Consider the following 576716-nt stretch of genomic DNA (forward strand, 5'->3'; position numbering starts at 1 on the left):
AAATAAATAAATCAAAAGCAATATATATGAAACTAAGTAAATACAATAATGTTTTATTGGTTATACGTATGTTATTAGTCTTTTAAAATCACCGTATTCTAAAAGATTTTCCTCCATAAACAAATTGAAACTTATTAGTAGGTAAGTGATAGCTTTCTATAATCTTTATATCTTTAATTTGGTACAACAAGGACATATAGTAATAAATACAGAACTTAAATTTCAACCAAACACTTTACACATCATATTCCAAATATTTAGCAGTTTTAGGTTTACAAGATAAATAAAGGCGTATATAGGATGGCCAAGGGTGGGGGGTTATTAATAAAATGTTTCCGTCTCTTAATCAAGGTGGGATACAATAGAACTCCTCTGAGATGTGTTAATGCTAAAAATATTAAAAATTTTGTTTCATAGCTGTCATATCATTTTTATGTTATACTCCAAAACTGCTATAACTTTGGTACAAATTTAACTTTTGGGTTAACTACAGAGTTTTGTGAAAACGACGGTATATTAAAGAGAACACAGACTCAGGGCAATGTCTATACCGAACCAAAAAAATACATTCTCCTCCTCTTATCTTGAAATTAAAAATTCTTAAACTAACTTATAGGATACGTATATTTTACTTGAAAATGTAGGCGTATATTTCATTATTACGTCAATAATACATATTTTGCATTTAAATAGGCTACTTTTAAATTCCAAACCATCCATGCCATTCTTTATCAAAACACTTGGATATAAATGGACATGTACTTTACAAAGTATATATTTACTATGTATGCAATTACACACATTTTGATACATGAAATTAGTATTTGTATGTTTTAACAGCCACTGAGCGGTTGACGTCAACTGCGTGCATTGAGCGTAGACACAGCAGACGGTCGGCGATGGACAAATATAGACCTAGAAAATATGAAGTTTAAGTTACATAATTATTACATGGCACGATATTTCGTTACTTTGGTTATCTTAATCCTAGAATTTTTTACAAAAAGTGTGACGGAAACACGTTATAGCGATAATATCATAATAACTAATATAATCTAAACTTTTCTTAATATTCTATAGGCTTTCATTGAGCAGTGTTTTAAAAGCATGTTCTTAGAATCTAAAAAATCTAAACTAATAATATTTATTAAGAAAAAGGTTATTAAATGACAATTTTAATTTTGTTTATTAATGTTTTATATACACATTTGGAGATTATTCAAAGGGTTCCATTTAATTCACTAAAAAGTATCAGTATATTAGAATTTTTCAATTATAAAATTTGAAATAACAGACAAGAACTGTAATAAAACTATATTTTCCTGATCAATTGCATACAAAAATTAAATAGTTACTTTTGATTAAAGGTTAATTCTAGAGAAAATTCAAACATGATTAACATTTAATCGGGACAGGGATAGTTTATAATACTAATATAACTCTGAGACACCCGATAGAACAGCCGAGAGGGAAAAAATTCAGGGTTCAAACGGGAGAGGATGTTTCCAAGTTCCAAGTTTAGGCAGGTAAAATAAGTACCTACTACGGCTAGGACTTACTTGCACCTTATCGCGTCGAATGTGGGGGCGGTGACGATGACTCCGACTGAGAGACTCCGACCGAGAGAGTGAGTCAGCCAGGCACAGCGTAATTATGTACTGTAGTACCTGAGCCGTCCGCTGTAAGGCGCTTCAGCCCTTGAAGTGAACTCCGGCGGATTTGTCCTGAAACTCAGTGTCTTACTCGGTCGAGCCGGACCCCGCCAGCTGACGTCTCCTGCGTTGATGTTGAGCTACTGGAGTATAATTGTAGGTGGAAGAAATCTTAAGAGATCTTAAAATGTCATTAAAAAACTAAAAATATTTTCATTTCAAAATAAAAAGTGCCCTTAGGGGCTTCACCTATAAAAAATGACATTTTACACATGTCTGGGGACTTAATTGTTTCCCTTAGAGGAAAACCTGGAAAATTATCACCAATTTAAATATGTAACCATCGTCATCTAAACTTGCGATGGAGGAATTTAAACTCAACAAAATTATTACACACAACCTCCAAGAAATTTGTATAGTTGTACCTACTAACTTTATCGAAAAACCTGCCATAGCAAAATCTAAATACTTTTATTCCAGTATACAGGCCAGCATACGGAGTGTTTTAAAACTGATTTAAGATTAATAAAGCCATCATATTACTAAAAATTAGAATCTTTATGAGTTAAGGGCTATATTGATCAATTATAGTTACGATTCAAACAACCATATATCTACTGTTCATACTGTAAAACAGCATATTAATTAAATTAATTACTTTTGTGTAATACTTTATTGAAACCAATAATATATGTTCATCTAAATCTGGGTTCCATCTCAATCCCTCCACAATTTCTTTATTTGTTTGAAAAACATTGACTTCCGATGTGTCAATAAGTACAATTTTACTCTCTTTTTTGATTTAATTAAGGTTTTTAAACTTGTCAAACACGAGACTCAAGATGGCATAAGGTGGAATATTTGAGATATCGCATAGTTTTCTGGATAAGTTTTTCTTCATAGTTTTAATAGAAATTTTATTCCTTGGTAGTTTCGGGTGTCAGACCTCAAGAGCGTTTCTGAGAATATTTTCCGGCTTATAGTATCTTAACACCTCCCTCTTTATTAATTTATTATTGCATTGATTCTGTTTTTATTTCAACAATTTCACAATAGAGCTGCAGTAATATAAACTAAAATTAGTCAAAAATAAAGACATTGAAGTTACACATTTAAAATAATTCAATTATTTACTTTGGTTCTAAATTATTTAACTCTTCTAAATTAATATGGTTACTGGCTGAAAACGAATTTTACTGCTTGCAAGAAGTTCTCGAGTTTATTTTTAACATGAGGTTAACATTTACTTTCTAATAATAGTTTTAATGACGATTTAATGTGAATTTTATTCAAAGCACTGATGTAAAGAACATTTTCTAATATGAAAGTAAAACATTTACAGGATACGATCATAAATTCAGGTATTATTTAAAAGATCACTGCATTTATTTAGGTTGGTTTGGTTTTAATGTTTATGTGGATGTTTAATTAAATTATTGTATAAGATAAACTAAATAAGTTATTATAAATTTCCGATATACCGTATCAGAAGTTCACCTCCAAATAGTTGAAAGACCATTATTTTATTTCATATCTAGGTCAGCTATAAAACACATCTAATATCTAATGTAGTATATTTACTAAACATTTATTTTTGAAACATCACCAGACAAGTTGAACAATTACATCGAAAAGTAAACTCAGTGAAGTAAAGGTTTTGAACTTTAGCTTGTCACTACCACCACTAGCAGTATTTAATATTAACACAAGTCACTAACACACGAAAAGCCCAAAAATAAAGTTATGAGAACATGTTTACTAACTAATCATATATTACAAATTAGCCGTTGTATGAGATGACCGGTAGTTGTTGATGGCCGTTACCACCGGCCTACTACTGTCTACTTCGCTCTGACGGATGGAAGCGACAGTGGCCGTATCTTCTTATTTTCAACCCTGCTGATCGCAGACGGACTCGTCATTTATAAAATGTGTATATACACTTAAAGTGTATGATTGTATACCAATATTACTAATAAGATGGTAACCACTACGCATCGGAAATTTTATTAATAATATTATTATTATTCTTGTTTATTTTTGATCAATATTAATTCTAATTATTTAAGAATTAAGGAAACTCATTAGTGTATATTTGTACCATGCTTTTTATACGATTTAACATTTGTGGAAAATTTAGTTTAAGATAAAGAGCTCTTTATTTAAGAAGATATTTATTAAACGTGAATTATTTCAAATTGGTATATATTTCCGGTTGAAATTAAACATCGTTTGCAAGTACTAGCTCCTCCGATAACATGATAAGAGCAGGAAATTCAACATAAAATATCTTGAAACATAAAACATTTTTAAAACTATGACAAAAGAAAACTACATTGCCATCTTCTAAAGATAATAGTCACATTTAATAGGAATGCGCTATATTAACTTGATAACAATTAGTTTAATCTATTATTAAACGAAATTAATAAATACCAAAGTGCATTTGTTTTGAGGTCCCATTTAATTTCTAAGGCATTTTAATTATATTTATTGACTTTATATACATCCTGTGAAGGAGGAGTCAGCACTGTATCCTACAGTTTACACGACCTAGCCACGGATAACGCGGTTATCACAACTGCGGAATTTACTCGCAGTTAAACCTGTGACAAATGGGGCTGGGTGGTTCAGGGTTTATCCGTACAGCAGTATACGTACATCCTGTGAAGGAAGAGTCACCACTGTATCCTACAGTTTACGCGACCTAGGCAGAGATAACGCGGTTATCTCTACTGCGGATTTTACTTGCAGTTGAACCTGTGACAAATGGGGTTGGGTGGTTCAGGGTTATCCGTACAGCAGTATACGTACATCCTGTGAAGGAAGGGCCAGTTCTGTATCCTACAGTTTACGCGACATAGCCAGAGATAATGCGGTTATCACAACACTGTGGACTTTACTCGCAGTTAAACCTATGACAAATGGGGCTGGGTGGTTCAGACTTTATCCGTACAACAGTATACGTACATCCTATGAAGGAAGGGCCAGTTCCGTATCCTACAGTTTACGCGACCTAGCCAAAGATAACGCGGTTATCACAACTGCGGACTTTACTCTCAGTTAAACCTGTGACAAATGGGGCTGGGTGGTTCAGGGTTTATCCGTACAGCAATATACGTACATCCTGTGAAGGAAGGGCCAGTTCTGTATCCTACAGTTTACGCGACCTAGCCAGAGATAACGCGGTTATCACAACTGTGGACCTTACTCTCAGTTAAACCTGTGACAAATGGGGCTGGGTGGTTCAGGGTTTATCCGTACAGCAGTATACGTACATCCTGTGAAGGAAGGGCCAGTTCTGTATCCTACAGTTAACGCGACCTAGCCAAAGATAACGCGGTTATCACAACTGCGGACTTTACTCTCAGTTAAACCTGTGACAAATGGGGCTGGGTGGTTCAGACTTTATCCGTACAACAGTATACGTACATTGTGTGAAGGAAGGGCCAGTTCTGTATCCTACAGTTAACGCGACCTAGCCAAAGATAACGCGGTTATCACAACTGCGGACTTTACTCTCAGTTAAACCTGTGACAAATGGGGCTGGGTGGTTCAGACTTTATCCGTACAACAGTATACGTACATCCTGTGAAGGAAGGGCCAGTTCTGTATCCTACAGTTTACGCGACATAGCCAGAGATAATGCGGTTATCACAACACTGTGGACTTTACTCGCAGTTAAACCTATGACAAATGGGGCTGGGTGGTTCAGACTTTATCCGTACAACAGTATACGTACATCCTATGAAGGAAGGGCCAGTTCCGTATCCTACAGTTTACGCGACCTAGCCTAAGATAACGCGGTTATCACAACTGCGGACTTTACTCTCAGTTAAACCTGTGACAAATGGGGCTGGGTGGTTCAGACTTTGTCCGTACAACAGTATACGTACATCCTGTGAAGGAAGGGCCAGTTCTGTATACTACAGTTTACGCGACCTAGCCAGAGATAACGCGGTTATCACAACACTGTGGACTTTACTCTCAGTTAAACCTATGAAAAATGGGGCTGGGTGGTTCAGACTTTATCCGTACAACAGTATACGTACATCCTGTGAAGGAAGGGCCAGTTCTGTATCCTACAGTTTACGCGACCTAGCCAGAGATAACGCGGTTATCACAACTGTGGACCTTACTCTCAGTTAAACCTGTGACAAATGGGGCTGGGTGGTTCAGGGTTTATCCGTACAGCAATATACGTACATCCTGTGAAGGAAGGGCCAGTTCTGTATCCTACAGTTAACGCGACCTAGCCAAAGATAACGCGGTTATCACAACTGCGGACTTTACTCTCAGTTAATCCTGTGACAAATGGGGCTGGGTGGTTCAGACTTTATCCGTACAACAGTATACGTACTTTGTGTGAAGGAAGGGCCAGTTCTGTATCCTAAAGTTAACGCGACCTAGCCAAAGATAACGCGGTTATCACAACTGCGGACTTTACTCTCAGTTAAACCTGTGACAAATGGGGCTGGGTGGTTCAGACTTTATTTCGTACAGCAGTATTTGTACATCCCGTGAAGGAAGGGCCAGTTGTGTATCCTACAGTCTACGCGACAAAGCCAGAGATAACGCGGATATCTCTACTGCGGACTTTAATCGCAATTAAACCTATGACAAATGGTGCTGGGCTGGGTGTTTCAGACTTTATCCGTACAGCAGTATACGTACATCCCGTGAAGGAAGGGCCAGTTTTGTATCCTACAGTCTACGCGACAAAGCCAGAGATAACGCGGATATCTCTACTGCAGACTTTAATCGCAATTAAACCTATGACAAATGGTGCTGGGCTGGGTGTTTCAGACTTTATCCGTACAGCAGTATACGTACATCCCGTGAAGGAAGGGCCAGTTGTGTATCCTACAGTTTACGCGACCTAGCCAAAGATAACGCGGTTATCACAACTGTGGACCTTACTCTCAGTTAAACCTGTGACAAATGGGGCTGGGTGGTTCAGGGTTTATCCGTACAGCAATATACGTACATCCTGTGAAGGAAGGGCCAGTTCTGTATCCTACAGTTAACGCGACCTAGCCAAAGATAACGCGGTTATCACAACTGCGGACTTTACTCTCAGTTAATCCTGTGACAAATGGGGCTGGGTGGTTCAGACTTTATCCGTACAACAGTATACGTACATTGTGTGAAGGAAGGGCCAGTTCTGTATCCTAAAGTTAACGCGACCTAGCCAAAGATAACGCGGTTATCACAACTGCGGACTTTACTCTCAGTTAAACCTGTGACAAATGGGGCTGGGTGGTTCAGACTTTATCCGTACAGCAGTATACGTACATCCCGTAAAGGAAGGGCCAGTTGTGTATCCTACAGTCTACGCGACAAAGCCAGAGATAACGCGGATATCTCTACTGCGGACTTTAATCGCAATTAAACCTATGACAAATGGTGCTGGGCTGGGTGTTTCAGACTATATCCGTACAGCAGTATACGTACATCCCGTGAAGGAAGGGCCAGTTGTGTATCCTACAGTTTACGCGACATAGCCAGAGATAACGCGGTTATCACAACACTGTGGACTTTACTCGCAGTTAAACCTATGACAAATGGGGCTGGGTGGTTCAGACTTTATCCGTACAACAGTATACGTACATCCTATGAAGGAAGGGCCAGTTCCGTATCCTACAGTTTACGCGACCTAGCCAAAGATAACGCGGTTATCACAACTGCGGACTTTACTCTCAGTTAATCCTGTGACAAATGGGGCTGGGTGGTTCAGACTTTATCCGTACAACAGTATACGTACTTTGTGTGAAGGAAGGGCCAGTTCTGTATCCTAAAGTTAACGCGACCTAGCCAAAGATAACAAGGTTATCACAACTGCGGACTTTACTCTCAGTTAAACCTATGACAAATGGTGCTGGGCTGGGTGTTTCAGACTATATCCGTACAGCAGTATACGTACATCCCGTGAAGGAAGGGCCAGTTGTGTATCCTACAGTTTACGCGACATAGCCAGAGATAACGCGGTTATCACAACACTGTGGACTTTACTCGCAGTTAAACCTATGACAAATGGGGCTGGGTGGTTCAGACTTTATCCGTACAACAGTATACGTACATCCTGTGAAGGAAGGGCCAGTTCTGTATCCTACAGTTTACGCGACCTAGCCAGAGATAACGCGGTTATCACAACTGTGGACCTTACTCTCAGTTAAACCTGTGACAAATGGGGCTGGGTGGTTCAGGGTTTATCCGTACAGCAATATACGTACATCCTGTGAAGGAAGGGCCAGTTCTGTATCCTACAGTTTACGCGACCTAGCCAGAGATAACGCGGTTATCACAACACTGTGGACTTTACTCTCAGTTAAACCTATGAAAAATGGGGCTGGGTGGTTCAGACTTTATCCGTACAACAGTATACGTACATCCTGTGAAGGAAGGGCCAGTTCTGTATCCTACAGTTTACGCGACCTAGCCAGAGATAACGCGGTTATCACAACTGTGGACCTTACTCTCAGTTAAACCTGTGACAAATGGGGCTGGGTGGTTCAGGGTTTATCCGTACAGCAGTATACGTACATCCTGTGAAGGAAGGGCCAGTTCTGTATCCTACAGTTAACGCGACCTAGCCAAAGATAACGCGGTTATCACAACTGCGGACTTTACTCTCAGTTAAACCTGTGACAAATGGGGCTGGGTGGTTCAGACTTTATCCGTACAACAGTATACGTACATTGTGTGAAGGAAGGGCCAGTTCTGTATCCTACAGTTAACGCGACCTAGCCAAAGATAACGCGGTTATCACAACTGCGGACTTTACTCTCAGTTAAACCTGTGACAAATGGGGCTGGGTGGTTCAGACTTTATCCGTACAACAGTATACGTACATCCTGTGAAGGAAGGGCCAGTTCTGTATCCTACAGTTTACGCGACATAGCCAGAGATAAAGCGGTTATCACAACACTGTGGACTTTACTCGCAGTTAAACCTATGAGAAATGGGGCTGGGTGGTTCAGACTTTATCCGTACAACAGTATACGTACATCCTATGAAGGAAGGGCCAGTTCCGTATCCTACAGTTTACGCGACCTAGCCATAGATAACGCGGTTATCACAACTGCGGACTTTACTCTCAGTTAATCCTGTGACAAATGGGGCTGGGTGTTTCAGACTTTATCCGTACAACAGTATACGTACTTTGTGTGAAGGAAGGGCCAGTTCTGTATCCTAAAGTTAACGCGACCTAGCCAAAGATAACGCGGTTATCACAACTGCGGACTATACTCTCAGTTAAACCTATGACAAATGGTGCTGGGCTGGGTGTTTCAGACTATATCCGTACAGCAGTATACGTACATCCCGTGAAGGAAGGGCCAGTTGTGTATCCTACAGTTTACGCGACATAGCCAGAGATAACGCGGTTATCACAACACTGTGGACTTTACTCGCAGTTAAACCTATGACAAATGGGGCTGGGTGGTTCAGACTTTATCCGTACAACAGTATACGTACATCCTGTGAAGGAAGGGCCAGTTCTGTATCCTACAGTTTACGCGACCTAGCCAGAGATAACGCGGTTATCACAACTGTGGACCTTACTCTCAGTTAAACCTGTGACAAATGGGGCTGGGTGGTTCAGGGTTTATCCGTACAGCAATATACGTACATCCTGTGAAGGAAGGGCCAGTTCTGTATCCTACAGTTTACGCGACCTAGCCAGAGATAACGCGGTTATCACAACACTGTGGACTTTACTCTCAGTTAAACCTATGAAAAATGGGGCTGGGTGGTTCAGACTTTATCCGTACAACAGTATACGTACATCCTGTGAAGGAAGGGCCAGTTCTGTATCCTACAGTTTACGCGACCTAGCCAGAGATAACGCGGTTATCACAACTGTGGACCTTACTCTCAGTTAAACCTGTGACAAATGGGGCTGGGTGGTTCAGGGTTTATCCGTACAGCAATATACGTACATCCTGTGAAGGAAGGGCCAGTTCTGTATCCTACAGTTAACGCGACCTAGCCAAAGATAACGCGGTTATCACAACTGCGGACTTTACTCTCAGTTAGTCCTGTGACAAATGGGGCTGGGTGGTTCAGACTTTATCCGTACAACAGTATACGTACTTTGTGTGAAGGAAGGGCCAGTTCTGTATCCTAAAGTTAACGCGACCTAGCCAAAGATAACGCGGTTATCACAACTGCGGACTTTACTCTCAGTTAAACCTGTGACAAATGGGGCTGGGTGGTTCAGACTTTATCCGTACAGCAGTATTCGTACATCCCGTGAAGGAAGGGCCAGTTGTGTATCCTACAGTCTACGCGACAAAGCCAGAGATAACGCGGATATCTCTACTGCGGACTTTAATCGCAATTAAACCTATGACAAATGGTGCTGGGCTGGGTGTTTCAGACTTTATCCGTACAGCAGTATACGTACATCCCGTGAAGGAAGGGCCAGTTTTGTATCCTACAGTCTACGCGACAAAGCCAGAGATAACGCGGATATCTCTACTGCGGACTTTAATCGCAATTAAACCTATGACAAATGGTGCTGGGTCGGGGTTCAGACTTTATCCGTACAGCAGTATACGTACATCCCGTGAAGGAAGGGCCAGTTGTGTATCCTAGAGTTTACGCGACCTAGCCGAAGATAACGCGGTTATCACAACTGTGGACCTTACTCTCAGTTAAACCTGTGACAAATGGGGCTGGGTGGTTCAGGGTTTATCCGTACAGCAATATACGTACATCCTGTGAAGGAAGGGCCAGTTCTGTATCCTACAGTTAACGCGACCTAGCCAAAGATAACGCGGTTATCACAACTGCGGACTTTACTCTCAGTTAATCCTGTGACAAATGGGGCTGGGTTGTTCAGACTTTATCCGTACAACAGTATACGTACATTGTGTGAAGGAAGGGCCAGTTCTGTATCCTAAAGTTAACGCGACCTAGCCAAATATAACGCGGTTATCACAACTGCGGACTTTACTCTCAGTTAAACCTGTGACAAATGGGGCTGGGTGGTTCAGACTTTATCCGTACAGCAGTATACGTACATCCCGTGAAGGAAGGGCCAGTTGTGTATACTACAGTCTACGCGACAAAGCCAGAGATAACGCGGATATCTCTACTGCGGACTTTAATCGCAATTAAACCTATGACAAATGGTGCTGGGCTGGGTGTTTCAGACTTTATCCGTACAGCAGTATACGTACATCCCGTGAAGGAAGGGCCAGTTGTGTATCCTACAGTTTACGCGACATAGCCAGAGATAACGCGGTTATCACAACACTGTGGACTTTACTCGCAGTTAAACCTATGACAAATGGGGCTGGGTGGTTCAGACTTTATCCGTACAACAGTATACGTACATCCTGTGAAGGAAGGGCCAGTTCTGTATCCTACAGTTTACGCGACCTAGCCAGAGATAACGCGGTTATCACAACTGCGGACTTTACTCTCAGTTAAACCTGTGACAAATGGGGCTGGGTGGTTCAGGGTTTATCCGTACAGCAATATACGTACATCCTGTGAAGGAAGGGCCAGTTCTGTATCCTACAGTTAACGCGACCTAGCCAAAGATAACGCGGTTATCACAACTGCGGACTTTACTCTCAGTTAAACCTGTGACAAATGGGGCTGGGTGGTTCAGACTTTATCCGTACAACAGTATACGTACTTTGTGTGAAGGAAGGGCCAGTTCTGTATCCTACAGTTAACGCGACCTAGCCTAAGATAACGCGGTTATCACAACTGCGGACTTTACTCTCAGTTAAACCTGTGACAAATGGGGCTGGGTGGTTCAGACTTTATCCGTACAGCAGTATACGTACATCCCGTGAAGGAAGGGCCAGTTGTGTATCCTACAGTCTACGCGACAAAGCCAGAGATAACGCGGATATCTCTACTGCGGACTTTAATCGCAATTAAACCTATGACAAATGGTGCTGGGCTGGGTGTTTTAGACTTTATCCGTACAGCAGTATACGTACATCCCGTGAAGGAAGGGCCAGTTGTGTATCCTACAGTTAACGCGACCTAGCCAAAGATAACGCGGTTATCACAACTGCGGACTTTACTCGCAATTAAACCTGTGACAAATGGGGCTGGGTGGTTCAGACTTTATCCGTACAGCAGTATACGTACATCCCGTGAAGGAAGGGCCAGTTGTGTATCCTACAGTCTACGCGACAAAGCCAGAGATAACGCGGATATCTCTACTGCGGACTTTAATCGCAATTAAACCTATGACAAATGGTGCTGGGCTGGGTGTTTCAGACTTTATCCGTACAGCAGTATACGTACATCCCGTGAAGGAAGGGCCAGTTGTGTATCCTACAGTTAACGCGACCTAGCCAAAGATAACGCGGTTATCACAACTGCGGACTTTACTCGCAATTAAACCTGTGACAAATGGGGCTGGGTGGTTCAGACTTTATCCGTACAACAGTATACGTACATTGTGAGAAGAAAGGGCCAGTTCTGTATCCTACAGTTAACGCGACCTAGCCAAAGATAACGCGGTTATCACAACTGCGGACTTTACTCTCAGTTAAACCTGTGACAAATGGGGCTGGGTAGTTCAGGGTTTATCCGTACAGCAGTATACGTACATTCTGTGAAGGAAGGGCTAGTTCTGTATCCTACAGTTTACGCGTCCTAAGCAGAGATAACGCGGTTATCTCTACTGCGGATTTTACTCGCAGTTAAACCTGTGACAAATGGGGCTGGGTGGTTCAGGCTTTATCCCAATCTGTATTAGCTACTTTCTTAAAACTTACAATATTAATCCCTTGCCGTCCTAAGTCTTTTTTCCAAATTGAAATGTGTTCAACAAAATAACGAGGAAAATTAATATTTATTTCTATACGAGGACTATTTAAAAGTATAAATTGATCACTGATTATAAGTATAAACTAATTTTGAATCAAATAAAAAACTTTATTTAGACAAAAAGTTGTGTAATGTTAAATGTAGAATGCTTATAGATTTTTTAAATGTAATTTTACTTAATGAGAAAGAATGTGAGAAAGAATGTATGAAAATAAAAATATTCGTACATTTTATATTTTCCGAGGAACATATAGTATACATGAGTAGTTCATCCAATTTATGAGTAGTTCTAAACACAACTTACATGTATTACCAATAATAAAAATAATCAAATACAATACTGTTGGGAAACAATTTTATTTATAATATATTTTCCAAACAATTAAAAGTAACCTTTATTAAAAGTGGATATTATCTGTGCCAAATGTCATAAGTGACCTAAGGGATACTCAGGAACATGGGGTATTTTGATATTTAAGTGACAGTACCTAATACTTATGCAAAAAACAGAGCCGTAATAAATTAAAGTAAATTATGTTCAATTAAATCGGTGACGAATATTTATAATAATTCAAGACAATTATTCAATAATTATATATATTAGGAGACTATCAATACAGATTTTCATTTACACTAAAACAATTGTATAGCAAAAGAAGTAGAAATACTTTTAAAAACAATATGTAGAATTTACAACATATTTGAACTTTTATTGGGATCATGAAGTAAAATTGAATAAATACATTTTATTCCTCTAATGATACTGAATACAACAGTAAATGTTGTTCTTGAAATACTGTCTACAAATGTTACTACTTAACAGACAATGTGGTATTGTTATCTGGATTGATATCATAGTATAGCAAAGTTAATCTGGCGTTCTACATTAACTCACTACCTCAGCTGCATGTCTATCTTTATATACTGTTTACTAAACCTCCCTCTTACTTCAATGAATCAAAAGTTATATTTAGAACTTACGCGTAGTATTGCATAAGAATTGGGTTAAATAATTATTAGCATACTATTTCTCAGCCAAAAGTACGTTTGAATTTAATACTGGGCTATGGAATCACGCTAACACATATAATAAAAACCAATTCGAATTTATGTTTTATTCTTTTTATGTATTTAGTAAGGATCCTGCAATATATGTTTAGATTAACTACATAAAGTAAATCAACTCTTCACCGACGAAGTGTGAGTGTCTAAAGTATTTGTAAACGAATAACGGAATTTCATAAAAATCGTATTTTGTCGTTCTTTGGAATATACACTAATGAAACGGAAAAAAAACAGAATGTAAAGCACAGATCATAGATTGAGTAAGCTTGACCTCTTGTTATTTGTAAAGTTTTATCTTCTATTGGAATGACAATAATAGAATTTAACAGATTATCACCGCAAAAATATTGTAATACAAATGGATTTATAATTAGGATTTCTACAATGGTGAGCTGCGCAGTTAAGTTTAATAATGGTTTCAGACTATAAAAGACACTTTATAACTAGAACAAAAGGAAGTATCTCATTAAGCTGACATGGATCTTTTAAAGCCTCTTATTCTTAACAATACATAATACACTTCTCATATTTCATTCTTAGGTATCTTACTTATATCTTTTTATGTTTTTAATCATAATAATATTATAAATGCGAATATGCCTTTGATTGTTTGTTTTGCTTTCACGCATGCTTTCAACCTACTGTACTGAAATTTACATGTTCATTATTACTGTCCTTGGGATACATATAGGCTATTCTTATATAAAAATCCCTCCAAAATACGCCCCAATGGTCTTAAAGTAGCGAATAATAATTCATCTTGGTCTTTAAAGTTGTGAAATATTAATTGAAAGAGAATGTCTAATGTATTAAACTGTTCTGTTTAAACATTGGTTTTTTTAGTTTGTTTATATTTATAGTGGGTACATTCTAATATAAGTAATTTATAATAATGGTAGGAACAATTATTATTTTTAAAACATAAAATAGTCAGAATTAGACTCCGAAGACTCCCTTTGAAGCAGTCGGCAAGTACTATGCTGTATGAAATATAGCTGGACTTTGGTTTTGAACTAATGTACCAACTGCAGCTCTCAATGTAATAAAATACTAACAGTTTTATTCAGTCTATAAAGAAGCAAAACTTGTAATGCCATTGGTAATGCACTTTAAACTGTTAATTTTTATCAAATATTATGTATTACATCTATAAGGCAATGCTACTACCTAAATTTTATTACAAATTTAAAAACTGTTATAAGCCCCGTTTTTTGTTCACTTTTGACAGAAGTGGGCTTTTCTTATCAGTGACATATATTTCCTAATTTTTCAGGAAACAGTACAAAATCAAGTATGTAACAAATCATAATAAGAACAAATAAATTACAATGGCCATAACTATAAAATATGATGTATTATATCTATAAGGCAATGCTACTACCTAACTTTTATTACAAATTTAAAAACTGTTATAAGCCCCGTTTTTTGTTCACTTTTGACAGAAGTGGGCTTTTCTGCTCTGTGACATATACTATGTATTATATCTATAAGGCAATGCTATTACCTAACTTTTATTACAAATTTAAAAACTGTTATAAGCCCCGTTTTTTGTTCACTTTTGACAGAAGTGGGCTTTTCTTATCTGTGACATATATTTCCTTCTTCGGTAACAGTACAAAAGCAAGTATGTAACAAATCATAATAAGAACAAATAAATTACAATGGCCAAAACTATAAAATATTATGTATTATATCTATAAGGCAATGCTACTACCTAACTTTTATTACAAATTTAAAAACTGTTATAAGTCCCGTTTTTTGTTCTTTTTTGACAGAAGTGGGATTTTCTTATCTGTGACATATATTTCCTTCTTCGGTAACAGTACAAAAGCAAGTATGTAACAAATCATAATAAGAACAAATAAATTACAATGGCCAAAACTATAAAATATGATGTATTGTATCTATAAGGCAATGCTACTACCTAACTTTTATTACAAATTTAAAAACTGTTATAAGCCCCGTTTTTTGTTCACTTTTGACAGAAGTGGGCTTTTCTTATCTGTGACATATATTTCCTTCTTCGGGAAACAGTACAAAATCAAGTATGTAACAAATCATAATAAGAACAAATAAATTACAATGGCCAAAACTATAAAATATGATGTATTATATCTATAAGGCAATGCTACTACCTAACTTTTATTACAAATTTAAAAACTGTTATAAGCCCCGTTTTTTGTTCACTTTTGACAGAAGTGGGCTTTTCTTATCTGTGACATATATTTCCTTCTTCGGTAACAGTACAAAAGCAAGTATGTAACAAATCATAATAAGAACAAATAAATTACAATGGCCATAACTATAAAATATGATGTATTATATCTATAAGGCAATGCTACTACCTAACTTTTATTACAAATTTAAAAAACTGTTATAAGTCCCGTTTTTTGTTCTTTTTTGACAGAAGTGGGATTTTCTTATCTGTGAAAAATATGATGTATTGTATCTATAAGGCAATGCTACTACCTAACTTTTATTACAAATTTAAAAACTGTTATAAGCCCCGTTTTTTGTTCACATTTGACAGAAGTGGGCTTTTCTTATCTGTGACATATATTTCCTTCTTCGGGAAACAGTACAAAATCAAGTATGTAACAAATCATAATAAGAACAAATAAATTACAATGGCCAAAACTATAAAATATTATGTATTATATCTATAAGGCAATGCTACTACCTAACTTTTATTACAAATTTAAAAACTGTTATAAGACCCGTTTTTTGTTCACTTTTGACAGAAGTGGGCTTTCCTTATCTGTGACGTATATTTCCTTCTTCGGTAACATTAAAAATTCAAGTATGTAACAAATCATAATAAGAACAAATAAATTACAATGGCCATAACTATAAAATATGATGTATTATATCTATAAGGCAATGCTACTACCTAAATTTTATTACAAATTTAAAAACTGTTATAAGCCCCGTTTTTTGTTCACTTTTGACAGAAGTGGGCTTTTCTTATCTGTGACATATATTTCCTTCTTAGGTAACAGTACAAAATCAAGTATGTAAAAAATCATACTAAGAACAAATAAATAACAATGACCATAACTATAAAATATGATGTATTATATCTGTAAGGCAATGCTACTACCTAACTTTTATTACAAATTTAAAAACTGTTATAAGCCCCGTTTTTTGTTCTTTTTCGACAGAAGTGGAATTTTCTTATCTGTGACATATATTTCCTTCTTCGGTAACAGTACAAAATCAAGTATGTAACAAATCATAATAAGAACAAATAAATTACAATGGCCATAACTATAAAATATGATGTATTATATCTATAAGGCAATGCTACTACCTAACTTTTATTACAAATTTAAAAACTGTTATAACCCCGTTTTTTGTTCACTTTTGACAGAAGTGGGCTTTTCTTATCTGTGACATATATTTCCTTCTTAGGTAACAGTACAAAATCAAGTATGTAAAAAATCATACTAAGAACAAATAAATAACAATGACCATAACTATAAAATATGATGTATTATATCTGTAAGGCAATGCTACTACCTAACTTTTATTACAAATTTAAAAAACTGTTATAAGCCCCGTTTTTGTTCACTTTTGACAAAAGTCGGCTTTTATGATCTGTGACAAATATGATGTATTATATCTATAAGGCAATGCTACTACCTAAATTTTATTACAAATTTAAAAACTGTTATAACCCCGTTTTTTGTTCACTTTTGACAGAAGTAGGCTTTTCTTATCTGTGACATATATTTCCTTCTTCGGTAACAGTACAAAATCAAGTATGTAAAAAATCATACTAAGAACAAATAAATAACAATGGCCATAACTATAAAATATGATGTATTATATCTGTAAGGCAATGATACTACCTAACTTTTATTACAAATTTATAAACTGTTATAAGCCCCGTTTTTGTTCACTTTTGACAAAAGTCGGCTTTTATGATCTGTGACAAATATGATGTATTATATCTATAAGGCAATGCTACTACCTAAATTTTATTACAAATTTAAAAACTGTTATAACACCGTTTTTAGTTCACTTTTGACAGAAGTGGGCTTTTCTTATCTGTGACATATATTTCCTTCTTCGGGAAACAGTACAAAATCAAGTATGTAACAAATCATACTAAGTACAAATAAATAACAATGGCCATAACTATAAAATATGATGTACTATATCTATAAGGCAATGCTACTACCTAACTTTTATTACAAATTTAAAAACTGATATAAGCCCCGTTTTTTGTTCACTTTTGACAGAAGTGGGCTTTTCTTATCAGTGACATATATTTCCTAATTTTTCAGGAAACAGTACAAAATCAAGTATGTAACTAATCATAATAAGAACAAATAAATTACAATGGCCATAACTATAAAATATGATGTATTATATGTATAAGGCAATGATACTACCTAACTTTTATTACAAATTTATAAACTGTTATAAGCCCCGTTTTTGTTCACTTTTGACAGAAGTCGGCTTTTCTGATATGTGACAAATATTATGTATTATATCTATAAGGCAATGCTACTACCTAACTTTTATTACAAATTTAAAAACTGTTATAAGCCCGTTTTTTGTTCACTTTTGACAGAAGTGGGCTTCTCTTATCTGTGACATATATTTCCTTCTTCGGGAAACAGTACAAAATCAAGTATGTAACAAATTATAATAAGAACAAATAAATTACAATGGCCAAAACTATAAAATATTATGTATTATATCTATAAGGCAATGCTACTACCTAACTTTTATTACAAATTTAAAAAACTGTTATAAGCCCCGTTTTTTGTTCACTTTCGACAGAAGTGGGCTTTTCTGATCTGTGACAAATATTATGTATTATATCTATAAGGCAATGCTACTACCTAACTTTTATTACAAATTTAAAAACTGTTATAAGCCCCGTTTTTTGTTCACTTTTGACAGAAGTGGGCTTCTCTTATCTGTGACATATATTTCCTTCTTCGGGAAACAGTACAAAATCAAGTATGTAACAAATCATAATAAGAACAAATAAGTTACACTGGCCATAACTATAAAATATGATGTATTATATCTATAAGGCAATGCTACTACCTAACTTTTATTACAAATTTAAAAAACTGTTATAAGCCCCGTTTTTTGTTCACTTTCGACAGAAGTGGGCTTTTCTGATCTGTGACAAATATTATGTATTATATCTATAAGGCAATGCTACTACCTAACTTTTATTACAAATTTAAAAACTGTTATAAGCCCCGTTTTTTGTTCACTTTTGACAGAAGTGGGCTTCTCTTATCTGTGACATATATTTCCTTCTTCGGGAAACAGTACAAAATCAAGTATGTAACAAATCATACTAAGAACAAATAAATTACAATGGTTATAACTATAAACTTGACGTATTTTCTTGACCGTTGCAACAAGGAAAATTTAACATTAGTGTCAGAGATATAATTTACTCGGACGAGTAATGGGTATGCACGTGCAACACATACTACAAGCAGCGGGTAACTGCTAGAGTCAAATAATGTACCGAATAAGGTGAGTGGACTCTTCACTGATGAAGTGTGATTGTCCGAAACGTTTATAAATGGAAAACAGATTTTTGACAAAATCATACTTTGTCGTTTTTTTTTTAAATAAGCAAAATGACACAAGGAAGTCTTATCTCTTATTAAGATAATAATTACAGTTATCACAGATAATTAACACAGAATTATTATAGTACGAATGGGTTTACATTTAAGAATTCTACAATGCTGAGCTGCTCAGTAAAACTTAATAATGGTTTCAGGCTATAAAGTGAAGGAGTTCATTAAGCTGACATGAATCGTTAAAACCTCTTATTCTTAACAATTATAATACTTTTCTCAGATTCAATTCTTAGTTATCTTACATCTTCCTAATTTTTAATATAAAATCCTAATTTGAAACTTAAACATAGGAACTTATAACAATGAGTTTAATGAAATTACTCAGTTAACCACTCTAAGTTTACCAACTTTATGTTTTATTATCTAATGTTCCATAAGTCAGGCTAACCATACAAAATATCTACAACGAACATACTTATATACTTGAAATGTAGGTCAAAGCATAATTTTATATGAGCAAAATTAAGCCCGATGAGAGTCCCTGTTACTACGACGTATTGTGACAAGCATTTTAAAATATATCTATAATGGTATTTTGGGAAGTTACATATCACCACAAATTTTTGAATAGTTATATCTATTATAATTATAAAATTTGTAATAGTTTTATTAAATGGAAATATATGACATAGTAACACACGTAAACTAACTACTCCAAGATTTACAACATCACTTGGAGTCAGTTGTGTAAAGACCTCTAATACTTTAAATTACCTGTAAAAAATAACTAATGTAAAAAATATGAATGCATCATATTGCAAGATAGCTGCTATAAAGTATGAAGGTACCAAGTTTCTAAGTTTAGGGATGGTGCATGTCCAAAAATTAAATTAGGCCAAAGGGTCACTGAACCTTGTCACTCGTTAAGTTGAAAACATGTCTCTTGTGTAAGTCGGGGATGGCAACGAAAGTTTTTTTTTGTCCTTATGTCTGACTGTTTATATGTTTGTTCGTAGGACATTTCGAGAGGAAAAGTAGTACTCCGGAATTTTAAATGTGAATAACAATATTTTGAGACGCGCATATATAAGTACAATTGAATTAACAAAATAAATTTTTGAGAAAATATGACCAGTCTTAATAGTATTATTTATTAAATGTACTAACACAATTATAGGTTTAAATAAATGTCCTTATATTCGTAGTTAAAATTCAAAACTATTGTTTTATATATACATTTAACGCCACTTCCTTTATTCCTATATAGCAAAGTAATAGGTTATTACTAAATATACTATACTAAAATTGTATACGTTTAAATAATTGTAAGCAACACAAATATATAAAGAATAATAACGGTTTAGTAATATATCTTGGCTAATAATAACGTTTTCGTAGCAGTAACATAATCCCAATCTACTTGACACCATATTTGAGGTTCTTATAAGCGTCTATAAATAATAAACATAATTTTTCATTATACCTGGCGTTTAGAATTTTCAAATTCTTAGCCGAAAGAACATCTGCAGATAAAAAAAATTTAAGAAAATTTAAGTGATACACGTAAGTTAAAATAAATACACAAGGAGTGTGGCAGGATTAGGATGTGTTTACAACAGCGTTGCATAGAGAGACGTAGCTGCATGTTTTAGTAACATTCATTCATCTTACTGTCAGGTATTTAATCTCTGCAAAGCCAACATTTTACGTGTGCCTGCCAAGTGTACATTGCTACAGTTTCTACTCGTATTTCTCCTGCATAACAGATTCTTATCCTTTGATATTCAATGTTTAAACAATAACTTTACACATTATTAATCAATTCAAGTACGTTAAAGTACACAAAGTTGTATACTTAATCACTAAACATGCTTACGTCCTTGTATAGTAACGTATTTAGTTCATAACAAAGATAATATTTTCTAACTATTCTCAACAAATAGCCAAATAAACTACTTATACTGGTTAAAATTAACAAAGTACTTCACAAATACTTGCTTTAAGTAGGATTCTCTCTTTAAATCTGTACCCATGCAACATAATTCTCATGTACTTCACTTCTCGTGTGTATTCAAGACGGGGTCCGGGAAATTATAAAAATTTGGCAATCTCTACACATAATTTCGCGTCGATTATTTCAGTAATTGCAAACAAAGCTCTACATACTTCCCTCTCCAGATCTTTACCGAAGACACGCTTGATTCGTGCAACTTTACTGGGACATTTTCCCGTTCTATTAGAATTCAGAGTTCAAGACTAATTGATGTTATTACTTGAGTGCAGTACAGGTCTTGGTATCATGTCATGAATCTGTAACTACGAGAACAATATTATTGAAGTAACTAACCAAATAATTTTTATCAGCACATTTATTAAATAAGTAAAGCAATTTTTAAGCGTCTGTTTGTTAAATTTTTGCTTTCCTGAATAACTTATATCAATAACCTTTATATGAAATAAAAAAAATTTTACACTATTAAAAATTAACAAATACATTTATTACAGATTAGTTGGTCGCGTCTTCGCACCTTTATGATTACTTCTCGTTCTATTGAATTATATTTCCGCCGGCAATGTTAAGGTTATCTTCTTTCACACAAATTATTATATACGTATTTATGGTTATTTTAATTTTATCCAGTCTTTGCATTTATTTTCCAAAACAAAAATGTTATACATTTTTCAAAACCAAGAAAATATATATCACACAATCAGAGAAGTCTTCTTATGTCAAAGGAGCATTAACATAGATAATATATCAGTCTTTAAGTTTATAGTAAAAGTTTTATTAGTATTTTAGAACAGTTAGAAGGGAAATTGGTTCATCAGTTCAACCGAACAGTCCAGCGATCCTTCATCTTGAATAGTTCTTGTCGACTGCTTCAAAGGGTTTCTTTGGAGTAACCTTCTGACCTTATCTTTTTGGACATGTTCTAAACTATATTTTACTTACCTAATCACTGATCTCTAGAACTGCAGGAAACATTGTGGTTACTCTTTATAAAATGTACTCGTAATAAATGTAAAAACGTTTGAAAATAAATAAACAATGTTTACACAGAACAGTTTATTAAATGTGAGAGGCTCATTACATATTCATAACAAATAATATAATAATAATATTATTATTATTATTGTTTTATAACATTTAGTTCAATATTCATTACACAAGTTAAGAGACTAGGATTACACAAGAACCGGAAAAGAGAAGAGTAAATGTTTGGTCCAGTATTCGTTCTTATAACTGTTTGCATTACAAATATACACTATAGTAATATAATTGTATCTAATATTTATTTAAATACATTCATTGACTGTCGCTTTGTTTACACGATTATTTACATATTCTGCTTTTCTTACTAAAAATTTTGAAAGCATTTCACTCTGGATACTGGCTTATAAGGGCTTAATGAAAACGATCACTAACGTAATGTCTAACTAGAAACCAACTGTACCTTGTTTTGGCCCATGTTAGTGTTCCTAGGGTTCACATGTAAGCTGTTGCTGTTTGCTGTTGACTCGACAGCTACCTGTGAGTATCAATTCACTCAACACATACTGGCGGCTACCGTCCAAGTTTGTTCCGCCACCTGTTTGCGCTTTAAACCTCTCTGTTTCGCTGAAGTTGTTCCTGTTTGTCCTGTTTTGTCGTCCGTGCTGGAATTCAAACTATTTTTGTAACTTTAATACTAGATATAATGTTCAGTTTGAAGTACTAGAATACCCATGAATAGATGCAATAAATCCCAAAATTGTAACTAAATATTTTGTACACATATTGATGGGTATTTGCATTTAAAGGTTATCCTGCAATCATTCCTAGCAGAATGAAATTTACTATTCAGTTAGCACTTAGAACCTTTTACAGCGTATGTCAATAAATAAATCTGTAGAAAATATTTTTACATTATATGTTTATACTAGCATTTACCATAATGTTAATGTACATGCACTAAGAACTTTATTTTATAGTACATAAAAATATCCGTAAAACTTCTATGAAATACAACTAGACGGGTTTATACAATTCTTTTAATTTATAGTGGAATTTTAGTAATTACTTTGTCTTTTATATCTAATACTTAATACTTATAATATTTATAATTAAAATTATATGTTCCTTACAAATTTTTATTATCTTATTTTACGAATGATTTTGACGTGGATGAACATTCCTAGTTAAAGTGAATAATATTTATAACGAGAATGTTAAGTGATATTTGTCATGTTTTAGTATTTTGTCACGGTCCAGAAAGTATGATGAAAGTTTTTTATTTATGACTATTGTTATTTACTCTTGTAACGTGTCTATAGGAAGGTTAATTTCCATAAACCAATTCCAACTATTTTTGTTTTAGTATATGAGCGATCAATTGGGTTGTAAACTAATAATCCTTTTTTTTAACAAGCACAAGTTCCAATGGAATTCAATGATTAAACTCAGTTTAAATTAATAGAAATTTTTAATTAAAAGTCAACACCAAAAATAGATCAACGCCAACCTATCTTTTTTACATTTAATTTATTCTCACTATTTAGTATTTATAAGCCATCAATGTTCACATGTCCAGCCTTAAAATTAACAATGAATCAAATCATTCAATAATTGTGTCCTTCAAGTTCTAATATTTTCAACACAAAGTCAAAATAAAAATCTTCATTAAAATTTCAAAATAAAACAATCTTCTTCCAATATAAAATGAAACAAATAATAAAATAAGACTTCTTCTCAAAATAAAAATCAAATAAATTAAGGTAATATTAATAATTATATATGTGTGTTCTATTCATTTATTTATTTGTTATAATGGTAATTAGCTACCTTGCACTATGTGTATTGTTATAAAGTGGTCGTTGACCGTTGAAAGGAAATAAAATAAAATAAAATAAAATAAATGTCCAATCAATTAAACTCAAGGTTGTATCAATTACAAAGTACTCATTTCCTGTAAATTTCCAATTTACAAGATTATTGAATTATCCAGAATTATCTGCTTGGCTTTGAATATTAAATTTAGGAACTTGTAAAAATATATATAGAATCTCAGAACATAAAATAAATTTTCTTTATCAGTAGGCTATTCCTGATTTAACCAACTTGAACAGGAAAATATCATCAAGCAATTTTCCACTTAAATGTTAAATTCTAACTTTCACAGTACCTCACACATCTCCTGAAGACTTCACCAACAAACAAAAATAACTGTTATATACTTCTTAATTGAAAATACAAACTTTAAATTTTGAAAAGAATTTCAATCTTAAAACTCAACCTTCCTACCGAAAAATCTATACGGCAAGAGTAAGCTATCACTTCTACACGAACTTCTCTCTCTGAGCATCCAGCAAATACTCCTTGAAAACCTGCTTGAATCCACCGGAAGGATCTAGAAGTGCCTCCCACCATCTAATCAACCTAACATTGGCCAATCAAAATTGAGCAAACACAATGTCTGAACTGGATGGTATCTATCCAACCCAGACCTGTAACTAATGCTCAATACCTAGAGACAAAAGGAAGCTTCTAGGCATTCCTCGAACCCGAATCAACAAGAAATTCAGCACTGCTGGAAGGATCACAATCTTACAATTCACTTATTATATAAATTTACAATTCTCTTAATAAAATATAAATATTCCTATAAATAATTAAACATTATAGGAAGCATCCTATAACTCTTATTTTAGTATTTTTTCCATCGTTGATTTCGTTTTATTCCCGATCAAGTATATATATATATATATATATATATATATATATATATATATATATATATATATATATATATATTATAATATTAATTTATATTATAAGTTACATTGAAAATTTGTTTTCATATCTAACACTTAATATTTGGTAAATATTTACAATTAAGACTACATTATCAATATGTCTTTTATTTGCAAACTGAAAAATATATTTAATAATTTAGAACATTTAGAGCTGAAATTGGTAGATTCCTAAAATAGCATATACTTTACACAGTAGTCTTTCATCTAGTATATTTCTTGGCATCTGTTTCAAAATAAATGTTCCATGTCAAATTCAGTCCATATTATGTATTTCTAGTATAGATTTTTATTTAATTTTCTGAGGTAGAGTACTTTCCCTAATCACTAAAACTAAAACTCCATGAAAACTTATGGTTACTCCTTAAATTTCTTACAAAGTCTAAATATAAAAAAAAAAATTAAAATAGTGGTTAAAGTACTTAAACATATGGTTGTGCTGTCCTAAAACAACATTTACACGCAACAGTTGATTACATTTGTCAGGCTCTTTCACATTACTTTAGGGAAAACGTTTTCCGTTACTTAAAAGGCAAGTGGGGTCTAACACAGAGTGATATTCGAAAAAATGATAGACCTTTATTCATCCCACGGAACGTTAGAATGTGCTTGTAACATTTCAGGACGGTTGGGAAAAACTATATTTTACTAGCTCATTTTACGTTATAACTAATAAAAATGAACTATAACCCTCCACACTATTACTTATTTTGATATCATATTACTACTGGCGTAAGTCCTATGAGTACTCATAGTTCATTTGAGTATGATTGTCAAAAGTAAATTTATACATTAATACATTGTTGTTTGAGGTTAATTTTTGGCGAAGGAAGGATTTTGAAGGAAACAGGATTTTTCCTGACATTTGCCATCGTTCAGTAAAACAAAAACTAGTTTGTAGATATGTATGAAGTTAGTTATTTTCCTGAAGAAGAGATCACATTGCAGATCTCGAAACGTAGTGTCACTGATTTTTGTTTAATTAATATATATTATACAAAATACATCTTACATTTACTTTGTATTTTTTATGTTTAGTTTCAATCTAATTTCATAACATAATTTCAATCAAAACACTTAGTTGTAAAACGTTTGTAACTAACATTTCTTTTTTTATAATAATCTATACATTTTGTATCTTTCAGAATGAAATGTATACAATTTTTTCGATTGAAAAGAAATTTGCCTGTTTATGTTGTCAAAGTGTGTACTACAAACTATAAAAAATAGAAAATATATGATGCGCCTAATACTACAAAGCTACTTTCTTGGCATGGGAAAAGGATAATCTTTCTGTCTTCAAGACAAAAATATTCTCCAACCACAATTATTGTATTGCACCCTTTAACAAGGGGATTATATTAAAAGTTAAGGTGCAGAATCCAACAATAAAAATTGCAGTTAAAATTTGTTATGAAACACCTATTTGTATCTAAAAAGTATTATTGATGATGAGTCACAGAGAGTTATAAAACGGGTATGCAAAAATTTAAAAATGAAATTTCTACTTTTACGATATAAAGGTCAAAATAAAATTGTTTTAAACACATTAAAACTTAACTATACGACTCCTTTTTCTACAATAACTAAAACTATACTGTAGAGATGCGTGTTAAAGCTACGAACATCAAATAGTAGTGAGTTAATATAAATTTTTACAATTACTAGAGTTTTATAATTATAACATCCTGTTTGCCCTGTTTTAGGCCCTAAAATAGTCTGTTCAATCCTTCTTATCCCATTTTCATCATTACGTGCATCATTGTATTTAATGAATCCATAACTTGAGTTAGTTAATTGTTAAATAAACACCGAGACTTACACAAACGCGATGATTGTCTTTTTGGATTTCTACAACTATTTTACTGACACTTCCTGATATGTCAAAGTTGCAGCATTAGTTACAGTAGAGAGCGTAATATTACGCTCTCTACTGTAACTAATGCTGCAACTTTACTGTAACGCTCTCTCTCATATTATGAGAAATGGACGGTTAGAGGGACAGTGTAAAAACATGCGGCATGGATGCCAACTTAATTGGCCCACATTCCCTGCCGCTTACTGTGTTGGTTGTTAAATGTGCACCAGTGCTATGGCATGAACATTTTCTCATTTGTATTATTCAGTCATCTAAACTCTTTAGAAAAATAGAGCATATTAAAAATTAATATTGTCCAGGTTACAAAAAGATATCATGGTATTTAACAAAATATACTCATTTTATATGTTTCTATAATAATATATATCAACAATAATTTTACATTAATTTTTATGTTGTGTGTTAGTATAATAATACACTTCTTATAAGTGGCCAAATAAAAGAATTAGTTAGTAATTGGAATGGAAAAATTCGCTGTATCCATTAGTTAAAAGGAAATTATACCTGAACGATCTAATGTCAAGCCATAATAATTGTTTATCACATTTAGTATTACAATCATGGTCATAGTGTGTTACTTTACACATTAAGTGGTGGAAATTTTATGCTACTTGACACCATTTAGATAATAGGGGATTTTAGACATTTGCTATCCCTATTTGTCAAGAAATGTGCATGAAACGTATCGTTGGCAAATAACAAAATCCTGTTACCCTTCCTAACCTTCCAGCATGACTAGCAAACTTTAAACAAATAACTGTCAACTGTATGTGTTCCTCACAGTCCACATGTGTCTCTGGCACCTTAAGGGTGAATCACACAAGTAACGTTATTGTTTACTTTCGTTTATGTATGTGTCAGAAAATGTTCTCTTAAAGGTTAGGCGTAAAATCTGGCATATCTTTGTTAGTATGTAAGAGATTGTGAAAACCTACAAACATCATAAATATGCTTAACTGATTTAGCTAGTGTACAAATATAGACTCTTACACAATGAAACAAATTATGGAACTTTATCTTAGTAAAATATGCATAGTAAAACGCTTTGTCATTGAGGTACGGCTAGCGAAATATTTTTTCAGATTTTCTAAGAAATTACGGAAATAATGCAAAACTGTTATATTTATAATGTAAATATATTTTTTAAATTTAATGAATTGTATGTAACATGAACTACAAAACTTTAATAAAATGCGTACCAGACCTGTAAGTCCACCGGTTTTTTAAGTTGTCAGACAAAATATCCCAAATTCTGTCTAGGAATACTTTTTTGTTTTAGATTTGAAGTACATTAACTTGATTAAATGGGTAATAAACACGCAAATGTTATAACCAAAACATTGAGAGAATTCAACTCCGAAGAGAATAATGAAACAATAGGGTAATAATAAACAATGCAAAGTTTGAAAAATGTACGCTTATTTAATTCAACACACGAAACATAAGAAAGATGTTGTTTTTTTGTGTTAGTTACACAATTAAAGCATTAGAAAACATGTTTTTTGATAACGATTTTTAAACATTTGTCATTATCTCAAGTAACAATACAACGTTACGCGCTGGGTGATTTTGATTGAAGAAAAAAAAAGGATAGAAGAATGAAGTTTTTTAAAATACTTCAACCAAATTCATTGCACAGTGAATCATTTCTGTTCTTAATAGAATGTTTGTAAACTGAGGGTATATTTAGGTAATCGATAAATAACAATCCTCAATAGCAAAAGTTTATTAAAGGAAGTGATGTCACTCTTTGATTATTACGATACGTGGAGTAGGTTGATAATAAATTGCAATATACACACAAGATCTAGAAATTCTATATTATAAATGTATTACTAAGGTGGATTAATTCTTAAGAAATTATAACGGAACATAATTTTTAAACCAAGAACATTGAAAAAACAATCTCAATAATATTATAAATGCGAATGGGCCTTTGTTTGTTTGTTTTGCTTTAACGTATAAACTATTCACGCCCATTGTACTCTGAGGTACGCCCTACTGGTGTCTAACGCAGAAAAAGACTCGATCTTGGTCTCTAAGTGGTAAAATATGAAAGATCTTTTGAAATATTACTTGTATACTTTTATATTTTATGTAAACACTGTATTACGACTACAGGAACGCTATATTTAATAGTTCAATAATTATTTAAATTTTTAATATTGACGTTTCATAATAAAACTTTTACTGAAAACTATACTCTTACTGTTATTAAAATGTGTGTATACTTTCATCATCGTGACAACTAAGCAAACTCAATTATGGCAAAAAAAATATCTTAGAATGATACAAAATCTTAGAAGACTGGCAAGATGTTTTTTGACAAAAGTTGTTTTCTGGGATCTACATATGTATAAATTTTCCTGTTCGGAATATATGTATATATTCTACTTATCAGAACCACGAGGTAATTCTAATATGGTATTGGAAATATTTTTGCTTTTTATATCAACCCATATGCTTTTTATATAGGAAATATGATTCATAGATACATGTAAAAACACACACACACACACACACACACACACAATTTTTCAGTGGGGTCAATAAGGCAAACTCAACTGTACCACTGTAAATAAATTACTCTAGAAGTGGAATTAAAAGCCTAGAAGTAGATTTAAGTAGCTCCTCAACCCTAAGTAGATACAATTATTTCCTTCGTCGGGACAACAAGGCGAACTCAACTATGTCGATGGAAATATATTAGAATGATTATCTTCTTAATTTATTACTATTATTCTTACTTACTATTATTATACTATTATTATACTTACTTACCTAATTCAATTAAAACTTTACATAATTGACAGCTGGACAGGTTTGTTCAATAAGTTCATGGTTTCAATTGCATGGAACTTATAATACTACTATATATTTTATTACTATTTAAATAACTGTGGAATTAATATTTGAATTAATTACAGAGTAAAAATGTTTAAGTTCAAATTTCAAAACATATTTTACAAAATGGCCAAAATTTGTTATGTGATAAAGGTGAGCACTTTGAGAGCTTGAGAGTTGTCACCAGTCGTGGTACGCCACAGAAACTGCTGCACCACATCTCACAGTCCTCTTGCCACATTTCACACCAAAGGTCTCTCACCACGTTGTTGACGATCAATGGCTATTGCTCTGCTGTCCTTTGTGTGTGCATCTGTTCATTTGAAACGCAACCTACTGTAATTGATATAAAAATACATGGATCACATATGAGACATTGAAAATTAAAATATAATGTACACGGTAACTAACACTTGTGCTGTTTTGCGACTATTAGAATGATGTTGTAAATATAGACTAACGAAATAAAAAACATATAACAGATATATGTTTGCAGTTATTGCATTCGGATACGGAGATACAAAATATAGGAAACTATTAGGCGGAACTGAATACGACTGGGAAGGGCGAAATGAGAAATGACCGGTACGAGGGACAGTGTTAAACATGCAGCAGGGATGCCAACTTAATTGACCTACATTCCCTGCCGCTCACTTTATTGGTTGTCAAACCTCCACCAGCCGCGTTATGAACCCCAATAGTCAGTTCCACTCACACCCTTTCCCTCAGTGATATCGAGAGTTTCAACAATTTATGTAAACTGCAATTAGTGTAAGCCTGTAAATGTTAGATGACGTTAAACTTTAATAAACGTTTAATTGAAATATCAAATTCTTTTAAATATCAGGACGCAATAAACTAAAAAAATGGAATGTTGCATGTTATTTGTTATAGTGCTATATTTGATCTATAAGAGTATAGAACCTGTGTCTCGAATGATTAGTAAATACAATATAGTACTTCATTTGCCCTGCCCCAAAAGTATGTGTCCGTAGTATCAACTAGCCTAGAAAGTCTATGTTTCAGTTACTTTTTACCTTCTTCATACAAAATCTAATGGGTTCACTCACAGAAATTTTCATATTTTCAACGTTACGTATTATTTTACAATTGAAAGATAAATTTCAAAAGTATTAACTATTATATTGATTTCAACAAACCGTAAAGCATGCAAATTACAAAACATTTCAAACCACTTGTTAAGAAGCCGTTGATAAAATAAAGGACATTATCGGTTTCAAGACGAAAACTTATGAAACTGCTATTACAAGAGGATTGATTTGAGAATATTGTTTGCTCAGTAACAACATTATTCAACGAGAGATACGTAATTCTTATTATATTTTTGAATAATAAAATAGGCAATGCCACACATGATGCGCCTAATAACTTATCCTTAAATAAGTAAACAGGTTCAATAAGAAATTCCTTAATAAGATGAACAAACCCTCACTCATCAATGTAATAAGGTTTGCTTCAATTATTCAAGGACTTCAATTGCATTAACCAAAGAAATATGAAAATTAAGGTAATATTCAGATTTTGTACTCCAATCGGTCTGTGGAATAAGCAATTATTTCTATGTTGGAGGTTTATAAGTTCTATAAATAATACTTTCAGTCACTCCCAAAAAGCTACAGTACGCCATAGAAATGCATAATATAGGAGAAGATAAATGCATAGCAAAATATACTCTAAAAATTTATAGTCTAAATATAAAATTATAATTTCTATACTAACTAAAAATCCTTTTAAGGTTTCACAGAGCCAATTCCTCAAATGTATTATTATTTGTAAAAGAAAATTATATGCTCTTTGCTCAACACATCGGGCCTAAGTCTGCTATATAATAATTTTCCGAGAAACAATTCACGCTTTAAATAAAAAACTGTTTATTTGATGAGTGCAAGCAAAGCGTATCACTCGGAGGGCTGAAACTGTTATTTCTTATGTCCCTCTGCCTGTCTGTTTATACTATTCTAGTTGTCATATCTTACTACCTGTCTGCCAGTATGTCTGCAGATTACCTCAAGAACTAAATGGCATAGAAACGACATGGCGAGCGTACCTGGTTACGCAATACATAGTGTGGCATAATCCTACCTTATATATTTTGAAAGAGGGAACATCAGGGAATATTTCTGAGAAATTAAATATAAATTATAAGTTTGTTTAGTTTTCATTTTGAAAGTTAAGAAAACGTGTAATAACACATTGGACCATTCCTTGCTGAAGGTTCAGGTTAGGTGAGAACGCGGCATCGATGTTGCGGTGACGTCAGCGTCACGACTGGTTTGAACCGAGTGCCTGTGGTTTGCCGCATCCTGTAATTGGCATAGCATTCTCCATGAGGCAGCGCATTTCCATTCCGGTGAACATTGTTTCAACTCACGTATAATGGAAAAGATTGTCGTGACAGAACCAATAAATAAATAAAGAAAGAAATAAATATTGAGTGAATATTGAGTAAATTTAGTTGTTGAACTCTCTGCACCTATAATTAATATTAAATATATAAATCGTTTCTTGCACAAAAAAGTTATTATCGTTTTAGCTTCTATTTACTAAAAAGTAAAAAAATCTTATGCTCGCTTACGCTTACTGGTATTTAGAAAATTCTTTAACGCAGTTTTTATACTAATATTTATGAAAGATATTTAAAAACTCCAATCTCGGAACTCGATTTGGATTCGACATTTGTTCTAACAGGGACGAGAATCGGATCGTGAGTGCGAGTAAAGTAGGTTCCCCAGCATTTGTGAAGTAGCTCAAGGTCATCAGAAAATCACTACATCTAAACAGCTCTTTCTTTATTTTTGATCCTTATTATATTTAAAAGAACTCCACCATTATCGGGATCACTAATGCAGACTAGAAAGTATATCAAAACAAAAAAACGGCGATGAAAAAAGGACAATCTCAGCTCAAGATCCCGCCTATTTGCTACAACGGGAGTTTTACGACGTATCCAATAGGGACGTTACTATGCTTAACGACATGTTCCCTAACATATATGATGCGAGATCATTCTTAGAATTCCACATCCCCACATCTTCTCAATCACTCTATGCTATATTTAATTTGAAGAAGTCAGAACAGGATGGATTTTCTACATTTCCTAATGATCACATAACTTGAGCCATTGTTATTAAAATTGATATATTCCCCATTACTGGGAAGTAAGTTATAGCAGTTGAAAGATAATTAAACCTTGGAATCTTATTCCGTCTTGTTGCTTCCAGGTCATAATTCAAACTTCTCTTACATGAGCGTTTTATAGAACTGAGCAACTTCTCACAGCAACTTTGAGATTACTCATTAACTCCGCATTAAATCTTGTCCCATACTATAAGACGGTTTGTATGTTTTTTCTCCAATAAGGACGTTATTCCGAAGCCAAACACGATAAATTATGTTTCCTAACTACTCTCAGCTTGTAGTAATTGTAATAAAAACTGTACAACCACAATTTGCTTTAGCTAGCTTCGACATATGGTTGTATATTTAAAACTCCCAAAGTGATTTTCTGGTCAGACACTTGACCAGTTTGTATAAACTTTAATTGGAACCAAATTGGAGCAGCCCTCTTTGGTTTAAATAGGTATCATCCAAATCGGTTCAGTAGTTTTGGAATGAAATCAGTGAATATACACCAAAAGAGTACATAGAGACAGATCGAGTTATATGAGAATAAACTGCTCCTTTTCGAAAACTTTTAGAAATTATCATCCATATCGGTTCAGTAGTTTTGGAATGAAATCAGTAAATATACACCAATAGACAACATAGAGACAGATCGAGTTCTATGAGAATAAACTGCTCCTTTGTGAAATCTGTTAGAAATTATCATCCTAATTGGTTCAGTAGTTTTTGAAAGAAATCAGTGAACATACACCAATAAGGTATATAGAGACGGAACAAATTATATAAGAATAAAGTTCTCCTTTGTAAAATCTGTTAGAAAGTATCGTCCAAATCAATCAGTAGTTTTGGAATAAAGTCAGTGAACATATACCAATAAGGTAAATAGAAACAGGTCGAGTTATATGAGTATAAAGTGCTCCTTTGAGAAATCTGTTATAAAGTATCTACCAAATTGGTTCAGTAGTATTAGTATAAAATCAGTGAACATAAACCAATTAGGTATATAGAAGCAGAAGGAGTTATAGGAAAATAAACTGTTCCTTTGTAACATCTGTTAGAAAGTATCATCCATATTGGTTCAGTGGTTTTGGAATGAAGTCAGTGAACATATACTAATAACAGAAACAGGTCGAGTTATATGAGAATAAACTGTTCCTTTGTAACATCTGTTAGAAAGTATCATCCATATTGGTTCAGTCGTTTTGGAATGAAGTCAGTGAACATATACTAATAAGGTATATAGAAACAAGTCGAGTTATGTGAGAATAAACTGTTCCTTTGTAACATCTGTTAGAAAGTATCATCCATATTGGTTCAGTAGTTTTGGAAATGAAGTCAGTGAACATATACCAATAACAGAAACAGATCGAGTTATATGAATAAACTGTTCCTTTGTGACATCTGTTAGAAAGTATCATCTAAATCGGTTCGGTAGTTTTGGAAAGATATCAGTGAACATTCACCAATAACGTATATAGAGACAAACCGAGTTATAAGAGAACAAACTGTTCCTTTGTGACATCTGTTAGAAAGTATCATCTAAATCGGTTCGGTAGTTTTGGAAAGAAATTAGTGAACATTCACCAATAACGTATATAGAGACAGACCGAGTTATAAGAGAACAAACTGTTCCTTTGTGACATCTGTTAGAAAGTATCATCTAAATCGGTTCGGTAGTTTTGGAAAGATATCAGTGAACATTCACCAATAAGGTATATAGAGACAGACCGAGTTATAAGAGAACAAACTGTTCCTTTGTGACATCTGTTAGAAAGTATCATCTAAATCGGTTCGGTAGTTTTGGAAAGATAATTAGTGAACATTCACCAATAAGGTATATAGAGACAGACCGAGTTATAAGAGAACAAACTGTTCCTTTGTGACATCTGTTAGAAAGTATCATCTAAATCGGTTCGGTAGTTTTGGAAAGATATCAGTGAACATTCACCAATAAGGTATATAGAGACAGACCGAGTTATAAGAGAACAAACTGTTCCTTTGTGACATCTGTTAGAAAGTATCATCTAAATCGGTTCGGTAGTTTTGGAAAGATATCAGTGAACATTCACCAATAAGGTATATAGAAACAGATCGAGTTACATAATAACAAACTGTTCCTTTGTGACATATGTTAGAAAGTATCATCTAAATCGGTTCGGTAGTTTTGGAAAGATATCAGTGAACATTACCAATAAGGTATATAGAAACAGATCGAGTTACATAATAATAAACTGCTCCTTTGTGAAATCTGTTAGAAAGTATCATCTATTCGGTTCGGTAGTTTTGGAAAGATATTAGTGAACATATACTAATAATAGAAACAAGTCGAGTTACATGTAATAATAAACTGCTCCTTTGTGAAATCTGTTAGAAAGTATCGTCCAAATCGTTTTATGTAGTTTTCGAATGAAATCAGTGAATATATACCAATATGGTATATAAAAACAGGTCGACTTTTATAAGAATAAACTGCTTTTTTGTAAAATCTGTTAGAAAGTATCATCCAAATCCAAAATTAGATTGGAGTAGATTTATATTTTTTTACCTCTACATGATTTATCTATCTTGTGCTCTGATAAAGATGGATTTAAGAAAGTTGATTCGGATCTCAGAAGCAATGGATACCCTTAATTGGTAATAAATAAGTGCAAACGAACCCGAAGGATCATTCCTGAGTCAGAAAAACAGAATTGTGAAAAATTTGCGTTTATGTCAATCCCTTATGTGCCGGTATTATCGGAGAAAATTAGAAGATTACGTTAAAAGCGCAACATTAGAACCGCGTTTAAAACTCATAACACTCTTAGTCAAAGTCTCGTAAAAAAAAAAAACCAAAAAATGGCACACAGGATTCCAAAAACTGTGTTTACAGTATAAAATGTAGTTGCAATACGGAATACATACGCGAGACAAAATGACCACTAAACGTAAGAATAAAAGAGCACAAAGAAAACACGAGTTATGTTTCAATTAAGAGTAATAGTTTCTTTCATACATTTACCTTTCAAAGCTTAAAATAATTTAAAAAGAAGGAACCGAAGTTAAGTTTATATTATATCACATTCATTTCTTGTTTTCATTTCGTAAATATACTGTAAATCAAAGTTTATAAGCACTTTCCAAATAAGGAATCGACGTTAAGTTATATTATATTTAATTTCATATCTTGTTATCATTTCATAAATATGCTAAAATACAATGTAATAAATACAAGTATATAAGAAATATATATTTAAAATATAAATTAATCAATAAATAATAATAGCATTCAATAATATTTGCTGCAAACGAGAGTAAAATCATCTCTCTCTCTCTCTCTCTTTCTCTCTCTCTCTCTCTCTCTCTCTCTCTCTCTCTCTCTCTCTCTCTCTCTCTCTCTCTCTCTCTCTCTCTCTCTCTCTCTCTCTCTCTCTCTCTCTCTCTCTCTCTCTCTCTCTCTCTCTCTCTCTCTCTCTCTCTCTCTCTCTCTCTCGCTTAAAATAAGTATGTATGTGTACGTGAGTATGTATGTATGGGTGTGTGTATGTGTGTGTGTGTCCATTATTTTACTCAACACAATTAATCTTAATATAATATGTTCTTAATTTTGTTTTGATTATTTTTACAAGAATTTATTGTTAAATGCAGCAGCTGTTACTTTTATTTTAATAGTTATAATAACAATCTTAAGTACACTGTTTTTGTAATATATTGATTGGCCAAACCATATATTTCGTGGTAAAGTAGGAATTTTTTTACTGATTCAGAAATAATAATATTACATTAAATTGGTAGTTTTTATGTTGAGGTTTAAATTTTAATACTTTTTACGGGAGTAGTAGAATTTATGTTAAATTGGTTCTCTTCATTAGTTATAAGTAAAATGGGAGTATCGCATACCAAATATGTAAATATGGTCATGATAACATCATTTGCAATGGTTGTTTTTATTACTGTATAAACTGACCAAGCCAGTAGATAAAAATATCATAAAGAATAATACGTTATTGTTATTTAGTTTTGTTAAATTTTAAAAAATTTTTATCTTTTAAGGCATCAAATATATAAACTTAAATTCACTTATATTAAGACCGTTTATCAGTTATATAATGATGTTAGAAACAGTAATTCATTTTCAATCGTAGTCGACTTTTAATTATACAAATGCTCGCTTCATTTAAAAGCACTGTATGGCCAATATTTATTTACTATTTATTAATATTATAGATATAATTAAATTTTATAAATTATTAGTGTTAAAAATTTATTCTTAATAAAAAGTGGTTGGGCGGGCAGGCAGCTATATCAATATAAAGATTTTTATTCTTTCCCCAGGGATAGTACACTTACCTATATAAATGTGTTCCATTCAAATATTAGAAGCTTTTCGAAAAATTTTTGCGATTTATCAGTGTATTTAAGTTTATTAGTAAACAAGTTATATATTATAGTTTTTACAGAATGTTGGCTGTGGGAAGGTGAGGAAGGGGTGAATATAGATGGGTTTGACCTTGTACTGACGGACAAAAGACGAAACCAGAACGACGGTGTAATTGTATATGTAAACAAACGCTTATCAGTGACAGCATCACAAACAACCTTAGGAGACGTATACGGAATTTCAATTGACTTTACATACTATAATAAGCACTTTAACTTTTTAGCAATATATAGAACTTTTGATAGTGATGTAAACAGTTTTATTGAAGATCTCGACAACTATTATATGAACTTAGAATACAACAAAAAATGCATTATGCTGGGAGACATCAACATAGATCTTTTTACAGATAACTACATTTTAGATAAATTCTTGAACTGCCTCACTGGCCACGGACTTTTACAATGTGTGGACAGAGCTACTCGGGTGACAGATCACAGCACGACCTGCTTGAACCTTATCTTTGTGAGATACGACGACTGGCGGAGTGTGCGTACAGCAGTGTTACAGACCACTGTCACAGAAAACTACAGCACCGCACTTAGTATTGCGCTCGGCAGTGCTGCCCAAGACACCCCCTCACCGCCCATCACGTACATAGACCGAGCACTGTTCGCCGACAATCTTACTAATACTCACTGGGAATCTGTACTGAACTGCTGTGATACAAATGAGTGTGCAAATAGTTTTGCTCATATTGTTTCAGATGCGTTATCAAGTTCAAAAATTACAAATTAAAAATCCTGTTACACGTAAGAAAAAACTCAAGCCATGGATTTCAACCAACCTAATAAGCACTATACGGGAAAGAGATAAAATAAGCAAAATTCTTAAAAAACAACCTTGTAATTGTGAATTACGAAACCTATTTAAAAACCTTAGGCAGCATTTGAGCAACACTTTGAAATAAGAAAAGCGGCAGTATTACTGGAATAAACTGAATGAATCAAAAAGAGACGCGTTTCCAATAAAAAATTTTCTTCCTGGAACGACTACAAATAACAAAGAAATATTAAAATAAGTTAGTAATGATTTCAATACATTTTTTTCATCTGTTGGTAAAAAGTTAGCAGACGATATCATTGTAAGTGGGAACCCAGTGGTGAGAGACTCTGACTTTAGATTGAACAAGGACTTCACAATACACACTGTGACTGAACAAGAGGTTGCACGGCAAAATAACTGGACTGAGAGGAGTTGTTTACAATTAACTCGGTAATATAAAGATTTTTCAAAAGATTTCGAAAATTTGTCATTAAAACAACTTAAGAATTTAGAAGCAAACATTTAACATTAAAACAGCTATATATTCGGTTATTTTACATTCTAGATTTACTGTTTCATAGGTCAGGTTCTCTTATGGTACATTGAACAGTATTTTACATTGAATATCTGTATGTCCCAAAAGTGCCCCAGATCGATCTATATGAGAATAAACTGATCCTTTTTGAAATCAGTTAGAAAGTAACATAAATTGTATTCGAATTATGCTTCCATTAAAGAATGATATTTTACATATTATGTGGTATATTTTATTAACAAAAATAGGGGATGAAAGTCCATTAATATTTGATTTTCATAGAATATTGTTTTTTCTAAGTTAATGTCCCTAAATACAATGAGACCATCCTTATATATTTGTAAACAATGCCTGTACAACAGTAATAATTTTTAACAAATATCAGTACTGTACATAATTATTGATGTTTTTCTTTGCGTTATTCTTTAATATATTCATAAAACTTAATTTAAAAAGTCTTAATAATCGTTTGGTGGAGCATTGTCACTCAAACCTTAGAAGTATACGACGATATTTTCGGGTCGTTACTTCCTATCCGATGTCGGAATGAATGTTGGAAAGTGTCAGGCGACGTATCTCATCATCGTTACATCTCACGTGTGAATTTCGAACCCAGATGTCCAACTCGATCACCCCTGGTGACAGGAAGTCGTAAAATGAAAGCCTCATTAGTAATAATATTATTGTATTGAAATTTTTCATAATTTACATTCTCTCGCAGTCGTCAAAATCGTATAACATTACATATAACCAAATCCATGCAAACTTACAAATAGTCAAACGTACATGCAACAATAGTCAACGTTATTAGGATGTTTGGGGTAGCAAACTGGAAAGGCACGCTTGGCCATACATGCCTGATTAAACTAAATTCATAGATTTGCTTATAAAAATAATATTAGTGAGGTGTCTGTGCCGCTCATATTAATTATTGATTATTAGTTAATAATTACTGGTGGCAAGGGCACGTAAAGACGAGCTGCACTGTTTCTTTCAAAAAACAAAAAGAAAGATTCTGAAACCGTGCGTGATTATTCCAACACAGGGCAGTAACACAGTCACATAATTAAAAGTGATATATATATATATATATATATATATATATATATATATATATATATATATATATATATATTTGTTTATTCATATATTATTTATTTGTTTTTCATAAGTTATGATCATTAATACTGAAATACTCGTAGCTGTAATCCTAGGGAAAATGTCAACGTACGAGTATTAAGCAACCTGAAAGATGTTTAGCAACAGATATCATATTGTTTTTTCAGGAGCATTAGAGGATATTATCAATCTATTACCTCGCCTGCAAAGTCTTTATTTATCCATTTTTTCCCAAAGATACGCAAATTCTAGTTGACCACACATCTAGTTAAGCCCGTTCACACCAACAGACTATGGAAAACTAATTTTTGAAGAGTATTCGTCAACAAGTGCTATACTTCCAACACCTCAGACTCTACATGTACTGTGCTCACCCGTGGCCTGGAACGAATTGCGACAGACTGCCTTATACAGCAACCAGCGGGTTGAGGAGGAGAGGGGTCTAATGGTGGGCATTGTCGTCGCTCCAACTAATTGGTTCTGAGCCTCGTTTCTTTCCTTACCGCTCCTTTTAAAATTATAAACTATAATTTCAAACTAGCATAATAATTCGTCTACCGGAAAATAAATAATATAAGGTAAAAGCTTTGAAATATGACCATTCCAGTAATTATTTAAAACTGATAGACAAACACATATTAAGTTTGGAAGTTTTTTAAGTATTCTATATTTTCTAAATTGTACTATAATTATGGAACAGTATCAAATTTGGAACCATAACGTACTAACTTATCTGACATCCACACATATGAGTTCTCCACTGTAAATACCCTTAATAGAATCAAGTTTGCAGATTAGGCATTTTTAATGATTCGACACATTAAAAAAAATAATTTCTAGGAATGGTTTTGCTCACCCACAGAGTAGATGTAATACGTATATCTTCCTGACCAACTCCAGTATATATTTAACTAATTATAACTGGTTGTATTTAATTGTATAAATTGTATGGGCTACATTACCATGTTCTCATGTTAATATCGGATCAAAAAAAGTTTAAAAATTCATTGCTTGTTTGAAGAGATAAATATTCATCTTCATAAAACAATTTTCTGTAGTAACAAATTTAATAACATATTTTTCTTATTGATGGGCTTTTCCTTAACAGGATCAAACCTTTTTTCCTTCAACTTAATTTCTGGTATTAGTTTTAAATATGGTAATAAACGTATAAGAATGGTATATTAGTGATGGTAATAAAACATGTAAAATATATCATCTTTTTATAATCATTTCATAATTTATAAGGTAAATGATTCCGGATACAGATTCTTGAAATACAACCCAGAAGGATACATTTTGTAAGTAACAATAAAATTACTAAACTTCACAATTAGCAAGTTAACTTTGAACTATTAACAAAACTCGGGTGAAAGTCATTTCTAATTCATTTTCAGCTCAGCACAAACCAGTCCACCTACATTACCTAGCGATTTCTTACGCTACGGACATTTCGCACAGTATTACAACATCGAAATAAGAATTAACTTTTTTATCTGAATCTGGTGCTAGATTATCTCTTTCTTTTTGCTTAATTACATTAAATTGTACCGTTATTATAGTACATATATTATATTACTTTGGAGCTAATACTTTATAAATCAAAACAACTTTTCGAAAATACTTGATTTATTCCGGATTAAAGTTTACCCAAAATTTTAACAAAGTTTACAAACTTTAGATTAGATTTTCTCCAAAACTTCTCACAATCGATCAAATCTAATTAAGAGTCTGATCAAAAAGAATTAAAATTAAAATGAAACTAAAAAATGTATACTTCTCCGAAATTTAAATTAACAAAATAAAATAAAAAGTTCTCTTCTCAAAATATTCAAAAATCAATATAACACAAAACTTGATATTAATGTTACGACCAAAATTTAATTTACAATACTTCAAAAATTTAATTAATTCTCAGACTCTGTAATATGGGAAATTTTACAAATTTAATCACAACAATATAAAAATAAAAGATATTAACTAAACGCTGGTACGGGACTTACTACTTTGAAGACTATGGAGGCTGATAGGAAACTAAAAACGCACTAAAGAAAATTAATAACTTGATTTGAATTTACACCCGATTAAAAGAATTACTCTAGATCCTAAACTATAGGATTTGAGGAAGAACTACTGATTCTCAGCTGGACGTCTCTACGCTGTCGTTGTCACTTCAAGACTGGTCCCCCTCTCTCCGGGAACCGGCTCGGGAACGTATCATAGTAGACATCTCGATCAGCTGATTTACCGGTCATTAACAAACAATGTCCACGCACCGCGTCTAGTTAACAAAAGAGCCTACTTCCTACCGCGATTCAGCATAAATAATTACAACTACAGTACAAAATGTAATATATGAAATGTACTAATAAGTTCCGAGAGAAAGCTCAAATGCTGCAAATAAAGTACGTGTGTTACATAGTGCCAAATATGACTCAACATTTATAATGTCCTGATGGAGATGATGGTTGTATGTGTTTTATGATGAAATACAAATTGAGCCAGGAACACATTCAATGTTTCTGTATTAGACAGAGTCAAGGTAAATAATTAAATAATAGTTTCAACACTAGCTAATACAGTAAGTAATTTATTTACCCCTTATTTACTTAACGTTCTGCAATGCATACTCTATGGTAATCGATTTCTAAATAATTATTGTTTTTAATTTTTAACTTAATGGACATAAAATAAATATGAAGTATGTACCATTATACCTAAAAGAATTTGAAATTTATTCAAATACTAACTTTAGTCATATTTATTTCTATCTTTGTCTGTTGCTTTTGACAAAAAAAACTTAGAGTTAGATTCCTTTCATTGTGTGGAAAGATTTAAAACAGACTTGCTCTGTTCCCACGACATGCAAGGATTCACTTGTCTGTGGTTTTGTCTGAACTGGGTATCAAAAAAGTGTCCACAACTGCTATACATTCTACACATCCTTTTGATACGTAAAATTTTTTTTACCACTATATTTACAAATGATTCATGAACACTTGGCTAATTGATCATGTTTTGAGTACGATAGGTTTATACGAGTACAATGTGATTTCACTAGCCAGAAAACATGAAACAAAATCACGTATGCTCAAACCAGAATATATATATATATGGTAAGCCTTCTTAAAGATAAGAAGTACAGGGTCCGTTGCCATTATATGTTCTAGCGTTCTGTAGGATAAGTCTCAGTAAGGTAGAATTAGTATCGCATAACAAAGACTGCAATAGCGTCTAGTGTCTTATGAAGCTCTTGGTAAACAACCTTTTGAAGCAACCTTCATCAACTTGAAATGTCGCTTTGGTCCTTTTTTTAGAACCTCTCGTTATGAAACATATGTAGGTGTTTCTAAAACATTTAATTCCATGAAATGAGTAGGACTTTATTTTGTCTTCGTGAAGTATATAATTCTAATATATGATCCATTTTATTAAAACTCATAACTGTATATAGATTTTTTTATCACACCATGAATAGCAAATCATTATTTTCAATACTTTATCATGATCATTAGATATATTCTTTCATTAAATATAAATCTATGAGTGGGTTATAGATAACAAATATTATTTCATAGGTAATTTACACAAGCACTTTTGACATGTACGGCATGCTCTAGGGTTGAGACAATAAGACTCCTCAACCATAAAAAGAACTGAAAAATTGACATCCGAAGCTAGTATAATTATTGGTTTATATATTATTAAAAGCCCAGCGTCACTTGGCAAGCGGATTATTATTCGTTTGTGTTGCTTTTGTGACGATTTCTTGTAATAGCCAATCTGAAATAAGGTTCAAAATAGATAGTTCTATTTTAGGTATATGTTTATGTCCTATTAAAGGCCAATAGTGACTTGTCATGGAGAATTATTATTGGTTTGTGCGGCTTTCTTGACAACTTATTGTATCAGTCACTTGAAATAAATTTCACGTAGATAATTCTATTTTAGATATATATTAGAATATTTGAAATGTAATTGAGCAAAGAGGTTTCACGGTTGCAGACTAATATATAGAATAATACCAATGAATTATAAGCCCAAAAACTTATAAAGTTTTAAAATAAACTTTTATTATGAGATAACTATAAATTTTTTTCATCGGTTTACGTCAAAACAATGAAGCATATTTTTTCATTTATATGTAAATTAGAAACGTCCGATAATCTTTTAAGGCTGGTAAGTAGTAGTACTAAACAAATCCATAATGTAAACTTTTAATACTTTTGCAATTAAAATACTTTTTCGTTTTATAGGATATAAGTTTAGTCCAATTGGTTAAATCAACTATAAATCTCTGCCTCCACAAGGTCGTAACTCTGATGGGTCTTCATTACTTGTCCCTTCTTTTTCTTTACTATTTTTTCCAACCGAGAACAATAAATCAGTGTAAATTCGATTGTTAAGTTACGAAATACTCGTATACTAGAGTAAATGAGGATACCATAAATTCATTCTATCTTGTACTCTAAATCGTCAGCTGTAGATCTATTTCTATGTTTAAAGGAATATTGCATACTTAAACCGGAAATACTAAGAAAGTACTTGTTTTGCATATATTTTATATCTTATACCTATTTGATACAAATTGTTAGGGAAAATACAGTACGGTTCAAACTTATATTTAATATGTGAGTTACTGTTTGTGTAAGTGGAGAACTACAAGAACAGTAAAAAGAACTGGACTATATGAATACTCCAGTAATCGTATATGTAATAACTGAAATGCGTAATTTTATCCGGATTTACTTTTTTAATACTATATATTTTGGTTATTCTCCAATTTCTGCACATTGCTTCTTATTGCAACGTAAATTTATTAATCTAGATTTATCCGTTGGTAAATAAAAAATTCCATATATATACCAACAGGGATTATTTGTTACAATCTTACAATGCTGATAGTATGTTATTTTTCATTTTTCCTTACTGCTTATTTTAGAGGTTATATGTATAATACCTAAATAATGCTATGGAACTTTTACATACACGATTTATTTTATAAGTTAATCTTTGCCTTCTTTTTACATTTACACGAGTGTGTGAATATAACATCAGGATATAAAAATAATAGCCTTAGAAGAAGAAGAGACATATATACTTTAAACTAATTGTCCAAGGCTAGTAATACAATTGTTGATGAAAGAAATTTAAAGAGGAATATTTTATCACAGTATGGAAAGATTTGAAACCTACGATAAAGAAGCCATATCGATCATATTTTATTCTTATCGTTTGGTTATAGGTTTAGTATTAGGCAATGACGTTAATGATCCACCCTTTCACTCACGTGGTAAGTGCGTTTTGTTTAGTTTGGTCACAATTGTTAACTGAGAATCACTCTCCAGGGAGAATGCTAATTATCATACAGTAGATATGTATTGTGTTAGAAATGAGTTCAGATGGATGATTGTGTTCTCTCCATTATTTTCTTTTAAGGACTAAATAGTGAAACAATACAATTTATGTAATGATTCTGTTCATTTTCTAAAATAATTTCAACGTTTATACTTTAGATAAATCAATTTAAATAAACTATTAAATGAAGAACGGTGTTAAAAATGGTGAGTACTATACATGTAAATAGATTTGGAATCCTGTGCATTATTAATAACTTAGTATTAATATCTTAATCGAACCGGAATCAATTTAGTAAAAACATTTTCGGGTTATACATGGTAACTTTTTAACGAAAATTCAGTAGCTTCTCGGTAAAGCAAAATCTATCTCCCCCTCTGAAAATATGATCGCTGACAGCATCTCTAGCAATTTCACGCTATGTGAGCTTTATTAATCTTTACAATTTCCCGGTGCTTTGCCGTCGACATGTCAGATAGGGTACCTTTTTACTTGGCCGTGAAATTAATATCGTAGGCTTTGAAATTGGTTTCATGTTGATTATATATCATTCCAGGTTCGTGTTCTTAAATCCCTCACTATATAATGTAAATAAAAATAATCTCCTGGAAACAGTTTATTACAGTTCAAACTGTAATACAATATTACAATCCTTGTAATTTTTTATTACTGATAGGGGGCGTCCTGAGGAGGATGCTGTAAAAAGTTCATATGGAAGTATAGTAAATGACATCTCATTTTAAAGGCTATTTTTCTGAGTAAGGAGCCACATGTTGCATCTCAAACGGACCTTCTTAGCAAAAATTTCGACCGTTTAAAATTTTTAAAAATATTGTAATTTTATTTGTTATTTCTGTTAAAACTAAGTTATTTAAAACAACACAAATAATACAACTACAAATAATTTAGTCAAATGTTTTACAGTACGTATTTTTAATGCAAGACAAGAGTGTTTATGATCGAGTTGTCATATTCGTGTTTAAGTAGATTGCATTTCTTCTATCAGTGATAAAACATGACATAAGACACCAAAGAGTAAAACCGTAGTATGCCCGTATACAAAATCTACATTTTTTTCTTTAACCACTCAACAGACAAAATGGTGGTTCTACACATTTTCAACAGCCTGTATAGATCGGCCAAGATGAGCTATTCTCTATAAATGTCATACAAATTGTAATCTACGCTACCCATTGACAGTGATAAGAGGATAAACTTTATTAGGTTAACAAAGCAGATAAAATATTTTTATGAAAATTGAATGATGTTCAATATTATATGTGTTCCAAACAAAAAATATTTTATTCATAAACTTCTATTCTATTCTTTTCGGTGTGAACTGCTGCAATCAATACATGTATTTTCATAGGGAGACTATTAATTTATACTAGATATAAATATATACTAGCTATATTTCAAGTTAAACCTGAAAACTGTACAAAAGTACCTGATCATTAAAAATATTAGCTTGGTTTACGCTTAGCAAAATACAGTAATAGCTTACGTTGATTTTGATTATCTGAAATTACAGTTCCACAAATAATCTCGCCACAATTCAATTAAATTACAACTACAAACTAAATCACAAATTAACAAAAATGTGACAGTAAAAAAACACCTCTCTGGTTCAGTTTACTTTATAGAACAAGTATAGAATTGCGGGATCGGAAAATCCATTATCTGTTGCCATTAATCGACCTGGAGTCTCACATGATTTCTCTTGAGACATCTATGCCTTGAGACACATTATCTTTTCTCTAAACTTGCAGTCCTCGTCATACATCCCTGTAGACTAAGCATAAAACCACCAATAATTTATCTTGCTGTTTTTCTTAATATATTTAATGCAATACATGCTTTACATCAATCAGGATACAGTAGTGTTGTATAGTGCGTAATGACGAATTTTTTATTCGCTCTTGTACTTAAAATATAACTTACAAGAAAAACCGATACAAATTTGATGGTTCATGCAGCTTTAGAGTTACTTATGGAAAATTATTACTTAATTAATTAACAATACAAAGCTACACCTGTCTACCTTGTAAGAGTGGAAAATTTGAAATTCTAGAATTACTGAGTGGGTACAAAACATTTAGTAAGTTATTTTACAAATTATAAGATATGCTCATCACTTATACACATTGGAATTAACCCTGGAGTTTGCAACACATATATACTCGTATATTTGCCGAACAGAATCTATCATGACTTCACTATTTTGTAAAGGTTTACGCATTAAACAATGACTATGATTTTTTTGCGAAAACTTTCACGTTATGTGATTTCAGTATTCTAAAATGAAACAATTCTAAATAAAAAGAGGTACAGATCAAGGTTCTATTATAAATGAAATAAAGATTCAAACCCTATTCAATAACACGAAAAAATCTACACTACTAGCTCTATGGAGACTAATGCAAGAATCAGGATGCAGTCAAAGTAGGTAATTTTGGAGTAATTTTCGGCAATGGTTGTTTCGTGAAATTGTTTTACAGCTCTAATCGTTCTGTTTTATTTCTTATAACAAGTTCCATTTACTCAATTTCTAATATACTTGATTATGTTACTAATATTTTAGCAGTTCTTTGAAGCTCCTCTTTACAAATTTAAATTTTTATTGTTTTTGGATCCCTTGCGTTCTGAAAAAGATATATTTGCCGTTGTACTTTAAACTAATAAACATTCTCTTTAAATTAAACTTTTGTGTAAAATCAATTCAAGATAAGATTTTGAACTAAACCTTAACAAACTTGTTATGAAAATTGGCATTAAATTAAATTTTTCCTCTAAATATTACTTAATTTTCCAGTTTTAAGTATAGTTTCAAGAAATTAAATAATCTTTTAAATGTGTATTTATTAAAGGATTCAGCTAAAACTTTTACTGTTTTCTGTCTTAAACACAAGTTAAAAGTTTCCATTAAAAAGGGTTTAAAAATGTATAGTTTTAAGTGCTTTATTATCTTAAAATAAACGTGCAGGAACGTTTTAAACTTTAGGTATACTTTTTCAAGGCCCCACTCAAATTACTATTAGAGTAGAATGTTTTCGTAACAGATCACTATGTTTTTGTATCACTAAATCATGAGAAACATATACCTAGATTAACAGGGCGAACATAGGGATTATTGATACCATTAAATTACACAAACCATCTCATATTATATGTTCTTATGTTTGTGATTTCGTTTTAGGTACATTTTGCATGAAAATAAAAATATAAAAAGGAATTATACAAGTCCTAGCTAAGTTCCTTCATCAACTTGGTAAACCATTTCGTTCTAATATAGCCGTAAAATCCATGAGAATTTAACATCTCCGTTATTTATAGACTTAGAGACAGAACAGAAAATGTTCTGGGGTGCTTTCGACGCATCCAAAATGTTTTTGTTACACATACAGAGCCGCAAAATACAATTGTTTTGTATTTATATAACAATATAGACACATTTTAACCTGAAATTTTTTGTAGGTAAGATTAGATTACATTTTATATTCTTTCAGAAATAGACAAGACGTTGTTATCATGAAAGCAATAAATAAAATATTACATAAATTCTAAACAAAGGCTTTTGCCTTTGGTTAGAATTAATGATTTATGATGACTTTTGTGATTAAGTCTGATTGTAGTTCAAAGTGTGGATCAGAACATCTTTGCAGCGACGAGAAGTTTTATCTTCTTACTACGCGTATTTTCATCATCTTGCATTAAATACAAATATAATAAGAACGTATATCTGATGTCCTTTAAAAAATTAAGTTTATAGATTTATTTTTAACAAATTAGGCTTAGCTACGGTATTTTAATTGTTTCTGTAATTGTACTATAATTTTACATTATTTAATTTTAATTTAAGTGCTAAATATCAGTTTTTTTTTAATTAGCAGTAAACTCACATATGTGGTGGTGGTGGTGGTGGTGGTGGTGGTGGTGGTGGTGGTGGTGGTGGTGGTGGTGGTGGTGGTGGTGGTGGTGGTGGTGGTGGTGGTGGTGTGTGTGTGTGTGTGTGTGTGTGTGTGTGTGTGTGTGTGTGTGTGTGTGAGAGAGAGAGAGTGAGTGTTCAAAGTTTAAAGTTCAAAAATGCTTTATTCACAAAAATGTTTGTTTTACATATATGGGCATTACATTATCCCATGCGCTCAAGCGCGTGCGGGATGACAAATCATTATTATTGTTCAATATTGCAAACTGTTTATGAGCCAGTCTTTTGGAATTCATTACATTACAGCATTAACAAACATTAATCTTAATATTATCAACAGCACTAATCTGACATAATGAACACTGAAATTATCAATAACCCAAATACATACCAAGATTTACAATAGTGTTCCCTAATTTAATTCTCCTACAAACATCTACTTTCTATTACTTTACTTCAATTTACTCACCACACTTCATTTATATTAGTTTTATATTCTTAACAAAGACCATCCACCTAGACTGTATAAATCATTGATAGATTTATAAATAAACAAAACCAATTTTTAACTATTTTGTAACAATAAAAACATCTTATAAACATCTAGGAATTAATACCAATAATATAAAACATTATTTCGTATCAACAACAATAAACTTTAAATAAATAACAATAACATATAACAAACTTAAGATCTATTTAACGAAAGTATACTTTGAACAAACAACAACAATATATACATCTCCACGTAACAAAAGCAAACCAGAAATATAAATATATACAAAAGAAGTAAAGACAGTAAGTATGTGTTTATTAAGAAATATTCACGCAAAATATTATGAGTATTCCACGATATACTGACGCGCTTTCATTTTTACCTTCGGCTTTGTTTTAAAATAAATCGCATTGCCACAAAACTCCACAAAACTATTAAATATCTTTGGTCCCAAGTAGTAGAATGGATGCCTGTTCCTTTCTTTCCTCATATCAGGTACTTCCAATATTATATTTAGTGCAGACCGTGTAGTCCTAAAATTTTCTTTAATTTTAAATTAATGTAAGTGTTTGTGTACATACATTATTATACTGTACACATAAATCTGATTAAAAGTGAATATATTTTGTTCAAAAAACAAGTGGCTTACTCTATCCATTTGTCTTAGCCCATACAATATTCAAACAGCTTGTCTATGAGATATGATAACAGGTTTTAGCAATGTATGAAAGGCCCCACCATAATGTATTTATTATACCATATCTAAGGGTACTCTCTAACCACGAGTTATATAGGTTTTTGAGTTGCTCCAAACTTAGATAATTTCTCATATGGTATAGAGAGTAATTTATTTTATTTTATTTTTTCCCTAAAATATTTATATGATGATTCCATTTCAAATATTGATCCATGTGGAGTCCAAGATACTTAACATAGTCAACAAACTCAATAGTAGCACAGTCACATCTATAAATACAAGTGTGTCTATGACAGCGCAAATTAAAATAATTTTGAATTTCAGTTTTTCTTTGTTTTGATAAAAAATGAGATGCATTTCGATTTTGAAGCATTAATAAGCATTTTATGTTCTATTAACCAATCTGAAATTTTTTTAAATCTTTGTCTAATATTATTTTTAATATATCTTTATTGAATGCTGAGCAGACCAACACTGTATCGTCTGCATATGTAAACACGTTAGAAAATAGTTTTAGCTCTAAGAGATCATTTATATACAACAAAAATACCAATGGTCCAAGCACTCCTCCTTGAGCCGTTCCATAATTTAATTCTAAAACATTACTCAATACTCCATTTATTTTAACTGTTTGCTTTCTTTGTTTGGAAAAACATTTTAACCATAAAAGAGCAGCACCACCGATTCCACACCGTCTGAATTTATTTATTAATATATTTATATCCAACACGGCAAACGCTTTACGAAAATCAAGGTACAAAGCAACTGTATAATATTTTTATCTACCGAGCTAGCTATAGAACTTACATGTCTCTCTATGGCCATATCTGTCCCTCTAGCTGGTAAAAAAACCATATTGATTCCTGGAAATTCCTCTCTCGGTTAAGTATAAAAGTAATTTCTTCTTTATTAACGATTCAAATAATTTAGCAATGGTGCTAATCAGAGATATAGGTCTGTATGAGGATACGTCCTCCCTGCGTCCAGACTGGAAAACAGACACAACTGTGGCAATTTTTAATCTGTCCGGAAATACCCCCTGTTGTAATGAATTTTAAAAAAATATCTTATGGGAGCGGTAAAAATATTGTTAAATTTTTCTTTATTGTAATACTATTAATCCCATCTAACCCACTACTATGTTTACTTTTCATATTTTTTAAAGCCTCAAGTACTTCATCGTAACTTATACTAAATTTATTGAAATATATTTCATAATCTGTATAATGTACAAAGAAACATCACTGCCGAAGTCATTACTCTTTAACTCTTGGACGGCATTTACAAAATACTCATTAAAAGTATTGGCAACAATAAACGCATTATCTTCAGATACGTCAAGCAGTGTGCCATTTATTCTTATCGTATCTAGTGTTGCTTTCCTGGACCTTAAAATCTTTTTTATCACACTCCAATATTTTTTTGTATCCCCATGGCAGTCCCCTATCAAAGATGAATAATACTTCCTCTTCGTTACTTCCTTCGTGTGTGTGTGTGTGTGTGTGTGTGTGTGTGTGTGTGTGTGTGTGTGTGTGTGTGTGTGTGTGCGCGCGCGTGCGTGCGTGCGTGGGTGTGTGTGTCTGTGTGTGTGTGTGTGTGTGTGTGTGTGTGTGTGTGTGTGTGTGTGTGTGTGTGTGTGTGTGTGTGTGTGTGTGTGTGCGCGCGCGCGCGCGCGCGTGCTAGTATATATAATAAATAATAAAAGTATCTATTACGAACGTATGGATAACAAAGTGGTTTATTGTCTGCCTACTCAAATTTTGACATGTTATTTGGAATTAATAATGGTTAAAAACATACAGTGTATCTTTATAAAGTTCAAGAATGGGACCTGCTACACATTAAATTATACTTTAGGATAGTTCTTTGGTTGTTCAAAATACATATATTATCTCTCCTTATAATCATGCATTACAAGAAAATGGCCAAAGATTATTGTCCAATGAGGTTTTTGTACAAATATAGTTTGTAAAAATTTATACGTTTTACTAATTTGTAGATAATTGCCAAAAGATCAGGTTTGTTTATTTGTAATTAGTATTTATAGTAATAACAGAATATGGAATGTTTTAATATAGTGCTTGTTCATTTACAAGTTCCCATCATAGTTTTACTAGTTACCTAAAGCAAGTGTGTGTGTGTGTGTGTGTGTGTGTGTGTGTGTGTGTGTGTGTGTGCTTACTTAAGAAATTACCATAATGCAGTTACAAGCATACCAAAGAGGTATTTTGAGTTTTTGTTCATGCCAATATTAAAGTGGATTACTTATATAATGTATAATATACCAGGGCGCACTGGAAAATCGGGACTATTATGATGAACTTATACGAAGAAGAATCTTGCATAATCTATTCAGGACTAAGAATTACTGCAAGGAGAAGAGTAATTAGAGGTTTACCATGTTTTTAAGTAATAAGGCACTTCTAGGACAATTTTGAAAGTTCAAGTGGTTCTAAACTTCTAACTTCTCGTATCTTAACGTAAAGAAAAGTTCATCTTGTATGTCAAAACTTTTAATAACCCATCTAACAGATGTCTCTGTAGGCCAGATATATTTTATGTTAACAGTTAAGTTGTTTATTTTTATATATGAAGCAAATAACAAAACTAATAACGTTACTATGAATATTATTTTGTAACTTATTGATAGAAGAGAGGTAAAATTATATTGGTTATATTGAGACTTGAAGTTATAAACTGAAATAAATCTTACGCAGAAAAATGTAAGAATATGTTTCTAATACAAATAATAATAATAAAGGATGTAAACTATTATGACGTAAATATTATAAAAATGCTACTGATAAGTGTTACTTTGGCAAAGTCATAATCACAGTTAAATGTAATTTGCAGTGGTAAAAATAGTTATAGTAAACACAAAACAATTAACAAATATCAATTTTGAATTTAATATTTCTTGTAGTATTGATAAATTGTAATTAACGCAAATATGTTGAACAATGAGTTGACGTTTGCTGAAATGGTGCCTCGTTCAATGACTGCTATGTATGCAGTACACATTTATTATTATTAACCCTCAGTCATAAAATGATACTGACAGTGTCGCCCCTGAAGAAATCAAAGCGGCTCGAGAAATTCCGTCTCTAAAAGATAAACACACTATACCACAACATGCCTCAATCATCCAGTTCGTGAAGTTTCAAATCTGCTTTCAGTAACACTCAGTAAAAAAGTGATACCGACAGTGGCGCCCCTGGAGAAATCAACGCGGCCCAGGATAAGTTCAACGGTCTGTGACAGATAAACACACTATACCATAACCTGCCTCAATCATCCAATTCGTGAGGTTTCAAATCTGCTTTCAGTAACACTCAGTAAAAAAGTGATACCGACAGTGGCGCCCCTGGAGAAATCAACGCGGCCCAGGATAAGTTCAACGGTCTGTGACAGATAAACACACTATACCATAACCTGCCTCAATCATCCAATTCGTGAGGTTTCAAATCTGCTTTCAGTAACACTCAGTAAAAAAGTGATACCGACAGTGGCGCCCCTGGAGAAATCAACGCGGCCCAGGATAAGTTCAACGGTCTGTGACAGATAAACACACTATACCATAACCTGCCTCAATCATCCAGTTCGTGAAATTTCAAATCTGCTTTCAGTAACACTCAGTAAAAAAGTGATACCGACAGTGGCGCCCCTGGAGAAATCAACGCGGCCCAGGATAAGTTCAACGGTCTGTGACAGATAAACACACTATACCATAACCAGCTTCAATCATCCAATTCATGAGGTTTGACATCTGTTATCAGTAACACTCAGTGATAAAGTGATACCGACAGGGGCACCCCTGGAGAAATTAACGCGGCCCAGGATAAGTTCAACGGTCTGTGACAGATAAACACACTATACCATAACCAGCTTCAATCATCCAATTCATGAGGTTTGACATCTGTTATCAGTAACACTCAGTGATAAAGTGATACCGACAGGGGCACCCCTGGAGAAATTAACGCGGCCCAGGATAAGTTCAACGGTCTGTGACAGATAAACACACTATACCATAACCAGCTTCAATCATCCAATTCATGAGGTTTGACATCTGTTATCAGTAACACTCAGTGATAAAGTGATACCGACAGGCCCTGGAGAAATTAACGCGGCCCAGGATAAGTTCAACGGTCTGTGACAGATAAACACACTATACCATAACCAGCTTCAATCATCCAATTCATGAGGTTTGACATCTGTTATCAGTAACACTCAGTGATAAAGTGATACCGACAGGCCCTGGAGAAATTAACGCGGCCCAGGATAAGTTCAACGGTCTGTGACAGATAAACACACTATACCATAACCAGCTTCAATCATCCAATTCATGAGGTTTGACATCTGTTATCAGTAACACTCAGTGATAAAGTGATACCGACAGGCCCTGGAGAAATTAACGCGGCCCAGGATAAGTTCAACGGTCTGTGACAGATAAACACACTATACCATAACCAGCTTCAATCATCCAATTCATGAGGTTTGACATCTGTTATCAGTAACACTCAGTGATAAAGTGATACCGACAGGCCCTGGAGAAATTAACGCGGCCCAGGATAAGTTCAACGGTCTGTGACAGATAAACACACTATACCATAACCAGCCTCAATCATCCAATTCATGAGGTTTGACATCTGTTATCAGTAACACTCAGTGATAAAGTGATACCGACAGGGGCACCCCTGGAGAAATTAACGCGGCCCAGGATAAGTTCAACGGTCTGTGACAGATAAACACACTATACCATAACCTGCCTCAATCATCCAATTCATGAGGTTTGACATCTGTTATCAGTAACACTCAGTGATAAAGTGATACCGACAGGGGCACCCCTGGAGAAATCAACGCGGCCCAGGATAAGTTCAACGGTCTGTGACAGATAAACACACTATACCATAACCTGCCTCAATCATCCAATTCATGAGGTTTGACATCTGTTATGAGTAACACTCAGTGATAAAGTGATACCGACAGGGGCACCCCTGGAGAAATCAACGCGGCCCAGGATAAGTTCAACGGTCTGTGACAGATAAACACACTATACCATAACCTGCCTCAATCATCCAATTCATGAGGTTTGACATCTGTTATCAGTAACACTCAGTGATAAAGTGATATTGACAGGGGCACCCCTGGAGAAATTAACGCGGCCCAGGATAAGTTCAACGGTCTGTGACAGATAAACACACTATACCATAACCTGCCTCAATCATCCAATTCATGAGGTTTGACATCTGTTATGAGTAACACTCAGTGATAAAGTGATACCGACAGAGGCACCCCTGGAGAAATTAACGCGGCCCGGTATACGTCCTCGGTCTCTGACATATAAACACACTATACCACCACCTGCTTGTTAATACTGTTAATAAGCAATTGTATTACAGTGTATATGACAAAATTGATATTTAGGGGTTGGTCCTTATATGCATATATAACACAATAGAATTCATTTATTCACCAGTCATACATATGTTCGGCCCACTATTTAATAACCTTTCAGCAATCTAAGCACTCTACTAGTACCACAAATGCTCAAATCCATAGCAACGATATAAAATTGGCTACTTATGTACACATATATTTTTCTGTCACTGTAAAAATAATTCTATAGTTAGCCTCGTTAAGTTACAACTTGTCAGAGGAGTTCACTTATACTAGTTTTTGTGATATACTAGAGAAAAATAAATAAAATTATTATGTAACATAAGTGCTAGAAAAGTACAATGTATGGTTTCTACTAGTGGCAAAGGTGGCCAAACTTCTTCCTCCCACCGGTCTCTTACACCACAAAACTATCAACTCTTGAGAAGCTATTAAAAACAATTAATAATAAGTGCAAACAACGTGATGCGTTTCTTATCTCATTATCTCAGACTTATAGTAGAACTTTTCCAAAAAGTGAAATTTTGAACAGATTGATCCTCTGACAACTCCATCGTTTGACACAAGTTTTAGTGTTAATGCAAGTTACAAATTTTTACATATTCCTGAATCATCTCAATAATTAATTACTATAAATATGAACCCGTATCACTCTCTATCCTGAGTGCCCAGCCCCGCAGTAATACTGTCGCTGATTTAGAATTCGGTCAGTCTACAATACTGAGACATTATTTAAGTGCATGGGCTACTACTTTTGGTGTACGAGCATTCAAGAAGGTGAGACTATCCTAGGGGATTCAAACGGATTCTGGTATATTAAACTATGTTATGTGTATCAATCATATTATTATTGAACAAGTTGACAACTGTTCACCATGCCTTGTTACTCAAAAAATCTCTGCACTTGGTTTCAATAACACTTAAATTCGTTGGCTTTCGAGTTACCTTTCCGAGCGCAAGATTGCAGTGAAGTTTACTGGCTCAATATCCTTTGAGTTTTTCTCACTTTATGGTGTACCCCAGGGCTCTATCATTGGACCTTATCTTTTCGCACTCTTCATAAACGATCTTCCTCTGAATATGAACAGTGACTGCCTAATGTTTGCGGATGATGTCAAGTTATTCTCACAAATTACTCATGTTGCGGACTGGGAATCACTTCAAAATAGTCTTTATAGGGTATATAAATGGTGCTTAACAAACAAAATGTCACTAAACTGATCACCCTTAATAGCAACATCAAAAAGCTTACAATAATAGTATAATAAGAGGCCATCACTACATTAATCGATACTTTAGATATTTTAAGTCGATAATTTGATACTGTAAGATTTATTTGTTGTGCTGTCCGCTCGAGAGTTCACACAGGGTACACTAACCATAGATTTGGTTTATCTGAGCACCCTGAAATTGTAACATCAATAAAGCTTACAATTACAGTATAATAAAAGGCCACCACTACATTATTCGATACTTTAGATATTTGTAGTCGATAATTTGAAACCGTGAGATTCAATTGTTCCGCTGTCCGCTTGAGAGTTCTAACAGGTTATACTAACCATTGATTTGGTTTACTGCGCACCCTTATATAACAACATTGATAAAGCTTACAATTACAGTATAATAAAGGCCACCACTTTATTATTTAGTACTTTAGTTATTTGTAGTCGATAATATGATACCGTGAGATTCAATTGTTGTGCTGCCGCTTGATAGTTCAAATAGGGTATACTAAACATAGATCTGGTTTACTGAGCACCCTTATGTAGCAACATCAATAAAGCTTACAATTACAGTATAATAAGAGGCCACTACTACATTATTCGATACTTTAGATATTTGTAGTCGATATTTTGATACCGTGAGATTTAATTGTTGTGCTGTCCGATTGATAGTTCAAATAGGGTATACTAAACATAGATCTGGTTTACTGAGCACCCTTAAGTAGCAACATCAATAAAGCTTACAGTATAATAACAGGCCACAACTACATTAATCGATACTTTAGATATTTCTATTCGATAATTTGATACCGTGAGATTTAATTGTTCTACTGTCTGCTTGAGTGATCACCCAGGATACACTACCTATAGATTTGGTTTACTGAGCCTCCTTAAATAGCAACATCAATAAAGCTTACAATTACAGTATAATAAGAGGCCACAACTACATTATTCGATACTTTAGATATTTTGTAGTCGATAATTTGATACCGTGAGATCTAATTGTTCTGCTGTCCGCTCGAGAGTTTACACAGGGTACACTAACCATAGATTTGGTTTATCTGAGCACCCTGAAATTGTAACATCAATAAAGCTTACAATTACAATATAATAAGAGGCTACCACTACATTATTCGATACTTTAGATATTTTTAGTCGATAATTTGATACCGTGAGATCTAATTGTTCTGCTGTCCGCTCGAGAGTTTACACAGGGTACACTAACCATAGATTTGGTTTATCTGAGCACTCTGAAATTGTAACATCAATAAAGCTTACAATTACAATATAATAAGAGGCTACCACTACATTATTCGATACTTTAGATATTTTTAGTCGATAATTTGATATCGTGAGATTCAATTGTTCTGCTGTCCGCTCGAGAGTTCACACAGGGTACACTAACCATAGATTTGGTTTATCTGAGCACCCTGAAATTGTAACATCAATAAAGCTTACAATTACAATATAATAAGAGGCTACCACTACATTATTCGATACTTTAGATATTTTTAGTCGATAATTTGATACCGTGAGATTTAATTGTTCTGCTGTCCGCTCGAGAGTTTACACAGGATACACTAACCATAGATTTGGTTTATCTGAGCACACTGAAAATTGTAACATCAATAAAGCTTACAATTACAATATGATAAGAGGCTACCACTACATTATTCGATACTTTAGATATTTTTAGTCGATAATTTGATACCGTGAGATTCTATTGTTGTGCTTTCCGCTTGAGAGTTCTAACAGGTTATACTAAACATTGATTTGGTTTACTGAGCACTCTTAAATAACAACATTAATAAAGCTTACAATTACGATATAATAAGAGGCCACCACTACATTATTCGATACTTTAGATATTTGTAGTTGAAAATTTGATACCGTGAGATTTAATTGTTGTGCTGTCCGCTTGAGAGTTTACACAGGGTACACTAACCATAGATTTGGTTTACTAAGCATCCTTAAATAGCATCACCAATAAAGCTTACTATTACAGTTTAATAAGAGGCCACCATCACAGAAATTGATATTTTAGGTACAGTATTTCTAACCAATAATAGATACTCTGAATTCAATGATGTGTCGGCCGTCCACTACACCACAGACCAACTTACTCAAAATTTAACTATAACTTACAGCAACTTAATAATTGTAATAAACCTAATTCTGCATCTAGTAGCAACCAAACAACCCATCTTACAACCATCGTCACAATCACTGACTAACAAATATTAGGAGGACTAATGAACGAGTTATATAAAAAATTATCTACAATTAAGAAATTTAAACATACCAACAAGCCTTTATTAACAATATGGATGACAGTGGCATACAATCTACAAATAGTGATTGTTTAACACAAACAGCTTTCTGAATAACAGTATTTCAAATGTTAGGTTATTTCATCAAATATAAGAGGTATAGCAAACAAAGTGGGGGAACTTGAGGCTGTGTTGTATGACGAAAGGGTGGAATTAGTCTGTCTAAGTTAGCACTGAATGACAATTGATCAGGCAGCTTATTTTTCAGTCAGTGGCAACCAACTTGTATCATCCTTCTGTAGGCAGGATCTTATCCGTGGCGATACTACTATTCTTACAAAGGAAACGGTCCCTGGTTTGTGAAACCTCGAGGTGACCTAGTACAGCACGGTCAGTGGCAAACATCTTGTATCATACTTCTGTAGGCAGGATCTTATCTGTGGTGGTACTACTTCCTACAAAGGAAAACGTTCCCTGGCTTGTGAAACTTCAAGATGACCTAGGACAGCACGGTCTGGAACTTCATTTTGAGGTGGCGGTGGTCTCTGTGCCGGAACTGCGAACCACGATTATATGTCTATATAGATCCCTGGACGGATAACTGGATATCTTCCTGGACAAGCTTTCTTATATGTTATCTAAACTTTCGACAGAAAGGAACAGAATTCTTCTATCAGTAGATTTCAAAATTAATATTATTGAATCGTCCCGGGACACTTTTTTATTCCTGGAACTTTTAAATAGTTTTGATCTTATCCCTAGGATACATGAAATTACGAGGAAATCTGAAAAAGGAGTGTCCTGTTTGACTAATATTTTAACCAAGAAAACAGGATTTTTCCGGACATTTGCCTACGTTCAGTGAAACAAGAAATCAGTAACTCTACGTTTCGAGATCTGCATTCTGATCTCTTCTACTGGTAAATAATTAACCTAATTCATATTGCAAACTAGGTTAAAATAAACAAATCATACCAAAGCGTTGTGGCACGCCTAAGTCAGGAATCACAACCACCATGTAATTTGTCAACTTCAATAACTCTAAAAACATGCACCCGCATGGGTTTATTACAAATATCTGATCCGTTTGACACATTTTAGTTTAGTTTTAGTCTTTTTAGTTATTTTTTAGAATGGCAACCCAAGCGGCCTAATCTCGACTGATGGTTGACTGAGTGTTTGGTCTGCCAATTTAATGTATGTTGCCTCAATTAATTTCCTTTTGCAGAAATATGGTTCCCGATGTATTATGTTGGTTGCTTCATCCCAATACACACGATGGTCTTCGGACTAACAATGGTGTGCAATTTTTTACTTTTCTGTGAGACCCTTTCTTGTGTTTTCTTTGTGCTCTTTTTTCCTTAAGTGTAGTGGTCTTTTTGTCTCGCCTGTGTATTCTTTATTGTAACTACACTTTATACTGTAAACACAGTGTTTTGGAATTCTGTGTGCAATTTGTTAGTTTTGTTTTCACGAGACTTTGTCTAAGGGTATTCTTTGTTTTAAAACGGTTCTAATGTTGTACTTTCTACCTACGCTTCCAATTGTTTCCGATAATCCCGGAACATAAGGGATTGACATGAACGCAAATTTATTACAATTCTGTTTTTCTGACTCAGGAATGATTCTTTTGGTTCGTTTTCACTTATTTATTACTAATTGAGAATATCTATTGCTTCTGAGATCCGATTCAATTTTCTTAAATTCTCTTTCTATCTTTATCTGATCACAAACTCTTTGCCCTATCAAACAACAAGTAGGCTACTCCTTTCACTGATTTTTGATGGTTGGATTAATAATTTAAATATTTTCCTGTGTGTGTTTTCTTTCGAAACACAGTTTCTTAAGGACATCCCTATCTCCTAATACACGCACATATAAAAATCGAATCTTGTTTTGGACTTCCTCTTCCATTGTGAGACGGATGGAAGGAGAAATTATATTCATGTGATTCAAAAACTTATTTAATTCAATGTCTCCATGCGAAAAAATAACAACCAGGTCTTCGGTTTGAACTGAGCTTAAGCCAATGCTTTTCGCTCAAATTCCTCTATAAAGATCTTGGCAAAAACTTGACTTCTTTACGAACTTGACTTCCCCATATACATGGGGGATTTTGGAATGACGAGTAGTTAATTTAGATCTAAATTTATCTTAAACAAATCTTTGTGTTTTCTTAAGGTGTTTGCTACTTTGCGTTCAAATAAATCAGTTGGGTCTTTATTTAAAACTGTATATGTGCCAGCATTTAAAGTTTCCGCAATCTTTTTTATACGCTACTGAGTCAAGTACAACAGTAACTTTGACTTTATTGGCTGGTAAGATTTTGACCGAGTAGTCTTTCCCAAGGATCGTCGTGGCCTTTCTCTCCTCTATTGTCAAATTGGGTTTTGTAGGAGGAATTTTCCTCATTAAAAGACTGGCCTCACAACGAAACCTGTCACCCTGTTCCTCAGAAACTGTGAAACTGCCGACTCGATTCCAGTTACGAATCCAGTGCCTTTACTGATTTTTGTGCCACGGAAGTTTATAAACCCTTGTATTAAACTGATATTTCCGATTACATTTTTATTATTTGAGTATTCACCTTACTATCTTTAAGCAAATCACATTTTTGGGGCTAAGATTTTCAACTTTTGAGGTTTTCTTTTTCTTGTCTGTTTCAGAAACTTTAGTGGTGATGGAGAGCCGGCGGCGGCTGCAGGATGCCTATATTTTGACAGTCATCGTAATCTTATCGCTGACAGTTAATCCAAACAGGCCTTGAAATCTATTTCTAATAGCAGTAACCCTGTTAAGGCAACTTGGGTCATTAATAGCTGCAAACCTAAAAAGACGTTTTCAAAAGGGGTGTGTAAACTGGAAATTGAGTGAGAGATAATTACCGAACCATTTATGGTTGCTTCATCTCTGAATAATACCTACTCCATTGTGGCCGATAGATTAACTCATTCACTACCCCCTTGCACTAAACGCTCTCAACATCTTCCCTCTGTCATTTTAAATATCTGTCAATTTTTTTAATGTAAGCTACAATGAAATCACACACGCATGTATTTAAAAAAATTGCAAATTTAACAATATTTTCAGATTTTTATGTTCTCTTCTACAGGAGTTTGTTTCTGAACTCTTTCCTATTCTCACATATCTTTTTAATGCTTCTTTAAGTGAAGGGATATTTCCATCTGATCTAAAGGTAACCAAAATTATACCTTTACCAAAGAGTCGGAATAAGTTGCATCCTGATTCCTTTAGACCAATAGCCATAATCCCAATATTTGCAAAGGTATTTGAAAAAATCATGCATCGAAGAATTTAAGATTTCCTGGAAATTATAAAAATTCTAGCCCAAAGTCAATATGGCTTTAAACGTGCATCAAACACCAAACTTGCCATAGCTAACTCTATAAAAAGAATTATAATCATCTATTGATTCTAGACAGCACACCCTTGGTCTTTTTTGTGACCTCAGCAGGGCATTTGATGTTGTAGATCATCTTATACTTCTTGATAAACTTGAAAGATATGGATTTCGAGGATTGGAATCCAGTGGTTTAAAACTTACTTAATAGGGCGCTGTCAATGTGTTGAAACCCGCAATAATTCCCAGCAGTATTGTTCGGATTTTTCTATTCTCAAGACAGGAGCGCCTCAGGGATCTATCCTTGGACCTCTAATTTTCCTCATATACGTTAATGATCTTCCAAAACACATTGAAAGTCATTTCAACAGAACCATAAAACATTCTGTCACTCTTTTCGCGAATGACGCTAGCGTTATTCTAAATAATTCTCAGTTTAGTACAATGTCAGAACATTATACAGCAATATCATTTCTGATTTATGACTGGTTCTGCACCAATGACTTATTCTTGAACTTTTCTAAAACAAACGTTGTAGAATTTTTTCCCAAACCTCCTAAAATGTTCCTAATATTTACAAATTCGGTGGCAATCCAATAAGTATCAGTTATCAATGCAGCTAAATTCAGTTACAGCCCTGAGGTGCCTTTCTACATTTGCCTCAGAGCAAGTTCTTAAACTGGGTTAATTAGGCTTATTTGAGTCAAAGCTGAGGTACGGAATAATATTTTGGGGATTATCTAGTGTCATCAACTTTAATAGAGTATTCACTCTTCAAAAGAGAGCGTTGAGGGTAGTCTGGGGAATGAGATCAGATTAGAGCGTTTCCGATCTAGTGGGATCCTTACCTTGGCCTCTCTTTTCATTTTTCATTCCATAATGTTTGTTTACCAAAATAAAAATCATTTTCCACATTTAAATCATGATCATAACACACTGCACAGAAATTACCTGAATTCTGACTGTTTCAGAGTCAACCTTTGCAAAACCCAATTTTTTATTTTGGTCCTAAACTGTACTATTTATTTCCAAATGTAATCAAAATTCGAACAAATTTAAACAGTTACAAAAATTATTAAGACTTACTTGATCGGAAAGGCTTTCAACAGTCTCCACGAGGGTCTCGTAATACCCATGTCTTGATTAGACCGATTTTTTTTGCAGTAGGAATAACCTAAAAATGTTACAAGAATTTATTGCGTTTTACCTTTAAATTCTATGCTGTTCTGATGCTTTTTAATAATTACTTTTGATACTGATGTTTTGACTTACACAGAAAACCTTTGAGTTGTATTGTTTGAATAAATTATTCTTATTCTTATTCCTATTCTTATTCTAATGATAATAATAAAAATAGGTCTCTTTGTTCTCATCCTTAGGACTTTTGTATTTTGTTGGAGGAAACCGCATCCTATGAGACAGAGCTCTGCGGTGACCACTCGTATACACTATAATTTTCACATTTCTAATCTTTTCCTCATTAAGTATGGACTGAGACAGGGTTAACATCAGAGGTTTCCCAATGTAATAGTTGTATAATTTGTATTTGTAAACTTGTTCTTGTTATAGTCAAAATATTTTAGGAGTAAGCTAAGTTTCTAATAATTATCAGGTATTAGCGGTAGTGTATAACCAGTTATTGGCATATTTACCAACAATATATTAGTAAATAATAATTCAAGAGCTGTCTTTTGTACCTTTTTTGGTTTATTTAAGTGGCACTCTGCTGCTGTTCCGTACATGATTATACGGTATCTTATTCAATTACATAATTTATATATTATTAATTTATTCTGGAAACTGAAAACATTGTTTTATCTGTAGAAAGCTGCAATGCAGGGATTAATTTTTCTAATAATTTTTCTATGTGGTCCTTCCATGTAAGGACGTTATCTCCAACAATTCCCAGATATGCACAAGTTTCTACAAGTTTAATTTTAGGAAATTTACAATGTGTATTGAGATTACTAAGGCGATGCAAACATAGACATAAGTGGTATATTATAATTGTGGTATACATTTATTTAAACGTATATTTTTTTAAGACAGTCTTGTTTGGATAAAATATGAGTTCCATATCATGCATACATTTATTAAATCTGTCACATGCTTTCTGATGCATGTCTTGAGCTGTAGTTGAGTTTTTATGAGATGCGATAACCAGTAGATCATATGCATATCCCATATTTTAACATTGTTTAAAACTCTAAATATATTATTTATATATTTAAAAGTACCGGCCCCAAGTTACTTCCCTGTGGAACACCTACATTGTAAATTTTATTTTTACTAAATGTGTGTTCTATTCTTACTCTAAATGACCTATTATTGAGGTAATATCTAAACCAGGCCAGTGGAGGGCCAACAATAATCACCCCTGCAAGTACCTTATTCAGTTTCCCATGGTCAATAATATTGAATGCCTTGCTTAATTCAATGAAGAGGGTCATGATGTAACACCCTTTATGAATATGCATACTAACGTATAACCAACAGACTTTAATAGGCTATCAATACTTTTCCTTTTTTTAAATGCGAATTGACTATCACTTAATACAGAGCATTCTACTAAGAACTTATTCAATGGATACATGGCAACATACATTTCCAATATATTTTCTAGGAATGGTCTAGGAGTAAAGCGATCGGTCTATAATTTTCACAATGTCCTCTAGGAACTTTCTTGTATATAGCTCTCACAACATACGTTTAAAGCAGTCGGGAAATACCCAGTCCTAAGCGACAAGGTTACAGCTTTTACCAATGTTGGGGGTATTATTTTAGACGCTGTTTTAATAGCTTTAAAGATGACCGAGTCAATTCCGCATCCTTTGCTTGTATATGACTTTCTTTTATAGACTCTTCAGTCACATTGTTATGTAAATACCCATGTCTACTTTTTCAATTACTACTATTTCATCTTTATTGTTGCAAGCATGGTTTAGTTGTAACACCTACATTTATACTGCCAGCAAAGTTATTGGATGTCTGGCTTGCCGAACACATCGAAGACATCATTATCTGCTCATCCATAGATCTATTTTTGAAAAGGTCCAATAATTGATTACCCTATTTCTATGTTTTCCTACTTTTACCAACTTAGTTTTCTTTATATCCCTGTTTACTCCCTTTTTAAATGAAGTGTAATTTAACTTGAGCAATATTTCCATGATTAGCCTTCCACACTCGAAACAGCCTATCGCACACTGCATTAATAGCCATTAGATTATTAGTCATTACATTTTTGTAGAAATATAGGTTTAAAACCGCTCTCTTTGATAGTGGTTTAACCGATCATTGATGCTTAGGTTTTAAAAATACTTAACTTGGAAAAATGTAATAAGTAGCAGTGATAGTAAAATATTAGTATTAATTTTGTAATTAAAAAATTAGATTTTTATTCTAATAATAAAGAGCTAAGAATGAAAAGTGGGACAGTATTTATTTAAGGATGAATATGTAAATAGATGTTTTTATAATTTTGTTGCTATATTCAAAAATACTTTTGATAAACGTTTAGAGATAATCTCCGTAATTAAACAATATTTATGGCTATATTAAAGAGTCCATGGATTAACTGAAGTATATTAAATAGACAGACAATCAGAAGAAAGATTACAAAAGAAAGCGAGACGATTTGCAATTTACTTAATTTTTTTAATGATTCTGTGATAAATTAAGTAATGACATTGATAATGTGAAAAATAATTTGTTACTCAAAACTTGTAAAAGAATGTACTGGAAATTAAGAACAACAGTGGAAAACTATTAGTAATCTAACGGGAGTCTCAAACAGCTTTGACCTTAAAAAATCACTTTAGGCAACGGTTTAATAACTGTTGATGACCCACAAGTGGTCACAGAGGAGATAAACTCTTATCTTATATTAGTACAATCAAGGACAGATAACAACGGAGCCAGTTGTTAGGCAAACTGACTCGAGAAACTTATTTTTACTGAGGCAACCATGATATAATCTAAGGTTTTAACACCTACATCTGATTAAGAAATATTAAAATGTATAAACAAATCTTTAAAATACAAAATCCATGGGTTATGATAATATTTTTGTTAAAAGTAAAAAACATCAGTACATAAATGACATCTATCATATATTACAATAATAAATTTCAGAAGTGGAATCTTATCTGAAGAATTGAAAAAAGTATAGTTATACCTACATTAAAGAAACAAGAGTCAATTATATTAAATAATATAAGAACTATTAGTCTACTTTAAATTTTCTCAAGAAAATTCGAAAAATGCAGGAAAGTTAACAAATACATGTTTTGAACAAAAAGAATTATCAATACATGCATCAGTATGGTTTCGCAAAGGAAAATTCCACAGAAAATGCATTATTAGATTTTGTTATTAATGTATACGATAGTTTAAAAAAAATTATACATTAACGGGTCTTAATGATTTTAAAAAGCCATTTGAATTGGTTAATCTTGAAGTTCTTTTATTAAAAATTTAAATGATAGGTATAAGGCCTAATTTTAGAATAGTTTCTTTTTTGATAGGTCGCGTGCAATATGTTAGAGTGGGTTCTTGCTTATGCTCTCCGCAGATTATTAAATCAGCCATAACACAAAGGTCGTTATTTTTAGCAAATTGATTTATTATTTTTATAAATGATTTACAAAACAACAGTTTCATGGTAGAATTTGTTTTTTTGCCGATGATATTGCTTTTCTGTAATTTTCTTAGTATGACAATAATAGTTTTGTAAATATTGAAACTGATTTAAATATACAACGAAATTGGTGTGAAAAATAGTATGGCTATTATCTTTGATCTTAAGGGGGGTCACTTTTCTCATGTCTCACACATGTTAACTTATGTACCTTTTTCTAAGAAACTATAAAAGAAATTTGAATAACTTTTTTAAATTTTAATATTGGCTCTTTAACTATAACTTTAAAATAAAAAAATACAATTCTAACTTAATATTTGAATTCATTAGACATTTTGTAAAACATTGCCTTTTTTTGTTTAAAAATTGTTAAATAGTCTTTTTAAAAAACACATTAATTATCTTTTTACTCATTCTTTTTTCATTCTATATAACACTTTCACCTGAACATTATGAAACAAGAGTGCAAAGATAGCTTTACCTGTTCCTGAGAAAAAGGTGCATAGGTATGTGTCGAAAAGCTGAACTTTAGAAAACAGCAAATAAAGGAAAGAACACATTTGAATAGAAAAGCTTAAGAGATTTTAATGTTTTTACCTCCTAATGCATGCAGGGAGCATATGAAGGGTTGTCCCCTTCCCCTTCTTCATACTCATCCTCAAGTTTTTTATTTGACTTATGTAGTGTATTTAGTGTGATAAATACTAAGTTGGTAATGTACCCATAGCAATATTTAATGTCTGCACCAGTTATGTTGGCAGTATGTATTGTCAGGCAATGTATCATACGATATAGTCTGATAAGAATAAAGAATGTTCATAGGCTGCTCTCCTGTGACGTCACATCACGCCACAACCCTAAAACCAACTGTCCAAGCTAGCTAGCCAGTAGTCCACCACCAGACACCATCATGTAAACCTCCGTGTCCCGTCCGTTCCTTTATGAGCCGTCTTAGAGCAATAGTACTCTAAAATGTAACGTCTTATTATTTATCCCGACCCATATAATTTACATTGAAGACCCGCATATCTTACAACTTATACCTGCCTTATTTTCTTATGATGCTCATCCTGACATTTTTCTGCTTTTGCGATTCGCCATCGGTTCAGCTTCCACAAAGCACTCACGAACTGCTTTCCCGGCCTCAGGTTGCATTTCTAAAACAATCTATACTTTCCAATGTTTCCATCAATGAAGTAGGCAATGGCTTCATACACTCCAAACTGCAGTGTATTTATCCTAACAAAGTTGTTTTTCGGTACAAAAGTCTAGATAACATTGTGAAGTGACTCGTTTATGTTCTGAGTTTTACCTTTGACACAATTTTTAAGCAAGACTGGGTATGAAAGAGCTTTGAACACTGGTTTTATAGAAAGAAACACTTTTTTTCGGGGAGATGGAAAATGATTATTGTGATTATAGGCAACATTTTCTTCAAACACTTATCGATACTTATAACAAGTACGCTAAAGACTTGGAAACTAGTCTAATGAATCAATGTATTTGATACACTTCTAGAAACCGTAGAAACATGACTCATATATCATTTTAAAGAGGAGATTCTGGGCTACAATTTGGAACAAAAACAGTGAATAGCAATTTTTTAATTTATTTGGAAAGTGACCCCCTTTGGGATGGAGTTTTAAAATAACTTAAAATTTTATAAAATTACTTGTATAACGAATGCTACACTGCGTTATTGCCTTGAACTAGAACATTTAAAGCGTTTTAAGTACTTGAGAATATATTTAGATAAAAAAATGTCGTAGAAACCATATTTTAAACAACAGACTTTCTTCGAAATTTCTGTAACACGTATCTTCTAAAAAATATATATCTTGGTCTAATACACTCATGGTTACAGTAAGGTATTGCTGGTGGAACGCGTGCCATTCACGATGGATAGTATAAAAACTGAAAATATTTTCTTAAGAATATTTTAAAGAAACGTAAACGTGACTCTTCGTTCCAGTTAGTTTTAAAACTTGGTAGTTTTCCTGTCCAATTTTTGTTTTCAATGTTTTATGTGTGTTTTACATCAAAAGTGGGAATAAGAGATGAATTATTCGCAGTCAGTCGAAGCAATTCAAAAAGTAATTGTTTAAGCCTAAAGTGAGAAAATACACAAATATACAATCTTTTCTTTACCTTGATTCGATTTATTTCAACAAATTACCAGTTAAATTACCAGAATGTGTTAATGTAAAAGTTTTGTCTTGAAATAAAAACTTTCCATTTAACTTTCTAAATACATACTCTTTTAAGCAGATGGTGGTTTTAAAGATAAGATAAAATAAATTGTTGCATTATTATCTTGTATTTGTAAATGTGAAATATCGTTTAGTTTTTTTAATAAGGGCACCATTCTCTGCAGTAAGCTGCTAAGTGAAAGTTTTAAATTACCAAGGACTGTGCTCCAATAACAATGCTATGAATTCTTGTATCGTTTATTTATCAGTTTATGACCCAACCACATTATTGATAGAGTGGTTGTTAAATTCAATAATATTAAATTGTTTTCTGTAATAAAATTGTAACTAATCTTTGGAATAAATAATTATTTAACTATTTAATGAAGTTAAGTGTAACATACATATTTAACGTGACGACATTGTCAATAATATGTGTTTAATAACAGTAAATGTGGCTTAAAGAAGCCTCTGTGACTAAGTTTCTAACGGTGAGTGGTTGTACGTTAATGTCCTCTGTCTAGTAGAGGATCATACTAATCCCGACTTTTATTTCTCCTTAGTTCATCAAGTAACACGTGCTGCTGCTGTGGATACCATCCAAGATCGATTTCGCTATCATTATACTGCAATAGAAGATACAATGCCACCAACGACATAATAACAGCTAATATACTGTCCTGTGCTTGGGATGTAACTCTTAAAATAAATTTTCATTGAAGAATATATGCCAAGAAGAAAAAATAATGTAATGTTTATATTTATTTAAATATCTATTTTATAAAATATTTCTTTTTTAATGTGTGCAAAGTTAAACGGTAAAATAATCTGTGTGTTTTGATTAGGCGTCCTCACACCTCGCGGGGCAAAGATAACAGCGTTAATATAGCTGTAACCACACCACTGTTGTTGTTTATGTGCTTCATAATGCAGAAGCCTCTACAATTTTGTTACCGGTGCCAAATATTACGTGCGCTTAAATATTATTGTGTTCGTGAGTGTGTTAATCAATTACCTGTATTAACAGCTGTACGGATAATATTGAAATTGTTGGGCTACTATCTTTGCCTCTAAAGATAAATATCTTTTAAAAAGCCTGTTAAGTGTAATTTAATATTCTGTGTAAACATTATAATTATACATTACAATAATATGTTTAATTAATTTTAGTACCAATTTACATTTCTTTTTTAATGTTATAGAAAGCGTAGAGTGAGCTTAACAGTAACACAACTTTATTGTACCTCTGTAATAACAAATAAGATCAGAGTTTTGGACGGATAATAAACATTACATTACATTTTTTTAATGTTATAGAAAGCGTAGAGTGAGCTTAACAGTAACACAACTTTATTGTACCTCTGTAATAACAAATAAGATCAGAGTTTTGGACGGATAATAAACATTACATTACATTTTTTTAATGTTATAGAAAGCGTAGAGTGAGCTTAACAGTAACACAACTTTATTGCACCTCTGTAATAACAAATAAGATCAGAGTTTTGGACGGATAATAACCATTACATTATATTTTTTTAATGTTATAGAAAGCGTAGAGTGAGCTTAACAGTAACACAACTTTATTGTACCTCTGTAATAACAAATAAGATCAGAGTTGTGGACGGATAATAAACATTACATTACATTTTTTTAGTGATATTGAAAGCATATAGTGAACTAACAGTAATAAAACTTTTTATTTTACCTCTGTAATCACATATAAGATCAGAAATTTGGACATATAATAAAATAGTAAGTTTTAATAAAAATATATTTTTAACAGTAATTTTTAGCAAATATCGAGTATTTCGTGCTTTTACTGCCGATTTTTGTAAGATTTTAATGACTGTTATAAGAACTTAGTTTCGTTTTGTTTGAAGAAGGCCTTTCAAACAACACAAGTATGAAACCAAGCATACCAGGCAGAATAAATTACAAAGATCAAATGTATTAAATTTTTAACAGAAATAGGCTTTTAAGATCTGCTTATGTGTATATATTATTCATCGGGTCATCAACGCAAAAATTAATTCTGTTTCACAACGACATAGAGCTCAATTATTTTTCATTACATCTTTGAGTGTTAACTGAAAAACTTAAGACTTAGAGTTTATAATTCCTTCACAATGGGCTAAAATAGTTTAATTGTTACTGAAGTCGGTTTTCATGACCTGTTGGAGACATTGTCTTTTCTCCAATACAGTTCTTTAACGGTACTTATAAAAAATTTCCGATTTGAAAGCTCCAAAACACTTCTCTTTAATATTAAATGGATCAGAAAACTGGGACAATTTTCATTGATTATCACCTTACGTAGGAGTGTTTTATAATAATTTCATTTTTAAGGAATAAGCACATGATGTATTTATATTACAGTAGGAAGTCATGGTTAACTGCTAGTTTGATAAGCATGGCCACAAAAATTGAAAAATATGCTAACTATGTAGTTAGATTTAAAACTATAACTAAAAATAAAAATCTTATTTTGTAGACTCAATACTTTTTTCTTTAAAAAATAATAGGTTTTCGTGCATTGGCGATTGTTATGTGTTGATAGCGTGTTACGAAAATGGTAATTTCCGCATTTATATTATCATTTCAAACATTCTAAGGTTATTAACAAACGTTAAAAGAGATTTTTTTTAATCTAAATATTAGTATAAGATAACAAAATAATAAAAAAGTTTTAAATCCACCCAAAATTACTCATTGTGCAAGCTACCAGTAAAGAAAACTTCGTATACTACTCTCTGAGGGCATGAGCAAACAGATCACGAAGATCCTAGAGACTGGAAGTGCCCAGCATAAGCTAAAATAAATATATTTGTAGGCTGTAATTCTTTAGATATCAGAACATTCTGTGCAGGCCGGAAGATATTTATTGTCTAGGAGGTTTTACCGACTGGAAAATTGAAGAGGACTCCGGAGGCTCAAGTTTTACAGAAGGTTTTATAATCGGAAAGAATTGCAAGAGCCGAAACCATATAGAAGGACCTCAGTTCCAAAGAACGCAACGATTAATTTCCAGAAAGAATAACTCTTGTGCAGCCAGGAGTCTTCAAATCCTGAGAGCTCCCAGAGCCTAGGCTTATACAGTTTTGGAGAATTTCTCGAGATTATTAAATGTCAATAAAATCTACACACCAAAATATATCTAATCATACAAGTGGATGAATTTAATGGTACGTAATAGTGAAGACAACAGTTTCCAAATAATAAAAAGGCACTTATTTTTTAACACAGAAAGTCTAGATACAGAAACGGAGTAAAAGTCTTGTTATATAGCAAAGCTAACCCATTCGTATTCTTACTAGTATCAAATATAACAAAATCAAGTAAATAAATAAATATACAAACAATTACAGTATCACAAGCCATGACCCGTCTCGTTTAAATGATGACATTATTAGTGAATGTTACAATTACCCTGTAGTAGTATTTATTGTAATTCTACCCTCACATGCTGAAGATCATAGTTACCCCATAACACGCAGGATACTATTTGTGCAAGGAGATTTTGAACACAAGCTGATCAACAATCCTGCTAACAGAACCGATGAAATCCTGGGCCAATGAACGTGAAGGACGAAATGGTATTATTGGCCACAACATTGCACTGGTCATAGACGGAGAGATAATCTGTATTGTCTTGCACCATGCCAATCAATCAAGACAGGCTCAATTGGCTCCTATTACTCGATGTTAAACATAACTGCAATATAAACTCATTAAATAATATGATGACCATAACGTTTATAGAACCGTTATGAAGCTGAAAAATATAAAAATAAATAGAATAATCCCATTCAAAAATTCTTGTATTACATGTATATGTTTTACACATAAAATTACAGCACTGTTAACCTTTTAAACGAATGATTTGATAAGAATTCACTTCCTGAAAGCACTCTAACAAATAACAAGTACAATGCGACAAATTACGTTCACAATTTACCTCCCACTTTCCCAATTAGACGAAGCGGCAACTTGTAACTCGCTTAATTGCGTGCCCTCTCGAATCACTTTATTAACAGGAACCCTTTCTAATAATTATTTTCTGTCGATTTCCAGTTAATTGTGAAATACAGTGTTTTGGAACACAACTTTATTGACCTAAATGTTATTACTAACACAGATTGGTTTTTGAAAAATATACACATGTTTCAACGACTGTATGGCTCATCATATAGAGTAAATGATGGACTAAACTAGCAGTTACCCGCAACTCTGAATGCAGTTTTGTACGTTCTGCACCTGTATGAGCACTTCTGGCTCGAGCAAATTATGTTTTCGCAAAAATAAACAAAGGCACTTTTGCATTCATAATATTATTTAAATGTAAATTTACAATACTAAACATTCTAAACAGGGTTTGCTATAGAGGGTCAATATTTGCTTCCAACATTCTGACAACATTTTAGTCGCCGGTTAATTATTTATATACCATGTACATGTCTTGTGAAAATAAACGGACATCAATAAAAACATTGATTATTAATTATCTGATATTTTATTCATAAATATTTTATACCCTTCATTTATGTATTACCTTTGGCATAGAAAAGAAAATTGCAGCAGATCAAATTGAAAATAAGTAAATTCCTTCGTTGCGGTTTATAAATTAAGTTCTCTGAAAATTCGTGTTATGGAATCAATCAAAATTTACATTCCAGAAAATGTTTATAATATTATGGGTGAATATAACTTTATTGTAAAATGGTTTTAATTTAAGTCAGAGGTGGGAATAAATTTATTTTACTTCACGTGTCACGAAGAAATTTTTTATGAATAGTAACTTAATCAAGCAATGGTCAAAAAGCAATCATTATACATATTAATTTAGCAATGATATAAAATGCTTAGATATTTATTTTAATGAACACATGTAACCACTAACACATTTCACAGTGTTGCATCTTCAACCAAGAGCCAGTGACATACCTTATCAGTCTATAAATAGAATTTATTTCCGTTAAAAAAAAATCTTAGAAATTACACTTAGTCCTAAAGTGACCGTTGCGCTGCTTCCTGATAGACAGGATGATCTGACTGGGTAAAGTTAGGGGTAGGCGCCGCCTTATGTAAAAATTCATCAATAAAGATTTATGGTATTAATCTCAATCAATGTAATTACCTAATATAGATGTACTTTTCTCCTAGTAACACGCATGCCGATCATAGCGATAAACTTTTTTATATTTTAGAATCCTTATCTCATTACAAAACAAATGGAAAGAAGTTATTTAAATTTTGGTAAATATGTGGAACAATAAATCGGCAATGAAATCTAAATCTTCTGAGAAAACATCTTTATATTGTAGTCTTTGCTGTGGCAAAGAATAATAATTTGCTATAAAAATTTCACTGTGTAACTTAATGGGAAATAGTAAAGCTAGAAACAGACACTGCCTTGCTAGTTCCCTGCAGAACTATCCGCTGCTGGAACACTGTCAGGTCAAGTTCTGCTTCTAGCAAATATAATTGAAAATCTCTTATACAACCTATTGAGATTTTATTGGTTGCACAAGTAAACAATAATGTTGTCTCTCTGTAGAAAACTGTTAGGGCTTTATTTTATACCTAACGTAACTTTCGTAGTCTTAAAAACATATATTGTTTCATGTGAACAATAGCAAGTACAAAATAATTTTCTTGTTTTAACTAACACACGGATATTATTTCATAGTAAACCCTGTTATATTCAATCACACTGGCTGTGGAGGATTTAGAAATGTGTTTATTTGTGATAACTGTTTATTATTTTTTTTAGTACATTATGTTTTAGGATCGATCACCGGTGTAACTTTACTGAATGCACATCTTGTAATAAAGAGACACATTTCACACGTGCACAAATATGCAACACATTTCATTAATTTTGTACTAGTACATTATGTTTTAGGATCGATCACCGGTGTAACTTTACTGAATGCACATCTTGTAATAAAGAGACACATTTCACACGTGCACAAATATGCAACACATTTCAATAATTTTGTACTAGTACATTATGTTTTAGGATCGATCACCGGTGTAACTTTACTGAATGCACAGCTTGTAATAAAGAGACACATTTCACACGTGCACAAATATGCAACACATTTCATTAATTTTGTACTAGTACATTATGTTTTAGGATCGATCACCGGTGTAACTTTACTGAATGCACATCTTGTAATAAAGAGACACATTTCACACGTGCACAAATATGCAACACATTTCATTAATTTTGTACTAGTACATTATGTTTTAGGATCGATCACCGGTGTAACTTTACTGAATGCACATCTTGTAATAAAGAGACACATTTCACACGTGCACAAATATGCAACACATTTCATTAATTTTGTACTAGTACATTATGTTTTAGGATCGATCTCCGGTGTAACTTTACTGAATGCACATCTTGTAATAAAGAGACACATTTCACACGTGCACAAATATGCAACACATTTCATTATTTTGTACTAGTACATTATGTTTTAGGATCGATCACCGGTGTAACTTTACTGAATGCACATCTTGTAATAAAGAGACACATTTCACACGTGCACAAATATGCAACACATTTCATTAATGTTGTACTAGTACATTATGTTTTAGGATCGATCTCCGGTGTAACTTTACTGAATGCACATCTTGTAATAAAGAGACACATTTCACACGTGCACAAATATGCAACACATTTCATTAATTTTGTACTAGTACATTATGTTTTAGGATCGATCTCCGGTGTAACTTTACAAAATGCACATGTTGTAATAAAGAGACACATTTCACACGTGCACAAATATGCAACACATTTCAGTAATTTATTACATACCCGTTACATCTAAAACGTGTAAAACCATAAACAAACAATACATATAATATTTCACCGGTGTATATTTACTGAATGCACATGTTGTAATAAAGAGACACATTTCACACGTGCACAAATATGCAACACATCTCATTAATTTATTACGTACCCATTACATCTAAAACGTTTAAAACAATACATATAATATTTCACCGGTGTAACTTTACTGAATGCACATGTAATAAAGAGACACATTTCACACGTGCACAAAATATGCAACACATTTCATTAATTTATTACATACCCATTACATCTAAAACGTTTAAAACCATAAACAAACAATACATATAATATTTCACCGGTGTAACTTTACTGAATGCACATGTTGTAATAAAGAGACACATTTTACACGTGCACAAATATGCAACACATTTCATTCATTTATTACATACCCATTAAATCTAACACGTTTAAAACCATACATAAACAATATATATAATATTTGTTATTTATCGCTTAAAGAGAATAATCACGTATTGTCCTAATGTATAATGTGTAGTATACGAGTATTAAGTGTACTCCAGGTACTTACGCTGAATGAGAATCAGTCATAAGTGAACGAATCAGTCAAGGGATTGCTCCCTTTATATGGGAATTTCACTTAGTAAAGAAAAAGCTCCATATCTGAGTATCTATAGTGGCAAAGAAATGCTAATTTTGCTAATGAATGAGAAGTTTTATCGTAAATGAAATAAAACTCATCAGCGGTTCTCAGTGAGAGGCTTAGCTTTGATAGTGACTAAGCTTTGAAGTGAGGCGTTCATGTCTCTAACTGCTTGATTGCCTTTTTCTTGATAAAGTGCTATAAAACAGCTGTTTCATTTTGAATATTACCATCAATCTTGAGAAAAGTCAAATAAATTTCATCTCTCCATTTACATAAAATACAAATCCCTTTCTGAATACTTCTTACGTGCGTCATCTGTGACTATCGTATGTGACTGTCGTCTGTGACTATAACTCGTCATTACAGTTTTAGACGTTAAATCAGTAAAGTTAGATCTGTTGTTTGAAATACTCTAGTAATGTACTATCCGGCAACACAAAAAGAATTTACACACAGTTTATGTAAAAAATAATAATTGAACAGTATTAAAGCTGTATATGGATAACTCTGACAATTATATATATATTAAACAAAATTAAAATTTTATTCTTACACGAGATCATTAGTACAATTATTAAAATTACATTTTTAGTAAAAAAGATTTTGTCTGGTATTTTAATTTTGTATGTTCAATGACAACTTTAACATTAATTCATCAGTCAGAGTGACATGCAATGTAAAAACAGATGTTTTACTGTGAAAAAAGACATAAGTACTGTATAAATCAAAAGCAAATGGCGTGAAACCAATATTTTCTGTTATGTAAGTTATTGTTATAGATTACTGCATTGTTAACAGGTTTACGTAGTTTCTTGGCTTCGGCTGTGGATTTGTGGCAGTGGGGTAGAGGGGAACTCTCCTTCCTCGCTATTACAGTTTGTGTTAAAGTAACTTCAGTATGATCAGTAAATTATTTCTTCCCAGAAGGATAAAAACTCGTGCATATTACTGATCACATGTTTATGTATTTATATTAATGTAATTTTATAAACTGTTATATGATTTACTTAATTGAAACTGTTTTGAGTGTTATTAAGTTTTCATACAATTCATGACCTTTGAAGAAACATAATATACAAATATTTTAATAGCGCACAACAATGTCTATTGATAACTGACAACATTAAAATTAAGGTGTTTTTCTTTTGTAGTAAAACATATTCTAAAATCTGTGTTTGTTTTTAACAATGTCAAGTTCAAGCTATTTCAAGGACTAGGTGTCATTTAAAGTCACCACTTCACCATCCACTCAGATTTGTGGTCTGATGACACTTGACACGGTTTCGGCTTTCATCCCTAATTGTGATTGTATATACTGTAGTAATATAAAGAGATGCACTGCAGCTTACAAATTCCACCAGGTTTGTAATTATTGAAGTTAGCTTTCAAACAATCATGTCAGTTCATTTCTCATGTTCGTAATAAGCTGTTACACTTTTATGGATAGTTTTAATGGGTTAGTAACTCTATTAAACTGAAACATACATCTTTATACACTAAAGAAAACGTCCATAGATTTAATTCGAGATAAAGTGAGCTTATCATGAACTTTTGTTATCAAAATATTCTTCACATCTCATTCTCATTATCAAATTTATTCAACTTCTCCTATCTATAATCTATGATATATATGAAGTATTTTGTATTATTTAGTTTTAAATAAGAGTCATGTAAATCCTTATTAGTATAATATTTGTCATATTTGTTCACATATTTTCATTCCTTTTACATTAGGATACATAACTGTTGCACGTTAATAAAAAATGTAAATGTACTGGGTTTTTTATTTATTAGAATATAATTTATTTATCCATATATAAAAAGTTTTAAATTTAACCTCAGGATTAAATAAATATGTTATTTATATTAACTGCTATCGTAAAAGCCATTAATTAATATTTCATTCATTTTATAATATCATATCTGGGAATATTTTTTTCAGTTAGTATCAAAGGTGCCCTTTTATCGAGATACAAAGTTCTAGTTTTCTCAGAAATGGAATATGGTATTTTAAAATCCGGTGGGATGTTACCATAATATGATAAAACAAATCTCATAAAACTCTGTCATTAGTGCGATTACAAAAAACAAATTTTTTTAAACTAAACAAAAATTGGCAGTTTTTAAACCCGTGAAAACAATTCCACTGTCCATTTAACTATTTCAGTAACGTCTTGCTGCAAAATAATCATGTAATATATATTAAGGTATGAAATCATGTTAAGGGAAAAATGTCTTATCAAACTGAAGAGAAGGTCTAGCAGTTGAGATTACTTATTGTTTCTTCACTTCATGTAAAAAAATATGGTTTCTAAGATGGTTTCCACAAAAAATAAGCTATACGGTAAAACCGAACTCCAAAAAATTAAATAAATATTGAATAATTTCTTACTACATCCTCCTACTCTAGCTTTTACAAATTAAATAAGTTACGATTCTTTGTGAGATTTTTTGCACTGAAATAATAAAACTAATAAAAAAGCGTTGTTTCCTACAAGGATAACCATAAGTTACGATGATAACGAGCACTCGTATTTGCCAAGAACATAAATAAATGAATATAATATTCAATAACTATAGAAAAAATAAGCTTAGTATTTGTATGGATACATTGAAAATAGAACTTATTATACTAAGTGTCGGAATGTTTTATTCTTAGAATAAACAAAATATATAGCAGGAACATTTTAATTCTGAGAGCTATCTTGGCACGATCATAATTACAAAAGGAAAATGGAAATTGGTTAAACATTTCTCAATCAGGTAATTAACAAATTCTCGTCACAGAATACATGAGCACTAGTTATAAAAACCAGACTGTAATTGGACAATTCGTTAACGACTTTATGATGAGTAAACAAGCGGTAATTGGCAGAATGTTTACATATCGATTTGATTTTAATTAATGTGCAGCTAAACAGGTACGTCGACAGTTAAAAAATGCGAAAGGATCTTTGTAATGATTCTGTGTTTGGCCAGTTTTTCGTTGCCTCAAACCACGCTCAATAGAATGAGCTGTTTTCGGAAGGGATCGGCAAGACTCGGGCGTGTTCGGCGGCCGCCCGGTCAAATCAGAGGCGTCAGTACCCCGGTGAAGGCTGAGTCACCCTGTCAACCCCCAGTGTTTATTGCTGCTAATGCATTATTAATTGGGATTTTATGACATCGGCCGTGAGTGATTGGCGGGAGAGCTGAGTGCAGTGAAGTGCCCCATTGGATATAGTTGTGTGACATGTCGTTTCTTGGATTAATCCGACTTGAGTGTGGAGGTGCAAGACGTGTCAGTGACACATTGGATTATTATTAATGCAAAGGTATGTAACAGTGTCCCTATTATATTGCTAATACATTTTAACTAGCTGTCAGCTGATACGGTGTTATTGTAATATATAATGAAAGATACATGATGATTGTGCATATATAATACATGTACACAATTGTGCCCATAAAACCGATTTTACGTGATTAGTGAATTGTCGTAAATATTTCAGCACTACATACTCTTAAATGGAAAAAAACGAACTGAGGCCGATCTCCTAGTTTAACATATAATTAGAATTTATTGGAACAACAACCAAATTATTGTAATTGTGAATTATGTTACTATTTATGAAATGGTCTTAATTAATTATACAACTAATGATATTATCATAATTTTTCGTGTCGTTAAATTAATAGTTTTAACAATTACTTTTTAAAGCTGAAATCTGTTGTAATGTATAGCTATATGTACTTTGAATAATACAGTGTATACGACGTTGTAGGTAGTAATTTCTTAATTTTTTATCTGAGAACATAACAAATTAATTGTATAATGTTTTCACTAAAATAGAACATTTAACCTCAGAGGGAAATAATCCCGTTGTAATAAACCTTTAAACAACGCATTTCTTAAGAAATACATTAAATAGAGCCATTATTCTAAGTGTACGCTCTAGTGAGTTTTGCCTTATGTGATTAGCCTTACTACGTAAGAATTAGTTGTGAAATCGCCTTTTTACGACCTGACTGTCTGTAGGGGACTTACATTCAGGAATTTTGTCTCTTATCTATTCCTTTACTACACAGTTATATGCAATAATTATGTGTGACAATGAATAATATATTGCATTTTAAATTTTTTTATTGTTTATTAAAACAAATTGATCAAGACCGAGTTATCCTATAGTTATTGTAAATATTACTGTTTTATTTCTTTGACGAATATCAACAACGTTTACTGTATTTATAAAGAAATTATAATCAAGATCGATCATTTGTGTGGTGATGTAACTAAAACGGTGCTTCACATAACTAGCAAATTAGGTAACATACTCTGCACATTATTTACTTGGCTACTGTTATAAAAACAAAACATCACTTTCAACTAAAATACGTAAAATTTTGCAATGTGGTGTCTTTAACAATAACATATTCACCATTAGCTTTGAAATCACCACTTTTGCATTGTTGAAATCGTGTTTTCAGGTATTTATATAATAAGTAATGGTAAAATTAAATATTTACAACAATCCTGTAAAAACTAAATTTGTAAACATTTTATCAAAAATAATAAAATATTTTTAAAGTTTAATAACAGCTTTAAAAGAGCTCTTTGTAATACCAAAAACCTGAAAATGTAGGTACTGTTATTGAATGAACAGAATGTGTACACTAAATGTCATAAATGTGTTTAACAGCAAATTACAAATTACGATAATTGTCCATTTGAGATAAATAATGTTATTATTTCTTGTCCTAAAGTATCGGTGAATTCATTCTTCTGATGTGGTAGTTTACTGTGAACTGCGAACCACTTATGCACTGTTGAGATTTTATTATTAAATATATCAAGATGGGACCTCAATTAATATAGCAACTGGCCTTAACATTATAATCTCAAGTTTATCAACAGCTATTGATCCAGCCAAATGTAAAATGGTACGAATATGAGCTGTTCGTTAACAAATATTAACCATTAGAACTCGGAGCGTGAAAAAAAGCGTCTGAAATGTGCCCGGTTTTATCACTTCATTCGATCTATTGATATCCGACTGCTGTGAGGTAGCAGTAGTTACCTATCTTATTTATTTGTACAATCTGTTTATATTCAAATTAGAAGTGTGAAATCAGAAAGAATCATTGTAAAATGTGTTTTGTATCTGCCAGTCCGCTTTTTATGAGTTAATAAAACTTGCCGATACCATTTACGTAGTAAAATGTTTGATGTTCAGATTGGAAGAATCGTTTTTTCATTCGTGTGTTCTAAATTAATAAGAATGACCAATGTCATTCAATTCATTATTTTGCCGACTTTCGAAACCAAAGTGATCACTTCGGTGATTTTCACATCGATGTATTTGAGTCAATAAGAATTAATAATATCAACTATTATTATGAGTGATTAGTTCAATTTCAAATCGGAAACGATCTCGCAACGCAGTAGGGGATAAAATAATGTCTTGTCACCAGCTTTAAATGTTAGATTTCGTTACTTTTTTTTACTGTAAGGAATAAAAGTGTACACAAAGTCACACGTTACAATCGTACAGGATTGTATTTAGTTTGCCATCAAATTTATTTATTCAGTGCTCTTATCGTTACCATCATGTTAACCAAAAGACCGATGTAACAATATTCGCTAACGCGAATCCATCAGTCAGTTCTAATGGAGTGACCTTCACCATCATGAAACTGAGCATTGCTTATATAGAATTGAAGCTTCATGCAGAACTTTGTCTATGGGTCAGTTTGCCTACGAGATATCTGCATATTGACCTGTAACCTTTACAACTCTGAATGATTTCCCGTTCATCCAATATTTTCCGTTTATAATAATAATTTAATCAAAACATTAGAATTCAAGGAAGGCAACAGGAAGGTTGAACATTTAAGATCGTATAACCATTGTTCATCTAATTTGTTAGTTAAATGTAACGATGCAACAACAGTTCCAGTTACAGTTAGTTTTATTAAAAAATAGCGTTGTAAAATGAAGCCAACAAAAATCTGTTTTTAAACTTTAGCTGTCTATTGATCCGGCCACCTAATTACTGACCAAGAGAAATGTGGTAATAGACCGTTGTATGCATAAGTAGTTTCTTGATGTGATCGACTGAGTTTAGCGGTGTATTGATCCGGCCACCTAATTACTGACCAAGAGAAATGTGGTAATAGACCGTTGTATGCATAAGTAGTGTCTTGATGTGATCGACTGAGTTTAGCGGTGTATTGATCCGGCCACCTAATTACTGACCAAGAGAAATGTGGTAATAGACCGTTGTATGCATAAGTAGTTTCTTGATGTGATCGACTGAGTTTAGCGGTGTATTGATCCGGCCACCTAATTACTGACCTAGAGAAACGTGGTAATAGACCGTTGTATGCATAAGTAGTGTCTTGATGTGATCAACTAAGTTTAGCGGTGTATTGATCCGGCCACCTAATTACTGACCAAAAGAAATGTGGTAATAGACCGTTGTATGCATAAGTAGTTTCTTGATGTGATCGACTGAGTTTAGTGGTGTATTGATCCGTCCACCTAATTACTGACCAAGAGTAACGTGGTAATAGACCGTTGTATGCATAAGTAGTTTTTTGATGTGATCGACTGAGTTTAGCGGTGTATTGATCCGTCCACCTAATTACTGACCAAGAGTAACGTGGTAATAGACCGTTGTATGCATAAGTAGTTTCTTGATGTGATCGACTGAGTTTAGCGGTGTATTGATCCGTCCACCTAATTACTGACCAAGAGTAACGTGGTAATAGACCGTTGTATGCATAAGTAGTTTCTTGATGTGATCGACTGAGTTTAGCGGTGTATTGATCCGTCCACCTAATTACTGACCAAGAGTAACGTGGTAATAGACCGTTGTATGCATAAGTAGTTTCTTGATGTGATCGACTGAGTTTAGCGGTGTATTGATCCGGCCACCTAATTACTGACCAAGAGTAACGTGGTAATAGACCGTTGTATGCATAAGTAGTTTCTTGATGTGATCGACTGAGTTTAGCGGTGTATTGATCCGTCCACCTAATTACTGACCAAGAGTAACGTGGTAATAGACCGTTGTATGCATAAGTAGTTTCTTGATGTGATCGACTGAGTTTAGCGGTGTATTGATCCGTCCACCTAATTACTGACCAAGAGTAACGTGGTAATAGACCGTTGTATGCATAAGTAGTTTCTTGATATGATCGACTGAATTATAATGTACAGTTTGAGGTTGCCTTTACAATCTTCTATCGTTTATCCATCCTTTTATTCAGTTACAAGAAAACTGTCATCCATATAGGCCTACTGAAAAAATGCTAGAAATATGTCGTACTAGTGTTTCATATTTTGTTTATTTATGGGAAATATTGGTATAGCTTTATCAAATTAGTTTTTAAGTTTAGCCTGCGATTTTCTTTATTACCAATATAAGTATAAAAAAATTAATTAAGTACATGCTCACCGCTCACCGTTAGATATCTGATGGAAAGGAGATGAAAATTTTTTGATTCAAGTTTATCATAATCCAATTAATTCAAAATTATATTTCTGATCACATTTCCTTTTAACTGTTCATTTGCATACTTCTACGAGCAGGAGAAACGTATAGCTTTAAAAGCCAAGAATCGTTGAACCTTAAGTGTCATCTAAAAGTAAATAAGAATATATGTTGTTTAATATTACTTAGTAATTTTAATTAAAGTTTCAGTTTTTTATTTGTGCTATGAAACACCCTAGAAAAGTTTTTGCCCAAATGCGAATGACCGACATCTTGAAACGTTTATTGGTTAAGACTGGATAACAAACTCAACCAACTATTTGTAAGTATTATCTCTATACCTCGTTTATAATAAAATACGGTAGTTACCGTATGCTCTATATTCTGTAGTGTTTTACATTATTTAAAACAGTTACAACTTATAAGTTATGTTTTTGGTCTATTTTGGGAATTATTTGAGTTAAATTTTTTCTCGAGTATTAACGGTCAGCAGTCGAAAATTGTATTGTCTAAGACTGACTAACAAGCTGGTGAACAATAGCGTTGCCATCGTATTCTCTAAAGTATATTTATTATTATGTAGAATTATATGTAAACTTTCACATTATCGAGGTTTGGGCTTCTCGAGGTCATAATCATAAAAAAAATGCAAAGGTTCTCCTGGAAATACCGTTATAATGGAATTTGTGACAGGTATATTTCTACTCAATCTACCTAATATATTGTCATGGAATTATATACTTTGTTGTAGCTGTAAATTTTAGTGTAATACAAAAAAATACTTTTTTTGTAATGAAGAAAAAACAGTGCTTGTGTTTGTGGATATTTAAGTAATGTAAGGAAGCAGCAAAGCATAGTTTATATTCACCAATAGTGCTCATAAGAGAGGTTGCTGGCTATGGCGGTATTTATAAAGGATACAGTGATGGTTATGAAACATTTAAAATTACCATAAAAATATGTTATTTTAATGAATTATTACGTTAATCGATACGCTTTATATATATATATATATATATATATATATATATATATATATATATATATATATACATATACATTAACTAAATTTGTATCAATGGCAATAGACGAATTTGATTTCAATAAATATTGAAATTCAAAAAGTACTTGCTCCGCCGGGACTTGAACCCGGATCTCTCACTTGCCGGGTGAGTGCACTACCACTACTCCACCAAATCCACTGGAGGGGGACGAATAGTATCTAGCAAGTATTGAATGCACCAATGAGCATGTGTTTTCCTCAATCCCTTTTTTAATCCCTGAAGGATTACAATTCTATTATTGGAACATGTGTGCTATGACTGGGACATACTGTATATCTGTTAGGTTGAAGGACTTTTTAAACCCCTCTACGTCATATAGTACACGTATATTATGCATCCACTTACAAACACACTAATCCGAATAAATTGATGTTTGCAAATTTGATTTGATGAGCTATATGATTAGTTAATATAGCATTAGTCAACAGTTATAACCACGGTGTTTAAATCAAGAGCTGTGTCTATTAGTATCTATTACCTGACGCATAATTATGAGTTTGCACCTGATACTGAATGTACTGCTACAGTAACAAACTAACTACAATTTATTTACGTGACCAAAACTGCTGGTATGGTGGAGTAATAGATAAGAGCTATATTACACAATTGGTGATTGTACTTTTGCAAATAGACCACTATTAATATATATATATATATATATATATATATATATATATATATATATATATATATATATATATATATACAGTATAAACCATGGTTTCTAAATCAAGACCTATTATTATCCATTAATCAATGCATAATTATGAGTTTGCACATGATATTGGATATACGGGATGAGTTAATGTTCCTAAATAAAGTAGAATATATTGACGTGATCAATACCGCTTCTATATTGGAGTGATAGGTAAGAGCTAGATTACATAGTTGGAGTTTGTTCTTCCGTAAAGAGATTACTATGAATATAAAATCACTATTATTAAGTATAGACAGTTTCTACCATGGTATCCTTATCAAGATAAATTAGTATCTATTAACCGATAAATAAAATTATGAGTTTGCACCTGATGCCGGATACGACTGAGTTTATCCTCCTAAACAACTACAATATATAGTACGCCAACAGCGCTGTTATTATGGAGCAATAGGAAAGAACTAGATATCATGGTTCGTGTTTCTTATTTTGTAAAATAGATCACCGTGAATTTAAATCCTATACATATGTATAGAGAGCATATGTATGCTTAAACATAATTGCTACAGAAGAAATATGTACAAAGTTATGCTGTTTTAATAGGAAAAAGGAATATCTCAATATAGGAAACGAGCATTTAAAACTCGTCTGAAAACTGCATTGCTCTCAGAAGCTTTTTACAGTACAGACGAGTTCATGGCACATGTTTGCGTGACCACATGATTGGCTGACTGACACTGGTGCTAGAGTGGGAAATTCGAATGAATTAGCAGTAGGATGGATGGAATACATTGTATGTAAAAAAGTAACCTAGATGTCATGTATGAATCCAAAATTTTAGCTTATTTTCTTCCTTGACAATTGTTATAACGTGTACAAGTTCTAAGAAAATAAAACTATTATTGTTATTATCTCTTGTATGAACCGTCCGTATTAGCGGATACGTTCAATGGTGCGCACTGTAATTAAACAACCGACAGAGGAAATTAGGTTCAGCTAATTTTTTGTGATAGTAGCAGAATATAAAAGTGGCAAAAATCTACAGATTATTATGTAAATTTTTATGATTATTATGAATAAATTTTAAATCACTTGGTACCGTACAGGTTAGCATATCCCATGACACTGTTAATTTAGTTTTTCTTCTAAGATATGTTTACTCACAAAATAAGAAGTTAAGATAGACGACTGTTGGAAAAGGCAATATTATTCTTAATCATGCAATGATGACGTTTTCAATACGGTAGAATATTATAATAAAATTCATTTTTCGCTAATTCAATAAAACGTACCTTAGATATGTTTTATGATTATTTTAAATACAAAACTGAAATATTTTGAAAAAATGGAAACTACCAGGACAGTTTTGAGCGAATCAGAATATTGGTTGTAAGGAAACACATCTATAATTAGTAGTTCTATTCTTGGAGGAAATATAGTGGTAATACTATATGATTATTATATAATATAGGAAATGATTCATGTGACAATGTGATCATTATTTTAGTAATTAACTAAGGCGGTGTTGAGAAACTTAAGAATCTCTGAGGCGCACCGTTGTATATTGTTCATCCCTACAGTAGAAAGGTCTGTTGTATTTCTACTTTAATTTATAAAAGTGAATAAAAAAACTGACTAAAAGTACAGTATCTTTTTTATTTCATTCGCAAAATTTTTTATTAATTAAATAGTACGTTGCTATAATCAAATGAAGCTGTGATTTTAAAAACAAATAACAGAATGTTTAGCTTATTCAATTGTCTAAAGTGCGGCCACCTAGAATGTATTAGCCTTCTATGGTTCTGCAAGTGTGGCTCCAATTAACTCATTTATCATAGCCATATTCATAGCCACAAGGAAGTTTAGTGATCTAACGCCAAGTAGGATTATTGGCCAAAGTGGACTGAGAACCCTCAAGTTACTGACTTCCAAACTGATAAAACTCTATCGCTTTTATGTGCATAGATATTACACCACGACTATAAAAATCTGCCGATACTTAACAAAGTACATGTGCATTATATTGAACAGAGTTTACAGGAAATTATCTTTTAGTAATTTGCGGCAGTTTAGAGAACCTCCAAAGTTTTTTAGAAACAATTTTATTACAGCAGATAATAAAGTGATTTCCAGGATTTCCAATATTATCTACTATGTAGTAAAGCTACGACCACCAGAAGAGTGACCATTACGGATCATTGATCGGATTATTTCTAGAATAGGACACCAAACTAATGTTTGAATGTAAAATGATAAGAAACGTACAATATTGTAGGTTTTCGTAAATAAAGAAAACGTACTCTCGGCTAAAGGTATAAGTTAAGAGAGATGGTTCGTAGTAAATTATTTAGGATTGATATTTTCTCAGCACGGATGAGCAGTTAATCTAACTAAAGTTTTACTTGGAAGTGTATGAGTTCTTCATACAACTGTAACGATACAGTCAGGGAGATATAATAAATCGGAACACGACACGTAAAGGTTTGAAAAGAAATGTAAATATAATGTCTGTCAATAGTTTCTCAAATTGATAATTTAAATAGGTTTCCTCCTAACCAGCGTCTAAAATTTCTTCAAACATGGACTGACGAAATGGCGTAACGTTGAACATAGCACACATCAGGTCCAAGAACCAGTTTATGTACGGTAAATGTTTACAGCGTGTTTTTTAAGGTGCAACAAGTAAGTAACATATAATATAATTTTCGTGCAATCTCTTCAATCAAGTTAACGTGTTAATAGTTTTCGAATTGTATGCATTATATTATTAATAATTTAATACCAAACACGACTTAATTTGTGTAGGCGTTTTAGAATATTGAGCTCTTGATGAAATAAGGTTAACTAATTTCTTGCTGTATACCTTTAATTAGACTTCGCTTAGCATGTATCGAAATGGCTGAGAATACATGTATAATGTATATTTTAGCAATGCAAAACAACTGGAATTGTAATATTTCGCTGATGCTGAGTTACCTGTTTTTAAATTTTACGATACGATAACGGATCTGTATTGCTAACATTGAAAAACATATGCTGCGGCATTTTATCGTTAGCGGCGCCGAGGAAGAAAAGTGGGTCAATAAGGCTCATACTCCCTTGGGAGTTGTCCGCCCCACGGCTCGGACCGCTGTGGGGAATCGCTTTAGACCGGTCTGGTGTAAGAACCTAACTTTCATTTCTCACTATAAAAATGTAATTATATTTTTATACATGTAATTTTATTTTATTTATTCTCTTTTATGAGTCCAAAATATAGTAAAATGGTTTTTACACCCTGCAACCAATCAGTAATTAATGAGTTATATCGTTAATTTTATTTCTTGGTAAAATAATATATTCCACGGATTTCGTATTCTCACACTTCTGTTTTTAATTACATTACTTGACATAAAAACCAGAGGGTTCTATCTGAATACTTCAAAAACGTTCAGGAGACTGTTTTAATGATGCTTCCTCTTTCTACCCCATTCAAATTAAATATATATAATTATACCTGGACGAAAAATGAATATGAACTCATATTTAGCATAATATACTATATTTGCTCAAAAATTACAAAACACTTAATATACATTTTGTTTAAAAAACAGCTACACATAGAACCTTATAGCTTTTTATAGAAAAATAAAATACGCATACAGATGTTTCTTTTTCTTTTTCTATAGTTATATTAAGAAAATCGCATTTTAGTGTGTGTTCGACATCACAGAAGGCATGCACTTGTTCATGCTTTTTAAGTCATTTTTAAGGCCTAATTTGTGTTTCCATTGGTTACGGAAACCCGAGGATGACATATTGTGGCGTAATTCATTCATTGTCACGATGTCTCAACTTAAAACAAAATAAATTATTGTATAAAATTTCAGCTGAGTTACTTTAGTCAATACGACAGTTTTTTTAATCCATGCTTTTGGCCAATTTTAGAAAATAAAAATGGCTATTCCAGTTTAAGGAATTGTTTAAAGATGTTTAAAAAATTAAGTTAAGTTAAAACTCAAAGTAGTTTTTGCAATTTTTTGTTAATTGGTTTAGTAGTTATTAGACCACGAAAAAATACTTTATACTTAGCCTAGGTCTACCTGTTTTTGTCGTAAACTGTCAATGTCAAAAGAAGAAATTAGTGACTCCCCTAGTTCCTCTTCTAAATCAAAAGATGTCCCAGCATTGATATAGGCATCCCTGTCATCATCAAAGAGCCTAAAACAAAGCGCTTTAATATATTTCCTGAAACATCTCCATTGCTTTATTATATTGTTTAAAGTTACATTTTTATCTTCTGAAATATCTTTAAAGGAGCAGATAACTTTGCATTGAAAAAATTAGTCTTTTTATATTTCAAAATGTCTCATCTAAAATATATTATTAATGATTATTGATCTTATAAGATAAAATGCATTATTGAAGTAGATAATACTGCATAAAGTTTGTTTTTTCAATACGTTATTGTAGGCCCAAAGTAGGTGACATTTATTTTATCGTTACAGAAAATATATATATAAAAAAAACAACTAACGATTAAGTATCTTATTCCTCTAAGAATATTATAGTTGTTTTAATCACTTTAAAGTTCAGAATACAGACGTTTAGGATTGATTTGAAATATGTATTGAAACAAAAGAACTAGTAGTAAACTTACCTGTTTCTTACTCTAACGTTTCTCTCAGTTGATTAGGAGGTAAATATTCAGATCCACTACTGTCTTCTGAATCATATTCAAATTCTGAATACTCAATATTTCACTTCATAGTGCACTAAATAACTGTAATGGCTCATTTATGAGTAAAAAGTGTGTAAAATAACCTAAAAATACCTTGCTGTATGAATATAACAAAAGTAACAACATCAGCTGCTGGCCAACTAAGAATCAGATAGAGCCATATGGTTCTCAGTGATGCGAGCTTTTTCCACATACAACTAAATTGCCCTACCTATACATTGGCAATACATGGTAATTTAATTGGCTATTAAATTGTAATTTTAATACATGGTTTGTATTAAAATTCACTGTTAAATAATGTGCAATAGCTTGAAATTCTCTAATAAAACAAAAAATTATAATAAACTTCAGATAGAACACTCTGGTTGTCATGTCAAGATTATTAATTTATCTTTATATTTGAATAATAGGGTATACTAAGATAGTAAAGTATTGACTATCACTATTTCTATAAATTTATTTGCAATTTATATTTAAAATACTTACTTATAGAACGAACAACGGTTTTTTTAAACAATTTATTGTACTAGGTATATGTTATAATAGGGTTCCTTCCATAGAAACCCAAAACACCCATACCTTTACGAACTTTGGTTTATTCACATAGTTAGAAACGACTATCGTAAGATATTTTTAACTGTTGTGTTGTAGAGATTTACTCCTTGTTGCATAATTACCCGAACAACGAATCTCTGCCAGTGCATCTCTGCTCAGTACTTGAAGTGCATCCACATGCATAATAATTCGTAAGGATCATGTGTGAAAGGATGAAGATAAGTAGATACATGAATGTAATACTAAGAGAGAAGTATATTAATATACAAATAATTTAACGAAAAATTAATTTAAGAATAAAATACGTATAACTGAACCAAAACTGAAAAAAAAATATTTTGCTGTTTTTTCTAGTGGAGTTACCGCTAAGAAATTAAAGGGCTATCCAGAATGTAACATACGTTTTTTGAATGGTGCGACAGTGGGCGGAGCTACATCCGCCATTTTGATGTCAAAACATTCTGGTGTTTAGTCGCTGTAGTCTCGCGTGGTTTGTATTTATTTTACTTCTCTCACTGTGATTAATTAAAATAACTGCCGCAGTTGAAAATCCCACCACTTGTTAGGTGCGTTCAGTGATAATGATTTTGTTAACAAAAAAGCTTAAATCAATGAAACTCAATCGCCAACTGAAGGTTATGGAAATGGTGTACTTTGAATGGGTGTTCACATTCCTTATCACTATAGCCTGCCCTCTTCTTTTTAGCCAAAATAGACTTTTTTAATTTTAACACAGTTCTTTGAAATCTATCCAAATTATCCGGCTTTGACACATCACAGTCCAATAAATCATTAATGTTCCATCTATTGGTCAGTTCCAAGTTAGGCCTATTTCCGAACATAATTTCGTATCGTGAATTTTAAGTAGCTTCCGAGGTCGCACAATTTATCGCTAATTGAAATTCAGTTAATTTGGTGTCCCACTTAGTTTGATCCGAATTAAAGTAAATTTTTAACATCTGCTTTACAGTCCTCAACTGACGTTCACTTTTGTTTCCATGTGGTACAAATAGCGTTACAAATTGATGGTTGATTCCTCGGGCGAATAAATAGTTTTTTAGTTCGACACTTCTAAAACACTGTGCATTGTCCGACACTAGATTTTTGCAACTTTCCAATACCTTTATTATAGATTTACTTTTCGCGTCCTTTATTTCGCTTAAAAATAACATTTTTGAATGGTCGTCGAGTACAATCCGAATGTTATTATTTCCACTACTAGACCTGGTTAATGGGCCAAAAATGTCTATGTTCATTTTGTCCATGGGCCTAGCTGATACACCAGAAATCAGTTTGCCATGATAAACCTTACCGGTTTTCGCTAACGCACAAGCTTCGCACATTTTTACCTTGTCTTTTATCAGCCCTGCTAGATCCGCATGATAAAATAAATCGCATATCTTTCTGGTTGTTTTTAATATTCCATAGTGGCCCCCGATTTCCGACTCATGATAATATTTAAACACCATATCTACTAAATGTTCTTGTAGATATATCTTTGGCTTACTAGTAGGCTTACTTCTATATATTACAACTCCCTTACACAAGAAATATTTTTCAGAGTTAGTACCACCTTTTATACTATTATATATTTTTCGTATTACATTGTCCTGGGTTTGGTAAACCTTAAAGTCCGTATAAGCTAGTGGAAAATTACCTACGCTATTTACAAATACATTATTTACATTTTCTTCCTTAAATGCTACTCTTATGCTATTGTCTGTTACACTATCATTTTGTATACCGTACTGGTATTCTTCAATTTCCTCCACACTTTGCATTTTATCTCTACATTCAAATAGTCTAGATAAATAGTCTGCCACCGCATTGTCTTTTGATTTAACGTTTTAAATTTTAAATGGTAGGCTCAAAATTGTAGCTGTCCACCTACCTAACTTTCCCAGTTTCCTAAAATTACCTAGTACCCACGCTAGTGCACTATTGTCCGTTATTAGCGTATAAGGCCTTACTTCTAGGTATCTGCGAAATTTGTTTATTGCGCATACCACTGCCAGTGCTTCCTTTTGGTACACAGTCAAGTTTATTTGTTCAGATTCATTAAATTTTTTTGAATAATAAGCCACTGGTTTATTCTCACCTTCTATTTTCTGCATTAAACAACTTCCTGCCGCCTTGTCACTCGCATCCGTACATAAGATGAATGGCTTATTGTAATCTGGTATTATTAATACCGGTGGCGTACTTACACTTTCCTTTAAGCTGTTGAAGCTCTCCTGGCACTCCTGAGTCCACTCAAATTTCCTATTCTTTTTTCTTAATTCATTTAGGCATGCTGCCTTGTCTGCATAGTTTGGGATGAACTTTGCGAAATAGCTCACCGCTCCAATAAATCTATTTACGCCTTTTGCGTCCTTTGGCTCTCTCGCATCTCTAGTGGCAGAAGTTCTATCCGGGTCGACTCTTAACTGGTCCTTGGAGATTAGGTGACCTAAAAACTTGATCTCTTTACATGCAAAGCTAACCTTATTTGGGTTAACCGTAAGTCCATGTTTGGCCAGCCTCTCCACAACATCTCTGACATGTTCTATATGTTCTGGTAAACTTTTGCTAAATATTATTATGTCATCTACATAATTTAAAGCATGCTGAAACTTTACAGCTTGCAACACTTTATTTTAATAAACGGCTCATTGTTTCGCTTCCTAAGTGTAACCCATACGGTACACGCTTGAATTCGTATGATTCGAAAGGTGTAACAAAACCAGTTAAATGATTGCTTTTTTCCGTAAGTTTTAATTGATAGAACGAATTACTCAAATCTAAGTTTGAAAAATAAGTACATCCCTGTAGGTAGTGGTATGATTCATATACGTCTCCAATTGGATGTTCCACTCTCTTAAACTTACTGTTTAATTTTGAGTAATTAATTACCATTCTAGATTTATCACTTCCCGGTTTGTTTACTAAAAATGCGGGGCTAGCATAATTTGACACCCTTTGTCTAATTATATTCTGTGCCAACAGTTCATCTAAAATTTTTCTTAATTCTTGCAGCTTGGGGGGGATAGTGGATACGGCTTCAATCTTACTGGCTCGGGGTCGTTGACTTCTAGGTCAATTTCGAAGTCAATAGCTTGCCCTATTTTATGGGTAAAAACTTGAGGGAATTCGTTAATAATTTTTAAAATACCCTCCTTTGCCTTATTGCACCTTACAACAATACTCTGGTTCACATTATTTATAAGAATTGTATTATTTTGGAATAACTCGATTGTAACTTCTGGTTTAAACTTAAACCAACACATATCCTGATTTAAATCCACAACCATGCCAGTTCTTTTTATAAAATTCAAACCCAGAATTATTGGCCAAGACAAAAATTGAACCTTCCAAGAAAAACATGCTATCTTTATTTTTACAACACACTTACCCATGATCGATATTTCGATATTTCGGGTTCACTCCGCTTCCCGTGTCCAATAATACGTTATGATAATATGTACCCTTACCAACAAACACTTTTACAACGGACAGGGTTATTGCGGCTTGGGTACGTCCGGCCCTTTTTACATTCATACAGGAAGTTTTCACATTATGCTTATCCATTGCCCTCATTTGTTCTCGACCTCTTCTATAATTATAATTATTTTTAATTTCAGTGGGACGTGACCGGGGAGATTCCACTCTCGGACTACCTTCTTGGAATTCTCCCCTATTTACAAGTTTTTTGAGACCGCAGATTTTTCGAATCTAGGTATCTGTGCTCTCTGAATATTTTTAAAACAATCCCTAGCGATATGTCCCGGTTTATTACAAATGAAACATTTTATTATTGCTTTCCTTACCATCATGGGATTGTTTACATTCGAGTTTGCAGTTAGGTTTAAATTACTCTTCTGAACAAAGTCCGATTTGCAAACTTTACGTTCCTCGCACACCTTCACTTCTTCGTAGGCTACGTTCTGCTCATATATACATAAATTGTTAAGGTCGGCAAAATTTTTCTGATTTGTACAAAATACCAGTCTGGCCCTTACTTGAGGTGAGATACCTAATTTTATCAATTCCGTTAGTTCAGTCTCATAATAATCACACAATTACAATTTCGCATTTTGTTTTACGTTTAAAATATAACTGCTCAGTTTTTCGTCAGGTTTTTGTGATCTAGTTACTAAATCCCTCTTCAAGGCTTCTCTATGACCAAATGGAACAAAATAATCTAATAGTCCTTTGTGTACTTCACTAACATTACTAGCATTTACCTTAAATTGAAGCATTTTATTGTAAAGTGGACCAGTGGCATAACCTACACTCATATTTATGATCTCACTATCACTTAAGCTGGTTTCACCCTTAATTTTTAACATTATTTCGATATAACTCAACAATTCTGATACATTTAGTCCGTCTGTGGGTTTAAACATTTTTTTAAATCGCTCTAGGGGATTTGGCAATTTTGCAAAACTCTCTTCTACATGTTTCCCCTGGGGAAGACTCAATCCTAAAATATCCTTATTTCTCGTTTGAACCACGGGCTTGCTCATCTCTTCGACTTCTTCCTCCTCCAGGCTTGTATTTAAAAGACTAGTTTCAAAATTAACTATTTCCTCCTCGCTTACGTCAAGTTTTCCTAATTTTGCCTTAATTTAAATCAAGCCATCCTTAAGTTTTGAAATTAAGGTTTCAGACGCTCCTTCCCACTTATACAGCTCACATAACACATCAACTCTCACAGTGAGATGTTTGTGCCTTACACACTAGTCTCAAATACTCGCTTATCCATTTTTCCTCGGACAAGTTTCCTATCTTGACAGATAATGCCTCCAAATCAACTTTTATTTCCTTTAAAGCAATGCTAGGTTCTATACGCCTTTTCAGATTACCAGCATTGGCCCTGATATTTAATTTCAAAAGGGACCTCAACATTTTTCTAAGATTCTGGACGGTGTCGCTTTCAAAAGCATTTCCGCCCCTAAAATTTATTTTAAATATTAATTCCTTTTTGAGCAACAGATCCACATGCGCTAGCTCCATTTTCTTTTTAATATAATTTACTTAAAAATAAATCAAATATTCTAAAATTACAATACTGTTCTAAGTCCTAAGTCTTACACACTACACAAGATTATGCAGGTTTATACACAATTTTCAAATTTATACAAGTCTTATACAAGTTATACACACTTGCAGGAATCTGACAAGTTTATGCAAGTTTACAAGTTCTTTCCTGTAAGTAACCTGTGGTACAAGTTTTTATGCTCAAAAAGAAACAGCAGATTGGCGCAAATTATGTACCGTTATTATAGTACATATATTATATTACTTTGTAGCTAATACTTTATAAATCAAAACAACTTTTCTGAAATACTTGATTTATTCCGAAATAAATTTCACCCAAAAATTTAACAAAGTTTACAAACTTTAGATTTGATTTTCTTCAAAAACTTCTCACAATCGATCAAATCTAATTGAAAGTCTGTTAAAAAAAATGAATTAAAATTAGAATGAAAATAAAAATGTATACTTCTCCAGAATGGTTTAAATTAACAAAATAAACAAAAAAGTTCTCTTCTCATAATATTCAAAATCAAAATAACACAAAACTTGTTATTAACTTTACGATCAAAGTCTAATTGACAATACTTCACAAATTGAATTAATTCACAGACTCTGTAATATGGGAAACTTTAGAAATTTAATCACAACAGTATAAAAATAAAACATATTAACTAAACGCTGGTACGGGACTTACTACTTTGAAGACTATGAAGGCTGATAGGAAACTAATACGCACTAAAGAAAATTAATAACTAGATTTAAATTACACCCGATAAAAGAATTACTCTATATCCCAAGCTAGAGGATTAGAGGAAGAACTACTGCTTCTCAACTGGACGTCTGCACCCTGTCGTCAACACTCCAACACTGCTCTCCCTCTCTCAAGCCAACCGGCTCGGGAACGTATCACCGTAGACATCTCGATCAGCTGATTTACTTGTCTCGAACCAATAAACAATGTCCACGCACAGCGTCTAGTTAACAAAAGAGCCTACTTCCTACCGCGATTCAGCATAATAATTACAACTACGGTACTATGGAATAGTGAGTAAAAGCGGAGTAAGGCAGTGGTTTATTGACGTTTAAAATGGCCGTACAATATTCATGACGATAGTATTAGCGGCCGGCCTAGCCCAGTGACTGAAGATTTGATATTGAAAATCAATGACGAAGTTCGTGAAAATGTTAATTTTACAATGACTGAACTTTCGGAGCATTTCTCACAAATGTCACTAATTTACTTCATAAAATCTTTGTAGGGAAGCTTGGATACCACAAATTCTGTGTCAGGTGGGTTCCGAAATTCCTTATGGAAGAACAAAATAAGCGAAGACTTGCTGCAGTGTTAACTTTCCTCGATTAATACGACAACCATGGCAACGAACTTCTCGGTGGTATCGTTACTGATGATGAAACATGGGTGAAGAATGTCAATTGTGAAACAAAAATGCAGTCTATGGAATGGAGGCACACATATTCTTCAAACATAAAAACCAGGAAACTTTCTCCAAACTTTGTAAGCAGGACAGATTTTGGTAAGTGTTTTGTGGGATGTTAAGGGTGTAATTCTGGTTGATTTCCTTGGACGAAGATCAACAATCGGCACAGGAGGTACTGTGACACTTTGCAGAAGCTACGGCTAGCGATACAAAATAAATGTAGGGAAAAATTCAGCTTAACAATTTTGTTTTCTCCCGACAACGCAAATCCCTATACAGCTAATCAAACACGACAAGTCTCGGATGGTGTTCATCGGGTGTTCGATAATCTGCCTTATAGCCCAGATTTAGCACCAAGCGACTACCACCTCTTTCCAGTGATGAAGGCATGGCTCGTAACGCAGCGCTTTGATAGTGGCGTCCAGCTTCAAGCTGGTGTTAATCAGTGGTTAAGATTTAAGGCCTCAGATTTGTACAAAGCTGGAATCGAAAAACTTGTCACTTTAAGGTAATGTCTCAGTTTTACTGGGGATTGCGTGAAAGAATAGCCTAAGCGGGTTGCTTTTAAATTTATATAATGAAACGTTCTTATTTCAGTTAGTTAATTTTTATTTTAAAATTTTTGTTACCTTCCGGATAGTTCTCGTAGATTGTAGCTTCTTCTCTGAATGTTAATTATTGATCAAACTATATTTATTAGAGGTCACGGTCTCCAAAAACCTCAAAAGGGAACTTACATCTGAAATGTACCAATTCCTTCTTTATTCCTGATCTCGGTTATCACTAAGGTAAAGTCATATGCAACCTTTCCTTGAACGCAAATTAGTGAGAATTACATACTTTATACTCCCTAAGTCATAAATCCTTAAAACTAAATTTCTTATAATAACATATTGTTGTATAATACTTCCCCTTTAACAAATGTCTGATTCTTCTCTGTCACATGTTGTATAGTATATAGCCTTGCGTCGGTCATTGCTCCTTCTCAGCTTCTTTGCCAGTCTCATAAATTGTTGAGACATGTACTCAGTACCTAATCGTCTCAATTCCCTTGTTTCATACAAGCAATCTTCTCCAACGAGAATTTTATTTAATCACACACAGTTATAACTACTAAACATCTGGATTGGAAAATTGCATGTAATTTTTTATAATGAATTTATCTTATCTCATGACAATAATAACAATTGATAAATTCTAGTTTTACCTGGGAAAGTGATGATGGCTGGTTAATCTGACAGGTCAGACTTTGAATATACTTTAGAGGTAGCGCACGTTCGAATCCTGTCTGTAACCGTAGGCCTTTTTATCGGTACATGACCGTGGTCGACTTATCGACTCTTATCGAGACCTTATCGACTCATCCCTTTATTCTGTTTGACAAAGGTCCTCACGTATATCAGTGACCCACTAGGACAGGCAGAATAAGGCATGGTATCGGCCTTTTCTTGAAAAAATATTTACTACCTTAAAGTTCTAAATTTACATCAGCCAGAGGTCCGTAGTATTAATCTGAATCCTAGTATTGGCGCTTTTGCAGTTCAGGGGCTGTAAAGGAAACGCTGGAATACGAATTGGAACAGGCGAGGCTAAGTTTGGGGGGGGCTCGTTCGAGATCCCTAAAAAACATTTCCACAGGGTTTTCTGTTATTCATAACAGGGATGAGATGGTTGAACAGTAGTTTTCAATATTAGTTATGACTAAGCATTTATGGATATACATTAAACATAACGATATTTTATTATAAAGTAGACTATAGGGAGTTTTTTCAAGACACTGTTAATACAAGAGTACAACTCCAATATACGTTAACAAGACAAGACATCTTATTAAGAGTAGCAAGCCCTTTTATTAACCGGAATCGTGTTTATATAGTAGTCTATGTTAGATTCTAAACTATGTGAAATAATGAATAATAGATGGCATTATATTAATCTACAGGAAAAAGGTGATTTGATACTAAAATCAGTAGATATTAATTTAATTTATTCAAGTTTTGCCACTGGTATTTGTTGCAATTGAAAACAGATAATGAAACAAATAAAATATTTGTACAATATTGAAAATAATTTTTTTTTTTTTAAACACAGTTTTAGATCGTTAAGTGCTGAGTTTTAAAATAAAGTCGTCATATTATTGCTTTCAAGTTACATTTAATATCTGTAATACTATACTTGCAACTTAAAATGTGCCAATATTGAAATTTTTTAATTGAATTTACAATTGAAACCATTGTTTCATACCGATCTGTAAGACAAATCGCAAAGCATCATTGTTAATATTTAAACATGAATTCATAATACCTAGACTTTTTATGTGTACACAACTATGTAAATGTGTTCGTAGTTTTTTGTTGGAAATAATGAATTATACTAGCAAAGATTTGTTTCGATCCTAAAATACACATACTTTAAATTATATTGCCGAACACAAGGGACAACAAGCAACATAAATTTAAAAGTTCTGCTTTAATGATTGATAGGATCCGATGATCGAGGTCAAATCCAATTAGGTCTACATCTAACCAACAGACTGTATTTGTATTATAGTTTAGTTTACAAGTGATAAGGATGAGCAGATATATCAGTCAATGGTACCATTAAATGTACAAAATGGTGCCAGTAATTGGGATAGCAATACAGTATCTATATAAATTTATAAGGTAACAAAAAGTGTAAACATGAGGCTATCCTTGTCTTGCCCACTTTGACTTTTAGAAAATGGTTCAGAGTCGGCAGTTCTGAGACGATGCTCGGTACCCCTCCTAATTGTAGCTATAACATGGAGTCTCATCAAGAGGTGGTCCATATTTCTTACCCTTATCCATCCTGTTTATATTATGACTCTGACGGACTTCCAAAATAACTCACAGGTTTGAATATTCTAGAGGTTAAAATTATTATTTATAGTTCCAGTAATACCGTTCGTATTCTAGCAGTTACATACCAATGCATAAAGAATAAAAATGCAACAACTCTATTTTTGCACAAAATATTGGTCCTCTGGGTCATGTCGCTGATCTTGTAAACTGATTTATGCGGACATTTAATCATGCCATTACCACACCATGTACAGTGCCATACTAGCATTTAGTTGGCACAGTACAAAGTTGTACTTGTGCCAGTTATGGTCTTTAATGGTGATAATGAGTACTTCATTGTGAACAATTCATTGATTTAAGATACATTCTTATTTGTGTCTCTCAAATGTTGCCGCTCAAATAAAAAACAGCGTAATTTCAAATAAGAGGATGAGTTAGTAAATTTAATACATCTTTTATAATTAAGTTATAATATTTATTAAAATATATATTTATATCTGGTTAAGCGGGTGGTTTAGTTCTTTAATCAAGGATAGTACAGTCACAAATGAACATTTTCTAAACAAGTTGTGGCAGTGTTCTAGCCAAATGGGTACAGTGGTTATCAGAAGACAACCGAGACAAGAAGCGTAAAGCGTGGCTATTTCTTGGATAGGTGACTGATAAGCGATCCTCTTATAGCAAGGTAGCTTCGAAGCTATATTTAGGCCTTAGATTTAAATGTAGAATAAAGTGTAGGCATTATTTTATCATAACTTAGAAGTTCATAAAACAAATTCATTTCAGTCTGTCCGCGCGATATCGCTAAAACCAAATGATTTACAGATTTTAAATGTTGTCTTTCTCAATGATCATTGCCGAGATCTTTGATAGTACATATCATTTCAGTCTATCCGCGCGATATCGCTAAAACCAAATGATTTACAGATTTTAAATGTTGTCTTTCTCAATGATCATTGCCGAGATTTTTGATAGTTCATATCATTTCAGTCTATCCACGCGATATCGCTAAAACCAAATGATTTACAGATTTTAAATGTTGTCTTTCTCAATGATCATTGCCGAGATCTTTGATAGTACATATCATTTTAGTCTGTCCGCGCGATATTGCTAAAACCAAATGATTTACAGATTTTAAATGTTGTCTTTCTCAATGATCATTGCCGAGATCTTTGATAGTACATATCATTTTAGTCTGTCCGCGCGATATTGCTAAAACCAAATGATTTACAGATTTTAAATGTTGTCTTTCTTAATGATCATTGCCGAGATCTTTGATAGTACATATCATTTTAGTCTGTCCGCGCGATATTGCTAAAACCAAATGATTTACAGATTTTAAATGTTGTCTTTCTCAATGATCATTGCCGAGATCTTTGATAGTACATATCATTTTAGTCTGTCCGCGCGATATTGCTAAAACCAAATGATTTACAGATTTTAAATGTTGTCTTTCTTAATGATCATTGCCGAGATCTTTGATAGTACATATCATTTCAGTCTGTCCGCACGATATCGCTAAAACCAAATGATTTACAGATTTTAAATGTTGTCTTTCTTAATGATCATTGCCGAGATCTTTGATAGTACATATCATTTTAGTCTGTCCGCGCGATATTGCTAAAACCAAATGATTTACAGATTTTAAATGTTGTCTTTCTTAATGATCATTGCCGAGATCTTTGATAGTACATATCATTTTAGTCTGTCCGCGCGATATTGCTAAAACCAAATGATTTACAGATTTTAAATGTTGTCTTTCTTAATGATCATTGCCGGGATCTTTGATAGTACATATCATTTCAGTCTGTCCGCACGATATCGCTAAAACCAAATGATTTACAGATTTTAAATGTTGTCTTTCTCAATGATCATTGCCGAGATCTTTGATAGTACATATCATTTCAGTCTGTCTGCACGATATCGCTAAAACCAAATGATTTACAGATTTTAAATGTTGTCTTTCTTAATGATCATTGCCGAGATCTTTGATAGTACATATCATTTTAGTCTGTCCGCGCGATATCGCTAAAACCAAATGATTTACAGATTTTAAATGTTGTCTTTCTTAATGATCATTGCCGAGATCTTTGATAGTACATATCATTTCAGTCTGTCCGCGCGATTCGCTAAAACCAAATGATTTACAGATTTTAAATGTTGTCTTTCTTAATGATCATTGCCGAGATCTTTGATAGTACATATCATTTCAGTCTGTCCGCGCGATATCGCTAAAACCAAATGATTTACAGATTTTAAATGTTGTCTTTCTTAATGATCATTGCCGAGATCTTTGATAGTACATATCATTTTAGTCTGTCCGCGCGATATCGCTAAAACCAAATGATTTACAGATTTTAAATGTTGTCTTTCTTAATGATCATTGCCGAGATCTTTGATAGTACATATCATTTCAGTCTGTCCGCGCGATATTGCTAAAACCAAATGATTTACAGATTTTAAATGTTGTCTTTCTTAATGATCATTGCCGAGATCTTTGATAGTACATATCATTTTAGTCTGTCCGCGCGATATTGCTAAAACCAAATGATTTACAGATTTTAAATGTTGTCTTTCTTAATGATCATTGCCGAGATCTTTGATAGTACATATCATAACATGCGATTGTTCTGAACGTTTGGGAATATATTTACATAAGTGTTATAGTTATAGGTAACTATGTTGGCAAGAAGAAAGTAGATTAATATACTAGTAAACCTACTGAATATACTCATACCAGATTTCAACTTGTGAAATATTCGTAAAGTTTAACTACAAAATGATGGAATGAAAAATGAATATTAAAGATCGGTCGCAATATTTTATTTTAGCCCACTGGTGCGTTATAGTACCCTCCCCAGCCCACAAGGAATTTATTATTTCAACATTACTATCAGAACTAATGTAGTGAACGAAAATTCGAATGTATATTGTGGCAAGATGTCTTATGAAGTATTTCAACTATAGACGTAAAGTTTCGATAAGACTTCATTTCTCAAGACATGAATGTGTTCCATGATGCATGTCTGATAATGGCATTTGGCTGAGAGTAGTCTAATATTATTGTGTCACTTTATTTTCTGAATGTTTACCTGTCTGTCATGCAACGTCAGCAAAGTTTGTTACGCGTCACGTGGAGTGGCGTAATTCTAAATTGTAGTAGGTAAAAATTACAAATAAGCATAGTTTATATTTTGTAAATTAAACTAAAGTTACATGTTGTATAACTATTAATCAGTCTCAGATAGCATCATGACTTAACATACTATATTTAGACTGTTGTTTGAAGGGAAAGTGCCATTGAGACCGTGTACTAATCAAGTCTCATTTGTGTCACAGTACCGTCTCCTTTGCAAAGTAATTTCAACTTGCTATGATTAAAGTTATGTTAATTGCATACCTTGTCAAAGTGTCTCACAGAGAACTCACCTCGGTGTTTTAATTGACTATGTAATAATCTATGGGATGTTAATTAGGCTTTTCTTTAGATAGTGCAATAAACAAATAGTAAAAATGGATCAACGGAAATTATACTATGCCTAATATTCAGTTTTCAAGTATCCTAATAAAGTGACTTATTGTTCCTTAAGCATCGGGTAATTAAATATATTCAACATCTATATTAAATTAAAAAGATGATTTATCTTAATATAATATTAAATAAAAGTTACGTTTGATACGTTTGTACAACCAAACAGTAATATCAATAACCAGGAATTATCAAATATATTTGATAAGGGATTGTTAGCATACTGGTGACTGTTGTGGAAGCTATGCTGTTTAACTATTTAAAAATACATATTTTTTCAAATTTTAGTTATGTCTAAACATTGTTCTAAGTACACTGCGTTTTATGTTAACACGAATTAAGTTTTAAAAATATTAGTGGCTTATACACTGCATTACAAATACGTGCACATTGAGATAAGACAACAATTATATTGAAGAAAATATAATAACACGTGATAGTGATGTTTCAATATATTGATCTCCTCCTGATTTTATAATGACTTTTGATAAATAAATAGTTGTGTTATCATCCTTGCATTCTTATATCATTAAAATAATAATCACTGTATTATCTTTGGTAAAAATAACTACACTCCAATATGTAGTAAAATTAAATAGTAGATAGTAGACTTGTTACACTACGAATCAAGTACTTTATACCATTTTCTAAAGTTTAAACTTACGCATCAGCCCCCTTAGCTAATTTCAGCCAAAAGTGGCAACAGCCGTTTACTATCATTTAAATTTGACTTGTGTTTTCTAAATATTATCATTACTTTTCGCAATCCTAAATTCTTTCGAGAAAATGTTTCATCCTTCCTCTTAATAAACAAACAAAAACCTTACTCCGAAATTAAATAAAATTAAAAAATAAATAAACGAATTGGTTTTAGAAAACTGCACTAATAAACACATTTAGGGATTCAATTGTATTGCATATATATCCTTTAAATTTAATGGTATGAGAGAATATTATTACTGTCAAAGTATATCATCACAACTAACTGTCTAAGAAGCTTAATTTATGCAATGAATGCAAATGCACAAGCTACGAGGAATTAGAATTGCGTAAATTAAGAAAAACAGTTGTTTATTTGAATAATGTATTAGGGCTTATTTTTTTAGTACAATTTATCGCATTACAAAAGCTATGGAACCCATCAAGAGTTTGGGCCACGATATACGAGTACGATATTGCTGCAATGTCTCATGATATTTACAACACCTTACTGCATCGCTGTCAAGTGCGTTAGACTTGGGTGTACATAACCACTAGTTAGCAGTTGATTAACCACTCTATAGCCTGATGGAGAGAAATCGTACCGATGTTTATCGGTAGTCAGTATGGACTGACAGTATAGGCTATGCAAGTACGATATTGCTGCAATGTCTCGTGATATTTACAACAGCTTTATTGCACCGGTGACAAGTGCGGTAGACTTGGGTGTACTTAACCACTAGTTAGCAGTTGATTAACCACTCTATAGCCTGATGGAGAGAAATCGTACCGATGTTTATCGGTAGTCAGTATGGACTGACAGTATGGGCTATGCGAGTACGATATTGCTGCAATGTCTCATGATATTTACAACAGCTTTATTGCACCGGTGACAAGTGCGGTAGACTTGGGTGTACTTAACCACTAGTTAGCAGTTGATTAACCACTCTATAGCCTGATGGAGAGAAATCGTACCGATGTTTATCGGTAGTCAGTATGGACTGACAGTATAGGCTATGCGAGTACGATATTGCTGCAATGTCTCATGATATTTACAACAGCTTTATTGCACCGGTGACAAGTGCGGTAGACTTGGGCTGTACTTAACCACAGGTTAGCAGTTGATTAACCAAATCTATAGCCTGATGGAGAGAAATCGTACCGATGTTTATCGTTAGTCAGTATGGGACTGACAGTATGGGCTATGCAAGTACGATATTGCTGCAATGTCTCATGATATTTACAACAGCTTTATTTGCACTTCTGTCAAGTGCGTTAGACTTGGGCGTACATAACCACTAGTTAGCAGTTGATTAACAACTCTATAGCCTGATGGAGAGAAATCGTACGATGTTTATCGGTAGTCAGTATGGACTGACAGTATAGGCTATGCAAGTACGATATTGCAGCAATGTCTCATGATATTTACAACAGCTTACTGCAACCGTTGTCAAGGTGCGGTAGACTTGGGTGTACTCAACCACTGGTTAGCAGTTGATATTAACTACTCTATAGCCTGATGGAGAGAAATCGTACCGATGTTTTATCGGTAGTCAGTATGGACTGACAGTATGGGCTATCCGAGTACGATATTGCTGCAATGTCTCATGATATTTACAACAGCTTTATTGCACCGCTGTCAAGTGCGGTAGACTTGGGGTGTACTTAACCTCTGGTTAGCAGTTGATTAACCACTCTATAGCCTGATGGAGAGAAATCGTACCGATGTTTATCGGTAGTCAGTATGGACTGACAGTATGGGCTATACGAGTACGATATTGCTGCAATGTCTCATGATATTTACAACAGCTTTACTGCACCCGGTGACAAGTGGCGTTAGAACTTGGGTGTACATAACCACTAGTTAGCAGTTATAATTAACCACTCTATAGCCTGATGGAGAAAAATCGTACCGATGTTTATCGGTAGTCAGTTTATGGACTGACAGTATAGGCAATGCGAGTACGATATTGCTGCAATGTCTCATGATATTTACAACAGCATTTATTGCACCGGTGACAAGTGCGTTAGACTTGGGTGTACATAACCTCCTAGTTAGCAGTTTAATTAACCACTCTATAGCCTGATGGAGAAAAAATCGTACCGATGTTTATCGGTAGTCAGTATGGACTGACAGTATAGGCAATGCGAGTACGATATTGCTGCAATGTCCTCATGATATTTACAACAGCATTATTGCACACGGTGACAAGTGCGTTAGACTTGGGTGTACATAACCACTAGTTAGCAGTTGATTAACCACTCTATAGCCTGATGGAGAGAAATCGTACCGATGTTTATCGGTAGTCAGTATGGACTGACAGTATGGGCTATGCGAGTACGATATTGCTGCAATGTCTCGTGATATTTACAACAGCTTCATTGCACCGGTGACAAGTGCGGTAGACTTGGGTGTAATTAACCACAGGTTAGCAGGTGAATAACAACTTTATAGCCTGATGGAGATAAATCGTACCGGTGTTAATCGGTAGTCAATATGGGCTGATTTCAACAGTACTCAAAAATTAGCTATTGGTGTGGTTAATTACGTAAATTTATACAGCTCAATAACAAATTGTAACATCCTGAAAATACTGATTTTATATTCATATTTTGCAATGATTCACAGACTGTAAGTAAATAACAAGATATTTCGCTACACGCCACCCTAACGATACTCTTAGTTTATAAAATTATTTTGTGGTCTAGTGTTTGGCAGCATCGGTCACCAATAGGTCAAGGATTAGACAGATTTATAATTTTTGCTTGTTGTTTATTTCCAGTTGTATTTGAGGATAGTTCATGTTAGTTTCTCAAGTGTATTTAAAAATTAGTTTAATATAATATAATTGTCCTAATTTTCCTATAGAACTCATCGAGTGGAGAACGAAAAACCTGCAAACTCCACCTAATATTTTATGCCATGTTTGTGGACGGTTTTCGTGAAAGAACAATATACTAGTAAAATATATGTACAGCAAGACAAAAACATCAAATAGTATAGCTGAATGTGGGATCTGTGATTAGATCACCAACCTCATGAGGCTGGCCTATCCACTTAGCCATAGAAAGGAAATACTCTTGGACTTTTTTTACTAGTGATAAAACCGATGATAAGATCAATCACGTAAGTGATCACATGTAGTAGGGAACCTTATCTTATTAGTCTAAATTAAATGATATTTTCATGACTTAGGTATATCTAAGCAGTCCCGGGTTCAAAGTTACAGGACTGGGGTTCAAAAAATACGAGCATAAATTGTTTTCGAAAATAAATAGAAAATTCTCAGTATTTTATTATCTGTATGGCAGTACATGTGTGTGTATCCATGGAAGAGCTTGCAATTTACTATAATCCCAATGACCTTAATAACCCCTATTTTTATTCTTTTTAAATAGAGTTTAAAAGCAGTTTTACTTCATATTGGAAGTGGAAAATCATCCATTTCTTTCGTCTATTCAGTTTCTATGAAATAAAATTCCGCTAATATTTCGGTAAGTTTTTAAATTAATAAAATATGACAAGTTACGATTACTAATATGTGGCTAATAAAGGTCATAGCTATCGTTGTGGGATACAAGTTATTTTCACAAAATACGGTTACTTATTGTATTGTGGCCAATAGACCAACATTTTTTAAGAGAAATTTTCCAAAAAGAACTTCTCATATTTCAGGCGAAGAATATGTTTCAAACACTCACCTGGTTGACAATAGGGAAGAGCTTTTTCCTTGATTAATTCGGCTAGGAGATGCATCAATTTTAATTAAAAGGGCTGATGACAATTTTAAGGTCTTAAATAAACAAGGAAGGGCCAAACTGAAGGAGGGAACTTTCACCGGGTGATCATGAAAAAGGAATTCCAGATTATTTATTTAAGGAAAAACTTAACCTAAAGGTACTATCTTCATGGAAAGCAATTACAAAGTGGGTTTTATAGTCAATAATAAAGAGGGAAGTGCTCAAAATGTGGTAAAAACTGTACTTACAACATTTGGGAAGATTTGGGATGCCACATATCTCTCCAGTTACACTTTTATCCCTCTCTTTTAGCACTATAAAATATTCTTAAGGAGCGTAAATATGTTCTTAATATATATATATATATATATATATATATATATATATATATATATATATATATATATATATATATATATATATATATTATATTTTAATCTTAAATTTATAGTATTTTTTAGTAAATACACAGATAAAAATGTTTATTTAATCGTAGTATCTTCAAATAGTGGTTTCAACTTAAATTACTTGTAATATAAATAAGTTCTTACTACAAAGGTGAAAGCTGTGTCGTTTAGTGGCACTAACGATAGTATAGGTTCAAGGTAATGTAGCTAACATTTTAAATCAATATTGTATAACATCTCATACAGACTCTACGCCTATTAAATGAGAATTCATTTCTTTGGAATACACATCAATTGTCTTATTTTGAATAAATATTCTGGAACATTAATTTTTATACCTGTCAAGTGCGTAGTGTAAAGTTCTTACCTGTTGATGTGTGGGAAAACTAAAACCATAACATTTCACTTGCTTCGTGTTAGCAAACCTCAGTTATTATCTGTTTTGAATATTAATTAATTCCCATTTCTAATCATTATGAGAACGGATAAGAAATAGTTAACTGCTGTGCTTAAAACTATTAGTAGAAATGTACAACACATTTGGTATGTACAATAGAATTCGTACGTAATTAAAACTGTGAGACAGTGAAATATATGTCAGCAATCATTAGTGGGAGAACATGAGGCAATAAGGGGGTCGTTTGTATCAAGGGCGATGGAGAAGGATGCCGGGGTTGACAAGACATATGTCCTACTAAGAACGGGTGAAGATTTCCAATTGCCCTCATTCATCTACAGCCGAATGTAATTTTCAAGCTCAGTGACTAATATATAAATAATTGACCTGCAGATATAGTGTGTGAGAATATAAAACTGTGTAACTATTCTTATACATTATGTAATTGCATATACAGCAACTTGAGACTTACTATATACAAAGTTAGTCTCTTTACTTAGGGTGTAAAATATCCGGAAATAACTTAATATTCTCTTTAATAAATGAAATAAAATAAATAAATTTCAATACTTTTAATACCGACATTTTTCTATTTTCCGACAGTGATTCCTAAAAAGTGCATTCTATACAGAATGGCTGCCGTTTTAAACGATAAATACCAGCATTTAATCAACAGTCGCATTTTTGTAGATACCAAACCTTGTGAATTGCTTTCTGCAACATTGTATTATAACATTAAGCACCTTTAAATTATAAAATTCAAAGATCTTTCCTATGGTTCGTCCTCTTCAAATGTAGGTGTGTGAACGCTATGATACAAAATTATTCTATACATATGAATTTTAGATTTTATCTACTATGGTGTAGATCTATAAAGGAATTTTCCGCTTCATAACCATTAAAAGTATAAAAACGCAACAACAGTTATTACACAATTCCGATCAATAGTCAGTAGTCACGGCAAATAATAAAAAATGGTTTAAGTTTTATTACACGATTTTTATTAATATTCCTGGCATCCTTCAATAACAAATATCTGTTGTGTTATTTATTAAGAACGTAATGCAGTGGCAGCGGTAGTATTATAAAAACTGCCTCGTTCCATGAAATATTATTTGTATCCTTGTACTTATACCGTTATGTAACAGATCACTGATCCTTCATTCAAATATTTAACTATTACGCACAGAATATATATTCTATTGCAATTCCTCAAGCTATATTACATTACGGATTTTCTGGCAATTTCGTAACTGACATCTGAAAGTATAGCTTATTATGTGTGACGTAAATTGGTGTGAACATGTTATATAACATCACACGAAGCTACAGATAACGAGGCTTCAAACTTAAGTTAAAACTGTAGATGTACCAATGAGGTGTGTTTTTAATGTTTTTTAGTAGCGGTACCTTTACAGAAATTTCTTGGTTTTTAAGTATTGGTGTTATGAATTATGGAAAATAATGAAACAAAATTTCCGAAGTACTGTTATCCTTTATTTCATCCTAAATGACCAGACGATAATAGATCTGTGAATAGCACTGTTTAGTATACCAGAGTTATAATGTTATTCTCTGTTTTGGGTTACTATTTTGTACAGTACACAATCGTAACCCTTTTACTGGCGACTGTAGGCACCTGGCGTATGGTTATACGTTTCAATATTATACAAACCAAGGAAATGCATATGTCGTTATAAACTCATAACTATGTTACATTGAAGTGAAAGTTTCAACGTCTGAACGGCACTATTTTTTATTTAACTGATATTTATTGTTGTAACAGTGTAAGTGTTGTTATTTAACGTCAAACTTGTGATGTTACTCGATGCAATGTTAATCCTTTCACTAAGTTTAACGGATTTTAGAGTTACACCGTTTAGTTTGTAACTAATACCAAACTCGACTAAGTTAAGTACTCGACTAAGCCGAGGTTAACTATACCGAATATTGATCAAAATATATGTCAATGGCTAGTATTAATCCTTTCACTAAGTTTAACGGATTTTAGAGTTACACCGTTTAGTTTGTAACTAATACCAAACTCGACTAAGTTAAGTACTCGACTAAGCCGAGGTTAACTATACCGAATATTGATCAAAATATATGTCAATGGCTAGTATTAATCCTTTCACTAAGTTTAACGGATTTTAGAGTTACACCGTTTAGTTTGTAACTAATACCAAACTCGACTAAGTTAAGTACTCGACTAAGCCGAGGTTAACTATACCGAATATTGATCAAAATATATGTCAATGGCTAGTATTAATCCTTTCACTAAGTTTAACGGATTTTAGAGTTACACCGTTTAGTTTGTAACTAATACCAAACTCGACTAAGTTAAGTACTCGACTAAGCCGAGGTTAACTATACCGAATATTGATCAAAATATATGTCAATGGCTAGTATTAATCCTTTCACTAAGTTTAACGGATTTTAGAGTTACACCGTTTAGTTTGTAACTAATACCAAACTCGACTAAGTTAAGTACTCGACTAAGCCGAGGTTAACTATACCGAATATTGATCAAAATATATGTCAATGGCTAGTATTAAAACTTTTATAAATGGTCACACCCATTATAACGCATTTATATACTACCTCTTTAATTCCAGATGTATTCAGCTGAATTATTCTATTGTGCAAGTAAGAGCTCTTTGTAACAGTAGCCGAGCACGCCCTCGCCGTGTTGTCTGCTGTACATTGTCTGCAGATTGAAACAATACAGCTCGACATTTGTTTGGTTTATCCGGTCCTAAACTGACTCACTGTCTCTTTTCTTTCTAAATCTGTTGTAATAGGTTTTGTGTCATGTCGATGAATATTTAAAAGAGTATAATTTTCGATTTATTATTTACAACAACCACAAGAACTACGTACCAAAATTCACTATTTTTATACAGTGATACCTAAAGCGAAATCTTACATAAATAGCGCCATTTTAAGGATAAATATTGATCTTATTTCAACAGCCGCCATTTTTTAGTCCGTAAAGCTTATGTATTGCTTACGGATCAAATTTTAACTATAAATAATTAAAAAATAATATTCATATTGACCTATATCTGTATTTAAGATTTCCATGGCCCGACCCTCCCCCCATGTAGGCGCGTAATGATTATCACATAGAAACCTTTTATTATAGCCGTTCAATACTCTGAAAATGTAATTTACTAAGGCTTAAGAAATTTTCAGGTGTTTCTAGAACTTTAAACAACACAGCCTGCTTATATAATTATTCTGTACTTGAAATTTATTACAAACGTTCACAAGACGGTAATGTTAATTTTATGAATAATTTTCCCCCTTTCACCAAATTCAATTACAATTTAATAACTATACGGTAAAACTTCAATAAAACGAAACCAAAACTTATTTAAGTAATTGAAGTAATCATGTTGTGTACACTACAGTGTCATATTTGACTGTCACGAGCAATAGGAATGATCTACACTCGAGTTCGTTTCAAGGAGCAATGAGCATATAATATCCTCATTGCATTCTTCTTGAACCTTCACTAAGTAACAATGCATTATTCTCACTATAACAGACTTCCATAATAAGACAACAAAATTTTAGAATTTGATTGCCCCTTACTTCACCGTGGTGACAACTGTGAAATAATTTACAGTAGTATAAAACCACACACCATTACGAACTTAATTTATTAAAGTTAACTTTTGAACTTTATCTGGAAATACTTAGAATCATAGTAATAATTTAATACATGATATGACTTTAATTTCAATAAAAACATATTAAATACTGCATTAATATTAGCAAGTCCAAAATATAAAGAAAGATCTGTTTTAGACCAGTAAAGGCGATGTATGTGTTCCACTGTGAACGTCCTGAGTGTATGAAATCTCATGTAGCTCTCACTAAGACTACACTGCGGAGACAAAACGTGTGATATCCACACGAGTGAGAGATGATGTAAGATACTTAAAACGTCACGATACGGAAAAATTTGCCGTAGCAGTAGAATCTAAGGACCAGTAAAGGCGATTATTCCACTGTGAACGTCTTGAGTGTACGAAATCTCGTGTAGCTCTCACTAAGACTACACTGCGGAGACAAAACGTGTGATATCCACACGAGTGAGAGATGATTTAAGATACTTAAAACGTCACGATACGGAAAAATGTGCCGTAGCAGTAGAATCTAAGGACCAGTAAAGGCGATTATTCCACTGTGAACGTCTTGAGTGTACGAAATCTCGTGTAGCTCTCACTAAGACTACACTGCGGAGACAAAACGTGTGATATCCACACGAGTGAGAGATGATGTAAGATACTTAAAAACGTCACGATACGGAAAAATGTCCCGTAGCAGTAGAATCTAAGAACCAGTAAAGGCGATTATTCACTGTGAACGTCTTGAGTGTACGAAATCTCATGTAGCTCTCACTAAGACTACACTGCGGAGACAAAACGTGTGATATTCATACGAGTGAGAGATGATGTAAGATACTTAAAACGTCACGATACGGAAAAATGTGCCGTAGCAGTAGAATCTAAGGACCAGTAAAGGCGATTATTCCACTGTGAACGTCTTGAGTGTACGAAATCTCATGTAGCTCTCACTAAGACTACACTGCGGAGACAAAACGTGTGATAATCATACGAGTGAGAGATGATGTAAGATACTTAAAACGTCACGATACGGAAAAATGTGCCGTAGCAGTAGAATCTAAGAACCAGTAAAGGCGATTATTCCACTGTGAACGTCTTGAGTGTACGAAATCTCATGTAGCTCTCACTAAGACTACACTGCGGAGACAAAACGTGTGATATCCATACGAGTGAGAGATGATGTAAGATACTTAAAACGTCACGATACTGAAAAATGTCCCGTAGAAGTAGAATCTAAGGACCAGTAAAAGGCGATTATTCCACTGTGAACGTCTTGAGTGTACGAAATCTCGTGTAGCTCTCACTAAGACTACACTGCGGAGACAAAACGTGTGATATCCACACGAGTGAGAGATGATGTAAGATACTTAAAAACGTCACGATACGGAAAAATGTCCCGTAGCAGTAGAATCTAAAGAACCCAGTAAAGGCGATTATTCCACTGTGAACGTCTTTGAGTGTACGAAATCTCATGTAGCTCTCACTAAGACTACACTGCGGAGACAAAACGTGTGATATTCATACGAACGTCACGATACGGAAAAAATGTGCCCGTAGCAGTAGAATCTAAGGACCAGTAAAGGCGATATTATCCAGTGTACGAAATCTCATAGCTCTCACTAAGACTACACTGCGACGTGGTGATAATCATACGAGTGAGAGATGATGTAAGATACTTAAAACGTCACGATACGGAAAAATGTCGTAGCAGTAAATCTAAGAACCAGTAAAGGCGATTATTCCACTGTGAACGTCTTGATACGAAATCTCATGTAGCTATCACTAAGACTACATGCGGAGACAAAACGTGTGATATTCATACGAGTGAGAGATGATGTAAGTCACGATACGGAAAAATGTGCCGTAGCAGTAGAATCTAAGGACCAGTAAAGGCGATTATTCCACCTGAACGTCTTGATGTACGAAATCTCATGTAGCTCTCACTAAGACTACACTGCGGAGACAAAACGTGTGTATAATCACGAGTGAAGAGATTAAGATACTTAAAACGTCACGATCACGGAAAAATGTGCCCGTAGCAGTAGAATCTAAGAACCAGTAAAGCGATCACTGTGAACGTCTTGAGTGTACGAAATCTCATGTAGTAAGACTCTTGATGTAAGATACTTTAAACGTCACGATACTGAAAAACGTCAGTAGAAATCTAAGAACCAGTAAAGGCGATTATTCCACTGTGAACGTCTTGGTGTACGAAATCTCATGTAGCTCTCACTAAGACTACACTGCGGAGACAAAACGTGTGATATCCACACGAGTGAGAGATGATGTAAGATACTTAAAACGTCACGATACGGAAAAAATGTCCCGTAGCAGTAGAATCTAAGAACCAGTAAAGGCGATTATTCCACTGTGAACGTCTTGAGTGTACGAAATCTCATGTAGCTCTCACTAAGACTACACTGCGGAGACAAAACGTGTGATATTCATACGAGTGAGAGATGATGTAAGATACTTAAAACGTCACGATACGGAAAAATGTGCCGTAGCAGTAGAATCTAAGGACCAGTAAAGGCGATTATTCCACTGTGAACGTCTTGAGTGTACGAAATCTCATGTAGCTCTCACTAAGACTACACTGCGGAGACAAAACGTGTGATAATAATACGAGTGAGAGATGATGTAAGATACTTAAAACGTCACGATACGGAAAAATGTGCCGTAGCAGTAGAATCTAAGAACCAGTAAAGGCGATTATTCCACTGTGAACGTCTTGAGTGTACGAAATCTCATGTAGCTCTCACTAAGACTACACTGCGGAGACAAAAACGTGTGATATCCACACGAGTGAGAGATGATGTAAGATACTTAAAACGTCACGATACGGAGAAATGTCCCGTAGCAGTAGAATCTAAGAACCAGTAAAGGCGATTATTCCACTGTGAACGTCTTGAGTGTACGAAATCTCATGTAGCTCTCACTAAGACTACACTGCGGAGACAAAACGTGTGATATTCATACGAGTGAGAGATGATGTAAGATACTTTTATCTAAAAGTTGGTAATCTATGATACAGAAGCCATGTTGACCATATTGGCCAGAGTACCGCGGTGATTTGTTAAGCTGCAGCCAAACCCGATAAAGCCCCGAGTCTTCGTTTGTCCATACGAGGGAATACTTATTATTATTAATAGTTTGGTTTAACATCTGTAGACTAAAGATGCCTATCCTCAATAATTTATAAAAAAATATTTAAGTAACTTGGGCAAGCCATGTTTTAAACAGTAAGAATTTGATGTTAAAGCCTGGTTTTTTGTCTATGTACTTTAATATATACGGGTACTTAAAATAATAATTATCATAACTTAGGAAAGAGATTTAGTACAATAAGTGGTTTATAGAATCTTAAAACTCACAAAAATTTTGAAATTTTCACTTCATCTCTTCGACATGAAATAGGGTAAAAACTGATCCTGTATTGAACTAAGCAAGTTTATTTTATTGATCTATGAAAGACGCAAACTTAATTACATCATAAGAAATATTACTAACCTAACCTAAATAATACGAGTAAATCTGAGAGTAATATGAAAAAGCTTCAAGCACAGATCTCTTAACTTCGCAAAACCTATTACGGAAAAAAATTCATAATTCATAATAATAATTCTTAAGAGTGTGATGCCAAGAAATATAATATCTTAATTGGTTTGAACATGTTGTAAAACTTTAATGTAGCGTACAACAGATTTTACTGATACTAGATTTAGTGAAAACGTACAAACTCCATACAGGTGGTATAGATTACAATTTGTCAGCCTAAAAGATAATATGGCTACTCCTTTGCACGGTATTGATATCACTATTAAATTTATTTTATAATCTATTATTGTAATCAGTTTAAAATGTATTTAATTATTTAAGGTTAAGCGCACACCATGGGAAGTTCTGCGTGCACATAGAGCTCGACGACAGTTGGTAAAGTGTATATAGATGGAAACACAAAACGAGAGAAATCATATTTCCTTCTGAAGTTTTGAGAGAGACTCACAACATTATGTTGCAATGTTGAGAACATAAGAAAAACACGAACTAAATCACTGTTATTCGTAAATCATGCAAATAAATAGATACTAAACCACTCAATAATAACATCCACGACCAAATTTACTAGTAGAAATCGAAACTTTCAATAGATCTGTTTAAATACTTTTAATGGAAATTGTAGAGATAATACGAGTACATATAAAATTTCACTCCGAATATCTGCCCTTTTAGGCTATAACCTGTTTGACACTCGTACTTTCAAAAATATATTTAAGTTAGTTAATCAGAAACTGGTAGGAGAGGCATTGCTAAACTAAACATACAACCAATCAATTGGATCCTGACAAAACGATGACTGTGTGTTCATTTGAATAAATCGGATTGTTTTACATGGGTAAAAGTAGGCTGTCAAAGTGCTGTCAAAATAGGATATTGGGATTTTGGAATTCAGTATTGTACTAGGTTCTACGAATATACTTTAAGAGAATATTTTATTGCAAAATATTGATTTTAATAAAAGGACTAAATAGGTGCTGGAAACATATTTAGTTATTAAATAGTCACAGATAACAGGTTAAGTGGAGATGAGTCGGATCTGAGCCGTTAGAACCTATTCAATTGCCATAAGTTTTAGTACAATGAGGGTAAATGTCTCCAAGGAGTTGATAAACCTGCTGGGAACCGGTATTAAAGGTTACCAAGAAATGTTCCCTTTCTTTATTTATAAGAAGAATTTTCCTAAAATGTCTGATAACACTGTTTAATATATTACTGCTTTGTTTATATATTCTCCTGTAAGTGGATAGTAATATGGCGTTTCTAGACCACTTTTGGAGCCAACAGTAAATCAATGGAAAATACTGTTTAAAGGACAATAAACGAATCTGTACAATCAAACAGTAATGGAAAATACTGTTTAAAGGACAATAAACGAATCTGTAAAATCATACAGTAACTCACGAATGAAAAATTACCGAATCTATAGCTGTTTGCTTCTACTTTCTTAAGCTGTTTTAATGTAAAATATATTGGAAATGTTGTCAAATCTGCTACGAATAAACAAAAAATCTTCGAAATCTTAACAAAATTTAATCAATTTAAAAGTTTTTTACTAAAAACATACTTTAATGAAAAATTTTTCTACTAAATGACAAACATGAACTCACCAAAGTCTCTAAAATTTCTAGCGTTTAAAAAGTACAACAAAGATGAATTCAACGAATTACCAAAACATTTTATAGAACAGTTGATACCGTCTTCGACACTTTCCGATACAGAATTCATTGAACTTGTACAGTCTTTTTCAGAAAGAACGTATGATGGAGGGTTGTTTTTTCATCATAAAAAACGAAATGTATTGGATTGTTTATTTAACTTAATTACGAAAGATATTGAAAAGAAATTAAAAAAGAAACAAACAGAGAGTTTTCATCGATATTTTATTAAATTTTTTAAATACTGTACGTTTTTCGAATACAATCAAGACTTAATTCTTGAATTCCTTAGGATTTTTTGTGAGAATCAAGATTTATCATCAAACTTCATTAAAGAGCACTATCAGATTTTTCTTATAAAATATCACTATATTTTGCGAGAAACAAAAGGTATTACTATAGATAATATTTAATGTGATTCTTATGAAGAGAGACACAAACTATGGTTATCAAAAGAGTACCAGGAAGTGGGGAACTAATGATAATCTTCTATTCTACAAAATTGATACTAACACAGTCTTTATCTTTAATAGTCTTCTTTCCAGTAACAACCAAGTGTAATTTATCATGTTTATTCAATTCTTTAATCTTTTTTTCATCCAAAACAGTCAAAAGTCTGTTCGGTAAGTGTACTTTATAATCTTCCAACTCGGCAATTATTGTAAACCCAAATTTATCTTTTATCTTCTCCAAATTCAAAATTTTGATTTTCTTATTTTCTTCTAATTCATTCAACTTCTTATATTCTTTAAACTTGAATTCACCAACAGCGTTCAACTATTTCAAGAACTCCATTTAGATAGAACAAATTTAAAGACGGAAAAAATGAAATTTGCTAACAATCACTCGAGAAGTCGAGGGAATTGCCAACATCTTCATTGTTTGACGAGGTTCATTTTTTATCTTTTCCAAGTGTACTATAAAATCATCGAGGATTTCTGGCTTAAAATCGTAGACAAATTCAACATCCAGATAATGAAAAAATACTGGTAATATATTTTCATAATAAACGTGTGTATCGATACCTACAAACCTAATGTATTCTTTGAAAATGAAAATAATTTTTTCAATGGTTCTAAGAGATAAGTAAACATTTTTATTCTGTTTTCTAAATTCTGTAACAAATTTTGTTTGTTTTTTACCTCCATATTGCAATTTTGTATGCAAATTATTCAAATGTATTGTTTATTTCGAAATTTCTTAGGTTTAGGTATTTCGTACAAAATTAAATTACAATGTCTACAAACCAAATATCTTGTATCAATAATTTTTCCTCTATTATAACACTTGTAACAGTGGGCATTATACTCTTCCATTTAAACAAATAGAATTTATTATAAATGGTAATTATGGAACTAATTCTGCCGAGATATAAATTTTTCAGCACAAATGTTTATGTTTACATTTCTACAACATAGATAAATAGAAATAATTTCATTCTATTGTAAAAGTATTTAGGATATTTTGTCTATGATTGCAAAGATTATTCCGGAAGAAATCGAGATTTTTCATCAGCGAAAGAGTATATTTTTGAAGTTTTAGAAGGAATGAAAGAGAATAATATGAACTTGATAAATTATTAAAATATTTCTCTATTGATTTACTAATGCGCAATTCAAAGTTCTTCTGTTTTGTTTTCCTTGAACAAAGCTGAAAAGAATTTGGGAGTAGGAGAAGATGAAAGGAATCATGTGTTTTATTAAACCAACGCTAGATTTGTAACGTCGGCGTTCCACGATGACCTTGGTTTGCTCACGCCGTGTGCGATACATGGACAGCAGTAACCTTGCTTTGCTCACACCACAATGACCTTGCTTTGCTCACGCCATGTGCGATACATGGACTAATGATGAACGCGAACTTGGTTGCACATCGTATTTGCACGAAGTCTTGAACTTTCGAACCAAACTATCGGAACTTAGAAAGCATTTCACTAATAAAATTTCATGGAATATACCACAACACTTATGATTCAACACAATTTTACAATGAAATCACTGTAAAAACACTTAATTCTGTATTACAAATGAACACTTAACATCACTATTTTCACACAATGTTTTATCACAGTTTAGAATGTCTAAACAAATTCACAATCTTCTTGCAATTTTTCCTTTCTTCGAGTCGCAAATATAAAAGTAACTTATAAAATATAATAACACTATGAATGGCAACGCCCAGTGGAACACTTCACTTCACTTTTAACAAGAAACACAGAACATCACACAATCTTCTTACTTCATATAAGGTCCATTTCTTCTTTCTTCAACTTGCAAATACATTAGAATCTTCTAAATGATGATATGTCTTGTTAAATTTCGTTAAAACAGAGGAGATTTAGCATGACTGGCTATACGTGGCCAACGCCTATGATGAAAATCTTTTCCGTGATATAAACGATTATGAATATCGAAGCTTTATCGATAGTAAAAATCGATGGTTGCAATCGATATTAGAACTGTTATAGTTTCCAATCTATATTAAAAAAGTGAATATCAATATTTATTTCAAACCTTGTTGTTCAAAAACCACTCAACCGATTTTAATGAAATTTGGTACACATATAGTGAATACTTAAATCTTTCGACTTAACTTATCCATGAGGGTGAAATCATCCCCTATTTCTTAATATTCATAACAAAATAAAAAAATTATCAGAAAAATCTGAAACTCCAAAAACAAGCGAGTTCTAATTAAAATTTCATGAAAATAACAAAATTTTCAAAATTTACCCCCATCATCCCTTATCTTTAAACTCTTATATCTAGAAAGCTATTGGAGCTTTTTTGATGAAACTTGGTATATAGGATCAGTAAATATTAAAGTATTTTTTTTTAAATCATCACTTCCGGTCCATGACCTTGAAATAGTTTTTTCCTAATATCATCCCTATTTTCAAAGTTTTTTTATGAAATTTAAAACGAATACTTTTATCAATGTCTTTAACAATTCTGTAAAGTTTTAAAATTATCTGATGAATAATAGTGAAAATAACGCGATTTTTACTGAATTTCTCTAATATCGTTCTTAATCACATCATAGGCTAAAAATTTCGCAGAAACCACAACAACATAACAAATCGCGCTTGTAACAGCTTTTTGAAAATCCATATTGATAATTATAAACTCTTTGTTGTATCAATGACATAAATAGGTCTATTCGCTAAAAATTCTTTAGGATTGTAATACATTTCCTTATTATTACAGTAAACTTTCTTAAAATCTTGATACATCTGATACATGATTCTGAAAAGACCTCCGGTAATTTTTAAATTTTGTAATTCATCTGGATAATAAGAACCGTTCAATGTTACTGTGATATTTTTTACATTCAAACTATCGAACTTTGAAGGATTTTTTCTTGATTATTCTGTCTATCTGTTTGAAAACCAATGATAACGAACTTGGGATTGAAAATATTTCTGTAAATGTTTGTAATATCGAACGAATAAGTTGTTCTAGTAATACCTTTTGTTCAATACATTGCTAATGTAGAAAATTAAACATAATGTTTTGACTTTTTGTAATTTCATCAATCAACCTAATTTTACTCGTGGTTTTATAATCAATCATTGGAACTCTAATAAAAAAATCTGTAATTGTTATTTTTCCATCAACAGGCATAACATTTCCAGTTGCAGTCTTTAGAATCACATCATCGTCTTCTGCTCTTATAAAACTTAGATAAAATCCTCCTTTATAGATCGGAATAGTAACATTAAAAAAAAATCCTAATCCCACATAAGATAAATTTCCAGCTGCTTCAAAAACACCAAATTTTTAATCTGATTCAAAGCCATTAGAAGTTTGAGAAATAACATCACTTTTTGAATACGAAATAGTTCCTTTAATTGTGCTTAATTGGCCACAGTTTTCGACTTCTTCTATCAATTTATTGTGTTTTCTTACTTCAATCTTAGAAAATAAAAACGGTATAAAATTATCGATTAATCTAACATTATCAGTTCCAAGATATGCTTGACCATCTTTTTTTGTTAATGTTCCAGAAATATAATACTGGAAGTTAGACGAGCAAACATTATCTCCAAAATCAATATTAAACTCAGTTATTTTATTCGGTTCATTCAAATGTTGTTTACTAATTGGATAGAAATTTTTAAACTCCGCCCTTTCAATATCACTAGCATACTTTCTGTAGTCCGCCATTTATTAAGAAAGAATTTAGAAATTTTAAACATCATGTATAAGAAAGATATCATTTTTTCATTGATCTAATATACGTTTTTATAAGAAAAGATATAAATTTTAGTAAAATAATTATAAAGATTAGAGTCATTTATTAATGATCAACTTCGTCATATTCGGGATTCTCTTCCTTAAATTTTGCGATCTCGGTCACATATTTCATTAAAATTTGCACAGGATAGTAACCGCTATCTATAATATTGTTCCAATCAACTGTATCTTTATTTTCATCCAAAAACTTTATACTCATGTGTTGATAGAGACAAAGAACAGACATATGATCTTTTAATTGATAATTTATATTTTCTTGAATGAACTCTGATGATAAAGTTTAATATTTAGCAATGTACTAGCTGTTTCCCGCGGCTTCGCACGCGTCTCTTAAGCTTTGCCCGTATATTTCTTTGCCTTCAAATAGTGTTTGGATATTTTAATATACGTAACTACTGTGTTGTAATTGCAGTTTATAATGTGCAGGCGCTTTGATAACTTTTATATCTTGCAGTACAGCCTGGTGGTTAGTTACATCAATGGGCATTGCGTATAAACCTTCTACATAGAAAAATACAAATTTTCATAGTGATCGGTCCAATAGTTTCTGAGACTATAAAGGACAAACACACAAACATTCATTTTTATATATTATGATTGCAGAAACAGTTTAAACAAAATTTGTCGTTTCTCTTAAGCTTACTCTATGCTTTAAAACTATAAGTGTAAAGAAATTTATATATAAATATATTTTTTGTCGCATTATATATGTTTACAAAGAACAGCTGATTAAAAATTTGAAAAGACTCTTTCACTTAATAACATATGTTTGCTGCAATGCATTTCTTACGGGTATTTCTGTAACCAGTGGGGCGGAATCCTGAATCGGGAAAGGGATAAAAAGTATCCTATAACCTTCTACAGATCAAGACGAACAAATTTAAAAAAAAATTAGGCGAATCCGTCCAGCCGTTTGTGAGTGATGCTGTTACACACGAACAGTTTCATTTTTATATATATAGATACCAATTCAATTTGTTTACGTATAATCTCATCATATCTTCGGATAGTTCTTATTTTTGAGAAATATCATCCCAATGTTCTTTTTTCAAATCTCTTTCGTGCTGCATTATAAAAAGATCGAAAGCACTGTAATGTGTCGCCATCTCTATTTATTAAGAAAAAAATTTCAAAATCAAGTTTTTATAAATTGGCTCTTTTTAGTGTTACATTCAGCACATTTTCCAGATATTCTCTTAACTCCAATGATGTTTGCATAGTATTTTATATCATTTGTTGCAGTTTTTTCTTTACATCTCACACAGTATGTGAGCGCCATTTATATAAGGAAAATTAGTCATCATAGCCGCCTAATCCATTAAATCTGTTATCAATATTTTCAAAAGTTTTTTAACATCTTCTTTAAATGTATTACAGTTTTCTTCTAGTTTATTTACTTTATCGAGATATAAAGAGTGTTGATCATTTATTCTTTCAAGTAATTCATTATTATGTTTTAATTTCTCATTAAAATACTTTTTGAAACGTGTACCAAAATTTTCCAGAATTTTTATAACTGCTTCACTAACTGTTTCATTAACATTATTTTTATATGTATTAAAGTCTTGCGCAAGTTTTATAACTTTTTCATGAATTTCACCAACATCGTCTACGGATCTTCTATTTCTGGCTTCTAACTTTTCATAGACTTCTGTTGTAAAATCTTTTACATGTTGTTTATGATTCTCGTAATTTTTGTTTAGTTCAATAAACATTTTAATATGATCATCAAATTGATCTTTTACAATAACATCAAACGGATAAATTCCCTTACTAACGCTGCTAAGTCTTTTTCCTTTAAAATCTAAGGCATTTTTAACATTCGGATCATGTAAATCAACAATATCGATGTTTTCTGATAATTTTAGAGGTTTTAAAATTTGTTCTTTAACAACAACATCATTTTTTCAATACCAGGTCGAACACCGACAATTCTTTTTTTATTAGCAATACTAACATAATTCTTTTCAACTTTGATCGCTTCAGTAATTTTATCAGCTTTTTCGATATATGTCTCATATCCAATATTATGGTTGTCAATTTGTTGGTTTTACTCCAACAATTATTTTTTTATTAGCCAAACTAACATAATTCTTTTCAACATTGATCGCATCAGTAATTTTATCAGCTTTTTCGATATGAGACATTAAATTGGTAAATATTTTTTCTGCACCATCTTCAAATTCCTTTTTACATTTTTTTATTTTATCAGCAACTTCATTTGAACTCATGAAATTTGCAAGTTTGTTATCATATTCTGCTTTAAAATCTTCAATCTCGACAGGAAAAATATCTGAATCTGGAAGGTTTTGTAATAAATCTTCTAACTTGTTATCAATTTCTTTTCTCAAACTATCAAAATTCAAACTATTATGTACATTTTGAATAATTTCATTTTTAATTTGTGTTCCAAATACATCAAAAATATTTTGTGAATCCATATTTATTAAGTAATAATTTATTAACAACTTCTTTAAATTCATTACCATCACTCAGTTCATTGAAAACAAAAACACATAAATGACCACAAATTGGGGGATCTTTATAATCTTGAATCTGAGAATCATTGTAGTAGACGCTTGATTTTTTCAAATATTGGATCAATTCTCTCGGTGGTTTGTCCTCAATTCTTCCATACGAATCAAAATAATACGTAATTTTATCATTTTTACAATAACAAATCCAATGCGTTCCACTTCCCATTATCGAGTCTAAATTCACAATTCCACACTCACATTTCTTAACTTTTTCAGGTAATGTATCTCTCATAAAGATTCCTCTAAAATGTTTAATATTTTTGCAGATTTCTTCCAATTTCCCGAATGTTAATGGTTAAAATTTATTTTCAATGTTTGATTTCACGTAATTCAAAGTTTTTTCATCTAATCCAGATCTTGTAACATCTTCCAACTCTTTATCTAACCAATTTAAAATGTTTCGAACAATAGGAATCACGTCTTTTTTAACGATTGGAGCAGCTTTACGATCATAAGGAACAACATTTTTAACAACTGGAATATTTTCTCCAAAATCTAATAAATCTTTCAAAAGTCCACCATTTTTAAGTTCTTTAAACTGATTATAAGAAAATTCTATTCTGACGCCTTTATCGTTTTTCTTATGTCTTTCGAGTTTATTGTATTGTCTATTTGTTAAAAATATCTTATCTTCGCCATTTTTTAGTTGATCTGTTTTAAATTGAATACTAACGGGTATTTTCTTCTTAAAAGCGGATTTTATTTTTTCTTTCTGTTTTTTGCTGAAATTTACGTTCACCTCCATTTATATAGTTAAAATTTTAAGTTCTCTTCGATTCCCATTCCTAGTTTTCTCTTCAAAAACATTGCTCCAGTTGTTGGAAGCGCAACAAATCTTTCATCTAAACTAGCATCTTTTGATAAAAATCTATCCATTGCTTTATCTTGCAAAACTTTGTCTGCTATATGTCTGGAATTTGTGTCTCTATGTTTTGCATAAAAAATTTTCGTGCTCCATAGCAGCTTGATCTAATTTATTTATACCAGGATCTACTCTTTTTAGTCTTTTTTCGAGTTTTGTGCCAGGCCCCAGATACTGATAAGTTGGTACGTATAATTCAAAAGGTAAATTATTGATAAAATCATTTAAAAGTCCGCTACCCTCAATCATAGATGAACTTATTGCCGGCAAAATTCGTTTTAAATATTTAATTCCATCAGGGTTTTCAATCATTTCATCAAGTTTGTTCGAAATAAAATCTTTAATCGCTTTCTTTTCATTCAAAAAATTTTTATTTCCAGCCTTTTCTTGAGCATAACAAGAACAACAAGATAACATCGTCGATATATCTGTACTCAATCTTATTATCACTGTATTTTCTTACACCTGATCCTTCGATTCGTTTTTCCCAAATTGGTTTAATTAATTTCATATATTTTTTACCTCTACTTGACTTAGGTCTTTTAGTGGATGGATCATTATTTTTGTAAATTGAGTCAGATTCCCATAAAATTTCTGTATACTTTTTCAAATCTTCTTCAGAATATAAATTATCTTTTGGAGCGTCATTGCCTATTAATAATCTCCATAAACCTTGAGTTCCTTCATATGTTTTTTCATTAATAATGATATCATTATACTCAAAATTCACGGGCAAATTTCCAATCATAAAACTTTTCTTTTTTTTATCCCAATGCAAACCAAATTTATCATCCTTTGCTCTAGGAAGGAATTTTTTTACCAATTTCACCAATTATTATATCCGTTGTTCCAGGACTTATTGGTTCAACTATGGTAGAGTCTTCAATGATTCGAGGTCTAAATGGTGTAGAAGATGGTAATTTTGGCAATTCAAATTCTTCTGGAATCGAAATATCAGCAAATTGTCGTACAACTGGAACCAAAATTTTGATTATCGCTTAAAACATTTTCAATTTTACCTTCAACATTTTTAATTGCAGATGTTACATGTTGATTAATTTTTTGAATAAATTCTTGTTCTTATTCATCAATTCGAATCTGTTCTTTAAATTCTTTGATTAATTTCTTTTCGATTTGACCAAGTTATTTCGCTTCTTCAGAAGTTACGTTCGCCATTTAATTAGAAAAATTTTGAAACGTGGAACGTAAAAACGTGAACGTGAACGTGGAACGTAAAAACTTGAACGTGGAACGTGAAAACGTACGAGATTATTACACGTTTATATTAGAAAATTTATTCAAATATTTACCATTTTTAGGCTTCAAAATTAGATTAATAGTTAAAAATCCATAGTCTTCTTTCCAAATTTTATCACATATCTCATTAAAGTGGTTAAAACTCATATCAGATCCCTCATAATTGTTGTAAATCTTTCTCGAATAGTGATCGTCTTGCTTAAAAACACACAACATATTCAAATTATTTCTAATAACTTATTTATCAACCTTTGAAAATCATTGGGAAAGATAGATACAAGATATGTTTTTGTGACGAGTCGTTACAAAATATTCCTTAATAACGTCCTGATTTTCCAAAATACAATCATCAAAAACGATTAACGAATTGGGTTTACATTCGCTTAACGGAACAATGTCCTCAGAAGCATTACAAAAATGTGATATTTCTTTGCTTAAGTTCTTCTCAATATTTTTGAATCTTTGTTGTAATTTTTTATATGAGTCTAGTTCTAAAGATTTACTAAAAACATACAAATTGGAATAAGAAATCAATCTATTGTAGATGAAATTCAATAATAAAGTTGTTTTTCCACATCCACTTGAACCAACAATTAACAATCTGATTGGTTAATCTTTCTTATTTTCTTCAAACGTTTGAAGTTTTATCTGATCTTTTTGCTTAAAAAAATGTCTCCATTTAAATAGCGAAAATGAAGCTGTTCAAGTTGACTTCAGAAAGCTCTAAATTAGTTTTAAACTTGGAACATCCTATTTATTTAGAGGATGAATCAAAGTATTTCATCGGTTTAAGCGGTTTTTATTCTGACAATTTTTTAATAAATATTAGTGAAAGTTATCCTTATTGTATAGGATTTATTGAGAAGAACATAACAAAATATTATGGTTTAAACAAAGGATATTATACCTTCGATCAAATAAAAAATTCCCTTTAAAATTACCTGAAAACATTCAACCAATCAGATAATTCTTTAAACTTTGACGAAAACAAGTTTGAAATGCAAAAAAAAATATCTCTCTAATAAAATTCAAATAAAATCACCAGTAAGAATAATGTTTTCAGCAATTATTGTAGATTTATTAGGGTTTGTTCAAGAAACTATTGAGCCAAATCAGGTATATTTAGGAAATAAAACACCAAAACTTAGACCGTTCGATGTAATTGAAGTGCTCTGCAATCTCGTTGAACCTAGTTTTGAAAATCATACCGAACATTTACACAAAGAATCTGAAATTTTGTACACACTTTTCCCAAATGTTGCTTATGGATCAAATATCAGTGAAAAACCGAACGAAATCGATTATATTCCAATTAGAAAAAATATTAAAAGAATTCAAAAAATCTTTCTAACTATACAAGACTCTGAGGGAAATTTATTAAATAATGAGGAGTAAAACAACAATATATTTAAGATTGTCGAAAGAATGATGAAGCAACGGACATGAATCAAAGGGGGGAACGAATCGTTCTTACCTTCAAACTTTCAAAAAAACACTGTTTTTATCAATGAATCTGGATTTTACACTCAAAATAAAATTACTTGTTAAATTTTTTTCTATCTAAATGGAGTCAGTTGTGAATCTACTCAAATTCAATAACAAAGAAATTTTATCAATTGTTGACGAAAATAATGAATTTTGGTTTAAGGCGAAAGATGTTGCAGAGGTGTTAGAATATAAAGATACGAAGAAAGCAATTAAAGAACATGTTAAAGAAAACTGTAAAAAAAGCTTCAAAAGCATACATTCTGAAGGTAGGGGTGATACGCCCCCGCCTTCAAACTTTCAAAAAAACACTGTTTTCATTAATGAATCTGATCTTTATACTGAAATAAAAATTACTAGTTAAACATGTTTCTATCTAAATGGAGTCACTTGTAGACCTACTCAATAATCAACTCAAATTCAATAACACAAATATCTTAACGATTGTAGACGAAAACAGTATGATCTGGTTTAAGGCTAAAGATGTTGCAAAACGTCTAGAATATGAAAATACTATGCAAACGATCAGAATAAACGTTGACGAAGATTATAAATTAACGTTTAAAGACATGAATCAAGGGAAGCTATTGAATAGCTTACCTTCAAACTTTCAAAACAACACTGTTTTCGTTAATGAATCTGGACTTTATTCTTTAATTTTGAGATCGCATAAATCAGAAGCGAAATTGTTTAAAAATTGGGTTACGAAAGAAGTATTACCTTCTATTAGAAAATATGGTGAGTACAAACTCAAAAACTAAAATAAGCAGTTAAAAGATGAAATAAAACAGTTACAAATTACAGGTCAAATGAAATTCTTGAAAATAGAGAATCAAGAATTGCGAATAAAATTAATAAAGAGAGATATGATATGTAAAAATTTTGATAAAAAAAACACCATGTTTTTGTATTAATTAAGAAGAATCACATGTGGGAATATCCTTATTACGTTATCAGAGCTCAAAAGAGAGAAATACCGAAAAGATTGATAGAACTTGAAATTGATTACCCAGAAATAAAAATTTTATTAAGACATGGAGATCCAAATAGTATAAATCTCTACAACCAAATGAAAGAATCTTTGAATATTTCATACAACGGAAATCATTTTACTACAAATATGGCAGAATCTCGACTGATTTATAGAATATCTAAATTACACTATGAAAATGTTTCTAAATTTTACTAAAAACTCTCGATTTATTATATTTCATTTGTACATGTTTAGCATACCTAGGTAACCATTGTAGAATTTTTTTCATATTCAGTTCATGCCAGTTCTGAAATATTCTTAATTTCTTTACAAACGCAACATTTTTTCTCTTCTAATGTTAATTTTTCTATTTTTCGTATAATTCTCTCTCATATTTACTACGACAATCCTTACACATAGACCCTAATCCTTCTTTTTTATTCTTATTTTTATAAAAAGCTTCAAAATCTTTAAATTCTTGACACTGTGTACATTTCTTTTGAGACTCCATTTATATAGAAACAATTACAGCTTTGACTTTCTCAATTCATATTCATGAAACTTTCCGGTTATTTCTTCATTATTTAAATCTTTTATACTATAAGTTACAGGATCTGTGTTATTAATTTGATAAATCACAAAGATTTCTCTTCACCAATTGTTCTTATATTTGTTCGAAAATGTAGGTTTTTTACTAACAATTCTTACATGATCATTGACTTTAAATTTAGTTTTCGTGTGAATTTCTGGTGGAACATCCTTGACAACGGTCTCTAATAACTCCTTTTCTGCATCCTTATCTACGTCTTTGGGCTTCATTTTGATTGTGCTGTGAACTGTATCGTTATAATTGTTTACGATTTTTTGAAGAACATCGATCCATTTAAAGTTTTTATTAATCTCAAAAATTACTTTCATTCTCTCATTTTGAGTTCTGTTATATCTCTCTACAATACTTGATTTCTCTTCGTTTTCAGTATGAAAATCTTAATGTTGTATTTTCTCAAAACACCATTAAATTCTTTATTTTTAAACTCTAAACCCTTATCTGTATGAAGTAGGTTTGGAGGTTTGTGATTGATCCTTATGGCATCTTTTACTATATCTTCGAAAGCTTTTGAAACATCCTTGCCGTTTTTTCTTTTGATAGCTCTTGACCAAGCATATTTTGAGAAAGTATCAATAACATTTAACATATACTTAAATCCATCATTTTTATCTGAATAGTTAGACATTATAACTAAATCTGCTGCCCATAAATCGTTAATTCCTAAAGTTATAATTTTTCTTTTTTTAAACTGTTCTCGTACTGGTGCATGAATTTCTCTAGCTTCAATCTCTATTTCTTCTTTATTCTTCAATTCTTTCTTTACATGTTTTTCATAAGGATTCTTTATAAATTTACTCTTATTTGTCTTACATTTTGAACATTTTGCTGCACTTCTATACAATCCGTTTTGAGTTTGAACAATTGTAGAATCTATATTTTTCGTTTTTTTCTTACATTTGTGGCAGTGAATTAAATCATCTTCCATTTATATATCAAAGTTTCCAACTTTGTTTAACTCTTCTAAAATATTATATTTCGCTGCATAGCTATACGGTACTGTATCGATCTTATTTTCTAGGATAATTCTCTTATCATCTTTAGCGCTCAGTGCTAACTTGTTTATGGTAACTGTGTACAACTCACGTTTATAACTTTTAATGCAAGTCATCTCTCTAAATTCTTCTTTACCTTCGAACAAACATCTCTTCAAGTTTTCGATATTTATTGTTTTATTTACAACGCTTCTCTTAATTCCTTTACATTTTACTGGATTTTTGTCTAGATACTTGTATGAGTACATTTTCGATCTCAAACCACAAAATTCTTCTAAAACTTCGCTATTTAACTCATCTTTCAATTTCCCTATTACCTTCTTATTTTTAGTAGTGAAAAATTCGTGATCTTTTGGATAATCGCTCGTATCAAAGTCATCTATATTTTCTTAATTAATTTTAAAAGGATCTCGTTTCAATTCTAGGAAATAACTGTCTGTATCCATGTAACACAGATTCAAATCTGGGTCAAACTTCTTTTATTTATCGTAATAAAACTCATACATTAACAATTTTGATAGGTCAAGAACTGAAAATCCTATGAAGATCGGTTTGTTAAATTTAACCTTTTGTTTGTACATGTGACTCGCTATACAGTTGTCGTCAAAGATATTAAAGCATTTGAAGTTTGTTTTCTTGGCCTGTTTCATTGAAGATTCTTCATTTCCTAGTTTGATATCACATCTATTTCGCACATTTTCCATAGATTTTCCAAAAACAGAGTTGTTCATGAGCATATAAAAGTCATTTTCGAAGTCACTTGTAGCTTTGGTTCTCATGTTTGTGTTAAAATCAATGTACTTTTTCATAAAAGGCTTCTGATCGAATGCAATAACCCTATTCACATGTTTCAACACCATCCCTTGTTCGAGGTAAAATTTCAAATTTCTTGAATGAACAACGTATTCAGTTTTATCCAGTAAAGTTTTGCAAAGTTTGTTTTTATAATGTTCGGGAGCAAGAGGCAAATCCTTGTGATGTTCATGTAAATTTGTTGGATATCCTAGATAAACTTCGAGAATATAGCCATAATCTTCGTCGCCAGTGAGTTCCAATATTATTTCTTGCCACTCTTCTTTTTTATATGTTTTAGGATTCATCCACTTGATATCACTAAACGGCAGTTTTTGCATAAGACCATAAACATAAAGGTTGTTTGCATCGACATAAAGTAAATAGTTTTCGGGCTTTGTCTTATCGAAATCTTTCAAATATTTGTTATTTGCTTTAACATATCGTTTAATACATATAGAGAAATACCTCCACGAATGCCTTTTTCAATCATTAAATACGTATCGTAATCGTGTATCAGTTGAAGCTCGATTTTCGTTAATTTTAACATAGCATCCCAAGCAATACTTGGAGCAGTTAGATAATGTGCTGGATCAAGTTTGTAATAATTTAGACAAAAGTTTTCGAATATATCAGCGAGCAATAGTACATCTTGGATATTGTACAAATCAGAGTAATTTCCAAGATTTGTATCTTTTAATTTGTTCCAAACGCTCAAATAATGTTGAAAATCTTTCTCAGATATGCTCTCATCTGTCAAAAGTGAATAGAAATCTTCAATTTTCAGCTCTTCTGTGTAATCAAGTTTTTCAATACTATCGATAAATTCGTAAGGAAATATGCCTTTTCCAGATAGAATTTTAAAGATTTCTTCTTCGTCATTTGGTTGTCTTTCTAGAATTGCATTCAATATTCGCCCATCTTGTATAAAATGATTTGTATGTTTGAAGTCTTCTTTCTTGAGGTTTTTAGCTAACTTTTCTATAGATGACGCCATGAACCTAAATGTATCTACGAAAGAAAACTTGATAAATTTTCTAGGTTTATTATCTTCAAGTTCATAGTCATCTGTGTTTGCAATCAAATCAACGTTTCCATATTGTCTAGCCAATTCCTTTATGTACAAATGAGTATCGTAATTTGACATATTGTGACAGAAAACTGGGATGTTCTGAGGAAATTTCAAATTCAGATTGCAACATGAATGAGCTGCGCCTCGAAATTTACCTGTTAAATGACAATGATCTCTTACTTTTAATCTTTTTTCACCATCAAAACCTTCTGTTTCACAGATATGACAAACGTTTGAATTTTGATACAAAATTTCTTCTTCTTCAGTTAGTTTCATAGGTTTCATATTCTTCGAATTATATTTTTTCGCTATGTATTTCGATAATTTATTGAGCTCTTCAAACAATTTTTTTGGAACATTTGGCAAATCTTCTTCATTTTTGGCTCGATAACATATCGGTTTATACATGCGATTGGTCACATTCGATACTAAATATAGAGTAAAACCATAATGAATGTGCTTCTGAATCTTGGTTGTAGTCGATCTTTGTGGATTGTTCTAGCATGTCGGAATTTTTTCTAATATGCTCTCAAAATCCATATAAATAACGTACGGATGGCCAAACTTCTTTTGATAATTAGTAAATTTAGTTGTTTGACCTGGAAACGGCATAATTGGCTTACAAACTTCATGTTGCTTGCAAATTTTTAAATGATCTGTTAAATCTCCAGATTTGTAGAAATGGCTTAAACATCTTCTACAAAGAAATAGTTTATGTTCGTGTTTAGATAACTGAGAACTCACTAATCTATTTAGATCGGTTATCAAAACATAATGAGATTTATCTTCTTGTTTAACATACAATAAATCGGTTTCTAACTCGGCGTTATAAACTTGGGAAATTTGTAATGGAACAATGTTGAGTTTCTCATCATATCTGTAGATATTTATAGACATTTTTGGATATTTTTACTTGGAATTGTAACTTCGTTTCTCAAATAACTGTATATCTTTCAAAGACATTGGATACTCAAAACCCGAAAATATCTCGTCATTTACAAATTTTTCATATTGTTTTGATCTTTCAACATGAGTCTCGGGTTTTTCAATAGCACATCGGATAGAATAAATAAAGCAATAGTCAACTTTATTTTTTATATTTATACAAGCTTTCTTATCTTTGATTTTCTTTGGTAAATCGATATATGATCCGGCATTCATCATTTCGTGTTTGTTAAGGCTCAAAACTACTTGTTTGCAGCTTTTAAATGTCCATCCAGAACCTCTATTTGGATGATTTGTCTGTTCTCGATGTGTTAATTTATTAAATTGCTTAGTAATAAAGTCGTTTACGTCAAAGATTTCATCTGCTTTTATAGTAAAGTACATTGGGCACGTTTGTGTTTCACTGTTCACTAAAGTTCTTTCGTATTCTCATTCCAAAGAGAGATATCCTTTCATATTTCTAACATTTTCTTGAAATTTCTCGATTAAACTTTTAATTTCTGGCCGCATAATTGAAAGATATTTGTAAATTGACATGAAATTGTCGTTCAAGTTTGTTAAAATGTATTGCTTGAAAAGACCGTGTATTGAGGATAAAACTTCTACATCAATGATATTTTTAGGTTTTTCGTTAAGAGTTTCACCTATTTGCTCGATGATTTCTGACTTAGTTTTATCATTTGTTTCAATGGAAAGTTTTTCAGCGATTGAATGAATTTTTCGTTATTAAATAGATTTAAATCTTTCTTTTCAACTTTGAAATTTTTCTTTAATTCCCTTAATTTCTCAATATTAAACATCTTTTCGTGATCGATAATTTGGTTTTCTTTAGCCCATTGTCTTAAATAATTTAGCTCCTTTTCATAAATTTCTTTATTTTTGGCATGGATTTTGGAGTCATAATGTCGATCATAGCTTTTACTTAAAATTTCTTTTTTGCAGAACGGACATTATATTTTATCGCGCTCCTTTTATATTTAAAAAATTTCAGTGTGTCAAGTTACACTATTTAGTAAAATATCTTTTTATTAAGGAAAAGTTATCAACTTTTAAGCTTAAAGTTGGCAATAATTTGAGATAATTCAGTAGATTTTCAGAATTTTTCAAAAAAACTCTAATACTAGTGTGTAGGGACCTTAAAAAACCTTGATTTTTAACCCTAAAAACTGTGATTTTGACTCCACATTGATTGATTTGACTAGACAGCTCAAGAATTGATTTACTGTTGGCTCCGAAAGTGGTCTAGAAACGCCATATTACTATCTAATCCTGTATATCTACCTTGTAAATCCACCCACACATTTCAGTCTGTGTTACTACACTCTAAAATATCTAATAACATTGTTTAATTTATTACTGCTTTGTTTATATATTCTCCTGTATATCTACCCTGTAAATTCACCCACACACTCAGTCTGTGTTGCTAAACTGTAAAATATCTGATAACACTGTTTACTTTATTACTGCTTTCTTTATATATTCTCCTGTATATCTACCCTGTAAATCCACGCACACATTTAAGTCTGTGTAATTAAACTCTAAAATATGTGATGAAACTGATTACTTTATTACTGCTTTGTATATATATTATCCTGTATATCCACCCTGTAAATCTATTCACACATTTCAGTCTGTGGTTACTAAACTCTGAAATATCTGATAACACTGTTTACTTTATTACTGCTTTCTTTATATATTCTCCTATATATCTACCCTGTAAATCCACCGACACATTTCAGTCTGTGGTTACTAAACTCTAAAATATCTGATAACACTGTTTACCTTATTACTGCTTTCTTTATATATTCTCCTATATATCTACCCTGTAAATCCACCCACACATTTCAGTCTGTGTTACTAAACTCTAAAATATCTGCTAACACTTTTTAATGTGTTACTGCTTGGTTTATATATTCTCCTGTATATCTACCCTGTAAATTCACCCACACATTCAGTCTGTGTTGCTAAACTGTAAAATATCTGATAACACTGTTTACTTTATTACTGCTTTGTATATATATTCTCCTGTATATCCACCCTGTAAATCTATTCAAACATTTCAGTCTGTGGTTACTAATCTCTGAAATATCTGATAACACTGTTTACTTTATTACTGCTTTCTTTATATATTCTCCTGTATATCTACCCTGTAAATCCACCCACACATTTAAGTCTGTGTAATTAAACTCTAAAATATGTGATGAAACTGATTACTTTATTACTGCTTTGTATATATATTATTCTGTATATCCACCCTGTAAATCTATTCACACATTTCAGTCTGTGGTTACTAAACTCTAAAATATCTGATAACACTGTTTACTTTATTACTGCTTTCTTTATATATTCTCCTGTATATCCTACCCTGTAAATCCACCGACACATTTCAGTCTGTGGTTACTAAACTCTAAAATATCTGATAACACTGTTTACTTTATTACTGCTTTCTTTATATATTCTCCTGTATATCTACCCTGTAAATCCACCGACACATTTCAGTCTGTGGTTACTAAACTCTAAAATATCTGATAACACTGTTTACTTTATTACTGCTTTCTTTATATATTCTCCTGTATATCTACCCTGTAAATCCACCCACACATTTCAGTCTGTGTTACTAAACTCTAAAATATCTGATAACACTGTTTACTTTATTACTGCTTTCTTTATATATTCTCCTGTATATCTACCCTGTAAATCCACCGACACATTTCAGTCTGTGGTTACTAAACTCTAAAATATCTGATATCACTGTTTATTTTATTACTTCTTTTTTTATATATTCTCCTGTATATCTACCCTGTAAATCCACCGACACATTTCAGTCTGTGGTTACTAAACTTTTAAATATCTGATAACACTGTTTACTTTATTACTGTTTTCTTTATACATTCTCATGTATATCTACCCTGTAAATCTACCCACACATTTCCGTCTGTGTTACTAAACTCTAAAATATCTGATATCACTGTTTATTTTATTACTTCTTTTTTTACATATTCTCCTGTATATCTACCCTGTAAATCCACCGACACATTTCAGTATTTGGTTACTAAACTCTTAAATATCTGATAACACTGTTTACTTTTTTCCTGCTTTCTTTATATATTCTCCTCTATATCTACCCTGTAAATCCACCCACACATTTCAGTCTGTGTTACTAAACTCTAAAATATCTGGTAACACTGTTTAATGTATTACTGCTTGGTTTATATATTCTCCTGTATATCTACCCTGTAAATTCACCCACACATTCAGTCTGTGTTGCTAAACTGTAAAATATCTGATAACACTGTTTACTTTATTACTGCTTTCTTTATATATTCTCCTGTATGTCCACCCTTTAAATCTATTCACACATTTCAGTCTGTGGTTACTAAACTCTGAAATATCTGATAACACTGTTTACTTTTTTACTGCTTTCTTTATATATTCTCCTGTATATCTACCCTGTAAATCCACCCACACATTTCAGTCTGTGGTTACTAAACTCTAAAATATCTGATAACACTGTTTACCTTATTACTGCTTTCTTTATATATTCTCCTGTATATATACCCTGTAAATCCACCGACACATTTCAGTCTGTGGTTACTAAACTCTTAAATATCTGATAACACTGTTTACTTTATTACTGTTTTCTTTATATATTCTCCTGTATATCTACCCTGTAAATCCAACGACACATTTCAGTCTGTGTTACTAGACTCTAAAATATCTGATAACACTGTTTACTTTATTACTGCTTTGTATATATATATATTCTCCTGTATATCCACGCTGTAAATCTATTCACACATTTCAGTCTGTGGTTACTAAACTCTAAAATATCTGATAACACTGTTTACTTTATTACTGCTTTGTATATATATATTTTCCTGTATATCTACCCTGTAAATCCACCCACACATTTCAGTCTGTGTTACTAAACTCTAAAATATCTGATAACACTGTTTACTTTATTACTGTTTTCTTTATATATTCTCCTGTATATCTACCCTGTAAATCTACCCACACATTTCCGTCTGTGTTACTAAACTCTAAAATATCTGATATCACTGTTTATTTTATTACTTATTTTTATATATATTCTCTTGTATATATACCCTTTAAATCCACCGACACATTTCAGTCAGTGGTTACTAAACTCTAAAATATCTGATATCACTGTTTATTTTATTACTTCTTTTTTTATATATTCTCCTGTATATCTACCCTGTAAATCCACCGACACATTTCAGTCTGTGGTTACTAAACTCTTAAATATCTGATAACACTGTTTACTTTATTTCTGCTTTCTTTATTTATTTTCCTGTATATCTATCCTGTAAATCCACCCACACATTTCAGTCTGTGTTACTAAACTCTCTAAAATATCTGATAACACTGCTTACTTTGTTACTGCTTTCTTTATATATTCTCCTGTATATTTTCCCTGTAAATCCACCCTCATATTTCAGTCTGTGTTACCAAACTTTAAAATGCTACTCGGAATCTAATGTAGGATTGTATCGTATGCTCTTGTGATGTAAACTGAACCCGTGTTCACCAGAGTTTTCTGGCGATGGCTGGGATCTAAGAATGATCTTCTAACGAAAAAGAACAAGTAATTTTTGTACACATCATATACGGTTCGGTCAGTGTATTAAAGTTTTTAAAAGTTATACCATAAATAATTCTACTTTAAAAATAATATTATGACTCTACTGGAACTTTCATTAATTTTTTTGCCATATGAGTTACAGGTGAGTAGTATACCCATCAGCAGCGCTGTACAATTCGACAAACATCAATAATTCAAGTACATTTGCTTTTTTAGAAAACTGGTATAGGTAATCATCAATACTCCTGTAGTGTTATTGAATTGGTGTCAATTATTAGGAACACACAATAACTTGTTTTAAATTTAAATGAACAATAAAACACGTTTATTCTTTTATTCAAATGCTAAATATTCTAGATGTATTATCGTGTATATAATATTAAACGCACTTCCGGTTAAAACAGATTATAATATGTCTAATTTAAATTTTTACCTGATTATATCATGCATGTACCTTAAACTTAGTATGTACATTGTCCACTTCCTTAAATGTAAAATAATGATACGTTTTACAAATTATGTATACATTTAATGCTGAGTTAACTATGTTTCAGTTTGTCAGGTTGTGTTCAGTGTCTGCCAATAAATGCTGTTGAATTCAAAAACAATTTAAAAATAACTACTTATGAAAATGATCGAAAATCAACGAATATTTTAAATTACCCTCATAAACATTTTAATGTAAACAAAACATAGAAAAACACAAATTTGCACATATTAAAATAATTTTCATTGCTACAATTAAAAACACTCTGGAGACAATTAGGCCCCAAATATTTAGTAGCAATAAAAAGTGGCAATTTTGTTAAATATGAATATTATACTCTCTTTTTCCATTTCAATTCGGTTAAAAATTGGCATGCAAAGCGACGTTAAGACCTACCAGAGCTCTCACGTCATTTCAATTACTGCAGGCGCAAACGAAGGTGTAACACCCAAACCTAAATCCTATAAGCTTATGCCAGACTTAGGTCTGTGCAATCAATAGCGGTTCAGCTCGGTGCTTGGCAGTAGTATTGGAAACAGAACAGTGGTAACAATGAGCTCTAAAAATAAATGTTTTCTAGCATATATTCTGTTATTGTAAATATAATAAACCGAGGGAACTGTAAATATAAGTAGATATTAATGTTCAACTGTTCGTTCAGAACAAAGAATTGATTGGTAATATATATAAATATTTGTTTAAGTAATATTATAAACCAAGGGAGCTGTAAATATAAGTAGATATTAATGTTCAACTGTTCGTTCAGAACAAAGAATTGATTGGTAATATATATAAATATTTGTTTAAGTAATATAATAAACCGAGGGAACTGTAAATATAAGTAGATATTAATGTTCAACTGTTCGTTCAGAACAAAGAATTGATTGGTAATATATATATATATATATATATATATATATATATATATATATATATATATATTTGTTTAAGTAATATTATCCAACTATAACATGAAAAAGTAAATGAGAACAAATAATAACAAACAAATAATAAGAAAAATATTTTGTACTTGGTGCATTATTTTTTTAAATGATTTATTATCTCTATTTATTCGTGTATAAAACAATCCAATCAGAGAAGAGAGAGAGAGAGAGAGAGAGAGAGAGAGAGAGAGAGAGAGAGAGAGAGAGAGAGAGAGAGAAATACTCCATTGTATTCAGGAAAACGCACCTAGTTTTCCTAAATACCATTATTTCAAACCAGTTTCAAAGCTTGGCACATAGATTTTACTATCAATATTTCCGCAAAGTTAGTTGTACTCCATTGTATTTAGGAAAACGCACCTAGTTTTCCTAAATACCATTATTTCAAACCAGTTTCAAAGCTTGGCACATAGATTTTACTATCAATATTCCCGCAAAGTTCGTTGTACTCCATTGTATTTAGGAAAAAGCACCTAGTTTTCCTAAATACCATTATTTCAAACCAGTTTCAAAGCTTGGCACATAGATTTTACTATCAATATTTCCGCAAAGTTAGTTGTACTCCATTGTATTTAGGAAAACGCACCTAGTTTTCCTAAATACCATTATTTCAAACCAGTTTCAAAGCTTGGCACATAGATTTTACTATCAATATTTCCGCAAAGTTAGTTGTACTCCATTGTATTTAGGAAAACGCACCTAGTTTTCCTAAATACCATTATTTCAAACCAGTTTCAAAGCTTGGCACATAGATTTTACTATCAATATTCCCGCAAAGTTAGTTGTACATCTTGCTATGGCATGTCGTTTCAAAAATGCATCTGTTAACATCAAAATTATTCACAACATAGTTATGTATGTTTCCGCCAAATATTTGTAATTAAAATTTCATCAATATTTCGAATGGATTTTATTTATATCACCAACAATTAATTATTAATAGCAATGCTAAAACAAGTTCATTGTTGAAAAAATTTCCTTTTATTCCCTTGATTTAATATGATGACGAGATTACTATGTATTTTTTCTATCATGGCGTACAATGTAATTACCTATATTTAATTTATTAATTCATTATGATTTTACAGATAAAGAACTCGAACTTTTCTATAATTTCATTAAATGGGATTTTTTCTCATTAACTTATTTTGAATTTCCAACTGAGATCACACAGATCCCATGAGAACAAATAAATAATATTGAGGCTGTAAGAAAGCAAAACTTTCTCTCAAGAATGAGTCAGAAAGATTATTTCTTTCTAAAATACAAAGTATAATCTGTGATTTCATAAATGCATTCATAATAATAAAGGGCCTACCTTATTAGTCATTAATATGAATATATTATTAATGCATTGATTTCAAGAACATATACTACAATGTGGAAGTTTTCGGTTGGAAACATAGAAATTATATCATTTTAAGAGCGTATTGTCAATTGGAGACCCATATCGGATTGTATGTCCTCCTGAAAGCTGAGGAAGAATACTGGCACTTGCAATCTTCATACTGACAAAGCCCTTTTCTTTACGTAAGCTTCATGATACGAGCCCTTTGTAGCTTTGTCTTTGTTTTGTTGGCTATTGTAAAAAGGTATACCAAGGATGGTATTTAGATTTATTTTATATGACAATAATGAAAACCTCTTTGCATAGTTATTTTAGAAGAAATTCCTGTCACAAAAGTATTTTAAGTACGACTCACTCACACACGCACACATATGTTTAAGTTATATTTTAGTGTTTACTTTATGGTATTATACGCGAGATTCGGGTTTAAATCTCTGTGGAACGAGGTATGAGGTTACCACAACACTTCCAGGTATTGTGGAATACAAAGTAAAAATAATATATTTCTTATCCATGTTGGTACTACTGTAAAGAGATACGACGCTAATGCTTCGCGTTTATAAAGGATTACTGAAACGCTTCTAGAATTTTCACACCTCAGTTAGTCATGCTGTACTTCTTTTGTACGAATTTATACGAGTGGAAGTTGCTATTTTCTCTAATTTAGTTTCTCATATTTCCACGGAATATCTTGGTCCTTTTTTATACAGGCAATTTGAAAGTAATGAACGAATAACTTGAATTAATTAATGACTCGCGGGTTGAACGACCCATTTTCTTGGCAATAAACATTTTATTGGCTGAGAGTTATGAAGGACCGGAAAATACAACTTACGTCTGTCTGTCCACACTATATCTCGAAAACTAACTGAAATACATAACTGGAACTGTACATATCGCTTTATTTCTATAAATCATTGATATTACGGTGCATGTGAGTACATGGATTCGGCTAAGCGGTGAGGAATATACTTACATCGGTATTATGAGTAACCATGATGGAAACGAAAATGTAGCAGATGAAATATGTTTGTAAACAAACTCAGTACCCTTTTATTTAAATATATAATGAGGCATGTTAAAAATATATCCGATTTATCTTAACATATACAACACCAAATTAATGGTAAACTCGTATTTAGACTGTTATTATTTAAATACTGATATGAAACCCCCTCTTGATGTTTCCTACCCCAACATGAATGTAATAAAACCACCACCATTTCATAACGTTCGTTAAGATAAACTTACAGTTTTATACATAGTACCAAAATATGTGCGTTAACTCTATTTTATTGTATTTTATAGTTGTAGAATGGTGAGCCAAAAGATCGTATCATAAGTTCTCTTTTAATTTCATAATTACATCTCATTTTTCAAGGTAATAAGAAAATATTTGGTTCGGTAAAATGTTATTCTAAAACACGCATAGTCGTTTAGAGTCTGAGGTTTATTATGATGCAGACTGTCCAACCTTCACTTTGTCACCGGCCATGATGACCCTCTCTCATCCATGTCATCCCTTGTCAGTGTACAGATGAGGCCATGCACGAAAGTCACGTCCTTAATACTGATGTCTCTCAGCCAGCATTTTTTTTTAAATCATGTGTATTAGCGTTAAAAACAACAACTGTTGAAATTAATATATTTAATGTTAAACGTTGGTGAATTAAAATTGATTATATAGTGGGTATAACATACTTAATAAAATCTTAACACATGGTTTGGTGTTAAATGTGTAAGTAAATTTACAATTATATTGTTGAATATACTTGGAAATTCCACCATAACATCCATACACAGCTTATAAAAAATATTTAAACTATGCTTTTAACCATCAGTTCAAAAATTGAAACTCCTGTGAGTTTTGTATAGTATATTCGTCTAAAAATATGTACTTGCTTTACGTTTCTTATAATGTATAAAAAAAGAATACAATTATTAGTACATGCATCCTTTTATATATATATATATATATATATATATATATATATATATATATATATATATCTATTATATAAAAAACCTATGGTGTATGTATGGGTGTTTGTGCCTGTGTTACTGAATCACGTAAAACAACTGAACAAATGAACAGTAGTTACTAAAAGTTTTAATGAAAATTCTTAAGATCCATGGTTTTTCATAAATACCTCTGTACTATTCCCCACTGATGTAATAAAACTCCATTAACATTCTATTACTTATTTCGTTAATGGATTCGGTTTAAACAGCAAATAACTAATGTGTAACTTCATTACAGACACTTTAGTTGACGTCGTGCTGCCATGAATATCGCGGACTCCCTGAGTAGTCCTGCCAGTTTATTTAAATTGCGCATTATTAAAGTCAACAATGCATACATTATTCAATACTTATTCGTGTCCAAGTTTAATGGGTGCATTGCATGACGCGTGGAATATAAGGCACTTGAGACTAAGGGGGTGTAAATAGACAAAATAGATTCACTGACATAATCTATTAAAGTTTCATAAGAAATAATAAGTTCTATGCTATTACAAATATATTTAATACGGCAACCATATTATTTTGAACTGAGAATTTATTTTTACATTTTTAATGATAATATTTGAAGCTGTTTTTGAATGAGTAGGAATTAAAAATATATCATTTAAAAATAAAAAGTTATTTATAACTGTAAAATGTTTGTATCGTATTTATAAAAATGTAATATCGAAGGAAAGTATATTAGAGTTTTATAATTTCAAACAATTGAGAAATATGTCCCACAGTATGGCTTCTCACTACTTACATTGTGACTGCTCATAATAAGCTAATAAATAATTATGGCTTTTGCATCTCAAATACCATACTTATTATAGAACAGATACTTAAGTGGTCTACTACTTGTTCACTCAAAATAAAATTGTATACGAAAATAATATAAATTGTGCTAATCGGTGACCGACATACAAACTAATAGAAATATATGTTCATTAAAATATATAAATTTTAAGGCAGAGAACGAACCTAAGTAAAATAAATTTAATTTTACTATCTAGTTATCAGGCTAAATTGGTGCTTTGATTTTGGCCGTTATCGCTCAAGCCATCTTCTTCGTATCTTACTCCTTCCAGTGATTTTACAATGGGGAAGTGTTTTCTATACTGCCATTGGAATTCCAGTTTTCGCGCTTTATTTACTGACTGTTTTACGCCTTAATGTAATGCTATTAGCTATGTTTCCATCATACATAGTTAATTGTTTTGTTCTACTAAAGTTAAAGTTTTGCTTGTTGGTTGGACAAGTCCTTTTATATAACCTCGATTAGCTTTTCCGTAGCTTAACTATTAGTAGGGTATTTCAAGGACTATTACAAGTTTGGGCATTTCTGTGTGCAACTCATTTCTACGTAGCCAACAATGAGTTGGACGAGGACACATGTCTTTGTATGGGATATGATGAGCTTAATCAAATTCTATCATTCAGTATGTTTGCGGTTTTCTGTTCTGTTTACTTGGGTGCTATATTGTGTTATATCTGATTTGCAGTATGTCTTCCTGCTTTTTTTATGCATTATATAAAAGTAATAGATCATTAGAGTAATCTCTCAAGAATATATAAAGATATTTAAGAAGATAACTATTTAATTAGCTACTATTAGCTAACGTAAAACCCTCCAGGCTTGTGGTTATTTCGTTTAAAGCCTTTCTACTAGTGGTACTATTTATCTATTTAACGTTTCTATTTGGCAGATATTGGATCCGATAACAAGATATTTTTAGGCAGTACTGGGAAGCTTGGTTAGTATTCCGGGATAGTTTTGCTTTATCATCTTTATTGACTCTACACAATAAAATCAGGACTTTAATAGCTTTGGTAGCTACTAACAACATTACTTGTGATACATGGACTGTGGTACCGAAATTTTCTACTTTGGCAAGGTGGTAATTTTCAAGCTTAACGTGGTGATATAGCGTTATTTTTAAGAACTCCTGGATTACTGGTAGGAAAACCGTTCCGCATGCACATCTTGTAATGTGGATACCTCCGCTGATAGGATCTCAGAAATTAAATCTAACCTCACCAATCCTAAATGATCTTTCCTAATTTACCTGTCAATAGTGGTTCCTTAGTGGTAGTAGGATGCGTTTATTTATTATCAGTTTTTGATTAAATGTATTTTCCAGTAGGTGTTGAAAATTCAACACAGTAAATGAGCAACGTTACAAAAGGTTATATTAGAGATTCAGAATCAGGGTATTAGGTGAGCATTGCAAGTGTCGGTTTTACCAACCGTTCCCCTTATAAATCCTATGAGGAATAATAGTACAACTCGTAACCTCTTACATGAAAACCTTTCAAATATATAACATACTACTACAAAAATATACGAATATTTCTGTTATTACTTTTGCACTTAGATTAAAATATTGTAAAATAGGTTTGAGAGTTGTTCGTAGAAGAAATAGTGGCAAAAGCTGTTTTAAGCAGATATACTAACCCATAAAATGCAGATCTACATAGCTTTGAAGATTTACACAATATATTGGCTTCAGGTATGAAAATAGATAAGTTGTAATACTAGGTACTTTTAAGAAAAAGACTTGAACTTCGTGACTGATTTCTAAAAATTTTTCATCTATGACTTTTTTCTAAGACCAGCTAAACATTCCTTAACGAATAGCCTAGTTATATGCAAAAACCATTTGTCTAGTTTTATCCGTTCTAGAGTCAAATATGTTATATACTATTTTTTTCATGAAATTTTTACTAACAAAAGAATTCTTTGGAATCTGCTGTATTATAGAGAGTCTTGCATCAAACATTTATTCTTCATGGGCTATATGACTAAGAAATATGTATATTTAGCAAATTTTTAATGACTAAAGAGAAATAATTAGTATTTTGCTGGTGTCCTTATAAGTTTGACAAACATGGTATTTTCAGTAAGGGTTAATACTTTGAGAGAGTTGAGTAACACTCCCACACTAAGAGAAAGGTGAACTGAGGCTAAACTCAACATTCACAAGTGGTAGCGTAGCTATGGTGGTAAGGGTTAATACTTTGTGAGAGTTGAGTAACACTCCCATACTAAGAGAAAGGTGAACTGAGGCTAAACTCAACATTCACAAGTGGTAGCGTAGCTATGGTGGTAAGGGTTAATACTTTGAGAGAGTTGAGTAACACTCCCATACTAAGAGAAAGGTGAAAGGTGAACTGAGGCTAAACTCAACATTCACAAGTGGTAGCGTAGCTATGGTGGTAAGGGTTAATACTTTGTGAGAGTTGAGTAACACTCCCACACTAAGAGAAAGGTGAACTGAGGCTAAACTCAACATTCACAAGTGGTAGCGTAGCTATGGTGGTAAGGGTTAATACTTTGTGAGAGTTGAGTAACACTCCCATACTAAGAGAAAGGTGAACTGAGGCTAAACTCAACATTCACAAGTGGTAGCGTAGCTATGGTGGTAAGGGTTAATACTTTGTGAGAGTTGAGTAACACTCCCATACTAAGAGAAAGGTGAACTGAGGCTAAACTCAACATTCACAAGTGGTAGCGTAGCTATGGTGGTAAGGGTTAATACTTTGTGAGAGTTGAGTAACACTCCCACACTAAGAGAAAGGTGAACTGAGGCTAAACTCAACATTCACAAGGGTAGCGTAGCTATGGTGGTAAGGGTTAATACTTTGTGAGAGTTGAGTAACACTCCCATACTAAGAGAAAGGTGAACTGAGGCTAAACTCAACATTCACAAGTGGTACCGTTGCTATGATGGTAAGGGTTAATACTTTGAGAGAGTTGAGTAACACTCCCATACTAAGAGAAAGGTGAACTGAGGCTAAACTCTACATTCACAAGTGGTAGCGTAGCTATGGTGGTAAGGGTTAATTCAATGTGGTTGTTGAGTAACACTCCTACTCACTCGCCTGAAGGCTTGCTGGTCTAGCTGGCTGAAGGATTGTTAAAGCTTCAGACCGAAAGCTTGCTGATGCACCTGGCTGAAGTCTTGAGGTGGTAACAGCCTGAAGGCTTGCTTATCTAGCTGGCTGAAGGCTTGTAGTGGTAACAGCCTGAAGCCTTGCAGGTCTACCTAGCTGAAGGATTGTTAAGGTATCAGACTGAAAGCTTGCTGATGCAGCTGGCTGAAGGCTTGTGAGGGCAGCAGACTGTAAGCTTACTGATGCAGCTAATTAAAGACACTAGTCAGCTAATGGTCTGTGTGTAGTCTCAGAAAGTGGATAATCACTATAATTAACCACTGCTTGGTTGACAGGTCGAGTGCCAGTCTTTTGCTGCTCTAATAAATGCGTCTCCATACAGATTGGAGATCCTATACATAGAAAAAACCCGTTCTGGGTTTGATCTTAGCCTGAGTACTGGGTAGATTATCTGAGAACTAAACACATTTATCCGTAATTGTGGCTCTCTTAATTTATTCGTCATCTTTACAGTTATACAACAAATTGAAAATAGCATCTAATGAATTTAAACTAAATTGGTTAAAGTGTTAATTCGCTTATTATATTTTAAGTTAATTAAACGAAAATAAATATATGAACTTAACTTTCGGTCACTTTTCAATAAAATGTGTTAATGACCAATAAAGAAAAGAGTGAATTCAGCATCAGAACCTCTACATCCCACTCGTCAATATTTCTTATCTGGTCCTCTGAAATGCGGGAGAATGCTGCAGAATCTCATTAAAAGCACTTGAATGACGCCCAAACCTCTCCTTTGAACAGAAATGAATCACGTACAACCCCACTTGCCTGTATTTCTATTCAAAACTGTGTGTTTATTGAAGAGATCAAATTTCAATTTACACTTAACTTCTATTCTGTGAATAAGTCAATGGAGTACTATACATTAGAAAATTTTGATTTAAAAATCAATTACAGTAGATGGTAAGTGACTTTATATTAGAAAAAGTAATAAAAAATGAATATATTTTGTCGTGAAACTAAAATTTTTTTAAACTCAATTATCGATGTTAACCAGTCAACATCGATTATAGAATAAACTTTAATATGTAGTCTAAGCTATGGTATTAAATAATAATCCTTCTTTATTAATCAAAACTGATCACAAGTTTTGCTGATGGTTGGGGCACACTAGTTATTACTGTCACATATTAAAGTGTCATATTATGTTATTTCATTCAATTTACACATATATTATCGTGTGGGTTTCTTTTTGCCTTAATTAGAAGAAGACCGATTAGAAAGATGACTTTTCGTTAATACACGGCTAAAACTCATTGATTGATAGGCACCATGATTGAACTCTAGGCTGCTTATATATACATATTTATACATATTATATATTTATATTTATATAACTTAAGCTTCATACACAATTTCATGTATATAGGTCAGTTCGTATATGAGATATCGTGACACCCAGATATACATATAGACATAAATAAAAGTTTTCCAGCCCATCAAGTGAAAGGAGTTGTCTGAACAATAATCGTGTTATTGGCTTTCAGGAATTCAGTAGCTGCATTAGTAACGACTTGTAAGTTAGCGGCTTGTTAAACACATATAAACGTTCATAATGAAGAATTCCTGTAGTTGGAATAAGTTTGAAGTTGTTTTCCCTTACTTAACAGTCGAACATAATTAATTTGTTCGAGTAATTTATTGCAGAGGAGGTCTATGTTACATCATCTGAATTATTGTAGCGAAACTCTTCTAATGTAATCAGCAAGTAGTGGATTCTTGATGAACCACAAGTCAGTCTAAATAAAATTATTTACATTCTTTCCAATGGTGCAGTGTAACGGGTACGGTGGTCATCGCTAGATAACCGAATCAAGCAACGCCGAGCGACGCTTCTGCTTGGATGGGTGACCGCTGTGCGAACCGGTGCTTGCGAGCTGCTCGCTGAAGGGCCATTGGTGGTGGTTCAGAACTCACCTTTATGCACTTAGTCCCCAGGTTATGTGTCAGAGAGGGCTTCTTAGGGATGGTAAAACAAGGCATTTCTTACTTGCTTATAAACATGATAATCCTACAAATGATATATATACAAGAGTATAATACCGGGTATTCGTAAAGTTATTTCAATATTACGATTTTATGCAATGCGTGATCAACGTTGAACAAGACACATTTTCTTTTTTTAAGTTTTTTCTGGTTTTAAATAGATCTAGTATATTTATTAATTACGGTTCATTTATTCTTCTAACGTTACATTGCTTGATCAAAATTATAATTGTTTAATAGGAAGCCTAATTAGAAAAACAGTAACAGTACAGTAATTATAAAATGTTTTTATAATTTGTTAGCCTAATTTCATAAACGTTTACAATACGTTATACTATCGTTAGATGATTATTTTGAACTTATGTAATGATTTATACGTAGAGGTAAACCAGGTACAAAACAAAGCTTCAACCCAAAAATACCAATCCTACTAAGCTGGATGATAAAGGAGTTGCGGAACGTTTGTGCGATGTAGTGGCGCAGCCCGGCGCATTCGGATTTTTGTTACATGCACATCAAAAGCCACGAGACGTACACCAAAGCTTTTGTACTCAAAATTTCCAGAGCATTTCATGTGTATTAAAGTTCTGTACCGCATTTATTCCCATTGGGTTATTGATAGCAGGTACAGTGACAATTTCCTATATACTAAGTGTAAGGTATATTTTACAATATAGTTGATTCTTTTTCCAAAATTCATATTGAACCCGATTATATTTTAAATTTTTTTAAATATAATTTATTTAAACTGTTGTATAAATAATACATTAAATAAGTTATTCTGATATAATCTGTGTTACGACTTTACGTGTATCGTATTGTATTTATATTTAATTAAATAAAAAGTATTATATTTACTTAAATTTTAGACACGGCTCTATTCCATTAATTAACCACTATTACTGTTATTAAATTAACGCATACAGGTTATCTAATTAAATAAACTGAGATCCAAATTCCTCGACCTCAGATAGCGTTGCACGATCTAAGACGTGATCTGAGGTCGGAAATGGCCTTGACCAACAGTTTGGGCTTTGGAGCCATGTGTACTCTCTGTATTGTACTTTTAACAAGAATCTGTCAAAAATAATCTGATCGCATAGGTTGGTACTCACAACATAGGACAACTTAGATGCAATACCATGTTATGAGTATTTGCGCACAACCTCGGGTTGTGCAAAACATTTTTAAATATTACGTGAAATTAGATTAATTTCTACAGAAATCAAACTTTTACTATGGTTATTTACCTATTGATGGCATATAAGCTGTAAATTATAATTAAAAATATTTTATAATGTAATAATCATCAAAATGCTTTGGAGTAAATTTTGGTATAATATAGGTAGAAAAACAGACATATAAATACGTAAAACTCTAGTAAAAAGTTCACAACATCTTATTAAAGCCAAAGTGATCATGATCATACCTATGATTATTGCTCCTTACTTTTAGAAGACTTGATTTTTATATTTTGATTTGATAACTTACGGATTTCTCTTAATGTATTAAATACCAGTTACTTCAAAATGTTCTTCTAAACGTTAAATAAAGCATTTAATTTTTACTCTGTGTACTTTTAAAAATATTGAATTTTTTTAATCAAACAAATCTATCCTAAAGTGGTGATTTGTAAACAACACTATTAGATTCTTATAAAGAAGATTTCCCTGCAAATATAATGAACAAAGAATATAATGTCTATAACTTTAAACGTTTCTGAAGCTCGTTCAAATGTAATAAGGACACGAGTTAAAGACCACGCGGAGAGTTTAGGAATCAAGAGAAACAAACAAAGGGAGAATCTGAAATGTAGGACGTGTTCATTCAGCGCTAGTTGTTCCCAAGCCTTGAGGGAAGAGTAAATAGCAGCTAGAATCAATACAGCGCATCTTATTGGCTGCCAGAGGGGGTTCCTGATTCTACCCCTGTAATGGTATTGGTGAGTTACATTACTTATAAAGGCACTGGTATATCATGTTGGATTGTCTTGTCCATATACTGTCGTATTGTATACTGGATATTAAAAGTAATTATTGATAATCGAGTAAAATCGTGGTTTAAAGCTACAAAATTTTCAAAGGATGAAAATTGCTATCTCTTCATTTCGATGAGACTTAACTTAAGAAACGTCTACGAATATATGTTATACAATAACTAATATTTTACTGCATAGTAGATGTTTTGGAATTATCTATGTATAATAACTCAAAATGTAACTCAAAAACTTGTTTATGTTTGTATTTAAAAGCAACATTTAAAGTGATGGAATAGAGTAAGTTAGATCTAATACAAGAATTGGGGGGTAACAAAGAGTAGGCGTTTACGGTTAATAGAAAAATGAAAATATTTGGCTGTGCGCAATGAAAGTAAAAATGTTTTAATAAGTAGTTATATAAAAGGGCTAATAAATTTTACCTCTTTTAAACCAAAAGAATGTAATATTTTTTAAACCATTTTTACATGATTAATTATAATATCATGCAATATTTTGGACTTAATTTTGTACCAACATTATTGTTTGTCTCAAGAAAAACAAACATAAATAAGTAAAACTCGTAAAAAATTCAGGCGAATTAAATCATTGTGAAACATCAAAACTTTAGAATAAATTCAAGGACAATTCATCTTATAAAGAAGTAAAAAGCCAATTAAATATTAGCGAATCAGTTTAAACTTAAGGTTAAATGAACGGCCGTATTTTCGATCAGTCAAAAAGTTAAGTTTTTTTGGGTTTAGTCTCAAGATCGTTTTATATAAGAAATTCAAAACGTGATAGATAATTTGAAATGTGCTTAAAGCAAAACCAAAAGGAGGTCCTCAATTATGTCAGTCAGTTAATCAATGTTAATTGCAGAGACGTGATTTACATGTATAGCAACCTTCAGTTTCAAAGGTTCAGAGCTATGTTATACATTCTCACCACATTATTATCACACTCAAACATAATAATACAACATTAATGTGACTTTCGTCCATTTGAAATTGTCCATCTATATGACAAAGGACGATCTCTCTGACAAATGTCAAAATCTCGGTAAAATTATATAAAGCTTATGACGCTAACAAGCGTTTCAAATGTGTTTGGAGAAATCTTGGGTATTGCAGCATTCTTTATCCAAATGGGCAGGTTTTCGATGACGTGAACTCTGCTTGTGAGGGCAGATGTTCGTAAACTACTGTTTTATGTCTACCAGTTCAGTAGTTTCCCTGCCTCTGTTCTCCTACGAATGAACGTCTTCTCCAGTTCTCATGGCACATTTGAACATGGGGAACAGAGTTGGTTTTGATGATGTGGATGCTTGGGAGAGTTTACAGCTGCAAGTTTTGAAGGTTTCTCCAGAAAAATCTCTAAAATCCAAATGAGCGATTAATCATATCACTCGCTTTTACAACTCAAACACTTTTACAACCTGGATACTGTCACAGGCACCACACAATACCAGTCCGTTGGTAAGCTGGTGGTAAATCAGGCCGTAATACACTGTCATCAAAACCTTAGCCGGGCAATACTTTTAAATGGGAACAATTTTCGCCAATTTACTGAGTTAGGGAATACTCCTTGTTGAAAAGATAAATTAATGAGTTGGATAAGACGTATCAAAATGTACTTAGTGCATTTTCTTATGAAACACTTTGACATCAAGTTGAGACCATTATAGGTTTTGGTTGGGAGCTGTTGAATAGTTCGATCGACCTGTTATTCAACGAGAGGTTGCCAGTGACATAAAAGTTACTGGACTCTGTCTTCGCGTAGGATTTACTTGAGGCCGTAATGTCCTTGGATCAAAATCACAAGCCACAGACGTGATAAATCAAATGAACTTATTTCTCCTTTGCATTACTACAAGTTTCTCCCAGATTTTATTTTTATTTATTTACAATGTGTTTCTTTATTTTGCTGATGCCCCAAAAAGCTTTAGAAACATTTCCTGAAGAAATTATTGATTTAGATATATTATATATTTTGCAGCTTGGATCACTTTTTCAAGTTTTCCTCCAAGAAGCCTTCAGTGATCTACTTGCCTTATACCTCTTAGTATAACTTTTGGTGTCTCATACTGGTTTTGTAATTTTTGTTTTCATTTTAACGCTCTTGCCACTAATTCTGACCTATTGGCCATAGTTGTTCGAGATGGCTGGGTTAACCATGAAAAATCCAATATTTGAAAGACTTGAAATCACATTGTCTATAGCTGACTGAGTGGTTGCTGTTACTCGTGTCGTAGTCACCAAAAACTCAGAGAGCAATACTTTTTCAAGACTTAGGGGAAAGTCCCTTGTTCAAAAGAAGTCGTTAAAATCTGCAATAAAGGACGAGAAGTGTGTTTTGAACATGCCTTCAACAATCTATTCAAAATTTTATCGAGTCCGGAAGAGTTTTTATTTTTAAGCAGTGTGATAGCTTCAATTATTTCAGCAGGCTGTATCGCAGTTAGTGTAAGAGGTAAGTAAGGCAACCGTGCCGGCATATCTGCAAGCAATTTGGGCTCTACCTTGTTTTCGCTCAAGCGCATCCCTGTGGTTGCAAACTGTGTATTTAGAATGTTACAAACTTTAAGCTCGTTGTTAAGAAAAACACTTCCCAACTAAAAGCGATATTTTGATTGTAGTCGCCACAGGGTCGGAGGCATTAAGCTTAATTATTTTCCAAGCTTCTCTACAAATATTATCTGAATCTCTTAACTTTTCGGAGATGTGGTTTCCTTTAGAATGTCTTATAATTTTCTTATATATTCTTTTACTGTTTTTATAATAAGTAATTTCGTTTTCAGTTGAGTTGTATTTTAAATTTGCATGTAAACGCTTCAATATTTGACTAGATTTAATAATTCCAGGCGTAAGTTATTTCTTAAAACATGCCACATTTATATGGTGATTAAAAACCTTCATAAACAAATTGAATTAATCATCTACTAATGTATTTTTGGAAATATTACCCCACCTCTCGTTTTTTAGAAGATCATTAATATAATCCAAGTTTTCAGCCTTTAAATACCGAACAGTGCGGAAGATGGGCATCTCCAACGCCGACCGGTCAAACCTCACAATCTGAGCCAGGTGATCAGAAAGCCCCGTCCCGACAAGCTCAACATCCACAAGCCGAGCTATATTAGTCATACCCCAGTCTAGAAGTGACGCTCTACCAGTAACCAGGTCCCACTCTGGTTGGGGAGTTCACCTGCTGTCTTCGGTAATAGGAGGTAATAAGATCTCTCATGTAGTACACATCTCCAGTCGATTGAAACCAATTGATATTTATATCCCTATGAGTCAAAATATTTTTATTATTAAACTTACTTATGCAATAAATTCGCAAACTGATAAAAAACAGATCTTTATAGCCATTTGCAGATCGATAATTCCAAATATAGAGATTGAAAAGTATGTTTCGAATTTAACTTTCATACCTACTACCTCAAAATTTAATCCTTCTGAAAACTGAGCAACATCTATTACTGCGACTTCATATTTTACCTTACAGAACATTGCTACCCCTCCAGATTAGCTAAAGTTACTTTTTAAACGATACCCCTGAAATTGTACATGATTTATATTAATTTTTTCAATACCATGCTCCGATATAATTAAAATATCCGGACTCTATACATCCAAAGTAGCTTGAACCATATCAATTTTTCCCCTCAAGTATTGAAAATGTAAGTGCATCGTCTTAAATGGGAAGAACTTTGAACCCTCTCATTGACCCAAGAGAGTGCGACAATCTGTTGCCTCTGGACTACCGAGTACATAAGTAAGGGATTGTCCCGACAGGTCACACCGTACACCAGAGTACAGCTCCGGGCGCCGGTACGACATCCTGTTGCGAACTGAGGACTGGACCGCAGTCTACCGTCGCGGAAGCGCGGGCAGTCCAGTCGACGCGAGGCGGGGTGCTCACCATAAAGAACTCATGTGTAAATTGAATTAATTGAGTTTCTGACGCGATCGTGAGGTTTTAATAGCTTCTGATATTATGTATTTCACTCTCTCCGCAGCAGAATTGTAAGAGGATAATGTAGGGTTTGGTGACGATGGAGTGGCTGTTAGTGAGTGGTGCGACCCAGGCGTGGAGCAGGCAAGAGTTTAGGAGAGTTTCGCTCGGACCGATCATCAGGCGGCTTTTAAATTTTTACTCCAAAAGTCTAAAGTTGAACCAATAGCAACCTGTATACCTGATTTCAAGTTTCTTGGTACTTTTTGTACACAAACACAGAAGAGCAGACGGACATACGCACAAATCGAAACTTAAAATTTAGTTCCCAAAATCAATAACATTCTTCACAAACGATGATTGATAACACTGATAAGTTTCACCGAACTGGTAAATAGATTAATTCAACAGAAAATATGGAGACACTCAGTGGTTGTATTGGCGTCTTGAACACAACGTGCTCAGTTAGGAACAATGTTCTCCTCGATGCCTCAGTGTAACACAAAGGAACTTGAGTGACAGTCGAGAGACACGGGAGGAGATATAATGAGAATACTCCAGTGTTAGTTAAGGTGGTGGAATGCGGTGGCTTATTGACTGTAGGATGTAGTTGCTACAAACTACCTCTAAGCGTACAATTACTCTTTGTTGAATCTTGTTCATAAAAAGCTTGTTAAAGTGTTTTTATGTTTTTACTCTTCAAAAGTGTTCATTTTTATTAGAGTTTGCTCTTAAAGTTAATTCTAGGATATTCTTGTACATATCAAATAAGAAGCTACATTATTGACCCATGGTTTCAATAAGGAGCTTAAGCATGCCTCTGTAATTTGTTTTATAATTTTAAAATATATTGTGTGTATTCCACGCTTCACTGATTACATTATAATGTCAAAATATAAACTATAAACCGTAAATATTACTTCACTTTTAGAAAATTTTTGTAAGTATCTACTTGATTTTAAAGTGGAGGCAAATCACCTTGTAGGAGTAAATACCTGAAATACGTGAAACATTATTGGAAATACAACTAAGATTGTAGCAAGTGCATTTATTATGTTACAGAATTTAGAGTTCTAACCACTTATTAAGAGATCTAATCTAGATTATATACTCTGGTGTGATTAGTATTAATCTACAGTAACTAGTGATATTGTTGAGTCAAATATTCTATCGAATACAAAATCATTCTTTAGCGCCTAGCTTGGAATTAAAACAAACTGTATACACGGAAAAATGTTGAATCACTTGAGAAGGATTTAATTTTGTATGTGTAATTATGAAGGGTGCAAAAGTTTCTGGCGACACAGACCGAGTAAACTAAGCGGATAGTCGTAGTACCAAACAGCTTATTAGAATCAACCAGCAATAGTAAATGAGGTACTACGCAAGATGAATTCATTAAGTACATAAATTTCTAGGCTTTTTACAAATATAAACCTTCCAGCGCTTACAAAAAGTAGGGAAATACATATGACTTGTGGTTTGTTGCAATCATATAGAAAAACACATACAAAACAAACAATGAGCCACTCAGATGTAGTGTAAAGGTTTATATATTTCAAGCATCAAAAACAGAAAGTAACCAGAAAAAGTTGTAGCAATATAACAAAGCCGTGTAACATCAAATTTCAAAGCGGTAAGTTGTATTAAAATTCTAAAAGTAATTTAGGGTACAAGGAATGGCTGGTCTTACCTGTGTTCCAAAGTGATCTGTCTTTGTTCCCTCTAATAGAATTATTATCCCTTCTAGCTCTGTTGAAAAAGACAGATTTTACATGTGACTGTTAGCTCGAAATTTCAAATTAGAGATGAAGTATTAGAATTATGTTTAACTCGCAAAACACTGATGGGGCAGTAACTTCAGTGTTATCATGTAACTATAATCGTAATATTTTCAGACATTTAGAAACACCATAATGCTGCAACTCTGAAACAGAACCTTGTTATAATAGTGAACTTATGAAAGTCGAATTGGATACGTCTATAACTTAAAATGGCATCAATCTTTAAAACTTTAGTGTTATAAGAAAGCTAGAATAAAAGTAGCTTTAAATAGCTCGGCAGTTTCCAGAAAAATGTGTATTGTTATATGTGTTATGAAATACTGAAAATAAAGTTTTTCACAAAGGTGAATGACCGCCATCTTGAAACGTGTGTTTAGACTAGCTAACGAACTCTAACAAGCTATACTGTTTAAACACTGCCTGTGGATCGTTAATCTTATATATATAAAAGAAAGTCGTGTTAGTTACACTATTTATAAGTCAAGAACGGCTGAACCGATTTGGCTGAAAATTGGTAGGGAGGTAGCTAAGGACTGGGAGAAGAACATAGGATACTTTTTATCCCGTTCCCGATTCAGGATTCCGCCCCACTGGTCTCTAAAAGTTCAGAAATACCCGTAAGAAATGCATTGCAGCAAACATATGTTATTAAGTGAAAGAGCCTTTTCAAATTTAATCAGCTGTTCTTTGTAAACATATATAATGCGACAAAAGAAATTTATATGGTTATAATATAATTTAATTACTATTTTAAATTTCTTTACACTTATAGTTTGAAAGCATAGAGTAAGCTTAAGAGAAACAGCAAATTTTGTTTCAACTGTTTCTGCAATCACTGTTAAACATAGACTATCCAGATAATACAATTCAAATTTGACGTAAAAATTCACCTTTAACTGCAATATTTATCTAATATAAACCATGCTCATGCGTGATCAGAAGAGCAATGCAGATATCAAAATTACTATCTTACGTTGGCTACAAATATAAAGAATGTTATAAAACCAACCTTAGTTGTTTTTTTTTTGACAGAAGTATGGTTCTCAAAACTCCGTGTGTACATATTCTCTCGATCGAGACAACAAAGCAAGCTCAATCATGGCATCGGAGATATAACTAATTTAATCCAGAAGTGATACACGCGCAAAGCTTAAAATAAAAACCATACGCAATTTCGCTTAACATCTGAAGCTCATAATCATTAGACTGTAATAATATGTACCTAAGATATGCCTATTTTCGTTTCAAAATTACATTGAGCGCCATCATTTATTACATTGAATTCCGCGCTAATGAATTCCGACTTTTTGACTCCTGTCCACGATGGTCTAGTATAGTTCAATTGTATACTAAAATCATAGAATATTGGAGAAAAATTCCAGTTATTTCACAGGTGCATATCGAGACTGTTTTAAAATTTAAATCTTAAATATATCATGAGCTTGGAGTATCTGTCAGTGACTATTTATCTCAGAAGGGTAATAACGACGTTTAAAAGAAATATGCTCTCCTACGTCCCAATTTTTCTGTAGAAAATCGCGTGAGAAGCCGTGGGTAACAGCTAGTTATAAATGTATTGAGAACGACAACAGTTACCGTGTTAACAATTATTATTACCACAATGTTGCATAATACCTAAAACTTAAAACATTTTAGGATGTACAAAATGCACGGAAGAAGAAACATTATTGTATATGGCCTAATATTTCCAAAAAAGAGGTTTTGCGGTATAATATATCATCACTGATAGATGACCCGTCCTTCTCTAAACTTTTATTTATTAAGACTGATTAACCAACTCAACCAAAAAATGTGCAATTTATGTCCTTTTATCAAGTTTAGTCTGGGTATTTTAAAATTACGAAACTTATCTTGTTAACAAGATCGGGTTATATTGCATACGCTCATCTCGTAACATTTTCGGATTATTTCAGTTTTGCATTTTAGATTTACAAAAATCTCGCCGGAATTCCGTCTTGAGGGCAATCGCGATATGAAACTTAGAAACTAAACAAAAACGCCATGTGTTGTTTAAACAGTAAATAGAAACAATACAAGAATACAACTCTGGTATTATTATTATAAGATGAAGACGCTTAATATGTAATTTACTGTCTTTATGTCTATTTTTACAGTTAAGTTAAATTGTAAAGACATTATTTTTACGCCCTAATTTTCTGTTTGAAGATCTGTAGGATGTGTTTCAACAAAAAATCCTTCAATTATATGGAAATGCTGTTTATTTCTTTAAGTTTATAAGTGGCATCTGCTGGGATATTTCATTGAGCATATCAGCGGGAAGGTTCATTGACAAGTGAGAAGGTTCAATTGAGAGTAAAATAGTTTCAAAACAATAGTAATTTTCACAAATAAATCATTTATGATTATTCTCATCAGGTTTAAAGTTTCCCCCAACAAATCACCATGACGCGTGCGAAGTTTGCTCCACTTTCACCGCGCTTCTTCTTTCACTGAGGTAAGTGGCTAAAGTTCGCACTTGAGGCTATCTTGATTGACCAGCTCAGTAACAGCCTGTATGAATGTCAACCTTGTTTTTATTGCAGTAGTTGACCGTTCATAGATCGATACATTTATTGTTTTTAGTCATGTTAAATTGCGAAAATTAAAGCAATATACCGTATATAAACATAAGTTCCAACAGAGCTTAAAGAATTTTTAAAAATCAATTGATCGATCAAGGAGAAGGGCAAACACGATTCTAAATTTGTTATTATATGTTTAAATTACACAATTAAAACTTATATGAGAAATTATTCAGTATTTATATTAAATAAATGAATAGAAGAAACAAATTTTTTGTAATAAACCAAAAACTTTTTAGAATCAACAATTGTGACTACAGTCAAAGCCTGTAACATTTCAATAATACTATTCTTATACAGTAATTATAACAAATTAACCTAGAGCAAACATGAATGTAATATTGCGAGGCGAGTATGAACAATACGAGGGGCAATGACCAGATCACCTGATATTAGAAATACTGCGAGGATCAAAGGTAGATAGATATATTCCTAGTGAGGAATGCCACTGTAGATTCTAAACTGCCCACTTGAGAATGATTATAGTAACCTTGTTTTTGAGATAAAACTAATACCCTTATTAACTTTACTTTAAACTAATATTATAAAGTACTTATTACATGAAGTGCGTACAAACATATGGTTAAAACAACGAGTGAGAGATAGCGAGAGAGAACAAGAGGGGTAGAGCAATCGCACAGCAAACTCATATATTGTTTTATTGCGACAAACCTGGTAACCTAGTTTATTGTGAATATTGTCTTACTTGTTTACTTTTACGATTAGCGGCATGGTAACTTTTTGTAGCAGCCGTAAAGACTCGGTCCTATTGGTTACAAGTAAATGTTAATACATTTCTACATAACAATACAAGTGGCAAATGTTTAAGTTAAATACAAACCCAGAGCGTGATTCTGTAACATTTCTCTCGGATTGGACAAAGCAATGCCGTATAGAGAAATACATTTGTTCAATCAGTTATTCTCTAATAATCAATTTGGCTCAGTACAAGAGGTACAGCTCCACTGGCCAGCTCCACAGGGTAGTTCGTGCCGAGAGTGACAGCAAACATAACAGTACAAGAGGTGCAGCTCCACTGGCCAGCTCCACAGGGTAGTTCGTGCCGAGAGTGACAGCAAACATATCAAAACAAGAGGAGCAGCTCCACTGGCCAGCTCCACAGGGTAGTTCGTGCCGAGAGTGACAGCAAACATATCAATACAAGAGGTGCAGCTCCACTGGCCAGCTCCACAGGGTAATTCGTGCCGAGAGTGACAGGAAACATATCAGTAAAAGAGGTGCAGCTCCACTGGCCAGCTCCACAGGGTATTTCGTGCCGAGAGTGACAGGAAACATATCAGTAAAAGAGGTGCAGCTCCTCAGGCCAGCTCCACAGGGTATTTCGTGCCGAGAGTGACAGCAAATATATCAGTACAAGAGGTGCAGCTCCTCAGGCCAGCTCCACAGGGTATTTCGTGCCGAGAGTGACAGCAAATATATCAGTAAAAGAGGTGCAGCTCCTCAGGCCAGCTCCACAGGGTATTTCGTGCCGAGAGTGACAGCAAATATATCAGTACAAGAGGTGCAGCTCCACTGGCCAGCTCCACAGGGTAGTTCGTGCCGAAAGTGACAGCAAACATATCAATACAAGATGCAGCTCCACTGGCATTCGTGCCTCCATACAAGAGGTGCAGCTCCACTGGCCAGCTCCACAGGGTAATTCGTGCCGAGAGTGACAGCAAACATATCAGTAAAAGAGGTGCAGCTCCACTGGCCAGCTCCACAGGGTAATTCGTGTCGAGAGTGACAGGAAACATATCAGTAAAAGAGGTGCAGCTCCACTGGCCAGCTCCACAGGGTAATTCGTGCCGAGAGTGACAGGAAACATATCAGTAAAAGAGGTGCAGCTCCACTGGCCAGCTCCACAGGGTAATTCGTGCCGAGAGTGACAGCAAACATATCAGTAAAAGAGGTGCAGCTCCACTGGCCAGCTCCACAGGGTAATTCGTGCCGAGAGTGACAGGAAACATATCAGTAAAAGAGGTGCAGCTCCACTGGCCAGCTCCACAGGGTAATTCGTGCCGAGAGTGACAGCAAACATATCAGTAAAAGAGGTGCAGCTCCACTGGCCAGCTCCACAGGGTAATTCGTGCCGAGAGTGACAGCAAACATATCAGTAAAAGAGGTGCAGCTCCACTGGCCAGCTCCACAGGGTAATTCGTGCCGAGAGTGACAGCAAACATATCAGTAAAAGAGGTGCAGCTCCAGTGGCCAGCTCCACAGGGTAATTTCGTGCCGAGAGTGACAGCAAACATATCAGTAAAAGAGGTGCAGCTCCACTGGCCAGCTCCACAGGGTAGTTCGTGCCGAGAGTGACAGCAAACATATCAGTACAAGAGGTGCAGCTCCAGTGGCCAGCTCCACAGGGTAATTCGTGCCGAGAGTGACAGCAAACATATCAGTAAAAGAGGTGCAGCTCCAGTGGCCAGCTCCACAGGGTAATTCGTGCCGAGAGTGACAGGAAACATATCAGTAAAAGAGGTGCAGCTCCACTGGCCAGCTCCACAGGGTAATTCGTGCCGAGAGTGACAGCAAACATATCAGTACAAGAGGTGCAGCTCCACTGGCCAGCTCCACAGGGTAATTCGTGCCGAGAGTGACAGCAAACATATCAGTACAAGAGGTGCAGCTCCAGTGGCCAGCTCCACAGGGTAATTCGTGCCGAGAGTGACAGCAAACATATCAGTAAAAGAGGTGCAGCTCCACTGGCCAGCTCCACAGGGTAATTCGTGCCGAGAGTGACAGGCAAACATATCAGTAAAAGAGGTGCAGCTCCACTGGCCAGCTCCACAGGGTAGTTCGTGCCGAGAGTGACAGCAAACATATCAGTACAAGAGGTGCAGCTCCACTGGCCAGCTCCACAGGGTAGTTCGTGCCGAGAGTGACAGCAAACATATCAGTACAAGAGGTGCAGCTCCAGTGGCCAGCTCCACAGGGTAATTCGTGCCGAGAGTGACAGCAAACATATCAGTACAAGAGGTGCAGCTCCACTGGCCAGCTCCACAGGGTAATTCGTGCCGAGAGTGACAGCAAACATATCAGTACAAGAGGTGCAGCTCCACTGGCCAGCTCCACAGGGTAATTCGTGCCGAGAGTGACAGCAAACATATCAGTACAAGAGGTGCAGCTCCACTGGCCAGCTCCACAGGGTAGTTCGTGCCGAGAGTGACAGCAAACATATCAGTACAAGAGGTGCAGCTCCACTGGCCAGCTCCACAGGGTAGTTCGTGCCGAGAGTGACAGCAAACATATCAGTAAAAGAGGTGCAGCTCCACTGGCCAGCTCCACAGGGTAGTTCGTGCCGAGAGTGACAGCAAACATATCAGTACAAGAGGTGCAGCTCCACTGGCCAGCTCCACAGGGTAGTTCGTGCCGAGAGTGACAGCAAACATATCAGTACAAGAGGTGCAGCTCCACTGGCCAGCTCCACAGGGTAGTTCGTGCCGAGAGTGACAGCAAACATATCAGTACAAGAGGTGCAGCTCCACTGGCCAGCTCCACAGGGTAGTTCGTGCCGAGAGTGACAGCAAACATATCAGTACAAGAGGTGCAGCTCCACTGGCCAGCTCCACAGGGTAGTTCGTGCCGAGAGTGACAGCAAACATATCAGTACAAGAGGTGCAACTCCACTGGCAAGCTCCACAGCGTAGTTCGTGCCGAGAGTGATAGCAAACATATCAGTACAAGAGTTGCAGCTCCACTGGCCAGCTCCACAGGGTAGTTCGGCCGTGATAAATATAGTATTTATATTTGGGGGCAACAATTGATATCTGTCGCTCGCTCATTCATTATATATTATGTTTAATTAAATAAATAAATATATTTAAAGTGAATAAACGTAATATACACCGTTATTTTATGTAATAATTTAATTATGATATTATTAAAAATATTTGTTGGTTAATTTAGAAAACATTTATTTTTTTTGATGTTGTATTTACTTTAAACTTTAATTTGAGATATTCAATTTAAATCGTAACGCTAATTATCCTTTATTGATAATTTACTTAGAGAATATAATCGTTTATAAGCAAGCCTTAGGAGATCAAAGATTGTAAGACTGAAATGCGTTAATTATTTCCTCAGAAATACCTTGACAAGGGAAACAGCCACTCAAATGAGGCGCTCCTAATTTCTCTCCTCTTCTGCTTCACCAGGCATAACACCTGCACAACTCATTAAATCTTCGCTCTTTTGCGTTTAGTTAATCTTTTTTGTAAGAAACAAATTGTATTGAAATTTAAATTAAACTGTTCCAACTAGCTGCTCTATTTAATAAGAGAGAAATACAAAATACGAATGTACAAATAACGAAAAACTTTTATAGGTCAGCGATTATCAATGTAAACATTTTTATAATCGTTAATAAGTTTTTAGGCATTTTGTGTTTCAATAAATTACATTAACGCATTTACGTTTCTTATGTTGTAAATTTTACTAATCCATGCTTATACCAGATCTTGGGGTATTCGTTTTGTTATAAAAAAAATGGTTTCTAAGTTGTAAAGTGTATGTGCCTATGTCTATATTATCCGAGAAGTTTTAGCTACATTAAATTTTTAAAAAGATATTTTTAATACTTTATCAGGAAACTGTTAAAGGGAAAGGATTTTGGTTTAGGGAAAATAAGAAATAAAAACACCCATCTATCGTTAAGTAGATTTTTAACTGCAATTCCATTTGGAGCTTCAAATCCATTGAAAGGAAAGTCGATAGTGTAACACCCGAATAGTAAATCCGATAGGCTTACGCGAATGTTCGGTTGTGCTCTGAAATGAACAAAATGTCCTTTATGGTGTAGTGCTTGGCAAAGCCAACTCGATGCATATCGATAGATTTGTACTATTAGATAGGGGTTTACACTATACATGATAAATCATTCCTCTCACACTACTCTTTTAACGTATATTGCCGATACATCAAGCTAATATTATATTACTTTAACAATTAAAAGATTGTTGCAAAATGTAAATTCAATTCAATTACTAAGACTTGAATAAAATACCCAACATTTTAAAACGGTAAACTTATATCACCTTTGTGGTAAAATTCAGTGAAACTATAAATTGCAATAAGCATCTATAGTATCATTAGATACAATTGAAGACTTTCTATCTATCTGAAACAAAAAGTTATGTCCAGGGAAGTAGATCTTCGTTCAGTTTAAATAGCTGATAACAAAAGCAAGTGATACTCAAAAGATATTGTCAAACGTAATGCATATTTATTTAGCTGTTTGTTGGCAACATCCATAAATCTACTTACCATTCACCTTGTAATAATTCAGTAAAATAATATGAACTATCTTTTTAGAGTTTTTAAACATAATTGAAGGATGCGTGATAGGCTTCCCCATTATACTAAACAAATTTAGGATTAAAACAGAAACACGATACTGTTTTGTTACCAGTGACAGCCCGGTTGATAAAAAAGTTAGTAGTTAATTAATTAATAGTATAATTTAATTTAAGATATAATAAACATATAAGGGAATAGAAAGAAAATAACGTTTTTATCGCCTCACTTGCTGCTTTTGTGTCGTGGAAATTAATTATCATTGGTTTCTTCATCAAATTATTGATTACGATGCTATTTACCTTTCATGTATCCAGCATACTTCCACCTCTATATCAGAAGGCTAAAATCAATATTTGAAAATGCGTTCTGTCATCTGACGAAACTCATAAATGATATTTTTAAAGTTCTCATCTACTGATAATAACTATGCTACATCCGTTTTCGACACCTACTACTAACCGAACTGCTAACACCTTACCTCTTTCACGGCTCACACGGTACAAGTATCCTTGCGCCGGCCACTTTATCCAAACAAATTTTGAAATAGGAAATCATAGGCGAAGTCCATCATAGTATCTCTGTAAACATTGCATAACATTCCTTGCATCGTACCTTTTGTACAAGTAAATATTTTGAGATAATTTCACACTCAACTTTCACATAATATTTTTTGTTTTTCAATACTTATCAGGTTAAAATGAATCGTCAATAGCGATAATGGAAGGAAAATCTCTTTTGCCACTCATCACTTTTTTATATAACAACACTCCACTGGCCTCCTAGTGCTATTCTCTCTATCAGAGTTATGAGACTCTATTAAAAGTAGATATCACAAAGACGACTAAGCGTTTTCTTGATTTTTTGACTATTTTTATTTTAGCTCGGCTGATTTTAGTTTCACAATTTGAACTAGTTGTATGTATTTAAACTGGGAAATACCATCAAAACTAAAAAACAGGGATACGCTATATAACTGTACACATAATGAAACAAATATGTTATAAATATCTATTTATATATTATATTTATATTAATTTAATTATTTATTCATATAATGTTAATATATATTTCACATAAAAATATAAATTTAGTGCAACCAATAAGGGACTAGAAGATTCACAGCTGGAGTATTCAGTTATGAAATTTATTTTAGTGTCATTAGCTAATAAAAATATATAAACTTAATGCTTACCGTTACATGAAACGACAGCTGAATTACAATGTTAGCTAACCTCCAAATGTGATTGGAGGTAATCATGACATCTTTGTACTAGAGTTAGAAAGTATTTGTTTACCAGAAAATATCAAATCTATCACAAATCAATCAAAATTCAAAAAGGCGTTGAAACAATATTTAATAGAAAACAAATTTTATTCCGTGGGCGAGTTCTTGGAACTCAGCAACCAACGTTGTCAGAGCTGAAAGATGTGGGGAGCTGAAGGGTGTGCGACTAAGTTAATATGACAGATTGTGTAATATGTGTATATGTGTAGTTATTTATTGGATGTATTTTTATTATTATTATTATTACTGTTACTTATTTGAAATGTTTATTTAATTTAAATTTTTAATGTTTTATACATTTCGAAGCTTATTGGCTGAAAAATAGGATTAGTGACTGATGTCATACAATTTTGTACAATTGTTAAATAATGACAATTAAGAATTATTGAATTGAATTGAATAAAGTAGACTAAGGCTTGATATATTTATAAATTATATTAAAGTATTGTCGGCTTCATAATTAACCAATGGAATATCTTCATTATAAGTTAATTTAACAATAATGTGAACAACAGAATAGTGCATGTATTAATATTTCTATAAATACAAAGGTTTCAAGGGAGTACATACAAAATATGTTTAAATCTTAAAAGGCTATTCCTTCCAGTACGATACATTTATTGCAGTTCAAATATTTACTTACAAAGAAAAAAAATATTTCATGCGTAATAAATATCGTATAGTGTGGGCCTTCATAACATATTTTACATACCATACCATCGTTAATTAGCATGTGTGATTTTTTTAACGTAAGTTGATTTAAAGATATTTTTTTCAAATTTTCAATGCAAAAAGCATGAATAACCTTGCCTCCTTAGGCTAATGCCTGTAACATGAAATGCCCCTTACATTTAGTTTCCATAACAGAATCTGTAAGATATACGTGTGAATCAAAACCTAGAACCAATGATGTCGTTTCTCGTAGTAACATTTTATATAATTTTTCATTTGTCTTATCAAGTCTATCAATAAATATTACAACATTTTAACTGTTTTTTATTTTCGCTCAATATATTTTATTTAAATAATTTACCTCATTGTTATATTATGTAGAAATATAGTATAGCTATACATAATAGAGTATACATGGTGTTAAATACCTTTTGGTGCAGAGTATTTTTTGCTTCAATTCAATCGGTGAAAATAAGCAAAAACATCACTATTAGCTACTTTTACTTATTCAAAATTGTTCTCCATTTTTACTACAAATATTCGTATTTCGTACTCGTGGTGACGATGAAGTTATATTTTATATTTGAATGCCATGTCATGTCAATGTTACCGTCACTACCGGTAACATTATAGTGGCGTTCTATAAGTGTAAATACAAATTACATAGAAACAAAACCAAAAGAAATAAATACTAAGAGATAGAAATATTAATTGAAAATCGACTAAAATTTACCTTATTTTTATGGATATATAATAAATAATTGTAAATGCTTATTGTCTACTATCTTGCAATCTACTTCAGTCAAGAAGTCTCGTACATACAGATTTCATTAGAGTATTCAAACGTGTTCTTATACTCATTATAATTCAAGATTGAGACTTTATCGCTTATAATTAACGACGTGTTTATCTGTTAAAACAAACAATCTCACGCACAATAGGTTACGTTCGTTGCTTGCTTTAAAATACGGGCCGGCCATTTGTGCTAGAGCAGGGAGAAGTTATGGCCAGTTAAGCAGACTGATGTCTGGCCATATGTTTCTCTTGTTTTATCCGAACTGCCTCAACTTGTTATCCATTTTTGTCGACATTCAAGCTATCTTTTTACAAACAGTTCATAAAAACTCAACAAGTTATTTTTATGGACAAGTTTTTTCATGTAAGTAATCAACAGTGACTCTTAGTACACTATTACACCAATTATTAGTGACGCCTAGGTATCAAATAAAATCCGGATGTGTACGTTTTGGAAACATTGAATATACAATTACTTGATAAAAGGTACTATTATGTACAAGTATATAAAAACGTATTAAACGTTGTGTTTAATCCAAAAAAGAGGAGAGGAAAATAATTTATAATTTAATATCAAAAGATAATACAAAAGAAAGAAATATAGAATAAGTTATAAATTACATTTAAGTAATTATATCAATATAATTATTACAGAAACATTATTAAAGTGTTTCCGAAAGCCTCAAAATATATGTTAAAATTTATTATGTGTAAAAGCATAATAATAAGTTTCATCGTGAAACTTAAAGTAACAAACTACATACGCTTATTCTTAATCTATAAATTGTCTATTCATGACCAACAATAATATTTTTATGAATGTACCTTTTTTGTACCCACTATTCTTTTAATCTTTTTAGAATATTATCTAGCCAGTCATTTAGTGAAACACAAGAAACTCAAATTTAAATATTATGTTAATTAATATGAATTAGAAAGCTTATGAACGATTTGGAGTACATTTTGCATAATTTTATACTTCTGTTAGTTACAAATCTAGTTTTATTTGGATATAGCACAACCTCATAGAAACTAAGTAAATAAATCTCAAGCAGACTGAATTATAGTAAAGCTAGAATCAAGCACCGTATCCCTAACGAGCAAACATCACAAAATTACGCGCTCAGTAATCATACGATGTCAAGATGCATTTGCGCTCATTAACCAAACTATGTCAAGATGTCTCAGCGCACAGTAACCATACTATGTCAAGATGCCTATGCGCTCAGTAATCATACGATGTCAAGATGCATTTGCGCTCATTAACCAAACTATGTCAAGATGTCTCAGCGCACAGTAACCATACTATGTCATGATGCCTATGCGCTCAGTAATCATACGATGTCAAGATGCATTTGCGCTCATTAACCAAACTATGTCAAGATGTCTCAGCGCACAGTAACCATACTATGTCATGATGCCTATGCGCTCAGTAATCATACGATGTCAAGATGCATTTGCGCTCATTAACCAAACTATGTCAAGAAGTCTTTGTGCTCAGTAAGCATTCTATGTCATGAAGCCTCTGCGATCAGTAACCGTACTATGTCAAGAAGCCTATGCGCTCAGTAACCGAACTATGTCAAGATGTCTCAGCGCACAATAACCATACTATGTAAAGATGCCTATGCGCTCAGTAATCATACGATTCCAATATGCCTTTGTGCTCAGTAACCATTCCATGTCAAGAAGTCTTTGCGCTCAGTAAGCATTCTATGTCATGAAGCCTCTGCGATCAGTAACCATACTATGTCAAGATGCCTATGCGCTCAGTAATCATACGATTTCAAGATGCCTCTGTGCTCATTAACCTAAATATGTCAATAAGTCTTTGTGCTCAGTAAGCATTCTATGTCATGAAGCCTCTGCGATCAGTAACCATACTATGTCAAGAAGCCTATGCGCTCAGTAACCGAACTATGTCAAGATTTCTCAGCGAACAGTAACCACAGATATGCCCATGATTGCGGCATATTATGGGCTAATTCACTCTCACCTTTCCTATGGAGTGGTGTTGTGGGGGGCCTGTACAGGCAATAATTTCCTGAGGGTGTTCAAATTGCAAATAAAAGCTATTCGTATCATCGCAAAGTTGAATTTCAGAGAGTCGTGCAGGACAGCATTCAAAACTTTGCAACTGTTGACTTTGCCCAGTCTCTACATTTTAGAAACATCTTGGTTCTGTTTGTCTAAATGTGCCCTAACCAGGGGACGTGACATACACGGGTATGAGACTAGAGGCAGAGATAACTACCGTACTGGAAGACATAGAACGGTGGTTTATGAGCACTTACCTTCGCAGGCAGGTGTTCATTTCATCAACAGTTTGCCAAATTTTATTACAAACGCCCAAACGCCCAAGGCGTCAAAAGCTCGTCTTAAGCGCTTCCTGGTGTCAAATGCATTCTACAGCGTTGACGAGTTTCTGGCGTTTAACTGGGAGACCGCCCAATTCGATGACTGACTCCAGCGCTGAAAGTGGGTTGAGATTGGCGATGGATGAATGAGACTGGAATGCATGAACATTATGTAAGTTTGGACGTGGTGGTAATGTGGTATGCGAGTTTTTAAATTTATAATTAATTCTGACGTTTGCCATACAATGTGTAATTGTGACGAGCAATAAAAGATTTGATTTGATTTGATTTGAACCATACTGTGTCAAGATGCTTATGCGCTCAGTAATCATACGATTCCAAGATGCCTCTGTGCTCAGTAACCATTACATGTCAAGATGTCTCAGCGCACAGTAACCATACTATGTCAAGATGCCTATGCGCTCAGTAATCATACGATGTCAAGATGCATTTGCTCTCATTAATAAAACTATGTCAAGAAGTCTTTGTGCTCAGTAAGCATTCTATGTCATGAAGCCTCTGCGATCAGTAACCATACTATGTCAAGAAGCCTATGCGCTCAGTAACCGAACTATGTCAAGATGTCTCAGCGCACAGTAACCATACTATGTCAAGATGCCTATACGCTCAGTAATCATACGATTCCAAATCAAATCAAATCAAATCAAATCTTTTTTATTGCGAAGACAATATTTACATTGTATGGCAAACGTCATGGGGTTTTTTAAAATTTCTAACATTCATACAACAATACACACTCACACATACAATTTTGCAGTTACGCCTCTTTCATCCATCGCCAATGCTACCCACTTAGTACAGCGGAGTCAGTCTTCTAATTGGGCGGTCTCCCAGTCGAATGCCAAAAACTCACCTGCATTATAGAATGCTTGTGACACCAATAGGCGTTTAAGGCGAGTCTTTAACGCCTTAGGCGTTGGGGCATCTTTAATTGAATTGGCAGTCTGTTGAGGAAATGAACACCCGCCTGCGAGGGCAGGCGCTCATAAACCACCGTTCTGTGTCTCCCAGTTCGGTAGTTAGCACTCCCACGTGTCTCATACATGTGTATGTCTCGGCCTCTGGTTAAGGCACATTTACTCACACAAAAAAAATTGTTGTTTCCAAAATGTAGAGGCACGGCAGAGTCAACAGCTGCAATTTCTTGAAAGCTTCCCTGCACGACTCTCTAAATTTGATTTTGGCGATTATTCGAATTGCTTTTTTTTTGAAAGTCTGAATACTCTTTGAAACTGTGTGTTTGCGCAAGCTCCCCAAAGGACCACACCGTAAGACAGATGGGGGTAAATCAGTCCATAATACGCCGTAAATCAGTACCTGACTCGGGCAGTATTTGGCTAAAGATCTCAGAACAAAAATTCCAGAGCAGACTTTGGCGCAAACATAGTCAATATGCTCATTCCAAGTCAGCCCTCGATCAAGGTGCATTCCTAGGAATTTTGAAGAGCTGACTTCTTCCAGTGTGGAGTCATCTAACAAAATGGCAGGCCCACACTGGTTGCCTGCGGTGCGCAAGGCAAAATTCAAAACGTTGGTTTTTGAAGAGTTTTGTTGTAAGATTGAGGCTGTGAAAGTATTGGACACAGTTGTTGATATCAACATAAGCCTGTTGTTTTCCAACACTTCACTTGATGTTGCATTGAAAAAGAGAGTCGTATCATCGGCAAAACTGCACTAATTTTCCATGCAGAAGCGATGATTTAAGATCATTGACGTAAAGCAGGAAAAGCACAGGACTGAGGATGGATCCCTGTGGGACTCCATAACTCAGTTCTATTTGTTTGGACGACTTGCTAGATATCTGAACAACTTGGGATCTGTGAGTTAAAAACGAACAAAGCCATTTTAAGAGGCACGCCTCGAATACCGTGGGACTCAAGTTTGTCAAGCAGCGTACCGTGGTCAACGCAGTCGAATGCTTTGGACAGGTCTAAGAACACACTCATTGAGTGGTTACGACATTCAATCCCCTCTACAATCATATCGACAAGACTCACGACTGCGTCTGTTGTCGATTTGCCCTTCCTGAATCCAAATTGTTCACTTGAGAGCTGATTGCATTTGTCCAAAAACCGAAGCATTCTTATAAGAAAAAGCTTTTCAAAAATTTTGCTCAGCACTGGCAAAATTGAGACAGGGCCGGTAGTTAGTGATTGAAGTTGGGTCGTCCTTCTTGAAAATTGGAACAACTTTAGCAATTTTCAGGAGAGAGGGGAACACTCCTGTTTGGAATGAATAGTTTACCAATTGAGTTAAAGGTCTCACTAAATGCTTGCAGCATTTTTTTATGAGCCACGGGGACATTAGATTTGAGGTCATTTGATTTTTTGGCTGGAGCTTGCTGAATAATTCGGTGAAAGCTCATCCTCAACGACAGGAGCCAACGCCATTGACGATGTGGGGCTCTGTCTTCGCGAGGGCCGTACTTGGGGTTCAGATGGCCGAGGAACCCTGCCCACCAGCAACGGATGCGAAAAAATCCATTGAACTGATTGGCAATCTCTGTTTCGTCCTCCACAAGCCTATCCCCAATTTTTAATTTTAATTTCTTTGTGAGCTTTTGTTTTATTGTTAATGATGCCCCAAATTGTTTTTGAAACGTTTTTGGAAGAGAGAATGGATTTTGAGACATCATATGCTTTTGCGGCTTGAATCACTTTCCTGTATATTTTTTTATAAATTTTTGAAAAAAAATTTTGAATTGTTCGCTTGAAGTATTTTTATAAACTTCGGAGAAGAATTTTAGTTTCTCTCTAGAAACTAAAATACCCGTTGTGATCCAGTTGTTTTTTTTTATTTGTGTGCAAACATTGATCCGTTTTTGTAGGGCAGCAGATGTTAATGTGGAAATTTAGAGTGTCGTTAAACAATTTAAATTGCTGCTCTACAGGTTGAAATGAATTTAGAAAATCCCATCTTTCGTTAGAAAGGGAAATGTTGAGGTGAGCAATGTTTTCTGGCCTTATGTCTCTTACTGTTTGTTTAAATTTTGGGCTCCCCTTTGAATTGTACCCCACTAATGATGGCTTCTTGCCATAGTGGTCTGAAATAGCTGTATTCACCACAGACACTGCGACACCTGGGTGGTTGGATATGATGTTGTCGATAGCCGATTTTGTTGTAGCCGTCACTCTCGTCGGAGTTTTGACTAGCACTCCAGGTCAAATGACCTAAGTAAATCGACTAATCGAATTGTGGAATGGTGAGTATTATCCAAGGCGTCTATGTTGAGATCCCCCCATCACGACAAATTCTTGACGTTGTTTTAGTCAGGCATGTCAATAATTTTTCGAATTTAGAAAAAAAGATGTCTTCATTACCACTGGGAGACCTATAAATTCCGATCACGAGTAATTTTGATTGTGTCGTTTGAAGTTTGATCCCGACTGCTTCAAAAATCTTTTTCGGTTGATTGTTGGATCGGAAAAGGTGTAGATAACAGATTTTGTTTAAGAAAAATAGCAACTCCTCCTCCTTTGGAGTGGTTTCGACAAAACGCGGAAGCCAATTTGTAATTTGGGATTTTGCACAGTGCGATGTTCTCCATGTTGAAACCACTTTCGGTTACTACAAGCAGATCAGTTTTCAGATCCTCGCACATAAGTTGAATTTGGTCCAGTTTGTTGGTTGCAAATTGAGAATTTTGATGAAGCAGTCTGAATTCAGTTTGTTTTTGAGTGTTTGTTTGTTTTAATTGAGTTTTGTTAGTCAATTTTTGTCCGCTGTTTTCCAAGTGGGGTCCCTAAAAAAACAGCATTTGGAGATGAAGATCTTACTGCATCTGCGTAGCTGTCGTGGGGTAGTGTCCAAGGTGTAGTCGGACTGGGTGGGCACACAGGGAACCGCAGTGTCAGTAGTCAACCCCGGCGATTCCAAGATGCCTCTGTGCTCAGTAACCATTCCATGTCAAGAAGTCTTTGCGCTCAGTAAGTCATTCCAATTTTTAAAAAGGACGATCCTTATGTCGCAAGTAACTATCGTCCAATTTCCATTCTTCCGGTCCTCAGCAAAATTTTCGAAAAAGCCTTCCTTCGACGATTAGAAGATTTCTTCAATCGCTTTGAAGTTATTTGTAATGAACAATTTGGATTTAGAAAAAACAAATCGACTATTGATGCTGTCACGAGTCTCATTGATTCTGTTGTCGATGGTTTGGAGAGGCGGGAACATGTGCTTAGCATATTTCTCGACCTCTCAAAGGCCTTTGACTGTGTGCATCATGAAATACTGTTGCACCAGTTATGGTCAAGCGGTGTTCGTGGTTTGCCTCACAAATGGCTCTCGTCATACCTAAATGATAGAGAGCAGTGTGTGCAGATCGCGAATACCCTCTCAGGAAAAGTTAAAATGCCCTATGGAGTCCCACAAGGATCGATTCTAGGGCCTGTCCTTTTTCTCGTCTACGTCAACAGATTGAGTTCATCAATCCATAATGGAAAGATGATTCAGTATGCTGACGATACGACTCTCTGCATTAGATCAAAAACCAAACCAGATCTTGAAATCAAAGCCTTTGAAGAACTCAACTCATGCATTGATCATTTTTTCAATATCAATTTGAAAACAAATTGTTCTAAAACAAGCGTGATTAATTTCTGTTTTCGGCAACCTGAAAACGAAATCCGACCAATTGTGATGGTGGATGAAACCATAATAGAAGAAGAAGAATCCACCAAGTTTCTTGGGATGCACCTTGATCGAGGGCTGACATGGGACGTTCACATTGAGAGTGTCTGTTCAAAGGTTGCTTCTGGCATTTATGTCTTACGCAATTTGGCAAAATTCTGTTCATTGGATATTCTGAAGACAGCTTACTTTGGCCTAATACATCCACATTTAGCTTATGGTCTAAGATTGTGGGGTGGCTGTTCTAGATACAAATTTAATAGAGTGTTTAGAATGCAAAAGAAAGCTGTCAGAATCATTTACAAATTAAATCAGAGAGAGTCGTGTAAATTAGCCTTCGGGGAGCTTGGATTACTCACTTTGCCTAGCCTCTACATTCTCGACGTCGTGCTATACTGCCGATTCAAGTGCGTCTCACTTCGGGGTAGCGTCGTACACCAATACGGAACTAGAGGCCGGGACAACTTTCGTATGGCACAGCACAGAACTACTGTTTTTGAACGCTTGCCATCTCAGGTTGGTGTGAGGCTAATCAATAGGCTCCCTGAAGAGATCAAACGCGTCAATAACCACAAACAATTTAAATCTTGATTAAAACACTTCTTAGTGTCCAAAGCATTTTACTCAGTTGACGAGTTTGCGATGGGTCGCTGGGATAGTCTTCACTAACATAAAAAAAAAAATTACAACTCCCCTTCTGATATCCAAGAAAATTTGGCCACTATCGAGAAAACGGCGGCAGGTGGCACATACCCAAAAAGTAATTTTTATTTTAAATTTACTCGAATATTTTTTTACTCAGAATTAAAATTAATTGTGTTAGTTATTAGATTAGGACTTTTATTTCTATATGACGCTTGCAATACAATTATTGTTAATTGTTTCCTGCAATAAAGAGTATTATTATTATTATTATTATGAAGCCTCTGCGATCAGTAACCATACTATGTCAAGAAGCCTTTGCGCTCAGTAACCATACTATGTCAAGATGCCTCTTCGCTCATTAATATTACTATGTCAAGATGCCTCTGCACTCAGTAACCATACTATGTGAAGATGCCTCTTTGATCATTAACATTACTATGTCAAGATGCCTCTGCGCTCAGTAACCATACTATGTCTTGATGCCTAGGTGTAAGAGCGTTCAAGTAACTGAGCAGAGACACAAATTAATACATAGATATTAATGGCGTATGGGTTATGTATATAGAGTACTGATTTTATAGTGACTTCTTCAGTGTGAATAAATTGCACCTAATCCACAGTTTACCCAGTACCAGATAAAGCCACAGCAACCACGTCACACTTTTGGTCCGAACACATTCTGTTTGATCTGACTACATTGAGTCAATTGTTACTGCCAATCACTGACTAGCGTTTCCCCCTCTGGCCATTATGTTATTTATTTTTTATTATTATTATTGAGGTACATACATTTCCTTCTTAAATCGTATTCTTCAAATCAAATCAAATCAAATCCTTAATTGCTCACAACAATTTCTTCACATTGTATGGCAAACGTCATAATTATTTCTAAATTTTTAACTCTCATACCACACTACTACCACATTCAAAGTTACATAATTTTTCATACATTCCAGTCTCATTCATCCTTCGCCAATCTCAACCCACTTCCAGCGCTGGAGTCAGTTACCGAATTGGGCGGTCTCCCAGTTAAGAACCAGAAACTCGTCAACGCTGTAGAATGCATTTGACACCAGAAAGCGCTTGACGAGCTTTTGACGCCTTGGGCGTTTGGGGGTTTTTCATAGAATTTGGCAATCTGCTGATGAAATGAACACCCGCATGCGAAGGCAAGTGCGCATAAACCACCGTTCTGTGTCTTCCAGTTCGGTAGTTATCTCTGCCTCTAGTCTCATACCCGTGTATATCACGTCCCCTGATTAGGGCACATTTACATAAACAGAATAAAGATGTTTCTAAAATGTAGAGACTGGGCAAAGTCAACAGTTGCAAATTTTTGAATGGTGTCCTGTACGACTCTCTGAAATTCAACTTTACGATAATACGAATAGTTTTTTTTGTAATTTTTGTAACACCCTCAGGAAATTATTGCCTGCACAGGCCCCCCACAACACCACCCTATAGGAAAGGTGTGAGTGAATTAGCCCATAATATGCCGCAATCAATACCTGACTGGTGCAATACCGGGACAAGGACTTCAAAACATATATTCCTGAGGACAGTTTGGTCTTGCATCTATGTACGTCCGTGTGTGCGATAATCTTTGGCAATAATATACTAGATACTTGAAAGTTAATCTGGTAAATTGTATTCAAGAAAGAACTCTTGTAAGACAACAAAATTTTAGTTATGTTTGTAATTAAATAAGTAACATCGGTTCGGTAAGGACTATTTTTTCTTTTGACAAGACTTCGATACTCTATTGCAACGGATTATTCATATTACCTACCTTATTTTATTTTATTTGAAGGATAATTCATTTTTACAGCATGCAATAATAATAAAGATTACCTAAACTCTTAAAAGATTATGTACAAATATGTCAAGGAATTCTATAATAATCAGCTACAAAATTAAAGCAACAATATATGACATGCACAAAAAGTTCTAAAACTAATAATGTCCAACTAAGCAATAGGATATATATTTACAAAATATTAAAATAACAAAACACTTTTTTACAATACAAAACTAGGCCACGGTCATAATATTAACTAATAAAAAAAGCTAAAACAAAACTGAGAATTGTACAACTAGTTCACAATGTTAGAAATAAGCAACCAGATACAGAATTAACAATATATCTATTTAAGATACAAAGCTTTTTACAAAAATAAATAAAAAGGCAATGGTCAAAAATAAATATCAAACTACATTAAATATTGGTATATAAAACAAACAGTACGAAGTAATAACTATTTAAAAAGAAATAAGTAATTTACGTAAAGAAAAAGTCTAATTTTAATTAATGAAAATATGAAATAATAAATAAAAACTCTTTTTTATGATACGAGTATCCAAACTTGGTACCGAGCAACAGTAAACCTCCCCCCTTCACTGGAGTTGCAGTTTCCAAAGATACTCCGATATCTCAGACTGCCAAATTCCATTAAAAGTGCAAATATGCTCCTGTGTAGCCTCCGAATACGAGTATCCAAGCTTAGTACCGAACATCAGTAGAAATCTCTCCTTCACTGTAGTTGCAGTTTCCAAAGATACTCCGATATCTCAGACTGCCAAATTCCATTAAAAGTGCAAATAAGCTCCTGTGTAGCCTCCGAATACGAGTATCCAAGCTTAGTACCGAACATCAGTAGAAATCTCTCCTTCACTGTAGTTGCAGTTTCCAAAGATACTCCGATATCTCAGACTGCCAAAGTCCATTAAAAGTGCAAATAAGCTCCTGTGTAGCCTCCGAATACGAGTATCCAAGCTTAGTACCGAACATCAGTAGAAATCCCCCCTTCACTGGAGTTGCAGTTTCCAAAGATACTCCGATATCTCAGACTGCCAAATTACATTAAAAGTGCAAATAAGCTCCTGTGTAGCCTCAGAATACGAGTATCCCAGCTTAGTACCGAACATCAGTAGAAATCCCACCTTCACTGAAGGTGCAGTTTCCAAAGATACTCCGATATCTCAGACTACCAAATTACATTAAAAGTGCAAATAAGCTCCTGTGTAGCCTCCGAATACGAGTATCCAAGCTTAGTACCGAACATCAGTAGAAATCCCCCCTTTACTGAAGGTGCAGTTTCCAAAGATACTCCGATATCTCAGACTGCCAAATTACATTAAAAGTGCAAATAAGCTCCTGTGTAGCCTCCGAATACGAGTATCCAAGCTTAGTACCGAACATCAGTAGAAATCCCCCCTTCACTGGAGTTGCAGTTTCCAAAGATACTCCGATATCTCAGACTGCCAAATTCCATTAAAAGTGCAAATAAGCTCCTGTGTAGCCTCCGAATACGAGTATCCAAGCTTAGTACCGAACATCAGTAGAAATCCCCCCTTCACTGGAGTTGCAGTTTCCAAAGATACTCCGATATCTCAGACTGCCAAATTCCATTAAAAGTGCAAATAAGCTCCTGTGTAGCCTCAGAATACGAGTATCCAAGCTTAGTACCGAACATCAGTAGAAATCCCCCCTTCACTGGAGTTGCAGTTTCCAAAGATACTCCGATATCTCAGACTGCCAAATTCCATTAAAAGTGCAGTTATGCTCAATTGTAGCCTCCGAATACGAGTATCCAAGCTAAGTCATCTAAGTTAGTACTAATCGAATTAGTTGTATGTTAGATATTTCTATAACCTAAACATAATCCCGTGCTATATGAATCGTGGTTTGGACTAGATTTGCATGATAAACCAATTTGTATTTATAATTGAATTTTTTCATAGCCAGAAATGAAAATGGTAATAAACGGAAAACTGAATGAGAACTAAAATGATTTTCATTAAATAAACTTGATTTTATTAACCCACATTCACACATTTCAAGAGAGAACGGAGTTTTACTGGATCCTCACAACATCTACAGATCTTATTTATATTACGTATCACGTAATAGAGAACTGAAGAATTAATAGATTTTGTGATTCATAGGTCTATTGATTCCAAAAGTTTTGTTTCTATAAATTTATTAAATAAATATTTTGAGAGCTTTATGGACACTTCAAAGAGGAGGAACACCCGCCGTTAGTCACTTAAAGCCACAGAAGTATGTGAAACATTATGTTTTATATTATATCAAAATGTTTGTTAGGCCTACCATTACTGAATATTATTAAAGTTAAACCAACATCCTATCACAACAATCGGTACGCTTGTCAGCTTTGGTCAACAACCAGAGATCCCAGAGCCCGATTGATGTTTTGGGACGCACTAATAACAAACGATGTTGTTGGGTAGACCTGGTGCTTAGGAGTTTTAATGAACTGTTGCTTTGTGCTTAAAAATGCATAAAAAACCTACTATTTTCATAATCCTTTATTTCTAAAATTTTTACTTGAGAGACCATTTACTTATCATTATAAATTAATCACAAATACAAATATTTTGGATGGAAAATTTAAAACAGCATTATTTCTCATTAAGGTTAATTTCAATCCACGTTATTTTACTTTACGTTTATTTCACCTACACTCATTTTATTCACATGAGTATTCGTCAAACATACATTTCAATTAGAGGAAGGTTGCCTGAATCGTACCACTTTTTACATTTTATTTTTTTTATACCTTATACAAAAGAACACTTCAAAAGTTCCAATACCCTTCAAAGTATTGGTTCTTAAAACAAGTAAATCTTATTTTTACTAACTAATATGGTGATATTTAGCTAAGATATAACACTTTTTGTAAAGCTATGCAATCGGTACGATTTAGGAAACCAGTTGCCTAAATCGTACCACCTATTTCCTAAATCGTACCACCTGGTTACAGCTGGAAATAAAAGGAGTCAAGGAATAAGACGAATAAGAGTGTATTACTAGTAAACATTTAATACTACAGTATTCTATTACAAGTCTAGATACATTTAGATTTTTAACTTGTTTTTAAACTTAATTACTGTTTTATATGAGTGTTTTTTTTTTCAAGAACTACAGTTAGAGCATACATATTTCTTTATTCTTGCCATTGGCCCAGCACAACTTTCGTGGACCCATTTACCCCAAAGCAAGCACTGCACCATATCCTCGATAGCATTTTCCTCGCAAACTGAGCAGAACCACTCATCAGGATTAATTTCAACCATCACATCACTCTGGGCAGAAGATCCAGCTTGGTTTAGGACTACTGGATTTTGCTTCACATTTAACCCAATAGTTTCCTGAACTGGTTGGCATTTTCTTATCGGTATCTTAGTGGTCAATGTTTTTATGCGTTACAAGACATGCCTGAAAACTCTTGACTGGATTTAGTTGCTTTCATCTTTTTAGACAAAGGCCCAATCTTCATCTGTAGCTCCTTGACCTTTTCCTTTGCCAGTTTAAGCTCCTGAGCTAGTTGAATTTGATTTTTGTAGGGGCTACTGGTCAATATAGCAGCTTTTTGTATTTTTGCAGTAGACCCACTTCTCATTTTTGTTGGTTTAGGAAGCGGAGAAATTGTTTCAATAGAATCATTAAATTTTCCAGTTGAGCCTGTCGGCGTGGTTACTTCAACATTAAGGAGCTTATTCTCATCCAAGGAAGTTTGCCCTTGATCTGAATATTCATCTTTATTTTTATTTTGATCCAAAGTTGAGTTGAGGCATTCTGCTGGCAAAAAGTCTGACTCAGTGAAGATGGACGGGTCAATGGGCCACACACCACTACATTTGAATCCATTGCAAGAATTCTCAATTGTCGCAGCCTTACAATATGCTTCTTTCAATAACTGTGAGATCTGGTATTGAGTGACTCTTAAGCCAGGGTTTGTTCGCAACCATTTATCTACGGCTTGAATGAAGTAGCCCTTAAATGGTTTGAAGAAGGACCTGTCTAATGGCTGTAGCCGGTGTGTTGTGTGTCCTGGTAACTGAATCATAATGACTCCAGCATCTCGAGCGATTTCCAGTGCCTCTAAGTTCTTAGAATGTGTCGTGTGGCCATCAAGAAGGAGAAGAACTTTTCTCTCTTTGCTTGGCTTTACAGTGGCAATGAAGTGACGAAGCCACTTAACAATCAACTCAGAGTTTATCCATCCATTCTCTGATATATCAACCACACTTCCAGGTGGAGCTCCTACCTTCAAATCGTCACACATTCTCATTCTTTTGAAAATAATAAGGGGTGGAACATACATCCCTGCTGCACTTGAACAGCACACAACAGTTGTATTGACTCCTCTTTCTGCACTAGATATTGTACCCACAGCACGCTTCCCCTTTTCAGCTACCACCTTCTGACATTTATTTAGAACAGAACTTACGCCTGTCTCGTCAACGTTGAAAAGAGTAGTAGGATCAATATTATTTTCATCAGCAGTTGTTTTCAAGATTTTAAAGAATTCATTGACGTTTTCTTTAGAAAATCCTTTTGCTCTAGCCAATGATGTTGCCTGAGGTTCACGAAGAGAGATGTCCTTATGACGTTTCATGAAGTTTTAATACCACTTCTTACCAGCGATTTGTTTTTCCGCATTAAATACGTGGGGGATACCTCTTCTCTCGGCGATTTGAAATGCAAGCCTACGAACGTCTGTTATCATCAGTCCAAAAAAACACGCCACTAGTTTTTTTATATGGTCAACAAGCTGTTGCTCTACATCGGGAGGTAGTGTATTTTGACGCCCCATCGCTTTTTTACCCTCGTTAGCGTTAACATTTTTGTTGCCTAAATGGCGCTTAAGTGTTGGTTTCGGGATTCCATACTGTCCGCAACATTGATTAAATCCCATATCTCCGTTTCGGTAAGCAGCTATTGCTATTTCCATATCCTCTTCATCCCACGCTCCATACTTTCTTTTTGCCATTCTGAAAGAAAATAATAAATTGTGTTACGCTTTACTATTGTGTTAACTTGTTTTACTTACTAAGAAACAAATTAATTTAAGCAATCCATAGTTATTTACATACAACAAATCGCAAATATGAAACATGGAATGTAATGGGCTCCCAAATCGTACCGGTACGATGTAAATAACTCGTTTCGAACAGAAGGGTTCTTAATCCCATTGTAAAAGAACAAAATGACAACTAACAGGTAGTGAGAGATGTACAGTTTAATGGGTAAGCTCCCAATTTATCGTGTACGAGTATACCACATTTCAGTAACCTCATCATTGATGTAAATAACTCGTTTCGAACAGAAGGGTTCTTAATCCCATTGTAAAAGAACAAAATGACAACTAACAGGTAGTGAGGGATGTACAGTTTAATGGGTGAGCTCCAAATTTACCCTGTACGAGTATACCACATTTCAGTAATCTCATCATTGATATAAATAACTCGTTTCGAACAGAAGGGTTCTTAATCCCATTGTAAAAGAACAAAATGACAACTAACAGGTAGTGAGGGATGTACAGTTTAATGGGTAAGCTCCTAATTTATCCTGTACGAGTATACCACATTTCAGTAATCTCATCATTGATGTAAATAACTCGTTTCGAACAGAAGGGTTCTTAATCCCATTGTAAAAGAACAAAATGACAACTAATAGGTAGTGAGGGATGTACAGTTTAATGGGTGAGCTCCAAATTTACCCTGTACGAGTATACCACATTTCAGTAATCTCATCATTGATGTAAATAACTCGTTTCGAACAGAAGGGTTCTTAATCCCATTGTAAAAGAACAAAATGACAACTAACAGGTAGTGAGGGATGTACAGCTTAATGGGTGAGCTCCAAATTTACCCTGTACGATTATACCACATTTCAGTAATCTCATCATTGATGTAAACAACTCGTTTCGAACAGAAGGGTTCTTAATCTCATTATAAAAGAACAAAAGTTGATACTATTTAGTGTAGACCGGAAAGCTAAGTTGATACTAGTGATCCTTGACAGTGTTAATTGTTCAACATTACTAAACAAAATACATTTCTATTATTTTTCTAAAGTTCAATGAAGTTTTCTCAGTTGACTTCGTTTACCTCACTCAATAAATAATTTATTTGTATACAGTATATACGGTAATTACTTTAAGATTTTTATTATGTTTTATTTTTTCAGGTATCTATTCTGAATACATTACAAGTCAATATGTAAGTAATGATAACTTGATTTAATAACGTAAGATTTGTCACTACACACTAAAAACTCTACATTTGTAACGACATTGAAAATATAATAGATCTGTTACATCTCAATAATTTCTACGTTATATACATACATGTTGTCCATTACTTACCGTTCTGAATTATGCATATTCTTGTCTGAAGATCATGTATTTGAGACACTATGTGATATTTATCAGCGATTCGTGTAACGGTTGTTTCTTACGTGCATACTCTTGTCTGAAGATCATGTATTTGAGACACTATGAGATATTTTCAGCGATTCGTGTAACGGTTGTTTCTTACGTGCATACTCTTGTCTGAAGATCATGTATATGAGACACTATGAGATATTTATCAGCGATTCGTGTAACGGTTGTTTCTTACGTGCATACTCTTGTCTGAAGATCATGTATTTGAGACACTATGAGATATTTTCAGCGATTCGTGTAACGGTTGTTTCTTACGTGCATACTCTTGTCTGAAGATCATGTATTTGAGACACTATGAGATATTTATCAGCGATTCGTATAACGGTTGTTTCTTACATGCGTATTCTTGTCTGAAGATCATGTATTTGAGACACTATGAGATATTTATCAGCGATTCGTATAACGGTTGTTTCTTACGTGCATATTCTTGTCTGAAGATCATGTACTTGAGACACTATGAGATATTTATCAGCGATTCATATAACGGCTGTTTCTTACGTGCATATTCTTGTCTGAAGATCATCTATTTGAGACACTATGAGATATTTATCAGCGTTTCGTATAACGGGTGTTTCTTACATGCATATTCTTGTCTGAAAATCTTGTATTTGAGACACTATAAGATATTTATCAGCGATTCGTATAACGGGTGTTTCTTACATGCATATTCTTGTCTGAAGTGTTTGATTCATGTATTGTATTTGATACATTATATAATATTCCTCAGTGATTCGTATAATGTTTCTTTTTTGTATATCATGTATATTCTGTATATATTCTTTCAAATCATTTAAAATTTAAAATTTTGATTCATAGAGTAAAATTAAGTACAATGTAGGATATCATAAATTTAGGTGGCAAGATATGTTTTCAGCTTGTTAATGTGTTGTAGTTCCCAACCTACCGATCAGAACTATAATTATTTGACCAATTTTAATTAACCTCATCTATTATAAACATAAGAATTTATAATGTGGTCAATATGTCGAGAAAGATGTTGTCAGTAGGACGTTTAACTGTGTGAAAGTAATTTCCTCATGGACATGAATAAATTGTATGTTATTGCATATACAACCACAGAATTTGGCTGAGTGTGTTTGACACCAATCAAATGTAAGTTTCTCTGTGTCTGCCGAAGGATGTAAAAATTGCTTTTCTGCATGATATTTGTATGTATATCAGTTCATCTCGAAATAATAATGAACTTTAAATTAGACATTTTAAAGGCAACCTCAGAGATGCCTGTTCCACGACAAGTAATGTAAGATTAGTACCCTGCCTTATAATAAATAAAGGATGATTGTAAATAATTGCTTGATTGCAATATTAAAACATCTAATGCATAAGCATTATTGCAGTTTAAATTTAGGATGGTGAAGATAAACCTATTTGAGTATCTTTTTACAAATAAAATTACTACATATAAGCCAAATATAATATTTCATCCTAATAGTATACTTAATAGCAACATGGTTCTTTAAAATTGTTAAAAAAACGGAAATATATCCTTTGATTAGAAAAATAAATACAAACTTTAATTTTATTGATCGTCATAACTTATTTTAGAGGTAAAATTTTTAAAACTACATGATTTTAAATACCAAATGTTGCAAACTAAAGCGTTATGTTTACATAGAAGTATTATAAAACTTCTAGTCAGTAACTCGGTTGAAATGTGTGCAAAATTAATTCAGTAGAGAAATTTTCTAAAATTATAAGTTGAAAAAACAAGATAGTTATTAAAACCACAATCTCTTCACCTTCCTTCTCTTCCTCTCCAGTAAAAATGATTGTGGAATCTCATTAAAACCCTCAGACTTGCGTACGGGTCGTCCCTTTGTCAGATACGGAAACACGAACACCACCCCTTCACAGAGGGCTTATTCGTTATTACATGCTATAATGTTACTTTCGTTTGTACAGATCAAAATAATACGGTACAATTCAAAAATATGTGTGTATAGTGCATTATTATATTTGGGTTATTATTGTATAAAAAATAACTCAGATTTAAAATCAGAATTCCATGCATAAGGGCATTGTACAACACCCTTTGCTAATATCGGAAAATAAAAAGGTTCCTCAATAATGGTAGTTAAAATTTGTGCAACTGGAAATGTTCTAGAGATTTCAGAACATTAAAAACTATAAATTTAATGAAGGAAAAAGGTTTTTTTTCTGGACATTTTAAATCGTTCAGTGATTCAATGCGATCAAAATATAAAATACAATACAAATACAATCACAGAATGCTAGCAAATGACCAGAAAAATCGGTTTTCCTTCAAAATCCTTCCATATTCTAAAACAAATCTTAAAACAAAGAAATTAAATGTTTTATAATCTTTGGCTATTTAAAACAATTTTAACATTTATATTTGATTTGTAATCGCATAACGAGCATCTTGGAACAATTCGCTAAATGTCTTAAGATTGTAGTATATTTTACATGAGTGTTTGTCTAAAACCTTCTGTTATCATTCTTACGGGACGTTTGGACTTAAAGGATACGTTAGGAAATATAACTTAACTGAATTCAAGAAAACAAAGTAAACATTTTATAAGACTTTAATCCAGAAACCATATAAATTTTTTTGAGGTCTAGAGATGGACGTAAAAAAAAATATAATTGTTTACTTGATATCCACTTTTCTCATAGGGCGTCGTAAGAGTTTCTATTATTTTGAACAATGTATTTTCCTCTGTCGTTGCTAATAAATACAAATGTTTAACGTTTTTATATATCATATTATATTATCATATCATATTATATTTCATAGATCTATTTATTGACCTTAGACCGTATTTTTATTTCAAATTGTATAGTCCCGAAAGTGTCCTAGGAGTGACATATTAATATCTACTTATATATACATGCATATTCTTGTCTGAAGTGTTTGATTCATGTATTGTATTTGATACATTATATAATATTCCTCAGTGATTCGTATAATGTTTCTTTTTTGTATATCATGTATATTCTGTATATATTCTTTCAAATCATTTAAAATTTAAAATTTTGATTCATAGAGTAAAATTAAGTATAATGTAGGATATCATAAATTTAGGTGGCAAGATATGTTTTCAGCTTGTTAATGTGTTGTAGTTCCCAACCTACCGATCAGAACTATAATTATTTGACCAATTTTAATTAACCTCATCTATTATAAACATAAGAATTTATAATGTGGTCAATATGTCGAGAAAGATGTTGTCAGTAGGACGTTTAACTGTGTGAAAGTAATTTCCTCATGGACATGAATAAATTGTATGTTATTGCATATACAACCACAGAATTTGGCTGAGTGTGTTTGACACCAATCAAATGTAAGTTTCTCTGTGTCTGCCGAAGGATGTAAAAATTGCTTTTCTGCATGATATTTGTATGTATATCAGTTCATCTCGAAATAATAATGAACTTTAAATTAGACATTTTTAAGGCAACCTCAGAGATGCCTGTTCCACGACAAGTAATGTAAGATTAGTACCCTGCCTTATAATAAATAAAGGATGATTGTAAATAATTGCTTGATTGCAATATTAAAACATCTAATGCATAAGCATTATTGCAGTTTAAATTTAGGATGGTGAAGATAAACCTATTTGAATATCTTTTTACAAATAAAATTACTACATATAAGCCAAATATAATATTTCATCCTAATAGTATACTTAATAGCAACATGGTTCTTTAAAATTGTTAAAATAACGGAAATATATCCTTTGATTAGAAAAATAAATACAAACTTTAATTTTATTGATCGTCATAACTTATTTTAGAGGTAAAATTTTTAAAACTACATGATTTTAAATACCAAATGTTGCAAACTAAAGCGTTATGTTTACATAGAAGTATTATAAAACTTCTAGTCAGTAACTCAGTTGAAATGTGTGCAAAATTAATTCAGTAGAGAAATTTTCTAAAATTATAAGTTGAAAAAACAAGATAGTTATTAAAACCACAATCTCTTCACCTTCCTTCTCTTCCTCTCCAGTAAAAATGATTGTGGAATCTCATTAAAACCCTCAGACTTGCGTACGGGTCGTCCCTTTGTCAGATACGGAAACACGAACACTACCCCTTCACAGAGGGCTTATTCGTTATTACATGCTATAATGTTACTTTCGTTTGTACAGATCAAAATAATACGGTACAATTCAAAAATATGTGTGTATAGTGCATTATTATATTTGGGTTATTATTGTATAAAAAATAACTCAGATTTAAAATCAGAATTCCATGCATAAGGGCATTGTACAACACCCTTTGCTAATATCGGAAAATAAAAAGGTTCCTCAATAATGGTAGTTAAAATTTGTGCAACTGGAAATGTTCTAGAGATTTCAGAACATTAAAAACTATAAATTTAATGAAGGAAAAAGGTTTTTTTCTGGACATTTTAAATCGTTCAGTGATTCAATGCGATCCAAATATAAAATACAATACAAATACAATCACAGAATGCTAGCAAATGACCAGAAAAATCGGTTTTCCTTCAAAATCCTTCCATATTCTAAAACAAATCTTAAAACAAAGAAATTAAATGTTTTATAATCTTTGGCTATTTAAAACAATTTTAACATTTATATTTGATTTGTAATCGCATAACGAGCATCTTGGAACAATTCGCTAAATGTCTTAAGATTGTAGTATATTTTACATGAGTGTTTGTCTAAAACCTTCTGTTATCATTCTTACGGGACGTTTGGACTTAATGGATACGTTAGGAAATATAACTTAACTGAATTCAAGAAAACAAAGTAAACATTTTATAAGACTTTAATCCAGAAACCATATAAATTTTTTTGAGGTCTAGAGATGGACGTAAAAAAAATATAATTGTTTACTTGATATCCACTTTTCTCATAGGGCGTCGTAAGAGTTTCTATTATTTTGAACAATGTATTTTCCTCTGTCGTTGCTAATAAATACAAATGTTTAACGTTTTATATATCATATTATATTATCATATCATATTATATTTCATAGATCTATTTATTGACCTTAGACCGTATTTTTATTTCTAATTGTATAGTCCCGAAAGTGTCCTAGGAGTGACATATTAATATCCACTTATATATATATATATGAATAATATATATATATATTATTCATAAAAATATTATTCATAAACTTTGTTATATTTGATAAAATTTCACTTAAAATTAAATTAAATACTTATAAAAGATTAAACATATTCACATTCTTAAATTAATTTATTCCATCCATGAAGTTATACTATAATGATTCAAAATTGCATTTAGAAGGTATATTTTTATTTGATTTTTAAAAGTCCTCAAACTGGTTTACTGTTTATTTTCATAGATCTATTTATTGACCTTAGACCGTATTTTTATTTCAAATTGTATAGTCCCGAAAAGTGTCCTAGGAGTGACATATTAATATCTACTTATATATATATATATATATATATATATATATATATATATAATCCAGAAGTAGTATATGGATGGAATAAATTAATTTAAGAATGTGAGTATGTTTAATCTTTTATAAGTATTTAATTTAATTGAAGTGAAATTTTATCAAATATAACAAAGTTTATGAATAATATTTTTCTAAATAATAAATTTTCTTACTAAATAGTCAAGGTTGTCTCAGTAATTAAAAATGAACTCCCCAATGTCTGTTCAACTTATGGAATTTACAGAAAGTATGAATAAGGGTAATAATGTATTTAATAAACTACCAGAACTTGTAAAACATCGTTTGATATCATATTTAAATAAGGAAGAATTATTGAAACATTTACATTTAATAGTAAATTATAAATATAATGTGCCATTGTTAGCAGCATTATTAAAATGTATGATAGACTATTTTGAAAGTAAATTTAACACAATTTAACAATCAGAGAAGTTTCATAGATTTTTTTGAGGTTTTTTGATCGTTTCTATAAGTTTCATTATTTAACTAGAAATACTATAGCTTATATTTCAAGCACTGAGTTACATAGGAATGGCTTAATTTTGCTATTCAAATTATAGTACAATTATGTTTACTATGATGAATTTCGTGAGATTCAATTACCAAAAATATTATTGGGCAAGAAAACATTACAAATATACAAATTTAAAGAACCATATGAATATTTAATAACTTTTTGGGAGCATCAAAATTTATAAAAAGTATTCATTATTTCATGGTTTACGTTAAATTTTTATGATTCACCTTTTGAATTTGAAATAACAAAAGAAATTGTAATAAAAGAATTAAAAAAGCGTTATAAATAATCATATTCATATTAAAATGATTTTTACTATCTAAAAACTCCATAATTATTATTCTTATCTTATTCAACAAATTTAATCATAACACATTCTTTATCTTTTATAATTTTTTTACCAATAACCATTAAATATATATTATCTCTTTTATTCATTTCTTTTATCTTTTTATTATCTAAAACATTTAAAAATCTATTAGGCAAATGTACTTTATAATCTTCTAAATCTGCAATAATAGTCCAACCATATTTATCTTTCATTCTTTCCAAATTCCAAATTCTATATTTTGATGCTCTGTAATGAAAATATCTTTATTATACAATATTAACCATATTACTTTGTTGATTAACAAAATGAATGATTGTGTCTTTGGTGTAGTGTTGTTAGTGTGCGTGTTTGTGCTATGGGGAATGACATCACATTCAACTTCCACGGTGTCTATTGATTAGAGCCTTGGCTCTGCACTGCTACTGTCCAACCAAGTTAATGTCTAGGAGCTTTTATTCGGGTCTTGGACTCTGGTTTTTTTTAAAGTCTCAATTTTCTTTGGTAACTACTGTGTAGAAGTTGATGGAGAGATGCAATTAGGGAATTTCTGTCGTGTGTTTTGTAAGTGTAATTTGTATTAATGAACGATGTGAATGATGAATGTAATGAACGAATTAAGGAAGAGAAGGAATGAACGAATCAAGGAAGAGTAGTAATTAAGGAATGAAGTGGAAAGGTGAGGAAGCAAATGGCGCGCCAACCACATTGTCATTACTCGGCTTGTTCTGTAGTCATTTCACTATGGCCACTCGTGTAAAGACTTGTCCCCAACCACTGAACGACAACCATGTTTTCCTCAATAAAAAGCGCGCCTAAAGCTCTGGGATTTGAACCCAGAACCTCAGGCTTTGAAGTCAAGCGTCTTACCAACTGAGCTACGGAGAGTCTAGAAAGTTATAAGCTATATCTCTGCTGTATAAGTAGTTCTCACTTTTACAATTAGGAGTGCTAGTTTACAAGTTTATTAATAATTCTATATTTCAAAAACCACTCAACCGATTTTAATGAAATTTGGTACACATATATTAAATACTTAACTCTTTTGACTTAACTTATCCATAAGGGTGAAATCATCCATTATTTCATAATATTTATAAAAAATATAAAAAATAATCAGAAAAATCTGAAACTTCAAAAACAAGCGAGTTCTACTAAAAACTTCATGAAAATAACAACATTTTCAAAATATACCCCAAACATCACTTATCTTAAAACGCTTATATCTCGAGAACTATTGAAGCTTTTTTGATGAAATTTGGTATATAGTATCAGTAAGTATTAAAGTATTTTTTAAATCATCACTTCCGGTCCAACCCCTAAGATGACCTTGAAATAGATTTTTCTTTATATCATCCCTATTTTTCAATATTTCTTTATATAATGTACATTCAATGTTTTTATCAATATCTTTAACAATTTGTAAAATTATCCAATGAATAATATAGAAAATAAGACGATTTTTTCTAAAATTTTACTGAATTTCTCTAATATCATTCTTAATCACGTCATATGATAAAAATTTCTCATAAACAACTACAACATAACAAATCGCGTTTGTAACAGCATTTTGAAAATCCATATTGATAATTATATCGTTCTTTGAACCAGAAATATTTGTCAAACTCTTTGTTGTATCAATGACATAAATGGGTCTATTTGCTATAAATTCTTTGGGATTGTAATATATTTCCATATTTTTGTAGTAAACTTTCTTAAAATCTTGATACATCTGATACATAATTCTGCAAAGACCTCCGGAAATTTTTAAATTTTGTAATTCATCTGGATAATAAGAACCATTCAATTTTACTCTGATATTTTTTACATCCAAACTATCGAACTTTGAAGGATTTTTTTCTTGATTATTTTGTATATCTGTTTAAAAACCTATAATAACGAAAATTGGATTGAATATATTTCTATAAATATTTGTGATATCGAACGAATAAGTTGTTCCAGTAATACCTTTTTTTCAATACATTGCCAATCTAGAAAATTAAACATAATGTTTTCACTTTTTTTAATTTCATCAATCAACCTAATTTTACTCATGGTTTTATAATCAATCATCGGAACTGTAATGGAAAACTCGTTATATGTAATTTTGCCATCAACTGGCATATTATTTCCAGTTTTTGGTTTTAATATATCATCATCATCTTCAGCTCTTATAAAACTAATGTAAAATCCACCTTTGTAGATTGGAAAATTGACATTTTCAAAGAAACCTAAGCCGAAATGTGCTAAATCACCGACCGCTTCATTATTGTCCAAATTTAAAAGTTGATTGAAAACTGTTAGAAAATACATCACTTTTGGAATAAGATATGGTTCCTTTAATAGTACTTAATTGACAGCAATTTTCAATTTCTTCTATCAATTTATTGTGTTTCCTTACTTCAATTTTAGAGAATAAAAATGTCACGAAATTATCAATTAATCTGAAATCATTTGTTCCAAGATATGCTTGACCATCTTGTTTTGTTAAAGTTCCAGAAATTTAAAACTGGAAGTTAGACGAACAAAAATTATCTCCAAAATCAATATTAAACTCAGTTCTTTTATTCGGTTCATTCAAATGTTGTTTACTAAATTGGATAAAAAATCTTTAAACTCTGCTCTCTCAATATCATTTGCAAACCTTCTGTAGTCAGCCATTTATATAGAAAAAATTTTAAATTTTTAATAAAATTTATTCATACTTTTTAAAAGAAATAAAGTTTTAATAAAATAATGCGTATAATTAAAAATGTAATATATGCTATTTATTAGTGATCAATTTCATCATATTCAGGATTCTCTTCTTTAAATTTTGCAATTTCGGCCACATATTTAAATAAAATCTGCACAGGATAGTAACCACTATCTATAATATTATTCCAATCAACTGTATCTTTATTTTCATCCAAAAACTTTATACAGTGGAACCTGGCTAATTCGAACTTCTATAATTCGAAATCTTCTTTAATTCGAATATTTATATTGGTCCCTAGCATTTTATATATAAATAATGCAAAAATATCGTGGTTAATTCGAAGTTTATTTTGGATAATTCGAACTTTTTGTTCGAACCCGATGCCGATTTTAAAGTGGAAAGATTCGCAAAAAGACGCTGCACTCTTTCTAATCACAAGGCACTTGCTTCAAGGCCATTGGACACAGATCTAGCCACCCTCCCGCCCGGCCGGCCGGCTCGGCCCTATGCTTCCGCGCCTATTGTGTTGTAGATGTGACTCATCGCGACTGGTACAAGTTGCGCTGCCTGCAAGACCACTCCACCCCCACCCACTCCACTCCCATGTCGTCGCCTCGTAATCCTCGAACATACAAAACTGTCTTTGGCTCAGAAAATAGTGGCAATCAAAGAAGTAGAGAAGGGGGTTAAGAAAAAATCCGGGATTGCCAAGAACTTTGGAATTCCTCCTAACACATTGCCCACCTACTTAAAGAATAAAGAAAAAATTCTCGGGAGTGAAAGTGAGAACATTAAAGACCGGAAAAGGTTAAGGGAGCCAGAAAATCCAGATTTGGACAATTGTGTTTTAAAGTGGTTCAAACAATAGGGATAAGAAGATTCCAGTGAGTGGTCCTCTCATAAGAAGCAAAGTTGAACAATTTCCTACTGAATTGGGGAAACAAGATTTTAAGGATAGTTCAGGGTGGCTTGACGGCTTCAAAAATCGCAACTAAATTTCGTTGAAATCCTTTTGTGGTGAAATTGGAAGCGTTAATCAACAAGAAACCAAAAAGTGGAAATCAGATTTGGAGGAGATGATTCAGGATCAGGACGAAAGGGACATCTTCAATGTTGATCAAACGGGAATTTTTTTCAAATGCACCCCTGACAAAACACTCGCATTTAAAGAAGAGAAATGCCATGGAGGAAGCTGAGTAAAGAGAGAATTACTCTCCTGTTTGGTGCAAACATGGATGGATCAGAAAAGCTGCCTTTACTAATGATTGGCAAGTCGGCTAGTCCCAGTTGTTTCAAGAACGTACAATCTAAACCAGTGGAGTATGTGAACAATGCAAGAACTGGGATGACCAGTCACCTTTTTGAGAAATGGTTGTTGAACTTAGACAAAAAATTCATAAAAGAAAAACGAAAAGTTATCTTGTTTATAGACAACTGAACTGCGCACAACACGATTCCAGTAATGGAAAATGTTAAAGTGGTTTTTTTCCCTGCCAATATGACTTCGGTTGTCCAGCCTATGGACCAGGGGATCATAAAAAATCTAAATCAGTTTTACAGACGTTTATTGGTTGAGTGCATAGACTACTGACTGAAGATGACGCCCTAAAAATCAAGTTAGACATTCATCAAGCCTCTCGTATGTGCAAGAAAGCTTGGGACAAAGTAGCGCCCGAAACGATCAAACATTGCTTTAAAAAGGCTGGTTTTTTAAAAAAGGAGGACGACGCTGAAAAAGCCAACGACATTATAGCGGAAGCGGTACCTTCAGTTGACGGCTAGGAGGACGTCATTACTGACCCTGCCATCTCGTTTGAAGATTTTGTCAATGTGGATGAAGATGTTGCAGTATGTGGTGAGATAACAGACGCGGAGATCATCACTGAAGTGCTCAACAATAAACAAGATGGCGACATTTCATCGGGTGACGAAGAAGGCGAGTCATCAGTTAGGGCAGAAATAAACGTTCCGAGTGCGGCCGCAGCAGCACATCACATCATGGAACTTAGACGTTTTTTTTAAAGTAAAAATGACGTAAATGAGTCTATTTTCAATTCATCGAATATGGCAGAATCTTTTAAAGACTTAACTTTAGAAAACAAGTGAAGATTTCCGACTTCTTTGGAAAAAATAATATTGTACTGTATTATGTTCCTTATCACCATTCAACTTATTTTCTCTTACTGATAAACATATACTGTAATTGTGTATTTTTTAGATAATTCATGATTCAATTTTGCACTGTTTTACCATACTTTGCTTAGTATAAATGCACATAAAAACATACATTTACAACCACTCATGTTATTTTCAATATAGGTTTTCAGCAAAGATGTGAAGTGTCATTATTTTAAGCCTTTAATTCTTAACTTTTTTAATTCGAATTTTTGGATAATACGAATTTTTTTATTGGTCCCTTGAGATTCGAATTATCCAAGTTCCACTGTACTCAAGTGTTGATAGAGACCAAGAACAAACATATGATCTTTTTATTGATAATGAATATTTTCTTTAATGAACTCTGATGATAAAGTTTGATATTTAGCAATGTTATACCAATTCAATTTGTTTACGTATCATCTCATCATATTTTCGGATAATTCATATTTTTGAGAAATATCATCCCAATGTTCTTTTTTGAAATCTCTTTCGTGTTGCATTATAAAAAGATCGAAAGCACTGTAATGTTCCGCCATCTCTATTTATTAGGAAAAAATTTCAAAATCAAGTTTTTATAAATTGGCTCTTTTTAGTGTTACATTCAGCACATTTTCCAGATATTCTCTTAACTCCATTGATATTTGCGTAATATTTTATATGATTTGTTGCAGTTTTTGCCTTACACCTCACACAATATATGAGTGCCATTTATAAAGGAAAAATTTAATATTATTCATCATAATCATCTAATCCATTAAATCTGTTGTGTATGTTTTCAAAAGTTTTATTAACATCTTCTTTAAATTTATTAAAGTTATCTTCTAGTTTATTTACTTTATCAAGATATAAAGAGTGTTTATCATCTTTTCTTTCAAGTAATTTACCATTACCTTTTAATCCTTCACGAATCTTTTCATGATATGTATGAAAATCTTCCTGAATTTTTATAACTGTTTCACTAACATTATTTTTATTGTATTAAAGTCTTACGCAAGTTTTATAACTTTTTCTTCAATCTCACCAACATCGTCTACTGATCTTTTACTTCTTTCTTCAAGTTTTTCGTAGACTTCTGTTGTAAAATCTTTAACATGTTGTTTATGATTCTCATAATTTTGGTTCAGTTCAACAAACATTTTAATATGATCATCTAATTGTTCTTTTATGATAACATCAAACGGATAAATTCCCTTACTAACGCTGCTAAGTCTCTTTCCTTTAAAATCTAAGGAATTTTTAACATTCGGATCATGTAAATCAACAATATCGATGTTTTCTGATAATTTTAGAGGTTTTAAAATTTGTTCTTTAACAACAACATCATGTTTGTCAATACCAGGTCGAACACCGACAGTTCTTTTTGACGTGACAACGTCTTAAATTAGGTTGCGGCTCGGAGTCACTCATGAAAAAGTGTAACGCCCGGTAACGTTACGATGCCCGTCCAGTGGGTCCGCCGCACGGGATCCGCACGGGATAAAGCAGATAACTGTGGGTCCGCCGCACGGGATAAAGCAGATAACTATGTTTATTCGTGAAAATGTGGAGTGCTTAGGTTCGTCATTTACAACAACTACAACAATAAAGGTAAATAATTGTACACTGATATTTCATTATCGTAAACTATGATTGATTGATTAATTGTTAGATTGACACAAAAGTTGAGAAACTGAGTTTATAGGTTATGTCATACTATTGACAAATGTTGATAGTGTTAAGTAAATTATTAGTTTAAATCACTCTGCAATCAATCGTAATTCAGTCGATTGAGAAGAAACAGCGCGTATTGCTAGTCAAACATTTAAAATAACAAATTATAACCTCTAACCTGTCATAACAGTGCGACCAAACAAACGAACTAAACCGACCAATCACCACTTGCGGAGTTAGAATTTAACTGTGTTTAGCAAGAATTTCAAATTCCAATTTTAGTAAATGTTTTATTCAACTTTACCATTTACAATAACAAATTTTAATTAATTTCAAATTATGTACAATGTTTTAATAAACAAAATATATTTCTATAGTTAAAATTTGTGCAATTCTTATTTTCATTCAATTCCTTGTTCCTATTGTGCAATTTAATAATATTCATATCAATAAATATTCTACCGAGAAAAAGACGTTGTCACGTAAAATCTTCGCCCGTAAAACCGACTATACAGGCAACCATAATTTTTTTTTTATTAGCTAAACTAACATAATTCTTTTCAACTTTGATCGCTTCAGTAATTTTATCAGCTTTTTCAATATGATACATTAAATTGGTAAATATTTTTTTGCACCAACTTCAAATTTTTTTTCAATGTTTTTATTTCATCAGCAACTTCATTTGAACTAATAAAATTTGCAAGTTTGTTATCATATTCTGCTTTAAAATCTTCAATCTCGACAGCAAAAATATCTGAATCTGGAAGGTTTTGTAATAAATTTTCAAACTTGTTATCGAACTCATTTCTGAAACTATCAAAATTCAAACTATTATCTACATTTTGAATACTTTCTGTTTTAATTTGTGTACCAAATACGTCAAAAATATTTTGTGAATCCATATTTATTAAGTAATAATTTGTTAACAACTTCTTTAAAATCTTTACCATCAGTCAACTCATTCAAAACAAAAACACATAAATGACCACAAATTGGGGGATCTTTATAGTCTTGAATTTGAGAATCGTTATGATAAAGGTTTGATTTTTTCAAATATTTTAACAATTCCCTCGGTGGTTTGTCCTCAATTCTTCCATACAAATCAAAACAATACGCAATCTTATCATTTTTATAATAGTAAATCCAATGCGTTCCACTTCCCATAATCGAGTCTAAATTCTCAATTCCACATTCAAATTTCTTAACTTTTTCAGGTAATGTATCTCTCATGAAAATTCCTCTAAAATGTTTAATGTTTTTGCAGATTTCTTCCAATTCCCCGAATTTTAATGGTTTGCTTTCAATTTTTTTTATGTTTGATTTAACATAATTCAAAGTTTTTTCATCTAATCCAGATCCTGTAACATCTTCCAACTCTTTATCTAACCAATTTAAAATATTTCTAACAATAGGAATCACATTTTTTACAATTGGAGCAGCTTTTCTAACATATGGGACAACATTTTTAACAACTGGAATATCTTCTCCCAAATCTAATAAATGTTTCAAAAGTCCACCATTTTTAAGTTCTTTCAACTAATTATAAGATAATTCTATTCTGGTTCCTTTATTGGTTTTCTAATGTTTTTCGAGTTTATTGTATTGTCTATTTGTTAAAAATATCTTATCTTCGCCATTTTTTAGTTGGTCTATTTTAAACTGAATACTAACATGTATTTTCTTCTTAAAAGCGGATTTTATATTCTCTTTCAGATTTTTACTGAAATTTACGTTCACCTCCATTTATATAGCTAAAATCTCAAGTTCTCTTCGATACCCATTCCTAATTTGCTCTTCAAAAACATTGCTCCACCTGTTGGAAGTGCAACAAATCTTTCACCTAAACTAGCATCTTTTGATAAAAATCTATCCATTGCTTTATCTTGAAAAATTTTATCTGCTATATGTCTGGAATTTGTCTCTCTATGTTTTGCATAAAAAACGTCGTGTTCCATTGCAGCTTGATCTAATTTATTCACAGCAGGATCTCCTCTTTTTAGTCTTTGTTCAAGCTTTGTCCCAGGCCCCAGATATTGATAACCCGGTACGTGTAATTCAAAAGGTAAATTTTTAATAAAATCATTCAAAAGTCCACAACCTTCAATCAAAATTGGATAACTTATTTTAAGAAAAATTTGTTTTAAATATTTAATTCATTTTTTTAGGTTTTTCAATCATTTCATCAAGTTTGTTCAAAATAAAATCTTTAATTGCTTTCTTTTCGTTCAAAAAATTGTTATTTCCAGCCTTTTCCTGAGCATAAATATAATTAATAATTCCATCAAGTTTTGTCAAATCGTCGATATATCTGTATTCAATCTTATTATCACTGTACTTTCTTACACCAGATCCTTCGATTCGTTTTTCCCAAATTGGTTTAATTAAATTCATATATTTTTTACCTCTACTTGATTTAGGCTTTTCAGTTGATGGATCATTAATTTTGTAAATTAAATCAGATTTCCATAAAATTTCGGTATACTTTTTAAAATCTTCTTCGGAATATAAATAAACTCGTGGAACATCATTGTCTGTTAATAATCTCCACAATCCTTGAGTACCTTGACACGTGTTTTCATTAATTATTATATCAATATTTTCAAAATTCACGGGTAAATTTCCAATCATAAAAATTTTCTTTTTTCTATCCCAATAAAAACCAAATTTATCATCTTTTGCTCTAGGAAGAAATTTCGTACCAATTTCACCAATTATTGTCTCCATTGTCCCAGGACGTATTGGTTCAACTACTGTAAAATATTTAATGATTTGGGGTCTAAATGGTGTAGAAGATGGTAGTTTTGGTAATTCAAATTCTTCTACTTCAGATTATGGAATCGAATTATCAGCAAAATGTTGTACAATTGGAATTAAATCCATCATATTTTTATTTTCATTTAAAACATTTTTAATTTTACCTTCTAAATTTTTGATTGCAGAAGTTACAGGTTGATTAATTTTTTGAGGAAATTCTTGTTTTTTTTTCATCTATTCTAATCTGTTCTTTAAATTCTTTGATTAATTTCTTTTCGATTTGATCAAGTTTTTTCGCTTCTTCAGAAGTTACGTTCACCATTTAATTAGAAAAATTATGAAACGTGAACGTGAACGTGGAACGTGAACGTGGAACGTGAACGTGGAACGTGAACGTGGAACGTAAAACATGAACGTGGAACGTGAAAACGTACGAGATTATTACACGTTTATATTAGAAAATTTATTCAAACATTTACCATTTTTAGGCTTCGAAGTTAGATTAATTGTTAAAAATCCGTAGTCTTCTTTCCAAATTTTATCACATAACTCAATCAAGTGGTTAAAGCTTATAACAGATCCCACATAATTGTTTGAAATCTTTCTCGATCTTAATTGTAATCTTCCTTAAAAACACACAACATATTCAAATTATGTCTTATAACTTGTTTATCAACCTTTGAAAAGCATTGAGAAAAATAAATGCAAGAGATATTTTTATGACTGGACATTACGAAATATTCCTTAATAACGTCTTGACATTCTAAAATACAATCATCGAAAGCGATTAAAGAATTTGGTTTACATTCGCTTAATGGAACTATGTCCTCAGAAGCATTATAAAAATGTGATATATCTTTTTGCTTAAGTTTTTCTCAATATTTTCAAATCTTTGTTATAATTTTTTGTATGCATCTAGTTCTTACGATTTACTAAAAACATATAAATTTGAATAGGGAATTAATCTATTGTAGATGAAATTCAATAATACAGTTGTTTTTCCACATCCACTTGAACCAACAATTAACAATCTGATTGGTTGATCTTTCTTATTTTCTTCAAACGTTTGAAGTTTTATCTGATCTTTTTGCTATAAAAATTTCTCCATTTAAATAACGAAAATGAAACTGTTCAAATTGACTTCAGAAAGCTCTAAATTAGTTTTAAACTTAGTACACCCTATTTATTTAGGTGAAGAATTAAATTATTTTATCGGTTTAATAGTTTTTATTCTGATAATTTTCTAATAAATATTAGTGAAAGTCTCCATATTGTATAGGATTTAGAGAGAAGAACATAACAAAATACTATGGTTTAAACAAAGGATATTATACCTTTGATCAAATAAAAAACTCCTTTAAAGATTATCTGAAAACATTCAAACAATCAGATAAATCTGTAAACTTTGACGAAAACAAGTTTGAAATGCAAAAAAATTATCTCTTTAACAAAATTCAAATAAAATCACCAGTAAGAATAATGTTTTCAGCAATTATAGTAGATTTATTAGGGTTTGTTCAAGAAACATTTGAGCCAAATCAGGTATATTTAGGAAATAAAACTCCAAAATTTAGACCGTTTGATGTAATTGATGTACATTGTAATCTCGTTGAACCTAGTTTCGAAAATCATACCGAACATCTACACAAAGAATCGAAATCGGAAATATTGTACACATTTTACCCAAATGTTGCTTATGGATCAAAATTCAATGAAAAACCGAATGAAATCGATTATATTCCAATTACAAAAGATATTAAAAGAATTCAAACAATCGTTCTGACTATACAAGACTCTGAAGTTAATTTATTGAATAATGAGTGTCAAACAACAATTTATTTAAGATTACAAGTTACTAATTAAACTATGATTAATTATGAATTATGATATTTTGTCTGTAAATGTTTTTGAAGATAAGGTAACCATTGAATGATTCGTCCACACTCCCAAAGAGTCGGGTTCTTTTGACATTTTTGAATAATTCTTTTAGCACAATCTTTACAATATTCATGTTTTTTATCTTTACTATAATGCCAATCGTAAAATTTGGAAATATACTTAATGTCTTTACAAAAGCAACATTTTTTTTCTCTTCTAACGTTAATTTTTCTATTTTATCGTATAATTCTCTCTCATATTTACTACGACGATCTTTACACATAGACCCTAATCCTCCTTTTGCAGTCTTATTTTTATGAAATTCTTCAAAATATTTATATTCTTGACAAATTATACACTTCTTTTAAGCCTCCATTTATACATAAAAAATTAAAGCTTTGACTTTCTCAATTCATATCATAGAAATTTCCTGTTATGTCTTCATTATTTAAATCTTTTATACTATAAGTTACTGGATCTGTGTTATTAATCTGATAAATCACAAAGATTTCTCTTGACCAATTGTTTTATATTTGTTCGAAAATGTTTGCTTTTTACTAACAATTCTTACATGATCATTGACTTTAAATTTAGTTTTCGTGTGAATTTCTGGTAGAATATACTTGAAAAAAGTTTCCAATAATTCAAATACATATCATATTCGTGGATTAATTGAAGCTCTATTTTTGTTATTTTTAACATAGCATCCCAAGCAAGACTTGGAGCAGTTAGATAATGAGCAGGGTATAACTTATAACAATTTAAGCATATTTTCCGATAACTTTCAAATATATCAGCGAGTAATAAAACATCTTGAATATTATATAAATCTGAATAATTTCCGAGATTTTTAACTTTTAATTTATTCCAAACTTTTAAATAATGTTGATAATCTTTACCATAAATGTTTTCATCTGTTAATAATGTATAGAAATCTTGAATTTTTAACTCTTCTGTATAATCAAGTTTTTCAATATTATCAATGAATCCATATGGAAATATACCTTTTCCTGATAGAATTTCAAATATTTTGTCTTCATCATTTGAATGTCTTTCTAAAATGTCATTCAATATTTTACCATCTTTTATAAAATTATTAGTATGTTTGAAATCGACTTTTTTTAAGATATTTTGCTAATGTGCAATAGAAGAAGCCATGAATCTAAATGTATCAACAAATGAGAATTTTATGAATTTTGTAGGTTTATTATCATTGTTAAATTCCAATTCATAACCAGAATTTACAGAATAATTTATATATTTTTCATCAGTATTTGCAATTAAATCTACATTCCCATATTGTTTAGCTAATTTTCTTATATATAAATGACTTTCATAATTACTCATATTATGACAGAAAACTGGAAATTTTGAGGAAATTTAAGATTTAGATTACAAGTACTATGAGCTGCTTCTCTATATTTTCCTGTTAAAGGACAGTGATCTCTTACTTTTATTCTTTTTTCATCATCAAAACCCTCAGTTTCACAAATATGACAAATTTTTGTTGTTTTAAAAGAATTGTCTTCTTCTTCGGTTAAATTAATTAGTTTTTATAATTATATTTTTTAGCTATATATTTTGACAATTTATTAAAACCTTCGAACAATTTCATAGGAACATTTATTAAATCATTGTCATTTTTGGCTCTATAACATATTGGTTAATATTTTTTATTTGTTACATTTGAAACTAGATATAATGTGAATCCATATGGCATATGTTTTTGAGTCTTCGTAATTGTTGATTTTAAAGGACTATTTTTACATGTCGGAATTTTTAAAAAAATTCTCTCAAAATCGATATAGATTTCATAAGGCTGTAAAATTTTATTTTTACGATTAAAGAATTTTATAGTTTGGCCTAGAAAAGGCATTATTGGTTTACATACTTCATGTTGTTAACAAATTTCTAAGTGATCTTTTAAATCTCCAGATTTATAAAAATGTGTTAAACATCTTCTGCATATGAACTTTTTATTATGATTTTTTGATGCTTGAGAATTTACTAATTTATTTAAATCTGTTATTAAAACATAACGAGATCTATATTCATTCTTAACATACAATAAATCAATATTTAACTTAGCATCATAAATTTCTGATATCTGTAACGGAACTATATTTATTTGTTTATCATAACTAAAGATATTTATTGACATTTTTGGATACCTGAATTTAGGATTAAAACTTCTTTTTTCAAAAGCTTTTATATATTTTAGTGATATTGGATAGTCGAATCCATAATATATTTAATTTCTTAAATAAATCTGATATTGTTTAATTCTTTCAGGATGACTTTAGGTCTTTCTACAGCACACCTAATTGCATAAATAAAACACAATTGATCATTATCATTTTTTTTAATTAACACAAGTTTTTTTATTTTGTATTTCTCTAGGTAACTCAATATAAGAACCAGAACTTAAAGAATTATGTTTATTAAGTCTTAAAATAGGTTGTTTACATCTTTTTAAAGTCCATCCAGATCCTGCATTTGGTTGATTATTCTGTTCACGTAATGTTATTTTTTTCGAATTGACTTGAAATAAAATCATCAACATTAAAAATATCTTCTGTCTTTAATTGAAAATACATTGATGTTGGTTGATGATTGCCGTCTACTAATTCTCTTTCATATTCACATTCTAAACATATTTGACCTTTAATATTTTTATTTTCTTGCAACATATTTTCAATTAATCTCTTCAATTCGTCTCTTTGGGATTCTAAATATGGAGAAAGATCAACAATGTTTTCATCTGAATTAGAAAGAATAAATTCTTTAAAATGTCCTTTCTTAGATTATATTGTTTGAATATCAATAATATTTTCTTTTGAATCTGGAAAATATTATTGTAATTCAAAGTGTTTATTTAATTCTTTAATTAATTCTCTTCTAGTTTTTGTACTAATCATTAATCCATTCTTCCTTGCTAAATCTTGAAGATATCTAGTATTTCTTAAACCTAATCGATTTGGACGTTTTTGAACTTTTTAAATATTATGTATTAAAGTTTCTCGTGATAGATCATCAATCTTTCGAAGATACAATTTTATTGCTATATCTTTTAATTTCTGAATAATGAGATTTAGATTATCCTTATTTTCTTTATATGAATTCTTTAACTCTTTTAATTTATCTAAATTTAGTTTTTCATAATCATAAATTTGATTATTGTTTCCCCACTCTTTCAAATAATTAAATTCATTATCTTTTAATTTTTTATTTTCTAAGTGCTACTTAGAGTTATAATGTCTATAAAAATGTTTCTTAAAGACAACAAACAAATTCAAAGACAAACAAAAAAAAAAAATTTGTTTCAATATGGACAGTTAATCTTTTCGTTAGCCATTTAATACAAAAAAAATTCTAAGTCAAATTCTTCTATTTAGTAAAACACCTTTTTTATTAAAAAAAATAATTTGCTAAATTCATATTATTCTCTTTCATTCCTTCCAATACTTCAAAAATATACTCTTTTGATATTGAAAAATCTCGATTTCTTCCATAATAATCTTTATAATCATAAACATAATATCCTAAATAATTATACAATAATATAAATTTTCTATAATCATGAAACATCGGGCATTGGTTTTTGGTTATCTCAGTTGTTGAAATATAAACAAATACATTAATGCCAAAGTACTTTCTTGGAATAAATAATTCTATTAAATAACTCCCCATTTAAGTGGAAGAAATAATTATTTCAAAATGTTATCAATGTGGTAATAGAGGAGAAATTCTTGATAAAATATTTCTAGTTTGTAAAAGTTGTAACTTAATAGTATATGAGAAAAAGATTAAGAAATGTAAAAATAAATTAACACATTTGAATAATCTGCTTAGTACATTGCAATATGAAGATAAAAAATAAACAAAATTTGTTACAGAATTTAGATCTAGGAATAAATCTTTTATATTATCGTATGAAGAAAATGAGAATATCAATGCATTATTTAAAGAATATGTTAGGTTTGTTGGTATAAATAAACATATTTATTATGATAAGATATTACCATTGCTCTTTCATTACTTGGGTATTGAATTTGATTATAGTTTTAACCTGAAACTTTTGATAAATTTATATTACATTTGGAGAAAAGATATAAAGAAATTAGTGTAAAAAAATTATCTTTTCCCTTCAAATTAAATTCTCAAGATAAAGTTTTTTAAATTTAAATTTTTTTCTTTTTCATCTAATTAAAATATGATATTAATTCTTACATAAAATCATGATTATACATAATACAGTATGTATAACCATGATTTTTACGTTTTTTTACGTTTTACTTTATATTATTTTTCCTGAATAATTTTTGTTAGTTAAAATTTATTCCTATTAAATGGAGTTCTTGAAAGAGTTAAATGATATTGGAGAATGTAAATTTAAAGATTATAAGAAGTTAAATGAATTAGAAGAAAATAAGAAATATAGAATTTTGAATTTGGAAAGAATGAAAGATAAATAATTATGGTTGGACTAGTATTGCAGATTTAGAAGATTATAAAGTACATTTGCCTAATAGATTTGTAAATGTCTTAGATGAAAAAAGATTAAAGAATTGAATAAAAATGATAAATTACACTTGATTGTTACTGGAAAGAAAACTAAAAAAATTTATATATATATATATATATATATATATATAAATTTAAATGTTTTATCAGTAAATGTGTTCCAGTTTCCATAGTACAAAAATAAATATAGCATTAATGAATTTGATCTCTAGTGTTTCTTAATTCAAACTGTAACGTCTTTTCTTAGATTTTAATTCCAGTGTCTAAATTTAAACTTTTTCTAAGTATGAATATATAGCGATTATCTGTGAATGCATTTGCTGTTTAGCCACGCAAGGTTTGACAAGTATTCCACGTTCTACTAGCCTACTTAAAATGACAGTGACACAAGTGGATGACTACCGAACTGTAGTGGAAAGTATAGCCAGCAAACCCAATACAAGCAAACCACATCTCTAAGCGGTTTTCAAAGGCTAAAGGCAACAAGCGTTGACTCTGAGATCAATACCTGACGTCTTATTGGCTTCCCCAGGGCACAATCCACCCGCAATAACATTTATTTTCGTAGAATTCAGATCCTGGAGTGAAGGTTACTTTTGGAAACGGTTACCTGAGGATCTAAATTACTTTTAGGAGTACATTTGACACATGTTAGTTTAAATCTTTTTTTTTGTTAATGAAGAATATCAAAGTTTTTTCTATTTCTCTTTTGAATATGAAAATATGAAACAAAATTCCGTCATTAAACTTTTTAATATAAAACCGTCATCCATATACCTATATGGATAATGATTTTTATTTATTTGGACATTTTATTTATTACTTTAATTTACGTTATACTTCATATTCTTTTTAAAAATCTAAAAATACGTATTTTTGGTATTTTAGTGTTAATTTGATATGGAAGTTAAGTTATGCCCAAATTTAAATGATCAAAATTCTTTTAATTCAGTATCTGGTATTTTAAATTTTAAATATTTCACTTTATAACTCTGAAATAGAGCTATCATACATTCCTGGTTTATTTTAAAATGTTTTACCTATTCAGAAGAAGTGAATATATTTCCACATTTCAGTTTTCACTTAATATAGACATTTAATGTACATTCCAGAAATTGCGTTATTAATAGCATTAAAATTAAACTAATAAAATATTTTTCGCCAAATTATCTAAGAAATTAAAAACCTACTGGTGGCTAATTAATTCTGAATGTTTATGAAGTAGGATAGTGCAAATTATATAATAAAGGATAAGTCTTTACCATCAGACTTTGGTTTAATGTAAATTTTTTTTAGGATTTTTAAAGGGATGTAATGGAAAATTTTTAGAACAGCATTTAAGGAGTCGGCTAAAGGATTCAATAAACCAATTATGTTATGTGTAGAATAATTTTCAACAAATATTAGTTTATTGTGTGCATATTAAATTATTTTCAATAGTTTATGAAGTTTGATGGCGATGATATGAAGAATCCAATTACGAGGATAAAAAGGTGTAGACATTATTCATATAATGAGGGGATCAACGGTATACCAAGGGATATCCAACCAGTTGAAACTTTCAAATAAAATAAACAGTTATGAGAATAATTCGCTTATGAAAAGTACTATTGTATTACAAAAAAAAATATGGGAAATATCGTTATCTGCATGAGAAAGTTCTTAAGAAAGCTTCTCTATATTATGAATAAATTTCACTGCTACTTTACAAAAACTAAGATACAGAAGTAGTCATGTACAACTTCACTGAGACGTTAATGACTTCGACCCAGATCGAAAGTTCCTATACTATGAACATCTAATGAAAAAAATAAATTGTAGGTCAAAACTTTCCAAACAATGTTGTTTCCTAATGAGCAGGTTCTTTTATATAAATAATGCTATGAAAAGCGATAACTCGCATCGTTTCCCTATTTATTCCATGGTATTTGACAGAAACATTAATAAAAAAAAAACATAAATGTATGTGTGTAAATCCTTGGTCTTTTGGTTCCACATATAACAAAGCAGGAGTACTTCACACTATATAACGCGTAATAGGCTTCTCTGAGGTTGGTTCCCAAATTTAAATTCTAAATATCATGTTTCGACATGCATTAAGGACACATTGTTATTTATCTGGAAATAAGGTTTAATCTACAATGTAATGCCTACAGATGAAATCTTTCTTGAAACATCTTACTAATGTATACATTAATACTCGGTAGGTCTGGAAATTGTTTTTGATAGTAGATCTACATATCAAATATGATATATCTGTTGTTGTAGTCATGCTACAAGTGTTATATGTTTTATATGTGAAAATCTTACTGTATATGATGGTAATCTGTTTGTTGAAAAATTTTTTTATTATGCCAATTTATCGTTTCCTACATGGCTATCTATAAGTAGAATTAAAAAAAAAATCGGTGAAATACAGTCGAATCTTACGGGGTGAGGTGCGTTTTTTTCACGCACACATCCTATGTTGTTATAATAATTTTAAATTTATAACTCACTTTTTGGATGGATATGGTAATAAGGTTACCGAAATTAAAATTAAAGTATAAACATATTTTCATAACAGTATTGTGTTGAACAAACCAATTGATCGAATATTTATTTCAATCAATAATTCTTGAGATATTTTATCTTTTACAATATTGGTGTACTTTCTGTTACCTTTATAATATATATAATAACAAGTTATTAATATCTTTTATAAGAATTTTTTATTTATTATATGTATACTCTTCCATTGCGATGTTTGCATTTCAGCAGCTGCCATCCAATTCACATTAAATATCTATCTTTAGGAACCTATCAATAAGGCAAACTAGAAATGTATTTTCCAGGCCCATAAAGTCATATTTAAAAACATCTCTCTCTAGACCTAAATTAAACTATGAAGGTAATCCATAAAGTAATAACATCAAATGTAACGTGTGAAATCCTTGCAACAAGCCAAGATGCGGCATTTGTAGGATGTTAATAAATTCTAAATTTTTTAAAGTGGTAAAACTGAAAGAAAAATATACTATTAAAGGTAACGTTGATTTCACCAGAAAAAATGTCATTATTAACCCGAAATTGGTGTCCAAAACATTACATTTGAAAAACCGCATTAATTAAGAATGAGAATGACCAATCATTAGTTTGATGTTGTTTATCACAATTATGAGAGAGGTTATACCATATATATATATATATATATATATATATATATATATATATATATATATATATATATATATATATATATATATATTATGGTTTTTAAGTTGGATCTGGTAAGAGCTGAGTGTCTATTGTCGGGATACAATTGTTCAGTTTATATTGTATAACGTATTTACCAAATACTCATGTAATAATAACATAATAAAAAGATTTATAATGTTTTTGTTTGTATATTAAATAAATTTTGGTGTATGCTGTAGGTAAATAAAAATGGTTCGATAACATATTTGTATAAATCAGGAGATTTATATAAAATCTATGTAGAATTAATTTCCTTAGATATACTTTATGCCAAATATATATTTTACAGCTGAAAAAGTTTTATAACACTTGGTATGACATTTGTTGTACACTACGGGGTGTACCAATAAAAACTTTTAATGGAGTTTTATCAAAACGTGGTTTAAGTTTATGCGCCTTTTTTACATGGGCCACATTAATTATTTATTTACCTTCGTAAACCAAAACTTAAATTTTCCCCCTAAAATATATTTGTTCTAACCTGAACATCATATTAGTAAATGTCCCAAATCTATATTATAAATATTACTTAACACTATAGTTTGTAATATTTACTAGCTTTGAGCAGATATATTCGAGTTTCTGGATTCTTCAGACAAATTTAAATAATAAGGTCAGTGATGCTATTACGCTCTGCGTTTAAACTATTCGGTTTTTAATGAATTAATTAATTTTTCCGTATTATTTTCAGTAATATGCTTAGGAAAAATATCATGTTGGCTATTACTGATCTATAATAATTATCTAGAACAATTTTAAAAACTTGAACACAAAAATAACATAGGTGAAGTTAGGATGTAACAAGGGGGGCATATGGTGGTACATCAGTCTGCTTAACTGGCCGTGACTTTACAGCCCTCTGGGTCCGACAGTAGGCAGAGTGGGGAGAAGACAGATTTTAAAGTACATGAAAACATGTATTCGACAATAAATATATTGATTCGAAATATTTTTTGTGGTTTTAATTTATTTGTCAATGCACTGGACTATTATTTAGTAATAGTCACATGAAATAATATTTATAAACAAAACAAATATCTGCAATGTTATTTGTAGGAAGTAAATAGAGTACGGTACTTGCTTTCAAAATTTCGGTAATAATCGTGTTTTATAATATAGTCATTTGTTTATTCTATTAATTTTTAAAAGCATAGAATTGAGTTGAACATTAAATTTTTAATACTTTGCTTAGACTCATGTGGCTGACCGTTATAGCAATCATTTACAGAATTTAAAGTAATTCAATTTACACTGCAGAAGTACTTGATGATAATTAGAATCATTGATTAATTGATGCTGTAATACATGTTCCCATTATTTTCAGGGGTCTGTTGAAAAAATTAAATCAATAAAATTATTAGAATGTAAATACGAAATATTTGTATAAATGTATTACATTACTAGGTGAAAATTAATTTTGAGTCGAATTGAGTATTTTATGTTCTCTCAGCTCTATCTCAATGAATTTATAAAAATGGAAATTTTATTTTATATTATTTTCAATTATTTGATAAAAGAAAACTTACAATTACCCAATAATTCAATTTTTTTCACACGACAATATTATTTAAAAATTTTTTTTCTCACCTGGCGATGGCATCTTTGATGAAGGAAACAGGATTTTTCCGGATATTTGCCATCGTTCATGTTAGTTCTTTACCTGAAGAAGAGATCAGATTGCAGATCTCGAAACGTAGTGTTACTGATTTATTGTTTCACTGAACGATGGCAAATGTCCGGAAAAATCGTGTTTCCTTCACAATCCTTCCATCGTCAAAAATAACCTTCAAACAAAGCATCTTTGATGTCGAAAGGCCTCGTGTGACAGAAATGAAATTATAAGATAATTGTGACTTTTCTTCTATTAAATAAAAGAAAATAGTATTTTCCAATAAGAAGAAGAGCTCATCCTTCAAGGAGATTATATATTTCCAGGAAACACAAGCAGCATCACATGGGGACTAGGGGTTGTATTCCCTAATAGTATTGATTATTCAATATATTTCCAGAATCAGTGAAGCCAGCCATGTGTAGTAAAGGCAAAGAGGTTCCTCCAAAGTGCACAAGGATTCCACGCTTTTGTAATAGAGCTTAGTTTTGATAACTCTTACGGATTCACTAGTCTCGGTTTAGGAATGGTTCAATAAGGGATGGTATACGAAATAACAACCCTTTGAAGAAAATTATGAACCATTAAACCTAATGCGTCACAAGATTGCTTGTAATGGGAGATGGAAATTTTACGAATTAAATTGAGTTTTCCATTTTAAACACAACCGTATTTGTTGATATTTTTATATCAAAAGTAGCTGTTAATATGTTCACAAGTTTAACATGCGAAAATTTATTTTATAGAGTTTAAAATACAATATAATGCAATGTAATTTCATTACATTACGAAACATATATTGCTTTACTAAGTAACTAAGTAAGTCAAATTATGGATCCATCATGTAGTAATATATCTCGAAATGATTTCATCTATACTTTCAAAGAATTTGAAAAGTTTGAATGAGGTCGGCAATCCTCTCAGTAGGCTGACAAAATATATATATATAAATATCTTTTATGTGTGTTCCTCTGTCTGTTAATCTGGCCTCAGGACATCCAGAGAATGGAATAAGCTTTATTTTGGAAATTTTGCATCCAAATTCCGTGAAGCATGATTGCCATTGTGTGCAATACTTTAAAGTCGTGATTAGAATCAATCCTACACTTTTTCAGATGTAGAGTCTGATTTGAATTTTTTAATCAGTCAATCCATCAATTAGTAGGCTTCTTTCGTAAACATAAAGTTCAGAATAAGGGTCAACGATCGATAAAAACAAATCAAATAAAAAAATTAAATCTAAGTAATACATAAGGTTATGTCTCGCCTTGGGATGTTCTAAAGCATTCCACAAATTCTTCCAGGCTGTAGCAATTTCACAAATTCTCTCAGCAACCAGGTCTTCAGTCTTCCCTTGAGAATTTCAGGATTGTCTTCTTTCAGCTTACGCGGGAGCAGATTATGGAGTTTCGCTCCTGCATATGATGGTTATTTGGAAAATAGAAATTTCCTGTGTATTGCCAGGCTGAAGTCTTAAGCATGACTTGTTTGCAGGCCATGAAGATCACCATTTCTAGTAAGTCCTTGTTTGGAGGCATGTAAAATGACTTCAATTATATAAATTGCCACAACCGTCAATATTTTTAGTGTTTTAAATACCTCTCTACAACAATCTTGATGTTGGAGGGAAGCCATGATTCTTACTGCTCGCTTTTGAATGAGTAGGATCCGCTGAAGGATCTTTGAGGACGAGCCGCAACATAGAATCACTCCATATCTAACATGAGACTCAAAAAGCAAGTGATATACTGTCTTTTTAGTCAATTCTGTACTCTCTGTTTTGGTTCTTCTCAGTACATACAAAGCGGTGTTGAGTTTTAAGCAAAGAGAATCAATGTGTCTGTCCCATGAAAGTTTGTTGTCATGAATCATTCCAAGGTGCTTCGTTTGTTCAACAGTTGCAATCTTGGGTGTTTCAGAGACTTTGTTCTTGTGCTTACCCAAAATCATCTGCGTTGTCTTCTCTTCGTTAAAGACCAAGTCGTTTGCTATACATTAATGATGAGCCATGCTGACAGATATGTATGTATTTCCAAAGCCTCAGCTGTTTTGTTGTTGGATAGCAGCACAATGTAATCAGCATACATGATTGTCTGACTGAAAGGTACCATGAATGTGGAGAGGTCGCAGGAGAATAGAAAGAACCAGTCCTTGGGAGACTCCTCTTTTTACTTCTCGTGAAGCAGATTTTGTATTTACTGTTCTTCCATTAATAGTCTGTTTCAGATCTACTATTTGTCTTCGTTAGGTAGATAGCTATGAAACTATTGAAGTGCAGTGTCTTTGATTCTTAGCCAGTCAAGTTTTGTTAAAATTAACCCGGGAACGGTCACCCTGTTAGATTTTTTATAACATAACTAATCGTTGTATTGAAAATTTTTTTATCTGCAGTCGTAGGCGATTGAGGGCCTAGGTATGTGTCCTTTACTATATAAGACGCCTGTTGCACGTGTTTTTTTCCAATGACTAATGCAGCCGGAGGGGTGGGGGTAGGATGGGAAGTGGGGCGCGCACGGACCCGCAGTCGGAATCTAACGCTCGACCGGATACGTACTGCCTATTGTTAAATTTTTTCTAACGGTGCGACCTTTTATGTCAGTGTATATTTCGTTTTGTGTTGTTGTTTTGAGTGCTATTTTTGTAATTTATTTAATTTAGTTTAGTGCAATGGCTAATAAATCGCATGAAGCCCTTATTTTGGGATGTATTGATGAAGTTGAGGAGAGTGAGCATGACAACTGCGATTCTATGAATGAAAGTGATGCCCAGGCTGAATACTCGGACCATAACACAAATACAGACCAATCAGATTGTGAAAGTGTGTTAAGACAAGAAGACACTCTGCAAATGGAAATAGAAACATTCACAAGCTGCAACTGCACCTTTAGCTTCTACATCAAATATTCAATATGTACTAGGTCCTCTGGTAAGTCAGCCTATGTATTATGTAGGGAAAGATCGATCGATACACTAAATGGTTGGCTCACAAGCCTACAAACATTCGCAATACCAAAACCACAAAGGAAAACATTATTATTTTATTACCTGGAGTCAAATCAGTGGCAAAAAACAAAGTGACTCAATTAGATTGCTGGAAAGTATTTTTTCCAGACGAAATGTTTCATCGAATACTAATTTTGACTAACAAAGAACTTCTATCAATGAGTGAGTCCTATTCGCGTGGTCAAAAAGACTGCCCACAAACTGATTTTGAAGAACTTTCAGCTTTTTTTGGTATGTTATACATGTTAGGGGTAAAAAAGGCAAACCATGCTCATACTTCTGTGATGTGGGCTACTGATGGAACGTCACCGGAATACTTCAGAGCAGTAATGAGTGAAAGATGTTTTCATACCCTTGTCAGAGGGTTAAGATTTGACGACAAAGATACATGTGATGAGAGACAAAAACTAGACAATTTTGAGGAGTTTGTCAGACTATCTATTGCAAGTTACTCTCCAGGGGAATACGTCGTAATAGATGAAATGCTGGAAGCCTTTAGGGGCAAGTGCAAATTTAGACAGTGTATTGGAAATAAACCTGATAAATATGGGGTGAAAATGTATGCGTTGGTTGACTCTAGGACAGTTTATACTTTAAATATGGAAGTATACTGTGGAAAACAACCTGTAGGGCCATATGTGTTAGATAACGATGCAGCTAGTGTTGTAAAAAGGTTTATCAAACCAATTGATGGTAGTGGACGGAATTTTACTACCGAAAACTACTACACGTCGGTTCCACTTGCTAACGACTTATTTGTGAATCACAAAATTACCACTGTTGGTACAATAAGAAAAAATAAGCCGCAAGTTCCTGAAGTCTTCAAAGATGTAAATACAAGACCTGTTTGCAGTAGTGTTTTCGGATTTAAGACTCCACCAAATCATACTCTTCTTGTCTCATATGTCCCTAAGAGGAGAAGAAATGTTCTTTTGATCTCTACATTTCACTCTGATGATTCAATTGATATAAGCAGCGGTGACCTTTACAAACCAGATGTCATAACGTTTTATAATCTAACAAAGGGAGGTGTCGATGTTGTCGATCGTATGAAAAAAGAATATTCTGTAAAGAGAATTAGCAACCGCTGCCCTATGACATTGTTCAATGGATTGCTAAACTTGGGATCAATCAACAGCCAAATAATATTTAAAGCCAATACTGGTAATCTAATTCCCAGAAGGATGTACATAGCAGAGTTGGCAAAACAACGGGCAACACCTCACCTTCTCAAAAGGTCACCTATTGCAAACCTTCCATCTTCATTGAAACAGTCAATCAAAACAGTCACCGGCCAGGATCCTCCAAGACGAGAGGTACCTCAAGGTATGTTTTCTAACATTTCCAAATATAAAACAAAATATTATTTTCATTTATATTGCTATATTGTGTACTATAGTACCTAATAAAAATATAGAAATTTATTATAAAATTATAAAATATAATGTTTCTAGGAACTAGCAAGTCGTTAAAAATATTTTATATAAAAATACTAAATTAATAGGTAAACAGTTTTAATATAGTTTGTTTTTAGCAGGAAACCAAATGGAGAAAATACGATGTGGCTATTATCCGAAAAGGAAAAATAGATTTACACAGCACAAATGTGAGGGCTGTCAAACACCACTTTGTAAAGAGCACACAGCCTTCACCAGACTAACTTGTATAAACTGTAATGATGCAAACTTTGCTTAAAACTTGTCTCAATGCAAAAGTAAAAATTCTGTTTGTATTGATATTGTACACTACAAATTAAACACTTTAAAAAGTTAATCTAATATTTTATACTGTCCAATATTTTTAGTTATAATTACACACTTGACTTTGGTTTGGATAAAATACAGATTTTATTAAAATATTAGGACCTTCAGAGAATATTCCAATAACTAATTAATTGATACTTGGTATAAGAATACGTTTGAAAAGCTGTAAAACAAAAGATGTCAGATGTTAGTTTTTTTTTTATACGAGCGACCATCTACGTAAAATATCTAGGGTGACTTCTCCCGGGTTTATCTGTGGTCAAGGCAATCCCATGCTTTGCTAGGATCCAAAAATGTACTATTAACTGTGTTTCCAGCTTCGATGCAGTCAATAATGTTTTCGACAAGTTCTAAAAGAGCAGTAAATGTTGAGTTTTCCAACAAAACAATGTTTATCTTTGCTGTGAGAAACCGAACTAACATTTCCTGAAAAATCCTTGGTCATAAGATATAAGATGATGAGAGTCAGAAAAAAGACAAGAGAGCTAGAAAAAATTTACTGAAGAGTTTTTCATTCTCCACTTTGTTTTCCAAAGGGAAAAAGGCAATAGAAAGGTGTGGCAGAAAATGTCATTCGTCATCTATTCTCAACTAAAATTGATGAGTTGTCCCCTAAGAATGATTGGCAAATGATCTTAAAAATATGCAAGAATTAGTAGAGCTTTGCATACCAAGGAAAATTAAGTATGTAAAGCAACATTTCTGTAGGTCACAATTATTCTCTACTCAATTATTAATGTTGGTACTCCTTTAGTGAAGAAGAAGAACTCTGTTATGCTATAATTAATGTTAGCTTTTGTTTTATACTGGCCTATCTTATGTAATTATTACAACGCTAGGCTCGTGTGTGTGTGCACAATAGGCACAATACACATATTGTAATGTCCCTTATATTACCCACCAAGGAGTTCAAATCCTTTCCAGGTAGCATTGACTGGATCACATAGGGAACTTAAGGGCTGTAATTCCTGTAATTTCCCGTTATTAGTGATGCAGACGTTTTATTATTTTATTAAAGCTTATCGATGACAAGATTTCTGTATTCCACTATGGAGGCTTAAATGACGAAATAGTATACGGAAAGACTACGATTTAATAAAAAAAATTCAATTTTAAACTTATGCGTCACGAGATTAGTTGAAGTAATGACATAGAGATTTTCAGAGTTGTTTGTAATTGCAGGCTATCTTTCTACTTTTAATCTCCAACGCTTCTTAACTTTTAAGTATACGATATGGAGAGAAGTACAGATAACCACACGATTGCCAGGCCTATATCGAACACACGCACATACACACGCGCGCGTGTTCTAAAGAGTTTCAAAGAACTTTATTTGTCGGCCATTTCTGTAAATATGTGGGAAGGTAGCCTCCGTAAGGTGCAATCATTTATCCGTTGGTCCAATTATTATACGTTATACGTTAAAAAAAATTTTTTTTTACAAATATGAATCATTACATGAGGAGTTATATACATTTAAAGTAATTTACTGTCTATTACAGTAGAGTAGTAATAATTGTTTAAAAGCGGACTAAGGTATAATATTCCCCCCCGCAAAGTCAAAAGAGATGACGTGAATGGGTGTTTGGCTAATCGATGGAGACCAGCCTAATAAGAGATAACACTTTAGAACTTGAGGTTGAAAATTTAACGAATAAATGAAGAATATATGCATTCTGAACGGTATGTTTCATTCTTGATTACGTGATAATGAGTCAAATGATAGTGCAAATACAAAAATTTTATCTGGTTGGAAAGTATATCATCTTGAAAATAAAAACATCGTTATAGAATGAACCTTAGTGAAAACTCCATTATTTGCTTATTACTTTCAATCGTAAATGATAGTCGAACTCACTCGAGTGACAGCAACTCAATCTACTGCCATTTACTGATTTCAGGTTTCCTTAACGTGGCTGTCCCGGTGGTTGCTGCTGCTATATCTGATCACGATGCTCAATCGATCAATGTCAACAGTTGCCAACTTATTCTAACATGTCCATCTACCTCGATAGGAAGGGATGCTCAAACTTCAGCATTTGAGAGGCTGTTCAGCTATTGTTGACTGGGATTTTCTGAACTCTTCAAATAGAACTGAAGACAAATTGAAAAGTATCCAACAGACGTTTTATCATATTGTATTAAAAACCTTAATAAAAAAAATTTAAATTAAAAGAATTATTCGGTAACTTAAGAAATATTTATTTCCTGAAAAAATTTAAATTATTTTACATGGCAAGTAAATCATCCGAAGATGGAGAACAGAACAATTATTTTAAATACAACAAAAAATAACCAGAGTTATTACAGATTCAATGTCACATAAAAAAATCTGAGTGATTAAAAATATTCAAAAGAACGCCTGAAATGTTATTATCAGCCTAAAAGGCAAAAGGTTTCAAAAACCGATATATCTCAATGTTGAGGCGATTGAATATAATATTTGCGTATGGCTAGAAAACTTAACGAGTTGATTCAGCTACATTTTCTGAATCACATATTTCTGCCTAAAACGGAACTCTTCTAGAATTTATTAGTGGCCCTTTATCATCTTTGGTGTTATTTCCGGTGACGGAGGAAGACGTAGTGTTGAGTCTACGTCAGATGCCTTCTAAAAGATGCCAATGGCGTGTCTACATGGCTTATAAAAATTGTTATCAATACTTAATAAGCCAATTTATCGTTCTTAGAATTGCTTCGGTCGAGAAGATTACAGGTACAGCAAATATAACTCCAGTTTCCAAATAAAAGAGATCCATAGACACTAAATTTACCATCCCATATTTGTATGGCTTGTATTCGGTCAAATATTTGAAAACCTTTTCCTGATCAGGCATAACGAGTTCTTTGGAAAACAGAACGTCCTCTTTAGAGACCAGTAAGGGTTTACACAACGAACATGTATGGCTGGTGCAGTAAACTGTCTTTTCAGCTGCATAGCTCAGGGCAGATATGTAGGACTTAATAACTATCAGCGGCCTCTTAAATGTATCTAAGATTTGTGACTGTTTGTATCACAAACTCCGGCTGGGTAAGGTATAGAGCTACGGTGTTCGTAGTATACCCCGTTTGTGAATCTGTCTGAGCAATTGAACGAAGCAGGTTTCAAATAACTTATCAAAACAAACTAAGTTAAGGTATTGTGTCCCACAGGAATCGATATTGCGCCCTGCCTTCGTCTTTCTCCATCCCAAAAAGTTTTGTCTGTAGTAACTTCTGGCAGTGTTACAGTATGCGGATGATCCCACTTTTTGCTTCAGTGCTAAATTACCTCATGATCTCGAAATCGACATTTTCATTGGTCTTAAATCAACTATTGAGTACTTTGAGCAAAGCAATCTCAGAAGTAATGCATAAATGTCTCTTTATGAACTTTTCGAGAAGAATAATTTCTTCAGAAATGGGCCGATTGTCATTGTTCACTACAAAACCATAAAGAATTAGAATACGCCTAGTCTTGAGGTTTACGTCTCGACCGATATCTGGTGGTATCACGTTGATCACATTTGAAGTACGGTTTCTACCGGCAGATACGCGTTGAGAGTTCTGTCCAAGTATTTCTCGGAGAACATAATGAGAATGCCATATTTAGGATTAATTTATCCTCACTTCACTTATTAAATCATCAAATTCTGTATGATCAATTGTTTCATGAGGCTGTTAGGCAAAAAGGGTTAGGATCGTGGGCAGACCGAAACTTTGACAGCCGTGTAGAAATGCTTTTACGGAGTTAAAAGTGCTGACTCTGGCGAACCTGTACCTTACAGAAACTATCATTTTCTGTAAGTTTAAATGCTCTCTCACACAAGCACCTTAAAAAAGTTAAAACATTTTAGCTTAACCCTTAAGAACTTCATGATCAAGAATTTTTTACTCCGTGATCGAGTTCATGGATTAGTCAGGTGATTAGCGGCATGAACCTTACCCATGGCTGATGTTTATTTCATGTTTTTTACAATGCACTAATTCATTTGTTCCTTACAAATTTCATTGTCTTATTAAATTTTTACGGTTAGTACAATGCATTGTGCCGTAATTTGTTTTGTGTGTGACTTTTGCTACGAAATATAAATTGTAACTTAGTTTGCAATAAAAAATCTCTCACTATTACTATTATTGTATGATACAATATTTTCCACTTCAAATTCTTCTCTATATTATTGCCTGCCTGTCTACCTGTCCACATAATTTTTCCGTGAATAACATTAGCTATAGATTTTAAATTTTGATTGCAACCTCAGTGAAATCCGTTACGAAACATGGAATTCTACTTTATAAATGTATACAGTTTTTCTAAAAACGTAAACTTTATTAAATATAATTAAATTTAAAATTTCATTTAATAAACAATATTAATAAAACATTAGTAGTTTAATTATAGTAACTAAAAATAAAAATAGCAATGAAATCGGTCACAAATCTAAGAGAATATAAACTCAAAGTTAATTTCGACGTACACATTTATTTATGAAATTAATTTATGTGTTGTGATGAAATGTGTCTTGAATTAAGTCAGAAGGAAAAAAATAATATTAAATCATAAAAAAACTACAAAGGATAAATGAAGTCAGGGTTAAACTTCTGCTACCCTAAAAACCCCTCCAAAAAATTAACAAAAATTATGGAACTGTTCAAGTAACATCAGCGGAGCGTATTACGTGATATGTAGTGTTAAGTACTCTCACCTTTTCAGTAGCAAAAATGAGTTATTGGAACTAAAATATTGATTGCAATATTGAAACAACAGCAGTATAATTTTAGGATATTAAAACTACTTGAATTTGAGTTTAATTTTACAAATAAAATTGTTAAATATAAACTGACTATAGTTTTTCATCCTAACTTACTAATTAATATTTAGGCTCTTTAAGACCATGTTAATTATAAAGGAAATATACATTTTGGTTAAATATAGAGTATCAATACAGTAATATCCATTTGCATACTGCCAGAAAGTATTTAGAACTACAATTTTCAAATATTTTAAATTAGTTACCAAGTTTTGTAAATTAAAATTGTATGTTTAAATAAAACTAATATACAAATTTTAGTAAATAACTCGGTTGAAAGTTTTGCAAAATAAACACCAGTAGAGAAATCTTCAGAGGTAGAAAGTAGTTATAAGAAACGAAATCCCTTCACCTTCCTTGCCTCCCTCTTCAGTAAAAATAATTGCGGAATCTCATTAAAACTCTCTTACTTGTGTCCGTGTCTTCTCTTTGTCAGACACAGAAACACGTACACCACCCCTTTACCGGAGGCTTATTCTTTATTGCATGGCATAATGTTGCTATAGTTTGTTCAGCCCAAAACTACTTAGTTCAATTCAAAAATAGACGGGTCATTATATTTAGGTTATTATTGTTCAAAGATATTGCAGATTTTGAATAAATCAGGTTTACATGCATATCAATTTAATTTCTCTAGGTTGGTAAATGTCAGTAAACAAAATTTTCAAAGGTATAGTTCGAAATTGAGCTACGTTTTTATCCAAACAGCTTTAGAACACAATCGATGTTTTTTATTTATATAAATTTTTTACATTTTATAAAGTATAAAAAGTATAAAGACGCGTTATGGCTCGGAGTTTTAGTATCATTTACATAAATAGGTTTAAAAACTGTTAGCCAGCTGTGATACGGGATACAAATAAATTTATTTTTCACTAATATAATTTAACTGGTGCGTCAAAACGAGTTAAGATTTAATGAAACTGTGATGCAGAAACAATTTGAATCATATTAAGGTTTTTTAAAGAAAGCTTTGAAAATATGCAATGATCACGTCTATTTATTAAGATCTTTTTCACAATCCTGAAATAAAGAAACTTTCTACAATAATAGTACATCCAATCCTAAGTACGGCAGAAGTGATTATGCCATTCACAATGATTTATTTCTGCGGTTACGATTGTTACAAGCACACCGTATTGCATCTGTTATAAACATGTATAAGCCATGTAAGCCTGTTTTTGAACTATTATTAAATATCAGTACAACTTAAACGGTTTAATGAGTTTCTAGAGTAAGAACGATTTAATGATTATGACATCGATTTATAACGTTTAATCGTTAGTATTTTAAAGTTTCTTCGAATAAAATTGCAGTTCCTAATTTGGAACTATTCCAAGTACGAATAAGTATCTATGAAGTGCAAATGTTTTGGACGGTTTTACTGAGACATTGAGAACGGAGCGTATGACAAGTAATTTAAACATACTGCTTTTCTACTTAAAATGACCGAACGATAAAACTGTTTAACCGTACTGTAGTGTAAAGGCTAGGCGGTGCATCCAATACAAGCAAACCAAATCTGTAAGCAGTTTCCAAAGGCTAAAGGCAACAAGCGTTGACTCAGAGATCAATATCTATCTTATTGGCTCCCCCAGGGCACAATTCATCCCCGCAATAACATTTCTGTTCGTAGGATTCAGATCCTGGAGTGATGGTTCAAGTTTTGGCTATAGAAACTGTAACATGAGAATCTAAATTACTTTAAGGAGTGCGTTTCGTATGCTTTGGTTTAAATATTCTCTCTGCCAATTCAGAAAAAAATGTGTTCCATTCTCTCCTGAAATAAAACTTATGTTCAATGTGAAATCAAATTCCGTCATTACACATTTTAAAATGAAACCCATATTCCGCACACGTACGTTTCAATATTTCCTTTTTCAATTATGATATATTTTACATTTTAAAACAAAAAATTTTTACAATTACTAACTTTAGAGTTGGATTTTTCTATATTGTTATATATATTTTTATGGTAAATTCTATATAAACGATATTTCTCTGAGTTAAGTAATCTGTAGTTTTTGTCTCAGAGTCTTTACTTTTTTATTTTGAAAATATTTCTGAAACTGATAATAGGTCAATCATACAGTGTGGGTTTATTTTACCATGTTATCAACTCGGTAAAAGTAAAATTAATTAATTATTCATTTCATAAAACATAAGTTTCAAAAATTTGTTTCACTTCAGTTGTTTTCCTATATCAAAAGATTAAACTTGTATTCCAGAATGAGTACTATATATAATAGCAATGTAATTCAGTAGAATATTCAATTTCATTTGCTTTGCCTTCTTTGAGGATAAATGATCTTCTGTGGTCAAGATGTACGATTTGTCTCGTGCCCTTTGATGCTCTTTTGGAGAATCTTGGAGTGTATGGATTGGTGGGGGGCATTTCTCAAGGGCTGATCTCAACATATATATGTGGTCGTTAACAAGTTGTATCCCTGCAGAGATTGACCTCCGACCCCATTTCATACAGATGTTGTGTCCCGCAGGATTCATGTTTGGGTCCTGTGTTGTTCCTGGTTCTTATAAATGTCTTCCTTCTCATATACATACTCAGACTATATTTTCAGATGACACAACGCTGGTAAGAACCTAACTATATATAATTTAAGCTCATAATTCAATAGAAGGAAGCTGCTGAGTGGTTTAAAACCAAGTGTATGGCATTAAATGTTAATAAAACTTATTATTAGGTAATCATTGAACCAAAATTGTTCTCAGGGTGTAAAAATATTAGGTTATATCCTGGATACTAAATTAAATTTGTTTGATCATATTGAGAGTTTTTGTAAAAAACCTAACTAGAACTCTTGTTTTGTTATGCAAACTTAGTTATATGCCATTTCTAAGTACTCTCACAATGGTGTACTCTGCTTTTTTAATAGTTGCGCTTCATACAGTATCAAGCTTAGGGCACTGTCATTTAATGTTCATAACATACTATTTTTGCAGAAAATACCGTTAAGAATATTAACAAATAGTAATTTCCATGAACACTGTAGAACCCTATTTGCTACCCTCAAAGATTATGACGGTTGTTAACCTATATTGTTGCCTGCTTCTGTCACATTACAGAACACCAGAAGTCATTGCTATATGTACCTTACTGTAGATTAAGCAAAACACAACATTTATAGCCCATATATTATTGTCTTCTTCTGTGACATTACAGAAAACCACCTAAAATACCCAATCAAAGATATTATAAAGTCTTACAGTGTCAAATATATGTCAATGCTGGATGTACCTTACTGTAGATTAAGTAAAGCACAACATTTATAGCCCATATATTATTGCCTCCTTCTGTGATATTTGAGAACACCACATAAAATACCCAATCAGTTATATTAAAAACTCTTAAATTGTCAAATATAAGTCATTGCTGTATGTACCTTACTGTAGATAAATCAAAACCCAACATGTTTAGCCCATATATTATTGTCTTCTTCTGTGACATTAGAGAACACCACCTAAAATACCCAATCAGAGATATTAAAAACTCTTAAATTGTCAAATATAAGTCATTGCTGTATGTACCTTACTGTAGATAAATCAAAACCCAACATGTTTAGCCCATATATTATTGTCTTCTTCTGTGACATTAGAGAACACCACCTAAAATACCCAATCAGTTATATTAAAAACTCTTAAATTGTCAAATATAAGTCATTGCTGTATGTACCTTACTGTAGATAAATCAAAACCCAACATGTTTAGCCCATATATTATTGCCTTCTTATGTGATATTAGAGAACACCACATAAAATACCCAATCAGTTATATTAAAAACTCTTAAATTGTCAAATATAAGTCATTGCTGTATGTACCTTACTGTAGATTAAGTAAAGCACAACATTTATAGCCCATATATTATTGCCTTCTTCTGTGACATTAGAGAACACCACATAAAATACCCAATCAGTTATATTAAAAACTCTTAAATTGTCAAATATAAGTCATTGCTGTATGTACCTTACTGTAGATAAATCAAAACCCAACATGTTTAGCCCATATATTATTGTCTTCTTCTGTGACATTAGAGAACACCACCTAAAATACCCAATCAGTTATATTAAAAACTCTTAAATTGTCAAATATAAGTCATTGCTGTATGTACCTTACTGTAGATAAATCAAAACCCAACATGTTTAGCCCATATATTATTGCCTTCTTATGTGATATTAGAGAACACCACATAAAATACCCAATCAGTTATATTAAAAAACTCTTAAATTGTCAAATATAAGTCATTGCTGTATGTACCTTACTGTAGATTAAGTAAAACACAACATTTATAGCCCATATATTATTGCCTTCTTCTGTGACATTAGAGAACACCACATAAAATACCCAATCAGTTATATATTAAAAACTCTTAAATTGTCAAATATAAGTCATTGCTGTATGTACCTTACTGTAGATAAATCAAAACCCAACATGTTTAGCCCATATATTATTGTCTTCTTCTGTGACATTAGAGAACACCACCTAAAATACCCAATCAGAGATATTAAAAACTCTTAAATTGTCAAATATAAGTCATTGCTGTATGTACCTTACTGTAGATAAATCAAAACCCAACATGTTTAGCCCATATATTATTGTCTTCTTCTGTGACATTAGAGAACACCACCTAAAATACCCAATCAGAGATATTAAAAACTCTTAAATTGTCAAATATAAGTCATTGCTGTATGTACCTTACTGTAGATAAATCAAAACCCAACATGTTTAGCCCATATATTATTGTCTTCTTCTGTGACATTAGAGAACACCACCTAAAATACCCAATCAGAGATATTAAAAAATCTTAAATTGTCAAATATAAGTCATTGCTGTATGTACCTTACTGTAGATTAAGCAAAACATAACATTATGGTTCTGTTAAAGGTATAAACTTTTTAAAAGGATTATAATATGAATCAAATTACCACCAGCAGAACTAAAATCTATAGTATTAGTGACTATAAAATCCTGTGTATACTTATAGTAAATATTTTGAGAACAACAACCTATTGTGAAGGATGCCTGCCTGATTTTGTCTTTTATTTATTTTATTTTTATTTTTGGTTATATGTGTTTTTATTCTAATTTATTGATTTTAAAAGTAACTGTTGATTTTAATTGTGTTTTTATGTTAAATATTGTGCTGAATTTATTATCTATTGTTTTATTTTGGTTTAACTCCAAAATATACAACCAGCCTTAGACATCTTTTTACTTGTCTTTTAGTAGACTTCTTTGGTTGATTTCATATTTAATGACAAATGGCCAGACATAAAGCTTGTAATATTGTTTAATACTGAATAAAATGAAATATAATGTTATTATAAGTTAATTTCTGAGGCATTGTTTGCCATTATAACTAGGAAACATATAATTACTGTTAGTTAATTGGTTAAAAATGTTGTTAAAGGTGAGCACTAAAACTTTTATGACAAAGGACAGTAAGATTTTACCAAAAGTCATTTGTTTATTGTAAACTTACGCTCTTTATCCTTATCATGTATTTTGTATTAGGTTATAATGTCCACTTATCATTCCTAATACCTGTGTATCCATTATTGAATAAACGGTTATTGAAACATATCAATTCTCTTCATTTAATTTACTTATTTGTAAAGAACTGACATGTGTATCTTGTGTGTAATTTTATATATGTGTCCAGTGTTTGTACATGTTAATCCACCAACGATCCGAAGAAAGGTAACGGATAAGTAATATAACACATCTTATATACCACGGTTACTGCAGACAACATAATTTAAATCGAAACTTAAGCGTGGAATACTAATGTTAACAACTAAATATGTAAAAAGTTTTTGATTATTGTGTTCATATAATCGAATTAATAACTGCATAGTTATATAGTTTTTTTAAAGATTGTTATGTTTTTTTTGTATCCATCTAAAATATTATTAACATATTGTTTAAATTGTGTAAGGTATTAAAATCTATGTATAAAACAATAATAACTAGTAATATGACTAGAAAGATTGAACATCTTATTTAATATATAATATAAGTCGAAATAATCTATGCTCATTCAAGCAAGGTATAGAGTTTTCCTGTGATGCATATGGATTAGTTCCCCTCTTACTGATGCAGGAGTTTTATGGCAGAGTTTGAGACCGTACCCGGCACACAAATGCTAATGTAATGCTCCCAGTAAGGTTTCAAAATCTAAAAATAAGTTTTTAACACTGTCAGAGTTGTAGGATTAAATTCGCTTTGATTTAAACATCAGTATAAATATAATTTAATGAAATATATTTTTGAGATTGCAGAAATCTATTTTAAGTTTACTCAAAAAACACGCAATTTTTTTAACTACGTCGTAATATAACTTATGATTATATTTTATCATAGTTGTATTTCTAATATACTAAAACAACGTTTAAATACTATTAGTTCCAAAAGGAGTGTGAAGGTTTAAACATATCAGTAATCGACTTTAGTAGGATATAATTTAAATCCAAGTTAATACTATTACAATTTACTTATTAACTTGTAATATGTTTTTACAGCTCTGAACATATAAAATTATTTTTATGTAATATAAATGATGAATTACGATTTTTTAAAGTGGTTTTAATCTAAGTTTGCATTTAATTAGTGCAAATGTTACAGAGTTTATTAAAGATTGAACAGAGAAAGGCACTTTTAAGTGCTAAACCACACTATTTTATTCGGGAGTTTTCTTAATCCATATTTTAGTACGGATATTATATAATAAATGTTTTAAAAGCTAGCTACCAATTAGTGTTATAACTGTCGATGTTTAACAGGACCTTTTTTCCATATAGACTCTATATTAATGGTGGCACAACATGGCTATTTTATTCTACCCTATCAAACTTTTTGTATTATAGTCATCGATTACTATTCTTTGTAATACTCTAGACCCGAGGTAAAATGACACTATGATGGTGACACAACATGGCTATTTTATTCTACCCTATCAAACTTTTTGTATTATAGTCATCGATTACTATTCTTTGTGATACTCTAGAACCGAGGTAAAATGACACTATGATGGTGACACAACATGGCTATTTTATTCTACCCTATCAAACTTTTTGTATTATAGTCATCGATTACTATTCTTTGTGATACTCTAGACCCGAGGTAAAATGACACTATGATGGTGACACAACATGGCTATTTTATTCTACCCTATCAAACTTTTTGTATTATAGTCATCGATTACTATTCTTTGTGATACTCTAGACCCGAGGTAAAATGACACTATGATGGTGACACAACATGGCTATGTTATTCTACCCTATCAAACTTTTTGTAATATAGTCATCGATTACTATTCTTTGTAATACTCTAGACCCGAGGTAAAATGACACTATGATGGTGACACAACATGGCTATTTTATTCTACCCTATCAAACTTTTTGTATTATAGTCATCGATTACTATTCTTTGTGATACTCTAGACCCGAGGTAAAATGACACTATGATGGTGACACAACATGGCTATTTTATTCTACCCTATCAAACTTTTTGTAGTATAGTCATCGATTACTATTCTTTGTGATACTCTAGACCCGAGGTAAAATGACACTATAATGGTGACACCACATGGCTATTTTATTCTACCCTATCAAACTTTTTGTAATATAGTCATCGATTACTATTCTTTGTAATAATCTAGACCCGAGGTAAAATGACACTTTGATGGTGACACAACATGGCTATTTTATTCTACCCTATCAAAATTTTTGTAATATAGTCATCGATTACTATTCTTTGTAATACTCTAGACCCGAGGTAAAATGACACTATAATGGTGACACAACATGGCTATTTTATTCTACCCTATCAACATTTTTGTATTATAGTCATCGATTACTATTCTTTGTGATACTCTAGACCCGAGGTAAAATGACACTATAATGGTGACACAACATGGCTATTTTATTCTACCCTATCAAACTTTTTGTATTATAGTCATCGATTACTATTCTTTGTGATACTCTAGACCCGAGGTGAAATGACACTATAATGGTGACACAACATGGCTATTTTATTCTACCCTATCAAACTTTTTGTATTATAGTCATCGATTACTATTCTTTGTGATACTCTAGACCCGAGGTAAAATGACACTATAATGGTGACACAACATGGCTATTTTATTCTACCCTATCAAACTTTTTGTATTATAGTCATCGATTACTATTCTTTGTGATACTCTAGACCCGAGGTAAAATGACACTATAATGGTGACACAACATGGCTATTTTATTCTACCCTATCAAACTTTTTGTATTATAGTCATCGATTACTATTCTTTGTGATACTCTAGACCCGAGGTAAAATGACACTATGATGGGGACAGTGACTAAAAGTATAAGGGTTGCAGAAAACTCGAAATAGGATGTTAAAAGGCAAAATCCTACGTTTCACTGACACTCTGGTGGTATGTTCCATTCATCTGTTGGTTGGCTTTTGTTCTTCAACATCGTTCGAATCTAAAGATAATGTATTTTGGGCTGGTTCTTTCAAATAATACAATGTTGAATTCAAGAACATTGTCATATTTTCATGTACGGTTAGTGTATTTTGTGGATCTGATACAGATTTCGCCATAACCCTGTTTCTAACAACTCTTCGATGGGGAGCTCCAACAAGAACAGCAATATCAAGGCATTTATCCAGGCAAAACAATATCATCAGACCTGAGAGCCCGCTTTAAGCTTCTTCTGCATTTATACCACGTATAGAGATTCGCAAAAACTAGAAGGTGTTTAATAAGGTACATGACTTCTTCCTCTCAATTAGTGTTTTCACAATATTATTTCCTTTTCAATTTTTGCTATACATTTTGTTAGCTATCTAAAAACTATTACAAAATTACTACGTAATGACGAATGCTAGGATTTATTACTAGAAATAAAACTTGGTATTTTATTACTGAACCTATAAATCTACTTTTTTAAGTAACTACTATTGTTTGTAATGTCGAGGGGATGGCTCACAAGGAGTCAGAAGAAAATCTTAAGTGAAGAAAATTAAATAAAGACGTCTTAATTAGATCCAAAGTTAGGACTATAACCAAAATACTATACTATACTCTATACTACTTAACCAAAAACGAGAGCATAAAATATATCTCTTAAAAGATAGCATAGGTCTAGTAGTACATCAAACTACAGGTCCAATAAACAATTAGTAGAGTACAACGCCGCAAATCCGACATGAAAGGGTTCACTCAGTAAAATATCACGTCTAAAGTTTAAAACATTTCCAATATGTGTTCCAGCGTGTTTCATATTCTTGTCTTTGCTCAAGTTGTGAAAGATAAACTTTGTAAATAAATAGTGGACTTAAAATGAGTTTTTAAGGCAGTAGACATCCAATGGCGAATAGTTGTTTAACGTTCACAACTTGAGCCAAGACAAGAATATTAAACCATCTAGAACAGGACCTACATTTAAAATGTTCCAAACTTTAAACCAGCATAATTTTTTAAAGAGGTCCCCCCTCTTTCCCCCTGAGGATTTTCCCTTTGAGGTCGGATTTGCAGCATTTTACTCTACTAATGTTGAGACAATGTAATCTTTTATTTGATGTACTATTCAACCTACGCTATCATTTAAGATTTCCTTCTTACTCCTTGTGGACATACCCCCGACAAACATAGTAGTTACTTCAAAACGTAGATTTATAGTTGCGGTAATGATTTAACAATTTTCATTGCTTTACCTGAATTGTTCATTAATTATCAAACTCACACGGACTTTTTACTTTCTGTAAATATATATATATGTATATATGTATATATATATATATATATATATATATATATATATATATATATACGTTAAATAGTATAAATGGCAATAGCCTTATTTAATTTCAATAAACATTGAATCGCAAAAAGTACTTGCTCCGCCGGGAGTCGAACCCGGATAAATATATATATATATAGCTACAATTAGTTTGAGAGATACCTAATTTGGCGTAAAATATATAACATAAAGTGAGGAAACTTAGTCTTAAGAAGCCTATATAATCATTCATTTTGCTTTGTCATGAGAACATATATTCATAATGCATTGTTACTTCAAAGTATTTCAATCTCTCGGTTTATCTAAATCGATAACGGGCAATTGTACATTGCATGTTTTATTTAGATTCCTAACAAATAAGCGCAGTTCGCTTAAACACGGGGCATTCCCATTGTTAATGTTTTTATCCCGTAACGGGTTTCCTATAAAAAAATACTCTTTCAATTAAGTTTTTCCCGCATGGATCTATTCATTCAAAACTGTACTAAGCCAAAAAAATATGATTACTATGAAATGGATGATTCAGAGAATAATTAAGTCTGATTAGATTTAATTCATGAAGTCTTTCGTACAGCTAAGTTTGTTCTATATATACCACTAATAATAATAATAAAACTTTATTTCTAATTATTTCTTTAATTTTTATTATTAAGGTACCGTAATGTTTCATTTATATTTTGAATTCTACGTTGTCCAATATTAGTTTTAGAAAAGCAACAAGCAGCCCTAACTTTGCCTGTATTAATTAAGAATTTAATTTCATTCCTCAAAGCATTATATTGCGTTATAATTGTATGGACGATAAAGTATTGAAAAGGACATTACAATAATTCAAATAAAATTGAAAAATATTTCATTCCTACATTTAGACGATGGCAAACTAAGCAATTTGGATTTTACACGGATATTATTAGTATATTATTATTATGTTTGAGATATGAAGAAGTGGATGGACTTAAAATATTGAAACATAGTGTTTTGTCATGTAGTAATGTAGTTGTAAGCAACTGATTTTCTAATGGTGACATGATAACACAAATGGAGCAATATTTACTATTATTAAAACTTACTGTTATTTAAAAATAACCTCGTTCTATAATGAACAGGGAAATGAGACAATTAAGGTACACGTGGGTAAGCAGACTTGACTTACCGCTCAGAAGGCCCAGAACCAGGACTGCAACCTTGATCTAACGAAGTCTAGATACCACCTAAAACAGGCAATTGAGACAATTAAAGAATAAAGAATAAAGAATAAAGAATAAAGAATGATTTATTTTCTCATTTTCTTACAGGCTACATACATACATCAGTACGTAACGGTAAATTAATATAATGGGGTTATAATTTCCTAAATCTTGCCAGGTCTGACTGCACCATTACAAAAGACTGGAAATAAAAAATTACTTCTTTCAAAATACTATAAACTAAATTTATAGTTAAATATAACCTACATCTAATGCGCTTAGGCCTATACTATACAATAAATGAGAAAATATAGGGCCTCCAAGGCTAAGCCTGTTTGGAGGTTCCTTATTATATTTTAACACATAAAAAAACATCAGCAAACAACTTAATTTAACAATTTAGATCTCTCTTGAGGATATAAATTAATATATTATTTAATCAAAACATAATATAATAATAGTTATAATCAACCTGCTTGTTTGAGTTAGATTAGATTTTCAAATTATTTAAAAATATATATAAATATGGGCCGTGAGGTAAAAAACCAGTTACTATGTCTGAATATATAAAATTGAATTTATATCCTCTAGTTCAAACAACCACCTTCCCAATTTTTTTAAAAATACTAATTTGTTATTTGAGTTTTTTATATTGTTAGGTAATTTATTTAAAAATCCACGGTGACATAAAAATGATATGATTTAGTAAAAAAAGTATTGTTTGGTTTTGGAACTCTTATATTTCCTGAATTTCTTAGTTTTAAGCTGTATTCATTTGCTTCTAAGTTGGTAGTATTTATCAAATCATAGTATTGTTTTAATACTTTATATATAAATAACATCTTGATAGGGAAAATCCTAAGCTGATTAAATAATGGTCGTGAGTGTTCAAATATATGACTGTGGGTTATTAATCTGACAAAGTGCTTTTGCTGCATAAGTAATGAGTTTAAATTTGAATCATACGCACTTCCCCAAAGAAATATGCCGTATTCAATTCGACTTTGTACAAGCGCAAAATATAACATTCTAAGTATTTTTAAATTGCAAATGTTTCTTAAAAAATAAAAAATTCTTATAATATTATTGAGTTTTTTTGTAAGTTTCGATATGGTGAATTTTTCCAATTAAATTCACTATCCATATGAATTCCCAAATATTTTATAATATCCGATTTTTGTATCGTTGAACAATCCATTGTTAAGCAATTATTGATTTGGCTTGATTTCAAAATACAGTCAGCACATCTATAGAAAACAGGTTCAAAATATAATGTCATTTTTTCTGAGACTGAAATTGACATATTTTGTTTTTTCCGTACTTAAAAGCATATGGTTCATTGTGAACCACCACTGAATTATTTCTAGATCTTTGCTCATAGCAACGTGGATATCAGTCCAGCTATCTTTGACATAGCTAAGGGCTGTATCATCAGCAAATGATGTTTAGTGTTCCTTGAAATCTGGCATCGCATAGATCATTTATATATATAATGAAAAGGATTGCTCCCAATACTGACCCTTGGGGCACGCCATATAAGATTTTACCCATTTCACTATATGTGGAGTGCATTCTGACACACTGATACCTATCCCGTAAATAACTTTCAAACCAAGAATAAGCTATTCCTCGAATACCAACACCTATAAAGTTTTTTTTAATAAAATTGTATGATCTACAGTGTCGAATGCTTTTTTTATATCTAAGAATAAACCACTTATACATTTACTTGAATTTAGGCCATTGTATACATTTTTGGTAAAATTAAATAGAGCGCTTTCGGTATTCATATTTTCTCTGAAGCCAAATTGATTTTTACTAAAAAAAATCGGTCTTATTTAAAAAATTAACAATTTTCTTTTTCATGAGTTTTTCATAGATTTTTTGAGAAACAAGAAAGCAATGAGATTGGGCGATAGCTATTACACGTACTGCTTAGTCCACCTTATATATATAGGAATTACAACGGCTGTTTTTAATTGTGTTGGAAAAAATTCCTTTTTGAAAACTAAAATTGATCAAAATATGAGAGAATAGTGACTATTTTGGTGCGAACAGTTTTTATAGTGTATGAACTAATTTTATCTATACCTGGAGAAGTATTATTTTTCAATAAATTAATTATACCAAGGATTTCTTCCTCATATACAGTTTCTAAAAATATAGTTCTTTGTTGGTGTTTATCTATAAAGTAATTTCTTATGTTTAATTTAGAAAAATCAGATGGAACATTATCGGACAATTTTAATCCACTTAACTTACATTAAGAAAATACTGATTAAATTCATTTGCTACATACTCTGAATCATATTCAAGTTTGCCATTTACATCTAAGACTATGGTTTTGCTATTTTTTGTTCTTTGGTTTGTAATGTCATTCAAAACTTTCCAAGTGTTTTTAGTATTGCCTTCACACCTTTCTAATTTATTTTTATAATAATCATTTTTCAATATCCTAATTTCCTCTAATAGCTTATTTCTAAAACGTATATAATGATTTTTCAATTGAATGTTTTGAGGATGATTTTTGACTAATTTGAATAATGAATTTCTTTTTTTAATCTTGTAACAGATTATATCATTAATCCAAGGTTTTAGTTTCTTGAAATTTATTTTTTTGTAATATTGATTCTCTGCTACAAACTTATACAATTTTTAAATGTTTCAATAAAACGAATCAAAAGCTGACGACGGATCAAGTTTCCTGTAAACACAAGACCAATCCTCAGCGGCTAACAGCTGCTTTAGATTCACATAATTGATACGCTGGCCGTCCCGGTGGGGCGGAGGAAGGGCCGGGTCGGGTCTCCCCCTCCGCCACCCCACCAAGAGCAATGCATACCAGAGAGTGGTCTGTGATACCAGCGTGTATTGTTGTGACATCGATTGTTACCGAGCGCTTATCATATAAACGCGCATAGACATGATCAATACATGTTGCTGAATCTACTGTAATTCTTGTAGGTTCATTAACAAGACTTTCTAAACCATTTACTGCCATTAACCTTTGATAATTATCTACAAGATAATGATTTTCCAAAATATTTATGTTAATGTCGCCTACAACTAAAAAACTTTTTTCCTTCTTAAAACCATCTAAAAATATTAGTAAACTCTTTAATAAAACGAATCTATTGTATATGAATATAATCTATATAGAGCCAAAATACAAAGGTCAAAGTTACATAATTTTAATTATATTTTTTAATGCGTCAGCTGTTTGCATTTCTATACTATTGTTGAATTTATAACAGTTATTGAATTTTTAACATAAATGATAACGCCACCAGCTCTGTAGGTATCATTACAGTTTGAATATAAAACATAATTTGGTATTTCATAAAAATTTATTTCATTACTGTTGATCCATATTTCAGATAAAATAATTATATCGGGGAAAAGTATTTCTCTGTTCAATTTCAAGTATAAAAAGATCAAAGTTTTTACGAAGGCTTCTTATGTTTTGATGGATTATTTTTTACAGAATGTTGATTAGTCATAATTAAAGATTTTATGTTTATATTTACTTAATACTGAATACAAAATAACTAGTATACTTTTTATTCAAAGTTGACCTACATATATAATAATAAAATAAAAAAATAACACTTAATGTATTAACATACAAAAAGAAATAGATACTGGTACTGAGTTTAAACCTACATACATAAGCTATTTATTTACATTTACCTTTGGCAGGTCAGCCTGGCAAGTTACATGAATAACTTTAGAAGTCTCCTCTTTTCGTAAAAAGATCCTTCCATCCCGCACCAAACGAAACTGATTAATTGTTCTCACGCTTAAACTTCCGTGCCTCTGCCATGAGCTTCCTCTTCATCGGTGTCAGGGACTCGTTGATATAGACCCGGCTTGTCCATTTCCAGGTTCATGTGCCGCGTCGAGAAGTTACTTTTGACACGTCCTTTTTCTTAGCAGCTCTTCTTTATCTAGTCGGCTTACAAACTTCAGCACTATTCCAGGCGGAGGACTGTTGGGCTCAGATCTTTTTCCCAGACTATGGCAGGCATCAAATCATTGTATTGGATATATTGAAGTCCAACGCTTTTCCCACCTCCTTTACGACAGACACCACGTCTTCATTTTTTTTCCTGTGGGATACCAATGGATTTCAACAGTGTTCCTTCTTGAATACTGCTCTCCTGCTCCTCGATGCGTTGCTTCCAGAGAACTGATTTTCTCCCTGAGTATTTTATTCTCATTTACTAGGCCATCAACTATTGCGAGGCATTTTTCCACTTCCTCAGTTTGTATCTTGACGGCTTCGGTACTCTCGTCGATTTTACTGTAGAGTGTTTCATACGACTTATTGAAGTTTTTCTCCATTTCTTTTTGGCTTTCTGCCACTTCAATAATCTTCTTCATAACGTCTTCTATGGTGAGTTTCCCCTCCGTTGCTTGAGACTCGAACCTCATACTCTTTCGCCGTTCTGAAGCACAAGGTTGGCATCCCTCCACACTAGGTTATCCGCTGTCACACACTCTACATCAGCCTTGCTCATTTTTCAGACAACTTGCGTGAAAATCCTTAACACAGTCTTTGCACGACAACCTTATCTGCTTAACCGTAATTGTTTTCAGGCACATCCCACACATAGACATTTAAAAAAATTTAATTATGTGGCAGTCACAAAATAAAACTCTCCAAAAACCAATAGTATTTAAACACAGCGCGGAGGTTGACAATTGATTCACTCGCGAATTTAAGACTCCCAAGAGAGACGTGAGCTCTTATCAGACACACAACCTTCCTCAACGAGCGCTGACTCATTACTGAGAATTCAGTTAGACGTGTTTCAGCAGATGTGACTTACAGCCCAGAAGGCCTAGCAACAGAACTGCAACCAATGGTCTAACGGGGTCTACATGCCAATTAGAACAGTGAATGAACGGGGAATTGAGACATTTAAGTTAGAGGTGGTACAGCAGATATGACTTACAGCCTAGAAGGCCAATCACCAGAAATGCAACCTTGATCTAACGGCGTCTAGATACCACTTAGAAGAGGGAATTGAGACAATTAAGTTAGACGTGGGTAAGCAGACTTGACTTACCGCTCAGAAGGCCCAGAACCAGGACTGCAACCTTGATCTAACGAAGTCTAGATACCACCTAAAACAGGCAATTGAGACAATTCAGTTAGACGTGTTTCAGCAGATGTGACTTACAGCCCAGAAGGCCTAGCAACAGAACTGCAACCGATGGTCTAACGGGGTCTACATGCCACTTAGAACAGTGAATGAACGGGGAATTGAGACATTTAAGTTAGAGGTGGTACAGCAGATATGACTTACAGCCTAGAAGGCCAATCACCAGAAATGCAACCTTGATCTAACGGCGTCTAGATACCACTTAGAAGAGGGAATTGAGACAATTAAGTTAGACGTGGTTCAGGAGATGTGAATTACAGCCCAGAAGGCCAATCACCAGAAATGCAACCTTGATCTAACAGCGTTTAGATACCACTTTTCTCAAATTCTAAATTACGAAAATAAAAGAAAGCAAATCCTAGGATAGATGTGCTAGAGAGTAAAAGCTTTAGATATTGGTTTTAGGCTTCCCGTAGTTTTTACTCACGATGATCCCGACCTGAGTCTGAAACCCTCTATAACGGAATTAGTTCCATAACTTAAGTTTTTACGGCTTTTATTGACGAAATTCCCATTTTTTTTACAAAATATCATGTATTTTCCCAGCCTAGGATACCGGGTGAGAGTAACCTGTAAAAAAACAAGAGCTGACTACTTAGGGTTAACATTCTTACCTTATATTCGATTTCTAGTTATATTAATAGTAGAATATTCTAAGATGAAAAGGCTCGTGTCATGTGTACTTCCTTATACTTTTAAAATCACAAGGGCAGCTTGCTTGAAATAAGTTTTCAAATACTTTCCTTTGAAATGTTTGAGGGAGTCAGCAGATCAACATATAATGGTTACATATGTGTGTAACATATAACGATATGTAACGATATAACAAAATATGTACTCAATCATATCATTCATGAGAAAGATTTAGGAACAACATGAATTAAAAAACAATAAAAGAAAGTAAATTAAAGATTACTTCAACAGTCTACTCATCTCATGTTCATTTTTAAATTAATTCAATTCTAATGTATGTTACAACTGTATGATGTTTTCATACTTAAGTAACAGAATTTTTTTTGGTGTTTTTATAAATAATCCCTTTATAAAACTTACCTATAAAACCATCCTAAAAGTTGAACTTGAATTATATTACTAGCAATGGCCTTCGTTACGTTCATTATTACCAAAAATTATTTAAACAATGTATTTTTTATATATAAGACAGTAACAGTAGTTAAAAATTAATAAAGAAATACGAAATTCTGTTAGAAATCTGTAACATTATAAGACTTTAAATATTACAAAATATTAATAAGAACACTACTTTTTCGAAATTGTTTATATTTTGGACGAGGCCTTTTGAAACCAAAGGTTTCATCTTTAGTCAACTCCACAAATAAATATTTACACATTCATTGTTACAATTAATATTAAAATAACATATGTTGTGCAAAATTTAAATACAAAAATTTTGGAAATATTTCAGCCAGTATGAGAAATTAGATTTGACTAGAGTTTAATTTTTGAATAAATTGAGAAGAAAGAAGATTGGAATTTTCAATAGGGCCCTCTTCATTGTTCTCGAGTTTTTGTTTATTTCTGTTTATGTATATTGTTTCCCAAGAATTCAAGTTCATTGGTTTTGTTATTTCTTTTATAAATTTTAGACTTGTAATTGATGTTCTGTGTCCTGATTCAATGCAGTGCTTGGCTACAGCAGATTTGTCAACTCTTCCATATTTTGTGTGTGATAAATGCTCTTTAAATCGTGTTTTTATTGTTCTTTTTGTTTGTCCAATATAAATTTTGTCACATTCATCGCATCCAATTTAAAAAATTCCCGATTTACTATCGTTTGAAATTTTGTCCTTAGGGTTTCCTAAAATTTGGGATAATTTGTTGCTTGTTCTGTGAGTGACAGTTTTATTTGTATGCTTTTTAAAAGTTTTGCATATTTGGTTTGTAACAGTGCTGTATGTTCTGCAAATAAATTCATGTTTTGTGTCTTGAGGTGGTCTTAATGTTGTCTTATCTTTTCTACTTCTTCTTTTTAAAGCTTTTTTTAGTATATTGTCAATGAGTTGTGTAGTGTAACCATTGAACATAGCAATAGATTTGATGTAATTTAGTTCTTTCTTGTAGTTTTCTGTTGAAAGTGGTGTATTTAACAGTCTATAAATCATTGAATTAAACGTTGCTCATTTTTGTGCAGATGGATGGTTAGATTCATTGATGATGAACCTATACAGATATTTTGAGTTGGTTTCCTGTAGATATCAAATTACAATTTTTGTTTCATTTCTAATAACTAATACGTCTAAAAATGGGATACTATTGTTTTGTTCAATTTCATATGTAAATTTAATAGTAGGGTAAAACGAATTTAGAGTTGTGATAAAATCTTGTATGTTTTCATTTTTATTAAATATTGCAAAAATTCATCGACGTATCGTATCCATTTTCTTGGAAAATATTTCATTTTAGATTTGGCTGTAGTTTCAAAATATATCATAAAAATATTGGAAATAAAACATGAGAGAGGATTTCTCATAGCCGTCCATCAATTTTTGTATTTACATTTTTACACCATATGTTATTTTAATATTAATTGTAACAAACGATGTGTAAATATTTATTTGTGGAGTTGCCTGAAGATGAAACCTTTGGTTTCGAAAGGCCTCGTCCAAAAAATAGACAATTTGGAAAAAGTAGTGTTTTAATTAAAATTTAGTAATATTTAAAGAATTTTCCAATTGCTCCAAGATTCTACAATTATAAGAGTTAATAAGTGTTCTTTGGTAGAATCGTCTATTACCTTTTCAAATAACCTTCATGAGCTCCGAGCACCCTGCAATATTATCTCAGACAACAGTTTGGCCTCTGGCTGCAAACACGATGGTTTTTATAGATTTCTCGGCCCAAGCCTGTCGGACCTCTTCTTGAGAAACGACCATTCGTTAAAGGCCTATACATAACTTTTGATTCAATGTAATATCTTCATTATCACTATAAATATAGTTAGTATATTTAAATGGTAAATATTTGATAAAATATTAAATTTATTGTTAAATTTTGTTTTTTAAATGCTTTTATTTTAGTTCATTTTTTTAGGAATAGAACTATCACATCCAACTCATTTTTACTTACCTGCGTAAAATAAGATTAACATTATAATAAATAAAGCTAAGATCCTTTTAAACATAACAAATACGAAGTCTCTTTATGACGTTTGTATTTAATGGGTTTTAAGTTAAGTAATTTTGTGTAAATCATCCTACAACAATTATGATCATAGAAGACCTCCTGAAAAACATTTGCATAGCTTTTACGGTTCTCACACCTTAATTTTTATTTTCGAAATAAGTGTGAGAGTTTTTTATGCCCTATACAATCCAACCTTGACTTAAATATCAAATAACTGACCCAATTTTGCACTCATTCACATACATATGTATAAGCATTAAGCGAAACCTCTTCTAACAGTTGCTTACAAACTAAATCCGCTTTTATTTGTCTGTAACACGATGTCATTGTATGTATCAATTTGTGAAGAAGCTATTTCCTTAAATTTTATTGTTATCTTAAAAACCTTGTACATGTTGACTTGGACAATGGACTAAATTGACAATTTCATAGTTGGCTAAACAGTAAAGGTCTTTTCCTCATTATATTTATTGGAGTATTCATGAAAAATTTAATATACCGACCATGTTTCTCATATACAGTATTAATTTCGTTAACTACACGCAAACATTAAAAACAGTTGTAAACAGTTTCTATTGGAAATTTCGTATGCTACATTAACAAGAACTTAGTGATTATATGACTTATGGATAAATACTGGAACATTTCTCAGTTCTGGAAAACAGTCCTAAGATATGCAATGTTGTATCGTAACAAATAATTATTTATATATACTCATATAATGGTTTGCATATAGCAATGATTCACTGGAAATTGTTTAAATATTTATGTGCATAAGGTTCTGGATGAAAATGAACCCCATTTTTGACTACTTCATCAGATTAACTCCAAACATTACGGTAGTCTGTGATTATGGTATCCCTTGTACGGGAGTTTGGCATAAACAGTTTATGAGGTTAAATTTTTCAAGACTACATTAACATAAAACTTTAAATAAGTTGGTTTGTTAAAGTAATATTCACGTTATTAAGTAACTAACTAAAAGTGGCTGATACAAATCTCAGTTTGTTAATTGGCCTTCAGTAGAACCAATCAAGGGCTAGAGCATTCTCACAATGCTAGTTGTTCTGAAAGCTAGAGGGCAAAGCAAATAGAGGCAGGAATCAATACAGCAGCGTCTTATTGGCTGCTTGGAGGGGTGCCAGAACCCACTATTGAAATAATAGTTAGTATTTATGATCCAACTCAGGGTGTTCTGCTTTGCTATTTTTGTAAATCTTGCCTTGAAAGGCATATATTTATTATATTTACTTGTTTACAATAGTCAATATTATTTTGTGTTTTTCCATTTGTCAGTACACTAAGAAGTGAATTCCAAATTTAGACCAGCTGGAGTATTTGTTTTGGTTTTTCCTATTACAATGTTAAATGATAATAATTGCAATATATTACTATGCAAAATAATGTCTTTTTATATATTAGTTTAGGTGTGTAATAATATTTCAGGATATGAAATGGAAGGAATAATATTAATACTAGAAATATTAATCAACACATCGACAGTACTTTATTGACATAAGCAATTGAAGTGTTCTACAACCTCTTCAAATGTTCCATTCTTATCTGGAGGGAAGAGAACAAATATTTTCTGTTAACGGTGCTTCATCCAAACCACTGCCTGATATGCACGGTGTGCCTCAAGGCTCGGTTCTCGGACCCTTGATCTTCTTGGTACTAATTAATGACCTACAGTTGGTGGGTGATGTACTTCTGTTCGCAGATGATTCTACATTCTTTAAAGCGGGTGCCACAACTGAAGATTCGAGAGCTCAAGCTCTCCAAGTCTATGACAGAGCTAAGGAATGGTTTTCAGCCAACAAACTCAGTCTAAACCTTTCCAAAACGCAGGAGTTAATATGCACCTTATCACTAGCTAACCATACAGTGGGGAGTGTCAAAATTTTGGGCTTTACTCTTGATTCCAAACTTACGTGTAACGGGCATGTGACAGAACTGAGTAAGAAACTGTCTCGAGTGACCTGCTTGTTGCGCAGACTGAAGCCTCTATTGAAGGAAAAACATCTTGTCACTATATATCATGGGCTGTTTCATAGCCACATTCTCTACGGTCTGCTGCTCTGGGGTCATTCTTCTGGATGTGCCGAAATTTTATTGCTGAAAAAACATGCTGTGCGTATCATCTCATCTGCAGGCTTCTTAGATCACTGCAAGCCCTTGTTCAACCGACTTAAGATCTTAACGGTCTTTAGTCAGTATGTTGTCGCCAGCTTGTTACATGTCAAGGAAAACATTGCAGCCTTCGGAACTAGGGGTGAAGCTCAGGATGCCTACAGGCTGAGGAACAGCTCACAACTAAATACAGTCTCCTGTAGGCTAAGCAAGACAAGAGATTGTTTCCCCGCATTAGCAGTAAGAATGTACAACTGCCTCCCTCAACATCTTAAAGCTCTTGAGAGCAGGGACTTTGAATGCAGGCTTAGTTGAATGCAGGCTTAGGAAGTGGTCCCTAGCCAACCCTCTCTACTCAATCAAAGATTTTTTCGAGAACGCGAGCAACATAGCCTAGCCTTGCCGCCACTTGCTTTTGTAAATAGTGTAAATAGTAAAATATAGTTAATTATTTATTTTATTGTGACGCTTTCAATCCAGCAACGCTGGTCAATGAAGAAGATATCAGGTATCAGGTACCATCCAACTACTCAAATGGATAATGTAAAACTAATTACCATACGTATATAATAACATAAGTATTATTTCGGAAATATAATATCACAGACCGCTTGTAGTGGTATCTTTTTGTGAAAGTGAAGATCATCTACTTTAAAACAATCTCAAATGTGTTGAAGAGAAATGTATACACAGTTTTGAAATATAAATACAATTAAGATATGGACCGTACCTAATAGTCGTAATATGAACCAGGGGTGCATGGAAAACACAATATGTCTTTGCATAAGTACGTAGAACAACAACAATTCCTTCTTTTCGCCACACTGCAACATAATGTTACTAAATAACAATTGATGTTTCTTAAATGTATTTATGTAGAGCATACTAGTGTTTAAGTTACACTGGTACTATACTTTGGTAGAAAATAAGTAAAAAGTAGTGACATGGAGGTCAATGGAAATTTACAGACTTTATAACATATAGCCATAGCCATAGATGTCTATAGAGCATACTAGTGTTTAAGTTACACTGGTACTATACTTTGGTAGAAAATAAGTAAAAAGTAGTGACATGGAGGTCAATGGAAATTTACAGACTTTATAACATATAGCCATAGCCATAGATGTCTATAGAGCATACTAATGTTTAAGTTACACTGGTACTATACTTTGGTAGAAAATAAGTAAAAAGTAGTGACATGGAGGTCAATGGAAATTTACAGACTTTATAACATATAGCCATAGCCATAGATGTCTATAGAGCATACTAATGTTTAAGTTACACTGGTACTATACTTTGGTAGAAAATAAGTAAAAAGTAGTGACATGGAGGTCAATGGAAATTTACAGACTTTATAACATATAGCCATAGCCATAGATGTCTATAGAGCATACTAATGTTTAAGTTACACTGGCACTATACTTTGGTAGAAAATAAGTAAAAAGTAGTGACATGGAGGTCAATGGAAATTTACAGACTTTATAACATATAGCCATAGCCATAGATGTCTATAGAGCATACTAATGTTTAAGTTACACTGGTACTATACTTTGGTAGAAAATAAGTAAAAAGTAGTGACATGGAGGTCAATGGAAATTTACGGACTTTATAACATATAGCCATAGCCATAGATGTCTATAGAGCACACTATGTTTAAGTTACAATGGTACTATACTCTGGTAAAAGGTAGTGACATGGAGGTCAATGGCAATTTACAGACTTTATAGCATATAACCAAAGCCATAGATTGAATTTGGGAAAGCTACACCAAAGTGTTACTAAAATATTTATATACTGAATGTTTTACAGCGTTGTGGAGTCCAGTTCCCAATATCTCAGTGTTTGTCTCTTACAGCCTGAACACGCTGATCGGCTGTGATGAAACACTCTTGGTGTAAATAAAGGATTTCAACCACTAGAATAAAGACATATTTTTGTTTTTATATTGAAATTCGAAACACTTGTGCATAAAGTTCTAAACAGGCAACATATTTAATTAAAGGGACAACAATAGAAACGCCATTATGGCACCAGAAGTTTAATACCTTAGGCCAAAACTAGATATCAGTTATACAGGAATTTTACGTTATTTAAATGAATTACGGTTCTTATAGATACGCAGGGTGTTGTGTAGTTGCAAGAATGAAAACTCTACTATTGTGTCTGGAATATTATTTGTCAAATCAGAAGTACTCATCAAGCGCTCGCTAAATGTAGTACGGTTCTTATAGATACGCAGGGTGTTATGTAGTTGCAAGAATGAAAACTCTACTATTGTGTCTGGAATATGATTTGTGAAATCAGAAGTACTCATCAAGCGCTCGCTAAATGTAGTACGGTTCTTATAGATACGCAGGGTTTTGTGTAGTTGCAAGAATGAAAACTCTACTATTGTGTCTGGAATATGATTTGTCAAATCAGAAGTACTCATCAAGCGCTCGCTAAATGTAGTACGGTTCTTATAGATACGCAGGGTTTTGTGTAGTTGCAAGAATGAAAACTCTACTATTGTGTCTGGAATATGATTTGTGAAATCAGAAGTACTCATCAAGCGCTCGCTAAATGTAGTACGGTTCTTATAGATACGCAGGGTGTTGTGTAGTTGCAAGAATGAAAACTCTACTATTGTGTCTGGAATATGATTTGTCAAATCAGAAGTACTCATCAAGCGCTCGCTAAATGTAGTACGGTTCTTATAGATACGCAGGGTGTTGTGTAGTTGCAAGAATGAAAACTCTACTATTGTGTCTGGAATATGATTTGTGAAATCAGAAGTACTCATCAAGCGCTCGCTAAATGTAGTACGGTTCTTATAGATACGCAGGGTGTTGTGTAGTTGCAAGAATGAAAACTCTACTATTGTGTCTGGAATATGATTTGTGAAATCAGAAGTACTCATCAAGCGCTCGCTAAATGTAGTACGGTACTTATAGATACGCAGGGTTTTGTGTAGTTGCAAGAATGAAAACTCTATTATTGTGTCTGGAATATGATTTGTCAAATCAGAAGTACTCATCAAGCGCTCGCTAAATGTAGTACGGTTCTAATAGATACGCAGGGTTTTGTATAGTTGCAAGAATGAAAACTCTACTATTGTGTCTGGAATATGATTTGTCAAATCAGAAGTACTCATCAAGCGCTCGCTAAATGTAGTACGGTTCTTATAGATACGCAGGGTTTTATGTAGTTGCAAGAATGAAAACTCTACTATTGTGTCTGGAATATGATTTGTCAAATCAGAAGTACTCAACAAGCGCTCGCTAAATGTAGTACGGTTCTTATAGATACGCAGGGTGTTGTGTAGTTGCAAGAATGAAAACTCTACTATTGTGTCTGGAATATGATTTGTGAAATCAGAAGTACTCATCAAGCGCTCGCTAAATGTAGTACGGTTCTTATAGATACGCAGGGTTTTATGTAGTTGCAAGAATGAAAACTCTACTATTGTGTCTGGTATATGATTTGTGAAATCAGAAGTACTCATCAAGCGCTTGCTAAATGTAGTACGGTTCTTATAGATACACAGGGTTTTGTGTAGTTGTAAGAATGAAAACTCTACTATTGTGTCTGGAATATGATTTGTGAAATCAGAAGTACTCATCAAGCGCTCGCTAAATGTAGTACGGTTCTTATAGTTACGCAGGGTTTTGTGTAGTTGCAAGAATGAAAACTCTATTATTGTGTCTGGAATATGATTTGTGAAATCAGAAGTACTCATCAAGCGCTTGCTAAATGTAGTACGGTTCTTATAGATACGCAGGGTGTTGTGTAGTTGCAAGAATGAAAACTCTACTATTGTGTCTGGAATATGATTTGTCAAATCAGAAGTACTCATCAAGCGCTCGCTAAATGCAGATAAATTTTATTACGACATGTATAGGACGTATCAATAATTCAGTAGGAAACAACATTCCTGAAAATCCATAAACTACTCAATCAACTTATTATATTTCATCAAACACACTTATACATTTCAGTCAAAACATTACAAATATTACGTGAAACACATGAGGCCTACCGGCTCGTTGTCTCGGTTGCATATTTCCCAACCCAGCGTGTATTCAAATATATAAAACAGTAAAATAAGGTACTTTAGCAGATAAGACATTATAATATAAATGTTTCAAACCGGCCCGCAAACTTGTATCTGATACGCTAGTTATGATACTTATAATTATATTCTTCTCTGTGTAAACCTTTGTTGCTTTACGATGTTATTTAGTTCTAGTTCAGTTTTACACAAAAGAACGACACAATTGATTTATTACTATAGATAAATATGCTCCATGAAAGGAAACTTTATAAGAATTGCTTGGTATTTATCAATAACTTTAAGTACTTACATTTACAACTGCTGAAAAACCTTATTAAAGTTTGCTATTTTTCAATTTCAAATAATTAAATAAAAACTTTATTAGTTTTAAAGTGAAATCTAAGGCAATTTTCTAGTTTCTATCATATTACCATTTTTGAATAAATATTAAGTAATATTGTGGATTCAGTTCATACAAATTATCATGAAAGTGCAGAAATAGGTAATTAAACACCTAATGGTAATCTAAAGATATTTAATTGGATATAAAATATAGTATCAAGCCTTTTTATTCGCAACTACGTAACAGAAATCTTACAAAACGTTGTGAAAACTAAATTAGTTTCTGAGATTTCAATAGTTGCTACTAGCAATAGAATAACAAAACACATCTGAGGAGACAATGTCTCAAGTGATATCTCTCTACCTAACATTAATATGAATATAAACATGTATTAACGTCTAATAACATTTTTATATTGTAGTTTATATTATTGTTATTATAAGTAACTATTAGTATTGTATTTACCATTGACACCTGACGACCTCTAGGATGGTTGAACAGTTTAAAATGTGTAAAACGTTTAATACATCATTAAATATTTAAAATGTACCAGCCGCAAAGGCCAGCCTTCAGATAATAGAAAGGCGTGATTTTCACCAGAAAGGGCCGGTGCCTCCCAGAGCGTGGGGCCTGCTTCAGCCAAAACCCGAGGCTTGACATAAACCTAGGTCTGCTTGAGGCCAAGCGCAGCCACATGAGGGGGCTTTCTCTTTCCAAAACCCGAGGCCTGACCTAAGGCAAGGCCTGCTAGAGGCAAAGGGCAACCACATGATGGGGCCAGCTTCTGCTAAAACCTGGAGCCTGACATGAGCCAAGGCCTACTGGAGGCCAAGAGCAGCCAAATGATGGGGACAGCTCCTGCCAGAACCCGAGGCCTGACATGAGCCAAGGCCTGATAGAGGCCAAGAGCAGCCAAATGATGGGGCCTGGTCTTGCTAAAACCCGAGGGCTGCCATTGAGCCAAGGCCTGCTAGAGGCTAGTGCCAGCCACATGATGGGTCCAGCACCTGCTAAAACCTGGAGCCTGACATGAGCCAAGGCCTGTTCATTTAAACAGTAATCTGTTTCTATTAATACCAGTGTCATCATATTTATAAATATAGCTATAAATATGAAGACACTTTAACACATAAACATATATATATTTTTTAATACTATTACATACGTAGAATAATTATAGTTATTTCAGACTATGTGACGCAGTTAAAATATTTTTATGAATACTACATACATAAAAAAGGTTCTTAACATATATTGAAAAGGTCAATTTTCAAAACATTGCTTTTGGAGATTTTTAATAAATATGTTATATTATATGATGAGTAAAATTAAATAAACATTAGCTTATTGCATTTACATTTGTTTATTTTCACTTTGTTGTCTAGTTGCATAGCGTTACAGAGCGAGACGGCGACGGAGTAGCTTAGAAAAGTAGACTCAAGTGTACCTGATGAGACAATGAGAATACTTCTTCACTTAATTATACTATACAGTATATTGTGGTTTATGAGTCAATGATGCCCAAACGATGTAATAAATTCATTTTGAACTTCTTCGTCGTCGACTTTCTTAGATTGCTTCAGACGAACATAACTCCAGATTTCAGGAGTCAAGACTGTCCAGGTGTGAAAGCGCAGATGTTGCACTAATATAATGGTTAACTGGAGCTTAACTCAACAATAAAGTTCAAACCCAAACTCGAAAGTCTTTATTGTTGTTGACAACGTAAATTGCATAACAATCGTCAATACATAAAATAACTACAACTACATAAAATGCCTTAAAACTAAAATTTTTTATGAATTAAAGACAATGGATGATGAAGTATTCTTTTAGAAAATAATTTTTTGAAGTTTTAACTAAAAGATTTTAAATTATTGGCTTCTGTGAACCTTGCGGCATAAATTTAAAAAAGCTTTACGCAAGAATAAACGCACGTTTTTCAAAGAAGAATGTCCTAGGTTTTGGAAGGGCCAAGGAATTATTTCCTCGGAGGTTATAAGTTGATGTTTTAATGGAAACAAGTCTTTATCTTTAAATAAATAATTCCAGAATGTATATATTAGGAAAATTAAGGAAATTCTTTTCTCTAAAAATAAATTTACATGGTTGAATAAAAAAATGACACGTACGGCCCTCTTTTGAAGAATGAATAGTGATTTAGTCTTGGAGGATTTATAATCACAAATTAATAATCCACAATTCAAGTACGTGTAGAAGCAACCGTAATATACCCTACTTGCAAACGAGGCTAACCTGCGCAAGACAGACTACTGCTAAGCTTTTTGAAAGTTTACAGATATGGTTTTGGAAAGATAAGTTAGAGTCGATCTCAAGACCAAGGAATTCCGTAGAAGAAAAATCGCCAAGGCGAAAATCACCTACAAATATTTTAGACTAGTTCGAATTTTTTCACAGGATTTTAGAAAAATCTATTAATTTTGTCCTTTTTATTTACGCTTTCTATTAGGATATTTTTCTCAAGCCATTCAAGTATAGAACTGCCTTGAGTGAAAATTTCAGTCTCTAAAAGTTCTCTGACACTATTAGAAATACTAAAAGGCGTATCATGTGCAAAGAGACAAAGGTCACCCCGATTTACTGCTAAGGGGAAATCTATTCATAATAATATAAGAATAAGTATCGGTTCCAGGTCGAAACCCTGAGGTACCCTTGCTAATGTGGGCAGTCACTAGATTCAAATGTCCGAGCAACCTATACTGTTGATGTAGGTAAAAGCCACAATCTGCTAACGGTTGAGGATGAAGGACAAAACCCAATCAAAGGCCTTACCTCTGATACAAACACGGTAGAACGTTTCGAGAAGCAGACTGTGCAGAACTACGTCAAAGTCTTTACTTTGGTCCAAAAACAAAGCATAATATGTGTGTTTATGCTCATTAAGTGAATATAGAATCTATCACATGAAGCTAAAAAATAGTATCTGAATATTAAGTTTCCTTTCTGAAAAACCACACTGTCATTTACAGATAATCTTTTTGTATTTAGGATGAATAATTACAGCGAATTGAAAAAGAGCCTCTTTAGCACTTTCAAAAAGGTTGAAATAGTTGATATTGACCTAAAATTTTCTGGTTCGTGAGGGTTCCCCTTCTTAAATAGATGCTTAAAAAGTACATTTTTAGATCTTGTGGGAAAACACCGGCCTTAAAAGACGCGTTTGTCAAAGATAATGAGGTCTGAACACAAGTTCACCATTGGCTTTTAAGATTTTAGAAGATATTCTATCCCTGCTCAAAGAAGTACTAGATCGAAGCTATCTTATGACTTTTAATACCTCACCTTCATAAGTAGGTGTCAAGTACATAGAGAAAAGTACGTTCCGATGTGTTCCGCAAGTACCTCCACAGTAGGGCTTCGTTGGGTTCAGTCGTATCCAAACTTGACTAAAAAAATAAGTTGAAACCTTCTGAGACAACATGAGGGTCTGTTTCTACAACTCCACTGGTAGTAACAAAGGAGAGAGGTATAAATAACTTTTTTTCTAACTAGAAATGAAATAATTGATAATTGACCATGCTGTCTTTTGAATGTTGTTTGTGTTTGACAGATTCTTGATTAGTATTTTAGATTTGGCGTCTCTTAATATGGTCCAAATTACGTCTTTTTTTGCCTGTATTGAATTTTTAGAGAGTGACCGGGATCCAATTGTTTGCTGGTGATGTACATTAATAACATAATTTTTCTTTGATTAAATTGATTCTTATCTCTTGAATCAACGTTTACCACCACAGTTGAGTTATGTGTAAACATGGGTAGTTTATACCAATTACATGGTATACTTTAAATAAAAATAAAAATTTAATAAATAAAATTTTATTTTAGAATTGTAAATGGATAGGGAATAAAAAAGTAAATTTATATTGTAATCCAGCGGCAGGCACAACGCGCTTGGAATCTGGTCTAGACCTGACTCGATGGCAGTGAATGCTAAAAACAATAGTCTACAGTGGACTCAATCTTTTGTTAGGCGGCGAACCTGCGTTGAGAGTGATTCAAACAGGCCTGCAGGAACAGGAGCGTAGTCGGTGTGCAGGCCATGAAAACACGCTCTGCTTCCATTCCGAGTTGAGAAGCGATAGAGTAAAGTCTTTAGTGCGAGTTTAAAGTAGTGTCGGGCGTAGGATCCGTCGGTATAGATTATTTTAATACCGAACTCCAAGACCTTCACGACCAAAGAGCTAAGTACTTTTGACTGAATTATTAAATTTTTCTAAATTTGAAAATTTGAAAATTTAAGAAGTGAATTAATTTGAAATTGGAATTGAAATTTGAAATTAACGATCAAAATTCTGTTGAGTGTGGACTAATTATATCTAAATTGTAAAGGAGTTATTTATTTAAAGTCAAACGTAAAAATTTAATTGAAATTATAGGGATTCTAGTTAAAAATTAAGAGCTACAGGTGCTGCTGCACCATATCCTGTAGGAACTTGTGAAAAATTTCTGTTGAGAACTGTTTTAGATTGTTTGAGAATTTTATTTTAAAGAAGTTTATAATTTTTATTTTATTAGTTTTGAGAAGAAGCCTATTTATTTTATTTCATACAAATTTATTCAAGATTATTATTTTATTTTATATTTTATACACACGTATTTGGAGGACAGTGAGTCCATGTTAAATCGAAAGTGCCTTGCCTAAGGAGAGTAGTAATTTTAAACTATTGTGCAAAACATTTCATTGGTGGAATACAAGGTTAATAATTGAAATTTGGATTGATTTAATAAACCTGAATATTTCTAAAAAGGTGCAGTTTTAATTTCCACCAGTATCTACTTAAATCTTATGAGTTCGATAATATTTAAGGTCATCATAATAAAAACAAAAAAATTTGTATATTAACATTTAGTATACAAATAAGTGCGCCAATCTGCTATATTCTGGTGAACCTTAATAAAATTGAACTTAGTGGTTGTTCATTAATAAGTGGCTTGGATACTGGAAATTTATAAAGTGTTTAATATTAAACTTTTAAAATGGCACTTAAGGTGGACTTGTTAACCAAGGAGGAATTGGACTATGAAATTAGGTTAAGAGGTGTGGAAGTGTCTCCTAGTCTTAAAGTGATAGATTTAAGGAAAAAGTTACGGCAGTTAATAAGTCTTGATGTAAATAGTAATTATTTGAACCTGAGTGGAAAGGTCGCTTTCAAGGAGGAATGGGATAAAATTAAGTTAAAAACCCCAAGTATTAGGAAGTAGACTGGAGGAATCCATTGAACAGGGACTAACATTGGACATAGTTAGGGTGTGAAACAAAAAATAAATCATTGGCAGCGCCGACTAAACTAACTTAAGTAATTGTTTAAAATCGAAGAAAAGGATATAGCTAAACATGTTGAAAACCGGAATAGTATATTAAGTGAATTGTTGTTAAAAATAAAAAACCTAAAAATTGACAAGGAAACATCTGATAACTTGGTGCGTAAGTTATCTTGATTCCAATCTGGAAATAGAAGGTGAGCTGGAAGAGGCTAGTAAACCGGAAGTGAAAGATAAGTCTGGTCTAAATATGAAAAATGAGGTGTTTGTTTCGGGACGGCCACATTTAGTTATAATAAACTACCGAACCCCATGAGCGTTATTTGAAAGAGTTAAAAATCTGCGATGGATTAAATGTTCAAGAATTATTAGAATTCTTTAAAATAATCTTGAAACTTAAAAAGGAAACTAGATGTACGGAAGAGGATATTATGGAGATTGCGATTTCACATAGTCAGGGAGCTCTTTTGTCGAAACTATTAGAAATAAAACAGGACAATGTCACGGGTCAAATTAATGCTTGAAATATTATTGAATTATTTCGTGCCATATCATCAGCGTGAACTTTTGAAATTTGAAAAGGTGCACCGTCCCCAAAGATATAATGAAAGCTTATCCAACTACATTATAGACATTAAGGAATCAGTAGAAGTACTTTGTTGTAATATAAATGAAAGGGATGTTGTGGAATTAATTAAGGTGGGAATTAATCCTGAAACCAGAAATAAACTAGTGTTTATGGGAAATCCAAGCACATATTCCGAACTGGATGAGATGTGTATAAAGGGCGAATAATGTAGGTTATGCTGACAACGTGAGGAAAACAGGGAATAATTTGAATGTGAATAGGAAGTCTAATGTACCGGTTAACAGCATCAGGGCGAGGCAAAGAAAACAATAACTTGTTATAAATGTAAATAGACCTGGTCATTATGCTTATCAGTGCCGGGAGGTAAACAGGAAAACCTGTTGTAAACCAGCGGAGACCTATTGTAAACCACACTCCAGCTATAAACCCCGAAAATGTAGGTCGTAATGTACAGGAGTCAAAAAAACTAGTTAGTAGGGAAAGTTCGAACAATGAGTTAAGGAAGGGCGAACTTTCCCGGTTACCTAAAATTGTGTCCAACAACAAAAATTCACATGAATTGTCTGCTAAAATTAAATCATACTTGGCAAAAGAAAAATTCGGAAAATATCAGTTCATTGCCCAGCTTAGAAATAGATTTTGGCAAGAATATATCATTAAATGTATTATTAGATACTGGTAGTAGTATAAATATAATAAGTGATAGACTGTATAAAACTATTATTAGAGAATAAGATTGTAAAGTGTTACCAGTTATCTAACCTGACATGTATGAGTGCTGAAAATAAAAAAAATGTCCGTAATCGGCAGTGTAAATATAAAAATAAAAAATAGATATGTTCACCTGGAAAGTGGAATTTGTTATAGTGAAGGACTTAGCTCAAAAGGCAATTTTAGGAGCGAACTTTATAAAACATTCTGGTTTGTTAATAGACTTGAAAAATAATTGTTGTCGATTTGACTTTAATATAGAAAAGTGTATAAAAATTTGTGCAAAATATTACAGTAGCGTGTATGAAACACCAATCACACTTATAAAATAGGATGCGAAGAGGCCAGTAATGAAATAATAAAAAATTATAAAGGAATTGTCCAACGGTATTTACCGACAAAAATTGGTAAAACTCTAGATTATGAGTATAAATTAAAAGTTAAAGATCATGAACCCGTAATACTTAGACCATATCCATTGAATCCACCTAAACAATTAAAAATAAAAAAAAATTATTGACGAATTATTGGAACAGGACATTATTCAACCAAGTGTGAGTCAGTACTCGAGTCCAGCCTTTTTAGTAGGTAAGGAAGATGGAAAATCGGAAAGATTAGTAGTTAATTACATGGAGTTAAACAAGAAGTTGGAAGGAGGAGTGAGTTATCCTATAGGCGACATGCACGAACTATATTACCATTTGAAGGGAAACAATTATTACTCAGTAATAGACTTAAACCAAAAGTTTTTATCAAATAAGTTTAGCGAAGGAAAGCCAGGAGTTAACTACGTTCTCGGTACCTTTCGGAAGTTACAGCTTTAAACGAATTCCTTTTGGATTATTAATTGGAAGTGGAGGTATTGTCGTCATATATGAATAAAATCTTAGGAGAATTGAGATTTACTTGCACTCTCGCCTTTTTGGACGATATTATTGTGTATTCGAAGACATTGCAGGAACATTATATGCATTTGAAACAAGTGTTAGAGTGTTGTTTAAAGAAAAATAATCTTACTGTGAATCCGGAGAAAGTAAAATTTTGTTATAATGAAATTAAATTTCTGGGACATTTGGTTTCCAAAGACACTATAAGAATGGACCCTGACCGTACACGGACGTTATTAGAATCTCCGAGGCCCCGGAACAAGAAAGGTATTGCGAGATTCATAGGGGATGACTGTTATTTCTCTAAAATTTATTCCAAATTATGCGGAAATAGCTCATCCACTCAATGAAATGAGGAAGAAGTCGTCCAAATTTGTGTGGGACCAAAAATGTCAGGAATCGTTCGATAAACTGAAACGAGCGGTTACCCGTCCCCCCGTGTTAGCCATCCCTGACTTCAACAAGGAGTTCACAGTCCAATGCGACGCGAGTGATAAGGCCCTCGGTTCCTGTTTATTACAGGAAGCGGACAATGGACATTTTAAAACCGGTGGGCCTATTATTCGAGAAAATTTAACGAAAGTGAGGTGAAAACTTACTACCTATCAAAAGGAAGCTTTGGCAGTTGTCTGTTCAATAAATAAATTCCGTAATTTCCTAGAAATGAGACCATTCAACTTAGTGACCGACAACTCAGCATTGGCTTGGGGTATTGTCCCACTTTCGTAAGTTAGGAAAAATTAGGGCGCTGGGTGGAGGTTTATATTGTCTCTACCATTTAAAATTACGCATGTTAAAGGTAATCAGAACCAGTAGCGGACTATTTATCTAGATTATTTCAAGATAGTGAAGTTGACCACAATGTGTTTACATGAACTAGAAAAATTAGTGAATAAGGACAAGATGAATGATAACTCTATAAAAATGAACAATGAAACTGTAAATAATAAGGACTTAGTAATAAGAGAGGAAAACAGTGTCTATAAATAGTATAAGTACGATGCCTTTTAGCTTTATGGACTTAAAAACGCATCAGAAGCAGGATGTAAATATAACTAAAATTATGGAGGGTGTATTGAACTATACCAATAGTGATGTTTACAGTGTGGAAAAAGGGGTGTTATTTTATGTGAACAATATAAAAACAATTTCTAAAAGGATCTATTTACCTGAGCACTTATTCCAAGGTGTCGTATACGAGTATTATCACAACTCATTGTCTGGCTGTCACTTCGGCATTTTTAAAAACACAAACAGAAAATAAATGAAAGGTTTTATCACCCTAAACTAAATGATTATGTGAAAAATAATGTAAAATGTTGTGAAGTGTGTTTGAAAGCAAAAAGTAGCAACTGGAGGGACCAAGGACCTTTGAACAGCAATCTGAGCAGTCGTCCAATGCAGAAGTTATATATGGATATTTATGGGCCATTACCTGCGTCTTCCAATCGAATGCAAATACATCCTGATAGCTGTAGATGACTTCACCAAATATAATTGGATAATGCCACTCAGGAAATGCACCTCAGGTAATGTAATTAATGCATTAGAAAATAATATTTTCAAAAATTTTTCTTTGCCTGAAGAATTCGTGACGGATAATGGAACATATTTTGTCAGCGAGGAGTTCAAAAAATTATTTGTTTAATTTGGGCATAAAAACAAAGGACCATTATACCTTATACTCCTCAAGGAAATAAAAGTGAAAGGCAAATTCGAAATTTAAATCAAATTCTGACAGCTTATTTATCATGACTGTAAAAAGAATTGGGACAAGGATTTGTACCATGTGCAAATGGCCCTAAATACTTGTCACAATGAAAGCATAAAGTCGTCTGCATTTGAATTGATGTTCAGTTTCAAAGCAAATGATGGTTTGTCACTAAAATGGCAAATTAAAGATATTTGTGATGAAAAATGGAGCAAAGATAAGAATGCAAAGATGGTTGAAGCTATTCAAAATTTAAAAAGACAAAATGAGCTGAATTTGAGAAGAAACCGATACAACCGAAATCACAGGCAATTAAAAAATGTATGATGTAGTCTATTGTAGAATTACAAATCAGCGATATAAGCTAGATCTGAAATATGAAGGACCATTCAGGAATAATTTCAATTATTAGCTCCAATCTCATATGTGGTTCAAAAATTTAAAAGAATTGAATGAATTCCGTAGAATACACTTGCAGGATGTGAAAAACCCACTGGGGAAAAGAAGAATGCATATTTAAATATAACAAAAAAAACAATATAATTACCGAGGGGTAAATAATTTGAATTACAAAATAAAAAAAAGAACTGATTAAAAATTATGACGAATTAAATTAGTTGTAAGAATGAAGAAAAACTATATTGGATGTACGCTGTATGTATGTATGTTTGATTTGAGAAATTTCAGTGACAAGGAAGATTAAATTAAAAATATATTGAACAATTGAGGAAATTCTACAGCCCTGTTAAATTGTAAATATTAACTTGAATTGTAATGTTGTAAAAATGTATTTTAAACTTGAAGAAACCTCAAGAGGAATAAAAAAGTTTATGATTTAGATAAAAGGGCACAGGTGAAGTAAACAGTTGCGATAACTACATGGTTTGGGAGAGGAGGAGTGTATTAAAACAATTCAGTATTTATTTTCTGAATAATGCACAAATCCGAAACTCATGGTCCGTAATTAATGTTATTAACATGTGTTATTTATGTTTGTATGTAAATTAATAACTAACACGAATGTTGGAATATTAATTTAAACTTGTTAGTTTGATAAAATTTATGCCAAGGAAGAGGGGAACAGAAGAAAAAAGACTGTTATTTCTATGATAAACAACGGTATAGGTAAAAATAATAAAATAAGAACGACACCCCCGTCTGGGGATATGTTTTAATTCTATATGAAGCTGCGACAACCAGTGAATGGACGACCCAAACTAATTACGGACCGGACCTGCAATAAACATCCCACAACAACAACCACCGACTACCTCGTTCTACCCATTGTGAAGGATTATCTGGATGGACTATCTTTATGGTAGGACTTAGAATTGTAAAAAAGGTAGGTGGCAATTGGACTCTTAATATTTGCCATAGTTTAGGTCAAGGTTTCTATTGGGGAATTTAATTGTTTAAGTTTTCAAAAAACAATCTGATAATGTATGGACTCTTTTAAAAAGAATTTATAATAATTAACGCTTGGTTAAAATAACTTGACAACTAGTATGCTGCCACTTCTTACAACTATTTATCAAAAAATAAATTAAAACAAATATTATAAATAAAAAAAAAAAGGTTTTGTAGATTTGATGATGCATGTTAAGGCTAGGTGGAAATACAATTTCTAAAAGGATGTGAGATAAATTTCTTAGATTTAAGTATTAAACTTGGCAGATACCAAGCGCTTTAAAGGGGGGGTGTGTATACCAATTACATGGTATACTTTAAATAAAAATAAAAATTTAATAAATAAAATTTTATTTTAGAATTGTAAATGGATAGGGAATAAAAAAGTAAATTTTATTGTAATCCAGCGGCAGGCACAACGCGCTTGGAATCTGGTCTAGACCTGACTTGATGGCAGTGAATGCTAAACAATAGTCTACAGTGGACTCAATCTTTGTTGTTAGGCGGCGAACCTGCGTTGAGAGTGATTCAAAACAGGCCTGCAGGAACAGGAGCGTAGTCGGTGCAGGCCAAGAAAACACGCTCTGCTTCCATTCCGAGTTGAGAAGCGATAGAGTAAAGTCTTTAGTGCGAGTTTAAAAGTAGTGTCGGGCGTAGGATCCGTCGGTGTTATAGATTATTTTAATACCGAACTCCAAGACCTTCACGACCAAAGAGCTAAAGTACTTTTGACTGAATTATTAAATTTTTCTAAATTTGAAATTTGAAAATTTAAGAAGTGAATTAATTTGAAATTGGAATTGAAATTTGAAATTAACGATCAAATTCTGTTGAGTGTGGACTAACTAATATATATCTAAATTGTAAAGGAGTTATTTATTTAAAGTCAAACGTAAAAATTTAATTGAAATTATAGGGATTCTAGTTAAAAATTAAGAGCTGCAGTGCTGCACCATATCCTGTACGAACTTGTGTGAAAAATTTCCTGTTGAGAACTGTTTAGATTGTTTTGAGAATTTTATTTTAAAGAAGTTTATAATTTTTATTTTATTAGTTTTGAGAAGAAGCCTATTTATTTTATTTCATACAAATTTATTCAAGATTATTATTTTATTTTATATTTATACACACGTATTTGGAGGACAGTGAGTCCATGTTAAATCGAAAGTGCCTTTGCCTAAGGAAGTAGTAATTTTAAACTATTGTGCAAAACATTTCATTTGGTGGAATACAAGGTTAATAATTGAAATTTGGATTGATTTAATAAAACCTGAATATTTCTAAAAAGGTGCAGTTTTAATTTCCACCAGTATCTACTTAAATCTTATGAGTTCGGAGAATATTTAAGGTCATCATAATAAAAACAAAAAATTTTGTATATTAACATTTAGTATAGTAGTGTTGACGTTCTTTGTTGTAACTATTCGGTTTTTAATGAATTGTTAAACTTATACGTATTATTTACAGAAATACACTTAAGAAGCACTCCGTGTTTAATATTACAGGCAAATGTACAATATATGGAAACTTTTTAAGAAATTTAAATGCTGAGACAAATATTACATGTGACGTTTCGATGTAACAAGGGCAACATATGGTGGAACATCAGTCTGCTGACTGGCCGTGACTTATATGGCTCTCAGGGTCCTACAGTGGCATAAAAGGGAAACGAGAGATTTTAAAGTGCACAAAAACGTGTATATGTTATATGCTTTCAGACCATGTATTTTATTTTATTAAGTTTTTTTTCATATTTCTTTTTATATAGTAAAGAAACTTTTAATAATATTAAATAGATAAAATACCACATAACTATGCTAGACTTCATGCAGAAGACATCATTATATTTTAACACATTTTTTTATTTAACACATTATTATTTTTTTTTTTTTTATTCTTAAACACAAAATTATTATTTTGCTGTGCGACATTTATATCACTACAGTTTTGTTAGGATAAACGTTGTGGGTATCAAACATAATAATCTATATTTACATGTAATTTAAAAATCTTTCAACTATGCACAGATGTTGTAGTCTCGAATACAGTATATTTGTTATATTTTAATAGTTTACACATGTTAGTAAATATTATTATTACTAGTAGCTTACACCAGAGATAACACATTGGATCCTTCGATAATCTTATACAAGAAATAAGTAATTATAACTGGTGATCGAGCAGCTTTGTGACTATTATTTCATGAAAAGTAAATAAGATTAGGTTTAGTAAATCAAATCAAAATCATGTATTTTTTGTTGACATAACATGTATCGAGAATGGTCAATATGTATAAATAACTAAATACTAAAAATATTCTTGTTAAATTTATTGTTACATCTGGTAAAACTACAAATTAATTAAGAAATATATTAAAAAACACTATTACTGATATTTTTACTTGTAAGGTTGGGTGGGGCACAACAGTTCAGAGTGAGTAAAAACAGTTTTTTTTACAAGAAAGTCTGTTAGCTTGTTTTAGAAAGATGCAAGTGAAGTGCCGGCTTTTAATTAATCTGGCAATCTATTATAAATTGTAGGTCCTAAATATTCTATTGATTTGCGGAACATATTATTACTATGGTGGGGTACTGTTAAAATATTTTTATTTCTGGTGGGATATATATGATCGTGGGTAGGAAAATCGGTAATGTGTTTAAAAGTGAAAATTGAAACGGAATAAATAAACATGGAGGGGAGGGTTAGTATACGTTCTTGGTGAAACACTTGCCTACAGCTCTCCGGGCCCCTTAACCCAAATACTAAACCAATAGCCCTCTTTTGCAATTTGAATACTCTTTGTAACAGAGAAGATGAAGCAGTTCCCCATGAAATTATGCCATATGACATCACAGAGGAAAAGTAACCATCATATACCATTTTCAGTGCACTAATTTTCAGGAAATTGGAAAGACACCTTAAGGAAAACAGTACAGAGTTGAGCTTAGAGCAGAGGTCCTCTACATGCTGACGCCAAGAAAAACCAGCATCCAGATGAAAGCCCAAGAAACATACTGAATCGACCTGAATGATGTAAACCTCGTCTAAAGGAACGAAACCCTTAGAAACTGTCTGAGATCGAAAGTGAAGAATGGATGTTTTGTCAACATTGAGGAATAAATTGTTGCGAATGAACCAAGAGCTCATTTTTTCGATTGTAGAGTTTAATTGAAGATTTAACGCCATTGAAGAGTCCGCCCGAACAATGACAGTGGTGTCAACAGCATATTGAGTGACGCGATCCTCAGGGACACAAGAGCTTAAGTAGTTTACATACAAGGCAAAGAGAAGAGGTCCCAAGATAGAACCTTGAGGAACACCCATAGAGACCTCAACGAAATCTGATTGTGCCGTAGCAAATCAGGAGTTGGTAACCTGAACACTCTGGAAACGATTGGAAAGGTACGACCTGAACCACAGCAGGGGACAACCTCTGATGCCGTAGAGTTCAAGCTTATTAAGGAGTTTCAGATGGTTCTGAAAACTGTATCGAACGCTCTCGTGAGGTCGCAAAAAACAACAGCTACGTGATTCTGATTGTAAAGATGAGTAAATACATATTTGGAAAATTGGGCAATAGCATCGGTGGTGGATTTAGAAGGAAAAAATCCTAATTGAGTGTCACTCAGAATGGAAATTCTGATTAGAAAGTCTTTTAGTCTAACATGAATGAAACGTTCGAAGACTTTGCTAATGGTTGGTAAAATTGATATGGGACGATACTGTTGAGGCGAAGACCTACTGCCTTAACTACGAGATTTTGGAATGACCTTCAAGAGAGCTCCTTATTCGACGGAAGCTTCGCTTGAAGAACTGAGTTGTTGAACAATTGAGTTAAAGGAGGGCTTAGGGGTAAAGCAACCACGCTGCAGAATGTACAGGTCCTTGAGACGTTCTCACCAGGCCTTTTACGTTTTTTACGCTCCGATGTAAGTAAAGGAAAGGCCTGGTTAAAGCAGGATGATAGTTGACTGAGGAATAACGAGTATTGGTCATTTATGTTGTCCTATAAGAAAATATTATCCCAATCAACTGAATCTAAAAGTTCATAAAGAACATTGATATTTCTGTCTGAGAAAACTCGGTATGGGGCAGAGTTACACCCCTTAGATGTAATTGGATGAATTACGGCTGTAACAAGCTCTGCTTCGTGATCAGACAAACAGGAAGGGACCACCTCAGCTGTCACATGGTCAGGCTCGATGTTGATAATAAATATTGATAGCTCTCCAATAATATAAGCTATCCTAATAAATAATTTGTATAAGTAACAAGTTAAAAATTATTGTAACCATATTTTACTTCACTGTTCATTTCATGCTAACTGGTAGAGCCTGACCATCTTGAAAGTGAAATGTTCAAAACATGGCCTTCAGAGCGACATTTAAAGGTTCAGAAAATTGCACATTATTTGAAGTATCGAACTAACTGAAAATAAAATCGAGTTGTTAAACAACTTTTTATTTGTCAACTTAAGTTAATCAACTTTAACTTTAACCATTACATAACTACATTTAAATAAATTAATTATATTTAAATGATTTATTATAAATATAATGAATAATTTGTATAGGTACCAAAGACTAAAATTCTTCCTAAATAGACAAGGCAACGTAAAGCATCAAATTTTACAGATTACCGCATTTAAATGCAACATTGCCTGCTATTCAGCAAATTTTATGTTTGGAATATAAATAAAATTCATGCTTTTCATCTAACAGTAATAAACAAATTTTTCTAATGGCTTCAATTGTTTATTAGGTTTTCAAAATCATTGAAATAATTACAACTTTAAATGTATGATAATTTTGTAAAATTTGTGTCATTTAATTTATAAATATCATGTATATGATTTGAAGTAAGTTACTATGCGCAACATAATTACAGCAATTGGGACAATAGTCATCAGCAGTGTGTTGCATAAATGAAATACATAAAAGTTATATATTTATTGACATCTAAAATTTTATTGAGTTAAAGTTGATTTTGTGTCAAAAAGGCAGTTTTATCACCACTGCCAACTCATTTATGAAAATAGTGACATTTACAATAACTCGAATTATAATGTCTATATTTTTTATCCAATTTTTGTTTTATCTCTACCTTAGAGATAATTATTTTGTATTTGCCATTTGGAAATACATTAAGGTTTTAGTGAAAATATATAAAATTTGTTGTAGCAACAATTAATTAGTAAAACAAACATTTTTTGTTTGAGAATCATTGTTTGCATTTAAATTGAAGTGACACCGTATGTAGGTCGCGCTAATGAGACTGCCATTCATTTAAATGTTTTTAACGAAGCAGTTATGTTACAAATAGACTGAATATTGAATTCACATCTCTATTCACGAAGTAAAGCTTTTGTAGGATTCCACGTGCATTTATTCTCAAACATTCTCATTCTGCCAGTGACATTACATATTAAAATTACCATCCACAAATCAAAGCCTTCACTTAACGCTACAAATCCCCTTCTCTTCATAAACAAGTGTTTCATTATTCTTAAACACAGCAAAAATATTGGAGAAATAACCATTACTTTTCAGTATGTTTGAATGATATTGAAATATAAAATTGTATAGTTAATATAATAAAACATCACCTTTGCAGTGTTACGCTGTTACGCTTATCCACATTACAGTGTTCGTGCATTGTATTGGAGTGGCAAACTTAAAAGCAAAGTAGGCCTACTCCTTGCTATTGTAGTTCTAAGTCTTGCCTTCTTTATATCACTACTTATAAGTTATTTCTCCGAGTCTAACATGTATAAGTCTATTATATGGAGAGAAGTACAGATATCCCCACGATCCCACATCACATACCTATATCGAACACACAAAGAAACACACACACACACACACACACACACACACACACACACACACACACACACACACACACACACACACACACACACATATATATATATATATATATATATATATATATATATATATATATTGAATAAAGTTATAACATCTGCTGTTATTAAAAGCGCCCACGAAATGTTTATCAATGCATTATAGATTAAACTCATCATTTAAATAAGCGACAATAGTCTTGTACAATTATTTTTACGTCATTTATCGATCTAATATCTTTTTTCAAAAATGATATCCATTTTTTACTTTAACTTATAAACGTCTAGTATATTTACCGTAGAAAATAAGTAACATTTATTAACATTATAGTTTTTATGAAACTAAATTTCTAGAACAATTCAATAAATTCAGAGTAACTTATTAGGTTGCTAGGTTGTCTTTACTACCACAAGCTACGATCATAAAAAGGATATACCCTCCACTGAATATTTATAACCTGTCCCACTGTTGAAGCAGGAGTATTGTACGCTAGGTCTGTTGAAACGTATTTCTGAAACCATATACTGCTTTAGCATACCTTAATGAAGTGGGTTAGGCGACATCTAAAAAGTACGTTATTTGACGAAATATATATAAGGATATCAAAAATTTTTCATTTATCTTCTGAAAAAGTTATTTAATTTAATACCAAACATCAAAAAGAAAACTATTGATTTTAGTATATCATTGGTTATCAGCTTTATTTAAATTAGTTTCACAATTACGTGCAAGTGTATATTGCAATAGCGTAGAATTATTTGGCTTCGGGGTAATTAATTTCATGATTACCGATGTGTATCCGTATTGTATCTGCATGACCTAGTTCCTGTAGACAAACATCTTAATCACCGGATGATTAGAAATGGCAAGACTAAGAAAAACAATGCAATTAATTGAAAATAAATAATTTGCTGTTTAGGTAGCAGGCAAGTTGTTGGGCTTAAAAGTCAATGACGAATGAGCACTGTAACAAATAACATTTTCAAAACATACCGAACCTGAATTATTGAGATTATTAATTCAAGTGCCTTTACTAAATATGCAATACTAGTAATTCTAAGCAACAAAACAAATGTTTAGTCCAGAAATAGTAATATACATATGATAGTCTCAGTCGTCTTACTCAAGGAACAGTGGATAATATCCTGTAGGAGAAACATTATGAGAGTTAATGTGGCAGCTACGTAGCTCATGAGACGTGTAACTCATGTACTGGTACTAAGTACTCTAGTTAAAAGTACATAACCACGTCAACAACAACGCAAACAGTTTAAGAGGAGCTAAGAGCCAGAGTTCAGCGCCTCAGAGGTCCCATTAGAGGTGATCGATAGTCTCTTGTCTTGCCCAAGCATGTTATATATTACAGATCCAACGATAGTGCTCATTAATTACTTGTAAAATTCTAACACTCGATTAAACTTGAGGGAAATTTCAGATTTATGATAGCAATAATTTGCATTTAATTCTGTAAAGGGAAATTATAAAATAAAATAATCATTTCGTAACTGTATGTTTATTTATACAAATTCTTTGTTACAAATAATATGGTTAATGTTCCTGTTCATTATGAAAGTTCTGAGAGCAACGGTTAAGAGCAAAAGATATTTTCCTGACTCAAATATATTAGTTTCAGAGAACTTTATTACTCGGTCATTTTAGTATGTATGTGGGAAGGTAGCATTCTCCCTGCGCAAGTACATTTTATTTATTTATACATAATTGATTCATTCCTGGTTCAGCTAAGCCATATAACTTGCCAGCAGAGTTTTATACACAGTTTTAAAAGTTATACAATCTAAATATGTTTTTGGTATTAAAATTATTGTATTATTTTTTATTTATTGTCCATATTTAAAGTCTATGGCACTGGATGGGCTTAAAATAACAATTACAATAGTGGCCAGTAAATATAAATTACCGCAACCAAAAAAGACTGACATATCGTAAATAATATAACTAACAATAAATAGATCTATACAAAACAATAACAATAACTCAAGAAGAACAACAACAGTGAGGAAATAGCAAAAAAGTTACAATAATTTAAATAAATAGTAACAAAAATACAGTAAAAATATACGTACATTTTTATAAATTTAAACAATAGTAATAACAATTTGATTAATTACTTCTTAGCACATCTTTAGCATTGTCATCCGCTATCTTGGCAAACAGACCGAGTACTTTGCTCCTGTGGTAATAATAATTCATCAAATTATAACTTGATTGTGCATTGTTTGTTATTGAAAATGTGTTAACCCTTCTTATGAAAAGTTTTTAAAGAGGTATTTTTATTATAACACGTACTGTTAGTTCCCGTCCTGACCCCATCCCGTTCTCATTGTCCATGTCCCCCAATATGTCTGTAGTACACAGTGTATAGTTCTGTTAAAGTAAAGTGTTTACGTGGGGGTGTATCAAGTACAATGTTTCGCAGGTTACAGTGAAAATTTTTTTCAGAGGTATTGTAGTGTATGGCGTGAGTTTCTAGCTAAACTATTCTTTCTTACTTTCCGTATAATTCTTTTATTTTATATTACGTAATTTGGTGTATTAATAGAGGATATATTCATGTTTAATTGTGTATACGTTTAACTCTGTTAACACTACTTCTGTTGCATTATGTTTTTGTTTAGTTAGAATAACTAGAAATAAAAAATAACATTGAATTGCTAAAAAATAAAATATAATTACAATTAAAGCTATGTCGTCTTAAACGTTTCATATACATACAAAACTCAAATAATGTGAAATATATCTTGCATTCGGTCAACACGAAAACTCTAGTTATCCTAATGAAAAAAGCCAACATGAATTGGATTGTGTTTATATTACATGAAATATCGCTCACCTGACGCCAGTTGTTAGGCCCCACCACCTCAATTTCCTTAAACTAAACTATTGTTACGCTGAACACGTCGCGAATATATGTGCTAGTAAACTAAAAGCCCTCAAGCCTCTGTACCCAGTACTGAAGCATCTTCTTTTTTAATTATATAGAAAACTTGTACAAAATAATCTTAATGTAAAAGATGTTCTTTTGTACTCGTAACTTAGCCAGTCTGTCCAGTCAAGGCTGTTCAGGTTATCAACATCTATATTCCTGTCGTTGAAATACCAATAATCTTGATCTCATTTTTTTATCTTAATTGAAGAGCATTTTTGGTATCAGATCCACATCAGTGCTGGAAAGAGCTCTTCAATCAATATCCAACCCCACCGTGTTGTAAGTACCGTTAATACGATTAATACGATCAACTCATGTCATTGTTAACTTTTTATGTACTACTGTCGTCAACAACCAAATAATCTAAGTCCATTCAGTTTGACCAAGAGGGTAGGATACGATGACAGAGTAGCTTGGACTCGTGCTCTTTTTGCCGCGTGAAGTTTAAATTAAATTGTTAATTCTTTACCTTCTACTATGGGCTTTGGACTAAGTGACAGAGTAAGGTTAAATTTTTCGGAGGTACGAAACTAAAACAGCTGTTTTTATTGTTTATCGTCGATAATGGATACCTCTGTCCGCTATTTACCATTAAAGACACGCAGCAATACCTGTTAAAAATCCAAGTCTTGACCGATAGCATGGGTTAAATGATACTGCCTTATCCGCTGTCAAGGCTGCACTCTCCGACGATGGACATATTGGACGTATTGTTTATCTAGTGTCGGAGATGGTGTCAGCCATACTTAAAGCCGCTATCCAGAATTACTCATCACAGTTTGGGTCTCTAAAAGCCGAAGTGGCGGGCTTGAAGAAGCAACTAATAGTTGTGAACAAGGGTGTGGCTCAACGTGCTGATGAGCTCGAGCAGTATCGGTTACTGGCGGTGGACACAGACAGGGTGGTGCTCGAGTTGTTCCGGAATTACTCATCACAGTTTGAGTCTCTAAAAGCCGAAGTGGCGGGTTTGAAGGAGCAACTAATAGTTGTGAACAAGGGTGTGGCTCAACGTGCTGATGAGCTCGAGCAGTATCGGTTACTGGCGGTGGACACAGACAGGGTGGTACTGGAGTTGTTCAGGAATTAGTCATCACAGTTTGAATCTCTAAAAGCCGAAGTGGCGGGCTTGAAGAAGCAACTAATAGTTGTCAACAGGGGTGTGGCTCTACGTGCTGATGAGCTCGAGCAGTATCGGTCACTGGCGGTGGACACAGACAGGGTGGTACTGGAGTTGTTCAGGAATTAGTCATCACAGTTTGAGTATCTAAAAGCCGAATAGTGGGCTTTAAAGGAGCAACTAATAGTTGTGAACAGGGGTGTGGCTCTACGTGCTGATGAGCTCGAGCTGTATCGGTTACTGGCGGTGGACACAGACAATGTGTTGCTGGAGTTGTTCCGGAATTACTCATCACAGTTTGAGTCTCTAAAAGCCGAAGTGGCGGGCTTGAAGAAGCAACTAATAGTTGTGAACAAGGGTGTGGCTCTACGTGCTGATGAGCTCGAGCTGTATCGGTTACTGGCGGTGGACACAGACAATGTGTTGCTGGAGTTGTTCCGGAATTACTCATCACAGTTTGAGTCTCTAAAAGCCGAAGTGGCGGGTTTGAAGGAGCAACTAATAGTTGTGAACAAGGGTGTGGCTCAACGTGCTGATGAGCTCGAGCAGTATCGGTTACTGGCGGTGGACACAGACAGGGTGGTACTGGAGTTGTTCAGGAATTAGTCATCACAGTTTGAATCTCTAAAAGCCGAAGTGGCGGGCTTGAAGAAGCAACTAATAGTTGTCAACAGGGGTGTGGCTCTACGTGCTGATGAGCTCGAGCAGTATCGGTCACTGGCGGTGGACACAGACAGGGTGGTACTGGAGTTGTTCAGGAATTAGTCATCACAGTTTGAGTATCTAAAAGCCGAATAGTGGGCTTTAAAGGAGCAACTAATAGTTGTGAACAGGGGTGTGGCTCTACGTGCTGATGAGCTCGAGCAGTATCGGTTACTGGCGGTGGACACAGACAATGTGTTGCTGGAGTTGTTTAGGACAAACCTTGACGTCGACTTGAGCCTAGCAGATTTAGACCGCTCTCGATGTTCGGTGCTCCTTGGCCCGGCTCAACCGATTCCTATCATAGTACAATTTGCGAACTACTGCGACGTGCAATCGCGGGCTACGGAGCGCGTAACGTCTGGACTCTAGACGGAACGCTCAACTGGGTTTCCGTTTCCACTGACACCTGTGGCCGAGCTGCACTCTCATTTCCTCTGCTGTCATGTAAAACTTTTAGGGAATATATATTGAAATTTTATATAGAACATAAAATACATAAAATAACATGTGTAATACTACCAACATATCATACATACTTCATTATGTATAGGACAAAATATAACTAACATTTATTAAATGATCTATATTTAAATTGTACTGTTTATATAATTTTTTAATTGATTACAATTTTTTATGAAAACACTAAATTCTAATTATATTTTCTTTAACTTTTGTGATCTAAATTAAAATAAAATCCGTGTTTTTTTCTCTTGTTTCTTTATGTATACTTTATTTTGTTTTTTTTTACGTTAACTGATTTTATACTAAGGCCACGTTTTCACGGGAATATGAAGGAATGTTTATTTTTATATAGGTAAAAATCCATATATTGAATTTCAAACCATGTGCGTTTGTGTTTGTGTCTGTATGCGGCTGTAGTTGCCAAGGATCTATAAGGTCTTGTCTCTGTCAGTCACACTCTAATTACTAAAACAAGTTTAAGTTCGTCAGATTTTCTGCTATGGTTATTTCGTTGATAGAATCTTATCCAAGTGGAAGGCAGCAGTGTGATGTGCATCATGACACATGTAGTACAAGTGAAAAGCAGCAGTGTAATGTGGTTCATGAGACATGTGGTATACGTCAAGGGTATTTTCTTAGTCCCTTACCGTTTGCACTTTACATTAATAATGTACCCCAGCACTGACTTGTGCATTATGTCACGCTTCATGACAACATACCTGAGTGGAGACCTGACACATGTGGTATACGTCAAGGGTATCTTCTTGGTCCCTTACCGTTTGCAATTTACATTAATAATGTACCCCAGCTGCTTGCACTGACGTGCATAATGTCACGCTTCATGACAACATACCTGAGTGGAGACCTGACACATGTGGTATACCTCAAGGGTATCTTCTTGGTCCCTTACCGTTTGCATGTACCCCAGCACTGACTTGTGCATTATGTCACGCTTCATGACAACATACCTGAGTGGAGACCTGACACATGTGGTATACGTCAAGGGTATCTTCTTGGTCCCTTACCGTTTGCATGTACCCCAGCACTGACTTGTGCATTATGTCACGCTTCATGACAACATACCTGAGTGGAGACCTGACACATGTGGTATACGTCAAGGGTATCTTCTTGGTCCCTTACCGTTTGCATGTACCCCAGCACTGACTTGTGCATTATGTCACGCTTCATGACAACATACCTGAGTGGAGACCTGACACATGTGGTATACGTCAAGGGTATCTTCTTGGTCCCTTACCGTTTGCATGTACCCCAGCACTGACTTGTGCATTATGTCACGCTTCATGACAACATACCTGAGTGGAGACCTGACACATGTGGTATACGTCAAGGGTATCTTCTTGGTCCCTTACCGTTTGCAATTTACATTAATGATGTACCCCAGCTGCTTGCACTGACGTGCATAATGTCACGCTTCATGACAACATACCTGAGTGGAGACCTGACACATGTGGTATACCTCAAGGGTATCTTCTTGGTCCCTTACCGTTTGCACTTTACATTAATGATGTACCCCAGCTGCTTGCACTGACTTGTGCATAATGTCACGCTTCATGACAACATACCTGAGTGGAGACCTGACACATGTGGTATACCTCAAGGGTATCTTCTTGGTCCCTTACCGTTTGCAATTTACATTAATGATGTACCCCAGCTGGTTGCACTGACTTGTGCATAATGTCACGCTTCATGACAATATACCTGAGTGGAGACCTGACACATGTGGTATACCTCAAGGGTATCTTCTTGGTCCCTTACAGTTTGCACTTTACATTAATGATGTACCCCAGCTGCTTGCACTGACTTGTGCATAATGTCACGCTTCATGACAACATACCTGAGTGGAGACCTGACACATGTGGTATACGTCAAGGGTATCTTCTTGGTCCCTTACCGTTTGCACTTTACATTAATGATGTACCCCAGCTGCTTGCACTAACTTGTGCATAATGTCACGCTTCATGACAACATACCTGAGTGGAGACCTGACACATGTGGTATACCTCAAGGGTATCTTCTTGGTCCCTTACCGTTTGCAATTTACATTAATGATGTACCCCATCTGCTTGCACTGACTTGTGCATAATGTCACGCTTCATGACAACATACCTGAGTGGAGACCTGACACATGTGGTATACCTCAAGGGTATCTTCTTGGTCCCTTACCGTTTGCAATTTACATTAATGATGTACCCCAGCTGCTTGCACTGACTTGTGCATAATGTCACGCTTCATGACAACATACCTGAGTGGAGACCTGACACATGTGGTATACGTCAAGGGTATCTTCTTGGTCCCTTACCGTTTGCACTTTACATTAATGATGTACCCCAGCTGCTTGCACTGACTTGTGCATAATGTCACGCTTCATGACAACATACCTGAGTGGAGACCTGACACGTGTGGTATACCTCAAGGGTATTTTCTTGGTCTCTTACCGTTTGCACTTTACGTTAATGATGTACCCAAGCACTGACTTGCGCATAATGTCACGCTTATGCTAACGAGCTCCAAAGTTTACCCTACAGCGGAAGTGAAATTAATAAAACAATTGAAAAAGATTAACTTGGATATTCAAGAGATACTTTTTAAGGAAAAGCATGGACTGAAACATAATAAAAAAAGGTAAAATAAAACCTATAATAATTGGGCATCAAGACTTTCAAACACTATTGATTAAAAAATTTACAAACAATATCTGTGTACCGTCTTACCATACTACAGTATTGCGAGGAGCTTGGGATTGACTATTTTTAACACGTTGTATGTTTAGGCAAATAAGGAAATATTATATTTTATCTTTTAACATTAAAGAAGATTTTGAACTATTTTTCAATAATAACACACAAACACACACATTTGTCATAATCAATATTTTAATCAATCAATCAAGTGTTGTAATAACCTAGCTACCGAATCATACTGAATGGACGAATCACAAGGGGGGAGATGTCTGAGGTCGTAGTAATAAATGCTCGAGATTGTAACATTTACATGCTAGTTTGATTATGTAAACTGAGCTTACAATAACCATTTTTCTAGGTTTAAAATATAGCTTTGTCACGTTGCTGCCTAATACAGCAAGAATAAACTTAAATCTGGGACTAGGCTTAGTAATGTTAGATGATTCATGGAACGTTTTTAAGGAGGTAAATACTTTACTCTGACACTGCCTTAAGATATCTTGTCATACGATCCGTTTATATACATTTGGTTTATTTTCAACGTTTAAATAATAAAGTTCTAAGTGCAAAAATCACCACAAACGATGCTATATGTGTTCCAATAGTTAGCATACATTTTTTGTATGTCACATGTAAAATCTCTTAGTTTACAGAACTTTTTGATGTTACGTTCCATATCCGTTATCAAATAATAAATATTACGGAGTTGGGAGGGTACTACAATGTCTGACTGTGTCATAATAAAGTTCTAAGTGCAAAAATCACCACAAACGATGCTATATGTGTTGCAATAGTTAGCATACATTTTTTGTATGTCACATGTAAAATCTCTTAGTTTACAGAACTTTTTGATGTTACGTTCCATATCCGTTATCAAATAATAAATATTACGGAGTTGGGAGGGTACTACAATGTCTGACTGTGTCATAATAAAGTTCTAAGTGCAAAAATCACCACAAACGATGCTATATGTGTTCCAATAGTTAGCATACATTTTTTGTATGTCACATGTAAAATCTCTTAGTTTACAGAACTTTTTGATGTTACGTTCCATATCCGTTATCAAATAATAAATATTACGGAGTTGGGAGGGTACTACAATGTCTGACTGTGTCATAATAAAGTTCTAAGTGCAAAAATCACCACAAACGATGCTATATGTGTTGCAATAGTTAGCATACATTTTTTGTATGTCACATGTAAAATCTCTTAGTTTACAGAACTTTTTGATGTTACGTTCCATATCCGTTATCAAATAATAAATATTACGGAGTTGGGAGGGTACTACAATGTCTGACTGTGTCATAATAAAATTTTATGAACGAATTATAACACTGCCTTCCCAATAAACCTTTTTTATTTTCATTCCATTGGAAACAATTTTACTTGTAAAGATTTCAGGATTGTAAAATTCGTTTTCATTTAAAATATTTTCTTTTTGGTATTTTCTCGTTGCCATCTTGGTTAACCGAAAAGATCAATTAAACATATGTGCTGAAGCACGGCAAAACCACATGGAGTTACATTCACCATAATCAAACTAAGTGGTTCTCATGTGAAACTGCAGATTTATACAATATTTCAAGTCATTATGTAAGTTTATATCGTATCGACTGGCAGACAGAGCAGATACGTTTCCAGGCCGGCGAGTAATTGACCTCGCTAAAGATTAGCTAGTAAAACCTTATGATTTATAGCTTTTTCCTGTATTTACTTTTCAATTTTACATTAAAATATATTGTGCAGGAGAAATATTTAAATAACTCTGAATTATATAAAGCTTAATACACGTGAATTTTACGTCAGCGGTGCATATACAGATTTCAAGGATATAAAATTAAGATATTCTGAGGCTTAGCTCATTCTTAAAATAAGTGTTAAAATTCTAATACATTTTGTAAACATAAAGGAATTTTCAATTTAATGCTTTAGTATTTGTTAAACATTTTTAAGTAACACCTATATTTATGCATAATGTCATAGAATCTAAATTTGTACTTGTGTGTATTTAATTAATCACATTGAGTTTAATATAACTTGCTATATTATATAAAAAAAATGGATATCTCAACTAAATACAGCTTGTGAACTTTAGAATTTTAAGGAAGGTTATTTAACTACTGCGGCTGTTACATATCTAATAAGCAATAACTAACACGTATGATGGCAACTCATTAAAAATTGAATTAAAATATGTAATTTATTTATGTTAAATTACATCTTAATTTACTAAAAAAAATATATTTTCAAATAATTTTGACAAATTGCGTAACAATTCGTAAATTATGTTTTAATTGAAAATCATCAGAGCTTATTTTGGAAAAGAAAAGCAGTATTTTTACTTTTACGACAGACTTATTGCAATGGGTATTATTTTTGGAAATGTTCAGTTTATACTTCAAGAGTTATAGCGTAAAAGAATATAATTTAAAAAAAAAATAATTCAAATCTTTAACACCAAGAATGTTGTTTAGGGTCATTATAGTAATTTTGTTAACGATGGTGTTGTATAATCATTTGTATTCCCTTTACAACATGCTGGGTATCTTCGACATTTCACACTAAAAAGAAAAAAATGCATTTCTTAACGCAACGAAAAACTAATACATTTTACATTATTATATGATTATTTTATATTGTTATATCCACTCTGCAAAAACTCTTATACTATTAGGCACAGTCTTTATTCATACAGTTTGGCATACTGTGTTTTGAGGACTTGAATGTTTATTGATGTTAAGTGAAATATACGTAGTGTTTGGATTTACTTAAAGCATACTTCTTAAAATTACTTATTATCACCTCGTAGATATTTAAGTTCTAGTGTTTGATAGGCACAAATAATATTGTCTGACTAGGAAGCCTATTAGCTCAAGAGGGTTAATTGCCGACTTGAGGGTCTGGTTTATAATCCACTCAAAAGCGAGCTTGAACAGATCCAATTAAACTCATTCCACTGCCGAGTCCCCGGCGTTACCTTTGTGTTAACAAATAAACACAGCCTAATAATGATAAAACAACACCATTGTCAAGTTAATATCCAGTTTGTGGCAGCTACCATATTTATGCACCTATGTTTGAATACAATATATTTCCTCCTTTTACATTTTGTAAATATGCGTCTCTGTTTTTCACTTTAAAATATGTGTAATATGCGACTTAGTATAATTTTTGAAACACTGTGTCAATGTAAACCATAACGCCATTTGCAAAAGTTATCTTCTTCTCAAGTAAGTGTCAGAATTGTTCTTGACTTACTAAGTAATAAAAATATGTTTTGCCAACATTCAGCTAGATTTCCGTCAACAAAATAGTCTGTATTAGTGGTTGGAGTTGCGTCCCATCCGGATTGGTCCTGATCTTGATCTCAATTAACTTGTTGTGTTAAGAATTAAAACCAGATCTCGTTCTAGAAACGTCTAAAGGAAATTAGACACAACGAGAGATGGGATCATAGAAGACGAATTTTGGTTCATCCCAATGATTGCTAAATTACGTATACAACATTCTTAGGTCATTTTCAAAATATCATTCTGAGTTATTGACTTTGATAATGTTCAACCATATCCCATGGTAAAACATCATCCATCATTGAACTCTATCTTGTCTAATCTATATGCATATAAAGCAATACAGTGGAATATTAACGGATTCGACAAAGAGTGTCTTGGTGACCCATCCAACAATTCACTTGAATACACTTGTTACTATATCTATATAAAGTAATAATAGAATGTACTTAGCTTTTTAAAAGTTTAACAATTTCTTTACCCAATGAGACCAACATGAAAATGCTTGCCAACTTTTGGCAAAATGCTTCAGTGATAGTACTCGTTGTTTCCTATATAGAAGCAAAAGTTGATGCAACATTTCTAGTCTATCGTTTAGTTATTTCTTGAGATTTCGTGTGTACAAGCAAAGAGACATAAAAATGCTACAGTTATATGCTCTATAACAGTACTCGTTGTTTCCTATATGGAAGCAAAAGTTGATGCAAAATTTCTAGTCCATCGTTTAGTTAGTTCTCGAGATATCGTGTGTACATTTGTAGAAGCAAAGAGACATACAAAATCAAAGACATTTTTTCATCCACAAAACAATAGGCTTACCAATGGCAAGCAGTAAAATTTCCATTCAATAAAATTACATTAAAATAGAACGATGAATAATAACCCACCTGTTTCCAGAATATGTAGGATAATTGTGTTATTAATAATTGTGTGTTCATTAGGGCAATATCCAATAAAAATATTGTAATATAATGAGTTAAATCGGCCCAGGATGAGAGAACCAGAAAACGGAATTTCAAACGAGTATAAAAAGAAATGGGGGCTGGGCGCGTTTCTACCCCAGTTACTTTATTCTGGCCTGGCAGTATGCAATAAAATATTTTGTACAGGCAGCACTTTGCTTAACAAACTGTAACACATTTTCTCCGTAATTTCTTTCCCGAGTTGGAGGATTGTTACGTTCCGAAACAAATGAAATCCTTTTCTACTTTATGATATTTACAAGAAAACATTTAAACTTGAATATTAAAGGATTTTATGTTCAACATCTATGACGAAATAGTTTTAAGATCGAAGTATTTAGTTTCATTATTAAGATTATTTATTATTTTTCTGGAAAATAAATATAATGGAGTCATTTAACTTTAAAGTATATTTACGATTATATACACATTTTGATTCAATGTTTATTGAAATTACAAATTCGGCTATTGATATATATACAAATTGTATTAATGTAAATAAAATTCGTTTGACAGGTATTTGGTCTTTCGATCATATGTTAGTTTGGTTAGTTTAAGTTTTATTAGTGGAGCAAGTAAATTTTGTGATTGAATTTTTATTGGAATTTATATATATATATATATATATATATATATATATATATATATTATATATATATATATATATATATATATATATAATATATATATATATATATATAATATATATATATATAAAACATTATTTTTATTCACGACAAATGAATTTTTATATCTATGTCATAAATTGTAATAACAAATAAATATCTATCATGTAAGGTTTGTAAGGTTGGTTTTGTATAGATTAAGGTTGTGAAATATTATAATATATTGTGAGCAAGGGCTGCTGTGGAAGGATTTAATAATAGGTTAGATTGAGAATACAACACCCTCAAATGAACCAACACATATTTATTTGTAATACAGTAGCATCTCATTATATTGATTAACATTTTAAATAATAATGGATATTTAGCAACCGATATATTGAGAACAAACTTTAATACCTTTATATTTTGAACACATGTTTAATATTAAATTATTCATTAAAATTTACGTTTAATTTAATTAACTATAACATTTACTAGTAATTATCGTAGTGTTACAATAAATGTTTGTTCATGGACTAACGTGAGAACACATTCTTTTAAGATATCTTATGATAAATTTACATGATTAAAACAAATAAGTGACTTTTCCAAATTGAGAACATTTAAATAAAATATATAGAATAGGACAATATGAATTTCAATATTAAACTATTCATTTGATTTCTACACATTTTCATCTTTTCTTTTCATTACTTTAGGTACAGGTACCTTGGAATTGTAAATGAGACGTATAAACTGATTAATGGACCCTGATATATAATAATACCTTCCTAAAATTTAATACAAGATTTTCTTAACTTACATTTAGTTTGCACTTGACACTTATTACGCCTAAAAGATTTTTCCCCGCACACAAACACAAGCACTAGCACTCCCGAACGTCACTTTTCGAATCCCGTCCTCGACTTCCTCCTCTCCCTCGTTATTCCTCATTTTTGATGTTCTTCTCCCTCCAGATCTCCTCACCACGTCTATGCCAAATCTCTCCATCATAATTGGTGAGTACCAATTTTCATATCAGCATGGCTGTCCTTTACATCGTCGCATGATTTTTTTTAAATAAGCATTTCCTGTTTGTTCATCATCGGTGTCCGGGCGAATGTGCGTATCCACTTACATCCGGAGGATGTTTGTATCGAATTTTAATACAAGACTTCCTTTTCAGCAACTAACTGTAGATTGATTCTATGAATATTGTTATACTAATAATTACGTAGCCTAATCATTATACGGGGAGTAACTCTAAAATCTGGTGGTTTCGTCTCATTAAAAAAGTTCATATATAAACATATGTCTGGAAACCTTTTCTTAGCGAGCTACGGTCACTGAAATATTTCATTCGATGTTCTAGAAAATGACGGAAATAAAGCGAAAAAATGCTTTAATGGCGTAAAAATAGCAATAAAATTTATCGGATTTTATTTAAAATGAAATCTTAAATTTAATAAAATACGTCCTAGACCTGTAAGCCCACTCATTTCTGAGATATCACACAAAATATACGAAGTTCGGTCACGTAAAGCATGTTTTGTTTACATTTGAAGTATATCAACATTTTTAAATGGGTAATAAGCATGTACATCTTTACAAAATCTTAATTCCGAAAAGAATAATATAAAATAGGCTAGCAAAAAAATGTTTAATTAAATTAGTACATACAAATAATAAAACAGAAAATGCAGTATGTATTTTACTTTCTTCATTTCTATGAAAAAAATCTATCTATTTTATTTTCAGTCAAGTAAATAGTTACAAATCATTTACAGTATAACACATTGTAAATACAACGCAGTCCACAACTTCGTACTCGACGACTTTAAAATATATTAAACATATCTCGTAGTACAGTCTGGAGAAAGAAAACATCTTTTAGCCATATCACTTACAAAGAGTTCAAAATGTTCATCCAGGCGATAGTGTTTTAAAATTACTATTTGGAAAATGAGTGTAAGAAAATATAAATAATGTAAATGGTATTTTATTCGTGGATAAATCGATGTTTACAAGAAACGGAATTTTAAATTTGAAAAATATTTACCGGTGGTTAAATGGAAATTAAAAAGCAGAGACGAACTTTCAAATTCAATTTTCGATAAATGTATGGTGTCGTATAATTGGGGACCAGTTTATTGGTTTCTTTGTTTTTGAAAAACGCCAAAATGGTATTCTGTATAAACATTAGACTTTTTAGAGAATCAAGCTAGTTCTACTTGAAGATGTACCACATCTCAATAATACGTAAAATAATTTCCGTAAAATAATCCCTCGCCACACCACTCAACACCCCCCTACCCGCTCCTTCATCACCTACCGCACTGAAAACCCCCTCGACACCCGCCTACTGCATCACACCCATAGCAATCTGTACAAACACTTCCTTTTCATCAACTCACCCGCTTTCTGACCTCGATTCATTGCTGCAAGAAAATACACTTCTGAAGGAAGAAATAAACCTCCTACAGACCGAACTAAAATCCATATTAGACCATGCTATCGAGTCAGACCAGCGCCTTAGTCTATACACATCCGAAATTTTTGCATCCGCAACTTCCCAGTCATCAAAAACCGTAAAAACCAACGACGGTGCGGTATAGTGCGACCCAATCCCTCTAACCACCCAAGAAACTCAAACCCTTCCTGTTTCAATCCAAGTTCATGTCAATAGCAATGAAATTATAGACAGTTTAAAAACTACAGTAGAAGTATTGGAGGCTGAAATTGAATGTTTGAAACTGCAACATACACAGTGCGTCTGCAAGAATCGAAATGAAACCTGGAAACTCGTAAAACACAAAAAAAAACAAAAAAACAAACAATCCATTTCCTGTCCTTAAGCACCCCTCGAAACAGTGTAAACCAGGTAATTCACAGCCTCCTAACCCACCTAAAGTTTCGAACCTGACACCATTTTCACCATCAAAGCCTACCAAAATTTCAATTAAATGTAAAAATAACAACCAAAAACCAAAACCTCTTCCACTACCTGTATCTAACCCCATACCTTTCGAGTCGGTTGTGATCGAGGGAGATAGCCACGTCCGCCACATCGCTGGAATGACATCCCAGCTCCTCTCTCGACGCGTTTCTGTGACAGGGGTCTGCAAGCCTGGGGCGAGGCTGCTTCAGATCACCTCATCCCAACCTCAGCTGGTGACGAAAGGGACTCGATGCAGCATCCTGATTGCCGGAACCAATGACCTTGCGGCCGGGGAGCAGCGGAATATATACGACAACCTGGAGAAGAGGATCACGTCGGTAGCTTCTCACAACAGGCCGATTGTCGCCACGCTGCCCCATCGCCACGACTTGCCCTCTACGCACGATATTAACCAGCACACCGCCCTCGTGAATGCCTATATAGAAGAACTGGCTGCTAGGCACCACATCTCTGTCCTAGTTATGAACAGACTGCAGCGAAAGCACTTCACGAGGCACGGGATGCATCTCCACACTAGAGGGAAGTGGTAGCTGTCCAGACTCATCGTGGAGGCTCTTGGCGGGTTGAGCGCCTCGACTGCTGCGGCCAGGAAGGCTGAGGTTGTTCCTGACACCCTCATTGCTGTCCCACTAATGCTGCCGCCACCGCCGCCACCACCGTCACTGCCGCCGTCACTGCCTCCGCCGCCGCCACCACCGTCGCTGTCGCCGTCACTGCCACCGCCGCCGCCACCGTCACCGTCACCGCCACCGCCACCGTCACCGCCACCGCCACCGCCACCGTCAGACTCTATACAGTTGACTCCAGAGCCCCCGATGCCGACTATATCTTGTGACGACGCCGTGAAGGAAGATCAAAGAAACGGCCCTGTTGTCCATTCTGCAGCTTCAAATTTACAAGAGCAAAGAATTGAGACTGCTTTTTTAGGCACCCCTCTTTAAATCAGCGGACAAAATTGGCAAAGAATCGCCATCAAAAACGAACAAACTCAAAAATTTACAAACAAATTGAACTGAAACTGCTTCATCAAAATGCTCAATTCGCAACCAACAAATTGGAAGAAATTCAACTCATGTGCGAGGATCTCAAAACAGATCTTCTTGTTGTCACTGAAAACGGTTTCAACAGTGATAACATCGCACTATGCAAAATTCCAAATTATAAATTGGCTTCCGCGTACTGTAGAGCCTACTCCAAAGGAGGAGGGGTTGCTATTTTTATAAAACAAAATTTCACGTTTTGCCCCCTTTACGATCCAAGAATCACTCGAAAAAGATTATGAAGCAGTCGGAATCAAAATTGAAACAGACAAATCAAAATTAGTAGTGATCGGAATATATAGGTCTCCCAGTGGAAACGAAGATATTTTTTTCTCAAAATTCGAACAATTACTGATAGACCTGACTGATGAACGTCAGGAATATGTCGTGATGGGGGATTTTAACATTGACGCGTTGGACAACACACACCATTCCACAGTTCTTAGGTCATTCGACCTGGAGTTGTTAGTCAAAACTCCGACGAGAGTGACGGCTACAACCCAATCAGCTATCGACATCATCATCACCAACCATCCAAGTGTCGCGGTGTCTGTGGTAAACACAGCTATATCTGACCACTACGGGCAAGAAGCTGTCGTCAGTGGAATGAAACTTGAAAGGGAGCCCAAAATTAACCAAACAATAAGAGACACAAGGCCAGAAAACATCGCTCACCTCAACACTTCCCTGTCAACAGAAAAGTGGTGTTTCCTTCACTCTTCTCAATCTGTAGAGCAGCAGTTCAAAACATTTAACGACGTCCTAATTTTCCATATTAACACATGCTGTCCTACAAAAACGGTTAATATTTGCGAAAAAAAAACGTCAAAAAACAGATGGATCACAAAAGGTATTCTGGTCTCGAGAGAGAAAGTGCAATTTTTCTCTGAAATTAACAAACGTATTTGTAATGAAAATTTCAAAACATTCTTCACAAAAAAAAAATTACAGGAAAGTGATCCAAGCTGCAAAAGCATACGATGCCTCCAAATCTATTCTATCTTCTAAAAATATTTTAAAAACAACTTGGGACATCATTAACAATAAAACAAAAGTAAAAAAACAAATCAAAATTAAAAATGGGAATATACTTGTGGAGGATGGAACTGAGGTTGCCAATCAGTTTAACGAATTTTTCGCATCCGTTGCTGTTGGGCAAAGTTCTCGGCCGTCTGAACCGCAAGTACGTCCCTCGCGAAGACAGAGTCCAGCAGCCTCAATGTTGCTGACGCCTGTCACTGAGGATGAGCTTCACCGAATTATTCAGCAGCTCCCAGCCAAAAAGTCAAATGATCTTAATCTAATGTCCACATGGCTCATCAAACAATGCTGCAAGCATTTGGTGAGACCTTTAAATAAATTGGTAAATTCTTCATTCCAAACAGGAGTTTTCCCCTCCCTCCTGAAAATTCCAAAAGTTGTTCCAATTTTCAAAAAAGACGATCAATTTTCAATCAATAACTATCGGCCTGTCTCAATTTTGCCAGTATTGAGCAAAATTTTTGAAAAGCTTTTTCTCATAAGAATGCTTTAATTTTTGGACAAATACAGTCAGCTCTCAAATGAACAATTTGGATTAAGAAAGGGCAAATCGACGACAGACGCAGTAGTGAGTCTTGTCGATATGATTGTAGAGGGAATAGAATGTCGGAACCACACAATGAGTGTGTTCTTAGACTTGTCCAAAGCATTCGACTGTGTTGACCATAGCATACTGCTCGACAGACTTGGGTCCCATGGCATCAGAGGCGTGCCCCTTAAATGGCTTAGCTCATTTCTAAGTCATAGATCCCAAGTTGTCCAAATATCAAATCAATTGTCAAAACCAATAGAACTGAGGTACGGTGTTCCCCAGGGATCCATTCTCAGTCCTGTGCTTTTCCTGCTTTATGTCAACGACATAGGATCATCACTTCTGCATGGAGGACTAGTGCAGTATGCTGATGATACGTTTCTCTGTTTTAGTGCAAGATCAAGTGAAGTGTTGGAACAACAGGCCTTTGTTGACATCAATAACTGTTTACAATACTTCCAAAGCCTCAATCTCACAACAAACTCCTCAAAATCCAACGTTTTAAATTTTGCCTTGCGCGATGTAGGCAACCATTGTGGATCTGCCGTCTTGTTAGCTGATTCCACACTGGAAGAAGTCCTCTCTTCAAAATTCCTAGGAATACACCTTGATCGAGGGTTGACTTGGAATGAACACATCAATCATGTTTGCGCAAAACTTTCCTCAGGCATTTATGTCTTGAGATCCTTAGCAAAATACTGCCCAAGTCAGGTACTGATAACGGCGTATTATGGCTTAATTTACCCCCATTTGTCTTACGGAGTGGTCCTGTGGGAGCGTGCGCAAGCTCTCAGTTTCAGAGAGCATTCAAACTCCAAAAAAAAGCTATTCGAATAATTGCTAAAATAAAATTCAGAGAGTCGTGCAGGCAAGCTTTTAAGGAATTACAGCTGTTAACTCTCCCGTGTCTGTACATTTTAGAAACCACTTTGTTTTGTATGTATAAGTGTGCCTTAACCAGAGGCCGGGACATACATACGCATGAGACACGAGGTAGAGAATTACTACGAACTGCAAGCTACAGAACAGTGGTTTTTGAACACCTGCCCTCACAGGCAGGTGTTAATTTTATTAACAGACTGCCAAATTCAATAAAAAATTCCCTAACGCCCAAGGCGTTTAAAAGGCGCCTTAAACACCTCTTGGTGTCACAAGCATTTTATAATGCAGGGGATTTTTTAGCATTTAACTGGGAGACCGCCCAATTACACGACTGATTCTGCTGTTTAAATGGGATATACTGGCGAAGGATGAAAGGTGCATAAGTGTAAAATTGTATGTGTAAATGAGAATTTTGTTTTAGATTAAAATTTGTGACGTTTGCTATACATTGTAATATTGTCGCTGCAATAAAGCTGATTTGATTTGATTTGATTTAATATTCTAAAATGATAGCGCACCAGCACAGTATTTAGAAAATATTAGAGAGCACTTGCAGATAATTTTTCAGGCAGATGGATTGGTCTAGGTGGACCAATTAATTGGACTCCTAGGTCCTCTGATTTAAATCCCTTGGATTACTACCTTTGGGTCATTTAAGGCAATTTGTTTACGCAAATCTAGTTGACTCCAAAGAACGTATTTTGATGCGAATTTTAAACGCTTTTATAATACTTAAGAACGACCGAGGTGGTATAACAAAAACTACACGTGGTTTTGTTAATCTCACTAAATTGTGCATACATTAACAACGAAATCATTTAGAACAGTTATGGAAATTGCAATAAAACATTAGCAAGGAACAACTATTGCAATTTGTTTTTCTGACGAACGTTAAAGAGTAATTGGATTATTAGTATTGTTTTTAGTACTTTATGTACTTTACTTTGATCGTAAATATTGAATTTTCAACTTTTCTTTTGTTTACTATTTGCCTATTTAACATTATTCTCATCCAAATGGATTTAAATTTAATAAAAAATTTGTTTGTTTAATACCAATTACCCATAAAGTAAATTTAATTCAAATCTAAACAAAAAATGTTTTTCAAGGCAGAATATTGTATATTTTGTCTGATATCTCAGTAATGGGTGTTCTAAGAGATCTAGGACGTATTTAATTAAATTTTCACTTCATTTTATTTCAAATTCAATAAATGGAACAGCTATATTTACGCCATAAAACATTTGTTGCGCTTTATTTCCATTCTTCCTTAGAAAATCGGGTGTAAAATGTTTCGCTAGCTGTAGCTTGACAAAAAAACGCTTCCGTACATATGTGTATATGTACTTTTTTGAAGCATTTTTGTACTTTTTTTGAAACTTTGATGAAAGGAAACCACTTGAGCAGTTTCTCAGGTTACTCGTGGAACACTCTGTTTATATATATATATATATATATATATATATATATATATATATATATATATATATATATATAAGTGTGTGTGTGTGTGTGTGTGTGTAAAACCTATGAACGAATGAATACGCGTGTCTAGTGCTTGGTGGTTGGACCACTGGGAGAACGAGCCTGGTGGAGTGAAGCGATTCAGACATTTTTTGCAGAGGCGCAGTAACCTGCCCCATGCCGCAGGAGGAGTTGAGTAAAGAAAAAGAGAGGCAAGAACACGTAAAATATGAAGATAAAATATGTTAGGTACTAAGGACGGGGATTCACCGTACACCACATATTGAACAGCCCTCGACCCTTTATTAGCCTTTAAGCTCAACTCGTTATCAAGGAATCGGCACGTTAGACCAACCACAACCGAAATCACCTCACTAGGGCTCTGCGGACTTTACCGGTCCTCACCAGCAGGTATAGAGTAATTCTGATCACTAATTATCTGATATTAACTATAAGGGATGAACTCATAAGTAATTATTTCATTTCTGATTCCTGTAGAGATCCCAGTTGCCTGTATATCCTTAGCTATCGTGTAGCAGTTCAATAGGCCTAAGGTTTTTACAGATTAAGCTTAAAGATATAGACATTTTTCAGATGTATCGAGACTCAGTATGTTCATAATTTTACAAAATGGAATTTTCAGTGGCTTAAATATTATATAGCTTTATGGTTCCAGGAGCTGGAAGCTTTGATAGTTCAAAGATTAGAAATACATATTTTTTGGAACTCACAAAGGCAGGAATAATATTTTTACTAGACTATATACCAAAGTAGATTGTCTGTGAGGAGCTGTGATATTACAGGATGTAGATATTTTCAGTCAATTATCCTAGAAGCAGATGTAATGTATTGAGTGGGTTAGACATGTCGTAATTAATCCTATCAACTATAGATATCTAGTCTAGGTAGAGCAATAATTAAGTGATCTTAATAACTGTAGTGGTTTTATAAGCTTATACAAATTATACAGATCCTTTTACTAGAGGCTGGCTGGTTTCAATATAATGTAGTTTCAAAACCCCAGCTGTATTAACTACTAGCGGTTGCTCGTGCAATATCCTAAATTCAAATCCTTATAGACCTAAAAATAAATCAAATCAGTTATGAATTTTGGAAACTAAGTACTAATACATCACTTACTTATGACTTTATTGTTCATGTTTATTAGTATCAGAGTTTATTTTTAGGGTCATATCATGTGTGCTCGAGTAGGAGCATTTCTGGCTCGAATGAATTTTATATCCGACGCCACATTTTGATTAAATAATAAATAATCAGTTCTCGGACACCTACTTTGGTCAAAAAAATTTAAATTTGTCTACAATCAGATGTTTATATTTACTTACGGTGGCATACTTGAGTTTTTACCCCGATCAAAAATATATACTTATGTAGGTCTTGGAATCATACATCGGCCAAAAAGCGTCTACTTTTATTTTAAGATATTTCCAGTTCCATTGTTGATTTTTATTTCTTGTCCGAATGATGAAAATGCACAGCAATCAGTATAATTGAAAAGCATAACACGGTGTCCCTACACCGTGTTGTGCTAGTGGGATTTCCCCCTGGAAATCTTACCTGCTTCCGGTATAAGGATGAATTCCTTACATATGTCAATATATAAAAATAAGGTTTGCCTCATGGAAGTCACATATTAGATGAAAAAGAACACATAGAAGAACAGGTGTTTCTGTATTTAGTCTGGAAAAGAATAACTTGATAAGATAATATTGTTTATTATCTGTTTTAATGTATGACCCTGTAAAGATGCAATGTTGTATTTTGGCAAGGAAACTCATCAGTTTAAGTACCTTACGAATAATTGTACAAATGTAAAAACATTGACATTTTAGTTTATTAACAAAAATGGTTAATGGTTTTTTAACAGCGTTTACATTTTTATAATATAGGCTTCAATATTATTAATTAGTAATGCATTAGACGTTTATAATTCGTCACTGGTTCAATCTTAAATAAAAGTTGTATAAAAATGTGTATTTGAATTATGTATCACTACTGATCAAGCACTGTTCTAAAGTTTAAAAGTAAATCAATTCTTTCGGATCATTGACGAAATTACAGTAATAACATCGGTTTAGAGTCACTTAATTTAGAATTAATTACGATAAATGAACATTTTTTTGCAAATTCTAATGACGTACAGGTTTTATTATAGTTTTTTTTATAATAATCTTGCTAAGCTTAAACATTTGACAAAATTTATTTGCCGCTTAGCAACAAATTTGGCATTAAATTTACACATATAGGATGACGAAAGCCTTCAAAATTTCCATTTTAAAATGTATTGGCTTACATATAACAAATATACGAGCTATAATGGTTAATTAGAATCTCTTTAATTATTTTCCTTAACTATTTTATAATGCAGTTTCGATTGGTTTAAATAATAACTGAAACGATCGGTTACAAAATAAGTAAAAACATTGATTCGTTCATTAAGTCGAGCTCTTTCCTTGAAAACTCAAATATTATAATTTTCTCCGTCGATTATATAACATTATAGATAGTGCTTTAAACAGCAGTCCTCGCCAATTTTAAAAGCCCTTGGCCTTTTTGATACTAGTACGAAAACTATTGTATTAAGAGACAAAAGGATAAATAAACTATTTTCAATTATATATTATGTATGTTGTTACGATGAAACTGTTCTCCAATTCAAATAGGCGTAAAAACCATAAATGAATAAAGAACATAAACAATCTGTTCAAATCAAAAAAAGGAAAAATAGGAATAAAAAGAGAACGTCCGATTCCCAAGCTAACTGCTTAGCTCAAGTCTCCATGTGAACGGCACCTGCGGTGGATATGGTGAGTAAGGAGTCCCTCAGTTACCCTGTTATCCGGATAGAAAGGGATAGCCACTGCCGACATCCTTGGAGCCTTGGTGCAACCATCAACTAAAGTCCTGGTGTTTACAAACCAGGATCTTCTGTTATATTAATCGCCGGCACTAACGATGTGGAAGAGGGAGTTGATAAAATCATCTACAAGCATCTTGAAGGACGCTTGGTGAACCTTTTGGTGTCTTCCTCTAGGATTATTTTCGCTTCCCCTCCGCACCACCATGACTTGCCATCCAAACAAGCAGCGTATTCTCCTGGTAAATGCATATATCGAGGAGCTATGCGAGAAACATCCCTGTGTTGACTTTTTTGATTTCGCTGGCATCTCAAGACAGCATTTTACAAAGCATGGGATGCATCTTAATTTTCGTCGATGAAAGTTCTCGCGTGTCTGTTGTTAACTTGCCCTCGATCCGGTGGAGGAAATAAATCGACTTAAGCGCTACTGTCGCCTCGGCCCGAACTGGACATGCTGAACCCAAGACCAGCTAACCTGCCGACTCCTCCATCGGAAGCTTCCAACGACAGACGAACTCTCTAATGATGGAAGTTTCTCATGCTTTTTTAGGGACTCCATTTCAAGGCGACGAGCAAAGTTGACATACTCAAACAAAATTGGCGAAACAAATGCAAAATTTCAAAACCAATTATTTGTATTAAGGCTGCTACACCAAAACGCCCAATTCTTAACGAATGAATTAAAATAAATCCAGCTCATGTGTGAAGATCTAAAGACAGATCTACTTGTAACCAAAAACGGTTTTAACAATAAAACATTGAGCTATACAAAATACAAAATTTTAAATTGGCAAATCATATTGCCGTCATTATTCTAAAGGTGGGGGTGTTGCAGCTTTTTTGTATCAAAGTTTCACTTCAGTAACATACACGATAAGAGAAACGGACGAAAACATTTTGAAGCAGCCGGAATGAAATTTCAAACTCTAAATTCAAAATTGGTCGTCGTCGACATCTATGGTCTCCCAGTGGAAAGAAAAACATATCTTTTTAATAATTAGAATCCTTGTTGATAGACCTGACTCACCATGACCTTGAATTCGGCCTGATGGGCTATTTCAATATTAACGCTTTGGATAACAACACCAATTCACTACACGTCTAGCTGACTTACTAAGGTTTTTGATCTTGAATTATTAATCAAAACCCCCACATGAATAACAGCAATCTCACAATCGGCTATCGATAATATCAGGTAAAGAACTTAATAAGTTTATTCCAACTGTAGCCTTTGAGCAGGGCCCTCGTCAATCATCATATCAAGTAAAACCCATTCAAAGACAATGTCCAGTAAACTCGATGGTCTGACACCTATCGTAGAGGAAGAGGTGGATAGAATCATTCGGCAGCTTCAATCGAAAAGGTCCAATGATACTAAATTTAATGTCAATGTGGCTCATCAAGTAATGCTCCAAGCATATTGTCAGACCTTTGACTGCATTGGTTAATTTGTATTATCGAACAGGAGTTTTCCCCTCGCTCCTAAAAATCTAAAAGTAATCCCAATTTTTTTGAAAGATGATCCCACACTCATCAATAGTTATCGGCCTGTCTCGATTTTGCCCGTCTTAAGCTAAATATTCGAAAAGCATTTTTTATTACTAATGTATCATTTTCTTAACAAATACAATCAGCTTTCAAACGAACAGTTTGGATTCAGAAAAGGCAAATCGACGATGGACGCAGATTGAGTCTTGTTAAGTTGATTGTAGAAGGACTAAAAAGTCGAATTCGCACATTAAGTGTGTTTCTAGATTTATCTAAAGCATTCGATTGTGTTGAGCATCCTACGCTCCTTTACAAATTGGGCTCCCATGGCATGCAAAGCGTGCCTCTCTTGTGGCTTAGTTTATTTTTAAGTCACAGACCTCAAGTTGTCCAAATATATTTATGGAGTTTCTCAAAGATCAATGTTCAGCCCTATTCTCTTTCTGCTCTACGTCAATGACAGAATCATCACTACCATACGGAAGAATTGTAAAGTATGCGGATGATGTGACTCTTTGTTTTAATGAAAAAACCAAATCAGTTTTAGAACAAAGAACCTTTGTTACCGTAAATATTTGTGTCCAAAATTTTCAAAACCTCAATCTAAAAACAATTTTCCAAAAGTCCAAAGTTCAAAATTTTTCTTTGTGCTCGACAAACTGGGAATATACTCCGGCCATCGTGTTGGATCAGGCCATGTTAGGAGAGGTCTGTTCCTCGAAATTCCTTGGAATTTACCCTGATCAAGGTTTAACATGGAATGTTCATATCGATTACGCTTGCTCCAAATTAGCCTTAGGGGTTTATGTATTGAGGTCTCTAGCTACATACTGCCCTATTCAGGTTAGGATTACGGCTTATTATGGATTGATCTATCCACATCTCGCCTATGGAATACTGCTCTGGGGTGCATGTGCAAGCAAATTTTAAAATCGTTCAAGCTTCAAAAACGAGCGATATGCATTATTGCAAAATTAAAATTCGTAAAGGCCAGTTTTCAAATGATTGCAACTGTTGACTCTGCAAAGTCTCTACATTTTAGAAACAACGTCATATTGTATGCAAAATGCGCCTTGACCTAAGGACGGGATGTTCACTCGTACAAGACAAAAGGCAAAGAAGACTACTGAACCAGGAGACACAGGACGGTAGTTCATAAACGTTTGCCCACACAGGTAGGACATGTCATCAAAAGCTTTCCAAATGAAATAAAAAATTCGCCTACGCATAAAGCATTTAAAACTAGATTCAACGCTGTTTAGTGTCGAACGCGTGTTATAGCGTGAACGAGTGGCGTATAAATGGCTCCAGAAAAATTGGCGATGAATGGAGCAGAGTGAGTGTAAAAATGTATGTATAAATTAGAGTTCAGTGTAGCATGACATGTGTGTCACACACATTGTGTGTCAAAATTATTAGATACTTGATATTTGCTATAGAAATGTATTTTCTGTCTCCGTAATAAATTGACTATTGACTATTGACGGAATGTTTTTTTTAACATTTTTATAAATTTTACAAATAAAAAAAGATTTTTAGGCCATACCGTACCAATATACAGCACGTATAAAAATTAAATAACAAGCATCAAGATTTAGCCGATTGAAATAAAAGATTTAATCTTCTACGCCTTTCGTAAAGTTACAAGTAACATAGAGCAAAGGTAGTTCCAGAGATCTTAGGCGTTGGAGGCTGAAAAACAAATAAAACCTGGCAAGGGATTAATCAAGTGACCCTTCTCACTCATCACCACCCCTTCTCACGCTCCTTCTCCCACCCCTTCTCCCTCGTACACCCAAAACGAGCTCGTCGTCTATACACCTTGAATAGTGCCGCAGACGTAGGAACACACCAAGACTTTTCAAAACATTACTCTATACTTTCACATGTCATTGACGTAGTATATTAAATTGTTGCCAATGACTCAAAAGTGTCTATTTACATTTTCAATGTCTTTAATTTTTGAAAAAAGTATCCACCAAAGTTTCACTGTCACCAAAAATAATAATTAGTATCGTAATTTCTATTTATAGATTAGAAATTACCTTATCTCACCACCTTACTAAACAAATTATTTTAAAATCAAACCTTTTATGCCTGCATTTGTCTTTTTAACTTTTTTGCATATTTACTGGAAAAGTGTAGCTGATGACAGGTAATTCCTGAATAAAAATAAAAATTCCTTATTTTAAAAGAATACTATGGTTTTCGAGAATACTTAGAAGAGGAAAGCAAAAATCATCTTTATTTTTGATATTTACGCATGCTTTTTTACCTTTATTTCTTGTGGTAAATCGATATATGATCCAGCGTTCATAAATTCGTCTTTATTAGGACTCAAAATCAGTTGTTTTACAACGTTTAAATGTCCACCCGGATCCTCTTGTTGGATAATTCGTTTGTTCTCGATAGGATAATTTATTAAATTGCTTAGAAATAAAATAGTGTATATCAAAGATTTCATCTGCTTTGATACTAAAATACATTGGACAAGTTTGCAGTTCACCGTTTACTAAAATTCGTTCGTATTCACATTCTAAAATAAATAACCTTTCATATTTTTAACATTTTCATTAAATTTTCCGATTAAAGTTTTAATTTCTGTTTGCATAATTGAAAGATATTTGTAAATTGACTTAAAATTGTTGCTTAAATTCGTTAAAATGTATTGCTTGAAAAGAACGTGTATAGAGGATAAAACTTTAACATCTATGATATTTTGTACAGGTTTTTCATTAAGAGTTTTATCAATTTTTCAATAATTTCAGACTTAGTTTAATCGTTAGTTTCAATAGATAATTTTTCAGCGATTGATTGAATTTTTTCATCATTAAATAGTTCGGGATCTCTCTTATTTTCTTAAAAATATGTATTTATTTTCCATAATTTATCTATGTTATACTTATTTTTGTGATAGACAATTTGATTTTATTTAGACCATTGTCTTAAATAATTAAGTTTATTATTGTAGATTTGCTTATTTTTTTCGGGAATTTTAGAACTATAATGGCGATCATAGGTTTTTTATTTCTTTTTTACAGAACGGACATGATATTTTTTCGCGCTCATTTATTTAGAAAAACATGTTTTGTAAAGAATAAAATTGTATCATTATTGAAGAAATAGCTTCAAATGTCTTTGCTTTTACTATCTAAATGGTAAAGTTTCAACAAAGACGCCTTTAATTACAGATGAGTTCAAAAGCAATGAAAAAATATAGATCTTTTAGTAAATGGCGTAATTATTAAGAATGATATTAGATATAAATGTAAAACCAGCGATTGTGCCTCTCACGACGAATATGTCTTATGACTGTTCCGACGTCATTTATGGTAAAGTAGTTTTTACACGTAATACACATAGCACATTCTTTCGGAACTCAAATGTCGGTAACGTAGATTGATAAGTTTGCAATTTAAAGACATTATTATGATATTTTCCTTATTTAAATGACAGAGAAATTTACATATTTGAATATTAAATAAAATATTTTATTCGTTTATTTAAAATTCTGTTTATAATTGTTTTGTAAAGTTAGTAGTTCTCGAGTGGCCATTGTAGTTGTTGACATTGAATATATAGATCTGAGCTACGTCTTCACCCCTATCAAAGTTTGTCCTTGTACTATTTGATAAGGATTTGGCTATACTTATCAAATGCACAGTACAGACACATTTCTACGCATGCACAGTACGCATTGGTAAAACCATTGCTCTATATCACGTGTTCTCTCATCTCTCTCTAGCCTGAATAATGATTCTAGCCTATACAATCAGAGGCGCAAAGAGAGAGAGTAAGAGGCGAAATACATTAGAGAAAATGTGGCCCGAGCAATGGTTTTGCACTTTTTTACTTTGAATTTCCAAACTTCTTATGGAACGAAAAAAAGCGTGTAATATGGTTAATATCGTAGAATAAAGATGTTTCAGAACATTGTTTGTAACCAATAAGTGAGTGACAAGGCAGATGGATGGAATCAGTGAAAATGTGTAATGTCTCTCATTATATCGTAATTAACTGCTGAATGGCAAACGTTTCTATTTTCTTCGTCAGAAACATACACACGCACAATATATCTGTTTCGTAAAAGTTTTTTCCATATAATTTATCCCAATCTACATAAAAAGCGTAGTCTCTTATAAATTCCTTTGATAAATCTTGCTGTCTTCAAAGACTTGTTAAAAACTGGCTGTGTGCATATTCCTTGGCTCTTGATAATGGCTTCTTAATATTTCAACAAATAAACAATGGAACTTACTCGATGAAAAATGTCAGATTGCTGGTGTTTAAGTTTATTTTGTATAAATCGGAATATTTTTTTTTAATTTTTCTATTATTTAACACACGAGTATCTATGTTGTCTGTAAAAAATTGCGTAGAACACTTTTTAGTGCTTAAAATTTCTCTGAATTCGTTTTCATTTAAGGACAATATCAATATGTTTCAAATGTTTAGGTAATTTATAGAATTCGTTATTAACTATTTCCTGTGGTAAGTTCTTTAAATGCTAGAAACTAACGAGACTTTGGTGAGTTCATGTTGACTATTTAGTAGAATATTTTTTTTTAAGAAATATAATTAGATAAAATATTAGGTTCTTTTATAAATATTTGTTTACATGGATAACATTTTATTAGAAAGCTCCGACATAATTTCCAACAATTATATTATATATTATATTATAATTATATTATATATATATATATATATATATATATATATATATATATATTATTCCAGCAATAGTAAAGTGGCTATTGATTTCTCAGATTAGGTTAATTAGATTGTGTTATTTCGCAGATTCATTTGTGGAAAGTTGGGCAGGATTTTAAATGAATTTCGGTTGGCTCCAGAAGTGGTCTAGGATCGGCAGGTTTATATATACTTTTATATATATATATATATATATATTTATATATATATATATATATATATATATATATATACGGTGTGAATATAAGTATGGTGAAATACCCTTAATAATAATTCTTTTTTTTTATTTTCAGGTGTCAAAAACAACTTGATTTTGAGAAGGTAAGTTAATGTCTGGAATATTTCACATTTTATGTTATAATAGTAAAAGATAAGTATGTATTTATATTATTACAATTGTAAGGTATCCTCTCAATAGTGTAATAACGGTGTAACGCTTAATTTTTAATTTAGCCACACTAGTTTCATTTCAAAAATTTCTTAATGATATAGTTGAAACCTTTAAATCAGACAAACTATGCTAGAATAATTGCGTATAATTTTACGGATAAAATAATTTAGAATATTTACACATATTATTAACTAAATAAGATTTAAGATTATAATTAAAGACGTTTCACTTGTCTTCTTATTTATAAGGATATTGGTCTCTTCTAAATAATATATGATTGGAATGTTGAACTATTAAATTGATTCTAGTATCAATCTTATATTGTAGGATTTTGGCTCTTGAGGAAGGCGACAGATACGTGCGTTTCAAAGTGTAACCAAAGGTTTACGGTAAAAAGTTTGACAGAAATGGTCTGCCCGTCCAAGTTAAGATGAGTTCCAAAATTAAATATCAACAAACAAAAATCTATATTTATTATTACTGACATCCTAAATATGTATTGGCAAAACTGATATTCATGCTTTCTATTTGTTGTTAATCAATTTAATCTCGGCAATAAAAGGATTACACAATTTTTGCTCTTTTCTCTTACCAGATCGTTATCACTGACCTTAATACTGAGCTCGAAAGACATGTGATCCGACCTGGCTGATAACTTTAAAGTCGTTCTCACTTTCTTGGCAGTTTAGCGATAATAGAGCATAATCAGTAACGGAAGCACCCGACGTGTTAATGTAAGTGTACTTGCCTGTGCCCCTCTCACTGCTTGAATATGCAAGAATCCGCCTAGGTGTTGGCGTCGAGGTGTCATCTGTCTCCTTGCAAGAATTCTCCTGGATTTTGTTGTTTGCCGGTGGGGTCATGCCTTGAGTGTCTTTCGATTAATTATGCCAGATCTAACCCCAGCAGTTCTTTCAGCTTTGTTACACCGGGTACCCCATGTGAAACGACAGTCATTCACAAACAGATGATCGTAGACTAAAGGCATTCATTGTTTTCCTCCCACTTTCTCGATCTCGCCCTAACCGCTGACAGTAGAAGGTATTCGCACTTCACTAGTGAAATCCCGATGGACCACATATCCAGTTCCTTTCAGCTTCCTTACATTTGCCACTATGTGTTCTTCGACGTTGCAGTACTGGGGAAAGTACGTCTCCCCAGTACTACTTCAGTACTTCAGTTCAGTGTGCATAGTAATGCACGCTGAATGCTATTTACCAGATAGGCGTGTCGGCAAGCTACTTGACCGTTGCCGTTTAAATCACTGAGTAGAACGAGGCGTAAAAAACTGAAATTATTTTGTCACTCATAAAAATACATGGACCGAAACATCTCGGCTGATTTCTGAGCACAACGTCACCGCCTGTGCACGAACACGCTAGACAACGAGGGATTACGACCGGCACAAGACTGCGGTGGAACACGCGAGACGAAGTGGGGATACGACCGGCACACGACAGACGGTAGTACACGCGAGATAAACCGGGGATACGACCGGCACACGACTGACGGTAGAACACGCGAGACGAAACGGGGATACGACCGGCACATGACTGACGGTAGAACACGCGAGACGAAGCGGGGATACGACCGGCACACAACTGACGATAGAACACGAGAGGCGACGCGGGGATACGACTTGACATACCTGACGGTAGAACACGCGAGACGACGCGGGAATACAACCGGCACACGACTGATGATAGAACACGGGAGACGTCGTGGGGATACGACCGGCACATAACTGACGGTAGAACACGCGAGACGACGCGGGAATACAACCGGCACACGACTGACGATAGAACACGCGAGACGACGCGGGAATACAACCGGCACACGACTGACGATAGAACACGGGAGACGTCGTGGGGATACGACCGGCACATAACTGACGGTAGAACACGCGAGACGACGCGGGGATAGGACCGGCACATAACTGACGGTAGAACACGCGAGACGACGCGGGAATACAATAGGCACACGACTGACGATAGAACACGGGAGGCGACGTGAGGATACTACCGGTACGTAACTGACGGTAGAACACGCTAGACGACGCGGGGATAGGACCGGCACATGACTGACGGTAGAACACGCTGGTGGACACTCAGTCTGTACATTACTCGCGATAACTCAAATTAACTTGATATCTCTGTTGATCAATGATAACAGATATCAATCCTACCGCGCATTAAAACCGCAGTAAATTGCTAACAGATGGGCACACGAGCTGTCTCAGAGTCATTAAAGTTTTCAGGCAACGCTGCCAATCTAAGCTTCATATTTTTCCCATGTAACATTTCTAATGATTAGAAATGTTATAAAAATATGTTAAATTTTTGGAATGAAAGGAAGTTACATCCTAGTATCAAAACAAACATCTATTTAATATTAATGATATTCAACAATATTACTTTGTACATGTAACTGTTTTCTTTGGAAAATATTTGTATAAAATGTGTTGTGTGTCATATAAAAATACTCAAGCAACGTTTTTTTCCCAAATTTAAAAGTCAGAAATGAAGAATACAAGACTCACGCTGTCTGTAGCTACGTATACCGTACGTGTTGCCTGGAGCGTATAATCGATTCTCCACTCTGCAGTAGCCGGACCATCAGCTTTTAAGCCACTCAGCTCCTGGTAAGCCACAACGGTCCCACTTTGTGGCTTCTCCAGTGATATCGTGTTAAATTGGCATTACAGCCTTGTTGGAACTCCGATATTTACTGTTCTTGTCATCCAACACGTCCACCAGAGCGAGAGGGTTAACGTACGGTAAATAAATAAGTATAATTTAAAAATCTACAAATTAATACTAGATTGATATAATTGGAATTTTAAATTTTTTTTGAACCTAACATTTGTCTCCATAGGCGTGTAATTGAAAGTACTTCCCAAATGCATGCTGTAGAAATACAGGGTTATATGTTTATAGTTCTCTGGAATAGTGAGGAACATTATACACGTTTACACTCTCCTCTTTAATTGTTGTATGTATTGAAATAAATTTTATTAGGCGATTGTAACACATATTTAAAAGGAAGAAAAGATTGTGGCTTAAAAAATATTTCTTTAGGTATTTTATTTGTATTAAAAATTAAAAGAGTATTATTAAATATACCACAAGAAAACATAACAGGAAATTCAGTATCATCAAGTTCTTCAAAAAGCTATACAAGTAATATTATGTTTATTCGAGGCCTGCAGTGTTCTCAATGGGAAGAGAGAAGATTTCCCTAAAAGAAGGAAGCAAACCCCAATTCTAGTAATTGTAAGTAAGGAGGTTTTCTGAATTGCTAAAATTGTAATTACATTATTAGTGTGATTTTCCATTTTAAAGTACAAAATGCTATCCAATTATCATAAGAAGATAATTGGAGGTTTTTTATATATTCGTATCATTAGGCGGGAAAGTGTAGACGTCAGTTTGCACAGTAAATATTATCCTGATACGTAACTCATCCATTTCAGTATTTACATAAAGCTTATAGTTCGAATACTGGGACAACACGTTGTAACTCTCAATTCTGGTTTAAAAAGATTTTGGATAAATTTAAATTAACGATTAATAAATTATATAAGTTTTGCTACTAATTTAGTATTTTCACTAGAATAAATATAATATAAATATCGTTTATGAAAAGTAATATAATAGATTAGTTCTAATTGTCTAAAAGCATGTTATTTATGTTTTGGTATTGCATTGATTCGCGTGTTTCTCTGTTATAATTCTAAACGTAGTTCCAAATAGTTAAACGTAGTTACACGAAATAGGAATTTTTTGTAAATTATGCATTTTTCTGCTTCGGTAAAAAGTATAGATTTTATTGTTTACTTAATAATTTTTTTTAAAAGTTGATAAAATCAAAATTATTAATTTTAAACGAAGTGCTTTATTAAACAAACTAATTAACGGGATGTTAAAGTACTATTTTGAAATATTCATATTTTGAAAACGGATCTCAAAATTTGGTAAGTATATTTACGTAATAATTCATCCCCAAAACATAAGAAACAGCATTGTTTGTTTCACAGTTCAAATCTTTAATTGCAGTATACTATAGCCCATACTTGATAAATACGTAATGTCCTTTAAACATAAATAACGAAAAGTTTAATATTTGATTCGCACAAATTGTTGCACTTAACTCCATTTGAAGGTAAGAGGAGAATAAGAGACAGCGAGTGACAGACCAAATTACCTTTAGACGTGGGATCTGTCGGCTTTGCTGTGAAATTTAACACATTCGAGTCTACGCTCGAGCCAGACTCGAGCGCCGTTGTTTAATCACTGGGCCGGCGCTCGAGCGTGACTCGAGCACAGCTTTGCCGATTGATATACGGAGTTGCCCGAGTGATATTCGAGTGCCGTCTGCTGCATTAAACAGCCAGCTTTGTTGGTTAGTTCAGAAAAATTCCGCTAGGCGCTACTACGTCATACCCGCTTGAGGCTTTTGTTTATCGTCTGACGTAGCCTTGTGCGTCGTCAGTCTGTCTACGACAACAGTCATGGAGAGGTGCGCATTTCAAAAATCAATGGAAGATTGCAGTATATTAGCTGAATTAGAGTTAGATACGGACTCTAATATTGTTAATGACACCAATGATGATCCGGATTTCAGCAGGTTTTACTTACTGCAAGGACTGTAATGTGGCACTCTGCGTACCTGACTGTTTTGAAGAGTATCACACTAAACAGGATTTTGTGTGATTTTTTTTAGCATTTGAAATTTTTTGGCAATTAAAATTATTTGTAAAATATGTATATAGTAAATGCATTAAAAAAATTGTAATTACTTGTTTTATTTATTCAAAAGTTAGTTTTCAAGTAACACAAGACATGCAGGAGTTTTTAATTTTCTTCCAAAAATGTGAGTTTTAAAATTTTTTTAAAAATTAATTAGATTTTATAGGAATAAAGTTTTACATATCAATTTAAAGAGGAAAGATAGAACTTTCAAGAAAATATAATATCATATACATAATATTTAACACTAAAAAAAATAACGAAAAGTTTAATATTTGATTCGCACAAATTGTTGCACTTAAATCCATTTGAAGGTAAGAGGAGAATAAGAGACAGCGAGTGACAGACCAAATTACCTTCAGACGTGGGATCTGTCGGCTTTGCTGTGAAATTTAATCAAGCTGGGACACCTTGCAGTAGACGGTTCGTACCGAACAGAAATGAAAGCTCGGCAATAACCAGGCGGCTATGTGCCGGCAACGTCTCGACAAATTTAATCAAGCCGGGACACCTTGCAGTAGACGGGTCGCAACGAACAGAAATGAAAGCTCGGCAATAACCAGGCGGCTATGTGCCGGCAACGTCTAGACAAATTTAATGAAGCCGGGACACCTTGCAGTAGACGGGTCGCACCGAACAGAAATGAAAGCTCGGCAATAACCAGGCGTCTATGTGCCGGCAATGTCTCGACAAATTTAATCAAGCCGGGACACCTTGCAGTAGACGGGTCGCACCGAACAGAAATGAAAGCTCGGCAATAACCTGGCGTCTATGTGCCGGCAACGTCTCGACAAATTTAATGAAGCCGGGACACCTTGCAGTAGACGGGTCGCACCGAACAGAAATGAAAGCTCGGCAATAACCAGGCGGCTATGTGCCGGCAACGTCTCGACAAATTTAATCAAGCCGGGACACCTTGCAGTAGACGGGTCGCACCGAACAGAAATGAAAGCTCGGCAATAACTACGCGGCTATGTGCTGGCAACGTCTCGACAAATTTCCACCAAACTTGGATTAATGAATTAATGAATTCTTTTATTAAAAATATCTAAATTTATGTAAAAATCATGTAAGCCGTAACATTATAGTTATTTAAAAGTTCTATTTGACTAAGCCATAATGTTGCCTGAAAACATATAACAAAAAGTACGACTACAGTATTGACAGAAATGAGGAAGAGGAGTCTCGGCTAAATGGTTGTTTACAAAATCTTTTGATGTTTACTATGCAGGAAACGAAGAGATTTAATATCAAACACCTAATGATATCCTTAAGCAGTTCGGGTTATATAATTAACTTCTTCATGTCCAGCTTATTTAATTTTATAAAAGATACCACGTATTTATTGCCACTGTGTTTCTTAAACGTACTAAATAAATCTAGAATAAAACAATTACATCCTATATTTAATGATTATATAAATATGGATAACTAATCCCAGAATATATTGCTAATCGCTCATCTCAAGAACAGCTGGACCAATTTGCAAATATCTGAGGAAAGTTTATATCAACATAACATGTTCAAAATTTACCTAAAATATTTTATAATTTTGGAAAATATTTATAACGTTCATGATACGTAATTAAAAATGTATCTAAATTTAAAAACGATGAATATTTTATACTGCAGTTGAAACAATGTTTAACATTTCAAATGTATACAAGTGTAAAACATGTCGCGCTGCCTCGGCAATTCCCAAACGATTACAGGTAAAGCAATAAAACGTGGTTAATCATTAAGGAATAAAAAAAGTCTTAAATGTGAGCATAGGTCAATTAATATATTTAATTAATTGTCTTTGTTAGTAAGAGTGCAATGCCACAGATCTGAACTGATAGGTTTTCACTCTTTAAAAAATTTCACTGGTTTAAATTTTTAAACATTTACAATGTGAATCTTGCTGTTGATGGTTTATTATTATTGCCTTGGCTTAATCTGTAAAACTTTAACTTATTCAATGAATAATGGCTTAAGAAAAAGTTTTTAAGGTGGTTAGTGACTCTTCAGATCCAATAGATACTCTTATTTTTAGTTGTGCTTTGGTTCTAGTTGATGTACATCTTACACTACATCTTAAAACTATATATATATCCATCCTCATGTAAAAGTTTTTGCCGAGCTATTTATAGACCGTCCTCCATTGGATATCAAGAGTCACTAACTGCTCTCATTTAAGATCTCTTTATAACTTCTTCCTTGCTATCTCCCTGATATGAAAAAAGTGTTATTTAGTTCCAAAAGTAATATTATAAGTACAATAATGACGTACCAAGTTGTGTAATACGTTACCTGTAATCGTTTGGCAGTTTCTTTTTACCCTGTACAAAAATGTGAGTATACAGTTCTTGACAAATAGTGGAAATAATATCATACACAAAGTTCCTAAAAATTTTCTTAAAAATTCATCTATTCATAATTTATTACATCTATACCGGATATACATTAGAATTGATAAACATATACTAAATTAGTTTATTAAGACTACATATGTATGATATTTTATTGGGGTAACAAAGTAAACCAACAAATGTATCACCAGAAGTAGACAAGATATTTATACGTTTACTTGATCAGGGCCAAAAATAAAGTATGGATACACTTTATTTATGCATTTTTTTCATTATATATATATATATATATATATAATTTCAATAAACATTGAATCACAAAAAGTACTTGCTCCGCCGGGAGCCGAACCCGGATCTCTCACTTTCCGGGTGAATGTGCTACCATTACACCACAGAGCGCTTACTTTTACCGATTCAATTATTTTGTATTTGGCCGTATCTGTCACATATGCGTTTAAATAAGCAAACTAACATATGATCGGAAAACCTAATACTTGTCAAACTACTTTTATTTACGTTAAATTGTATAATTCTATTTATATATTTTGTTCGTTAGAAAGGGTGATTTTTTTATTGGTGCGGTTTTTAAAACTAAATAAAAAAATTAAAAACAACCTGCATTAACATAAAAATGTATTTATTTGAACTACAGTGTCATGACATTAACGTTTAAAATGATTTCTGGCATATGGGCTCCATTTCGTTCGCGTAGAAAGCCCAATCGAGAAGTTCAATTTTCGAATACTCTTTCCAGCAGCTGTGGTTGAATTCCGCCAATAACTCAACGAATGTTACCTTCCAAGTCATTTAAAGTGGCTTGTCAGCGTATACTTGAGACTTAACATATCCCCACAGAAAGTAGTATGTTGGCGTGATATCACACGACCGTGGGGGCCAGTTGACACTACCTCTAAATGAGATGATACGTTCACCAAATGTTTCTACCAAGAGGCCAATTGTGTCGTTTGCCGTGTGGCACGTCGCGCCGTCTTGTTGGAACCAGACATTTTCTAAATCCACTTTAAGTTCGTTTAGCTGAGGAAAGAAAAAGTCCCGTAACATTGCCCGATAGCGTTGACCATTTACCGTAACAGTCTGGCCAGCATTGTCTTTAAAAAAATAAGGGCCAATAACACCACCTGCCCAAATGGCGCACCAAACGGTAAGTTTTTGTGGATGAAGGGGCATACCAACAAATTCTTTTGGGTTTTCATCACTCCAAATCCGACAATTCTGTTTGTTGACAAAGCCGCATAACCAGAAATGAGCCTCATCGCTGAAAAAAATCTTGCCTGCGAAAGCTGGGTCACGTGTTATCTTATGTTGAGCCCATTCAACGAAATCAAGACGCTTGCGATAGTCTAATCGTTTCAGTTCTTGCACCAACTGAATCTTGTATTGATATAGGCGTAGATCCTTCCTTAAAATATTCCATAGAGTTGAGTAGCAGATCGCTAATTGCTGCGCACGATGACGAATCGACACACTTGGATCCTCTTCAACACTATGAGCAACAGCATCAACAGCCTCTTCGGTCCTTACCGTGCGGCGTCTCTGCCGATGCTTGTCAACAAGAGTGTGGGTATTACGAAAACTATTAACCAAAGCTCGAATACCTGACTCTGATGGACGATTATGAGGTCCGTAAATCGGACAAAGAGCTCGGTAAGTTGCCCGAACTGAACTGCGGTTTTCAAAACGAATTTGCACTATTCGCAAACGCTCTTCTTTTGTAAGTCTGTTCATTGTTACTATACAATAATACGCACTAGACAATACAAATATCGAAATGACATAATATAATAAACAAAGATCAGCTGTTTTATTCAAATTTAATTGTTGTGTTTAATAGTGGTGCCAACTTAAAAACCACACCAATAAAAAAATCACCCTTTATATACTATGAACAAGCAACAAAATTACAAAAATGAAAGTATCGCTCATTCATAAGTAAGGAGATTATACTATATCTATGTATTTCGTTCGTCAAATATACTATGAACATGCAACTAAGTTATAGCACTGAAAGTATCGCTCAGTTCTAAGTATAAAGATATGCTCTATTTATATATTTATTTCGTTATATATACTATGAACAAGCAACTTAATTATAAAACTGAAAGTATCGCTCATTCATAAGTAAGGAGATTATACTATATCTATGTATTTCGTTCGTCAAATATACTATGAACATGCAACTAAGTTATAGCACTGAAAGTATCGCTCAGTTCTAAGTATAAAGATATACTCTATTTATATATTTTGTTCGTTATATATACTATGAACAAGCAACTTAATTATAAAACTGAAAGTATCGCTCAGTCATAAGTAAGGAGATATGCTTTACATATGTATTTTGTTCGTTATATATACTATGAACATGCAACTAAGTTATAGCACTGAAAGTATTGCTCAGTTCTAAGTATGAATATATACTCTATTTATATATTTTTTTCGTTATATATACTATGAACAAGCAACTTAATTATAAAACTGAAAGTATCGCTCAGTCATAATTAAGGAGATATGCTCTACATATGTATTTTGTTCGTTATATATACTATGAACATGCAACTAAGTTATAGCACTGAAAGTATCGCTCAGTTCTAAGTATAAAGATATACTCTATTTATATATTTTGTTCGTTATATATACTATGAACAAGCAACTTAATTATAAAACTGAAAGTATCGCTCAGTCATAAGTAAGGAGATATGCTCTACATATGTATTTTGTTCGTTATATATACTATGAACATGCAACTAAGTTATAGCACTGAAAGTATTGCTCAGTTCTAAGTATGAATATATACTCTATTTATATATTTTATTCGTTATATATACTATTTACAAGCACCTAATTTATAGCAATAAAAGTATCCCTCAGTCATAAGTAAGGAGATATGCTCTATTTATATATTTTGTTCGTTATATATGCTATGACAAGCAACTAAATTATAGATCCAAAATTATCGCTCAGTCATAAGTAAGGAGATATGCTCTATTTATATATTTTGTTTGTTATATATACTATTTACAAGCAACTACGTTATATAACTGAAAGTATCGCTCAGTCATAAGTAAGGAGATATGCTCTATTTATATATTTTGTTCGTTATATATACAATTTACAAGCAACTACGTTATATAACTGAAAGTATCGCTCAGTCATAAGTAAGGAGATATGCTCTATTTACATATTTTGTTCGTTACATAAACTATTTAAAAGCAACTACGTTATATAACTGAAAGTATCCCTCAGTCATAAGTAAGGAGATATGCTTTATTTATATATTTTGTTCGTTATATATACTATGCAAGCAACTAAATTATAGATCCAAAATTATCGCTCAGTCATAAGTATGGAGGTATACTCTATTTATATATTTTGTTCGTTATATATATTATTTACAAGCAACTACGTTATATAACTGAAAGTATCGCCCAGTCATAAGTATGGAGATATACACTATTTATATATTTTGTTCGTTATATATACTATTACCAAGCAACTACGTTATATAACTGAAAGTATCGCTCAGTCATAAGTATAGAGATATGCTATATTTATATATTTTGTTCGTTATATATACTATGAACAAGCAACTAAGTTATAGAACTGAAAGTATCGCTCAGTCTTAAGTATAGAGATATACTCTATTTACATATTTTGTTCGTTATATATACTATTACCAAGCAACTACGTTATGTAACTGAAAGTATTGCTCAGTTATAGGTATGAGATATGCTCTATCTATATATTTTGTTCATTATATATACTATGAACAAGCAACTAAGTTATAGCACTGAAATTATCGGTCAGTCATAAGTAAGGAGATATGCTCCATTTACATATTTTGTTCGTTATATATACTATGAACAAGCAATAATTTTTGGTACTGAAAGTATCACTCAGTCATAAGTATGAGATATGCTCTATTTATATATTTTCTTCGTTATATATACTATTAACAAGCAACTAAATTATAGCACTAAAAGTATGCCTCAGTCATAAGTAAGGATATATACTCTATTTATATGTTTTGTTCGTTATATATCCTATGATCAAGCAACTAACTAATAGCACTAAAAGTATCGCTCAGTCATAAGTAAGGATATATGCTCTATTTACATAATTTGTTCGTTATATACTATGAACAAGCAACTAAGCTATACAACACTAAAAGTATCGCTTTGTCATAAGTAAGGAGATATGCTCTATTTATACATTTTGTTCGTTATAAATACTATGAACAAGCAACTAAATTATAGAACTGAAAGTATCGCTTAGTCCTAAGTATAGATACCTTTGTTTATTTTATTCATTATATTAACTACATCACTGACAGTATCTTAGCCCGGAAGTAGATTAAAAGTGCTGGAATATGTAACTGTTAACCGTATTAGGCTTCCAGCCCTGGAATTTCATTATTCCTTTCTGAAATCGGTAATTTTTTTGCCGTAGAAAGGATATAATATTTTAGTACTCATATCCTTTTAAATGTTTTATGGTTATAACAAGGAAAATATTATACATCTGATAATACATTTCATAACATAAACGGATAATTAGGTTAAAAACCATTTTATCCTGTGGACTTACTTTTAACACATCGGTGAAAATACTATTCAAGCTGCATTTCGGATTTCACGTATCCCAGGCATGCATTCATAAAATTCTTTGAAATGTAGAGGTTTAAGTTTACTTGTAATATGATTGCAAGGTAACCCGATTTAATCAACTTTATTGAATGGAGAAGGTTGGAACAGTTTCTACATCAGTGAATTTCTAAGGTCGCTTTCTAAGAAAATACCCCTAGCTCACAATACTTTGCCAAACGAACCGTGCACATAGTCTGCAACAGCATTATTGAGATGGTCTTAACGATGGCGTAACATTTATTTCGTTTACTATTATGAGAATTGACCAAGTATAATTCTTCAAGATATTCACGTCCTATACAGTTTTTATTACTATTTCTGTACAGTTACCTTTGAGAAGCTCTATCATGTTATTTGCACTCTTTAAACGTTTTAAATAAATAACCTAATTATTTAGATAAAAAAATTTTGCCTGTAAAAATCTATTTCTCTACATTTTGATAGATTATGGCAAGAGGTTTTGTAGTCCAACTTAAAACAAAGTCTTGTGGCTAAGTCTGACAATAGCACTGATGCTCATTTAAAATTCTCCACAGTAAAATTATACAGTGGTTAGACTTAACAATATGTGTGGCAAGGTAAATAATAAATTTGCCTAAGAAACTATACATAAACAGTTTGTCATAAAGTTCGACGGTTTAACGTTGTTACAACCATCAAATATTTTAATCATATCCTTAACATAGTTAATTGTTGGCACTTTATACGAATCTCTTAAGGTGTTAGAACTTGAAAATATGGAAAACGTTCTGTTATAATTTAGATTTTTGTTATTGTTATGGGGTCGTATACAATAACCCTTACTCAGCTAAAAGTTGTACAGTACACACTTAACAAGAGACAAGACCAATTAATAGATTGAGAATCGTGTAATGATAGTCTGCAGGACAATAATACACGACATATATCCTAAGTTATAAAGACGCTTTATTGACAAAGACTTCGTAATCTAATGGATAATGAATAGCGTATGTTGCATTTAACTCGGTAGAGGTTCCAGAGTTGTTGTCACAGATGAATATAACTAGATTGAGTGTGATACTGTATCGTGAAAGTGTACTCGTATGTGGGTGAGTTAAGAGTTTAGCTTTGAACTTTTAGTTTTTTGAATTCTCTCGTTTTGAAAACTAATGCGGGGCTGATGATCTGTATACCACAGATGTTGTCACAATAAACAGACAATAACTTGTGAAGACATTTATAGAGTGGCATTAAAGTTATATACTCCGGCAACATGTGGAGACCAATTGATGTACTTTATTTGTTTTAAATAATATTTTCTCATTTTCTACTGTGCCAGCACTACTTACGTATTTTATAATTTAATAACGAATAATACATTGTGCAAATAGAAATATTTCTTAAGATTTATAAATAGCTCTCCAGATTCCAAAGATGCATGCAGAATGTCAAATATATTAATCTTTCATATGTAATACGGTACAGAACAGGAACATTTCTAGACAGTTGCAGCTATTTGTTGAACTGTATTTATGGATTATATCGTAAATATCAATACCTTTCATTTGTTTACATGATAAAATTAAACCAACAGTTCAATAACTACTCAACCATTAGTGAATTGTTGTAAACATTAACATTAAAATATAGTAATAGGAATAATTGATTGGGAAATGTAGTACAAATATCTTTGTCTTTCAATTAGCAAATAAAATGTATTACACAATTGATTCAAACATTCTTAATATATATATAATTAAATCCAAAACTAAAATGTAAATTAAATAGCTTTACATAAATCCATAAATTCTTAGTAAACAAATATTTCATTAACAGCAAATATTCCATTTAAAAATAGTCATCATTATTGTAAAATTACCATTTATATGTATATTTTATTAAAATAAATTGCAGTGATAGATTATATAAAAGTGATAACAAGACGTCAGTAATACATTTTCATTCCAATCGTATTAAAAAAATCATATTGAGTACAATTGGACCGTAACATACAGTTAAAAAGATCATACATATATTTTATTGATTCTAAATTTCTAGTTACTGCACTGTAAATAAAACTCATATTAAAATATTATGATATTTATGTGAGGATTCATCCTAATTTTATGAATAATACATTACACGGTGTCGGTAATTTCAGAGAATTCCTTCTTCCAAGTGCTAATATTCGAATTATATTTTAAATTTCATGAATAAATAATGAAATCCTGTAAAATTCTACACAGATGGAATAAAACAAATTATCTTTTAAGAACAAAAATCTTCAGTCGTTAAATTAACCGTGGTAGACATTAATAGTATCTTATATCGAATCATTTGAAAACTCTCCTGCCCTCCGATGGTCAAAGTAGGCTATAATGTAAATAGTTCCAAAATGCAAATTTAATGATAAGCTCGCTGCAATAATACCTAGGTTATATTATGGGGACTTTGAAAGCCCACGGAAACGGCTCTTGGCTAATATGTGTGGAATTACTGGAATTATTAATCTACATAAGCGGAATGGGTATTCTCGTAAAAACTGATGTTCTCGTAAACACTAGAATGAAATATAATGAAAATTAGTGTATTTTAATAAGAAAAAATAAGATTTAGATTCAAGCAATTTGTTACGATCACTTATTAATGATTTTACTGCTAACTTTCAAATAACATTCTGATTTATTACAGAAGGAACTATGATAGTAATGCAGTCTCAATTATAGAAATTATTTATTTACCAGGAAAGTGACACTATGTTTGTAAAGCAAAAAGTTATTTTTACAGCGCTCTGTTTTACTACTTAACTAAAAGTACCATAAAAAGTGTGTATCCCTTTATTAGATGATTGCAGTTGCTGAACATGTTACATAGTAAGAAAGTATTAGTAAGGTTATTCCTTTCTGAAATAGGATCTTAACAGTGTAATATTCAAAAAGGGTGTGGTTAGACTCTTTGTCTTCTGGGTATGTTTTCTGCCTCACAAAACGAAGCGATGTCGGCGAAAAGGAAGCCACTATGTCCCTGTCTACAATTTTTAATTAGGCTATATTTTTAGTTTTAGATTAGGTTATTATAAATATTATTCTAGTAATAATAAAGTTGAAGATAATCTTTACGAGTGCTCATGTGATTTGAAATCTTGAGGAATTTTTGGTACAGACATCGAAAAAGTTTGACGATCTGGAACGTGACCTGATGGCGGAAATTACTGAACGAAAATGCTCATGGCCATCAGTGTGCGCTGCGGGTACGCCTTCGCTTCACTTGTGGCGAAATAGGGAAAATATTTCACTAGATAATATCTAAATTCAAGCTCAGATCACGTGACCACTCATAAATGTTTTATATTTGTAATACGTACGTATGTATTCACCTATTCATATACCGGGTATCCCACGAAGAGGTTTAAAAGTTAGATTTTTTACTTTCCCATTTATGCGCCCAACATTTTCAAACTCTACACAATTCATTAAATCAGTTTTAAAATTTTATGTGAAAATTTCAGCTCTCTAGTTACTCTTCAGACAAAATTGTGGATTTTTGAAAAATTATACTTTAAAAAGAGTAAAAAAACAGTATTTTTGGTTTTGTAAAATTATTTATTGCCACATTCTACAGAAATAAAGAATTTCAATCAGAAAACCAGAACATAAATTATTAAAAACATACAATTACAGTCCACAGTTATTAAAAAAAATTATCTCAACTATCCATCCATAGCGGCACACTGATAACAGAGCTTATAAATTGAATCGTAAGCTCTTTCAAAGAAATTACGTGGTTTCCGGAGAAGATCCTCTTCAATAGATTGTTTTAATTCATCATCATTATTGAAGCTACGAGTATAAACTTGCTCGTTTAAGTAACTCCATAGAAAGAAATCACACACAGTTAAACCTGGGGATCGGGGTGGGTGGCCAATCTATAAAATTACTATCACGACCAATTCAAAGGCCTTGAAGGTTGCCATTTAGTGATCACTTGACAGGAGTTGCGAAATGAGGAGTAGCATTATCTTCGTGGAAGATTGCTTGATCTATTTCTGGAACTGTAAAATGAGGGAAGACGTGTTCATTTAAAACCTGTTCATACCTATTCCCAGTCATTGTATTGTCTGAAATGTCGTAAGATAGCACCCCATTACAACTGTCAATTCCTTGTGATTTGAGTAGAGTCTGTTGAAGAATGTGTGGATTACAGAGGTTTTATTAATTACAATTATACCTATTTTCAGCACCACTACGGTAGAAAGAGGACTCGTCTGAAAAAAAAACTGTTGAGTATGCAAATTAGGATCTAGCTCATGAAACTCAATAATAGCTAAACAAAATTCAATTCTCCTGTAGGATAGATCCTAATCATCTTCATCAAAATTATGGACTAGGTGACTTTTGTAAAATATAATTTTGTGATTCTTTATTATTCTCTGTATTGAAGACTTTGGAACACCAGTCTCAAGTTCAATCTTCCTTCGTGAATTCGGTTTACCTGGAGAGCGGAGCACTGATGCGCATACTAGTACTTCTCATTCCTCATAGAGTTCTTTTGTAAGTACTTGAGTATCATAAAAATGTAATAGAGGGAATTCAGCTAGGTTTTCAAAGCACAAGCAATATTTTTCAATCAAACAGCTGTTCTTTAAAACTGCAATGCATTAATCAAATGAGGTAATTGAAGAAAATATTTTTTATGGGAAGCAAATAGTAAAATGTTCAATATACGATATTGATTCTACAATTGTTAGGGAGATTTATTTTTTAAATTATATGTTTAAAACTTACTTTATTAATTGTTTAGAGTTTGAAAATGCTCGGTGCAATAATGGGTAAGTAATATCAAATCAAACTTTTAAACCTCTTTGTGGGACATCCGGTATAATGCCCAACAACAAATAATAGATTGGCACAGCATATTCTCTTTCTCACAGACAACAACAACATGCAATATACATAGTACGTCAAATAAAGTCTGTAAAGCTCTGTATACTTAAAGATTTTATAATTTAAATAAAAATATATATTTACGTCAATTTGTCAACGTTTAGCTGATAGTATCTAAAGCTGTTTACAACAACATGCAATATACACAGTACGTCAAATAAAGTCTGTAAAGCTCTGTATACTTAAAGATTTTATAATTTAAATAAAAATATATATTTACGTCAATTTGTCAACGTTTAGCTGATAGTATCTACAGCTGTTTACAACAACATGTAATATACACAGTACGTCAAATAAAGTCTGTAAAGCTCTGTATACTTAAAGATTTTATAATTTAAATAAAAATATATATTTACGTCAATTTGTCAACGTTTAGCTGATAGTATCTACAGCTGTTTACAACAACATGTAATATACACAGTACGTCAAATAAAGTCTGTAAAGCTCTGTATACTTAAAGATTTTATAATTTAAATAAAAATATATATTTACGTCAATTTGTCAACGTTTAGCTGATAGTATCTACAGCTGTTTACAACAACATGCAATATACACAGTACGTCAAATAAAGTCTGTAAAGCTCTGTATACTTAAAGATTTTATAATTTAAATAAAAATATATATTTACGTCAATTTGTCAACGTTTAGCTGATAGTATCTACAGCTGTTTACAACAACATGTAATATACACAGTACGTCAAATAAAGTCTGTAAAGCTCTGTATACTTAAAGATTTTATAATTTAAATAAAAATATATATTTACGTCAATTTGTCAACGTTTAGCTGATAGTATCTACAGCTGTTTACAACAACATGTAATATACACAGTACGTCAAATAAAGTCTGTAAAGCTCTGTATACTTAAAGATTTTATAATTTAAATAAAAATATATATTTACGTCAATTTGTCAACGTTTAGCTGATAGTATCTACAGCTGTTTACAACAACATGTAATATACACAGTACGTCAAATAAAGTCTGTAAAGCTCTGTATACTTAAAGATTTTATAATTTAAATAAAAATATATATTTACGTCAATTTGTCAACGTTTAGCTGATAGTATCTACAGCTGTTTACAACAACATGTAATATACACAGTACGTCAAATAAAGTCTGTAAAGCTCTGTATACTTAAAGATTTTATAATTTAAATAAAAATATATATTTACGTCAATTTGTCAACGTTTAGCTGATAGTATCTACAGCTGTTTACAACAACATGTAATATACACAGTACGTCAAATAAAGTCTGTAAAGCTCTGTATACTTAAAGATTTTATAATTTAAATAAAAATATATATTTACGTCAATTTGTCAACGTTTAGCTGATAGTATCTACAGCTGTTTACAACAACATGTAATATACACAGTACGTCAAATAAAGTCTGTAAAGCTCTGTATACTTAAAGATTTTATAATTTAAATAAAAATATATATTTACGTCAATTTGTCAACGTTTAGCTGATAGTATCTACAGCTGTTTACAACAACATGTAATATACACAGTACGTCAAATAAAGTCTGTAAAGCTCTGTATACTTAAAGATTTTATAATTTAAATAAAAATATATATTTACGTCAATTTGTCAACGTTTAGCTGATAGTATCTACAGCTGTTTACAACAACATGTAATATACACAGTACGTCAAATAAAGTCTGTAAAGCTCTGTATACTTAAAGATTTTATAATTTAAATAAAAATATATATTTACGTCAATTTGTCAACGTTTAGCTGATAGTATCTACAGCTGTTTACAACAACATGTAATATACACAGTACGTCAAATAAAGTCTGTAAAGCTCTGTATACTTAAAGATTTTATAATTTAAATAAAAATATATATTTACGTCAATTTGTCAACGTTTAGCTGATAGTATCTACAGCTGTTTACAACAACATGTAATATACACAGTACGTCAAATAAAGTCTGTAAAGCTCTGTATACTTAAAGATTTTATAATTTAAATAAAAATATATATTTACGTCAATTTGTCAACGTTTAGCTGATAGTATCTACAGCTGTTTACAACAACATGTAATATACACAGTACGTCAAATAAAGTCTGTAAAGCTCTGTATACTTAAAGATTTTATAATTTAAATAAAAATATATATTTACGTCAATTTGTCAACGTTTAGCTGATAGTATCTACAGCTGTTTACAACAACATGTAATATACACAGTACGTCAAATAAAGTCTGTAAAGCTCTGTATACTTAAAGATTTTATAATTTAAATAAAAATATATATTTACGTCAATTTGTCAACGTTTAGCTGATAGTATCTACAGCTGTTTACAACAACATGTAATATACACAGTACGTCAAATAAAGTCTGTAAAGCTCTGTATACTTAAAGATTTTATAATTTAAATAAAAATATATATTTACGTCAATTTGTCAACGTTTAGCTGATAGTATCTACAGCTGTTTACAACAACATGTAATATACACAGTACGTCAAATAAAGTCTGTAAAGCTCTGTATACTTAAAGATTTTATAATTTAAATAAAAATATATATTTACGTCAATTTGTCAACGTTTAGCTGATAGTATCTACAGCTGTTTACAACAACATGTAATATACACAGTACGTCAAATAAAGTCTGTAAAGCTCTGTATACTTAAAGATTTTATAATTTAAATAAAAATATATATTTACGTCAATTTGTCAACGTTTAGCTGATAGTATCTACAGCTGTTTACAACAACATGTAATATACACAGTACGTCAAATAAAGTCTGTAAAGCTCTGTATACTTAAAGATTTTATAATTTAAATAAAAATATATATTTACGTCAATTTGTCAACGTTTAGCTGATAGTATCTACAGCTGTTTACAACAACATGTAATATACACAGTACGTCAAATAAAGTCTGTAAAGCTCTGTATACTTAAAGATTTTATAATTTAAATAAAAATATATATTTACGTCAATTTGTCAACGTTTAGCTGATAGTATCTACAGCTGTTTACAACAACATGTAATATACACAGTACGTCAAATAAAGTCTGTAAAGCTCTGTATACTACGTCAATTTGTCAACGTTTAGCTGATAGTATCTACAGCTGTTTACAACAACATGTAATATACACAGTACGTCAAATAAAGCTCTGTATACTTAAAGATTTTATAATTTAAATAAAAATATATATTTACGTCAATTTGTCAACGTTTAGCTGATAGTATCTACAGCTGTTTACAACAACATGTAATATACACAGTACGTCAAATAAAGTCTGTAAAGCTCTGTATACTTAAAGATTTTATAATTTAAATAAAAATATATATTTACGTCAATTTGTCAACATTTAGCTGATAGTATCTACAGCTGTTTACAACAACATGTAATATACACAGTACGTCAAATAAAGTCTGTAAAGCTCTGTATACTTAAAGATTTTATAATTTAAATAAAAATATATATTTACGTCAATTTGTCAACGTTTAGCTGATAGTATCTACAGCTGTTTACAACAACATGTAATATACACAGTACGTCAAATAAAGTCTGTAAAGCTCTGTATACTTAAAGATTTTATAATTTAAATAAAAATATATATTTACGTCAATTTGTCAACATTTAGCTGATAGTATCTACAGCTGTTTACAACAACATGTAATATACACAGTACGTCAAATAAAGTCTGTAAAGCTCTGTATACTTAAAGATTTTATAATTTAAATAAAAATATATATTTACGTCATTTTGTCAACGTTTAGCTGATAGTATCTACAGCTGTTTACAACAACATGTAATATACACAGTACGTCAAATAAAGTCTGTAAAGCTCTGTATACTTAAAGATTTTATAAGTTAAATAAAAATATATATTTACGTCAATTTGTCAACATTTAGCTGATAGTATCTACAGCTGTTTACAACAACATGTAATATACACAGTACGTCAAATAAAGTCTGTAAAGCTCTGTATACTTAAAGATTTTATAATTTAAATAAAAATATATATTTACGTCAATTTGTCAACGTTTAGCTGACAGTATCTACAGCTGTTTACAACAACATCTAATATACACAGTACGTCAAATAAAGTCTGTAAAGCTCTGTATACTTAAAGATTTTATAATTTAAATAAAAATATATATTTACGTCAATTTGTCAACGTTTAGCTGATAGTATCTACAGCTGTTTACAACAACATGTAATATACACAGTACGTCAAATAAAGTCTGTAAAGCTCTGTATACTTAAAGATTTTATAATTTAAATAAAAATATATATTTACGTCAATTTGTCAACGTTTAGCTGATAGTATCTACAGCTGTTTACAACATCATGTAATATACACAGTACGTCAAATAAAGTCTGTAAAGCTCTGTATACTTAAAGATTTTATAATTTAAATAAAAATATATATTTACGTCAATTTGTCAACATTTAGCTGATAGTATCTACAGCTGTTTAGTTTCAGTTTGGATTAGTGAAAATAAATATTACAACATATTCAGGTATCCAAGATATTCTGAGTAAATTTTCCAATTTTGTCATCATATAAACCATCCTCGGATTTAAATAATTATTGAACAAAAAATTTTATCCGTTATGGTCCAGCCGTTCTTGATATTAGCACCAATCATCATATTTTGCAATACATTATTATTTGTAAAATTTTACTTCCCTGTTTAGTTAATATAGTCTTTAAATTTTTCTCAAACCCGACGACCGAATCACACAGGATTGCACACTCGTAGATATTCCCTACGCTCTTCCTATTTCGCCTCCAGCTTCTATTTAACACTAAGTAAAATTGTCTTCTCCTAGTAGCGTTTGCAGTGACTAATCAATATTATTATTCTACTCAATGATCTGAGAGGCTGCTTGAGCTTTTTAAACCTTACAGTAGCTATTTTATTAAGTTGACCAAACCGGTATTGTATACTGCACATCAGTATAGTGGTATTCCATTTCCGTGACCACACTTGCTAATAGATCTGCTCCTATTATTCAAATAAGATCGCTCTAATGCATCACGAGATTTTTGTTCCAGTGAAAGATTGAAAATATAACGTTAAAAGAGAGGCTTTTTTTATTGGGAACCATTTATATTCGTAGCTCATAAAAGTTAATAGTCATTGATTAAGAGCTACAAATACGTTCTTCATTTCCATACGTTGTGCAGAGCAACGTTAAGGTAATTGTTAAATATTGCACCAAGGACAGGTTTAAACTTTCAATAAATTGACATACTTACAGTAATTCAAACAAAATTGTCACACTTATATTTCTGTTCGTAGAAGTAATATAAATTGTGCATATAATAATACATTTTTTACGAGTTATTTATTTCCCAGGTTATTTATTCTTCATACGAAGAAAAAATGTATATTAATAATGGTGCGTGTTGTTTTGGATATTGCATTATGAGCATCAATAAGTTTACGATTTATCCATAAAACCTATATTCTACAATAATACATTACTCACCTAATCAATACAATACTCCTGCAATATTCAGCTTTATAATGAATGCATAGTAAATTGGGCGTAACTTATTAAACAATTTTAGTGTATTACATAATATTGAGATAAAGATTTTTTATAAACTTACATGCGACAAATTGCAGTATCATTAATACATTCCGATAATACGATAACATGAACTTAACTTTGCACCATAAGATTGTGATGTAGGAAAAACATGTTTTATCCTAAAAACTATAGTATGTAATACCATTACTATGGTATGAGTACCATGAAACCACAATAACAATTGGACATAAAGTAGCTGTTGTGTTAACTTGACTGGATATAACCGGATATAACTATGTCTAGCAGGACTGCAATGCGTACACTCTTATGCTCCTGAGATAGCTGTTGTGTTAACTAGAAAGGATTTAACCAGATGTATCCAGGTCCAGCAAGACTGCAAGGCGTGTACTCTTATGGTCAAGAAAGTAGCCGTTAAGTTAACTAGATTGGATTTAACCGGATGTAACTATGTACAGCGAGACTGCAGAGCGTGTACTCTTATGGTCAAGAAAGCAGCCGTTGTGTTAACTAGACTGGATATAACCGGATGTAACTAGATCCAGCAGGACTGCAATGCGTTCACTTTTATGCTCCTGAGATAGCTGTTGTGTTAACTAGAAAGGATTTAACCAGATGTATCCAGGTCCAGCAAGACTGCAAGGCGTGTACTCTTATGGTCAAGAAAGTAGCCGTTAAGTTAACTAGATTGGATTTAACCGGATGTATCCAGGTCCAGCAAGACTGCAAGGCGTGTACTCTTATGGTCAAGAAAGTAGCCGTTAAGTTAACTAGATTGGATTTAACCGGATGTAACTATGTACAGCGAGACTGCAGAGCGTGTACTCTTCTGGTCAAGAAAGTAGCCGTTAAGTTAACTAGATTGGATTTAACCGGATGTAACTGTGTACAGCGAGACTGCAGAGCGTGTACTCTTCTGGTCAAGAAAGTAGCCGTTAAGTTAACTAGATTGGATTTAACCGGATGTAACTATGTACAGCGAGACTGCAGAGCGTGTACTCTTATGGTCAAGAAAGCAGCCGTTGTTGTTACTAGACTGGATATAACCGGGTGTAACTAGATCCATCAGGACTGCAATGCGTTCACTTTTATGTTCTATAAAATAACTGTTGTAATAACTATACTGGATATAACCAGATGTAACTAGGTACAGCGAGACAGCAATGCGTACACTCTTATCGTCCAGAGAGTAGCTGATGAGTTAAAAAGACTGGGTATAACCGGATGCAACTAGAACCAACGGCACTGCAATGCGTACATTGTTATATTCAACAAAGTTGTTGTTGTCTTAACTAGACTAGATATAACCGGATGTAACCAGGTACAGCGTGATTGTAATGCGTTCACTTTTATGTTCCATAAAATGGCTGTTGTGTTAACTAGACTGGATATAACCAAATGTAACTAGGTACAGCGTGACTATAATGCGTTCACATTTATGGTCCATAAAATGGCTGTTGTGTTAACTATACTGGATATAACTAGATGTAACTAGGTACAGCGTGACACAATGCGTTTCACATTTATGTTCCATAAAATGGCTGTTGTGTTAACTATACTGGATATAACCAAATGTAACTAGGTACAGCGTGACTACAATGCGTTGACATTTATGTTCTATAAAATGGCTGTTGTGTTAACTATACTGGATATAACCAAATGTAACTAGGTACAGCGTGACTACAATGCGTTGACATTTATGTTCCATAAAATGGCTGTTGTGTTAACTATACTGGATATAACCAAATGTAACTAGGTACAGCGTGACTACAATGCGTTGACATTTATGTTCCATAAAATGGCTGTTGTGTTAACTATACTGGATATAACCAAATGTAACTAGGTACAGCGTGACTACAATGCGTTCACATTTATGATCCATAAAATGGCTGTTGTGTTAAATAGACTGGATGTAACCGGATGTAACTAGGTACAGCGTGACTACAATGCGTTCACTCTTATGTTCCATAAAATGGCTGTTGTGTTAACTATACTGGATATAACCAAATGTAACTAGGTACAGCGTGACTACAATGCGTTCACATTTATGATCCATAAAATGGCTGTTGTGTGTTAAATAGACTGGATGTAACCGGATGTAACTAGGTACAGCGTGACTACAATGCGTTCACTCTTATGTTCCATAAAGTGTCTGTTGTGTTAACTAGACTGGATGTAACCGGATGTAACTAGGTGCAGCGCCACTGCAATGCGTTCATTCTTATGTTTCACAACGTTGCTGGTGTCTTGACTGGATATAACCAGTAAATCGTTACTACAATGTCTACACTTTTATGTTTTATAAATGAGAAGTACCTACAGTAATCGTGTTAATATGTTTCATGTAATAAAGGAAAATGTTTCTTAATAAAACGAAATGTAAGTCATGTTTTAATTTAGTGCTGGAACGAAATTTAGTGCTGGAACGATTAAAATTATATATTTTAAACAATTTATTTACCGAAATGTACTGCGACTTTTTTACTTTTCTAAACATTTCTCTTATTTCTCTTATTGATATGCTAATTATATCCCGAGTGAACGTATACAAATAATAAAAAATAAATGTCATTGCCTTAATTATATTTAGTTTACTGTATTTTAGAACATAATGTATGCTTCCTTTCAATGAATTCTGCATTGCAATGGAATGATTTTTTGTTTGTTTTTTCATTTATAAAAAAAATAATTTTAACTTAACAGCGCTAACACATCTTAAAGTTAATATGTTTATTTCATTAGGTAATAAATTAATGATAGTTCGTAAAAGATTTATACGAGTATACGTATACTAAAATCTGGATATAATCAAAATATGTTTGACATTTCTTTTACAGATTTTTTAAGACGGTGAAACGGTGAAAGGATAGAAACTAGTGCTTTCTATTTTTGCGACAAGTTCAACTTTTTAATCATGGAAGGAATGTTGTTCGTATTATTTACGATCTATATATTAATTTACACAGCACAATATACTTAATAATGAAATGTGACTTTTAAATGTACAAAAACATATAAAATTACAAATTAGTTCAATTGCGTAATAATTGCTGACAAATCTTATAAATGATAAGTTTCACAAAATTGAGTGTTTTTATTATCAGTAATTTCATATTAAAATTCCAACTGAACAACTACAATAGCAGTTTACTTACGATATTTTAGTATATTACAAAACTTACAATAATATCCAGTAGATTTATCAATACATATAAAGTGAAGGATTCCATCGAGAATATTCAAGACATTTCCATCAAGGTATATTCTTGAGCATTCTATTCTTACCTGAAACTCAAATCTATTGTCGGTTGTCTGGCTGATTTGATTTTACCGAGAGTGGAGATGTTTTCTGTTGGCTTTTCTTGGTTTGCAAGCGGCAAGACTCAAAATAACAAGGTATATTCTTGAGCATTCTATTCTTACCTGAAACTCAAATCTATTGTCGGTTGTCTGGCTGATTTGATTTTACCGAGAGTGGAGACGTTTTCTGTTGGCTTTTCTTGGTTTGCAAGCGGAAAGACTCTCAAAATAACAAGGTTTTCGTTGTAATTCAATTAAGGGATTACTTGCATTAATTTCGACGCCCACTTCTATTTAAGGTATCGAAGTCCAAATTTTAGCTAAAGTGATAAATTTTTTCTATACATATTAAATTACAACTGCAGTACATTTCATTATTGATAATTTATGTATAATATTGATAAATTGATTAAAAGCTTATTTTTAATAACTGATTCCATTACGCCAACAAATTTTATGTATATTTATAAAATTTTACACAGTTAATACCATTATTAATATTATTATTTTAAATATATTTTTACCTCCTTTAACATTTTAGAAGTAAATACATACTTTGGAATATGTGTTAAGTTATTACGGTAAAGGGAATTAGTTTTGAAATTGTTCCGGAGAGCTACTCAAAGTTTTAATCTAAATTTCCGCATAGTAACCCTATAACCAAGTAATAATACTACTAAAGGCAGAAAGTAGAAAATATAAATCTCTTATTAAAACAAAACTTTGTAAATAAAAGTGTAGTCAAGTCTTTTAGCATCTTACCTTCCTGAATAAACAATAATCGTATATAAAACGCTAATATCATGCTTTATACTTATTATAACATTCTGATTTAATTTGTACTATTTCCTGTGAAAAAATTATTTTTTTTTAAGTTTAAGCACATCAAGCAAGTAAGTAATTATGTATCATTTACATGTGTTGAAATTATTAGGTATTTATATCAAACTCTGCTAATTAAATTGATATTGAAGACAAGTAGTAGGCCTACACACTAACATTTTGACTTCCCCAATGTGCAATTGATCTCACACTATTATAAAGACTTGATTGTCCTTTGGGTTTGGTTTTCGGTTAACTGATCGAGACTCCAAGCAAGTTGTAATGGATGTGATATATCACGTTCGAGGAATAGGCTGGCGGGAGAAGTCTTTGTACTTTTGTGAGAAGCCGAATTATAAGCAAATTGAAAGAAATGAATTTTTTGTCTCGGAGTTGGTGATTTTTTTGGAGGAAAAAGCAATTGCTGCCATCGAATTCTTGTTAGTTCTTTCTGCGTGGTGGATTAGGTTAATTAGGGATGGTGTAAATACGCTTAATGCTATTGCCCAGACACATGTCTGCTATAATGCTTGATCTGACTTGAGTGGCATTGTATGTCGCAAGAAATTTTAAAACACCAAAGTGAAAGAAAGCATGTTTTGTTAACGACGGTTGAGTTTTATTTTGCACTTCTTACTGGTAGAAAAATTGCATGCTTATTAAACGCTTCAATGACTATCCAGATATATTGACTAACTTTTGTGAATCTTGGTAAATAACCTGTATAAACTATAAAACATTTTCCCACGCTTTAGCGACTATTTCGAAACAGAAAGCATATTAGTGTTAGGTGCTTGTTTTGATCTCTGGCACAAATTACATGTTTTTACTTTATCTGCAATGATATCGAATGATTTTGAGCCCAATATTTTTTCATGCGAGACATCGTTTTCTTTACACCCAGATAAGCTGATGTAGGTACCTGGTGATAGTATTTAAACACGCGACAAATTAATTAAGTAGTAAAAACAACTCAAGGCTGAGACTGATTAGGTTGTTTGTGTAGCAAGATACCTTGTGTGACAGAGTTTTGTTGAGTCCTACGAGAATATTTTAGGATTTGTTACCTGCGGATCTTCACTTTCATGCTGGCCTATGTCCATAAATACTTCCGGGCTGCCAAACAATACCATAAACGAAGGTTTTTATTAGGCGTGCGTAATAATAATTAAGAGTTATGTTGGCTCGAAATTTTCAAACATACGCGAAAGACAACCTGCAACAACATTTTTAGTACCTTTAATGTGGCGAGCGGTAAATTTGAAGGAGCTAATCAGCGAAACTCAGCTTCCTATTTTCCTGCTGGGCTCGGGAGTTTAAGAGCCATTTCAATGCCTATAAGTTAATTAATAACTATTCGCAACTATTAAGCTTCAAAATATAAAACCAATACACTAAATTAAACCCTTGCTAATTATAAATCTGTAGACTTGTTTATCAAAAAGAGGATATTACTAATAGCTAAAAATAATCAGTATTACTGTTTGTAAAATATATAATTGATTCATTTCTAATTTAAAAAAAATAAATACATACTAAATGGGCATTTCCTATTGTAGAAAGCTTTAAAAAGTGTACATTTTAAATTTTAGAAATTTAATCTCACCTGTAGATAGAGCTTTTGTTCAATTATGAAAAATTCAGACCATTGGGGGATAGAAGAGATATAAAATTCAATTATAATTTACCCAGCAAGCTCTTGCTATTGTAAAAATAATAACTGTTAAATTAGCAAATTGTTCTTATTTTATATTATCAACAAGCTTTAATTTAAACATTCTAGTAATTAAGGCAGTTCTTTCTAGTCACACCGAACACTTTAACTTGGTAGCAAAACTATATTCATGCGTTATCATGTACGTATTTGAATGTTGCAACTGCTGAATCGTGTTCAGGATGAATCAGTGTAAGGCTGTCTATACTCTACTACAACTTAAAGCGTTAAGGGCGTCACAAAACTATATTTATGCGTTATCATGTTTGTATTTGAATGTTGCAACTGCTGAATCATGTTCAGGATGAATCAGTGTAAGGCTGTCTATACTCTACTACAACTTAAAGCGTTAAGGGCGTCACAAAACTATATTTATGCGTTATAATGTTTGTATTTGAATGTTACAATTGCTGAATAATGTTCAGGATGAATCATTGTAAGGCTGTCCATACTCTACTACAACTTAAAGCGTTAAGGGCGTCACAAAACTATATTCATGCGATATCATGTATGTATTTGAATGTTACAACTGCTGAATCATGTTCAGGATGAATCAGTGTAAGGCTGTCTATACTCTGCTACAACTTAAAGCGTTCAGGGCGTCACAAAATTATCGAATTTATGAATTTTATATCAATTGCTAGCTGGTCATGAAGGTAATAATCCAAATCAACCGGTATTATGTCCAGAGGGTGGACTAAGATTAGTTCCCTCTCCAGCTTCGATTAACTGATTGTAGAATGTTATAAATAATAACTTAAAAATAACAATTTGCATATTACAGTTATAATAATAACATTAATTCAATATGCAATAATCTGGTCTAACCCCCTACTGAATGAATTAAACTAACGGAAAGACAAGTTACAAAACGCTAAGCACAGGATTATTTAATTAAGACGTGTTAAGGTTATGGCACGGTGAAAAGAAAACTGCATGGCTAGCGCCACTGTTGAGTTGAAAACGATGAGATAGGAAGGAGGTAAGGTCGAACCCAGATTTCTTCAAAATTAAAAAAGATTCTGTAGATTTAAAAATCAAATTATAATTAGCAAGTATATAAGCTTTCTCTAGATATAGAATATTTACACAAATAGTAATCTTTTACACCATGAATCGCTCTACAAAAATAAAAAAAATTCTTTCAATGACATAATATATGACTACTTAACCTATCTTCATAACTTACCTGATCACAGGCGAAATTATCCTGAGTTTACTTTTAAGCCAGTGATACAGGGTGACGTGTTGAGGGCTATACGCCGTATCCGCAGCAATGCTGTGGGGTATGACGGTATTCCAATACGCCTCATTAAAAATATCCTCTTTGCTGTCCTCCCTATTATTACTTTAATCTTCAACACGTCATTAAGAAGCTGTGTTTTCCATTTTCAATGGAATTCTGCCCTTGTCCTCCCCCTCAACAAGATCTCAGCTCCAGTGTCATGCTCGGATTACAGGCCGATAAGTATTCTACCTGCACTATCTAAAGGCCTTGAGAGAATTGTGCAATGTCAAATTACTGAATATCTGACTAACTATAACATATTAAGTGACCACCAATCTGGTTTTCGCACAAACCACAGTACTGAAACTGCACTGCTAAAGGTAACCGATGACATACGACTTGCCATGGACCATAGACAGGGCACAATTCTTACTCTCTTTGATTTTTCTAAAGCTTTCGACAGCGTAAACCACAAGTTACTGTTAGCTAAATTAAGGGTAGTAGGGTTTTCTGATCATGTTCTTAATTGGCTGAGATCATATCTGTCAGAAAGAAGTCAGTGTGTCAAGGTTGCTGACATGACTTCGGACTGGGGGTGTGTTACTTGTGGGGTGCTCAGGGTTCTATCCTGGGTCCCCTACTCTTTGTACTGTATGTAAATGACATTCACAGAGTTCTCAAATACTGCAGGTATCACATGTACGCTGATGACCTACAAATATACTTGCACTTTGACGTTAACTCCATTAATGACTGCATCAACAGGATCAATGATGACATTAAAACTATTGTTTTATGGTGGGGAAACCATGGGCTTACACTAAACCATGCAAAAACCAAACCAATACTTATATGCCACACACGTTTACGGAACTTTCTGCACCCGAACACTATTGAATCCTTAATTATTGACGGAACTACTCTACCATACTACGAAACTGTGAAAAATCTTGGTTTGACATTTAACTCGAATTTGACTTGGACGGAAGCGGTGAGGGATATATGTAAAAAAGTCTTCGCATCTGTCCACTCACTGAAACGCTTACAAATATTTCTACCTGGACGGATCAAACTACTGTTGACAAAATCACTAGTACTTCCACAATTCAATTACTGCAACTCTGTGATGAATGACATGACGGTAGCACTTAGTGAGAAGCTGCAAAGGACTGAAAACTACTGTTTACGTTACGTTTATGATGTGAGACGAGACCAACACAGTACACCGTACTATATTCAGGGAAATATTTTGAAATTAAAAGAACAACGATCAATCAAAATACTAAATTTAGTTCATTCAATTTTACAATCTGGATTTTCAAACTATTTCCAATTTATATCTCATGATAGTGTAAGAAGCACTCGCTCTGGTTCTCATACATTAAGAATGCCCCAAAACAGGACTGTAGTATTTGATAGATCTTTTCAAGTGATGGGTTGTCTTCTGTGGAACTCCCTCCCCCCAGAAATCACTTCCATTGAGAGAGATCGGCGGTTTGTGGCGGCACTGAGACGTTTGTACCATGAACGGTTGTCGGGGCGGGTCCGTCCTAGGGGTCTGTGGGTGTGGTGCTGGCATTGTGTGCGAGGTGTGTGAGTGAAACAAAACTGCATATACATTATTTATTTCAAAAATATTCTTATTATATATTTATAAATTACTAGCTGTTTTCCGCGGCTTCGCACGCTTTTCTTAAACTTTGCCCGTGTAAGCACTACTGGTTCAAGTGAATTATATTTCCAACTCCGATGTAGAGTTTGCCTTGTTGCCACGATCAAGAAAATCTCTCAAAAGTGTATGTTTATAACCGCTGTAAACGTACATGTACTTTATTACAAAGCGGTCTAACACTCAAGCTTTAAGTTCAATCAGAAATTGATTTTAAAGATAAATATACATAATAAATTAGCGCCTTCAAATAGTGTTTGGCTATTTAGTATACGTAATTGTTTTGTAATTGCAGTTTTTTACGTGCAGACGCTTTAAAACTTGTATCTTTTGCAGTGCCGCCTGGTGGTGAGTTAGATCAATGGCCATAATATATAAACCTTCTCCGTGGAAAACTACATATACATACAAATTTTCATAATGATCGGACAAATAGTTTACGATACTATAAAGGACAAACACACAAACATTCATTTATATATATATAGATTGTTATTAGGTATTAATTATAGTTATTTGTTCTTATTAAAAATGGAAGTTGTAATATTATTTTGTGTTATGACTGTATAATTATATTTTAATTTAGAAGTATCATATTTATAATTTTTTAGTGTTTAGATTAATGTTTAATTTAATGTATTTAGTAAGGTAGATTAGTGTATATTAATTTGGTTAATATTTGTTAATAATTAGACAGGTTAAGTGTAAGAAGGGGCAATGAGGCCCTAACTTTGCCTGTTTAAATAAACGAATTTTAATTTCATTTCATTATATGGACTTACGTGCCATATTGTTTTCATTTGAATTATTAAGAAATAAACTTATATTTAGCATCAGTCTAGACATTAAATACAAGAACTGTGTATGCAATAATTCAGCAGGAGCTTTACGATTATACTCCTTTGTCAACACACACACACACACACACACACACACACACACACACACACACACACACACACACACACACACACACACACACACACACACACACACAAACACACACGAATGATATATATATATATGAATGATGTGTGTGTGTGTGTGTGTGTGTGTGTGTCTTCCGATCATATGTTGGTTTGGTTATTTAAACGCATGTGTGACAGATACGGGCAAATACAATATAATTGAATCTAAAAAGTGAGGGCTCTGTTGTGTAATGGTAGCACATTCACCCGGCAAGTGAGAGATCCGGGTTCGAGTCCCGGCGGACCAAGTACTTTTTGCGATTTAGTGTTTATTGAAATTAAATAAGGCTATTACTTTTAATTTTAAATTGTATGTATATTATTATGATATATATACATTTGAGATATTACATTGTCAGGTTATAATATAATATTCTTAAGGCAGATTAAAATAGGTGATTTTGATTTAATATATACGCAAATATGAAAATTTGCTTAATGAAGGTTATAGATTTCACAGAACCATTTAGCTGTACCTTTATTTAAAGTTTTAAATTTGAGGTGGTATAATATTTACCTGGGGTTGGGAGAGAAAAATTCAAGAAAAGTATACTTTATCACCTCTAAGCTACGCGATTGGTCCATTAGTTGACACTGGAACTCGTCTCACCCATCGCGATCGGTTAAAAGCGCCAGATGACTTACTGATTTATTTGATTACCCAGCACTTAATGGTTGTCAACTAACTCTTTTTCACTCCAACTCGACTACTACAAAACAGCCTTTAACATGACACATCGCATAACATACGTATTTACATTATATTATTAAAATTTCATAAAATACTATTAAAGAATAATAATTCAACGAAGCAGGTTTTCGTGTTAAAAAAACAAGTCCTTTCTATAGTAAACAATAAAGTTTTACCATACATGTACAAACATACTTCCCTGACAATTTCAATGTGAAACTGTCCAAAACTCTTCCAGACAATTTTTATAGTAAAATATTGTATAAAAAGACTTTCTTTTTTAAAATTCAAAGTCGAATTTTTTCGTTGCTGTCGAGAATGATTTAAACTACATTAGAGGGCTCTTACTTACTGGTATTTGTAAATTTGTATTTAGCGGTATTATAACGTACATGTTACTATTAAAATATTAATCAAATTTGTATTAGTTACCAAACAGTTTAACTATTATAATTAACGTGTGAGATAATTGTCGTAAGAATGAACTTTATGACAAGTACCAGTTAAATATAAACTTATTGCATATAATGTTTTAAAATGCTGTGCAGAATTATTATATTTGTATCAATTTATTCCTCTCGTGTTTTCCGCAGGTATAAATTAATATTTCGCTACCTAATAAATTTAAGACATTGGACGTTGAATTTAAAGCGGTTTTAAAAACAATAATAATCAAATTATGATATTTACGCTTAACATGAATTATGAGGTTAATTGTCTCTGCAATGGCCCAGCAGCAGAATAATTAAAACAACGGTATATCCAGGAATCAGTCCGACAAAATACCATTGCGCTAACTAATCCTACTGGCAGTGGGTTGGTTTATTTACTGTAATGAGAGTTTGTTCAGTGTAAATGATTATTTAGATCGAATAAATACTTTGGTACATGTACTCGGCCATACGTAACATTGTAACGATTGTTATACAATAATTGTTTGTAAACGTGTTATTCATAACAATATTAAAAGTTTCTGTTCATATTTTATATAAGTGCTGAGTAACTGTAAGTATATTTAAGTACGGGTGTCTGTATTGCATGACAGTTGATTCCTTATAGGGAAGTTTTAAAGTAGAGTTCCAGAAACGAGTATATTCAAAAGTGTAATTATTATTTTAATTCTATAGCATTTTTGGATTTTTTGTAATTTCCATAAGATTTTTATTATTAACAGTACTCTATCTAAAGCCAATTAACTATGACCTACTTGTTTTATAAACACTGTGAATAAACATATTACACATTATTTCTTATACTATCTTATAAGTTATACAATTTAGTCGCTCTATATATTGATACGTAATGTAGCTTACGAACAGAATTCAACGTATAGTATTAAGTCCTCTTTAGGATAAATATTGCGTGGAAATATTACAATTTGGAGAGCGGATGCCCTAAATCTCTGACTTTGACCAAATGTAAACTAATTATTTTTTAAAATATATTTCCAAAAACATTGAAGCTATATTACCATGTTGAATAACTCAGCTCAAAATGTGAACTAAACATTTTAAAAACATAATATTTCAGAAAATATGTATTACGATACCACTCCTAGTAAATGTAAAAGATTTATGGCCTATATTTATTTGAATTTATAACAGTTTTAATGCAGTAATCGATCCAAGTGTGTTGGCTACTACCCAAAAGCATGTAAAGGAGTCCTCAATATCTTTCATGGTAGATCTAGCATGGGCTCTTTAAGTGATTATGCAGAGCGACCAACATTCCCTTAATAAGTACGCATTATTACATTTTAGTGCTGTTATCTTTCTTTAATCTCTTTTATAATAACTATTGTTTGCTTACACTATCCTATAATTCAATTTACATTTTATTTGCTGACTATCAGCTACCCGCGGCTTCGCACGCAATTTCATAGATTTTGCTCCTTTAGGAGCACTTTTGGTTCGTGTGAATTATATTTCCGACGCCAATGAGTTTTCCTTGTTGCCTAGAGCAAGCAAATAAGTCAAAAAGTTATTAATTTAATTATTAAATATATATCACAGATAAGAGAAGTCTACTTCTATTAAAAGAGACTCATGTCTGTTCATTATTAGTCTTAAAATTTATAGTAAAACTTTTTAGATATTTTATAAAATTTAGAGCAGGAATTTGTATATAGGTTGAAAGGAACCAACCAGCAACATGTCTTCGGAGTCAAATTCTGACCTTTTTAAGTTTTACGATATATTATGAGGCACATCAATACTTACATATTGGTTGATGGTTGAAATCTAAATTCTCTAATTTTTATGAAAAATATACTCTTTAGACACTTTACTCACTATAATTGTATACAAATCGAAAATAATAAGCAATACTTACACAGAAAGTTTGATTACATTTGACAGGCTCAATTCCGTATACCGTATTCAATCAATATTACACAACCTTAGAGACCAAGGTGGCACTTTTCGCTAGTTTACCGACCAGTGGGGATTAGCCCGGCGGTTTTTTTAAATAGGAGTAGGCCTGAGACCAAGGTGGCAATTTTCGCTAGTTTAACGACCAGTGGGGAGTAGCCCGGCAGATTTTATTAAATAGGAGAAGGACTGAGACCAAGGTGGAACTTTTAGCTAGTTTAATGGCCAGTGGGGAGTAGCCCGGCGCGGCGGTTTTTTTTTAATAGGAATAGGCCTGAGACCAAGATGGCACTTTTCGTTAGTTTAACGACCAGTGGGGAGTAGCACAGCGGTTTTTTTTAAATAGGAGTAGGACTGAGACCAAGGTGGCACATTTCGCTAGTTTAACGACCAATGGGGAGTAGCCCGGCGGTTTTTTTTTACATAGGAATAGGCCTGAGACCAAGATGGTACTTTTCGCTAGTTTTAACGACCAGTAGGGAGTAGCCCGGCGGTTTTGTTAAAACAGGATTAGGCCTGAGACCAAGGTGGTACTTTTTGTTAGTTAACGACCAGTGGGAAATAGCCCGGCAGTTATTTTAAATAAGAGTAGGCGTGAGAACAAGATGGCACTTTTCGCTAGTTTAACGACCAGTGGGGAGTAGCCCGGCGGTTTTTTTTAAATAAGAGTAGGCGTGAGAACAAGATGGCACTTTTCGCTAGTTTAACGACCAGTGGGAAATAGCCCGGCAGTTATTTTAAATAAGAGTAGGCCTGAGAACAAGATGGCACTTTTCGCTAGTTTAACGACCAGTGGGGAGTAGCCCGGCGGTTATTTTTTAAATAGGAGTAAGCCTGAGAACAAGATGGCACTTTTCGCTAGTTTGACACCCAGTGGCGAGTAGCCCGGCCTTTTTTTTTTTAAGGAGTAGGCCTGAGTACAAGATGGCACTTTTTTCTATTTTGACGACCAGTGGGGATTAGCCCGGCGGGTTTTTTTTTAAGGGAGTAGGCCTGAGACCAAGTTGGCACTTTTGGCTAGTTTGACGCCCAGTGGTGAGTAGCCCGGCGGTTTTTTTTAAACAGGAGTAGGCCTGAGAACAAGATGGCACTTTTCGCTAGTTTAACGACCAGTGGGGAGTAGCCCGGCGGTTATTTTTTAAATAGGAGTAGGCCTGAGAACAAGATGGCACTTTTCGCTAGTTTGACGCCCAGTGGTGAGTAGCCCGGCGGTTTTTTTTAAACAGGAGTAGGCCTGAGTACAAGATGGCACTTTTCGCTAGTTTAACGACCAGTGGGGAGTAGCCCGGCGGTTATTTTTTAAATAGGAGTAAGCCTGAGAACAAGATGGCACTTTTCGCTAGTTTGACGCCCAGTGGCGAGTAGCCCGGCGTTTTTTTTTTTAAAAAGAGTAGGCCTGAGTACAAGATGGCACTTTTCGCTAGTTTAACGACCAGTGAGGAGTAGCCCGGCGGTTATTTTTTAAATAGGAGTAGGCCTGAGAACAAGGTGGTACTTTTTTCTAGTTTGACGACCAGTGGGGAGTAGCCCTGCGGTTTTTTTTTTAAATAGGAGTAGGCCTGAGACCAAGATGGCACTTTTTTCTAGTTTGACGACCAGTAGGGATTAGTCCGGCGGTTTTTTTTAAATAGGAGTAGGCCTGAGAACAAGATGGCACTTTTCGCTAGTTTAACGACCAGTGGGGAGTAGCCCGGCGGTTTTTTTTTAAATAGGAGTAGGCCTGAGAACAAGATGGCACTTTTCGATAGTTAACGACCAGTGGGGAGTAGCCCGGCGGTTTTTTTAAATAAGAGTAGGCGTGAGAACAAGATGGCACTTTTCGCTAGTTTAACGACCAGTGGGGAGTAGCCCGGCGGTTATTTTTTAAACAGGAGTAGGCCTGAGTACAAGATGGCACTTTTAGCTATTACAAGATGGCACTTTTAGCTAGTTTAACGACCAGTGGGGAGTAGCCCGGCGGTTATTTTTTAAATAGGAGTAAGCCTGAGAACAAGATGGCACTTTTCGCTAGTTTGACGCCCAGTGGCGAGTAGCCCGGCGTTTTTTTTTTTTTAAAGGAGTAGGCCTGAGTACAAGATGGCACTTTTCGCTAGTTTAACGACCAGTGAGGAGTAGCCCGGCGGTTATTTTTTAAATAGGAGTAGGCCTGAGAAGAAGGAGGCACTTTTTTCTAGTTTGACGTCCAGTGGGGAAGTAGCCCTGCGGTTTTTTTTAAATAGGAGTAGGCCTGAGACCAAGATGGCACTTTTTCTAGTTTGACGACCAGTAGGGATTAGCCCGGCGGTTTTTTTTAAATAGGAGTAGGCCTGAGAACAAGATGGCACTTTTCGCTAGTTTAACGACCAGTGGGGAGTAGCCCGGCGGTTTTTTTAAATAGGAGTAGGCCTGAGAACAAGATGGCACTTTTCGCTAGTTTAACGACCAGTGGGGAGTAGCCCGGCGGTTATTTTTTAAATAGGAGTAAGCCTGAGAACAAGATGGCACTTTTCGCTAGTTTGACGCCCAGTGGCGAGTAGCCCGGCGTTTTTTTTTTTTTAAAGGAGTAGGCCTGAGTACAAGATGGCACTTTTCGCTAGTTTAACGACCAGTGGGGAGTAGCCCGGCGGTTATTTTTTAAATAGGAGTAGGCCTGAGAACAAGATGGCACTTTTCGCTAGTTTGACGACCAGTGGGGAGTAGCCCGGCGGTTTTTTTTAAACAGGAGTAGGCCTGAGAACAAGATGGCACTTTTCGCTAGTTTAACGACCAGTGGGGAGTAGCCCGGCGGTTATTTTTTAAATAGGAGTAGGCCTGAGAACAAGATGGCACTTTTCTCTAGTTTGACGCCCAGTGGCGAGTAGCCCGGCGTTTTTTTTTTTTTTAAAAGGAGTAGGCCTGAGTACAAGATGGCACTTTTCGCTAGTTTAACGACCAGTGAGGAGTAGCCCGGCGGTTATTTTTTAAATAGGAGTAGGCCTGAGAACAAGATGGCACTTTTTTCGCTAGTTTGACGACCAGTAGGGATTAGCCCGGCGGTTTTTTTTTTAAATAGGAGTAGGCCTGAGAACAAGATGGCACTTTTTTGTAGTTTGACGACCAGTGGGGAGTAGCCCGGCGGTTTTTTTTTAAATAAGAGTAGGCCTGAGAACAAGATGGCACTTTTCGCTAGTTTAACGACCAGTGGGGAGTAGCCCGGCGGTTATTTTTTAAATAGGAGTAGGCCTGAGAACAAGATGGCACTTTTCGCTAGTTTGACGACCAGTGGCGAGTAGCCCGGCCTTTTTTTTTTTAAGGAGTAGGCCTGAGTACAAGATGGCACTTTTTCTAGTTTTGACGACCAGTGGGGATTAGCCCGGCGGTTTTTTTTTAAGGGAGTAGGCCTGAGAACCAAGATGGCACTTTTGGCTAGTTTGACGCCCAGTGGTGAGTAGCCCGGCGGTTTTTTTTAAACAGGAGTAGGCCTGAGAACAAGATGGCACTTTTCGCTAGTTTAACGACCAGTGGGGAGTAGCCCGGCGGTTATTTTTTAAATAGGAGTAGGCCTGAGAACAAGATGGCACTTTTCGCTAGTTTGACGACCAGTGGGGAGTAGCCCGGCGGTTTTTTTTTTAGGCCGCATGGCTTTTCGCTAGTTTAACGACCAGTGGGAGTAGCCCGGCGGTTTTTTTTTTTAAACAGGAGTAGGCCTGAGTACAAGATGGCACTTTTCGCTAGTTTAACGACCAGTGGGGAGTAGCCCGGCGGTTATTTTTTAAATAGGAGTAGGCCTGAGAACAAGATGGCACTTTTCGCTAGTTTGACGCCCAGTGGCGAGTAGCCCGGCGTTTTTTTTTTTTAAAAAAGGAGTAGGCCTGAGTACAAGATGGCACTTTTCGCTAGTTTAACGACCAGTGAGGAGTAGCCCGGCGGTTATTTTTTAAATAGGAGTAGGCCTGAGAACAAGGTGGTACTTTTTTCTAGTTTGACGACCAGTGGGGAGTAGCCCTGCGGTTTGTTTTTAAATAGGAGTAGGCCTGAGACCAAGATGGCACTTGTTTCTAGTTTGACGACCAGTAGGGATTAGTCCGGCGGATTTTTTAAATAGGAGTAGGCCTGAGAACAAGATGGCACTTTTCGCTAGTTTAACGACCAGTGGGGAGTAGCCCGGCGGTTTTTTTTAAATAGGAGTAGGCCTGAGAACAAGATGGCACTTTTCGATAGTTAACGACCAGTGGGGAGTAGCCCGGCGGTTTTTTTTAAATAAGAGTAGGCGTGAGAACAAGATGGCACTTTTCGCTAGTTTGACGCCCAGTGGTGAGTAGCCCGGCATTTTTTTAGTTTTTAAGTAGGCAACAAGATTACTCTTTGACAGTAACGACCAGTGAGTAGCGGTAGCCCGGCGGTTATTTTTTAAATAGGAGTAGGCCTGAGTACAAGATGGCACTTTTCGCTAGTTTAACGACCAGTGGGGAGTAGCCCGGCGGTTATTTTTTAAATAGGAGTAAGCCTGAGAACAAGATGGCACTTTTCGCTAGTTTGACGCCCAGTGGCGAGTAGCCCGGCGTTTTTTTTTTTTTTTAAAAGGAGTAGGCCTGAGTACAAGATGGCACTTTTCGCTAGTTTAACGACCAGTGAGGAGTAGCCCGGCGGTTATTTTTTAAATAGGAGTAGGCCTGAGAACAAGATGGCACTTTTCGCTAGTTTGACGCCCAGTGGCGAGTAGCCCGGCGTTTTTTTTTTTTTTAAAGGAGTAGGCCTGAGTACAAGATGGCACTTTTCGCTAGTTTAACGACCAGTGAGGAGTAGCCCGGCGGTTATTTTTTAAATAGGAGTAGGCCTGAGAACAAGGTGGCACTTTTTTCTAGTTTGACGACCAGTGGGGAGTAGCCCTGCGGTTTTTTTTAAATAGGAGTAGGCCTGAGACCAAGATGGCACTTTTTTCTAGTTTGACGACCAGTAGGGATTAGCCCGGCGGTTTTTTTTAAATAGGAGTAGGCCTGAGAACAAGATGGCACTTTTCGCTAGTTTAACGACCAGTGGGGAGTAGCCCGGCGGTTTTTTTTTTTTTTAAATAGGAGTAGGCCTGAGTACAAGATGGCACTTTTCGATAGTTTAACGACCAGTGGGGAGTAGCCCGGCGGTTATTTTTTAAATAGGAGTAGGCCTGAGAACAAGATGGCACTTTTCGCTAGTTTGACGCCCAGTGGCGAGTAGCCCGGCGGTTTTTTTTTTTTTTAAACAGGAGTAGGCCTGAGTACAAGATGGCACTTTTCGCTAGTTTAACGACCAGTGGGGAGTAGCCCGGCGGTTATTTTTTAAATAGGAGTAGGCCTGAGAACAAGATGGCACTTTTCGCTAGTTTGACGCCCAGTGGCGAGTAGCCCGGCGTTTTTTTTTTTTTTAAAGGAGTAGGCCTGAGTACAAGATGGCACTTTTCGCTAGTTTAACGACCAGTGGGGAGTAGCCCGGCGGTTATTTTTTAAATAGGAGTAGGCCTGAGAACAAGATGGCACTTTTTTGTAGTTTGACGACCAGTGGGGATTAGCCCGGCGGTTTTTTTTTTTTAAATAGGAGTAGGCCTGAGAACAAGATGGCACTTTTTTGTAGTTTGACGACCAGTGGGGATTAGCCCGGCGGTTTTTTTTAAATAGGAGTAGGCCTGAGAACAAGATGGCACTTTTCGCTAGTTTAACGACCAGTGGGGAGTAGCCCGGCGGTTATTTTTTAAATAGGAGTAGGCCTGAGAACAAGATGGCACTTTTTTCTAGTTTGACGACCAGTGGGGATTAGCCCGGCGGTTTTTTTTAAATAGGAGTAGGCCTGAGAACAAGATGGCACTTTTCGCTAGTTTGACGACCAGTGGGGAGTAGCCCGGCGGTTTTTTTTAAATAGGAGTAGGCCTGAGAACAAGATGGCACTTTTCGCTAGTTTGACGCCCAGTGGTGAGTAGCCCGGCGGTTTTTTTTTAAACAGGAGTAGGCCTGAGTACAAGATGGCACTTTTCGCTAGTTTAACGACCAGTGGGGAGTAGCCCGGCGGTTATTTTTTAAATAGGAGTAGGCCTGAGAACAAGATGGCACTTTTCGCTAGTTTGACGCCCAGTGGCGAGTAGCCCGGCGTTTTTTTTTTTTAAAAGGAGTAGGCCTGAGTACAAGATGGCACTTTTCGCTAGTTTAACGACCAGTGAGGAGTAGCCCGGCGGTTATTTTTTAAATAGGAGTAGGCCTGAGAACAAGATGGCACTTTTTTCTAGTTTGACGACCAGTAGGGATTAGCCCGGCGGTTTTTTTTAAATAGGAGTAGGCCTGAGAACAAGATGGCACTTTTCGCCAGTTTAACGACCAGTGGGGAGTAGCCCGGCGGTTTTTTTTAAATAGGAGTAGGCCTGAGAACAAGATGGCACGTTTTTCGATAGTTTAACGACCAGTGGGGAGTAGCCCGGCGGTTTTTTTTAAATAGGTGTAGTCCTGAGAACAATATGGCACGTTTTTCTAGTTTGACGACCAGTGGGGAGTAGCCCGGCGGTTTTTTTTTAAATACGATTAGGCCTGAGACCAAGGTGGTACTTTTTTTAATAGAAGTAGGCCTGTATATCATAACAGAGATCATAAGAATGTCTATGTAAAATTGTAGTACAATCCGTTGAGTAGTTTAAGTGTGAAAACAAAACAAACAAGTTCACTTTTTATAACATTATTAGGACATAGGCTTAATAGTTGACGTTTTTTAAAACTAAATGGAACAAAAATATATGTATTAGTATTATTAAATCAGTATAACTCTAAATTGATATTTAATTTACTAGTTAAATAATTTACTACAAAATGTAATTATTTATATTTGTTCGTGCTTCGACGAAGATCGTTATAATTTGAATACAGTTCCTTAATTATCTAACATCACAATGCTTGGAAGTGAAATTATTCGAGTAGTAATTTTTGAGTAATTTTTCTCTAGTAGTAACCTGCAAATTAATGTTTTCGAGTAGCAGTTTGCAAGCTAACTTTCTTTCCGAGTCAAATTCTCTAGAACTTGTATGAGGTAACATTCAAATCACATTCACCGTATTGAAAAACAACGCGTACATGAGACCAACGAAACAACTGCCACGCCGCATAATATCACCCCTACCAGGCGTGTAATTGATCTGTAGGGCTTTTCCTGTAAATGTTTATTAATTAGCTTTTAATAGCCAACATAACGTTCGTGCAATATGATTACATTATTATTAAGTTTTATAAAATTAGTTTCAGTTAATGAAACAGGATTCAAATAATCATTATTAATAGTATAATTGCTTAAAATCTATATCTATATTATTATATAAAAATCTAATACTGTATGGCTATGTATTTGTGTGTGTGTGTGTGTTTGTGTTTTATTCAATTAAGTAAACACTACTTACATTAAAATTTTTAGGTTTCCTGGTTAAAGTATTGGCCAATTGTAATTTCCAAAATACCTTCGGGCGTCGCCCCATTGGTCTCGAAAGTTACAATACATTAAACAAATATTATTAATGTAATGAGCCTTTTAAGTATAATAAACTGACAGTATTTAGTATTAATTTAACCATTAATTTCAATTTGATTACGTTTAGAGTCTTGAAACCATACGTTAGGTTTTATAATAATTACAATTTCCCATTTTAGCATTTCTACAAACGCTTTTGCGTGTATAATAATAAATTCACAGGATAAAAAATTGGAAAATATTAGTCTAAATATAGTTTGAACGGAAAATTTGAAGAAATATTATGTATGCTATACTTTGATATTACTGTAATGCGTATATCTAAGACAAAGTTACAACAGCCAAAAATTTAATTTCTTAAACAATTTCAATTCAATTTCAATCTTTTTATTGTCGTAGACATGTATTACATGTATGACAAAAGTCAGTAGTACACATTATTAATAATTAACATATAAAAATACAATATTTGTATGAAAGTCAAGATGAGTAGGAACTAATTTTACATTAAATAATAAAAGAATACAAATGATTATTAAAATAGAGCTTAGGCTAGGAACTTCCCAACCGAATAAAAACAACCCTCTAATAGTTATTCTTTTAGTTGTTTTTTAAAAATTGTTTTTTCAGTTATATTTTTTAAATGACTAGGGAGCTTCCAAAAAGATCTAGCCCCTGAATTTTGAGGCAGTCCACCCGCCAGAGCCGAGCGATGTTGGGTTTGTCGCAGGTCTACTCGGGCTCGCGTGTTGTGGTCATGTATAGCAGCTCCATCTACTACATTTGCACAATGAAACCTGGCATAGATAATGGTCTCGTAGATATACAAAGATGGAAAGGTCAAAATGCTGTGCTCTTTAAGTGCATTTCTACATGAACTTCTGCGAGATATGCCAGCCACAACACGCACAATTCGTTTCTGTAAAACAAAAACCCTTTTTAGTTTTTTTTTTAATTAAAAACAAAAATTATTAGTCTACAAACTACAGTACTGTTGCTAATAAGACAACACCATTACTTACTGAATGTAATTATATTGCCAAGAAGTAAAAGTTTCTGTGTATAAGAAATTAATATCTACAACGAATGTTACCATTAAAGGTTGGATTGGAAAATACTAACCGTAAATTAATGTAGGCGGGACTGGAACTTGCGGACATTTCTATCGTAGACAAAAACGTATTACCTGACACCAAACCTCTCTCATGTTGAGTATAAGGAGGTGGAGATTATATTTAAAGGAAATAATCCACAGCTGTATTTAGGTTGGTTCTTGATCAATTACATATGTTCTTTCCACTTTCGCAGAATGTTCAATCCTATTCCTGAATACTTATGCTATATATTTCTGATTTCTATCAAAAACAACGTGCTGAGAATTAGTTTTCTCAACTAATTAATACATCTGAGACTAATTATATTTGTTGATTGACATTGCCACCATTAGAGACTTGTATTTCAAAGTTATAGTATATACAAGGTGTACATAAATTCCTGCACATGTATAATATTTTCTGAACGATAACAGATAAATAAACAAGATTTGGTACATCAAAACTACACCTAAAAATCTACTTTGTGAAGGAACTATCAGTTTTCTGTAAATATCATGGGGAGTCAGAAGGAAGTCTTAAAAAGGAGCATAGGTCAAATCATTTTAAAGGGCCTATCTAGCAGAGTTCAATGCCGCAAACCGCACTCAAAAAGATTGATCCAGAACAAAATTGCGGCTGTTCAAATGTTTTACTTGGTTACATTTTATTAGTAGCCATAACCCCAGTGAAGCAAAACTGCAACCAAAAGAATACTGCAGCTAAATACTATATTATGCTTGTCAGTTGTACGGAAGTGAATTATGACGTTAGTTATCCTCAAGGGTTACAAATTTGGTCCTAATATATTGATAACGGGGAAAACCTGAGAACAGTAACAATTAGAAAGCTCTTATCTTTGGGTCCCAGTTTGGACTTTCCTATTAGCCAGTCTATTCATAGAAGCTATTAATTCTAGTTTTCTTGTTTTAGTAGTGCTGTCCAACCTTTCTATCAGTGCGCTTTAGTACAAAAGAGTTTGTCGTATTTCTTGTAGTTCTTCAACTACACTATGTCGCTTGACGAACGTGAACGTATAACACTTCTTATGGTGGTTGGATGGGGAAACAACAGACGATCACATGAGGAAGCATGCCATTTATTTAATGACTACTTTCACGAGAGGCAGCCAATGTCTAGAACAACTGTAGGGAGAACTGTTCAACGCTTTATAGAAACAGGAAGTGTTTCCGATCGTCATAGGTCAGGAAGGCCCACTACTGCGACAACCGAAGACAACTCGTTAGATCTAGGGCAGTCATTTATTGAGAACCCGCAAGAGTCCCTACGCTCAACAGCACAAACTCATGGCATCTCTGTTACGTCTGTTAAAAAAATTCTGAAAGGGTCTAATTTTAAGCCTTATAAGGTTCATTTGGTGCACGAACACAACGAAGATGATTTCGATCGACTTATAGAATTTTGTGAAACTATGATGGCCAAAATAGATCGCAACGAAATTGATGTAAACAATATTGTGTCTTTAGACGAATGTTCATTTATGCTGAATGGAAGCGTCAACAGGCACAATTGCCGATACTGGAGTAGCGAAAATCCTCACTGATGCGGGAGGCACACACGCAGTATCCACTAAAGGTGAATGTCTGGCTTGGTGTGATAGGTACCCAGTTGGTAGGTCCTTTCTTTATTGAAGGAAATGTAAATGCAATATCATACCAACGTTTCTTGGAAAATGAAATTGCACCAGCACTTCAAAACATGGTTGGAGAACATTTCCAGAATATCTGGTTTCAACACGACGGAGCACCCCCACACTACGGCATCGACGTAAGAGCCTATTTACAACAACACGACATCTACAAAGCCTCAAAATTTAAATGAACTGAGACAAAGAATACTTCTGTTAATAGTTTTATGTGCGTCTTTCCAACTGCCAAATAAATGGAGGTGAACAATTCGAACATTTCCTCTGAAAACATTTGGTAAGTAAACATCTTTTTTAAACAAAACCTTTGAACAGCCGCCATTTTGTACTGGATAAATCTTTTTAAGTGCGGTTTGCGGCATTAAACTCTGCTAGATAGGCCCTTTAAAATGATATACATATTGACCTATGCTCCTATTTAAGATTTCCTTCAGACTCCTTGCGGGACGTCCCCATGATATTACAGAAAACTGATAGTTCCTTCAAAAAGTAGATTTTTAGGTGTGGTGTTGATGTACCAAATCTTGTTGATTTATCTGCTTTCGTTCAGAAAATATTATACCGGTGCAGGACTTTCTGTACGCCCTGTATTATAAATCGTAGCGATGTTAAGTCAGTGAATAGGTTAACTATAGCTAATGTTTTTCTAGTATATTCGCCTTTGAAAGCAGTATAAAAGCGATCACAAAGACTTGGTGAATAATCGAATCCTGTCCCTGGAATGGCTGGAAATTGTATTTATGTCCCTAAATGTTAGTCCTAAATAGGCAACATTGAGTTTGACGATGTTGAATATTATTGTATGTGAATTTGTTACATTTACAATATTGGACATATAAATAACCATAATGAAATAGCGAAGTAAATAATCTATTAAACACACTCAGTACAAGCGAATGAGATTAAAATATGTGACACGGAGTATAGCTTTGAGAATTCAATTTTTAATTATAAATTCAACCCAATCAATGCGTCTTACTAGAAAAGTGGTCAGGCATACTACCGGTTTATTTAACAAAGAGTGAACAATAAAACGATATACTGTGAATAATGAAAGACTGTAACGCAATATTCGAACTAAGGAGAATTGCTTTTGTGCTGGAAATAGGCACGGCAATATCCCTATGCCAATACAAAAAGAAGCAAAAGAAGGTTTTTTCTTGCCATATAATACACATCATCTCAAATATCAATATTCATTTGTACTTATTATGTGGATAAAGTATTGGACTTACTTTACACGTTACAGTATCCTGAGGGTCCCAACAATGCTCAGTTCCTAAATCCGATAATATTTATCAGAGAGTGAGTAAATTGCTTGTATGTCTGTTCAAATGATGCACCGAGAACAAAAAGCTTATAAGTATAACCGTTTTGTATATCACTTTTTTTAATACAGGCAACATCAAGTTTTATTATAATTTACACCGGATTTCATAAAGCACATCACTCAGAGAGATTTTACTTTGAGAAAGAATGTAGCAACAGCTTCTAATTTTGCTTTACACTAATTATTTGACACGCAACCTTGAGTTACATAACGGTGAATGTTACTCACCGGCATTTTGCTATGCAAAACTTTTCTCTCAGGGTTTAGAAAATGTCTTTTAAATTTTTCTCCGAGGATGATACAAACTCGTTCTGTCTGTTTTCCGGTGCGTAGAATATGCCGAGTACTAAAATAGAAATAAAATTAAATTTGTGTGATTCCTCAACAAAGCATAATCTACACACGATACGTGATCTATTTTTCAAATGTATGTTATTTAATTATTTTGTACACCAAAAATAACAAAATAACAAATTTAACTTTTAACATTTAAGGGCTATAAAAATTTATAATTCTAAAATATTTGTAACATTATTACAACATTTAAAGCAATTTTTCAACTAGTTACAGAGGTGTTACGTCTCCTTTTAAAAATATAATATCCATATCTAGTGGAAATTGCTTTATATTTGAATAATATTCAAATTATGTACCGCACGACATATTATACTACGTATAAACAATAAGGTAGTCAAAATACATTTATAGAGGATCTGAAAACTCCTGTAAATGGGATATGTAGCATTCAAGATTGAAGAAACCTCTTTAAGAACAAAGAACCTCTTTATGACATAATTATTTTTATTGTAAGAAATAATTTTAAATAAATACAAATAAATTTTGACATAAATATATTTTATTTTTTTTATTTTAAATTTATATTGCTTCTCTATTAAATATTTTAATAAATTTGGAAACTTTATTCAACGAAGTGTTTTCAAAACACACAGTAAAACCAGGTATTGAGACACACTCATTCAATTCAGAAACTTTTTCAATTCCAACATGTGATATCGAGTTGTCTGTTCATTACATGTATCTTAAGAAACATTGTACAGGTAAGGATTGTCATGTACTTTTCCCGTTGTTAACATTTTAAATTCGAACATGTGATATCGAGTTGTCTGTTCATTCCGTATATACATGTATCTTAAGAAACGTTGTACAGGTAAGGATTGTCATGTACTTTTCCCGTTGTTAACATTTTAAATTCGAACATGTGATATCGAGTTGTCTGTTCATTCCGTATATACATGTATCTTAAGAAACGTTGTACAGGTAAGGATTGTCATGTACTTTTCCCGTTGTTAACAGTTTAAATTCGAACATGTGATATCGAGTTGTCTGTTCATTCCGTATATACATGTATCTTAAGAAACGTTGTACAGGTAAGGATTGTCATGTACTTTTCCCGTTGTTAACATTTTAAATTCGAACATGTGATATCGAGTTGTCTGTTCATTCCGTATATACATGTATCTTAAGAAACGTTGTACAGGTAAGGATTGTCATGTACTTTTCCCGTTGTTAACAGTTTAAATTCGAACATGTGATATCGAGTTGTCTGTTCATTCCGTATATACATGTTATCTTAAGAAACGTTGTACAGGTAAGGATTGTCATGTACTTTTCCCGTTGTTAACATTTTAAATTCGAACATGTGATATCGAGTTGTCTGTTCATTCCGTATATACATGTATCTTAAGAAACATTGTACAGGTAAGGATTGTCATGTACTTTTCCCGTTGTTAACATTTTAAATTCAAACATGTGATATCGAGTTGTCTGTTCATTCCGTATATACATGTATCTTAAGAAACGTTGTACAGGTAAGGATTGTCATGTACTTTTCCCGTTGTTAACATTTTAAATTCGAACATGTGATATCGAGTTGTCTGTTCATTCCGTATATACATGTATCTTAAGAAACGTTGTACAGGTAAGGATTGTCATGTACTTTTCCCGTTGTTAACATTTTAAATTCGAACATGTGATATCGAGTTGTCTGTTCATTCCGTATATACATGTATCTTAAGAAACGTTGTACAGGTAAGGATTGTCATGTACTTTTCCCGTTGTTAACATTTTAAATTCGAACATGTGATATCGAGTTGTCTGTTCATTCCGTATATACATGTATCTTAAGAAACGTTGTACAGGTAAGGAATGTCGTGTAGTTTTCCGTTGTTATAGTTTTATTTGGTGTCCCATTGCAATTTGGACATACATTACAAAACACATAACTAAATGTTTGGACATACATTTTTATCCATTTAAATGATTGCATTTGTTTTAAAAGAAAATAAGAGTTTGTATTAAACAGAAAGTTGTGCAGTGCAAAATGTTTGCTTAAATTGCTTATGTGAAACGTAGTGATATATAACAACAAATACCATGCAGATTTATATTGCTTATGTGAAACGTAGTGATATAAGCACTCAGTCAGTATCAGTCACTCGAACTGGCCGGTCGTTATCGCTCTGCGCTCTGACTGAAGGTTAAGTGTAGCACGTGCTGTGTACAGGTTAGCTTAACCTGCTTGTACTGGACGTTACAGTGAATTCGTTCATTTTCGCCTAATTATGTCGGCTAACTGCAGCATTTGCAATTTGGTGTGTGACGATGAGAAGAGTTGTATAAAGTGTGTTGGGAAGTGTAGTGCAGTGATACATATTAACTGTGTTCCAAGCAAGACCCGTTCCAAACTCGAGTGGATGTGCGATGTATGCAGACTTGAAAAGGAGTCCGTAAGTAGTAAAAAATCGTCATCAACTGTAATAACTAAAGATTTTCTTATCTCAACCATGAACTCTTTCAAGAACGAAGTTTTTAGTGAGCTTCAAACCTACAGCAAAGAGTTTAAAGACTTCAAATCCTCCTTAGAATTTTTATCAGGGAAAATGGACAATGCCTCTGAATTAATGAATAAAATAACGGAAGAAATGAAAAGTGCAAAGGAGGAAGCCCGACTACTGCGTGAAGAAAACTCCAAGTTGCGCACGGCCGTGGAGGACCTGGAGATGAGAATGAGAGACATGGAACAGTATTCGCGGATCTCTAACATTGAAATTAGCGGAGTTCCTGTGTACCAGAATGAAAATTTGGAGAGTCTGCTGAGTGATATTTCCAAGGCCATCAACGTGGAGCTGAAGGAGGAGAGTGTCGAGGCGGCGCATAGAGTCCCCAGCTACAACAAGAAGCGAGCTGCCCCCATCGTCAAGTTCAAGTCCCGACGAGACAAGGAGACTTGGATCAACGGCTTCAAGGCGACGCGACCCCTGACAAGATCAACCCGAGGATGCCGAAGGAGAAGGTGTTCATCAATTAGCACCTTTCACCAGCAAACAAGCAACTCCTCTCCAAGACCAAGGAGGCTGCAAGGGACCGCGGCTACAAGTTCGTCTGGACCAAGGACGGGAAGATCTTCGCACGGAAGGACAGCGGCGATAGAGTATTGAAGATCACTGGTGAAACTAGTGTTAGAGACATGTGAGTACAGAGATGTACATAGTTTGTATATAACTTTATCATATAACAATCAGCCATGTATATTAGTTTAGCATATGGACCCAGAAAATAATATTTTGAATTTTGAATATTTAAGCAAGGATTTTTTTGCCTCCACTGAAATTACATTTAGCTGCATCCATATAAATATTAGAAGTTTGAGAAAAAATTTTGACATATTACTAGCCAGTTTAGCGAAATTAGACCACGAAATAGATTTAATAGTTTTATCAGAAATCTGGATTTTCGAAGAAGAAATTTACTTGTACAATATACCGGGATATTCTAGTTTTGCGAACTGTAACCAAACATACCGCAGTGGCGGTATTATAGCATTCGTTCGTGATACATTTAGAACCAGAGACAAATGCATAAAAATGACCTCCGCCGATATTTTAATTCTAGAGCTTAAAATAAAAAATTATATTTTAAATATATTTTGCATTTACAGACTACAAAGTCATACTTCACATAACTTCATTCAAGAACTAGAACCTATATTAAACCAACTTTCAACAAATGTAATTTACCTGGGTGATGCTAATATTTGCATAAAAATAAACAATGCAGAGGCGGAAGTATATCTTTCTTTAATGTACAATAATGGATTTTCTTCCTTTATTAACAATCATACTAGAATATCGCCAGAATCTTCCTCCGGCGTAGACCATATTTTTATCAGACATAAAAATCTAAACAAATTTGTATCAGGAAACTTTAAGTCCAAAAATACTGATAATAATTTAATAGCTTTGTTGATTAAAAATGAAAATAATGTTAACCGATTGTCTGAACATAGTAATTCTACTGTAACTTGCGAAAAAGTCAATTATGAAAACTTAAAGAATTTTTTTAATGATTATAACTGGAATAATGTGTTAACTGAGTTGAATGTAAACATTGCAGTAACAGCGTTTTATAATGCAATCCAAGAGGCCTTGTCATGTAGTAAGGAGACTAAAGTAATTAGATATAAATATCAAAAAGCAAAATACAAAAGCCCTTGGATTAATGAGTACCTTTTGAATAAAATTGAAAGAAGAAACAAATTAAGTAAAATAAAAAGAAAAAGGTCATATGACTTAGGGTTCAAAACATATTTCAGTAGTTTTGTAAATAAACTCAATTTAGATATTACTAAGGCTAAAGACAAATATTATTCAAGTTTATTTGATGCGTGTAAAGGTAACAGTGCTCAGCAGTGGAAGTTGATTAACAGCCTAACTGATAAGACAGATAAGCAGCTGATAACGTGTGTTCAAGACAGTGACGGCAACAATGTAGAGGATCCACAACAATTTTATTGGCAAACATGTTCAATGAATACTTCATAAACGCTCCCTTATCACTGGTGGCCGGCTTGCCCGACACTGGTGGAGTAGATGCATCTGGTTGCGTCTACCAAATAAACAACCTGTTCTTATACCCCGTATGTGAACAAGAAATTCTTAAAATAATCAAATCTCTCAAGAATAAGAAATCAGTGGGCAGTGACTCTCTCTCGGTTCAGCTGTTAAAGGAAATCGCTCCAGAAATTTGTCATGTATTGGTACATTTAATTAATATTAGCTTCTTAACAGGGGAATTCCCAACCAAATTAAAACAAAGTATTGTTGTACCGATCTTTAAGAATGGTAAGCGGGACCTCCTACACAACTATAGACCGATTGCTTTGCTTTCTGTGCTATCGAAGGTGTTTGAGAGAGCAATGAATGTAAGGCTCCTAGAATTTTTAAATAAACAAAATTTTTTCAGTACAAACCAATTTGGCTTTACTAAAGGGAAAAACACCGAGTTGGCAATAGTGGATTTTACTGAAGGCGTATACAAGGGTTTTAACAATAGCGAAAAAACATCGGGGATGTTTATAGACTTCTCTAAAGCCTTCGACCTTGTCGATCACGAAATTTTACTTAGAAAATTAGAAATAGCTGGGATAAGATGCATTCCCTTGATGTGGTTCAGAAGCTACCTATTTGGCCGCTCACAGCAAGTACGTATTCAGCAAAATTTAAGTCCACCAAAAATAATAACAAAAGGCGTACCTCAGGGGTCCGTGCTCTCTGCCTCTTTATTCTTAGTGTTTATAAACAGCCTATTAAATATCCCAATGTACGGAAAAAATCAGTGCTTTTGCTGACGACGTCTCACTTCGTTACACAAATAAACATTGGGCTCCCATTTGGACACAAATAACTGAGGATCTCAAATCACTTCGAAATTGGTGCAACAATAATAAAATGGTAATTAACGTTTCCAAGACCAAAATTGTGAATTTTGACCTTAGAGGGTTTTCTTTCGATACCGATTTACATTTTCACGTCGTTAATGAGTGCATCTAACCTTGCGACTGTGTTAAAATTGAGCAAGTTAATCAATTAAAATATCTTGGTGTTTACATAGACGATAACCTTTCATGGAAAACTCATACTTCACAATTACAGATAAAACTCAGGAAAAACATAAGGAAATTTTATTTTTTAAGAAATATTGTAAATTTAAATCTTATGCGGACCCTTTATTTTTCACTTATAAAGACTAAACTATGGAATTGAAAACTGGGGAGGGACAGACAAAGTGTCCATTAATCCGTTAATAGTAACGCAAAATTGTTCCAACCAAAACGTGCCTCTGATCCTCCATTATACAACCACTTAAAGATTCTTCCCTTGTCATTTATTTGTCTACAAAGTTTTAAAAATATTTTTTAATAGAAGTGGAAATTATGGCATCGACAGAGCCTATAACAATACTAGAAGTGTGGCTCGCGGGCTCTACACTCATCCTAAAGTAAAAAAATCAATTTTTAAAAAGAGTTTCATTTTTTTGGGCCCCAAAATTTACAATCAATTGCCAAATTTCGTTAAAATAAACAATAAAAACTGCAAACAATTTTTGGCTAAAGATAGAAAATGGTTACTGACTAAAGATGACATAAGTTATTTATTTACGATTTTATCGTAAGCTGCAATTAAAAACAGGTAGAATAGATATAGATAGAAACAGGTATCATTAGATTGAGTTATTTTCCTCACTTTAATTTGTATGTACGTAAAAATCTTTTTTTCACTTAGATGAAACAATTCTATGGTGTAATACTTTAATTTAATTTTACGTTTATTATGTTTTTAAAGCATATATTATTTTTGTATAAAGAGCTATTTTAGCAATAGCAAGCATAGACTGCGAGTGCTGTGGTGTCAACCAGGTACACAAGAAGATAGCTATGTAGACTGACTGTCAGTTTAAAACACTTAGTTAAGTTTTCTTTGCACTAGCCATCGCTACTTGTTCAGATGGCTAGTATTTCCACCATTTCATTTATTGTAAATTTGTACAAAGTTTGGAAAAAAATATTTCTTATTCTTAATCTTATTATTCTTATTCTTATATAACAACAAATACCATGCAGATTTATATTGCTTATGTGAAACGTAGTGATATATAACAACAATTACCATGCAGATTTATATTGCTTATGTGAAACGTAGTGATATATAACAACAAATACCATGCAGAATTATATTGCTTATGTGAAACGTAGTGATATATAACAACAAATACCATGCAGATTTATATTGCTTCTGTGAAACGTAGAGATATATAACAACAAATACCATGCAGATTTATATTGCTTATGTGAAACGTAGTGATATATAACAACAAATACCATGCAGATTTATACTGCTTATTTGAAACGTAGTGATATATAACAACAAATACCATGCAGATTTATACTGCTTATGTGAAACGTAGTGATATATAACAACAAATACCATGCAGATTTATACTGCTTATGTGAAACGTAGTGATATATAACAACAAATACCATGCAGATTTATAATGCTTATGTGAAACGTAGTGATATATAACAACAAATACCATGCAGATTTATACTGCTTATGTGAAACGTAGTGATATATAACAACAAATACCATGCAGATTTATAATGCTTATGTGAAACGTAGTGATATATAACAACAAATACCATGCAGATTTATATTGCTTATGTGAAACGTAGTGATATATAACAACAAATACCATGCAGATTTATATTGCTTATGTGAAACGTAGAGATATATAACAACAAATACCATGCAGATTTATATTGCTTATGTGAAACGTAATGATATATAACAACAAATACCATGCAGATTTATACTGCTTATGTGAAACGTAGTGATATATAACAACAAATACCATGCAGATTTATACTGCTTATGTGAAACGTAGTGATATATAACAACAAATACCATGCAGATTTATACTGCTTATGTGAAACGTAGTGATATATAACAACAAATACCATGCAGATTTATACTGCTTATGTGAAACGTAGTGATATATAACAACAAATACCATGCAGATTTATACTGCTTATGTGAAACGTAGTGATATATAACAACAAATACCATGCAGATTTATACTGCTTATGTGAAACGTAGTGATATATAACAACAAATACCATGCAGATTTATATTGCTTATGTGAAACGTAGTGATATATAACAACAAATACCATGCAGATTTATACTGCTTATGTGAAACGTAGTGATATATAACAACAAATACCATGCAGATTTATACTGCTTATGTGAAACGTAGTGATATATAACAACAAATACCATGCAGATTTATACTGCTTATGTGAAACGTAGTGATATATAACAACAAATACCATGCAGATTTAAATTCAATAAGCGGCCGAATATGGAATTATTCATGTTTGCTAACAAATGCCAAAATTTGCCTGAGGAAGATGAAACTTTTTCAATTATTTCGCTGTTGGTTTAACAAAACACAAGTATATTCCTGGAATGAATGTTATTTGTATTTGCTGAGTAAAATATGTAGAAAACCGACATCGTTTCTCACCCGTGTAATTGATATCGTGATATCGCAAATATTAAATAATATATATTCTTTTAAAATGCTTCAATAACAATGAAGTAACGTTCTAATTTAATAATACGACGAATTGGCAGTATTTTACTAACTTTCAAAATATATTTCATCGACACAATATCTATTTATATCTACCACGCTTTTCATTATATTCTCCAATTACATAGTATTATGTAATGATTAGTCTACCGTTTAATTTTATGGTACATTTCAAACTCCTAAATTAAAAATAGATACATAGTTGTAGAGTTACAGAAAAATTAAATGATTTAATTCCTTACGATATTTCGTAAACAGATGAATATTTATGGAAAATTAAATAAATTTTGCGTTAATGAGGGGAAAAATTTTATAAGTAGATGGATTTTTAATGTTATTTTAATTACGTAAATTTTGTGACGCGTATTAATCTTCGCGTGTCTGTAAACAAAATTTCAAATCTGTTACTGGTATTAAAGATCTGAGGACAGGTGGACAGAAATACGATCTTACAAAAAGTAGTACTAAAATTACTTGAAGATATGAAATTTTATGGAAACTTAAGCTATGCATAGACAATTATTCTCGACAAAGCTCCCTAAATAATATTTTTTTTCAATATATTGGATTTCTTATTAGTATGTAAATATAAAATGTCTTAAAAAATTTATATAACATGGTAGTATATGTAACTATGTAATGTTAGGATGGTATTTCAGTTTTAAATATTTTATTTATTTATTCTCATATTTTATTGTTGACATATTTATTACCCATAACGCTGATGTAAGACTAAACGCCAAAGCTTAGCCAAATCCCATAGAATGACATGCATCATCATCAATCTCGGTAGTCTTGTAGAGAAATGAAGTTTCTTGCACAATTTAAGTTGAATTTGTAGATCGTAATAGAGATATTCTGCGGACAAACGGTCAAATAGACAGACAAAAGTTAAAATTTTTCCAGCTCCACGAGTGATAGGCTTCGCTACATCTCAGAAAAAAGGAAATATTTTATTGATATATCAATCAATCAATTAATTTTTTTGTAAGACACGATTTAGATATATATAAAAAGTCGATAGTTACAGTTCAGAGCTAAATTCTTTACATTCTTAGCACATCGGGATCACACTCAAACATACAATTCAATATCCATCCATCATCAAATTTGTCTATTTTACACTTACAGCGCCGAAGTCATTCTCCTGATTGGTTTCTCCCAATCAAATGCAGAAAAAATATAAAATGCATGTGATCCTACAAAGCGTTTCAAACGAGTTTTAGCACATTGAATGTTGCGACATCCTTTATCGAATTGAGCAGCTTTTAATGAAATGAACACCTGTCTGTGAAGGCAGATGTTCATAAACCAGTTCTGTAGTTTCCTCTGTTTCTGGTATCATGCGAATGAACGTCTAGGACAACAGAGTTGTTACGAAACTGCAAAGTCAACAGCCGAAATGTTAATGTTGTGTTTCTGTTATGTTATTGTAATGTTATTGTTGAAAGTTTCTCTACAAGACTCTCTGAAATTAAAATGAACGATTATTCGAATCGCTTACTTTTGCAATTTGAGGACTCTCTTCAATTGGTCACTTTCACAGGCACTCCACAATACCACTCCGTATGTAAGGTGGGGGTAGTTCAAGAAATAGTACGCCGTCATCAGAACCTGAGTTGGGCGGTACTTAGCTAAAGACCTCAATACATGTATGCCTGAGGATAATTTGGCGCAAACATGGTCAATGTGGCAACTCCATGTCAACCCTCGATCTAGGATTATTCCAAAGCATTTAGTGCTGGAAACTTCTTCCATTAATGAATCTGCTAAAACTACGGCAGGGACTGATTCTGAGTCAGCCGTCCGCAGAGCAAAGTTCATGACTTTAGATTTTGTTGTGTTTGTTTTGAAATTGAGGCTGTTGAAATATTGAACGATATTGATGATTTCTACAAAAGTCCGTTCTTCCAAAAGATATTTTGATTTTCCACTGGGACAAAGAATCATATCATCAGCATACTGCACGATTGCAGTAGTTATGAACCTATGTCATTTACATATATGAGAAACATATTTGGACTGAGATTTGATCCCTGCGGGACCCCGTAGCTTAACTGAATTGGATTTGAAAGTTGATTTGAGATTTGGACAACTTGAGTTCTGTCATTTAGTAATTATGTAAGCAACAATTATGGCACGCCTCGAATGCCATATAATTCTAGTTTTTCAAGCAGAGTTTTGTGGTCAACTCAGTCGAATGATTTATAAGGGTCAAGAAACATATTTACTGTGCAATCCTGACGTTCTATTCCCTCTACAATCATATCACCCAGACTCGCCTCTACGTCTATGGTCGATTAATTCTTTTCTGGATCCAAATTGGTGTTCAGGAAGATCATTGTGTTTATTTAAGAAGTAAAGTATTCTCGTTTAAAAAGGTTTTTCGAATACTTTCCTCATAACAGGCAAACTTGAGATGGGCTGATAGTTATTTATTGAAGAGGGATTTTCTTTCTTAAAAGTTTTTTTGTAATTTAGTATTTTTTAGGAGAGAGAAAAACAAAAGAGTCAAAAGACAAATGGACTAATTGATTCAGTGGTATCTCAGTACGCATTGTGCATTTTTTAAGGATCTCTTGGATCTCAAATCAAGATCACTTGATTTTTTGCAGGGAGTTGTTGAATTATGTGATCACGCCCTCTTTAACTGCGGTAGCCCCAAATCCGTGGGAGTTCCCTGTGGATGAGACCGTCGCTCACAAGCGCAAAAGTCAGATGCAAAAAATCTGTGAAACTCATCGCCAACAAAGGAAGCATCACTAAAAAGTCTGTCCTCAATTTTGACTGTGACTTTCTTGATTTCTTGATGCTTCTTTTGTTAAAGACACAGTTTTGGAAACGTTTTATGAATAAATAATTCATTTTTAGACATCTTACACTCTCCTAGCTTGGATCACCTTTCTGTAAGCAGAATTTTAGAAAAAAGGATTTTGAGCTGTTAATTAGCTGTTTTTCTGTTTATTTTGGAGAAAAACTTGAGTTTTTCTCAGGAAACCAGAATAACTTTGATGACCCAAGTATTGTTTGCTTTAATTGGAAAAACTTTGATTGCTTATGTGGGCCAGAATGGGTTGAGATGGATTTAAAAAAAATAATTAAAAATATTATTGATTTTATCGTTGATAATCAAATACTTATAATATTCATCAACTTATAAAATCTTTTTCAAAATAGTTTGTTGTTTTGGTTCAAATATTTATGTTAAAATCGATATCTTCTGTCATAAAAGTCTCCTGGTCAGAAGCGAACACTCGACAAGGACCTGTTTTAACACCATTCCTTGTTCTAGATAATATTTCAAATTTCTTGTAGAACAACGTAGTTTTATTATGAACTGGTAGTATTAAATTACTTATTTCATATTTTAGGAATCAAATTCAACATTTTTTAATATGGTTATTTATTTGTTAATATGTTATAAATTGATATTATGAGAAATTAAATTGAAATGCTCTCAGTTCTTGTATTCTCTGATACATATTTACAATTACATATATTTAAACGTATGGCACTAAATATTAGTAGTGTTAACAAAACTTTATACATACCCCTGTAAAAGGGTACGCATTGCAGTTATATCTGGAATGAAGCCGGTTATATCTGGTTATATCCAGTCTAGTTAACACAAATGCCGCTTTATGCTCGTCCGACAATGTGGTTTTACGCTGCCTTCTTGTCTGGCTGTATCTTTTGGTGAAACTAAAATATGAATTGCGTCAGCGTATCTGTTTATACATATATGAAATATTATATTATGGTTTAGGGTTAAAATAATTTAAATAGGGTTCATTATTAAATTTCATCACATGATAATAATGTTTTATCCTGATGATGCCTCACCGCACAATCATTGAGTATAGTCTGTCTGTGTGCACTGAGCAACGAAATATCTACATGGCCGTTAAAATCTATACAATGATGAGATAGTATTCTGAAGTAGAGCTTAATTTCAAGTTCAGAATTTAAATTTAATGTAGTTTTTAAGGAAAATGTGTGTGTGTATATATATATATATATATATATATATATATATATATATATACTTCTTTAAATTTTTTTAACTATTACTAATTAGTACACTAAAATTTTATATTAATTAATTATAACTCTTTTCATAAGGAAGATAATATGTACAATATTTATTCCTATTAGGAATCATCGTGATTGTACTTTTTATAAATTATACCCCTGTTTTTAATTTCAACCAAGCATTGTGCTTTTATTCATTCAAAGCATTTTGTTACATGAGGAATTGACAGTGTGAGATTATTTTATATGCCATGGATCACTTCCTTTATACTTATCATAGAATCAGCAACATAAGGCGTATGGTAAGGTAAATCCTATTACGACAGGCCATCGCTGATTCTAAATATATTACATATTATTGATAGTTTACAAGTAATATGGACTGACTGTTTTGTAATAGCCGATAAAGTCTACAATAATAGAGGCAAAATTTTGTAGCTCTCCATTTTAATGCAAAATATAATTTTCTGAATTTCGCCCTGCGGCCAATGAACGTTGGGTGTGGGCCTTCAGTCATGCTGCGAGACTCCACATTAGAAGAAGTTTACTCCTCCAAATTCCTTGGTATATACCTTGATCGAGGTTAGACATGGAATGTTTACATTGATTCAGTTTGTTCAAAATTAGCATCTGGCGTTTATGTTTTAAGATCTTTAGCCAAATACTGCCCAAGTCAGGTGCTGATGGCGGCGTATTACTGCCTGATTTACCCACATCTTTCCTACGGAGTGATTTTGTGGGGGAGCTTGTTCAAAAAATCAAATTTTGAGAGTTTTCAGGCTTCAAAAGAAAGCGATCAGAACAATCGCCAACATGAACTTCAGAGAGTCGTGCAGACCAGCTTTCAAAAAATTGCAGCTGTTGACTCTGCCACGTCTCTATATCTTGGAGGCAGTTTTATTCTGTAAGTCAAAATGTGCCCTGACTAGGGGCCGTGACGTGCATGAATATGAAACGAGAGGCAGAGACAACTACCGTACTGGGCGACACAGAAGGGTGGTTTATGAACACCTGCCCTCGCAGGCAGGTGTCCGTTTCATCAACATTTTGCCTGATTCCATGAAAAACTTACAAACGCCCAAGGCGTTAAAAACTCGTCTGATGCGCTTTTTAGCGTCTAAAGCATTCTATAGCGTCGACGAGTTTTTTAATTATAGTTGGGAGACCTCCAATCTAGAAGACTGACACTGGCGTTGGCGGTGGAGAGAATTGGCGAGTAAGTGGTATGGATGAATGTAACGATTGTATGTCAGAATGTGGTATTGTGAACAAATGTAAAAATTATAGATGTATTCGGTATAAACTTTTGCCACATAATTGTAATATTATCAACGGCAATAAAAGACTTGACTTTGACTTTGATCTATCCTAGGTCTTTCAGCTGTGCACCTGGATATCAGTTATACTTGAGCGAAACACGTGGATGCCTTAAATTCAGGAATAACATCACTTCTGAGCTTTTGTTTTGTATGAATATTGAAAGCGTTCACGTATCAGCCTTGAATATAATTACATCCAGCGCCGTATCTATCCTAGGTCTCTCAGCTGTGCGCCTGGATATCAGTTATACTTGAGCGAAACACGTGGATGCCTTAAATTCAGGAATAACAACACTCTGAGCTTTTGTTTTTTATGAATATTGAAAGCGTTCACGTATCAGCCTTGAATATAATTACATCCAGCGCCGTATCTATCCTAGGTCTCTCAGCTGTGCTCCTGGATATCAGTTATACTTGAGCGAAACACGTGGATGCGTTCAATTCAGGAATAACAACACTTCTGAGCTTTTGTTTTTTATGAATATTGAAAGCGTTCACGTATCAGCCTTGAATATAATTACATCCAGCGCCGTATCTATCCTAGGTCTCTCAGCTGTGCTCCTGGATATCAGTTATACTTGAGCGAAACACGTGGATGCGTTCAATTCAGGAATAACAACACTTCTGAGCTTTTGTTTTTTATGAATATTGAAAGCGTTCACGTATCAGCCTTGAATATAATTACATCCAGCGCCGTATCTATCCTAGGTCTCTCAGCTGTGCTCCTGGATATCAGTTATACTTGAGCGAAACACGTGGATGCGTTCAATTCAGGAATAACAACACTTCTGTGCTTTTGTTTTTTATGAATATTGAAAGCGTTCACGTATCAGCCTTGAATATAATTACATCCAGCGCCGTATCTATCCTAGGTCTCTCAGCTGTGCTCCTGGATATTAGTTATCCTTGAGCGAAACACGTGGATGCGTTCAATTCAGGAATAACAACACTTCTGTTCTTTTGTTTTTTATGAATATTGAAAGCGTTCACGTATCAGCCTTGAATATAATTACATCCAGCGCCGTATCTATCCTAGGTCTCTCAGCTGTGCTCCTGGATATCAGTTATACTTGAGCGAAACACGTGGATGCGTTCAATTCAGGAATAACAACACTTCTGTGCTTTTGTTTTTTATGAATATTGAAAGCGTTCACGTATCAGCCTTGAATATAATTACATCCAGCGCCGTATCTATCCTAGGTCTCTCAGCTGTGCTCCTGGATATTAGTTATCCTTGAGCGAAACACGTGGATGCGTTCAATTCAGGAATAACAACACTTCTGAGCTTTTGTTTTTTATGAATATTGAAAGCGTTCACGTATCAGCCTTGAATATAATTACATCCAGCGCCGTATCTATCCTAGGTCTCTCAGCTGTGCTCCTGGATATTAGTTATCCTTGAGCGAAACACGTGGATGCGTTCAATTCAGGAATAACAACACTTCTGAGCTTTTGTTTTTTATGAATATTGAAAGCGTTCACGTATCAGCCTTGAATATAATTACATCCAGCGCCGTATCTATCCTAGGTCTCTCAGCTGTGCTCCTGGATATCAGTTATACTTGAGCGAAACACGTGGATGCGTTCAATTCAGGAATAACAACACTTCTGAGCTTTTGTTTTTTATGAATATTGAAAGCGTTCACGTATCAGCCTTGAATATAATTACACCCAGCGCCGTATCTATCCTAGGTCTCTCAGCTGTGCGCCTGGATATCAGTTATACTTGAGCGAAACACGTGGATGCCTTAAATTCAGGAATAACAACACTCTGAGCTTTTGTTTTTTATGAATATTGAAAGCGTTCACGTATCAGCCTTGAATATAATTACATCCAGCGCCGTATCTATCCTAGGTCTCTCAGCTGTGCTCCTGGATATCAGTTATACTTGAGCGAAACACGTGGATGCGTTCAATTCAGGAATAACAACACTTCTGAGCTTTTGTTTTTTATGAATATTGAAAGCGTTCACGTATCAGCCTTGAATATAATTACATCCAGCGCCGTATCTATCCTAGGTCTCTCAGCTGTGCTCCTGGATATCAGTTATACTTGAGCGAAACACGTGGATGCGTTCAATTCAGGAATAACAACACTTCTGAGCTTTTGTTTTTAATGAATATTGAAAGCGTTCACGTATCAGCCTTGAATATAATTACATCCAGCGCCGTATCTATCCTAGGTCTCTCAGCTGTGCTCCTGGATATCAGTTATACTTGAGCGAAACACGTGGATGCGTTCAATTCAGGAATAACAACACTTCTGAGCTTTTGTTTTTTATGAATATTGAAAGCGTTCACGTATCAGCCTTGAATATAATTACATCCAGCGCCGTATCTATCCTAGGTCTCTCAGCTGTGCTCCTGGATATCAGTTATCCTTGAGCGAAACACGTGGATGCGTTCAATTCAGGAATAACAACACTTCTGAGCTTTTGTTTTTTATGAATATTGAAAGCGTTCACGTATCAGCCTTGAATATAATTACATCCAGCGCCGTATCTATCCTAGGTCTCTCAGCTGTGCTCCTGGATATCAGTTATACTTGAGCGAAACACGTGGATGCGTTCAATTCAGGAATAACAACACTTCTGAGCTTTAGTTTTTTATGAATATTGAAAGCGTCCACGTATCAGCCTTGAATATAATTACATCCAGCGCCGTATCTATCCTAGGTCTCTCAGCTGTGCTCCTGGATATCAGTTATACTTGAGCGAAACACGTGGATGCGTTCAATTCAGGAATAACAACACTTCTGAGCTTTTGTTTTTTATGAATATTGAAAGCGTTCACGTATCAGCCTTGAATATAATTACATCCAGCGCCGTATCTATCCTAGGTCTCTCAGCTGTGCGCCTGGATATCAGTTATACTTGAGCGAAACACGTGGATGCGTTCAATTCAGGAATAACAACACTTCTGAGCTTTTGTTTTTTATGAATATTGAAAGCGTTCACGTATCAGCCTTGAATATAATTACACCCAGCGCCGTATCTATCCTAGGTCTCTCAGCTGTGCGCCTGGATATCAGTTATACTTGAGCGAAACACGTGGATGCCTTAAATTCAGGAATAACAACACTTCTGAGCTTTTGTTTTTTATGAATATTGAAAGCGTTCACGTATCAGCCTTGAATATAATTACATCCAGCGCCGTATCTATCCTAGGTCTCTCAGCTGTGCTCCTGGATATCAGTTATACTTGAGCGAAACACGTGGATGCGTTCAATTCAGGAATAACAACACTTCTGAGCTTTTGTTTTTTATGAATATTGAAAGCGTTCACGTATCAGCCTTGAATATAATTACATCCAGCGCCGTATCTATCCTAGGTCTCTCAGCTGTGCTCCTGGATATCAGTTATACTTGAGCGAAACACGTGGATGCGTTCAATTCAGGAATAACAACACTTCTGAGCTTTTGTTTTTTATGAATATTGAAAGCGTTCACGTATCAGCCTTGAATATAATTACATCCAGCGCCGTATCTATCCTAGGTCTCTCAGCTGTGCTCCTGGATATCAGTTATCCTTGAGCGAAACACGTGGATGCGTTCAATTCAGGAATAACAACACTTCTGAGCTTTTGTTTTTTATGAATATTGAAAGCGTTCACGTATCAGCCTTGAATATAATTACATCCAGCGCCGTATCTATCCTAGGTCTCTCAGCTGTGCTCCTGGATATCAGTTATACTTGAGCGAAACACGTGGATGCGTTCAATTCAGGAATAACAACACTTCTGAGCTTTAGTTTTTTATGAATATTGAAAGCGTCCACGTATCAGCCTTGAATATAATTACATCCAGTGCCGTATCTATCCTAGGTCTCTCAGCTGTGCGCCTGGATATCAGTTATACTTGAGCGAAACACGTGGATGCGTTCAATTCAGGAATAACAACACTTCTGAGCTTTTGTTTTTTATGAATATTGAAAGCGTTCACGTATCAGCCTTGAATATAATTACATCCAGCGCCGTATCTATCCTAGGTCTCTCAGCTGTGCTCCTGGATATTAGTTATACTTGAGCGAAACACGTGGATGCGTTCAATTCAGGAATAACAACACTTCTGAGCTTTTGTTTTTTATGAATATTGAAAGCGTTCACGTATCAGCCTTGAATATAATTACATCCAGCGCCGTATCTATCCTAGGTCTCTCAGCTGTGCTCCTGGATATCAGTTATACTTGAGCGAAACACGTGGATGCGTTCAATTCAGGAATAACAACACTTCTGAGCTTTAGTTTTTTATGAATATTGAAAGCGTCCACGTATCAGCCTTGAATATAATTACATCCAACGCCGTATCTATCCTAGGTCTCTCAGCTGTGCTCCTGGATATCAGTTATACTTGAGCGAAACACGTGGATGCGTTCAATTCAGGAATAACAACACTTCTGAGCTTTTGTTTTTTATGAATATTGATAGCGTTCACGTATCAGCCTTGAATATAATTACATCCAGCGCCGTATCTATCCTAGGTCTCTCAGCTGTGCTCCTGGATATCAGTTATACTTGAGCGAAACACGTGGATGCGTTCAATTCAGGAATAACAACACTTCTGAGCTTTTGTTTTTTATGAATATTGAAAGCGTCCACGTATCAGCCTTGAATATAATTACATCCAGCGCCCTATCTATCGTAGGTCTCTCAGCTGTGCGCCTGGATTCACAGGTGATTAAAAATCTTACTGCATGAAATGTACTGTTTTTACCATTTAATTACACAAATGAGTGAATATAGGATGAAGCGAACCTTCTTTTTTCCCATAATACAAAGAAGCTGTAATACATATTCTTGTTATATACACCATTAATTTCAATAACTTGATAATAATTCTTCAAACAATATTATGGGTGGGGCCTTTAAATGTTCAAAAAGCATAATTACTTGAGATTGATTAAATAAATCATCATGCCAGATTTATGTTACAATATATCCAAATCGTAAGACCTCTGTTATAAAAGATGCGTATAAAAGGGTTCGTTCATAGGTTTCGCCCTCTTATCTGTGGCTGGCCCCATCAACAATGAACTAGGTTTTAATTTTATATAATATATGCACCATGTCCTAGAAATGTATAAGAATTGCGGCCAAAACCATGCTGATACATAAACTGGAAACTGTGTATTTATACATAACTGGTACAGTACATTAATCGATTGCTGCTATGGGTTGATAAGACCGTTGATATGTGTGAGTGGTGTAAGTGTGATATTGAAGATCGTAATATACAGTATACTTTTATTTTTACTATGTGATTTAAAATTAAACATACTTAAAAAAAATCAAATCAGAATCCTTATCCATATGCTTCTTTTTAAAACAGAATATATTGCTCTTATAATTTACTCTATTTTCATAATAGTATAGTTTCTGAACAAACCACAGTAAATGTCGCACGTATTTCGAGTAAAAGCATTTTCTGATTCTGAATATTGCAGAAATAATGACAGTATCTTTAGTGGTCAGTGATTAGACCGCGAAATCTTCGTTTTCAATCGAATAATAAGTGCATAAAATAATGCATCCTTAAATTGCTTAACATCGTATTAACTCATATTACTTGGATATCTGTCATATAAAAGATTATAACGTTCTCAAAATGTATAGTTTAGTTGGAAATGAACTCTGAGTAGTCATAGTATCTGATGCTGGCAAGCACAATGAAAACTGCCGTACGCCACCGAAATTTGGACATGGAATATATAAGCTCCATAACTGTCATAGTCGAGATCAAAAAGGTTTGATTTTAATAATTTTCATAAATACTGCAAATTTTTACTTACACTATTTCGTAAATATATTTATTTTTTAAATTTAAAAATAGTTCTATGTTAGAATATTGCTTTTTTATAGAGAAGAAGTCCCATTACGTTACACATTTTATTAATTGAATATTAGTTAACTTAATTCACAACTGTTACTTGTTACTTCAGTAAACTATAACTACCGTGTATCCCTTAAAGGCATTCAAAATTAAATAGTATTTTTTAAGTAACCAGGAAATGTTTGTGTTCCATAATTTGTAAAGTCTTCTATGTCATAGCAGTTTTCCCTAAAGAGAATTGATTTATTTAATCCATGTTTGAAAGCTGTATTTTATAGTTATGGATTTCCCAGTTAACGCCTTAGCTATGCGAATGATAGTAATGATATAAAGAAGGAGACAAAATAAAGATGTCGTGAGAGACAGACTCTCGTTGTGTTTCCGCTTTCTGAGCGACAAGTCCCGAACCCAGGAGCCCGGAAACATGCTGTCGTAAACAGAGGCAAAAGTCATTCGGCTGGAAATCAGTACTCAACACTTCCCCTTACTTTGTTTCTTTTCTACCTTTAGGACTTATACATTTATACTCTCATTTTACAGCACGGTTCTTATTATTACCTTGTGAATACCATTTGAATTTATAAAGATACTAAGATATTGTAGCCTACATAGGATGTTTATGTGAATATAAGAAATTGAAGTATAGTGACCTTCACTTTTCGGTTTGTGAATACCATTTGAATTTATAAAGATACTAAGATATTGTAGCCTACATAGGATGTTTATGTGAATATAAGAAATTGAAGTATAGTGACCTTCACTTTTCGGTTTGTGAATACCATTTGAATTTATAAAGATACTAAGATATTGTAGCCTACATAGGATGTTTATGTGAATATAAGAAATTGAAGTATAGTGACCTTCACTTTTCAGTTTGTGAATACCATTTGAATTTATAAAGATACTAAGATATTGTAGCCTACATAGGATGTTTAGGTGAATATAAGAAATTGAAGTATAGTGACCTTCACTTTTCAGTTTGTGAATACCATTTGAATTTATAAAGATACTAAGATATTGTAGCCTACATAGGATGTTTAGGTGAATATAAGAAATTGAAGTATAGTGACCTTCACTTTTCAGTTTGTGAATACCATTTGAATTTATAAAGATACTAAGATATTGTAGCCTACATAGGATGTTTAGGTGAATATAAGAAATTGAAGTATAGTGACCTTCACTTTTCAGTTTGTGAATACCATTTGAATTTATAAAGATACTAAGATATTGTAGCCTACATAGGATGTTTAGGTGAATATAAGAAATTGAAGTATAGTGACCTTCACTTTTCAGTTTGTGAATACCATTTGAATTTATAAAGATACTAAGATATTGTAGCCTACATAGGATGTTTAGGTGAATATAAGAAATTGAAGTATAGTGACCTTCACTTTTCGGTTTGTGAATACCATTTGAATTTATAAAGATACTAAGATATTGTAGCCTACATAGGATGTTTAGGTGAATATAAGAAATTGAAGTATAGTGACCTTCACTTTTCAGTTTGTGAATACCATTTGAATTTATAAAGATACTAAGATATTGTAGCCTACATAGGATGTTTAGGTGAATATAAGAAATTGAAGTATAGTGACCTTCACTTTTCAGTTTGTGAATACCATTTGAATTTATAAAGATACTAAGATATTGTAGCCTACATAGGATGTTTAGGTGAATATAAGAAATTGAAGTATAGTGACCTTCACTTTTCAGTTTGTGAATACCATTTGAATTTATAAAGATACTAAGATATTGTAGCCTACATAGGATGTTTAGGTGAATATAAGAAATTGAAGTATAGTGACCTTCACTTTTCGGTTTGTGAATACCATTTGAATTTATAAAGATACTAAGATATTGTAGCCTACATAGGATGTTTAGGTGAATATAAGAAATTGAAGTATAGTGACCTTCACTTTTCAGTTTGTGAATACCATTTGAATTTATAAAGATACTAAGATATTGTAGCCTACATAGGATGTTTATGTGAATATAAGAAATTGAAGTATAGTGACCTTCACTTTTCAGTTTGTGAATACCATTTGAATTTATAAAGATACTAAGATATTGTAGCCTACATAGGATGTTTAGGTGAATATAAGAAATTGAAGTATAGTGACCTTCACTTTTCAGTTTGTGAATACCATTTGAATTTATAAAGATACTAAGATATTGTAGCCTACATAGGATGTTTAGGTGAATATAAGAAATTGAAGTATAGTGACCTTCACTTTTCGGTTTGTGAATACCATTTGAATTTATAAAGATACTAAGATATTGTAGCCTACATAGGATGTTTAGGTGAATATAAGAAATTGAAGTATAGTGACCTTCACTTTTCAGTTTGTGAATACCATTTGAATTTATAAAGATACTAAGATATTGTAGCCTACATAGGATGTTTTAGGTGAATATAAGAAATTGAAGTATAGTGACCTTCACTTTTCGGTTTGTAAATACCATTTGAATTTATAAAGATACTAAGATATTGTAGCCTACATAGGATGTTTAGGTGAATATAAGAAATTGAAGTATATTGACCTTCACTTTTCGGTTTGTGAATACCATTTGAATTTATAAAGATACTAAGATATTGTAGCCTACATAGGATGTTTAGGTGAATATAAGAAATTGAAGTATAGTGACCTTCACTTTTCAGTTTGTGAATACCATTTGAATTTATAAAGATACTAAGATATTGTAGCCTACATAGGATGTTTATGTGAATATAAGAAATTGAAGTATAGTGACCTTCACTTTTCGGTTTGTAAATACCATTTGAATTTATAAAGATACTAAGATATTGTAGCCTACATAGGATGTTTATGTGAATATAAGAAATTGAAGTATAGTGACCTTCACTTTTCGGTTTGTGAATACCATTTGAATTTATAAAGATACTAAGATATTGTAGCCTACATAGGATGTTTAGGTGAATTTAAGAAATTGAAGTATAGTGACCTTCACTTTTCAGTTTGTGAATACCATTTGAATTTATAAAGATACTAAGATATTGTAGCCTACATAAGATGTTTATGTGAATATAAGAAATTGAAGTATAGTGACCTTCACTTTTCGGTTTGTGAATACCATTTGAATTTATAAAGATACTAAGATATTGTAGCCTACATAGGATGTTTAGGTGAATTTAAGAAATTGAAGTATATTGACCTTCACTTTTCAGTTTGTGAATTTGGCCCTACATTTAACCTACCAGAATTGCAATAGCTTTTCTAAATACATATTATTTTATAATTTTATTCACATATTGCACTTTCAAACTATCTAACTCCTTTAGAAGCCCAAAATGCTAAAATAAACCATGTTTTAACCCTAGAGTATAAATTCACGGAAGAACTAAGAAATAGTAAGTGCTTGCACCGAAAGGTTCTGCTTTAATCACACCAATACAAAACACACACAAGTAATATTTGCAATCAGTTAAGTAAGAGAATAAGTAACTACATAACTTTATCCACCTAATATCAGACTTTAACATTCAATACAGGGGTAATAATCGATAATCCCGTCGTTTCACAGCACCTGATGCTCTTATGTCAAACATTCCTTACAAAAATGTCAATTCCTAAGTAAAATATATCAAAACAAAGATATATATATATATATATATATATATATATATAAAATATCAAATGATAATCCACTATAAGATTATCGCTGGACCACAGACCCTGAGAATCTCAATGGTATTAACGAAAGCAATTTGTATAACGAATACGAGGGTGGAATAACAAGTTTTAACTAGAGTTATATATCTCCAATAATTAAAATTAAAAACATATACATTTTCCCTAGATGTATCAACATGTTGGTATATTTATAATTAGAATAGAGGGCAGTTGATTAGAAGACATCATACATGAATATACAATATTCCATCCTCTCAATAACTTTATGGTTTTATACATGTATTTGTCAAGGATCCACTGTCATGTCCAAATATTATATATTCTACCGTAATTTCCTGGGACACGGATTACATTTTATTTTTTAATGCATCCGCTAAATTATCCACTATATTGATCATTATAGAATGATTAACTTATTATGAAAATTATGTCGCAATAACTATTTCACAAATATTAAATGGAAATTAGTGGCTTACTAATATGGTTATTCAATATCCTACTTTATGTATTATTGTTGTGATGATACTCAGATGACGTTGTTAGTATAAATATGATTGTTTTGAAATATAAAATATTTAAATCTAAATTAATATTACAATACATACATAATTATACTGCTACTTAAACTCCTTATTAAAAGGGAAGATATGTAAACAATTTTCATACTGTTCCTTGCTAACAAAAATATCGCTGAATAAAATATTAATGGTCGGAGGCGGTCGATGATTTGTCAGAGAGATTACCGACAAAGTTCTTGAAGCCTAATTATTAGTTAAAAGTAACTTCAAACTTCCCTGATTTTACCTTCCAAACTAATTAAGTATTGAACACTGAAAGTTCTTTAGCTACCTAGATAGTTTTAAATGGAACTGCTAATATGTTTTAGATAGAATTGTACAATATGTTTACAACTGATAGCAAAATAAGTAATAATCCACATAAATAAAACGATATTAGCTCACATAAGGTTCTATTTCACCTATTGGTTTAGGAATTAATTTTTTAATAAGAGCAATTTAGGTCCTGAAAGATGTTAAAAATTTTACTACTAAGTCATATATCAAAACCAAAATGAAGGCAGCAAACGATTCCTGTTATCTGAGACCACTAAAACATGCCACATTTTCCTTTTACGATTATAATGTTTGTGTAGTACTTCCAGAACTAAATCTTACAACATTCATACGGTCAGTATTGACCATCATTAAACAGATTTACCACACCTAAATTCACCCAGTTTTGGTTCCTCAGACTAAAACAATAAATTCCAGAATATTTTCACCAAAGATGTTGAACGGTGGCCACCATGCAGTAAATCTCACAAATGTTTAATTGGGTTAAAGGTATTGTGAGAGGTTAGGAGGTAAGTCGGTATATATGATAGGTGATAAATCCATCCTAGTGCCCAAAACCCTGCAATCCATAGAATCCAGAAATGACCCAAGTATAATCCACTTTACTCAGACTGCTGTTCTTCATCAAGTTGTATAATTGATACACTACCAATGCCATATAACGTGAATCGTATATTGTTACCACCACGAACCACCCTCTTCTTATTATCAGGCTTCATTTTTGACGAAGATCCGATGGAAGAGGGACGAACTCCAGGTTTCATAACATTTTAATTACAAGTATTATGAACGATCGATAAGACAATTTAGTGCTATGTTGTTGCGACAAGGCTTCCTTGTAGACATAATCATTCGCTGAGCAGATTCGTAAACGTCCTAGAAATCCATGTATGTTACGTAAACTTAGCGCGACCGCTTACTGTTGTATAATAAGGGCAGCTGACGTATGACCGCTTACTGTTGTATAGTAAGGGCAGTTGACGTATGACCGCTTACTGTTGTATAGTAAGGGCGGCTGACGTATGAACGCTTACTGTTGTATAGTAAGGGCAGCTGACGTATGGACACATCCCACGACGTTTGAATCTACTTATATCAAAACCTACTTGGTAATATTTTTAAAAATACTAATAGAAAGTTGCTTGTTTATACTATTACCAATATCTAAAGAGTTTTATAAATTGTAACAAATTAAAGAATAGAAACTTCTATGAAAGTACTTATGAATCCTAAAATATAAACCATCCAAATATAAAAGTTTTTTTCAAATCGTCAATGAATATTAGAGGACTAAATGTACAAGATCGTAGTTGTAGGCTTTGCAAGGGCAGATGGTGCATATGTTGCAGAACGGCAACAAATGTCCGTAACCCTGTCGTTTATATTAAAGCAATTGAGTTCTTTTCTTTTAAAGAGAAGTTTACCGTCCATTTACATATTTTTTTAATATTGTAATTCTAATGTAATATATATATATATATATATATATATATATATATATATATATATATATTTGTTTACATTTTATTGTATACATGCTTTTGATAATGTTACTGAAAAGTAACGAAATATTAAGCTTTTCAAGTTGAAGAAACATGTTTTGTTTTCTTTTATACCTATATATGTATATATATATATATATATATATATATATATATATATATATATATATATATATATATAATCGATAACTATGTCAACATATTTTAACACGTTTTTAACTCATCTTGTTGCTTTCAAAGTATAACAATTAAACCAAAATTAAACTATTTATTTACAAAATTCTTTTGTCTTATCTTGTCATTTTTATTGCTTATTCGTTATATTTTATCACCACAGGATTCCTGTATAATTATTTGAAATCATAAATTACACAAAAGGTAATTAGATAATTAATTAATAAAATTACATAAAAAATTTTAATAAGACAACTAAACATTATAAAATTTATGCTACAGTAGTAAATATTCTACTACCCGTGTTAAAATATATTTATGTAAGAATATAATAAATTGATCTTTATCCTACTTGAAATAAAATTACTAAAAATGGCACGGTGGTCCGAATCGTAAGTTTTATATCTACGAGTGTGGTGAATGTGTAGCAATTGTGGCTACACCGCAGTGATACAGCCTAGTTAAATGAATCACGTGGTTGTATTGTTTAGGAGAGAGAGACTGTGACAGGAATAGCAAGTAGAGCTTAGGTGTGATAAATCTCCTTAGCTCAGCTCCCTCCTTACACATCTCGCCGTGTCGGTAGAAACTCAACCTGGTTACAGTAGGATTAGCGAACTTCGGCTAAGAAACTAACAGTACATATAGAGCCAGTAATACGTATTATATCTCCTAAAAAGTAAAATATTTATGAAACTGTAACTTACTCTTACAGTTCCTGCTGTAGGTTTAGCGTGCTCGTTAATTACTCCGGATTTATCCATGCAGATATGGCACTCATCTGGTAACTTTGTGCGCGAGTTCGTATCCAAAACGTAGTAGCTAATTTATACATGTTTCTTCGTTGTATGTACCTTGTTGTCAAACATTTAACCAAATAAAACTTTTATTCGCTACAACCACAAAGTTAGATTTACTTCATATTAGTGTTATAGCGATCCAAGCTGGTTCGCATTCGATAGATATTCAGAACCTCTGAACATTAGGTGTTATAGGTAAAGAGTTAAATTTTTGTAAGAATTTGTAAATTTAATGTTATAATCAAAAGTAGGCATTCCAATAAGTTTCAGCAACTAATACTACTGTTAGTTACATTTGCCCTTTGCGGTAATATATAATATTGTCTCCATATATTTTACTAATTTAGATAATTTTTTTTGTAAGAAAAAAATTGCTTTTACGTATAAGGTACCAGTTACTTTAACGAGAAACAATAACACTTATGACTCTATAAAAGAAAATAGAAGACCTTCGCCAACCTTTTTTTATGTATCTCACGTGTAGCAGAGGTCAGCCGCTTTCCTAAAATGGTTAAATGCTATGGTTCTTTCTAGAATTCATTATTCTATCATGAGAAGCAATAACTTATTCTTTCAAAAACACGTGACCGTTTGTGTCCTCTCACAATAGATATCTTTCTTTCCCAATAGATTTATACTTGGCGGTTTTCAACATGTTTAATCGAGAAAATATTTAACCCCTTCTTAAGATTTCCAATTATTCCACATTTAATTTGTTAATATTTAGTTCTTTATTCAGATCAAATTACTAATCTCAATGCAAGAAGGGTTAAAAGTATAACTCAAATGGTGTTTATTGCTTTTTAACATTATTATGTAAATTGATTTTTAAACCGACTCCGTTAACTATACTAAAAGAGTAATTTTGTTATACAAGTACATATAATAAACGTGATAGAAATATATGGACTGTATTTTGAAACGTAAAACCCGTAAATAACCGGCAATCAAGTGATAACGATGAGGACATTAACCTCAATATTAGTCTAAAATATGAACGTCATCACCATATTTCGTTCGGTTACTATTTTAGTTTATCTAGTCCAGGAGAAATAGCAGTTAAAAATGGTCAAATAAATTAATGTTTTCTTTCAGCAAACTAATGGCACAATTTAGTCAAATACATCATAAATAAATAATACAATGTATAATGAAAAATTTCAATATTTTGTTTATTTTCAATTTTTCTGCAGTTTTTTTCAATTAAATTACATATTTTTTATTTAATTTCTTTAAAATAGACAAAAAAAAGAAAATAATGAGCCGTCAGAAAACCGTTTTTTATTTAAAAAAATGTTTCAAAATGGTGATTGAAAATTATCAAAATATTTTTTAAAGTGAAATTTTATTATAACCGCTGAATATTTCTTAATGAAAAAAATACAGTATTTTTAGAATACAACATAGTATATTTAATAAAACTTTCAGCTCAATCGAACCATTTTTGTAAAATAAAAAAATTAAAAACCCAAAAACTGGTTTTTTGAATTTTTTAGGGAGATTTTTGAGGTTAGGGAAAAATGATTACAACATAAGTTGTAGATTTTTTCATTTCCAACAACTTTTATATTTACATTTTTCAATAGGATGCATTGTTTACTCACAAATTGCAAAAAAACCATTTTCACCCCTAAAAACCACCCCTCCTATACCCCCTAATAGACGATTTTGGTTCGGAATGTTTTTTTTCTTTATTTATGATGTATTTGACTAAATTGTGCCATTAGTTTGCTGTAAGAAAACATTTATTTTTTCAATCAGGTAATACGACTGGACTAATCACTCAGTTTACATATAGATCTTAAACATTCCATGCAGTTGTTTACCTTACACAGCGTATGGTGTTTTCTTATGGTGGGGTATATGGTAAAAATATTACCATCGTCTAGACACGCATATTCATGTTTGGATACACTTCAACTCGATCTCCATCTGATATTTCAGTTAGGAGAAGTCATACTGTAAATGTAGCGTATATTAATGTTTGTACAGAGCTGCACTTAAAACTCCGTTCACGTTATTCCCGAGGCTCCATTGAGACACCAGAGAAGTTCAGAAGTTCAGAGTCGTACTGTAAATGTAGCGTATATTAATGTTTGTACAGAGCTGCACTTAAAAACTCCGTTCACGTTATTCCCGAGGCTCCATTGAGACACCAGAGAAGTTCAGAAGTTCAGAGTCATACTGTAAATGTAGCGTATATTAATGTTTGTACAGAGCTGCACTTAAAACTCCGTTCACGTTATTCCCGAGGCTCCATTGAGACACCAGAGAAGTTCAGAAGTTCAGAGTCGTACTGTAAATGTAGCGTATATTAATGTTTGTACAGAGCTGCACTTAAAAACTCCGTTCACGTTATTCCCGAGGCTCCATTGAGACACCAGAGAAGTTCAGAAGTTCAGAGTCATACTGTAAATGTAGCGTATATTAATGTTTGTACAGAGCTGCACTTAAAACTCCGTTCACGTTATTCCCGAGGCTCCATTGAGACACCAGAGGAGGCTCTAAAAGTATTAGGGAGGTTGATCCGTCGACTTAACTCATAATCACCCTGAGCGCAATTTCACTTCGTAAATTCTCCTTGTTTTGCTTCTTAATGTAAGTAATAGGGTTTACTTACAGTAGGTTCGGGAATAAGTCTGTGTTAAAATTTTTCCTTATAAGCTAAAATGTCACTTTGAATGTAACAGTACACATGGTATCAATGCCTGATTGTATTAAAAACTATACCATACTTTATGTATAACAATGGACATTCTCTTCAACATTTAAACTTATTGGTAGCACTGTTTTAATTCTGGTTATATAGGAAAATTTTGTATTATTATACTATTATTTTAATTTGTTAAAATTATGCTTTATAAATATTATATAAACTTGATTGTTTAAAAGTATGTTCTTCCTGGTAAAACTCCTTTAAAGTAAAATATTTATATTCATGAATAATTTTTAGAACATGTAAAAGACATGTAACTTTCTCCTCCGAAATAATAATTCTCATAAATAAACTATAGGTATTACTGTCATGAACAATTATTATACTGTCAAAGTATAAATATCATAATAATATGTTATCGCTCACTCATTCAATAAGTTTGCCTGATTTAGCTAGAAATTGTAATTTGCATAATTATTGACCTCCGACTGCAGGTAATTACTCTAAGTGTTCAATATCCATTAGGGTCCAATTAATTTGCTTTGGTGACTGATGATATAACCTCAGACATACTAACTACCCTTGGGTATAATCAGAGGTTGAATTCGTTTGTGTAGCGTAAATAAAGCATCTGTCAGGTTTTTTTGTGAAACTTGGCATTGGCTGGCATATTCGACTAAACGGTATTGTTGTAGTTGTATGTTTATAGTATCCAACTCAATACGGCAACATATGATTGCTCGACGGGTTCACAGACGTTGCCAGAAACGTTTCAAATGGATACTTCATTTTATTAGGCTACCTTTGTTACTAGGTTAAAATATGATTCGACTGTACTAAAATGTTATAATAATTTATTCAGCTTTTTTATATTTCCTCATTGTTACCCATAAGTGGTGTGTAAAATATGTGCCAACCTCAGCCAAATTCCTTATAGAGTGACACGATAATGTACGAACTCAATGTTGGCAATATAAGAATGACGCTTCAAACAAGATTTCAATTCAGTTAATTTTTTAGACATAGTTTGAACAGTCATTTGGACAAGAATTGAAATTTTCCATGTCCTTGAGTTACATGCTTTTCAAAAATATTGTATGAAGATCAAGTGAAGAAGATGCTGTAACTGACGATTATCTTACTTTTGCGCATCGTGGAAACAAGCTACTTTAATTTAAAGTAGGACATTTGCAGCCGACATAGCTTTTCCATTGTTAAGTTAATAATCCGTGACAATCATAAACCATTTTAATTATTAAATTTACTCTATAGTTTTAAACGAACACTACAAAAGTGTCGTGAGTGTTTGCTAAAATAGTGTATGAGTATAGAAAATTCAAAGTCAGTTAAAGTTTAAATCGGTAAATACTTTATTTCCTTGTCAATCTTTTAGTTTTTTTTATTGTATAAAAATTAAAGTATTTTTTACTATATAGCAATAGTGTAAATTACAAGAGAATATGTTGTGCAACTACTGGTAAATGGAAGCAAAGAAAGACTACAATACAATTTGTTTTGTTACTGAAATCATAAAGGGTGATGAAATATTCAATATACTGATATTGGAAACATATCGCCGGCTTACTGTGTAGCATATTTATATACTTTCAGAATAAGAAATGATATCAACAAGAACATTTTGCATATAAGAAAATGGTGATGTATTTGTCTTCCGTAGATACAGTGATTGTTTATGTTATAATGCATGCTTAAATATAATATTAAATTTCAATAAGCCTTCATGATATTTAGAAATTATTGTATTGTACTTCACCATTACATTTTAAATATAGATCAGCTATAAAATGTTTCAGAGTCGTACGTATCAAGTGATTGTTTAGCTATTATAATTTTAATATAAATTACAGTATTTTCAAATATTGTTTATTATTTATATTTTATTTTGCCTTTTTGTTGCATTATCAAAGATCAAATTAGTTATACTATTAAAGTAAGTATAAAGGATATAATTATTATATTCATTTATTTTATTTATTATTTATTGTAACCCTTTCACGTTGTCTGTAACATCTGGCCAAAGGCCAGAGTTCCATATGCATTATATGAGGACTCCCACTTTCTTAATCAATGTGCTCCTGATTGAGTTACAAACCTACAATAAAACCATGATATATAATCCAAATTAGCTTTCCTAGTCATAGCTTTACATTAATTTTGGTTAATCGACATAACTGGTAATATTATAATCAGCTAGTTATCCCTTGACTGTTCTAGGTTGTGTATCTCAATCTCAGTGCTCCTGATTGTGTTACAAACCTACACTAAAACCATGATATATAATCCAAATTAGCTTTCCTAGTCATAGATTTACGTTAATTTTGGTTAATCGCCATAACTGCTAATATTATAATCAGCTAGTTATCACTTGACTGTTCTAGGTTATGTATCTCAGTCTCAGTGCTCCTGATTGTGTTAAAACCCTACACTAAAACCATGATATATAATCCAAATTAGCTTTCCTAGTCATAGCTTTACATTAATTTTGGATAATCGACATAACTGGTAATATTATATTAAGCTAGTTATCACTTGACTGTTCTAGGTTATGTATCTCAGTCTTAGTGCTCCTGATTGTGTTACAAACCTACACTAAAACCATGATATATAATCCAAATTAGCTTTCCTAGTCATAGCTTTACATTAATTTTGGATAATCGACATAACTGGTAATATTATATTCAGCTAGTTATCACTTGACTGTTCTAGGTTATGTATCTCAGTCTCAGTGCTCCTGATTGTGTTAAAACCCTACACTAAAACCATGATATATAATCCAAATTAGCTTTCCTAGTCATAGCTTTACATTAATTTTGGTTAATCGACATAACTGCTAATATTATAATCAGCTAGTTATCACTTGACTGTTTTAGGTTATGTATCTCAGTGTTAGTGCTCCTAATTGTGTTATAAACCTACACTAAAACCATGATATATAGTCCAAATTACCTTTCCTAGTCATAGCTTTACATTAATTTTGGATAATCGACATAACTGCTAATATTATAATCAGCTAGTTATCATTTGACTGTTCTAGGTTATGCATCTCAATCTCAGTGCTCCTGATTGTGTTACAAACCTACACTAAAACCATGATATATAATCCAAATTACCTTTCCTAGTCATTGCTTTACATTCATTTTGGTTAATCGACATAACTGGCAATATTATAATCAGCTAGTTATCACTTGACTGTTCTAGATTATGTATCTCAGTCTCAGTGCTCCTGATTGTATTACAAACCTACACTAAAACTACGATATATAATCCAAATTAGCTTTCCTAGTCATAGCTTCACATTAATTTTGGTTAATCGACATAACTGGTAATATTATAATCAGCTGGTTATCACTTGACTGTTCTAGGTTATGTATCTCAGTCTCAGTGCTCCTGATTGTGTTACAAACCTACACTAAAACCATGATATATAATCCAAATTAGCTTTCCTAGTCATAGCTTTACATTAATTTTGGTTAATCGACATAACTGCTAATATTATAATCAGCTAGTTATCACTTGACTGTTCTAGGTTATGTATTTCAGTCTCAGTGCTCCTGATTGTGTTACAAACCTGCACTAAAACCATGATATATAATCCAAATTACCTTTCCTAGTCATAGCTTTACATTAATTTTGGTTAATCGACATAACTGCTAATATTATAATCAGCTAGTTATCACTTGACTGTTCTAGGTTATATATTTCAGTCTCAGTGCTCCTGATTGTGTTACAAACCTGCACTAAAACCATGATATATAATCCAAATTACCTTTCCTAGTCATAGCTTTACATTAATTTAGGTTAATCGACATAACTGCTAATATTATAATCAGCTAGTTATCACTTGACTGTTCTAGGTTATGTATCTCAGTCTCAGTGCTCCTGATTGTGTTACAAACCTGCACTAAAACCATGATATATAATCCAAATTAGCTTTCCTAGTCATAGCTTTACATTAATTTAGGTTAATCGACATAACTGGTAATATTATAATCAGCTAGTTATCACTTGACTGCTCTAGGTTATATCTCGTTCTCAGTTTTCTTGGTGTCACTGGATGAAAGATTTCAAACTAAATGTGATAATATCATGTCCGGTACCGGGAGTACTAATTATGATTTGTGAGGTTACGAATCTTGTACGATTCTTAGAAATTATGAAGGGAGTATAAACTACGATAGTGATAGTGCACCTGAAGTGTTCAAAGGCTGTACCGATTAAGAGCCAGACTTTTTTGTAAGTGATATTAATGAGATGATCAGTCGTGGTGAAATCATGACCTCTAGCCTAGTTACATCAAAACGAGGTAGGATTTTTCCAAGTACTTTTTTTAAACGTGCGCCTGTATTATTAAACGACACTAGGCATCATCATTGAGCCGTTAAAGTCTCATTTGACCTATATGTTTCAGACAATAATGAAGATCCTTCACCACAACCTTCAAACAGACAAACTAACTGGAAGTCTCTGGCGGTAGACTTTAAACGTCACGTCTTTAAGTCTTTGTCCACTGCATTAAAACAATGCAAGTATTCATCCAGATATTGTTGAAACCATGGCAAAATTTGGACCAATTTATATTTTATAGTGCGTTATAACAGTAGTTTTATTTATTGGTCGAAGAAACTAATTGTTGTCCAGAGCATATTTCACAATGTATTCATAATAGCCCCCATGGTAGGTTTTAAAAATGGATGAAATTTACTGTGAGACAGTTTTTTCAGAATTTTTATGTACATGGGGTTGAATTTACTTTTACTAATAAGCTCATTAATGGTGTAACGAAACTATAAAGGTGAGTTGTATCCAAAGTTACGATGAAAAATATATATGAACTCATTCTAAGAGCTCTGTATTGTGCTAATGATGAAGGATAAAAGACACATTACACGAAATTGGCTTTAAAAATATAAAAGTTGTTAAGCTATTGAACAGAAATATTGTAATATAGGCTATACCTGAAGATAAAATGTATAAGGATAAGTGTTTTATACCATTTCCTGAACAGGTTATGTCTTTAGTAATACTTTTTAGACAATTATTACAGGTAATAATTCCTGAAAAAAAGAACCTTCATGGAATTAAGATATTATGTCAGATTTTACAGAGGGTGACTATTATATTAATTATAAAATATACATTGACAAAAAGTATAACCCAACAGCTGTACACTTTTTGGGAGGACAATTTAATTTGTATACACTGTATCCCTAAAATTACAATGTACTAGTGGTATATAGTCACAGCGTAAAATGGTGTAGAGGACTTTATTCGACATTATCCCCAATGCCTCAGTTGGCAATGATGTACAAGAATTCAAGTGAGTAACAGAAAATGATAAAATTATTTTAAAGGAAAATTGGTCATTGAAGCAGACAAGATGTATTAACATACCTTATAATCAAGAGCACAGGTAGGAAATAAAACTAAAGAAGCAAACCTACTACACGTAATAAACATACTTAAAAAATGGCAGAAAGAAGTGCAGTAGAAAATTATATACTAAATGGCTAAACAAAGATCTGCTTTTGTCCAAGGTGATATCTTTTACTTTATGAAGTAACCAACAAATTGTAAATGTACCATCTTTACATTGAGATTTGGCCTTTTTTGTAATTTTATTGTATAGATTAGTTTTATTACGATTACAAATTTTTTATAACATTGTGGTGCATCCACAAGTAACATAAATGATAGTCAGGAAAATAATCGTAATTTCTGATAAAGTACAGCTATAATTTAAAAGAATACTTACGTTATTATTTAGTTTCTTTCAACAAAATCATGGCCTAAGGGAGGCGACCGTGAATTTCTGTGCGGCTGTCATGCATTATCCTAAGTCAATTTGTTAAACAAATTTAAATAAATAATGTTGGTTATTCAAAACTGTTTTGAATATTGTTTTGAATATTGACTATACATTGCAACAGTCTTGAGTTCTCCTAAGCACAATTCATCTAATTCATTTCTATTGCACAGTTAACTTTTTGAACAAGAAAGCATATTGTTTCCGTTTTTTGTGTAGTATGAATATATAAAAGTATTATATCCAAATAATTTAGATTTCTGAAACCCATCTGTACATATGAGAGAAGTAATATAATTTTAAATAATTTTAAAATTAACAATATGTTTTTGGTTTTGTAAGAATGTTCTAAGAAACTTTTAAAATTACTACCAATCTTAGGGCTAAATAAATAGGTTGAAATATTTATAATAATAATTGTACAAATGGTTCAGCCCAATATTGTTTGGGTTATTACTATAAGTAAACATTATGATTCAATACAACCAATATGGTTATTTAGGGTGAACTACGTTAAAATTTATATCCCATTGTTTGTGAATCCACGTATAAAAAAAGCCTGGATAAATGTCGTTGGAATAGCACTGACAAATATTCATTTCAGCATTGGTTATTTTTCGGATATCATATTGGATAGTGTCACTTCTATGCAAGTACTTATATTCTTTGATCTTTTCTGAAACAAGGAATTGAAACCAGCACCCTAAACTTATATCCTTATTTATTCTGTCATTGGAGTTTATTCCACGTACTTTCCAAAACAACCTGTCACCTTCCACAGGTGTCTCCAAACTGTCAATATTCTTCTAAAAACAATGAACAGCCTTAATGATAGTTGCAACAAATCATGGTAATCGCGAGTTATGACGTCTGGACATCAAGTGACACTTGAAGCTCCTACTGCGCTCAATCATCACCAGGGGCTTGGGAGATAATTCCTATCCACAATTTGTAGTTGGATTGAAGTAATGATTAAGGGTGGGGGGGGAGGTTGAAAATAGGTTTAGTATCGTTAGATGTAATATTTTTTAAATTGTTCAACAAATCATGGTAATCGCGAGTTATGACGTCTGGACATCAAGTGACACTTGAAGCTCCTACTGCGCTCAATCATCACCAGGGGCTTGGGAGATAATTCCTATCCACAATTTGTAGTTGGATTGAAGTAATGATTAAGGGTGGGGGGGAGGTTGAAAATAGGTTTAGTATCGTTAGATGTAATATTTTTTAAATTGTTCAACAAATCAATTAATGAAAGTCAAGAGTATTAGTATTTAAATATTAAAACTGTAAAAATCTTTAAACTAAAAACAGTTATAATTGTTATTTAAATATAATGTAAGTAATAAATAAATAAATGTTTTATTGCGTTAGACAATATAACACTGTATGGCAATCGTCATTATATTTGTTTAATTCAGTAATTGAGGCAGAGAAAACCAAAGAGTTTGTAGTAAAATGTTAGGTAATATAATTTAGTAAGCTAATGAATATATATTAATTCTGTCTGACGGATCTAACCGTTCAAAAACGAAATTTCAGATGGAACTTATAAAAGAAAATAAATATTCAGTGACGAGATGTAGTACCAAATAAAATATTTTTTAATACTCTCAACAAGGAGAATGATTTTTAAATTGACATTTATCAAATAGCTTATGTTTAATTATATATATATATATATATATATATATATATATATATAATTGTGTGTGTGTGTGTGGGGGGGGGTGTGATTAACTATTTTATCGATTTAAATACAATTCATATAAAGTTTATTTCAAGGAAATCCGTTAATGATCGGTTTTAAGCCTTTTTTTTAAACAACGGTATATCATTTGATTGCATTCTTAAATAACAATTTTAATAAAGTTCGTCTCTAAGCATATCATGGACGGCTGGATCTGTTTCTTATAATTTGTAAAAAATCCCAAATCTGATAATGAATAAATATTCTACTTAAAATGATCGATTAGTATAGTAGTATAGTGCTAATATGAACACTAATTATTTAGTTTTCCTATAGAGCACATCAGTGAGAATCTTTATATAAATAAATAAAGCTTGATGATCTAAATTATTATTATGTTCATGTTACGTGCCCGAAATTGAGGTCTGTCTCTTGATACTGTAGCTCTCAATATTTACAGTAGCCAATAAAGAAGAAGGCGGACGACCAATAACTTAACTTCATGTACCATTCTCTCTATGACTATAATGGACTACATGAAATCATATATTTGGGCAATATTTGTTGATGAGAACTCCGAGAGGGGGAAGGGGATGTTTCCCACCGCGATAGGTATATGACACTGGTAAATTTTATACTAACTTGTATTATTCTTAAGCTGAATCTAGAAATAGGATTATATAGTGAGCAGATATTAGACATGCACTGTAACTATATCAGTTTTACAGATGTTTATAATTTGAAAGAAAAAAAACTAATACAACGAGCCGCGTGATCTGAAAAAGAAGCTGATGTTTCTTAAGGATATAATTTAAAAGTAAATGTTATAGATGTAATTCTTTAGATCCTGTCCAGTGGCGCACCCAGAAATCTTCTTTGGGTGTTGTCCAAAACGCCGGAGAGTCTTTGATGGATAACCCCCGGAACATTTTTGTAATTCTAGGTCATAAAGTCGTTCAAAATAGTAGTTATGAACTATAATTGAGGACAAAGATCTAGTCAGATTGAAAAACTTTTTCGTTAAAACCACTTTACTACCCATGACCAGGTGAAGCTTATACAGTGGTAATTAAAATATTCTATAACAAATACAGTTAATAAGGCGTTTACTTAACTAAAACAAAGTTTTAGTTAAGTCATGATATTTCATGAAAAATCATGATAAAAATCATGATATTTACAACGTATTGAAAAAAATATTAATTTAAAATAAAAAAAACAAGACCAAAGCTAAATCTGTATGTCTACTCTTGAATCATCAAATACAGGTATCCGAGTTTGAAAATGGACCATAAACTAACTAGCAGACTCACAATAACGAGAGTTATATAAATGTTTTGTTTGTTTATTTCTCCACTTATACATATTAAACTGTCTACTAACAATAACTTCCCGTTTTTATACTATAGGATGCTTCCTATATTATTTAATTATTTATAGGAATCTTTATTTCAAAATTAATCAATTGTTTATGCACTGACTAATATGTTTATTGATTGTTAAAGTAAACTTGTAATTATTAAATAATTAGTTTTATGGATCTTTTAAACTTTTGACTTAATGATAATAAATTCAAAATAGGTTATTATACTTTATGTATTTTTAATGTACAAAACAAACTTGGAAAATTAAGGTTTTAAAATTCAAAGATTTGTAACAACAAATAATAATTCAGTACTCTTATTGATGTTAAGAAGATTGTATATATAGTTGAGATTCATTAATCATTCTTGGGTGTTTAAGTTTTAAAGTTTGTTTGTAAAGATATGTTCATCAGTTTTGGACTTAACCAAAGATTAAATGTAAATATTTGATTTATATAATATATAGCTGAATCTGTTAGGTGTTAAGATTATAGTCATTCTAAAATATTGATTGTTTTGATGTAGTGTAATTAAATTAACAGAATAAATTATGGTTTTCAATTGAAGAATGTTTAGAGAAGTAACTTAGTGTTTTAAACTGTAACCTTAATTGATGATGTACTAATTTAAATATTCTGAGCTTAAATTGAATTTAACTTGATTTGATTGTAGGTAAATAGGTAAACATATTGTAGCTAATTGTAGGTAAACATATTGTAATGAGTAATTAGTCTTTAATCTGCCTTGTTTAATGAATATTTAAGGTTGAATTTGTAAGATGAATATTGAAAAAAAAAAAAATTTGATTTCAGGTAAAAGGTAGGTGAGGTCTAAAGCCTCTTGCTAATTGATGTTAGTAGTTTATCTTCATTATTACTAGAAGCCCTGCTAATTGCTAATTGATGTTAGTAGTTTGTCATCATTATTACTAAAGCCCCTTGCTAATTGATGTTAGTTGTTTGTCCTCATTATTACTAGAAGCCCTGCTAATTGCTAATTGATGTTAGTAGTTTGTCTTCATTATTACTAAAGCCCCTTGCTAATTGATGTTAGTAGTTTGTCCTTATTATTACTAGAAGCCTTGCTTCTAGCATTGAAGGTAGGGAGGATATAGGATGCTTCCTATATTATTTAATTATTTATAGGAATCTTTATATTTTTATTAAGAGAATTGTGAATTAATATAATAAGTGAATTGTAAGATTGTGATCCTTTGAGCAGTGCTAAATTTCTTGTTAATTCGGGTTCGAGGAATGCTAGAAGCTTCCTTTTGTATCTAGGTATTGAGCATAGGTTACAGGTCTGGGTTGGATAGGTACCATCCAATTCAGACATTGTGTTTGCTCAAATTTGATTGGCCAATGTTAGGTTGATTAGATGGTGGGAGGGACTTCTAGATCCTTCCGGAGGCTTCAACCACGTTTTCAGGGGATTCTTGCTGTGTGCTCAGAGAGAGAAGTTCGTGTAAAGTGATAGCCTACTCTTGCCGTATTGATTTTTCGGTAGGAAGGTTGATTTTGAGATTAAATTCTTTTCTAAATTTAAAGTTTAATGTTTAAATTGATTGATCTATAATAGTTATTTTTTTAGTTGGTGAACAGCAGATGTGTGAGGTACTGTGAAAGTTAGAATTTAACACTTAAATAGTAAATTGCTTGATGATATTTTCCTGTTCATCTTGGTTTAATCAGGAATAGCCTACTGAAAAAGAAAATTTATTTTATGTTCTGAGATTCTATATATATTTTAACAAGTTCCTAAATTTAAAATTGAAAGCCAAGCGGATAATTCTGGATAATTCAATAATTTGTAAATTGGAAATTTACAGAAAATAAGTAGTTTGAAATTGTTACAATTTTGAATTTAACTGGTTGGACATTATCTTTGATAATATATTAAATATTAATATTACCTTAATTTGTTTGATTTTTATTTTGAGGAGAAGTCTTATTTTATTATTTTTTTCATTTTATATTTGAAGAAGATTATTTTATTTTGAAGTTTAATGAAGATTTTTATTTTGAGTTTGTGTTGAAAAGTAGCACTGAGAACTTGAAGGAAACAATTATTGAATGATTTATTGATTGTTAATTATAAGACTTGACTTGTGAACTTTTGTTGGGTAAAAAAAGAAACAATTGAGAATAAATTAAAAGTAAAAAAGATAGCTTGGCGTTGCTGTATTATTGATTTCAAATTTTAATTAAAATTACTATTAATTTATACTGAGTTTAATTATTGAATACCATTGGAACTTGTGCATTCTAAAAATAAAGGGTTATTAGATTATAACTCAATTGATCGCTCTTATACTAAAACAAAAATAGTTGTAATTGGTTTATAGAAATTAACCTTACTATAGACACGTTACATATACCAATGACAATGAATACTTCCGGATTTTGGTGATTTTCAACTAAACTCTAACTTAAAAAAGTCGTAGATGTCTATACAATATAGATATGCGTGTTTTATAATTGCTACATCAGTTTAAGAATAGTAAAAAAGGTTGCCATGAAATTACAAACTTAAATTGTCTTTTTGACCGTGTATTTTTTACAACATTCGCTATTGGTCGCATTATGGAGCTTGGTCATTACATTGACAGTATACTTTTGTAAATCATAACTAAAAGGTTTTATTTTTAACACATATTAAATTGAACAAGTTTTGTTATTTCCCCATAACCGGTAACTGTTCGCGCAATTGCCAGACTGTTCAGGGCGGTGTCGCTGTCGCCTCGTAGTGGTGACGTATGACAACAAACTAACACAATACATAGCCGGTAACTGTTCGCGCAATTGCCAGACTGCTCAGGGCGGTGTCGCTGTCGCCTCGTAGTGGTGACGTATGACAACAAACTAACACAATACATAACCGGTAACTGTTCGCGCAATTGCCAGACTGCTCAGGGCGGTGTCGCTGTCGCCTCGTAGTGGTGGCGTATGACAACAAACTAACAAAATACATAACCGGTAACTGTTCGCGCAATTGCCAGACTGCTCAGGGCGGTGTAGCTGTCGCCTCGTAGTGGTGACGTATGACAACAAACTAACACAATACATAACCGGTAACTGTTCGCGCAATTGCCAGACTGCTCAGGGCGGTGTAGCTGTCGCCTCGTAGTGGTGACGTATGACAACAAACTAACACAATACATAACCGGTAACTGTTCGCGCAATTGCCAGACTGCTCAGGGCGGTGTCGCTGTCGCCTCGTAGTGGTGACGTATGACAACAAACTAACACAATACATAACCGGTAACTGTTCGCGCAATTGCCAGACTGCTCAGGGCGGTGTAGCTGTCGCCTCGTAGTGGTGACGTATGACAACAAACTAACACAATACATAACCGGTAACTGTTCGCGCAATTGCCAGACTGCTCAGGGCGGTGTAGCTGTCGCCTCGTAGTGGTGACGTATGACAACAAACTAACACAATACATAACCGGTAACTGTTCGCGCAATTGCCAGACTGCTCAGGGCGGTGTAGCTGTCGCCTCGTAGTGGTGACGTATGACAACAAACTAACACAATACATAACCGGTAACTGTTCGCGCAATTGCCAGACTGCTCAGGGCGGTGTCGCTGTCGCCTCGTAGTGGTGACGTATGACAACAAACTAACACAATACATAACTGCTCAGAGCTCGGCAAGTCACTTACTGCTGTGACAACTGATCACGTCGGGACTTCTGCAAAAGATACTTTTTGTACCGGTTCCTTGCCCTTACAGAGAGTACAAGTTTCCGCAAACAGAAAGTACCCCGTGCAGGTAATTTTTAAAGATACATTTACGATACCATTATTGTATATACTTACCGTCGTTCCTGTTACAAGGTACTCAGACTATTTTAGCAGTTACAGTAGCTGGAACAAGTACCTGTACCATTTTAGGAACACTCTGTAACGTATGAGTCTAAATCTGGACGAGTACATTTTGGATTCGGTTACTGAAGTACCACGTAAAGGTAGAAACCATGAGAAATAGTGAGAACTAGACTCACCTTCGTGCTTGCAGCGTGACTATGAAATTTAAATATTTAAGGTTTAGAAAAAAATTGAACTATTATACTTAAAACGCCGTGTATTTCGTAAATTAAAATAGTTACAAGGTTTGAATTTACATAATTTGATTATGATTTATTTTAAGTTCCAACATAAAGGTTATTTTTAGTAGAAATTGAGTATCGGGCGATCAAATATTGAAATGCAACGTCTCTGCGGAGGAGGGGGTAGGACAGGCCCCGTTTGTCCCTCCCCGTCGGTGCATCCCTGATCATTGTTATGAAAATGGTGTACTGAAAGTGGACATACAATATAAGATCATATAATCACAAATATGCCTACACCCGTTTTAAAAACTATCATATGACTCCTTCATAATATTTCATAATTACTCCCAAAAATTAATGTAACTAACGTCAACTTTAGGATTCTTCCCCTTTGCCTATTATATTTCCAGTATTACTGAATAACTTTCAGCTATTCAATAAAACATCATGAGATTTATTATGAAAATTCCAATGGGATTTTCATTCAATGGCCATGAATTATCTCATAACTGCAAAGCCTTTAAGAGAATATATCCCTATACCTTATTATTAAGCAAGTAATTGAGTGCAAAGTAGTCTGTGATAAAAGCAAATAAAGTGTATTTCTATTTTACTTATTAATTTTATTTCTTGTTGAAGTAAGTTTTTTTGTATAATTTGTATTCTATATACTTGTTTGTTTTTCCTTAAATAAATCATATATTTCTCCTTGGCAAATATTAGGAACCCCTGAAATGCCTCTCTTGGTTATAACTTACAGCATAGAATATTAGGTAGACAAAATCTGAAAATCCAATTATAGTTTTAAACAACCAACCACTCAATATAAAATATGTATTAAATAACACTGTTCTAGTATGAAAAAGATATGTTTGTCATTTAAAATTATAAATGGGGATTACTACATTACAAAGGGTGTGAGATATTTCAAAGAATTCAAATAAATGATATTAAATAAGCAATGTTGCACTAAAGGCGCGACAGCATGTCGATATCAGGCAGAATGTGGCCGCTGATTGTGGCTACATGGCGTGTGTACCGAAATTGAAAAGTTATCTATAAAACGTATTTGTGGTTCTGATCATAACGTAAATTTGAAAACATTTCTTCAATTCTTTATAATTTATTTCTTTCGTAAAATATTGACTTAATAATACAATAATTGTTATTTCTAACCGGTTTTAGACGTGACATAAGTCCTATATTATTATCGATTTGATATACTTAAAAAATGTTCTTGATATTTCGGTGGTAATTTTAAAAATATTAATTCATATTTCATACATATAGGGTGTTAATTTTAAGCTCTTAAACTCTAAATGTGTATTTTGCGGATTTTAAATACATCCGACTTATAGAGCTCTGCTGAACGAGCTTCCAAAGCTCTAATGTTAATATTTTCACATTAGTTTTGTTTAGTACAACACAGATCAGTAATAAAACACAAGTGTTGCTCAAGGAGGTAATATTTATTCTTTATCCAATTTAACATCAGCTAATCGGTTATAACATCCACTATCCAACTTAATATTAGCTAGTTTCCTATAACGCCCTGTAAACAACCTCATACCAACTAATTGGTTAAAAGTTTTAGTAACAAACTTAATAACAGCTAATCCATTATAAAGTTCTTTATCTAACTTAATATTAGCTTATTTCTTTGTGATGGTTAATACTAATAAAAAAACAATAATATATAAAATACTTTAAGTATAAATATGTTAGTTAGTGGGATAACATTTTTAACTGTAATAATCTCATACCTATGATTTAAAAATTAAATTTTAAATTAAAACAAAATTTACAGACTGGACTCTACGAGATGAGTATAGACCGAGATGAGATTCTAATGTGAAATGCTTTTTGAATATTCTTTGCAATAATTGTCTATCTGAGAAATAATGTTGCTGTTCATAGTTTACTGAGATCATAGTTGTATTAAAACTCTCCATCCTTAAAGAAAGTGTTATGATATCTAAAGACTAATTTATTATTCTTGAATTATGTAATAGATATCTTATACAAGTCAGAGCCACTTTAGTCAGAGCCGAATTATGGCAGCAGTATGTGCTCATTTGGTTAAAATATTTATTACACAACAAAATTAACAAAATCAATAGAGCAAGCTTCAACAATTGTAAAACTAGTTTATTATTATTTAAATGATTTTTATCGATAAATTGGTATATACAGAATTAATTTATTTGTTATGAAAATAAATTTTCAACAGTATTTGCGTGTATTACTGGGCTTATTGTTTCACTCGACGATTGTGAGGCAAAACATACTGAGACCGACGTAAATTAAAATGGCCATAAATATACAATTTATTTTATTAAACATTTTCTTGATCATTACGAGAAGCTAAACTGAACATTGGCTTCGAAAAATTATTCACAAGAAACAAAAGTGTTAATATAAGTGCAAAACCACCAAGGAATTGCGTGCGAAGCCGCGGGTAACTTCTAGTATTAAATACATTTGAAATGTAATATAAGGTTATATCATTTACACAGACACTGAGTATAATGTAATATTCAAAATATAAAATTTACATTAATACATTTGTGTTAGGGATACTCCATTTACCGGCTATAATAATAATGATGTTTCTGTATTGCATGTAAACAATTCTGACATTGTATTGCAATCGTCAACTTTAACACATTTTGTAAAAAAACCATGTACACGTAAACCATCAGTCAGACATACATTTTAAACATTCATACAGACACATCTATTCCGACATCAGATCCAGCTGTTGAATTTTGATATTTAAATTTCCCAGCGGCTTATCATGAACTCTTCAACAGAGTAAAATGCTTTAGACACCAGAAGGCGCTTGAATTGATTTGTGTTATTTAAATTTTTCACACTTTCAGGGAGCCTGTTGATTAGTGTGACACCAACTTGTTGCGGGAGGTGTTCTGAAGTTGTCCCTGCCTCTGGTTTCATATTGGTGAACTTCCCTGCCACGAACCAAGACACACTTGGAGAAGCAGTACATGATCACCTCAGAAATATAGAATCAGGGTAAAGTCAGCAATCCCAACTCCCTGAAAGATTCCTTGCACGACTCTCTAAAGTTTAACTTTCAAATTACTCTTACGGCTTTTTTTAGTTTAAAAACATTTTGTTTTTGAATCAACCTCCTCTGAGTCTTATTCCTTACGCTAAATGTGCATGGATAAGGCCATAATAAGCCATATTTAAGACTCTTGGGTAACAGTAGATTGCTAGTTTTCGAAGTCCAAATATGCCTGAGGAAGACTTAGCACATATCTTATCTACATGATCGTTCCAGGTCAGTCCCCTATCAAGGAGCATTCCCAAAAACGTCATGGAATTAGTTTCCTCTAAAAGGTCCTCTTCCACAAAAACAGCAGGCTGGTCTGCATCTGGCTGTCGGAGAGAGAAATTAACAACATTTGATTTCGACTGGTTGGTTTTCAAGTTTATTTCTGAAAATAACTGTATAACTGAATTTAATTCTGTGAATGATGTGATCTCCAAATCTTTGAGAGATTTAATTTTGAAGCAGAGAGTCGTGTCGTCAGAATAATGAATCAGTTTGGTGGATTACTGAATTAAATCTGCTGACGTATATCAGAAATAAAAGGGGCCCGAGGATTGAACCCTGAAGGACACTAAGAGCCACTTTGATTTTTTCAGAAACAACATTTGAAATTTCTAAGCACTGCTCTCAATTCTTGAGGTAAGAAGTGATCCATAAGTGCGGAAGGCCCCGGACGCCACATTTATCTAACTGGTGTACAGTGTCTCATGGTGTACGCAGTCAAAAGCTTTGGAAAGGTCGAGAAATACGCTACTCTCGTCTCTCCAAACCATCGTCAACATTTTCTACAAGATTATTTACTGCATCAATTGTGGATTTGTTTTTTCTAAATCCAAATTGTTCAGGGTTCAGAATTTCGTTGTCTTCTAGGAAGCTTACGATTATTTCATAGAAAACCTTTTCAAAGATGCTGAACACTGGCAGGATCGAAATAGGAAGGTAGTTGTTTTATAAGCAGGGGCTGTCCTGCTTATAAGTTTTTAAAAGAGATGGAAAATTTCCAGTGTCAAATGAGAGATTGATCAGTTTTGTTAGTGGTCTCAAAATATGCCCAAAGCAGCGTTTGATAAGCCTCACCGATACTCCACTGGTTCTTTGATTTCTTTGAGTTCAGCTTCTGCACAACACGCTATGCTATGCTAATGATAGTGAGTAATGTCACAAGGCAATATAAGCGATACAAATCTGCACATTATTATCTATAAATAAGTCAATTTGTCACTTGCAACTTCAAAATAAAAGATCGCTGATCACATTTACTAAGTTTATAAAAACGTGAGATGTTCAACTGCACATAGAAGTGCCTTTCACAGTGGCTCTGACAATGATCTCTTTGGAGGAAATTAGATTTCAAGAATGATGAAATAAACGTGACGAAGAACAGATGGTGTTTTTTATGTAATGGATAAAAGTATGGCACGTAATTTTATAACTTCGTGCTTTGTGACAATTTAACAACTAATTGTGGAGGATACTAAAGTGGACGTACCCAATAGTTTTATTCAAGGAACGAGATTGAAGTACCCTGATATAAGTACCCTACAATATCAACTCTAATACACGTAAATTACATAAATTTACGTCTCATAATAGAACCAAAAACGTGTTCACCAAAGGGCTGTAGTGCTTGGTAGTATTCAATGGACAGAATATGTCCAAAACCACATCACAGTGAAGTTGTGATGGTGTAATGGCTGTTTCGCACGTCATGTGTTATGTATGATCGTTACATTTGGTCATTGTCCCGCAGAACCCATGTCATACTCATATGAGGAGGGCCATGTAACATATAACGGTGGAGACCAAGCCTAACGTGTTTCACAATGATTTAAAGATTTCTGTTGAGTTGAACAAGTAATATATTTTTGTCTTCTGTTTTGTAAGTTAACCATTCTGATATAAATGCATCCGCTCGTGTTGATTGCTAAGCATAGAAGATACGTATAATTGTTCTCATTAGAAGCTTTTAAGTCAGTACATTTGAAGTAGTCGTGGAAAAGTGGGAATGTTTTCCAACTTTAAACAGTTTAAATTTGGAATAATATATTTCGAATGATATTATATGTGAATAGCCTTACACAATACAATAGTGCTTGTCAAATTGAACCGGTGAAATTGGATTAAGCACGAAAATTAACAGCTATGAGTGGATCCAGAGCTGATGAATGCAGTTAAAGTCTCGCCGGTGGAGATTGAGACCGGAGCTTAACCTAATTTGCAGCTTTAATCCCTGCACATAACTGCTGGCTCAGCGCCTGTAGAGTCTCTGCACGTCGCGTCCCGATGCTCTTGGACCGCTTCACTATTTAGCAGAACACAATAAGAGTCTTATTAGTCCAGCGCTAGTTTTAGGCACTAACAAAACTTTCAAAAATAAAATTTTAAGTTTTAATCTACGTGTACCTATAAACTAGTTCTACATTATCCAGGTTGAACTGCAATTATATACCTTTTATCAAAGGAGCACAGATAATGTAATTTCTATCGTAAATAACATAAAAATAATACATATAGCAATTTAGTATAGAATTAAATTTGCTTTTAAAAATTCAATTTATTAAATATGTATATATCTAAAATAACCTTAGTATAAAAGCTCTCGAAGGTGAATAAAAACAAGAACAAGAAAACAAACCTCGGTTTTACATTGACCGTGAGACTCATTCCATGATATAAAATCTAGTTGATAATCTTGATAACTCCCAACATGCTATAACTCTTGTGTTTCATATTTAGTAAGGTTTATAAATGTGTAAAACCAAAGGACTTTTGTGGTAAGCATGGTGTCCATGAGTTTATTAGGTTATTACTGCATTGTATTAGTATAAAATGGATGAGATTAGTATAAAATTGTATACGTAATTGAGAGTAACACTATTCTACGCAACCAATGACCACATTTATATTGTGACCGTTTGAATTGCGATGAACCTTTTCAGACCTTCTTTTCGCATTGCTTTCTACTAATTAAGACAATCATTAGTTAAAGCGTTTGATGTAAAACCCTATTTATACTTTAATTTAATATTATCTACTGTCCTCCTGAAAGAGTAAAATATTTGATTCTGTATGTATAGGTAGTTACAACAGATGCTTCTGCATAAACTTAGAATGTACAGTTTTATTACTTTATTTAAAATAGTAAAATAATTCAACCGTTTAGAGAAATTTCCAACACTTTGTACATTATGCTTGTAGACAACAAAGTATGTCCGTTTTATATATTGAACAACCTATAATTTCAAAGACAATTTAAAATTATTACTGAAGACAGAAATTTTACATTAAACAGTTAAACACGTAACTAAATTGGTAGATCATTGATAATACCCTTGTCTCAGAATCTGATAATTATCTGATAATTTTAGTAATGTAATGTACGAAAAACTCATATAATTAACATGTTTATTGTGAAACTTGCTGAAAATATATTTACGCCTAACATCAAACGATATTATGGTTATAAAGGTATGAAGAACTGACATCAATATTCCTATCTCCATCCCGTAAGAAAGAAGCTGTAGCTATAGAAATAGTTGCTTTTGTGATAGTAACAAATCGTTCTTTCGCGTCTTTCTCATTTCAAGCAACTTCAATTATACTTAGCTTTATATGTCATTAAATTCATGTTTATGTTATCTGCAGTAAATCCATAAAGAGTAAAATTATTCATATAGTACCTACTACGTTAGAGAATCTGTATAAAAATAAATATTTCTATAAAGTAATATTTTACTTACAAACTCAATAAGCTAATGATACATAGCAAGCTTTAAAAACAAAGTTATTCTTCTAAACCAAATTTAAAATTTTAAGAACTCTCCACCTTTTTATAGCGAAACATTCTTGATCCGTAATTTGTTAATATTTACCAAAGATTATCACTCCAGGGCACGAAAAACATTGATTTCTACCGGACCGCAAATCTCAAGAACTAACTACTCTATACCATTTAATGCTTTACTTTCCACGAAGCCTAATGATTGGGATAGCAAAATTTAAATTAAAGGTAAGCCATTTTACTATGTGGAATTTGGCTGAGCATTTACGAGCACGGATACGTTTGTCTAAGGATATTCACCATGGTAATGAAAAAAACTGAGTACATGTTGATGATTTTAGTTCTGTCTACTGGTTGTCACTTGCATCATCACGGTGTACAGAGTCAATACTAATAACTACCGACTGTCACGTCCAGCTTTAGCGTGTACAGGTTCAATACCAAAAACTACTGTTTGTCACTTGCATCATCACGGTGTACAGAGTCCATACTAATAACTACTGTCTGTCACCTGCACCTTTATCGTGTACAGGTTCAATACCAACAACTACAGGTTGTCACTTACATCATCACGGTGTACAGAGTCCATACTAATAACTACTGTCTGTCACCTGCACCTTTATCGTGTACAGGTTCAATACCAACAACTACAGGTTGTCACTTACATCATCACGGTGTACAGAAAACATACTAATAACTAATGTCTGTCACCTACACCTTTAGCGTGTACAGGTTCAATACCAAAAAACTACTGTTTGTCACTTGTATCATCACGGTGTACAGAGTGCATACTAATAACAACTGTCTGTCACCTACACCTTTACCGTGTACAGGTTCATCACCAACAAACTACTGTTTGTCACTTGTATCATCACGGTGTACAGAGACCATACTAATAACTACTGTCTGTCACCTACACCTTTAGCGTGTACAGGTTCAATACCAACAACTACTGTTTGTCACTTGTATCATCACGGTGTACAGAGTCCATACTAATAACTACTGTCTGTCACCTACACCTTTAGCGTGTACAGGTTCAATACCAAAATACTACTGTTTGTCACTTGTATCATCACGGTGTACAGAGTCCATACTAATAACTACTGTCTGTCACCTACACCTTTAGCGTGTACAGGTTCAATACCAAAAAACTACTGTTTGTCACTTGTATCATCACGGTGTACAGAGTCCATACTAATAACTACTGTCTGTCACCTACACCTTTAGCGTGTACAGGTTCAATACCAAAATACTACTGTTTGTCACTTACATCATCACGGTGTACAGAGAACATACTAATAACTACTGTCTGTCACCTACAACTTTAGCGTGTACAGGTTCAATACCAAAAAACTACTGTTTGTCACTTGTATCATCACGGTGTACAGAGTCCATACTAATAACTACTGTCTGTCACCTACACCTTTAGCGTGTACAGGTTCAATAGGATCAACTACTGTTTGTCACTTGTATCATCACGGTGTACAGAGTCCATACTAATAACTACTGTCTGTCACCTACACCTTTAGCGTGTACAGGTTCAATACTAACAACTACTGTTTGTCACATCATCACGGTGTACAGAGTCCATACTAATAACTACTGTCTGTCACCTACACCTTTAGCGTGTACAGGTTCAATAGGTTAAACTACTGTTTGTCACATCATCACGGTGTACAGAGTCCATACTAATAACTACTGTCTGTCACCTACACCTTTAGCGTGTACAGGTTCAATAGGATCAACTACTGTTTGTCACATCATCACGGTGTACAGAGTCCATACTAATAACTACTGTCTGTCACCTACACCTTTAGCGTGTACAGGTTCAATATGATCAACTACTGTTTGTCACACATCATCACGGTGTACAGAGTCCATACTAATAACTACTGTCTGTCACCTACACCTTTAGCGTGTACAGGTTCAATAGGATCAACTACTGTTTGTCACTTGTATCATCACGGTGTACAGAGTCCATACTAATAACTACTGTCTGTCACCTACACCTTTAGCGTGTACAGGTTCAATAGGATCAACTACTGTTTGTCACATCATCACGGTGTACAGAGTCCATACTAATAACTACTGTCTGTCACCTACACCTTTAGCGTGTACAGGTTCAATACCAACAACTACAGGTTGTCACTTACATCATCACGGTGTACAGAGTCCATACTAATAACTACTGTCTGTCACCTACACCTTTAGCGTGTACAGGTTCAATACCAACAACTACAGTTTGTCACTTACATCATCACGGTGTACAGAGAACATACTAATAACTACTGTCTGTCACCTACACCTTTAGCGTGTACAGGTTCAATACCAAAAACTACTGTTTGTCACTTGTATCATCACGGTGTACAGAGTCCATACTAATAACTACTGTCTGTCACCTACACCTTTAGCGTGTACAGGTTCAATACCAAAAACTACTGTTTGTCACTTGTATCATCACGGTGTACAGAGTCCATACTAATAACTACTGTCTGTCACCTACACCTTTAGCGTGTACAGGTTCAATACCAAAAAACTACTGTTTGTCACTTGTATCATCACGGTGTACAGAGTCCATACTAATAACTACTGTCTGTCACCTACACCTTTAGCGTGTACAGGTTCAATACCAAAAAACTACTGTTTGTCACTTGTATCATCACGGTGTACAGAGTCCATACTAATAACTACTGTCTGTCACCTACACCTTTAGCGTGTACAGGTTCAATACCAAAAACTACTGTTTGTCACTTACATCATCACGGTGTACAGAGTCCATACTAATAACTACTGTCTGTCACCTACACCTTTAGCGTGTACAGGTTCAATACCAAAAAACTACTGTTTGTCACTTGTATCATCACGGTGTACAGAGTCCATACTAATAACTACTGTCTGTCACCTACACCTTTAGCGTGTACAGGTTCAATACCAAAAAACTACTGTTTGTCACTTGTATCATCACGGTGTACAGAGTCCATACTAATAACTACTGTCTGTCACCTACACCTTTAGCGTGTACAGGTTCAATACCAACAACTACTGTTTGTCACATCATCACGGTGTACAGAGTCCATACTAATAACTACTGTCTGTCACCTACACCTTTAGCGTGTACAGGTTCAATACCAACAACTACTGTTTGTCACTTGTATCATCACGGTGTACAGAGTCCATACTAATAACTACTGTCTGTCACCTACACCTTTAGCGTGTACAGGTTCAATACCAACAACTACTGTTTGTCACTTTACATCATCACGGTGTACAGAGTCCATACTAATAACTACTGTCTGTCACCTACACCTTTAGCGTGTACAGGTTCAATACCAAAAACTACTGTTTGTCACTTGTATCATCACGGTGTACAGAGTCCATACTAATAACTACTGTCTGTCACCTACACCTTTAGCGTGTACAGGTTCAATACCAACAACTACTGTTTGTCACTTGTATCATCACGGTGTACAGAGTCCATACTAATAACTACTGTCTGTCACCTACACCTTTAGCGTGTACAGGTTCAATACCAAAAACTACTGTTTGTCACTTGTATCATCACGGTGTACAGAGTCCATACTAATAACTACTGTCTGTCACCTACACCTTTAGCGTGTACAGGTTTCAATACCAAAAAACTACTGTTTGTCACTTGTATCATCACGGTGTACAGAGTCCATACTAATAACTACTGTCTGTCACCTACACACCTTTAGCGGTACAGGTTCAATTACCAAAAAAACTACTGTTTGTCACACATCATCACGGTGTACAGAGTCCATACTAATAACTACTGTCTGTCACCTACACCTTTAGCGTGTACAGGTTCAATACCAACAACTACTGTTTGTCACTTGTATCATCACGGTGTACAGAGTCCATACTAATAACTACTGTCTGTCACCTACACCTTTAGCGTGTACAGGTTCAATAGGATCAACTACTGTTTGTCACTTGTATCATCACGGTGTACAGAGTCCATACTAATAACTACTGTCTGTCACCTACACCTTTAGCGTGTACAGGTTCAATAGGATCAACTACTGTTTGTCACATCATCACGGTGTACAGAGTCCATACTAATAACTACTGTCTGTCACCTACACCTTTAGCGTGTACAGGTTCAATAGGATCAACTACTGTTTGTCACATCATCACGGTGTACAGAGTCCATACTAATAACTACTGTCTGTCACCTACACCTTTAGCGTGTACAGGTTCAATACCAACAACTACTGTTTGTCACTTGTATCATCACGGTGTACAGAGTCCATACTAATAACTACTGTCTGTCACCTACACCTTTAGCGTGTACAGGTTCAATACCAAAAAACTACTGTTTGTCACTTGTATCATCACGGTGTACAGAGTCCATACTAATAACTACTGTCTGTCACCTACACCTTTAGCGTGTACAGGTTCAATACCAAAAAACTACTGTTTGTCACTTGTATCATCACGGTGTACAGAGTCCATACTAATAACTACTGTCTGTCACCTACACCTTTAGCGTGTACAGGTTCAATACCAAAAAACTACTGTTTGTCACTTGTATCATCACGGTGTACAGAGTCCATACTAATAACTACTGTCTGTCACCTACACCTTTAGCGTGTACAGGTTCAATACCAACAACTACTGTTTGTCACATCATCACGGTGTACAGAGTCCATACTAATAACTACTGTCTGTCACCTACACCTTTAGCGTGTACAGGTTCAATACCAACAACTACTGTTTGTCACTTGTATCATCACGGTGTACAGAGTCCATACTAATAACTACTGTCTGTCACCTACACCTTTAGCGTGTACAGGTTCAATACCAACAACTACTGTTTGTCACTTGTACATCATCACGGTGTACAGAGTCCATACTAATAACTACTGTCTGTCACCTACACCTTTAGCGTGTACAGGTTCAATACCAAAAAACTACTGTTTGTCACTTGTATCATCACGGTGTACAGAGTCCATACTAATAACTACTGTCTGTCACCTACACCTTTAGCGTGTACAGGTTCAATACCAAACAACTACTGTTTGTCACTTGTATCATCACGGTGTACAGAGTCCATACTAATAACTACTGTCTGTCACCTACACCTTTAGCGTGTACAGGTTCAATACCAAAAAACTACTGTTTGTCACTTGTATCATCACGGTGTACAGAGTCCATACTAATAACTACTGTCTGTCACCTACACCTTTAGCGTGTACAGGTTCAATACCAAAAAACTACTGTTTGTCACTTGTATCATCACGGTGTACAGAGTCCATACTAATAACTACTGTCTGTCACCTACACCTTTAGCGTGTACAGGTTCAATACCAAACAACTACTACTGTTGTCTCATCTCATCATCACGGTGTACAGAGTCCATACTAATAACTAACTGTCTGTCACCTACACCTTTAGCGTGTACAGGTTCAATACCAAAAAACTACTGTTTGTCACTTGTATCATCACGGTGTACAGAGTCCATACTAATAACTACTGTCTGTCACCTACACCTTTAGCGTGTACAGGTTCAATACCAACAACTACTGTTTGTCACATCATCACGGTGTACAGAGTCCATACTAATAACTACTGTCTGTCACCTACACCTTTAGCGTGTACAGGTTCAATACCAACAACTACTGTTTGTCACTTGTATCATCACGGTGTACAGAGTCCATACTAATAACTACTGTCTGTCACCTACACCTTTAGCGTGTACAGGTTCAATACAAAAAACTACTGTTTGTCACTTGTATCATCACGGTGTACAGAGTCCATACTAATAACTACTGTCTGTCACCTACACCTTTAGCGTGTACAGGTTCAATACCAACAACTACTGTTTGTCACTTGTATCATCACGGTGTACAGAGTCCATACTAATAACTACTGTCTGTCACCTACACCTTTAGCGTGTACAGGTTCAATACCAACAACTACTGTTTGTCACTTGTATCATCACGGTGTACAGAGTCCATACTAATAACTACTGTCTGTCACCTACACCTTTAGCGTGTACAGGTTCAATACCAAAAAACTACTGTTTGTCACTTGTATCATCACGGTGTACAGAGTCCATACTAATAACTACTGTCTGTCACCTACACCTTTAGCGTGTACAGGTTCAATACCAAAAAACTACTGTTTGTCACTTGTATCATCACGGTGTACAGAGTCCATACTAATAACTACTGTCTGTCACCTACACCTTTAGCGTGTACAGGTTCAATACCAAACAACTACTGTTTGTCACTTGTATCATCACGGTGTACAGAGTCCATACTAATAACTACTGTCTGTCACCTACACCTTTAGCGTGTACAGGTTCAATAGGATCAACTACTGTTTGTCACATCATCACGGTGTACAGAGTCCATACTAATAACTACTGTCTGTCACCTACACCTTTAGCGTGTACAGGTTCAATACCAAAAACTACTGTTTGTCACTTGTATCATCACGGTGTACAGAGTCCATACTAATAACTACTGTCTGTCACCTACACCTTTAGCGTGTACAGGTTCAATACCAACAACTACTGTTTGTCACTTGTATCATCACGGTGTACAGAGTCCATACTAATAACTACTGTCTGTCACCTACACCTTTAGCGTGTACAGGTTCAATACCAACAACTACTGTTTGTCACTTGTATCATCACGGTGTACAGAGTCCATACTAATAACTACTGTCTGTCACCTACACCTTTAGCGTGTACAGGTTCAATAGGATCAACTACTGTTTGTCACTTGTATCATCACGGTGTACAGAGTCCATACTAATAACTACTGTCTGTCACCTACACCTTTAGCGTGTACAGGTTCAATACCAACAACTACTGTTTGTCACATCATCACGGTGTACAGAGTCCATACTAATAACTACTGTCTGTCACCTACACCTTTAGCGTGTACAGGTTCAATAGGATCAACTACTGTTTGTCACATCATCACGGTGTACAGAGTCCATACTAATAACTACTGTCTGTCACCTACACCTTTAGCGTGTACAGGTTCAATACCAACAACTACTGTTTGTCACTTGTATCATCACGGTGTACAGAGTCCATACTAATAACTACTGTCTGTCACCTACACCTTTAGCGTGTACAGGTTCAATAGGATCAACTACTGTTTGTCACATCATCACGGTGTACAGAGTCCATACTAATAACTACTGTCTGTCACCTACACCTTTAGCGTGTACAGGTTCAATACCAACAACTACTGTTTGTCACATCATCACGGTGTACAGAGTCCATACTAATAACTACTGTCTGTCACCTACACCTTTAGCGTGTACAGGTTCAATACCAACAACTACTGTTTGTCACATCATCACGGTGTACAGAGTCCATACTAATAACTACTGTCTGTCACCTACACCTTTAGCGTGTACAGGTTCAATACCAACAACTACTGTTTGTCACTTGTATCATCACGGTGTACAGAGTCCATACTAATAACTACTGTCTGTCACCTACACCTTTAGCGTGTACAGGTTCAATACCAACAACTACTGTTTGTCACATCATCACGGTGTACAGAGTCCATACTAATAACTACTGTCTGTCACCTACACCTTTAGCGTGTACAGGTTCAATACCAACAACTACTGTTTGTCACTTGTATCATCACGGTGTACAGAGTCCATACTAATAACTACTGTCTGTCACCTACACCTTTAGCGTGTACAGGTTCAATACTAACAACTACTGTTTGTCACTTGTATCATCACGGTGTACAGAGTCCATACTAATAACTACTGTCTGTCACCTACACCTTTAGCGTGTACAGGTTCAATACCAACAACTACTGTTTGTCACTTGTATCATCACGGTGTACAGAGTCCATACTAATAACTACTGTCTGTCACCTACACCTTTAGCGTGTACAGGTTCAATACCAACAACTACAGGTTGTCACTTACATCATCACGGTGTACAGAGTCCATACTAATAACTAACTGTCTGTCACCTACACCTTTAGCGTGTACAGGTTCAATACCAAAAAACTACTGTTTGTCACTTGTATCATCACGGTGTACAGAGTGCATACTAATAACAACTGTCTGTCACCTACACCTTTAGCGTGTACAGGTTCAATACCAAAAAACTACTGTTTGTCACTTGTATCATCACGGTGTACAGAGTCCATACTAATAACTACTGTCTGTCACCTACACCTTTAGCGTGTACAGGTTCAATAGGATCAACTACTGTTTGTCACTTGTATCATCACGGTGTACAGAGTCCATACTAATAACTACTGTCTGTCACCTACACCTTTAGCGTGTACAGGTTCAATACCAACAACTACTGTTTGTCACTTGTATCATCACGGTGTACAGAGTCCATACTAATAACTACTGTCTGTCACCTACACCTTTAGCGTGTACAGGTTCAATACCAACAACTACTGTTTGTCACTTGTATCATCACGGTGTACAGAGTCCATACTAATAACTACTGTCTGTCACCTACACCTTTAGCGTGTACAGGTTCAATACCAACAACTACTGTTTGTCACTTGTATCATCACGGTGTACAGAGTCCATACTAATAACTACTGTCTGTCACCTACACCTTTAGCGTGTACAGGTTCAATACTAACAACTACTGTTTGTCACTTGTATCATCACGGTGTACAGAGTCCATACTAATAACTACTGTCTGTCACCTACACCTTTAGCGTGTACAGGTTCAATACCAACAACTACTGTTTGTCACATCATCACGGTGTACAGAGTCCATACTAATAACTACTGTCTGTCACCTACACCTTTAGCGTGTACAGGTTCAATACCAACAACTACTGTTTGTCACTTGTATCATCACGGTGTACAGAGTCCATACTAATAACTACTGTCTGTCACCTACACCTTTAGCGTGTACAGGTTCAATACCAAAAAACTACTGTTTGTCACTTGTATCATCACGGTGTACAGAGTCCATACTAATAACTACTGTCTGTCACCTACACCTTTAGCGCGTACAGGTTCAATAGGATCAACTACTGTTTGTCACTTACATCATCACGGTGTACAGAGTCCATACTAATAACTACTGTCTGTCACCTACACCTTTAGCGTGTACAGGTTCAATACCTAACAACTACTGTTTGTCACATCATCACGGTGTACAGAGTCCATACTAATAACTACTGTCTGTCACCTACACCTTTAGCGTGTACAGGTTCAATACCTCAACTACTGTTTGTCACTTGTATCATCATCACGGTGTACAGAGTCCATACTAATAACTACTGTCTGTCACCTACACCTTTAGCGTGTACAGGTTCAATACCAACAACTACTGTTTGTCACTTGTATCATCACGGTGTACAGAGTCCATACTAATAACTACTGTCTGTCACCTACACCTTTAGCGTGTACAGGTTCAATACTAACAACTACTGTTTGTCACATCATCACGGTGTACAGAGTCCATACTAATAACTACTGTCTGTCACCTACACCTTTAGCGTGTACAGGTTCAATACTAACAACTACTGTTTGTCACATCATCACGGTGTACAGAGTCCATACTAATAACTACTGTCTGTCACCTACACCTTTAGCGTGTACAGGTTCAATAGGATCAACTACTGTTTGTCACATCATCACGGTGTACAGAGTCCATACTAATAACTACTGTCTGTCACCTACACCTTTAGCGTGTACAGGTTCAATACCAACAACTACTGTTTGTCACATCATCATCACGGTGTACAGAGTCCATACTAATAACTACTGTCTGTCACCTACACCTTTAGCGTGTACAGGTTCAATACCAACAACTACTGTTTGTCACATCATCACGGTGTACAGAGTCCATACTAATAACTACTGTCTGTCACCTACACCTTTAGCGTGTACAGGTTCAATACCAACAACTACTGTTTGTCACATCATCACGGTGTACAGAGTCCATACTAATAACTACTGTCTGTCACCTACACCTTTAGCGTGTACAGGTTCAATAGGATCAACTACTGTTTGTCACATCATCACGGTGTACAGAGTCCATACTAATAACTACTGTCTGTCACCTACACCTTTAGCGTGTACAGGTTCAATACTAACAACTACTGTTTGTCACATCATCACGGTGTACAGAGTCCATACTAATAACTACTGTCTGTCACCTACACCTTTAGCGTGTACAGGTTCAATACCAAAAAACTACTGTTTGTCACATCATCACGGTGTACAGAGTCCATACTAATAATAACTACTGTCTGTCACCTACACCTTTAGCGTGTACAGGTTCAATACCAACAACTACAGGTTGTCACTTACATCATCACGGTGTACAGAGAACATACTAATAACTAATGTCTGTCACCTACACCTTTAGCGTGTACAGGTTCAATACCAACAACTACTGTTTGTCACATCATCACGGTGTACAGAGTATATACTAATAACTACTGTCTGTCACCTACACCTTTAGCGCGTAAAGGTTCAATAGGATCAACTACTGTTTGTCACATCATCACGGTGTACAGAGTCCATACTAATAACTACTGTCTGTCACCTACACCTTTAGCGTGTAAAGGTTCAATAGGTTCAACTACTGTTTGTCACTTGTATCATCACGGTGTACAGAGTCCATACTAATAACTACTGTCTGTCACCTACACCTTTAGCGTGTACAGGTTCAATACTAACAACTACTGTTTGTCACATCATCACGGTGTACAGAGTCCATACTAATAACTACTGTCTGTCACCTACACCTTTAGCGTGTACAGGTTCAATAGGATCAACTACTGTTTGTCACATCATCACGGTGTACAGAGTCCATACTAATAACTACTGTCTGTCACCTACACCTTTAGCGTGTACAGGTTCAATACTAACAACTACTGTTTGTCACATCATCACGGTGTACAGAGTCCATACTAATAACTACTGTCTGTCACCTACACCTTTAGCGCGTACAGGTTCAATAGGATCAACTACTGTTTGTCACATCATCACGGTGTACAGAGTCCATACTAATAACTACTGTCTGTCACCTACACCTTTAGCGTGTACAGGTTCAATACTAACAACTACTGTTTGTCACTTGTATCATCACGGTGTACAGAGTCCATACTAATAACTACTGTCTGTCACCTACACCTTTAGCGTGTACAGGTTCAATACTAACAACTACTGTTTGTCACATCATCACGGTGTACAGAGTCCATATAATAACTACTGTCTGTCACCTACACCATTATCTTGTACAGGTTTAATACCAAAAACTACTGTTTGTCACTTACCTCATTACCGTTTGTAGAACATGAACACGGAATACTACTGGTTGTCACATACATCGACACCGTGTACAGGGTCAACACGGATAACTACTGGTTGTCACTTACCTCATCACCGTTTGTAGAACATGAACACGGAATACTACTGGTTGTCACATACATCAACACCGTGTACAGGGTCAACACGGATAACTACTGGTTGTCACTTACCTCATCACCGTTTGTATAACATGAACACGGAATACTACTGGTTGTCACTTACATCAACACCGTGTACAGGGTCAACACGGATAACTACTGGTTGTCACTTACCTCATCACAGTTTGTAGAACATGAACACGGAATACTACTGGTTGTCACATACATTAACACCGTGTACAGGGTCAACACGGATAACTACTGGTTGTCACTTACCTCATCACCGTTTGTAGAACATGAACACGGAATACTACTGGTTGTCACATACATTAACACCGTGTACAGGATCAACACGGATAACTACTGGTTGTCACTTACCTCATCACAGTTTGTAGAACATGAACACGGAATACTACTGGTTGTCACATACATTAACACCGTGTACAGGGTCAACACGGATAACTACTGGTTGTCACTTACCTCACCGTGTACATGGTAATAATGGATAACTACTGGTTTTCACTTACATCATCACCGTTCGTAGAAGATGACCACGGAATACTACTGGTTGTCACTTACATCAACACCGTGTGTACAGGATCAACACGGATAAAAAAAGCCTTGACGCTATGCAAACTAGGAGTCTAGTCGTCTATCACAGGGCTTGCTATTTGTTAATAATTCCATTTGGATTATTTCCTTACTGTTATTATGAACAAATGATCATCGTAATATTATATCTATATTGTAAAAACTGTATTTTATATTTTCAACATAACATTTGAATTTCTATTCTTTCCGCTGACCGGCCAAGTTCCCAATAATCAGCTCGACCCTAAAACCAACCTTGTGACTGTCACTTATTATCCATTGTAAAACCAACCTTGTGACTGTATTATTATCCATTGTAAAACCAACCTTGTGGTTGTATTATTATCCATTGTAAAACCAACCTTGTCACTGTATTATTATCCATTGTAAAACCAACCTTGTGACTGTATTATTATCCATTGCAAAACCAACCTTGTGACTATTATTATCCATTGTAAAACCAACCTTGTGACTGTATTATTATCCATTGTAAAACCAACCTTGTGGCTGTATTATTATCCATTGTAAAACCAACCTTGTCACTGTATTATTATCCATTGTAAAACCAACCTTGTGACTGTATTATTATCCATTGCAAAACCAACCTTGTGACTATTATTATCCATTGTAAAACCAACCTTGTGACTGTATTATTATCCATTGTAAAACCAACCTTGTGGCTGTATTATTATCCATTGTAAAACCAACCTTGTCACTGTATTATTATCCATTGTAAAACCAACCTTGTGACTGTATTATTATCCATTGTAAAACCAACCTTGTGACTATTATTATCCATTGTAAAACCAACCTTGTGACTGTATTATTATCCATTGTAAAACCAACCTTGTGACTGTATTATTATCCATTGTAAAACCAACCTTGTGACTGTATTATTATCCATTGTAAAACGTTACACACGTTATACTGTTCCTACTTCACAATTCATCCGATTTATAGTATAATAACAACAACTGCAGCTACTATACAAACCTTGCTTTTTACCATAATTTAAACAATAAAATATAATATAGGATGTGGTTTCTTACTGAATTAGTTGCCCTATTTCTTTTCTACTAACACCTAAAATTTTAACAGGTACGTGGGAAGGGCGTAAACAACCCGATGTGATCGATGCTAGGCGAGGAGAGGCGGAGAGGCAGTGCGGGATTTATTGCCCGAGCCGCGCTGCAGTGATATAACCTTCACACATGGCTCACCATGTATAGGTGTGACTCGATTTACAACCTTTATATAAGCGTTGCTAAAAGAGACGAGGCCAGACGATGAGGCAGTGCGTGACTTATAGCCTTGTGCTGTGCTGCAGAGATATAACCTTCATACATGGGTCACCTTGTATAGGTGTGACTCGATTTACAACCTTTATATAAGCGCTGCTAAAAGAGACCAGGCCAGACGATGAGGCAGTGCGGGACTTATAGCCTTGTGCTGTGCTGCAGAGATATAACCTTCATACATGGGTCACCTTGTATAGGTGTGACTCGATTTACAACCTTTATATAAGCATTGCTAAAAGAGACCAGGCCAGACGGTGAGGCAGTGCGGGACTTATAGCCTTGTGCTGTGCTGCAGAGATATAACCTTCATACATGGGTCACCTTGTATAGGTGTGACTCGATTTACAACCTTTATATAAGCGTTGCTAAAAGAGACCAGGCCAGACGATGAGGCAGTGCGGGACTTATAGCCTTGTGCTGTGCTGCAGAGATATAACCTTCATACATGGGTCACCTTGTATAGGTGTGACTCGATTTACAACCTTTATATAAGCATTGCTAAAAGAGACCAGGCCAGACGGTGAGGCAGTGCGGGACTTATAGCGTTGTGCTGTGCTGCAGAGATATAACCTTCATACATGGGTCACCTTGTATAGGTGTGACTCGATTTACAACCTTTATATAAGCGTTGCTAAAAGAGACCAGACCAGATGATGAGGCAGTGCGGGACTTATAGCCTTGTGCTGTCCTGCAGAGATATAACCTTCACACATGGGTCACCTTGTATAGGGTTGACTCGATTTATAACCTTTATATAAGCATTGCTAAAAGAGACCAGGCCAGACATAGAGGCACTGCAGGATTTATTGCCCCTAGCCGCGCTGCAGGGATATAACCTTCACACGTGGCTTAACATATATAGTTGTGACCCGATTTACTACCATTATATAAGCGTTGCTAAAACAGGTGAGCCAAGACGGTTGCCAAAAGTGACCAGGCCAGACGGTGAGGCAGTGCGGGATTTATTGCCCCTAGCCGTGCTGCAGGTATATAACCTTCACACATGGCTCACCGTGTATACGTGTGACTTGATTTACAACCTTTCTATAAGCGTTGCCAAAAGTGACCAGACCAGACGGTGAGGCAGTGCGGGATTTATTGCCCCGAGCCGCGCTGTAGGGATATAAACTTCACACGTGGCTCAACATGTATAGTTGTGACCCGATTTACAACGTTGATATAAGCGTTTCTAAAAGATACCAGGCTTGACGGTGAGGCAGTGCGGGATTTATTGCCCCTAGCCGCGCTGTAGGGATATAAACTTCACACGTGGCTCAACATGTATAGTTGTGACCCGATTTACACCGTTGATATAAGCGTTTCTAAAAGATACCAGGCTTGACGGTGAGGCAGTGCGGGATTTATTGCCCCGAGCCCCGCTGCAGTGATATAACCTTTACACAAGGCTCACTATGTATAGGTGTGACCCGATTTACAACGTTGATATAGGCGTTGCTAAAAGAGACCTGTCCATACGGTGAGGAAGTGCGGGATTTGTTGCCCCGAGCCCCGCTGCAGTGATATAACCTTCACACATGGCTTACCAAGTAGACCTTTGATATGATATACAACGTTCATTTGAGCGTTGCTACGTGAGGTAGTTTGACAGTGCACGATTTATTGCCTGAGCCTTGCTGTAAATATATAACCTCCAGATATGGTCAAGCACGTATACATGTTACTTTATTTACAACCTTTATTTAAGTTTTGCAAGGCGATCTGGTGAAAGTGCATGATTTATTGCCTAAGCCGCGCTGTAAATATATAACCTCCACACGTGGTCAAGCACATATACATGTTACTTTATTTACAAGCTTTATTTAATTGTTGCTAGGCGAACTGCTGAAAGTGCATGTTTTATTACCTATGCCGCGCTGTAAATATATAACCACCACACGTAGTCAAGCACGTATACATGTTACTTTATTTACAACCTTTATTTAAGTGTTACTAGGCGAACTGGTGAAAGTGCACGATTTATTACCTAAGCCGCGCTGTAAATATATAACCTCCACACGTTGTCAAGCACATATACATGTTACTTTATTTACAACCTTTATTTAAGTGTTGCTAGGCGAACTGGTGAAAGTGCATGATTTATTGCCTAAGCCGCGCTGTAAATATATAACCTCCACACGTGGTCAAGCACATATACATGATACTTTATTTACAACCTTTATTTAAATGTTGCTAGGCGAACTGGTGAAAGTGCACGATTTATTGCCACAAGACGCGCTTGGTCACTATGTATAGGGGTGACCTGATTACTACCTTTATTTGAGCGTTGCTAGGCGAGGTGATGCGTTGTGGCATTGCTTGATTTGTTGGCCCAAACCACGCTGTAGTGATATAGCCTCCACACATGGTTCACTATATATAGGGGTGACCTGATTACTACTTTTATTTGAGCGTTGCTAGGCGAGGTGATGCGTTGTGGCATTGCTTGATTTGTTGGCCCAAACCACGCTGTAGTGATATAGCCTCCACACATGGTTCACTATATATAGGGGTGACCTGATTACTACTTTCATTTGAGCGTTGCTAGGCGAGGTGATGCGTTGTGGCATTGCTTGATTTGTTGGCCCAAACCACGCTGTAGTGATATAGCCTCCACACATGGTTCACTATATATAGGGGTGACCTGATTACTACTTTCATTTGAGCGTTGCTATGCGAGGTGATGCGGTGTGGCAGTGCTCAATTTGTTGGCCCAAACCGCGCTGTAGTGATATAGCCTCCACATATTGCTCACTATGTATAGGGCTGACTTAATTTATAACTTTTATTTGAGCGTTCCTTACATAATGTACGCTATTAAATACGAAATGCACGACATGTACTAATTGACATCGTCATTTTCATATATGGAAAGAGGGCGTTAGAAAGAAAAATTTAGCTTTTCAATGTAAGAATTTATATAATTTAACTTCTCAAAATGTATCACGTTTTAAAATATTTTGAAAGTAAAAATATTGTAAAACACACTCCTCTCAGAATAACCGAAGCTACGATGGAAAATAGCACAGGCATAATTAAGTGTAGTTTTAATTAAAAATAGGTTTAATATTGCGAAATGTTTTATAATTTATAATTGTGGTTCTGTCATTACAAAAGTAGTTTTAAAATAATTATTATGCTCCTTGCAGAAACTGTTACTCAGCCAGTAGCCACACCTATGAAATAATAAATATATTCTATATTGTCATGGAAAATATTTAGTAATATAAGTAACTAATTATATTACTAAATAATATCTTAGTTGGATACGTTAAAAATCTAGTATTAAAGTACTATTACATCTTCTATTTATTAAACTAATTTATTTTTTCGGGTATTTATATCAAAGCGAGATCTTTATACACCTAAAGGCTGTATATTTTATTCAATCGTTAGTTATTTCAATGAGACTTTTTCGGCTATCTTCCTTCTATAGTTATAAAATGGTACGTTGATAATATTATTTTTATATAAGATGTGTTATTTGTAGAGGCTCAAATGTCAAGGGCAATCCTATCTTCTGGTTAGGAAATATTTAGCTTGAAATGTATGCTCCAATTAATTATAATAATACTAAAAATAGTACACCCTCAAAAATTACTAATACTTTCAATTACCACGTACAAACTTACATCAAGAAATTTTTTGGTTTTGTTAGTTTCATACAATTAGTTATAATTTTAAAAGTAACGAACTCTTAGTATTTAGCTATTTTAAAACTGTTATACAGTATTGATATATGTTTTAGAATTAACACAATAGCGTAAAACTCCTCAAATGTTTCCCTTCAGGTACAGTAAGTATATACAGTATGGAAACGTTTCAAAATGTTCCAATAACATTTACGTTGAATAGCTTATCAAATATATAGAAACTGCTCTAACCTAACTTTTATAAAACTGAAGTGACTTCGTATTGGAGAACCAAACGAGACGGACGATTACTGAACATTCTTATGACAAATCCCCGTGCTAAACGTAAACTATTGACTTATGATCCAGAAGTTGGGCGCTATGTCGATCTTCAGGAGAATTTTATTAACTAAGCTGGTGAGGGTGAGGGTGTCCATACAGAATGTACCGCATTTTATGAATGTCCATTACCATATCTACAAAAGGATTATTGGAATTCAGGCAGTGCGGTTATATGTTTCTGAAATAAAACCCTGTTTGGTCATAAATAAACTTGTATTGTAAAATTGAATTATAGCATAATGGAGAAAAGTTAGTAAGGATTCAGTTGCAGATTGAACATGAAATTTCCTGCACATCCCAATATTGGACACTTTTAAACAAGAATCTATGTAAATATTAAATGTGTATTGAATCCATTTTTTATTACGATCAAAATATATAAAACAAATTGTTTTAATAATTTTATTAGCTCATCTACCTCTCTGTATAGTGGGTTGCAACAGTACCAACATCAAGAAGTATAGTATTTTAACGGGTGACAAAAGCTTTCCATTGAAACAACATCAAGATTCATAAACGGGTATAGTAATAATATAGATAGCGTACACACTACCATGGAGTTTAATTATTTCCTGTCCTAAATTCCTAGCTAGGTATATTTTAAAATTTTAAGGCATAGTCTTACCTTTCTGTACCTATGTTTTCCATGGCCTTTAGAGAAGGAAAATGTAGCATTCAAGAAGGATGGACATAGCAGAGAAAATGAACTATAGGAATTCAGGTGTAGCTAAATTCTTATGCACTACTCAAAATAATGTCCCCAATTCCTATATTGTGTATGTGAGAACAACTTACCTAATCTAAACTAGCCACTTACCTCAGTTGTCCACTTATTCTACCAAAGTTCATATGGCTGCTTTTGGAATAACTATATAAACGTTATTACATCAAGTAAGCACCAATCACAAAAACCGGGTTGACTGCTATACGGATATCGAAACATAAAAACTATAAAACATGCCACTGTTTATTCTTTAGTTGGCTTAAGCGAAGTAATGACAACCGTTCATTGGTGGAGATACTCAATACAATCTAATCGGTTAAAATAAAGGGAGGTTGATCACTAATAACATGAATATACTAATACCATTTTGCATTCATATAGCATGTTCCCAACTTCAATTTCTTCTAACTGTATCGATATAGTACATGGTCTGGTCATATCGTTTACTAAATCAGAAATACTTGATACTACTTGATAGTAAATTTTGCCGGAGTAGATTGTTCCATTTACAATGTAGTAACGTGTAATCTTCTCCTGATGCATTAATTCGCAACAGTCATTTTTGTCATGTCAACTTATACGCGGTTATGAAGTATTGATTTTTGTCAAAGGGGTAAGTTTACTCTTATTTGTATAACCACTCCTTATAAAAAAGATAATTAAACAGAGGGACGATTTAAACAATTGTGAATGTTTAATGTTAAACATTAGGTTAGGTTGGTTAAATGTTTAATATTTTAAAAATTACTTTATTTACCTCTTTTATTCACCTTTTTACTAAACTTATAAAAGTGGAATTTATAAAAATATGAAATTTAATATTTGGCACACTTTTGGGAAATAGAGTGAAAGATCAGGTTACAATGAACTTACTCGTATTACAAGAGCTGAATAATTTTATTTCATTTTCAATTCTGTAGGAATACTTTGATGTAAATCATGACATTAGCTTTATTGACCTGCTTGAGTTTAGTCACAAGTGCATTACTAGCGCGCTGGTTTACGTTCATAAAGCCCGATACACGTTCTAGATGTGCTTGGAGGAGGAAGGTCTGTGGTGTGAGCACCATAACTCCGTACTCAGTCATTCGGCTTCTTGTACATTAAGAATGTGAGCTTTTAATACTTGGAGATTAAGTCTCCTATTGGTTAGCCACAATAGTACTTGGTGAATTCCTTGTCAAGTTGCTTTAGCTTTTTCCATCCTCGTATTTTATACCGGGAATAATACTATTGATAGAATTTTATAATGTTTACAATAGAACAACTATAAATTTATCACACTCTGATATGGGACAAAAACAGGATACTGACTGCAGTATAAACGCTTTCAAAATATATATATTTTGTCGCACTATAGCCGAACAGTACGGCTGCATGACGTCTATAAGTCGGTGAGCTAAAGAACCCTCCTTACTTCACAAATTAGTTTTTCTCTATGACCAATAGTTCAAGCAATACCGAAGCTGCCAGTGTGCTGGACTGACAGTTCTGTCTATTTCAGGTCAAGTACTTTATAACAGAACTCGCCACTCTGTAGGGCACAGTTTGCAAAGTTTCAATTTCATTTGATATTTTCAGCCACCTAAGCCATGCGATGTGGGGTTTAAAAGTATGGAGTGGGAGGGAAGCGGAGACTGAACATACTTGAGTGGTTTAACACGCTAAGCGGTAAGAGGGGGTGGGGTGGTGGGGGTGGGTGTGCTGAGGAGTTGCAAGATTATAAGTGCTGAGCGGTCGATAACAACGGCTGATCAGAGCACATTGACACACTTAAATAATCTCTCGCCTCATCGCCATTTCCATCCCACTTATCATTGCCGTCATTTAATGAGAAAGTGCTTGATTTCGTATTACTGACTCGAATTTAAACCACATTTCTAATCAAACACACACACACACACACACACACACACACACACACACACATATATATATATATATATATATATATATATATATATATATATATATATATATATATATATATATATATATATATATATTATATAGCTGTTTCCCGCGGCTTCGCACGCATCTCTTAAGCTTTGCCCGTATATTTCTTTGCCTTCAAATAGTGTTTGGCTATTTAATATACGTAACTGTGTCGTAATTGCAGCTTATAATGTGCAGGCGCTTTGATAACTTTTATATCTTGCAGTACAGCCTGGTGGTGAGCTACATCAATGGGCATTGCATATAAACCTTCTACATAGAAAAATACAAATAAATACAAATTTTCATAGTGATCGGTCCAATAGTTTCTGAGTCTATAAAGGACAAACACACAAACATTCATTTTTTATATATTATTATTGATCATTGGTGCAATCTGAATTTAAAATTAGGCAATGACGTCTTCTATGCAACCTGCATTACACTACTGATGAAGCACTTTACAATAAAAATTTTCTAAATTTTAAATGTAAACAATTGTTTCTGCCTCTTTGATGAACTTCAGCTGAAAGTATTAACAAAATTTGTCGTTTCTCTTAAGCTTACTCTATGCTTTAAAACTATAAGTGTAATATATGTTTACAAAGAACAGCTGATTAAAAATTTGAAAAGACGTTAACATATGTTTGCTGCAATGCATTTCTTATGGGTATTTCTGTAACCAGCTGTGCGGAATCCTGAATCGGTGATCCAAGGGATTTGGGCATAGCTTATAAACCTTCTCCGTGGGCAAGAAAATACATATACGTACAAATTTTCATCATGATCGGTCCAATAGTTCACGATTCCATAAAGGACAAACATACAAACATTCATTTATATATATATAGACTAGCGGGCCCGGCGCGCTTTGCTGCGCATTTCAATAATTTTTTGCAAAAGTTGCCCGCGGCTTCGCACGCAATTTCCCGTTGAAAACAGTACACTATATTCACTTATTCTTTTTCTATCACATTCTAAACATTGCTGAGATAATTGATAGTCGTTCCATCGTGAGCCTCTTGGGCGTATTATGAAGGTATGTACCATATTCCTGCCTCTATCTAGCTGTTACCCACGGCTTCGCACGCAAATCTTAAGAACCGAAGTCCTTAAATTACTTAGTAAATTTTTTTTTTTACTATAATAAATTTTAGATTAAATTAGTTATATCTCCGATGCCACGATTGAGCTTGCTTTGTTGTCTAAATCGAGAGAATATGTACACACGGAGTTTTGAGAACCATACTTCTGTCAAAAAAAAACAACTAAGGTTGATTTTATAACATTCTTTATATTTCTAGCCAACGTAAGATAGTAATTATGATATCTGCATTACTCTTCTGATCAAGCATGAGCATGGTTTATATTGAAATAAAATATTGCAGTTAAAGGTGAATTTTTACGTCAAATTTGAATTGTATTATCTGGATAGTAAAGTCTATGTTTAACAGTGATTGCAAAAACAGTTTAAACAAAATTTGTCGTTTCTCTTAAGCTTACTCTATGCTTTAAAACTATAAGTGTAATATATGTTTACAAAGAACAGCTGATTAAAAATTTGAAAAGACGTTAACATATGTTTGCTGCAATGCATTTCTTATGGGTATTTCTGTAACCAGTGGGGCGGAATCCTGAATCGGGAAAGGGAGCATAGCTATAACACCTTCTCCGTGGAAAAATACATATACGTACAAATTGTTCATCATGATCGGTCCAATAGTTCACGATTCCATAAAGGACAAACATACAAACATTCATTTTTATATATATAGATTATTGATCATTGGTGCAATCTGAATTTAAAATTAGGCAATGACGTCTTCTATGCAACCTGCATTTACACTACTGATGAAGCACTTTACAATAAAAATTTTCTAAATTTTAAATGTAAACAATTGTTTCTCCGGCCTCTTTGATGAACTTCAGCTGAAAGTATTAACAGCTGTTAAGTATGAGTTCGCTTTGTATTATGTGTCGTAGCGCAGTCTGTCGGATCCAATATAAAACACTCTAACATCAACAACGATTTATAATTAATACATTTTATTCGTTTATATTCACGACATAAGCGAATAATTCAGATAATAACTATCCTATCTTCCAAGTTAGACTAAATTACGGATACATGTGAAATTTGATTGAAATTGGTTCAGTCGTTTTGGAGTTTATTGGCAACATACATCGTGACTCAAGATTTTTATATATATATATAAGATATAAGATATATATATATATATATATATATATATATATATATATATATATAGGTGTATATACGTAAATATACGTTCAGATCCCTAGTCTATGGAATTTTCTTCCGCTAAAATACTAATCAAGTTGTTATTAAATAAAAAAACCATTATACAACAGTTTAATTTGCACCACTGTTATGATTAGTATTAAACTGATAACTTCTCGATAGTAAAATTTTGTACTTTTACACACTGCAACCTAAACTACAGTATCATACTTTGTATGTACCTCTTTATAATTTAACCTGTAATAAAAGGTAATGTTTGGACCCAGGAGGGCTCCCTTATAGATATGGGCAACCGACCACATACATGGATGTCCAGGAGCAACACTTGGTAAATGTCAATATATTGGGTTAAAACTGAGTTTGGCTACATTTACGATACATTAATACAAACTGTATCATATTATAGCAACTAGTAATTACAACATATTCAGCTGTATTCCTGTATTAAGGTACTTAAAAGGCTTACAGCATGATGCATAGACGTGCGAAATAAGTAGAATAAATAGAATAGAATCAAAATCTAACAATTTAAATCATAATTCAAAAGCCTTACTACTACATTATGAATCTACAGATTCGTTTTACCCCCAAGCCTACGCCTAAATTGGACATTATTATTTCTATTAAATACTTGTGAAGTATAAAGGAATTGTGTCTATGAGCATTCATATTCGAGTAATATATTTTGTTAGATTTCATCAATAACTCTAAAGGTTTTGGTATATTATATGCTATTTAAGTTATTACCTTATTCCTAACTAGCTAGTCACTTTTAGTTAAATTAATAGTTTTCCTTACTTTCCATTCAGAAGCATATCATGTCTAGGACGTTAAATATAAATTCATATTTATGACACTTCTAACAATAAAGATAATATATACTCATTAAATATTACAACAAATATATTTCATGTTCCTGTTTTGCTTAATTACAACCTCTTATTTATTCTTTACATAGTTTAGTTCAACTACTGCTCATCATATTATGAAATAAATACTTTGTTGAGACACTGACTCCGAACCTGTTTACGAATGGTGCTGGTTTCATTGTTCTCTGGACTCGTTACTTGACATGAACCTTTAGTTTGTGAATCGGAAAGCAGAAAAGAGATGAACCCTGATGTCACTGTTTGTCTGACAGGTTGAATAGCGAGCGTAACGCGGGGCGTGGGATACAAGGTGCGTCATTATGAGCGCCACTTTACCATCGACCGGATACGCCATTAGCGCATTCTTTCAGCTCGGAGCTGAGTTATGCGCATTCAACTGGATATTATGCAGGAATAATGGCACCACTGAATTGGTTTCGCGTTAACGGATACACGTCAATTCATATTTTTTGTTTGGGTTCACATCACATCACAGAAATGTATTTATTTACACGATTGAAAATCACATCAATAAACGCTATTGGAAGATGGTTAGATTATGGTTTCCTCCGTTGTATATTATTAACGATTTTTAAATATTTCTTTTCTTTCAGACTAATGGAGCATAATAGAGTAAAATAGTTACTGCGTTTTTTAGTAACAATATGTTTTTTATAGCGGTTTTTATAATCATGTAAAGATAGTCTTCGTTATTTGTATAGAAGTGACTAAGTATAAATACGCTTAATAAATATATATGCAAGCAAAACTATTTATTCAAGTGGTGGAGTAGTTTTATATATTATTTTAAAAATACTTTTTGTGATATTGTAATGTATTAAGTTAGTGTAACTTATTTGCAGTTATACACGGAAGTGAATATAGATTTACGTTAAATTTATCAATTTAAATTACTGCAGAGAAATTTATGTCTATTTCCTATGAGGCATGTTATAATACGTTCAGATATTCTGAGTTACATGTTCCTGTACGAGTGTAAACTGTTTTATCATAATAACATGCTGTCTTTTGTTAAATAATAAAATATTTTAAATGGAAGTGTTAAAATACAACTCGCAAACAGTTTTTGTAATAAAATATTTTTATTTCAGGGACAACATATCCAGAAAATCGTCTTCCATACTTCACACAACAATAACAAGCAAACGTATAATGTAGGTAAGTATTTTTATTAACCTATTTACATTCACCTTACATAATAATAAATATATATAGAACATATGATTACAAATATTTAATTGTTCCAAAACTGATTGCACAAGGTTTACTATAATTTGAATTTTGTAGAATCGCTTATAAATAGTGTATAAAATTATTTATTACCAACACAATTAATCACAAAAAAGCTAAACAGCAAATATATTTTTATGTACAGCTGTAGAAAATCTTTGTTTTATGCTTAAATAAAGTTAAATTTAACAGAACACAATTAAAGAGCTATATGAATGGTTTTCTAAAAAGTAATTATAATGATTAACTTTGCTATAGTATAAGCAGAGCATAAATATTTAAGAAGTTCACGACTTGTTACTTAAATTTAGTAAGTGTGAGCTTAAAACTCTGATTTAAACACTAACCCGTTGGATGTTTAAGTAGTTGTGTGTGATCTGTATAAAAATAATGAATCTTGTTTTTGCATTCTCAAAATAACTCACCTTTTTCTTTGTGTATCTTTGTAATACAATGAAACATGTTATAAAAAATGTTCTTTTAATTTAAGTGAAGTGCTGTTCATTTAAATCTGTTATTGTATTGAAGACTTTTGAGGGTTAATAGAAAGTTTGTAATTGCAACAAGGAATGCTATTTGACCAGCCGTAGGTAAAGATAATCAAGAAAAGCTTACACTAATCACTAAGTCCATTCGTGTTGGTAAGTAGAGAATTCTCTAGTCTGTTGGTTGAGAATCCATAACGTTACGTATATATTTGTAGTTCTGATAGTATTTTCGCTTTAAACCGGTATCAATCTGCAGGTAATGACTTAATCTTCCTTATTTACTTATAAAACACTCCAGCTTGTTCCACACAGCACAGTTTCACGAGGATCTGATGCTAAAGTAGATTCTCTCTGTTCGCTTTCTGGGCCATACGCCTCTAAGCTCCAGAGATGGGTGTTGGTCAAATTCTTTATTAGATAAAATTGGGTCCTTGGTTGTTCTGGGACTTAAATAGACCGTAATGTGTTTTAATCAGAGAAACGAGTGGAATAGAAGGTCATGTACAAAATGTGATTTAACTTATTTATTTGTAAAATATGTATTTAGTTTAATGGAATATTAAACAATGGAAGCTTATGCCTTGTGTCATTTATGATAATTGTTTCTTTGGTTATTTTGATGGTAGCCTATTTTTTAAATTCTCTTTGTAAAGTGCCTCATTTTAAGAATCGAGGTGTGATTGATTAAAGATAGTTTGACATAATATACAATTTATTCATGCTTACCTGAAAAAAGCAAAGATCATATTTACTTGTTGAAATACACGTGGGTGGTTTCCAATAAATATATTGATGGAAATATATATAAATATTAGCATATATATGTAATAGTGAAAAACGTGTCTGTAGAGTAACATCATCAACTACTTAACTATTGTTGATAAAATGTGTGTTTTCCATTGGTTGATCAATGTGTGTTATTTCAGTGTGATATGCAGTATTTACGGTCTGCGGCCCTCCCTACGGGGAGGCCGGTAAAAGTAAGACCTTAAAAGGTCACTATTCTTGTCGGAGACCACTTAGCGGGACATTTACGTTCAAAATTTATCGACGTGTAACGTTGCAAAACCCTTTCCTAATTACTATTACGAAATAACTGTTTTTTGGGCGTTTTTTGTTAGTGCCTTACACACAGGCATGACATAGACAGGCTTGCACGGGGAAGCCAGCAAACATACTGACGGTCTGTCTACGTATTTTTTACTAATTACAAAAATTATCGACGTGTAACGTTGCAAAACCCTTTGCTAATTACTATTTATGAAACAACTGTTGTTTGGCCCCTTGTTTGTTAAAGCCTTACACACAGGCATGACGTATCCAGTCTTGCACGGGGAAGCCAGCAAACATACTGACGGTCTGTCTACGTATTGTTTACTAATTACAAAAATTATCAACGTGTTACGTTGCAAATCCCTTGCTAATTACTATTTATGAAACAACTGTTGTTTGGCCGCTTGTTTGTTAAAGCCTTACACACAGGCATGACATAGACAGGCTTGCACGGGGAAGCCAGCAAACATACTGACGGTCTATCTACGTATTGTTTACTAATTACAAAAATTATCGACGTGTTACGTTGCAAATCCCTTGCTAATTACTATTTATGAAACAACTGTTGTTTGGCCGCTTGTTTGTTAAAGCCTTACACACAGGCATGACATAGACAGGCTTTCACGGGGAAGCCAGCAAACGAAGAGACCATATATTTATATGTACAGGAGTATTTGTTTTGGCAGGCCCACTAGCGTATTGCTTTATGTATCAGAATGGGAGCTTAGTTCGTGCTGGCCCTCTAGCCTACTGCCTTATGTATCAGAACGGGTTGTTTAGTCTTGGCAGGGCCCCTAGTCTACTGCCTAATAAGTCACGACGGAGAGTGTTATTATCAGAAGGCATTCGCTTAGGAGAGTTTTGTTTTGCCAATCTCCCTGGTCTACTGCCAGAGTCAATCGGGATTAATGAAGATATTCGCCCTACACGGTGTTCTTTGCATAAGCGACTTCATTGTTTATGATGATGAAGATGTCTTCAGGCGTCAAACTCTGCCTAGCTGTGAGTGAAACAGTCGGTCCGAAGGATTACTCCGACAAGATATATTTTCTAGCTCTGGCTCTTGTGACCGGTCATTGAGTATGCCTGCATCAAAGGAAACTCACGTCGACGTCCAGTAGCGACGAACCCTCAACAATCGTGAAAGTAAACATGATTCTTGGAATACCCTTTACAAAGGTTGCGCGTCGTGAGGGCGTCTGACAGTAATCAACTGATTCAATATCGCCGTCACGATGACCTTATTGCCGTTAACAAGTCCGTCGGCTTCGTTCAGATTCCTCATGATAAGACACACTGAGCCTACCTTCAGTCGCATGACGTGATTTGGAATATCCTTGCCTAAAGCCCGGTTCAGCAGCTGGTGTTCCAAATGCCGGTCCCATCGCCGATAGCGAGCGGAAGCCAGGACATGCTGTGAGCTTTTGATCCACCAACGATGCCCGAACTGGCAACGGCAAGTGCGACCTACAACAACCAGGCACGTGTGCAAGTATTACACAAATAAGGGCGGTTTTAACATATATCACAGGACCATCGATGAATATAACCCTCCAGGATGGGCGGTCGCCGTGGTTGTCAAGAAGGGAGCAAATGTGAAATAGAACATTTCACTGATTTTTTCCGGGAGTTTGGGTTCTCATTTTCCAGTATCTGTCGAAGTTAACTACGGTTTATTTCAACGAGTGTTTCTTCTTATGTGTGTCTTATGGGTCCTTTCTAAATGATCTTCGCAAAGGATATTACTAAAGATGTCCAATAGAATAGATGCAACAGCACCCATGGAGCAAACGGGCACACAGAAGGAACGGAGCCTTGACGCAACGATGAATTCAGTGGCTTCGTGCATACTAGCACGGTACTTGTCTCCGAGCTTTACAAGGCCGAGTTGTCGACAAACCTCATAACAAGTATTTTATAATTTGTATGCGTGAGCGAGTCAGTTATATACATAGGGATAAAATCGATGAATTCCTGGAGACAATAAAAGTATCGACCATTCATATACAGTTTTGGGCCAATTGAAGTTATACCAGTATCTCTATCAAGTTAGAAATCCCACAGGTAATTCCTTGTGGGTAATATACTCGTCTATTGAGTTCAAAAAAACTTATGTACTTATGTCTAAAATTCTGTAAGGATAGTACGTGTAACTTTATATTATATTTTATGTGTCATTATTGCATATAATGACATACTGATATAAGACCAATCAATATGTCAGTTAAGAGGAACGTTAGTGAAAACCGCAAATTAGATACTAAGCTCTAATGTGTGTAACAAAAAAACTTAATTATTACTGACAAATTATAATGCTTTCAAGGGAATAAAATAATAGTTTTCGTTGGTATTAAATGACTAAGGTATAGAGTGAATATAAATAAAAAATTTCTTGGGATGTATTGGGACGGAAACCCGTAATTGAATGTGAACATAGATAACAAATAAAGTTCAAGTATTTTTATGTGGATATATATCTTGAATTATGTTTAGGTAAAGGTAAAGTACACAATGATTCCTTTATACTCTTCGTTATAAGATTTCTGTTCACGTCTTTTGAAAATAGCTTTTTTATTTTGTTCCAGACTCAAAAGGCGTTCGTTAAGCTTTCAAGACGTGCTTAGAAACCTTCAAAACCCTCACCACTGAGTCATCCCACCTGCATCATCAATGGAGACAACTTTCTTTAGTTTAGTTTGAAATATCAGTAAAGAATCAGAAGGATTGCGGTCGGGTAAAGAGGTTTAGACAAACTTCTTCCTTCACGATACAGGAGAGAAGAAACATTAAATAAAAACATTTTTAGGAGAGACATTGTAAAATAACTGTTAATGATTGTTGAGCCTCTGTAAAACTCGTCATTATTATGTTTCCTGGTGTATATTTTTAACATTATATTTATACTTAAGGTGGATAAACAGTTTTGTTTCATAAATATAATGTGATCTTGTACAACAATGATTGTGTGGATTGTGCTTGTCTCTTTAGTGGGAGCCGCGATCGCCTGCCCAACATCTTGCTTGTGTAAGTGGAAGGGAGGGAAACAAACTATCGAGTGTATAAACAAAAATTTAATCACGATACCGGATGGCATGGATCAAGGGACTCAAGTACTGGACTTCTCCGGGAACAATCTCAAGCTCTTGCCTAGAGAGAGATTCCAGCGCATGGGGTTAACCAACCTGCAGAAAATTTTCTTGGCCAGATGTCGAATAAGCCAGATTGATGATCGTGCTTTTCGAGGATTGACCAACTTAGTAGAGCTTGATTTGTCGTACAATTATATAACATCAGTGCCTACAGAAACATTCTTGGACTACTCAGCGCTAATGAGGTTGACTTTGAACAATAATCCGATCAGATACTTAAAGTCGTCCTCGTTTCAACCATTAAAGTTTCTTTTGTCCCTTGAAATGACAGACTGCCAAATGGAAGTAATCGAAGACGATGCATTCAATGGTCTTGAGAGCTTAGAGTGGCTTAAATTGGATAAAAATCGACTTTTAAATATAAAAGGATCCAATATCCTCCCGGATAAACTGAATGGAATAGCATTGCACAGTAATCCGTGGCAATGCGACTGTAGACTGGTGGATTTCAGGGATTGGATGGTAAAGTATAAGATACCACAGACTGTAGAACCGAAATGTAACTCTCCAGTGCGGTTAAGAGGGAGGCTGATAAACAGTTTGGAACCGAATGAATTAGCTTGTCTTCCTGACGTAACACCAACTACCCTGTATCTGGAGATTGCTGAGGGTAAGAACGTGTCGCTCTTATGTCGTGTGTCCGCAATACCAGAAGCCAAAGTTTCATGGTGGTTTCAGGGAACAATACTACAGAACGATTCCATGGTTGCACCAGGCCTACATTTGTACTACTTTGTGGAAGAGGGTGGGCTGGAAAAGAAAAGTGAACTTTTTATTTTCAATACGAATATTGATGACAATGGCACATTCGTATGTATTGCTGAGAATCCTGCTGGAAAGTCTCAGTCAAACTTCACAATAAGGATCGTTCTAAAAGAGGAACCTCTGGTCGGTCTAGCCGTTTTTCCATATGAGTATGTCATTCTCATATCAGGTGTTGTGTCTGTTTTAGCAATTTTCTTGATACTGATAATTACAGTCTGCTTTATGCGGTGTAGAAAACAAAGAAGGAAGAGAAAGAAGAAAGACAGAAGCAAAGTTGCTGCTTTACATAATCAGCAAAATTCATCTAAAGCTCCAGGCGTACGTGATGCAGCAGAAAAGTTGACTAGAATTAACTCTAGTCTGAACCCTCTTGGAAACTCAAAGATCAACGGTTCAATAATACTGACCGATGGCCAACCACATGATATGATGTTGTATGCTACAGAGGCAGGGGTGCTCGTTATGCCAAACCACTTAGATAATCTTCATAACTTTGGTGCTCAAAACACATTGAAGTCCTATCAAGTGGATCAAAATCCAGACCTATTAAATGACACAGAAAACGGCAAAGACAAACGAATAAAAGGAAATGACATGTTAAACGGCGCGGAGTTAGACCTTGCCAATGCTGATTCTACTGACTATGTAAAAAAGTCAGAAATACCCAAAAATCCACAGTGGCGAGACGCTAATCAACGTTTGCCTAATGTTACATCTTTATCTAGAGGACTATCTGGGAGTAGAGAAGTGTGTCCTAATATTCAACAAGATGTCCACCTTTCCCCGAGGAAGTTCATAGGAAATGATGGCTACCCTTTAGATTATGGATTGCCTAAAATTTCTGGACATTTCGCTGTTCCAGCGATGCCTCCAGCAGCTTTCTACAGGACACTGCCACACAAATCGAGACAAAACGCAGCGAATCCTTCCAGTAGGTTCTCGAGAGAGGCGGAATTTCTGTCAAAATCCGTTCAGCCTCCATCTTATGAGCACTACAGTTCAGCGGATGTGCGTTACACCGTGGAGGGATACCCTTGTGGTCCTCCCACTTACTCGTCAGACACTCAAACAAATTTCACAGAGCCCTTCCTACTGCCTTCGCCTCCCGCGGCCTACAAGAGCGATCCGGTCTCTACGCCCCGAGACGCTGCAGCCCAGTGGCCCGAGACGTCGCCCGACTCTGTGAAACCCGTCACCCAGTGCAGTGTGGCAGCTCAGACCTCGGAGCCCACCGAGGAGAAGGCCTCTCAGTCTCACCCCCTACCTCACCACCTGCCGCCTCCGGTCCTCACTGAGAGTCCTGACGAGGGGTACGGGGGTGACGGTCTAGACACTTCGGACATGTGACGCTCCCATCACTAACCCTCTGTTCAGAAGGAAGTTAAACGAGCAATATTTTTTTAAAACGACTGACATTTTTACGGTGATGGAGTGCTCAAACCTGGACTGTACTTATGTAGGCATATGTACATACTGATTTGTGTAGAGTAATTTTATTTTTACTTTTTGTATTGTTTACTGAAAAAATTTCATAATGTAATATTGTATAATAGCGAGTGAATGGATTCTTTCATCTACATTTATGTTACTCTGAAGGTTGATGTCGATATAAAATAATCCACCAAACCAAGGCTCGATACAAAAAGGCCAATTTAATATAGTAAAACGTAATGCATTTATTGTAATTTGAGTATGCTATATCGTTTTCTTTAGTTAAATTACAATTACTATGTAAATATAACATTACGTTTAAATTAGCATGAAAAATTTTGATAAATTGTTTTGTTTCTTACCAAACGCTTAAACAGATGACTAAAAATGTATAGTAAGAAAGTTACAGAACAGTATAAATAAATAAAACCTAGCAATATTCCAATGAAATCAAGTATACAGTATTATGAACGTATACATTGTTTCAATTACAGAACAAATTTAAACTAGAAAAACTAATATTTTACCTCACCGAGTCATATCGTAAAATCAGTCAAAATAACAAAAATATTTTAAAGTTATATACATTTTCATATTACGTAGTTTTTTTAATAAACACAATGTATTATGAATTTAATAAATAATAAAAAATGTATGGTTACTTATACAATATTACTATAAGCAACGTACAATAATGTTTCTTTCTCAAATTTAAACCCAAATTGTAAAGAAAGCAGATAATTTTCATTGAACCTAGGGTAACTTATAAATATGTTTTAAAATGTGTTTAAAAACTTACAAAATAATTTGAATAAAATAAATAGAATAAGACCGACACATCGCTCCCAAACCATGTTTAGAATCCGACCATCATATAAAATTACAATTGTATTACTTGACGCGGAAAACAAAATATGCTGTAAGGGCTTTTTTATCTGCGTTTTTATAAATTTAGTATTGTTAATATCTTCTTTAAATCATTTACTTTGTGAGTTTTAGTATTGAAAGTGGCCTAAAAGAACGTTACACGCAGTAAGCTTCGCTCTAACAGTTTGTTACATTGCGCGCAAGATTGTAACTTAACACTGTGATAATTATGTGAGAATTGATTTAATTTTTATCACAAAGTACAATTCACAAATAATTTCATCGCTGTAAGTTTATAAGATATTTTATTACCGTGTGAATAGTTATAATTTTTTAATTTAAATGAATGTTAGAGTGAATTTGTTAGTTTTGAAAGGAAATAATTATTACTTATGATACTGTCGGTTGTGTTCTTTTGTTATTTAGTGTGTTTTGTACAAATATGTGCGTTGTGTTGTACAAGTCTTATAGATATTTTATATCATGGTACTCATTAAAGTGAGTTTTGACACTTTCCAATTAAATGTACAGGTTAGATATAATATGCAAATATAACATCAAAGATTTTTACTGTAAGTATAATATTTATACCCTTTTATTAGTTGTTTATACATTGAGGTTTTATAAAACTTTTTTGTTATTTACTTTTAGTAATTATAGTACAAGAGAATATTATCCTAATATATACATAAAAATAGATAATATATTCTTTAATATTAGTTGTCTTTATTTACATAGTTATTTAATAACGATGAAATTGTCATTAAATATTTAGATAAAAAACTTGTGCAATTTAATAAACAAACAAAAACTATCTTTTTTCACAAGACATAAGCTTAACTATTGGAAAATATGAAAAATAATGAAACAGTATTACGTGTAAAGATATAAAAAATAGAGCAAGAAATTTTAATAAGAAAATAATAGGTATGAAGCTTTAAGATTATTAGTTTTTCTTAGCGACACAACTATTCATTGAGGTTTATAAAAATAATCTGCATACATTCTCTGAAATAGACCTGTTAGTTCTACAAGGCAGTAAACATATGAAAGAATAGTAACACGAAATAAAACACTCTTGAAGAATAACTTTTCGCATCTAAGATTGAAATAACAGTTAAAATTTCTTAAAAGAAAATGGTTACAATGAGTAAAATATAGTATACACAAAGATTATGATTAGGCTAAATTTAATATAATTAGAAATGAAATAAGGATAAAACCCTTTATTATTACTATCTAAATAATTGGTATAAAATATAGTTTAGATCAATTGTATAAAATTTAGGCTGGTTTTTGTACCACCTAATACGTGTTTGTGTTGAATAAGTATTAAAAACCTTATTAATATTTGGTTAACCTGTTAAATTAAACTTCAATTGTATTGTATTCCATATTTATTTTGAGAATTAATATTACATAATGTTATCAGGGTATAATGAGTTAATATTACTACAAATTTACATTTTATTCAGTACGAACTGATAAATATACAGTATAAGGTAAAATAAAAGAAAGAATAACTTTGTAGGTAGAGGTGTATTGCACATTTATTGTACATAGCAACCGTTACAATGTTGATTATATTTGGTAAAATAAACACTGTATAAACCACTGTTGGTTTATTTCAATGCCTAAATGACATAATGGACTGAAGTTTGGCGGAGCCGATAGTTGTAAGAGCTAAGAAATTGGACTTTTTAACTTAGTTAGAGACAGCACATTTTCAAATCCTCAATGTGACCGTAGCACATTTTTACCGTATCATTGACCTTGTACTGTATCGACTCTCTTCCATATTATTTTTGTATGAGATCCTTACATAGCAAAGTTGGTGTGACTGTGGATGGATGGAAAGGTGATATTGGACTTTTGATCTTAGTTAGAGACAGCACATTTTCAAATCCTCAATGTGACCGTAGCACATTTTTACCGTATCATTGACCTTGTACTGTATCGACTCTCTTCCATATTATTTTTGTATGAGATCCTTACATAGCCAAGTTGGTGTGACTGTGGATGGATGGAAAGGTGATATTGGACTTTTGATCTTAGTTAGAGACAGCACATTTTCAAATCCTCAATGTGACCGTAGCACATTTTTACCGTATCATTGACCTTGTACTGTATCGACTCTCTTCCATATTATTTTTGTATGAGATCCTTACATAGCAAAGTTGGTGTGACTGTGGATGGATGGAAAGGTGATATTGGACTTTTGATCTTAGTTAGAGACAGCACATTTTCAAATCCTCAATGTGACCGTAGCACATTTTTACCGTATCATTGACCTTGTACTGTATCGACTCTCTTCCATATTATTTTTGTATGAGATCCTTACATAGCCAAGTTGGTGTGACTGTGGATGGATGGAAAGGTGATATTGGACTTTTGATCTTAGTTAGAGACAGCACATTTTCAAATTCTCAATGTGACCGTAGCACATTTTTACCGTATCATTGACCTTGTACTGTATCGACTCTCTTCCATATTATTTTTGTATGAGATCCTTACATAGCAAAGTTGGTGTGACTGTGGATGGATGGAAAGGTGATATTGGACTTTTGATCTTAGTTAGAGACAGCACATTTTCAAATCCTCAATGTGACCGTAGCACATTTTTACCGTATCATTGACCTTGTACTGTATCGACTCTCTTCCATATTATTTTTGTATGAGATCCTTACATAGCAAAGTTGGTGTGACTGTGGATGGATGGAAAGGTGATATTGGACTTTTGATCTTAGTTAGAGACAGCACATTTTCAAATCCTCAATGTGACCGTAGCACATTTTTACCGTATCATTGACCTTGTACTGTATCGACTCTCTTCCATATTATTTTTGTATGAGATCCTTACATAGCAAAGTTGGTGTGACTGTGGATGGATGGAAAGGTGATATTGGACTTTTGATCTTAGTTAGAGACAGCACATTTTCAAATTCTCAATGTGACCGTAGCACATTTTTACCGTATCATTGACCTTGTACTGTATCGACTCTCTTCCATATTATTTTTGTATGAGATCCTTACATAGCCAAGTTGGTGTGACTGTGGATGGATGGAAAGGTGATATTGGACTTTTGATCTTAGTTAGAGACAGCACATTTTCAAATTCTCAATGTGACCGTAGCACATTTTTACCGTATCATTGACCTTGTACTGTATCGACTCTCTTCCATATTATTTTTGTATGAGATCCTTACATAGCAAAGTTGGTGTGACTGTGGATGGATGGAAAGGTGATATTGGACTTTTGATCTTAGTTAGAGACAGCACATTTTCAAATTCTCAATGTGACCGTAGCACATTTTTACCGTATCATTGACCTTGTACTGTATCGACTCTCTTCCATATTATTTTTGTATGAGATCCTTACATAGCAAAGTTGGTGTGACTGTGGATGGATGGAAAGGTGATATTGGACTTTTGATCTTAGTTAGAGACAGCACATTTTCAAATCCTCAATGTGACCGTAGCACATTTTTACCGTATCATTGACCTTGTACTGTATCGACTCTCTTCCATATTATTTTTGTATGAGATCCTTACATAGCAAAGTTGGTGTGACTGTGGATGGATGGAAAGGTGATATTGGACTTTTGATCTTAGTTAGAGACAGCACATTTTCAAATCCTCAATGTGACCGTAGCACATTTTTACCGTATCATTGACCTTGTACTGTATCGACTCTCTTCCATATTATTTTTGTATGAGATCCTTACATAGCAAAGTTGGTGTGACTGTGGATGGATGGAAAGGTGATATTGGACTTTTGATCTTAGTTAGAGACAGCACATTTTCAAATCCTCAATGTGACCGTAGCACATTTTTACCGTATCATTGACCTTGTACTGTATCGACTCTCTTCCATATTATTTTTGTATGAGATCCTTACATAGCAAAGTTGGTGTGACTGTGGATGGATGGAAAGGTGATATTGGACTTTTGATCTTAGTTAGAGACAGCACATTTTCAAATTCTCAATGTGACCGTAGCACATTTTTACCGTATCATTGACCTTGTACTGTATCGACTCTCTTCCATATTATTTTTGTATGAGATCCTTACATAGCAAAGTTGGTGTGACTGTGGATGGATGGAAAGGTGATATTGGACTTTTGATCTTAGTTAGAGACAGCACATTTTCAAATCCTCAATGTGACCGTAGCACATTTTTACCGTATCATTGACCTTGTACTGTATCGACTCTCTTCCATATTATTTTTGTATGAGATCCTTACATAGCAAAGTTGGTGTGACTGTGGATGGATGGAAAGGTGATATTGGACTTTTGATCTTAGTTAGAGACAGCACATTTTCAAATCCTCAATGTGACCGTAGCACATTTTTACCGTATCATTGACCTTGTACTGTATCGACTCTCTTCCATATTATTTTTGTATGAGATCCTTACATAGCCAAGTTGGTGTGACTGTGGATGGATGGAAAGGTGATATTGGACTTTTGATCTTAGTTAGAGACAGCACATTTTCAAATTCTCAATGTGACCGTAGCACATTTTTACCGTATCATTGACCTTGTACTGTATCGACTCTCTTCCATATTATTTTTGTATGAGATCCTTACATAGCCAAGTTGGTGTGACTGTGGATGGATGGAAAGGTGATATTGGACTTTTGATCTTAGTTAGAGACAGCACATTTTCAAATTCTCAATGTGACCGTAGCACATTTTTACCGTATCATTGACCTTGTACTGTATCGACTCTCTTCCATATTATTTTTGTATGAGATCCTTACATAGCAAAGTTGGTGTGACTGTGGATGGATGGAAAGGTGATATTGGACTTTTGATCTTAGTTAGAGACAGCACATTTTCAAATTCTCAATGTGACCGTAGCACATTTTTACCGTATCATTGACCTTGTACTGTATCGACTCTCTTCCATATTATTTTTGTATGAGATCCTTACATAGCCAAGTTGGTGTGACTGTGGATGGATGGAAAGGTGATATTGGACTTTTGATCTTAGTTAGAGACAGCACATTTTCAAATTCTCAATGTGACCGTAGCACATTTTTACCGTATCATTGACCTTGTACTGTATCGACTCTCTTCCATATTATTTTTGTATGAGATCCTTACATAGCCAAGTTGGTGTGACTGTGGATGGATGGAAAGGTGATAGGCCTTTCCTTTATATTGAAAACATATTAATTTGTATTTTATTGTAAGTTACAATACCCAGATAGCCATGCCGTACAACTTGTATACTACCTAACGTTTTAAACATAATAACGCATCCTTTGGTAAGGATACCTATGACAGATAATGCAATTCGAGTTGTAAACAGGCAGTGGGTCTGCAAAGTAACAGTTATCATCTAGTCAAATAAACATAAAATTTATTTAATACAGTTTTTTTCTAGTAAAATACAAATGTATTATAGTTTTGTTTTCATTATACGAAAGAAAATGAAATAATTTTCAATTTATACTCGAATATATTTTAATAAAGGCCTACACTGGTTACAGTAAAACAGATGTGTCGCATAAATCTGAGCAACTTAAATCAGGAGTTTGATTTTATGCAAAACACTTTATCAACCTATGTTATCTTTTTATTTATTACATGATAGCCTAGAGCATTACCGTTATTTATAGCTCCAACTGTGTTACATACGGTAAAAATGTTTACTCTATGCAGAAAAATCACATTTGAATATTTCCATGTATTGATAATTATATCCGACAAGCACTTGTACGTAAAGATTACGTATAATTAGAGGATAAAAAGTTTCCTTACTTTATGATAGTTTATATTATTCCGAAACGTATTCGTTTTTTGTGACAAATCATCTAATTAATTGCAACCGTTCTATCAGAGCATATGAGCGAGTAACTTGGTTTTATTGTGCCATAACATATGCCAGGGTTAACCTCCCTCATTAGTCACATTGACCGCACCGCGTTTGTTTGTGGTTTGGCCTCTTTATTATACTGCATGTGTTCGGTTAAATAGCAAGTGCGTTTGTGTCGTTATTAGCCTCAAACATAACAATAGTACTGAAACATCTCGTTGTCATGTTTACGTGTGTTTGTTCTCAACACCTAATTATACAACTACATACGCCTGGTAATAAAAGTGTGTGAATATAACAATACATTGAGAATATTTTCATTACAGATGTACTATTGTTGTAAGATAATCTGACCCGAGAGGATGATATTTCCTACAAGAATTACAACTGTTAAAGATAATTCAGACCGTTATTAGAGATAGAGTATGAGAGGGGGTGAGATATGGAGAAAGATGGATAGAGAGAAACTACGTTAAAAATGCTGATCTGGATTCGACGCACATAGGAGATACAGAACTGACTGTTTATAAAGTGATTCTGATCGGTGGAAATGAGTTTTTCTTGATAGCCTTGGAGGAAGGCCTAGGAGATTTCCGTCTGAAGAATTTTTTTATCGTACGCGTTAAGGTAATCTTATGTTTGTTATGTCTTTAGGCCTAAAAGAGTCATTAATAATATTTATGGATGCTTTCTTAAGGGTCTGAGCTTTCCCGTAAAAAAATGTTCTAAAATTACCATATATGCTCTTATGTTGTTATTATAATATTAAAGTTATCCAGGGAAATAAAATATTTCTTTTATATTCAAAATGAAACAGTTTAGTAATTAAGAGTACTTTAAATGATACAAATTATCAAATAATAATATACTATAATAAATAGTTAGTTATTAGTTTGGCTAATAATTAGGGAAGTTGCAGTCGCATAATTTTTTATAATAATAGCCTATTAAATAGAAATACAAATAATTTTCAAAGATTGAATTAACATTTCAGTTATATAAACGGAGAAATAATCTTTTGCAAGGACGAGTTTATATATCACAAATCCATTAAAAGTTTGTGTTCTTATTTAAAAAAATAATTTGGTACTTGCCATCAAACAAAGAGACATCGACGGCTTTCACAAATCAATACTATTATATAATATTAAATATGTTATTCAGTTTTATTGAAACTATAACATTTACAGTAAGAATATAAAAATAGACATCAGCTTACTACGTATATGAATACTTTAGTCCCTAATGTCCGGGGAAAGTATTGTGGGATGTTATTTTCGGGGCAAGCGAAAATATTCGCAACTTTCCAGATAGCCAGTCGACCTGGGTTAGAAATTTCCAGGGTTCGAGAATTTAATATAACTATTATTTATTATTAGGAGTCGAATCAGAGGGCCCTGCGGAAGAAATTTATATTTTCAAAATTATGTTGGGCTTACTTCATCACGTCAACTCCAATAAAATATTGAAGAGGTACAAAAAATAAAATAAAAATAATCTTGCTCAAAAAACAAAAATTTCTAGGTTTATGAAAGTTATTGTTCAAGCGAGTTCGATTTTCGAAAACAAACTGTAATTCTAGTATTTTCAAAATTACACCAGTATACTGTATTGTTTATTAATACGTCGGTCAGTGAGTAATTACTAGCAAGCTGAGTAGTCTCCACTGATAACTTGGTCGGGAGTCGTATACAGTAATTATTGTAAGAGCCCGGGGTAGAAATGATTAATCGGTTGAATAATGATGGTTAGTAGAAGCAAAATTCAAAATTAAAGCAAAATATAAATAGCAATGGTAAACAAAAGCAATATTCAAATAACACTAATAGCAACTATACGATCTTATAAATTAAAGATTAGCCATGCACCAATATCACAGTGCAACTACTATATACCTAAAGCAAGCACAAACCGTTAGCAAAAAATATCTATATATTATTTCTAAGGGATGGAAAAGCTAAAGAATTTATAGTTTTAAAATAGGCGAAACTATATTTATTCTGAAGCCAGGTGTATGACTCCAAAAAAAATATCAAGTTCACTTTTCTCAGGTATATAATTTTCGAAAAGAAAAACAAAATAATCACTTATAATACACCATGCAGGCTTACCCTACCATAAGCAAGCTAAGATAAAGGTTTAATGATTAGAACCATGCAATAAGGCTACTAAGCTAAATTACTATGGATATCAGGGCTCTATGAGTATTAAATAAAAACTCGCCTTCGGCTCGCTGGGCGCCCAAAGTAAACGCTTGCAAATTCGGGGATAAGCGGAATTCGGTGACTGGTTAAGTCCGGACATTAAGTAAATGACAAGGGATTTAAAAATTGACCTTTTTCATAGATTTTTTTCCGGATTCGTAAAAACTTTTGACTTTGAGGGCATTTTGCGGTTAAACCGTTAGAGATACGACAAAAAGTGACTGGACCTTTCTTGTTGGAAATTTAATTTTGTCTTTCGATTGTGCCCTCAGATCTGATCTACGACCTATGGTTTAGCCAGAAATGAGCTCGGGAGAAAAGTCTGCACGGGTCAGCTATCTTGAATTGTTTAGTATAAACATAATAAAAACCGACCTCAAGGCAGTATTTTAAGTCGAACAGGGGGTTTAATATCACCAGGAGACTATCTAGTCAAGGCGAGAAATTCCCTGGGTGGGTGATTAATGTTAAGGAGGTTAAGACAAGAGGGGGTTTAATTTCGTCAGGATATTGTCTGGTCATATGAACAAATTCCCAGGGGGGGTTAACGTTACCGGGGGATAAGTCTCCAGGGGGTTATCTGGTCATACCAGGATCTTCCCAGGGGGGGGGGGTTAAGAGATTTGGTGACTGGTAAAATTCGGACATGAGGTCATGGCAGGAAATTCCCTGGGGGGTTTAATGTTACCAGGGGGGTTAACACATCAGGGGGTTGAATGTACAGGAGGTTATCAGGTCATACCAGGAAATCCCCGGGGGGGGGTTAATATTACCGGGGGTTAATGACACACTTGGGCCTTTTTTAGAGGGTATTGTGTCTGTGAACATAATAAATATTCCTCTGTCCCTATCTACTATTGACGCTTAGCTAACGCTCAGCCAACTCCCGAAGTCACTGAACCTTTTCTGTAGATCACGTGATTTCCTAAATCCCGTTTAAAATTTGTTTTGAGTTACGACCAACCGTTTAGCCGCTATCAAGCCCGGAATGTAAATTTTTAGGCGAAAATGTCCAATATTTTCACTTAATCGCGTTTTGCGGTCAAACTAAGGGAAATAGAGTAAAAAGTCACTGGATCTTTTTTGTAGGTCATCTTATTTCCTAAATAAAACGTTAGTCTTATTTTGACCTCCGACCAATGGTTTCGCCGCTATCGACCCCAAAAACAAAAGTTTCGCGTAAAAGTTACAACAAAATTGTACATAATCACGTTTTTTCGGCCAAACCAATCGAGATAGGGCAAAAGATTACTGGACCTTTTCTGTAGATCGCGCAATTTGCTAATTTGATGGGTCAATCAGATTTGAGCTACGACCAACGGTTCGGCCGCTATCGGGCTTGAAACATTATTTTTATCGAAAAAATCTCTGGAATTTCAAATGTTCGAGCGTTTTGTCGCTTAACCATGGAAGATAGAGCAAAAAGTCATTAGACCTTTTTTGTAGATCACTTCATTCCTGACTATGAATTTTCCGTCAGATCCGAGCTAGCTCCAACGGTTCGCCCGCTATCGGGCTTACAAAAAATGCCTGCAGGGGTGAAGAATGCGCGATTTTTTGGGAATTTTTTTGAGGGGTTGAAAATGAAAAATTCTCACTTTTCGGGATTTTCCTGGTGGTTACACGTGGAAAGCTATCTGTGTACCAAATTTCAAGTCTCTAACTCATCTGGAAGTAGGTTAGAATTAGTATACGTGAGTGAGTGAGTGAGTCAGTCAGTCAGTCAGTTACACATGCGGTTGTATATATATTAGATTCAACACTTACCCTATCTGCACAGTTTACCAGAAAAATAAGATAAAATATCGTAAAATAAATATTTTTTAAGGAGTTTATCGGGGTGAGGGTGTCAAGACGTTCGCCTAAAAAAATTATTGCGAGTCCCGAAATATATAAAGGAGAAAAATAATGATAATCACTTACAAAAATATAAATAATTAATAAAATGAAAGATTAGATTGAATTTCAAGAGGAGAAAACAAATATTTACGAGTAGATTAGAGATTCTCCAAGAAATTTCATAATAGTAAGACAACAGAATGATGGTCGAGAAAACTTTATACCTAATATAAAAATTTACGTCCATTGAACGTAAGATTTAGTTTATGAGGAAGGGGCCGGTGGGAAGAAAGTATTGAAGAGTCCTGAGAAATTTAGAAGGAAAAATTTAACAAGATTTAAAATTAAATTGAAATTACAAAAAAATCACCTGATTAATTAGAATTTAAAATTTAAGATAAATTGAAGGGAAAAAATAACTTGAGTAATTAACGTTGAAAAAGTAATTAAAGTTTGAGTAAATTGAGAAAGTAAAATATATTTTATTTAAATTTATTGATACTCTTAAATAGCAAATAAATTATTAAGAGTATATATAAAATCAAATAATTCTCCTCTCAAAATAAATTTATAACTTTCAAACATTAATAATATATTTCAGATGAATTAGTTTTCTTAAATGATAAATAAAATATTAAAGCCTGTTCACATAGAAAGATTAGTGTCGGGTCGCGATGTAGTTCAGCGAGCGGGGTCGGGGGAAGGGGTCGAAGCAGTCGTCAGTTTACAGCAGTCGGCGGTGTCGCGGTCTAGAAGCGGTCTGTCGGGTCCACCCAAGCGGCCTAGAAGCGGCCATCCCGACACACAAAAAACTGACATTCCATAATGGAGTTTTATTGATTTAAGAAACCAATAGAATTGAGCGAGGGCGGGGCCTGCCTTTCCTATGTTTCACTTATACCTGAGTATCAGGAGGGCAGAGAAGGATAGAGGTTCTGTTAGCAGAACTTTGAAGATCACATGTTGGCGATCAACTGTCCCTACCCTATATCTGCCATACCGAACTCTTGCATTCGTAAATGAGACTAGTATCAGGAGTGCAGAAAACTGTATTAGCAATGTTTCTTGTTATACTTACCGGGATTGCACTGGTTGAAGACTTACTTCTAGCCACGTAACAGGATGCGTAAAGATTAAATTCCCTTCGTTGTTTATTTTATAGCCATTGTCTTAATGAATCGTAGGCAATAATATTTTTAATGATTATTGATATAAATATGGTAATATTTTAACTGTCATTTGAGAAAAACAAATTTGAAATTAAAATTTTGTACTTGTTCTTATTACGTACTGGTGACATTAAATTGTACCTCGGTTTAATATAGCATCCTATGACCTGGATAAATAAATGACAAAGGTTTTATAATTATATTGTCTTTTATAGATAATAAGATACATAAACAATAATTATAAAAAGGGTGTTTTAAAGTACATAAAACATCAGTGGAAAATATTTTATTTTTAAAATGCACAAACTAATCAGCCATACACAAGAGATAGCTCATATCTTTCGTTGTCCAATATTAAAAACAACGGTATTATTTTAACATTTTATAGAATTTTTACACTTAATATTCCAAATATCAGTTGTTCAAGTTAACGTTAAGTGCAGTTTCGTTAATATGTATCAAGTAAAAATTAATTAAACGAAAGAAGTCGGTTAAGAAAATAACTTTATTGACGGTTTAGCTACTATTATTGTTGCAAAAATACTTATAGTGTTCTCTGTATTAATATCGTTGTTATCATACGTGCATGCATTGCATCCATTGTGGTTGCGTTTAATTTAATTTTTGAAGAAGTACGCTATTAACACATTATTTAAAACGTCATCTTTTAGACCAACAGTAACGTAAAAATATGCATAGGATTAAAATTTAACTATTAGTTACTAGAAAGACCAAATATCTTTTCCAGTTATTGATAGATAAATAAAACTATAAATGCGAATTTTTAAATGGATGGACTCCAACAATGGGGTGTTCATGTTATGTATGGCATTTTTATTGTCTTTGAATGGAAAAAATGCATCAACGAAACATTCTTTCCTAGACTACATTCTTCTATGTAACAGGACAGAGAGCTTTTTAGTCCTATGTGTGTATGTATTTATTTTCTTTTTTAGTCACGCCAAATTCTAACAATGATACTGGAGATATCTTAGACCGGACGTAGATAATAATTGCCGAAGGTAAAAAGTTTTTGACTAGAGTGGGATTCCGAAACCGTTAGTTTATATGTATATTATTTTCTTGATCGAGGAATTGATACAGGTAAACTCTACTGTGGTGTCAGAATAATGTAATTGATTAGAACCTAAAATGTTTGCTCCTCTCTCGAGAACAACTTTAAAGCAGTAAAAATTGTATTCAACCTATGATCACTCAACCATGGTCACTTAAATAAAAAGTGACGGATATTTACCAACTTCTACTTGAAAACTGTTAGGGGACCATCATATAGACCTACTATCATAGATGTTTTTACAAAGAAGAAGTCCTTCTTTGATTTTGAAATGTGCGTGTAACTGGTAGTATATATAATCTTATACTTTATTACCATTATACTTTAATAAAGCATGAGTAACTGATATTACACAAATATCCGTTGAATTGATCATTGACCCCTTTATTTCTACGATACGTCAGGAATGTCGTAGTCATTTCGTGTTGGAACTCTTCTTTCATGAAATAACTTGCAGATTTCAAAAAATATAAAAATATTAACCTAACTATCAATGATGGCAAACATCAGTTTTGCAGACTAAGATCTGCTATGTGAGTCATCAGCACAGTGATGACAGGTAGGCAGGGCTGCATGTGTGAGGGTGTGCAAGGGTCGCCTTTACAGGTGCCGCAGTATGCTTTGTTATCTCTGGGGCTTTTAAGGCAGCGGAAAACTCAATGGATCTAGTAAAAGCATTGTATCCAATTCAAATAGAGAACTGAGCCATGAAAAGATCACTCGCCGGCCGCGCTAAAACTTTAGAAACAAAAATAGGTTTCGAAAGACAACTATACGTGTAAGTAGTTTGCCAATTGACTTATAAAGTTTTAACTTTGTATAACATTGTGATAGATAGTCAAATTTTAGAAATTAGTAAGGTAAACAGTTAGTAAATCATATACTAGGCCTATTTTACAGGGAGAGTTCAATAAATTTGTTATAATTGTTAACTTAAAGGATGTTTAAAAATATTAAAAATTTTAATTTTTATTTGAGGAAAGAAAAATCTGTAGACGAAGAATATTACCAGAACAGTTTATCAACGTTCATTTTAATGAGTAGGTTTTATGTATAGCGATTAAGAAAATTTATTTGAGGAAAAATAAATAGAATAGGATAGATTAGAACATATTTATTTTCAGAAAGTATATACAATCCACCACAAGTACAATACACACAACAATACATAATGTATAACGTTACATAATATGTAAGTGTTGTACATATGACACAACAATTTATCTGGAGATTTAATCTAAGAGTTAAAAAAACATGCCAGTATTAATGTATCAATTATTATTATTATTATATGCCAATTATATTAATTATTATATGCCAGTATCTTAACGTGAACTCAATGGAATATCGGATATGAGAGCGTTTTGTGGCCTAACGGTATAAGATAGGACAAAATCTAAAGGACTTAATTTGTAGATTACATTATTTCTTAACCCGTAAGTGAGGTGTTGGCAAAATTCGGGGATAAAAGGGATTTGGCAATTGGTTAAATTCCGACAAGAGGTTTCCAGATTTCATGTTCGAGAAATAGGGATACGAGGAAATACTAAACGACCTTTTTTTAAAGACCCCTTAATTACCAATCCATATATTACGTTACATTTTGAGTTAAAACCACTAGATCGGTCACAATTGGCCTGTGAACACAAATGCACAGAGAAAATGTCCAAGATTGAACTGAAGTTTTTGACTTTAAAGGCGTTTTGCGGCTTAACCGTTAGAGATACGAGAATAAGTGACTGGTCCTTTCTTGTCAACAAGTTAATTTTATCCGATTCTGATCTAGGATTTTAGCTATGAGTTTTGGTATATCCAGTAAAGAGCATGGAAGAAAAGTCTGCACTGGTCAGGTATTGTGAGTTGTTTAGTGTAAATAAAAAAAACCCGACCCTAAGTCAGTATTAAAGTTGTTTAGGGGGTTTAATTTACTCAGGAGATTATATGGTCATACCAGGAAATTCAGGGGGGGAGTGGATATTGTAACTGGGGGTTAAGACACACGTGGGGGCCTCTTTGGAGAGTATTGTGTTTGTGAACATAAATACTATTTACTCTGTCCCTAATTAGTATTGACCTCCTTTGCTAACGCTCAGCCAATTCACGATGTGCTCTAATAGCCACGTTTACTGGTCAGTCGTTTACGTAGTATAGAATATATTTATTTTTCTAAAATAACAACTAAAATAATCTGGTACAAAATTATCAAAAAAGATGGTAATAATATTAATTCACATTTAGTCTTAAATTAATTACTGCAATTAAACTATACAATATCAAAAATTATCATAATTAAAGAATAAAAATACTGTATACACCCACATTCTAGTATATCTCCAGTATATACAGGGTGAGGCAGAAAGGATGAACGGTTTTCAAAAAAGCACCTGTGCATAAAAAAACATTTATTTCCAGAATAATATTCACATGATTATACCATTTTAGAAAATTAATGTTTGAAAACAACATCTGACAGGTGACGGCCGTTTTCAGCGATGCACTTTACAAGCCGCTCTCGGAAGTTGGCTTCTACTCTTTCTAACATTGCCCTGCCAATTTGTTCGACTTCCACACGAATTGCTTCCTTTAGTTCTTGAAGTGTACGTGGTTTATGCTGGTAAACACGTGACTTGAGGAAACCCCACAAGAAGTAGTCGCACATGGACAGGTCTGGGGAACGAGGAGGCCAATGAATGTCACCAAACCGAAAAATGATGCGACCACGAAAAACAGCCCGAATTGCTTCCATTCAATTTCTTGCTGTGTGAGCTGTCGCCCCGTCCTGCTAAAACCATACTTGCCGGATAGGAATACGTTTTCTTCTTAGTTCAAGTAGGAAGAATTCAGTGAACATCTGTCTATAACGTTCCGAGGTTACAGTTACAGTGGTCCCGTTGTCGTCTTCAAAAAAGTATGGACCAATAACAACTTTACTGCTCACAGCACACCAAACTGTCACCTTGGGACTGTGTAATGGTCTCTCATGCATTAATTTTGGATTTTCATCTAACTAATAACGACAGTTCTGCTGATTAATGGTACCATTCAAATGAAAATGTGCTTCATCTGTCGTAAACAAAATGATGTTTTCATTTTGGTCAAGTATGGCCTTTATTTCTTGAGCAAAATATTTAGCTACCTTACATAATCGCCAGGATTCAATTGTTGAACCATGGCAATTTTGTAGGGATGAAATCCTAGATCGTTATGTAAAATACGCCTTACTGACCGATTACTGATGTTCAGTTCAGAAGAATCCTAGCAGATCGACCAGGACTACGGAGTATGATGGGCAATACTTTTAGCCTCTCATTGTTGTAAACCATTCTCGGACTGCAACGAATATTAAAAAACCATAATTAGCCAAATTTTTTTCAACCTTCCTCGAGATTAACGCTTACCTACACATTTAGCTATCCATTTTTTATAGCAGAAAGCATATCCCTAGTAAAATCTAAAAAGCAACATAGAACATGCTTCACAAAAAGGATGTATGTAATATATCGATATCAACACACTTCAACACAGTCTTATGAATATTGCAAGGCCAAATCCTGCTAAGACCCAAGACGGCCGATGCGACGTGCCGCTGGACAAAGGAAGGCCATCTGGAGGGGTTTATGGTCTTATTTTTTTCACCAGTAGAGATATCCTTCATAATTTACGAGGGTTGCAGGTATTCTTCAGTTGCTCCCGATCAACAAAAATTGGTCTTTCGCTTCATTTCCAGAATTGTTTAAACGTTACAATTGGAGAGAAAGTTTCCAAAAGCTGCTAAGTCCATTTTGTGAATAATAGAATTATGCTATGGGTAGTTTGCCTCAACTATCAATGCATCTGCTCGTAAAATTATTCGTTCCAAAATCTACTTAGTCCAGTATAAAAGCATTGTTAAAAATTGGTTTTTTTTCCAAACCTATGCTAAGTCCAATTCCGTGATTTTCCTAATACCGCTAAGTCCTTGCGCATGCCCAATGTCACAATGTAGCAATTACTTCTAGTGAAATATTACATAACATGATTGTGTGAAAAAATCCATAATAAATAGATGTTTAACATATCACAAAGTAACAAAACAATCACAATGAAGAACTTTTAAGCTGCATGGACAAACTCCAAACCAGCCTGTATTTAGCAAACAAAACAGATTATAACCTATAATGTTTATTTTGTTTAGTTGTTGTTCTCTATCTGAGTGTTGCAGTTTGACATTTTACTTGTCAAGTTTTACAGATAAGTGATATTAAACAATAAGTGATTTTGATCTTGAGGGATTAGTTAATCCAGTAGTGGATAGTGGAAGGAGCAGAAAGAGAAAAAGTGTCCCTACAAAATGGACTAAAAATATGCGTAAGTACGCTCGCAATAGTTCTTCCGCCCACAGTGAGCCTGCTGTGATTTGTAGTCATAAACATCAAGAAAGCAAAATTTGCAAAGTAATAAATTTAAGTGAAGATGACATCAAACAGTTTCGTGATAAGTTGTACAGTAATAAATCAAAAGTAGACCAAGACAACTTTTTATTAAAATATATGATTGCTAAAGAACCGAAAAGGCGAAGTCCAAGGACCGAAGACCCTAGGCCTAGGTTAATAACTGAGTACTTTATAAGACAATGCAATGGCCAGCTTTTGTGTGTTTGTGCACAAACCTTTTCATCTATTACTGGAATTAGTAGATACAGGATAAGCAGTATTTCAAAGAGTTTTTCCAAAACTGTTGAGGACAGAATTGAAAAAAGGGGTGGTAGCAGACTAAAACCTACATATGTCGAGATAGAAAACTCTATTGTCCAGTTCATTGGCACCTTGCAGTGCAGGGAAAGTCATGGGCGAGCTAAAAGTGTTCGTGTATATATGGATCCAACACTTTCTGACAAAAAATTTGGAAATTGTGGCGATCAAAGAGCCTGCTGCATCCTACAGTAAATTCTTTAGAATATTTCAACTCAGATTTAATATTGGGTTCGGAAACCCAAAATCTGACACCTGTAGCTACTGCGAACAGTGTAAAATTGAGATGAAACAGCCTAAATCTCCAGGTGAAAAAGCACAGATTATGGGCCGCTACAGACTTCATAAATTACGTTCTCAGCGTATTACTACCACCACAAGAACTCCTTACTGTCAGTAGGTTTTTCGTATCAACCCATTCATAAGTTCTAACCTACACTAAAGAATCATTCAAAAATGCGAAGTAAAGAAATGTGTTACACTTGTATTTATTGTTAATTATTTAAATATCTTTTATAATTTATTAAGTAAAACAAAGTTTTATAAAAATATTTCAAAATTGTATCAATTTATCTTCAACCACGCGTTTTAAATTATATGATAGCAACCATAAAAATTGCACCTTTTAATCAATTCTTGAAGATAAATTTTTGAAACATACAGTTTGTGCTATTTTGAAATGGTAAAAGACAATTCATCTACTAATATGAAATCTTCGGAATCGATTTTTTTTATATTTCGCAAACAATATTATGATCAATGTAAAGTCATCCAGAATTGTTAATACACATTACCAGTTCAGGTATTTGCAATCTACACACGCGTGACGTTTGCCACTTGGTGTTTTTTATTAACGGCTTAATATAGTTTCATGCTCACAAATTACATTCGTAGGCTACACAGTTTTTAAATAATATTTTCTGTTTACTAGGGATATATCTTTGTTACGTCACCGATCATAGGATGATCCACTTGCACTGGCCAGTTGTAACATAGTCAATTTTGATGCTCTTTATGACAAACACATGTATAGGAAGCGTCATATAATTTATTTTTGTTCTTATTCGCACCACATCAAAATCAAGAACCAAACGTGTAAGTGATCCGTTCCTCCCTAGGTACAATTTTAGAGATGGTTTCTTAGTCCTCTCTTTACCTGATGAATTAAAAGACCTTTTTACCTTTTACCTTTTTACAATTTAGCATTCTGTACATTTAAGTTTCATTAATTTTTTAATTTAACTAACCCAGTTTTCCGATTGGTCGATCTCCCAGTTGCATGCAACAAATCTCGTTAACATTGTAAATACGTGTGAACTTGAAACACTGTTTAGGCATGTTTTAAGTCTCATGTTCATTGGAAATTTTTAATTTATTTTGGCAACTCGTTTATAAAATGAACACCTGCCTTCAAGGACAAGTGCTATAAACCATGGTGCTATGCATTCCGGTCGGTTAATTTACCTTGCCTCGTACGAATTTATATCTCGGCCAACAATCGGGGCATACAATACAGAGTGCTTTTCTAAAATATAGAGATTCAGTAGAGTCATCAACAGTAGTTTTTCAAGACACTGGAAATCATATAAACGATTGCAAATTGCTCGTTCTTATCATTTTAAGCACCCAAAATTTTGTTATTTACACAAGCAAACCACATAAAAACTTCATAATAGAAAGGTGGGAGTTAATCAGTCCATAATATGCCATGATCAGATCCTGAGTAGGGAATTATTTCAATAACTACTTCAAGACGTTAATGAATGAGGATAATGATACTTATGGTAATTCAATGTTAACCTTTGAATGTTTATCATGAAATTTCAAATATCAAATTCTTTTTGTATGAAGTTTGTCTAAATGACGGCAAAATATCACGCTTCGGTCCTACAGAATGCAAGGTCAAGTTCATTCATACATTGAATTTAGATGTATGTATCTATTTCGATATTCACGCTTTTTAACAGATTAAATACAATTTTGTTGAAATTAACAAACGTAGAATCAGCATATTGTACTACTCTTCTGCGCAATAATGACCCTATGTCATTACCAGATATTAGAAAAAGAATTGGTCTAAGAATTGATAAAAGTGCTTTTACAACTGTAGTAGAGTAACATGTTACCAGAAGTGTAAATTAACCTTATTACAATCAGATTAATTTTAACAACAAATTCTTTCAACGCGTTTTTATACACAGTAAAAATGATTATCGATTACACTGTAAAATAAAACAAACATCTGAGAACACAGGTAAGTAAAGCTAGGTTTACATTAGCATGTAAAAGTGGCGTCACTTTTACTGGCTGTCAAGTGGCGAGAAAAATGGAGCGTGTAAACCTGAAATGGCGCGCCACTTTTAGTGGAGATGTGAAATGGCGCATCATTCGAACTGACGCCATCAATATTTGTTCCGACATATATTAGTGGTGTCACTAGACAGTGTTGCACCAGTTTAAATGGCGCGCCACCTGCAGTGGAACGTGTAAACAACTACACGTGGTCGCCAGTCACATTGGAGTGCCAGTTCAAGCCACTAGGTATTGTGTAGCTCAATGAAAATTCAGTAAAAACATTTCGAGCAGTGTAGTGGTTTTTGTTGAGTTATGGCAGATTACGTAGAATATGACAGTGCAGGAACCTTAGGGGAAGAATATAATGAAAGAGTTGAGAAGAATAGTGATGAAAGTGAAGATAGGCCGAAAGTATTAGTGAAGAAACGTAAAGGAAAGCAAGAAGAGAGAGGAAAAAGGGAAGAAAAATGGAAATTGTCCGAAATTGAAAAATTTCTAGAGTTGTATGAGCTGTACCGTTGCTTATGGGACTATAAAGTAGACGAATACAAAGACAGAAATGCAAAAGAACACGCATGGGAAGAAATTGTCCGTGGTATGGAGAAACGAGATTTCACAGTCAAGAAGGCTAAAGATAAAATACGCGTTCTTCGCAACACATACAGCAACGAGCTGACTAAGATCTATAAAAGCAAAGTCTCAGGGGCAGGTCTCGATGATGTATACGTTCCGACGCTGAGATGGTTCTCAACAATGGATCGAATCATTGGAGGTGTTGTCCAATCTCGAGGGAGCCAATCAATAGGACTTTCTCAGGTATGTACGCCAACATTTCATTAGTACTATTAAAGGAAATTAATTTTCATACAAATTTATTTAAAACCATAAAAAAATTTTACAGATTTTTTGGTGAAAAACGTTAAAAAATAATATAAGTAGCTAAACTAAACTTTTACCAATGACACAACTAAAAATAATCACAATTGTATCAAACCTTTATTTTTGTTTATTAAATTACAGTAGTTGTTAACATAAGAACATTATGATTTTTTCAAACAGCCTTATCATTTACGAACTGCAGTTGCCAAGGAACACTCCCTTTCCCCATAAACCAATCTGCGAGTTTATCCCTAACCTCCTTTGCTGCCTTTTTTGGGTTTCGAGGTTGTGATCTATCTTTCACACTAACCAATCCTTCATTTTGTACTGCTCGACGCCATGAGCCAGGTACTATTTCACCCGTGTCTATGTTTTCTTCATCAACACATCCCCTGTAAAAATACACACCAGGACTTGTTATTCGCAGCCAGTTATGTATTGCTACACTTGCTTTCACTAATGAGTCTACTTTGTCTGGGCTTAGCGGAATGGGCCTCTCAAATATACGAAACCTGGCTGCAAGAATTCCAAATGCATTTTCAACTATGCGTCGAGCCCTAGATAGACGATAGTTGAAAACCTTTTGTTTTATAGTCAAAGGACCAGATCGAGTATTATATGGCTTCATAATGTACTCCCTTAAGGGAAATTCGTCATCAGCAACAAACAAAGCATTTGCTGGTAACTTTAATTTTTTGTTGTCTATGGCTTCTTGAAATCCACTTTTTGCCAACACTCCACCATCTGATACACGTCCGTTTGTTCCAATGTCTATGTAGGTGAAGCAATAAGCGTCATCAACAACTGCGAAAAGTATTGTACTAAATGAACCTTTGTAGTTGTAGAAGTCAGAGCCAGAATTGCTTGGGCATCGTATAGAGACATGTTTACCATCGATGCTTCCGCAACATCGTGGAAAATTCCATCTACTTGAAAATCCTTGCATAATTTCTTGCCATTCCTCTTCTGAAGTAGGACCCTAAAAACAACCGTACATTTAATTATTACGGCCTTACACAATCGTATTATATAGTAAGAGTAGGTAATATGAAAACAACACTTGCATTTATTGACATATTATATATCAATTGGGTGGAGTTAATAAAAAGCGGAATCTACTTGGTCTATTGTTCGAACAATACAATAATAATAGATGAAGTAGATTCTACTTTTTTTTACTTCACCTAATGTTACTAAAAGTTCGTCTGTACGGTACATCTCAGGTTTTATTTTCAGGAGCAATCAAGCACTCAAGTTCAGCAAGATGATGCAGACAAAGATGAAGAAACTATCTTTGAAGATGTTCAAGATATCCCTTCTTCATCTATTCCATCTACTTCTACTGGTCGTATTATACGTGAGAAGCCCTCAAGTGTTTCTAAGCAAATTCCTTACGCCAAACCGATATCAAGAAAATTAGCTGGTGAACGCCTAGGAAAAATACAGAACGCAGTACAACAACTGAAGGACATTTCAGATAAGGTTCTTGCACCTGAACGTAAAAAAGATATGTGCGAGTATGAATTGTTCGGCCAGTTTATTGCCAGTCAGCTAAAAAAGCTTCCCGAGATAAATGCTTGGCAGTAATGCAAAAAGTTCAAACGTGCCTCATGAACGAGAGGATGACCGTTGCTCGCGGTAATTCCATGTCACACTACCAATGGGAAGACACCTTAACTACATCCTCTTCCATGGTGTCTCCAAATCAAGAAGATTCAATTGAACTTGGCGCAAAAGATATCTTAAGTGAAGCCCTTAGTATGTTATAAACGTATGACGTTTTGAGTTTATTTCGTTTTTCAATATTCCTTTTTCAGTAGATTTTTGTATTGTATAAAAATAAATAAAATACAGTTTCAATAACCTCATTTAGTTTAAATTTTACCCCTTACATTGTATTATTACTAAATACTTACTTTTAAGTATTCAATTAGAGCCTCGTATATAGCTTCACACATTTCAGGTACAAACTTAGAAATTGTGCACTTTGGAACACGATACAGGTACTGCAAAGAAGAGAACGAGTCACCTGTAGCCAAATACCTCAAGGTAATTTGTAACTTTATTTTAGCAGGTAAAGCCATTCTCATCCTTGTATTTAATTTCTGAATACGAGGAGCAACGTGTTTTAACAGCTCTTCAAACTTCAACTCGGACATTCTTAGGTGGTTTCTAAAGCTGTCTACATCTTCGGTTGCAAGTTCTTCCAGAAGTTTTGATGCACCAAGGTTTGTCCTTCTACTAATCCATTTTCTTGTCCAACACGACCTAGGTTTTCTAGGTCGTAACCGCAAAAATATTTCGTTTGCTTCATCAGCTAACCCCTCACCCAACACGGAAATCGATGTTGCTACCGCACTCCGAATATTTTCTATACAATCAGACATTTTTACTCGTCACAGAACAATACCAGAACTGAACTGACGCCATTACAGTGGCGAGCTAGGTTTCCACTCAAATGTGTGTAAACCCAAAGTGGCGCAACACTACCAACTGGCGCGGCTAGTGACGCCACTTCTACATGCTAATGTAAACCCACCTTAAAATACGGCTGCAATTTTATTACCTTATTCACTACCATGCGCCGTGACTACGGTGGACAACGCAGGGTAGCGTTTCTCACTCTGCCTGAATTGTGTTAATGGTCTCTACTCTCCTGATACTTGGGACGACCCGGTGAAACCGCAATAACTTTGTCGAAACAGTTTCGACAGCGTAACTGTTGTTGCGCCTTGAAATTTTTGTTTCATGATAGCTGCTCTATATTCAATAATAAAAATAAACAATTATTCTCTTTTTACTTCAATATTCTGATATTGATCAGAATCTTCCCATAAAGCCTAAAAATAATATAATGCACGAATCTGGCTAATAACAATAATAAATCGCCTTAAAAATCAAATAATATTATGAAATTAGATATGTTTATAATAATTTATCTAACATTAGAATATTACTCCTAATACCTACAAAATATCTTTGTAAACAATATTTACAGCAATCGTTTCGTTCCACAACATAAATAGGTTATTGTTGGAAGTTACTCATCAAAGGTTAACATTTAGTTGTCTATGTGAAACACATTGAACTCTTTAACTAATCCTGCAACAATGAGTGTTTGAAACAGAAAGTCATTGAAAATGGCAATTTCACAGGAAATTCCAGCCGTTTGATTTGAAAAGGGAAAAGGGTCTGTAGGGATTAAAGAATCCTAGTAATCGAAACAACTTCTTTCTCCAAGAAACATTTGCGGCGTATACGCTTTTTGAATCCAACAATAAAAAACCATAACTGCTAAATTTGAGGATCTAAATGTATAAGGTAGAAATTCCACTACTCGATGGTTTTAACTGTAGTTAAAGACCGTTTAATCTTCGATTTCATTATTATACTTCACGATCAAGTGTGGTTTGGCCCGCTCGACCACAGGCGCCGTTCTTTGGTCACAAGTTGCGCAACCAAAACACGCGGGCTTTTATACGTAATACCTATCTGCCAAAATATTTATCGCTTGCTTAAAGATAATTTGACCTAATCTTTACGCATCTTAATGCAGTGATAAGAATATGTTATTGATTTAAATAGTTTCGAAAATGCTCATAAAATGTAAACTTTAAAAGAGGAAAATGTTTGTTGTAGGTCATTATTTGGAGATAGATACGTATATGCCACTGCAGACATTTTTGTAGGTCTATTTGAAACGTACAATTTCATAGTACTTTGTTGTATTCTAAGCCATAACGTTTAGTCAGTATTGACAATGAAAGCGCTCAAAAACATCAATTTTTGCATTATATAATCTTTATATAATTTCTATGATTAAAATATTGATATATCATACCTAAAAACCTGTCCTAGTCCATAGCGAAGTCGACAGTAAAAATGGTATGAAAATCAGTTGAGTAGTTGAGATGCACAAACAGACCTACACAAAAAGCGACTTTAATTTATATTATGTTTGATGATAACGAGCTAAGAACCTTGTCCTAAGTGTTAGCAACATTTATTTGAAACAGGAAGGTGATTTGTACATTTGTTGCAGGAAAGCGTGATATTTAATGTCACAACTTGTGGCCTTTTTTGTTGGCATTAGGTTACAAAAATATTAAAATTTGACCATATATTTTCTTTAATTGTAACAATGTTTGTTATGTTTGCATATTACTAATCACATTGCCTCGGTCGTCGATACTAACACTTTGTATTATATTGTGTTATGTAATATTAAAAAACATCTAATTATTATCTTACAGTTATTTAGGTTTTTTAAGCCTACGCTTCAATCAGTAAATGGAACTAGGAACAAAATAATAGTGATAATGATAGTTTACAATAATAAACTACAATAACAATAATAATTGTTATTTCAAGAAATTGTTATATTAATTATTGGATCTAGTATACTATAAACAAGTTGTCTGAACTATTGCTACAGATTAGTTACTTTAAACTGCTGCCCAGCGACAATCGAGTCACTCTTCTACCCTATGAGATGCAAGAGTTGGGGACGGCAGAGAGAGATCGACAAGTGTTCACAAAAGCTCTGCTCCAAAACCTCTATCCGTTTCTGCTCTCCTAATATTTCCTGGCACATGTGAAACACAGAAACGAAGGCCCCGCCCTAGCTCAATTTCTTTTGGTTAGACAAATCTATAAAACGCCATTCTGGAAGGCCGAATTTTTGTGTCCGCCACCGATTTTTTGTTCTAGATCGCCTGTCCTCTCGACCGCTTGTCCGCTCCCTCTGTCTGTCTCGACTCTTCAATCGGCCGTCGCTATACAGGTTCGCGCGATCGCGGGGGTGGGAGAAGCCCTCTCCTCTCGCCGCTATCGGAGGGGAAGCGGCGATACTCCTTGAGGGCACAGACCTGCCAGACAGTGTCCGACTCATCGCTAATAAAATAATGATTTCGCTACTTTTAATGATAATTATAAAACTCAAGTTGTTATTTGTAATGTTACAAAAACTATTCTATGTTCTAATTTTGCAATTTCACTAATTATAATTTAATTTCGTATGTTTAAAAAAGTAACATGTTACAATTGTTATGTTGTGACAAGTGAGAAATGGTAAGGTAAAATGGTTATAAGAATATGAAAACTGACATCACCTTACTACACACCTTATATACCGGGTGAGTTTTTTAAAGTGATCCAATACCTAACTTTTTAATTACACGACTTTAAATTTGGAACTTGCTCAATTTTAAGTTTCACTCAGTAATACACTTTCAAATTTTTTTGAATATGGCCAACATTTTCCAATATGGTGTGTTCAATAAAATATACATTCTTTAAATGGGTTTGTATAACTGCGATATCTAAGTAGCTGCTTTTTAAATCTTTTTTATCTTAAATCTTTTTTTACTAAGCATTTAGTCGAAAAGTTAAATGAATATCAAAGCAAAATGATTAATGGTCAGCGTAAAATATGTCTAATATTGAAACTTATACAAACTACACACATAACAAAACACTAACAACACATAGAACTAACATTGATTAAACGTGCTTTAAGAGTTTATGCCACTGATGATGAAAACTTCCAGTCCACGTAGCTCCTGAACCATTAGAGATATTAAAAAACTCTCAATTGCAAAAATGTCTTGTTTTTTAGATTAGAATATAAAAAACAACATAAAATACAGGGTGTTCTATAAAAGATACTTTGCCACCATATTGGAAAATGGCGGCCATCTACAAAAAATTGTGTATTCCTGAGTAAAACTTAAAATTGAGCAAGTTCCAAATTTAAAGCGTGCTGCCAAGTCGTGTAATTGAAAAGTTAGCTATTGGATCACTTTAGAAAAATCACCCGGTATATGTAATATTTTAGTCCATAATGTTCGGGCAAAGTATTGCCTGTGCCAAGTGAGATGTGGTAAAGTAAAGTACAGGAAACTGACGTCACATTACTACACATATTACATATGTAGAATATTTTTGTTGTTTGTGACAAGTGAGAAATGGTAAGGAAAATATTTCTAAGAATATGAAAACCGACGTCACCGTACTACATATATAGAATATTTTATTCCTTATTGTTCGAGCAAAGTATCGTTTGTGTCAAGTGAGAAATGGTAAGGTAAAATATTTATAAGAATATGAAAACTGACGTCACCTTACTACATATATAGAATATTTTATTCCTTATTGTTCGAGCAAAGTATCGTTTGTGTCAAGTGAGAAATGGTAAGGTAAAATATTTATAAGAATATGAAAACTGACGTCACCTTACTACATATATAGAATATTTTATTCCTTATTGTTCGAGCAAAGTATCGTTTGTGTCAAGTGAGAAATGGTAAGGTAAAATATTTATAAGAATATGAAAACTGACGTCACCTTACTACATATATAGAATATTTTATTCCTTATTGTTCGAGCAAAGTATCGTTTGTGTCAAGTGAGAAATGGTAAGGTAAAATATTTATAAGAATATGAAAACCGACGTCACCTTACTACATATATAGAATATTTTATTCCTTATTGTTCGAGCAAAGTATCGCTTGTGTCAAGTGAGAAATGGTAAGGTAAAATATTTATAAGAATATGAAAACCGACGTCACCTTACTACATATATAGAATATTTTATTCCTTATTGTTCGAGCAAAGTATCGTTTGTGTCAAGTGAGAAATGTTAAGGTAAAATATTTATAAGAATATGAAAACCGACGTCACCTTACTACATATATAGAATATTTTATTCCTTATTGTTCGAGCAAAGTATCGTTTGTGTCAAGTGAGAAATGGTAAGGTAAAATATTTATAAGAATATGAAAACTGACGTCACCTTACTACATATATATAGAATATTTTATTCCTTATTGTTCGAGCAAAGTATCGTTTGTGTCAAGTGAGAAATGGTAAGGTAAAATATTTATAAGAATATGAAAACTGACGTCACCTTATTACATATATAGAATATTTTATTCCTTATTGTTCGAGCAAAGTATCGTTTGTGTCAAGTGAGAAATGGTAAGGTAAAATATTTATAAGAATATGAAAACTGACGTCACCTTACTACATATATAGAATATTTTATTCCTTATTGTTCGAGCAAAGTATCGTTTGTGTCAAGTGAGAAATGGTAAGGTAAAATATTTATAAGAATATGAAAACCGACGTCACCTTACTACATATATAGAATATTTTATTCCTTATTGTTCGAGCAAAGTATCGTTTGTGTCAAGTGAGAAATGGTAAGGTAAAATATTTATAAGAATATGAAAACCGACGTCACCTTACTACATATATAGAATATTTTATTCCTTATTGTTCGAGCAAAGTATCGTTTGTGTCAAGTGAGAAATGGTAAGGTAAAATATTTATAAGAATATGAAAACCGACGTTACCTTACTACATATCTTATATTTTTATTTTTATATTTAAATATTTGAAGTTAAAGCAAATACCTTATAAAATCTAATAATAATATTTTAAATGGGTTTAATAATCGTTATTTTAGAAAGATTGTTTTTTTAGTCCTAAATCCAATGATTATCTGTACATTTTCTATATACTGCGAGTGTGTACTCGTATTCGTCTCACCCTGTACAATATCATATATCGTGTACATTTCAATCTGCATCCTTATTTTAACCATAAGCCGTTATGTTTGACTTATGTTTTAGTAGCTATAACTTCCAAATATAAAGAACCAAACAGGTAGAGTTGAACGAGTTTGTTGCCAGAGGTCTATCAATATTAAATGCGACCGCAATATCCTTGCTGTGGCAACAACTCTCAACCAATCCTTTCCAATCACTCCAATCTTTCCGATTACTTTTGTAAGCATACGTCTTGTAAGTTTATGTTTATCTATTACGCCTACTTTTTATATTAAATGCGACCTCAATATCTTTGCTGTGGCAACAACTCTCAACCAATCCTTTCCGATTACTTTTGTAAGCATATGTCTTGTAAGGTTATGTTTCTCTATTATTTTTTATATTAAATGCGACCGCAATATCCTTGCTGTGGCAAAAACTCTCAACCAATCCTTTCCGATCACTCCAATCTTTTCGATTACTTTTGTTAGCATATGTCTTGTAAGTTTATGTTTCTCTATTACTTTTTATATTAAATGCGACCTCAATATCTTTGCTGTGGCAACAACTCTCAACCAATCCTTTCCGATCACTCCAATCTTTCGGATTACTTTTGTAATCATACGTCTTGTAAGGTTTTGTTTCTCAATTACTTTTTATATTAAATGCGACCGCAATATCCTTGCTGTGGCAACAACTCTCTAAGAATACTTTCTGATCACTCAAATCTTTCAAATCACTCCAATTTTTCCAATCACTCAATTTCTTTCTGATTACTTTTGTAAGCATACGTCATGTAAGTATATGTTTATCTATTACTTTTTAGACTGATGAAAAAATATAGCTTTCCATCAATTAAATAGTTATCTGTTTGCGTATATCCATTGAATGTTAACTAATAATTCCTGTCAAATACTTCTGAATATACTTATTGAATTACGTATATGTTCTTGGAATTAATGTGTTAGGTTTTATAATTATTTACTGATGACTATTTCTCCATTACTAGTTGAATTTATTTATTAGAGATAAGTAGTGTAATGAGGATTCTTCATTCCGAATAAATGGAAGGTATAAGGCGTTTAAGATAATGTTTCGTTATTTACTAATTAACATAATAATCTGTAGTAACAGATCAATAAATAAATACTCCTTTTAATTGTAAATATTATAACTGATAAAAATGACATTAAGTTTTTTATAAAATAATTTAGAATCTGTTATTATTTGGTGGACGATTTTCAACGAAAGGTATGCACTTTTGTAATTTTAAAAATGCACAAAAAGTTTATTTAATGTCAATAAATGAATAATGTTACAATGTGTTCTCAACTCGTTTTTTCTGTCAATCTGGCTGGGTTGTACAAAGTCCAAAGGGATAAGCATTTTCATGGGTATGCTATAATAACACATAACACAGTCGTTTGCAAACAGCTGCTAAGAAGAAACTCGCTCCGTAGTAACAGCATGTGTGCACGAGTTAAATGGTTATTATGCTACTAGCTCTTATTCTTATTAAGCTTGATTGATGTTTTAAATCAGCAATTTAGTGATTCCTTCCATTTGCTCACCGTAGTGATATACTGACCTAAAATAACCTCTAAGATTATGATAGTTACGTTCCATATTATGAATTATTGTGGAAAGTGTCATAAACAAGTAAATAGAGCTGTCAAATCTCGTAAGGCGCAATCTAAACTCTGCAAAGTTTATTTTCATGGTTTGTGTGAGGATCTGACTGAGACAAACATTGACAACGATCGGTGGAGTTGCGATACTTGTAAAAGAGAGACGTCTGAGTCGCAGTAACTCAGACTCTGTCCCCGTCGCTACGTCGCCTAGTCCAACCTCATCTGCGAACATGGCCATTACCATGGGTATACTTCAGCGACTGTTAAATGAGATGAAAAAGGAAATCATGGATGCGCAAGTAAAAGTAGAGAGAGAACTCGGTAAATCATTGGAGCACTATTCCTTAAGAATAGATGAGAATAACACACTTCAATTAAAAACCAACGGGAGATAATAAATAGCAACAAGAAATTATCGTAGGAATAATGGAAGAAAATAAGTTATTGAGTTCTCAACTGAAGGACATGACTTTGCGTCAAGGTGATTTAGAACAGTATTCCAGAAGAAATAACGCAGACATTTTTGGTGTGCCTGAGTCAGCTGACGAAAATCATTCATCTTTGAAGAAGACTGTGAAATTGTAACAGCACTTGGTGTGAAATTAACTGAAGACGGAAGTGACACCTGTCATCGTATATCTGGTGGTAAGAATCGACCAACTTAGGACATAATTGTGAAGTTTTTGAGACGTGATGTTCCGGATAAACTTCTTGCCTGGAGGAATGTGAAGAGGGACTTCTCAACCCGCCATCTACAAGGCTACAATACCAACCAGCAAATCTACATCAACCCGAGTTTAACACCAGTCAGGCGAGTGGCCGTAGGCTGAGATTTGATTTCAATTATAAGTTTGTTTGGGTTGGCAGGGTAGGCGAAATTAAAGCAAGAAGGTCTGACGATAAGAGTAGTAGGGTAATTGTTATGAAAGATGAGGAGTATTTAAATGCACTTGTTCAGAGAGAGTCAGCTTCTAAAAGTAAGTAAAATGTTTTTGTAGGAACGGGAAGAATAATATCATGCTTCTTTTAGTCTAGACTTTTAACAATAATGTTTGTTCTTTAATTTGTTTGATTATTGATAGTATAATTTAATTAAAGAATTATACTTTCGTAATATTTTCGGAATTTAAAACAGCATGTGTTAATTATCGAGTAGTTTACTTTACTCCAAAATCAATATGACATTATTAGTAATGTTTTATTTTTCTGAAGGATAAGTGCTGCCTGATGTTTTGAGCGTATTTTTTACTGTCTGTTGAAGTCACAAATAATAATAGATGAGATGTGGCAAGGTAAAAATTTTGTTTATTACGTTTATTTGGGTTGTACTCATAACCCAATTATTATCATAATGTAAGAGGTTTGCACACCAAAACGCATGCTACAATTACACGAAAATAGTTTTATTAAGATAGATAATACAGTAAAAGAACTGCTAAGAAAACAATTACAGGTCAGGTCCGTATTGCACGAACAAAGAGTTAGTAAGACAGTAAGTACGAGAGTGATGGCTACAACACAATGGCGTATCGACAAAATCATAACCAACCACCCAAGTGTTGAAGTGTCTGTAGCGAATACAGCTATTTCAGACCACTATGGCCAAGAAACCGTCATTAGTTAGGTACAATTCGAAAGAGAGCCCGAAATTAAGCAAACAGTAAGAGACATAAGGCCAAAAAACATTGTTCACCTCAAAATTTCCCTTTCTGTCGAAAGATTGGATTTTTAAAAGTTATTTCAACCAGTAGAACAGCAATTTAAATTGTTTAACGACACATTAAATTTCAACATTAACATCTGCTGCCCTACAAAAACGATCAATGATTGTGAAAAAATTATTAAAAAACAACTGGAACATAGCCGGTATTTTACTTTCTGGAAAGAAACTAAATTTTTCTCCGAATTTTAAAAAACACTTCAAAGAGAAAATTCAAAATATTTTTCAAGAATTATAAAAAATATACTGCAAAGTGACCCAAGCCGCAAAAGTATATTATGTCTCAAAATCAATTATCTTTTCCAAAAATTTGGGGCACCATTAACAATAAAACTTAAGCTCACAAACAAATCTAAATTAAAATTTGGAATAGGCGTGAGGAGGATTAAATAGAGATTGCCAATCAGTTCAACGGCTTTTTCGCATCCTTAGCTGGAGGGCAGGGTCCACGGCCATCTGAACCTCATGTACGCCCCTTGCGAAGAAGAAGAGCCCCATATCGTCAATGGTGTTGGCTCCTGTTGTTGAGGATGAGCTTCACCGAATTATTCAGCAGCTCCCAGCTAAAATATGAAATGACCTCAATCTAATGTCTCCGTGTCTCATAAGAAATGGTGCAAGCATTTAGTGAGAGTTTTAACTCAATTGGTAAACTATTCATTCCAAACAGGAGTGTTCCCCTCTCTCCTGAAAATTGCTAAAGTTGTACGAATTTTCAAGAAGGACAACGCAACTTCAATCAATAACTATCGGCCTATCTGAATTTTGCCAGTTCAGGGCAACATTTTTGAATAGCTTTTTCTTATAAGAATGGTTCAGTATTTGGACAAATGCAATCAGCTCTCAAGTGAACAATTTGGATTCAGGAAGGGGAAATTGACAACAGACGCAGTCGTGAGTTCTGTCGATATGATTGTAGAGGGGATTGAATGTCGTAACCACACAATGGATGTGTTCTTAGACCTGACCAAAGGATTAGACTGCGCTGACCACGGTACACTGCTTGACAAACTTGAGTCTCACGGTATTCGAGGCGTGCCTCTTAAATGGCTTAGCTCGTTTCGAAATCACAGATCCCAAGTTGTCCACATATCTAGTAAGTAAGTCGTCCAAACAAATAGAACTCGGTTACGGAGGGATCTCTCAGGGATCCATCTTCAGACCTGTGTTTTTCCTGCTTTACTTCAACGTTGTAAAATCATCGCATCTGCATGGAAAATAAGTGCAGTTTGCCGACGATACGACTCTCTTTTTCAATGCAATATCAAGTGAAGTTTTGGAAAAACAGGCTTTTGTTGACGTCACCAACTGTTTCCAATACTTCCAATACGCACATCAATCTTACAACAAACTCTTCAACCATCGTTTTGAATTTTGCTTTCCGCACTACGGGCAATCAGTGTGGACCTGCCATTTTGTTAGATGACTCCATACTGGAAGAAGTCAGTTCGTCAAAACTCCTATGAATGCACCTTAATCAAGGGCTGACTTGTAATAAGCGTATTGACTATGTTTGCGCTAAAGTTTGCTTAGGAATCTTTGTTTTGAGATCTTTTGCCAAATACTGCCAGAGTCAGGTACTGATTACGGCGTATTATTTACTGTTTTACCCCCATCTGGCTTGCTGAGTGGTCCTTTGGGGAGCTTGCGCAAACACACGGTTTCAAAGAGCTTTCAGACTCCCAGAAAAGCAATTCGAATAATCACCAAAATCAAATTTAGAGAGTTATGCAGTGAAGCTTTCAAGAAACTGCAGCTGTTGACTCTGCCGTGCCTCTACATTTTGAAACAAATTTGTTTTGTATGAGTAAATGTGACTTAACCAGAGGCCGAGACGCACACATGTATGAGACACGTGGGAGAGCTAACTACCGAACTGGGAGACACAGAACGGTGGTTTATGAACGCCTGCCCTCGTAGGTGGGGTTCATTTCCTCAACAGACTTCCCAATTCAAGTAATGATGCTCCAAAGTCTGAGGCGTTAAAGACACTTCTTGGTGTCACAAGCATTCTACAATACAGGTGAGTTTTTGACATTCGACTGATAGACCGCCCAATAAGAAGACTGACTCCACTGTAGTAAGCGGGTTGAACTGGCGATGAATGAAAGAGGCGTAACTGTAAAATTGTATGTGTGAGTGATTGTTGTACAAATATCAGACATTTAAAAACCCTATAACGTTTTCCATACAGCTTAAATATTTTTGCTATAACAAAAAGATGTTATTTGATTTTAAATCAAATAAAAGAACCTTTAATACACAATTTAAAGGTTATATTCATATTGCACGAACATAGCTTATGTAAGACAGCAATTAAAGTTAAAGAATACTCAGATTACTGTTTTAGTGGTTAAGTCCGTATTAAAGGAACATTTTTTAAACAAAACAGTAAATAAAGCATACCATACTAAACTAAGAACAATATTTTCTATGTTAGGTGTGTATTACACAAACATAGATTATGTCAAGAATAATACGTCCTAAGTTCAGTTCATATTGCTCGAAGATATAAAAACGATACAAAATTCGAACGATAGGTTAAGTATGATAGTAAGTAAAATAAACGAAGTAATGGACTAATAATAGCATTATTTTATACGTTAGATCCGTATCTCTTACCAGTAACAATTGATTTTATGGTATCAGCGCAGCGTTCACCCAAGTGTTGTGATCATAACTGACCTCTCGCTACAGAGGCTGACGATCTTGCGTTGGAGCGCATGCGCCAGTGAATGTGCATGCCGCAACATGTCAAGTGTCGAACATGTATTGGCCCGATAGCTGAGGCAAACTTTTTATGTCTTGATCACATTAATTATTTTCGATGAGAAAACTAATACTTATACAGTTTTAATTGACGTTTAAATAATTGTTTTAAATTTCACAGTACATTTGTAGTACCTACCTTACATCAATTTTAGCCTCTTCCGACCATTCACATGGGTCAATGGCCAACGCGATAATCTTATAAAACCACATTAAGAGGGTGACTGTATATAGTTCAAGTATGATGGTACTGATAAAAATTGTTACAGTAAAAGGCAGGATTTTAACGTGTGATACGCCTAACTCAGACTAAAAGTCTAACATCTTAAATTGCTTGACCATTGGCAACCAATAAATCGATATACAGTACTTATATCTTTGGTACGTATACAACTATCAGACAGGAATTTTCTATGACTTTAATTTTTATAAATGTTGCCTTGACATCATGAATTCAACATTATTAGAACTTTACTATAAAAGTAATTGAACAAGTTTCTTACAGATATCGATAATTCCCGTGACTGTTATAAGTACATTTGGACCTCAATTCATATTCTGGGACAATAAAAAAAGGATCGAGTAGCAGACTGAAATTTAAGCCAAAGGCAATTCTGATAAATGAATTCATTTTCTGGTATTTTTCAATGTTTTTGGCCATATCTATTCGCAGAAACAACAGCCATTCCCTGAACTTAAAGTATATAGACCTTGTAACAGATACTATTATGACAATTCTTCCTATAAAATCTAATGAAACATATGCAATTAGAGAATTATGCTTTATTTCTGCTATAACATCAAACTAAACGTATAAAGTGTTACATGAGATTTAAAAAAACTTATTTTTTTGTAACCCGATAACAAATAGTTTAGATTTAAAAGAATGTTGCGTGAATAAGAATCCGTGTTTGAATGAAAGCAGAATGGGGGGAGCAGTAGAATGACACTGTATATAAAGTATTAAATGAGAATTAAACAATTTTTTTTGTAACCCGATAACAAATAGATTCGATTTACAAGAATGTTGCGTGAATAAGAATCCGTGTTTGAATGAAAGCAGAATGAGGGGGGCCAGTAGAATGACACCGTATATAAAGATATGCGTGAGCAAAACAATAAAGAACAATATAAGTGTACATTAATATTGTAAGTTTTTGAGAGGGTTATTACGTAATGAAATAAGTATAACCGTATTAGGCTAATTATTACTGATTCTAAAATTACAATTTATTTATGATCTATAGATAAATTTACAAAATATACCAAGGGATAGCAACAGTTGTAGTTTAATCAATTTTTACATAGTATTCAACATTAAACAAAAAAAATATATTCTGAAATTAACTGTTAGATACTAATGGATGTATGATTCTAGACTGTATTTGAGGGATTCATTGTCACCAGTGTGACGGAAGCTATTATATTAGAGGATAGAAGGCAGGAGGGTTTAGTGCACTGTGTTGTGAATACACTGAGAGTATAACGAACGGGTGTCAGCGGAATATTGAATCCTGATTTATGGTTTATCAAACGGCATAGGATTTTTTTAGAAGCTTCTTAAAATCATAATTGTCTCTTTTCATTGTTTAAAAATATTGTTTGGGTATCAGTTATTAATATTAAATATTATGAAAATACTGGATATATAATCCAATATAACTTGAAAAGGACAGTGTGCAAGATATATGTGTCCTGTGAGCGTATATTTAAAGTCTAAATTAGTGTACAGTTTTCTATTATTATTAAAATTGTACCAGCTTAGTAAAGGGAAGTATATTAGGATAAGGAATCATTTTGAAGTTTCTTGGATCTCACAAAAGGTAAAACGAAAAATGCACTATGCTTTTAAAAGATTCTTTATATAATGCTTTGTTTATATTGGACCCCTCTAATGGTTGCTATATTAGGATAATTAATCAAAACTTTAAATATCTAATGATTTTATACTATCATGCAATTTTAATCTGTTCGGTTTTTATATGTATTTGTTCATAACTTAGTAACATATTTAACGCGGAGATTTAACATTTTATTTCCCATAATAGCAGGATATATATATATATATATATATATATATATATATATATATTACCCAACATATAAGTTTTACTAGCTAGTTCATTATATCAAATTCCTTACAAATTCCGAAACCCTGCATTCAATTAAACATGTTGCTGTTTGAGGTCAGATGAAGAAACTAATAAAATCACAGTAGCTAATTAATTGTACTCAGAGGGCCGTGTTAAATTTCCTTTTCCACATTGTTCACAAACGTTCATGGGGAGAATAATACGCCATTAATAGCAGGCACAATTTTGTAAATACGTTTAAAAGGGAATATAGTGTTGAAATATAAATACTGTTTCAAACATTTGCTAAGTTTTTATTTTACACAAGAATTCTCAGGATAACAATATATATTATTGTTATAATTTTGTTTAATACCATACCTAATTTTCCTTGTATTGATATATCTATAACGCCACCTGTCGACTTGGATTATTTTCTATACCTAATCCGTATATAAGTACGGAAACGTAGGTATATCATGATTGTGTTAACAACATTTGTAACTTAAAGTTTGGGCTTTATATGTTTATTTTATTGGTTTTTATCAAATGAAATAATACAGTATTAAAAATTATAATATTATTCCTGAACGTGTAATTGATAAACAATCGGTCAACCAACATCGGCATTTTAATAAACATTGACATTATTGCGGTTTAAGCCATATTGTCATACCTGGTACGTAAACAATGTCATTGTAAGCTCTGATTGAACAGTTTCTATTTTAAATCTTTTTAGTGCCAAATATTGGAAAGAACACACAAAACATTTCACTCACAATCATCGCTCAAAATTAAATAAATTTTTTTGTAAAATTAAATAAGCTGTTCAGTTTAAACTATGGGGCTAATAATTAAATATGCAATATATGTAACTAACGTGTATTTAACCAATTGTCTTCCACAAATTAAATTAACTTTGGATAACCTTTTGTGAAGCTAAGTAAACCTTGCATTTCAATTTATCTAAATAAAAATTTTGGTAATTTTCTTTTATTTTAACACGTTATTTAAATAGAACTGTTCTTTGTTTACTTCTGACCTAGATATAAAAACTCTAATTTTTCATTTATATGCTTCATAAAACAAATAAATTGACATCTGTACGCTGCTACTAGAATAAGTAATACAATATATTATTTTTAAATGATATACCAATTTAATCACTTGAATCTAATAAGAACGGAGCTCATATCATTGATAATTAATACGACAGCAACTTCATCAATTCAGAAGCAAAAAGAATCTTCTTCAACTAAATACGAAGGTAATTATTTGGTGGTTAAGCAATACATCGGAAGTGAAGCGGCTGCGTGTATATCTCAAAACATCATTGGCGGTGAAGAGAAACCATCGAAATTGTTTCCAAGATATGTGAACACAAAGTTTCACATATGACACATATAACAAGGATCATTTTTTGTGTCACTAATCTACAGGAAAGTGTACTGAAGTCTACAAACAGACTCGGTTAGTGCCGCAGTGCTGCGCAATGGGTGATTTCTGGAGGTCAAAGACTTTAGAGTGGTTAGTGAAATCTAATACTTTACGTACACTCGGCCAACAATAGCAATGTAAAAGAAGATATATTGTTATATAAGTGCACAGCAAAGTACATGTCATATATTGTTTCATCTCAACTCAACTCAATTCAATTAATTTATTGTCAAAGAATATAAAATGCATGGACAATCGTCAAAATATATGTATATAAAATGTAGTATATAAAAATTATCAATACAGAGTTACCCATGAAACCTGCTGTCTCGTATGTGTGTGTGTGTGAGTTGCATGTGAGGCTGTTTATGGAATAAGTTAAACTAATTATGGAGATCTACATTTTTCTCTCTTCTAGGTATTCTCGAACACTGTAGTAATCTTTTAAAATAAGGAACTTTTTAAGTTTTTTTTCAGGAATTCCCTGTCATCAGCAACACTTTTCAGTTAAAGAGGCAAATAGTTAAAAAGAATAATCCAGGCATAAAACACTGGTTTTCAAATAATTTTGTTTTGTGGCGAGGTAAGATAGAGCATTTTAAATCCTTAAATGATAATTATGATTGAGATTATTGGTAACAGTGAAATTTTTGGACACTTATTTTAAAAAGAAAGGCATTGAAAAATGTAAATAGACGGGAAAGTCAGAATATTGTTTTGGCAAAACATTTTTACATGACTTAATTTGAAAATGATTCTTATAGCTCTTTTTTGCTGGCGGAAGATATGTTGAGTTTTTGTACTTTCAGTTCCCCATATAGGCAAACCATAATTCAGATAAGGATAAAAACATCAATAACAGATGAGTAAGAGAAGTTTCTCACTATGAATATGAGACAGTCTGTACAATGAAAACATGTAGCTGCTTAATTCTTTTTTTGAAAAATTGTCAATATAATAAAAAAGGTTTAATTTCGGATCAAGTATAATTTCCAGATATTTCACGTTTTGGGAAGGAAAGATTTCAGAATCGCCTATAACAATATTTACATTTATACAAGACTTTCTTAAAACAAAGTCAAGAAGATTTATTTTAGTACTATTTTACAAACAAAGAACTCACTGTCATGTAATGACAAGTTATTTACAGCAACTATGCTATGTATATAATGAGCAAGTAAATGTCTGCCATCAAAGTTTTGCTAGTTTCCATTGAGTCAGTAAATATTTATTTTGCCAACTACTCGTTTCTATCTTCCTAGTTTCGTAATAATGGATTTGGTCTATTTAAAGTAAGAAGGATGATTGCATCTCTGGTCCCAAGTGAATTAAAGTACGAGAAATCCACAGATATAAATGATGAGTATCGGTTGGCGTACTTATGTGAAATGGTAATCAGTTTTAGAAAAATACAACATTGCGTTGTAGAAAAGATGTTTTTTTATTGTAATGAATTCGTATGTTTATCATAGGGAATGATTAATGTATTCTGGAACTATAAAAGTTTAATCCTTCCTGATATATTTTTACGTTCAATATTTCCTTCAGTATATATTTTCAAATAGTTCAGGTTCCTTTAAAGGACTATGACCCCTTATGAATAATGTAGTGCTAAAAATTTTAGAATTCTATAGGTTTCCTTTTGCAAAAAGCTGTATAAGATATCACTGAGAAAATTCCACTTTCAGGTTTTAAAGCAATTATTATGCCATAGCATCTCATTTAAACTAGAAGTAGAGCTACTAATATAGTCTGCAGAAAATAGGTTTTGCATCGTTGACAATTATGTAACGTACTAGTTCTTCTCTGTTAGGATCTTAGATGTTCTTTCAGTTTATTCCACGTTGAAGATATTGGGAAACTTGATATAGAGCAATAAAGCAGGTTGACAAAGATTAGTGAGCTAAAACAAATACTACTAGATGTAGGCCTACCGGTGGTTCTCCCCTCCTCCTCGTTCGTATGTCTAGAACACATGAGGGAATATTGATTTTAGGGATACATTTAATTTAATATTAGTACGATTATATTTTACCATTCATAAAAGAACTGGGAAATAAAATATATTACTATTTATAATTGGTTCCGGCGATGATTTAACACATTTCATCCTCTTGAATTTAACTTTATATTGTAAGAATAGGTGACATATAAAAATCCCTTAACCTTATGAGTTATAATGGAAACAAGCAGTTACCCGCGGCTTTATACCCATTTATTAAAATCGAAGGGTGTATACGATATGAAAGCATTTATTATTATGGACATGAAGATACTTTCAAACGGAAATAGACATACCTCAGGTACATATTTTTACAGTATCATGGTTAAGGGATTCAAAAGAAAAAGAAACACTTTTCTGCAAATTGAGGGGATCTCTGAAGTAGATGGTGAACGGATGAGATCCATTGTTCAGAAGGTTGCTATTCTATTGGGGGAGTATGTTTGATTTGAAAAAGATATTCAAGCCATCAAATCAAATCAAATCATTTCTTTATTGCTTTTAGACAATATATAACATTGTATAGCAGTCGTCATATATTCAAACAGCAAATACTCTACACACTCACACACAGTCAGACTTACATTTCACTCATTCACACTAATTCACACTATCTTTGGATCCAGATTTTAAATTTTGGTAATTTAAGATATTTTAGATATCCCAGCGACTCATCATAAACTCCTCTAGCGAATAAAATGCTTTTGACACCAACAGGCATTTGAGACGAGTTTTGAATTGGATTTGATTAGTTGCATTTTTTACACTTTCAGGGAGCTTGTTGATTAAGCCGACGCCAACCTGATGCGGTAAATGCTGAGATACCGCCAGTCTATGACTATGGACTCTAAATTTGTCCCTGGCTCTAGTTTCATACTGATGAAAGTCCCTGCCCCGGACTAGAGTGCACTTCGATTGACAGTACAGGATCACATGAAACATATAGAGACAGGGCAATGTCAGCAAACCCAGCTCCCTAAAAGAGTCCCTACACGACTCTCTGTAATTCAACTTTGCAATAATTCTAATTGCCTTTTTTTGAAGCCTGAAAACGCGTTCCATCTTGTGTTTAGCACAGCCCCCCCACAGTCTCAAGCCATACGCAAAGTGCGGATATATGAGACCGAAATATGCCGTCATTAAGACTTCAGGGGAACAGTATTTAGCTAGGCTTCGCAAGGCAAATATGCCAGAAGTAATTCTAGCACATATATTGTTAACGTGGTCGTCCCAGGTCAGACCTTGATCAATGTACATCCCCAGGAATTTCTTGGATCCAGTTTCCTCTAAAAGGACATCGTCCACAAATACAGCAGGTTGCCTTGCAAATTCTCTTGGTCTTAGGCAGAAATTGATGACATTTGATTTTGATTGGTTCGTTTTCAAATTCCTGTCAGTAAAATACTGAATGCATGAAGTCAGTTCTACAAATGATGTGATTTCCAAATCTTGTGTAGTTTTTCCTTTGAAGCAAAGAGTCGTGTCGTCGGCATACTGAATCAGATCACCATGCTGGATCACTGAGTTAAGTCTACAGACGTAAACCAAAAAAAGAATAGGCCCAAGAATAGAACCCTGAGGGACACCGTGGGCTATTTTAATTTTACTAGAGATGACATTCGAAATCTGCACGCATTGATCTCGATTCTTAAGATAAGAAGCAAGCCACGCGTTTGGCAGACCCCGAACGCCACATTTTTGTAACTGGTGCAACAGTGTTTCATGATGCACACAGTCAAATGCTTTGGATAGGTCAAGAAATATGCTGAGCACTTGTTCTCGCCTTTCCAAGCCATCAACAACATTGTTCAAAAGACTGTTTACTGCGTCAATTGTTGATCTTTTTTTCCTGAAGCCAAATTGTTCAGGATTTAGAATTTCATTGCTTTCTAGAAAGCTTTCAAGTCTTTCACAGAAAACCTTTTCAAAAATTTTGCTGAAAACTGGAAGAATTGAAATTGGACGATAATTGCTGGTTTTGCAAGGATCGTCTTTTTTCAAAATCGGTATAACTTTAGCTGTTTTCAGTAGACATGGAAATGTTGCAGATTCAAATGAAAAATTTATCAATTTTGTGAGTGGCCTCAAAATGTACCTAAAGCAACGTTTGAGTAACCAAACTGACATCCCGTTAGCGTCACACGATTTCTTTGAATTCAACCCCTGTACGACACGAGCTAACTCCTCCACACACACAGGGGCCAGAGCCATGGATGCAACCGGTTACCTAACACCAATTTCATGATATCGAGGTTCTGAAATTGACGAATCAGTTGACGCCACAGAAGAAAAATAATTATTAAACTCGTTGGCAACTTGCAACTGATCATCAATTACGCGTTCATTAATTTTGATTGCCATAGAATACTTGAAAAAAAACCGCAGATGAACAAGGCATATCATTGTAAATTTCTCAAACCGGCAAAAGAGAGATGCAATTTTGAAAAATATCAAAATTGCATCAAATATTCTGATTTCGTTCATGGAGTGCCCATAACCAAATTGTATATTACAAACACTGATTTTCAATGCAGAAAAAACAAAAAAAATTGGTTTTAAATATGTCGTTAATGGAGTGCCAATGACCAACGTTTATATTACTTAACAGTTAACAACTTATAATAAACACTTATTTTCAATGCAGAAAAAACAAAAAGAATTGTTTTAAATATGTCGTTAATGGAGTTCCAATGACCAACGTTTATATTACTTAACAGTTAACACCTTATAATAAACACTGAGATTCAATGCAGAAAAAAACTAAAAGAATTTTTTTTCTATATTTTGTTAATGGTTTTCAATGGAGAAAAATCTAAAAGAATTTTTTTTTATATTTCGTTAATGGAGTGCCAATGACAAACGTTTATATTACTTAACACTTAACACGTTATAATAAACACTGATTTTTAATGCAGAAAAAACAAAAAGAAATTGGTTTTAAATATTTCGTTAATGGAGTGCCAATGAGCAACGTTTATATTACTTAACAGTTAACACCTTATAATAAACACTGATTTTCAATGCAGAAAAAACTAAAAGAATTGTTTTAAATATATCGTTAATGGACTTCCAATGACCAACGTTTATATTACTTAACATTTAACACCTTATAATAAACACTGATTTTCAATGCAGAAAAAACAAAAAGAAATTGGTTTTAAATATTTCGTTAATGGAGTGCCAATGAGCAACGTTTATATTACTTAACAGTTAACACCTTATATAATAAACACTGATTTTCAATGCAGAAAAAAACTAAAAGAATTGTTTTAAATATGTCGTTAATGGACTTCCAATGACCAACGTTTATATTACTTAACATTTAACACCTTATAATAACTACTGATTTTCAATGCAGAAAAAACTATAAGATATTGGTTTTTAAATATGTCGTTAATGTAGTTCCAATGACCAACGTTTATACTACTTAACACTTAACACCTTATAATAAACACTGAATTTCAATGCAGAAAAAATTAAAAGAATTTTTTTTTTATTTCGTTAATGGTTTTCAATGAAGAAAAATCTAAAAGATTTTTTTTTTAAATATTTCGTTAATGGAGTGCCAATGACAAACGTTTATATTACTTAACACCTTATAATAAACACTGATTTTTAATGCAGAAAAAACAAAAAGAAATTGGTTTAAATATTTCGTTAATGGAGTGCCAATTACCAACATTTATATTACTTAACACTTAACACCTTATAATAAACACTGAATTTCAATGCAGAAAAAACTAAAAGAATTTTTTTAATATATCGTTAATGGAGTGCCAATGACAAACGTTTATATTACTTAACACCTTATAATAAACACTGATTTTCAATGCGTAAAAGACAAAAAGAAATTGTTTTTAAATATGTATTATTTGTCGAGGGAATAATATTTGTGAAGAAATCAGACTTTAATAGAAAAATCATAATTTCAACAATAGGCGATTTGGCTAAATTGGGGTTGCATATTGAAGCGTTGACGATGAAGTTGCCTTGTGTAAAGTGGGTAATGCTAATAGGCAATCAGATGTTGTTTGAATTGTGTACTGCTCATGCCCCTCAGTAACGTATTTAATTACTTTAAAACCTTTTCTTTGAATTTTAAAAGTATAAGGAAACAGCTATATTAACCTACATAATTTATTTAAACTCACTGAACTACAGTTATAAAATAATTATCTTAACTAAAGATTGGATCAAGTGCAGAAAGGAGGACAGTTAAAACAACGCAGGTTACAGTATGCTGTTCCAGCAGAGATCTTACAGTCAATTCGGTGGAGTTATAGTCTATCTGAACTCTGCCCACTTGTACACTCACAAGCCCATCCTACTGCCCACTGCCAGGTGAAAAATTACAACATCGCAGGTTGCAGTATGTTGTTCCAGCAGAGATCTTACAGTCAATCCGGTGGAGTTATAGTCTATATAAATAAATAAATAAATAAACTCTGCCCACTTGTACACTCACAAGCCCATCCTACTGCCCACTGCCAGGTGGAAAATTACAACATCGCAGGTTACAGTATGCTGTTCCAGCAGAGATCTTACAGTCAATCCGGTGGAGTTATAGTCTATCTGAACTCTGCCCACTTGTACACTCACAATCCCATCCTACTCCCACTGCCAGGTGGAAAATTACAACATCGCAGGTTACAGTATGCTCTTCCAGCAGAGACCTGACAGTCAATCCAGCGGAGTTATAGTCTATCTGGACTATGCCCTTGTGTACACTGACAAGCCCATCCTACTGCCCACTGCCAGGTGGACAATTACAACATCGCAGGTTACAGTATGCTCTTCCAGCAGAGAGCTGACAGTCAATCCGGCGGAGTTATAGTCTATCTGGACTATGCCCTTGTGTACACTCTCGAGCCCATGCTACCGCCCACTGCCAGGTGGACAAATGCAACAACGTAGGTTACAGTATGCTCTTCCAGCAGAGACCTGACAGTCAATCCGGCGGAGTTATAGTCTATCTGGACTATGCCCTTGTGTACACTCACGAGCCCATGCTACCGCCCACTGCCAGGTGGACAAATGCAACAACGTAGGTTACAGTATGCTCTTCCAGCAGAGAGCTGACAGTCAATCCGGCGGAGTTATAGTCTATCTGGACTATGCCCTTGTGTACACTCTCGAGCCCATGCTACCGCCCACTGCCAGGTGGACAAATGCAACAACGTAGGTTACAGTATGCTCTTCCAGCAGAGACCTGACAGTCAATCCGGCGGAGTTATAGTCTATCTGGACTATGCCCTTGTGTACACTCACGAGCCCATGCTACCGCCCACTGCCAGGTGGACAAATGCAACAACGTAGATTACAGTATGCTCTTCCAGCAGAGACCTGACAGTCAATCCGGCGGAGTTATAGTCTATCTGGACTATGCCCTTGTGTACACTCTCGAGCCCATGCTACCGCCCACTGCCAGGTGGACAAATGCAACAACATGACAGTCAATGAGAGATACAGCAGTATGCTCTTCCAGCAGAGACCTGACAGTCAATCCGGCGGAGTTATAGTCTATCTGGACTATGCCCTTGTGTACACTCACGAGCCCATGCTACCGCCCACTGCCAGGTGGACAAATGCAACAACGTAGGTTACAGTATGCTCTTCCAGCAGAGACCTGACAGTCAATCCAGCGGAGTTATAGTCTATCTGGACTATGCCCTTGTGTACACTCACGAGCCCATGCTACCGCCCACTGCCAGGTGGACAAATGCAACAACGTAGGTTACAGTATGCTCTTCCAGCAGAGAGCTGACAGTCAATCCGGCGGAGTTATAGTCTATCTGGACTATGCCCTTGTGTACACTCACGAGCCCATGCTACCGCCCACTGCCAGGTGGACAAATGCAACAACGTAGGTTACAGTATGCTCTTCCAGCAGAGAGCTGACAGTCAATCCGGCGGCGTTATCATATTATTTATATATATATATATATATATATATATATATATATATATATATATAACTAATATATATATATATATATATATATATAAAATGTTATTTACTCAACATTATAGGGTTATCTTTATGTTACAATATTAGATCGGGAACTAAAACATTAATTATTGAAAATTCTTTCATTTCAGACAGGTCGTTCTGTATAAACTATATTCATTGTGAACATTAACCTCTAACTAAATAATAAACAACCAACTAAATAAATACATGTGGACCATTAAAATAGATGTTAAATTTGTATTACACAGTTGTAATTTTGATTAGTATTCTGTGTTTAATATGTTTTCAAAGAGAGGATATGTTTTATTTTTTACGTACATTGCTATTTAATATTTTGTGAGGATCTTTGTTATAATTAAGATAGATAAGCAATTCTTCTTTCGTGTATAATTTTTCTCCTTTCCTTTCCATATCGTAAATGTCCATATTCTTTTCAATATTTTTGTAGTTACGTCTAGTTTCTATTACATTTTCAAAAAATTTGATTTTATTGTTGATACGTTATATGCTTTCGAAACTTATATATGTTTCTTTAAACCTTATATCAAAATTTCTGCCACTTTTTCCGATATAATTTATTTCACAGTCACTACAGTTAATTTTCTATACTCCACATTGTTTGTATAAATCTTATTTGTCTTCTTTTTGGTTTAATTTGTTTTCATTTAGATGAAATGTATTATTTTTTGTTTGGTAACTGATAGAAATATTTGAATTTTGAAAGGTTTTGCGATCAGCTTTGTTTATTTTAGTATTGAAAGGTACACATATAGTTTTTTGAATGTTATTATTATTAGGATTAGGTCGTATTATGTTGGCATTATTTTATTTTTGACAGCTAGATAGTTTATAATTAAAACTTTTTTAGTTTTTTTCATTACTAATTTGTATATTTAACATTCTGTTTATTATTGAGTGATATACTGCTAATTTGTGTTTCCATGGATGGTTAGGGGATGATGGTATTAGAATATCTGTTTGGGTTGGTTTTCTATAAATTTCATAGAAATTTACATTACAGTAAATATATGTATGCATATCATATATACATACATAATATATGTATATTTTTACATTGCATCCGGCAGATTGCGCAACGACACGTTATATAAATTGAACTGATACTTAACAGCTGTTAACACTTTCAGCTGAAGTTCATTAAAGAGGCAGAAACATGTGTTTACATTTACATTATAGTAAATACTAGCTGTTTCCCGCGGCTTCGCACGCGTCTCTTAAGCTTTGCCCGTATATTTCTTTGCCTTCAAATAGTGTTTGGATATTTTAATATACGTAACTACTGTGTTGTAATTGCAGTTTATAATGTGCAGGCGCTTTGATAACTTTTATATCTTGCAGTACAGCCTGGTGGTTAGTTACATCAATGGGCATTGCGTATAAACCTTCTACATCGAAAAATACAAATTTTCATAGTGATCGGTCCAATAGTTTCTGAGTCTATAAAGGACAAACACACAAACATTCATTTTTATATATTATGATTGCAGAAACAGTTTAAACAAAATTTGTCGTTTCTCTTAAGCTTACTCTATGCTTTAAAACTATAAGTGTAAAGAAATTTATATATAAATATATTTTTTGTCGCATTATATATGTTTACAAAGAACAGCTGATTAAAAATTTGAAAAGACTCTTTCACTTAATAACATATGTTTGCTGCAATGCATTTCTTACGGGTTATTTCTGTAACCAGTGGGGCGGAATCCTGAATCGGGAAAGGGATAAAAAGTATCCTATAACCTTCTACAGATCAAGACGAACAAATTAAAAAACAAATTAGGCGAATCCGTCCAGCCGTTTGTGAGTGATGCTGTTACACACGAACAGTTTCATTTTTATATATATAGATAAAATTATTGTAAAGTGCTTAATCAGCAGTGTAATGCAGATTTAAAATACGAAGTTAATTAATTTTAAATTTAGATTGCGCCAATGATCAATAACACATCTAATCTAATAAGAAATCCAGTTAAAGGGCTTCGATGAGTCTTGACAAGACTTGTCTTATACTAAGTTAACCAAAAGATAAGTTTATCCCTTCCGAGACAACTTAATGGTCTGTTTCTACAACTCAATTGGTAGTAACAAATGAGAAAGTTGTTTCTTCTTACTGGGAATTAAATCATTGATAATTTTCTATGCTATCTTTCAAATTTTGTTTGTGTTTGACAGATTCTCGATTTACAGTTCAGATTTGGCGGCCCCTATTATGTCCCAAAATTCCGTTTCGCTTGTCTGCATTGAATTTTTAGAGGATTATTGGATCCAAGTGTTTGCTGATGGTTTATATAAATAACATTCTTCCAGTGTGATTCACTAGATTCTTATCCAGCTTGATCTTAGTGATCATTTTTTTGCTTTGTGTTTAACGTTTCTTTTAAGGTGGGGGGAACTTAGTGCAACATCCTCAGTTTTATAAACATCTTCACAAGACTAATTTTGTAAAAAATTATGGAATTTATGCATGTTAGTTTGTGAAAATATCTAATATCTTTAAAATTTAGGAGGTCTTGTGTTGGAATATCTACTTTTATATATCAGATTGAGCTTAATTGTGTCCAACCAACTTCAACATCGAATTGAGGAAGACAAATTTTTGAAAATTTGTTGTCAATGATAGATATCGATCATCCAAACTGCGTTGTGTAACATTTGATAGTTTAAGAAGCCCAAAAGAAGTTGGTGAACTTTCTATAGATGTTATTTTCAATAGAAACGTTAATATTTAAATCGCAAGCGATATTGGCAATTCTATATTGAGTTAAAAACTGTATTAAATTCTGTAAGGTTATTTAAAGATGGCCTAAAAACAGAAACAACTATATAATTTAAATCATAAATATTGAATTTTATAGCGGCGAGCTCAAAAATTTCCTCACCACAGAAAGATTCAACTGATGCATGGCAGAGTTTGCAAGAAGGCTCTCGTTGATATTCAAACACCTCCGCTTTTTAGGTTCTACATGCATAACCCAGTAGGAAATAAAATACCAGGAAGGCAGAAGGAATTCAATTCCTCTTATTTAATAAAAAGTCCATATAACATAAAATATCTGCAATAGGCAAATGAATAAATATTTCAACATGCTCGAGCTTTAAAAACATTCCCTGCACATTGTGATGTAGTAACCCCATCGGGCGTGGTTCGCAATGGTTTCAAGGTTGTTGTGATGAAGAGTTATTTATAATAAGGCAATCTTTGACGATCTTTTACCGTGACTCCAACTCGAAATTAAAAAGTTCGGATTGGGTGGAAAAGAAATTCCAATCACCACATTGATTTCTGTAGACGAGCTAACATCAGGACTAATCATGTCCAATTATAAAAGTTATAAAATGTTGGTGGATATCTCAGCACTATCTCATCGTATAAGATTAAATATATCATTAACATTACCGTCGGTATCGTAAACAAAGATATAAGAATACATTTTAACATAGGTGTCCCACACAGTTAATTTCAAGAAACAGTTTCGATTTGTATTTCAGTATTAAGTATCTGTGATACAAAATGTTTAAACAATATTTTAAGAAATTGCTAAAGTAATGACGAGTAAACACAGAAATGTTGGGATAATATATCTTGGCAATACGCAATAAAAATATTTCTGGATGGATTTCAAGTAACTGACCTTAAATTAAATAACTAACTACTGATGTACATTAATAAAATCTAATAATACTCACCCTAAATAATGCACACATACATTATAGCTACTAAGTAAAACTACATTTTCCTAACGAAAACATTAGCTCAGAATCTAATAAAACCTAATAAACTTATCTTCTGAATTGTTATTGTAAGGTAAATAACATAAAACCCTACTCTGATATTTTAATTATCATTAAATAGGAATGTTAATAACACAATATCTTACGAATTAAATATATATCTTCTATGCTTTACTTCTACAGTAGAAATATTAGGATTTGAGGTTAGAGCACTTAACAAATTTGAATATTAAGGAATTTACTCTTGTTATGGCGCTTCATTCAGAGAAAATGTTAGATTTATTTAATTATTTATAGACTAAAGGTTATAATGGCACATAATTATGTTTTTAAAATCAAGATCTACGTATCAGTTGATGTTGGTTATTATACAAAAATTCTTTGGCGATCTGATAGTGTTTACAAAGTAAAAATTAGTAAAGCGATTTTAATATACAGGGACTGTGCCGTGAGATGAACAGTTCACAGGTGAATAGTTAAATAAAAAGCTAGTGTTCTGTTCGCTTTGTGCTGCGATATTGCGCGACTCAGGCAGCTGTACTCGACTTTTCAGTGAAATGTGTTCAGAAAGTTGCTTTTTTTAACTTATATTGACAAAGCTTTGTATCACGTTGGCCAAGCCACATTCATACAAAGCTACATAATTATTAAAAATAATATATATTATCGGTCTAAATACATAAATGTAACACAATCCAAACTGTATTATTTTAAGGTTAAAGATTGGGATATGGCGTGAGCAATATTAGGTCCAATAATCCTTTTTAATTAAATTAACTATAAAAATTTAATTCAACTAGAGTTAATTTTGATTTAGTTTATTGAACTGTTTCATATATTATTGTTTTATTTTATAAAGTAATTTATATAATTTTAGTAATTACTACATATAATTGAAGTAATGATTTATTCCAAAGAGTAGTTGCAGTTACAAAAAAATTTTATTATTATGGAATTCATGAAGAATCCTACAAGTAATGTTGTTGAGCCAAAAATCTAATAAATTAATGAGACAAGAATTATTAGCATGTTAATTAGAGTCCAGTTCTTAGTAAGATGATACGCTTTTCAAAACTTTAAAAATATTTTCTATATTGCGTCTTATATCCCATACTGACTGCGAATTGTAGCCTAATTCCCAATGCTGATATAAAATGATAAGGAGACGGTGAGTTCAGGCTAGACTGCGTTTGTTTCGGCTCCGCTTGTTCGCCTTGTTTTAAGTGGTTTATCTTTAGCGGATGATTGTGTAACTTGGTATAGTGTTAGATATACATGTTGTTACGTTAGTTTTAAAGTTTCATGAAGTTTTGTCTAAGGAAAGTGTAGTTTTTCGCAAGTGTTCAGTTGCACTTTCAGGTTTTTGCAGCAGCGACGGGCGGAGTTGGGCAGTTCAAGGTCAACCGGTCTGTCTTATCGCCGAGCAAAGTGCGTCATGCCTCCCCCGGAAAAACCCTCTACAGTGAAGACTGGATCAATGAATGACAGTGACATTTTGAGTTCATTCAGTAGTCAACTAGAAAACCTTGTTAAGGAAATGCGTGAGTTTCTTGAGGAATCAAAGAAGGAAATGCGTGGATTTCGTGATGAATCAAAAGCCATGGGAAAGTCGATCGATTCTACACATGACAAGATAGACGAAGTAAAGGTTTTAATTAACACCCAACGAGAAAATATTGACAGGTGCCTCGACGTGATCAATGTTCTCAAGGTGGAGAATTCGCAGCTACAACGTGAGCTAGAGCGAGTTAAGAAGGAACTCTGCGATGTGCAACAATATTCGCGTAGAAACAAGGTTGACATACAAGGTGTGCCCGAGAATAAGTCCGAGAATGTGTTTGAAGTTGTAAAGGCGGTGGCAAAAGTTCTGCGGTTCGACCTCAAGCCAGAAATGATTGATGCGGTGCACAGACTCGCGGGCTGTAGCGGCGCGTCGAGACCACGGGGCATTATTCTCAAGTTTGTTCGGCGCGGGGACTGTGATGAGCTGTTGCGGGTTTCCAGCATCAGAACTCGACTTCTCATCCGATAACAAAGTATTCGTGAACCCGTCACTTTCGAAGGCCTTCAGGGAACTACTCTACCACGCCAAGTGTACAGCGCGGGAGGGCCGAGTGAGGTTCGCCTGGTACAGTAACGGGAAGGTGTTGGTCCGCAAGAGAGACGGTCAGCCGGCGATCCACATAACTTCTAAGCATCAACTGCAGGATCTGCAACGTGGCGGGGCTTCCTAAAAGCGGTAATCTTCATAATTTATCATGAGGTATTTGTGTAAACTACTATTTTAATGTTTGTTTTCACGCTTTAAAATATGTTTGGTTTATTATACTTAAGAATGGTCAGTAATAATTTCATTTATTATCAGAATGTTAGGGGTTTAAAATCTAAAGTGAACTCATTTTTTAGTACTATTTTATGTTTAGAGTTTGATATAGTGAGTCTAACAGAGACATGGCTTGATGAGTCCGTTTATAGTTCTGAGTTATTCACGGATGAGTGGTCAGTTTGGAGGAGTGATGGTACAGACCGTGTGCAGTGGCGGGGGGTGCTGGTCGCGGTCAGGGACAGTGCCTGGCGCGCCGAGCCACTTCCGCCATTCTTAGATAACGAAATTATTTCGGTATTGTGGCTTAAGTTGATTAACCCCACCGGTTTCAGTTTCTATTTATGTACAGTATACATACCGCCAAACTCAAGCTTAGTCACTTACAACTCATTCTTTCAGTCGTAAAAAAATAAGTTTTTTGTTAATGACAGAATTTTAATTGTAGGCGACTTTAATCTTCCTTTAATTGAAAATAGTAAATTTAAATTTTCAAGCGGAGGGGATATATACAGATATTTTCATGAGTTTTTGCAGTTTTATAATTTTTGTTTGTATAATGATATTGTGAATATCAATAATAGGACCTTATATTTGGTCATGAGTAATTTTAAAGGTCAGTGGAAAGGTCCAGTGATTTTTTGCTTCCTGTTGATAACCATCATCCAGTTTTAGCGATTAGTCTGGAATTGACAAAAGGCAGGTGGCGTGCCGTTCCGCCTAATGAAATTAGATATAACTTTTCTAGAGTAGATTTTTTCCAGCTGTATACAACGTTTCAAAACGCTAATTGGGACCGCGTCCTAGAGGCGAACGATGCTAATGAATCAGTTGCTTGTTTCTACGAAATTCTATATTCTTGTTTAAATCAACATACGATTGCGCGTAGGCAGCGTCCATCGAAGTATCCTTCCTGGTACACTTCAGACATAATATTTAAGATAAAAGAGAAGAATAAATTTTTAAATTTATTTAAGCGATTTAAAAATCCAGTTCATTTGGAGAAGTTTCGGCAGTGTAGATCAACACTCAAGCGTATGGTTAAACAGTCTTATTACAATTATGTACGTAAATCAGAAGAATCTCTTGTGAGTAATCCTAAAAAGTTTTGGAGTTTCATTAATTAAAAAAATAAATCCAAAATAAATACCGTGGGTCAGCGGTTTGTCTGGGAAAATGAAACGTTTGATGATGGTTTGAACGCAGCGACTGGGTTTGCTCGATATTTCAGTTCGGTTTACGACCGCGGGGAGTTCTTGGACCCAGACATGATTAATAAATCTCCTGTCATGAATGGAGTTAATAATTTTAATTTACGTTCAATTTCTGTGAGCGAGGTTTCTGCCGCGATTCGTAAACTTCCGTCTAAGCGTTCATACGGGCCTGATTTGATTCCCAATTACATTATCAAAGGTTGTTCAGAATTTGTTGAGAAACCGCTCTGTCATATTTTTAACCTGTGTTTAGCTAACAAGTGTTTTCCGGATTGTTGGAAGATCACTAAAATAACTCCAATATTAAAGAAGGGTAACCGATTTGAGATCCCTACTTATAGACCTGTAGTTATTTTATGTTCAAAGTTCAAAAATGCTTTATTCACAAAAATTTTTGTTTTACATATATGGGCATTACATTATCCCATGCGCTCAAGCGCGTGCGGGATGACAAATCATTATTATTGTTCAATATAGCAAACTGTTTATGAGCCAGTCTTTTAGAATTCATTACATAACAGCATTAACAAACATTAATCTTAATATTATCAACAGCACTAATCTGACATAATGAACACTGAAATTATCAATAACCCAAATACATACCAAGATCTACAATAGTGTTCCCTAATTTAATTCTCCTATAAACTTCTACTTTCTATTACTTTACTTCAATTTACTCACCACACTTCATTTATATTAGTTTTATAAATGTACTCCAGCTAAAGTGTTTGATCTAATAATTTTAGATCATGTATCCTTTCATATGAGACAATATATCAGCAGTCGTCAGCATGGTTTTATGCCTTCGCGTTCTATAAGTACAAATCTGGTGAATTTTGTTAATTTTACTTCTTCAGCTTTGGACTCAAGGCATCAAGTCGATGTTGTTCATACGGACATGCCAAAGCGTTCGATAAGGTTGACCATTTTATTGTTTTGAAGAAAATGAACTACTATGGATTTTCAGCTGAAATAATAGAATTTTTTATCTCTTACCTTAAAAATAGACGGCAATTTGTTTCCTTCCAGGGATACAAGTCCGATTCCTTCCTAGCCACCTCTGGAATTCCCCATGGCAGTAATTTAGGTCCTCTTTATTTTAATATATTTATTAATGATCTTAACTACATTCTTAGGAGTAATTTTCTATTGTATCCAGATGACCTAAACATTTTTTCAATGGCATAGTTTTAGAAAGAGTTAGAAGATTCAGAGATTTGAGGGTTATAATGACATCAGATTTTCAATTTAATGAGCATATTGTCAATACGGTCAGTAGGTCCCTCAGCACACTTGGATTTATAACTCGAACTTGCAGTTTGTTTCAACATCCACATACTTTTCTAACTCTTTACAAGTCATTAGTCAGATCAAAACTTGAGTTTGCAAGTATTGTCTTGTCTCCTCATTCAGCTTTATATATTGAAATGATTGAAAGAGTTCAGAAACGTTTTTTAAGAACTTTGTATTTTAAGGTATTTGGATTCCGTATTTATCCTATTTACACAGTCAGATATGTAGAGCTCTTAGAGATGTTTAAGTTCCATCGTTTGGATGTAAGGAGAAAGGTCCCAATCCTTGTTTTTCTTAAGGGTGTCATGTCTGGGTCCGTGGATGACCCCGAGCTGCTGGCGTGTGTGTCGTGGCATGTGCCGAGACATCGCAGATGCCACTTGCAACGCTGTTTTTTAGCACTTCTACAGAAAAACTATATAGGATTTTGTTAGTTTACAGATTTTTTTATACACTTAGGTATTTCTTTATCAATTGTAGAAGTTAAAAACATAGATTATATCATGGTTGCCTCAGTAAAATAAGTTTCGGGTCAGTTTGCATAACAACTGGCCCGTTGTTATGTCTTCCTGATTGTACTGATATAAGATATGAGTTTATCTCCTCTGCGACCACTTGTGGGCCAACAACAGTTAAACTGTTGTTTAAAGTGATTTTTTTTTCAAGGCTATATAGCTTTTCGAGTCTCCCGTTTACATTATTAATTGTTTTCCATTGCTGCCCTTAATTCCCATTACATTCTTCTATAAGTTTTGAATAATAATTATTTTTCACACTATCATTTCCTAATTTATCACAGTATCTTTTAAAAAATGAAGCAAATTGTAAATCGTATGGCTTTCTTTTGTGTATTTTGTGAAACCTTCATCTGATTTTTATTCTATTTATATACTTCAGTTAACCCGTAGACTCTTTCTTCTAGCCACAGATAATATTTTATCACAGAGATTCTCTTTTAACATTTTTATCAACAATATTTTTAAATATACTGTAGTAAAAAAATTATTGTAACATATATTTAAATGTTCATTCTTAAAAATACTGTCTCATTCTGTCATTCTTAGTTCTTCATTAACAGATACAAAATTATATTTTTTAATTGCAGAATTACAGCTTAATTTTGCTTTATCATTACATTTTACCACGTTAAGCATTTTTAACCCTAAGCAACAGTGATAGGTACTATCTAAGACAAAAATGTTTTACCTATTATTATATTTATTCAATAAAAATTTAAACAATACAGTTAGATATTTTTTTTCAAATTATTATGCTTCTATTGACAAGAGAAATAAAACCATTGTTAATCTTTACACTAAGATAGGTTTAGGCATAATCAGATTCTTTTAAAGTATCCTTGTTGTGAGTCAGAGACAAGGATAGTGTTATAACTCAAATCTGAAAAAATATTATTTAGTTTATTTATCAACTCATTTTCAGAAAAAGAATGAAACCTACGGAAATAATTTCACTTAGCACTGTAATATTTAAATAATGTTTAACTTCTTTTATCTCTGTTGAAAGTGTGTTAAAATTATTTCAAATGCTTCTAATGTTTGTGTAAATTATAATCGTGCCACCAGGAGCTTTCAAGAAACAGTTTTATGAACTATGAAACAAAGGAATGTTTTACAATTTTCATTACTAATATTTAAAATAAAATTTTTTACCTAAAACTTACTTTGGGTACATAAAAACGGGATATCATATCAAACCTTATTTCTGTCTAATGTCTTTACACTGTTTCCAGATCGTCAACCTTGTTAATATTGTAAGCATTTTGTCCGCCATTCACCCGAGTGAAGAACTTGCCCTCTCGTGACCACACGTATATAATGTCCATCTCTCTGTACTTGTTCTTCAACTGCGACAAAAACTGCGTTTCTCTGGAGTAAGGTGTTCATTTATGTAGACTCGGTTGTTTGGCAAGGCACAGATCACTTTAGTGGCAGACAGCGATTTCTTCCTCCTGAAGCTAGCTATCCACGAGTCTTGTTGAAGGCCTTAGAATAGCTGTATCACTATTGAATCAGACCACTTGTTATTGAAAGAGGGAACACTATGGGCTACCAAAACATAATCCTGGTGAATTTATTCTCCAATAGCCTTTCCAATATCCTGCAGTAAATGAAGGTGTTCTCGTTCTGGGTTTCTGGCACACAGCTGATTTCTAATTTTTACCTTCTAAAGGACTGTTCAAGCGCGTTTAAAGGCTGTCTGTTAGCTCTGAAACTGATATTTTAAACTGTTTGTTTTCAATTATTAGTTTAGTAGTTTTTTACTCCCGCGTATTCCTTTTTCACCTCCTATAGGAGATTATTTGATCGGTTCACATGCTCAGATAAAAACTGGACAGAGCAATCAACTTTTCAAACTTAGTTTGAATGATTATTTAACTGAACAAAACCTCTTTTTTGAAATCCTCAACAATTTTTACTAGAAAATCCTTAGTAAGTGCGGGTGAATGCAATGATGACTTGTTGCTACTTGTCAAGGATGCTTTTCTTTTAAACTCCTCACACTTCCAATCCTTACTTCCGGTTCTCGTTTTCACTCCGTATAATCTTATGCATTTCAAATGGAACACTGCAGTAACGTAATGTTCAGTGCACTCATGTCCACACTCGCCATAGGAAACCGCTATAATAATTATTGGTGAGTTATAATTCTAAGAATAATATAGGCAGAAGCTTGCTAGCTTGGACCTAATATACAACACGTGTGTAATCTTGATATGAAACACAGAGCATCGATAACGGAGCTGGACTGAGTTACCTTGGTATAGTTGTATTCAACGATTTAAACAAATTTGATATTTCCAGCTCATTATTATTTGTATTATTATAAAAAATAAAAAAAACTTGATGTAAAATAATATTTTTAACTCATATTTTTTTAATATGGAATATAAAAGAATTAATGAAAAATATAGTATTTCAAAAGTTTTAAGGTCAGTACAATTTCTATTATTTACTACATTAACTTTCCTGGGAGGTTGGAATAACAGAATTTAGAATTAATTATATACAACTTTATTTAGTGTAATAATAATACGTAAATAGTAAATATTTACATTCGCATGCTTTTTTGAATATTTACACATCCGAATAAATGTGCACTGCCATTTCGAAATCAAAAATACAGTGTAGTAACATTCTTTAAAATTATAATATGCATTTTATTTAATGTGATAGAGAATAAATGTTAACAGTTTATTTCAGACATAACCCTAGTACAAGAAGCTCTTTAATATTTAAGTCCATATACGCTATCGTGTACTTTCCTGTTTACTTAGAATTCTTCGAAATTCTCATTGCCTTATTTCTTGTAGAATGTAGCTCAGATAGTAAAGTGTACTTAGATAAACTAGGCACATTACATCTCCTCTTATTTCTGATAAAATGACTAACTAATTATTAATAAAACCTCTGAACTAAAAATGTTTTGCCTTTGATTACAAAATTAATAGTATTATACACATATTTTATTTATTTTTAATTATTTAAACAGCAGCCATCAGTCCTCTTGGTTGGATATCCATAGTTCTTTAAACGATAAACTGGAACCCCCTCCAGATGTCTACCTGAGTCTGTGATAAAACATATTGAATTCGTTAGCGTTCCATGAAATAAACTGTTGTGGTTGAATTTTGATTTTAGCTTCAGTTCACCTTCTTTTATTACATCGTCTGGTAAACGATGCTGTCTCAGACTTGACTCCTAGCATCTGGAGTTATGTTCGCATTAAGAGATCAAAATATAATTGAAGACGAAGAAGCTCAAACAAAACATTTACATCGTTTCGATATCAGAGACAACTATTAATAGGTGATGTGGTAGTCTCTTTGTCTCATCAGGTACAGAATTAAGTGCTCTACGGAACGATAGACACAACTTCTAAGCAAGGTGGAGCAATCGAGGTTTCTACACGTAATGTAACATTGGTAAAAAAAAGAAAGGTTCGATACAATTGAATTTTGAGATTAACTACAGGTCTCCTTTTCTTGCAGCGTCTGGTATTTGACTCTGCCTCAGACTTGCGCACTGGATTGTGTACCTAACGAGACAAGAATACCACCTTTTCTCCTATTTATAGGTGTCTCTGATGAAATATCGTTTGAGCTTATTCGTCGGTGACTTTCTTTTATCTCTTTAGATGAACATGACTCCAGATTCCAGGACCATAAAACAATTGATTAACCTACCACATTTATCATTAATTCCATATTAGAAAAAAATTATTTTCAAACACTATTTCGTAAAAAGTTAAGTTTTTAGTTTGTTTTTAAACATTGTACATTTGCTAAGGTATTTAATTTTAGTAAATACTAAAACGGTTTAAATGATATGATAAAATAAATAACACATAATTTATGGATAAGTTAAAGTAACTGAATTAAAATTAATTCCTTCATAGTATAAACTTTTTCTACTTAATTTAATTTAAAAAGTATTATGGGTGTTACATTTTCATGTATTTAGACTGATAAGATATTGTATATATATATATAATAATTGTGTTGCTTTGTATGAAAGTGAATTGGTCAACGTGAAACAAAGCTTTGTCAATATAGGTATAAAAGCAAAAGCGACTTTCGGAACACATTTCACTGAAAAGTCGAGTACAGATGCCTGAGTCGCGCAAACAGAACACTAGCTTTTTATTTAACTATTCACCTGTGAACTGTTCATCTCACGGTACAGACCTTTTTATATTAAAATTGAAGAACGTTTCATAGATATGTTTGATAATAACCAAAATTAACTCATATATATATAAGAGCTAAAATAAAGCAGTTAGATCTCTCAGTACCATGGTAGAGTATTAAATTAAATATATCATTAAAATCACCGAAAGTATCTGTGAAAAAATATCAGTAGACCTCGCACCCCTTGGGCCCCAACATGGGCTCTTATGGGAGAGAGAAATTCCCTCATGTACGGGAGAAATTCCCTCATATGCGGGAGAAATTCCCTCCTCACACTCTTATCCTATCAAATTCTATCGAAATTATCGTGTTTTAGGGTGATTTGGGTTGTCAAAATCGGTGATTTGTAGACCTCGCGCCCCTTGGGCCCCAACATGGGCTCTTATGGGAGAGAGAAATTCCCTCATGTGCGGGAGAAATTCCCTCATATGCGGGAGAAATTTCCTCCTCACACACTTATCCTATCAAATTCTATCGAAATTATCGTGTTTTGGGGTGATTTGGGTTGTCAAAATCGATGAAAGTTAGGGGCATCGGGATTGCAAAATATACGTAGTTCTTTTACTGGTTGCAGTCACATTTAACCTCAAAGTGTGGTCGTTTATGAATATAATTTAATTTTTCTGCTGAAAGGTATTGCCACCTTTATATTAAACTACATAATTCTAGAGATATTTAAAAATAAAAATGTTGTAACGGTTTAATTTTGATTTCTCAGAAATCCTTCGTGATATTGATCACCTCACGTTTAAATCCAGTTTGAGTTCGCCTTCAATGATAGGATACAACAGTAATACTGGCCGTTGATCAGATATGCTTCCTCCGGATGTAACAATACTAAAATGTAGATAATCACTAAGAACAGGTCAGTTTAGTGTTTGAAATAATGTTTCAACTCTATAACTAGTTGCATTTTACGAAAATCGTTTCAGTGTAGTAACCGTGACTTCTACACATAACGCAGGCTTGATAGGAAGGGTTAATCCATTGCGAATGTTGAGTTTAGCTCCGGTTCCCTATTCTATCGAGGTGTAAAGGTATTCTCATAATATTATTACTTGAACGATTCAGTGTAGTAACCGAGGCTCTACACATAACGCAGGCTTGATAGGAAGGGTTAATCCATTGCGAATGTTGAGTTTAGCTCCAGTTCCCTATTCTATCGAGGTGTAAAGGTATTCTCATAATATTATTACTTGAACGATTCAGTGTAGTAACCGAGGCTCTACACATAACGCAGGCTTGATAGGAAGGGTTAATCCATTGCGAATGTTGAGTTTAGCTCCAGTTCCCTATTCTATCGAGGTGTAAAGGTATTCTCATAATATTATTACTTGAACGATTCAGTGTAGGAACCGAGGCTTCTACACATAACGCAGGCTTGATAGGAAGGGTTAATCCATTGCGAATGTTGAGTTTAGCTCCAGTTCCCTATTCTATCGAGGTGTAAAGGTATTCTCATAATATTATTACTTGAACGATTCAGTGTAGGAACCGAGGCTTCTACACATAACGCAGGCTTGATAGGAAGGGTTAATCCATTGCGAATGTTGAGTTTAGCTCCAGTTCCCTATTCTATCGAGGTGTAAAGGTATTCTCATAATATTATTACTTGAACGATTCAGTGTAGGAACCGAGGCTTCTACACATAACGCAGGCTTGATAGGAAGGGTTAATCCATTGCGAATGTTGAGTTTAGCTCCAGTTCCCTATTCTATCGAGGTGTAAAGGTATTCTCATAATATTATTACTTGAACGATTAAGTGCAGTAACCGAGGCTTCTACACATAACGCAGGCTTGATAGGAAGGGTTAATCCATTGCGAATGTTGAGTTTAGCTCCAGTTCCCTATTCTATCGAGGTGTAAAGGTATTCTCATAATATTATTACTTGAACGATTCAGTGAACTTCGATTTTAAGTTTGGGATCGTGTCAGGTAACACAGTATTGACTCAATATTTTACGTGACGAGACAATAAGGAAACCTTTTCACCTCGATTACACTACTTTTTATAGTCTTGGTGTCTCTGTTGTCAAAACGGTGTGGTGGGGTTTTTATTTCAACTTAACTTTTCGTCGCCGACTGTTTTTGGATCCCATTAGACGAACGTGACTCCAGATTTCAGAATATCAGGGTGCAACATCATCAGATTTCAGATGCTGAACGTAAGAGAAAGTTGAACTTAACATTATCGTTGAATCAGCCCTACACTCAGTTGTGCACCTGTTGAAACAATGAGAATACCTTTTTTACGTATATCGCATTAAATTTTGTAGTCTGGGTGTCTCTGATGTCGAACAATGCGGGGAGTTTGTTTTGATCTACTTCCTACTTAGGTTTTCGTCGCTGATTCTTTTTGAATCCCTTCAGACAAACATGACTCCAAATTTAAAAAGTCAAATCTTCAACAGCATCAGATTCTAGACCCTGCACGAAAGAGGTATGTGAACTAGTGCTAAATTCAACAGTAGATTATACATACTATATCTCTAGATTAGTCACTTAGTAGATAGCTTTTTTGCGTAGGTCTCTGTTTTTATTCATATAAATTTTAGTGACCTAGTTTTGGACGCTATGTCAGGATACGGAAAATATATGACACGTCTTTTATTGTTTACAGCATTATCTGAAGTCCTAGAAATTATTACTAACAAACGTTTAAGAGGTACTAGTTAGAAATATCAGAGAGACATCTGGATTTGATTTGTCTTTGGTCAAGAACTTCCTAAGTATGGTCAATATATTCCATATTACTAAATTATCTGATTTTTAAGGGCTCAAAATCAGTCTACTACTATGAAATCCTAAAGTTTACTTAAGGTTAGGAAGCCAAGTTTAACTTAAAAATTACATGGGTTTTCTCTAATCTTATTTTTTACATTTGAAAGCTCATACTAGCTAAAAATTTGGATAAAAACTATTATTGATCTGGATGAAATGACTAAAATGAATCAATAACTTTATAACGGATACGACAAAATAAAATTAAAGTAAATAGCCTACCTCTCCAATGGGATTACAAAGCATATAAAGAATTTAAATTGACAGGTCTCTTGACAAAAAGTGTTTTAGAATTAACTTGGGCATAATGATGGTTAATTACTCGATATTAAAGCTTCATAAAAATAAAATTAGAATGTCATTTTTAATCAATGTGCGATTGTTTCATTGTCGGATATCAAGTTGTGTAGCCTACGTTGTAAGAACAAACCGATGGTTGTTTTTTCTTCCTGTATGAAAGAAACACTATAGTATATCAATAAAACGTCAGACATTATAAATGAGGCTAAGAAAGAAATATTCCAGCACGTAGAACTAACTAATAATTTTAAAAATGTTCACCTATACATATTTAGTCGTACGCAAATAGTTTAGCGGAACCTGTAAAGAAGAGTACATTAGTGGAAAAAAAGAAGTATTTTAGTTATAATTAGGAATCTACTCGAACATTAATATAATTTTGGAGATGAAAGCAAATTTGCATCTTATAAATAGGCACTAATATTGGATCTTCTTGATATCGATAGAGAAATTTCTGACGAGAATGAACTCTATCCGATAACTGATGAATGATAACTTACGCAAGGCTAACTTTTAGTCTTAGTCAAATTATTTACATTAAATTACCTGTACGAAGATCTATGAAGTTCAACTTTTTTATTGCTAGGTTAAAAGTTGTGAAATTTCAGAATATGGTTTACTAACTAAAAATATATGGATAACATAGATTTGTTATGTTGAATTATAGCTCTCAGTTACAAAATATAATTCGAAAGTCTTCCTTAAATCATGATTAAATTTAATATTATTGCAGCTAATTATTCTGAGATGACATACTCAGAATTTTTATTTATGTTCAAAACCTAGAAACTGACCGTCTTCTAAGCTCCACCGCATAGTAAAAATTCGTATGTAAAATTGTAGTTGTAGTTGTATCACCGTTAGTATCGGAAAAAAACATTGACCGTACTATGTTGTAAAAATGATGCTACCTCATATATATATATATATATATATATATATATATATATATATATATATATATATATATATATTTACTTATACTGACAACTATACGAATTGTAAAACAGACCTGGAGCGACTTCAAAGGTTCACGTGACAGACCTATATAACTACTCCTCTAAATTTAAAATAATTATTTATTTATCTAAAATAAAACCATACAGCTACTAAGTGCAACACAAACTGCCCCTACGAATATATTCATTCGGAATGTAATAACAGCTATCCTCATATAGAGTAAACAGATATTTAATTAAATGTGCCTAAATCTAATCAAATTTAAAATAAATATTCATTTACCTAAAATAAAACCATACAGCTACTAAGTGCAACACAAACTGCCCCTACGAATATATTCATTCGGAATGTAATAACAGCTATCCTCATATAGAGTGTACAGATATTTAATTAAATGTGCCTAAATCTGAATCAAATTTAAAATAAATATTCATTTACCTAAAATAAAACCATACAGCTACTAAGTGCAACACAAACTGCCCCTACAAATATATTCATTCGGAATGTATTAACAGCTATCCTCATATAGAGTGTACAGATATTTAATTAAATGTGCCTAAATCTAATCAAATTTAAAATAAATATTCATTTATCTAAAATAAAACCATACAGTTACTAAGTGCAACACAAACTGCCCCTTCGAATATATTCATTCGGAATGTAATAACAGCTATCCTCATATAGAGTGTACAGATATTTAATTAAATGTGCCTAAATTTAATCAAATTTAAAATAAATATTCATTTATCTAAAATAAAACCATACAGCTACTAAGTGCAACACAAACTGCCCCTTCGAATATATTCATTCGGAATATAATAACAGCTATCCTCATATAGAGTGTACAGATATTTAATTAAATGTGCCTAAATCTAATCAAATTTAAAATAAATATTCATTTATCTAAAATAAAACCATACAGTTACTAAGTGCAACACAAACTGCCCCTTCGAATATATTCATTCGGAATGTAATAACAGCTATCCTCATATAGAGTGTACAGATATTTAATTAAATGTGCCTAAATCTAATCAAATTTAAAATAAATATTCATTTATCTAAAATAAAACCATACAGTTACTAAGTGCAACACAAACTGCCCCTTCGAATATATTCATTCGGAATGTAATAACAGCTATCCTCATATAGAGTGTACAGATATTTAATTAAATGTGCCTAAATCTAATCAAATTTAAAATAAATATTCATTTATCTAAAATAAAACCATACAGTTACTAAGTGCAACACAAACTGCCCCTTCGAATATATTCATTCGGAATGTAATAACAGCTATCCTCATATAGAGTGTACAGATATTTAATTAAATGTGCCTAAATCTAATCAAATTTAAAATAAATATTCATTTATCTAAAATAAAACCATACAGTTACTAAGTGCAACACAAACTGCCCCTTCGAATATATTCATTCGGAATGTAATAACAGCTATCCTCATATAGAGTGTACAGATATTTAATTATTAAATGTGCCTAAATCTAATCAAATTTAAAATAAATATTCATTTATCTAATACAAAACCATACAGTTACTAAGTGCAACACAAACTGCCCCTACGAATATATTCATTCGGAATGTAATAACAGCTATCCTCATATAGAGTGTACAGATATTTAATTAAATGTGCCTAAATCTAATCAAATTTAAAATAAATATTCATTTATCTAAAATAAAACCATACAGTTACTAAGTGCAACACAAACTGCCCCTTCGAATATATTCATTCGGAATGTAATAACAGCTATCCTCATATAGAGTGTACAGATATTTAATTAAATGTGCCTAAATCTGAATCAAATTTAAAATAAATATTCATTTATCTAATACAAAACCATACAGTTACTAAGTGCAACACAAACTGCCCCTTCGAATATATTCATTCGGAATGTAATAACAGCTATCCTCATATAGAGTGTACAGATATTTAATTAAATGTGCCTAAATCTAATCAAATTTAAAATAAATATTCATTTATCTAAAATAAAACCATACAGTTACTAAGTGCAACACAAACTGCCCCTTCGAATATATTCATTCGGAATGTAATAACAGCTATCCTCATATAGAGTGTACAGATATTTAATTAAATGTGCCTAAATCTAATCAAATTTAAAATAAATATTCATTTATCTAAAATAAAACCATACAGCTACTAAGTGCAACACAAACTGCCCCTTCGAATATATTCATTCGGAATGTAATAACAGTTATCCTCATATAGAGTGTACAGATATTTAATTAAATGTGCCTAAATCTGAATCGAATTTAAAATAAATATTCATTTATCTAAAATAAAACCATACAGCTACTAAGTGCAACACAAACTGCCCCTACAAATATATTCATTCGGAATGTAATAACAGCTATCCTCATATACAGTGTACAGATATTTAATTAAATGTGCCTAAATCTAATCAAATTTAACCCTTAAAGCGCCAAACAGTTTCAGCTAAACTCTGGATTAGCGCTCATTTATTGTAAAAAAATTAAAATTAGATTTTCTCAACGCTAATTTTAATTTCTTTTTTTAGGTAACAAAATAAAACAGAAACTGCAAAAAAATATCTTTTATCATATTTATTGCCCTAAATACACATGATTTACTATGTAGCGTTCCAGCTCCTTTATAAATTTTACCCAATGCTTACTGTTTCCTTTTTTTTATTATGTATCTAAATGATGACATTGCGTCATTATATGTACTAGAATAGAACTAGAAAATAAGTATATTACATATTTAATACAAAGTTATTATAAAAAATTTAATTTTCATGCCAAAAATTTGAAAACCAAATATTTTCCAAATTCTTAGCCATCTAATGGGTGTTATTTTTATAATTACAAAATGGTTTTCAGATGTTTATAGAGGTAAATAAAAAATTGTAACACTTATTGCAGTAAAAACAAGCCTAAATATAAATAATAAAAATAAATGTAAAATTTCGGAACAAGAGCCAAAATACATAATTATAAATATAAGTGGAAATATTTCTACGAGGAAAAAATACTTTTTATCGCCATTCAAGAAACTGTTTACTTCAAAAGTTTATAAATATATAACTTTCATAAAAAGATGATCATATAACAAATAAACTACACAGTAGTTTACCGATCAACTATTTGCACTGCTTCAACAGGATATGAAGTAGAATACAAGAGCTGCCCGGCGAGGCAGTGACGTACGCATAAATGCGCTTGCGGCGTTAAGCAATACTACCGAACTGCCAGCTGTTCAACAAAAACCGGTTCAGCATCGATCGATAAACACAAAGATTGTCACGTGATATGGCACAGCCCCGCTACACTACTGTAACATACAACCCTCACAGTCTAGCGGACAAACTCTGAACTAACAGTGCAAAATAGTAAAAACAAGTAAATTGCGCGTCTACGCGCTTACGGCGTTCAGAGCAAAGTCGATCCTCGCGCGCATATGCGCTTACGGCGCTTTAAAGGGTTAAAATAAATATTCATTTATCTAAAATAAAACCATACAGTTACTAAGTGCAACACAAACTGCCCCTACGAATATATTCATTCGGAATGTAATAACAGCTATCCTCATATAGAGTGTACAGATATTTAATTAAATGTGCCTAAATCTAATCAAATTTAAAATAAATATTCATTTATCTAATACAAAACCATACAGTTACTAAGTGCAACACAAACTGCCCCTACGAATATTCATTCGGAATGTAATAACAGCTATCCTCATATAGAGTGTACAGATATTTAATTAAATGTGCCTAAATCTAATCAAATTTAAAATAAATATTCATTTATCTAATACAAAACCATACAGTTACTAAGTGCAACACAAACTGCCCCTTCGAATATATTCATTCGGAATGTAATAACAGCTATCCTCATATAGAGTGTACAGATATTTAATTAAATGTGCCTAAATCTAATCAAATTTAAAATAAATATTCATTTATCTAATACAAAACCATACAGTTACTAAGTGCAACACAAACTGCCCCTACGAATATATTCATTCGGAATGTAATAACAGCTATCCTCATATAGAGTGTACAGATATTTAATTAAATGTGCATAAATCTAATCAAATTTAAAATAAATATTCATTTATCTAATACAAAACCATACAGTTACTAAGTGCAACACAAACTGCCCCTTCGAATATATTCATTCGGAATGTAATAACAGCTATCCTCATATAGAGTGTACAGATATTTAATTAAATGTGCCTAAATCTGAATCAAATTTAAAATTAGAATATAATAACTTTCAAGAGATTTCTGTGATACGCATTATAATATAAAGAATGTTTGAATAAAACTCTTAAATTCGTTGTTAGGAGAAAATTTTGTAGTTTTCCCTGGAGTAGTTTGTGTATTTATGAACGAGGCGAAACTGAATTATGAAATATAACTAAGCGCCTAAAGACATGTTTCCCGTGTAGTGAACAACTGTTTTTATCATACGGAAAATAAAACAATAACCTAATTAATATTACTAAATGTAAATAATACATAACATTTGCAATATATTTTTTTTTCGGGCGAGGCCTTTCGAAAATGAAGGTTTCTTAATCAGGCGACTCAACAAAAAAATAACCTAATGATTTTATTTCTCAGTAATATTAACGTAGTAACGCTGTAAATTCTACATAAAAACTTTGTGTATCTACTCATTATTTCTACGAAACAATATACAGTTTAAGGATAGAGTACTGAACAAACTAAAATTTGCATCAGCTGATCTTTAAGATCATATTATAAAATAATAGAAACATTTATTAGCTAAACTATTAAAAGCAACTGTTTATTTTGTCAGTCTGATATAATTAATATTTTAAAGGTTAATGACTATGACAAGATTGTGAAGGAAACATGATGTTTACCGGACATTTGTCATCATTCAGTGATAGAATACAATCAGTGACAAAACTTAATGTGTATATGCCTTGGGATGTCACTGTGATACATCTTATGGAAAATGCTTGAAATACATTAACACTAGATAATTAAGAATTAACTGTAAATACTGACACTCCATTTACAGAATTATTTTGAAAGTAATTATAATAATAGATAAAAGTTTTTTTGATAATCAAATATTACGTTTAGAGCGGTTCAAAAGTATCTGTTATTTTTCACATCAATATTTCTCAATGGAGAACGGGCAAGTTTTACAAAGTAAAAGGAAGCAAACCTATTTTAATACAGAGGTAATACACCGTAAGGTGATAGTTCACATGTATGGATAGATAAAAAACCTAGTGTTCTTTGTGCTGCGATATTGCGCGACTCAGGCAGCTGTACTCGACTTTTCAGTGAAATGTGTTCCGAAAGTTGTTTTGTTTGTTTACCTTTATTTACAAAGTTATGTTTCACGTTATCCAATAAACAGTCAAAGAAATTTACATAAACATTAAATAACCAATATTTTAACATTCATAAACACTAGAGCAATCTATTATAGTGTTCTATTATGTGAGAAATGATGGGAAAAAATATTTTGCATCATAATACTTTTTCAATTACTTTTAATTAAGAGACAGGAGTGATGTGATATCAAAATATATTTCAATGTAGGGATTAAACTTGCCTCGTATTTTATTTCGTTATTTCATCTAATAATTTAAAAATTTGATGTATTTTCAAACATAAAACTCCTTTCTAAAATAGAAAAAATTTCACTTTCCAAACTTATTCTACCTTAACGTTTCAATAATTGCTTCTAAAAATTGGTGCGTTAGTGGAACAGTATATAATTATTAGCCTATCAAATGGAATGTTTTAATAACTGTTTAATATTATTAATAAAATCTTTAATTACTCTATGGACCATCGAGGGTGGTGAGGTTGTCCTCTAATTTAGAACTGATGTATATATATACACATACATATATATATATATATATATATATATATATATATATATTATATGTATTTTTATATTATATATATATATATATATATATTTCTATTTACAAAACATAAAGCGATATAATTTTATTGTATGATATAGAATAAATGTCCACTGTTCAGACATAATATTAGTACAAGTATATTTCTATGTTTACATTTCCTCTAGGACAAATCCTGATACGGTCTCGGGTCCATTTCCTGTTTACTTCGGATTCCTGGATTCTCTTATTGCCTTAGTGTCGGAGAATGTAGTTCAGATAATATGATATACTTGAGCGATTCTATCCAAGTTTAACAGTTCCACTACAAACAAATCCTGATACGGTCTCGGGTCCATTTCCTGTTTACTTCGGATTCCTGGATTCTCTTATTGCCTTAGTGTCGGAGAATGTAGTTCAGATAATATGATATACTTGAGCGATTCTATCCAAGTTTAACAGTTCCACTACAACAAATCCTGATACGGTCTCGGGTCCATTTCCTGTTTACTTCGGATTCCTGGATTCTCTTATTGCCTTAGTGTCGTAGAATGTAGTTCAGATAATATGATATACTTGAGCGATTCTATCCAAGTTTAACAGTTCCACTACAACAAATCCTGATACGGTCTCGGGTCCATTTCCTGTTTACTTCGGTTTCCTGGATTCTCTTATTGCGTTAGTGTCGTAGAATGTAGTTCAGATAATATGATATACTTGAGCGATTCTATCCAAGTTTAACAGTTCCACTACAACAAATCCTGATACGGTCTCGGGTCCATTTCCTGTTTACTTCGGATTCCTGGATTCTCTTATTGCTTTAGTGTCGGAGAATGTAGTTCAGATAATATGATATACTTGGGCGATTCTATCCAAGTTTAACAGTTCCACTACAACAAATCCTGATACGGTCTCGGGTCCATTTCCTGTTTACTTCGGATTCCTGGATTCTATTATTGCCTTAGTGTCGGAAAATGTAGTTCAGATAATATGATATACTTGAGCGATTCTATCCAATTTTAACAGTTCCACTACAACAAATCCTGATACGGTCTCGGGTCCATTTCCTGTTTACTTCGGATTCCTGGATTCTCTTATTGCCTTAGTGTCGGAGAATGTAGTTCAGATAATATGATATACTTGAGCGATTCTATCCAAGTTTAACAGTTCCACTACAACAAATCCTGATACGGTCTCGGGTCCATTTCCTGTTTACTTCGGATTCCTGGATTCTCTTATTGCCTTAGTGTCGGAGAATGTAGTTCAGATAATATGATATACTTGAGCGATTCTATCCAAGTTTAACAGTTCCACTACAACAAATCCTGATACGGTCTCGGGTCCATTTCCTGTTTACTTCGGATTCCTGGATTCTCTTATTGCCTTAGTGTCGGGGAATGTAGTTCAGATAATATGATATACTTGAGCGATTCTATCCAAGTTTAACAGTTCCACTACAACAAATCCTGATACGGTCTCGGGTCCATTTCCTGTTTACTTCGGATTCCTGGATTCTCTTATTGCCTTAGTGTCGTAGAATGTAGTTCAGATAATATGATATACTTGAGCGATTCTATCCAAGTTTAACAGTTCCACTACAACAAATCCTGATACGGTCTCGGGTCCATTTCCTGTTTACTTCGGTTTCCTGGATTCTCTTATTGCCTTAGTGTCGTAGAATGTAGTTCAGATAATATGATATACTTGAGCGATTCTATCCAAGTTTAACAGTTCCACTACAACAAATCCTGATACGGTCTCGGGTCCATTTCCTGTTTACTTCGGATTCCTGGATTCTCTTATTGCTTTAGTGTCGGAGAATGTAGTTCAGATAATATGATATACTTGGGCGATTCTATCCAAGTTTAACAGTTCCACTACAACAAATCCTGATACGGTCTCGGGTCCATTTCCTGTTTACTTCGGATTCCTGGATTCTCTTATTGCCTTAGTGTCGGAAAATGTAGTTCAGATAATATGATATACTTGAGCGATTCTATCCAAGTTTAACAGTTCCACTACAACAAATCCTGATACGGTCTCGGGTCCATTTCCTGTTTACTTCGGTTTCCTGGATTCTCTTATTGCCTTAGTGTCGTAGAATGTAGTTCAGATAATATGATATACTTGAGGGATTCTATCCAAGTTTAACAGTTCCACTACAACAAATCCTGATACGGTCTCGGGTCCATTTCCTGTTTACTTCGGTTTCCTGGATTCTCTTATTGCTTTAGTGTCGGAGAATGTAGTTCAGATAATATGATATACTTGGGCGATTCTATCCAAGTTTAACAGTTCCACTACAACAAATCCTGATACGGTCTCGGGTCCATTTCCTGTTTACTTCGGTTTCCTGGATTCTCTTATTGCGTTAGTGTCGTAGAATGTAGTTCAGATAATATGATATACTTGAGCGATTCTATCCAAGTTTAACAGTTCCACTACAACAAATCCTGATACGGTCTCGGGTCCATTTCCTGTTTACTTCGGATTCCTGGATTCTCTTATTGCTTTAGTGTCGGAGAATGTAGTTCAGATAATATGATATACTTGGGCGATTCTATCCAAGTTTAACAGTTCCACTACAACAAATCCTGATACGGTCTCGGGTCCATTTCCTGTTTACTTCGGATTCCTGGATTCTATTATTGCCTTAGTGTCGGAAAATGTAGTTCAGATAATATGATATACTTGAGCGATTCTATCCAATTTTAACAGTTCCACTACAACAAATCCTGATACGGTCTCGGGTCCATTTCCTGTTTACTTCGGATTCCTGGATTCTCTTATTGCCTTAGTGTCGGAGAATGTAGTTCAGATAATATGATATACTTGAGCGATTCTATCCAAGTTTAACAGTTCCACTACAACAAATCCTGATACGGTCTCGGGTCCATTTCCTGTTTACTTCGGATTCCTGGATTCTCTTATTGCCTTAGTGTCGGAGAATGTAGTTCAGATAATATGATATACTTGAGCGATTCTATCCAAGTTTAACAGTTCCACTACAACAAATCCTGATACGGTCTCGGGTCCATTTCCTGTTTACTTCGGATTCCTGGATTCTCTTATTGCCTTAGTGTCGGAAAATGTAGTTCAGATAATATGATATACTTGAGCGATTCTATCCAAGTTTAACAGTTCCACTACAACAAATCCTGATACGGTCTCGGGTCCATTTCCTGTTTACTTCGGTTTCCTGGATTCTCTTATTGCCTTAGTGTCGTAGAATGTAGTTCAGATAATATGATATACTTGAGGGATTCTATCCAAGTTTAACAGTTCCACTACAACAAATCCTGATACGGTCTCGGGTCCATTTCCTGTTTACTTCGGTTTCCTGGATTCTCTTATTGCTTTAGTGTCGGAGAATGTAGTTCAGATAATATGATATACTTGGGCGATTCTATCCAAGTTTAACAGTTCCACTACAACAAATCCTGATACGGTCTCGGGTCCATTTCCTGTTTACTTCGGATTCCTGGATTCTCTTATTGCCTTAGTGTCGGAAAATGTAGTTCAGATAATATGATATACTTGAGCGATTCTATCCAAGTTTAACAGTTCCACTACAACAAATCCTGATACGGTCTCGGGTCCATTTCCTGTTTACTTCGGATTCCTGGATTCTCTTATTGTCTTAGTGTCGGAGAATGTAGTTCAGATAATATGATATACTTGAGCGATTCTATCCAAGTTTAACAGTTCCACTACAACAAATCCTGATACGGTCTCGGGTCCATTTCCTGTTTACTTCGGATTCCTGGATTCTCTTATTGCCTTAGTGTCGGAGAATGTAGTTCAGATAATATGATGTACTTGAGCGATTCTATCCAAGTTTAACAGTTCCACTACAACAAATCCTGATACGGTCTCGGGTCCATTTCCTGTTTACTTCGGATTCCTGGATTCTCTTATTGCCTTAGTGTCGGAGAATGTAGTTCAGATAATATGATATACTTGAGCGATTCTATCCAAGTTTAACAGTTCCACTACAACAAATCCTGATACGGTCTCGGGTCCATTTCCTGTTTACTTCGGATTCCTGGATTCTCTTATTGCCTTAGTGTCGGAGAATGTAGTTCAGATAATATGATATACTTGAGCGATTCTATCCAAGTTTAACAGTTCCACTACAACAAATCCTGATACGGTCTCGGGTCCATTTCCTGTTTATTTCGGATTCCTGGATTGTCATATTGCCTTGGTCTCTTGGAATGTATTTGAGATCATATGATATATGGTTCCCTATGCTAGACAAAACAGTGACATGTGGGAAACCTTGGAATAGCAATTCTGGAAATCCCACTTGTTTCATTGTTTCAGTTTGGCAAAACTCTGCTCTTCCTAGGGGGGTGGGTATTTTGTTCCTTAGAAGATTATACTAGGATTTGCAGTTTAATAATTACTATTCTTATCGACCCGATATTTTGTAGTAGGCTGTGTATTTAAATGTATACAAATACAGTTTTTTTGCACAACATTATTAGTGCCAAGAACCTACTTTTCGAGGGCATTAGCGACATCATTCCAGGCTACGAAAATTCTCAATGTAAGCATATGTCGAGTTAATTAATATGCTTCAAGACGGTTTTTAGTTTATCTTCCGAATTTTATATGTTTTTCATATTTATTCTGTACAGTTCAAAAGAAGTTGTGATTTTTTGTTAAGAAACTGTTATCATATTGAAAACTCTAAAATTCGTTTTGAGTATGTCTTAAAAAAGAGACGTATTTCATTTTTCGAAGACACAAAATGAGATAGTAAAAATGTATTTAACTTTATTTTAGAGGCCTACAGTCCAGGTGGCCGCCAGTACATGGGAATATTCAGTATATTTATTTTATTGTTTTATGGCGTTTTATGATTAAAGATGGTTTCCATTCGTGTGTATTTTCTCGATTGGAGCACACTGTAAACTCGACAATGGTACTGGAAATACCATAGACAGAAAGTGAATTTTAAAAGATGGAAATTGATTCTTTATAACCAAATTAGGTTTTTGAGACCTATCTATGTATAACAAGAGGAAATTACCTAACTGACTCATCAACGCCCAGCAAAACCATTGAAGAAAGATACATTAAATGTAGTATATGCCTTAATCTGCGCTCTAGAGACCGACTGAGGAAGAGGTTTTCCTTACGACATTAGGGCTGTAACCCAATGGTCTTTTAAATTATGAATATTTCTAAAGGAATGAATTAGAGCAAACGCATGTTTTTATTAAAGCAACCTGTAAAAAGTAATCGATTTTTCTATGTAAAAGTTATAATATTATTACACAATCATATGTCTAAATAATTTGCGTAAAATTTTCAATTTATTTACACTTATAGTCTTGAAAACATAAAGTAAGCCTAAAAGTAATACCATTTCTGAATGGAAACAAGGCAAAAAAGTAATATTTAGATAAGATTAGACCACTTATATTACTAAGCTGTACAGAACCCCACCTTTCATTACATAAATAATAACTATTACCTTCTCCTTAAGGATTCCTCCACATTGGCCTAAAATAGTTCATTTTGTACTAAAATAGTCGGAACAATTCAATCAAATATCATGGAATGTTTGAGTGATCTCTGTTCTTTAAGGTACGGGCTCTACTACTCTTCTTCACCCTAATGGATCTAGCAGTTCTGTGGAGTCTCTGAGAGAATAAAAATATCCTCGTCCAACAACGAAAAGAATATTCAAGCACACTCTTAAAGTAATTCATGTATATGGACAACACTATAAGAACAACGTTCCTGTTTCCGCATCAATTGATGACACTGGAGGGATAGGCGAGCGCTTAGAATGAGCTCCGGGCAACATGTTTTTGTACAGTTTTGTGGAATTATATCCTATGTGCAGCCTTCTTTCGGAGAGGCACGACACAGAAACGATTCGCCAATGGTCAGCGTGCTTCCTCCGGTCTGATGTAATGCTTGATATGTCCACAGCCATCATGTCAGGCTGCGTCCAAGCTTTTACTTTATTGCCGTGACTTGATTTTGTTCACTCGTTCGTTTTGTTCGTGAGAAATCGTAAAAAGACAGTCAGAAATAAAATATGTCCAGCTCCTAGAGGTTTAGCTATTAAAAGGAAGGTCGAAAGCAGGTATATTAGCATGTTCGACTAGCACGGAACTAATAATTTATACTCGCTATTTCTGAATGTATCTGCTGTGTTGTTCCAGCCAAAGTTTGTTGGTGTTAAGTGAAATTGGTACAATGCTATCCTTACCTTAATTAGATAATATATAAGAAATAAATGTAATAATTTACATTATAAAGCAACACTATTATATGTTTCGAGGTTAATCTAAACATAAAGAATATGTAAAGGATATATAAAGGGGACTCCTGCCGATATGAATAGAAACAACAAGCCTCTTGAATAAATATATAAACAGAACATGTTTCTCACCCTATTACACACTCCTCCACCAAATAAAACATAAGAAATAAGTGTTTTATGTTAAAAGAGGGGATGTCTGAATACACATGATATGCAGAACCTATTAAAGATGGTTGTAACAAATTAAAGAAGGCAAAGCAAATTTCTATTTGTACCTGAGGGAATTTTAAAAATTGTTCCCTTTTTTCAAAGCTTAGTTTCTTTACAAATATTTTAAATATTTCTCACATTATTCAACTTTTATTATGAATAAAGTATTTTTCTGTGTCATATTTGTAAAAATCTACAAAACAATAATATATTTTTATTTCTTAAATTAATAATTTATTTGCGATAAACAATTTACATTAGTAGATTAATCAACGTTCATTTTCACTTATATATGTATTTTTTCTTATACATTCCGTTAACACATCAGTGTCAAAGTGAATGTTATTATGACTCTAAACAACAATTATTAGATAAGAGTGTAGTAATTTGTGACGAAACGCCAACGTATGTTCACAACAAATATCATTTGATTACTCCCTGACAAGTGCAGATATTGAGTTTCTTCTCAGTCCATTCCGTTCCTCGTCGTAATCAGATTCCAGGTTATATGATTCTTTTCAGTTTTTATTTCATCCTTTCCATCTATCAATAACAATATGAAGATAATAAAAATCTATTCTATTTTTCAGTAGAAGTAAAACACTTCATTGTATTTTGTACACTGTGTGACTGACAAACGTTGTTTACGTAATGTTATAATTAACTTAAAATACTCAAATCAAAACTTCCTCGCTACTTAGATAGGATACTTTAGTAATATTTACATGGATAGAATTCCAAACTGTCGTTATTGTACCTTTCATTCTTACAGTAAATTATTTTATTATTTATGAGTCTATGTATATGCTTTAAATACTGTTGTTTTTAAGGGTTATTATATTTTTATATATTATTTGGTAGAATCAATTAATTTAATACTCTCTCAAGAAATTTGTTATAAAGATTAAAGAAATGTACTGTTCTGAGACTGATTATACATACATAAAAGAGTACAATTAAGACACATGGGCTACTATTGCTTGGCTAATGTTTTCACCAAAACGTTAAATGTAAATAAAATAATACAGTAAACTAATGCAACCCGAACGCCATAAGCCAGAAATGGAATATATAAATATAGAACATATCTTTTTATTACAGTACTATGCTAATGTGACGATTATATTCTATTCTTCTAATGATTCAGGGCTTCTTACAGTTTATTTATTATGACAATGATATGGAAAGAGCCAGCGATTTCTCCTTGTTAAATTATAATGACAGTCATTGGTAACTCTATACTAACAGACTTTGTGATGTAAAATTACATGTTAGAGTAATTTAATTGAATAAACAATAAGTTAAATTCAAACCTTTTATTGCCGTGGAAAATATACCAATTATGTGGGAAAATTCATACCGAATAAATCTACAATGTTTACATTCGCTCCCAATACTACATTCAGGCAATCCTTTCATTCATTCATATTACTTATTCGCCAATTCTCTCAACCGCCAACGCCAGTGTCAGAGTTCTAGATAGTAGGTCTCCTAACTATAATATAAAATCTCTTTGACACTATATAATACCTTAGACACTAAAAAGTGCTTCAGACGTCTTGTAAGTTTGACAATATGTCACCACTTCCGTAGGAAAGGTGTGGGTAGATCAGGCCGTAATACGCTACCATCAATACCTGACTTGGACGGTATTTGGCTAAAGATCTTAAAATATAAACGCTAAATGCTAATTCTAGACAAAACTGAATCAATGTAAATATTCCACGTCAAACCTCAATCAAGCTATATTCTAAGAAATTTTGAGGAGCAAACTTCTAGTGTGGAAGCAGTGTGGCTCAGCATTATGGAAGGCCCACACACTCTAGTCCAATGGACACAGGAAAAATTTAGAAAATTTAGGTTTTGCGTAATATGTTGTGAGTTTGAGGCTGTGAAAGTATTGGATACAGTTTTTGAGGTTAACAATAGCTTTTTATTCTAAAACTTCTTTTGATTTTTCGATAAAACAGAGAGTCGTGTTGTTAAGTATTTATTGCAATTAATAACTTGTTTTTTATTGCCTAATATGAAAAGGCTACTTTTATTGAATAATAATTATGTATATATTTTTTGTGCAACTTATACTCTATATTTGCCTTTATTTACTAAACTGTATATACTACATTAATTCTATATCTCTTTCTGCGGCCTAGTGCCTACAATACCATTCCTTACTGGATTGAAATATTCACGTACAGTGACAGAGACCAATGAACCATTGTTCCCGAATCAGCTGTTTACTGTAAACTCACCAACCAATCACAACGGTTGACTTACCAATTGCCTACCTTGCAAGCGACGGCACGCTTGCTCGTTATACTCTCGGTCCCGCCTGGGGCACTTATGTACTCTCTAGCCACTGCTTACCATACTTACTATCTCCCCCATGTGTTACTCTCTTATTTAAATATTAGTTTATCTCTATTTGTTGTACATTTACATTAACATTAAAGTCAGTGCCCTGGATTGGCAATCTCTACCAGAACGTCTCTGCTCCCGGACACCCGCGTCTACCGTGCTCTACAGGACTGGCCACAGTGTTATGAACTATTCGTTTGCGGTCGTATTGTGCGTGAGTGAAGGACATCTTCCGTCTTCACGCCTGCCGACAAGACAGCAGCCTATTTCCAAACTTACTGATCACAACCTGGCCCTCAAAAACAGCAGACTAAGGATAGGTACCTCTCATGAAAACAAAGGTAACTGTTTATTTTCTGCACTTTATTTGAATATGTACTGTTCATAAACTCATTATGTGTAACCTGGTGAACTCTTGTTAAAATCAGTGTGTTCGGCGTCTTCACTGCCTAGTGTGAAGTGGTCCTTCTTAATCGAGCCTCTAAAATATTATCTCACGGTTCTCATAACCAAAATTCATTCTTTTCATGGTCCTTAGCGAGCCGGATAATAAGAACTTTAGTCCATTGGTGAATATCAGTGCAATCTCAACACTTATAAGCTATATACAGTGCATATTTCAAAGTGTGGTTTCAGGTTCTTTCACGATTGCAAAGTCCGTGCATATCGATTTTCCAGTCCCCTCTCCAGTCATATCAGCTGTGATCATATCAGCTGTGACGTCTGATCATATCAGCTGTGGTACTCTGTCGACTGCATTGTTTTGTTGACAAACAAGCTTTCATACTGTTACAGCACAGGTGAACTGATTATTGTGTTTAATAGTTACCGCTTCTCAATACTTGTTGGTTATCAGCCCTACTTGTAATACTCATTATTCTAAGTAGGTTAAATATAAACAATCTTGGTTATTGACACTTTACCTTGAGCAGGACTCTATACGTACGAGCACCCTTATTGCAAAATTAAATGTTTATTTTGTCAACACTATATTCTAGTCTCAGCTTAAAAAGAAAAAAAAGCTACTTACTGCTCACAATTGTTTATTATAATTTCTATTTGAACATTGCTCACGCATATGTATGCATGGTTTATGGTTACTGTCACAACACTACCATACTTTACCACTGACAGTTTACATGTAGTACGTGCGCATAATGTTTCCAGAGCCTCTGCTACATTATAGCTGAATTTAGCTCAACAGTAACCTTAATTGTTGTTTATTATTTAATAACAACTTGTCTTGTTTTCGTTTTGCCATAATAACAGTTTATTTTATTTTCTCAAAACAAAACTCTACTATAGGCCTATACGAGCCTACTCTACTTATTGCATTATTATTGAGTTTTTACCTCAAAAAACTAAACAATTGGTACCTGAAGATGAAATCAATGATTTCGAAATGTACATAGTAACAAAAATAAAAGTTTACAAAAAGTGTTAAAAGGTTTATTTATATTGTATCATAAATATTTTTTAAATTGTGTTTCATTGTATTATATTGTTTAGATACTTCTTATTTCTTGGGGAAAATAATTTTTTTTCTATTTTTATCACTGTCTCAGTTCAAGAGGACAATATTTTGTTTACTTTTCACCTTTGAAGTTTTACTCAAATGGATTAATTTTCTACAAACACTTTCAACATGGCGATGTCTCTGAAAGTGGCCAATGCAAAGCGAGAACACCTCTTTTCTCAGATACAAAGTATCTATGATTTAACTAAGAAGACTTCCGATCCAAATATACTTCAGCAGTTGCTTGTCAGAGCTAAATCTATTCAGAGACTTAGACAGGAATTTTCAGCGATATTAGACTTGTATCACGAGTTGGAATTAAAAGTAGATGCCGAATATACACCTAACTATTCCGCATTAGCGAGCGTGGACGAGTTAGTTGATTACGTCTCTGCTAACGTGCTTATGATTTAGACCAAGAGACAAGCTAAAGCTAATAAAAGCGAAACTATTCCGCCTGCCTCCCCTCAAGTCAACGTCCGGCTACCGAAATTGGAATTAAAAACTTTTGACGGAGCTGCCTTGGACTTCTGTACGTTCATCAACGTTTATGAACAAGCCGTACACAACAATGCGCACTTAAGCGATGTAATGAAATTTCAATATCTCTTGAGCGTGCTTTCAGGCAAACCACTCTCTCTGATAAAGTCGCTAAATATAACTGAGCAAAATTATGCAATCGCTTATCAGCTGCTGAAGGATCGCTACCATAATACTAGGCGTTTACTCACACTACATTTAAATCAAATACTAGACCTTCCTGTCATCTCCAGCACATCTGTGAAGAATATCCGTGCTTTCCTTAATCTTTTTCACGAACATACGCAATCACTTAAAGCGTTAAACAATGACATCACTAATAACAACCCACTTCTCTCAGCCTTGTTATTACGCAAGATTGATAATCGGATGGTCACACGCCTAGAACAGTTTCGAAAAAAGGAAGAGCTTCATACTTTGCCCTCGGTTGAACAAATAATTGAGTTTCTCAACCTGGAATGCAGCCACATTGAGGACAGTAGTCTACATGACAATATTGTGGACCCCAAGAACGCTTCAAGTTCTTATTTTGGGTCAAAACCCAGATTTGATAAGCCCAAATCGTCTCTTAATAACGTGAGCTTGTTAGCGGCTTCCTCTCCACCCTCCGCGGCCTATAAACAAGGCCCATCAGGTTTTTATTGCCATCAGAGCGGTCATAAAATTTATGGCTGTCCCAGCTTCGGCCAAAAGACACCTCAAGAACGGCACGGGATTATTAAACAGCACAACCGCTGTTCTTCTTGTTTGGGGACGCACAGATTAAGTGAATGTCAGTCTAAATTCACGTGTCGAACATGTCGTGGTCGTCATCATACCTTGCTACACTTCACTGATCGGCCAACACGGTCCAGTGTTAGTACGTCGGACCGCGTTCGTCTCGTTGTGGAGAACGGCCGTGACGGCGGCTGGCCTGCAACACCTACCCCCGCTGTCCGCCCTCCGCCTGCGACCACAGCGCTCTCCGCCTCCTAGCCCGGCCGAACACACCACACTACACGCTCATGGCACACTGCATCGAGACGTTGCCCCTAGTACCACGGTTCTTCTGGGTACTTCTCTTGTCAAGCTCACCGCCTCTAACGGACAAGCTTATGTCTTTCGTGCCTTAATTGATTCAGGAAGCATGCTAAATTTTATTAGCGAGAAAGCCTCCCAACTGTTGGGTACACAGCGCCGTCCGGCCACTATTAATGTCGCCGGCCTTTCTCAAACCTCTGCTCACACACGCGGATTTTTAACTCTGGGCGTGGAAACTCTTGCTGGCCACCCAGTTGCCGCCCCGCACTCGTTCCACATATTGCCACAAATCACTGTAGACCTCCCACAAGTGCAAATATCTCAGGAGGTCATGAATAAGGTTAAAAATATTATACTGGCTGATCCAACCTTCCACCTCCCTGGTGGCATTGACGTGCTTATTGGTGGAGCGTTATTTCCACATATTCTTACTCACGAGACCTACTCTCTTGGTCTCAATTTACCTCACGCCCTGGGCACCTGTTTTGGTTTCGTGCTGATGGGGACGGCTCCCTGCACACCACTGACGCAGTCTGTCTCTACTATGGCTGTCTCTCTTCTCTCGACTGCTGAGGTGGACCTCCACGCCTCTCTGCAGCGTTTCTGGACACAAGAGGAACTGCCTGCTCCCAGTAAAAGGTCTGCAGAGGAAACTCAGTGCGATGAATATTTTTCTACCACGCACTCCAGGGACCGTGAGGGTCGATATATGGTCCGCCTCCCTTTCAAGGACACCAGTACTCATCTGGGAAGTTCCAAAGTTCATGCTGAAAGTAGACTCTATTCACTCGAGCGCAAGCTCCACGCTCCCACTAATGTGGAGTATTATAATTTATATTCTGATTTTATACATGAATATCTCTCTTAGGCCATATGCAGGGCTGCCCTACTTCTGACTTAAGCACTCCCCACTACTTTCTGCCACACCACGGTGTTTTTAAGGCACAAAGTAGCACCACCAAACTACGCGTCGTTTTTGACGCCAGTGCCAAAACCAGTTCCGGACTCTCTCTCAACGACACTCTGTTGACCGGACCTAAACTGCAAAATAATATTTGTGACATTCTTCTGCGCTTCCGCCTTCAGAACGTAGTGTTCTCTTGTGACATCAGACAGATGTACCGCCAAATCAAGGTGCATCCTGACGATCAACATTTTCAACTGATATTATGGCGTGATCACCCTACCGACTTGATGTCCACGTTCAAGCTCACGACAGTTACCTACGGCCTGAACTGTTCACCCTACTTGGCCATCAAAACGCTACATCAATTGGCAGAAGACGAAGGTCACCGCTACCCCCATGCTGCTGAGATTCTCAAGCACCAGAGCTACGTCGACGACCTGATCTGCGGAGCTGAGACTGAAGAACTCGCCGCTGAACTTCAAGATCAACTCATCAAACTCCTTCGGCTCGGTGGCTTTGAGCTCCGGAAGTGGGTCTCGAACTCTCCGAGACTTCTGCAACACCTTCCTGAGGATCATCGGGAAATCCCAGTTTTTCTGCAACCCTCTCAGGAGCCTCATTTCTCTATTTTGGGCCTTAAATGGACCCCTCTGACTGACACTTTTACGTTTTAATTTTAATTTTTCCCCCCCCCCCACCCCCCCCCCCCCCCACCCCCCCCCCCCCCCACCCCCCCCCCCCCCCACCCCCCCCCCCCCCCACCCCCCCCCCCCCCCACCCCCCCAAGATGCAAGTGCGTATTAGCCTACATGCACGAGACAGGAACACCCATTATAGATCTCATTGATGATTTAACTTCATGTATAGTAGTTGTAAGATATTGTACGGTAGGTTAACCCGTTGTCTGCGGCAGATGCAATAGTGCGTATTAGCCTACATTAACGAGACAGGAACACTCATTATAGATCTCATTGATGTTTTAACTACATGTATAGTAGTTGTAAGATATTGTAAGGTAGGTTAACACGTTTTCTGCGGAAGATGCACGAGTGCGTATTAGCTTACATGCACGAGACAGGAACACTCATTATAGATCTCATTGATGATTAAACTACATGTGTAGTACTTGTAAGATATTGTACGGTATGTTAACACGTTTTCTGCGGCAGATGCATGAGTGCATATTAGCCTACATGCACGAGACAGGAACACTCATTATAGATCTCATTGATGTTTTAACTACATGTATAGTAGTTGTAAGATAATGTAAGGTAGGTTGACACGTTGTCTGCTGCAGATTCACAAGTGCGTATTACCCTACAGGCACAAGACACGAACACTCATTATAGATTCTCATTGATGTTTTAACTACATGTATAGTAGTTGTAAGATATTGTACGGTAGGTTAACACGTTGTCTGCGTCAGATGCATAAGTGCTTATTAGCCTACATGCACAAAACAGGAACACTCATTATATATCACATCGATGTTTTAACTACATGTATAGTAGTTGTAAGATATTGTAAGGTAGGTTAACACGTTGTCTGCGGCAAATGCACAAGTGCGTATTAGCCTACAGGCACAAGACAGGAACACTCATTATAGATCTCATTGATGTTTTAACTACATGTATAGTAGTTGTAAGATATTGTACGGTAGGTTAACACGTTGTCTGCGGCAGATGCATGAGTGCGTATTAGCCTACATGCACAAAACAGGAACACTCATTATAGATCACATCGATGTTTTTAACTACATGTATAGTAGTTGTAAGATATTGTAAGGTAGGTTAACATGTTGCCTGCGGCAAATGCACAAGTGCGTATTAGCCTACAGGCACAAGACATGAACACTCATTATTGATCTCTTTGATGTTTTAACTACATGTATAGTAGTTGTAAGATATTGTACGGTAAGTTAACACGTTGTCTGCGGCAGATGCACAAGTGCGTATTAGCCCACAGCCACAAGACATGAACACTCATTATAGATCTCATTGATGTTTTAACTACATGTATAGTAGTTGTAAGATATTGTAGGGTAGGTTAACACCCTCTCTGCGGCAGATGCACGAGGGTGTATTAGCCTACATGCACAAGACAGGAGCACTCATTATAGATCTCATTGATGTTTTATCTACATGTATAGTAGTTGTAAGATATTGTACAGTAGGTTAACACGTTGTCTGCGGCAGATGCACAAGTGCGTATTAGCCTACATGCACAAAACAGGAACACTCATTATAGATCACATCGATGTTTTAACTACATGTATAGTAGTTGTAAGATATTGTACGGTAGGTTAACACATTGTCTGCGGCAAATGCACAAGTGCGTATTAGCCTACAGGCACAAGACAGGAACACACATTATAGATCTCATTGATGTTTTAACTACATGTATAGTAGGTGTAAGATATTGTACGGTAGGTTAACACGTTGTCTGCGGCAGATGCATGAGTGCGTATTAGCCTACATGCACAAAACAGGAACACTCATTATAGATCACATCGATGTTTTAACTACATGTATAGTAGTAGTAAGATATTGTAAGGTAGGTTAACATGTTGTCTGCGGCAAATGCACAAGTGCGTATTAGCCTACAGTCACAAGACATGAAACACTCATTATAGATCTCATTGATGTTTTAACTACATGTATAGTAGTTGTAAGATATTGTACGGTAAGTTAACACGTTGTCTGCGGCAGATGCACAAGTGCGTATTAGCCCACAGCCACAAGACATGAACACTCATTATAGATATCATTGATGTTTTATCTACAAGTATGGTAGTTGTAAGATATTGTACGGTAGGTTAACACGTTGTCTGCGGCAGATGCACAAGTGCGTATTAGCCTAAAGGCACAAGACAGGAACACTCATTATAGATTTCATTGGTGTTTTAACTACATGTATAGTAGTTTGTAAGATATTGTACGGTAGGTTAACACGTTGTCTGCGGCAGAAGCACAAGTGCGTATTAGCCTAATTGCACAAGACAGGAACACTCATTATAGATCTCATTGATGTTTTAACTACAAGTATAGTAGTTGTAAGATATTGTACGGTAGGTTAACACGTTGTCTGCGGCAGATACACTAGTGCGTATTAGCCTAAAGGCACAAGACAGGAACACTCATTATAGATCTCATTAATGTTTTAACTACATGTATAGTAGTTGTAAGATATTGTACAATAGGTTAACACGCTGTCTGCGGCAGATGCACAAGTGCGTATTAGCCCACAGCCACAAGACATGAACACTCATTATAGATCTCATTGATGTTTTAACTACATGTATAGTGTATAGTAGTTGTAAGATATTGTTGGGTAGGTTAACACCCTGTTTGCGGCAGATGCACGAGGGTGTATTAGCCTACATGCACAAGACAGGAGCACTCATTATAGATCTCATTGATGTTTTATCTACATGTATAATAGTTGTAAGATATTGTACGGTAGGTTAACACGTTGTCTGCGGCAGAAGCACAAGTGCGTATTAGCCTAAAGGCACAAGACAGGAACACTCATTATAGATCTCATTGATGTTTTATCTACATGTATAGTAGTTGTAAGATATTGTACGGTAGGTTAACACGTTGTCTGCGGCAGAAGAAGCACAAGTGCGTATTAGCCTAAAGGCACAAGACAGGAACACTCATTATAGATCTCATTGATGTTTTATCTACATTAATAGTAGTTGTAAGATACTGTACGGTAGGTTAACACGTTGTCTGCGTCAGATGCACAAGTACGTATTAGCTAACAAGGTGAGCAAGGAACACTCAATATACATCAGCAGTGTTAGTGATAATGGCAACGTTGTTATCCAGGTAAAATATATAGTAAAATAATAATATATTACGTATTTAAATAAATAATGGGAAAACGTAATATTTTATTACATTTCATTTTATTAAAATTTTAATTAAATATTGCAAATATTCTAATATATTGTATAAGTTATTAACAAACTTGAAGAATTAAATTTAGATGTTAACACAATATATATTTTAATATAAATGTTATTAGTCAAACTACAAATGTATAGTGTATATATAAATCTAAGTACATATTGAACCTGACAGGTGGTCTTCTGTGATATTGTCTTTAGATGTCAAACGTACTTTTACTCGCTCTCAAAGCCAAAGCTGTGCGTTCCATTTGATTAGCGCATTATAATTTTTTTGAGATGTAATTTGAGATTTGCTTAAAAATGAAAGTGATATACATCGAGCGGAACCTCAGGTCAGGTTTTGTTGCTGAAATAAAGACAAGTGTTCATTCCACCAAACATAGAAGATTTCCTTTATGAGCTTTTGTATCTCGTATATATGACACACAAAACGGAATATCTTTTACATGTATTAATAATTACTTCTATTAGTATGTATGCATGGATCCAGAGATATAATCATTTTTATAGAAATGTTTTATAAAATCAAAATTTATTTTTTCTATACATTATACATTATTTGCAGTATTTATGAAGAGTAACGACACAATATAAGTAAATATTTAATAATCAGTACCGATAACTACGTACTTATATTTTTACAGGAAATATGTCCAAGTATCACTGAAAACATTCATTGAATTCTTCTAGGAGTTACTTTAATCATTTGTAACCAATACTACAATTCAAGTATCTTTCATTCTGGTACTGCCCAATGCAATCGGTGTTGTGCGACTCACTCACTAGAGTCACTTGACACAAACGTATATGGAGGTTTTCTGAACCTCAATAATGCGATTTGTTTATTAAATTCCATTAGTTTTGGTTTACCGTTCGTCAAAATTTGCATATTTCTGTGATACATTTGTCAAAATTAGCAACAATCAATTTAATTAACTGAAAAAAATATAAGCAATATAACAAATTTAATTGATGGCATATAATTCATTTAATTTAATATATAATTAATTCACAAAATATACCTTCTAATATGAATAATTAATGAAAACGTAGCTAATAGAATAGTAAACGTATTAGAAAGGGCACGTATAACATAATTATTGGTATAAAATTAATAAAAATAAACAAAATTGCTTTATTTCAATTCTAGCTACTAGGTTTTGCTTTGAGGTCGAATGTTACATTCATAGTGAAGAGATAGAGCACCGAAATTAAAACTACTTCATGAAATGTTATATTTGTAACATCTTTGGTGTAATCTTTGTATTGAATCGATACCATAATAGCGATGCCATAGTATCAAAATGATTTCAAACAAACTTTATTATAATGTTACAATTATACTTACTTTAGGTAAATTCATTACCAGTATCTATCAGAAAAATTTATAAAGATGGTGGCAACTAAACATTTAGGAAACGTTTATTACTGGTTTTACTTAAACGTACAGAGAGGTCTTAAGCTTATTTGGGGATTTTAATGTTTCTAAAGTGATTGATACTCATAATTGCTATTAGACATTGTAAAGCCAATATAAAAATGGTTTTATAATAATTATGTCAAATGTAAAAACTATATATGTGCACTTTCTGTATCCCTTTGATGGGTTCAATTTTCACTGATTTACACTTGCCAGTAAGCTCCTGAACTAGGTATATCAAATACCAGATTTGTAATTTAACTCCGGTGTTGTCCCCAACGTGTACAATGAATGTAAAATTTCAGTATCCCTTTGATGGGTTCACTTTTCACTGGTTTACACTTGCCAGTAAGCTCCTGAACTAGGTATATCACATACCAGATTTGTAATTTAAATCCAGTCTTGTCCCCAACGTGTACAATGGATGTACAATTTCAGTATCCCTTTGATGGGTTCACTTTTCACTGGTTTATACTTGCCAGTAAGCTCCTGAACTAGGTATATCACATACCAGATTTGTAATTTAAATCCAGTCTTGTCCCCAACGTGTACAATGGATGTACAATTTCAGTATCCCTTTGATGGGTTCACTTTTCACTGGTTTACACTTGCCAGTAAGCTCCTGAACTAGGTATATCACATACCAGATTTGTAATTTAAATCCGGTGTTGTCCCCAACGTGTACAATTTCTGTATCCCTTTGATGGGTTCATTTTTCACTGGTTTATACTTGCCAGTAAGCTCCTAAACTAGGTATATCACATACCAGATTTGTAATTTAAATCCAGTCTTGTCCCCAACGTGTACAATGAATGTAAAATTTCAGTATCCCTTTGATGGGTTCACTTTTCACTGGTTTACACTTGCCAGTAAGCTCCTGAACTAGGTATATCACATACCAGATTTGTAATTTAAATCCAGTCTTGTCCCCAACGTGTGCAATGGATGTACAATTTCTGTATCCCTTTGATGGGTTCACTTTTCACTGGTTTACACTTGCCAGTAAGCTCCTGAACTAGGTATATCACATACCAGATTTGTAATTTAAATCCGGTGTTGTCCCCAACGTGTACAATGGATGTACAATTTCTGTATCCCTTTGATGGGTTCACTTTTCACTGGTTTACACTTGCCAGTAAGCTCCTGAACTAGGTATATCACATACCAGATTTGTAATTTAACTCCGGTGTTGTCCCCAACGTGTACAATGGATGTACAATTTCTGTATCCCTTTGATGGGTTCACTTTTCACTGGTTTACACTTGCCAGTAAGCTCCTGAACTAGGTATATCACATACCAGATTTGTAATTTAAATCCAGTCTTGTCCCCAACGTGTACAATGGATGTACAATTTCTGTATCCCTTTGATGGGTTCACTTTTCACTGGTTTACACTTGCCAGTAAGCTCCTGAACTAGGTATATCACATACCAGATTTGTAATTTAAATCCAGTCTTGTCCCCAACGTGTACAATGGATGTACAATTTCTGTATTCCTTTGATGGGTTCACTTTTCACTGGTTTACACTTGCCAGTAAGCTCCTGAACTAGGTATATCACATACCAGATTTGTAATTTAAATCCGGTGTTGTCCCCAATGTTTACAATGGATGTACAATTTCAGTTCCCTTTGATGAGTTCACTTTTCACTGGTTTACACTTGAAAGTAAGCTCCTGAACTAGGTATATCACATACCAGATTTGTAATTTAAATCCGGTGTTGTCCCCAACGTGAACAATGGAGGTCCAGGTGTGGCAAATCACTAATTGTATTATCAAATTATTGACGTTGAGGGAAAACTTGTTTAACACATATAACTAGCTAGCACTTATTTCCTAGCTACGATCCAGATTTATTAATGTCTTCTTTTTATCTTAATATATGGTATTCCAGTTATTGCTATATTATATAGGTTTTTAGCAGTAGATATGAATATGCCGGTTCTAGACCACTTTTGGGACAGACAGAAAATCAATGTAAAATACTGTCCATTGAACCATAAACAAATCTAATAAAATCTAACAGGAAAGCACGAATGTTAAATAACCGAATCTTTAGCTGTTTTACTGTTCAATGTTTGCTTCTACATTTATAAGCTGTTTTAATGAAAAAATCAAAAAATCTTAATAAAAAATCTTTATTCTACAAAGTTAATTGTAACACAGTCTTTATCTTTAATAGTCTTCTTTCCAGTAACAATCAAGTGTAATTTTTCATTTTTGTTTAATTCTTTAATCTTTTTTTCATCCAAAACAGTTAAAAATCTGTTCGGCAAGTGTACTTTACAATCTTTCAACTCGGCAATTATTGTAAACCCGAATTTATCTTTCATTTTCTCCAAATTCAAGATTCTATGTTTCTTCCTTTCTTCCAATTCATTTAACTTCTTATACTCTTTAAACTTACATTCTCCAATATCATTTAACTCCTTCAAGAACTCCATTTAAATAGAAAAAATTTAAAGACGGAAAAAATGAAATTCGCTAACCTTCACTCGAGAAGTCGGGGAGAATGTGAGTAAAACCGCATTCTTTTCAAGAGGTTCTTCGTTTAATTTCTCCAAATGTACTATAAAATCATCGAGGATTTCTGGTTCAAAATCATAAACAAATTCAACATCCAGATAATGAAAAAATACAGGTAATATCTTTTCATAATAAACGTGTGTATCGATACCTACAAACCTAATGTATTCTTTGAAAAGGAAAATAATTTTGTCAATGGTTCCAAGAGATAAGTAAAAATTTTTATTCTGTTTTCTAAATTCTGTAACAAATTTTGTTTGCTTCTTGTCTCCATATTGCAATTTTGTAAGCAGATTATTCAAATGTGTTAGTTTATTTCGAAATTTCTTAGGTTTAGGTCTTTCGTACAAAATTAAATTACAATCTCTACAAACGAAATATTTTTTATCAATAATTTCTCCTCTATTAGAACACTTGTAACAGTTGGCATTATACTCTTCCATTTAAACAAAAAGATTTTTTTATAAATGGAGATTATGGAACTAAGTCTGCCGAGATATAAATTTTTCAGCGCAAATGTTTGTGTTTACATTTCTACAACAGAGATAAATAGAAATAATTTCATTCTATTGTACAACTATTTAGGATATTATGTGTACGATTATAAAGATTATTACGGGAGAAATCGGGATTTTTCAGTGGCGAAAGAGTATATTTTTGAAGTTTTAGAAGGAATGAAAGAGAATAATATGAACATCATCAATTATTGTTAAAGACATACAAAATGAGTGTTGTTAGTGTGCTTGTTTTTGCGATATCTACTTAACTTCTAAGAAATTGGGAATGGGAGAAGAAGAAAGGTATCATATATTTTATTTCAATCAACTGTAGATTTGTGACGTCTGCTGTGAGCGTTTGTACCACTAACGCTTGACCTCGAATCTCATTTTATTGAAACATGTGAGAGGCGTTTGTGGCACTAACGCTTGACCTTGCTTTGCACACGCCGTGTGTGGTACAAGGACAGTAGTGACACCAAACAATGACCTTGCTTTTCTCACGCCGTGTGAGACAATGAAATCACTGTAAAAACACTTAATTCAGTATTACAAATGAACACTATTTTCACACAATGTTTTTATCACAGTTTAGAATGTCTACACAAATTCACAATCTTCTTGTAATGTCTTTCTTCGAGAATATAATAGAAACTTATTAAATATGAAGGACAACGCCCAGTGGAACACTTCACTTCACTTTTAACAAGAAACACAGATCTTCACAGCAATCTTCTTACTTTATAAAGTCCATATCTTCTTTCTTCAACTTGCAAATACATTAGAATCTTCTAAATAATGATATATCTTGTTAAATTTCGTTAAAATAGAGGAGGATCACACATGGCTAGCTATACGTGGCCAACGCCCAGCAAGAGATGAAGACGAGATGTAGTGTTACCAACATGTTAAAATGAAATGTCTCAATTCCCTAGAACTGTTATAGTTTCCAATGTATATTAAATAAGTATATATCAATATTTCTTTCAAACCTTGTTGTTCAAAAACCACTCAACCGATTTTAATGAAATTTGGTACACATATAGTAAATACTTAACTCTTTCGACTTAACTTATCCATAAGGGTGAAATCATCCCCTATTTCTTAATATTCAAAGAAAAATAAAAAATTTTATCGGAAAAATCTGAAACTTCAAAAACAAGCGAGTTCAACTTAAAATTTCATGAAAATAACAAAATTTTCAAAATCTACCCCAATCATCCCTTATCTTTAAACTCTTATATCTCGAGAACTATTGGAGCTTTTTTGATGAAATTTGGTATATAGGATCAGTAAATATTAAAGTATTTTTTAAAATCACCACTTCCGGTCCATGACCTTGAAATAGTTTTTTTCCTAATATCATCCCTATTTTTCAAAATTTTTTAATGCAATTTAAAATGTAAACTTTTATCAATGTCTTTAACAATTCTGTAAAGTTTTAAAACTATCCGACGAATAACGCGATTTTTACTGAATTTCTCTAATATCGTTTTTAATCACATCATAGGCTAAAAATTTCTCAGAAACCACAACCACATAACATGTCGAGTTTGTAACAGCTCTTTGAAAATCCATATTGATAATTATATCGTTCTTTGAACCAGAAATATTTGTCAAACTCTTTGTTGTATCAATGACATAAATAGGTCTATTCGCTAAAAATTCTTTAGGATTGTAATACATTTCCTTATTATTACAGTAAACTTTCTTAAAATCTTGATACATCTGATACATGATTCTGAAAAGACCTCCGGAAATGTTTAAATTTTGTAATTCATCTGGATAATAACAACCGTTCAATTTTACTCTGATATTTTTTACATCCAAACTATCAAACTTTGATGGATTTTTTTCTTGATTATTCTGTCTATCTGTTTGAAAACCTATAATAACGAACTTGGGATTGAAGATATTTCTATAAATGTTTGTAATATTGAACGAATAAGTTGTTCCGGAAATACCTTTTTGTTCAATACATTGCCAATCTAGAAAATTAAACATAATGTTTTGATTTTTTGTAATTTCATCAATCAATCTAATTTTACTCGTGGTTTTATAATCAATCATTGGAACTCTAATAAAAAAATCTGTAATTGTTATTTTTCCATCAACAGGCATAACATTTCCAGTTGCAGTCTTCAGAATCACATCATCGTCTTCTGCTCTTATAAAACTTAGATAAAATCCTCCTTTATAGATCGGAATAGTAACATTTTCAAAAAATCCTAATCCAAAATGAGATAAATTTCCAGCTGCTTCAAAAACACCAAATTTAAAATCTGATTCAAAGCCATTAGAAGTTTGAGAAATAACATCACTTTTTGAATACGAAATAGTTCCTTTAATTGTGCTTAATTGGCCACAGTTTTCGACTTCTTCTATCAATTTATTGTGTTTTCTTACTTCAATCTTAGAAAATAAAAACGGTATAAAATTATCGATTAATCTAACATTATCAGTTCCAAGATATGCTTGACCATCTTGTTTTGTTAAAGTTCCAGAAATATAAAACTGGAAGTTAGACGAGCAAAAGTTATCTCCAAAATCAATATTAAACTCAGTTCTTTTATTCGGTTCATTCAAATGTTGTTTACTAATTGGATAGAAATTTTTAAACTCCGCCCTTTCAATATCACTAGCATATTTTCTGTAGTCCGCCATTTAATAAGAGAAAATTTAGAAATTTTAAACATCATGTATCATTTTTTCATCGATCTAATGTACGTTTTTATAAGAAAAGATATAAATTTTAGTAAAATAATTAAAAAGATTAGAGTCATTTTTAATGATCTACTTCGTCATATTCAGGATTCTCTTCCTTAAATTTTGCGATCTCGGTCACATATTTCAATAAAATCTGCACAGGATAGTAACCGCTATCTATAATATTGTTCCAATCAACTGTATCTTTATTTTCATCCAAAAACTTTATACTCAAGTGTTGATAGAGACAAAGAACAGACATATGATCTTTTAATTTTCTTGAATGAACTCTGATGATAAAGTTTGATATTTAGCAATGTTATACCAATTCAATTTGTTTACGTATAATCTCATCATATCTTCGGATAATTCATATTTTTGAGAAATGTCATCCCAATGTTCTTTTTTCAAATCTCTTTCGTGTTGCATGATAAAAAGATCGAAAGCACTGTAATGTCCCGCCATCTCTATTTATTAGGAAAAAATTTCAAAATCAAGTTTTTATAAATTGACTCTTTTTTGAGTTACATTCTGCACATTTTCCAGATATTCTCTTAACTCCATTGATGTTTGCATAGTATTTTATATCATTTGTTGCAGTTTTTTCTTTACATCTCACACAATATATGAGCGCCATTTATATAAGGAAAATTAGTCATCATAGCCGCCTAATCCATTAAATCTGTTATCAATATTTTCAAAAGTTTTATTAACATCTTCTTTAAATTTATTAAAGTTTTCTTCTAGTTTATTTACTTTATCGAGATATAAAGAGTATCGATCTTCTATTCTTTTAAGTAATTCATTATTATGTGTTATTTGCTCATTTAAACGTGTACCAAAATTTTCAAAAATGTTTATTTTCTCATTGAAATGTGTATCAAAATCTTCCAGAATTTTGTTAATTACTTCACCAACTAATACATTAACACTATTTTTATATGTATTAAAGTTTTCTTCTAGTTTATTTACTTTATCAAGTAATTCACCAACATCGTCTACTGATCTTTTACTTCTCGCTTCAAGTTTTTCATAGACTTCTGTTGTAAAATCTTTAACATGCTGTTTATGATTCTCATAATTTTGTTTTAGTTCATTAAACATTTTAATAGGATCTTCTAATTGAATCATTACAACAACATCAAATGGATTAATTCCTTTACTAACACCGCTAATTCTTTTTCCTTTAAAATCTAAGGCATTTTTAACATTCGGATCATGTAAATCAACAATATCGATGTTTTCTGATAATTTTAGAGGTTTTAAAATTTGTTCTTTAACAACAACATCATGTTTGTCAATACCAGGTCGAACACCGACAATTCTTTTCTTATTAGCCAAACTAACATAATTCTTTTCAACTTTGATTGCTTCAGTAATTTCATCAGCTTTTTCGATGTGAGACATTAAATTGGTAAATAATTTTTTTACACCATCATCAACTTCTTTTTCCAATGTTTTTATTTTATCAGCAACTTCATTTGAACTCATGAAATTTGCAAGTTTGTTATCATATTCTGCTTTAAAATCTTCAATCTCGACAGCAAACATATCTGAATCTGGAAGGTTTTGTAATACATTTTCTAACTTGTTATCAAACTCATTTCTCAAACTATCAAAATTCAAACTATTATCTACATTTTGAATAATTTGTGTTCCAAATACGTCAAAAATATTTTGTGAATCCATATTTATTAAGCAATAATTTGTTAACAACTTCTTTAAAATCTTTACCATTACTCAGTTCATTCAAAACAAAAACACATAAATGACCACAAATTGGGGGATCTTTATAGTCTTGAATCTGAGAATCATTGTAGTAAACGCTTGATTTTTTCAAATATTTAATCAATTCTATAGGTGGTTTGTCCTCAATTCTTCCATACGAATCAAAATAAAACGCAATCTTATCATTTTTATAATAACAAATCCAATGCGTTCCACTTCCCATAATCGAGTCTAAATTCACAATTCCACATTCAAATTTCTTAACTTTTTCAGGTAATGTATCTCTCATGAAGATTCCTCTAAAATGTTTAATATTTTTGCAGATTTCTTCCAATTCCCCGAATGTTAAAGGTTTAAATTTTTTTTTCAATGTTTGATTTCACGTAATTCAAAGTTTTTTCATCTAATCCAGATCCTGTAACATCTTCCAACTCTTTATCTAACCAATTTAAAATGTTTCGAACAATAGGAATCACATCTTTTTTAACGATTGGAGCAGCTTTACGAACATAAGGAACAACATTTTTAACAACTGGAATATTTTCTCCAAAATCTAATAAATCTTTCAAAAGTCCACCATTTTTGAGTTCTTTCAACTGATTATAAGAAAATTCTATTCTGGTTCCTTTATTGTTTTTCTTATGTTTTTCGAGTTTATTGTATTGTCTATTTGTTAAAAATATCTTATCTTCGCCATTTTTTAGTTGATCTATTTTAAATTGAATACTAACGGGTATTTTCTTCTTAAAAGCGGATTTTATTTTTTCTTTCTGATTTTTGCTGAAATTTACATTCACCTCCATTTATATAGTTAAAATTTCAAGTTCTCTTCGATTCCCATTCCTAGTTTTCTCTTCAAAAACATTGCTCCAGCTGTTGGAAGCGCAACAAATCTTTCACCTAAACTAGCATCTTTTGATAAAAATCTATCCATTGCCTTATCTTGCAAAACTTTATCTGCGATATGTCTGGAATTTGTGTCTCTATGTTTTGCATAAAAAATATCGTGTTCCATAGCAGCTTGATCTAATTTATTTATACCAGGATCTCCTCTTTTTAGTCTTTTTTCGAGTTTTGTGCCAGGCCCCAGATACTGATAAGTTGGTACGTGTAATTCAAAAGGTAAATTGTTGATAAAATCATTCAAAAGTCCACTACCCTCAATCATAGATGAACTTATTGCCGGCAAAACTCGTTTTAAATATTTAATTCCATTAGGTTTTTCAATCATTTCATCAAGTTTGTTCGAAATAAAATCTTTAATCGCTTTCTTTTCGTTCAAAAAATTGTTGTTTCCAGCCTTCTCTTGAGCATAAATATAATTAATAATTCCATCGAGTTTTGTCAAATCGTCGATATATCTGTACTCAATCTTATTATCACTGTATTTTCTCACACCTGATCCTTCGATTCGTTTTTCCCAAATTGGTTTAATCAAATTGAGATATTTTTTACCTTTACTTGACTTTGGTTTCTTAGTTGATGGATCATTATTTTTGTAAATTGAATCAGATTTCCATAAAATTTCTGTATACTTTTTCAAGTCTTCTTCAGAATATAAACCGTCTTTTGGAACATCAGTGCCTGTTAATAATCTCCATAAACCTTGAGTTCCTTCATATGTTTTTTCATTAATAATGATATCATTATGCTCAAAATTCACGGGCAAATTTCCAATCATAAAACTTTTCTTTTTTCTGTCCCAATACAAACCAAATTTATCATCCTTTGCTCTAGGAAGAAATTTTTTACCAATTTCACCAATTATTATATCCGTTGTTCCAGGACTTATTGGTTCAACTATGGTAGAGTCTTCAATGATTCGAGGTCTAAATGGTGTTGAAGATGGTAATTTTGGCAATTCAAACTCAGATTCTGGTATCGAAATATCAGCAAATTGTCGTACAACTGGAACCAAATTCATCAAATTTTGATTATCGCTTAAAACATTTTCAATTTTGCCCTCAACATTTTTTATTGCAGATGTTACAGGTTGATTAATTTTTTGAATAAATTCTTGTTCTTTTTCATCAATTCGAATCTGTTCTTTAAATTCTTTGATTAATTTCTTTTCTATTTGATCAAGTTTTTTTGCTTCTTCAGAAGTTACGTTCGCCATTTATTTAGGAAAATTTTAAACGTGGAACGTGGAAACGTGAACACGAAACGTGAACACGGAACGTAAAACGTGAACGTGGAACGTGAAACACGAACGTGAAACATGAACGTGAAACGTAAACACGAACGTGAAACATGAACGTGAAACATGAACGTGAAACATGAACGTGAACGTGGAACGTGAACGTGGAACGTAAAAACGTGAAACATGAACGTGAAACATGAACGTGAAACATGAACGTGAACGTGGAACGTGAACGTGGAACGTAAAAACGTGAAACATGAACGTGAAACATTAACGTGAAACATGAAAGTGAAACATGAACGTGAACGTGAAACATGAACGTGAACGTAAAAACATGAAAACAACTAGATTATCACACGTTTATATTGGAAAATTTATTCAAATATTTACCACTTTTAGGCTTCAAAGTTAGATTAATAGTTAAAAATCCGTAGTCTTCTTTCCAAATTTTATCACATAACTCAATAAAGTGGTTAAAACTCATATCAGATCCCACATAATTGTTGTAAATCTTTCTCGAATAGTGATCGTCTTGCTTAAAAATACACAACATATTCAGGTTATTTCTTATAACTTGTTTATCAACCTTTGAAAAGCATTGGGAAAGATAGATACAAGAGATATTTTTGTGACGAGACATTACGAAATATTCCTTAATAACGTCCTGATTTTCCAAAATACAATCATCAAAAACGATTAACGAATTGGGTTTACATTCGCTTAACGGAACTATGTCCTCAGAAGCATTATAAAAATATGATATTTTCTTACTTAAGTTCTTCTCAATATTTTCAAATCTTTCTTGTAATTTTTTATAGGCGTCTTGTTCTAAAGATTTACTAAAAACATACAAATTGGAATAAGGAATCAACCTATTGTAGATAAAATTCAATAATAAAGTTGTTTTTCCACATCCACTTGAACCAACAATTAACAATCTGATTGGTTGATCTTTCTTATTTTCTTCAAACGTTTGAAGTTTTATCTGATCTGTTTGCTTTAAAAATTTCTCCATTTAAATAGAAGATTTTCATCTTGAAGCAACGCTTGCGAAAATGAAGCTGTTCAAGTTGACTTCAGAAAGCTCTAAATTAGTTTTAAACTTGGAACATCCTATACACTTAGAGGAAGAATCAAATTATTTTATCGGTTTAAGCGGTTTTTATTCTGACAATTTTGTAATAAATATTAGTGAAAGTTCTCCTTATTGTATAGGATTTAGTGAGAAGAACATAACAAAATATTATGGTTTAAACAAAGGATATTATACTTTCGATCAAATTAAAAATTCCCTTAAAAATTATCTGAAAACATTCAAACAATCAGATAAATCTTTAAACTTTGACGAAAACAAGTTTGAAATGCAAAAAAATTATCTCTCTAATAAAATTCAAATAAAATCACCAGTAAGAATAATGTTTTCAGCAATTATTGTAGAATTGTTAGGGTTTGTTCAAGAAACTATTGAGCCAAATCAGGTATATTTAGGAAATAAAACGCCAAAATTTAGACCGTTCGATGTAATTGAAGTGCACTGCAATCTCGTTGAACCTAGTTTTGAAAATCATACCGAACATTTACACAAAGAATCTGAAATTTTGTACACTTTTTTCCCAAATGTTGCTTATGGATCAAAAATCAGTGAAAAACCGAATGAAATCGATTATATTCCAATTAGAAAAAATATGAAAAGAATTCAAAAAATCGTCTTAACTGTTCAAGACTCTGAGGGAAATTTATTAAATAATGAGAGTAAAACAACAATATATTTAAGATTGAAAAAGGAATAAAAATGAGTTGATGATGATGACAAAATTCAATATTTTTACTTAAAAAACAAGAGTCTATGCCATAGACCCTTTCAAAATCTTCATCCTGACACTGTTTTTATCAATGAATCTGGCCTTCATTCTCAAAATAAAAATTACTAGTTAAATTTCTTTTCTATCTAAATGGAGTCAGTTGTAGACCTACTCAATAATCAACTTAGATTTAAAAGCAAACATATCTTTACAATTGTTGACGAAAATAATGAATTTTGGTTTAAGGCTAAAGATGTTGCAGAAATATTGGAATTTAAAAATACGAGACAAGCTATCATAGATCATGTTAAAGAAAAATACAAAAAAAGCTTTGAAAACATAGATTCTGACAAGGGTATCGAATCGCGACTCTTACAAAAATTACATCCAGACACTATTTTCATCAATGAACCAGGCATATATTCTTTAATACTGAAATCTAAAATGAAGATTGCAGAAACGTTTCAAAATTGGGTTTTAGAAGAAGTTTTACCGAGTATTAGAAAATATGGCGAGTACAAACTTGAAAACGAAAATAAGCAGTTAAAAGATGAAATAAAAACAGTTACAAATTAAAGATGAAATGAAATCCTTGAAAATAGAGAATCAAGAATTGCGAATGGAATTAATGAAGAGAGATATGGTATGTAAAGATTTTGATAAGAAAAAACACCATGTTTTTGTGTTAATTAAGAAGAATCACATGTGGGAATATCCTTATTACGTTATCAGAGCTCAGAAACGAGAAATACCAAACCGATTAAAACATCTAATAATAAATTATCCTGAATTAGAGATTTTGTTCATTGATGACGAACGAAATTCTATCAATCTCTACAACCAAATGAAAGAATCTTTGAATATTTTATACAACGGAAATCATTTTACTACAAATATGGCAGAATCTCGACTGATTTATAGAATATCTAAATTACACGATGAAAATGTTAAACTCTCGATTTATTATATTTTGTTTGTAAATGTTTAGCATAACTAGGTAACCATCGTAGAATTTTTTTTTCATATTCACAAGGCATTTCGTTTTTATAACTTTCGCTGAAAATTTTTTTAGCACAATCTTTGCAAAAAGCATCTTTTCTATCTTTACTATACTGCCAGTTATTAAATTCAGAAATATTTTTAATTTCTTTACAAAAGTAACAATTTTTTTCTTCTAAAGTTAATTTGTCCATTTTATCATATAATTCCTTACAATAACAGTCTTTTCTATTCTCTTCTTGACACTTTGTAAATTTCTTTTGAGACTCCATTTATATAGAAAAAATTATTACACGATGAAAATGTTAAACTCTTGAATTATGATATTTTGTTTGTAAATGTTTTTGATAATTATTTAACCATTTTATAGTTCTTCCACATTCACATTGAGTATCTTCATAATATAATCTATGGTGATTCTTCTTTACACAATCTTTACAATATGAGTCTTTCTTATCTCTACTATAGTGATCACTATTAAACTCTGAAATTTTTTTAGTTTCTTTACATTTAAGACATTCTTTCTCTTCCAAAGTTAATTTTTCTATTTTATCATACAGCTCTTTATGATACTTCCTATAACAATCTTTACAATTATAAATAATTCCATCTTTTCTACTCTTATCTTTATAAAATTCTTCAAAACCTTTTAATTCTTTGCACATTGAACATTTCTTTTGGGCCTCCATTTATATAGAAAAAATCTTTGACTTTCTCAATTCATATTCATAAAACTTTCCGGTTATTTCTTCATTATTTAAATCTTTTATACTATAAGTTACAGGATCTGTGTTATTAATTTGATAAATCACAAAGATTTCTCTTGACCAATTGTTCTTATATTTGTTCGAAAATGTTTGTTTTTTACTAACAATTCTTACATGATCATTGACTTTAAATTTAGTTTTTGTATGAATTTCTGGTGGAATATACTTGAAAACGGTCTCTAATAACTCCTTTTCTGCATCTTTATCTACGTCTTTAGGCTTCATTTTGATTGTGCTATGAACAGTATCGTTATATTTCTTTACGATTTCTTGAAGAATATCGATCCATTTAAAGTTTTTATTAATCTCAAAAAGAACCTTCATTCTTTCATTTTGAGTTCTGTTATATCTCTCTACAATACTTGATTTCTCTTCGTTTTCAGTATGATAAATCTTAATGTTGTATTTCCTCAAAACATCGTTAAATTCTTTATTTTTAAACTCTAAACCCTTATCTGTATGAAGTAGGTTAGGAGGTTTGTGATTGATCCTTATGGCATCTTTTACTATATCTTCGAAAGCTTTTGAAATATCCTTGCCGTTTTTTCTTTTGATAGCTCTTGACCAAGCATATTTTGAGAAAGTATCAATAACATTTAACATATACTTAAATCCATCATTTTGATCTGAATAGTTAGACATTATAACTAAACCTGCTGCCCATAAATCGTCAATTCCTAATGTTATAATTTTTCTCTTTTTAAACTTTTTTCGTACTGGTGCATGAATTTCTCGAGCTTCAATCTCTATCTCATCTTTAGTCTTCAATTCTTGCTTAACAGGTTTTGGATTTGGATTCTTTATAAACTTACTCTTGTTTGTCTTACATTTTGAACATTTTGCAGCAATTCTATACAATCCATTTTGAGTTTGAACGATTTTTGAATCTATATTTTTCGTTTTCTTTTTACACTTGTGACAGTGAATTAAATCATCTTCCATTTACATATCAAAGTTTCCAAGTTTATTTAATTCGTCTAATATATCAGATTTTGCTTCATAGCCATAAGGTACTGTATCGATCTTATTTTCTAGAACGATTCTCTTATCATCTTTAGCGTTCAGTGCCAGCTTGTTTATGGTAACTGTGTACAATTCATGTTTATAGCTTTTTATTACAGTCATCTCCCTAAATTCTTCTTTATCTTCGAACAAACATCTCTTCAAGTTTTCGATATTTATTGTTTTATTTACAACGCTTCTCTTAATTCCTTTACACCTAACTGGATTTTTGTCTAGATATTTGTACGAGTACATCTTTGATCTTAAACCACAAAATTCTTCTAAAACTTCGCTATTTAACTCATCTTTGAATTTCCCTATTACCTTCTTATTTTTAGTAGTGAAACATTCATGATCTTTTGGATAATCACTTGTATCAAAGTCATCTATATTTTCTTTAATAATTTTAAAAGGATCTCGTTTCAATTCTAGAAAATAACTGTCTGTATCCATGTAACACAGATTCAAATCTGGATCAAACTTCTTTAATTTGTTGTAATAAAACTCGTACATTAGCAATTTTGAGAGGTCGAGAACTGAAAATCCTATGTAAATCGGTTTGTTAAATTTAACCTTTTGTTTGTACATGTGACTCGCTATACAGTTGTCGTCAAAGATGTTAAAGCATTTGAAATTTGTTTTCTTAGCTTGTTTCATTGAAAATTCTTCATTTCCTAGTCTAATATCGCATCTATTTCGCACATTTTCCATACTTTTTCCAAAAACTGAGTTGTTCATCAGCTTATAAAAGTCCTTTTCAAAGTCGCTTGTAGCTTTGGTTCTCATATTTGTGTTGAAATCAATGTAATCTTTCATAAAAGGTTTCTGATCAAATGCGATAACTCTATTCACATGTTTCAAAATCATACCTTGTTCCAAATAGAACTTCAAATTTCTCGAATGAACAACGTATTCAGTTTTATCCAGTAGAGTTGTGCAAAGTTTGTTTTTAAAATGTTCTGGAGCAAGAGGTAAATCCTTGTGATGTTCGTGTAAATTCGTTGGATATCCAAGATCAACTTCGAGAATATAGCCATAATCTTCGTCGCCAGTGAGTTCCAAAATTGTTTCTTTCCATTCTTCAGTTGTGTAAGTTTTTGGATCCATCCACTTGATATCACTAAACGGCAGTTTTTGCATTAGGCCATACCCATAAAGGTTATTAGCATCAACGTATAACAAATAGTTTTCGGGCTTTGTCTTATCGAAATCTTTCAAATATTTGTTATTTGCTTTCACATATCGTTTAATACACTGATAAATGCCCCCGCGAATGCCTTTTTCAATCATCAAATACATATTATAATCGTTAATTAGCTGAAGCTCAATTTTCGTTAATTTTAACATTGCGTCCCATGCGAGACTGGGAGCTGTTAGATAGTGTGCCGGATCGAGTTTATAACAATTAAGGCAAATGTTTCTGAAATTTTCGAATATATCAGCAAGCAATAAAACATCTTGGATATTGTACAAATCAGAGTAATTTCCAAGATTTTTCTCTTTTAATTTGTTCCAAACGCTCAAGTAGTGTTGATAATCTTTCTCAGATATGCTCTCATCTGTCAAAAGTGAATAGAAATCTTGAATTCTCAATTCTTCTGTGTAATCAAGTTTTTCAATACTGTCGATAAATTCATAGGGAAATATGCCTTTTCCAGATAGAATTTTAAAGATTTCTTCTTCGTCATTTGGCTGTCTTTCTATTATCTCATTCAGTCCATCTTGTATAAAATGATTTGTATGTTTGAAGTCTTCTCTCTTTAGATTTTTCGCTAATTTTTGGCTTGCAAACTTCATGATTTTTACAAATTTCTAAGTGATCTGATAAAGCACTATATTTGTAGAAATGGCTTAAACATCTTCGACACAAGAACGTCTTGTGAGCATTTTTTGATATCTGTGAACTCGCTAATCTACTTAAATCTGTTATCAAAACATAATGGGATTTATCATCTTGTTTAACATACAATAAATCAACTTCTAACTTGGCGTCATAAACTTCTGAAATTTGCAACGGTACTATGTGTAGTTTTTCATCAAAAGTATAGACATTTACAGACATTTTCGGATACTTGTACTTTGCTTTGCTGCTTCGTTTTTCAAATAATTGTATATCTTTTAAAGACATAGGATAGTCGAATCCAGAAAATATCTCATCGTTCACGAATTTTTCGTATTGTTTTGCTCTGTCAACATGAGTCTCGGGTTTTTCAATAGCGCATCGGATAGAGTAAATAAAGCAATAATCATCTTTATTTTTGATATTTACACAAGCTTTTTTATCTTTGATTTCCTTTGGTAAATCGATATATGATCCTGCGTTCATAAATTCATGTTTATTAAGGCTCAAAACTAGTTGTTTACAACTTTTAAATGTCCATCCGGAACCTTTATTTGGATTATTCGTTTGTTCTCGATGTGTTAATTTATTAAATTGCTTAGTAATAAAGTCGTTTACGTCAAAGATTTCGTCTGCTTTGATAGTAAAATACATTAGACATGTTTGCGGTTCACCATTCACTAAAGTTCGTTCGTATTCACATTCCAAAGAGAGATAGCCCTTCATATTTTTAACATTTTCTTGAAATTTCTCGATTAAACTTTTAATTTCTGACCGCATAATTGAAAGATATTTGTAAATTGACATGGAATTGTCGTTCAAGTTTGTTAAAATGTATTGCTTGAAAAGACCGTGTATTGAGGATAAAACTTCTACATCAATGATATTTTCGGATTTTACTTTAAGAGTTTTATCAATTTCTTCGATCATTTCAGACTTGGTTTTATCGTTAGTACCGATAGCCAACTTTTCAGCTATTGAATGAAGTTTTTCATCATTAAATAGGTCGAGATTTTTCTTTTCAACTTTGAAATTTCTCTTTAATTCACGTAATTTCTCAATATTAAACATGTTTTCGTGACCATCGATTTGATTCTCTTTAGCCCAAGTCCTCAAATAATTTAGTTCTTTATTATAAATTTCTTTGTTCTTCAAATGATTTTTCGAATTGTAATGACGAGTATAGTGATGTTCAAAAATGTCTTTTTTGCAGTATGGGCACTCTATCTTTTTCCGCTCCATATTTAAAGAGCAAAAATTTTTAAACTAAAATTTTGAGAAGTGGTGATTTTTGTGACAACTTGACACAAATCAGCACAATTTCTGGTCAAATGTTTTCAGATTGTTCTATTTAAAGAGCAAAAATTTGTAAAATTAAATTTTGAGAAGTAGTGATTTTTGACACAAATCAGCACAATTTCTGGTCAAATGTTTTCAGATTGTTCTATTTGTTATAGAAAAATCTTTTAACTAAATTTAGTTAAAAGATTTTTCTATAATAAATGGCAGCGCTGTTACAAGAGTTGAATAAGGTTGGTGAACTAAGATTCAAAGAATATAAGAAATTAGTGGAATTGGAAGAAAAAAAGAGATATAGAATCTTGAATTTGGAGAAAATTAAAGATAAATTCGGGTTTACAATAATTGCCGAGTTGGAAGATTGTAAAGTACACTTGCCGAACAGATTTTTGACTGTTTTGGATGAAAAAAAGATTAAAGAATTAAACAAAAATGAAAAATTACACTTGATTGTTACTGGAAAGAAGACTATTAAAGATAAAGACTGTGTTACAATTAACTTTGTAGAATAAAGATTTTTTATTAAGATTTTTTGATTTTTTCATTAAAACAGCTTATAAATGTAGAAGCAAACATTGAACAGTAAAACAGCTAAAGATTCGGTTATTTAACATTCGTGCTTTCCTGTTAGATTTTATTAGATTTGTTTATGGTTCAATGGACAGTATTTTACATTGATTTTCTGTCTGTCCCAAAAGTGGTCTAGAACCGGCATATTCATATCTACTTTTAGCTGTATATATATATTGTTATTAGTATCTAGTTTTTGTTCATTCATTGCTCACTGGTTATTGTTGATTTTGCAAAATACATCTTCCAGTTTCATTGTTTATATTTCAATAGTTTATATTTTCTTTACATCTTGTTGTTTATAAACTTCATATTGTTATTGTATCATATTCTCTCGATTTGTACACTTATAAATTTTAATTTCTATTTTGTATTTATATGATCTTTAATTCTTTTATCAGATATTACTTAATTTATCGTAAAATTATTTTTCCGTTAATAAAATCCAAACAAAAATAAATAAATGAAATATATTTCACTAAGATGGATTATTTAGACGGTTTACTAAGAATTAGATTTTAGGGCGAATAAGCGTAACGAGCATTTCCCCTGCCCCATTAGACTGCTAGAGGCTAAAAAACAGAAAATCTGCCCCTATTTTGTTCTGTATAACTGAGATATCTTTTTCTGTCTTTCCCATTGTTACTGTATCATGGTATAACGGCAATAAGCGTTCCAAAATCCCCTCCCTTACAACTTATGATACCATCTAACTTGTCAACCTCGTTGATATTTACATAAAATGGTTTGAAGAAAGCAGTAGTCGCAACTTTTTGTAATTGACATATTTACGCGTATTATTTGTATGTACCAGTTTTGAAAACGTTTTATCATTTTATTATGATATAGATTTTAATAAATAGTTAATTAAAATATAGTAAAGTGAACTTATAAATCCAGCAAAATTAAAAACACAAATAAATTCTGATATTATTATTTTGTCCCAGAAGAGACGGTTTTATGTCTAACAGTTCATTACCTTAATGAAAAATGCATTGAAAAATACTTAACAAAGTTGGATAAATATTTATTTGTACGAAAACTAAATATATTTTATAAAATTCAAATTGATCCATAGTTAATTTTGTATCCTCAAAATGTGCATAATTATTTTAATAAATTTTCTACTAAATCTCTCGTACGTTTAACAACAAATAAATCACGTTCCAATATTCCGGTGACATCCGCCCGCAATACTCTCAGTGTATTGACAACACAATGCACTCTACTTCCTCCTATCCTCTAATATATTGGCTTTCATCACACCCTCAATTACAGACATGAAGCATATATCCATCAATATCTGACAAGTGATTTCAGAATATATTAACTACCACATGTAAAGACGTAAAAACTACATTGAAATAAATAGATTACAAGCGTTGACGTACCGTTTTACAGGAATGAAGTTTTACTAATTCTAAATTTAGGTAATAAAAGTTACTTTCTCAATTATCCTATCGTATGTATTATTTGTGCTCTTAGTAATTAATTATAATACAACATAAAACACTTTACATTTTAAAACTAAAAATGTAGTGTAATTGATCGTAAAAATTATATTTGATACAATAATAAACTAACTAATAAATAAATTAAGAATTAAGACATCCTTATTAGATTTTATTCTCCAATCACTGAAATTACATACCCCAACTTACCCCAATTGCGACCACAATACGCAACAACCGTCACTCCCTCCCGCCGAGCCCGCAGCAGAAAGCCCCTAACTTCTGACTCAAAGCGATCGCTCTTGTTAATTCGTATTATCTGAGAGAGCGTTTCAAAATTGACATGCGGAAAGAGTGAAAGATCTCTTATATAAGGCTCTCCGATAAATTTAAATTAATAGTAAATGTGGACCCCTACGACGTAAGATGTTGTTTGCCCATAACTTTTATTAGGATCATTTTAGAGATGTTTTGTTCGTGTCATTGTGTTTCTTTAAAATTTACCTTTCAAATGACATGTCGCAAGATTGGCTTTCAACGTGAAAATTGTAAGTGACCCCTTCTTCCTTCCTTTGAGAAGGAGGTAAATATTTTTATCCTTTAAAAAGTCCAAATAAGTATTTTAATAGATATGGTGAAGATTGTACATCGATATATCAATCCGGCTGGCATATATCCAGGTGTATAAGGACTTAATTTACATCCTGTAAATTTAAAATGATTATTAATTCACACTTCTGTACATATCGTTTAGCTACTTAGCAAAACAATATGTTTATCGAAGAAAGCAATAATTCAGAATCAAAATCTGTTAAACATTTCTAATAAATATTCGTGTATCATTCAATGTGCCTAAATCGAAAGGATATGTAAAAATAATATTAACAAATTTAGTATTTTTAAAGAGATTCCAAAGGTAAGTTTCATGAGGAGAATGACATCGGGAATTTTGGTATTTTGTAGTTCTGAGCACTCGTATTTTCATAATATACTTATAGCCTTTTCTACTGAGTGTTCATGTCTTATTCAGTAAGAATCAGAATTAATATTTATTATCCTTAAATAAATTCCGGAGATAAGGTTTACAAGCATTATGAAATCAGGAATTCTGTAATAGTATTCTTTAATTTGTTGTTATAAGAAAAACCGGAAGTTTTCCATGCGTAATCGTACTTGTATTTACGAACGATGAGAATCTGAAATCGGAAATACAATTAAGCGCATAAAGACAATTCTACGGCTGGTGAACTACGGTTTTTATCATACCGGAAATAAAATTACATCCCAATCGACTTATTTAATAATCGGTAATATGAACATAGCAATACAGTAAGTTTAGAAATACAGATCTGTTTACGTTTCCTTTACTTTTACTGAATAGAGTTTGAGGTTAGAGCACACAACAAACTTAAATTTGTTCCAGTTGATCTTTTAGACCTCTGGTATAAGATAATAAAAAAAGTTGATGAGACATCTGAAGTATATAAAAAACAGATGTTATTTGTGCAGAGTAATTCAAATAGCATTCGTAAAGTTGATGTGACAACTAAAGTATATAAAAAACAGATGTTATTTGTGCAGAGTAATTCAAATAGCATTCGTAAAGTTGATGAGACAACTGAAGTATATAAAAAACAGATGTTATTTGTGCAGAGTAATACAAAAAGCATTCTTAAAGTTGATGAGACAACTGAAGTATATAAAAAACAGATGTTATTTGTGCAGAGTAATTCAAATAGCATTTGTAAAGTTGATGAGACAACTGAAGTATATAAAAAACAGATGTTATTTGTGCAGAGTAATTCAAATAGCATTCGTAAAGTTGATGTGACAACTGAAGTATATAAAAAACAGATGTTATTTGTGCAGAGTAATTCAAATAGCATTCGTAAAGTTGATGAGACAACTGAAGTATATAAAAAACAGATGTTATTTGTGCAGAGTAATTCAAATAGCATTCGTAAAGTTGATGAGACAACTGAAATATATAAAAAACAGATGTTATTTGTGCAGAGTAATTAAAATAGCATTCGTAAAGTTGATGTGACAACTGAAGTATATAAAAAACAGATGTTATTTGTGCAGAGTAATTCAAAGAGCATTCGTAAAGTTGATTACTATAAAAAGAATGTTATAGTGTCTTAGGAGTCCTCTGCGATATGTCAAGTGGGAAAATGCTTGCTATGAATTTACTCCAGATAATAAAGAAGTTATTATATTTACTGGAACTTCATTGAGAGAGTTATTATTTAAATAATTATAATGATAGATTACATTAATAATTATTAATAAAAATTTAAAAAATTTATAGTATAACGGTTTATTCAATATTTTTAATAATAAAAATTTAAAATGAGGGTGGTAGTATCAAGAGTATATGTGATATTTTTTCCATCAATATTTTTCAGTGGTGATCGGGCAAGTTTTAAGAAGACAAAAAGAAGTAAAGCGATTTTAATATACACGGACTGTACCGTGAGATGAACAGTTCACAGGTGAATGGTTAAATAAAAAGCTAGTGTTCTGTTCGCTTTGTGCTGCAATATTGCGCGACTCAGGCAGCTGTACTCGACTTTTCAGTGAAATGTGTTCCCAAAGTTGTTTTGTTTTTTAAACTTATATTGAAAAAGCTTTGTTTCAAATTGAACACTCCACATTTTAACATAATGATTAAATACCCAAGAAGTTATGACTCTAAAAGCTAGAGCAAATCGAACTGTATAAAATGAGTTATGGTGATAGAAATATTTTATTATTATTCTTTATTAATTTCCTTTTATACATAAAAAGAAGTTTTATAGACGCATTCATTTCAATTTCGTAGTTTTAGATGTTTTATTTAATTTTATTACGTTAGTAGATCTAATAATTTCAATCTTCATGGTGTTTTCAAAAATTTATTTTAATGCTAAAATTGTGGAGAATGATTTAACAAAACTTAATATTCACAACGTCTTAAAATAGGTCTGTTAGTTAGTTAAACACATTCCTATATTTCATAAAAAACGTAACAAATTTAAAAATGTATTCTATTATATACATAAGAAGGCAATAACTTTTTAGCTTTCAAACAATTTCTAATTATTGGTTTCTGCGGTAAGTTTAATACTTATGTGATTAATAGTATCATTTTAAATACTCCATTAACCATTACGAGTTGTCCGGGCGCATGAATTCAGAATTGATTCAATGTATAGAAAACATTGACTTATTTAGTTTAATAAAAAATACGTAAGACATTGAAAACAGAACGTGAATAAATTGATTTGCTTAATTATTATATTAAATATAAATGTATAGAAATAAATGTGCAATATAATATGCTTATAAATAATCGTCATATATTAAAGTCCCTTAAAAACCTAATAGGAATTTATTTCAGAAAACAATACAAAATATTCAAAGTTTATTTTATATATGAAATAATGAAATTTATTCCTTTAAAAGTACGCATACAAAAACAATTTAATCATAGGAATACAAGTTGACCACAGTATCCAGTAATTGTGGCCAACGATAATTAATTTAAGAAAATTACAATATAAACATTAAGTCCAGCAAAAAACTAAAAACTCGCACTCCGTGGCGCCTGTGCTAAATTGAGGAACTAACGATTATAATATTACATTATATGACAAAAGAAAAATTACAAATTTCTTACTTTAATAACTAATAACTAACTAATATAGGTCTACATGCTTGTACCGTACATTATAAGACTCATTCCAAAGTACATAAAAACAACTTAAGTGAGCAGATAGTATATTTAGAATATACATAGATGTAATTAATTATACAAGAGTAGCATTTAGAAAAGACACGTCATCATAAGAAAATAGCCAATTTTTTATTTGATTTATAAAAGATTTCAAGTTTAAACATGATTTAATATGAGGTGGCAATTGATTAAAATACTTAGGAGCAATATACTGAAAGGACTGTTTAAAATTAGATTTGTTGACTTTAGGTAATATAAATATTCGTAGTAAATTACTTCTTGTTTTGTAAGACAGGTTTTCTGTACCAGTGTTGCCACTTCTAATATAAAAGATTTTTAAAACTTTGTAAACAAACAAATGGTTAATGGGTAATATTTTTAGATGACAAAACAAAGGTAGGAGCTCTCTCTTTTGTGACAGTTGAGTATTATTCTTATAATATGATTTTGGGATACTCTGAGTTTTTCCAAATAGTTTTTAAAGGTTTCCCCCCAGCATTGCACACCATATTGTATCCTGGAATCATTTAGAGCAAAGTAAATAATTCGTAGTAGACTGGGTTCACAGAAATTCTTCAAATAATAAAAAGTTCTGATTGAATATTTGATATTCTTATGTAATAATGAAATGTGATTTTGCCAATTTAAATTTTCGTCTAAGTTAATACCCAAGTACTTAAAACTAGTATTTTTTTCTATCACTTCACATTTGCAATCTTTCGAGAAACAGTTAAAATTGTGCAGAGTTAACCCTGCAGGAAATTCAAAACTATTAACTAAACTAAAATTTACATATCTTGTTTTCTTAACATTAATTACCATTTGTTTACAAAACACCATGACCTTAATAGTTCTAAATCCTTATTTATATTCACCCAGATATCATAAATATTTTTCTCTGAATAAAAAAAGCAATGTCATTTGCAAAAGCACTGTTTTGACCTTGAAAGGGTAATTCGAGTAAATCGTTTATAAAAACCAAAAATAAGGTAGCCGATAGCACCGATCCTTGTGGCACACCAGCTTGGACAGTTAGTGGTGCGCTAAATTGATCTGCAATTTTGACTTTTTGGACTCTATTACTTATAAAACTATTAAACCAATTGAGTGCAGTTCCCCGTACTCCAGCTGCTTCCAATTTAGATAGTAGTATATTATGATCGACAAGATCAAAAGCTGTTTTGAAGTCAATAAAAAGACCTGTTACTTTTTTGTTCGTGTTGAAATTGTTGTAAATATTTTCTGTAAACGATAGCAACGCATCTTCTGTTCCCATTCCTTTCCTAAACCCATATTGAGACGGGCTGAAAAACGTTATGCTGTCTAAATACTTTACGAGTCTGGTCCTCATTATTTTCTCAAATATTTTAGAGAATATGGATAAAAAACTGATTAGTCTTATATTGTCAATTTTAATAGATGAATTATTTTTAAATATTGTAACAACTGTAGTAATCTTAAGTTTATCAGGAAAAACGCCGTTCTGAAAGCTTAGATTTATAATATGAACCAAAACTGGAGCAATCGTTTCCGCTGTCTTTTTTACGAGGTTTACGGAAATGCCATCAAATCCAGTTGATTTTTTGTTTTTTTAAACATTTTATAGTGATCAAAACTTCATTTATATTAGTTGGCGCTATGAAAAAAGAGTTGTGACGTTGTCGGTAATGCCCCCGATGGTAGGCTGATAGCGGCGGCAGTGGCGACCGCGCGGGCGGACCGGGACTGACTCGACCTTGGACTCCGATAAGGTGTTCATTGATATTATCAGCCACACTTTTAGGATTGTTGACAATCTCACCATTGCACAACTCCACTTTATCTACATTTTTCCTTATTCCCGAACCTAATATGTTATTTATTACTTTCCAATATTGTGACGAATCGCCATTACAGTTGTTAATCTTATTAGTGAAATATGCATTTTTTGCTGAATCGATTTCCCCTTTTAGCTTATTACAGAATAAATTGAAATATAATTTGAATGATTGGTCGTATGGGCGCTTTTTATAAATGGTGTATAGTGTTTTCCTTTTTTTATTTTGAAAAGTAAATTTGCATTTAACCATGGACTAAAAGTTTTAGCTTTCGTTAGCTTGTTTTGCTTCTGAATTAATTTACAATTATTCAGAGATTCTGCCAGAGTCTTGTGGAACAACTCATAACTTATGTTTACATCGTTTGACGACAAACACGCACTCCAGTCTGCTTCTTTAAAGCTATCCGCAGCCATACTTAAATCATATACAAAGTTATCAGGCATTTGTTTACTTACTACCAGCCTGTTAAACTTAGAACTGCTGCAGAAATTTAAACCCAACAAGCAGTGGTCAGTGAGACCTATGTAAAAAATTACACTTTTAAAGGAATTTATATCTGCATGTCGAACAAAAATGTGGTCAATAATTGACTTTGTGTTTTCAGTAATTCTTGTTGGGTTATTAATGAGTGAAATGAAGCCATTATTGTTTAGTAGACTAATATAGTTATGTACATCTTGGCGGCTACTTGCTAAGTCCAAATTTATATTTATATCTCCTACGTAAATAATGCTGCTGGTTAAATTTTGCAATTTATTAGAGAGTTCGCTAGTAAAATTATTTTCTGAATGACTATGCAGTCTATATAGACATAGTAGTTTAAAATATGAGTGTTCAATAGTTATATTTAGCAATAAGCAATCAGCAGTTTCCATATCTAATTTAACTTGCGATACATTTATATTTTGGTCCACAAAGCACAAAATGCCCCCAGCTCTATAGCTGTTATTGCAATTGGCAAAAGTATTGTAACCTGGCAGTTTGTAAAAATTTAATTCGTCATATAAAACTAGTACATGAAGCTACGTAACATTACAGTTTTAATATAAAAAAAGTCTGCTTTGCTCTAGGGTCCATTTCCTGTTTACTTCGGATTCCTGGAATATCTGATTGACTTAGTTTTGAGTAGAATACTATGGACCGTATTGATCGGTATACCTGAGCGACTATACAGAACACAACATTTTCTCATTCTGACAAAAGTACTCTAACAAACTATCACAAAATAGCCTCAAATAAAAATGGTTAACACTAAAATGATAGTGAATTGGAAAAATATGATAAAAAATGATTAGTTTATTTATAATTATCCAAATATAAAAAATAGTGTTTCAGTTACTTCTTGATGTCTAATTGAATTTGTTGTAAATTTAATTGAATATTATATGGTTCTTCGATAATATATGCATTTATGGAGGATTTCAATGTAAAATATATCAACTAAGAAATCATTTAGTTTTTTTTTAATAACCAAAATAAAACTTCTGGGAAATAAAAATTCCATGTATTATTTTGTTTTAAAGTCTATAGTGTTCCTTAAAAATTTTACATTACTATTTTTAAACTGCAGGGTAGAACAGCCTCGATACCAATAGATTTCTCAATCGAGCTTTAAGGATCAGTTAAGTCTTTTTTCTCATCAGGCAGGTTATTTATTATTTTAACGCCAACCTCGGGTGGTAAACGTTCGAACATGGCAGTTCTGTACTGTTGGATACGGAAGTTGTCCCGGCCCCAAGTCCAATATTGTAGAACGTCTCTGCCTTGGACCAACTCGCACTTGAATCGGCAGTACACAGCATCCTCCTGGGTATAGAGACAGGGCAAATTCAGCAATTGAAGCTCCCTTAAGGAATTTTTACATCAATCTCTGAATTTCAGTTTGAAATTACTCGGACCGCTTTTTATTGAATTCGAATTACTCTTTTAAGTTTGTATGGAACAGCTGTCCCCCCAGTGTTAACCCGAATGTTAGATGAGGATATACTAAGCCAAAATATGCCGTTCTTAGTACATCAAAGGAGCAAACTTTGAAAGAATTCGTAAAGTATAAATTCCCGAGGAAACCTTTCAACAGATGCCTTCTATGTGATCGTCCCATGTCAGGCCTCAATCAAGGCCTAGGAACTTGGTAGAATCATTTTCTAGGAGTATATCATCCACCATCACAGCAGCGCAATTCTCGGAATTTATTACATTTGATTTGGAACTGTTTCTTCTCAGGTTCAATGCTGAGAAATACTGGATACATAAATTCAGTTCCAATAAATAATTTATTTCTAATTAGATTGTAGTTTTGGCTTTGAAACAAGGATATGTATTGTCATTGTATTAAAATATTTTACCTGTAAGAGCGAACAGTTTATCTTTATGCCACTGCACCTCTTCTGTGAGCCCGGCATTCTCAGTGGTCAGGTGTTATGCACGAACAACTGGTCCGTGTATTGCAACAGCCGCGTGTCCGACTCGATTAAGTGGTCCAGGACGCACATCAGTTGTTCTTTAAGCCACTGCACCTCTTCTGTGAGCCCTGCATTCTCAGTGGACAGATGATAGCCACGAACAACTGGTCCGTGTATTGCAACAGCCGCGTGTCCGACTCAATTGTGTGGTCCAGGACGCAGATCATTTGATCTTTAAGCACCTGCACCTCTTCTGTGTGCCCGGCATTCTCAGTGGTCAGGTGTTATGCACGAACAACTGGTCCGTGTATTGCAACAGCCGCGTGTCCGACTCGATTGAGTGGTCCAGGACGCACATCAGTTGATCTTTAAGCCACTGCACCTCTTCTGTAAGCCCTGCGTTCTTAGTGGTCAGATGTTAGCCACGAACAACTGGTCCGTGTATTGCAACAGCCGCGTGTCCGACTCAACTGTGTGGTCCTAGGCGCAGATCATTTGATCTTTAAGCCACTGCACCTCTTCTGTGAGCCCGGCATTCTCAGTGGTCAGGTGTTAGGCACGAACAACTGGTCCGTGTATTGCAACAGCCGCGTGTCCGACTCGATTATTTGGTCCGTGACGCACATAAGTTGATCTTTAAGCCACTGCACCTCTTCTGTGAGCCCTGCGTTCTCAGTGGTCAGATGTTAGCCACATTGCAACAGCCGCGTGTCCGACTCAATTGTGTGGTCCAGGACGCAGATCATTTGATCTTTAAGCCACTGCACCTCTTCTGTGAGCCCTGCGTTCTCAGTAGTCAGATGTTAGCCACGAAAAACTGGTCCGTGTATTGCAATAGCCGCGTGTCCGACTCAATTGTGTGGTCCAGGACGCAGATCATTTGATCTTTAAGCCAATGCACCTCTTCTGTGAGCCCTGCATTCTCAGTAGTCAGATGTTAGCCACGAAAAACTGGTCCGTGTATTGCAATAGCCGCGTGTCCGACTCAATTTTGTGGTCCAGGACGCAGATCATTTGATCTTTAAGCCAATGCACCTCTTCTGTGAGCCCTGCATTCTCAGTAGTCAGATGTTAGCCACGAAAAACTGGTCCGTGTATTGCAATAGCCGCGTGTCCGACTCAATTTTGTGGTCCAGGACGCAGATCATTTGATCTTTAAGCCGCTACTGCACACCTTCTGTGAGCCCTGTATTCTCAGTGGTCAGATGTTTGCCACGAACAACTTGTCCGTGTATTGCAGCAGCCGCATGTCTGACTCGATTGTGTGGTCCAGGACGCACATCAGTTGATCTTTAAACCACTGCACCTCTTCTGTGAGCCCTGTGTTCTCAGTGGTCAGGTATTAGCCACGAACAACTGGTCCGTGTATTGCAACAGCCGCGTGTCTGACTCGATTATGTAGTCCGGGACACACATCAGCTTATCTTTAAGGCCTTGCACCTCTTCTGTGAGCCCTGTATTCTCAGTGGTCAGATGTTTGCCACGAACAACTGGTCCGTGTATTGCAACAGCAGCAATGTGCATGTCTGACCCAGGCAGCGTCAGATGATATCGCCAGTCTTCAGTTTGTACTATCTCTATACTTATGCTTCTAAATACTAAATTGTGTTTTCTGTTGCGAGTTAGTTCGATATCGAATACTTTGAACAAATAAATAAATAACTGTAATAAAATATAAGAGAGTGGTAAATGTAGATAAAAATGTTTATAATTATAAATTTAACAATGTTAAAATTCGGGTTAAAAATTGTTAAAAGTAATAAATGTAACAATTAAAAAATGTTACTTAGGGTAAAAAAATATTAACATAAACTCTCCTTTGGTTGTTTGTTTATTATTTGCAGCAGCAAAAAGTATCAACTTTGGCGTTGAACCGATCAATGGTCCACTGGTGTCGAAGTGTTGCGACAGTCTGAGGCGGTGACACTGAGCTATCGATGCTTGCAGGCACTACTGAAGGCACTGGTACTTGAGCCGCGCAGAAGTTCGAACAGCGAGCGATGGGACGTACTGTCAAGTGCGTGTTTTGGTTAGCTTGTATTGAGGTTTTGTCGTATCTACGGCTGTCGCTTTTACTCACTGTTATGTTCTAATCTGTCACTCAATCCACTGTCTCTGCGTTTGACGTGACTGCAAGTTCACTTGTTGCTTAAGTTTTATTTAAAATTTTAAAGTCAAAATTTTGTAAAAAAATTCTAGCGGCTTTTGCACGGCCTTATTTTCCTTATTTGACTGGGTGATAAGTGCAGACCTGCAGACATGAATGCAGACATATTGTGACCTTTATTTTTAGTTTGGTTTTAATAATTAGTGTTTCATTTATATCAGGTGCAGTATTAGTGTGCTTGGAAAAAACACACAACGGCTTTTGTGGTTTCTGACTGCACGTCACAAAGTTCTGGTGTATTTTTTTTACTTTAACTTAGATTGCAGTTATGTATAGGTTAGGCATTCAACTTATGAAGAGATCAGATTGCAGATCTCGGAACTTAGTGTTACTGATTGCATTGTATCATTGAATTATATGTCTCGTATGACTATTCCAGATTATTTTATTATGGATATCATTCTATACTATCACGATATTTAAAAAGAATATATGTAAGTTTAATATATATGAAATTTTTCTTTTTAATAATGTTCTGTTCCTCTTTATCTATATTCTGAATACAAATTTACAAACATTTTTTAATTTCAATTAAAAGTTATTATATCTATGAATCGTCATCATATTGCGTATTCTAATAATAATAGTAATAAATATAAATAATAATGATTATCATTATATTACAGGATACGCAAAATATTTGTAAAATGGCTGGGTATCATTAAACATTTATTACACGAATTTATCACGCATATTTATATCGTTTGATTGGTACATCGAAAAAATTAAAAATTTATGTGGTTTATGTACTAGGCTCTCTTGAAAACTATTACTATTAAAACAAATGCGCATGTGAGGAGTTTATTTTATTTATTCATTCATGTCGTTTGAAATCCGACATATAAAGAATAGGTATCGCTTTTTTAATCTATTGCACACTATACATATGTCGATTTTAGTTAGTAATATATACTTCTTACTTGGATGTCTAGAATCCATTCCATTACTTCAATTTACGTATCATTATTAAAAAGTGAGTGGATTTATGTTTTACGAGTATGTGAACGATAGTTCGCAAGATATTTTATCAACCAGCTGTAGTGAATGATAGTGTCAACATGTTTAATATAGGTACTATGTAAAACATTATGATGTAGTTAATTTATACAGTTTGGGGTTTTAAATTAATTTTAATGGGACCTATTCACGGATGTTGAGTACAGTTTCATTTCACCTTCAACTTTGTGCAATGTCTGAAATCTGACGCTTCCACAGGCAATTCTGTAACCTGGAGGAAAAAGACAGACATATGAAGAAAAAGAAAGGTGGTGACAAAGAAGCTTGAAACGAACTGTCTGCATCCTTTCGATATCAGAGACATCTACTCTGAACTCTAAATTACCTTTGAATGCGTTTAAATAATTAATTTTTCATCGAAAACGTCTGTGCCATGAAATAGGAATTGGATGGTTATTACAAAGGTACCGTAGTTGGTTTTACTGGTTATCCTTGTGTATGATAAAATCCCCGGGGAGTAATCTCCAACGCCCTTGTCAACAAGGATTTACTTCTATACGAAAAAACTCCTACTTAATAGTATAATTGTAAAATATTGTCACATTATGATGAATAAAGAGATAATAAAAATCAGTTACTACTAAATAAAGTATGTTTGTTTATTATATCAGGTACCCACTATGTGCATCATAGTTTAACAAAGGGTGTGAATAAATACTGAATTGATGAAAGATCAGTAAAATGCGTTTGAAATCTCGAATTTGTTTTTCAATTTAAAAATACCCACATTGTATAACAACTTATTTTTTTATTAATTAACATAACCAAGTATAATTCCTATCAACTTTGTAATAAGCTTTTTCCGAGATACATATTATAATTTGTCATTCAAAATGCAATTGAGTTTGAAATTAATAATAATTAATGGCAAGAAAATATATTTGTTATTCAATTGTTACCATCCAATCTATATAGGGAGACCTAAAAAATTTTCTATTCCATTACTTTTCACCAGAGCCAAGCGGGACAGAGAAAAATGATCAGTGATTGTACATATAAAAAATATGAATTACTGGAAAAAGTTGGTTATGTTTGCGTGAAAGAGTCTTAATCTGAATATTTTGCGTGTAGTCTGTGCTTGCCTTGTATATTTATGCTAAGATCATTTTCAACTGAATGAATACTATTATCTTAAATCGATGTGTTCACTTATTCTCATTATCATGTTCCTTATGTTCTTACATTCGCAGACTGTCTCTTTGTCACCTTCCGATTGTTAACCGATCAAGTCATTAATTAAAATAATAAACGTCAGTTCAGTAGTCCCCCACTGCCTTCTCGATTACTTTTACATCGATTACTTTGTTAGTGTAAGGATTGCACATTCATTGGCGGTGGATTGAGTAGCTATTGATGCTTATGTAACTTACTCCTTCTTGTTTGCGCATTTAGTAGGTTCTTCTTCTGGTTATTTAAAAGTTTAGTGTATGGTATATAGAACCCAGCCTTGGTGGGTAAAATTTGGTTTCGCATGCTAATTTGCTATTTATTGCTGCATATTGGATCCCACTGCCTGTGTCGGAATCCCTTCTTTTGATCAAGCTAAATACTTGTTATGTGGTTGAGTGGACTGTAAGCAGGGAGGAGTCTATCACGATTCCAATATTTATGAGTGTATTTTGAGTAATATAGATAATTTAGAAACACGCTATAACTTAAAAACCGTGTATTGTAGAAAATCTGCACTAATTTTTGATGGGACAAATTTATCTAATATTGTGGCGGAGGCTTGAGTTAAGGTTGAGTTGGAATTTAAAAAGGTTAAGAAACATATTGATGATCTGAAGGAATCCGATCAGCGAATCTCCTTAGTTTTTGATAAGGGCTTATTACGACAGTCTGTTCGCCAAAATATTAAGGAGCACATACAGGAGTACATGCACCAAGTTTCATCTATTATAGTTTGGGAGACATATGATCTCCTCTCGAAGGCCTATCAAAGCAATACTCCTCAGCCAGTCCTGCTTTTATATATATAAAGGATACAACCCTGTAGATAATTTATAGGCCTATCGCAATCTTCTTTGTGCTTGAGAAAGTGTTTGAGAAGCTTGTATTAAGTAAGTTCCACAGTTTATATGGTGGCAGACGCAGCCAATATCTGAGAGCCAAGAAGGCTTTATGTCTGGCAGGTCAGCTGCAACCAAACAGACTGTTTTCTAAAGTTATATTTTTAATGCTCAGATGGCTTCTATCTCATCTGATTTTAACAACTCCTTTGACAGAATCTCTCGCATCTTGCTCAATATCATATGCAAGGCCTACTGGTTCTGTGAGCTGTTCCTAGAATGGCTTTTATCTTATCTGAAGAGAATAATTGTAAGAGTCAGTTACGGATCATCCTTGTCGAGCCTTCTGTAACATCGGGTGTTCCACAAGGCTTACATCTCAGCCCGGTGTTATTCAATATCATCGAAAATAAAGTCCCAAATGATCTTCATTGTGGTCATCTTATTTTGCGGATGAATTAAAACTTTTTAAAATTTTGTCTATACAGGATGCGCTGCGATTCAACGAGGAGAAGGTGGTAAGGTGATGTTATTGTAGGTGATGTTGATAACTTTACACCTTTAGCAGAAAGTTCTGATGTATAAATACTCAGTACACAACGTGCTCCTCTTTATACAGAGTTGAAGGATCAGGGATTTGGTCTTCGGCTCTTCACTCTCCTGGGGTTCGCAAGTGGCAGCTCATGTTAACAAGGTGTCCCGCAGCACGGGTGACATCTGGAGGCTGTCCAAGGCCTTCGACGACCTTTACACACTTTACCTTTACTGTACACCTGTTCGGCCTTAGATGAAGTACTGTTGTACTGTGTGGTCACTCCATCAACTCGAGTCCAATTCGAATTCTAAGTGAAGAAACCAACTGCCATAATCTCCTTGAGTTAACTTTAGGATACCTAGTAGCACCCGTTCTACGGTCGTTTTCTACAGGTAAATTTCAGTAACACCTTATACACCCAACAGCACGATGTTGAGAGCATAGCGGCATGACAACCAATTAAAAGACACCATGAACGTTTTAAACTCCTCGTCGTATGTTTTAAGAGGTCTCTAGTTCATACACATCAGCCATAAATAGTATTGATAACGCTGACAAGTTCTTATTCCATTAGTTAATCATCACTGTCATGTTTCCGTTATGATCTGTGATTTCTTTCAAATTATTCTCTTATCCAGATTTATTATTATTATTATTATGTATATTGGTATGTTTAAAATACTTATGTGATAATTATATACTTATTAATTAATTTTTAAGATTTATAGTTATTAGATGCATGTCCGATGATTTTCGTCCCTTGATTTTGTAGTTATATTGTTTATCCTATCTTGTGGATATTTTGTGCTTGTGAAGGAAACAGGATTTTTCTGGACATTTTCCATCGTTCAGTGAAACAAGAAATCAGTAAACACTACGTATCGAGATCTGTAGTATCACTCGAACGTAGTGTTACTGATTTCTTGTTTCACTGAACGATGGCAAATGTGCAAAAAAATCCTGTTTCCTTCACAATCCTTCCATCGTCAAAAATAGCCTTCAAACAAAGAATTTTGTGCTTATTGTTATGTTATTTATCCATTAATTATTTAGGTTATTATTTATTATCTACCGCTAGAGAATCCGAGCAGAATTTCAGTTATTTTCTTTAGTTTTATCCCAACGCATTTGTTTCCTCATTCTCCTTGTCCATACTCCTCCTCATACCTTACTTTGAGCCTGGGCTGTGATTTTACCAAGAGTTTTTGTTTAATCAACTTAGGTTGACTCTGCTCTTAATCTGAGCGTTTGGTTTATCCATTCTAACTACCTTCTCTCGACCCCTGGAATACTTGCCTGTAACTACGGTAGTTATTGTGTTTATAATTATTTCTTCAAAGTTGAATACAAGTTAAATCTTGTATATATATATGATTAGTCTTCTTCTGCAATTATAAGGGGTAAAAAATTTTAAGATATGAGGCAGAATGCTACCCAGCCGTTGGGTCCTCACCAGAGTGCTGTTGATCTTATACATGGGGGAATGAGATGATCTATCGACTGTCTGTCTGGGTATCGTTCCTGAAGGTACACGAAGAGATACTCTCCCGATTACAACTGGACAGCCAAAAAGATATTTCACTATAAGAAGAGGAAAGAAACATCCTGAAGCCGTCTTCTAGATTCATCAGACATCAGAGAGAGAGAGAGAGAGAAAGAGAGAGAGAGAGAGAGAGAGAGAGAGGAGAGAGAGAGAGAGAGAGAGAGAGAGAGAGAGAGAGAGAGGAGAGAGAGAGAGAGAGAGAGAGAGAGAGAGAGAGAGAGAGAGATCTTATTCTACGTGCGTTGTGAAAAATATCACTACCTGAAACTTGATACATAGTTTTCTATTATAAATATCTCCGCTAAGTTCGTTGTCCAGCTTGCTATGGCATGCCCTTTCAGTATTGGACTAGATAACATAAAAGTTATTCACAACACCTTCATGCTTGTTCCCGCCAAATATTTGTTATTAACGGTTCATTATTTTCTCTCATGAATTACATTTATATCACCAAATACTATTTACAGGAATAATGCTAGAAACAAGTTTTTGTAGGAAAAACTTTTTATTCCCTTCATTCATTTCGTTCACGAGATTAGTACGCATTTTTGCCATTAGGGTTTACAATTTTACTATATTAAAATTTAATTCTCTAAGATTTTAAAGACCAAAACGATTTTCAAGTTCTTGAGCTCATACAATAAATAATATAAAAGCCGTGACAAAACAAAACTTTTTCTGCAGGATGAACCACAAAGACTAATTTTCCTAACATACCATCTATGATCTGTGGTTTTATAAATTTACTCATAATAATAATGTGCCAAACTGTCAGACATTATTATGAGTACGTTGCTAACGCATTGATTTGGAAAATACATAAGACTACAATGTGGAAGTTTTTGGTTTTAAACACATAAATTATGAAATCATAAGAGAATACTGTCAATTGGAGATCTATATCGGATCGTATCGCTTAATTCAATTGAGGTTAATTTCCATGACTTGCTGTCACATTATTTTATTCGGCATCTTCTAAGAAATCATTCTATTCATATATGTTACAAAACTCAAAATAACTCTTAGTTTAATTAGAAAACTTAAATTTTAAAAATCACTATTTTAAATGCCGATTAATCTTAATATGAAGCACTAAAACTTTTGTTCCAAAAACCTGGAAATACGAATGGTATTATTAGCTTCTTGGCTATGTACAAAAGTATAGCATGTTTCTCATCCTTTGCAACATTATCCTATCAAATAAAACAAAATAGAAATAAGGCTTCTCATTACGTTTAAACATGGAGACACTCGAATACAAATTGAAAGCACACTATAGTAGAAATTGCTGGAACCAAATGAAGAATGCTAAGCAAACTTCCCTGAGTACGTGAGGAAATTTCACAATGAATTCCTATCTTCGCTAATCTTTATTTCCTTAGTATATAAGAATGTTGAAGTTTACGAGAAATCATCAACGTGTGTTCACGACTCAAATATCTATATATATATATAAAAGAAAGTCGTGTTAGTTACACTATTTATAAGTCAAGAACGGCTGATTCGATTTGGCTGAAAATTGGTAGGGAGGTAGCTAAGAACTGGGAGAAACACATAGGATACTTTTTATCCCGTTCCCGATTCAGGATTCCGCCCCACTGGTCTCTAAAAGTTACGGAAATACCCGTAAGAAATGCATTACAGCAAACATATGTTATTAAGTGAAAGGGCCTGTTCAAATTGAATCAGCTGTTCTTTGTGAACATATATAATGCAACAAAAGAAATATATGTTTATATAATTTAATTACCATTTTAAATTTCTTTACATTTATAGTTTTAAAGCATAGAGTAAGCTTAAGAGAAACAGCAAATTTTGTTTCAACTGTTTCTGCAATCACTGTTAAGCATAGACTTTACTATCCAGATAATACAAATCAAATTTTAATTTTTTTACAATTCAAAGCAATTATCTCTGCATCTCCAAGTCAGATACGTACATTATTTGCTATCATCATTTCGACATGCTTTCCATCGAACCCATCTAACCTGTGGCACAAATACAAGGATAATATGGCAGAAGATATTTTACATCAAATTCGTGTCAGTTCAATAAATTACGATCTTGAACTGAATGAGGAGATACATAATCGGGCCTTGCTCTTGATCGAAGACATGAGTTATCTCATGTGTGGTAGTTTATTAGTCAGGTTAGGAATGCCAGCGCCAAATCGTAAAATGAATGACGCATTTAATCGAGAATTGGAATGGGTACGTGAATATGATTACCAGGAATTAGATTTAGTAGTTCAAACAAATGTGCCCCTGATGAACCCCCAACAAAAGGAAGTTTATGGTACATTAATGAAGGCAATTGATGATGGAAACGGTGGTTTATATTTACATGGTGGAACTGGTAAGACATTCCTCATGTCAGTAGTTTTAGCCACTGTTCGTGCAAGATCCAACATTGCAGTTTCAGTTGCTTCTTCTGGAATAGCAGCCACATTGCTAGAAGGATGTCGTACGGCACATTCTGCATTAAAATTGCCGTTAAATCTTCAATATATTGAAGAACCAACGTGCAACATTACAAAGCGCTCCGCTATGGCGAAAGTTTTATCAGAATCGGAGATCATCATCAGGGACGAATGCACAATAGCGCATAAACGTGCATTGGAAGCAGTTAACCTAACATTCCAAGATCTACGTAATGACTCAAAATGTTTTGGAGGCGCAACTATTTTACTGTCTGCCGATTTCCGCCAAACATTGCCAGTAATTCCCAGATCGATTGCTGCCGACAAAATAAACGCTTGCCTCAAATCATCGAATCTATGGTGCTATGTTAGGAAACTTCAGCTGACAACAAACATGAGAGTTGCATTGCTGAACGATACATCTGCTGAAGATTTCTCTGAGTAATTGTTGACTATCGGTAATGGTCGAGTACCTGTCGACGAATCGAGCAGATTGATTTCATTTCCTCGGAATATCTGTAACTTTGTCTCATCGAAAGACGAACTCATCAATAAAGTATTCCCAAACATCATTACTAACCTCAAAAATAATAAATGGTTGAGTGAGCGAGCAATTTAGGCAGCTAAGAATAAAGATGTAGATGACTTAAACTACATAATTCAGAATGAGATCATTGGTACACTGCATTCTTTCAAATCTGTTGACTGTATAACAAATGAAGATGATGCCACCAACTATCCAATTGAATGTTTAAACGCCTTGGATGTACCTGGCACAATTTACAACTAAATATTGGTTCTGTAGTAATCATGCTTCGAAACTTATACCAACCAAAACTGTGCAACGGAACAACTTTGGTGGTAAGTAAATTGATGAACAATTTGATTTACACCACAATACTCAAAGGTGAGGAAATTCTCATTCCGAGGATCCCGATGATCCCACCTGACATGCCATTTGAGTTTAAACGGTTTCAATTTCCGATCCGTCATGACTGTAAATAAGTCACAAGGCCAATCGTTGAAAGTTTGTGGTCTTAATCTCAAACATCCATGTTTTTCCCATGGCCAATTAAATGTGGCAAGTTCACGGGTCGGAAGACCAACCGCGTTATCTGTTTTCGCGCCTAATAAAAAAAAAAATGTAGTTTACACAAGGTGCTACAATAAATGGAAAAAAAAGAATCATCCAATAATTATATTTTTTTATTTACAATTATCCTAATTTAAAAAGTAAAAAATGTGATCATGTGATATTGCCTTTAAGGCGGGACAAAGTTCGCCGGGTCAGCTAGTACAACATATATAACAGCGAAGCCTTTTACGTGATACGAGGTGTGGGATACTGCTTGATAGTTTCTTAATAAATCCCTCTGAAAATGTATTTAAAGCGCTTCTTTACTTTCTGACATATATTATACTCCTCTAACGCTGCAAAAATTTTTATAATTTTGTTTTTAAATCTATCATTGTCAATTGAGAAAATGTAAACTCGACTAACCAAAGCGAAACTCTTATATCATGCTTCCAAAATGATAATAAATAAGATATAGGAATTTTAAAGCGATTTTAATTTACAGAAAATCTGAATAATAATTGACTAGATATAGCTTACTTTTCCAGAACAAGGAACAATTGCCAAGTATTAACTGATTTAGTTTAAGGAGCTTAGTCCTGCAAGGACCGCAAGGTTGGTTTAATTTGACTTTGACAGAGGCTACTGTACGACGTACGTGGTCGATGGTCTGCAAAAAGTGGTAGAGAAAAGATGTCGTTTGGTATATTACACCACCCATCTTACAGTTGGTTCACAAGCACTCACTGGTTACAATTTTAGCTGTTTGTGAATAAAATTCTCGAATATAGTGCTCCTTATTCAAATTTTATTTGCTTTTCATTCTTGATTGCATGAATTATATGATCTTAATAAGTTGGGAATTTTGAAATAATCCAACATTCTGCGTCCTTTCCAGACAATAAATGTTACTCCTTAAGGAACATTATGTTACTTATATAAAACCTTCTTAGTGGCTTTTTTATGTGTAAGAAAGTCTTCACTTATTCATACAGAAAAGATACCAAATAAGTTTCTTTGTTAAAAGCATTATCAGACGGCCAGCCCTGGGGATTATTACTAAAATAGTGTTTCGTTAGGATATTCTGCAAAACAGTTCCTTAAAATCGACCTATGAGAAATCTGGGTTAGGTTTGTCTTTAATAAGAAACTTAATATATATACCATTATATTATACTTCATTATATTCTACATTACTTCATTACTGATATTTAAGGCTTCAAAATAGATTTTACCATTTACAAATGTAAAACCATTCGTAAATACAAATAGCCGAGGTTTGTGTACTTTTTTATTCTAATATTTACGTTTAATTTTTGAAAACCAAGTACTAGTTTAAATACCAAACTATTATTGATACGAATGAAATTATTTAAATAATATAGAAAGCTTGTAAAGTAGACATCAAAATAAAGAACACTGTAATAGTATTTTAAAGAAGGAAGTTAAATCTGACGATAAAAAGTTCTTGAAACTTGAATTGAGGTTTAAGTAGGCGATATTAGAGCTTAGGGTAAAGAGGATATATTATATATCATAAAATATAATATATATCATATTATATATTATATTATATATGTCGTCAGCCGACTCCAGGTTGTCCTATATATTTTGTAAAGCCAGATCATGTGAGGTCATGGGTCGTCTTATAGTAAAGAAAAACTCTAGTATTTCAATAATCAGGCGTTATGAAAAATTCAGATATGGAAAAAAGAGATGGACGTGGCAAGGCATATAATGCTACAAACAAACTAAAATTTATTTTTATATTACCACATAATAGTTCTTCTTTTTAAACGTCCATAAATAAATGGTTTATTTTCATCGGAATATGTTATAGATAACAAATATATTCGTTAATTTTTAGCGATTTAGAACGAAGCAAGTACACACCAGTGTATACACTATTTGTAAAATGCAAGTAATAAAGAAAATATGTGTTTTATGTAATATATTTTTATTACAATTGGTTTTTTTTTGCTTCGTCATACATCTAAATGTTTTTACACACAAAAATATAACTGTATTTCGAAAAGTAATAATAAAAACTAATGAGTTTGAAATAGATTTTTAATTGAAAAAATATATATGAAGCTTTATTTTTAACATGCTCCAAGTCCAAGGAAATGTTTTACTTCCATGCACTTAATCCTTATTTTTGTTCAAGCAAGTAGATGATCATAACCATGTGCTGCGCTATGGATTTGTGAATTATGGTACAATATATTTCTAAAACTTTGAACAATCCTTGTCACGTTTGTTTACCTTCTCAACAACTACTGTGCATTATTACCAAACTAAAACAATAGTGTAATTGTACATACTACAGAAAGTCAATGATGACCAATAAAGCATCAACAATCTTGGAAAATACAAGAGGAATTTTACCGGTAAATCATATCCTGTAGGAATACAGCTGAACCGTAAAAGACAATAATTGATGACATGTTGTCATAGCCTGAGGATGTCTTTGCTTTTAACGATTTTATAATGTCTGACATTTCCTTCCTACAAACAGGAGTAAAAAATAAAGAATAGGTGATAAAGCAAGGAAGATAATCTGAAAAAACTCCCCCAGTAGAAGTGAAACCATTATGGGAAACATTTATAAAGAAATTATTAATAATATTTGAGACCAGCTTTGGATCACTCACATCAACGCCCTCTTCATCCTTAAAGAGCCTTTTGAAGTAGCATATTTATAAGCTTCCTCTATAAAGATTCGTACACATAATTGATAGGCTAAATATCGAATGTGTGCTTTATAACGCAGATTATTGAAGCCCACGATATAATGCGAGTATAATCGAATGTCTCTCTCTCTTTCTGTCCCTTTCTTTGACGTAATAGATTTTGAGTGATAAAATACACTCGTTTTCGAGTGGTGACAGCCTTTTCCAAATAAATCCACTATAAATTTATCTGTTTAAATTTGGTGTTGTGTGTTATCTTGTTTTTGTTGTGAATGAATGTTGTTTTTCCATCTCTTTCTTTTAAATCTGATTGACTATTGCGGTGAAAAACACAAATAGGCTAATTTGATCTATTGTTCTTATCAAAATGCCACATCATTTGTTCAAAACTCGCAGCAATATTTTCATGAAAGTTGAGTACAAAAATCGTTTTCTTAGGGCCACTAGGCCTACAAATTATTGCAGCGAAGGGATGTTTCCACCTCGAACCATTACTAAGACTAAGAAAAGGAGTCAGCAAAGAACTGTTTTGAGTATTAAAAGTATACTCATTAAGTATACTATTAAGCACCTGAATCGTACTTTTAACATTAAACAAAATGGAAATAGAGGCTACATGGTCAAGTACTCGATTCTTTGTCGTCCACTCTAAAAGTTTTGACAATGCCAACCATCGAATACAAGATAGAAGTGTTTCTTTCAGTTTAATCTCTGTAGGTATGAGGGCGGAGCCTCTTTAGATATGATAGTTGATGATTTTCCAATCCAAGATAGGACTATTTCATTTTTAGTTTCATTTACAGATCCTAGCCTAATATCTGGGTTTCCTGGGCGGAAACCCAGATACTCCGGCAATAGATGCCGACTGGGACTGTCAGGTGAAGATGTCTGAAGATATCATTACAATTCCTGTCGAGTGTTAAACGAGCATTTCATTGATAGTTACAACATTCGGAACAGGTTTGGCGGAAACCCAGATACTTCGGCAATAGATGCCGACTGGGACTCTCAGGTGAAGATGTCTGACGATACAATAAAATTCCTGTCGAGTGTTAAACGAGCATCTCATTGATAGTTACAACATTCGGAACAGGTTTGGCGGAAACCCAGATATTCCGGCAATAGATGCCGACTGGGACTCTCATGTGAACATGTCTGAAGATATCATTACAATTCCTGTCGAGTGTTAAACGAGCATCTCATTGAAAGTTAAAACATTCGGAACAGGTTTGGCGGAAATCCAGATACTCCGGCAATAGATGCCGACTGGGACTGTCAGGTGAAGATGTCTGAAGATATCATTACAATTCCTGTCGAGTGTTAAACGAGCATTTCATTGATAGTTACAACATTCGGAACAGGTTTGGCGGAAACCCAGATACTTCGGAAATAGATGCCGACTGGGACTCTCAGGTGAAGATGTCTGACGATACAATAAAATTCCTGTCGAGTGTTAAACGAGCATCTTATTGATAGTTACAACATTCGGAACAGTTTTGGCGAAAACCCAGATACTTCGGAAAACACTTTAAATGTTTACGATTATGTTTAAAGGAAATTAATTTGATTTACAGTTCAGCAATATTTAATAATTCATAAACATCTATCTCTGTGCTTTAAATTCTTTGAGTATTTTAAAAACCTGTATTTTAAGATTGATTCTTAGATGACATAACTTATAACGGGAGTATAAAGACCTGTAGTGAAGATTGAAGAAACACTATCGGGCTGACTCCGGGAATCGGTTTCAACAGACGACTATTCGTCTGACCCTAAACACTTGGTGTTTAAGGAGTGTTTTTGTGGGTTACACCAAAGGCTGAAACAGGAGTATAAAGACCTGTGTTAAAGATTGAAGAAACACTATCGGGCTGACTCACAGAATCGGTTACAACAGACGACTACTCGTCTGACCGTAAACACTTGGTGTTTAAGGAGTATTTTTGAGGGTTACACCAAAGGCTGAAACGGGAGTATAAAGACCTGTGTTGAAGATTGAAGAAACACTATCGGGCTGACTCAGAGAATCTGTTTCAACAGACGACTATTCATCTGACCGTAAACACTTGGTGTTTAAGGAGTGTTTTTGTGGGTTACACCAAAGGCTTATGAAACGGGAGTATAAAGACCTGTGTTGAAGATTGAAGAAACACTATCGGGCTGACTCACAGAATCGGTTTCAACAGACGACTATTCATCTGACCGTAAACACTTGGTGTTTAAGGAGTGTTTTTGTGGGTTACACCAAAGGCTGAAACGGGAGTATAAAGACCTGTGTTGAAGATTGAAGAAACACTATCGGGCTAACTCAGCGAATCTGTTTCAACAGACGACTATTCGCCTGACCGTAAACACTTGGTGTTTAAGGAGTGTTTTTGTGGGTTACATCGAATGCTTATGAAACGGGAGTATAAAGACCTGTGTTGAAGATTGAATAAACACTAGCGGACTGATTCCGAGAATCGGTCTTAACAGACGACCATTCATCTGACCGTAAACACTTGGTGTTTAAGGAGTGTTTTTGTTGGTTACACCAAAGGCTTATGAAACGGGAGTACAAAGACCTGAGTTGAAGATTGAAGAAAGACTAGCGAGCTGACTCCGAGAATCGGTTTCAACAGACGACTATTCGTCTGACCGTAAACACATGGTGTTTAAGGAGTGTTTTTGTTGGTTACACCAAAGGCTTATGAAACGGGAGTATAAAGACCTGAGTTGAAGATTGAAGAAACACTAGCGAGCTGACTCCGAGAATCGGTTTCAACAGACGACTATTCGTCTGACCGTAAACACTTGGTGTTTAAGGAGTGTTTTTGTTGGTTACACCAAAGGCCTATGAAACGGGAGTATAAAGACCTGAGTTGAAGATTGAAGAAACACTAGCGAGCTGACTCCGAGAATCGGTTTCAACAGACGACTATTCATCTGACCGTAAACACTTGGTGTTTAAATAGTGTTTTTTGTGGGATATACGAAAGGCTTATGAAACGGGAATATAAAGACCTGTGTTGAAGATTGAATAAACACTAGCGGGCTGACTCAGAAAATCGGTTTCAACAGACGACCATTCATCCGACCGTAAACACTTGGTGTTTAAGGAGTGTTTTTGTGGGTTATACGGCTTATGAAACAGGAGTATAAAGACCTGTGTTGAAGATTGAAGATCACTAGCCCTTAACTGCTTTGATGAAGTACACTTACGTAACTGCCTTGCTGGGGTCAATAGTGATCCCAAATTGTTTTGGTTATAAATAATCACACACATGTCATAAAGTAAAAGAACCTATTTATTACCATTGAAACCAACTATTTTAATAGCCGATTGTACATTATTAAGGCATTATAAAATTATAAATAATTTTTTACCTATTTTAATTATGACATTGAAATTTTCAGATTTTTCTGTCATATACTATTTAAACATTTTGTTTAAGTAGTAAAGTTTTTAATTTTACTGAAAGTCTCTTGTTTTTATCTTCCTCTAGAATGGTCTCAATCACCTGTAAAAACAAAACTTTGCTATAAAAAACTATTTGGTGAAACTTTACCTCCAAAGTTACCAAATATTGTTTTAGTGAAAAAATTAACTATAGAATATAACTTACCCTTTTAAGTCCTGCAGCCATCGCATACAATTATCTGGCTACTGTGCTGCTTACATACCCCTTTTAGACAGTTGCTGCATTGTGTGGGATGCTTTTGATCCTTAGATCTTGGGCACAGATAGCAGCGATGACGTTTAGATGCAACTTCAGTTTCTCTTGACAGTGTTGTTACACCTCCTGGCATCACCTTTCTCATGGTGGCTCTTAGTTCTCTGGGAAGAGGAATTTCCTTAGAACGTCTCACTAAACGCTGTGAAATCGAGTCATATCCAGAAGATTGAAGGAGAACTCTAGCATTGACACCAGCAATATCCATAACTGCGTACCATACGGCAACAGGCCATCTCTGAGTGCGGCGACTTACTGAGAACTGGGTACACTTTTGATACATCGAATGAACTCCTACCTTGGTTGTATTATAGAAGTCGATTATCTCAGGGAGTTTGTCATCACGATTTGTCAACATAAATTTCTCATGGTGCATTGTGGAAATCATGACTACGGGTCTGTTGTACTTTGGTGTATAAGAAACTAAAGTTTTGTTAGAGTTGAAAGCAAACTGAGAAGAAAAAAACCTGCCTTTTTCTTATTGGGTAGAAATGATTTCGGAATTTCCAGTTTGTTTTTTTTAGTGTTCCAACATAGGTGAGGCCGTTTTGAGCTAGTTCGTTCACAAGTTCTATTGAAGAAAAATAGTTATCACCTGTGGCATTACGATTTGATTGAACTATCGGCTCTACTAAAGATAGAACAGTCTGTGTGGGCTTCAAAAGCTTTTTTGGATTGGGCACTGTCATTGCACAATAAACATGACCGTTGACAAAATAAAATGATCTAGCATCAGCCAAAATGAATATTTTTATACCGTACTTTGACGGTTTGCTCTTCATATAAACTTTGTGACGGAAGCTGCCTTTGAATGCAACTAGCATTTCATTCACCGTAGAATATTGTCCACAGCAATAGTTTGATTTTGAGTTCGAAACGAACATGTTAAAGACATCTGATACAGCCGCTAGTGGATCACTTGCCTTCCTGGCATCTCTGGTTGATGCATCATCAAACCTCAAAGCATAAAGCAAAAATAAAAATCTACTTTTGGACATGGTTGATCTAAACATATCTCTACCTGTACCATCAGTGGCAAAGAGCGCCGATACATCTTCATGATTGGATTTAAATACTCCAGCCAAGTACAAAGTCCCAAAAAAGCATCTAATTCAACCTTGTCTAAATAATTCATGTATCCACTTTTTAAACTTTCACTAGAATGATTAGCTGCAAGCTCAGTTGTTTTTTCATTAGTATGCTCAAGAATTCTTTCCAAAATGTTATTATCAATAATTAGACGCCATGATTGCAAGGGCTGTTCAGGCTTATTGGCCCAAGGATTACCTCTTATTCCTGGTAATCTACTAATGATATTGTGGGCCCGTACGCGACTGGATGGGGGAGTATGGAGACTCTATTTATAAGGACAAATATTCTTTTTCACCATCATTTGATTTTTGCGTCCCAAAATACAACGAACTGCAATACGATTACCTAGATTATTGTCTTGTGCTGTCTGCGGCTCATATTCATTTCCATTATCTGAGTGGTAGGCCTGGTCCTACACTGTGTACACGCTGTCCACGACGCTCCGTAGCTTAATTAAATTTATCGCAGTTTATTTTCATTCCAGTTACGAACTTTGACTAATTTGATATTATTATCAGTGGCTAAATCTTATCAGTGAGTCCGACTATATTGTACTGCCCCAGTAAGTAATATTCCTCAAGTAATCTAATCACTGCACTAACAAGGTTAGACCTGACGACAGCAGTACAATCACGTTATTTTCATTGATTACGGAGCGCCGACCTTTATCTTTTGACAATATTGCGTTGATATCTTATCTGCAGTTGCGGTAGCATTGATAGCGTCTTGGTTTAATAAGCCGAAGATTCCCGGATCGAATACTAGTACCTGACCTATCTTTTTGCATCACGTTACCTCACATCATTTTAAATTTTTTATCACTTGTTATTTATTTTAAAGTTTTTAGTTGTTGTTAGATTTTTTATTGCATGGACTATTAATACATTAGAGTTTAATTGCGTTTTATTCTATTATTTATTTTTTAAATATCAATTTTAAAACAGCAGACATGAGCTTAAATATTGAGTTCACTAAAAATGGAAAGCCAAACATTTTACTTAACGGCCATAAATACCGAGGAAAGCTACACATTGAAATCTGGTGAGATTATTTGGCGCTGCCTTGGAAGGAGTTGTGGAGCGACGATTAAGTCAGATTCTGAGAGAACAACCGTTGCTAAAGTCAAACAGTAAACACTCAGGTCTCACCCTGTCACTATGAGGGCACTGACATCTCCGCAGATGAGCTCCTCGTCCCCGGCTACTCCATCCGCCACCGGGACTGCTGTGACTCGCGCTTCAGCGACGCGTTCGCCCGCACCCGCGGCTGAGATCGTTGCGACCCCGCCCTTCCGCGACGCGTTCGCCCTCACATTCTGGGGACTCCCACAGGGACGTTGACATCAACTGTGGCGTCATGCCGTCCGTCACCCACCCTGCTTGCTAGATCGCCTTTTGAGGAATCGTCTCCCAACACCACACCACGTCCCGGCCCTCTTCACTGTACGTGTGGACTGGAGGCTGAAAAACATGGAGTTAAAGAGGCGTATAGAACAACTTACAGCCGAGAGAGATCAGATTCTTGACCACTCCATCCAGTCTGACGCGCGTCTCCTCCAGTTTACAGATCAACTCTTTGTGGCGAACTCGTCACTGATTGAGACTCCTGGTGGCCGTAACAACTGATTGCGCCGTACAGTGCGAACTGTCCTCGTCTGTGGTTTGTCAGGAGCCGCGCTGCAGTGAAAACCAGGGACTTAGTTACTAGTCTTAAGAATACCGTTGAGGTCTGGAGGCTGAGCTGGGGTGTTTCAGGGCGGAAGCTGTGGAGGAAAATCACACCCTTAATAACAACACAAAGGATGAGGGATGGGTATTGGTTAAAAGCAAACCCAAGAGGAAGTCGAAGAAGAAGAAGAGAAATCCAAACCCTGCGAACAAATCATCTGCAAATCATCACGCCAAAAATACCCCTAGAATCGGACCCGCCTTTTCCCTCAGCTACATCTCGCAGACACCACCCACCCACCAACCATCCCCAAGATATCGAGGACGATAGCAGGAAACAGTTTCCATTTCCATTGGTGTACATCGAGGGAGACAAGCCACGTTCGTCATCTGGCCGGCTTAGTTCAACAACGTGTGAACCGGCGACGAGGGTGAGTGGCACCTGCAGGCCGGGGGCCGGGCTTCTGACGGTGACTTCTGGTGATCTGCCTCCGCCTGGGAGCTGCTGCATTCTGTTTGCTGGAACGAACGATGTCGCTGCTGACGAATCCGACAACATCCTCGAACATCTCGAGCGACAATTAACTGCTCGTCTCAGCTCATCGGCCGTTATCGTTTCCACGGTTCCACACCGGCATGATCTCCCTGAAGACCACCCCGTGAACCAGCGAATTGACTTGGTCAACTTTTACATCGAGGAGCTGTCTATTCGACATGAGGGGGTGGAGCTCCTAAACTTCAATTTGATTGGAAGACGGTGGTTCACTCGCCACGGAATGCACTTGCGTCTGCCTGGCAAGCGGCTGTTGGCTGATTTGGTGTTGGAGAGTCTCCATCGCTGTGCTCGGTTATTTGCCGCGCGTCTCCCGGCCTCGCCTGCTGCCGCCGCCCCTGCCTGTGCGTCTCATTCCTCTCCGCCCTGCCTTCCTGCTGCTGCCCTGGACAGTACATCGTCTACGCAGCCTCCTTTCACTGCACCGGGGCCCCACCCTGTCGGTGCCTACTCCGAGACCGCCGCTCAGGAGCTTACCACCAATGGCACATGTCAAAAAAACTATTGTTTACTGACAGAGGTGAAAGTAGGATAGGGGCACCAGAATACGGTTTTAAATTCAATCAGTCAAAATTCCAAATCAAACAACATCAAAATTTTCAAAATTCAAAAATGAAACTTTTTAAACTGATTCATCTTAATGCTCAAATTGCTACCAACAAGGTTGATGAGCTGACACTCTTTTGTGAAGAACTTGCGCCAGATATATTTATAATCTCGGAGCATGGCTTCACTAAAGAAAACATAAAATTTTTCAAAATCAACAACTTTGAATTGGCCGGTTCTTTTTTGCCGAAACACGTCCAAAGGGGGTGGTGTAGCAATCTTTACTAGACGTTCAATTACTTTTCAAACCGATCAAAGTCGGTTTACAGCTGTGAACTGACCTTTGAGGTTGAAGGAATAAAAATAAAAACAAATCAGTTCGGGAAAATCTTGGTCTTTGGGTTGTACCGGTAACCCAATGGTTGTGTTGATGTTTTTTTTGAAAAACTTGAAATTCTTTTAAATTTCCTCAACACATCTCAAACAAAATTCTTTATTTTGGGGGACTTTAACATAAACGTGCTAGATCATACCCCACCCCCTTACCCAGCGGTTCCGCGATTTATTGACTTCATTTGGCTTGATCTGGTCAGTAAACTCCCCAACTCGTGTATCTGGCACGACGAGTACAGCCATCGACAATGTTGTCACTAACATTTCACAAGTCAGAGTTTCCGTGCTTGATGCCGCCATCTCGGACCACCGCGCTCAGATGGTCGAGGTCATTGGGTGTTCCCCGGATGTCGAGGGCCAGGCTCCAAAAATATTAAGAGTAAACTCGACAGCAGAAACATTGAACAGCTCAGGAGTTTTCTCGGGGGTGAATCCTGGACATTTCTGGATCATTTCCGTGATGCGAATGGGATGTTCAATGCGTTTAACGAACGTTTCTTATTTTATTGAACAGTTCATTGCCCTTTCAAAAAAATCAAAAAGGTTTCAAAATTTCAAAAAAAACATCATGGATTACTCCAGGTATTCAGATATCCAGAGAAAAAATTCAGGTTCTATCACTCTATCTATATATGCACTGAAAATGAAAATTTTAAAAGTTTTTTTCCGAAATTAAAGAAGAGTGTATAGAAGAGTAATTAAAGCCGCAAAGGCCTATGACATTGAAAAAAAAACCTTAAAAACATGTGACAACTTTTCTAAAACGGCCTGGTCAATTATTAATAATGCATCAAACCTTTCTAAAAAAACCCAACAAAATCAAAATTATCGACAACGGTACAAAAGTAGAGGATCCCTCGGTGGTTGCTGGATTATTCGGTCGTTATTACGATTCGATGACTGTGATGGCGGAGGGCACCGAGGGACCTCTCCCCGCCGTAAGAGTTTCCCGGCGGCGATGACGTCCATGGCTTTGGCCCCTGTGGGTGAGGGGGAGGTGGCTCGCGTCTTGCGGAGTCTCAAGGCGAAAAAGTCCTGTGACATCCAAGGGGTATCGTCATGGTTAGTTAAACAATGCTCCAAGCAATTGTTGGCACCATTGACCAAACTGATCAATTTTTCTTTTGAAACAGGCACCTTTCCAGACAAACTAAAAATTGCGAAAATCATTCCGATTTTTCAAAAGGACGATTCCTTGTGTGTGACTAGCAATTATCGTCCAATTTCTGTTTTGCCTGCCATCAGTAAAGTCTTTGAAAAAATATTTTTGGCACGACTGGAAACTTTCCTCTCAAGATTTGAAATTCTCGAACCAGAACAATATGGATTCAGAAAAAAACAGATCAACAGTCGATGCAGTCACAAAACCTTGTTGAACTCGTTGTCGATGGGTTGGAGAGAAGAGAACATGTGCTCAGCATATTTCTTGACTCTCAAAGCCTTTGACTGTGTGCACCATGCGACACTGCTGCACCAGTTAGAGGAATGCGGCATTCGAGGTTTGCCGCACAAATGGGTCATGTCTCTATCTCAGTGACAGGGTCCAGTGTGTACAGATCGAGAATGTCCTGTCAGACAAAAACACAAGTAACCCAAGGTGTTCCCCAGGGATTCAATTCTTGGCCCAGTTCTTTTTAATCTCTATGTCAACGGACTGAAAATCATCTATCCAGCATGGTAAAGTGATTCAGTACGCTGATGACACGACTATTTGTGTAAAGGCAAAATCAGCTGCTGAATTAGAACTCAAATCATTTCTTGATCTAAATCTTTGCATTCAACATTTCAATGAAATGAACTTGCAAGCAAACAATTCAAAGTCAAAATTTTCATTAAATTTTGTTTTCAGCAGCGCAATGAACAAAACAAAATCACTGTGATGGTGGATGATGAACTCATTGAAGAAACATCTTCCACAAAGTTCCTTGGAATACATCTTGACAAGGAGTTGACTTGGAACGGTCACATTGACAGCGTTTGCTCTAGAGTTAATTCAGGCATTTATGCTTTGCGTAACCTAGCACAATTCTGCTCCCTCGAACTCTTAAGAACAGCCTATTTTGGGCTTGGTCCATACTCACTTGGAGTACGGAATCAGACTTTGGGGTAGCTGCTCTAAATACAAGCTGGAAAGGGTATTTAGACTTCAGAAAAGAGCTGTCAGAACCATCTTGAAATTGAAAACAAGAGAGTCGTTGTAGAGAAGCATTTTAGGGAGCTTAGATTATTGACTTTTACCCTCCCTCTATATCTTGGAGGTCGCTCTGTACTGCAGGTCAAGGTGCACTTTGACTCAAGGCAGAGATGTTCACTCATATGATACTAGAGGTAGGGATAACTACAGAATTTCAACCACACAGAAGTACAGCCTTTGAACGGCTGCCATCTCAAGTTGGTGTCAAAGTAATCAATTGCCTTCCTGAATGCATCAAAAATCAAAACCTGAATCTTTTCAAGACTCGTTTAAAGCATCTTTTGGTGTCTAGTGCCTTTTTATACGATTGAGGAGTTTTTTTCAATACCGCTGGGACAATTAGTAACCCCCCTACCCGATATTCTGGTGTTGAGAGTGTGATTGTTTGCATGATTGTTGAGAGATATGTATGTATGTTTGAGTGAGCTTCAATGTGTATGAATGGCTAGGAAGAATATGACGCTTGCAACACAATTGTAAAATTGTAACAAATGCAATAAAGAATTTATTTATTTTATTATTATTTATTTATTTATTTATCTTGTGAATCGTTGAAAGATGTTTGAGGAGAACGCTGATCACGTTGTGAATCCACTTTGAATAGGCGCTTGGCTACACTGAACACTGATTGGGGGAGAATCCTGGAGACGTGTAGACAAACATGCAAAACGCTTGGAAGGAGGATGGTCTTCAGGTGAATAATCTGTATCGATATCGGAATCATCATTGAAAAGTTCAAAGCTTTCTTGATACAGGTAATTAGCTTTGCTTTTGCAGGACCTGTTAGTTTTTTCTTGAAGATTATGCTTAGGTTGACTAATTTCAGCACTCGTTGATGGGAGGTTGTTGTCAAAAATATCTTCAAATTCAGTATAAGACGATTCAGGTTGATCTGATTCACACTCATTATCAATGCAAAAATCATTGTTATCGACTTCTGAACGAGTGTCATGGTCACTTTCCACAGCAGGTCCATCAGAAGTTTCGGAACAGACTTCTATGTCCGAAATATCATCCAGAACACGATCAATTTCCCTGTCTCTTAGTTCGGTCATGATAATATGTATAAAACAATCCACACACTTCAAAAAACTGTCAAAAACACGTAAATAAAAAAAATTACAATTTAGACTTATACAAATTGTACACGCAAAAAAGGCTACACAACTGCCTTGGTGGGGTCAAACTTGACCCCAGGCGACAATCTACCGCATACAGAAATAGCGCAGGAAGTAACAAAGAGCAGACCTCAGCGCGTCTCGAAGGTCACTGACATTACACAGACTAACGTCAAGCCATGACTGCTCCCTAGCGGTTAAAAAATAAACTAAAAACATGTGGGGTCAGTATAGACCCCAAAAAGGCAGTTAAGGGCTAGTAGGCTGACTCAGAGAATCGGTCTCAACAGACGACCATTCATCTGACCGTAAACACTTGATGTTTTAGGAGAGCTTTTTGTGGGATGGACCAAAGTCTTATGCCACTATGGTATATATAGTCCGGTGTACAATTACAGTACTTCATTATATTCAACAATATCGTGGGTTAGAAATCAGGAAGAACAACCCGAAATAGAAGAAGGAAAATTTAAGTTATTAAAGGATATTAAGATTAAGACGAAAACATTACTCTACCACAACATAGAAAAGTTAAATAAAGTTCAAATCCTTTCACTTATTGAAGACATTTGATACAACAGGGGCATATTTTTGGTCATAGAAATAGCATTATTATGCCAATTGTGTTTCAGATTAAGTAGTTAAGTAAACATATCTCTCACGATATTCACATATGGTTAATACTCTTCGTTCCGGAAAAGTTCTCGGAAAGAAGGATTCTGTCACGGAGTCTGCGTAACAAGACATGCCACAGTAAGTCGTTACTACGACAATATATATCTACTGCTACATACCTTCATAGATGGCCCCTCACTATTTGAAAGCTAACAACCCAATTCAATACACTAAATATGGCGACCTTCATTATTTGAAAATTACGAAAGTAATTTATAAGGTATTTATTTTTGTCACATAATCTGTATTGAAGTGTCAATCACGAGTCAAAGCCAGGCATTCTACCATATCATTCAACCACGATATACGAGTATCACACTTGGTCAACAGTTGTCAACGAAGTAATAAAGAAGATATTCTCTGATAAAATCTGCGTTGTTGTGTCACTCACTTGTCACAACAAGTCATTGTACAATGTCATTCCTCCCCGACAGGTCATACTTGTTCAACGCTTTTGTTACATAGAGAAATCGTTGGAGGAATGTCATCTGTGTTGCTCCGCCAATCATGTGTCAAAGCAAGTCATTGTACAATGTCATTCCTCGTCGACAGGTCATACTTGTTCAACGCTTTTGTTACATGGAAAAATCATTGGAGGAATATCATATGTCATAAAATCTGTGTTGCTCTGCTAATCATGTGTCAAAACAAGTAATTTTACAATGCCACTCTACGTTATATTAAAAATTGTACATAGGTTGAAAATTAGTTAATTTAATCATAATGTTAGAATTAACATAAAAATATTGAGATAAAAATATAGAAAATTTAAAAAAAAACAGGAACTCAAAATTTATGTTAAACTTTATTATTTGGAAAATATTTTACAATTTAACAATTTTAAATTCCAAAATATTTTATTTAATGAGGTTTGCACGATTCTCCATCTAGGGATCTGGCTAAGTTTTTCAAATATTTTTGCTTTGTACTTATGGTTAACTGTTAAACCTTACTGTAATGTATTGAATTACAATAATAATTATAATAATAATTATTATACATATTATAAATTGTTACTGGCAAGTTAAAGCCACAGCCAAAGACCAACTGTATGATCGTATGATGCTGTGACGTCATATGGGGTGATCAGTTTGAATAAATGCCATTGGCTGTTCTCATCACGCCACCAGATCATACCACCACTACCACTTCTAGTGTCCTGCCCTTGTCTCTCTCTCAGTTACCCTCCAACCTTAACCGAGCACAGTCGATGATGTAAACTAATTCAGTCTTTTATTCCGATTCCCCGTAACCCGTACACAACAATTGGCGACGAGGTATTAATGCGATCCCGCGAGTGCAATGCAACCTGTTCGATTGTGCGTAAATAATTTCTCCGAAAATTATAGTGGGAGGAAGTGTGTCTGTAGTTTGGCGTCACGTGGACTCAAAATCGGTACATTTTGATGTTGGAAGACAAGGTCGTAAATTGGAACATTTCGTCTTTATTTAGTGAAACAGTAAAAATGGCGGGAATTATTGGCGGAATCGGTGACTTCGACAACAGTGCAGAAACTTGGAATTCGTATGTTGAACGATTTGAATTATTCGTTGACTGTAACAGTATTAGTGACGACAAAAAGGTTAGTACGTTACTAACAGTCGTGGGTGTGAAAACGTACAGTTTGTTACGAGATTTATGTACGCCGGAAAAACCTTCAGTGAAAAAGTTCGATGAATTAGTGAAGTTAATTCAGGACCATTTGTACCCGAAGCCATCATTCATAGCTGAAAGGTACAAGTTCAGCAAAAGGAATCAGCAGGAAGGAGAATCAGTCGCAGAGTACATCGCCAGCCTCAAGAAGTTGTCTGCATACTGCGAGTTTGGCGCATCCCTCAACGACTATCTCAGAGACAGACTGGTGAGCGGCATCAGGAGTGAGTCGACCAAGCAGAGGCTGTTGGGAGAGACCACCCTAACCTTCGACCAGGCTGTGAAAATAGTCTGCTCAGTGGAAGCGGCGGAGAAGAAGGCGGCGGCATTGACAGTGAACGGCGGCAGCCGGGTCCAGCGGATTGCAGCGCATCACCACCCACATGTGAGAGTCGGCGGCAGCGGTGGCAGCGCGAGCTACAACGCAAGGCACGAAGTCAAGGTGCAGTGTACGTGCTGTGGGCAGTGTGGTCACAATAGGAAGCAGTGCAAATTGTTTGGTGTTGTGTGTCACAAATGTGGTAAAAGAAATCACATATCTAACGTATGTCGATCTACTGAAATTAGTAAGTTACCAGACAATCAGCTTTCGAAAGTTAAGAAAGGTATATCTTATCAGTCTAATTTTCAAAACAAGAAAAATAAAGATTATAAGAAACATAATTTTGTAAATGATAGTTCAGAACTGTCAGATTCAAATAATTCTAAGAATTATGTTCAGAGTGATGAAAATCTTGAGAGTTATGTCGAGGACATACAGAATTTATTTAAAGTAAATGAAACTCACGGTGAAAGAATTAGAGTTGACCCAATTAAGATTAAAGTCCTAGTGCAAGATCGAGAAACCATATTTGAAGTTGATACTGGAGCTAGTGTCACAGTGTGTAGCGAGGATTTTTATGAAAATAATTTTAGTTCTTGTAAATTGTTAGAAAACGACCTAACTTTGAGTTCGTACACTAATGAACCTATTATACCTGTGGGCAAAGTTAATGTTGATGTTTGCTATGAGAAAATACATAAATGCTTAGATTTGTATGTGATTAGAGGAGGTTCACATCCTTTAATGGGTCGTGATTGGCTTAAAGTACTGGGAGTTGACATTTCGTTTAAAAATAACTTGTGTGTTATAAACAGACCTATAGATAACAAGGCTAATTTCGAGACAATGACGTCCGAGCTAACTAATCAATTTCCAGAAGTGTTCACTGAGAAACTAGGTCAGTATACAGGCGAACCAGTAAAACTAAATCTAAAAGAAAATGCTAGACCTAGGTATTTTAAGCCAAGACCGATACCATTCTCATTGAAAAGTAAGGTAGAAAAAGAACTGCAACGCTTAGTTGACGAACAAGTGTTAATTCCAGTAAGCAGCTCGGAATGGGGAACGCCCATTGTACCAGTATTAAAAAAGAACGGTGAAATTAGGCTATGTGGAGACTTTAAAGTTACTCTAAATCAGTATCTAGAAGTAGACAAGTACCCTATACCTAGAATAGAAGATTTATTTTCAAATTTACAGCATGGAGAACGTTTCTCTAAAATAGATCTTAGTCAAGCCTATATGCAATTAAAGTTAGACAGTGAGTCACAAAAATTATGTACAATTAGCACGCATAAGGGTCTTTTCTCATATTGTAGAATGCCTTATGGAATCTCATCAGCCCCAGGCATATTTCAAAGAGTTATTGAACAATCTTTGCATAATTTAGAAGGCATATCAGTGTTCATGGATGATATTCTTATCACCGCACCTAATAACGAAACTCATGTAAGTAGGTTGCAAGAGGTTTGTAAACGCCTGAGTGAAAAAGGATTTACCGTAAAGAAAGATAAATGTACGTTCTTTGTAGACAAAATCGAGTATTTAGGTTTTAGTATCGATAAAGATGGACTGCATACCTCTGAATCTAAAAATAAAGCTATAAATCAAGCACCTGTACCTAAATCTGTCACTCAAGTCAAAGCTTTTATTGGCTTGGTAAATTATTATGGAAAGTTTATCAATAATTTGTCAACAATCTTGAGTCCGTTGTACAACTTGTTAAAAAAGGACGTGCCATTTGATTTTGATGAAAAATGTCTCAAATCATTTAGCCATGTCAAGGATGTTTTGACTAAAGCACCAGTTTTGGCGCATTATGATTCAAAGTTGCCTGTAAAACTAGCAGTAGACGCAAGCTCGACAGGGATGGGCTGCGTACTTAGTATCATAACCCCTGAAGGCGTTGAGAAACCTATTGCATACCACTCTCGTACTTTATCACCAGCAGAATTTCAATATTCACAAATAGATAAGGAAGCTTTAGCAGTAGTATATGGAGTAAGGAAATTTCATCAATATTTGTATGGCCGAAAATTCACATTGTGTACTGATCACAAACCTTTAATTAGCATATTTGGACCGAAAAAGGGTTTACCTGTTTTCGCAGCAAACCGATTACAAAGATCGCATTATTTTTAAGTGGATACAATTTTGATGTACAATATGTAAGGTCAGAAAAGCATGGTAACGCAGACGCATTATCACGCTTACCATTAAGCACTAAACACGTTGTAAATAATAACAATTAACCAAGGTGGAAAGGTACCTATTTACATTGTATCGCTGAAAGTTCAGTACCTTTAACTTTTGAAGATGTAAAAGCTGAAACCCAAAATGATCCTATTATAAAACAAATACATAACTATCTGATGTACGGATGGCCAAATCTTTTGTCAGGAGAGAATAGGGAATTGTTACCTTATTTCCAAAGGAAGGACGTGCTAACAGTTGAGCATGGCATTGTTATGTGGGGATATAAAATTGTTGTTCCTAACAAGTTGCGTAGCTACGTATTAAATGAGTTACACGCGAGTCACTTGGGAATTGTAAAAATGAAGTCAGTAGCAAGATCCTATATTTGGTGGCCAAATATAGATGAAAACATTGAAAGCCTAGCGAACAATTGCTCTTCCTGTCTTATGGAACGTTCTAGTCCTAGTAAGAGTAATCTACATGTTTGGCACTATCTATCTATGCCATGGGAAAGATTGCATATTGATTACTTGGGTCCTTTCAAAGATAAGACCTACTTGGTAGTAATTGATGCTTACACTAAGTGGTTGGAAGTATTTGAAGTAGGCTCTACTTCAGCTAAGCTAGCTATAGAAAAGTGAAGAGAACTATTTTCTAGATTTGTATTACCTGTCACTATCCATAGTGATAATGGACCACCATTTACCTCAGTTGAATTTAAAAATTTCATGCAACTTAATGGTATAAGACATACATTTTCACCAGCTTATCATCCTCAGTCTAATGGTCAGGCTGAGAACTCAGTTAAGTATGGTAAACGTAAAATAAGATTGGCTTTTCAAGAAAATATTGATACTAAAGTAGCCTTGAATAGGATGTTATTTCATTACAGAAACTCCGTTCATAGTACTACTAACGAGACACCTGCCAAATTAATGTTCAATAGACCACTAAGATGCAGGCTAGATTTACTCAGACCTAATGTAGCCAGAACTGTGCAATTAAAACTGGACAAACAAAAAGAATATTTTGGCGGTAGAAAAACGAGAATTCTATTTCCTAATCAATCTGTATTAGTGAGAGATTATCGCTCTAAAGACAAATGGATAGAGGGCATTGTAATAAAACAGTTAAATAATGTGATGTATTCTGTTATGACAAAAACTGGTTTAATTTGGAGTAGACATATTGATCAGCTGATAGGACTACACAGTAGTATTGTTGACAGTGACAGTCAAATTCCACCATCTCAGGACCGTACAGTTGCGGAGCGTGAGACAGGCGCTCAGTGTCCGCCAACTCCAAGCCCAGTCAGAATTAGTAACACTGACCTCACTAGATCAGCTGGTCTCTCCCCCTCCTCACCGCATCATACCTCTCCATGTCACATCACTACCCCTCATTCTAGACCACGTCTTTCTCTACCCTCAGCTGTTCCTTCTCCTGTCACTAGAACAGCTGATCATACAAACAGATACCCAACTCGTATTAGGAAACCTGTAGAGAAATTAAACTTGTAAATAACTTACAGTACTTAAGGATGACATTTAATAATTATATGTGTTATTTATATTTAAATGTGTTTATTATATATTTATTATTACACTTGTATTGTTTAATTTATCTATGACTTGTGTGAATTTAATTTATTTTGAAATTTGGAAGGGAGGAAATGTAATGTATTGAATTAAAATAATAATTATAATAATAATTATTATACATATTATAAATTGTTACTGGCAAGTTAAAGCCACAGCCAAAGACCAACTGTATGATCGTATGATGCTGTGACGTCATATGGGGTGATCAGTTTGAATAAATGCCATTGGCTGTTCTCATCACGCATCCAGATCATACCACCACTACCACTTCCAGTGTCCTGGCCTTGTCTCTCTCTCAGTTACCCTCCAACCTTAACCGAGCACAGTTGATGATGTATACTAATTCAGTCTTTTATTCCGATTCCCCGTAACCCGTACACAACACTTACATAAAACACAAACATGTGTTTATTTCTCTAAATAGAGCATGATACTTAATTTCTACATAAACATGAGTGGATTTTACGATATCAATTTATAAAGTTTAGCAGAATGACATTCAGGCCTGCTGAGAGAGAGATTTCTATTTTGTCTCCCTCATCTCGAGAATAAAATGAGCAATAGACTTGACAGCATGTAACCTCAAGAAACATGTGCTAATAACATAATGACAATTTATAAAGTTTGGCAGAATGACATTCAGGCCTGCTGAGAGAGAGATTTCTATTTTGTCTCCCGCATCTCTAGAATAAAATGAGCAATAGACTTGACAGCATGTAACCTCAAGAAACATGTGCTAATAACATAATGACAATTTATAAAGTTTGGCAGAATGACATTCAGGCCTGCTGAGAGAGAAATTTCTATTTTGTCTCCCGCATCTCGAGAATAAAATGAGCAATAGACTTGACAGCATGTAACCTCAAGAAACATATGCTAATAACATAATGACAATTTATAAAGTTTGGCAGAATGACATTCAGGCCTGCTGAGAGAAAGATTTCTATTTTGTCTCCCGCATCTCGAGAATAAAATGAGCAATAGACTTGACAGCATGTAACCTCAAGAAACATGTGCTAATAACATAATGACAATTTATAAAGTTTGGCAGAATGACATTCAGGCCTGCTGAGAGAGAGATTTCTATTTTGTCTCCCGCATCTCGAGAATAAAATGAGCAATAGACTTGACAGCATGTAACCTCAAGAAACATGTGCTAATAACATAATGACAATTTATAAAGTTTGGCAGAATGACATTCAGGCCTGCTGAGAGAGAGATTTCTATTTTGTCTCCCGCATCTCGAGAATAAAATGAGCAATAGACTTGACAGCATGTAACCTCAAGAAACATGTGCTAATAACATAATGACAATTTATAAAGTTTGGCAGAATGACATTCAGGCCTGCTGAGAGAGAGATTTCTATTTTGTCTCCCGCATCTCGAGAATAAAATGAGCAATAGACTTGACAGCATGTAACCTCAAGAAACATGTGCTAATAACATAATGACAATTTATAAAGTTTGGCAGAATGACATTCAGGCCTGCTGAGAGAGAGATTTCTATTTTGTCTCCCGCATCTCGAGAATAAAATGAGCAATAGACTTGACAGCATGTAACCTCAAGAAACATGTGCTAATAACATAATGACAATTTATAAAGTTTGGCAGAATGACATTCAGGCCTGCTGAGAGAGAGATTTCTATTTTGTCTCCCGCATCTCGAGAATAAAATGAGCAATAGACTTGACAGCATGTAACCTCAAGAAACATGTGCTAATAACATAATGACAATTTATAAAGTTTTGCAGAATGACATTCAGGCCTGCTGAGAGAGAGATTTCTATTTTGTCTCCCGCATCTCGAGAATAAAATGAGCAATAGACTTGACAGCATGTAACCTCAAGAAACATGTGCTAATAACATAATGACAATTTATAAAGTTTTGCAGAATGACATTCAGGCCTGCTGAGAGAGAGATTTCTATTTTGTCTCCCGCATCTCGAGAATAAAATGAGCAATAGACTTGACAGCATGTAACCTCAAGAAACATGTGCTAATAACATAATGACAATTTATAAAGTTTTGCAGAATGACATTCAGGCCTGCTGAGAGAGAGATTTCTATTTTGTCTCCCGCATCTCGAGAATAAAATGAGCAATAGACTTGACAGCATGTAACCTCAAGAAACATGTGCTAATAACATAATGACAATTTATAAAGTTTGGCAGAATGACATTCAGGCCTGCTGAGAGAGAGATTTCTATTTTGTCTCCCGCATCTCGAGAATAAAATGAGCAATAGACTTGACAGCATGTAACCTCAAGAAACATGTGCTAATAACATAATGACAATTTATAAAGTTTGGCAGAATGACATTCAGGCCTGCTGAGAGAGAGATTTCTATTTTGTCTCCCGCATCTCGAGAATAAAATGAGCAATAGACTTGACAGCATGTAACCTCAAGAAACATGTGCTAATAACATAATGACAATTTATAAAGTTTTGCAGAATGACATTCAGGCCTGCTGAGAGAGAGATTTCTATTTTGTCTCCCGCATCTCGAGAATAAAATGAGCAATAGACTTGACAGCATGTAACCTCATGAAACATGTGCTAATAACATAATGACACGTTACCAGTCCTAACTCTTAATAAAGGGAATTCAATTAAAGTAATTTATTTTGTACATTGATATATTTTCAACATTAGGAGATAATCTCAGTGTGCTGCTTCATATTAATCCAATATGTAAATATAAGCGTAAAAATTAAACTTTGTAAAATTACCAATATATATTTCCTTTGCTTCTTTTACACACAAAGTGTACTTGATTAACGGTTATTTTCATAACTGCTCTATTACAATTACTTTAACTGGCGTAATATTCTATATTATTTTATGATTTTACCGAAAAATTAAGAAAACATTTATATTATTTTGTCTATTTTGAACTTGTTTGACCCATATGATGTTTGCACACGTGTGTATTAACCAGACGTTAATTACCTAATTAAAGGAAAGGAGAACTTCAACAGATGTCTCTGGGTAATTTATGGAAACTTTGGCAAGGGTAAACACAGTGGCGGGAAATCAATACAGACCCGGCAGCGCGGGAACCATCAGCTGAGAGCAGAATACGTATTTTGTGTGCACTCATTTATATTCTAAACTCTCCCGAAACCTTTCTAATTCAACGGTTTACGCATTCATTCTACTATCCTAGTCCAATCCATTCATTCATTAGCAACCAGTGTTATGATTTAGACTTAAATGAGCTCTAGATCTTATATTTTTAAAATAAATTTAATAACATTAAGTTTGAAATTTAATAACAGTCTATTTGAAATAATATACAGGTGTTAGCTGTTTCACATTAATACTCGTTACTAACAGATTTTGATTAGTAGAACTTAATGTCTTTGGGTCCTCGTATTTTAAATCCAATATGATATTAAATTAATTTTTAGTATGAAATTTATATTTGAGTATTTTAGTAATAAATTACAATAGTATTACGAGTAATGACTAGGTAAATCAAATACAGCTACTACGCTAATTTGTGTTATAAATAATATAAATTGGTATATTTAAATGGATTTAAAGATTATCTAATAACAAAGTGTGTGAAGGAACATGTATAAAATCATACACAAAATAGAAAGTAAGGGTTTATAATAAAGTGTGCAGTAATATTTATTTTTCTTGCAATTGTTAATTGTGTGATCTATTAAATTGATCACTGTAATATATATATTTTATATATATATATTTTTATATATATATTTTATATATATATTTTTATATATATATATATATATATATATATATATATATATATATATAAAATAACAAATTAGACTTCTTAGTTTAAATTTCCTTTAATATTTCGGCTTTGCCGTTTTCAAAAAGGTACAATAAAAGGTATAAAACAAAAATAAAAATAACACAGCAACAAAATTTACACAAGTAAATAAATAAAATTTACACAAGTAATTTTATAATAGAGCAATTCTGCATCATACAACCGAAGTGAATATATATTTATATATATATATATATATATATATATATATATATATATATATATATATATATATATAAGACAGACTCACATAAATATCATTTACCATCACCTCTCGTCATAAACTTCGTTAAAAAAATGTGCATGATTAAATTTATATCATATATTCTATACTGTTATAGTTCTAGTCTGTATTGTTTTCGACACAAATATTGACCATACAATATAAAAGAACTAGTTATATTTATACTTTATAACGACAATCACGTAGTATAGTTTTTGTCGTGGAGTTAAGTATCCATTTGTCCAATTACCTTAAGTATCGAATTTAAATATGGATTTATAACAGGTGACGTTGTAGCAACTTTTGAGAAAGTTGAACTAAAATGCATTTGCTAAACTGCTAACAGAAAAACAGTCAAATAAATTTTATAAATTTTTCCTGTTTTACTAGATTCAACTATAAAAAAACTATACAACTTACAACTGATTGAACCAGGTCCATAAGCAATGTATAGCCTAAACAGTTTAAGCCGCACCCAGCTTTGAGCAGCTGTAAACAGATCTTAATAATACTGTTAACATTAGAATATATTCATAATTATTAAATATTAAAGATATAATAATTAATATTGTGTAATTAATATATATATATGTGTGTGTGTGTGTGTGTGTGTTTGTGTTTTTATAAAATTATCTATTTTTATATGCGATTGATAACATATGTCCAAACCAGAATTTTTGATTGAAATCTAGTTATTCCAATTCTAAACATGATTGTGTATGTATCGACTTAATAATTGTTAAACTTATATTTCATCATTAGTACTCTTAGTTTGGCTTAAATTAAAAACAAGTAACTGTATTCTGCACCAATAACGAGACATAATGAGGGACGGAGACAAATGTATTACGCGCGCTATAACACAAATATGTTTGATCTTAAGTACGCTCAAGGGAAACTATTTGTCCGTTCAGCTATCCCCTCCTTTCACTGCCCGTGATGTGAAGTAACAGTAAATGATGTGGTGATGTTCCCAGAACTCGGTGCTGTCAGGCGCTTTATTTGAAATGGATGGTATAAACACGACATTTAGTCATTAACCACTGAATGAGAACTCGTTTCACACGAGCACGCAGAGACCATGGTGGTTCACCATAGCTGGTTATTATTACTCGGTGCTGTCAGGTGCTTTATTTGAAATGGACGGTATAATCACGACATTCAGTTATCACCACTGAATAAGTACTCGTTTCACACGTGCACGCAGAGACCATGGTGGTTCACCATAGCTAGTTATTATTACTCGGTGTTGTCAGGCGCTATATTTGAAATGGACGGTATAAACACGACATTCAGTCATTCACCACTGAATGAGTACTCGTTTCACACGTGCACGCAGAGACCATGGTGGTTCACCATAGCTGGTTATTATTACTCGGTGTTGTCAGGCGCTATATTTGAAATGGACGGTATAAACACGACATTCAGTCATTCACCACTGAATGAGTACTCGTTTCACACGTGCACGCAGAGACCATGGTGGTTCACCATAGCTGGTTATTATTACTCGGTGTTGTCAGGTGCTGTTTTTGAAATGGACGGTATAAACACGACATTCAGTCATTCACCACTGAATGAATACTCGTTTCACACGTGCACGCAGAGACCATGGTGGTTCACCATAGCTAGTTATTATTACTCGGTGTTGTCAGGCGCTATATTTGAAATGTACGGTATAAACACGACATTCAGTCATTCACCACTGAATGAGTACTCGTTTCACAAGTGCACGCAGAGACCATGGTAGTTCACCATAGCTAGTTATTATTACTCGGTGTTGTCACGGCGCTATATTTGAAATGGACGGTATAAACACGACATTCAGTCATTCACCACTGAATAAGTACTCGTTTCACACGTGCACGCAGAGACCATGGTGGTTCACCATAGCTGGTTATTATTACTCGGTGTTGTCAGGCGCTTTTTTTGAAATGGACGGTATAAACACGACATTCAGTCATTCACCACTGAATGAATACTCGTTTCACACGTGCACGCAGAGACCATGGTGGTTCACCATAGCTAGTTATTATTACTCGGTGTTGTCAGGTGCTTTATTTGAAATGGACGGTATAAACACGACATTCAGTCATTCACCACTGAATAAGTACTCGTTTCACACGTGCACGCAGAGACCATGGTGGTTCACCATAGCTAGTTATTATTACTCGGTGTTGTCAGGCGCTATATTTGAAATGGACGGTATAAACACGACATTCAGTCATTCACCACTGAATGAGTACTCGTTTCACAAGTGCACGCAGAGACCATGGTGGTTCACCATAGCTGGTTATTATTACTCGGTGTTGTCACGGCGCATTATTTGAAATGGACGGTATAAACACGACATTCAGTCATTCACCACTGAATAAGTACTCGTTTCACACGTGCACGCAGAGACCATGGTGGTTCACCATAGCTGGTTATTATTACTCGGTGTTGTCAGGCGCTTTATTTGAAATGGACGGTATAAACACGACATTCAGTCATTCACCACTGAATGAATACTCGTTTCACACGTGCACGCAGAGACCATGGTGGTTCACCATAGCTAGTTATTATTACTCGGTGTTGTCAGGTGCTTTATTTGAAATGGACGGTATAAACACGACATTCAGTCATTCACCACTGAATAAGTACTCGTTTCACACGTGCACGCAGAGACCATGGTGGTTCACCATAGCTAGTTATTATTACTCGGTGTTGTCAGGCGCTATATTTGAAATGTACGGTATAAACACGACATTCAGTCATTCACCACTGAATGAGTACTCGTTTCACACGTGCACGCAGAGACCATGGTGGTTCACCATAGCTGGTTATTATTACTCGGTGTTGTCAGGCGCTATATTTGAAATGGACGGTATAAACACGACATTCAGTCATTCACCACTGAATGAAGTACTCGTTTCACACGTGCACGCAGAGACCATGGTGGTTCACCATAGCTGGTTATTATTACTCGGTGTTGTCAGGCGCTATATTTGAAATGTACGGTATAAACACGACATTCAGTCATTCACCACTGAATGAGTACTCGTTTCACACGTGCACGCAGAGACCATGGTGGTTCACCATAGCTGGTTATTATTACTCGGTGTTGTCAGGTGCTTTTTTGAAATGGACGGTATAAACACGACATTCAGTCATTCACCACTGAATGAGTACTCGTTTCACACGTGCACGCAGAGACCATGGTGGTTCACCATAGCTGGTTATTATTACTCGGTGTTGTCAGGCGCATTATTTGAAATGGACGGTATAAACACGACATTCAGTCATTCACCACTGAATAAGTACTCGTTTCACACGTGCACGCAGAGACCATGGTGGTTCACCATAGCTGGTTATTATTACTCGGTGTTGTCAGGTGCTTTATTTGAAATGGACGGTATAAACACGACATTCAGTCATTCACCACTGAATAAGTACTCGTTTCACACGTGCACGCAGAGACCATGGTGGTTCACCATAGCTGGTTATTATTACTCGGTGTTGTCAGGTGCTTTATTTGAAATGGACGGTATAAACACGACATTCAGTCATTCACCACTGAATGAGTACTCGTTTTCACACGTGCACGCAGAGACCATGGTGGTTCACCATAGCTGGTTATTATTACTCGGTGTTGTCAGGCGCTTTATTTGAAATGGACGGTATAAACACGACATTCAGTCATTCACCACTGAATGAGTACTCGTTTCACACGTGCACGCAGAGACCATGGTAGTTTCACCATAGCTGGTTATTATTACTCGGTGTTGTCAGGCGCTTTATTTGAAATGGACGGTATAAACACGACATTCAGTCATTCACCACTGAATGAGTACTCGTTTCACACGTGCACGCAGAGACCATGGTGGTTCACCATAGCTGGTTATTATTACTCGGTGTTGTCAGGTGCTTTATTTGAAATGGACGGTATAAACACGACATTCAGTCATTCACCACTGAATGAAGTACTCGTTTCACACGTGCACGCAGAGACCATGGTGGTTCACCATAGCTGGTTATTATTACTCGGTGTTGTCAGGCGCTATATTTTGAAAATGGACGGTATAAACACGACATTCAGTCATTCACCACTGAATGAGTACTCGTTTCACAACGTGCACGCAGAGACCATGGTGGTTCACCATAGCTGGTTATTATTACTCGGTGTTGTCAGGCGCTATTTGAAATGGACGGTATAAACACGACATTCAGTCATTCACCACTGAATAAGTACTCGTTTCACACGTGCACGCAGAGACCATGGTGGTTCACCATAGCTAGTTATTATTACTCGGTGTTGTCAGGCGCTTATTTTTAAATGGACGGTATAAACACGACATTCAGTCATTCACCACTGAATGAGTACTCGTTTCACACGTGCACGCAGAGACCATGGTGGTTCACCATAGCTAGTTATTATTACTCGGTGTTGTCAGGCGCATTATTTGAAATGGACAGTATAAACACGACATTCAGTCATTCACCACTGAATGAAGTACTCGTTTCACACGTGCACGCAGAGACCATGGTGGTTCACCATAGCTGGTTATTATTACTCGGTGTTGTCAGGCGCATATTTGAAATGGACGGTATAAACCGACATTCAGTCATTCACCACTGAAACTCGTTTTCACACGTGCACGCAGAGACCATGGTGGTTCACCATAGCTAGTTATTATTACTCGGTGTTGTCACACACGACATTCAGTCATTCACCACTGTTTGCACGCAGAGACCTCACCATAGCTGTTATTATTAGACATTCAGTCAGTCATTCACTGAATAGTACTCGTTTCACACGTGCACGCAGAGACCATGGTGGTTCACCATAGCTGGTTATTATTACTCGGTGTTGTCAGGTGCTTTATTTGAAATGGACGGTATAAACACGACATTCAGTCATTCACCACTGAATAAGTACTCGTTTCACACGTGCACGCAGAGACCATGGTGGTTCACCATAGCTAGTTATTATTACTCAGTGTTGTCAGGCGCATTATTTGAAATGGACGGTATAAACACGACATTCAGTCATTCACCACTGAATAAGTACTCGTTTCACACGTGCACGCAGAGACCATGGTGGTTCACCATAGCTGGTTATTATTACTCGGTGTTGTCAGGCGCTTTATTTGAAATGGACGGTATAAACACGACATTCAGTCATTCACCACTGAATGAGTACTCGTTTCACACGTGCACGCAGAGACCATGGTGGTTCACCATAGCTGGTTATTATTACTCGGTGTTATCAGGCGCATTATTTAAAATGGACAGTATAAACACGACATTCAGTCATTCACCACTGAATAAGTACTCGTTTCACACGTGCACGCAGAGACCATGGTGGTTCACCATAGCTAGTTATTATTACTCGGTGTTGTCAGGCGCTTTATTTGAAATGGACGGTATAAACACGACATTCAGTCATTCACCACTGAATGATTTCTCGTTTCACACGTGCAGGCAGAGACCATGGTGGTTCACCATAGCTGGTTATTATTACTTCGGTGTTGTCAGGTGCTACATGTGAAATGGACGGTATAAACACGACATTCAGTCATTCACCACTGAATGAGTACTCGTTTTACACGTGCACGCAGAGACCATGATGGTTCACCGTAGCTGGTTATTATTACTCGGTGTTGTCAGGTTCTTCATTTTAAATCGACGGTGTAAACATGACATTCAGTCATTCACCACTTAATGAGTACTCGTTTCACACGTGAACGCAGAGACCATGGTGGTTCACCGTAGCTGGTTATTATTACTCGGTGTTGTCAGGTTCTTCATTTTAAACTGACGGTGTAAACACGATATTCAGTTATTCACCACTGAATGAGTACTCGTTTCTCACGTGCACGCAGAGACCATGGTGGTTCACCATAGCTGGTTATTATTACACGGTGTTGTCAGGTGCTACATGTGAAATGGACGGTAACTTAATTAAACCATTTTCATTAACAAATGAAAAATGAAGATTTAACCTCTAAAATAAACCATACAAGGCCAGAACATGGAATACATGAGCAAATTCAGTTAATATATAATCTAAAATTTAAAAGGAATATACTTATTTAGAAAATATAATTTGAAGACTTAAAAATGTAATTTATAAAAACTTCTAACTTACATAAAAAAGAGCATTCAGAAAGACTTAATTAAAAATTTGCCGATATAATAAGAGAGAGACTTGGACCACAACTGCACACCCACGCACACACACTAAACACACACACACACACACACACACACACACAACACACACACACACACACACAAACACGCACACACCAATCACTCACACGCACACATGCACGCACCACACGTCCTCGTTGGCCTGCAGTCAAAACGATTGTACAAACTCACCAAACACTCAGACTAACATTGATTGCAATACAAAAATATAACAGAAATTTACTACATAAAAAAAGCATATCTAGGTTTAGATTGAGAAAAAATACTGACGAAATCCATCTCGCCCAGCATCTACTAACCATTTATTGACTAATCTTTTGTACGTACTAATAGTGCAAGTTCTTGGGTTTTTTATAAAGTATGGTAATTTTGAGAAAATTATATGAGCAATATAGTGAGATGATGTTGAATTAAAGGCTTTAACGAGTCTAGGAACAACAATTCTGTTATGAAGTGAAGAACGCGTAAAATTGCTGTGGTTACTGTGAATGAAAATTGAATCTCGATGTTGAAAAATGTACAAAATTAATGTTCGGATATATAATTGCGAGACGTTAAAAACTGTAAATTCTTCAAATAATAAATTGGTTGGATAAGTACGATTTCGCTTCAGAGCTACTTTTATAATGATTTTTTGAACGACTTCTAAGGGAGCAAGGTTATTTTGAAAACAGCCACCCCATGCTAAATTACCATACTGAAGAATTGATTGCACATAAGCATAGTATACAGTTTTTAAAAGATCTATTGTAAGTATATTACGCAGATTACAGAATATAAAGATAAATTTACGAAGATTATTCCGCATGTAAGCTAGGTACGTGATTACACCACTTCAAACGATTGTCAAAAACTACACCCAAGTATTTATACTCACTCACCCTATCAATACATTCATACCAAACGCATCCATCCTGGCCACCACAAGTATGCAACCGTAGCTTAATAACAAAAGGATCGCCGTCAGCTCGTATAGAGATTGGCATACATTTAGTTTTGGCTATATTAACTGTGAGCCGACAATGATCAAACCAGCGCTTGACAGTGAGTAGACCGCGCTCAGCCACATCCCTCACTTCCTCCCAGTTTTCACCCTCAAATAACAAAGCGGTGTCGTCCGCATAAAAAATATCTGTCCTTTACACAAAGTCAATCTTCCTAGATTGTTAATTAAAATTAAGAAAAGCAATCTGGTTTGGGAAGAAAAGCAAACCATAGCTGGTTATTATTACTCGTTGTTGTCAGACGCTTTATTTGAAATGGACAGTATAAACACGACATTCAGTCATTCACCACTGAATGAGTACTTGTTTCACAGGTGCACGCAGAGACCATGATGGTTCACTATAGCTTGTTATTATTACTCGGTTTTGTCAGGCGCTTTATTTGAAATGGGCAGTCTAAAAACGACATTCAGTCAATCACCACTGAATGAGTACTCGTTTCACACGTGCAGGCAGAGACCATGGTGGTTCACCATAGCTGGTTATTATTACTCGGTGTTGTCAGGTTCTTCATTTTAAATTGACGGTGTAAACATGACATTCAGTCATTCACCACTGAATGAGTGCTCGTTTCACACGTGCACGCAGAGACCATGGTGGTTCACCGTAGCTGGTTATTATTACTCGGTGTTGTCAGGTTCTTCATTTTAAATTGACGGTGTAAACATGACATTCAGTCATTCCCCACTGAATGAGTACTCGTTTCACACGTGCACG

General features: G+C 33.6%; 3 protein-coding genes across 4 annotated transcripts; 1 reads left to right on the forward strand and 2 right to left on the reverse strand.

Moving 5' to 3' along the window:
- Positions 1–79691: 79691 nt before the first annotated feature.
- Positions 79692–421366, forward strand: LOC124356532 (leucine-rich repeat-containing protein 24). 2 transcript variants are annotated; one of them, XM_046807586.1, is made up of 4 exons: positions 79692–79918; positions 292081–292108; positions 411861–411927; positions 416126–421366. In XM_046807586.1, exon 4 carries the CDS (start codon positions 416498–416500, stop codon positions 418799–418801), a length of 2304 nt encoding a protein of 767 aa, XP_046663542.1. In that variant the 5' UTR covers positions 79692–79918; positions 292081–292108; positions 411861–411927; positions 416126–416497; the 3' UTR covers positions 418802–421366. The 2 variants fall into 2 exon arrangements, with proteins under 2 accessions (XP_046663542.1, XP_046663543.1); XM_046807587.1 differs by having other exon boundaries at positions 411861–411923.
- LOC124356514 (MFS-type transporter clz9-like) lies at positions 180331–181533 on the reverse strand. The gene has a single exon (XM_046807568.1). The coding sequence runs from the start codon at positions 181531–181533 to the stop codon at positions 180331–180333; it is 1203 nt and encodes a 400-aa protein (XP_046663524.1).
- Positions 421367–439939: 18573 nt separating the features above from the next.
- Positions 439940–442299, reverse strand: LOC124356515. Its single transcript, XM_046807569.1, has 2 exons — positions 441684–442299; positions 439940–440746 (listed from the first exon to the last, which is right to left on the reverse strand). Exons 1-2 carry the CDS (start codon positions 442152–442154, stop codon positions 439940–439942), a joined length of 1278 nt encoding a protein of 425 aa, XP_046663525.1. The 5' UTR covers positions 442155–442299.
- Between the last annotated feature and the right edge of the window lie 134417 nt (positions 442300–576716).

This window comes from Homalodisca vitripennis, chromosome 3, assembly GCF_021130785.1.
Source record: "Homalodisca vitripennis isolate AUS2020 chromosome 3, UT_GWSS_2.1, whole genome shotgun sequence".
In the NCBI taxonomy this organism is placed as follows: Eukaryota; Metazoa; Arthropoda; class Insecta; order Hemiptera; family Cicadellidae; genus Homalodisca; species Homalodisca vitripennis.

Excerpts from the sequence above, each read along its gene's own strand:
- LOC124356514 (XM_046807568.1), bottom strand. The coding sequence starts at position 181,533 with ATGAAACGTCATAAGGACATCTCTCTTCGTGAACCTCAGGCAACATCA.
- LOC124356532 (XM_046807586.1), top strand. The coding sequence starts at position 416,498 with ATGATTGTGTGGATTGTGCTTGTCTCTTTAGTGGGAGCCGCGATCGCC.
- LOC124356515 (XM_046807569.1), bottom strand. The coding sequence starts at position 442,154 with ATGTCTGATTGTATAGAAAATATTCGGAGTGCGGTAGCAACATCGATT. Across the intron at positions 440,747-441,683 it reads CTCTAATTGAATACTTAAAA|GGTCCTACTTCAGAAGAGGA; the intron begins GTAAGTATTTAG and ends GGTTGTTTTTAG.